The sequence below is a fragment of the Cibotium barometz genome, chromosome 16 (assembly GCF_041138505.1).
Source record: "Cibotium barometz isolate CiBa-2024 chromosome 16, ASM4113850v1, whole genome shotgun sequence".
NCBI lineage: Eukaryota > Viridiplantae > Streptophyta > Polypodiopsida > Cyatheales > Cibotiaceae > Cibotium > Cibotium barometz.
In genome coordinates, this window is record NC_141061.1 from 37,014,048 (window position 1) to 37,590,763 (window position 576,716).

General features: G+C 44.3%; 6 protein-coding genes and 1 pseudogene across 21 annotated transcripts; 4 read left to right on the forward strand and 3 right to left on the reverse strand.

Moving 5' to 3' along the window:
• The first annotated feature begins 11,861 nt into the window (after nt 1-11,861).
• Nucleotides 11,862-292,248, forward strand: LOC147630606 (uncharacterized). Of its 8 annotated transcripts, XM_086810544.1 has the most exons (24): nt 11,862-11,964; nt 12,107-12,229; nt 90,568-90,684; nt 90,790-90,838; nt 92,151-92,272; nt 92,402-92,560; nt 93,686-93,814; nt 93,922-94,152; nt 119,733-119,909; nt 120,084-120,182; nt 167,661-167,719; nt 167,798-167,936; nt 168,021-168,098; nt 198,527-198,589; nt 215,437-215,523; nt 215,646-215,861; nt 243,923-244,012; nt 253,032-253,142; nt 253,289-253,360; nt 253,484-253,628; nt 277,609-277,742; nt 286,553-286,612; nt 286,703-286,883; nt 291,835-292,248. In XM_086810544.1, exons 1-23 carry the CDS (start codon nt 11,929-11,931, stop codon nt 286,880-286,882), a joined length of 2,676 nt encoding a protein of 891 aa, XP_086666670.1. In that variant the 5' UTR covers nt 11,862-11,928; the 3' UTR covers nt 286,883; nt 291,835-292,248. The 8 variants fall into 8 exon arrangements, with proteins under 8 accessions (XP_086666670.1, XP_086666673.1, XP_086666669.1 ...); XM_086810547.1 differs by lacking the exon at nt 286,703-286,883; XM_086810543.1 differs by lacking the exon at nt 291,835-292,248 and having other exon boundaries at nt 286,703-287,294.
• LOC147630607 (uncharacterized) lies at nt 55,198-57,325 on the forward strand (annotated as a pseudogene).
• On the reverse strand, nt 172,975-174,357 carry LOC147630608 (uncharacterized). Its single transcript, XM_086810542.1, has one exon. The coding sequence runs from the start codon at nt 174,278-174,280 to the stop codon at nt 173,045-173,047; it is 1,236 nt and encodes a 411-aa protein (XP_086666668.1). The 5' UTR covers nt 174,281-174,357; the 3' UTR covers nt 172,975-173,044.
• Nucleotides 178,868-180,326, reverse strand: LOC147630609 (uncharacterized). The gene has a single exon (XM_086810058.1). It carries the CDS (start codon nt 180,101-180,103, stop codon nt 178,868-178,870), a length of 1,236 nt encoding a protein of 411 aa, XP_086666184.1. The 5' UTR covers nt 180,104-180,326.
• A 23,198-nt stretch (nt 292,249-315,446) lies between the features above and the next one.
• On the forward strand, nt 315,447-316,013 carry LOC147630610 (pentatricopeptide repeat-containing protein At4g18520, chloroplastic-like). The gene has a single exon (XM_086810831.1). The coding sequence runs from the start codon at nt 315,447-315,449 to the stop codon at nt 316,011-316,013; it is 567 nt and encodes a 188-aa protein (XP_086666957.1).
• Nucleotides 316,014-377,546: 61,533 nt separating this feature from the next.
• On the forward strand, nt 377,547-382,458 carry LOC147630611 (homeobox-leucine zipper protein HDG2-like). Of its 9 annotated transcripts, none has more exons than XM_086810553.1 (11): nt 377,547-378,234; nt 378,366-378,568; nt 378,692-378,809; nt 378,934-379,122; nt 379,283-379,747; nt 379,829-379,930; nt 380,009-380,215; nt 380,315-380,489; nt 380,584-380,858; nt 381,018-381,113; nt 381,295-382,458. In XM_086810553.1, exons 1-11 carry the CDS (start codon nt 378,058-378,060, stop codon nt 381,688-381,690), a joined length of 2,403 nt encoding a protein of 800 aa, XP_086666679.1. In that variant the 5' UTR covers nt 377,547-378,057; the 3' UTR covers nt 381,691-382,458. The 9 variants fall into 9 exon arrangements, with proteins under 9 accessions (XP_086666679.1, XP_086666682.1, XP_086666683.1 ...); XM_086810556.1 differs by having other exon boundaries at nt 377,551-378,234; nt 380,587-380,858; XM_086810557.1 differs by having other exon boundaries at nt 377,551-378,234; nt 379,283-379,744.
• A 135,303-nt stretch (nt 382,459-517,761) lies between these two features.
• LOC147630612 (cytochrome P450 78A4-like) lies at nt 517,762-519,649 on the reverse strand. The gene is made up of 2 exons (XM_086810020.1): nt 518,599-519,649; nt 517,762-518,485 (listed from the first exon to the last, which is right to left on the reverse strand). Exons 1-2 carry the CDS (start codon nt 519,640-519,642, stop codon nt 517,859-517,861), a joined length of 1,671 nt encoding a protein of 556 aa, XP_086666146.1. The 5' UTR covers nt 519,643-519,649; the 3' UTR covers nt 517,762-517,858.
• Nucleotides 519,650-576,716: the final 57,067 nt, after the last annotated feature.

Below are 576,716 nucleotides of genomic sequence, written 5' to 3' on the forward strand. Positions count from 1 at the left end.
AAACTAGTCTAACATTTGGTACCATTGGGATGATGTGCTATATAACACTAAGCAGCAGAGGCACTCCCTTCATGCCATGATAAGTCCACGCAAAGCAGTCCCTATACTCCTTAAGGAGAGCTACAAGTTTAGCCTCCTTAGCCTTACTTAAGTCGTTGGCTATGTAGACAGGCTTAGGATCTTCTTCTAGTTTAGCCATGTCTAATTCCTTGACCTCTACAGGCCCATTATAGAATTCTCCACTCTCACTTGTGGGGTTATGTTTTGCATTATCAAACACTAACTTTAATTCCCCTATGGTGTATGACTTGTAATGCTCAAGTATTGGGTGAAAATTAGATTCATATTCCCTTGCTTCAGCTGCAGCCTTAGCCTCTCGTTCCTTCTATGTGAGTTCACGATTTTATTTCCTCCTGGTTGAGCGACTCGATTTTGGTTCATTAGAGACTTTCATCGTATCTATATCAATTAGGGTAGCCTACAATACTTGACCTTTTGTAACTCCTCTTCCCAACTGTCTATAAAATTTTGATGTAAGTCTACTACACCCACGTACTCAAACCATTGTTAGAAATAGGGTTGTAGGCATGCGCGCACACACGCACACACACACACACACACAGTGGAGAAGCACAAGGGAGCACACAATGAGATGATAGATAGATAATGAATGTGTTCTATGTACAAAGAAGATAAGTATACTCCAAGATGGGTGTATACTAGCACGGGGGAAAAAACCTCCTAAAGAGAGAAAAAGTGCCCAAGGTGGTCCTAGTGTGTTCACACACATCACTACCAAATGTTGGAAATAGGGGTGCAAGAATGTGCACGCATGCGCGCGCACACACACACACACACACACACAGTGGATACGGGAAAAAGAACCTCCTAAAGAGGAAAAAAGTTCCCTAGTCCTAGTGTGTTCGCACACATCACTACCAAATATGGTTACAAACCCCCCTTTTGGGAGTGATGATGTGAAGAAGGGGTGAGCTGGCACTAGAAGTACATAGATGTCCCAGGCTCTTTGGACTGTGATAGGGAGCCCAAACTAGTCCCCAAAGGGAAGTAAGTTTAAAGCTTTGCGAAAAGCTTCAAAATTCTCTCGTGGGAGAGCCTTCATAAAAAAATTTACCAAGTTGTCCTCTGTTTAAAGCTTTGCGAAAAGCTTCAAAATTCTCTCGTGGGAGAGCCTTCATAAAAAAATTTACCAAGTTGTCCTCTGTTGGCACATATGCCAAGCTAATTTCCCCTGCTGAGCATCTCACTAACATAATGATAGTGCACCTCAATGTGATTTGTGTGAGCATGAAAAACTGGATTCCTCTCGCAACTCCCATAGTGCTCTGACTGTGTCAGTGAAGATGGTAGTGTGGCTGAGGACTTGCTAATACCCAAATCAGGCACCTAAGCCAAACACACTCAATTATAGCTGTAAATGCTACCATGTACTCAAATTCACAACTAGAAGTGACCACAATGGGTTGCTTCTCTGTTGAGCCATGATATACATGAATCACCAATGTGAAAGCAAAAACCATTAGACACTCGTGTGTCATAACACCTAGCCATGTATGGGTCTATAAATGCATGCAGCTATGATTTACCTTCCTTGGGATAAATAACCCAAAGTGCTTAGTGCCCTTTAGGTAATGGAACACTCAGTTTGACAGCTGGCAATACTTTGTGCCTGGGCTATGCATAAATCTACTCAATATTGAGACCACATAGTGAATGTTAAGCCTAGTGTTACACAAAAACATAAGGCATCCAACAACAGCTTCTTGATACAAGCCAGCATCAAAAGAGTCACCTACATCTTCAAGACTTAGTCCTAAACTTGGCTCCATAGGTGTACTCATAGGTTTACAGCTTCAAGATTGACCCTCTTCAATAATGCATCTGTGTATTTCCTCTACAGCATAACAATACCATCATTACGCTGCCAAAACAATGCCATCATTACGTTGCCAAAATAATGCCTAAATAATAGTCCAACGGTCCAAGAACTAACATCTTAAAAGACTTATCTAAATTAGTTATACAAAAGCTGAAATAAGGTCATCATTAGGACGTGTGAGTAGCATGTCATCAACGTATAGCATGATGACCCCAATAAAACATCCTTAGTCCCTTAATATAGAGGGTATTGTCAGTTGGCCTATTGCAAAAACCATGTGCAACCAAGTATGCATGTATTTTTTTGTACCATGCTCTAAGAGCTTGCTTAAGACCATATAAATCTTTCTTCAATCTGCATACTTTTGATACCTGACTTTTCTAAACAAAATAGCAACCCACACAGATTGAAATGGTGAAAATCAACCCACACAAGTTACAAATGCAAGACAATGTGTAGGACAATGGAACAATGTGTCTTGCATTAAACAATGAAAGGAGAGTGTCGAATATGTCCTGTAAACATACATTTTGCTATTTTTTACATGAAAGAAAGGGATGAATTGCATCTTCCAAAAATACATCTCTACTCAAAAGAATTTGCTTGGTAGCAAGATGATAGAGACGATAGCCCTTACTTTTTGAGCTGTACCCCACAAAATACATTTAACAACTTTATCATCAAGCTTGCTAGGAAGTTGCTTAGGTATAAGTACATAAGCAAGACAACTAAAAATGTGTAAGTGAGCTACAAAGAGCTTTCACTCATTCCAAGCTTCAAAAAACATAATCATATGCAAAGCCTTTGTAGGATACCTATTCAAAAAGCATAATCATATGCAAAGCCTTTGTAGGACACCTATTCAAAAAGCATAATCATATGCTAAGCCTTTGTAGGACACCTATTCAAAATATATGTTGCACATATGACTGCTTCTAGCCAGAAACCATGAGGTAACTCTTGACTTTTGACCATACAACATGCCATCTCCATGAGAGACATGTTTTTACGTTCCGCTACACCATTTTGCTAAGGTGTGTAGGGCACAATACATTGGTGTTTTATCCCATGATCAGCCATGTATGCATGAAAGTCCTTAGACATATACTCCTCTCCCCCCCTCCCCCCTTAATCAGTATGCAAGGTACCAATCTTACATGTAGAATCATTTTGAACCATAGCAACAAAGTGCCTAAAGCACATAGAAACCTCTGATTTTTGTTTCAATGGATATGCCTAGGTATGTCTGAAATAATCATCAATGAATGTGACAAAATAGAGGTAGCCTCTAATAGATGGTGTCCTTATAGGATCACATACATCAATGTATAAGCTGCAATTTTTGGACAGCTCTAACTGCACCATCTTTGGGAAATGATGCCCATTGCATTTTTCCTAGAATATAGCCCTCACAAACATGTTTGATAGGGGCTTCAAGATGTGGCCTCAGATAACATGTCATGTTTATGCAAACACAACAAATTGCCAAAGTTCAAGTGACCAAAGTGCGCATGCCATAGCTTATCATCACCCACATTGCCTTGGTGGGAGAAACTATACATATAACATGCCTTTGTCTTTCATCTGTATCTAGCTTGTAAAGGCCATGAGACAAAGTACCAAAAGCAACAGTTATCTTACCGTCTCACTGGCGATCATGAACAATACATCTGTCATCCTCAAACTGAACCACTAAGCCGGCCTTAGTGATCATGGTAGAGATAGATAACAAGTTCTTCTAGATCCCTCTAGTACATATAATACATCTGAGAGTGTGATTGTTCCACCATTTGCAAACATTGAGAAAAATTTTACCAACTCCTTTTACAAGGTATGAGGAGTTGTTTGTAAATGTTACAATGTTTCCCTATGGAGCATATTCAAGTGATAAGAAGAAACTACAATGAGAAGTAATGTGCTTACTAGCATCGTTGTCAAAATACCAGACATGTACATCTATAATAGCCATGCAAAATACTAGATATGTATATTTGTAATAGCCATGCATATATCCTTATGCAAAGGATCATAACTACATCGTACAACGAAAGCCCAATCATTATGTGCATACTTTTCAGATTCTTTGTTTTCTACATCAAATGCTTATGCATCAGCTATACAGCCATGCCTGAGTCTTTCTTTTTCTACTTCTCCAACTGTTTCCTGTACTCATTAATGTAGTGACCAGGTTTCCTACAACAGTTGCATTTTTCCTTTTTCTTTGGCTTGTCACCCTTCTTGACTGCAAGCTTGCCCAATGACTCTGATTTTGGCTTGTACCTACCCTGAGGAAAGGATTTTCCTTTACCTCTTTGTTGACTGGCAAAAGCCTAATCCCCTATATGCATGACAGATCTGTTTTGCCTAGATTTCTTTGTACGAGCACAAAAACCAGCTCCTCAAACTTAAAGGCATTTGGATTGCCTTTCATCTCATGAGTCTAAGGTAAAACTTTGATCGAGTCCACTGGCAACACATTCAAGACAGTAGGCACCAATGAACTGTCAAGATATATTTCATCAACACTAGCCAATTGCTCCTTAAAATCCTTGATTTTTGTAAGGAAACTGTCCATGGAGTCTCCCTTATCCATATGATCCGACTCTAATTGCTTGTGTATATAGGCAACACATGTTTCACTACGTACTTGATACAATGATGCAAGTGCATCCCAAGCATGTTTAGTAGTCTTACATGATCGAATATGAGAAATGATACTCCTCTGAACTGATAAAGCAAGCAATGCATGTGCTTGCGCATCTCTTCCATCCCATTTTGTTTGTTCCTTCATAGGAGGTATGCTATGCTGTGGGGTAACGGACCATGTGAAATTAAGTCTACGTCTGTAGATGTGCCTTCTACATCATGTTCATCACAGGAACCATGATATTTCTCAATAATACCAGCCACAACATTCCATAGCTCTTTGGCTTCTACCAATACATGCCACATCATATAGGACCATTGTTGGAAGAGCCATCTCCTCTTGTTGCTGCCACATGTAAGGGGATTATCCCACATGCAATGAAAAGGGTTAAAAACCCTTAGTATAAGGGTCAAATGACCCTTAGGCCTTCCACATTCCTCCACCACCCTTTACGGGTGAGTGGGTTGAGGGATCGGTGAGCTCTGTGTGGGAGGATCGACTAACTGGTCCATTTCGTGCCCTTTCTCGCCATCTCAACATGGTATCAGAGCGGGTCACTCTCCTCACCTTGCTCTGCTTGTCATCTACTCCCGCTTGTGTGTACACGCTAATGGGCTAAGCTAAGCCAAGCTTTTCATAAAGCCTCTGCGCCCAAGCTTGCCATCGCCCTTGACCAAGCTATTGCTGCCATGGCCAAGCCAATGCTACCTCTGAGCCTAAGGTGCTATCAAGCCCCTGAACCAAGCCATCGTACTCACTGTAGCCTCTATCGTGATTTTTGTGTCAATGCCAGGGGAGGGGTTGGAAGAGTCATCTCCTCCTGCTGCCACGTGTAAGGGGATTATCCCACATGCAATGAAAAGGGTTAAAAACCCTTAGTATAAGTGTCAAACGACCCTTAAGCCTCCACCACCCTTTTACGAGTGAGTGGGTTGAGGGATCCATGGGCTCTATGGGAGGGTCGGCCAGCTGGACCATTTCGTGCACTGCTCGCTCTCTCAACAACCATAATGGGTAGTCAGTCCCATCAAGCTTATTATTAGCAGGTCTCCATTATCACTGAAGTGAAGCCTATAGATATTTTCTTGTGTGTCTACACACCCGTCTGTACTAGATCTGACAAAACTACTTCAAAATCGAATGAAGACAGTGCAAATCCGGTCCCCGAAGATGTCTACAGAAAATTGAAAGCGACGCTAAGGGTCCCCAAAACGTGCTCGAAATGAAAATCTGACCATAAAATTTTAGTACAAAGTACTGAACAGTTCATGGTCCTCTTTCTTCTCCCAAAAGGGCTTCTTGATCCGATTCAAGAAGATAGGCGACTCGGGGTGAAGGGTAGGCAACAACATAGGGGCAAGGAGCGTATGCTCTAATACCAAATGTTGGAAATAGTGTTGCTGGAATGCGCGCACACACACACACACACAGTGGAGAAGCTCAAGGGAGCACACAATGAGATGATAGATAGATAATTAATGTGTGTTGTAAAAAGAAGATAAGTATACCCCAAGATGGGTGTATACTAAGACGGGGGAAAAAACCTCCTAAAGAGGGAAAAAGTGCCTCGACTAGTCCTAGTGTGTTCACACACATCCTACAAGAGAGGACAACTACCACCCAATGGCTACAACCATTGGGTGGTAGTTGTCCTCTCTTGCAGCTTCTAATAATAATTGGATACATAGCATTTACGTCTCTGCCATTTTTAGAGATGCTCCTTGGTGTTTTGAAGAACTTCATCCCTTTCCTCAGATTGGGAATCTGTACCAAATTCATAACTACTCCCTGCACTGTCCGTTTCACTTTCCATTGTTTCTCTTCATGTTGTCATCTTTGTTTTGCTCGTAGTAACAGAGGAGTTGGTGTCACTTCTAGTCTCTTTTTCAAACTCCTCACCACCATTGGTGCTCATACTTGAGTCGTCCCCATGTGGACTCAAGTTCACCAACCAATCCCCTCAGCATGAGAAGGTAGAGCATAAATCATTTGTAGTGGCTCAAGTCGTCCCATGTGGACTCAAGTTCACTAACCAATCCCCTCAGCATGAGAAGGTAGAGCATAAATCATTTGTAGTGGCTCAAGTCATCCCATGTGGACTCAAGTTCACTAACCAATCCCCTCGGCATGAGAAGGTAGAGCATAAATCATTTGTAGTGGCTCAACCTTAGGGAGCTCCTCACCATTAGGTGTAACCAATGTAGATCCTTTGGTTCCCCACCTATTGTAGCCATGATGAATGAATGCATAAGTCAAGCATTCCTCGACCTTGAGAGTTTTATACCAATCCCCAGCCTTATTGTCTAATGTTAGACTAAAGGCATTGGTCTTGGAAACCTCATTTCGTTCTCATAGTGCCTCGCACACTTGATCAAATACCTCCAAATGTCTTCTAGGATCACCATCTCTAGTGAATGTATATGAGTTAGCTTGGCTTTTTGGACAGCCTTTCCATGGCTATGTCAACCACCATCTATCACAATATGCACTATGCTCTCTGCTACTGCTCTTCCTAGGTCATGTGCAAAAGCAACTGGGTACATGGGTAGAGCTAGAGCTGGCATAACATGAGCAATAATAAGAGCAAGTGGAGGTGCAACATGTGTCACTGCATGAGGATGTATTGGTCTAAACCCTAGGGGGGGTGGATATGCTACATAAGGTATTTGTCTTACTGGCACTCCAATAGGTGCTTTAGTCATGTGGGCATTAAGTGCAGTCGGTCTTGCCAAAGCAGGAGTTGATAGCACACTCACTCTAGGAAAGGAATGTTTCATGGATGCACTAGAATGAGATGTGACCCCTCTAAGTATGGCAATACTAGATATGCCAAGCACACGGATGTCCTTGTGTAAAGTGGTGGTGGCTACCATGGTAACTGTGGGCATGTGGCTCAAAGGTAATAATGTGTCACTCTCATAGGTTCCATAGTTGGTGGTGTGGTACTTACCATTGGATGAGGCAGTGTACTAGCAATGTCTTGTGTGGGGACAACTCTAGGATCTAAGAAGCTTAAGCTCATGCTAGTATGCTCTTGCCGTCCATGCATGGCCTTGTGGATTAGAACATGTGGGTTGGTCCATGGTATAGCTAGGTGATACTACAAAAGTAGAGTCCACTGGGCTCATAGGAGGTGTGACCATTTCTCTCATTGTGGGCATTCTTGCTTTGGATGTCCCAACTTGTGCCGTAGGTCTTTGGATCCTTTCATGTTCAATGATTCTATATATGTAATCGGCAGATACCTTGTAATCGTTCCTTCTCTATTGTGGCCCAAGATATTGATGAGGGACAAAGAGACGCATTGAGGGAGAGGGTGTGTGAGGGGCATTCTTGGAGAGGGCACGTTGAGGGAGAGGGCATTGAGTGCATTGAGGGAGAGGGTGCTTGTGAGAGGAAGGGTGCGTTGAGGGGGAGGGCTCATTGAGGGAGAGGACAGGTGTGAGGCTAGCATTTGCTATCTATAACGGCTTAAGAAGCCGTTAGACAATGAAAGCTAACATGGCATTCACATGCCATGTGGCATTGCCACGTGTAATGCCCGAGCTCGGCCATTACACATGGCATGCCTACGTGGACAACACAATTCAAGGTGACATTGCCATGTGTAATGCCCAAGCTCAGGCATTACATGAGGCACTACGACGTGTAATGCCCAAGCTCGGGCATTACACGTGGCATGCCTACATGGAAGTGCTATCCACATCGACAGTCGAGAGAGAGAGAGAGAGAGAGAGAGAGATCCTCTTTGTTACACTCTCCCCCAATGCTGTTGTTGAAAAGCCTACACATGCTATTACTATAAGTCGTGTTGCTCACAATGATTGATATACATATCAATCTAAAGGCTATTAATTCAAATTAATGAGACATTTTCTAATGATATAATAGTGCAATTAAGTCAATGCTAAACATTTTAGATGGAGAAGTGAACAAAGCTGCAAACAAAGGTTAAGTAAAAAATAAAGATTCCATCTCCACTTTACAAGGTTGATCGCTTACATGTCATAAGAGTAGATGTCATTGGCTACAGTCATGCACTCTACATGCCAAAATGATGTATTGCTTGAAAGGATATATATTATATATATTGCAAGGTCTATGATGGGGTAAATTGATCTAATAAAACTTAAGGTTAGTGGGTATATCAAAACATTATATACAGCATCGATTATTACATTTATGTGAGCCTATAATGTTTGGTTATACACACGGAGATGCTCATTTTCTTTTATATATATATATATATATATATATATATATATATATATATATATATATATATATATATATATACCACATAATTTATTTTTTAAATTAATATTTTTAAAATAATAATTATTCAAAATAAATGGTCAAATAAAAAATGGCCAACTTATTTAAGGGTGTTAATCACCATTCGTTTCGTGTGTACTTGCCTGCTGTGTCATTCTTTTTTGTTCTTGTGTACTTCTTTTTTGTTCCTCTTTACAATGAGCTGTACAATCTCCCTCCCATCTTCTAAGAAGAATCTATGCTTCAGCAATGGTCGAGTTCTCGTGAGTGCAAAGTTCTTACAAGAAAAAGAAGCTCCCTTATCACTCTATGGATTGCAAGCAATAGTAAATATTGGGTCCCAAGAGTTATATGTCCCTCTAGAGTCAACCTCTAATCATGAGGGGGAGGAGTTCTATATACTTGAGGACTCTCTTTCAGCCAATTACTCCGCAATAGTTGATGCTTCATTAAACTCAAACCCACAACCAATAGCCATCTTAGATAGCCCGCCTAGAGGACTTCCAACTCAATCTAATGTGATAAATTTATGCAGCCCCTTACAAGATAACAACAAAACCGGTGCATTAGCCTCATCCATTGTTGCAAGAGAAGATGGTAAGAGCATTTTGAAATACCTTTGGAGCATGTAGAAGGGAAACACACTAACAAAAATTTTGTTGAATATCAAAGAGGTTATTAAGGCCATGGAGATTCTTAGGTAATATAATGGCGATATTGCATTTGAGTTCCCCCCAACCATGCGAACGAATGGACTTCATAGAGCATAAGTATGATTCCCACTGGTGGTCAAAGCTACAAACCTCTAACATTTCCTTCCCTAGAGTTACTAAAATCTAGATAAGTGAAGTGTGAAATTTAAACAATTTGATTTTTAGGTTTCGGAGGTCACTGTAGCCCGTCTCACGGACCTTTAAAGGAGGGCTTTGGCTTCGATACACTTTTGAAGCTGAAACGAGAGTGTACTTATGACTTTTTTCATGGAAGCAGGGTCCCGGGACAAGAGTTCTCAGGTGAGAAATGCTTTGTTTTCAAGATGTCCACCATTGGAGCTGCTTTAGGGTGGATTTGGTGAATCAAGTGCTCCGGACACCGGCTCTAGCGACCTGCGACATGCATGGATACAGTTCGACCACACCTGACAAACATCAGATTGGGTGACCATGGCTTGTCATGTGTATGATACAAGGTAGCATATTATGAATGTAGAGTATAAAAGTAGTCAAAGCTAGTCATGTGTGTTACATCATAAATGACTAGAGTTTTCACGCAGCATGCGTGATCTTTTAACAATCGTGACATGTGGAATGAAAGAGGAGGATATGGAGGCCCAATGCCTGTTCTGGGAATATAATAATGAGGTGATGGAAAACCATGGTTGTCAAAGGGAAAATTTCTTTTGTTTCATGGGAGACGAGGCTCAGGCTAACTGGAATGTATTAATGAGGTGATGGAAAACCATGGTTGTAAAAGGGTAGATTTCTTTGGTTTCATGGTAGACAAGGCTCGGGCTAACTAGAATGCAGTTCAACATGTGTTCAATGGTGGGAAAAATAACATCCTGACAGATAGGGAGAGGTCTTGCCTATTTCATCGGGAGAAGAGCATGGTTACCCCAAAACAAAGTATGGTGTGCTACATCTCAAGGAGAGCACAAAGCATTGTGCGAGAAGTGGTGCATGGCTCCTACCCATGTATAAGGCATCTACCCCTCTCACCCTGACAAAGAAAGTGCACGACGTCACAAGAGACGAGCTGTTGTGGTCATTGATATTGATAATGAGGCGAATCATTGACCAGAGTATAATGCACATGTATAAGACCGCAAGTATGCTAGGAGGCCACGAAAGATCATTTTTAAGGAGCATGATACAAGCAGTATTCTAGAAAGAACAAAAGAAGTCATAGAGTTTAGTTTCATTAAGCGCAAGGTGAATGAAGCAATGTGGGCAATCTGAAGGACATGCGTTGGAAACAAGGTCACATACAACATAACGCCTTGTGGGGGTAAGAGGTCTGGGCAACACATAGCCGGATCTGCGAAGGGTGTGCCTACACCATCTTTTGAAGGCTATCTCGCAAGCACGCTAAAGGTCTCATTAGACAATGGATGTGGTTTTTCCTTGACCACGTGCTTCATTGCTATATTGTGGACACCAACATAGACCCAAAGCCCGATCCACCACCCAAGATATGGCCAATTTCTATAGGAAATAACCTCACAGACGAGGAGGTATATTCATTATAGAAAGGTGGATACCAGGTGGAGAGCAAGAATGTAGAAGGTGTTATGCCCACCCCACCTAGTAGCGGTGGGACTACAAGGTTCTTTACAAATGCAACTTCCAACAAAGAACCACCATATGGGTCCACTACTAAAACAGAGGCAAGTGGCTCAAGCATGTAAAATGGTATAAGAGTCAAGTACTACACCTTGATATCAGAGGAAGCGGTAAAAAAAAATAAAGGCCGCTTTGAAAATGAAATCTTTAATGGTGGTAGAAGAAGGGTAGAGACTAGAGTATAAGTATGAAGTTTTCAAGATCAAAACACATGGGAAAATATGATGTGCATGTGAAAGACGAACCGTGTCATACGTGTCCAAATTTTACAAATAGATAATCCAAGAAGAAGCCATATCTTGCATGCAAGCACTTGTACTTCATTTATTTGCGTGTGCTAGGATTGAGCTAGAACGAGAATATGTTCATCCACGAACCTATCCGATTTGACTTGGAGCTTTACAATGCCTTGTGTCATAGGAGAACGTACCTAACCTACTCTAGATTACACTCGGAAACAAAAATAATCACTATCCTCTACAGTAATTGGTTTTAGTAGGATAAAGTCCTCTCTCTCTCTCTCTCTCTTGTTAGGACGCTACCAAGGCTCGGAGTGAAACCAAGCCCATTGGTGACGGATAAAATATATATTCTCTAGGCATACATACATTTGTGTTTAAAGGCCTTTGGCTTAATATTTAGTAAAACACCAATTAAGCAAGTTTTGTACTAATACTAACTATGACCAACTTCTTGGGAATTCTTCTATTGGTTAGTACCACCTTAGTGAACGATCTTGGCTTGTGTGCGCGCACAACAGCGGCATGGCTGAAGAAAGCCCAGCCTTCGCTTTTGTCCAGGTTTTGGTCTCCCACTTCTTTCTTCTTCCTTTTCCGTCCCTCTCTTTGCGTGCACGTTGTGTGCGCTAAGTTTGCTATTCTGTTTTCGAACAAGCCCCGACTAAGTTCCCTCCTGTTTTTCGTGTTTTGAACTGGTGGCCAGAGCATCCAACGAGACTTGAACTGCGTGTGCGATCCCGATCGAAGCACCAGGTGGAAGGCTCTCGAGAGACTGCACAAGCGATTGGCCCTGCAAGATACCCTCCCATCTCCTCAAATACTGCAGGTTAGTCATGCCCATGCTCTTTTACATAGTCTGCCTTTTTTCCTATACCATTTTCAAGTAGCCGTGTGGAATGATGAAATTAGAAGTGAGCATAATATATACAATGAACGATGAACTTTGACGGCTCAAAAATAAAATGCTGCAGTGAAGGATAGCTTGGGGTGATGCTAGAGGCACAGTAGACGTAGAAATGGAAGAGCCTCCCAAAAGCATCCGCCAGAGAAGCTTTTGAAAGCAGCCAGCTCTGCAACCTGAGTTCATAATGTGACTACCTCCATGTCTTGCTGAGACGGAGGCACGAAGAGCAGTGAGGTCTGCCTCATGTGCTTCCTGAGTGGAAGAGACAGCCGTCCCTGAAGAGAGTAGGGCCTCCTTCAAGGAAGAGACCTCTGCTCTAAGTGTTGTGATGGTACTCTCCGTGTGAGAAGATGAAAGGGCCGCCTGCAAAGAAGAGACCTCCGCTCTGAGTGCTATGATGATGTATTGAACCCGAGAACATTCAACCACTGGTGAGAGGATGTCCACATAGAGACTGTCCAGGTCACGGACAATACAATGGGCACGAGCCAAGGGAAGCCACTTCGACGGGTCAGGAAACCTGGTGAAAGACAGATCCTCAACACAAATATCATCCTAGGGAGCATAAGAGAGCGGAGAATCTGGAAACACAAAAACCTCCGGAGACTCGAGAGGCTCTGTGTAGAAGGAAAGACCATGAGAGGTACCCAGTGGTGAGATGCTGACAGTTTTCCCTCCTTCAGCCCAAGAGGGTGCAGCCATAAGAATGGAAACCTGGGGGGAGATGAGGGGGATTTCCTGTTGTGTGGAAGGAGAGGTAGAAGCAACTTCTGCTGATTGACGACGTAGTACCCACTGTGGGGTGGGGAAAACATCCGGTACTTGGAGCCATGGGGAGGATGGTACAAGAGGAAGGGGGTACTTCAAGCCCATCGCCATGGGTGGAGGGGGGGTTAGCGATGCAGTAAATGGAGATGAAGTGGGATGAGAAGTGCAATTGCTGGCGGGAATGGGTCAAAAGTGGTGTGAAGGGGGATCTCACAGAATTAAAAGGAGTAGCAAAAAATTGCGTGCAATTGCATGAAACGGTGGCTCAAAGAATAAGAGGATAGGGCCAAAAGAGACACGGGCGCTACTAAGATCAATGGCCGGAATCTGAGTAATGGAGAGAATAGGAATGATGGTTTTGGGTAGAGGGACGAGGAGGACCAATAAGTTGGGGGATGGTAGCTGTGGTGAGGAGACCTGTACGAATGATAGGAAAGTGTGATGAGGTTGTACATTGAGAGGGGGCCACATCGGGAGGGCAGATGGAGGCGAGTCCTGCCAAGCATATTCCGAGAGTTCCGATGGAGTGAAGAGCGTATGTAGTTGTGGTCAGGTCAATGGTTCAGGTGTTGAAAATTGATGGTATAGGACGGATTTTTGGAAGTAAGGGAGGGAGTGAGATGGAAAAAGGGTGGATAGAAGGAGGGTGATTAAGAGGCTGTGAGCCAGCCTGAGGGGATGGGCTGGTGGAGTAGGAAAGAGGAGGGTGATATGATGGGTCACGGCTATCAAGCGATCGTTTCCTCCATCGTAGAGAAAGGGCGATCGTTTCCACCATCCATCTCTTGCGTCCGTTTTCTGGCAGGCGGCTGCCATATTCTACTGTACGGCTGCGCATACTCTCCCAGGCGGTTGCTAAACCATCTACGCTGCTCCTCTGCAGGCGACTGGCCGCCACTCCACAGGCTGCGCATACCCACCTAGGCTGCAGCCAGGCATCTATATACAGCAGCCAGGCGCCCCTTTTCCTCTCACAGGCGGCTGAACTCTCTATCTGGTGGCTGTTTACCCACAGGCTGTGCTGCCTTGTTCTTTTGTAGGCAGACGTGGGCCATCTTCAGCAGCATACTACAGCAGCCAGCTGTGTGACCATCACCAGCAGACCGTGGGCGTGCTTCTCCAACACGTTGCACTCTGCAGCCGGGCAGTTGTTCCACCACCAGCAGGCCACGCTCCAGCTACTCAGGTGGCTGTACCTTTCATGCGTAGCTGTTTCTGTTGGTAGCTGTGTTCCTTCAGCAAGGTATTACCTCTCCTAAGGCGGCCGCTCCATTTCCTTCTTTGCAAGAGGTTGCACTTCTTTTCCATTGGCGGCTACAAGAGGACTTTACCCCTCCTAGGTGGCAACACTTTCTACACAGACACATCCGGGTATTGGTCTTCCATCTGCCAACTCAAGTAAGTGAATTTCAGATTTTAGTAAAGCACTTTGTGATAAATCTGATAAGGGATTCTCTCCACTGCAGCACCCGTTCGGTGCCAGGTAGTCCAAGCTATTGAGAACCTCGGTCCAAAGGTGCTGAGATCGGGAGAGCCAAGCGTTAGTACGAGAGCGCCTGTTTGTGCGTGGTCTTGGAACACCAGTTGGGCGCTCTCTGCGGAGTCCAGTGAAAGCACAGGACTGTAGAGATTGGACCACGCTAGTGGTCGTTCTGCTTCGAATATCTACTTCGAGCTATTTGTTTGGTACTGTATTCATTTGTACATGGACATCATCTGGTTCTTGGAACCCATGGAGCATTGTATTTGTTAAATACTCCCAATAAATATATCATATGTTGAGGGGGGGGTCGGCCCGTTCCGGCCCCAGTGCTGGTGTCCATTTATTTCATTTCATTTCAATTTCAAGTTGTTATTAAGTTGTCCATTTCAAATTGTGGTATTAAGTTGTGCTATTACGCGTGTGGGTGTCCAACGGAGTCTTTCCCACTTGACGGGGTCGGTTTCAGCTCGCCTTCGGGACAACCATTAGAACCCTTTTTAGGATTGATTTGTTGTATGCGGTGATCCCATTGTGAGCCCTAGTCCAGGGACATGTCAACAAGCATGAGCTATATAGGTCACATCTGAAGCCTTAGGTGTCCGTATGTGTCACTTAACCCACTTGGAGAATAGAGCATGTAGGTTATCCTAGAGTAGAAGAATTGTAGAAGCATGTAGGTTTCATAGGCGTTGGCTAGCCTTAGGGCCAGCCATAATAGGGCTCGTATATGGGCTGCCCACCAAGAGCCACAAAAGGGGCTAGCATGAGCCCTTGGCATGGGGAGCCAGCAGGCAAGACCCACTAGCCACATGCGTGAACAAGCGATTGCATAAATGTGATTTTCATCATGTCGTGGACAAGGGAAATCAGGGCGAAAGCATGAAGAGCAATCCAACTGCATGTAGGTGATCTTATATAAGGCGCCTTCAGTCTCTTGCATGAATCATCTCAATTCTCTCATACTTCATCAGCGAAAAACAGCCTCTATTATGTGTGCTTGAGTCTTCTGACTTGTGCAGACATCTTCAGCAAGAGCACTTTATTGTGCTACAGTCCAAGACAACAGAAGAAATCCTCTCCGCATTCAGCCATCAGTCCCGCATCCCCTCAATAGATTTGGGTGTGCATATTGGCTTTGAAGTGGCTTCTAAAGTGACTTCAGACCGCTTGGTGGTTCAGTCGTCGATGTTTGGTCTATCTCATCCTTGCGTTTGGCATTCCATAGTCAACCATCATCAGTAAGTTTCTTTGCATTGTAAAGAAGTTCTCCAAAGTAATAAAGCATATACTCTTGCTTGCGGAAGGGGCCCTTAAGTGGGTAGTTGGTGTCACGATTGTGACGTGTTTATATATCAGATTATCTCTTCATTGCTGATTACTGTTGCAGATACAAAGAGTCACCAGCCAAAGGGAACCCCTACCCTCGACTGGTTGCGACTCTTCGTCAAAGGATGTACCTCTTCATCGAATAGCCACATCTCTTCGACGAATGGTTGTATCCCTTAGTGAATGGTTGTGCCTCTACATCGACTGGACACATCCCTTAGCCTAAAAGTTGTACCCTTTCGTCTAAGGTCATGTCCTTTCATCAAAGGACATGCCTCTTCAAATGTGTCTCTTCATCTCCTATATAAGAGACCTATTGTACTCAGTTTAATAACAACAAGTCAATTCAATCTTGTCTCAAGTGTTCTCCTGAAGGTTCTTGTTCTAAGTTAATTACTTAAATAGTAATTAGTACACAATATGCAGGATTAACAACATAATCCTCACAGTGGTATCAGAGCAAATTTTTTTCCTACCCGTGGGTTGTGAAGCCCTCACCCTCTCTGCGGCACTCCCTCATCCACCTCTCCTCTCGGTGTTGTATGGAAGAAGCAGAGCGATGGCGGACTTGGCGTGAATCTTTGCTTGTAGTAATGTAAACAAGTACACAAGGTCTCACACCCATATACACGTGTTGTGTGTATAGCAGAGAGGGACCCCCTGCAGTATTTCCGGAATGCCCTCCCTCCCTGCTGCCGGTGGCGTTCGCAACATGGCAGGAACTGCCCCCTTCGCTGCTGACTATGGAGCCCCCCTCTCTTCGCCTTGGTTGCTGCCAACCGGCGCTCTTGTTTGCTGAGCGTGGCTGCCTACTATATGCTGAGCGTGGCTGAGCGTCACCTCCACTCCTACTTTGTGTGCTACTATATGCAGTGACTGCTGGTTCAACACTGTTCGCAGCGACCCATTCGGCGATCAGCCTTCGAAGCGTCACCTCCACGCGGCGATTCAGCTTTCGAAGCGTCACCTCCACCCGGCGACGGCCTTCGAAGCGTCAACCTTCAAAAAAAAACAAAACACCAATACACAACATTAATAAGTGTACTGCCACGTGGAATTCAAAAAAAAAAAACCCAAACCCAACAGGCGTGCGTAACCGGCTAGGCGTGCGCTGGCCGCCCGTTTGGGATTTGCTGGTGTGAACAGCTACCGTGGGCGACTCGAAAACCACCACCCGGCTGTCAGGATGTCGCCTAGTTCTTACTCGCCTCCTTCTCTCCAGCGAATAGGCGCCCTTCTTCCTGGCTGTTCGTGGGTTTTCCTGGCTTTGCCCACACCACATACCTTGTGTGCTCTCGCCCCCTACGTGCATGCTTCATGGACAACTTCCCGGAGGAACCCGACATGCACATCTCTTACCTAAGTTACATCGACGAGATCCCCGAGGCTGTTCTTCCCGAACACAGCCCTCCTCGTGCCCTCACTCCGGATTCAGTGCCACTACCCGCCGATGTTGGGTGGATTCCAAGTCTTTCAGCCTCTCCAATCCCAGCATCCCCGGCCTCTCAGGTGTACCGCATTCATGTCAGCAGCCCGCATGTGACCGAACCCGACACTTGGGCGATTTGGACTATCTTCCCGCCGATCCTCAGATGGAAGCCTTGCTGATGACTACTCTCCAACAACAGATGGAGGATTTGCAAAAGGCATTTTTCGACGGAATGGCATCAATGAGATCCCAGATGGAAGACATGCAGCAGCGGCACCAACATCAGCGCGAGGGACCCAGGAAGTCCCAGCGAGCGCATCGTTCGCATTCTCCACAGTCATCATCATCATCCTCGGTGGGACAGCAGGACGATCCCTTACCTCCTCCCGATCCGACTGCCGAGCGTGGTTCTTCAGAGACAACTAGACACAAAGTATCTTCGTGCGAGCAACGCAAGCCTCAGCATGGATATTCTTGGAAATGTTACAGCTCTAAGCAACCAACTTCTTATTGGAATCATCAGCAACAAAAGCAGCAACATGAAGCTTCCAAAGGATCACATCTTGGAAAGAAATCAGCCATATCAAGATGGGCTTACTTAGTGGCACGTGTGTCCGACCCTAGTCGAGTACTCGGTCGTGAACGCCGCGACGTTGGACAAGTTTCCCCTCGCGAGCAATGCCCTACATTCAAGTCCTTGCAAGCTCTTGGTGGCAGTGTTGAAGACTTACTCATTCTCACGTTGTGCAAGAGGATCCTTGAGAGGTCTAAGAGGCGCAAACAACCTCAACCTCCCCCTTCTACATTGGAAGCCTTAATACCCGCTGAGAAAGCTGAAGATTCAGAAGATTCTTGTACATGTGTGACAAATACAATGTCCACAACTCCTTTTCTTGCCGTGACCCAGGCACAAGCACTAGCCTCGTCACCGCCCGTGCAAAACGAAGTCTTTGCCTCTGACCAGATACCTGACGCCGTGGTGAATGATGCTTCTTCTTCAAAAATGAAGACTCCAGTCCTTACCTTCAGTGGTGCAAATGAATCTTTGGACATAACTTGTCCCGAGAATAACTTTCTAAGCAAAGAAAAGCATATGGAAGATATTTCTTCTCAACCTACGACAACACTTGAAGACTTTTGTGTTCCAAACAAGCCAATGGAATCCCTTTCAGATTTCCAAATGATGGTCACTACCCAAATGCAAAGCGTGGTGACACAATCAGATAATTTACCAATAGTTTCACTTGAAGCAGATAAAGATTCAGTCTTTTCTTGGACAAAGCTCGAAGTTACCAATGATGTTAACAAAAGAGTTCCAGATATGATTCTCATACTTTCGGTAAAGATGAGACAAGTTGCAGATGCAGGTAATATTCAGTTTGGTATATGCAAGATTGTTATGGTCAACAATAATGCCATGACATGGGATCTAGCAGCTAGAGCTTTGGATGCAGAAGCAATTCAATCATTTCCCTTCTTCCAGAGTCTCAACAACTACCCCTGGGTTTTATTTTAAATGGGAGGGAATGTCACGATTGTGACGTGTTTATATATCAGATTATCTCTTCATTGCTGATTACTGTTGCAGATACAAAGAGTCACCAGCCAAAGGGAACCCCTACCCTCGACTGGTTGCGACTCTTCGTCAAAGGATGTACCTCTTCATCGAATAGCCACATCTCTTCGACGAATGGTTGTATCCCTTAGTGAATGGTTGTGCCTCTACATCGACTGGACACATCCCTTAGCCTAAAAGTTGTACCCTTTCGTCTAAGGTCATGTCCTTTCATCAAAGGACATGCCTCTTCAAATGTGTCTCTTCATCTCCTATATAAGAGACCTATTGTACTCAGTTTAATAACAACAAGTCAATTCAATCTTGTCTCAAGTGTTCTCCTGAAGGTTCTTGTTCTAAGTTAATTACTTAAATAGTAATTAGTACACAATATGCAGGATTAACAACATAATCCTCACAGTTGGGACCCAATCTATCTCCTATGTATAAAGATTAAAGTGGATTGCTTAAGCTTACTTAAAAAAAGGTATGAGGAAGGCCTTATTTGCGAGCTACATGATGATACCTATTGCATGCTACATTGGTATCAGAGCTTCTGGTTGTGACCCAGCTTGGCTACCTAAAGTGAGCATTCCGTGGATGGTAAAATTGAGGTCGGGAAAAACCACCCACCCATCCACCATTTCAGGAGAAGAAGAAAGAAGCTTCAAAAAAAGACACCAGAGCAGAAGAAAGTGTCCAAGAAGACACCACCAAAGAAGAAACGCTTCTGCAAAGCTCTAGAGATTTCCTTCAAGAGCTGATGGAGCAAAATAGATTGTTAAAACTGCAACTTGAAATGACAAAAGAGGCAGAAATGCGTGAAGAGTAGGGTCCCACAGAATTTGAACCCGTTCTCCCTAATGGAGCAACAAAGACTTGCTGAGGAACGAAGGCCAAGGAAGCCAAACGTAGGGTTGAAGAAGATCGGCACCGTGCAAAACTCGTGGCTCTAGAGCATCAACACAAGCTAGATCAAGCAACTCAGGCGGTAAAAAAAACATAGAGGTAAAACCTAAGAAGCTGCCTGAGGAGAAGGCCAAGGTGGGCATTTCTAGAGGTTACCTCTGGCTAGAAGAGCAAAAGTAGTACCAAGTAGAGAACCAATGTTCTTCAGCCATCATGTGGGGCATGGTAAGGACTGTACAAAGTGGTAGGCTGAGAAATTTGCCAAGTCGCCGTCCTCTACCATGGACATTGCGCAACAGCTACTATAGCTATAGCTACGCCTCCACCCTCAATTTCTAATGCTGTTTAGCTTTTTCCCGCTTTGAATCTAGTGTCCCTAGTGATATTTGATGGTAAGCAAGAGGGTGAGGTTGAAGGGTAGATGAAAGCTTTGATTTGTGCCTGTGGCACAATAGAGGGACCTCAACTCGTTGTTCTTTTCGACATGGGCAGCTCTAAGGATGGCATCTCTCCGTAGTTGGTTGCTAAGATGGACTGAGTATCACACCATCTAGTTGTGGACGGGTTTACATTTGGTCTTCGCACACACCACTCACAAAGCTCATCAGTTTCGATTCCATGTTCGGAAGGTGACATTTCAGCGAGACTGCAGTGTTTCACCACTTTTGGGGGGTCACATGATTCTCGGCATCTAGTGGTTTCGGGAGTGTGCACCCATCCGTGATTGGCATTAAGACATCTTCACTATAGTTGACGGTCTTCCTGAGCCTTTCATAATTCGTAGGGGTAGGAGCATTCTTGGAATTCCACTCATTTCTCATGTCCAGGTCCAACATGCAATTGGAAAAGGACCTGAGTGTATGTTGATCTATGTCCGCAATCAACAGTCTGATGTTCATATAGGAACACCTTTAGAGCAATGGTTGGCAGGTCTATTTCCAAGGTTTCGAGGGACAATCTCCCACCCATTTGTCCAGAGAGGATCATTAGATTGAGTTGATCCAAGGGATAGAGCCTCTATTGCCCTGTCCAAGGCATTGTAGGGTGAGTTGGAACAATATTGTCCGAGTTACTTTGGGCTAGATTTATTCGGTCATCATCCTTGCCGTATGTTGCACCCATATTATTTGTCCAGAAGAAAGATAAGACCACACGTTTATGTGTGGACTACATGGCACTTGATAAGCTCACATCAAGAACAAGTTCCAATGCCCAAACATTGAGTACATTTTGGAGCGTCTCTATGGTGCTAAGTGTTTTTCCAAGATAGATCTCAAGAGTAGCTACCATCAACCATCAAGTGTGGATCTTTGAGGCCGACATCCCAAAGATGGCTTTCAAGACCAAGTGTGTGCATTATGAGTTTGTGGTGATGTTGTTTGGACTCACCAATGCACCAATGCCGTTCAATAAGATGATGTCTCAGGTGTTCATAGAGCTCATTGGAAAGTGCGTATTCATCTTTTTGGATGACATACTTATTTCTTCTACCACTACAGAGCAGCATTAGTAGAATGTAGAGAAAGTCTTGTAACTTTTGAAGCACAATAAGCTCTACATCAATGAGAAGAAGAGTGCATTTGGACTATTAGAAGTTCATTACCTGGGATATGTTATCAGTGCTTTTGGTATTTGCCTTGACCTCGAAAAGGTGCAAGCTATACTGATTGTGGGTCTTTGCCAGGCCTCTTGTACGTATATGCACAAGTGTTTGGACCTTGCAGCATCTCTTACAGATCTGCTCAAGGGGGTGAAGATGTCACCAGAAAATGTCCATTATGAGCAAGGCTCTTGAGGCATTTCATGCATGCCTCAAAAGCAGGAGTTCTTCACCTGACATCATGGGATGACTTGTTTGAGGTTATTACCGAGGCTAGCAATGTGGCCTTTGGAGCTGTTTTATAACAAGATGGTAGACCAGTGGCTTATTACAGTCGGAAGTGAATGTAGCTGAAAAGAACTATTTGGTATTTGAGGAGCTATCGGGGGTGATCACATCACTCGATCATTGGAAGACTTTTCTTTATGGGAGGGAGTTCACAGCAAAAATGGATCACAAGGCACTTAAAATGGTTACCAACCATACCTATCTTTAACACCTCCTCACAGTGGATAAGTAGATCTGCAGTACAATTTACATACAGTGGAGAGTGTGTGGAGTATGTTACCTCGTATGTACACCTTGGGATCACTTTTGCTGGACCTCAATTCTCGATGCGGAAGACGGCCGACGCTAGATTGATGAGGGGATATGCAGCCCTTGGCTCGCTAGAGAGGCAATGCTCAGAGATACAGTTTTAGGAGCCGAGGACGAAGCTTTGGCTATTTGATACTCTAGTTACACCTGCACTACTGTATGGTACCCCCATCTGGGTCCTAGCTTATACAATAGGAGGAGACAAAGGAGAGAGCCGGCCGAGATAGATACAGAGGAGGTATATGATGGGTGGAAGCCGATGGAGAGGCCCCTAGTGGCGATGATCTCACGCATGATTAGGAGTAGACCATCAGTGCCACATGAGATTGTGCGGGCAGAGATGGGGGCTACACCGATAGTGACAGAGGCTCTATTCTAGACAGTGACATACTGGCATAGGCTATGGGAGCTTCCACTTGATAGATACCCCTGGCTAGCCCTGGAGGATCCCCCGTAGTGTAAAGATATGATCTAGTGTGGAAAGCCCTCTCCTAAAGCCTGCCTGCCCCGGTGCTCTGAGTCTGCTCCTCGGACCATCTACTAAGCTCATGTTCCAAAATCAAACCATAAATCTTGGCCAAGGTGTGACCAATCATGATAGTCCTATAGTTGTTGGGGTCCATGGGGTCACCTGCTTTCAAGATAGGTACAATGGTATTCGATGGTCAGCTGACGGGGAAGCCTTCACATAAAGCCCTGTTAAACATGTGAACCAATAAAGGGGCTAGCGTGTCTCTAGCATGGGAGAAATGCTCGGTGATGAGTCCATCATGATCCTGTGCTCTCCCTGTCTGCATCCTGTCAATAGCATCTCTCACCATGCTGAGGTGAAAGAAGGAAGAGTGTGGGGGACGAGGTTCGGGTGGATGGGGGAGAGGTGGCTTGTCATGATAGTCCTATAGTTGTTGGGGTCCATGGGGTCACCTGCTTTCAAGATAGGTACAATGGTATTCGATGGCCAGCTGAGGGGGAAGCCTTCACATAAAGCCCGGTTAAACATCTGAACCAGTAAAGGGGCTAGCGTGTCTCTAGCATGGGAGAAATACTCGGTGAGGAGTCCATCATGATCCTGTGCTCTCCCAGTCTGCATCCTGTCAATAGCATCTCTCACCATGCTGAGGTGAAAGAAGGAAGAGTGTGGGGGACGAGGTTCGGGTGGATGGGGGAGAGGTGGCTTGTCACGTGCATCCCGCACTTGGATGCCACGTAGACATATCTATACAGAAGGTGCAGGACCTGGGATGGTGAACTGGTCCCATGTGAGCCAGTCCGGGACGAGTCAGCCAGGGATCATCTTAGCTGTCCGAGGACAGGTGTGCATTGTCCTGCACAGGAGTCTAAGGTCAGGTGTGCACTGTCCTGCACATGAAACAGTGCCAGTCCGCGTTGTGAGTCTCCCTCTGTATCTGGTATGGTACCGGATGCCAGATCACTGAGTAGTTAGTTAGGGTTTGCGTTTAGAACAAGGGGCCAGCCCATAGGGCTACCCCCGGTCTTTGTGTGGGCATGGGGATAGTGTGGAACCACCCCCATGAGGGCTAGGAAGGCCCTGGCTGAACCCACCAGCCATGGAGGGGCTGTAGGACAGCCCCAATGGGGCAGGCCAGGGGTAGCCGACTGATTATCCAGCCATGGAAGGGGTATAGGGCAAGTATGGGGCAGCCCCTACAGGCTGCCCAGTCCCCAAACAGCCTAGAAAAGGTGCCCAAACTTGACTTAAAGCAGGCGCCTGATGTCCAGCCAGCCAGGAAGAGATGTGCAGACTTTATGGGATTTTTTCCAGCATTTAATGGGATTTTTCCAGCATTTAATGCTGAATTTATAGTCGTGGGACAGAATATTGCTGGCCACCTGGATTTACAGCTGGCCGACTGCCCTTTATGGAGTAGTATAAATAGGGAGCCCACAATCCCATTGTTTCATCTCATTTCTCACCAAGAGCTCAAGCATAAAGAGGCTAGACAAGCCAAGAAGGTGCTAAGCAAAGGGGTGAAGGACTGCAGGTCAAGGGCAGGGAATTTCCAGCCAAGAAAGGTCAAGAATTTCTGTATTTTCTTTCAGATTTACATCATTCTAATAAAGCAAATACACCATCCGTGGTGGGGGCCCTATAGAGGGTATTTGGGACCCAATACTTTGTCCTCTCTCTCTCTCTCTCTCTCTCTCTCTATTTTCTGCACATCTTCATTCAGTTTGTGCGTTAATTTTGTCACGAAAAGAGTGCTGATTTTCTGAGCATTGAAGTTACCGATTCTTCTCCGAAGCTTCCACATGTTACAGTGGTATCAGAGCCTACTTCAAGTGCAAAGATTCAACAAAGAAACCAGAATTTTTTCTCGTTCGTGTGGTTGGTTTTCAGACGCCGGTGGACTACCCCTTTTGGAGTGACTCCTGTCTCTTGAAGGACGGTTGGTTTTTAGCCTCCGGACGTCTCCCACACAGATAGTGGATGGTCAGATTGCGTTCCGGAAAGGAAGTGCATTTTCCTTCTATGGCGAGCTTCGACGACGAGAGAGACCAAGAACCATGGGACCAGAGTACACCAGGCAGCCCAGCTAGGGCACCAGGCTTGAGTGTTACAGACATGTTCTAGCAGATGATGCGAGCAATTGCAGAACAGACAACCAAGTTGGACGAGCAGAAGGCGCAGATCTTGGCTTTGGAAGAGCGTACCCGTTCTCCAACGTCGCGTTTTCCATCTCCTTCTCCCTCCCCTTCCGTACCCCAGATTCCAGATCCTCGACACAGGGACCCTCTCGTGGGGTCACAGCCGCAGCCGAGCTCTTTGCTTGAGTTGCAGATGCGTGCATTGGAGATCTGACAACGAGAAGACGAACCATGCGATGCGTGGAACACGAGCGTTACTTGAAAGCTTTGGATGCCAGATTGACACCGGCGGCGCCCTCGAATCGTTTTCCCGAGAAAATGAACTTCAGTAAGTATAATGGTAAACTTGACTCCACAACTCTTTATTCATGGTTGCATCAGTTTGAAGCTTACTTTGCCGCGGTTAGAAAAACAGATACTGACAGAGTGATCTTAGCCAGTTGGTACTTGGAAGGTGAGGCCATTCCTTGGTGGTCAGTGGGCTCATGCCCACACCAGATTAGGTAATGCAGCTTATGTGTGGGGCGAGTTTGTCCGCGACCTTAAGTAGCGGTTTTTACCGCCCCACTACCTTGAACGACTCGAAGAGGAGTTCAGGGGAGCGCGTCAAAAGGCGCAACCAGTCCTTCAGTTTGCCAATAGAATTTCGACTCTATGTTTGCAATTAGGCTTATCTGATATGGACAAGAAAGGGCAGTTTTTGTATGGCCTTGACACGCAAATCCAATGGGAGTGCGTATGTTTAGGCCAGCCACCTTTGAAGATGCACTCTCGCTTGCGCAGAGTGCAGAAATGAAACATAATGGTGGCAAGCCCAAGACTTCCCAGCCGGCTTCTCCCAGGGCTACCGCCACGGGGAGCAGAGGCCGGGGTCTTCCCCAGGACAGAGCCCGGGATCCCGTGGCTCCAAGAACTCGAACAATGCGTCTAACCTTACTCCACAACAGAAAGCGAAGGCAGGCAAGACAGGTCGCAAGTTGAGTGTCGAGGAGCTTTCTCAGTACAAGGAGGGTAGATGTTTCTTTTGTCATACAAAAGGACATACTTCTCGGGATTGTCCGAAGAAGCCTCCAAAGCCCGCCGCCGCCGCCTCCACAGCTTCCGTGGTGAGCTCAGCTCCCATACAGACCCTAGCGGCTACCCCTAGTTCTTCAAACCCCGGTGCTTCAGTTGGAGAAATTATTAGCCGGGAGCTCCAAGATAAGCAGAAGGGCGTCCATGACCAGGAGTATGAGCGCAACGAATTGCTCAAGTCCTTTGGCTACATATGTGGCCAGAGAGTCGTTGTCTTGTTTGACAGTGGCAGCACGGAGGATGTGGTCACGGAACAAGCCGCTAGGCATGCCCGTTTCGATCTGACTTCGGTGGACAAACAGGTTGAGGGTTTTAGCACAGGCATGACAATGAGCGTCAAGTATGAAGCTCTAGGTGCTAACTTAGTTATTTAGGGCATAGAGTTTGTGCGTGATTTTATGGTTGCCCCTCTTGTAGGAGCAGACATAATTTTGGATATTCAGTGGTTTCACAAGTTTCTTCGTGATGTCAAGTGGGACAAGCACACGTTCTAGATCAATCGGAATGTGTCAAACGCCTCGGTGACCATTAAGTGTGAGCCAGGAATTCCGAACTTTTCGCTCATTAGTCACTTGCAGGCTAAGCGAGCAATTAGGAAAGGCGCACAGTGTGCGATGATTTACATCCAGACAGCCCAGACGGTGGTGTGAGGATTATGTTGTTAATCCTGCATATTGTGTACTAATTACTACTTAAGTAATTAACTTAGAACAAGAACCTTCAGGAGAACACTTGAGACAAGATTGAATTGACTCGTTGTTATTAAACTGAGTACAATAGGTCTCTTATATAGGAGATGAAGAGACACATTTGAAGAGGCATGTCCTTTGATGAAAGGACATGACTCTAGACGAAAGGGTACAACTTTTAGGCTAAGGGATGTGTCCAGTCGATGTAGAGGCACAACCATTCACTAAGGGATACAACCATTCGTCGAAGAGATGTGGCTATTCGATGAAGAGGTACATCCTTTGACGAAGAGTCGCAACCAGTCGAGGGTAGGGGTTCCCTTTGGCTGGTAACTCTTTGCATCTGCAACAGTAATCAGCAATGTAGAGAGAATCTGATATATAAACACGTCACAATCGTGACATTCCCTCCCATTTAAAATAAAACCCATGTGTCAAATGATAGACATCCGTTTGTCGAAGAACTCCTGCAGAAGGTTAGGGTACTGCTGCATTTCTTCATCTGTTTGCCAAGTGGAATCAGACTCATCCAAGTCCATCCACTTCACAAGAAATTCTGCAGTCAACTTTCTTCTTGTTTCCTTCTGTCTTACGTCAAGTATTACTTCTGGAACAAGGATAATATGGTCATCTTCAATTTCTGGTACATATGAAGATAAGTCTGGAACAGGCGAATCTCCTTGAATATACTGTTTGAGCCAAGATATGTGAAAAGTTGGATGAATCTTTCCCCATGACGGTGGAAGTTCCAACTTATAACTGACAGTTGAATTTTTCTTAAGAATCTTGAAAGGCCCATAGAAGCGAGGTCGTAACTTGGGAAAAACTGACTTCACTGTTTTGTAGCGGTGAGGTGTCACATATAATAAGACCAAGTCTCCTTCTTGAAATTCTGCATGTCGACGATGCTTGTTGGCCTGTTTTTGATATTTTTGTTGCACATGGACCAATTTATCTCGAACTTGTACAAGCACATCTTGCATCTCCTGAACCAACTGATCTGCCAACGCCACTTTGTGTTGTAAAACAAAGTTTGTAGGCACAAGAGGAGTATGTCCATATGCTGCTTGAAATGGAGTTAATCCAATTGCTGAATGATGGGAATTATTATAAGCAAATTCCACGAGTGGTAAATAATCTTCCCATGATGCCAGACGGAATTGAATGTAATGTCGACACTCTTGAGCTCAAGAAAAAGAGCTCACCCGAAGGTGTCCCGTTCGCATCTTTCTCTCGGAGAGGCTCTGATACCATTGTCAAATCCCGAGATCTCTCCGTGAGGGAAACCTGCAAAAACATCTGAAACTCGCGGCGGGTTCCTGGGAGACTAGGGCCTTTGACACACTTGTTGATACCATCAATGCATATTAAAACATTTAAACATGGCCACAGCCTTAACACATATGCATCATCACTTTCAAAAAACATAAAGCTGGATAAAACATCCACAAATGCTGAAAATGGAGCTTGCACGTGTGACACCGCATAGAGGCCGGAATGGGCCGACCCCCCCCCTTGAAGTATTTTATTACCCAAGGAGAATAATATCATATACAAGCTTTGAGAGCCTTACTCTCCCCATGGGAGATGCCGGATTATCCCGACTCTTTCAGTCTGTCCATCTGTTTGAGGATGATAGGCTGAACTGAATAACAAATTCGTGCCAAGAGATTTGAACAAAGACGTCCAAAAATGTCCAGTGAACTTTGGATCTCTGTCAGAGATGATGGTCTTTGGTAAACCATGCAATTTGAAGACATGTTGCACGAATAATGATGCCACGTCTGGGGCTGAAGCAGCTTTCTTGCAAGGAATGAAATGTGCCATTTTGGAAAATCGATCAACCACCACAAGAATCTGAGCATTGCCTTTGGATGAACGAGGCAAGGTGGTGATAAAATCCATACTGATACTTTCCCATCTCTCATTGGGAACTGGCAATGGTTGAAGTAACCCTTGAGGAAGTTGTCGAGAGGCTTTCATTGTTTGACATGAATGACAAGCTTTGACAAATTTGATAACATCTTGCTGCATCTGAGGCCAAAAGTATGTAGCAGACAAAAGTTGATATGTCTTGTTGATACCAGGGTGAGCATCATAAGGGACTTCATGATGTTCTTGAATAAGAATCTTCCGCAATGAAGTATTGTGAGGCACACAAATGCGGTCAGAGAAGAACAGCAACTCATCTATGATAATATAGGCTGCAAACATGTGCATTTCTGCAGGACTGGGATTAGAAGATTTGAGAGCACGGAACGCATCTCCAAAATCTCTATCCGTCAAATATTCATTTTTGAAACAAGCAGGGATTTCCATTTGCACATCTCTGATGGCAAAATTAATGGCTCGAGGCATGCGACTTAAGGCATCTGCAACCACATTCTGAAGACCAGGAACATACTGAATAATCATGTGGAAATTAGCCAAGAATTCCACCCATCTGCCTTGTCGAGAGTTCATAACAGGCTGAGTGAAAATATACGTCAGAGATTGATGATCTGTACGTACAACTGAATCTGCTCCAAGAAGATAATGTCTCCATGTTCGATAAGCATGTACGATTGCCAAAAACTCCTTATCATACACAGGATACCTGCTTTGAATGGCTGAAAACTTTCTGCTGTCAAAAGCAATGACACGATCATTCTGCATCAAAACTCCACCAGAAGCACGATCTGAGGCATCTGTCATTACATCAAAGGGCTGAGTGGGATCTGCAATGGCCAAGACCGGGGTTGTCGTCAAGGCATGCTTGAGATCATTGAAGGATTGCTCAGCTTCTGAAGACCACTGAAGTTTGTCCAGCTTTGTCAGTTCTGTCAAAGGGGCAGCAATCTCCGAAAATCTATGCACCTTGTTGTGATAAAAGTTAGCAAGTCCCAAGAAAGATCGAACATCTGAAATGGTGAGAGGCAAAGGCCAATCCACAATCGCCTGAATCTTCTTAGGATCTACTGCAATCCCATTAGCAGAAATGATGTGACCAAGATATTCCACATGGTTTTTGAAAAATTCGCTCTTCTTTTTGTTGATGTACAGCACATTGTTGCGTAGTACTTCAAAGACTATCTGTAAATGCTCTTTGTGATCGACCATAGATCGGCTAAAAACCAGAATATCAAGGTAAACGATCACGAACTTATCCAAGTATGGCCCAAAAATTTCATTCATCAGGGTCATGAAAGTGGCCGGGGCATTGGTTAACCCAAAAGGTATGACCAAGAATTCATAATGGCCATATTTTGTCCGAAAGGCTGTCTTGTATTCATCACCATTACGGATACGAATTTGATGATAGCCAAACTTTAAATCAATCTTGGAAAACACCTTAGCACCAAGCAGTTGGTCGAACAATTCATCGATGCGAGGTAAAGGAAATTTGTTCTTGATTGTCAGCTTGTTGAGAGCTCGGTAATCAATGCAAAGCCGCATTGATCCATCCTTCTTCTTGACAAGTAAAACCGGGGCTCCGAAAGGACTTTTGCTGGGACGGATGTGACCTTTGTCCAGCAACTCCTGTAATTGCTTTTGTATCTCCTGAGATTCAGAGTAAGAAACACGGTAAGGAGCTCGGGTTGGAGGAGGTTGACCTGGGATAAGATCAATCGGGTGATCCACAGGACGAGGAGGAGGCAATGTCGTCGGAAGATCATTCGGAAACAAATCCTGAAAAGGCCTGAAGAAGGGTTGCTCCAAGTAAGCAGTATTTGATGACGAGGCTTGAGATTGCTCACTGGTTTCTGCTTCAATCTCCCGTAACATGACCAAGGATGTTGCACTGTCACGTTTGCGAACGAGACGTTTGACTTGCAGGGCAGAAACAATGGTGATGGGTTTGGCACTGAAAAGGCCATGAAGTTCCAGCTCTCGACCATTATGATATAATTGGATTGAATGGGAACGAAAGCTGATCACCGGATCATATCGATACAGCCAAGATTGTCCCAATATCATGTCATAATGTGACAACGGCATCACTGAAAAATTAAGGTGATCCTGGTAATCTTGAATCTGGAACTGGAGCTGTTGCACTTTTTGGTTACAATTAAGGAAGGAACCATCAGCAAGCTCCACTTGAAAAGCATCCACAAAATGTCGGGTCTGTAGGCGAAGCTTATTAACCAAAGAAGTGCCCATAAAATTAGTGGAACAGCCACTGTCCACCAGCACATTGATGGGATGGTTGCCAATGAAGCCAAGAAGACTAAGGACCTGTTTGGAAAGATTCACCGGAACAGGGTTGGTACTTTGGCCATTAAGCATCAGGGTACTGACAAACTCTGAAACGCGAACAGAACAAGCCATCTGTTTGTTCTTGTCTTTCACAGGAGGCGGGTCATGATCAGCATGGTGACAACTGTCCACCTGAGAATTGCGCCGAGTGTTGGAGGGTTTAGGACGCTGAGGGCATTCATACCACCGGTGATCGCCAGAACAAATTGTGCAGAGGCCTGGGCGACTAGGTTGGGATGAAGGGGCAGTTGATGAAGAGGTTTGCTGTCCTGAAGAGGGTTCTCGCTTGAAATTGCGCCGATCATTGTTGCGACGGTCCTGTCGAGACCGATCTCGGTTTCTGCTGCTGCCAGAGGATTCGGTCTGAGAGGATCCTGCATTTGACGCGGAAGTTTGCCCGGAAAAGCGCGGCCGGAAGGACTGTTGTCCAGAATATGGTCGCCGAGAGTTGGGTTGTCCAGAATTAGGACGCTGGGGTTGGCTAGTCCCATTGGATCGATTCCGCTGGAAGGAACGGGCGCCGGAGGAAAAGTTCCTGGGAGGACGCCGGTAATCACTGATGCGCTCGACATACGAGATTGCTTCATCCAGGGTGGCAGGATTATACTTATGGACTTCGTCTTGGATTGTGGGTTCAAGCCCGTCAATGAAGCTGTGAAGCTGGTCAGAGGGACTGAGTGTCTCTATCTCCAGAGCCAATTTTTGAAACTCTGAGATGTACGCGGCCACGGAGCCAGTTTGACTCAGGCGGCGGAGAGAAGACCTGGCATGAAAATTCGCATTTACAGGCTCAAAAGCCTTGCGAAGAGCACGCCGGAATTTATCCCACGTTGGAGTAGACTTGCCATCTGCAATCCTGCGTCGCCACCAGAGGAAGGCGGTATCCTTCAAGAGGGTACTGGCCAATGCCACCTTTTTGTTCTCGGGCAATTCAGTATTCGAGAAATAAACCTCCATTTTGTAGAGCCAATGATCGATTAAGCGCTTATCACGGCGGCCATTGTAGGGCTCGGGTAACTTGATGTCCATCTTTCGTGTTTGTGCTGGGGTCATTAATTTATATAAAAGTTTAAGTTCAGCATTGTCTACCTTGGCAGTCGGATCGGGAGGAGGTAAGGGATCGTCCTGCTGGCCCACCGAGGATGATGATGATGACTGTGGAGAATGCGAATGATGCGCTCGCTGGGACTTCCTGGATCCCTCGCGCTGATGTTGGTGCCGCTGCTGCATGTCTTCCATCTGGGATCTCATTGATGCCATTCCGTCGAAAAATGCCTTTTGCAAGTCCTCCATCTGTTGTTGGAGAGTAGTCATCAGCAAGGCTTCCATCTGAGGATCGGCGGGTGGCACGTTGTCGTGCGAAGTCGACATCTGGGGCACTCAGAGAGAGTACTGTGGTGAAGCAGGAAAGGTCCACCCGAAATGTAGAATGGAAGGAACAGTTGCTGGAGAGGCAGTAATAGGATCCTCGTACGCGAAGTCGGGGTCTTCCACTTTGTCGGGATCGTCCTCCGAAGTTACTGCATTGGCTTCCTCCAAAGAACTGGGCACTGGAGATAATGGAGTATAGTCGGGGACGAAGATCTCGCAGTAAAATGTCACAGAGGGCGCGTGGAGGAGACATTGCGTAAGCCATCCACACTGCACTCTGGAAGAAAGTGTGCCAACTACGGGTACCGTGATAAAAAATACTCGAAATGAGTAAGATGCAGTGGCTCGCAGGTGAGGAAAATAGTCCAAATCGCCCAAGTGTCGGGTTCGGTCACATGCGGGCTGCTGACATGAATGCGGTACACCTGAGAGGCCGGGGATGCTGGGATAGGAGAGGCTGAAAGACTTGGAATCCACCCAACATCGGCGGGTAGTGGCACTGAATCCGGAGTGAGGGCACGAGGAGGGCTGTGTTCGGGAAGAACAGCCTCGGGGATCTCGTCGATGTAACTTAGGTAAGAGATGTGCATGTCGGGTTCCTCCGGGAAGTTGTCCATGAAGCATGCACGTAGGGGGCGAGAGCACACAAGGTATGTGGTGTGGGCAAAGCCAGGAAAACCCACGAACAGCCAGGAAGAAGGGCGCCTATTCGCTGGAGAGAAGGAGGCGAGTAAGAACTAGGCGACATCCTGACAGCCGGGTGGTGGTTTTCGAGTCGCCCACGGTAGCTGTTCACACCAGCAAATCCCAAACGGGCGGCCAGCGCACGCCTAGCCGGTTACGCACGCCTGTTGGGTTTGGGTTTTTTTTTTTTGAATTCCACGTGGCAGTACACTTATTAATGTTGTGTATTGGTGTTTTTTTTTGAAGGTTGACGCTTCGAAGGCCGTCGCCGAGTGGAGGTGACGCTTCGAAAGCTGAATCGCCGAGTGGAGGTGACGCTTCGAAGGCTGAATCGCCGAGTGGAGGTGACGCTTCGAAGGCCGTCGCCGAGTGGAGGTGACGCTTCGAAAGCTGAATCGCCGAGTGGAGGTGACGCTTCGAAGGCTGAATCGCCGAGTGGAGGTGACGCTTCGAAGGCTGAATCGCCGAATGGGTCGCTGCGAACAGTGTTGAACCAGCAGTCACGGCAGCCACGCTCAGCAAACAAGAGCGCCCGTTGGCAGCAACCAAGGCGAAGAGAGGGGGGCTCCATAGTCAGCAGCGAAGGGGGCAGTTCCTGCCATGTTGCGAACGCCACCGGCAGCAGGGAGGGAGGGCATTCCGGAAATACTGCAGGGGGTCCCTCTCTGCTATACACACAACACGTGTATATGGGTGTGAGACCTTGTGTACTTGTTTACATTACTACAAGCAAAGATTCACGCCAAGTCCGCCATCGCTCTGCTTCTTCCATACAACACCGAGAGGAGAGGTGGATGAGGGAGTGCCGCAGAGAGGGTGAGGGCTTCACAACCCACGGGTAGGAAAAAAATTTGCTCTGATACCACTGTGAGGATTATGTTGTTAATCCTGCATATTGTGTACTAATTACTATTTAAGTAATTAACTTAGAACAAGAACCTTCAGGAGAACACTTGAGACAAGATTGAATTGACTTGTTGTTATTAAACTGAGTACAATAGGTCTCTTATATAGGAGATGAAGAGACACATTTGAAGAGGCATGTCCTTTGATGAAAGGACATGACTCTAGACGAAAGGGTACAACTTTTAGGCTAAGGGATGTGTCCAGTCGATGTAGAGGCACAACCATTCACTAAGGGATACAACCATTCGTCGAAGAGATGTGGCTATTCGATGAAGAGGTACATCCTTTGACGAAGAGTCGCAACCAGTCGAGGGTAGGGGTTCCCTTTGGCTGGTAACTCTTTGCATCTGCAACAGTAATCAGCAATGTAGAGAGAATCTGATATATAAACACGTCACAATCGTGACAGGTGGACAGTGCGTCCGAGAAGTACTTGGTTCTCCATGAAAAGTTCGAGACGATTTTCTTCGGGACAGCCTCCCTCCCCAGCTTCCCCCGTCCAGACCGGAGGACCACAAGATTGACCTTCTTCCAGGCTCGGAACCCCCGAGCAAGTTTTCGTATCGCCTTTCCAAGGCAATGGAATCGGAGTTGGACCGCCAACTCCAAGAATTGTTGCAATCTGGCTTCATCCGTCCCAACGTGTCGCCATTTGCAGCACCGATCTTATTTGTCAAGAAGAAAGATGGGTCTTCCAGTTTGTGTGTCAATTATCGTGCACTCAACAAGCTGACTATCAAGAGCAGATTCTCGATGCCTCAAATTGACTATATTCTCGAGAGGTTGAATGGAGCAAAGGTGTTCTCGAAACTGGATTTAAAGAGTGGGTACCACCAGGTGCGGATTGTGGAGGGGGACATCCCCAAGACAGCCTTCCGTACGGAACGGGCCCACTATGAATTCGTGGTCATGCCATTTGGCTTGACGAAGGCCCCAGCTACATTTAACCGCATGATGATGCGTGTTTTCCGAGATTTGATTGGAAAGTGTGTGTTCATATTTTTGGACGACATACTGGTATTTTCAGCTACGGTTGTGTAGCATGACGTTGATGTGGAGAAAGTCCTTAGGTTGCTGGAAAGCAACGAGCTCTACGTCAATGAAAAGAAGTCGGAATTTTATCTATTCTAGGTGCATTATTTGGGATACATAATTAGTGCTGAAGGCATTCGACTTGATCCGGCTAAAGTGGTCGAGATTGTCAACAGGGAAGTACCTCAGACAGCCTATGACATTAGATCCTTTGTGGGTATATGCCAGGCATACTCCACTCACATCGACAAGTTTTCTGACCTCTCGGCAGATCTCACCGATTTGCTAAAGGGAGTGAAGACAAGAAGGCAAAAGATTCGAATGACTCCACGAGTGTTGGAGGCATTCCAGAACCTCAAGGTGGCTTTATCAGAAGCGCCTTGTTTAGCACTTGCCTTGTGGGGCGAACCATTTCAGGTGATCACCGATGCGAGTAACATCGCAATTGGAGGTGTATTGCAACAGAATGGTCATCCAGTAGCTTACATGTCTCGTAAGTTACTGCCCGCAGATAGAAACTACTCAGTCTATGATCGTGAACTCCTAGCAGTTATACAGGCCTTGAAACATTGGAAACATTTTCTATATGGCCGTGACTTTGACGTTCGCACTGACCATTAGGCATTACGCTGGATTCAGACAATGCCAAGTGCACAGTGGAGTGATCGACAACACCGCTAGAGTTAGATATTCCAGCAATTCGGTGGTATGATTGAGTACCTTCCAGGAAAGGCCAATCCAGTGGCCGATACTTTGAGCAAGAAGGGACAGGTGACTACGATTCAGACCTTTAGACTTGATCTTGTTGGTATAGGACTAGATGACATGAAGCACATGTACGCGGAGTCCGAGGAATTCGGTACACAGTGGGAACAGGCATTAGATGCCACAGGACCATGCCACTTTCTGATACGCGATGGTTGGCTTTTCTACAAAGGCCGACTGTGTGTCATGAAGTTGTTCAGGGCAGCTCTTCTCCATGATGCCCATGACGCCATTACAGGTGGTCATAGGGGCATGAATTCGACTCTGGAGAAATTGGAACGGCAATACTATTGGCCAAAGATGAGGCGTGATGTGTTTACGTATGTACAACGCTATGATATTTGTCAAAACGTGAAAGCTCCTCATGGAAAGAAGATAGGGTTGTTACTGTCAAAATACGCAGCGGAGATGATAACAAAATCTGAGATCACAAGAGCAAGTAGAGTGCAAAAAATAAACAGCACAAGAGAAGGAGAGAGATAGGCGTGTAACTCTTCTCTATACACAAGATCCCACAATGAAAACTGAATACAATGAAGTGGGGGAAATGGGGCCTATTTATATGGCCCCATAACTGCAGTCGACCAGTGTAGGGATGCGCCGCCAGCCTCACGACTGGGTCCTTCCAGTCGGCCAGCCAAGAAAAACATCCACGACTCCAACAGAGCAGGTTGGCCAGCTCCATGTGCAAATGAGTGCAGTCGGCCAGCTCCAGTTGATCTTGCTAGCAAATGGTAGCCACCCACACCACGGAAAAATGGGGAAAAAATACGGGGAGTGAGAAAAAATGAGAAAACACCTATACCGGGCGGGCACACCCACAACAGAGGCCCTGGTGTCTCTGATAAAGACAAGAGATGACTTCTGACACGCCCTCTCAGCTCCTGGCTGTGAAATCAACCCTAGGGAGTTGGAGTGCCGCCTGAGCATAGCCTCACGTACAAAGTGATACTGTATCTCTATGTGCTTGGTCCAGGCATGGAAGACTGGGTTCCGAGCAATAGCTATACAACTCTGGTTATCACACTGGATGACTGTGGGCTCCTTCTGCGGAAACCCAATCTCGCCTAGCAGCCTCCGCAACCACACAACCTCGCAAGCAGCACCACAAGCAGCCCGGTACTCTTGCCTCTGTCGAAGATAGGGCAATAGTTGGCTGCCTCTTACTGCTCCAAGAAACCGCTCCTGAGTCGAGGGTAAAACTGTAACTTGAAGTGGATCTCCTCGTGTCTTGATCTCCTCCCCAATCTGAGTCACTCCAACCTTGGAGTCTGACTCCATCCCCTCCTGTGTAAAAGAGTCCTAGATCCTTTGTACTCTGCAGATACCGCAAGATCCGCAATCCTGCGTCCCAATGAGACTTCAATTGCGTCTGCATAAAAGAGCTCAATAGCCCCATGGAGAAGCTCAAGTCCAATCTGGTGTTCAGCAACCAGATCAATGAACCAACCAACTTTCGATATTGCGAGGCATCAACTAGCTCACAAGGATCATTAATAGTTAACTTTGTGTTGGGGTCCATCGACGAAGTAATAGGCTTGCAGTTCTCCATCCCAAAGGCCTCAAGCAACTCATGAACATACCGCTGCTGAGAGACAAAAAAACCCCTTTGGGTCTGCCAGATCCTCAATCCCAAAAAGAAGTGGAGTAAGCCTCGGTCAGTCATCTCAAACTCCTTTGACAAGGCAGCCTTCGTCACGCCAATGTGCTCCACATGACCGCCGGTGAGAATGAGATCATCCACATAAAGGATGATAATCGTAACCATGCCGTGTTCCCGAAAGAGATACAGGTTGGGATCTGCAACCGATCTCTGAAAACCAGTCCGAACAAAGAAGGAATCAATCTTCTGATTCCAAGCCCTGGGAGCCTGCTTAAGACCATACAAGGCCTTACGTATCTGTAAACCATCCCTTCTGATCCTGGAACAACAAAGCCTGGAGGCTGTTCAACATACACCTCCTCCTACAGGTCACCATTAAGGAACACAGATTTTACATCCATTTGATACACTGGCCACCTCTGAGAAGAAGCAAGGGCAAGAACGGTCCGAATTGTGGTCATCTGTGCTGTCGGTGCAAAGGTATCCTCGTAATCAATGCCTGGCCGCTGAGCATAACCTTTAGCCACAAGTCTGGCTTTGTGTTTGTCCACCGACCCATCTGACGCATATTTGGTCATTTGACACCAATGACTGACCGTTTCGACGGCCTCGGTACCAACTCCCATGTCTTGTTCTTCTCGATGGCACCAAGTTCCACCTGCATGGCTTTCCTCCAAGTATCCTGTGAAAGGGCTTTCTTCACGGAAGTGGGCTCCTTGTCCCGCATAATACGAGACATCAAAGCATAGTTTACCTGAAGAAGCTCCGATGTATTGCTTTTGTCGTGGACTCTGTGCGATCTTCGAGGGCCGTCCTCTGTGGTCCACTCCGAGGGTAACTCCGTGACACCTGATTCCCGAAGGGTGTCCAACAACCACCTGGGTACTCGAACAGATCGTGGAGCCTCCTGCTGTTGCAGGGGCTCTACTCCAGTTGCGGGCTCAACCTCCTGTACTGACTGAGGTGGATCAATTGGAACGATAGTCTGGGAATCATCATCAGATTCTTCTGGATCTCCAAGAAGTGGCGGCTCCTCGACAGTGGATACTGGAACATGCTCATCAAAGACCAAATCCTGGCTAACAACAATCTCATTCCTATCTGGATCATACAATCTGTATCCCTTGGAAAGAGAATTATACCCCACAAATATAAGCTTGCGGGATTTGGAGTCAAGCTTCCCCCTCTCATACGCATCACTCCCAAAAACACAGAAGTGCGAGACATCAGGTTTCCTGCCAAAATATGCCTCAAACGGAGTCATATTGGGATGAGGGATATATGCCTGCCGATTGGAAGTTGGGCGTACTTCGTTTGTTGCCCAAAGTCCCTTCGCCTACTTCTTTGGATCAATGGCGCCCGATCTCACTTATGGGTATTATGTATAAAATCTTTACAAAGATTTTTGCCAATCGCTTGCAGAAGGTGCTTCCTACTCTTATTCATCCATATCAATATGGATTTGTGCATGGCTAGGAATATTTTGCATAATATTCTTAATGTTCAAATTGGAGTGGATTATTCGCAGACTAAGAAGCAAGAGATTGTGATGGTGCAGCTGGATCTTGAAAAAGCTTTTGATCGTGTCAGCTGGTCTTTCCTTTCTCAGTTAATGACAGCCATGGGCTTTGGTCCCAAAATGGCTAATTTGGTGCATTTACTTGGCTCTGGCTCTATCACGCGGATTATGCTCAATGGAGGACTTTCGGATGGTATTTCTCTCACCCGTTCTCTCTGGCAGGGCTGTCCTCTTAGCCCTCTTTTCTTTGCCATTGCCACTCATCCTATGTTATCTCGCCTAGATGCTATGGCATCGCATGGTGAAGTGGTTGGTTTGCATCTCCCTCATGGCAAGCAATTGGTTGCTCAAGCCCTTGCAGATGACACTTTTATGTTTCTCAGGGCCGAAAAAGCCAATATAGATCGAGCAATGGAAGCTTGGAATAATTTTGCGTTGGCTTCTGGGCTGAAAATAAATTCAACAAAATCAGCCCTCATTGTATGCATGGAATTTGATCTTGAGGCATTAGGGTGGCAAGGCCATGTGGTGCATACAAGAGACATTGTTCGTCATCTTGTGTATCTGGTGGGTGTGGATGTGGACCCCCAAGCGCTTCTTGCTTGGATTTCTGCTCGGATCTTGGATAAATTTGTGTATTGGAAAGCTCAAGGGTGGCCTATGCACGTGAGGGTTAAGGTAGCTCAGGTTATTATGCTTAGCATGATTTCCTATTTTTTGCCTTTGCTACCTTGGACGCACAAATCTCTTCTCTGTTTGGTTGCTCCCATTCGGTTTATGCTGTGAAAGAGGCAAGGAAATATTATGGGTCAAACATGGATAGCTTGGAATCACATTACGACGCCCAAAAGAATGGGTGGGGTTGCTTTACTGGATGTCCGCTTGCATATGGTGGCGCGTAGGTGGGCGCTTTTTCAGGATATGTGTTTGCAGGAGCAGCCTTGGGTATTCATGGCTCGTGACTTGATTGAGTTGGAGGGATTGTCGCTCATCCTGTCCGTATTTGCTCATCTCACATTTTATCGCATATTCTCCTTTCTTGGCATGAAGTTCTACTATTGGCTCGGTGGGATCCTGGTCATGAAAGACTACTTTTGAACTCTTTGCAGTTCGAAACATTTGTGGAGCCGCGTGTCATTGTTTGGCGAGACAGAGATGCTTCACGCATACGACTCAACCGCATGGTCAGGTTAGGCTTGGTTAGAATCCGAGATGCTGTGATACCTGGTCGTGACAGGCCATATTCGTTTCGTCGTATTCGGCAGCACTTCAAGGTTCCTCGGACATTTCAGCCACTATGGGTTGACATCATGCATGCAGTTGAGCCTTTTACTCCATTGCCTCGGCCATCTGCAGATCAGCCTTGGCTTGATTGGGCACTATGTAAATCTGGTGACTTGATATCACTTTCAGCTAACCAGGTCTATCATAAGCTCGCATCAGAGAAAGATTGGGTTTCAGCCAAGGCCAATAAGGTGTGGGGATTACACAAGTCTAAATCATGGTGGCAGAAAACTCTTATGCGTGGTTAGCAGTCTAAACTCCCTTACCAAGGTAAGGTTTTCATTTGGAGGATGTTGGTGGGAGGGTTACCTACACGGGATCAGCTCAGCCGTCGTAAAATTACATTGGCCTCTTGCTTCTTCTGCACGACATGCACTGAAACAGTTATGCATCTGTTCATGAGTTGTCCAGTGGCCCGTCAGATTTGGTCTTTTGTCTCTAGCGTTTGGGAGGCAGTAGAGAGGTCTATTGTTTCGGCTCATCAGTGGATATTTGGGACTTGTCCTCAAGTCATTACTTCGGACAGTCACCTTGTGATATTCCATTTCCTTAGATGGACAGGACTTTGGCATATTTGGACTACACGGAATGGGTTCATCTTTGATTCCTTGTCTGGAATACATGGGCACATTCTACGTATCCGCGGTTTGCTGCTTTGGCAGTTTTCTTCTCTTCTCTCAGCTCAGCTACTGGATGCAGATGTTATTTCGTTATGGTCTACGGCGGCTCGGTTGGCTCATCTTTGATGCTTTTATTTGGGATCCTTATTTGGCTAGGAGGCTTTCTTATTAGTGTACAGATTTGCATGGTCATGATCCTTTAGAGGATCTTTTGTGGAGGTTTATTTGGGGCCATAGGTTCTGTGTGAGCCATGTGGCTGATGTACATTTTTACATATAATATAAAACACCATTTCACGAAAAAAAGAAAAGAGAGAGAGAGAGAGAGAGAGAGAGAGAGAGAGAGAGAGAGAGAGAGAGAGAGAGGAATAGCTCAAGTGTGAAATGAATGATATATTAATGTCTTCAGAAGGCCAAAATGACCTATGAGACCAAAAAGGTTACAACAATTGGTGGATCTGATACAATATCTGTGTAAGAAAAGCTAAAAACAACTAAACACTAACTGAAACTGAAACAACTATGAGGAAAAGTACGGTACTAGGAGCTCCTAATAGATAACATCTGGGTGGAAAACTCCAGCAACAAAGGTACATGGGAGAGAGAGAGATTGCACAACTTGAATGATACTCATTGTGTGAATGAAGGACCCAAGTACATGCTTTTATAGGCACTAAGGCTTTGTCTTTTGACCCTAAACCTAAATAAGGGGTGTTCACACCTAGAGGGTATTCACACCACGAAGGACACTAGAGTAGACTCCAGACTAACTCCGAAATATCCAACAGTGGTTGTGTGAAAGCAGGTTGTAATGTGTGTGAGAGAGTTATCCCATATGAAAATGGGTGTGAAAGAGCCTGAAAGTTGTATAAAGCCCTCTTTTTGCAATGGGAAAGAGATCTCTTGTTTGTGGTGCAAAGATGCTCATGTTCGTGTAAGTTCTTTCAGTTTCTCTAGTTCATTCCGTTCATTTCCAATTCTTTGTTAGGCATAAAAGACGGCTATAGATGTAGCATCTTTTTGGCACGCCCGGTGGGACAGGGTCGAGCTTCCATTGCTCCCCCTCCCCACAGATCCCCTAGTATTTTTTTATGCCGCTCAGTTCTGTGCCTGTAGTAGTGCTTAAATCGCTTAGCTTGCTCAAGTGGCTTCCAGCTTCTTCATTGGTTCCTCCACCCCTTACCTCTAACTCTCTACATCACTTGAACCATAGTCACAGGGAATGGGCATTTTTAGGCTTGGGAATGTTGGGGATGGCTGCATCTTCCCGTTCCCATTCCCGTCCCATGTCACTCTATAGTCACAGGGAATGGCCATTCTCAATCTTTTCCGTCCCCGTTCCCCGTCCCCATTTCGCATTCCATGTGACTATGACTTGAACCTGTCGACGACTGGTTATGCGAGTAGTGCTCGAGGGCTACTATGATGCTCTTTGATCGCGGGCAGTGGCTGGCTTGCGCTCTTCCGACGGTCCATCTTCATTGGCGTGTCTTCGAGGTCTAGTTGGCGCCCCTTCACACAGCGGGCTGCCTTTCCACTTACTTGCCCGGCTTTCACCTCTCTCTTTTGCCACACCTGGCTGCCTACACACTACCCACATTAACCCTCTCTTGCCCACTCCACATGTCTTCCTAACCGCGGACGTGCTACCCATCAACTCTCCGTCGCCCTCTTCTCCTGGCCGCCCTCCTGCAGCCTCCATCATACTCGCCCGCCACCCATTCTCTCTCAATGCTTCCCTTGCCCCTTCTCTTTCATCGTCAACCCCCCCACCCTGTCATGGCAAACTCTTTCATCACCTCTTTGACATGTCCCATGCCCACCTTCTGCTCACTCCATATCTCCTCGTCACCCACCAACTCAGCCTCTTATTCCTTTTGCTCTTGTGCTCTCTTCCCTTGCCACCAACAATAAGGACAGCGCCCACTGCAAGATGGCCACGAGAGAAGCTCGTGTAAGAGTGGCTAGCTGATGCCGTATATACCAGCCTCCACCACCATCGAGAGTTTTCAGGTCTAGGTGCCAACTCTTCAGCATCCAGGTGGACTTTTGGAGAACATCTTTTGCTGTTTCAACACACCGTTGAGCTTCAAATATCAAATTTAGTAGCAAATAGAACCCGGCTTGAGGCATCTGGATTTATCTAGTTTAGCTCAACTCACTACTTCCGATAGCTTTTCGTTCCTGCGTAGTAGGTTTGGTGGTTGTTTGGATATGCTTCACTCCAGAGTTAATCATTTATGTATGAGAAGATTGTAGGAGCCATTGGGTGTGTGGTGCAATAGAGTAGGAGCCAAGGGGGCGGAGGATTCGAACTGCCCTTGGTACATCAACCCATCTGGCGGACAATTCTTGGCAGACGTCCTTTTCAATCATTGGCAGACATCCTCTAACTTGGCCGCTCCTCCTTCCCACCTCAACCCCCTCTAGAGGACATCCTTTTCACCATCGCTTGTCCACCCAGCCCCTTCCCGCCCCCATCCTAGCCTCTATGCCGACTTTCCTTCTGCCCCTTACCTTTTATTCGACATCTCTCACCGCCACTCCCTTGCATCTTGTACAACTCCTCTCACCTCCACCTCTCATGTTCCCCTAATCTAAAGCCGCTTTTCCTTCATCGTCTTCCGTCCAATCCCCCCCAACCCTTCATCGCCTCGCTTTCCCCACCATCATCGAATCCCTCACTTCCCCTTGCCTTTGCATCGCCTCACCCTCGACCACCTGCTTCTCCTACTCATGTCATCAAAACACCCTTATCCGTTACCCCTCATCGCCTAGTCCTTCCATTAAAAAAAAAAAAACTCTCAACTTCATTTCATCCCTCCTCCTTGTGTACCCATCCGTTCACCATATACCATGTGATGGAAGGCGATTTACCTCGCACTCCTGTGCCTTACTGCCACTCCATTGCCCGTTTCCTCCATCTACAATGAGTGAAGTGCCTTCCACGGCCATCAACAACTCAACAGAGGTGGGGAATCGTGGACTCCCAACTGTGGCTATGGGAGGTGGCTCCTGTTTAAATATTGAAAGCCATGTGCAAGTTGGCTATGGTGGATCAAATACTAGAGCTAAGTTAAAGCACATGATAAAGAGAGATAGTTGTTGGTGTTGGATTCACACACTCACACACACAGAAACCTGCACATTAGGGTTAGGTGCAGGAAGAAGAAACTCACACAGAAATGAGAGAGAGACAGAGAGAGAGAGAGAAAGAAAGAAAGAAAGAAAGTTATATGAGGTTCAAAATAAAAATAGCTATATTTCATCCATGGATGGATTTGCTCTTGAGGGGAGTGGGGTACGGAATTCTTTAATGATTGCTTGTCCTCCTCTGTATATTCCCCATTTGCCATTCTTTCTTGCTTCTTTAACTTTATTCAGCTCTACCGATCTGTTCTTGAGTTGTAGCGGGGTGAGTTCATCAGCTATCCATACCTTTGCCCCTTGGAGAGACCTTGTTTGCTTCATTACTGCTATTTTCTCATTGTTGTCCATATAGGAGACTTTTGCCTGTGTACCCTTTACTATAATAGAGATAGGGTCTCCTAAGTCCACGAAGGGGACTACTTTGCTCAGTTGTGCTGTAAGTACATCTGTATCTAATATGTAGTCTTCTCGAAGCTCTTGAGCTATGTCTGCCCTATCCCAGGAGAGAGAGAGAGAGAGAGAAAGAAAGAAAGAAAGAAAGATTTTATTAACGTCTTCCAAAAGACCGAACTCGGCCTATGAGACAAATCGGAGTACCTGTATGGGGTATCCTCTGTCATCCCAACAAAATGAAAAAGTACTGAACAAAAAAAAAGCTGAATCTGGGTGTGCGGGCGATGGAGCTCTACTACTAGGAGAAAAATGCAAAGCTATATGCATGGAGTATACAATCATGATATGCAACCTAGCTAGCTCCATCCTGTACCATACTGGGGGTATAGAATGGTATACATCAGTGAAGGGGGTGTCCACAGCTCCCTGAAGAACATGCCTGGGTGTGCTCTGAAGCGAGCCAGTCGCTCCGCACCCTCTCTGTGAAACTGAGCTCTGATCTCTGTCATCTCTCTCTGGTATAGGCGTGGTGTCCGAAAGCCAGGTGCCCTCTGTCTCCTGCGGGCTCTAAGTGTCTCTGCTCTCTGGAGAGTAATTCCCTGCCGTGTAGGGGCTGGGAGGGGGATGGATCTCTGAAAAAATGCAGTAATCTGTGTCTGTCTCCCCCCCTCTGGAGCTGTCTGAGCCTGTAATAATGTCTCTCTGTGGCGCTGTATGTCTAGAATGTATCTCCCCAGTATGCGCTGGTCTGCTGCCTCAAAGATCTGGCGTAGGGAACGTGGCTCTCTGAATAGAATGGGATATCTCTCTCTGATGGCTGTATATGCTCTGCATCTGCATACATAATGCTCCTCACTCTCCACCTCCTCTCTGCACAATCTGCATACCCTCTCCTCTCGGGGGATCCGTGCTGCTCTGCCAGTCTCAATCTCCAATCGGTGTGATGAAACTCTGAGTTGACCAATAGCCACTCGGGAGCCGTGTGATAAAAAGCCCTCCATGTATCTAGGCCTCTCTATAAATCCATCATCAGTGATACTCATGAAGTGATCTCTGTAGTATAGCATCTTCGGTGGAAGAGGCTGTGTAGGCGATATCCATGTCTCTCGTGTATAGAGCTGCCATAGATCCTGTCTCAATACTCTGTTCCTCTCACTATGAGAGAGACGGATATGTGGTGCATCCCTATCATACTGGAATGGTGGTAGATGATCCATGTCTAGGCCATGCTGTGAGAACCAATGTGTGACCTGTGCATACCATGATCCTCTGTCTCCTGCCTCAGCCAGCTGTCTAGATGCCTCAAAAGCTCTGTATGACAATCTGTCCTGTGGCATCTCTCTGAATCTGTCTAGCAGGCATATAGTCTGAAATATGGCCTCTACCATCATAGGAGGCGCAGCAAACTCTGCTCGGATAATGTCATGAGGTACTGACGGTTTGCTGCGTATCATGCGTGCCATCATGAGGGCCTGTGGTCTCTCTATCTGTGTCCACCAATGGGTAGCAAGGCCTGGCGCCCATACCGCTGCTCCATACATCAATGCCGGTGTGACTAATGTGTCAAATAGCCACCCCTTCGTCCGGGGCTCCTGAAAATGCGCCTGGTGGCATTGTCTCTCTAGCATAGCCAATGCTGCATATCCCCGTGTCAATCTAGCTCTGGCTGCTGAACCCATGGTGAAGCGTGTGGCTGCTGCAGAGAAGGTAACCCCTAGGTACACGTATGATGTCACCACCTCCACCTGGCATCCTGCGAGAGTAAATGTCAGCTGACTCCTGCCCTGTCTCGATGTATGAAAGACCATAACCTTGGTTTTCCCAAGGTTCACAGTAAGACCCCTCTGTGTGCAAAAATCATGGAGTGCATGTAAATGCTGCTGTAGACCACCTGGAGACTCAGACACTAATACAATATCATCAGCATAGAGCATAATATGTACTGAGGTACCTGCTAAATCAACTCCATCTCCGCCTCCCCGTGTAATGAAGTCAGCCACCTCATCAATGTATAACCCAAATAGCGTGGGGGAAAGTGGGCATCCCTGCTTCACACCAATGGTGCTAGCAATAGTCTCGGACATGCCTCCTGGACATCTGACTCGCCCAAAAACCTGCTCATATAATGCATAGATGCCCCATGTCATATCTGCTGGTATGCCAAGAGACTGCAGGCGCTGAAAGAGCCTCTCTCGTGGTACTGTGTCAAATGCCTTGCGGAAATCCACGAAGCAGCAATAGAGCTTTCTCTTCCTCACTCTGGCCTGATCAATCATACATCTCAAAGTGAATACATGGTCGGTGGTAGAGAAAGCTCTCCTGAAGCCTGCCTGCCCTGATGAGCGTAAACCTGCTCGCTCAGCATATAAGCTAAGCTCCTGCTCCAGCACTGCACCATACAGTTTGGCCAGCACGTGGCCAACCATAACCGTCCTGTAGTTGCTCGGATCGAGCATATCCCCTGTTTTGTGAATCGGCACAATGGTATGCATCGTCCACTCTGCAGGCAAACCCTCTGCTAGTGCCCTGTTAAACAGGTGTGCAAGAAAAGGAGCTAAAGAATCTACTGCATATATGAGATGCTCACCCTGCAGGCCCATATGGTCGGCGGCCCGTCCATGCTGTAGGCGGCGGATAGCTTCCTGTACCATCGAGTGGGTAAAGAAGCTAGCTGTGGTAGGTCGAGGCTCCTGTGGCTGAGGTATAGGTGGCTGCTGTGGGGCATGGTATAGTCCCTCTGCATATGTGTGCCATGTCTGTGGGTCTGCAATAGGTGTCGGGGTCCGGGGCTCTCTAAAGTGCCGCCATGAGAGAGAGAGAGAGAGAGAGAGAGAGAGAGAGAGAAATGAAATAATATATTAACATCTCTAAGAGGCCATAGTGGCCTATGAGACCAAAACTGAGAGTACATCTGAAGTTGGTGTCTCATCAAAGAGAACAACTAAATGAGACTAAAAAGTACAATAAACTGATTGTCCTACAGTTATAAGAACAGAACTGTAAGACTCCGAGATGATACTGAGTAGAAAATATTGGAAAATAGTGAAAAATGTATATCAGGTAGATTCATGGGAGAGGTCGTAGAAGCGAGGTAGGCGCCTCCGATGCCGAGCAATAATGGCAACCAAGATCCAGGGTACCCTGGAGATAACGAAAAATGCGTTTGACTGCTTGCCAATGCTTTGTTCTTGGGCTGTGCATGAATTTTCTCAACAAAGACACCCCAAAAGATATGCCTAGCCTCGTGTTACACAAGTAATTGAGGCATCCCATTGCCTGGCTGTAAATGCTGGCCTCAAATGGCGCTCCAATATCATGCATAGTAAGCCGTACACCTGGTTCTACAGAAGTAGAAATCGGCTTACATTCGTCCATGTGAAACCTTTTTAGCAAACTTTTTATATACTTAGTTTGCTGCATAACAATGCCATCATCTGTATGCATAAACTATATACCGAGATAGTAGTGTAAAGGCTCCAAATCTGACATATCAAATTCAGCTTTCAAATCAGCTTTGAAATCTGAAATTTCTACTTTGCTAGTACTTGTAATGAGCATGTCATCTACATACAAGATGACTATGAGAATATCGGCACCGGTTTTCTTCACATACAACGTGCTTTCAGCTGGACTATTCACATAACCTTGGCTGGTTAGATGAGCATGTATTTTATCACACCAAGCTCTTGGAGCTTGCTTTAACCCATACAAAGCTTTGTGTAACCTGCATACTTTATGTTCCTGACCAGGAACTACAAAACCAACGGGCTGATTTACATATACTTCCTCCTGTAAATCCCCATTTAAGAATGCAGTTTTGATGTCCAATTAATGCACTTTCCATCCTTTATGTGCAGCCAATGCAATCACTGATCTTATTGTAGTCATTCTCGAAGTAGGAGCAAAAATCTCCTCAAAATCTATTCCCTTTTTCTGGGAGTAGCTTTAGCCACAAGTCTTGCTTTGTACCTGTCAATAATACCATCAGACTTCCTTTTGACTTTGGACACCCACTTTGTTCCAATGACATGCTTTCCTTTCGGCAATTCCACAAGATCCCAAGTATTGTTCTTCATGAAAGAAGAGATTTCATCTTGCATAGCTTGCACCCAATGCTCATTCTCATGTGCTTCTTCATAAGAAGAAGGCTCTTCTGAATCAAAGAGACCACCCATGGCTAATGCAGATTCCCCATGATGCATATTCAATGCATGGCTGGAACTAGCCGTTGTTCTACCTGTGAGTGGAGTTGCAGGTTTGCTTTCTTGCAAAGTTTTCAGCAACCATCTTGGCACCGACTTGGTTGTGTCTATGGTTGTTTGCTCTTCCAGTGCTCTTTAGCATTAAAAGCAAACTTCATCATTGCAGTAGGAGGAACCTCGATTTGGCCTCTAGAGCTTCGGCAGTTAACCAAGTTTTGCTAGCAACAACTTGGTTTATCGCTTCGTGCTGGATTTTTCATAAGGGCTGCATTGGCCAGCTTCATCGCCTTATTCGGAACTTTCTTTGGTCAGGGCTTGATGGAAATGCACACACCAGGGCTAGAGTTGCTTGGGAAACCATTATCAGGCCTAAGCAAGAAGGGGGATTGAATATCATTGACCCTGAGATGCAATGTAAGGCTTTGCTGTGTAAGCTGGTTGCTAGGGGCTTTCTTCCAGGCACTGAGTCGTGGAAGGACTTTCTCATTCAGCAGATCAAGAAGTGTGTCCCTGTTCGCGGAGGTGACTGGACTCTCAGCTCACGCTTTATTTTTTCGGATGCAGTTCACCGCTCCCCTTCATCCCCCCTAGTTAGGTCCCTCCTACGGGCATGGGACTGCCTAAGAAGTTTTTTGGTACACATCCCCCCGTGTTCAGTGGAGGAAGTTAACCGGCAGCCCATTCTGTGGAATGATTTGATCTTAGATGTGCATGATAGGCCTCTTGGGGCAGCTATGCATATTCTTTGGGCTGGTTGGGAAACCCTTTGCGCTTCAGTGTTGGCTTGGAAGAGGTTTCAGAGCCTCACCGAGGTGCAGAGATTGGATCTCACGCAGCGTTTGAGAGGCTCTAGTCGGAGGATTGCACAGATTGATGCAGCCATTCCCAACCACTGGATTACTGGATCTTTCTTGGAAGACCGTCATCATTCTTGGTTTGGGGTATTTTCTGGGACAGGTGTTCCTCTTTAGGTTATGGGTCTTCCCTTGCCTAGGGAGGATGATGTACCGGTCTTTTTTGCTGTACAGGATGGATGGCAGTTGGAGAGATGTGATGTGCAGGACCTTATTGAGCCCCCCCCCCCCCCCCCCCCCCCCCCCCCCCCCCCCCCCCCCGATTCGTCCAGTCAGAGTTGTTGGCAGGTTAAGGGAAGCACGTCATTGTTGGCTTTTGGCTATACCAAGCCTCAAATGATGTTATACACGTGTTCAACACGTGAGTTGCACACATTATTGCTTCCATCCAAAAAGTGTAGGCAACTTTTGTGCTTTCACCATGCATCTTGCCATCTCCATGAGAGATCTATTTTTCCTCTCAGCTACACTATTCTGCTGCGGTGTATAAGGCACAGTACATTGGTGTTTGATGCCCTTTTGAAGCATACAATCCTTAAATGCATTTGACATGTATTCTCCACCTCTATCTGAGCGGAGTGTTTGGACTTTACATCCACACATATTTTCAGCCATTGCCACATAGTGTCAAAAGCATTTAAAAACCTCTACTTTGGCTTTCAAGGGGTAAACCCAAGCAAACCTAGAGTAGTTATCAATGAATGTGATGAAATAAAGATGCCCCCCTATGGATGGTATCCGCATTGGACCACATACATCACTATGTATGAGCTGTAATTTACTTTCAGCTCTAATAGCTTCATCTTTGGGGAATGGTTTTCGTTGCATCTTTCCCAAAATACACTCCTCACATACATGTCTTGTTGGAGACTCAAGTGGCGGCATAGTATCAACCATATGATACTGCTGCAAAAGCATCAAACTCCGAAAATTTACATGTCCAAAACGAGCATACCATAGTTCTGCATCATGCATAGGAGGAGTGTGGGCAGCCACTGTATTTGCATCATAAGTACACTTGTCATAGCTGTCCAGCTTATACAAGCCTTTGTATCGTGTTCCAGAAGTGACTATTTCATAACCCTTTGATGGGTCTTTTACCAAACACTTTGCATCTTCAAATTCAGCCTTTAAACCTTGTTCGTTTATGGTTGAGACGGAGAGCAGATTTTTCTTTATCCCTGGAACATACAACACATTTTTCATACATATATTGGCACCATTGGCTGCAACAAGTATGGCATTGCCAATTCCCTTGATTTGCACATGATACAGTGCGGCCATTCGAAGCATAAACCAAGTGCTGAAATACATCTTTGCATGAAGTGATGTGGCTTGAAGCACCACTATCAAAATACCATGATGCATCCTGTCTGTCAGATGCAATGCAAGACATATCATTGTCTGAAGCACTTGGTGTGTCACTAGTGCATGTGACCAAAAAAGTGTACTCTTCTTGATTTACATTAGCCGATTGATGTGCTTTGTCATCAGAAGAGTCCGCTACTGCATTGTCTGCTTCTTTCCTTTTCTCTTTTGCAATCCGCTTTCTACATTCACTGATGTAGTGTCCAGGCTTATGGCAGTAGTGACATTTGTCCTTCTTTTTAGGCTTGTTGTCATCCCCTTTGTCAGACTTTCCACCACTAGAAGAGGGTTGTCCATGACCAGCCTTATTAGACTGTTGTCCCCCTGTGCCTAAAGCTCTTTGCTTTACCCTTATCCTTGGCTGTAAATGCCTTGTCTCCACCACGGTTGCTAGATAAGTTTGCTCTTGTTTGCTCTTCTTGCAAGAGTAAACCCACTAGCACTTCAAAAGTGACCCTCATAGAGAGGTTGAGAGAGGTGTGTGAGCCCAAGTAGGAAGGTGGTAAAGAATGAAGAGTGTTGGTGACCAGCTGTTTGTCTGGGATAACCACATCAATGTTGAGCAATTGTTCCTGCAGATCTTTCACTTTGGTGAGATGATCTGCCATGGAGTTACCCTCATCCATAGAAAGAAGATCCAATTGCCTCGTTGTGTACCTGATACATTGCTTTCAATGTGTCCCATGGAAGCTTCGATGTCTTGCAAGAACGAATGTGCGAAATAATAGTCCTTTTCATTGAAAGGGCTATCAAGGACATGGCTTGTGCATCCCTAGAGTCCCATCTCTTCTGCTCTTGTGTGAGAGTAGGTTGTTCTACCTCAGGAGCTTTTTGAGCACCTCCCCTTTGAGGCATTGCTAGTTGTATGATAAGTGGGCGTGTGTCATCACCACACACAATGTCACAAAGCCCTTTGGCTACAAGCAAATTACGGATTATGAAACTCCAGAGGGATTAGTTAGATCCATCCAACTTGTCCTCTTGGGTGAGCACACCAAATACATCTGTAGCATTTTGAGCCATGTCAACAAAATATACTTGCAAGCAAACCAAGCACCAACGTGCACTGCCAAGCAACCAAATGTCCTGTGCAAATTTTTGCCTGCAAATTGAAGCAAGTGTAAATCTGCACCGAATAGTCCAATTACACACAATGTGTATACATACGCGACAAATCACAGTTGTAATGCCCAATTACGTGCTCCAATTTGAAAAGCCCCAATTTTTCTGCACTGCAATTGCTTCAATGTGCAGTTAATTGCCCAATTTTGACAAAAGCCCCAAATTTTTGCAAGCAAGGGAGGCTTAATCTACTGATTTTGAGGTTAATTTGAAAAACCCCCAAAATCTAAGTAAAGCAGCATGTTTAATTTCTCCAATTTGTGATCAAATTGAGAAATCCCCCAAATTATCCGAACCCTGTACCACCTGCAATTTTCCAATTTTCTTGGCAAAGGGGAATTTTGGTAGACCCCCAAAAGTTGCTGATCCTGCCTTGCCTTGAAATGGTTGCAAAGTTTTTTTTATTTTTGTGTAATAAAAATCCGAATTAAAGGTACTTGAGATGAGCAGGTGTTGGGACTTTGAAGCTGGCCCACGTGGCAAGTACAGGCAGCAGGTATAAATGGCGAGATAGTATATAGTGGAGGATGTGCAGCCGCAGGCACAAGAGTGTCAGGCGCCGGATGACCAGCGCAAAGGCTGTTGTAGACGATGGGATGGAACTGCAGGAGAGGCACGTGCGGCGGCGCCAGATTGTGCACCGAGGGCAAAACTGGAAGGCGAAGTCGGGAGACGGTGCAGCGAAACCGAGGCGGGCTGCCCCAGCTCTGATACCAGATGCAGCTGCCCCAGCTCTGATACCAATTGTTGGTGTTGGACTCACACACTCACACACACAGAAACCTGCACATTAGGGTTAGGTGCAGGAAGAAGAAGCTCACACAGAAATGAGAGAGAGAGAGAGAGAGAGAGAGAGAGAGAGAGAGAGAAATGAAATGAAATGAAATGTTATATTAACGTCTTCAAAAGGCCATAATGACCTATGAGACCAAAAGAGAGAGAGAGAGCCAAAAGTGTGGTAGCAACAAAATGCAAGTCAACCCTTGCATGTGTGTCACATCCATATGATATAGAAGTACAAAATATTATGGATAGAGTGTCCTTTCACACTTGATATCCAAGGGAAAAAACCACATGGGAAAAAGTGCCCTTGGTTAAGCCCTGTTTTCACACATAGCACTACCATAAGTGAGCATATGCCTACAATAGTGTAAAATGATGTGTACACACAAGAGAGACAACAATGTTGGACAACAATGCCTCTGGTCGTGTCCTATGGCTTCCTCTGTTTGGCGAGCAGTGGCTCTTCTCCTCAGCAGAGCTGGTCAGCATGCAGGTTTCCTCAGTTGGGGGTCTGTGTTATGGCTCCTTCCTTGGCCGGGACCTCATGTGTTCTTTGAGGGTGAGGGCACTGATGCTGTGCTTATGCTTACGGCGACGGGGTATCGGAGGGGGTACCTCAGTATGATTCCTCCTGACGCCTTGCACATGGAGCATTGGCAGAGGGATGATGTTTTTATGGTGATTGCCGCGATTGCGATGTGGAACATTTGGAGAGCTCGTTGTCTCCATGTCCTTAGTCACACGCGGCAATCGACACGTGATACTCTAGTCCTGATTTGGCTCGATCTTATCCGTGCACTGCGTTCCACGTATGATGATTCCTGTCGGCCTTCACAGACAGCTCAGGACAGACTCCAGGCCTTCATTCGTCGTTGGGGGCGCACGGGTCTCTTCTTCAGGATTGTTGGAGGACATGCTAGATGGGAGTACTCTCCCCCACAGTGGTTCATATTGCACACATCACATCATCCACCGTGATGTAGCACCGACTGCTCACAGGCTTCACGCCTCCCACTGCACAGTTTGTATGCCCCCTCAGTAGGCCACCTCTGGCACTTTGGGGTTTTTTCATACCCAGTATTATAGCTCTGTGTTTCCTCAAAAAAAAAAAAAAAAAAAAAAAAAAGAGACAACAATGTTGGGCAAAATGGTTGATTGATTACTTCATAGGCAAGTGCCCTTTTATAGGTTCCATACAACTCAATACCACCTAGTGGTTTCATCAAAACAAGTGGTTAAACACAAAACTACGTGCTAGAGAAGCTTGATCCACAAGCTAAGTAATTTGGTTTCTTTCACATTTACATGGTACATTTGGCTCATAGTGACAGGGGGACGGCGGGACGCCCACGTGGGACGTGGGAACGCCGTCCCGATTAACTGCAGGCGCGGGACGGAGGCGGGACGGCCCAGGGGACGGGACGGAGGGGACGTGGCAAGGGGACGGGCGTCCCCGTCGGAGGGGACGGCAGGATGTTGTCAGCCGGGGACGGGGGACGCCTGCAAACAGCGCAACGGCTACAGAAATCTAGCCGTTTTTTTTTCGGGCAACGGCTACTAGCCGTTGGCGGCTGGCCGTTTGAGAGTTTGAGAGAGAGAGAGAGAGAGAGAAAGAAAGAAAGAAAGAAAGAAAGTTATATTAATGTCCACGGGAGGCCGAATCCGACCTATGGGACAGATCAGGTACATCCATTTACATTCCACTCTGGGTATCGATGCCAAAGAGGCATAAAACTGAAAAAAAAATAACTCAAAATGAACTCTTAAGACTCTTAAGAGTTTAAGTTACAATGGGTTCTATTGCATCTAGTTCGAAATTGAGGTTCAAAATAAAAATAGCTATATTTCATCCATGGATGGATTTGCTCTTGAGGGGGGTGGGGTACGGAATTCTTTAATGATTGCTTGTCCTCCTCTGTATATTGCCCATTTGCCATTCTTTCTTGCTTCTTTAACTTTATTCAGCTCTGCCGATTTGTTCTTGAGTTGTAGCGGGGTGAGTTCATCAGCTATCCATACCTTTGTTCCTTGGAGAGACCTTGTTTGCTTCATCACTGCTATTTTCTCATTGTTGTCCATATAGGAGACTTTTGCCTGTGTACCCTTTACTATAATAGAGATAGGGTCTCCTAAGTCCACGAAGGGGACTACTTTGCTCAGTTGTGCTGTAAGTACATCTGTATCTAATATGTAGTCTTCTCGAAGCTCTTGAGCTATGTCTGCCCTATCCCAGCCTTGAGGAAGACCACCGACTCTGATTACCTTTTTGTTACTTTCCATTCGTTCCTTTTCTTTGACCGCTGATATATATATAGAGAGAGAGAGAGAGAGAGAGAGAGAGAGAGAGAGAGAGAGAGAGAGAGAGAGAGATTTTATTAACGTCTTCCAAAAGACCGAACTCGGCCTATGAGACAAATCGGAGTACCTGTACGGGGTATCCTCTGTCATCCCAACAAAATGAAAAAGTACTGAATAAAAAAGCTGAATCTGGGTGTGCAGGGGATGGAGCTCTATTACTAGGAGAATGCAAAGCTATATGCATGGAGTATACAATCATGATATGCAACCTAGCTAGCTCCATCCTGTACCATACTGGGGGTATAAAATGGTATACATCAGTGAAGGGGGTGTCCACAGCTCCCTGAAGAACATGCCTGGGTGTGCTCTGAAGAGAGAGAGAGAGAGAGAGAGAGAGAGAGAGCTGCCATATGCTATATAATGGGCTTATGCTACTCCTCTTCTACTCATTGCTCAAGCCTTCCATGAATGATGATGTACCTCTAGGCTCTCCACCATCTCCCTCTCCTACTCAAGCTTTCCTCTCCACTATCTCCCTCTCCTACTCCACCACCTTCCTCTCGACCCTCTCCTACTAGACTACTTCAATCTTCCCTCTACCTCTTCTCTTACTCTACCCTCTAAGCTCTCTCCACCCTCTTCTACTAGACTTAGTTACTAACTATTCATGGCATCCTCTTCTCGTGCGGGCGGTAGGAGTAGAACGGATGGGTGGTCATGGTGGGATGAGGTCAACTTCGAGCCTCCTACTCATGCGGGGGGTGCACGTCCATGGACATGCAAGCTTTGCCCATATAAGCGTGTGGGTGGGGCCAATAGGGTGAGGGCCCATTTGTTGCATGAGCCCGGTCATGAGGTGAAATTTTGTGAGCGGGTCACACCGGAGATAAGAAAGGAGCTTCTTGCAAAGCTTCCCGCCCATCAAGCTTTGAATGCAAGCCAAAGGGTGCGTGGAGTGGATCCCAACACTTATGTCACTCCAACCCAAACATCAGGTTCTACATCGGGTGGTGGTGCATCTTCATCTACCCCTCTACCACGTCCTCCTCGTGGCACTACTCGTGGCTTCACACAAGCCGCCTTCTCAATGCTGCAACCTAGTCCACCCTCTCTCTCTCTCGTCGGCAAAGTACTCTTGAGGGGAGTTGGGATCCCAAAAAGAAGGAGGAGGTTGATGCCGCGGTGGCCCGCTTCTTTTTTCATGACCACATTGCTTTTCGTGTGGCACGGTACGTATTTCACTCACATGATTTCATCATCATGTCTCACGAGTCACGATTCACGGGTCACCATTTGGCCATTCTAATTACTTACCCTCTTTTTTTTTGAAACGATAAATAGGTCCGACTACTTCAAAACGATGGTGAAGAAGATTGGCGAGTACGGTCCTCACTACACACCTCCATCCTCCGAAACCTTGCGGACCACTATGCTTGACAAGGAGAAACGCCTTGTTGAGCAAGCAGCGGCAAACACAAAGAGACAATGGGCTCGCAATGGAGTCTCTTTGATTGCAGACGGATGGAGTGACACGCGGAAAAGGTCTATCCATGGCCTTGTGGCATACTCACGGGGGGGGGATGTACTTTGTCTCCTCACATGATGCTTCAGGGACGGGAAAGAGTGCGGATGTACTTGCTGCTGAGTGGAGTAGTGTTGTCGAGATTATCGGCCCGGAATGTGTGATCGGTTTCGTCACGGATGGTGAGGCGACAAATAGGGCAGCGGGAGCTATTCTTGAGAGTATGTATCCTCAAATCACCGTCTCTTTTTGCATGGCACATTGTCTCAATAATCTTTTGAAAGATATTGGGAAATTGTCATGGATTGAATCGGTGATTGATGATGCATGTGCAATTATGACCTTCATCAACAATCACACATACCTTCGATCCAAGTTTGGGAAGAGGTCCACAAAGGTCCTTCTCAAGTACTCGGACACTCGCTTTGCATACAACTTTCTTATGTTGCATCGCTTGAAGGATTGTCAGGGTGCCGTGCGGCAACTATTCATCAGTGATGAGTTTTGCTCCTCATCTTTTGCACGTACACAGGTAGGGATTTCATGCAAGAAAAAGGTCGACGATGCTGATTTTTGGGAGGACCTCAAGCGCACTGACGCCATGGTGCATCCCATTGTCCACTTGCTCAGGATTGTTGATGCTATGCAGCCATGCATCAGCAAAGTATATGAAGCCATGGACCAGATGATAGAAAGTCTTGAGAAGCTTGAGCCAGACGTAGATAGATATGAGGAGATCCACTCGCTTTGTGTGGCGAGATGGAGCTCATATTCCTCTCCTTTACATGCAGCTGCTTTTATGGTGGACCCAGAATTTCAGGGAAAAGGGCAGGAGGGTGATAAAGAGGTGAGCAACGGTTGGAGACTCATCTTGGATCGCCTCATGCCGGATGCAGAAATCAGGCGCAAAATTAGAGACCAGCTCTCTAATTACAGGGCATTTCAAGGCTCATATGGATGTGCAGATGCGCAGCAGGACAGATTCAAGGTTGGTGCAGCATTATGGTGGGAGGACTTCGGATCAGATGGACCAGAGCTACAACAGTTGGGGATCTGGATCTTGAGCCAGTCTGTTAGCTCTTCTTGCCTAGAGCAATTATGGTCCTCCTACAGTCACATTTCATCAAAGAAAAGAAATCGGCTTGGGGTGGAAAGAGCTAATGATCTTGTCTTCATTAGCGCAAACTTGCGCATGCTTGGCAAGAGTGCAAGATGCAATGCCGATACTTTTACACAGTGGGAGATGGAATAAGAGGAGGCAGCTACAACTATTGCACATGAGGGTGGGACAGATGGTTCTCATCATGAGCCTTCATCGGATGACACAAACCCCATCCACACTTCACGCACTCATGATCATGAGGCTAGCACCTCTCTTATTGGGAGCGTAGAGTATGAGAGCGAGTGACTTATATTTTGTATCGCCTAGGCTCCAACATCTTTTGAGTATATCTATTTAATGTTATCAACTTTAAAGTCTTTCTTTTCCGACTTTACAAGTCTTGACTCTTGACTCTTGCACCTCGTAGCATAATTTAATTTTAAATGTAATGTGTATCATGATTCATAACTTTTGGAGTTAGAAAGCTTGTTGTTATTGATTGATTAATCTTGATTCTTTACTCCTCTAAATTAACAATTTTGAGTGCCGTCCCCACCCCCCGTCCCCGTTCCCTACCTTTAGCCATCCCGTCCCCCGTCCCCCGTCCCCGTCCCCAAGTGCCGTCCCGTGCCCCGTCCCCGTCCCCGTCCCCGTCCCCTGGTAACTATGATTTGGCCCCATCCTTCTAGGGATGTGTTTGGTGCATATTTCAACACCCCCCTTCAAACACATAATTCTTACAATGGTATTGATGACCTTTGATGACTCACCACAACTTATGCTTACCTAACATCCATGCTAGATGATTTTCCTCTTACTATGATTGCTTACCATGACCATACAAGTTTAGGATGGCAATTTAAGCTTAAGGCTAGTTAGGAGTAGTTGGGCTAGAGGTTTAATGGCTGATTTACAAAGATTTACAACACTTATGTAAAGTTGGGCAATAAGAGTTTGGGGCCGGGCCCAAGACATGATCTAGAGAATGTATTCACTATGCATTGTGAGAGCTTCATGATGCCCCTTGTTGTTCTCCTTCGGTTCTCCATGCTCTTCTCCTTCATCTCCATTTGAGCCTTCTTTCGAAAGCAACAATCTTTGTCAATGTGTCCAGGTTTGTGACAAAAATCACAAGTGATTGAAGAGTTGTACTTAGCCTTCCCTTTGTAGCCTTTGTTTGATGTGTAGAGAGCCGCTTGATTTGGTGAAGTGTCGGACAAGGTGTTCTCTTTGGCTTTGTTCTTCAGCTTCTTCTCCTCCTTGAAAAGAGAAGCTTCAACATTAACAAGCTTTGTGATAGGCATGTTGGTCAAAGTTGTCACAATGTTGTCGAAGTTGGGAGGCAATAACTTGAGTAGCACCGCAATGGCAATGTCTTCATCCACCTTTAGTGAGATGCCTCCAAGTTGGGTCATAAGACTTTGCATATAGTTAAGATGAGATGCAAGAGAAGTTGTAGACTTCGTATCATTTTTTTTCTTCCCAAAAAGAGACTTCTATTAAGTATGAAAAAGACATACAACAATCACAGCTATAAGCCAGAAAAGAATAGAATCACCCCAATATGTAAGGTGATTTCAACCAGCGAGGAGCATCATGATGCCATGAAAGACTTGAGGGACAAGAGGAAAAGAAAATGCCATGGTTCCACTCCTGCATAAATATAACGCGCTTTGCCTGCGTAGAACGAGAGGATCTGTGAATATGAGCCCAAGTAGCCATAAGAGTATGGATGATACACCCCATATAGTACTAATGCACTGAGGTCCAAAAATCTGGACACCCTCAATAGCCTCCGTGCATCTAGCTCTCCAGATCTGCCATGCTGTAATACTGGCAACAATCTTCCAACTGGTGTCAATCCTCTGTCTGGGGGGTGTATAATTAGAGTGAGGGACATCCTGCAATAAACCATACTGGGCAATACCTCTACGAATGAAAGTAGCAGATTCTGTACCACTGCCCTCATAAAAAAAGTTGCGGACCGGACTAGGAGAGCCAAGCAACTGCCCCCCAAGTCACATGCATGGCTCAGCCACTCGATTTGCCCATAAGTTGGGCTAGAGAACCCCAAATCTACTGTGCAGGGTTGCATCCCCATAAACAATGTTGTACTGTCTCAGGAACCGGACACCTAGGGCAGGAAGGTGCCAAGCAAGAACTGTGTATGCACATCTCTTCCATCCTGACCACTGCTTATAAAATGAGATGCACCAAGTGGCCGATCGGCCTCATCCCTAATGAGCTCGTTTCACATAATAGGTTGTCGGTTAGCCTCATCCAAAGAACTAGGAAGCCTTTGTCACAAAAAAGGTCTCATGCTTCTCCATGCTCTAACAATGGCTGCAATAAGAGGGGAAGATGGTGTCCTGATATCAGCCTCTGTGAACAAAAATCGTGTGCTGGACATCCAGTCTCTCTCGACCCCGGGGTGTACATCCGGAAATCTGAGACAAGAAAAATCCCTTCCAAGGCTCAGTGCCTGGTAGGAAACCTCTGACCACACGTTTGCAAAGCAACGCCCTGCATTGAGTATCCGGATCGATAATATTCAAGCCCCCCTCTCGTTTGGACTGAATAACTGTGAGCCAAGCTACCCTGGCACGAGTGTCTAAGGTGCCATTCAAACCCGACCAGAGAAAATTGCGGATCAATCTCTACAATTGACCAATGCACGCATGAGAGAAGCACCAACAAGAGGCAATAAATCAAGTTGAGGCAAGCAATACTTGATTAGCCACCAAAGCTCTGGAAGCTAAATCTAATCTCTTGGAGCTCCAATGAAGGAGCTTCTTCCGGATACTCATAAGTACCGGAGCAAACTGCTCTGCAGGAGAAATATCAATCCCAACCTAGCATCCCAAATATCTAGGAGTGCATCCTCTACTGATCCAAGTAAAACCAAGCTCTGCACCCCAAGCAACTCTCGGTGAATCACTAACCCAAAAACCAACAGATTTGTGCCAATTAACAAGTGCCCCTGCCGCCAAACAAAACTCCTCTAGTGCTACCCGGAAGGAACATAAGCATATATGTGAAGCCTCCAAGTTCAGGTCTCTCTCTCTCTCTCTCTCTCTCTAGGTAGTGCTCTCTCTCTCTAGGTAGCACCCTCCTTAATCAGCTGCGCTTCTTCACCTGTATACCCTGCAGCGCCGCCTTTAAGCCCTGCAGCGCAGCCTTCAGCCCTACAGTACCACCTTCGGCTCTGTAGCACCACCTACAGTGCTGCCTTCAATCCTGTGTAGCCCTTGCTCTATCGAGCAGTGCCGTCCCTCACTTTTTACTGTGTCGCCTCTGCCCATCAAGTGCACCGTCTCGTTACCTATTGCCTGGCTGCGCCTCTTCACCTGTTGCTGTCCTGTGTAGAATTTCCGCCTGCTGCTGCAACAACACAGCATTGCCAGTTCTCAGTTGTGCTTCCTTTTCCCACCCACCCTTGCTCAGGCCCCCAAGGCAGCAGCTAGTAGGGAAAAACATGTCTCAACCCCTTGAGGGGGAACAGGATGGTGAGACAACCTTTCACACCCCCACGAAGGGACCAAATGCCTACTGCAGAAGACTGAGGGAAGGAATCATGTCCCCTGGCTCACGAAGGATTACGAAGATGGCCCGACGAGATGAGGCCCTTTATGAGGAGCTATAGCTTCACATAAGGACAGAGATGAACACCATGTGACGGGAGCTTGAAAAGGAATGGACCGAGCAGATGCATGCCCAAAGGAAAGTGATATAGGAAATGCTGAAGGAAGAGATATATGTCCAATTGAAGGGAGAAATGCAAGCCCAAGTACGGGTTGAGATGGAATTAGCCCAAGCCTTGATGCACATGGAAATGAAAAAAGAGATGCAGAAATAGAAGGATGACATGCTCGAGAGATTGGCACAGCAGTTGCATTGTATGAAGGCACTCTGAAGACATGTATGGCTGATCGCGAAAAAGACATCCCAGAAATGCAAAACACTTTGGAATCATGTAAGGCAAAAGTGGTTGCAGGTGAGAAGGAAATGCATTCATGGGCTAAAATTGCCAGTGCCACAAAGAAACAAATTGAGGAAGTCAACCCATGGATTGAAGTAGTAAAAAAACAGAAGTACACCAGTCAATAAAGTAGAGGTGATGAATGCTACATTGGAAGAGGAAGCCAAGAGACGGGCACGTGCCTTACATGTACATGTGGTTGGGTGGGAAGATAAGGGAAATCCCCAAGAGGATGCAAAAGCTCTTGCAACAAAAATTGGAGCCACTGATGTACCCATTTTTGGAGCATGGCGAGTAGGCAGAGATGAAACCAGGGCGAAGATATTGATCATCAGGTTTGGTGACTTGGAGAAGAAGGCCTTCCTCTCCAAAAGGATGGCCCTTAAGGGGGAAAAGATTTATTTGGATGAGGACCTTACACCGGCACAGATAGCACACCGGAAGGAACACATGCCGCGTGTGCTTGAGGCAAGGAAAGAGGGGAAATGGGCGGTATACAGAGATGGCCGAAGGCCTTCCTCTCCAAAAGGATGGCCCTTAAGGGGGAAAAGATTTATTTGGATGAGGAGCTTACACCGGCACAGATAGCACACCAAAAGGAACACATGCCGCATGTGCTTGAGGCAAGGAAAGAGGGGAAATGGGCGAGTCATCATTACGGAGAGGAGGCCCGCTTGATGATGCGCGGCCTATGAGACCTTGCGATTCACGGTGTGGAATTGCAACGGAGCCCTTAGAACAGATGTAGGATACTTTTAGACACAATGATATTGCTATGTATACGGAGACCCATCAGTGCACAAACAAGAGGCTTCCTGACGTTCGGGGTTATAGATGGAAATCAGTTTTTCGCCCTCAGTCACGCACAGTGGGAGGTACCAAAGGATCTGGAGGAGTGGCAATACTTTACAAGGAGGAGATTTGTGACAAAATACATGTGGTACATAGAGATGCAGATGCGAGGTACATGTGGGTCCGAATATGCAGAGAGGGGCTCCGCGAGCTATATGTGGCGGTATGCTACTTTCCCCCGGCCCACTCCAGGTTTGCACCATCAGGAGAGTCGCCCTATATACCACTATATGATGATATCATGAGATTTGCCAGTGTCAGGCAAAAATCTGAGAAGTGTTTTGAGTCTGTGTACATATGGGATGCGTGGTTTGCGAATAAGCTTTGCCCTGGATGCCCTGGCAAATGTATAGAGCGGGTGGTTTTGCAGTGAGCTGGTACATGCGTGTTGTTTTTTTTGGGAGCAGGTGCTTGAGATTGGAAGTTTTTTTATTGCAACAGTATGGTGTGCGGGTGGTTGCCAAATGCAGGGCACCGACTGGAATGGTCGTGTTTTGGTAAGTCGATGATGCAGTTGATTGAAGACGGTGGGCAGTTCTCTTGTCATGTTTGGAAAGTGTGGTGCCGCATGTTAAGAATGAAGCAAGGTAATGAAGAGTGTGTGGCCATCATTTTGAGGCTTTAAAAATAATAAAAAATACACCACAACGTGGCCAGCTGTAAAAAACCACGTGGAGGCAAGCTTTGTTGCCAACGTAGTCGCCAGCACACCCTCTGGAAGGTTGGTGAACAGCTGAAGGGCCGCTTTGAAAAAGGGAGACGCTCGACCGTGAGAGGTGCGAAGCCTCGTTGTGGAAGGCCGCTCTGGTGTACACAGCTGCGGAGACAGAGGATTCAGCAGGTGTGGCTGGCGACAGAGAGAGTCGCCCTCTGGGAGAGACGTGGCTCTCGAGTGAGCGTGCAGGTGAAGAGGTAGAGGCCGCCTTGCTGAGGCGCTGCAGAGACCCGAGGCGAGTTGAGGTCGCAGGGAAGGGAGCCGCCTTGGTGCGAAGGGCTGGTGGTCAGTTGAGAAAGGCTGGCTGCAGGCGAAGACAGAGGGGTGCAACGCAGAGAAGGTGGCCTTGTTTGTTTGGTGTGGCTAGGTGCAGCCGCAGGTGCACTGATGGTTGGAGATACCAGAGAGAGAGGAAGGCTTGCTGCTGGCGGCAACTGAGGGGACGTCGACAGGAAGAGAGTGGGCAACTGTGCAGTCGAGAGGGGTGAAGCCATGGTGGCGAAGGGAGTAGTGTGTACAGTGGTGGCTGACAGTAACTGGACAGCGAAGGCTGTAGCAGCAGAGGGAGTGGCCGCCTTGTGAAGAAGGAGGATGTTGCTCGAGTGATTTGCAGAGACGTGACAAGGCTGGCTGCAGGCGAAGACAGAGAGGGCCGCAGAGCAGTGCATGAGAGTTACTGGGAGCCGCCTTTGTGGCTGGATGCTGACGAAGAGAGGAAGCTGTCGAGAGCTGACTGCGTGAAAGGAGCCGTCTCAAGAAAGCTGTGGTGGCCGGCGGTGATTGAGCAGAGAGGGCTGGCAACGGCTGGGGAGCCTTTGGGATGCAATCAGAGGGGACAGAGTGAAGCAATGAAGGAGGGTGGCGCCGACTTCTGAGAGAGCATGCCTGGGGGAGCAAGGAAGCAGGTAATCACGGGAAGACTGCTGCATGGGCAGATGTGATGTGTTTCTGAGGAAAGGTGACAGGGATTAGCCAAGATGAATGGGGCTTCTTGTGAGTATGCATCCTTTGTGTTGATGTGAAGGTGTCGTGTTTGTAAGGTTGTGTAAGTGAAGCTTCTGTGTCGGAAGAAGCCGTATGAAGTGTTGATTGGGAATCAAAGATGAAAGACACTGGTGATGTGTCTGGTTATGTTGTTGTGTTGATTGGGAATCAAAGATGAAAGACACTGGTGATGAAAGACACTGGTGATGTGTCTGGTTATGTTGTTGTGTTGGTATCCTGTGTATGTCAATTTGCAGGAGAAGGCGTGATTGACGTGTTTGGTGGTGTAGTCCACGGGTTACACTCTCACAGTGCACTTTGTGCCAACCTTTGATTACCTCGTCACGCACACGGTGGAAGTGTATGTATTGCTGGGTGTTTACTTGGTTTATGGTACCCCTGTTTTGGCTGTTCTTTCTGGTGTGGGTGGGTGGTGAACCGTGAGAAGTGTTCCAGCCGGTGGTTGGTGGTGCCTCCGTTGTGTTAGTCTTTCCAAGGTTTGGGAGGTGAAGGGCTATAGAGGCGTGGTCTTTTTTCTTTTTTTTCACCTCACATCTTTTTGGTGCCCTCCACTGAGGATAGCTCTGGACCTTCAGTTTGTTTTCTTGAGGTTCCTTCAGTTTACAGGTTGCAACCATGGTGTTTGCTTATCCTGAATTTCACGGTGATAAGAATGAGGATGTAGAGGATTTCTTGGAGCAAATGGAGGTAGCATGTATTACCAACCATGTGGATAATCCGGATCAATTTTTAAGGCTCTTCGAGATCTTTTTGAAGGGCACAGCGGGTACATAGCTTCGAGGGTTTTAAGCAAAAAGAACGATTGGTAGCCCATCTCGAATGACGATGGTGGAAAACCTGAGAGAAGCCCTTACAAAGGAGTTTCAGAGAAGAGAAGATCCCAATGACGTTTGGCACGAGCTCCAGCAGCTGAAGCAAGGTGAAAGCCAGAGTGTGGCAAGTTCTGTTACAATTTTCAGTGAGCTATGGACAAGATGGTGTTTAGCTCTTGAAACAGAAGTTCCCCCCATGTTTGTGAAGAAGAAGTGATTCATAGCAGGTTTGAAGCAAAGTTTGTTGGTAAAAGTGGACTTGAAGCAACCTTCTACTTATGAAGAGGCGGTGAGGATTGCGGAAGAGAAAGAATGGAAGCTGAAGAAAATGGCGGATTATGGGATGATCAAGGAAGATGAAGTGGGCAAGAATGGTTGTCTTGATGTGAATATGGTCCAGGTTGATTTTGTGCAACAAACACCTACTATGTACCAACAAATTGGCAGGGGAATGTACCAGGTAAATCCGAAGGCAATCGCCAAGGATTTTGGGCAGTTTAATGAGAGCACTGTGAAGTCTATAGCGGTGGATGTTATGCCAGCTTATGGTTATGAGAATTACCAGATTTCTGATAATGTTTCCACTAGTCAGGGTGTGTTAAGTGATGTTATTTATGCTTCTAAAGTTCAAGCAGAGAAAGTTCTTGCAGAGAATAAGGTTTTGCCAATCATAGGCAGGGATTTAGATGTCGACAGATGCTTCTCTTGGCTTAAAGAGCCGGTTCAGGAACCTAAGGTGGATAGGGGAGAGACAGAAGATGGTCTACAAGAAGAGGATGGTGTGGAAGAGCAAGTAGACGAAGAGATTGAAGGAGATGGATTGCAAATGGAGGATCTAGCACGATTTGACACGAGGGGTTAGACAAGGGAAAATCTTGAGCCTGAAGAAGAACCAAAGGTGGTTGGCAATGAGGACGTAGAGGACAAGATGATGCTTGAAGCACCTTCGGAAATGAGTCTCTCTTTCGAAGAGGAGAGTGGAAGTGGAAAGCTGGTCACGGATGAGTGAGAGCAATGCTTATTTGCTGGATTCTGGGAATTTTCTTATTGAACCGGTTGAAGAAGAATTAATGCTTGAGCAACCTGGCATGTGGGAGCCAGAGTCAGGTGAATTTGGGGTTATGAGGTCTGGGAATGCTATGCTGGAAAAAGACGAAAATTTTTCCACAACAGTGAATGCTTATGAGCCAGGTAATCAAAGGCCCAAGGATTTGGGTTACAAAATGTTAATGCATATGCTTTTGACTGTGGCTGTGCAGTGGGCAAGTAAGGCCCAAGTATGTTTGGGATTGACCCAAGAAGAAGAAGATGTGGATGAGGATTATGTAGACCCAGTTTTTGGTGATGCTAAGAGTGTGCATGAAGAGGATAGTCAGAATGGTGAGATGCCATTAGTTTTGAATGAAACGAACTCCCAATTGGTATAGCACCTAGATGAACTAGATGGGCAGGCGTGTATAATTGGAAGAGACATGCAACAGTGGCCTTTTGACCCTGGAGGCTGACAGTTTATGGATACTAACTGCTAGGACATGAATGTCCTGCAGGCTAGGTGGTTGGCAAAGTATGTTGGGCGTTTTTCGCAAAAGGAAACCCTCCTAGCATGGGATGGATGGAGATTCTTTGGCACATGAAGTGCGAGCTTTTAGCCCACCGACGTGTACAGTGTAAATAGTTGGTGATTTCTCTGTTATTTTTAGCCGGCAAAGGTTGCTTTGAAAGGATGCCCAGAGGCTCTATTTGTGGACATTGCCCTGTACGGCTCCAGGGGCTTATTTATGGTCTGGTTTCCCCCGGGATGCATGTGGTATAAGTGAAATCATGGCAGGATATTTGGAAAAGCAGGAGGATGGCGTACCCGGAACAAAGGTCTTGCAAGAGGCACTAGCATGCACAATGATATTGTGCCAAGAGGATGTTTGGAAAGTGCTCATATGCTTTAGGGATCATATACGCGGAATGCGGTACCCTTGGTGGATAACTTTGGTCATGGAAAAGGATTTTTGGGCTAATATTAGTAAGCACATGGTTGAAGGAGAGTTCTGGTGTTTTTTTGGAAGCTGGAAGCTGGTAGAAGAGAAGCGGTTGCTGCGACGCCAGCTTTGGGAAAACGGGTAATTTTGCTTGCTGTGGTGACTGGTGGTGCAGAGAGTGAAGGGCTGCCGCCTCTGATAGAGAGATTCTTGGAGGGTTGCTGTCTTGTGGCGCTGGTGGTGATTGCTAGCGAAGAACAGAGGAGGGCCGCCTTGGGTTAGCTAGCACAACTGGTGGGAGACGGTGGCTGGAGAGAGCAGGGGTCGTGTTGTTCGGGGTCGCCGGTGGTTAGCGACCAGAGAGAGTGGCCGTTTTTTTGTGTGGTTGGCGCAACCGCAGGTGTAAGCAGAGGTGAGGTTGGCTGAAGCGGGTCGCCTACGACACATAACTGAGAGAGCTGGCGAGTGCAGAGCCGGTGAGTTGCTTGGTCGCCCATGACAGCTGTGGTGCTGGCGATGGACGAGACGAGAAGGATGAGAGGGAACCGCCTTTGAAAACAAGAAGGGTGTGCGTTGGTAAAACAGAGGTGTCTGGTGGGCGACGGGCGGGAGAGGATTGTCGCCGGATGCAGGGCAATTGCGGTTGGTTGCAGCTGCAGGCGGCCTCTGGTTTTGGCTAGCTGGCACAGGTGGGAGGCGACGGGCTGGTGAGGGACCGTCGGCTGGATGCGAGAGAAGCAAGGACGTGGAGGGTGTTGGTGTAGCTACTGGCGACAGACAGCTGCTGGTGGCGACTGGGAGACGCCGACACACAAGGGGGCTGAAGGTGTTTGTGGCTGCTGCTGTCGACAACAACTGGGGACGACGGTGGCTGGATGCGCAGAACAAAAGAACAGACGGGAAGGCTAGGTGGCCGCCTTGTGCAAAAAGGCTCTCGGGTGAGAGTGGCTGGAGCGTAGCCGCAGGCGCTGAAGATGGAAGCCGCCTCTGGCTGGTGATGTTTGGAAGAGACTGTGTGAGCGGGCAGAGCTAAGGAGCCGCTTGGTACTGTGGATGGCTGGAAAGGGGATGCTGGTGTCGAAGACCTCAAGGAGCTAAGCCGTTGGCGTCGACTAGGCAAAGGAAATCGCCTGGGGGACCAGCAGGAAGAGCAAAGGGGAGATGAGGTGGCGCCAACTGCAACGGACAAAGAGAGGGAGCTGGCGGGACGACTGTCAGTGAAGAGAGCAGCGAAGGAGGAGTCAAGGCGGAGGCAGCTGACTGGGCGGAGGGGCCTCTGGTGTGTGCCATGACTGGACAAGCTGGGCATCAGTGAGTCGGGTGTGTGCATTGATGTGTACTCAGGAAAGTCTATTGAAGAGTGCAGTGAAGAGAGTGGATTGGTGAATCAAAAGAGTGGGTATGTGTGTGAGTTCAATTTTGGATGGCAACCTGTGTGGGCTCTTGTCTATGTGTTTAATGGAAGGAGTGATTTTGTGGGTGGTTGGGGAAGGGTGAAGTGTGAAGAAAGAGTGTGTTGTGTTGGGGATTGTGGTGCCCCATTGTCAATGGTTTCGGCTGCAGGAGAGGATACGTTGAGGCACCGAGCTCCGGCCTCGATGACCTGGCCATTCCCATAGGTTGAGAGTGAGTTGAGTGTAGTGAGACGTGTGTGATATCGTCTCTGGTGTCCCCATATTGTTGTTGTATTCCAAAGTTGCGAGGTGGAAGGCTATAGAGGCCTTGTGTTTTCTTCCTTGTTTTCACCTCACACCAGCATGGGAGACATATAACTATTGGGAGACTTTAATGCACGTACAGGCACAGTGCAAACAGAGTTGTATGATACTCAAGAGGCTATGTACCGGGAGATCACGACAGAGGATGTAGGGTTGTAGAGATCAAAGGATGAGGGGAAGATTACAGATTATGGCAGGCATTTTCTCACACTCGCGAGTACACATGGGTTGGTCATATACAATGGCTTATCGAGATGGCAAGGATCAGATGCTCTCACACACTAGAACTCTAAAGGGGGAGCGAGCACAATGGACTACTTGGTGGGATCTCCTTCATTGATACTTGATGTGCGGGGTTTCACGATTTCCAGTAGGCCCATTGGCATAGCAACCGATCATGCATACTTGAGTTTCACACTAGTAGGTAGATCCCCGAGAGATGGGCCAGCCACTCATCTACCTAGGTACTCGAGATATCAGTTTACACGTTGTCGTGCTGTGGCACATCCATGTAGTGAAAGAAGCTCACAGACCATCCCATATGAACTCAGATGCATGGGCATGAAGGCAGTATGATTAGTCAAGGTCATGGCCATGGTCCTGACTAAATGAGTATTGATGGCAGTGAAAATAATGCGGGGATAGCAAATGTTAAATGAGGCCAAATGAGTCTTTTTGATGTTATGCATGGGAACAGCCCCTAAGCAAAGATATGGTGTAAAGGAGCCATAAAGAATGTGATACTTATCAATCCAAGAAAAATGGGAGAAAAATGAGGGCTCTCTGTAGAATGTACAGAGGGTAGCTGTGTGTGGATGGGGGGGGGCCTCGGGGAAGGGGCCTTTCTCTGTATAAACGTGCAACCAATATAATTTCTCTTCTCGGAAGCGGAAGACCTCGGTGTGTGTGGGGTTCCTGGAAAAAGCAGCCGCTGTAGAAGACAAGGCAGCCACAAAAGGATCACAGCGGGTGTGAGGGGAATGAAGGGATTAGGGGTGCATGAGCAGCTGCTGTGCATGGTGCTGTAGGGATACTACTCTGGCCAGAGGAGTCAGCCGTCAACAAAGACAACGAATCGATTTTTGTGGGTATGAATCTGCTTTTCTTGGACACTGCATCACTCATGAGAAGATAGTGTCCCCGAAGTTTTTGCTGTCTTCAGACATGTTCTAAGAAAACCCAATCAGCTTTGTCGTCTGCTGTCTTGGCTACAAGCTTGACGATCATGCCTCCACTTGAGAAATTAGCATTGTGCACTTAACTGCTGCTGGGTTACACTCCAAGCTCTCTAAGCCAATGGTATCAATCTCACAGATGAGGACTTAAGGTTTGGCAAAATGCTTCTAGAGGCTTGTGATCTGATGAAAGGAACATGCAGGTCAAGTGGTTATTTCCAAGATATCTGTTTGAGTTGTTGCCATCCTCTTTTCTTTTTTTCTTAAACTAAATCATCATAGCACTGCTTCAGTATCGTATGCAGCATCTAAGATCTTTCTCAGCAGTGAAACCAATTCATAGATTTTCTACTACTCTTTGATTAGCCTCTTCTTTGGGGTATGCTCCAATAGGCTGTGCATTTGTTGTTGAGCTGATTTCTACCTCTTGATCCGGAGCTCGGATATTCTCTGCTAGTATGTGTGCTATGATTATGATGGTAATTGTGTGTGTGATTTTGGGAGTGCATGTGTGATGATGAACTTGTAACCAAGGAAGAGAAAGGGAGAATGATACTAATCTCAAACCTTCGAGAATTGAAGTGAATTGGCATTTGTACATGTCAACAAAAATGTTAATGTCTTATGCTCCTTGAGGAGCTATCTATTCTGTTTCCTTCCTGGGATTTTGGAAGCTACTCTCACAGCCAGAAGTCCCGCGCTTTCCCAGCGACACCCCCACGTCACGACATTCTTTGGTGAACCCGACGTGAAACTGTTGGGGTGAGAGTGTGGTGAAATGTACAGGGAAGCTATGGCTGAGAATTTTGAGGGTCAGGGGGTTCATTTTGATCCCGGAGTTATGCAGATGTTTCAGATGTTTACTATGTACATGCAACAGCAGCAAGCTGCTGAGAGGGGACAAATTTCCACGACCAAAGCACTACAATCAATTGTGAAAAAGGTGGATCAATTTGATGGAAAGGATATCACAAAGTACCTGCGCAATTACATAAAGGAAATGGAGCTAAAGAGGGTGACTGAGGAGGATATGGTTCGAAGTTTTGAGCTGGTATGTGTTCCTGAAATAAGAGAGCGTATAAGAGGATTGCAGATAGCACATGGTGGCAGAAATTGGGAGGAGTTCAAGCTTGCTTTAAAGGACGAATATTTCATGGAGGATTCTGAGCGAGTGACTAAACGAACTTTCTTGGAATGGGTCACAAAACCTAAAATGGGAAATTCTGCCACAGAGCTGCTAAGAGAGTTTGAGAAGCGCTATGCCCAGCTGTCAAGGATAGAGCGTACAACTTTGGACAGAGAAAAAACAGAGCTCTTCTTACAAGCAGCTGGGAAAGATCTCCAAGAAAAACTGAAAATTCTCCTCGAGGATAAGGATACAGAGCAGGGACTAAAGAGTGATTGGAATGATGTTGAGGATGCGGTCACTATGCTAGCAAAGCGGCAACGAAGGAGGGATAAAATGGTGATGAGCTCGGGAACTCCTATAACTGCTGTTACCCCTGAGAATCTATCAAAACCAGCTGCTACAGTTCCAAAGGTAGAAGGGCCGATGGATGAGCTTATTAAGGGCATGCGGGACTTAAAATTGAAGATGTCCAGGATTGAAGAAAAGGGGCTACCATTAGGGCAGGCTTCTATGCAAAGGCCTCAAAGTAAAGAAGGGTTTACATACAGATGCATATGGTGTGATGACCCAGAACATGCAAAGAAAGATTGTGCTAGCTATAAAGAAGCCCTTAAAAATCAACTTGTGTTTTTCAAAGATGGGAAAATCCACCTTACAGAGACTAGACTTCCATTGAGTACAAACTTTGGGAAAGGAGGGATGAAAAAGCTGGTTGAGGATATGGCTGCTAGTCATGCCATCTCTATGGTTGAGGCAGCAACCTATGGATTAAAGGCTGGTCAATCAAAGCAGGGATCTGAGAATGATGAAGATTATGAGAATGAAGATTTTTGGCCATCAACAATGGAATTAATTGCGTCAAAGAAGGTGTCTAAGCAAGCTTTGCATGAGGCAGGTGACTGTATACGTCTTGAGACTGGCTGGGAGGAGCCTGTGGATTCTTTATCTGTTCATGCTTACATTGCTAAATGCCAAAATAATGAGGCACAGGTAGAGGAGAAGCGTAAAAGGGAAAATGAGGAAGGAGGGCCATCAAAAAGAGTTACACGTGGAAGTGAAAAGAAGGATCCTGGGCCATCACATATGCCTCCACCGCATAGCAAACCTCCACAGGAAGTATCAATGGAAGAAGTGCCAGCAAAAATGAAGCATGAGAAGGAGAAGGGTAAAGGGAAAAGTCCACTCTACAAGCTTCAATCTGATATTGAAGCTGCAACAGATCTCAAAAAGGTGCTTGAAGAGAGGATTCTAAATAGCAGGGTGGAATTTAAACTAGGGGAAGTCTTGGGGATTGCAAAGAAAGAATTTCATGATGAGATAATTGATATTATACGAAGAAAAAGGCAGTCCATAATTGAATCTATTCCATCACAAGGGGAGGCAAGCACTTCCAAGACTCATGGAGTACAGGTACAGCAAAAGGAAGAGAGAAAATGTGGTGGAATGTAATCACTCTGCTGATGGAGCACGACAAGTGCGCTTTGTGGAAGAGGATGATGAAAAAGAAGTTCTTACAAAGAGTCATTACTCCAGGAGCCATTGGGCAAGAGCAACTGAAACCCTTGTCAAGATAGGTGATTTGGAAGAGCCATATGTCGCTCTAATTGATCATGGGTCTGAAATAAATCTTATGGCTAAAAATCTCTACAACAAATGTAAGTGGCCAATGGATGTAGATCATGGGTGAATGATTAAAGCAGCTAATAACTCATCTGGAGAGCTTTATGCAGCATGTCCAAATGTAAGGGTAACTATAGGGGATGTGAAAGATGATCAGAACTTTTTTGTTCAGGAGATGTCATCGTATCCCCTCATCCTTGGGCAACCCTACATTACAGCTGTAAGGATGGAAACAAAGGTTTTGGATGATGGCTCAGCATATGCAAGAATAAGGAGTAAAGATGGCAAAAAAGCTGTTCAGTTTTTGACAGTTTGCATTAACCATGAAAGGAATCGTGAGTCTCTTCGAGCACAGTCACTCCCAAAGATAAACAGAGAATTCATGAATTACAGGGAGATGAGGGATTTTGGCCAGGTGCCATTGTAAAGCGGGATTCCAATGGTACAAGGGAAAATGAGTTCTCGCAGGACTCAATCAATGTAAATAGCTTTTCAGCAAATTTTCAAGGATTCTCTAGCTATGGGTCACTGGTCTTTGTAAAAAGCAAGGATTTGAAGCATGGCATGCGTAAACATGTACAAAATGAACAAAAAAATCTTGAGCAGTGTGGTCTTTTGGAGAAGAATGAGTTTATTTCAGGGGTGCTTGATGAGGTGTCATTTGTAGATACTATGGATGTGCTTTTTGATATGGGAAGAGCATGCGTACAGGGTGGAAATGAGATGATAGAGGTGTCATCTGTGGAGATGTATGATATAATCCGGGAATTTGAGGGGGTTTAATGTAAAAACATGAATTGTGAGATGGATGCTCATGTTGATACAAAGTACAAAACAGTTGCAAAGAAGGTAAGACCAGTTGCCTTGCCTTTGCCACCAGGAAGCAAGGAGAAAATAGATGAAGCTTCTATGCAACCAAATCTTAGAGATCCGAAGAAAATTGGGCATAAGTTTACACAGGAAACTCTAAAAGAACTGAAGATTGGTGAGAAGGATCTTCTGTTGCCAGTTGAAAAGAAATGCTTTGAGGAAATGCTTGTGAGACATGGGAAAGCCTTTGCTTTTCAGCCGCATGAGATAGGCTGTGTTGATCCAAGTGTAACAGCACCAATGGTGATCTTTACTGTTCCACATGTGCCCTGGAACCTGTGGCCAATTCCAGTGCCAAAGGCTCTCTTGCCAAAGTTGATGGAATTACTAAAAGAAAAGATCAGGATGGGAATTTTGAAGCCATCATGTGCTCCATATTCCAACAGATGGTTTACTGTGCCAAAGAAAAATGGGACATTGCGCTTTATTCAAGACATGCAACCTGTAAACAAAGTCACAATCAGGAATGTGGGAGCAGGTCCGATTGTGGATGAGTTTGCAGAAGCATTTGCAGGGAAAGCTATATACTCTATGGGTGATCTGTATTCGGGATATGATCAGTTCCAGCTGGATATACAAAGCAGGGACTTGACCACAATGAGAACTCCTTTGGGATTAGTAAGGATGTGTACCTTACGACAGGGAGCCACCAACTCAGTGGCACATATGATGAATGGAATGAATAAAGTCTTACGAGACTTCATACCACAAATAACTATGCCATTTCTGGATGATGTGCCAATAAAAGGCTGTGATGAGAAAGATAAAGATGAGGATTTGGATTCAAAGGGGTGCCGCAAGTTTGTGGCAAATCATATAAAGGATTGTGATATGATTCTATCCAGGCTTGAAGAAGTGAATCTTACTTTGTCTGGACTGAAATCAGTGTTTGGGATTGGTGAAGTGCTTATAGTGGGACATCTTTGTAGTACTAGTGGACGCCGACCTTGTCCAGCCAAGATAGATGCAATACAAAGAATGAAAGAGACATGCATTAATGTTACAGAGCTGAGGAGATTTCTTGGAGCATGTGTCTTTTATGTTATTTGGATCCCACATTATGCACATGTAGCAGATCCTCTTTATCAACTTTTGAGAAAAAATCAAAAATTTCTGTGGAGTGCACTACATATTAAAGCTATGCGGAAGCTAAAATGTTTGCTCCAATCATCACCTACTTTGAAGAAGGCAGATTATGAGTGTTGCAGGCCTGTGATTGTTACAGTTGATACTAGTCCTACTGGAATAGGATGGGCAGTAGGGCAAGATGATGAGGATGATCACAGGTATGTAATCAGATTTGGAGCAAAGGTATTAAGCATTCGACAAAGAAAATATCCACAGATCAAGAGAGAGTTATGGGGAATAGTCACTGCTCTAAAATGTGAAAAAGAATATCTTATTGGGGCATCTGTACTTGTGGAAACTGATTGCTTGCCACTTCTTGGGATGATAGCAAGTTGTACCACTCCAGATATTGCTATGCTTAGGTGGATTGCCTATATCAAGTCACTAAATCCTGAGTTTGAGCATATTGCGGGAAAAGATAATCCAGTTGCAGATATGCTATCAAGAGCCAGGTATGAAGATGAAAAAGAGATGATTAGTGACATTGATGATGTGGGTACAAAGTTCTACACTACTGCATATGCAAAGGGGGACCATATTTGCCTATCAAATGCACTTGAGTCTTTTACTGAGGAAATGTATGAAGGAGATTGGTTGCTTATTGGTCAATACTTGAGTACTCTGACAAGACAGGGAAATTGGTCTGACTCAGAATTTAAGAGGATCCGCAGAAAAGCATATGGTTATTTCCTAAAGGATGGGTACCTCTGGAAGCATCCTAAGTAGAGGAGTGCTATGCCACAAAGAGTCATATGTGATAAAGAGACTCAAGGAAAGCTTGTGAAAGAATTCCATGAGAGTCTCTGGGCTGGACATAGAAGTGTGTGGGCCACCTTTACCAAAATAAAGGAAAAATATTGGTGGAAAGGAATGTACAAGGATATTTCCCAATATGTGGAAACATGCATGGTATGTCAAATGTACTCAAATGTGCGACATCGTGATGGATTGCAACCAACCTACCCACCTGCCATGCACTACAAATGGGTAGTGGATCTAGTTACAATGCCTTTGGGAATTTGGCAGATGCGGTATATAGCACTTGCAAGAGAAGATTTGACAAATCAGGTAGAGGGGCGTGCTCTTAGAACAAAGAGTACGGAAACAGTATGCAAATTTCTCTTGGAAGATGTGATTTGCCGGTATGGTTGTGTTGGGAAAATAACAGCTGATAGGGGTGAGTTAGATGTTGAAGAAGCAAGGGAATTCTTCTCTAGAATTGGTATCAAACTGTCCCTAACATGTGCTTACAATCCTGAGGGCAATGGAAAAAGTGAGCGAGGACATCCTCCAATCATTAAAGCTTTGGCTAAGGCATGCAGAGAAAGAATGCGAGAGTGGCCAAAGCTGCTACCATATGCCTTGTGGGCTGACCGTACAACTCATAGCTCAGTGACAGGATACATGCCTGCAGAATTAATGTATGGTCAGAAGCCAGTGATGCCAGTTGAAGAAGTAGTTCTAACTTGGAATGTATTGCCCTGGGTGGAAGGATTGAGCAGAGATGACCTCCTTGCATTGCGAATAAGACAGTTGGAGAGGAGGCCTGAAGATGTAGAGCTTGCTAAAGCTCGCTTGAAAGATGCAAGGTTGAAAAATAAAGAAAGATTTGATAGAAGACATAGACTCCGGCCAAAACCTATTGAAGAAGGTGATTGGGTTCTAATGTATGATAGTAGCCTTGACAACCAATTCACTGTTCAAAGAAAATTTGCAAAAAGATGGTTTGGCCCTTACATTGTCAAGCATGTGCATGTGTATACTCTGTGTGAGCTTGATGGAACAGAGATAAAGAATCTTGTGGCAGGCAAAAGAATCAAGATGTTTAAAAGAAGGCATGATAGTGATCCTTTTGATTCACAGGAGACTCAGGATGAGAGGCTTGACAGTGGTAGTATGGATATGGTTGAAGAGGAAGAGGATGATCTTCCTGGTAATGTAGAAGATGAAGACGACATCCAGTTATATGTGGATCTTGATGATGATTTGGCACATACCAGAGGATGTGCAGGTTTAGAGGGGGTGGATGTCGTGCCATGGCACGCCTATGGTGTGAAACCATGCATATGAGACCATTAAATGCAAATCCAGATGTATGGGATTAAGTGCCATGACTTGAGTCATTATATGATGCCTAAGTACATATGTTCATATTGTAAATGAGGTTCAATAAGACGAGCTGAGGCTGAGTCAGGACTTGAAGTTTCTGTACATAAGCGTGGTGTGAATTATGGAGCTTTATGCTTATGGAAGACCTTGTAATAGGGAACACCCTTCTCAACATGTATGGAAATGTGAAAGCATGTATGATGTGAGGATTGTTTTGAAGAATGCTCTTTTTAAGATATCGTGTCTGAGAATGCCATGATTTCTGTTCTTACTCGGATTGAGCAAAACAAGGAGGACTTCAATAAGATGCTGCTCTTACAATCCTTGCCTCGATGATCATCAGATACCTCGATAGCAAAAGAAAACAACTAAGCATGAAGAAAGGATGCTTCATTGTGATTCTATCTTAGAGAGGGCATCTCTGGTACCTCCTTTACCAAAGGCAAGGGCAAAAGCAATATGGTGGCAAAGTTAATCAAAACAAAAACCCCATGTCAGGATGGGAGAAAGAATCAAGAGAAGAGAGTGGGAGGCTTTTTCGACATTTAGGGTATTGAAGATAAAGACAATAGTCTGTGCAATACCAATACTCAGACTGCTCGGCGAAAGAAAGTTTGGAATCGGGATGGTATTGCTGCGACTGTTGAAGTTGATGAACCTTGGCTAACTTTGACCTGGAAGCTGAGGGAACTCCGGCAATAACACAATCCAGTGCACCTTAGCGCAGACACAAGGTGGCAGCCTACGTGGGATGCTTTAAAAAAAAAAAGGAATTTCCGATTAATAAGCAAAAATAATGGAGGCGCAGTGTATTCGAATCGGAGGAAACTCGAGATTTTAGCTGCAAAAAGTAAAGGGCTCCCGAATCTCCAGAGGTAGCGCAATCGAAGACCTGAGGTGCAGAAATCATAACCAGGAGGGAATACAACCAGAGCTTTTTAATTCATGAGGGTGGCAAGTGTTTAGGGTATCTTGGATCTTGATTTAAAGAGGAAATGAAGAGCTATCTGGGGATATGATTTTCAACAAATCTCACACTACGTGAAGAAATCAGAATCCGGCGCTTACAGCAAGGAAGCAAATAATGAGAAAAGCGAAAGCCATAAATTCGCTTCTTTAAAAAAAAAAAAAAAGATAAGTGAATTTTTTTTTTTTGTGTTTATCACTTACGATTTTCAAAATCGTAAAGCTCTTAAATAATTACACTACCTTTTAAAGCTTTTGGAAGGGCTTTGGGTAAGCTTTTTCTTGTTGTTTTGGAGAATCTTGGGACTTGGATTTAATTTTCTACTCAGCTGGATTTTGGAATGCTAGACATGGAATTTTCAAAAATCACATGATTATGTGGTACATATGCTATACGTCATCTTTTGTTTGTGAGATGTTAGAATTTAAAGACAGGTTTTCAGGTGATAAAGAACATCTTGAAATGATGGAATTGATGACATTGGATGTATGGAATGTAAATGGACACATGTATGTTGGAAATATTTGAAGACTATGTTATGCCTACATGTGATTGGTTCGAGGAATTTGGAAAGAGGAGCCAGGGAATCTATGCTTGGAAAGGGACAAGTACTTGGTACACAATTTTTGTGCAATCATCAGGGTGAATTCAAGGATGTATTGAGGTGAATTGACACATGTATATGTCATTAAAAAAATGGATATGTCCTATGCTCCTTGGAGAATTTTGTGTGTGAGTTTCCTTGTGAAATTTGGTACCTACTCTCACAGCTAGAAGTCTCGTACTTTCCCAGCGACACCGTTGGATGTCCTGCTGTGGCACATCCATGTAGTGAAAGAAGCTCACAGACCATCCCATATGAACTCAGATGCATGGGCATGAAGGCAGTATGATTAGTCAAGGTCATGGCCATGGTCCTGACTAAATGAGTATTGATGGCAGTGAAAATAATGCGGGGATAGCAAATGTTAAATGAGGCCAAATGAGTCTTTTTGATGTTATGCATGGGAACAGTCCCTAAGCAAAGATATGGTGTAAAGGAGCCATAAAGAATGTGATACTTATCAATCCAAGAAAAATGGGAGAAAAATGAGGGCTCTCTGTAGAATGTACAGAGGGTAGCTGTGTGGATGGGGGGGGGGCCTCGGGGAAGGGGCCTTTCTCTGTATAAACGTGCAACCAATATAATTTCTCTTCTCGGAAGCGGAAGACCTCGGTGTGTGTGGGGTTCCTGGAAAAAGCAGCCGCTGTAGAAGACAAGGCAGCCACAAAAGGATCACAGCGGGTGTGAGGGGAATGAAGGGATTAGGGGTGCATGAGCAGCTGCTGTGCATGGTGCTGTAGGGATACTACTCTGGCCAGAGGAGTCAGCCGTCAACAAAGACAACGAATCGATTTTTGTGGGTATGAATCTGCTTTTCTTGGACACTGCATCACTCATGAGAAGATAGTGTCCCCGAAGTTTTTGCTGTCTTCAGACATGTTCTAAGAAAACCCAATCAGCTTTGTCGTCTGCTGTCTTGGCTACAAGCTTGACGATCATGCCTCCACTTGAGAAATTAGCATTGTGCACTTAACTGCTGCTGGGTTACACTCCAAGCTCTCTAAGCCAATGGTATCAATCTCACAGATGAGGACTTAAGGTTTGGCAAAATGCTTCTAGAGGCTTGTGATCTGATGAAAGGAACATGCAGGTCAAGTGGTTATTTCCAAGATATCTGTTTGAGTTGTTGCCATCCTCTTTTCTTTTTTTCTTAAACTAAATCATCATAGCACTGCTTCAGTATCGTATGCAGCATCTAAGATCTTTCTCAGCAGTGAAACCAATTCATAGATTTTCTACTACTCTTTGATTAGCCTCTTCTTTGGGGTATGCTCCAATAGGCTGTGCATTTGTTGTTGAGCTGATTTCTACCTCTTGATCCGGAGCTCGGATATTCTCTGCTAGTATGTGTGCTATGATTATGATGGTAATTGTGTGTGTGATTTTGGGAGTGCACGTGTGATGATGAACTTGTAACCAAGGAAGAGAAAGGGAGAATGATACTAATCTCAAACCTTCGAGAATTGAAGTGAATTGGCATTTGTACATGTCAACAAAAATGTTAATGTCTTATGCTCCTTGAGGAGCTATCTATTCTGTTTCCTTCCTGGGATTTTGGAAGCTACTCTCACAGCGAGAAGTCCCGCGCTTTCCCAGTGACACCGTCCACGTCACGACAACGTGAGACAGTTGGGGTTTATCGAGATTTAGTATCTGATGGCTTGTTCGCTTTAGACCCGCAGAGCCCTCTGGACGAGATCACGAGAGGATTGGCAGGTGTACTACATGCAACCGCCTCGTATGCGTTTCCCTGCACTGTTATCCCTTCCACCCACCCCGGCAGCACTGCCCCACAGAACATTTGGTATGATGATGAGTGTCGTGAGACACGAGCACAGCTACAGCGTGAGATTGCCATTGGGTCTCACACACATAGACAGGCTAGGATGATCTTTCGGCGCCTTGTGCGGAGGAAGAAACGAGCCTATCTAGCTAAGCTAGAGGAGATCTACCAATTCTTCTTGGGGAAGGACATCCTGGTACTCTGATTACTGCACCTGAGGCATGGCATACTTATGCTAGAGAGCTATATGATGCACTAGGACAGCCCCCCACCCCCCCTCCACTGGGAGCTAGACCAGCTAGCAGCACCTTTTTTACTATGCGGATGGTGCTAGATGCGATAGACAGGTTACAGAATGAAAAGGCACAGGATCATGATGGGCTAGTTGGAGAGCACTTCTCATATGCACGAGACACTTTGGCTCCGCTCATCGTACATGTGTTTAATCGTGCCATTTGTGAGGGTTTCCTGACAAGGTGGACAGAGCATATCATTGTACCACTCTTCAAGAGTGGGGACCCCATGGTACCAGGCATCTACAGGACGATCATGATTGGTCATTACTTGGCCAAATTATATAGCTCTATATTGGAGTCGGAGCTGAGTCGATGGGCAGAGAGGCATGGTCATCGAGCACATGGACAAGCTGGTTTCAGGAGAGGATTTACTACCTTGGATCACATACTGACACTTCGGGCACTTATTGAAGAGGACAGGGCACAGAAGAGAAGGATATACCGCTGCTTTGTGGACTTCCGCAAAGCCTTCGATATCGTACCACGTGCTAGGCTTATGCACAAATTGCATGACATTGAGGTACCCGAGGATATGCAGGGGGGGATATATGTTTTGTATGAGTCTGTGACAAGCAGAGTCCGAGCTCGAGGTGGGCTATCGGATAGGGTGACCAGCACCATAGGGGTGAAGCAGGGATGCCCGCTATCGCCCACCCTCTTTGGACTATACATTGATGTGGTCTCTGATTATGTAGACATATTGGGAGGCCCAGGGGCATGCCTTGCAGGGGTGTTGATACCCATCTTGTTATATGCTCATGATATTGTTCTAATCTCAGACTCTCTGGGGGGATTACAGAGACACTTGGATGCATTACAGGCTTTCTGTGCGGATAGAGATGTGATAGTGAACCTTGGGAAAACCAAGGTTATGGTGTTTAACACCACACAGGCATGGGTGACGAGATCAGAGCCTCAGTTCACTTTCCGAGCAGAGTCGGTAGAGTATGTCAGGTCATATGTCTACTTGGGAGTTACTTCCACAGGACAGCGTTTCTCCTTGCAGGAGGTAGGAGTAGCTAGATTAGCTGGAGGGCATGCAGCCTTGGGGGCACTTGAGAGGCAGTGTGCACACATACAATTTCACGTGCCACGCACCAAATTGTGGCTATTTGATATGCTTGTCACATCGACCCTCCTATACGGAGCTCCAATTTGGGGACCTAGTATACATCATAGATCTCTGAGAGGGACAGATGAGGGATGGAGGCAAATGGAGAGACCATTGATTATGATGATTGCCCGCATGATTCGGAGCAAATCATCAATACCACATGAGATTGTTCAGGCTGAGCTGTGTGCCCCACCAGTAGTAACGGAGGCCCTATTCCAGGCAGTTACCTTTTTACAGCGGTTATGGGAGCTCCCTTAGCAGAGGTACTCCCGATTGGCATTGACCTCATCCATATAGCTGGCAGAGGGTGTAGATACTCATTGTTGGTACGCTCAGATGAGATCATGGTTTGTTGACCTACATGGTTTGCGGATAGAGGCACTACCACCCTTTCACTACAGTCTGGATTGTTCATTTTTGGATCTCACCCACTCAAAGCAAAACCGTGTGATCAGGATGGGTATCAGCAGAGTGGACATAGAGAGGACATGGACTAGAGCCCTTGGGCACGAAAATGGCTCATTACAAGAGCCATTTTCTACACCTCTCACCGGATGATTTGATCACCCGCCCGGCGTACATGGATGTACACCTATCACATGGGATACGTTGTGCCATTGGACAGATCCGAACCTCATCACACCAGCTGCGGATTGAGACAGGGCGATATGTGCATCAGATCTTGGATGACCGCATTTGTCAGCTATGCTACCAGGAGGTAGAGACAGAGGAACATTACATTTGCTGATGTAGAGTTTATTATGAGATCCGAGGGAGATATCACTGCCTCTTCCGAGAGGGTTTTGGGCCGTTACGCAGAGTCATGGAGTTTGAGGATCAGAGATGCCTGGGATTGTTTCTACTTGAGCTCAGGAGACACAGAGAGACCCTCTTGGCAGACACGAGGCCGAGCCATGATCTACCTAGACAGAGGACCCTGACAGATTTCTTGGGCACTAGCACCAGCAACCCATCCCACACACCTCCTGATACCTCCATTGGGCCATGAGGGCATCGACCACACTCCCAAGGAGTCACCACTGATAGATGAGTTATCTTATGTCGTGCTCGTCCGCCACGCCCACCAGGATCCTGACCACGCCATCCTCACCATCGCCGGATCAGAGCCATTATTGCTCGGCATCGGAGGCGCCTACCTCGTTTCTACGACCTCTCCATTCTGGACAGGCCCATGACGGAGATACTTGATCTAAGGAGAGGGCAACACTTCAACTCATCAGCATTAATGGATTTACCTGATATACATTTTTCAGTATTTTCCAGTATTTTCTACTCAGTATCATCTCGGAGTGTTACAATTCTGTTCTTATAACTGTAGGACAATCAGTTTATTGTACTTTTTAGTCTCATTTGGTTGTTCTCTTTGATGAGACACCAACGTCAGATGTTCTCTCAGTTTTGGTCTCATAGGCCACTATGGCCTCTTAGAGACGTTAATATATCATATCATTTCATTTCAAGAACATGGTTGTGTCATCAGCTAACTCAGAGTCAACCAATTCCTCTTGAGTACGAAGAGGCAACCTCCATCCAGAAATACCAATAGTGGAGCGGAGAAAGATGCTCATGGCCTCTGCGTTTATGATATAGAATAATGGGGCTACAGGGCAACCCTGCCGTACTGAGCGAGATATCTGAAACCGCTCTCCTCTATCACCACAAGCGAGCACACTACTATGGGCATCACGATACATGCATGAAACTCCCTTGATCCATCTCTGAGAGGCGCCCATATGGCTAAGAGTACCCTCAAGGAAGTCCCAATCCACTCTATCATAGGCCTTCTTAAAATCCAAGAGCACAATGGCTAAGGGCTGATTCCACGCTTTAGCCCATTCGACGGCCTCCCAAAACGAGAAAATGTTATCAAAGATGCTCCTTCCGTGTAAGAATCCATTCTGAGTATCATGAATGACATCCTGCAAAATTGGTTGCAATTTGATGCTCACTGCCTTAGCAAGAATCTTATATGCAGTCCCAAGTAAGTCCATTGGCCAATCAATGACTTATCCCCACTGTTAGGAATAAGATAAATAAGCCCCTCAATGAGAGAAGAAGGCATAGAACCTATGTCCCACTTCTGCTGGAGAGCCGATGTGATCTTAGCCCCAATCTCATCCCAAAAAGTAATGAAAAAAATAGGGGAGAGGCCATCCTCCCTTGGACACTTACCATGAGGTAAGGCATGAAGAGCATGACTGGGCTCCTGCATAGAAAAAGGGGCATCCGAAACGGCACACATCTCCTCAGTGATCAAATGTGGCAGTGCATTCCAAACCCTCCTCTGTGCCTTGTGTCTCAAATTAAAGTGTGGCTCAGCACTAAGAAGCTGGCGATAGAAATCAATGGCAATTTGTCTAACCATAAGAGGATCTGAGTGAAGAGTTCCATGTGAATCCTACAACTGCCTGACACTATCTCTGGCATGAGATGGGCCGTGAGTAGCAAAGAAATGTTTGTTGCATCTACCACCCATTTGTGTCCAAAAGGATTACTGGGCATGGTAACAGTACTCCACACGCTGCTCAAGAGAGTGATGAAGTTCTGCCCTAACAATACCTAAAGAATGTGCAACCCAATGAGCATGAAGATGTTTCTCGTGCTCTTTCTGTAAGGTAGCCAGTCTACGTCAAATAGCCCTTTCTAAATCCAAGGCCTCTTGCCTCTTAGACAGGGCACATGTGTGATAAAAGTCACTAATATCACAGAGAGCAGAGGCCAGGCTTTGACAGGCCTGTGAGAAATCATGAGATCTCCAAATATCAAGCATATGACTTGATAGTTTTGCATCTGAGAACAAAAGATCGGGGATTCGTACATGGAGTGTTGATCTATGGCAATTCGGATCTCTAATACATAAAACCACTGGGCAATGATCCTATTTAGAGGTGCTTGTAGCAATAAAAGTATGTCCCCCTCTGTCAAGCACCCAATCATCCACATAAAATCTGTCTAACCGTGCATAAATACATCTTGCATCCCTTCTCTTGTGAGACCATAAACAGAGAAGAGTGGATGGTCTCGAAATGTCATCCTCATGCCAACAATCTCTGCCATGAATGGAGAGTATAAACCTCTCCCAAGACGCGCTTTCAAGAGGATGCACCAATCCCTGAGTCCACGTCTTTTATTCGTCCGCGTCTCAACCATGTTAAAATCCCCACCAATAATCCAATGGTTTGCAGAGGCATCAACATAGTGAGAGATTTCCAGAAGACAATTGTCTCACCTCTATGGTTAGGAGCATAGAGGTTGAGAATACCAATGCGTGTAGTACCTTGCATAAGAAGGATCCACTGCGCTCTTGCAGGCAAAATGACACCATGTCCAATGATGCGATCAAAGTTGAAACAGAGATACAGACACCACCCTTGGTACCAACAGCTGGTTACCAAAAGGTGTGTCCCGAGAGAAGCTTGCTTGATTCGCACACTATCTAGCATCCAGTTTATGCTCTTGCAAGAGCAGTACATCCACAGGTCCACTTGTAACTGGACAATGAAGCTGGGTTTTTACAATTTGTTTCCGCCGACGCGGAAAAAAACCTCAAGACCCTGAATGTTCCAAGAGACAATCCTTGTAAAGGACTCAGAGTAGGAACGACTAGATCCCCTTTAGAGACGAAGGATCCCCTTTAGAGACGGAAGTACGTCGCATAGGTAAGGGAGGGAAAATCCGACGATGTAACCTTACATCTCTCTCCCATTCCGGGGAAAAGCCAGGGCTAGTCTTCAAAACTGGAGAGGTACCCTGACAATGCGAATGCACAACATCATCCTCAAGGGTACAATCATCCTGTACCTGTAATGCAGCATCCTCCTATGGAGGATCCAGATCATGTGCCTGCAAAGCCTCATCCTCTAAAAAAGGATCAACATCCTGTGAGGCAAGAGCTGCATAAGGGTTAGGGTGCTCCACAAGGGGTGTGGGTAAAGGGGCAGGTATGGGGGTCCGAGAGTGCCTGCCAACCCTAACCACAACCCAACGCTGTGTGGTCTGATGTGGCAAAGGAGCAATTGGAGCCTTGGCAACTGCAAAAAGGCATCTGATGGGTAGGACCATTTTGGCTCGTGGCATGGTCCCGCAATCTGTGGCAATCTCTAGCAATGTGGCCCTGTCGACGATGAATCCGACGCTGGTTAGGTTTGCCTGCAATCTCCATCCTCCGATGGAAATGAGATCCGTGAGGTCTCCGAAGCATAATATGGTCGTCAGTAATTGATGGATCAGGAACAAGCACAAGGACCCGGGGTACACCATCAAGAGTGGCGGTAACAGCCCGCGAAAGCTGAGGAGGGAGAGCTCGGAAGGACTGGTACCTCTAGAACCTGGCCAAAGGATGCCCCTATGGAAGCTAAAAGCTTCCAATAGGACTGAGGAAGAGCAGGAAACTGCAGTGAGACCGGGGTAAGGCACTGATCCTCCGCCACTGGATCAAAGCCCACCTGGTACTGAAAGAAGAAAATCTTTCTAGGGCCAAGAGGGAAGGGGCTGCCAGCCAAAACCTAAGAAGTAGCTTCTAAAGAATGGTAGCACAGGTTCCTGATTGGTTGAGATCTCCACCTTGCTTGGTGCGAAATATCCATTTTGTAAAATTTTTCATTCTTAATAGAAGTCTCCTCTCTGGAAAAAAAAGAAAAGTCCACCTAGAAGAAGCCTCGACCAAGCAAACGAGTATCCTGGAAGTGCACAATTAGCTTTGAAGGGAGAGCTGCTAGAAGCCATTCACGGGCTGCGAACGAGAGGGGTGGGAACCATAAACTCTTGCATTAAGGGTGGTCTGAAGAGAGATGAGCTCGTCTTGAGAAAAATTGATGATTCTCCCGGCCAGTGGGGGTGATGAAAGATTGGCTGCGGCAGAAGAAGCCATAAAACCAATCGAGAATGTGTGGGTGGCCGACTTGAATCCAAATAAAAATGCTGCTGAAATCGAAAAGAAGAAAAAGAAAAAAAAGAAGGGCAACGGGGAGGAAAGGCGGGTGCAGCAAGGCGGAAACAGAATGCGGGAGCAATAGAGGCGGGTGTAGAAGAAGGGGGGCAGAGGCGGGAGCAGATGGGGGGTGGCAAGGCGGGAGCAGCTGGGGCAGCAATGGGGCAGGCGGGGGCAGCAAAGGGGCAACAATGGGACAGGCAGGGGCAGCAATGGGGAAACAATGGGGCAGGCGGGGGCAGCAAAGGGGTAGGTGGGAGCAGAAAGGACAGAGACGGGGCAGAGGACAGGCGACTGGGGCAGAGGTGGAAGGGGCAGGCAGAAAAAGAAGGGACAGAAGTGGGGGCAGGAATCAGCAGCGCGAGCTCACCCTTCGAAGCACCTTTCAAAACTCCAAGAATCACCACTTCATATCAAGTTTAAAAAACCCAATAAGCAAACCAAACTTAGAGCTCCTAGATTGAGCCCCAGATAGGGTATCTAATTGATCCCATGAAGCCTTGGAAGATTGACACCCATCCACATGGTGAATGTATGTATCATCCAACTCAAGAGTTATGATGGCTCTTGCTTTGTCATCTCTGGTCACCATGCCGGAATAGTAGCTTGGCCCTTGGCTTCTTCTCCTTTCCACTTGTGATGCTCCATAGGTCTTTCTTCATGAGAATGAGCTTGATGCGGGTTTGCCAACTGTGGAAATTTTTCCCCTTGAAGCGGAAGGTAGTGTCATGTGAGGCCATTAGGGTTGAGAGAGTTGAGCAACACACTTGAGAGCAAGTATTGAAGATGGTTGGACTCAAACTTGAGTCACCTTGAAGATTGAAGCTCTTAGTGAATGAGAGACTTGAACTAGAAGCTTGTGAAAGGTAATTAATCACTAATTACGAGGGTAAGGATTTTGTCTACGACTGTGAGAGTACCCAGCCCTGATAAACTGATTGGTTCTCCTCAGTGGAAGGACCATTTGCCAGGACCTTTTAGGGCAAGCAAGGGCACGGATAGGCGCACCTACAGCTAAGAGGGATTAGACAATGGCGGGCGCTAGATGTCGGATTTGCTATACGACTAGAGCTGCACAGAAAACAGGCGATTTTGGGGGAAGAGATAATGCCACGGCAACGGATATCTAATCACAACAATTGACGGTATGAGAAGATGCGCCTTGATGTGAGGAAGGCGCTCACAAGATTCGGTAGGCAAGGATGCATGAGCTGGGAGCATTGAATCCTCCACCAGCTGTGGGTATGGTTGGCAGTTTTGGAGTCTAGTGAAAAAGAAGATAGCATTGAATGTGAACTTATCTCACCAAATCTAGGGTTGGAGGTCGACCTAGGATCCCTACCTGTTCTTGGCTCTGATACCATGTTTAAATATTGAAAACCATGTGCAAGTTGGCTATGGTGGATCAAATACTAGAGCTAAGTTAAAGCACATGATAAAGAGAGATAGTGTACAATGATGTGTACACACAAGAGAGACAACAATGTTGGGCAAAATGGTTGATTGATTACTTCATAGGCAAGTGCCCTTTTATAGGTTCCATACAAATCAATACCACCTAGTGGTTTCATCAAAACAAGTGGTTAAACACAAAACTACATGCTAGAGATGCTTCACCCACAAGCTAAGTGATTTGATCCCTTTCAAATGTACATGGTCCATTTGGCCCCACCCTTCTAGGAATGTGTTTGGTGCATATTTCGACAGCTCCACAACACCGCCTTTCTGTCATACTTCTGTTCCATCTTCACTAGGTACCAAATTTACTGCACCATCATCGTCTTCGCCTCCCAAATCGGCCGTCGCTCCCCAGAGGTAACTCTCTCCACTCCTTCCTTAACTTCCTTTGATTCATCATCTTCTTCATCCTCTGACGACAGTGAGTACCTGCCTTTTGATGAGGAGGCTACACCTTCCCCTTCTAGCTGACCCCCTCCACCCCCCGTCTCCAACCAACAACCCCGCCCTACTTCTTCCCCAATTTTCACCCAACCTTTCCACCTTTCTGCCACTCCATCCCGAACACATCCATTCATCATTAACTTCATTGATCCCCATCCCTTCCAACTTCCCTGATTCTCACAATTATTTACTTCCACCCAGCTTGCCACTTTGGGTTTGCAGGGTCTAGCTTCCCTTCCACCCTTGCCTCCCTCTGATATGTCACTCTGTGCCTCATTCCTCAGCACCTTTCCTCTACCTTTTCCCTGCTGCCTAATGGGCAACGCCTCACCTCCGCGTATGTTGCACACCTCTTTGGCCCTCCAGCACCCTCGATTCTTCACCGCCGCTCTGACGCTCATGTCTTGGATATTCCCCTGTTTGAGCTTTCTGCCCCCACCATCAACCTGCTTGCTCCCACCCCTTCACTGCCCAGCCCCTGCATTATCCACCTCTATGTTTTATTCCACTATTTTTTTTTTGATCCGTGAAATCCCCACTGCTCCTCTGCCCTTTGTTTCCATCCATCACACCAAGGCCTTCTACTGTTTATGCATGGGTCACCCCTTCCCATTTCATCATTTGCTATATGAGTGGCTCCGCCTTTGTTGCTGCCGCTTCCGCACCCAACTCAGCTGTCCTGGCAACCCGTCTTTCACTTGGGCTTCTGCTCCATTTCTTACATACATCTTCCAGCAGCCGCCCATTCCTCTTACATCTCCTCCACCGTGACAACCTCGTTAGTCCAACCCTTCTCGCATCCGCTCTTGTGTACAGTGTGATCTGCCCCCTCTTCCCGCCGCCGCACTACTTCCCCCGCGCTGCCACCCATTACCCCTCACCATCCTATCAAAGGCCGTACACTCTCCAGTCACTCACATCCCTCGGCCTCAGATGAGGCTGGTTCTCCATCCTTGACAGCAGCTGTTTCCACCCTCTCCATCACCCCATCTTTTACAGCAACTGTTTTCACCCTATCCATCACCCCATCTTCTACAACAATTGTTTCCACCCTCTCCATCACCCCATCTTCTACAACGGCTGTTTCCACCATCTCCACCAGACCCTTATCCACATCTGCTACTTCTCCATCACCTTCATCTTTGGCTCCATTAGCTGCTCAGGCGACACCTTCGATGGTGACTTCCACCATCCCGGCCATGAGGTGATCTTCCATGTCGATCAAGAGGAGGACAGGGAGCGCATAAAGCTTCCCGGTTCTCCATTCTCCTATAGTGCGCCATATATCTCTGTGGTAATTCTTCCATGCCTCTGATTCCATGATCCCCCAGAGCAGCTATCATTACCACACCCTCCGTGATCTCCAGGTTCAGGTGTCCACTCTCGAGCAGCACCTATAGGACACAAAGTCCGAGCTCTCCCACATCTGCTCTTCATCTTCCCATCACACTGAGGAGGTGGATGGACTACACGCTCTAGTGGAGCATCAGAGTCAGAAGCTGGTCTCTTTACGGGCCCAGGCCACCGAGTTGGATACCCTCTGTGCATCCCTCCGCCCTCTACAGTTCCTTCTCACTGGACTCCCCACTGCATCCTCAGTTGGTGCTAGCACTTCTTTTGGCGCACCTAGCACCACTTCTAGCAGTACTTAGATATCTATTTCATGATGGACATTTCAGTTGTATATACTGTCTTTTTATAATGTTATTTTGTCTGCATTATTTTGATCTTTGTACTCAACATAATGTAATCAGTGCTCTGCAGTCTTATATGCTTTATATTCAGCATACTGTAATCCCTGCATGCATGCATATTCAGCATATTGTAATAACCACCTCCTGCATAATCCTCATTTCTGTCATCTCACGGTAACCTCCATTTATCTCCTCGCCGAGGATGGTGAGCACTCTAGTGGTGGCGACCTGTAGCCACCAAGGGTGCCCACACACCTGGACTGTCCACCAAGATGCAACATGGATTGTCCACCAAGATGCAACCTGGACTGTCCACCAATGTGGACTGTGCACCCCAAAGCGTGACTGGTGAGTCAATGGAGGCGCCAAGCATGGATCATCAAGTGGAGACGCACCACCACACAAGGAGGTGCATTGAAGGCTCCAACGGCACCGACTGACACTCCACCGCATCTCTAGAGATGGGAGATTCCACCAGTGGCTACACTGCCACCCAAGGCATCCACTAAGGATAGGAGATGCCACCGCCTCGACCTCAGGCATATATGGCCCTTGTCCCACCTTAGAGGACATCCTTATCCTGCAGCCTTATCTCACTTGGAGGACATCCTTATCTTGCAGCGTTCATACCACTTGTACCTTTTGTTCTATCATCAGCTTGTGCTGTGTCCTCCTCTTCACTGTGACCTCTGCTGAGTGTGCATGGTACAGTGGGGGACTGTATCAGTGTTCTGTGATTAGTGTAAGCGTTCACGTTCCTTTCATAGTCTCGTCTCTTTTGTGTTTCACGTTCCTTTCGCAGTCTTGTCTCTTTTGTGTTGTGTTTGCTACATAGTGTCTTATGTGTTGCGTTGTGAGGATAGAGGAAGAGAGCCACCACATAGTGTACCAGGCAACCAGCCCTGCTACATTCAGTGTTTAGTTTTGGGAGACTCTTTTCATTCTAACTTATGCATTTGAAGATAGTCTTCCTTCAGCTATGAATATATTTACAGCAACAATTTTTACTGCAGGAAGCATGGGATGATTTCATTCTTCCTGTGATGCTAAAAACTCTCCATGATCATGTAGAGAAATGTCGAGACCTTGTTATAGGTGTGATGACTTCTGTTATCAATGAGTTAAGAGAGGTAAAACCATTCTCAAGTCCCATAGAAAAGAAATTTCCTCTTATTTTGTTGTAATTATTCAAATGCAGTATATGGTATTGATTAGCAATGGGCTTGTATGAATAGGTGGAGCAAACAACAATCCTTAGTATACCGATCATGGTTGAAAGAATAGGTAACCTTTTCTTGCTTGTTTATTTGTTTGAATGGCTTTTACTTCATAACCACAAATGTTTCAGTAGGCTGTTGAGGGACGTATTTTGATCGAACCACATGTTTAGTGAATGGATTTATATTTTGACCTACAAATATTCCTGTTTCAAAAGTCATTTATTGCATTATAACAGTAAATATAATTGTATGTCTTGGCTTCACAAGGAAGGATTGTAAAAAATAACACAAAGTAAGTTATTCAAACTCAGTTTGATAAGGATATGAGTACATTGTTTAAGAAAATCCTGTAAACATGATTGCTAAGTACTGGAGTGTTGCAGTGCTTGCCCAGCATGCCCTAAATGTGCAGGAGTTTCGGAGTCAGTTTACCATTGTTTAGGGAATGCATGGAAGCACAAAGGGTTTGGTCGGCGATTGCACACCTCTTTGGTAGGATTAAGAGGGATGCTATCATTTCTTTTGGTTCTATCATTTGGTTGACACAGTCTGGGCCTCAGCTAAGGTTCGAGGGGACTGACAGGAGCTTGGCAATTTTGGGTAGGCAAGGAGTTGCTCGGCAGTGTTGTCTTCAGGATTTGCCACTTTCACACTTTGTCCCTCCGGCATAGAGGTTAGACAGTTCTTGGGAGATTATTGCTAGCATCTCAGCTTGGAATATCTGGAAGGCTAGATTCACTGAGGCCATTGAGGGTACTCCCGTTCTTGTTTCTCAGTGTCTTTGCAGGATTTGGAGTGATATTAGTCACACCATCATGGCTACCTGGGCCAGAATCCAAGGATCTTCGAGGGCTGCGGAGAGGTAGCGCAGCCAGTTTATGAGAGTGGGAGATTGGTATCTTTTTCACATCCTCTCATTCGGGACCCTATTGGCAGCACAGGGTTTGTGATTGGTTGAGATCTCCACCTTACTTGGCGTGAAATCTCCGTTTTGTAAAATTTTTCATACTTAATAGAAGTCTCCTTTCTGAAAAAAAATAAAAATAAAATTAGTTGCACCCTATAGCACTCAGGTTGGTAAGTAGTTTGGCATGATCTTAAATGCTGAGGAAACTGAAGATCAACTTCTTTTTACATTTTGCATTGGTCGATGTGTTTGTATACACATGGTGCCATTTGAAAATTTACATTGTCAACTTACCAAGGGACCTTTTGTCAGTCTAAGCACTGCCCTGCAGCTGTTCCTTGTTCTTAAGATTTTGTAGTGATAAAACCATAGTGTCGTCAATGTACATAGTGTCGTCAATGTATCAACAATGGAACACGAATCTCAGGTTGAACTGTACTGAGTATAAGCTTGATAATGTTGCTCATAGGGAATTCACCGCTCATGGAAAAGTCTGAGGAAATCCATCTCTCATTGATTAAGCTCCTAAAGTCTCTCGTTTCTCGATGTTCTTTGAAGACCCTTGCTATGAATTTGGAGCATATTTCTCAGGTTATCAATCAGTAAGGTTTTGAGTTGATGTTTTGTTCCTCAATATATACTGTTATGGAATCTTGCATTCAGTGAGGTAAATTACAGGTGAAATGCTTTTCCTCTCATTGTGAAATTTTGGACAAGCAGGTATTATCTGTTTCGTTGGCAGACCCTTTCCATGAAATAAAAAAGGAAATCTGTGATGCGATTTCATTGATTGTGACACGAGATGATAAAATGCCACCACATATCTCAGAGCATTTATTGAAGGCTATTCTTCCTAACTCAAGCCATCCCCATTCCAAGGTACCAAAAATTATCTTTATCATTCAAGATATTCTTTATTGCTATGCAAGAGTTGCTGGATAACAACGGGGTGCAGGTTTGATGGCAATGACGGCTTACTCTTGATCATGCATGAAAGCATCACAACTTGAAATCTCTCCACTCATCTCCAGTCCTCGTCTCCCAAATCTAGTCCTCAGAATGAGGCCCCATACATCATTGACGAGGATAGATGTGGAGATGAAGAGTTTGAAGATGCTCCGGAGAAGCCAGAAATCTCTACAATACCCAAAAAATCTTTCACTGCTACATTCTTCGATTTGTTTCTTTCAGAGATAGATACTGATTGGGCATTGTAAATGTATGTATGAGTCAATCAGGGTTCTCTGCCCGAGATGTCCCCTAAAACATGATTATATTTGTTTGTGTGTTTGTATTTTCCTTTGATGCTATAAAAGGTTTCATTCTATTTGTAGGCTTTGTTTCTCAACGTGAACACTCCCTATGAGTGTCAGTTTGTATGTGTGTATGAATAAGTGTGCATTAAAGATAAGTCTTTGGGGTTGGTGTAACCCTAGGACTATAAAAGCACTATACTTGGTGGAGCTTAGTAACACATCAATAAACATCATTGAGTTGTGAAATATTGTCTCTATCATTGCTCTCTCTCTACCCCCCTCTCTACACACAGTCGACATGAAGAAGCATCACCCACCTTAGTCTGTAGCAAACCCTAAACATCACAACTATGGTGGGGCAAATAACTTGATGGTGGCTTTGCTGTGGAGGGGCGGGTGGTTGGAAAGGAGATCTGGGCTGATTCGTGGAGAATATCTGTAAGTTGTGAGGTGATGTGGGATAAGGGGTTTGAGAGGTCTACGTTTGAGAGGCAATACTACAGGTTGGAGCCATAAACCACATTTGCATCATGATCAAAATGGACTTTTTGGGGGGAGAGAGAGAGAGAGAGAGAGAGAGAGAGAGAGAGAGAGAGAGAGAAATGAAATGAAATGAAATGTTATATTAACGTCTTCAAAAGGCCATAATGACCTATGAGAGAGAGAGAGAGAGAGAGATAGAAAGAGAGAGAGAGAGAGAGAGAGAGAGAGAGGAGAGACAGAGAGACTTTGAACAAATACCAATCAGGTAAGGATAGCCATTTTACAAGGCATCAATGCAATCATGAGATGTAACTTGCCAGCTAGTTTGATAGTGGATTCCTTGGCTCCAACTGTTCAAGCATTGGCTTTTGATCGCATAGAAAGAGTTCGGAAAGTAAGATCTTGGGATTTTCTTGATATAACTTCTGATCTTTTAGAGATTTTCAGATTTCTTTTTCCATCATATCACAGATTTCTAAAGAAAATGCTTGTGCACAGCAGCTGTTCTTTGAGTCTGTTGCAGAATGGCTTGGTTATGGACTTGACATTTCACTTATCAATATTCAAGGAGGAAAACTTTTCAGTTTAAAAACAAGGATACCACAGCTGCTGCCAATGTTACTACTTGGCATCTCTGATGAATCTGTAGAGGTTGGCTTGGCAAACTTGTCGCTGGTTGAGGACATCGGCAGATTTTATGAGCTATCTACTCAAAAGTTTGTATCCACAGAGGTACAGTTTTATTTTCTTTGATTTCATTGAATTTTGATTTTCCTTGTTTTCATATAAATTTCGTTTCAGCATGTTATGGTTTTTTCGCTCTATTCTATGCTTTAGGTTGTGTAAAAAGTCCCAATCCTTTCCCAATTTCGTCCTGGATTCTCATTTTGTAGCTGCGCATTTTTGCCTATCTTGTCTTCTTCTTTTTCAGCACAAAAAAATAGTTATATAAGTAGTGTATTTCTCTTCTCGCTTCTTATTTCCCTTCATTGCTGATCTTACAAACCCTGATTATTCAGCTCTCTTTTTTAATTTCCTTATTTATTTCTGTTCTTTCTGTTCTGTGAAGCTCTTTATTTAATTACATTCATTGGTATATCCTTTTATCTTATCTTTTTTTTTTAAAAATAATAATTTTATCTTTGTGTTTTCTCAAGTTTCCTATTTTCAAAATTCATGTGCAGTCCACACCCCCCCACGACTGCACCCCCAGTCCCACTTATTTTTCATACCCATCTCTCATGCTATTGTGCACCTTATACAGAAACTTTAACTATATCTCTATTTTTTTTTCTGAGACTAGCCTTAGGCCCAAGATCCTCCCGTAATCACCGTTTTTTTTTCTTTTTTCAGAAAGAGACTTCTATTAAGTATGAGAAAAACATACAACAATCACAGCTATAAGCCGGAAAAGAATAGAATCACCCCAATATGTAAGGTGATTTCAACCACTGAGGAGCATCATGATGCCATGTAAATCCTGTGGTACTAGAGGAAAAGAAGATGCCATGGTCCGATTCCCGCATAAATATCACACGCTTCACCTCCGCAGAACGAGAGGGCCCCTGAATGCGGGCCCAAGTAGCCATAAGAGTGTGGATGATATCACCCCATATAGTACTAATGCACTGAGACCCAAAAATTTGGACCCCCTCAATAGCCGCCGTGCATCTAGCTCTCCAGAAATGCCATGTTGTAATACTGGCAATAATCTCCCAACTGGTGTCAATCCTCTGTCTAGGGGGTGTATAATCAGAGTGAGTAACATCTTGCAATAAACCATGCTCGGTAATACCTCTACGAATGAAAAAAGCAGAATCTGTACGGTGTACCACTGCCTTCATAAAAAAACTGCGGACCGGACTGGGAGAGCCAAGCAACTGCCGCCCAAGTCACATGCATGGCTCGGCCACTCAGTTTGCCCATAAGTTGGGCTACAAGACCCCAAATTTGTTGTGCACTGCTGCATCCCCATAGACAATGTTGTACGGACTCAGAATCTGTCGCACATCTAGGATAGGAAGGTGTTACACCGAAAACTGATCTCCACTGATTGGTGGGGAGACCACCATGTAAGAATAACCAAAAGAAATGAGATGCAATAAGAGGGGAAGATGGTGCCCTAATATTAGCCTTTGTGAACAAAAAACTTGTGTTGGGATCAATGTCTTATCCCCGCTCTTAGGAATAAGATAAATAAGCCCCTCAGTGAGAGAAGAAGGCATAGAACCTGTGAAAAAGTTTGCGTAGCTCGCTGAAGCTCCCGCCTCCACCCTGCACTGCGCGCGCCCGCCTGTCCCCCCTTTCTCTGTCGCCTTTTCGCCCCCCACCTCTCCGCCTTTTCGCCCCTCCACCCCCCGCCTGCCTTCTTCTCGCCGTTGCGCCCCCCCCTCCTGCCTCGCTGCTGCGCCTCCCCCCTCATCGCCATTTCGTCCCCCCCTCCTAGCCGCCTCTTCGCATTTTCGCCCCCATCCTCCTCTTCGCCTGTTCGCCGCCTCCCACCTCTCCGCCTGTTCTCGCCCGCCTCCCCTCAGCAGCGCCCTCCCCTTTCGCTTTTTTTTTTTGGTTGCCGCCCCCCCCCCCCCCCCTCAGGGCTTCTCCTTCGTTTTCCCCCCTCCCTCCTCTTTCGTGCTGCGTTTCACCCCCAGGGGGTTTTTGTTTTTCTTCATTTTCATCCGGTCTTCCGCCTCTTTGTGTGCAGCCCGTTTCTTGCAGGTTTCCCGCATTCGCCTCGCCTTCGCCTGAGCTTCAGACTCTGATGGAGACTCCTCCCGCCTCGCCTCAGAGGGACTCATCCGCAGCCCCCTCGCCCGCCCCCGAGGACATCCCCATCAGGCTTTCTCTTTCGCCGGAAGAGGAAGCGAGCCTCACCGTAGAGGTGGAACGCCTCCAGGCTCATTCCACCATCTGCCGTATAGTCGGCACTCGCCCCAGCAGAGGGGAGATCAGGGATCTTCTTCAGGCTCGCCTTCTTGCAGATGTGGGCAAGATCCTGGATGTACAGCTCCTGGGCCGGGGCCATTATCTGATCGAATTCGAGGCTGCCCAGAGCGTTGCCAAGGTCCTTGCCATGAGTCCTCTGGACATCAGGGGTGCTCGGGCTTTCTTCAGACCTTGGCAGCATGGATTTGACCCAGCAGCGGCGGAGCAGGGAGAGCGCCTCTTCCATATTACAGTTTGTTTCCCTGGTCTCCGTCGGGAGTATCTTCCCCTTCTCTCCAGGCTCGGAGCATTGGTGGGCTCGGTACTAGAGACGGGCCCCTCAGCAGCTTCAGTGGTGGCCAGAGCAACTGGGCTACCTTTGGTCAGAGTGTTGGTGTCTGACACCTCCTCCCTTCCTAAGGTCATTCAGCTACCTAGGATAGGGGGGGGGTGGATAGATCAGAGAGTGGAGTTTTCGGGGCTCCCGAACCAGTGCTTCATTTGCAGGCAGGTCGGTCATCTGGCCAAGGCCTGCCCTCGCAGGAGACCTCGACCCGCACCACAGCAGCAGGCTACTGATGGCCCGCCCACAGATTCGGCTCGGCAGGCTGCCTCAGGGACACCTGCTCAGGCCAGAGAGACCTCGGAGTGGCAGCCTGGACAGGGGCGCCGCCGAGGGAGACAGCCACAGCAGCAGGCACAGAGACCGCTGCAGCAGCAGCCACAGTCTCAGCCTCACTGGGTTCCTGTGAGGAACAGCTTTGCTCCCCTTCAGGAGGAGACCCCTGCAGCGACCGAGGACCAGGAGATGCCAGCTCCCCCTCCTTCACCTCCCCCACCCCCGTCCCCTCCCACCGCCTCGCTTCCACCTTCGCCTCCTCCCGCCCCCGCTCCGGTTTTGGCAGCGGCTCCCTCTCCACCTCCCTCGCCTCCCCCTCCTCCCCCTCCGCCCGCCTCACCTTCTCGGGAGACCCTGGCAGTTCCCTGGCGCTCACCTGCAGTCCGGAGAGCACTGAGCACTGACCTCGCTCGAGCATCACAGAGGAGACCTATGCCGATTAGGGCCTCACGGATTTCATCTATTCGCAGTCGGCTGAGTCGCCTTGGCATTAGACAGCGCTCGGAGGCCTTTGATTATACCTTTACACGGCTTTTTGGAGCAGAGGGCCCCCATGAGCCAGCACCCATTCGAGTTCATGTAGTGATACCTCCGGCCCGCGGGGAGGAGGCACTAGACTCAGCAGTGGCCTTCTCGTTCCCTCTATGTGGACCTTGTGATCGGGAGTGGACTCTAGAGCTCGCTCTCAGCACTTTGAAGACTCAAGCAGTTGAGTTTTCTCACCACATGAGCGATCTGGAGGTGACTGATGTGATAGGCCGACTTTGGGAGTTGGCTCATTTTTTCTTGGATCCCGGGAGTGTGGATACCTCAGGGATTCGGCATTTGGTCGTGCGCATAGTGACAGACTTGGCACGCGACCCTGGATATGTGAGTATACACGAGGTTTCTCTGTCAGAGCAGGAGGCAGTCGCCATGGGCCACAGCCCCACTGGCGCCTGATCCAGGATTCTTGCAGTACACCGGGTGGGCAGATTCGCAGCCGTTCGGATGGGGACTACTCTCCATCCAAGCCGCTTGCGAAGGCCCGCCGTACAGCTGAGACAGCATCCACCTCAGCAGGGCATCCATGAGGATCATCTCATGGAATGTACAGGGCCTTGGCGGAGCACACTTTATACGCTATCGAGGTTGCTTGAGGCAGGAGCTTCAGAGATGCCTGGTTGGTGGCAGCATTGACATTTTGATGATGCAGGAGCACCACTTGGGTGAGAGCAGGATCCGGAGATATGGTTCGATGATGCCTGGTAGATGGGACACTTTTTGGTCTGCAGGGTTTGGTCCTTTGGGTGGACAGGGAGGAGTATGCATGGTTATTGCAGATGTATGGCGGCAGGCCATTGTGGATCGAGGGATCATTGTGCCAGGTAGAGCACAGTATGTCATTCTGAGGATGCATGATGAGCTATTGGGTGTGCTCAACATCTATGCGCCCAATCATGCTAGTGCCAGAGCAGAGTTCTGGACTCCGGTTACAGATGCATTGCCAGAGGCCGCACATTGGTGTGTTGGGGGAGACTTCAACATGCTTGAGGACCCGGCAGATAGGGTGGGAGGCAGTCATGTTACAGTGCACGGCACGGAGCTTGCAGCTTGGGACCGGTTTTGCATGTCACTGAGGATCACTGATGCATGGCAGCATGGGGCTTTCTCCCGGTCTCAGGACAGTCTTAGTTTCTCTCGGTCGGATCGCCGGTAGGGAGGGACTAATCTATCACGGATTGATCGCTTTTATGTGGGCGATTGGTTAGGGGAGCGAGGGGGCTCCGTCGGCATTCTCGCTGGCACCTCATTTTCAGATCATGCGCCAGTTATATTGACATTGGAGGAGGGGACACGGGAGCCCAGCTTGCAGTTGAGGATCCCAGAGAGGGTACTTGCAGATCCCAGTCTCGCTGAGGACATTGAGAGGATCTGGCATGATAGTCAGTGCTCTGACCAGGATGCAGCGGGCCAGTGTGCCCAGGGACTCATTGATCTTAGCTCTTTTCTACACGCTGCAGCTTTGACTCGACTGGGAGAGATTCGTGAGCGGGAGCAACGGCTGAGACGCAGCCTTGCTTCGCTACAACGCCTTCAGGAGCAGCAGCCTGCATGTGAGTGGGTGGCGTCCCAGCTGAGCCAGGCACGCCAGGAGGTTAGAGAGGTAGAGGAGCAGAGACATGAGTTTTACTTTCGTCGTCAGGCCTCTCAGTGGACGCAGCTTGGTGATAGAGTGACTGGGGAGTTTTTTGAGATCACTGGACCCCGTCATGCGCGAGCAGGAGTCCGTCAGCTTGGTAGACCGGATGGATCGGTAGCTACTGAGCTCGGGGAGATCAGAGCCATTGCCACTGCTTTTTATAGTGACCTGCTTTCAGCAGAGCCAGCCACTGAGGATCGAGATGTTTGCAGACAGACTGTGTGGGCCCATGTGCAGAGGAGGGTCACAGACCATATGCGTACAGTTCTAGGTGCGCCTCTGTCAGAGATTGAGCTTGCCGAGGCCTTGAGGGTCCTACCAAATAATAGTTGCCCAGGGGAGGACGGACTGACGCCGGCCTTTTTTATGCGCTATTGGGACCTTTTGGGGCCAGGCCTCCGCAGGGGCTTTCAGCATGTTTTGGACACTGGGGTGATGCCGCAGAGCTTTTCAGAGGGCTTGATCTATCTTATCCCCAAGGGGGAGGGAGTATCAGATGACATTCGGCATTGGAGGCCTATTACGATCCTCAATACTGTCTACAAGGTCTTAGCAAAGGCCTTGAGTTTGAGGATCCAGCCCTTCCTGGGGGAGTTGATTCATGCTACTCAGACAGGATTTGTCAAGGAGCGCAGTATCCTTGACAACATCTTTACTTTCTGGGAGGCGACGGCCCGAGCTAGGTTTCTTGGCGAGGACTTGGTCGTGATGCTTCTCGATTTTGAGAAGGCATACGATAGAGTTGATTGGGGATTCTTAGAGGGCACTATGCTTCGCCTGGGCTTTGAGCCAGGATGGATCAGAGGGGTGGCAGCTCTGTATTCCACAGCTCGCAGCCAGGTGCTGATTGCAGGAGGTCGGGGGCCGAGTTTTGAGCTGACCAGATCAGTCCGTCAGGGGTGTCCTCTCGCCCCTTTCCTTTTTCTCTTCTTTGCGGAGGCTATGAGTATGTACTTGACGGCAGAGGAGGTTGGTTTGAGAGGACTTCAGCTCCCAGTCCGGGGGGAGGATTTGCTTGATGCTGAGTTTGCAGACGACACGAGCTTATTTTTGCATGGCCAAGAGGCCAATCTTATTCGGGCTGAGCAGTCGCTCCAGGTTTTTAGTGCAGCTTCGGGAGCATTGATCAATTGGCGCAAGACAGTGGCCTTTTGGATCAGTAGTGCTCCCACTCCGGCATGGAGCCCGGACCCCGGTTTTAGATGGATTCCTCCAGGCACAGCAGTGCGGTATTTGGGATGCCAGATTGGCCTCGATTTGTCACCTGAGCAGCAGATTGCCCCGCTTCTTCTGAGCATTCGGAAGAAGCTATTGTATTGGAGTACAGCTCGACTATCCTTGGCTGGGAGGGTGGTGGTGGCAAATCAGGTACTGTTAGCGACCATGTGGTACATTACGTCTTGCTGGATTTTCTCGAGCTCTTGCATCAGCCAGGTACAGAGGCTGATCAGGAACTTTCTGTGGTCTGGGCGGGACGGTCAGCCAGCTCGGGCAAAGGTTGCATGGGCAGTTATTACACTTCCGCTGGCTCAGGGCGGTTTGGGCATTATAGATCCAGTCGATCAGAGTAGAGCCTTATTGGGGAAGCTTATTGTTCGGGGGTTGCTTCCAGGCGCTGAGCCTTGGAAAGAGCTCCTCTTGCAGCGACTGCAGGCTCGGGCGCCCCCTGCAGGGGGTACTTGGGCACCAGAGATTCGCTGGATCTTCATAGAGATGAGGAGGACAGGTCTCAGTAGAGGATGGGAGGACAGATTTGCTTTGAGTATCCTGAGAGCTTGGGAGCTGCTGAGACCGGGGCTCTCTCAGCGGCCTCCTTCTTGTGTTGAGGAGCGGGCCAGGCAGCCGCTCATCTGGAGCCCAGCGGTTCGTACGGAGCAGGGTCATATGCTGGGTTCTCGGCCTCGTCCAGCCTGGGGACCTTTAGCGGCAGGCCCAGCTCGTAGTTTTGGAGATTGGCAGGCTTTCTGCAGTCTACCAGAGGAGATCCAGGTGGAGAGGCTGAGTCACTTCAGAGGGGGGTTGATTATGAGGGATGATATTCAGGAGGCACTTACAGAGGAGTGGTTCACACCTCTCGAGCCAGTGGCCCCACGGTGGATGGGAGCCTTTACACAGTTGGAGATACTGATTGCTGTCAGAGCTAGCACTGAGGATGGCAGATGCCTCTACTATGAGATTCAGGATGAGGGCGGACTCCAGAGAGTGGAGGTGGAGTCGCCCTTGGTTGCAGAGTGCACCTTTCAGAGGATCCGGGTAGTGGTTGCCGCTTCTCGGAAGTGGCATATTGACCCCGACCCTGCTGATGTGCTCCCGGATTGGCGCATATGGGCATATGCAGCGCGCCCCTTGGCCCGGCTACAGTGGGACCCCGGGGAGTACGAGTGGCATGATCCTTATGCATTCCTTGAGGCCACAGAGATCACCTTTTTCCAGTATACTGTTCGGCTGGGATGGCATATTTTGACGGCGAGGAGGACGGTTTCTCCAGCGACAGCGGGGCATTGGCGATTGCAGGGACTCTCACAGGAGTTCCTGGAGGATTTCTGGGCTCGGCTCTGGGCTAGTCGACAGGCCTGCAGGATCTCAGCTTTTCAGTGGCTGGTCGCCCACAGGGGCTCAGCAGTTGGCACTTGGCTTGTTTACAGCGGTCTTCTGGCGGCCTGCGTCCGATGCGGCCACCCTATGGAGACACAGAGACATTGCCTTTGGGACTGCCCTCAGGCACAGCAGATTTGGCTGCGGATGCTGCGTATTCTGGCCCCCCTCTCTCCAGAGGGTATGTTTACGTGGGGTGCCGCTGCTTGGTCGACTTCGTTAGGGCCTGCTATGGGCTATGAGATGGAGCAGGGCAGTCAGGCCATCAGATTTATTAGGGGCCAGCCTCGCCTGGTTCCGGCACCGGATTTCTCGTCCGCCAGCTGGACACAGGAGAGGGATTTACGATGGGAGCTCCTCAGCAGCCTCACCATCTGGTTCACCTGGAGGGCCTGGTGCTTTACGGCCTTCGAGGGGAGATTAGAGCCACCAGCAGAGACTGTTCGGGGGATTTGGCAGGAGTTGATCCACACCCTGCGAGGACAGTACGACCGCATCCGGGGAGACTCGGATGAGGTGATCTTACGACGCCAGGCCTTTCACACCACTTGGCGCTGCGGCCCGTTCTACACCCTACACACGGGATCCCCCCGTTAGCACTACAGCCACCTGTTTGGCTCTTCCCCCCCCCCTATTGTATGATTTAGCCGCTCAGTTCGTTATACTGATGCTTGTATTTTGCAGCACCTAGGGAGAGTCTCCCGGGCTGCCATGATGTATTCACTGCTCTTCTCTCTCTCAAGAGCAGGAGAGATCTTTTGTAGCCCTACGGGCGTTTTTATATAACTAATGAAAGGATCTTTTCTCGGAAAAAAAAAAAAAAGGCATAGAACCTGTGTCCGACATCTCCTGCAAAGCTGATGTGATCTCAGCCCCAATCTCATCCCAAAAAGTAATGAAAAAAGTAGGGGAGAGGCCATCCTCCCCTGGACACTTACCATGAGGTAAGGCATGAAGAGCATGACTGAACTCCTGCGTAGAACAAGGGGCATCCAGAGCGGCACACATCTCCTTAGTGATCAAATGTGGCAATGCTTTCCAAACCTTCCTTTGTGCCCTGTGTCTCAAATCAGAATGCGGCTCAGCACTAAGAAGCTGGCAATAGAAATCGGTGGCAATTTGTTTAACAATAAGAGGATCTGAGTGAAGAGTGCCATGTGAATCCTGCAACTGCCTGACACTATCTCTGGCATGAGATGGGCCGTGAGAAGCAAAGAAATGTTTGTTACATCTGCCACCCATCTATGTCCAAAAGGATTCTTGGGCATGGAAACGGTACTCCGCGCTCTGCTCAAGAGAGTGATGAAGTTCTGCTCTAACAGTACATAAAGAATCTGAAACCCATTGAGCATGAGGATGTTTCTCGTGCTCTTTCTGCAAGGCAGCCAATCTACGTCTAATAGCCCTTTCTAAGTCCAAGGCCTCTTGCCTCTTAGACAGGGCACATATGTGATAACACAGAGAGCAGAGGCCAGGCTTTGAGAGGCCTGTAAGAAGTCATGAGATCTCCAAATATCAAGCATACGAGGCGATAGCTCTGCATCTGAAAACAAATGATCAGGGATGCGTACATGGGGTGCTGATCCATGGCAATTCGGATCTCTAATACATAAAACCACTGGGCAATGATCCGATTTGGAGGTGCGTGTAGCAATGAAAGTATGTCCACCTCTGTCAAGCACCCAGTCATCCACATAAAATTTGTCTAACCGTGCATAGATACATCCTACATCTCTTCTCATGTTAGACCATGAATAAAGAAGAGCGGATGGAATCCTCAAGATGTCATTCTCATGCCAACAATCTCTACCATGAATGGAGAGTATAAACCTCTCCCAAGACGCTCTTTCAAGAGGATGCACCAAGCCCTCATGTCCACCTCTTTTAGCCGTTGGCATCTCAACCATGTTAAAATCCCCACCAATAATCCAATGGTCGGCAAGAGGCATCAATGTAGTGAGAGATTTCCAAAATGCAATCCTCTAACCTCTATTGTTAGGAGCATAGAGGTTGAGAATACCAATGCGTGCAGTACCCTGCATAAGAAGGATCCACTGCGCTCTCGCAAGGAAAATGACACCATGTCCAATGATGCAAGGCAAGATCAAAGTTGAAATAGAGATACAAAAACCACTCTTGGTACCAACAGCCGGTGACCAAAAGGTGTGTCCCGAGAGAAGCTTGCCTGATCTCCCACACTGACTAGCATCCAGTTTATGCTCTTGCAAGAGCAATATATCCATAGGTCCACCTATGAATGCATAATGAAGCTGGGTTTTTACAATTTGTTTCCGACGACGCGGGAAAAAACCCCCAAGACCCTGAATGTTCCAAGAGACAATCCTCTTAAAGACTCAGAGTAGGAACGACCAGATCTCGTGGTCGACGAAGGACCCCCTTTAGATGCGGAAGTACGTCTCGCATAGGTAAGGGAGGGAAAATCTGACGATGTAAACCTTACCTCTCTCTCCCACTCTGGGGAAAAGCGAGGGCTAGTCCTCAGAACTGGAAAGGTACCATGACAATGTGAATGTGAAACATCATCCTCAAGGGTGCAATCATCATGTAACTGTAATGCAGCATTCTCCTGTGAGGGATCCAGATCATGTGCCTGCAAGGCCTCATCCTCCAAAAAAGGATCAATATCCTGAGGCAAGAGCGTTAGGGTGCTCCACAGGGGGTGTGGGTGAAGGGGCAGGTACGGGGGTCCGAGGGTGCTTGCCATTCCTAACCACAACCCAACGCTGTGTGGTCTGCTGTGGCACAGGGGTAGCTGGAGTCTCGGCATCTGCAGAAGGCCTCTGATGGGCAGGACCACACCGCCTCCTAGCATGGCCCCTCGATCTGGGACAATCTCTAGCAATGTGACCCTGTCGACGACAAATCCGACACTGGTTAGGTCTGCCAACAATCGCCATCCTCTAGCGGAAATGAGATCCGTCAGGTCTCTGAAGCATAACATGATCATCAGTAATCGATGGATCAGGAACAAGCACAGTACACCATCAAGAGTGTTGGTAACGCCCGTGGAAGCTGAGGGCCTCTTGGTCCTAGGCAAACGTTTATTTAGTGAACCACTGTCTCATTAAGAAAAACAAATTATACATTCATAGAACTGGGACAACTACTACTCAATTTAGAAACAATGGTAAAACACTTCTAATTGCTGGAAGGAAAGGCCCCTGATTTCATGAGAATCTCGGAGGGATTGGAAAAGGGCTCTCCGGAAATAAACAAATAGCCAGAAAAAAATCCCAAGAGAAGAGCAACTGATTCCGAGCATGGTAGATAGTCCACAATGCCCAGAATCTAGTCCAATCAAGGAAGTCTGTATAGTCTGGTAGGGAAGGAGAGAGGCAATCAAAAAGCAAGAATATTCGATTGAAACGTCTCCTGGGAAAACGAGCCCAAAGATGTCGGGACAAATCATCAAGAAAATCCAGAGACTGTGAACAATACCAAAGAAGGCGAGGCACTGTCTCTGTGTAGGATGGGAGCACCGCCTACAAGAAGTAGTGGCAAAATGCCTTCATATCAAAAGAGATCCCACTGGGAATACACCAACCAGACATCTCCATAGAAATAGTCGTTGCTTGAGGGGCAATCCACTCTTCCAAATTCTTTTTAGTGCAGCTTTCCACCAAGCAAGAGATTTTGACATATGCGAGAGGCGATTTGCATGATCCTCAATCCATGGAGGTGGTAAGAGTAACCTATAAGCCTTGGCTGTAGACAAATTGGCAAAAGGTAGAGGAGTATATCGTGGAAGCTGCCTATTAAAACACCAATCTTGAAGTCTCTCAGTTTCCTCAAGCATTGGGACTGGCTGAAAGGGTTGCATCGTTTCTGAAATGACTCTCCAGATTGGCGTGTGATGCATCCCCAAGTTGCATTGTTTGACTGCACATGGAAAAGTGAGAACATAACCTTTTTCATCCACTACGTCACATACGTGACGAATTCCCAATGTATGCCTTTCTTGGTTTAGACAAAGTAAGCGGTGGATCAAATACCCTGCTCCAATGAATACTCTACAACAACAGTGAGTTTCCTCGATTTGGAGGCCTACCAGATCATTGTAAATAACACAATATAGCTTGCCAATCTCGAATGAGAGCAGTCGAATATGGAAAGCCTGGAATACGACCATGGAAATGCCCAAAGACATAATTGACGATCCAATGTCCATATGCATTTGTTTGGATGTTAGGGTTGACTTGCTCTAAAAATGAAGGTGGAAGAGGGGCTTTCCCTACTAGTATGTGATAATGAATATTAAGGACATTGAGCCCACCATGCATTTTAGGTGAACATTTAAGCTCTTGCCTTGGCAAACGTAACCCTTTTTCTATCCGCTTTGGTTTTCCACAGGTAGTCCATTGCTTTAAACATGAAATTGTCAACCTATTTGCTCGACCAAGGTAAGAGCCGAAGATAGAACTAGACATATGCAATAATTATTGATTGTACTATACGTAATCGCACTTGTAGAGGCCGTGTAGATAATTTGAAATATTCTATTTTAGAGTGCAATTTGGCCATCACCCATTGAGTCTCATCTTTGAAGGACAACTCCCAACCAATGGGATAACCAAGCTGCTTGACTATCTCAGGAGGATCTGACCCGGCCACAAAAGCTGATGCCAATCATAATCTTTCAAAGGAAGCAATTTTGATTTTTCAAAATCTACATGTAATCCTGCAGCCAAACCATAGAGGGACAGTGCTTTCATGAGAGTCCTCACATTAGCCTTTGTATTCTTGTGAAAAAAGGAGTCATCAGCATATGCCTGTACCACAAATTGTGTACCATCTGCCATAGAGAGACCATGTAGCTGCCCATCTCATGTCAATATGTCCATATAAAGGAGCATTGGGGGAGTCGCAATGGCATACAATAGTGCACTAAGCGGACATCTCCACCCAAAATGCATTTAGTTGATCTCTCTTGATAAAGCTAAAAGATGACATTTTTCTTTCTAGGCCCAAAGCCCATTCTTTTTTTTTTTAATTTTACCTTTTTTTTTCCGAGAAAAGATCCTTTCATTAGTTATCAAAAAAAAAAAAAAAACGCCCGCTGGGCTATAAAAACCCTCTCTTGCTCATAAGAAGGCAAAGCAGAGATCCAATCAAGGTAGCTAGGGAGACTCTCCCTAGGTGCAAAAAAGTACAAATATCAGTACAAATAACTGAGGGGCTATACCATACAATAAGAGGGGGAAAAACCAAACAGGTGGCCTGTAATGCCAGCGGGGGGTACCCGTGTGTAGGGTATAGAAGGGGCCGCTACGCCAAGTGGTGTGAAAGGCCTGGTGCCGCAAGATCGTCGCATCCGCGGATGCGGTCATACTGTCCTCGCAGGGTGTGGATCAACTCCTGCCAAATCCCCCGAACAGTCTCTGCTGGTGGCTCCAGTCTCCCCTCAAAGGCTCTGCAACATCGGGCTCTCCAGGTGAACCAGATGGTGAGGCTGCTGAGGAGCTCCCATCGTAGATCCCTCTCCTGTGTCCAGCCGGCGGAGGAGAAATCCGGTGAAGGAACAAGGCGAGGCTGGCCCCTAATAAATCTGATGGCTTGGCTGTCCTGCTCCGTCTCGTATCCCATGGCAGGCCCTGACGAAGTCGACCAAGCAGCGGCACCCCATGTATACATGCCCTCTGGAGAGAAGGGGGCCAAAATGCGCAGCATCCACAGCCAAATCTGCTGCGCCCGTGGACAGTCCCGTAGGCAGTGTCTCTGTGTCTCCAAAGGGTGGCCGCATCGGACGCAGGCCGCCGGAAGACCATTGTAGACAAGCCAGGTACCAACTGCAGAGCCCCTGTGGGCAACCAGCCACCCACTGGAAAGTCGAGATCCTGCGTGCCTGTCGACTAGCTCAGAGCCTGGTCCAAAAATCCTCTAGGAACTCCTGTGAGAGTCCCTGTAGCCGCCAATGCTCCGATGCAGCTGGAGAGACCATCCTCCTCGCAGTCAAAATATGTCTCTCCAACCGAACAGTGTACTGTAAAAAGGTGATCTCTGTGGCCTCGGGGGATGCATAAGGATCATGCCACTCGTACTCGCCAGGGTCCCATTGGAGCCGGGCCAAGCGACGCGCAGCATATGCCCATATGCACCAATCAGAGTCCACATTTGCAGGGTCTGGATCAATATGCCACTTCCGGGAAGCGGCGGCCAGTACCCGTATCCTCTGAAAGATGCACTCTGCAACCAAAGGCGACTCCGCCTCCACTCTCTGAAGTCTGCCCTCATCCTGGATCTCATAGTAGAGGCATCTACCATCCTCAATGCAAGCTCTGTCAGCAATCAAGATCTTCAACTGTGTAAAGGCTCCCATCCACCATGGGGCCGCTGGCTCAGAAGGCGTGAACCACTCCTCAGTGAGAGCCTCCTGGATGTCATCCCTCGCAATCAGCCCCCCTCTGAAGTGACTCGGCCTCTCCGCCTGGATCTCCTCCGGGAGACTGCAAAAGGCCTGCCAATCTCCAAAACTGCGTGTTGGGTGTGCCGCCAATAGTCCCCAGGCTAGATGAGGGCGAGAACCCAGCATATGACCCTGCTCTGTGCGTACCGGTGGGCTCCAGATGAGCGGCTGTCTGGCCCGCTCCTCGTCACAAGTAGGAGGTCTCTGAGAAAGCCCTGGTCTCAGCAGCTCCCAAGCTTGCAGGATGCTCAAGGCAAATCTGTCCTCCCATCCTCTACTGAGGCCTGTCCTCCTCATCTCTATGAAGATCCATCGTATCTCTGGTGCCCAAGTGTCCCCTGTTGGGGGAGCCCTAGCTTGCAGTCGCTGAAAAAGACGCTCCTTCCAAGGCTCAGCGCCTGGAAGCAGCCCCCTAACAATAAGCTTCCCCAATAGGGCTCTCCTCTGATCAACTGGATCTATAATGCCCAAGCCCCCCTGGGCCAGCGGAAGAGTAATAACTGCCCAAGCAACCTTAGCCCGGGCTGGTTGACCATCCCGCCCAAACCAAAGAAAGTTCCTGATCAGCCTCTGTACCTGGCTGATGCAAGAGCTCGAGAAGATCCAGCAAGACGTGATGTACCACATGGTCGCTAAAAGCACCTTATTTGTCACCACCACCCTCCCAGCCAAGGATAGCCGAGCTGTACTTCATTACAAAAGCTTCTTCCGAATGCTCAGAAGAAGCGGGGCGATCTGCTGCTCAGGTGACAAATCAAGTCCAATCTGACATCCCAAATACTGCACTGTTGTGCCAGGAGGAATCCATCTAAAACCCGGGTCTGGGCTCCATGCCGGAGTGGGAGCGCTACTGATCCAAAAAGGCCATTGTCTTGCGCCAATTGATCAATGCTCCCGAAGCTGCACCAAAAACCTGTAGCAACTGCTCTGCCCTCTGAAGATTGGCCTCCTGGCCATTCAAAAACAATCCCGTGTCATTAGCAAACTCAGAATCGAGCAGGTCCTCACCCCGGACTGGGAGCTGGAGTCCTCTCAAACCAACCTCCTCTGCCGTCAGATACATGCTCATAGCCTCAACAAAGAAGAGAAAAAGAAACGGGGCGAGAGGACACCCCTGACGGACTGATCTGGTCAACTCAAAACTTGGCCCCCGTCCTCTTGGGCCCAAAGCCCATTCTGTCCATAACTTGGGCTGTAAAATCCCAATGTACTGTATCAAATGCTTTAGCTATGTCCACCTGCATGATGAGAACATCCTGCTCCATATACTTGGCATATTCAATTCCAATATATACATTTGTTATATTGTCATTGATTTGTCTTCGGTTACAGATTGCTAGAATGGTAGAGTTCTTGTGAGGCTAGGAATAAGCCATACATAATAACAACCATCAAAACCGTATACACATAAACTACTATCAAAAATGAGCGAGCTCCTCGTACTGCCATTGCGCACCCACCACCTTGCTTGTGTTTGTCATTCACATCGCCCCCTCTCCTTGGTGACTGCCCGTCACCCAGCCCCTCCTTCATTGCTGCACATTTCTTCTCCTGTCCGCCATCCACTTTGCCCTCCTCTCTACGTATTTCTTCTCCTGCCTGCTATTTCTTCCCTTGCTCGCCATTCTCCTTGGTCCCTTCCTCTCTCTGTGCATTTTTCCTCTTGCCTTCCTTTCACCTCGCCTTGCTTGTCCACCTTGCTTTCAAGACCTTCTGTCAGCCTGCCCTCCTTGTCTTTGCCTACCCTGTTCGCCTCTACCTTCAAGATGATAACCAATCTTGAGTTTCTTGCTTACACGAAAACAATGCTATTGCAGGGGAGAACTCTGTCGTGCAGGCGCCTCCATTAATTGGCACAAATCACCAGGATTTTGGATTAGTGACTCTCCGTGTACAGATTGGGGTTTGGATGTGGGGTTTACTTGAATTGAGAGAGGATGCACTACCAGATATCTTTGCTGTCAGGTTGGCATTGACATGTCGCCTGCACAACAGCTCGCCCCTATGCTTGTGAGCATTGAAAGAAAAATTCAGCATTGGAGTAGCAGGAATCTTGATTTGGCCTCGCCTTGGTAGCTAAGAGAGAGAGAGAGAGAGAGGGGTCAAGGATGAAAAAAAATCTGCAGGTACCTTTCTGTCCCATGGTGGGCTCAGAAGTTTACTCCTCAGAGGTCAAGAAGATTGAAGTTTTAATGGAGAACTTCCGCCGTGCCATAGGACTTCGCATCAAAGAGAATAAGGAAGTTTACGAGGGTGAAGTAAGCTCTTTCAGGCTGATTAGTTTCCCCCCAAATTGTTGAGGCTGCAAGTACATGTATATGTAATTATTATTTACAATTTTGTTAAGAAACCTTCGGATTCAGTGCCTCACGTTATATCTATTCCTTGCCTTTGGGGCGATCCCATCATGCAGCGCGTGGAGTATTTAGGCCTTCCAAGTCAATGCTTCATTTGTAGGTAGATGGACATCTAGCTAGAGTTTGCCCTCGACGTTAGTCCACGAGACTGTCTCCGAGTGGTCCCCCCCCCCCCCCCCCGCGGGTCCCCTGTTCAGATCCTTACCAGGGGGCAGAGAGAGAGAGGCAGGTTCCCAGGCAATGCAGTATCAGGTTCCAACCGTCAGGTTCTGACCGTGGACGACCAAGTTATCGGAAAGTGGCGGACCGTTGGCTTGTGCCTGGGCCGTCAGCCGACCACCAGAGCTAAGGGTCATCGCCATGCGCGCCAGGCTCGCAGAGTACAGGAGGATTCGGTTCTGTTAGACAACCGTTTTGAGCATTTATCACAGCACCTACCCGTTGGCGATGGGCACGGAGCAAGCTCCTGCGGCCCCTCCGTTTTGGTGGCTGATTCCTCGTTGAGATTTCCCCCCGACCTCCAGAGCTAAGCGGCATCACCATGTGTGCTAGGTTGGCAGAGTACAAGAGGAGAACCATTTTGAGCATTTATCACAACACCTACCCGTTGGCGATGGGCCCCCTCCAATCACAGAGCGGACCCCTTCATTTTTTTCGGCTGATTTCCCGTCGGGATTCCCTCGGCGAGCCTCTCCCAGTAGCCTTCCTCTCCGATGCAGTGCCCCTCTTCGACGTTCCCCCCCCCCCCTCCCCCCCCCCCCCGGTCCTCCCCCGCCTGTACCCGCAACAGTTCCATCTGCCCCGTCCTCCTCATAAGAGCCCGCGCCCCCCCCCCCCCCCCCCCACCTCCTTCCGGCTGTGCATTGAACTCCCGTCGACCCCCAGCAGCCCCCGACCTGGAGCAGAGGCAGCCAACGAGCTTCGTTCGATGCTTGATTGACCGTTCCTCTGAGCTTGTTGAGATGATCATTGCTGCCACCCCGGAGAGGGCTCTCCCGCCAGAGTCACCAAGTGTGCGCCCCAGGATCTTGGGGCAGCCTGTGGATTATAGTTTCTTCCGATGTCTTTCGACGAAAGGGACAGATATGTTTGAGGAGAGTAGCTCTTATTCGGATGTGTGTGTTTTTTCACCACTTCAGGCCCTCTACACCAGAGATTGTTGCCATGATCTTCTCTTTTCCTTTGAGTGCAGCCTTGGGAACGAAGTGGGACTGAGACTCGGTGGTTGCTGTGCCATCCAGGGCCAGGCAGTTGAGCACTGCCATCATCTTCATGATCTTCGCATCACCGACGTACTCACCCATCTGTGGCCGTTGGCTAGGATGGAACTTGGAGGCTCAAGCCACAGAGACCAGGACGGGGAGATGGTGGCCTCCAGCCTGGAGGTGCTGCTTTTTGTGTTCATGCATACTTTTGTCACAGTACCTCTTCCCCCTTCTTACAGGTACCTCTATTGTTCAAGGTACCTCCATTGTGAACGATGAAGTCTGGAGTACGCATATTCTCGCGCTCAAACAGAGTGGCATCACATGGAGGACAGGATGAACGCCCACTTGGTGTGCCTTCGCCCTAGGACAGATTGTGATTATTCCCTGTCTAAACCCTCGCCCAAGACTCTTCAAGTGAAGGACAGTTCCACGAGTTTCGCCTCACACAGAGATTGACATGCGGATAGTTTCATGGAACATACAGGGTTTAGGAGGGCCTCAATACTTTTAGAGACGAGGTGTCCTCAGAGGAGAGCTTTAGAGAGCCACAACTAGGGGACCTATCGACATTCTTTTCCTCCAGGAGCATCACCTTTCTGAGGGGTGCACCCGTTGATGCGGGAAGATTTTACCAAGTAGGAGTCATACTTTTTGATCTCCATCCTTTAGCCCTTCAGGGACGCAGGGAGGAGTTTGTAATTCTGTCAGTGAGCAGCCTTTGCCGGCAGTCAGAGGCTCAGGAGTCATATTTCCGGGGCGACCAGAGTGGGTTACCATTTTGATTAGAAAGGATAGCGTTGGCTTCCTCAATGTTTATGCCCCGAACTCCGCTGTAGGTAGAGCCGTCTTTTGGAGCATAGTTCGGCAGGCCCTTCCCTAGGCTGACTTTTGGTGCATGGGTGGTGACTTCAACAGCATAGAGCCAGCAGAGGATAGCCTTGGAGGAGGCACGGCCACAGTCTCAGAAGCAGAGTACTCTGCCTGGGAGGAGATGATACTGGTACTTAGGGGACAGGACCCTTGGCATCTTCCAGAGTTTGAGTGTAGCCTCTTAGCTTCTCACGATTCGATAGGAGGAGCATTGGCCCCAACCTCTCTAGACTTGATAGGTTTTATGTTGATGAGTGGGCTTGTAGTAGCCATGGGGGCATGATTGGTATCTTGACAGGCACTACTTTTTTAGATCATGCCTCGGTTATTATGTCCCTAGAGGACCCTCGAAGGCATGACAGGCATGCAAACTCTAGGATTCCGCGTAGCCTCATTCAGGACCCCGAGATTTCCAAGAAGAGTAGATATGGGCGGGAATGGACTTTATCTCAGGCTTTGCTGCGTCCACATTGGTGGATGTGGGCCTAGGGGAGATCATTAGTTTCTTGCACGAGGCAGCCCAGAGCAGATTGGAGGAATTTTAGGAGCAGGAGAGGAGTCTGATGAGGGGTTTGGCCTCTTTACAACGACTTCAGGACAGTCCCTAGATAGCCCGTGGATTGAGAGTGAGCTTGCTGCTGCCCGCACGGAGATTAGATCCATTGAGGAGAGAAGGGTGGAGTACAGGTACCATGCCAGAGATTTATTTTGCACACAGGCTGGTGATAGAGTCACAGGGGATTTTGTTGAGATGGCTGGCCCCCATAGGAGGAGAGATGGTATTTACAGGTTTCATGGCCAAGATGGAGCGATTTTGATCCTCCCCATGAGAGCCATCGCCACTGATTTCTTCCAATCTCTTCTCATCGGTGCTCCATTATCCCCATAGGTGATGGACACCCACAAGAGGGTTTGGCGTCACACGAGAGGGTTAGGTGGCACACATGAGCTATTGTTTTTGATCCCCCTCTCTCTTTGGTCCTCCCTATTGACTCCATTCACTGCGGAGGAATTGGCGGAGGCATTGACGGCACTACCTAGAGGCAAATGCCCGGGGGCGGATGGGCTTTCAGTCTCTTTCTTTCTTTGTCATTGGAACCCCATGGAAGGCGGCCTTCAAGCTGTCTTCAATGAGATTATGCACAGGTGCCATGCGAGAGAGGCTTTCAGAGGGCTTAATACATTTGACTCCTAAGGAGGGTGGTGACAGATTGGAGGTCCGACAGTGGAGAGCCATCACTCTTCTAGGGACTGCCTATAATGTCTTGGCCAAGGCCATCAGCAGGAGACTCTAGCCTTTTCTCCCTGATTTGATTCATGACACTCAGACTGGCTTTGTTTAGGATCGGAGCATCCTGAACAACATCTTCACCTTTTGGGAGGCGAGTGCATCGGCCAAGATGCGGTGGCAGCAACAGTAGGATCTCATAGTGCTACTACTAAATTTTTGAGAAAGCTTATAATAAAGTGGATTGGAGCTTTCTGGAGGGCACAATGAGCCGGATGGGATTTCGCGCGGAGTGGATTCATGGGGTTTCAAGACTCTACCCTGCCTCGCACAGCCAGGTCCTCATTCACGGAGCCCATGGCGACAGATTTTCCCTTTACCGCTCGGTACGACAGGGCTGTCCTCTGGCACCGTAGCTCTTCCTAGTTGTCGCCAAGGCTATGAGCAATTTTCTCTCAACCTAGGAGACCGGACTTCAGGGTTTGCGGAAGACCTACTTGACTTAGAGTTTGCAGATGACACAGCATCTTACCTTTCAGGAGATGTGGGGAATCTCCAGAGATTCGCGGATGCGAGCACGACCTTTTGTTGCGCATCAGGAGCATTGATCAACTGGCATAAGTCGTGTGGTTTTTGGGTAGGCTCTGCACCCGCCTCGACTTGACGCGGAGTTGAGGCTTTCCAATGGATCCCAAGGGGCACTCGAGTTCGCCCCAACATGGAGCACCTACTACGAAATACTAGAAACAATGATAAAACACGTCCAACTAGGCCGTGGAAAGGTCTCCAAGAAAGTGGGCATCTTGGAGGGACTGGAGCAAGGAGAATCTGAAAAAGGCGAAAACATCCACCTAAGTGTCCAAACAAGTGAGGGTTGCGGGCATGGTATAAACTCCATAAGGCCCAATAACGGCATCAGGAAAAAAAGAGACCATAATCGAGGGTAGAGGGATATCTACCAAATAGCCAAAAGCACCTGCCAAAGGAAAGGCTGGGAAACTGGGCATGGAGAAGACTATCAAACAAGCGAGGAAATATCGAGCGGTAGGACAAGCCCTAAGAAGATGCAGGACCATCTCGCGTGGATGCAAACAGGTAGCGCAAACTGAGGAAAAATACGTCGGGCAGCTAGCACACCCACTGGGAGGGCTCCCACTAGACATCTTGCCACAGAATGACCTGCTGCTTGAGGGGAAGCTTATTTTTCCATATACGATGAAGACATGTTTTCCACCACCTAAGCGGCCTATCCAAATGCTAAAAATGATTGCCATGCTCCTGAATCCATGGTTGCGGAAGAAGAAGATACTAGGCTTTTTTGGCACATAGATTGGCAAGAGAGAAAGTGGAATAACTTGGTAGCCCCCGATCAAATGTCCAATCAAGCAGTGGAAGAGGAGAAAACAGGCGAGGCACCGACTGGAAGGGTTGTAGCAACTCAGCGATAGCATGCGCCATATGGGCCGGTGATGCATCCCCAGATGAAACCGTGTCCGGGATGTGGAAAAGAGTGTGTGCAACCACTGTCATCCACTACATTATCTACTAGAGAAATGCCCGAGCGATGTAGAAAATAAGCCTTATGAGGCTGAGAAAGTGCCAAGGGAATCAAAGACCTGACTCCAGTGTAGACTCTGTTGACGAAGCGAGTTGCCCGGATATGAAGGGCATACAGACCAAGATAAATGTGGCAAAAGCTGCTGCCATTTGGAAAGCAAACGGGTAGAAAAAGGACAGCCAGGAATGCGGCCTTGAAAATGTTCGAAAATAACATCCGGGATAGCTTGTGTCCAATGCCCAAATGGTGGTGTCTTGAGAGAGGCAAACAAGTGAGAAAGCATGAGTGTCTAGGGCTGACGTTGTTCCAAGAAGTAGGCAAGAGCATGGCCTTGCAAGCAAGCACATGAATATGTATGTTGAGGATGTTCAAGCCCCCATGCATATGCAAACATAACTGCATTTGAGAAGATGCACCGCCTTAAGGTCAGTTTTGGTACGCCAAAGACATTCTATCGCTCTGGACATAAACTGTTGAATGTCCGAAGAGGACCAAGGAATGAGTGGAAGATGAAATTGCACATTAGCCATAATGATGGACTGGACAATCCGAAGCCGAACATGAAGTGGCCAAGCTGAAGTAAAGCTTTTGAAGCACCCACCGTCTCTCATGTGCCAAGGAAATGTGCCAACCAATGGGGTACCCCAAATGCCGCACCACATGATCAGGAGGGAGCAAGAGGCCCGGCCACAAGAAATGATGCCAGTCACGCTCATGCAAAGGTAGGTGTTTTTATTTTGCAAAGTTAATTTTTAACCTTGCCGCCAAACTATACAGATCAAGGGCTTTCATAAGCTGCTGAAGATTTGACTGAGAATTACGCAAGAAGAAAAAGGAGTCATCAATATAAGCTTGGCTAACAAAAGGCCTTCCCCCAAGAATAGCAATGCCATGCAAGCGTTGTTCCGAAACCAAAGCATCCATGCATAGCAGTAGCGGACGAGTGGCGATAGCATATAGCAAGGCACTGAGAGGAAAGCCTTACCAGACGGAGCGGCCCAATGTCCAGGAGGAGGAGAGAGCATCAGCCAATAGCCAATGGGAAGAACTATTTGTTGGAGAAATCATAGTCAAAGAGTGTGTTCTAGTGTGTACTAGGAACTAGTTTATGAGTCTGTGTGAGAGAGTGCCACGTGTCACTTTGAGAGTTACCCCATAAGCATATGGTACTTGAGTGTGTGTGTTCACTCTAAAAGATTGATGTATTTTGTTGTGTGTCACATCAATCAAATCAAGCTATCTTGGTCTACATGTAAGTACTTTTTCATTGTTTTTATTTCCTTTCATTTTTATTTCATTATGTTTGCTATCTTTCCTTTCTGCACCTAGAGTTAGCTTGCTCTCCTGCTCCAACACCATTCACATAGAGCCAATGCACCACATGTTGCATGCGACGACCGAAGCCCAACTGGGCGAGAACAGCTGCAGTTAAATCCCATCGAACGGTATCAAAAGCTTTCTCAATGTCTACCTGCATGATGAGAACATCCTAACCAGTGTATTTGGCATACTCTATCCCAATGTAAGTATTAGCAATATTATCAAGAATTTGCCGGTAGGGCACAAAACCATACTGGGCAGGGTGCAAACCAGCATACAAAATGTGGGACAGTCGGAGAATCAACATCTTAGAAACCAACTTATAAACCACTGGCATTAGAGTAATGGGACGCCTATCCGACAGACGTTCACACCGGTTTTTTAGGGAGTAAATGCAACAAACCATTTTTCCATGAGAGGCATGACACTAGAAAGTCAGGCATCATTAATCATGCACACTAAAACAAGGCTCAAATCATCCCAAAACTTAGTAAAGAACTCGACTGTATGCCCATCCCATCTTGGGGATCTCGAGCGACCCAATTGGGCCAAGGCAGCTGTCAACTTCTCATCAGTAAATGGCATCTCTAACAAATTTGCCTCATCTTTGGAGAGAATAGGATGCACTTGGCGTAAGAACAAATTCATATGAGGTGGAGGGTCCAGGAGCAGCAAACAAATTAGCAAAATACTGTTGGACAACACCATCAAGCTATTGCTTATTGTCAGTCCAAGTCCCATTGCACCCTATGAAGGGAATGCATACGTCGGGAAGTGTGGAGGCTTTTGAAAAAAGCCTTAGAGGAGCAGCCCTTATCCTGCAATGTTTTATGACGAGAACGGACTTGCCATTTGTGAAGTTTATGCATTTGTGAAGTTTATGTTTATCATTGTCACCCAAGCAATGATGTGCGGATTGAAGACAGGATTGCTCAGCGGCAGAAAGGGCACATTGCTGGCTAAGATCTGTAAGCTACTATAGTTGAGACTTAGCATTGACCACCCGAGTTCGTAAGCCTCCCATGTAGCATTTGCCATAGTCTCGGATAACATCCTGCATGCCCATGGAGAAACGATTCCATGCCCAGTCGGCATCAACAAAAACATGCAAAACAAGGTGATCAATAAGTCCATGTACCATGAACTAGAAGCAGTGATGCTTGAGATAACTATTATTAACCAGCAAGAGCCTCTTGCAAGGCAGTGGCAGATCCTACGGTGGGAGACCAAAATGCAACATCATACAAACCAGGAAATGATCCGACAAGCGCATCGAGAAATCCAAGCTCATTGCGCAGGTAAAAGCATCAAACTGCACTGCATTCAACATGTACCATCAGGTCCAATCGAGCCCAATAGCTAGTGAGAGCATTGTGATGGAAAGTATAGTAGTGCGACCTGGCATGAGATGCAGCCATAAATCACAAGCGTGTAAGGAATCAAGCATACGACCCCAAGCGTGACGTTCCCTTAAGAGCCTATGAGACTGATGCGTATTATTGTCCCCCAAAGCAGGTGCATTATTAAAATCCCCGCAAAGAAAAGAATGTCCCTTCCAAGGGTAGGCTGTCAAACGGTGCCACATTTCAGCTCGCATAGCAGAAGTTTGCAAGGCATAAACAGAGGCAAATCGGCTGCAGCTCATGATGTACAAGTAGAGCAACACCTGAGAAAGCATAAGAACCAACATAGAAAATCCGAAACCCAGCAAAATATCCTTCACAGCCCACCAAGGAGTGTTGATTGTGCTCCTGCAAACACACTATATGCGGCTTACTGCTATTAATGTAGTCTCACACTAGCCTCCATTTATTTACATGGCAGAGGCCCTGAACATTCTGCGTAATGCATTTGAGCGGTATATACATATGTACAAACTGCAAGAAAGTCCCACCACTCAACTCTCAACCTGCATGGCTACACTAGGCTGGGCCATGACTAACTGCTCATCAACATTAGCAAGCTGCGGAAGGTCAGAAGTAGGGGCATCATCAGGAATAGGAGTACCCGATAATGGATGCAATGAATCAGCTTCTCGAACCATTGCTGACCAAAGCCACCCCAGTCCAAATCCATCATTAGGCATAGACTCTGAGGAAGAAGTAGGAGTTTCGGTCCAATTCCTATTGACCACTGGCCTAGCCAGCAACACACACACACACGCACGCACGCACGCGTGCACGCACGCACACATGCCCCATACATACACACATGCACATACATGTTCACACACACATGATATGTATATATATGGTGTGCACTCTCATGTGGAAAATTTTTAAGATTCTCAAATTGTTTGAGGCTTCTAGCATAAATAGTATTGCTGCATTGGAATTTGACGTTTGTCTAAATGGATTTGTTGACCTGCTGCATATAGATTGAGAAAAACAATGCTCAAGACAAGGACAAATATGAATACATTCCATATCACAGGCTATCTAGTGGAGGAAACATTGATGCAGATCTTCACACACACACACACACACACACACACACACACACTTTTTTTTTTTTTGGTAAAACCAGTTGAAATTGCATTATATCATAAATGTACAAAAGGGTTTGACATCAAGAGGATGTCTGAACCCTAGAACTTAAAAACAGCAGTAAAAAAGTTCTATGCAAGATCAGGGCAGTGCTCAAGAAAAGAGCCTATGCCCTATCCATCAGAAACAGTAAAAGAAAAGCTGAACACAAGAAACATCCAAATCTTCCTCATGCACGGCATCATATAAGGACTGCCGCAACGAGGCTCGGAGGAACTCATAAGGGTGCTGAAGGGGTGAATTCAGATATGCATGATTTCGCTGTAGCTAGAGGGTCCATAAGGCCCCCCCCCCCCCACACACACACACGCCCCATACAGTGTACACACACACATGCACATACATGATATGTATATATATGGTGTGCACTCTCATGTGGGAAAATTTCAAGATTCTCAAATTGTTTGTGAGACTTCTAGCATAAATAGTATGGCTGCAGTGGAATTTTGACACTAAATGGATTTGTTGACCTGCTGCCTATAGATTGAGAAAAACAATGCTCAAGACAAGGACAAGTATGAAGACATTCCATATCACAGGCTATCTAGTGGAGGAAACATTGATGCAGATCTTCTTGATAGGTTTGTTGAGCGGTATCAAAGACTTCTGCCTGCTCCTTTTAAGACAAGACCGGGAAAAGGTTGTCGTAAAATGGTACAGGTTTGTTTCTTTTTTTCTCATAAAAACCCATTCACTTTGTTCTTCGAGTATAGTTCATTCAAAGAGTACATTATCAATGGTTGATTTTCACATGTTAATGGAAACATATGTTTTAAATCTTCTGAATCTTCCAAATTATTGTAGAAAAATGCATAACTCTTCTAGCTTTTATAGGACTTTTTTAAAGAATTGTTAAGGCCTATTAAAAACAATCTTCAAGAGTGGACAGAAACAGCAAGGTTTGGTGCAGCAAGGTTGTTGCAGGTCCTACTGGTAAGACTTCTACATTATCCTGCCAGGTTGATTTAAGCAAGTCAATTCTCTTTTTATCCAGGAAAAGATTCTTCCATTAGTAAAAAAAGAAAACATCTGCATAGGAGTAGATTAGAACCCTCTAAAGAGAGATTGTACAAAGAAGGTGGGGATGTAAGAGGACACAACGTGTAGTGTATGCACAAGAACACTTGCAAGAAATAGGATCTTTCATAGCACAACTTAAAACTCAAACTGCACAATAATAGAGATAAAGAACAATACTGTATTATTGATGTGATACAATAGATGGCAATGCCCATACCTCTGTGCTCATGTGAAAGGCAGCTTCGATGGCTGATACGGAAGTGCTGAGATGGAGTTTGTATGCTCGTAGAAGGAAGGGAGTAATCTCATAATGATGGGGCTAACCGTGTATCTATATAGGCCTGTATATGTGGGGCAGCCATGACGTGATTGTGTAGGTCCGCGGTCATCCACGGTCATAGTTGGTGCCACCATCGGCAGTGTTGACGGTGGCTCCTGAAGATGTACTAAAAGTTGTGTAGTATTTATTCCACCTCCCATGACCATCTGGCTGGTCTTGGGTCCTGTTTGGGCCCCACAATGTCAAGATAGGGTGTCCAAGGGTAAAGTCTACCTTCTCCATATGTGGACTGTTATGGGATAACGATCTACGGTAGCACGTAACCTATTTGGTAGTGTGTGGAATCTAATCTAGGCTGTCTCTAAGCCATCTGAGTCTGAGGCCAACATCCCGTGTGAATATGGGGATACTATGCTGTCACTAGTTGTCTTATTCCCTGATTAACTTTGTATTAACATCTCTTTTTAGTAATAAAGTCCATGGATTCGACAATGGACTATATAAGGCACTATTCCTGGGGTTTATGTGTGGCTCTAGGCAGTAGTGATACTATTCACAGGGCCTAGGTAATGAGTCACGAGTCGTACTATTCCCTGTGCTCATTTGGAATTCATTAGGTCAAGTTGGTAGTATTCTCAGATCTATGTCAAGTACAGGATCAAGTGGTATGATTCTCCGATCTTGTGATTAAGTGATATGATTCTAAGACCTTGTCAAATGAGCTTGTGGATGTTCAAGCTTTCAGAACGAGAGATTGTCTAGCATGTGTGTTTGCACTAGCATGAGTATACATGTGGATTTTGGGTGCCAGTGACTTAAGCAATGTTAGGTGCGAGTGACAAACGCAAAAGCTCAAGGTTATTACCAAGGTGTTACCACCATTTGGATAAGGAAGACCAAAAAAGGAGATGTTCTAGTGAACCTCGAAGAAAGATTCCCCATGGGAAAGTAAGAACGTTGGAGCTAGAGCAGCGCATGCTGGCACCCCCCCCTCCCCCTTTCTCGCGCCTTGCGCGTTCCTGTGCTGCCAGCTCTTGCCTTCGCCCTGCGCGAGCTTGCCTCCTGCCATGCCTTCGTCCCCCCACCTGAGTCCGCCATTTTTGCATAGTGGCCCTGCTTCCTCTGCCCACCGCCCTCTGTGCCTACCGTCCTCCTCTCATCGCCATTCTCCTGCTCTCTGCCCGCTGCATCGCCCGTCTATTGCCCTAGGTTTTGTGCACACTGCACCCTAGCTTTTATTTGTCCCGCATCCTCCTTTATCCTTTTTCCCCCTTCACTCCCATCCTAGCACCTCTTCCCGTTTTTTTGCCTCCCTCGGCTTGAAACCGGCCTTCAGAAATGTGACGGGCGGTGGAACAAACACTCGCACACAAAACACTTCATGACCCATGGGATCCTGAAAAAGGAAAACAAACAGGGGAGCTAGAATGCTCCTGCAAAGAGTACAAGGACACCGATTGGCCCCAAACCGCAGTGGTGCCCCTTACAACTTGTCGAATCCTTTACCTATAGGATCCCTTTTAGCTTTTCACCCAGGACTTTCCAAATAAGAACTCTCGCTTAGTACAGCAAAGCATTCTATAGAGAAGGCACACCTGTACGACACCTCCTTGCTTGAAAAGGTGGAACAAGCTTTTAGAACTACTACTAAATCATGCCCATCTGGTTCCGCTCCCAATTCTCGCATTTGCTGATACAACTCAATGGCCTGTTGATTCTTGCCTAGCCTAGCATGTGCGGAAATAAGTGCACTCCACAAAAAGACACTTTGTGTGGGCAGTTTCCTAAAAGCTTGTAATGCTTCCCATAAACTCCCACACAAAAGGTACATGTGAACCAAGTGGCTTGCCAAATGGAAATCTGTGTCATACCCAACTCTAATTATCAGGCAATGCACTTTCCTACCTGCTGCATGGTCTGCTTTGTCCATACACTTCTGTAGAAGACACAACAAATTTTTTTTAAACACATACAGTCCACTTTGATCCATACTTGATCGTACGGATCCGTACGGTGCGATTCGTACGTACGGCCAGATCCGTACGACGTACGGAACTAAGCATGCATGTAACCTCGAGAAAACTGTAACCTGTTCACATACAAAGACATGCTTTCCACATGCAACCAAAGACCTGTATCTGATAAACCATAGACCTGTATCCATAAACCATAGGCCTGTTTCCTCGATACCAAAGTCCTGTTTCTTCTCGAAAGACCAATGTCCTGTTTCCATGACATATATACCATCCAAGCACGATGCCAGAAACCCATAGACCTGCTTCTATCATGTTGGTCTAAACCTGTCCAGTCTGGCTGTCGAGATGCCTCAGCGATGCGGTCTGCTCCTCCATGATGCAAGAAAACCCGCCTGGCTGTCACATACAAGTAACCTGCTCCACGTCCACCAGTACCTGGCCAAATTCACTACTGTGTGCCCATCCTCTGCACCGCTTTCCCACACTTGGCGTCCACCTGACTGTCCAACTGACTGTCCGACTGGCTGACGTTTGCTTGGCTGCCCACCTGTTTGGTTGATGGTTGCTGGCAGCCTGTTTGGTGTCCTGTTGCTGGCAACATCCCATCTGGTGCCTAGAGCTACTCACTGCCTGCCTGACAGCACCCAGCAGCAACCAATGGCAATAGCAGCAACATCACCCTGTGGCGGCAGCAGCAGCACGTAGCAGCGGCCAACTGCAGCGACAGTGGCAACAGCAGCATCAGCAGATGGCGCCAGCAGCATACCTGGCGGTCAGCACTAGCAGATGGCGCCAGCGGCAGCGGCAGCAGCACCTCATGCGCAGCAGCAGCAGCACCTTAGCAGCATCTCCTGCTGGCGGCGGCATCAACAGCAGGAGTCGCCTGTGGCTCCTGCGCAATAGCTTCACACGCCACCTTGTGGCCATATGTGCAGCAACGGCAGTGCCCATGCGCAGCAGCGCTTAGTGACAGCTGCACCCCAGGGATGCGCCGGTGAAGACCATCCGGCGACCAGCACATGACCACCTCCCCTTCAACTCGCCACCCTTCGATTTAAATAGAAGCGATGCGCTTTTTTTCTCAAAAACGCCAAAAGCAAGGGTTAAAAAGAAAAACGCATGCTTTTCAAGAAATAATAAGCCTTTAAATCATCTAAGGTTATCAAGCCTTATAAATTAAAGTTCCTTTTTTGTCCCCTTTTCACACTTGGGCTGGCCACCAACATGGGTTTCCTTTTCACATTCAACTGATGCCTGTCCACACTGTGCGTCCCATGTCTGTGCCCGTGCCCACCTGCTTGTTGTCCAGAGGGAAAAACACAAGGTCGTAACATACCCCCCTCTTGAAAAATAGCAAGCATCCTCGATTGCACTCAATAACACAGTAAGCATCCAAAAGATTCCCCATATGACCAAAGCAATGCCCCTCCAGTGCATCTTGGTGATGAAACAATCATCCTGAACAATAAGGTGAAACCGTCACGTCAAAGTGACAAACAACTCTTGCTTGTTCCTTCAGAACCTACAGCAAAAGTCTAAAACCAAGTGGAAACACGTAACCTGTGTTAGCCAAAAACAAAACCATGCATCATTCTACATATGACAAACATATGCACGACACATATATTTATTCGCAAACAATATGCTCTTCAAGATGCTATACCCACTCCAAAATAACAGTCTTAGGGTTTCTCTAGCCTTACACCCATGTATATCCCGCAGGACCCACGACTGATGGTACACATGAGCATATGAAAGCACTCAATGTATCTTAACTATACATCCACGAAGTACTTCCCACTGCTCACACTCAGTGATACACCATGAACATGGTAAAGTACTTGATGTATCATACCAACATACATGCATCCCATCCCGCAAGGGTACCAGGATCCAATGGCACCAGAATACAATAATACCTTAGAAAGTGTATGCATACATGCACAAATAGAGTTCGATCCATATATCTGTGAAGCAAACTAACTCTAGGATTGCTCGCAAGACTTATGCCCTCCATAAAGTCTCGAAGTGTTAGCTCAGGTTGCTGCAAACTTTGAGCTCAACGAAACCATGTCATTCCAAAGGAGACTAACTCCACAAATAGCATCATCTCAAAATCCAATTGACCAACACCCTGGTCAAGAACAACCAGAACCATATGACAGAGATCAACATCCCAATCTACCTCAGTCATACCTCAGTTCCAAAGGCAAAAACCATCCATAGTTGCAGTTATAGTTCATGGTGCGGCCGACTGTGAACCATACCCAACTTTACAATCTCATGTGACTAGTAGACAATATCATAGAAGTCCCATAAGCAGATGTACTGTTAGCCTCAGTACCTCGGGTGAATACAAAGATGTCACGAAGCGACTCCTAGATGAAAAACTGAGCCTGTCTGTAACAAGGGAGTGGAGGTGCTACCCCCCTCTTGAGCATCAGGCAATATTCGAGACCCATGCTCTGCTGAACCTGAATGAGTCGTCGCAGGAGTCGGCTCCAACTCAAAGGCGTCAAGATAAAGCTGCAATACTTGAGGTGAATCTGCTAAGTCACCCTCCTCCATCCACTTCGCATCCATCGGTGAATAGTTCTTTAGACTTCACAAGATAGCAACGGGAAACTTTACCTTGTACCTTTCTTTTCGTATGTGCCAGTATCTGCTCGGGAATAAGAACCTCATCAAGTTCCTCTGCTTTGGATTGAGCCTCATCTGATACATCCACAGGCACCCAAAACCTGCTTGCACTCCACCCAACTGGTAAGCACAAGTCCCTAATGAAGCATAGTAGATCACCACTGCTAAACATAGAAAAAAGCTGCCTTCCGAACCCATGAAGCCTCCGTGAAGATACCACTGGTGACAAAATGTCGAAAGCCATAGCTTTCAACCCATCTCTTGCACCATAACTTTTCAACTGCTTTGTTCCTGGCTCACTACTTCTTGTCCTTGGTGTCTTTTCTCCTGAGCTTCATCTTTAGCTTTTGCTCTTCACCTTATACATGCAAAGACACACAATCCTACAATGTCTCCTGTACTTCCTTTTCACTTTCCTCATGTAGAAGCTGTGACAACCACGGGCTCGCCTCCTTGAGAAAGTGGACGATATCCCGGCAATGGAACCATGAAACCGGCCTTCACAAATCTGACGGGCGGTGGAACAAACACTCGCACACAAAACACTTCATCACCCATGGGATCCTGAAAAAGGAAAACAAACAGGGGAGCTAGAATGCTCCTGCAAAATAGTACAAGGACACCGATTGGCCCCAAAACGCAGTGGCGTCCCTTGCGGTATTTCTTTACTTGATCAAAAATAAGTACATAGTACAACTTGTCGAATCCTTTACCAATAGGATCCCTTTTAGCTTTTCACCCAAGACTTTTCAAATAAGAACTCTCGCTTAGTACAGCAAAGCATTCTATAGAGAAGGCACCTGTACGACACCTCCCTGCTTGAAAAGGTCTTCTCCATCTCAACCATGGATCCCCACGAACCCTTTCCCAAACAGCAATAGGGCTGTACCAAACCACATGTCCTTCCTATAGTCAGAGCCTGCATGTAACCTCCAGAAAACTATAACCTATCCACATGAATCCAAAGACATGCTTTCCACATGAAACCAAAGACTTGTATCTGATAAACCATACACCTATATCCATAAACCATATGCCTGTTTCCTCGATACCAAAGTCCTGTTTCTTCTCGAAAGACCAGTGTCCTATTTCCATGACTGATATACCATCCAAGCACAATGCCAAAAACCCATAGATCTGCTTCTATCATGCTGGTCTAAACCTGTCCAGCCTGGCTGTGGAGATGCGTCAATGATGTGGTCTGCTCCATGATGCAAGAAAACCCGCCTGGCTGTCACATACAAGTAACCTACTCCACGTCCACCAGTACCTGGCGAAATTCACTACTGTGTGCCCATCCTCTGCACCTCTTTCCCACACCTGGCGTCCACCTGACTGTCCAACTGAGTGTCCGACTCTGGCTGACGTTTGCCCGGTAGCGGCAGCAGATGACAGTAGCGGCAGCAGCACCTCATGCACAGCAGCAGCAGCACCTTAGCAGCGGCGGCAGCAGCTCCTGCTGGCGGCGGCAATAGCAGCAGCAGTCGCCTGTGGTTCTTGCGCAACAGCTTCACCCGCCACTTGGTGGCCATATGTGCAGCAACGGCAGCGCCCATGCACAGCAGTGCTTAGTGGCAGCTGCACTCTAGGGATGCGCCCGTGAAGACCATCTGGCGACCAGCACACGACCACCTCCCCTTCAACTTGCCACCCTTTGATTTAAATAGAAGTGATGCGCTTTTTTTCTCAAAGAAAATTCCAAAAGCAAGGATTAAAAAGAAAAACGCATGCTTTTCAAGAAATAATAAGCCTTTAAATTATCTAAGGTTATTAAGCCCTATAAATTAAAGTTCATTTTTGTCCCCTTTTCACACTTGGGCTGGCCACCAACATGGGTTTCCTTTTCACATTCAACTGATGCCTGTCCACACTGTGCGTCCCATGTCTGTGCCCGTGCCCGTGCCCACCTGCTTGTTGTCCTGAGGGAAAAATACAGGGTCGTAACACGGCCCTCCTATGACCCTTTCCTTTTTGCTTTGCCTCCTCTTTGTGCCTCCGCCCATCCTCCCCTTCAGCATTTTTGCAGGCGGTTTTCTGCTTTTGGATTGCTTCATTTTGACAGGTGTGGGCATCCTTTGGTCCTCACCGCTCCACGAGGACTCTATGGCAGCCACTTTGTCATCCCCGACCAAGCCGCCACACCCTGCCTCCTGTCCAAAGTGGACCTCCAGTTCCTAGCTTCGATAGTAACCTCCATTGAGGCCTCTACTTTGGTTTGCAAGATTGTGTGTAGCTGCGCAAACCTGTAGCCAGCTTCGTGACTTGCTCTAGGCTAGCCTCCTTGGTGAGTTGGGCAAGATCATTGACATCCATACCCTTGGGTGCAGCTACTACGATGTGGAGCTCGACACCCTAGCAGCATCAGACCACATGCTTCAGCTAGGCCCTGTAGCATTACGCACGGCCTAGTCGTTCTTCCCACTTTGGAAGCACGGTTTTGAGCCGGCCTCCGACCCTCTTGCTGGAGTTCAAATTCCCGATCACAGTATGTTTTCTAGGTCTCAGGAAGGAGTGCCTCCCACTTCTCCCTATCATGGGGAGAATGATAAGGCGAGCGTTGGAATCCTCAGTGATGACAGTCGCCTCAATGTTGGCATGGGTGGTTGGGATTCCTTAACTCCGCATCATCATCTCCTCTCTGGAGACAATACCGCATGACAGCTCTTTTTGATGCCTCCAGGGGGATCCCATTCTTCAATGGATTGAAAACTTAGGCCTCCCAAGCTAGTGCTTCATTTGCCGGTAGATGGGGCACCTTGCTAGAGCTTGCCCTCTTCGCCAGGCTAGGTGAGTTTCATGTTGGGTCTTCGGAGTTTCATGTGTGTGAAACAACCCTTATATGTTTGTAGTGTATGTGTGTGAACAGCTTGTTAGGCTGAGATATTATATGTGTGTGACATAAGTAGTGATGTCAACTGTAGCAGGGTGGTTGCCTGGCACACTACCTGGTGGCTCTTCTCTAGACAGTATGTCCAGATTCCTCGATGCTCACAGCGGAACACAGAAGACACTATGGAAGGAACACAACACAACACAAGAAGAAACAAGCTTGCAAAAGGAACGGGGACGCTTGTGCTACTCAGAGAACACTGATACATGTCCTTCATTGTACCGTGCACACTCAGCAGAGGTCACAGTGAAGAGGACGACACAACTCAAGCGGGAGGCAAATGACTGTAGAACACAGGTACAAGTGGTACGAAGGATGAGCATGAAGGATGTCCTTCAGGATGATACTGAGGGATGAAGGATGAAGGATGTCCTTTGAGAAGATGGTTGAGGGAAGAAGGATGTCCTCCAAGAAGATGAGTGAGAGATGAAGAATGAAGGATGTCCAATCCTTTAGGATGAGTTGAGGGACCATATATGCCTGAGGTCGAGTCGGTGGCATCCTCTAATCTTTGGAAGATGCCTTGGGAGCGGCGGTCTTTGGTAGAATCTCCTATCTTTGGGAGATGCCTGTTGGGGTCTTAGTGCAGTGCCTTCAATGCCAGTGTGTGCACCGATGCTTCTCGATGGTTCTTCTAGGTTGACTCATTGTGGTGTTGCGGTGTGACACTGTTACAGTGTTGCGTTGTTGCGGTGTGACATTGTTGCAGTGTTACAGTGTAGTGGTGTGGGCACTCTTGGTGGCTACAGCAATAGCCTTGCCATGTGTCATTGCTTATTGTGTTTGACTGGGTTAAACAATAAGGCTCTAATCTACCAAAAAGCATTGTACTCGATTGAAGTTTTATATCGATCAATTATCATCATTGAGTCGTGCTATCCTTCTTTCTCTTCACAATTCACATTCTTTGTCTTTCTCTAGCCTTCTTGTATCACCCATGATGGACATCCTGGATGGACCCTTGCGTGACATACAGGGTTGATTGACTGTTTTTATTCTTCTCTCCCATATCCCATCACTTATTGTACCTTATACTTGGCATAGTAGGATTTAGATTTTCATCTTGTATAATCTCAGTGTGAGATCTCAGCTTTCAGTTTTTGGTTTTACTTTACTATTGCTTTATCTTATTTCATCCATGACGAGATTTCATGGACACTATGTACACATCATTTTGGTCTCATAGACTCTTTAGGTCTTTTGAAGACGTTAATATTACTTAATTTCTTTCTTTCTCTACCTATATCCATCATAGCTCAATGAGAAATGAGTGGTGTCAGAGCTAGCGTCATCCTTGTTCGCACTGGTGCCCCGCACCTGCTGTTTGCGCCAATGCGTACTCCGTGTTATTCATGCCAATGCTTGCTCCGTCCTGTTCATATTGGGCTGCATTGCCCTGTTCCTCCACCCGTTGGCGTACTCTCTGCACAAGCGCCGCCCGCTGCTGAGCTTCATGATAGCATGCCGGTCGAGCTGAGAGGCACTAGCAGCTCTGTTGGCTGGGCAAACGGGCCACGCAGGGCAGAGGGAGGGGGGGGACCTGTACTGAGCTGCCCGATTTTTTGGTGGCGCTACCCGTCGGAGGCATGTACGTGTAGTGTCACATTTTTTGGCTCTTTGCCCATGTTTTTCTCCTTATCCCGTCTTAGTGTTTTTTTTCCTCCCATTGACGTTGCCCTTGCTCAGTGCTTCGCGTCACCTCTGGTTCCGGTGCCGTTTCCTCCACTTTCCTCTCCTCTAGTGGCACAAGCACTGTCTACAGCTTGTCCACTTGGTGCCTCTAGCATATGGGCACTTGTACATCCCAATATCTACTTAGATCTTCAGCGTGCCTCCCACGTCATAAACCCTCTCTTCCACTTGTGTCAGATATCATCGGCCTTTAGCTTTGAGTATTGTCTTTTCTGTGCTCATTGGCCAATTGCCTTTGCTTTATCATTATGGTGCACCTGACATCTGTCGTGTACTCATTGGTTGAAAAGTTCTCTTGCAGCGAGTATCCCACTTGGCACACAAAGATGTAGCTGCTTCTCCTCATGTGGAGGTCATCTCCGAGGAAGAGAGGCCCTAGAACCTCAGAACCTAAGTTGAAGCTGTGGCACCAACACAACCAAAGGGCCATCGCAACCATAGGTCTCAGGCTTGCAGACTCACTAGTGCGTTATATTGATTTCAAGTGCATGGCAAAGCAAATTTGGACCGAACTAGAAGGTATTTTTGGCAACAAAATCACAAACTCTAAAGTCTTTTTGAAGCTCAAATTTATGATCTGAAAATGAATGAGAATGAAGAGTTGAGTGACCATTTGGCCAAGTTGGGGTCAATAACCCAACAGCTTGCCAACCTTAAATATGAACCTGAGAACGAAGACAATGTGGATATACTCATGAAGAGCCTATGTGGAATAACATGGTTTGAGTGTACTTTGTCTATCTCTCTCTCTCTGTGGTTGTGAGTTGAAGCCTTACTGTCTGGCTGTGGCTTTCCAACAATGTGTGTGTGTGACGCGTGCATAGTGTGTGTGTTTGTGCTGTTAAGGGCAAACCGGTTGCTTTTGGGGATCTAATTCGTGATAAAGGAAAAGGCAAGATGCATGTAGTCCCATAGGTTATTTCTACTCAGGCTAAAAGTGTAGAGAAAGATGATGCATCAGCATGGCAACGGCCTAAAAAGACAATCCATGCAAAACCCCGTGTCGTCCCCACTCGTAACTGGACCGCTTCAATACCCTCTAATGGTCAATCTAGTCGCTTTGCTGAAATTAGTGGTGTGGGAAAATAGGGCTACGGTTGTTAAAGAGGGTCCGTTCTTTGCCAGTAACATCTATGATGTGGGTAATGTTTTAATGGGCTTTGAGGTTCCTGTCCCCTCACATGGTGATGCAGGGAGTCAGGCACCTACGCAAATGGAATCATGAGCTTCTTCATCCTCCATCATTTCCATATGTATATACCATTAAAATGCATTAGCTTTAACGTACAAGGCCTTTGCGACCCCAACAAATGGAGGCTCTTTTGGGCATATGTAAATAGTATGCAACCGCATGTAGTGTGTGTGCAAGAACAAAATCAACACCTGTTTGCTGGTAGAAATGGTGCTTTCTCGGGGCATCAGATTTTTTATGCTGGCAAAAGCAACTTTTCGGGTACTTTCATCATGGTTAAACACGATTTGCAGCCATGTGTCGCATACAATGACTCACATGGACGGTGGATGGTGGTACAATGTCTCATTTCTGGTGAGGTTTACGAGTTTGCTAGTATATATGCTTCACAAACATCGCTTTGTAGAGCGGAACTTTGGCTCTCCATCCGGTGTTACCCATGGGTTACAAATGCGTTTCTCACAGGGGATTTCAATAACTCACCTAGCCATGAGGATAACTCCTCACATCGTTCCCATATGTTGCGGGCTGATCAAGCAGAATGCCATAGTATGATTGAGGTTTGCATGCTTTGGATCTCTGGAGACGGCTCATGCCAAACACTCCTGGATTCATATTTCAGCATAATGCATAGTCGCACTATTTTTCCCATCTTGATCGATGGTATTTGTTAAATGCAAATTAGTATGATGCCTTTACATGCCGCATATGGATTGACCACACAATGTGTCTGTCTGATCATGCCCCATTGTGGTTAGCTCTATACTTTGGAATGGGGATTCATGACCCACTTCTCATCAACAATAGTTACCTCACTCATGATGCATTTGTTGATTTGGTATGCTCGGCTGTGCAACCCCTTTTGTTGCAGTTGAATGAGGATATTGACATTGCATGGCGTTGTTTTGTTTCATGCATGCAAATGCTGATAAGGGACTATGACAAGTGGTACATGGGTGCTTTACGAGAGAGGGTGGCAGAGGCCAAAAGCATTGTGCAGTCTTACACTGAACTTAGTCATAGAAGACCACTGACTGTCGAGGAAAATGTCACTCATGGATGCTGAATCTTGTATCAAGGACAATGAAAAACGAAAGATTGCAAAGTGGCAAGTGCGTGCCCGGCAAAAATCAATGCTTGATAAGGGATGCTCTTCAAAGTCTTTTTTCAAAGGTCTCCATGCATCTAGACAAAAGCAAGGCATAGCACGTCTTATGTTGTCTGATGACACGGGGACCTGGAAATGTGACACTCTCATTTTAGGGATTTCTTTGGCCGTCCTATGCCACTTACACAGGTTGCATTGGCTGCTCGCACTATGGTGGATGAGGTTACACCGATCCTATCACTTGATGAGGCTCAAGGCTTGGAAGAGTCCTTTACAGAGGAAGAACTACAGGCTGCACTTAGAGGTTCGGGCAAATGGAAGTCTCCCGGGTGGGATGGTTTGACGGCTGAATTCTTTCACACATTTTGGCCGGAATTGAAGCTTCCATTGCTATGCATGATTAATCAATGTTGGCGTGATGACATGTTGCCTCATTCTTGGAAGGAAGGCTTGGTGAAATTGCTCCCAAAAAAGCAACTCTGTGAGAATTTAGGTGACTGGAGGCCCATCTCTCTTATGCCAGTTGTTTATAAATTGGTCACCAAAATGATAGTTAATTGCATTAAGGGCTACCTTCACTCGGGATTGCACTCGGCACAATACGGCTTTGACCAGGGGGCTACTGCTCAATGCATTTTTGGTTGGGAACTTTCGGCCGCTTGGACCTTGGGTAAATCGGTACGTCAGGGCTGCCCACTTAGTGCGTTGCTTTATGCCATTGCCACACACCCCTTGCTGTTATATATTGACAAGCTTACCTAGCAGGGAAGCTTGCATGGTATTGTGATGCCGGAATATTCTCACTTTGTGGCACAGACCTATGTTGATGACTCCTTCCTCCCTAGAAATACCGCAGCCGATTATGGATCCCCTTTTGCTTTATGGGTTGGCAGCTGGCTGCATGTCAATTTTCGAACGTCGAAGCTATTATCCGTCCGCCACTATCTTTGGCATTCTAATCTTTGGCCATGCCAGATTGTTCCACCTCGTTAGTTGGTCAGGCATTTGGGATACCTGATTGGTTGGGGTGCTTCTTTGAAAGATGAGATGGTATGAGTGTTGACTCGATTGGAGTGCAAAATTGATTGCTAGAAGCTATCCACTTGGCCTTTGCATGTCCGCTTGTGAATTGTCCAGTCGATCATCATGGCGTACATTCAGTTTCACCTTCCTTTGTTACCGTGGACTAGTAAGCAGATTGATACATTTGTCTCGTGCCATTGCCTGCCTCTGGCGAACACAATCAGATCACAAAGGGCTTCATTTGCTCAAATGTGCTTGTGTATGCTCACCAAAAATGCATGGGGGCCTGACCATTCTCGACATTCACTATCACATGCTGGCACGTAAGGCCACATTGTTTATTGACTTTGTCCGTCAAACGCAGCCCTGGACAAAGATGTTGGCAGCCATGTGTGCACACATGAAAGTAGATGATGCTTATGGTCACTGGGTTTTGGATCACTCGGATGTCTTTTTTGGTCATCTTAGTGGGCGCATACCAGGTTGCCCTTATGCCACTTCTTTGATTACAGCCTGGCAGCAGTTCTATGTTTCATCCATTGGTCAGGTAGACCTCCACATTCAAGGAACTCACTCTGATCTAAGAGCATTCATTGGAGTCGAGCCTTTCCTCGGCCTTTAGCGCTGGATCACCCAAGAAAGGCTTATCATATATCGACTTTGGGAATACGTATGGTACAGGATGTAGTTGATGAGCATGGTATGGTTATTTCTTTGCCCAGGGCCACCAAGCAATGGCATCTGGGCATGCATCATAGGCCGATATGGCATGCCATAGCTGAACTTCTGGCTCCATTTCAACTGGTACCCCCTCTTGAGTAGGATTACAGGATTGACATTTTGATCGTCAGCAGTCGGGTTATGCCTCATTCCCATTCCATCTCCTCACTGCTGCCAAGGCCTACCGTTTGCTTATTCCTTCGCCTTGTATAGTGGAACATGGGAACATGCTATGACAGTTGGATAAGCTTTTGCCCTGGTGGAAATTGACTTTAAAAAAGATGTGGAAGTCAAAGTTGCCACTTAAGCAGCGGGTCTTTTTTTGGTGATGCATTACGGGCGCGCTAGCGGTTGACACTACTAGCTCAAAGGCATATTGCTCCAGCTTTATGTCAGTGACTGGCTGCATTACTTCATTCTCTGCAAAAGCAACATCTCTGCTTTTTTTTTTTTTGTGGAAAAACGATCCTTCTATTAGTTAATGAGAAAACGCCATAAGGCTACAAAGCTCACCTCACAAGGAGGGATAATAAACACAATGAACACCGGAGCTCCACCCCCGTGGCTGGCCGCTCTCTTGGGGGGGGGGCTACCTAGTAGTACATGCGGGAGGTGAGAAGAGCCAAACTGGAGGCCTGTAGTGCCAAGTGACATCCTCGCCCCTCGCGATGAGGAAAGGGCCAGGCTGCCAAGTGCGGAGGAACGCCTTGCGGCGACCTCTCATGCGATCCGAGTCGCCCTGTTTCCCCCAGTGTCCTCTCAAGGTGTGAATGATGTCCACCCAGAGGGCCTGTATGACCTCCGCCGGTGGAGTCGCCTGGCGGTCTATGGCCTCCCTGCATCGGGCTCTCCATATGTGCCAAGCCGTCATGCTGCTGATCATCTCCCATCTGTGTCCGTCCCCCTCATGGGAGACTGCCGAAGAGAAGTCTGGCGTCGGAACCACCGCAATCGCCCTGTCAGAGACCTGGATGGTCACACTGCCAGGGACGTCCTCGTATCCAAGGGCCGGGCCGGCCGAAGCCACTGCACCCCACGTCGCCATCATCTCACCAGGCGAGCCTGCAAAAACCATCCTGAGAGCGCGCTGCCAGACCTGCTGTGCCTGTGGGCAATCCCATAAGCAGTGCCGCTGTGACTCCTGTGCATGGCCGCACCGAGGGCAGGACGCTGGGTGTCTGCCAAAAGCTAGCCAAGCCCCCACAGCCAGTCCTCTATGCGCTGTAAGCCAGAGAAAGAGCGTCACCTTCCGGGGCCGGAAGCTGGCCCAAAGGCGCTGCCAGAAGTCCCTAAGGAAGGCATGGGAGAGCCCCTGTCGCCGCCAATGCTCGGCTGCCGCCGGGGTGCCCGCTATCCTGTGCCTCTGGATCTGCCGCGCCAGTCTCGCTGTGTACTGAAAAAAGGGGGTGCCTGGGCTGGTAGGTGCCGAGTAGGGATCTCGCCAAAGCCACTTGCTTGGATCCCACTGAAGGCGAATAAGAGGCCTGCTGTCCCAAGCCCATAATCTCCAAGAATAGTCCTCCCCTATCGAGGCCGCTGAGGGGTCTACATGCCACTGTCTCTGATGAAAGCCGACCACCCGCACCCTCTGAAAGATACAACCCTGGAACTCATCCAACTCTAGTCGGGTCCTCTGAAGCTGGCCTCCCTCTCCCACCTCGAAGGTGAGTGGCTCTGCTGAGCCGCAGACCGCTAGAAGGATCTCATGCCGAGTAAAGACGCCCATCCACTGTGGAGGTGGAGGGTCCTGTACTGGAGTCCGCCACTCCCGAGGGATGGCCGCCTCAATGTCCTGCCTCATCAACTCTCTGCCCCTCATCCCGCTGAGTCTCCTCTCCTGAACCTCTAGAGGCAGCTGCTGAAAACATATCCAGTCGTCTAGGGACTGGGCTGGGCCAGAACTCAACGGGCCCCACGACACGTGAGATCGCGATCCAACCATATGGCCACTGGGAAGTCGGATCAAGGGGTTCTAGATCAATGGCTGCCTCAGGCGCTCCTCATCGGTGCCCGGGGGAGTCTGGAAGAGTGACGGCCTCAGATGCTCCCAGGTCCTCAGAAGGCTAGCTGCAAAACGCTCCTTGAAGCCAAGGCCCACTCTCTGGATCGCTGCTTTGTAAAGATCCACCTGATGCTGGGGGTCCAGGGGCGGCTAAGAGAAGGAGTGCGGCTGAGAATCTTGGAAACAAGAAACTCCTTCCACGGCTCAGCGCCTGGTAGGAGGCCACGAACCACCAGCTTGCCAAGCAAAGCTCGGCTCTGACAAATAGGATCAACTATGCCCAGGCCGCCTCTCTCCCTCGGCTGGGTGATCACAGCCCATGCCACCTTGGCCCTGGCGGGCGGCCCGTCGCCACCTGACCAAAGAAAGTTCTTGATGAGCCTCTACACCTGGCCAATGCACGCCCGCGAGAAGGCCCAGCAAGAAGTGATGTACCACATGGTAGCAAGCAGAACCTGGTTGGCCACAACCACTCGGCCAGCCAGAGATAAACGAGCGGTACTTCAATACAGAAGCTTCTTCCGAATGCTCAGAAGAAGGGGGGCTATCTGCTGCTCCGGAGATATGTCAATGCCCACATAGCATCCCAAATAGCGCACTGTAGTGCCGTGGGGCAGCCACTGAAACGCATCAACTGGCCTCCAAGTCGGGGGGGGCACAGAACTGACCCACAACCCACATGACTTGTGCCAATTGATCAAAGCGCCCGAAGCTCTGCAAAACCTGTCCATGGCTGAGGCGAAGCGGCGGAGGTTCTCCTCCCCTCCCTGAAGATAGACAGTAGTGTCATCCGCAAACTCCGAGTCTAGGAGCTCCTCCGAGGTGCGGATGGGGAGCTGGAGGCCCTGCAAACCTGTGTCCTGGGCCGTCAAGAAAGTGCTCATGGCCTCCGCCACAAAAAGAAAAAGAAAGGGCGCCAAGGGGCACCCCTGCCGCACCGAGCGCGAGAGCTGGAACCTCTCTCCGCGCACGCCCTGTATCAGCACACCTGGCTATGAGCCGATGTGTAGAGTGTAGAGACCCCATGGATCCACTGAGGGGGGAAGCCCATCCTCTCCATAGTGCCTTCCAAGAAGGCCCAGTCCACCCGATCATATGCCTTCTCGAAGTCGAGAAGGAGCACTGCCTGATCCTCCTGCCGAAATCTAGCCAAAGCCGTAGCCTCCCAGAAAGAGAAGATGTTATCCAGGATGCTCCTATCTTGGATGAAGCCTGTCTGCGTGGAGTGGATGATGTCTGGAAGGTGAGGCTGAAGCCGCCTGCTGATCGCCTTAGCTAGGACCTTGTAGGCCGTGCCTAGCAAGGTGATCGGTCTCCACTGTCTAATCTCCAGTTTGTCTCCTCCCTCTTTGGGGATCAAGTGAATCAACCCCTCTGCCATGCTGTCCGGCATGTCTCCCGACTCCATGATCTCCTGGAATGCCAATCTGAAACCCCTATGCAGGAGACCCCAGTACCTCTGGAAGAAAGCCACTGAGAGACCGTCCTCACCAGGGCATTTGCCCCGAGGAAGTGCCTGAAGAGCCTCCTCGAGTTCCGTATCCGAGAAGGGGGAGAGAAGGGAGTGCTGCAAATGTGCCGGCACAACCGGTCTCGTGAAGCTCCAGACTACCTCCCGAGCCTCTCTCACCTTGTCATCTGCTGGCTCAGCAGAGAGCAGATCCCTGTAAAAATCTGTGGCGATCACCCGAACCCTGGGTGGATTCACCACCACCTGGCCATCAGCCTGCCGAAGACGCATGAGACCCTCTCGTCTGAAGCGAGGCCCGGTCGCCTCAAAGAAATCTCGAGTCACTCTGTCTCCAGCCTGTGTCCAAAAAGAAGCCCGAGCATGGAATCGGAACTCCACCCTCCTCTCCTCGATGGATCTGATCTCTGTGCGAGCTGACTCCATCTGCTCTGAAATCCAAGGGCTCGGAGGCTCCCTCTCCTGAAGTCTCTGAAGGGAAGCTAGACTCCTCCGCATGCTCCTCTCCTGCTCTCTGAAAGCCTCCAGACGGTCCAGGGCAGCCTGTCTGAGCATCCTACTGATCTCCTGCAAACCCCTGTCGAGATTGCTGGCTGCCGATCCTCTCCTGAACTGAAGCTCCTGCCAGACCTGCTCAACTCGGGTCGCAATCTCGGGCTCCTCTATGAGACAATCTGGAATCCTGATGCTGTGGCCTGGCTCTCCTCTCGTAGGATCATCGATCTGGAGAAGCACTGGAAAGTGGTCTGAAAACGAGGAGCCTGCAAGTATACCAACAGTGCCACCTCTATCGCAAGCCCACTCATCAATGTAAAACCTGTCGATGCGGGAGAGGTTAACTCCTGTGGCCCGTCTATCCGAGCGCGAGAAAGATAAACTCCCCTTCAACCTGCCAAACTCCGAGAGAGTCCACGGATCCTGGCCTCTCACCTGCAGCACTAGTTCCTCCCAGGCAGCGAGCTCCGGCCCATGAATGGTCTCCTGGCTGCTCCCCATCCTGTCCTCTGCATCCTCCAGCATGTTGCAATCCCCCCCTAGGCACCAATGGTCTGCCATGGGGAGGGACTGCCTAATGGTGCTCCAGAACTCAGCTCTCCCGGTCGCCCCATTAGGGGCGTAGAAGTTGAGGAAGCCAATGCGGTCTTCCCCAACCCGAAGGATGATCCACTGCGCTCGACCCTGGACCAGAGTGCCAGAATCCACAACCTCGGATAGAAGCTTCTCGCTGACTGAGATGCATACTCCACCCTGGTTCCCCTGGGAGCCATATGCCGGTGACCAAAAAGTGTGACTCCTGCCTAGCAAGATCTTCCCGCAGGTGCGGGTACGCCCGGCAGAAAGGTGGTGCTCCTGGATGAAAAGGATATCTATGGGTCCTCCAACGAGAGCCCTCTGGATCTCCTGGCGAAGTCTGCCCCGACCAATGTAGCAGTGAGGTCCACCAAGACCCTGGATGTTCCATGAGAGGATCCTCATGGATGAGCTATGGCAAGTGAAGCAGCCGCCACTGGCTCACCCCTCTCAGCCGGCCCGGATGAGCTGCCCTCCACTCTGTGAGTCTTGGGCGCCGGCTTGGAGGGAGAGTAGTCACTGTCTGTCCGGGTGCGGAGTCTCTCCAAAAAGAGGGTGACCTGTCTCTGTGTCCAGCCCCACTCCACCTTCGCCCTGTCCAGGGCATAGGCGTGAGACCAATCCTCTGCATATATGTATCTAAAGGTAGGCTGCACCCTCGGGGCGGCGTGGAGGAGAATCAGTAGCACCGCCTCAACTGAGGTGTGGACCGGATCCGCCCGCCAATCTCCTATACCAAACAAGCTCATGCGGGCTGAGTGTAATCGGGTCTGCAATAGGTCCGTGAGCCCCAAGTCACTGAAGTGGTGAGAAAACTCCAGTATCTGATCACGCAAAACTTCCTCTACAGAGTTGCAATCCCATGCTGTGTCTGGGGCAACACTGAGAGGAAAGGAGAAGGCCACCATGCTGCTCACCACTGAAGGAGAACGAGAGGGATGGCACACCACGCAAACTCGCAAGGGCGCGACCAATGTCTCGAAAGGGCCAGCATCCAACTGGAGACACCTGAAAAAACCGTAATCCACTGGGAGCCCCATCACTCGCGGGGCCCCCCCAGGGGAGGCTGGAGAGAACTCTGTGGCGGGCGAAGCTAGGATCGCCATCTCCACTGGCCCGGAGTGGCGGTGGAACAGTCGTTGAACTGAACTCTGGCCTACCCAGCTGCGCTGCCCCGGGGCAGTGGGTGGTCTGGAGGAGTATCCTGGAGAGGCCGAGGGAGGGATGGTGGCTCGCGGAGAGGAGGGGGGAGAGCGAGGAGAGGATGGAGAGGCATCTGCCAGAGGAGAGGTGTCAGGGGGTGCCGCCGAGGGAGGCGGGAGGGGGGGGGCTGGGGGGGGGGGGAGAGGAGGGGGAGGAAGGAGTGCTCTCCGAGTGAGGGGAAGAGGGGCCGGGGGTCGCAGAGTGCGGCCCGGGATCCTCAGGAATCTGCTCCATGGAGGGGGCGGGGCCCCCCGCGGGGGGTGGCGGGAGCGGGGTCTCGACGAGGGGGGCTCCACCGGCGGCCTCAACGGGCACTGAGACTGAATCCTCGTCCATCGGGGTGGGACCTGTAGGCCGCCTATCCCTGATTGGAGCATAAGTGCGAGTAGGTGCCTGGACACCAGCGGGGTCCCCTGTCCGCCAGCCTGTGCTGCCTGCTGGCGTCTGCGATGGTCCCTGCGGGCCGGGCGTTTCCGCCGGCGAACCTCCTGCCATCCGCCAGCCTCTTGGGACTGCGCGGCATCCTCCGCCGGGGCCTGCTCGTCAGATGATGGCGTCTGCTGAGACGAGCCAGGGATGTCCGGTCTCTGAGGTGGATGGCCATCCCTCGGGCCTCCTGAAGGGGTTCCAGAGGCAGTAGAGCGTGAAGGATGAACCCCCTTGCGGGGACAGGCGCGTGCGAGGTGGCCCATCTCCCGACAGATGTAGCACTGGCTGGGAGGCCCGAATACTCCACGCGCTGTATCAGATGTCCTCCAGAAAGACAAGGGAGGAGGATCGTCTTCAGGAGGGACTCCGGTGACGGAACCACAACACGTATGGCCGGGAGTCCTGCTGCCCGAGCTATCACTGAGGCCGCTGTATGAGGCGTCTCCACCACCTGCCTGAACGCCTTGCCAATGGATGACAAGAGGGGCAAGTACTCCCTGCGGAGTCCAGGAAAGCAGATAGTGATGGGGAAACCTGTCGCGCCTGCTAGCGGGTTAGAAGCGGGGTCGAAACCGTGAGTCCATCGTGCCATGAACGCCCGGGATAAGCGGAGGGCAATGGGGCTCCGAGCCAGCACTGTCTGAGCTGCCTGGGGGGACTCGAAATCCACCTGGTAGTAGCCACGTCCCAGAAAATCGACGCTGATGATCTTGGCAGGCACGCCAACGAGGCTGCCTTGCAGAAGGTCGCGAAGCTCTCTCCGCATCGCACGGCTACCCACTATCTTGCAGACCAAGGAGGAGGCCTCAAGAGCGGATACTGTGGAAACAAACAACTGCTGATCTGCAGCTGTGAACTCCAGACGGAGACCGGAATCGGCAGGGGTAGTCGGAGCGGCTTCCATGGAGTCCTCCAGAGGGAAAAGGCCAGAGACCGGGGTCACCAACGGGAGGGACACAGCCCTACGAGGAAACGGAGAGGCGGAAGGTGAGAGGATAGCGGGGGCGGAGGGGGGGGGGGGGGGGAGCTAGCGGTGGGAGGAAGGGCGAGACGGAGGGGGAGGTGAGGGAGAATGCGGGGGAAGAGCCGCGAAGCGGAGGAGAAGGCGGGGGGGGGGGGGGGGGGGGGGGGAGAGAGAAATGGCGGGGGAGAGATGGTGGGGGAGGAAGCGAGGAAGGAGGCGCGGGGGGGGGGGGGGGGGGGGGAGAGAGAGAGAGATGGCGGGGGAAGAAGCGAGGGAGGAGGCGGGGGAGGAGAAGGCGGGGGGGGGAGATGGCGGGGGAGGAAGCGAGGAAGGAGGCGGGGGACAGGGGGGGGGGGGGGGGGGGGAAGAGGGGGGCGCGCGACGGCGAGGAGCAGCGGGGGGAGGGTAGACGGGAGGGGGGGTTGGGGCGTAGCTCGCAGGAGCAGATCGACGCAGCAAGAGTTGTTACTTATAAGCAACATCTCTGCTTATGATAACCTTTCTAGTAATAGGATCATAAAGACTGAATCCTTTACTTTCACGGCTATATCCCACAAATATGCATTTGACACTCTTGTCATCAAGCTTTGTTCTGTGTTGGGCTGGAACTAAAGCATATGCAACCGATCCAAAAATTTTGAAGTGATAAACCTTGGGCTTGTACCCACGAAATGCCTCAAATGGAGTCTTATCAACCAAAGCCTTGGTTGGGCATCTGTTCAAAATGTAGGTGGCTATAGTAATGGCCTCTCCCCAGAATCCCTTTGAGATCTTCTTATATTTTAGCATGCATCTAGTCATCTCCATGAGTGTCCTATTCTTCCTTTCGGCCATAGGATTATGCTGAGGTGTGTATGGCACTGTCGAATGATGCTTGATGCCACATTCCTGCAAGTACCCCTCAAAGGCATCTGAAGTGTACTCTCCCCCTCTATCTGAAGAAAGTGTTTGTATCTTTGAATTGGTTTGATTCTCAGCCATAGCCTTGAATTTCTTGAACCAATAAAATACTTCTGATTTATGCTTCATGAGGAAAAGCCAAGTGAACCTGGAATGATCATCAATAAAGATAACAAAATACCTTGCCCCTCTATGAGTAGTCACATTCATGGGGCCACACACATCACTGTGCACTATCTGCAATACTCTTGTTGCTTTGACATCACCCTTGCCATCCTTCTTGAAAGGTAGGCGGTGTAATTTTCCAAGAGCACACCCTTCGCACACTTCATGAGCTTGCTGCTGTAATTTAGGCATCCCCATGACCATCTTCTTGTTATACAAGTAGGTCAATGCCCTGTGAAGAACATGGCCAAACCTTGCATGCCATAAATCACCCTGAGACGCACATGATACAGCCATAGCATGCTGAGTATAGGGCTGAGCATCAAGCTTGTACAACCCTTTCTCATAAGTACCTGTAGCCATAATAGCATAGCCCTTCTTGGGATCCTTAATCCGGCATTGGCCATCCTGGAACTCCACCAACATGTGTTGGTCATGAGCAATGGAAGAAACTGAAATGAGATTCTTTTTCAAATCCGGCACATATCAAACATCACGGATGTATTGTTTCTTCCCTAAACCATCCAAAAGAATAGGAACATGTCCCACTCCTGTGATGTCTTGTGTAGCATCATTTGCACAAATCACCTCTCTGCCATGAACAGGTGTGATCCCTCAAACCAATCTCTGTGGTGTGTCATGTGCCTCGATGCACCACTGTCCAAATACCATGTGTCAATGGTAGCGAAAGATGCATCAAGTGTCTCTGGCACTAGCTCAATAAGAGCATGGGCATGTGCACGATCAAGGCGGCACGCAAAGAAGGGAAGAAGGCACATTATAGGGATGGTCACATCTACATTGATGGGAAGAGGGTCGAATAGCGCCATCTGGCCTACGAGACACGGAGGAAACAACATGAACACAAAGAGATACACATAGCAATCTGGAACTGTAATGGAGTCCTATGGGGATAGAGAGAGTAGGAGGAGAGAGAGAGAGAGAGAAATGAAATGAAATGAAATGAAATGTTATATTAACGTCTTCAAAAGGCCATAATGACCTATGAGACCAAAAGTTATGTTAGAACATGAAGTCAAAGTGAGTGTTCTAGTGTGTCTAAAGTGAGTTTTATGTCTAGTCTTTGTGTAAGTGCCATGTGGCATATTGGGATTTATCCCATATACATGTGACACTTAGAGTGTGTGTGCCTATCCTATAAAGGCATTGTACTTTCTAGTCTTATCAATCAATCAACATCAAGCTCTCTTGGTCTACATGTGAGTACTCTTGGTTATCATTGTTTTGCACTTGTATTGTCATTTCATTTCCATTCCGTTCCGTTCCTGTGCCTTCATGTGGTATCAGAGCTACTGCTCCTTTGCTCCTAGAGATTGAGGAGAGGGAGGCCAAAAAGAGAAGCCATGCCCTCTCTCTCTTTCTCTAAGTGCAAGAGAGTATGCTCTCCTCCATCTTGAAGACCTCTACTACCTGCTGCCCGTCTTCTCCAAGTGGCTGCCCCGATTTCTGCTCCACGTTTGCTCCAATTGCTGCCCACCATCTGCCCCAACGTTGCTGCCCTGCAAGCCGCTCCTGTCTCTTCTACAGGCCGCTGCTGCTGTCCACGTTTTGCTCCATCAGGCCGCCTCTATTGCTGCAGATTTGCCCGCCATATTCTGCCCCGATTCTACCCTGAATCGAGGCCGCCACATTCCTGCGCGTCTTCTCCAACAGGCCGTTGCTGCTGTCCACGAATTTCTGCAACAAGCCGTTTGTTGCTGCCGCTCCTGTTCAGGCCGCCACACTCTGCTGTCCTGCTGCCGCTCCTGTTCAGGCCGCCACTCTGCCCAGCTGCTGCCCGTAATTTTCTGTTCGAGAGAATGCAGGAGCTGCCCCACATTGCTGTCCTGAATTGATGCTGATCTGTTCGTGATGATGGAGCTGCCCACGAATTTATGAAGCCGCTGCCCTGCTTTATCTTCAACAGGCCGCTGCCCTGCTTCATCTACTCCAATTCGTGACTGCCCCTGGATCTAGCTCGTGGCTCCCTGCTTCATTTCCTACTCGAGGTATTGACGTTCACAAGGTTCCACCTCTGAATTTGCTACTTGCAAGTTGATTGCCATGGAGTCCTCGAAAACAAGTGCCTTCATTGAAAAGTTCACTGGTAAGAACTTTCCGACATGGCAAACAAAGTTGCGTCTTATCCTTATGAAAGACGGGGTGTGGAATGTTGTTTGTGGCAAGGATAAAAAGCCACAATCGGATGAGAAGAAAATTCTACACTGGGAGAATTTAAACGACAAAGCCCTTTCTCTCATTGGTTTGGGTTTGGGTGATGAAGTTATTCATCATCTTGACTTTGATTCCACTGCTCAAGAATTATGGGAGAAGTTTGAAGGTCTCTTTGGCAATAAGGTAATCAATTCTAAGGTCTTCCTCCGTCAAGAATTCTTCAAACTCCAGATGAAGCATGAGGACTCTCTTCTCGCTCATCTGAATCATATGGAGTCTCTCATCACTCAACTTGCTGCGTTGAAGGCCCCAGTTGGGGATGAAGACCAAGTCGCGGTGCTCCTCACGAGCATTGAAGAAATTCCTAAGTATCGGGAGATTATACCAGCATTAAGAGTGGCAAGCATGAGCTACCATGACATGGTTGCTATGCTTCTTGATCATGAAAGAAGGCATATTGATACTCCTGACGCCAATGCACTATTTTCTAAAGGGAGGTTTCCTAAAGGGAAAGGTAACTTCAAACCTTTCAAGTGCACTTACTGTGGAAAGCTTGGTCACACCGAAGATCGTTGCTTCCAGAAGCTGGCCAAACAACAATCTAAAGACCATGCCAACTTGGTTGGGACTATATCCAACGAAGACGAAGACGATGCAGACACCTCTACTCCAAATCATGCTCTCACTGCTCACATCCAAGATCTCTCTCTTGATGAAGAGGTCTATGCACCGGATGATCTTGACTTTGTTTTTTGAGTGTGTTGAAGGTACTCTGCCTTGGGAGTCCCCCTAAAATGAATGCAAATAAATCATGTGTGTTGAGTCAATAAAGGTTCACAGCCTTGGATTGTCCTCCTAAAATGTTGTAATCTTTCCTGTTTTTTTTCGTGTCTGACTCCCCACCATTCTGTTATGGAGTCAGGAGGGGGATGTATTGTGGAGTCATGTATTGGCTTTGATAGGATCTCAGGTTACTCCAGTTGTCTAGACCTCTGAGTTGTTCATGCATCCATGCATGATGAGCCTCTGAGCCATGCTTGATGAGCCTCTGAGTCATTTGTACCATGCTCACTAGCCTCTGAGCCATGCTCACTTGCCTCTGAGATTGTGTGGGAACTATGTCTAGTTCTAACTTGGAGGTTGGTAGTCCGTCATTGCCATGTTCTGTTCTTGGCTCATTCCAGTAGTCTCTCACCTTGCCTTCATCGGGGGGTGTTAGAACATGAAGTCAAAGTGAGTGTTCTAGTGTGTCTAAAGTGAGTTTTATGTCTAGTCTTTGTGTAAGTGCCATGTGGCATATTGGGATTTATCCCATATACATGTGACACTTAGAGTGTGTGTGCCTATCCTATAAAGGCATTGTACTTTCTAGTCTTATCAATCAATCAACATCAAGCTCTCTTGGTCTACATGTGAGTACTCTTGGTTATCATTGTTTTGCACTTGTATTGTCATTTCATTTCCATTCCGTTCCGTTCCTGTGCCTTCAAGTTACATCATGGTGGATCTGATACAATGTCTGGATAAAAAAACCCAGAAAATGAAAAATAAAGATGATACTACTGGCACCTAGAAAATGAAACTGGAACTGGAAGGTACACTATGGAGGTACCTCCATCTCATAATATGTGCCGCATCGGACACTGGCGGATCTCCTCAATATCCTCTGTGGTCAGCACCCTGACTGGGTGTCCCGCATGCCTCGCAAGAATAATCCGAATCTGCCGCTGCAACCTCCGTCTATGCTGGGATGCCCTCCTCCGTAGTCGTGGGCGTCTGGACCACCCAAGCTCAATCGCACGATCAATCAGTGTACCCCTGCTGGTGTGGGCGGTATCCATGTCCTGCTGCTGCTGTGGTCCATCTGGCGCAGTGATGGCTGGACTAAAGAAGTCTGTAATGTGCCTCTGAGTCTGGCTCTCTGTGCGCCTAAGCAGGCTATCTCTATGTCTCCGCAGCTCAAGCAAGAACAATCCCAAACACCTCTGGTCCTGGTACCCCATGACTCTGGAAAGTGGTCCAAAACCCTCTCTGAATAAACAGTGGAAACGACCACGTATCTCATAGTATGCAGTACAATGGCATATATAATGCAGCTCTGTCTCTGGCTCCCCATGGCATACTCGGCATATCCTGGCCTCAGCTGGTATACCTCTATATCGGCCAATCTCAATCTCAAGCTGGTGTGAGGATGTGCGAATCTGACCAATAGCACATCGTACTGCATGAGACAAGTGTACATCCATGTAACTGGGTCTGATCACAAAACCATCTGCTGTGAGCTGAAGAAAATGCTCTCTGTAGAAAGCCATCTTCGTGCCCAGCTCCTCAGTCGGCTGTATCCATGTCCTCCTAATGTCCAGCTGAACTAAATCCTGACGGATGAGTCTGGTAATGTCCGTGTAAGAGTGAGAGAGGGTGCCTCCAGAGAATACTGGAAGGGAGGCAATCTGTCCATGCTAAAACCATGTGCCTGGAACCAAGATGTCATCTGTCCATACCAACAAGCCGTGTCTCCCTGTAAAGCTAACTGTCGGGAGGACTCCAGGGCGAGGCGTGCATATCTGTCTCGGGGGAGATCCCACAAGCCATGTATGTAGGAGACTGATCTCGTAAGAGCCTCAATCACCAGAGGGGCAGCCGCCAGCTCTGCTCGAATAATCTCATGAGGTACCACAGCCTTGGCTCTAATAAGCCTAGCAATCATAGATACCAAAGGCCTCTCCATACCTCTCCACCCGCCTGCGCTGTGATGGCCCACTGAAGGTCCCCATATCTGCACTCCATAAAGCATAGCTGATGTCACTAGAGTGTCAAAAAGCCAGAGTTTCGTTCGAGGTTCCTGAAATTGAACCTGCGAACACATCCTCTCCAAACCACCCAGGGCTGCATGTGCTCTAGTCAATCTAGTCTCTGCTGCTCTCCTCATCGAAAACACTGGCCCACTGAATACTACCCCAAGATATGTATATGCATCTGTATACTCCACAATCTCCTGCCCATATGTAAATGTGGAAGCTGATCGCCTAACCCACTGTGGCGTGGTGTTAAACACCATAACCTTGGTTTTGCCAAGGTTGACAGACAATCCACTATCATGTGCAAACTCATGTAAAGCATCCACATGACGCTGCATACCCTCAGGGGAGTCAGAGATCAACACAATATCATCAGCATATAACAATAGTGGGATCCATGTACCTGCTAGCTGGGCTCCTCTGTCCCCCAATCTCTCAATGTAGTCAGAAGCCTCATCCACATACATACCAAACAGTGAAGGAGATAACGGGCAACCTTGCTTCACTCCTGTAGTGGAGTGAACCAAAGTAGAGACCCCCTCTGGGGTGCGTACCTGTCCTGCAACTGATCTGTATAAAGCCATAATTCCCCATATGAGCTCTGTGGGTACCCCCATCTCCTGTAATCGCCTCATCAATCTGGCTCTGGGCACTGTATCAAATGCTTTGCGGAAGTCCACAAAGCTACAATAAATCCGTCGCCCATGCGACCTGCCCTCCTCAATAATGGCCCGCAAAGTCAAGATGTGGTCAAGAGTAGAGAAACCTCTCCTGAACCCTGCCTGTCCCTCTGCTCGAATGCCAACTCTCTCTGCCCATCTACTCAACTGCTGCTCAAGAATGGATGCATACAATCGTGCTAGTGTGTGACCAATCATAATAGTGCGATAATTCCCTGGCTGCATAGGGTCCCCTGACTTGAAGATAGGCACGATGGTGGACCTACTCCAAGTCTCGGGTAAGCCTTCGCACATAGCACGATTGAACATCACTGCTAGAAGCTCTGCCAGCATGTCTCTCGCATGAATAAAGTGCTCAGCAACCAATCCATCGTGATCATATGCTCTCCCAGTCTTCATCCTATCAATGGCCTTCCTTACCATCTCTGCGGTAAAGAAAGTACATGTCTGTGGGCATGGTGCTGGCGGGTCAGGAAAAGGTGTCTGTCCAGGAACTGTATATGTATATAGAGATGCTGCATAACTATCCCAGACCTATGTAGAAGTGATGGCCAAAGCAAGGGAGGACTCATGAAACAGACGCCAAGCCTCCCTCGAATCCTGGCTCAAGAACAGCTGGTATAATTCCTGCTCTAGCTGAGCAAGGAAGCCCTGCTTCTTCCTTCGCACAAGGCGTCGGAAGGCAATACGTGACTGTCGGTGAGTAGTGACTCCCAAAGCAACCTCCCGCTGCAGTCGGGCTCTGGTCTCTCTGCACTCCTCATCATACCAGCTGTTCTGGGGCATACATCTAGAATGCTGTCTCTGTCCAGGCTGAGTATGTGGATATGCCTCTCTCGCTGCATCATGTAAAGTCTCTGTCAGTATATGGGTCAACTCCTCCAAAGGTCTCCCTGGCTCCTCTGTGTACAGACGTCTATAAATCCCATCTGTGTAGACAGCATCAGTCTCTGAGGTAAAAGTATATCGAGTGTGATCTGCCCCTCGTGTCCTCTGAGCTGTGGTAAAGTGAAAAGAGATAGTCAATGTCAACAATGAATGATCCACTACTACCCCAATGGGCCGAGATCCAACTGTGAAGTCCTCAATGCATGAAACAAAGCTGGGCATAGCCATAACATAATCCACTGTGCTAGCACCATGTCTATGTGGAAAGCAAGTAAATCCAGCTGCTGACGGAAACCTCTGCAAGCCATTAAGTATGGCCAACCCATGCGCAGTCCCCATATCTACCAAATATCTCCCATACTCTGTGCACTCCACATCCTGTGAGCGTCTGTCTAATCCCATATCCAGAGTGTCCAACTCTCTCAACATCTCCTCCGAGGTGTCATAAATGGCTGTCTGGCGGTTGCCCGTCCGGGCATTAAAGTTCCCTAATAGGATGATGTCTCCATCCCTAGAGAACTCCCATATGTCATCATCTAGCACAGAGAAAGGAGACTGCCCTCTAGGTGCTGCATATGTCGGTGTACTAGGAGCAAAATAGCATATGGCAATATACAGGAATCTGCCTGTGTCGGCCCTCAGTCTCACCCACATATATCTGGCCTGATCATCTCTCCGAACTAGGTGTAGAAGCGGTTGCAGCTCCTCCCTGAAAAGAACTGCCACCCCTCCTGATCCTCTACTACTGTGTACCGATCTCGTCCCTACTCTGCAAGCTGTCTCCCATCTGTATCCTGTCACCTGTGGCATCATCTGACCAGGGGCCTGGTGAGTCTCCGAGTAGAAGACTATATCTCTATCTCTAAAGCTGTCCTCAAAGGCACCTACATCAAGTCTGAGGGATCCATTGCAGTTTTAATTTGGTCCCATAGGTCTCGCACCGTCATGTAGAGCGTCGCTCCACGATGACCACCCTCCCTTCTCTATAAAATGCTATCTTACCCTTTTCTCTTGCCGCTCTAATCTCTGGCATGACTTCCTTCATATGTGCAAGCTGTGAAAGAGTAAGATCATCACCAAGAAAAATGCCTGTATTCTTTAAAGTGGGTCGTCTCTTCAAGAACTCCTTCTTCGCCTCAATAGAAGGGAAGCGAAGTATGAGAGCTCTTTCCTTTGATGTTTCCCCGTTGCCTCCGCTTTTTTTGCCCACTCTCCAGGCTTTTGCGTGTGTCGGACTATCAATCCCCATCAACACCATAAGCTCTTTCACCTCCTCTTCAACTTTATCCCCGTCTTTAAGGCCGGTAATCCTCACATGCAAAGCACGTGTACGTCTTCGTTGTTCCTCTTCCAAAGTCATGTTAATGATTGTAGGTGTAGGGGTTGTTATCTCCTTACCTTTACCCTTCTTGGCGACCTCTATCCACTTCTCCGCTTCATCCATCTTCTTTTGCGTCTTGGTGATGACTTCCACCCATGAGGAAGTCTTTGCTTCTTGTTGCTTCTCTTCTTCCTTAATTGCCCGTACTTGTTCCTTGATAACCTTGAGCTCTTCTATCATGGATGGCTGAATTTCACCTTCTTCAAGTCCACCATTTGCCTTGGCCTCTGCAAGCTCCCTCTGAAGAGCTGAAGTTACGCCTTTGAGCGTGTTGACTTCCCCGTGAAGGTCTTTGACTTCCGCTATGAGGTCCTCCTTCTCCTCTTTCCACCGCTTACCCTCATTGAATACCATTTGGAGAAAGTTTGCTTTCTCCTTCCACCATCCCTCCATCTCTGCCTTCCATTCCTTCATTTCCTTTTCCACATTTGTTATCCTCTTGTTTGTGACCATAAAGGTCGCCTTCGTCGGGTTGCGCAAGGGGGAAGCCATGGAAGAAGCGAGAGAGAGAGAGTTATGCTGCTGCCTTGGGGGCCTGAGCAAGGGTGGGTGGGGCAACACAGCCTAACGGATAGATAGGCTGGCCATTGCCAGCAGACCTGTGCGGCGTACAGCGAACAGGGCAGCGGGCGGGAGGGGGTGACAGAAAGTTCGAACTGAGAGGGGGCGGCGAACAGGGGAGGCGAGGCGGCGAACAGGGGAGGCGGCGGAAGTTCGAACAGAGAGGGGGCGGCGAACAGCAGGCGGGAGGGAAGGCGGCGGAAGCGAAGCAGGCGGCGCTAACAGGGCGGCGGAAGCGAGCAGGGTAGAAGATGAAAAAGGAGAGAGACGATATGCCAGGGAGAGAAAAAGAAAGAAAGAAAAATATATTTAGTGTCTACTAAAGACCCAACGGGCCTATGAGACCAAAGTGATACAATAATGTCCATGGCTTATCTCATCATGGAATGGAAAATAAAGCAGAAAGAAAACATAAACATAGCTATCTCACGGGGGTGATACAAAATTGTCCATGGAAACTCATCATGGAATCCTAAGAGCATGGAAACATGAGAGCAGCATCAGCTCCGAGTAGATGGTATACCACTCTTCAAAGTATCAAGCATGGGGCTAATGAGTATGGCCGAGAGGTCTCCCTTAGCTATGTCATGTGGAAAGGTAGCTCGATGGCAGTGGAGTATGTCCTCGATTTGGAACTGATGAGGTGATCGTGGCATGACTCAATGAATACTTTGATTAGTTGATTGATCTTGAAATGAAGTACAAGGCCTTTACATATATAGCCTTTTCAATATACCAAGCCCTTTCACTCTTATTAAATGCAAGCTTATCCACCTATAAGAGGTGGTTCACATGCGAATACTCTAAAGCACACTTATAGCCAATAAAGGACAAGCTCCAATATATCCTAAAATCCCCCGTTCGGAGTGAAGGTGGTGAGACCCGAAAGCAAAAGAAGTTGCTACCACCTACCCCATCCACCCTATCTAACCATGTGCACCTCCCGTGCCATGGTAGTCAGGGTGAGACCGAGGTAACGAGGCTAGCACTTAGTAACCCCCTGGCTGCTAACTGGGATAGAGAAAAAAAGAAGCCTTTTATAATTGAAGACCCACACACATAGATACAATCAGATTTTAGGGGGACTACCCAAGGCAGAGAACCCTTGATTGATCTTGAAATGAAGTACAAGGCCTTTGCATATACAGCCTTTTCAGTATACCAAGTTGTTTGACACTTATTAAATGTGAGCTTATCCACCTATAAGAGGTGGTTCACATGAGAATACTCTAAAGCACACTTACAGCCATTAAAGGTGTTGTTCACACACATACAAGCTCCAATATATCCTAACATCGTGCCATGCTAATCCTCCAATCAACAAGTGACTGATGCACCAAGGCTAGCTCTTAGTCACCCCCCTAGCTCCTAACAGGCATACAACATAACATGGAGTCTTTTATAAATGAAGGCACACACAAACATAAGTACAATCAGATTTTAGAGAGACTATCCACGGTAGAGAATCCTTATTGACTTTGACACACATAGAAGTGGCTAGAATGCCTAACCATAGTCTTTCTCATTGAGGGACTTGGATCGTTGGCAACGGTTATTTCTTCATCTTAAACTCACACCTCCACATCATCTGCTATAAGATTAGAATGATACTTTTGTTGCTCTTTTTCCAACTTTTTCAAGCAGTTGCACTCCTTGTGCCCCATTCTTCTGCAGTATCTGCACTAAATCCTTCCAATTTTGTGCTCCCACAAAGGCTTTATCGTAGTCAGTACTGCTACTCACTTGCTGATCTTCTTTCTTTCTCCTATTCTTGTCAAGGAGAAAGGCCACTAGACCTTCAAACCTTGTACCTCCTATCAAGGTCTACTCAAACCGTATTCTTCTTCTTCTTTGTTTTAGTGAAACCACTGCTTCATTGTTAAAATGAATGTACAATTATAGTTGTCCCAAAGCAGGCCAGTCAGTAAGTCTGTCTTGTTCTTGAAGAGTAGGCACTGGCTGCTGTAAGTGTTGCATCATTTTCATAATGACCCTCCAAATTGACGTATGATGCAAATCCCAAGTAGGGTCGGACCGCTCGAGGAAAAGATAAAACCATACCATACTCATCAATAACATCCCGTATGTGGAAAATTCCAGGTTATAGGCCTTCCTTGGCCGAGATAATGCAAGAGGCACTTCAAACACCCTACTCCAATGAATGTTCTCCATAGCTAAAGAGTTTCCCTGGTTAGAGGGCTGGCCCGACCAATGTAAGTGGCAGAACAAAGCTTTCCAATCATGAATGAGAGCGGTAGCATAGGGACAACCCATGATTTTGCCATCAAAATGTCCAAAAACTATATCATCATAAAGGGTGACCCACAGTCCATATTGCCCAGCATGCATGGAAACACACATATTGCCCAACATGCAAGCCCATGGATTTTATTGTGCCAAAAAATCAAGTAGAAGCATTGCCTTCCTAGCAAGAACATGATAATGGATATTTTTTTTCCAGAAAGGAGACTTCTATAAGTATGAAAAATTTTACAAAATGGAGATTTCACACCAAGCAAGGTTGACATCTCAACCAATCAGGAACCTTCTGCTGCCAATAGGGTCCCGAATGAGAGGATGTGAAAGACATACCAATGTCCCACTCTCTCATAAACTGGCCGCGCTTCCTCTCCGCAGCCCTCGAAGATCCCTGGATTCTGGCCCAGGTAGCCATAACGGTGTGAATAATATCACTCCAAATCCTGCAAAGACACTGAGAAACAAGAACGGGAGTACCCTCAATGGCCTCGGTGCATCTAGCCTTCCAGATATTCTAGGCTGAGATACTAGCAATAATCTCCCAAGAACTGTCTAACTTCTGTGCCGCAGGGACTAAGTGTGAAAGTGGCAAATCCTGAAGACAGCACTCCCGTGCAACTCCTTTCCTAACCAAAATGGCCAATCTCCTGTCAGTCCCCTCAAATCTTAGCCGAGGCCCAAACTGTTTCCAGACCACCATGAAGGCAAACCCAGATGAAGCAGGAAATCTGTTGCTTTCGGGTCTCACCACCTTCACTCCAAATGGGGGATTTTAGGATATATTGGAGCTTGTATGTGTGAACAACCCCTTTATTGGCTATAAGTGTGCTTTAGAGTATTCGCATGTGAACCACCTCTTATAGGTGGATAAGCTTGCATTTAATAAGAGTGCAAGGGCTTGGTATATTGAAAAGGCTATATATGTAAAGGCCTTGTACCTAATTTCAAGATCAATCAACTAATCAAAGTATTCATAATGTCATGCCATGATCACCTCATCAGTTCCAAATCGAGGACATACTCCACTGCCATCGAGCTACCTTTCCACATGACATAGCTAAGGGAGACCTCTCGGCCATACTCATTAGCCCCATGCTTGATACTTTGAAGAGTGGTATACCATCTACTCGGAGCTGATGCTGCTCTCATGTTTCCATGCTCTTAGTATTCCATGATGAGTTTCCATGGACAATTTTGTATCACCCCCGTGAGATAGCTATGTTTATGTTTTCTTTCTGCTTTATTTTCCATTCCATGATGAGATAAGCCATGGACATTATTGTATCACTTTAGTCTCATAGGCCCGTTGGGTCTTTAGTAGACACTAAATATATTTTTCTTTCTTTCTTTTTCTCTCCCTGGCATATCGTCTCTCCTTTTTCATCTTCTAGGTGCTAGTAGTATCATCTTTATTTTTCTTTTTCTGGTTTTTTATCCAGACATTGTATCAGATCCACCATGATGTAACTTTTTGGTCTCATAGGTCATTATGGCCTTTTGAAGACGTTAATATAACATTTCATTTCATTTCTCTCTCTCTCTCTCTCTCTCTCTCTCTCTCTCTCTCTCCCCTCCTACAATGGTAAACTGACTCCGAAACTCTTTCACATCTAGGGCATGCTGGGCAAGCACCAGTAACAGACCTCCACTGATTGGTGGCCAGACCACCATGAAGGCTTACCCAGATGAAGGAGGAAATCTGTGGCTTCCTATAAGAGTGCCACAATCTAGGCCAAAATACCCTTTGAATGTCAATCGAATGAGGTCTAAGAGTAGGGACACTCTGAATGTGTCCCAATGAGGTCTAAGAGTAGGGACACTCTGAATGTGTCCCAAGATAAGATGTCTGGCATTCCGCACCGTATAACTGAGAAAAGGCATGCGTTGCAAAGGGTTACAAGAAACCTTCCACGCCCACTCAGCGGGGTCCCAATGCAAATCTCTGGAAGGACAGCCACCATACAACCAAAGGCTAACACTCTCTGTGATCATCCGTGGGGGGGGGGGGGGGGGGGGTGTCAACAAAGACGTGCTTCCCTAACCTGCCAACAACTCTGACTGGACGAATCTGGAGGCCCTCAAGAAGGTCCTGCACATCACATCTCACCAGCTTCCATCCATCCTGTACAGAAAAAAAGATAAGTACATCATTCTCCCAGGGCAAGGAGAGAGCAATAACCTGAAGAGGAACACCTGTCCTAGAAAAAACCCCAAACCAAGAATGATGAGGACCTTCAAAAAAAGATCTAGTAATCCAGTAATCCAGTAGTTGGGAATGGCTGCATCAATCTGTGCACCGGCTAGAGCCTCTCAAGTGCTACGTGAAATCCAACCTCTGCAGGCTCTGAAGCCTCTTCCAAGCCAGCACTGTAGGGCATTGGGTCTCCCAGCCAGCACAAAGAATATGCATAGCTGCCCCAAGAGGCCTACCATGCACATCTAATATAAAATCATTCCACAGAATGGGCTACCGGTTAGCTTCCTCCGCTGAACGCGGGGGGATGTGTACCAAAAAACTCCTCACGCAATCCCAGGCCCGTAGGAGGGACCTAACCAAGGGGGGCGAAGAGGAGCGGTGAACTGCATCCGAAGAAATAAAGCACAAGCTGAGAGTCCACTCACGTCCGCTAACAGGGACACACTTTGTGATCTGCTCTATGAGAAAGTCCTTCCACGGCTCAGTGCTTGGAAGAAAGCCCCTCACAACAAGCTTACAGAGCAAAGCCTTACATTGGACCTCAGGATCCATGATATTCAATCCCCCTTCCTGCGTAGGCCTGATAATAGTTACCCAAGAAACTCTGGCCTTGGTGTGTGCATTTCCATCAAGCCTTGACCAAAGAAAGTTCCGAATTAGGCGACGAAGCTGGCCAATGTAGCCCTTATGAAAAATCCAGCACGAAGCAAGAAACCAAGCCGTGGCTAGCAAAACTTGGTTAACCACCAAATCTCTAGTGCTGAAGTTTGCTTTTAATCCTTAAGAGCACTGGAGCAAATTGTTGTGCAGAGGAGATGTCACTGCCCAACATTTGTACCGCAATCTGCAAGAGGAGAATCACTGATCCAAAAACCAACTGATTTATGCCAATTGATAGTAGCTCCTACTGCCAAACAAAAGGCCTCCAAGGCTGTCCGGAAAGCACATAAACAAGCACGTGAAGCCTCAAAGAACATCCCCGTATCATCTGCTAGCTCAGAGTCCAAAAACTCTTCCTCCGTGCATAAAGGCAGCCTGAGACCCACAACACCAAGGGCAGCCCGAAGAAACCTGCTCATAGCCTCAACTACAATGAGGTACAGTAAAGGGGCGAGGGGACAGCCTTGCCTCACCGAACGGGAAATCTAAAAACGCTCGCCGCACCCCCCACAAGCTAAAACAATGCTATGAGCCTCCCTGTATAGGCAGGACACCCCTCTGATCCAGTTTTGGGAAAACCCCATGTGCGCCATAGTGCCCTCCAAAAAATCCCAATCCACTCTCTCATAAGCTTTTTCAAAATCAACCAAAAGAATGGCAAGAGGCTGCTGACTAGACTTTGCCCACTCGACAGCTTCCCAGAAAGAAAAGATGTTATCAAATATACTCCTTCCTTGGAGGAACCCATTCTGTGTATCATGGATAGTCCTTTGGAGAATCGACTGCAACCTTATACTCAAGCCTTTAGCTAAGATCTTATATGCAGATCCAAGGAGAGTGATGGGCCTCCATTGCTTGATGTCTTGTTCCCACTCTTGGGGATAAGGTGAATCAGCCCCTCCGTGAGGTATGGCGGCATCATACCCGACAACCACATTTCCTGAAGGGCAACAGTGATAGCATCTCCAATATGATCCCAAAAAAGAATACAGAAGGCGGGAGAAAGACCATCATCCCCTGGGCATGAACCACTGGAAAGAGCATGCAGTGCATGAAGGAATTCATCCTTCCAGAAAGGGGCATCCCCAGCGGATGAACCACTGGAAAGAGCATGCAGTGCGTGAAGGAATTCATCCTTCCAGAAAGGGGCATCCAGGGAAGAACACACAGCATCTGTAATGAGCCTGGGCATGCACTCCCAAACCTTCTTCCGTGCCACATCTCTCAGAGGAGAGGGCACCTGTGCAGTCAACAAAGACCGATAAAAATCTGAAGCAATAACCCTTACCTTATCAAGCTCAATCTGAACCTCACCCTGTGAATCCTGCAAGTACCTCACAAAATCCCTGCTATGGGAAGGCATGTGCGCTGAAAAAAACTCTTTGTTGCATCTACCACCCATCTGAGTCCAAAAAGCCTCGTTCGCCAGCCCTCCTGTCCATGGCCAACTGCAGCTCTGCTCTGTGGTCAAGACATCTGTAATCCAAGACACATGTGGATGCTTCTCATATCATAGTCACAAGGGAACGGGAACGTTTTGGGGAACGGATGACTGTTTGGAACGGGAACGAAAAGCTTGAATAAAAGGGAACGGAATCCGGAACGCCACATCATTGCATAAATGTGTTTATAAATGTACTTTATATATCTGTAAATGCTTTGGAAAGAGGCATAGTAAAGAAAGAACCTCAAACCATCTCAGTAGTGGCCATGATAATGCATAGATGTGTTCTACATGATACATAGTTCACTTATATTTCTTACATGGTCTGCGGTGCCATTTTGGAACGGGAACGGGAACGGCTATCTCTATGGAACGCGTTCCCCCGTTCCAAGAGCTTGGAACGACGTTCCCTTGTGACTATGTCTCATATTCCCTCAGAATAGCAACAATCCTACGCCTAATAGCTCTCTGCTTGTCGAGAGCCTCCTTCTTCTTGGACAAGGCAACGCTATGATAATGATGGTTGGTCCTCTCAAGAGCGAAGCGAGCCCCAGGCTCCCTAAGACACAAAACGATGGGGCAATGATCGGATTTGGTGGTGCCAGGCATAATAGCAATGGTGCCTCCTCTGTCCAGGGACCAATCATCCACATAAAATCTGTCCAGACGTGCAAAAATGCTCTCATCCCCGCTCCTGCGGTTATGCCAAGAAAAAGATAAGGAGTTTGGCCTTCTCTAGAAGTCATCTTCAATCCAGCAATCCCTGCGAAAAAAAGAAAGCATGAACCTCTCCCATGAGGTTCGCTCCAAAGCGTGTAAACCCCCTTCGCGTCCACCCTTCTTGTTAGAAGGTTGCTCAACCATATTGAAGTCTCCTCCCGCTATCCAATGATCAACCTGGGGAATGACATTTGTAATGGTGTCCCAAAAGGCCACCCTTTCACCTCTCACGTTAGGTGCATAGATATTCAAGATTCCCAATTTTTGGCCCTCATGCATGATCAAGATCCACTGCGCTCTAGCAGGGATGATAACACCGTGCCCAATAACATGAGGCATAATAGATGCTACCACTAAAATGCAAACACCCCCTGTAATCCCAACAGTCGAGGACCAGAAGGTGTGGCTAGAAAGCATCTTACCAGCTTTGCCACACTGAGATCTATCCAATTTGTGTTCCTGCAACAAAAGTATATCCATAGACCCTCTTGTAACAGCAGGGTGAAGCTGGTCCTTCAGAAGGCGCTTCCTACCACGGGTGGGAGGCCCTCCAAGACCCTGAACATTCCATGAGACGATTCTCATGGAAGAGAAGAGGGTTTGACCCCCGGTCTAAGAAGATGATGGGCAGCCTGAGGACGCCTCTCATAATACTGGCGGACGGGATAATGCACGGGTCAAAGTCCACTGACATGCCCTTGTTCGTGGCCCTGCACAGTACCTGCATATGTACGAGAAACCTGTGCGCCCTGCCGGGTGTTAGGCGTTTTTTTGAGAGGTTTTTATGGCTTGTGTACATACGTGTGCATGGCAGTTGTGAAGAGCTTGGTTTTTGAGGGCGTTGCTAGGTGTATAGGATGGCTGACTTTTGTTTTAGGCCTGAGTGTTTGGCTGTCAGGAGTAAGGTCCGTGGAGATGGTATCAGCCAGCTGTTCGGCTCTGAGTATGTGTACACGCCCAAGTATGAGTGGGCATTGGAAGGCTGTGTTTGAATGTGTATAGGGCATGGGCAATTTAAAGGTGAAAGAGGACCAGTATTGCCTTGGACATTGGTGTGAAATGAAGGCGTGAGGGTGGCCATCTTTAGGCCTTAGGGAAAATAAAGAATAATAATATGATAAATAACGTGGCCAGCTGTAGGTGAACGTGGAGGCTTGAGTGGCTGCCAACGAAGGAGTCCAGAAGCTTGGTGAGCGTGGAGGTGGCGGGTGATGCGCGAGCTGCAGGTACAAGTGGAGGCCGCCGTTTTGAAAAGTGGGGGCTCTAATTGAATTGCAGAGGAGTTGCAGGCGACTGGGGAGCGCCATGCTGCAACCAGAGAAGGGGGGGCCTCCCGTGTGAAGAAAGTGTGGACGCGCAGGTCGGACTGTCAAAGGCAACAAGTGGAGGGCCGCCTTGCGAAGTGCAGAGGAGGGCGACGTGCAGCTAGGCGCAGGAGGGAGTCGCCTTGTGATATTGGACGGGGCTCTCGGGCGTTACAGGTAGCCGCAGCCATACACAGTGAAGGAACTGGAGACCGCCTTGTGGTGGTGAACGCCACATGGAAGCGCAAGGGGCCCGCTAGGTTGGTGAAGCTGCTGTTCGACTCGTTGAGGGGCTGGCGACTTGCAGAAACGGATGAAGTGGGTGCAGAAGGCGTCAAAGGTGACGAGCAGCTGCAAGCGCAAGGAGAGAAGCGAGCGTTAGCGTTAGAGATGGTCGTGTGGTTGGCGACTGGGGAGGCGCCCTGGTCATAGAGAGGAGCCGCCTTGGGGTGGTTAGCAAAGAGACTCGCAGAGATGAAGTGACAAGCTGACAGGGCTAGGTGAAGCTGTGTGGGAGCTGGTGTTAAAGGGGACAGGCTAGAAGGCAGAGCTACTGGGAGGTGATGATGATGAGCTGGATGTGGAAGTGAAAGCAGGTGGGCAGGTGAGCGTGGAGGCGCAAGTGGCGGCTGGCAGAGGTTTCGAAAGCAGAGGGACTGGAGGGCCGATGCTGTGAGGCAGTGTGGCCGCCTTGTATGAAGGTGGAGAGCTTGGTCAGACTGCGGAGAGAGAGCTGAAGCCGGAAGTGGAAGGAGCCATGAAGCTGTTGGGTTTGGGAGGTTCGTGGACAGCAAGAGTAGGTAGCTCGAGTGTGAGTGATGTGGAGCGCAGCTGAGGAGCGCAGAGAAGTGGCAAAAGAAAGTGGTCAAGGCGAAGGGTGGCCGTGTGGGAGTACAAGAGCGGTGATACGCTGGGGACTTGTGAAGAGCAGCAAAGGCTGGAGCGTGGACGGACTGAGGTGGTGTGGCCTTGGTTCGGTTAGTCTGAGTGGACAGCGTGTGGCTGTGGACAGGTGATCTACGAGGGCTGGTGTGGGCCGCGTATGTGAAGTGGACAGAGAGCAGGGTGTCGAGTAAAGACAGAGAGAAGGACGGTGTTGCTGCTTGGTGGTGGGCCGGTAGCACTGCAGATAAGCTGCAGGTGACAGAGGATCAGAACAGAGAGAGAGAGAGGTGTTTGGATAGCTGCTGCTGGCGACACATGCAGAAGTGATGGGCTGCAGAGAGTTGAGGGTTAGCTGGTGGGGCGCCCTCTGAAGAGTGAGAGTGGTCGGGTTCTTTCTGGTGTGATTGGTACAACAGGCAGGCGAGTGGATCATGTGGTGATTGGGGATGTGGTGTATCCTCGACAGTGACAGGTTTGAGTCAGTGTTTGTGGTTGTGTGAGTGAGGCTTCTGTGTCAGGAGAAGCTTGTATACAGTGTTGACTGGAAATATATTGCTGGGTGTTGCTTTGTCTATGGTACCCCTGTTTTGAGCTCTCTTTCTAGCGTGGGTTGGGTGGTGAATGGTGAGAGTGTTCCAGCCGGTGGCTGGTGGTGTCCCCGTTCGTGTTAGTGTTTCCAAGTTTGGGAGGTGGAAGGGCTATAGAGGCAGGGTCTTTCTTCTTTTTTTTCACCTCACACCGGGCATCAAGGGTAATGGCATCATGCTGAAAATCTTGCAATATATGATCCCTAGTGCACTGAACATCCTCAACAAAATCATCCTGATCTTATATATCATCTCCCTGCAAAGATGCATGAGCTGATACATCCCTCTGCCCAGAAACATCATCTATCTGAGGTACAAGATTCGAGGAGGTCTTCCCATCAATCACACTAGGGGGGCGGGCGTGAGAGAGAGCTCACCACACCTGGCGGAATTTAGGACAAGAAGGATCCAAGGGAGGTGGCGCCTGAGCAGCACGCTTGCGAGGCCTCCTGCGACCCCGAGCCCGAGTGCAATCTCGAGCAAAGTGACCCTGTTGGTGACGAACCCCGCACTGATCCGGTTTACCTGCAATCTCCATGCGTTGCTTCAAAGGACCACTAGGGCCCGGAAGCAAAACATAGTCCTCAAAGAGCTCACTGGCAAGAACCATGACCTTGGGGACAACATCCACCAAGGCAGTGACCACCTGGGCTTGCCTACCTCTTCCCCTTGGTTCGGATTGCTCCTCATCCGGGTTCAAGTTGGCCTTTTTCTTCGATTAGCATCATGGCTAATCATTCTCCCTCAGCCGGGCAAACCATTGTTTTTTCCTCCGAAGCCGAGCTCGCGGTCCTCTTCACTGAAATCGAGAAAGACTCCAAAATGACCCTCATTGCCAGAATCTTTGGATCTCACCCTTCCCATCTCCAGGCTCGGGATTGGGTCTTGGCGGCTCTGCCTTCCGACCTCGCTCCACACTTTCGAGATGTCAGGTTGCTTGGAAGAGGTTTCTTCCAAGTGGATTTTGATTCTGAGGACACGGCCTTAGAGGTTTTGAAGGGCAGCCCTTTGCCATTGGACCTGAGGAACATAAGGCCATCTCATCCTAGGGATTTTCATTTACCCAAATTTTTTATTATGCTCTTGCAAACAAATCACATGTGGCTACATAGTAATTATAGAGGCCTACCAAAAAAGGCTCCATTTATTTGCATCACAGAGGCCTTGCACATTATATGTAAAGCATTTGACTGGTATATACACATGTACAACGACTGTAAACAAAAAGGTTACCCTTCAACTTGCATGACTGCCTGGTTGACTGTATCACTATGCAATGCATAAAGTGAAATATCATCTTGAACATTGTTTGCATGTAAAAGATTGCTAGAGTCATCAGGATTTGACAGTGTGTGTGGAAACAAGGGGTTACCCATCACAACTACAGCCCACATTCTGCCCACACCTATAACATCACCCGAGATATCAGGCACCCCAGAATTATGCCCCACCGTGCAGGTTCCTTCAGTCCAATTATGAGACACTACATGTCTTTGTTTAAGAGGGATAGTTTTCTTGGGTGTTCACCATGCATTGGGATCCTGTTTTTCCTTTTCTTTCCCTATCGTAATAGGAGGGCTTGCCATGCCAATTTTTACTTTTCCCTTATCCAATGTGACATTCGGGGCCTGCACTACATTTTTCCACTTCTGTTGCCGCATGGTTACAATAGGAACAACCTTTGAAGGTGGCATTACCGCTACCGGCGGCTGCAAAAGAACCAATGGACAATCCGAAGCCATATGCGCAAACTTTTTGCAAGAAAAACTGGAGCTAGCAAAATTGCACATTTGAGCTTGAAGAAAGCTTCCTGCGTCCAAGCAGCTCAACATCCAAGGCCACTCGCGAAGGAGTTAGTTTGTCTGTATACCAGAGGATGCAAAATCTATTGACACTTCCAGAAGACCTGAGGGCAAACCACTTTGCCCAATGATTCTACCACAAAAGGCAAAGCAAGCCACATATAAACATGAAGCTCAGCAACTTAAACCAAACAGGGCATCTGTGTTTAATGAAGCTTTGATAATCCTTTGAAGGCAACCATGGGTATACATGCACCATCAGCTACTCAAAAAAAAGAGGCGACTTTTCCAAAACAGTTTGTTTATGCTGCGCATCAGTAAGTAGAACCTCATAAAAGCCTTGAGCAGCAACGTAGGAACCCTCAACAGAGCATCCTCCACGCATGGCTTAAAGCCACTACCCAACATCAGCAATTGCAAGCTTCTTGGTTCATCCCAAGCTTTCTTGATCTCAGCAAAACCTTCTTCAAGGGTGTCACAAAATTGTTGAAGATCCGGATCGCAGCAACGAGAGGAGGGAAATTCAAAGCATTGAGAGTGTCCTCCTATGTTTCCTCTCTTGGACTCAACAGAGGGATCTCTGCGTTTGTGTACTTTAGTAGGAGAAGCCATTTGAGAGAAGCAGCAAATATTAACAAGAAGAAAAAGGCTTGAGCAAAGACGAGGAAAAAGAAAAGGATACAAGTAACCACAATGCAGTAAGAGCAGATGATAGCGAGCAAGAACAGGAGATGATGAGCAGATGCAGGGGGAGCAAGTGTAGTCGGGTATTAACAAGAAGAAAAAGGCTTGAGCAAAGACGAGGAAAAAGAAAAGGATACAAGTAACCACAATGCAGTAAGAGCAGATGATAGCGAGCAAGAACAGGAGATGATGAGCAGATGCAGGGGGAGCAAGTGTAGTCGACAACCAGCAGAAAGTACAGGAGATGATGAGCAGATGCAGGGGGAGCAAGTGCAGTCGACAACCAGCAGAAAGTAACCCATAGGAGCAGCCAATAGCTAGCTGCGAGGGAGAATATCAGACAACGAGCATGAAATAACCAGCGAGATGAACAACCACCAGGAAGAAGAGATGGAGGAGGTAGATGGCAAATAAGAGCAACAAAAACACGCAAGCAAAACGTTCAAATCTCACAGTGGTCGCAGGCGAGTAGGTAACTCAAAGATTGTAGGCGCAGGTGCAAGCGAGCAGGTTTCTAAGAGGTTGCAGGCGCGCAGGCGAGCAGGTATCTCAGAGGTTGCAAACGCAGGCGAGCAGCACAGACACTTTTTTTTTTGGTGAAACCATTGTTTATATTAAATAGTAAATTTTACAGTCATAGTCACCCGAAGCAGGTGAAACTATGAGAACGAACTAAAAATTCTTCAAACTACTGGAGAGAAAGCTCGCCAAGATCATAGCAATCTCGAAGAGACCGGAGTAGGGCAGCACGAAAATAGGGGAAGGGATGAACAACATCACTTGAAAAGTGCAAATGATTTCTGGTGGAATAGATGGTCCAAAGATCCCAGAAGCGCACCCATGCGAAGCAACCATCATACCCCGGTAAGGCCGGGGACAAAATCTGCCAAAAATCCAAAAAAGTCACCCAAAGCGCTGTCGAGGGAATCTATACTGCAGCGGTGCTGTCAACTGTTGAAGAAAATCGTGGAAACACAAGCAACTCCACAATAAGTGAGGTACGGTCTCCGGCATAAGGCGGCAACACTGACTTGCCACCATATGATGATGATGTGCCTCTTGATATAATTCAGTTTGAGGATGATGAGATGGGTTCTCCACAGGTTGCTTCTTCTTCCTCACCCAGTTCAGCATTGGTGCCACATGTTGAGGGTGTTTCTCCCTCAAGTGTTCCAGATGGGCAGCCAGCTAGTGGGGACGGACGGCCATGTGTTCAGCCACATGTTTGGAAACATTACCACCGTCGTGCAAAGGATGCCACACCCAGTGGTACAGCCAGAAATTTCAGTTCCAAAATGGGCACGGTTGACACTAAGAGACACCAAGGATCAGCCAGTTTTAGGGAGAACCAGGACAGCCACAAAGAATGCCTCATCTCAGGTGAATTATGCATTGATGGCCTCAGTGATGGATGCTGAATTAGAGCCTCAGAAGTTTGAGGATGCAAAGGGACATCCCACATGGAAGAAGGCCATGGAATCATAGATTAGTTCCATTGAGAAGAATGCCACAGGGGATTTGGTTGATAGACCAATTGGGAAGAATGTTGTTGGCACAAAATGGATCTATAAGGTTAAGTATCATGCAGATGGTACTGTTGAGAAGCACAAGGCAAGGTTAGTTGCCAAGGGGTATGCTGAAGAAGAGGTAATAGACTATGAGGAGACTTTTGCTCTGGTAGCCAAGATGACTACCATTCGTTCCGTCATCTCTCTGGCTGCACGTTATGGTTGGTCCGTCTTTCAGATGGATGTCAAGACTGCCTTCTTGAATGGAGATTTGAAGGAGGAGGTTTATGTGTAGCAGCCCCAAGGATTTGAAGGAGGAGGATTATGTGTAGCAGCCCCAAGGATTTGAGGTTAAGGGATGAGAGCACAAGGTATGCAAGCTACGCAAGGCGTTATATGGGCTCAAACAAGCACCTCGTGCATGGTATCACAAGATACATCAGTATTTGCTGTCCCAAGGCTTTGTGAACACACATATAGAGTCTAACCTCTATGTTCTACAAGAAAATTTAGATTTGCTGATTTTCGTGCTTTATGTGGATGATATATTACTCACTGGAAGTAATACACAGCAAATTGCAGCCATCAAGGCCGCCTTATGTCAGACCTTTGATATGACAGATTTGGGTTTATTGCATTATTGTCTTGGCATTGAGTTTTGGCAGACCCAGGAGGGGATATGCATGTCACAGACAAAGTATGCTAAAGGTCTCTTCTAGAAGTTTAAGATGGAAGAATGCAAACCTGTGGACACTCCATTGGAAAAAGGCCTCAAGCTTACAAAGCATGACACAACTGAGAAGTTTGATGGCACACTTTACAGGCAGTTAGTGGGGATCCTCGTCCATTTGTGCTCTACCAGGCCAGATATTGCCTATGCTATAGGGTTGCTTAGTTAGTTCATGCTTTGTCCCACAGTCACACATTGGAATGCAGGGCACTCTTTCGTTTGGATTGCATTATACTTCAGCTTGTGATGTTTCTTTGAGTGGTTTCACGGACTCAGATTGGTCAGGGGACATGGATGATAGAAGATCAACAAGTGGATATTGCTCCTCATTGGGTTCAGCATGCATATCTTGGCTTAGTAAGAAGCAAGACCGTGTTTCTCTTTCCTCAAGTGAAGCAGAGTACAAAGCTGCAAATGCAGGCACTACAGAGGTTATGTGGTTAGGAAGCTTATGTATGATTTACATCATGCACAGGATGGTGAGGCCAGCTCTATCTTTTGTGACAGTATGAGTTGCATTGCCATTGGGAAGAATCCTGTTTTTCATGTCCGCATGAAACACATTGAGAATCACTATGATTATGTTCTGGATTGTATACAGGATGGCTTCATTGACCTCATCTATTGTTCCACTGAGGACAATGTGGCGGACATCTTCACTAAAAGCCTGTCAGCTGCACTTTTCATACGCCATCGACATGGCTTGGGAATTCGCGATATTACAACAATGTCAAGGGGGGTTGTAAAATGACATTGTTGTTCATGTGTTACCGCATAGGTTGCTATATCCTGATGGATGAATTTGTGCAACCATGGTACTTTAGGTGCCCTAGGTACTACTGAGATGTTTCCAGAGTACTTCAACCATATCTTTGAGGGGGGATTTCTAGACACATACAAAGATATGGTGTTGTAGGGTAGACTAGGACTTAGTCTATTTTTCATGTTCTACTTGGGTCCTATATATACCAAGTACTTTGTATCTCATTCTATCGAACATCTATTGGAGCTTTCCTGTGTGGAGCACATTCGTTCACTTGTGTTCACTACTTGTCTCCATCTTGTTCCTTCAGGGGCTATGTGAACTCGGTGGAGGTAGCACAAACGCCCTGCTAGAGCAGCATGCCGCTGCCATGCGAGACAACTTGAAGGGAACGATTACGAGCATTTATCGCATGAGCATCTGTTTGAAGCGAAGGCCCCACCTGCTTTCCAGAGGGTCCTAGTGTTAGGTGTTCCTCTTGGAGAGACCGGTCCCACAGTGTGGTTTGGTGCCAATCTTCACGATTTGTAGAAACCCCCAACACCCCCCCCCCCCCCCCCCGAACACACACACACACACACACACACAAGGAGGATATGATTCCTCAGCAGCAGGTGTCCTCGCATGGACAGGCGCAGATACCATCATCCCCCTCTTTGCAGGATTCTCTCCCTCCTCTACGCCCTCCTCCTCCTCCCCTGCCTTCTTCCTCAGTCCCGCCCACCCCTCCCACTTCAGTGCTTCCCTCCTCTGATTGCCCCTCCTCCTCTGCCCTGAGCGTCTCCTCCAACCTCCCCTCTGGAACCTCCTCCTCCTCCCCCCCATCTCCCGCCCCAGCCGCCTACTCCCTCTCCCTCTCCTGAGCACTCCTGCTGACTGCCAGGGGTCCCTGACCCTGGGAGGAACAACCAGGCGGGCTCCGTCCACAGATTGATTCATCACTTCTCGGAGCCGGTGGCAATGACGGCCGCTAGGTGAGAGCCCTCCCCCCCCCCCCCCCCCCCCCCCCCCCCAGTGTAGAGGACATGAGCAGTTGCACTTTTGAGAGAGTGAGAGTGATAGGGTTTCATGACCACAGGTGGCATGTTGACCCTCCCCTGGCCAAAGTGGCGAGAGAGATGGTGGAGATTATGGTTATGGGAGGGCAAACCACTGATGAGACTGCAGTGGGATCCGGGCAAGTGGATTATTCTTCCTTGATAGAAGACCTGTGATTTCGGCCATCTCCGTTGCCTCTATGGCGACGGCATCATCATGGAAAGCTTTGAGCTGTCCAACTCCCGCTCTTTGATACGTGTGATTTCCTTGTCATGATGTTCCTTCACACCTATGAGCTCCCTGTTCTTTTTCTTTTCCAGTAACTTGAGAATCTCCATCACCACAGTTAAACCATCTCTGGCCTGGGCAGCCATGGCTTATCTGTTTCAATGTACTTGTCCATTATGTCAATCAGCTCTCTCAATTTTATTCAAGACGGTCTGTTGTGAGTTAAAGAAGTTTCAGTCTACGTGTGTTTTTATTCAGCTCTTCTGTTTGAAGACTTGTAAAGGGTTTTGAGTTTACTGTGTGTTCGGTTCAAGTTAAGCTGGCAGTTTGAGTTGTAGACCGAAGTTCAACTGATTGTTTAGATATGCTTTAACAGATCATGGTGGAGGGACAAGCAAATGTGTATTTGGATTTGTTAATACCTACACTATGCAGGTCTTATTTCCTTCAAGTGTAACTCTTGTTTCTTTGAGATGCCACAACTGTCACTATAACTGAGTTAAACACTTCCAGTGCAGTTGGAGATGAGAATGTATGTGTTGCCAAGTCAATTGTTGGATCGTCACACGTGTTAGGTTGGCATGCTTCTCCTCGTGGTTGGCTTCCATTGGTCTTCAATCACATATCAAATTCTGGGGCAACTTCAATGCAGGTTTGTCATATAAGAGATCCCTTATGTATTTACCTGGTATGATTCTCTTCAAATGTAAATTTCATTCCTTCGATGGTTGTGTAGGTTGCCAACGGACTGGTGGTCATTTCAGGGTTGCTTTATGGAACACAGGAGGTTGTGGAGGAGGATTTGATTGTCCAGGTTTTTTCTTCGTGTGTTTTTATTTGGCAGAAAGGAGATTTCTATTAAGTATGAATAGACCTTCCAAGATCATGGCTAGAAGCTGGAAACAAAACTCCTCATCCCAGAATGGTTTTGAACCTCACTCAATGCAATATTCTGCACATGATATTTTGAAGTGTTGAGGATATAATTGAATGGAAACAGAAGATATGGAAATGGCATTTTTGAGACTTGAAACGGGGACTAATCTGTAAGAGAGGTTCTGGACTGGCCTTTGCCGATGCCATTGTTTGATGTTCACTCTGGGGCGAGGGCTCTGGTAATCTGTAAGAGAGGTGCTGGACCGGTCTTGATAGGTGGTCACCCATCACTAAGTGGTTCTGTCATACGCTTCTCTCCCATCTGATCTGATGGAGCATGATACTAAACTGTTGACGCACACTTGGGCTGAGATGTAAGAGGTCATAGAGAGGCTGATATGGAAGTGTGGTGGGAGAGACTGATCTGTGGGGAATGGCATAGTGGCCAGGAGCTGCAGTAGGAAACTGTTGTTGTTGCTGATGCAGTGGCCAGGAGGAGAAGTAGGAGGGTTTGGAGTAGGAAACTGTTGTTGCTGATGCAGTTGGCAGAACCCCTTAATATAATAACAGTTCTTATCTTCATGCCCGCTCTTCTCTTAGAAAGTGCAGTACTTCCTCTTGGAACAGTCTTGGGTGGTGTATACTGAAGATTGACAGAGCCCTTCTTGGCTTCTTGTTGGGACTTGAGGTCTTCAATTTCTTTCTTGAGTTGAACCATAGCACCTTCCTCACTCTGAGACTTCTGGCTCAGTTTCCGTGCCTCCAGCTCCCGCTTTAGCTGAGCTACTAGATCATCCAGTGTTGTTGTGGCAAGAGGTGTAGAGCTTACCTCTTCAAACATGAGGCATGCATTCTCTCTCTCTCTCTCTCTCTCTCACACACACACACACTTTTTTTTTTTTTTGTAAAGCTTCATGTCATTAATTACAGGTGGGAAACCTCAAAACGAGGAAAACCCACCAAAAAGATCACACTTTTTATTTACAAGTGGGAAACCTCTAAGCGAGGAAAACCCAGAAAAAGAAGAGTAACTATAGGCTTCACTACCTAGAAGCAATCAAAGTAAATCCTATAAGCATCAAGAGTGATGTCCCCAGCATCATAAGCAAAATGAAGCGCGTGACCAAGCGAGAACTTGAAGTAATGGAAGGGAACAATGTCATTGGCTTGGAACATGAGGTTGTTCCGAACATGCCATATGGTCCAAAAGACCCAGAATCGGACCCAGCTGAAAAATACAGCAAACTGAGACTGTGATGCTTGTAACACCCCAAAAAGCCAAAAGCATCTGTGAAAAATACCCGAAGGGAAACGAAGGCGAAGAGCAGTCGAGACCCGGCGAATGAACGATCTGGAGCATACGCAACCCCATAGTAAATGTGGGACAGTCTCCTCAGTAGCTTTACATCGGACACAACGTGAAGGCGCAATATGACGTGCATGTAACAAGCTACCAACAGGAAGAGCACCAACCAAACAGCGCCACAAGAACAGGCGTTCTTTAAGAGGCAGATGACTTTTCCAAATGCGAAACAATGTACGTTTCCACCACATTGAAGATTTGGAGAGAGACCATAGCTGATTACCATGTCTGACTATCCATGCATCCGATTGCAAGAGGGCATAAACTGTCCCAGCTGAAATACATTTCATAGCAGTGGTTCCAAGATTCCAATCAGATAGACGAGAATCCACATTCAAGCGAGGTAAAGGAGAAATATCAGCAATCATCCGCTGAATTTCTGCCCAAAGATGAGAATAATGGGATCCCAATTGAAAACGATCCGCCGCAACAGAGAAGGAAAGAACCTGACCAGTGTCATCCACCACCTGATGTATCTGACAAATTCCTTTTTGAGATAGAAAATATGCCTGACGAGGTGAACGGTCAACCAAAGTGGAAGAAAATACACGACTCCAATGCAAACTCTCTAGCCGCAGGGAATTGCCCATCAAAGATCGGGAACCATGCCATATCATATGTGAAGTAACTTCCTTCCAATCAATAATGAGAGAAGAAGTGAAAGGACATCCCGGAATGTGTCCTTCAAGTTTTCCACATATAAGATCCGAGTATGTGGGTTGCCAATGACCATAGAATGGCGTGACAATATGCCGACACAAATGGGACACCATGAGAGTCCAGGGTTGTTGCTGATCCAACAAAACCGGCAAAAGCATAGCTTTCCTAGCCAAAACATGACGTCTCAAATCCAAAATATTCAGGCCTCCAAGGCGCTTAGGAGAGCATAACTTGTCCATGGATAACAATCTGAGGCCCTTTCCACGAGATGAAGTGCGCCAGAAATGCGCCAATATACTTGACATAAGGGACTTCAAGCGGGATCGAGACCAATATAGCAAAGGTAGATAAAACTCCACATAAGCTACAAGAATGCATTGCACAATTCTAAGACGCACATGAAGCGGCCAAGTGGACAACTTCCAATAATGTAACTTGGAGTGCAAGTGCTCGGCTACCCAATCCAATTTCCGTGTAGCCGATACAGTCCAACCCAGCGGATAACCCAAATGACGAACTATAATGTTCGGAGGAACAAGTTCGCCTGGCCAAAGCAGCTTATGCCAATCATACTCAGTCAGAGCCAATAGTTTGGATTTACGAAAATTCACTTTGAGGCCTGCTGCCAATCCAAACAAATGAAGAGTGTGCATAATTTGTTCCACATCATCTTGGTGATTGCGAGGCATAAAGAGAGAATCATCTGCATAAGCTTGCGCAATAAAATGTTTCCCAGAGGGTAATTTCAAGCCCTGCAATCTTCCAGACGAAGTCAAAGATTCCAAATACATAAGCAGGGGATGAGTAGCAATCGCATAAAGCAAAGCACTGAGAGGACAACCTTGCCTTACTGAACGTCCCAAATGCCAAGGATCTGTGAGAAAACCATCCAACAAACCGGCAGAGGTACTGTCAGCATACAAGAAATAAACCACAGAGGATAGCTTAGGCCCAAATCCCAGCCGAAGCATGGTATCTGCAATGTAATCCCAAAGAACAGTGTCAAATGCCTTTTCAATGTCAACCTGCATGACCAATACATCTTGTCGAGTGTATTTCGCATACTCCATGCCAATGATGACATTTGCTAGATTATCAGTAATTTGCCTTCGTGGAATGAAGCCATACTGAGATGGATGCAAACCATCATGCAAAAACCCTTTAAGTCTATTGACAAGCATTTTAGCCAGCAATTTATAAACCACAGGCATGAGCGTAATCGGCCTCCATTGCGAGAACTCTTCACAAAGTGCTTGCTTTGGAATCAACTTGAGCAAGCCTTCTTTCCAAGATGAAGGCAAAACCTGTTGCTCCCATGCCCTGTTTATCATTAACAATAGTGGCTGATCCAGGTAGTGCCAAAACGACAAGAAAAATTCTACAGTAAGGCCATCCCAACCGGGAGATTTCCAACGGCCCAAATCACACAAACTGGCATACAATTCTGTCTCCGTGAAGGCGGCTTCCAAAAGTTGAGCCTGGTGCGCCGATAAAATCGGTGCAACTTGAGATAAAAACAAGCGACGAGCCTCTCGACCTTCCTGCGTGAGAGAAGAGGCCTCAAAAATCTTGCCATAATGAGATTCCCTTGCCCGTGCAAGCCCCACACGAGAGGTAGTCCAATCACCAGTCGGGAGTTTAATCCTCTTAATAGTTTGAGACTGCCTAGAAAGATGTAAATGACGAAAGAATTGTTTAGAAGTGCATCCTTTATCCGCTATAGCCTTTTGGCGAGCTCTAGTCTGCCACTTTGCCAATTTTCTCTCATCATTACGATGCAACAAAGCACGAGCAGAAAGCAACTCTGTCATCTGGATTTCAGTAAGAGATGAAGTGTTAGCCAGATGCATCAAACTTTGACAAGTGCCTTTGGCCTGTTAAACTTGCTCTCTGAAATGCGATAAATAGTGTCTGCCATAATCCTGGATCACACATTGAACCTGCATAACAAAACGAAACCATGCTGTGTCCATATCAACATGCATTTGAGAGATCAATGGCGAAATAATATCCACAATCAGATTGCGAAAAACCTCATGCTTAAGATAAGCATTATTGACATGCAGAAGTCTCTTTCTAGTTAATGAATCATTGGCAGAACATGAACCGAATTGTATTTTCAAGCATATCGGAGCATGATCCGAGAGACACAAGGAGTAATCAATCCACATATCACATACAAAATCATCATACTGCTGCATCTGAAAGAGATACCATCGGTCCAGACGAGCACGATACAATGATCGAGCGTTATGCTGAAATGTGAATCCTGGATCATTGGCTTGCAACAGAGGCCACAAATCCAAGGCATTACATGTGTGCTGAAAGAGATCCCAAGCTTGTCGTTCCACATGAAGCATGTGAGAATGTCCAGTAGTATTATCCACATGATTTGGAGCATTATTAAAATCGCCACAAAGAAATGCATTAGAACGCCAACAATAAGAGGAGATGGCATGCCACAAACGAGCCGTGTCAGTAGAGGCTGTGTATGCATACACACCACCAAACTCAAAAACTTCCCCATTGATAATACATTGAATGACCATCCATCTGCCAGCTGGATCATTGAATACCAACATGGGAAATAATTCATGGCGAACAAGCATCAGCACTCCAGAGTATCCAGCGGATCCTGCATAAGCTATCCAATATCCCGCAAAACAGGAAGTTTGTCCGGCAAAATTATGCTGATTATGCTCTTGAAGAACAACAATATCTGCTTTGCAAGTATGTACATAGTGCCAGATTAGCCTCCGTTTATCCTGATTGCATAATCCGCGCACATTATATGAAATGCAATGTATAGAACTATGCATCTTAAATGGTATATACAGTGGGCGAGAAAACCAACAGAAAGCTTAAGAACTCGTGCCCATGGGCACATCCGCATCTGTCGCGGAAACATCAGCTGCCAAATCAAAACTCGAATGTGGAGGAAACAAGTGATGGCCTTCCGACGTTGAAGCGGTGCCCCCTGTAACTACTTCCTTATAGGATCGAACAACTTTATCCCAGGCCTGAGCCAAGGAAGAGTTATCATTACAAGGCAGTTTTTGCTGAGCGACATTCTTCAAGGGGGGCACATAATTGCGAGAAGATGGTAGAGTACGTGCTTTGACAGTTTTCTTGGGTACTATCCACGCCTGAGTAGCAGGAAGCTTCTCTTTGCCCTTGTCTTTGATGTTCGGGGAAGCAGGAACACTTGGCATTTGAGACTGCTTCCCTTTACCTTTATTTAGTCCAGTTGTTGATGTGGATGCAGAAGCACCTTTAGATTGTGCCTCAGGGGAAGATTTCGCTGGAGGAGGAGTCTGAGGGGTAGGGACAGCCGAAGGAGGGGGTTGTAGATTTGGTTCAGAACATTCAGATTGCATATGACCAAATTTGCCACAACGAAAACAGGAATTGGCAAATTTTTCCCATTTAAGCTTGAATGGTCGCTTTCCGACCACTGTGTCCCCAGAATCAACGGTAATGCCCATAGGAGCAGGAAGATCAGTGTCCCATAGAATACAAAAACGATTTGTATTGGCATCCAACTTCGGGGGGCAAATCACTTTGCCCAATTGAGCAGCCAACAAAGGAAGAAAATGACGCCAAGTACGAGGAAAATCCACCACTTCAACCCAAACCGGGCACTTATGTCGAATAAGGCTCTGATAATCTTTAGTAAGAGCCCAGGGAAGAACATGAGTCATTTGCGTATTGAAGAAGAGGGGAGACATTTCCAACAAAGCATCTCTAGCTTCCATGTCTGCTAACAAGACCTCATAGAATCCTCTTGCTCCAAAATAAACACCCCGGACTGCTTGACGCTTAAGCAAGAAATCAACCCATTGTCCCACATCCTGTGCACTAGGCATCTTGCCCGGGAAAAAGAGAATCACTGCATTCAATGCATACTGCGCAACCGGATCCATGAGCTCCTGCACCGGAATACGCACTTCTGTGACTGGAGCAGGTCCTTCCCAAGCACATCTTGCTTCTTCGAAATCCTCATGCAGGCATTCCTTAATCAAAGACATGGCATCCAAATTGGAGGTGTTCATTGCTTTCCGACGCTTATAAATGGCCAGCTCAGGTGATTCCATCATGCACACCTTAAATTTTCTATAATCCCCAGAACTGCTGAAAGCCCTACTGCTGCTGCAGACAAGAATTTGCTGCGGTACCACTGGCCGAATCTGCTGCAAGCCCCAAATGAAGTAGAAACCCTAATGCTGCTGCTGCAGAGGAGGAAGTACTGCTGCTGTAGAACGCTGCTGTAGAACAAGAGTCGGGCTGGCTGACACACACACACACACAAAAACACGCACACACACACAGTACGCACGCACGCGCGTACAGACACAAACAGAGATGTACAACGCAGCACACACAGGGGCGAGTGAACACACTCAGCGGCACAGAGAAGACTCACGTTGTCGCTGGACAGATTCTTTCATGTGGTCGCCGGCTTTATCAGACAGGTAAGTGGCGAGCAGAGTCGAGCAGAGACACAGGCGATTACAGTCGCAGGTTCGCAGGCGAACAGAGTCGCAGGCTCACAAGCGAGTAGATTCCACTACAGGCACACACACCACACACACACAATCACACACACACACACACACACACACACACACATATCTACCATATTGCCAAAAAAATTCAAAAAAAATCATGAGGCACAAACAACAAAAATACCACACACTTTTTTTTGTAAAGCTTCATGTCATTAATTACAGGTGGGAAACCTCAAAACGAGGAAAACCCACCAAAAAGATCACACTTTTTATTTACAAGTGGGAAACCTCTAAGCGAGGAAAACCCAGAAAAAGAAGAGTAACTATAGGCTTCACTACCTAGAAGCAATCAAAGTAAATCCTATAAGCATCAAGAGTGATGTCCCCAGCATCATAAGCAAAATGAAGCGCGTGACCAAGCGAGAACTTGAAGTAATGGAAGGGAACAATGTCATTGGCTTGGAACATGAGGTTGTTCCGAACATGCCATATGGTCCAAAAGACCCAGAATCGGACCCAGCTGAAAAATACAGCAAACTGAGACTGTGATGCTTGTAACACCCCAAAAAGCCAAAAGCATCTGTGAAAAATACCCGAAGGGAAACGAAGGCGAAGAGCAGTCGAGACCCGGCGAATGAACGATCTGGAGCATACGCAACCCCATAGTAAATGTGGGACAGTCTCCTCAGTAGCTTTACATCGGACACAACGTGAAGGCGCAATATGACGTGCATGTAACAAGCTACCAACAGGAAGAGCACCAACCAAACAGCGCCACAAGAACAGGCGTTCTTTAAGAGGCGGATGACTTTTCCAAATGCGAAACAATGTACGTTTCCACCACATTGAAGATTTGGAGAGAGACCATAGCTGATTACCATGTCTGACTATCCATGCATCCGATTGCAAGAGGGCATAAACTGTCCCAGCTGAAATACATTTCATAGCAGTGGTTCCAAGATTCCAATCAGATAGACGAGAATCCACATTCAAGCGAGGTAAAGGAGAAATATCAGCAATCATCCGCTGAATTTCTGTCCAAAGATGAGAATAATGGGATCCCAATCGAAAACGATCCGCCGCAACAGAGAAGGAAAGAACCTGACCAGTGTCATCCACCACCTGATGAATCTAACAAATTCCTTTTTGAGATAGAAAATATGCCTGACGAGGTGAACGGTCAACCAAAGTGGAAGAAAATACACGACTCCAATGCAAACTCTCTAGCCGCAGGGAATTGCCCATCAAAGATCGGGAACCATGCCATATCATATGTGAAGTAACTTCGTTCCAATCAATAATGAGAGAAGAAGTGAAAGGACATCCCGGAATGTGTCCTTCAAGTTTTCCACATATAAGATCCGAGTATGTGGGTTGCCAATGACCATAGAATGGCGTGACGATATGCCGACACAAATGGGACACCATGAGAGTCCAGGGTTGCTGCTGATTCAACAAAACCGGCAAAAGCATAGCTTTCCTAGCCAAAACATGACGTCTCAAATCCAAAATATTCAGGCCTCCAAGGCGCTTAGGAGAGCATAACTTGTCCATGGATAACAATCTGAGGCCCTTTCCACGAGATGAAGTGCGCCAGAAATGCGCCAATATACTTGACATAAGGGACTTCAAGCGGGATTGAGACCAATATAGCAAAGGTAGATAAAACTGCACATAAGCTACAAGAATGCATTGCACAATTCTAAGACGCACATGAAGCGGCCAAGTGGACAACTTCCAATAATGTAACTTGGAGTGCAAGCGCTCGGCTACCCAATCCAATTTCCGTGTAGCCGATACAGTCCAACCCAGCGGATAACCCAAACGACGAACTATAATGTTCGGAGGAACAAGTTCGCCTGGCCAAAGCAGCTTATGCCAATCATACTCAGTCAGAGCCAATAGTTTGGATTTACGAAAATTCACTTTGAGGCCTGCTGCCAATCCAAACAAATGAAGAGTGTGCATAATTTGTTCCACATCATCTTGGTGATTGCGAGGCATAAAGAGAGAATCATCTGCATAAGCTTGCGCAATAAAATGTTTCCCAGAGGGTAATTTCAAGCCCTGCAATCTTCCAGACGAAGTCAAAGATTCCAAATACATAAGCAGGGGATGAGTAGCAATCGCATAAAGCAAAGCACTGAGAGGACAACCTTGCCTTACTGAACGTCCCAAATGCCAAGGATCTGTGAGAAAACCATCCAACAAACCGGCAGAGGTACTGTCAGCATACAAGAAATAAACCACAGAGGATAGCTTAGGCCCAAATCCCAGCCGAAGCATGGTATCTGCAATGTAATCCCAAAGAACAGTGTCAAATGCCTTTTCAATGTCAACCTGCATGACCAATACATCTTGTCGAGTGTATTTCGCATACTCCATGCCAATGATGACATTTGCTAGATTATCAGTAATTTGCCTTCGTGGAATGAAGCCATACTGAGATGGATGCAAACCATCATGCAAAAACCCTTTAAGTCTATTGACAAGCATTTTAGCCAGCAATTTATAAACCACAGGCATGAGCGTAATCGGCCTCCATTGCGAGAACTCTTCACAAAGTGCTTGCTTTGGAATCAACTTGAGCAAGCCTTCTTTCCAAGATGAAGGCAAAACCTGTTGCTCTAATGCCCTGTTTATCATTAACAATAGTGGCTGATCCAGGTAGTGCCAAAACGACAAGAAAAATTCTACAGTAAGGCCATCCCAACCGGGAGATTTCCAACGGCCCAAATCACACAAACTGGCATACAATTCTGTCTCCGTGAAGGCGGCTTCCAAAAGTTGAGCCTGGTGCGCCGATAAAATCGGTGCAACTTGAGATAAAAACAAGCGACGAGCCTCTCGACCTTCCTGCGTGAGAGAAGAGGCCTCAAAAATCTTGCCATAATGAGATTCCCTTGCCCGTGCAAGCCCCACACGAGAGGTAGTCCAATCACCAGTCGGGAGTTTAATCCTCTTAATAGTTTGAGACTGCCTAGAAAGATGTAAATGACGAAAGAATTGTTTAGAAGTGCATCCTTTATCCGCTATAGCCTCTTGGCGAGCTCTAGTCTGCCACTTTGCCAATTTTCTCTCATCATTACGATGCAACAAAGCACGAGCAGAAAGCAACTCTGTCATCTGGATTTCAGTAAGAGATGAAGTGTTAGCCAGATGCATCAAACTTTGACAAGTGCCTTTGGCCTGTTGAACTTGCTCTCTGAAATGCGATAAATAGTGTCTGCCATAATCCTGGATCACACATTGAACCCGCATAACAAAACGAAACCATGCTGTGTCCATATCAACATGCATTTGAGAGATCAATGGCGAAATAATATCCACAATCAGATTGCGAAAAACCTCATGCTTAAGATAAGCATTATTGACATGCAGAAGTCTCTTTCTAGTTAATGAATCATTGGCAGAACATGAACCGAATTGTATTTTCAAGCATATCGGAGCATGATCCGAGAGACACAAGGAGTAATCAATCCACATATCACATACAAAATCATCATACTGCTGCATCTGAAAGAGATACCATCGGTCCAGACGAGCACGATACAATGATCAAGCGTTATGCTGAAATGTGAATCCTGGATCATTGGCTTGCAACAGAGGCCACAAATCCAAGGCATTACATGTGTGCTGAAAGAGATCCCAAGCTTGTCGTTCCACATGAAGCATGTGAGAATGTCCAGTAGTATTATCCACATGATTTGGAGCATTATTAAAATCGCCACAAAGAAATGCATTAGAACGCCAACAATAAGAGGAGATGGCATGCCACAAACGAGCCGTGTCAGTAGAGGCTGTGTATGCATACACACCACCAAACTCAAAAACTTCCCCATTGATAATACATTGAATGACCATCCATCTGCCAGCTGGATCATTGAATACCAACATGGGAAATAATTCATGGCGAACAAGCATCAGCACTCCAGAGTATCCAGCGGATCCTGCATAAGCTATCCAATATCCCGCAAAATAGGAAGTTTGTCCGGCAAAATTATGCTGATTATGCTCTTGAAGAACAACAATATCTGCTTTGCAAGTATGTACATAGTGCCAGATTAGCCTCCATTTATCCTGATTGCATAATCCGCGCACATTATATGAAATGCAATGTATAGAACTATGCATCTTAAATGGTATATACAGTGGGCGAGAAAACCAACATAAAGCTTAAGAACTCGTGCCCATGGGCACATCCGCATCTGTCGCGGAAACATCAGCTGCCAAATCAAAACTCGAATGTGGAGGAAACAATTGATGGCCTTCCGACGTTGAAGCAGTGCCCCCTGTAACTACTTCCTTATAGGATCGAACAACTTTATCCCAGGCCTGAGCCAAGGAAGAGTTATCATTACAAGGCAGTTTTTGCTGAGCAACATTCTTCAAGGGGGGCACATAATTGCGAGAAGATGGTAGAGTACGTGCTTTGACAGTTTTCTTGGGTACTATCCACGCCTGAGTAGCAGGAAGCTTCTCTTTGCCCTTGTCTTTGATGTTCGGGGAAGCAGGAACACTTGGCATTTGAGACTGCTTCCCTTTACCTTTATTTAGTCCAGTTGTTGATGTGGATGCAGAAGCACCTTTAGATTGTGCCTCAGGGGAAGATTTCGCTGGAGGAGGAGTCTGAGGGGTAGGGACAGCCGAAGGAGGGGGTTGTAGATTTGGTTCAGAACATTCAGATTGCATATGACCAAATTTGCCACAGCGAAAACAGGAATTGGCAAATTTCCCCCATTTAAGCTTGAATGGTCGCTTTCCGACCACTGTGTCCCCAGAATCAACGGTAATGCCCATAGGAGCAGGAAGATCAGTGTCCCATAGAATACAAAAACGATTTGTATTGGCATCCAACTTCGGGGGGCAAATCACTTTGCCCAATTGAGCAGCCAACAAAGGAAGAAAATGACGCCAAGTACGAGGAAAATCCACCACTTCAACCCAAACCGGGCACTTATGTCGAATAAGGCTCTGATAATCTTTAGTAAGAGCCCAGGGAAGAACATGAGTCATTTGCGTATTGAAGAAGAGGGGAGACATTTCCAACAAAGCATCTCTAGCTTCCATGTCTGCTAACAAGACCTCATAGAATCCTCTTGCTCCAAAATAAACACCCCGGACTGCTTGACGCTTAAGCAAGAAATCAACCCATTGTCCCACATCCTGTGCACTAGGCATCTTGCCCGGGAAAAAGAGAATCACTGCATTCAATGCATACTGCGCAACCGGATCCATGAGCTCCTGCACCGGAATACGCACTTCTGTGACTGGAGCAGGTCCTTCCCAAGCACATCTTGCTTCTTCGAAATCCTCATGCAGGCATTCCTTAATCAAAGACATGGCATCCAAATTGGAGGTGTTCATTGCTTTCCGACGCTTATAAATGGCCAGCTCAGGTGATTCCATCATGCACACCTTAAATTTTCTGTAATCCCCAGAACTGCTGAAAGCCCTACTGCTGCTGCAGACAAGGATTTGCTGCAGTACCACTGGCCGAATCTGCTGCAAGCCCCAAATGAAGTAGAAACCCTAATGCTGCTGCAGACGAGGAAGTACTGCTGCTGTAGAACGCTGCTGTAGAACAGGAGTCGGGCTGGCTGACACACACACACACACAAAAACACGCACACACACACAGTACGCACGCACGCGCGTACAGACACAAATAGAGATGTACAACGCAGCACACACAGGGGCGAGTGAACACAGTCAACGGCACAGAGAAGACTCACGCTGTCGCTGGACAGATTCTTTCCACACACACACACACACACACACACACATCCACCCACAACTCATGAGGAGTGAAAAAGATCATATTTGAACTTCTTCATAATCCAACTTAAACAGGTGCATTCTCATATTTGAGCAGGCTTTATTACCATTGTACCCCACATAAAAATAGCAATCAAATTTTGAAATATGAAGTAGACTTAACAATAGATTGTTAAAGTGCTCAAAGCCTTAGTTTCCCACAATGGTAATTTCGCATTTTATATATATAGGAAGGCTACTCCAACAATGGGGTGGTTGGCCCACTCTCCTTGAGCTTCTGTTGAGTAGTCCGAGGCAAAAGTCTATTGAGTGAACCATGAAATCACCCTGATAGGCCGAGAGTCGGGCCACCAAGGCAAAGGTCTGTGTCATGAGATTTTTTACTCTCCAAGGAGTTGGAGTTTTCCCAGCTCTTGGAGAATGTGGTCTTCATAGATGCCGGGCTAAAAGGTGCGGATAAAGGCGTCCCGTAAAGGGGCCCAGTCTGCAAAATGATCCTGCTTTGGACCTAGTCGAAATGTACATGTTCAAGTCAAGAGCTTACCTTAGCCTTACCGAAGCATGTGTCTTGCCTTAGAGCCACAAATTGCAACTTCCCTATGCGGGTGCGCTAGCTCGTTTGTTGCGTTTTCACTCCGTTGCCACACCGGAATGCTCCTTTGCCAAAGGGGTGAAGGGAGAGCTCTCTATGCCTAGGTGGAGGGAAAAAGAGATGGTTCTCTCTCACAGAAGGTGGGGGAAGAAGAAGCTGATGGAAGAGGAAAGTCTATAATCAAACCTATTCAAACAAGCATCCATCTAGCATGTAAGAATCCAATAGATGAACTATTGCAAGGGAATGATTGTGTACTGCTTATTGTAAAAAATAACTTATATACAAATGACAAATTTTCACACTAGGCTGGCCAAACTTAAAAATGGTCCGACCTCTATTACTAGTCTTAAGCAACTATGTACACTCAGTTCGTAGACTTTTCTTATTTGACATTAAACACAGGGTAAGGCCAGTTTTTATGTGCTAGTGCTGTCTTACAAAGGATAAGTGTCCGTTTGAGCTAGTAAGATGGCAAAGCGCCTTACGGTAGGTTGGGTGGGTGAAACCATATAAACCAATGGAGTGGTTAACATACCCCTCTTCCTAATGATGATCGCATCCTCGCATCACCCAAGTCCATGCTAAAGCTACCGGGGTGTAAGGTGTGGATGGTGCAGGATACACCATGAGGTTGGCGGTAGAGGTGAAGTGGTATAGTTCGGGGACCGATCCGCAACCCGATGCACAAAAAATGGTGGGAGGCTTTTGGAAGTCCTAATGGCAGGCAAATTCTCAAGACGGCATGAGAAGTGATAGGTGACGTAGAGGTTCTTCCTGTCAGGCCTCCGTTGGTTGTGAAAATGGTGTGGACCCCCTTTTTTTTTTCCAGAAATAGATTCTTCTATTAGTTAATGAAAAACAGCCATGATGGGCTAAATGCAACCATGAAGGGCTAGATACCTCGCCTCATGTACATGGCATGGATAAATTATTCAAAAGGTGGAGAGAGATGCACTTCCACTCCGGCTGGCCACTCTATGAGGAGAAGGCTATCTCATATAGAGGAAGGGGAGGGGAATAACCACACAGGTGGTCTGTAATGCCAAGTGGGATCACTACCTCTATCAGTGAGAAAAGGGCCAAGCCGCTGGAGCCTCAAGAAAGCTTCCCGCCGCTTCCGCGCATGCGATCAGAGCCACCTTGCAACTTCCCCCAATGATCGTGGAGGGCATGGATGATGTCGAGCCAAATGCTCCTGATGGACTCCGCAGGCAGAGTATGGGTACCTAGATGGCTTTGCTGCATCTAGCTTGCCATATGTGCTAGCTTGCAATGCTACTGCAAATCTCCCATCTCTGACATGAGCCCTGTCTCCAGTGGTCAGTAGATCGGGTTCTGACTAGTACTGCGGAACTTCGGACGTGAGAAACCTGAAGGGCTAGCCCCCCATCATCCTTCTCATAAGCCCTGACAATCTCAGCATTTGTGGCCCAAGTGACGGTGCCCCATGTAATGATCTGGGTCAAGGCCCTATCCATCGTGAAGATGCGGAGAATCTGTTGCCAAACCTTCTGAGCTTTCGGGCAATCCCAAAGGCAATGTCGCGGAGACTTCTGAGGGTGGCCACACCTCGTGCAAGCTACAGGTCGACCTCCAATGGTCAATCACGTGCCAACTTGCCAAGCTCTTTTTTTTCTTTTTCGATGAAAAGATCCTTTCATTAGTTATAAAAAGAAAAAAGCCCAATGGGCTACAAACCCTCTCCTGTTCATAAGAAGGCATAGCAGAGATCCAATCAAGGCAGCTAGGGAGACTCTCCCTAGGTGCAGAAGAGTACAAATAACTAAGAGGCTATATCATACAATAGGGAGGGGGGAAAATCCAATAAGGTGGCCTGTAGTGCCAGCGGGGGGTACCCGTGTGTAGAGTATAGAAAGACCCGCTGCGCCAAGTGGTGTGGAAGGCCTGGCGTCGGAAGATCGCTTGATCCGAGTCGCCCCACATGCGGTCATAGTGGCCTCGCAAGGTGTGAATCAACTCCTGCCAGATAGCCCGAACAGTCTCTGCTGGTGGCTCCAGTCTCCCCTCAAAGGCCCTGAAACAACGGGCTCTCCAGGTGAACCATATGGTGATGCTGCTGAGGAGCTCCCATCGTAAATCCCTCTCCTGTGTCCAGCCGGCTGTCGAGAAATCTGGTGAAGGAACAAGGCGAGGCTGGCCCCCAATGAATCTGATGGCCTGGCTGGCCTGCTCCATCTCGTATCCCAAGGCTAGCCCTGACGAAGTCGACCAAGTAGCGGCTCCCCACGTATACATTCCCTTTGGAGAGAGGGGGCCAAAATGCGCAGAATCCTCAGCCAAATCTGTTGCGCCTGTGGACAGTCCCATAGGCAATGTCGCTGTGTCTCCAATGGGTGGCCGCATCAGACACAGGCCGGCAGAAGGCCACTGTAGACAAGCCAGGTACCAACTGCAGAGCCCCTGTCGGCAACCAGCCACCACTGGAAAGCCGAGATTCTACGTGCCTGTCTGCTAGCCGAGAGCCTGGTCCAAAAATCCTCCAGGAATTCCTGTGAGAGTCCTTGTAGCCGCCAATGCTCCGATGCAACTGGAGAGACCGTCCTCCTCGCAGTCAAAATATGCCTCCCCAACCGAACAGTGTATTGGAAAAAGGTGATCTCTGTGGCCTCGTGGGATGCATAAGGATCATGCCACTCGTACTCGCCAGGGTCCCATTGGAGCCGGGCCAAGGGACGCGCAGCATATGCCCATATGCACCAATTAGAGTCCACATCTGTAGGGTCTGGATCAATATGCCACTTCCAAGAAGCGGCGGCCACTACCCATATCCTCTGAAAGATGCACTCTGCAACCAAAGGCGACTCCGCCTCCACTCTCTGAAGTCTGCCCTTATCCTGTATCTCATAGTAGAGGCATCTACCATCCTCAATGCAAGCTCTGTCAGCAATCAGGATCTTCAACTGTGTAAAGGCTCCCATCCACCATGGGGCCGTTGGCCCAGAAGGCGTGAACCACTCCTCAGTGAGAGCCTCCTGGATGTCATCCCTCGCAATCAGCCCCCCTATGAAGTGACTCGGCCTCTCCGCCTGGATCTCCTCCGGGAGACTGCAAAAGGCCTGCCAATCTCCAAAACTGCGTGTTGGGTGTGCCGCCAATAGTCCCCAGGCTAGATGAGGCCGAGAACCCAGCATATGACCCTACTCTGTGCGTACCGCGGGGCTCCAAATGAGCGGCTGTCTGGCCCGCTCCTCCTCACAAGTGGGAGGTCTCTGAGAAAGCCCCGGTCTCAGCAACTCCCAAGCTCGCAGGATACTCAAGGCAAATCTGTCCTCCCATCCTCTACTGAGGCTTGTCCTCCTCATCTCTTTGAAGATCCACCGTATCTCTGGTGCCCAAGTGCCCCCTGTGGGGGAGCTCTAGCCTACAGCCGCTGAAAAAGCAGCTCCTTCCAAGGCTCAGCGCCTGGAAGCAGCCCCCGAACAATAAGCTTCTCCAACAAGGCTCTACTCTGATCAGCTGGATCTATAATGCCCAAGCCCCCTTGGGCCAGCGGAAGAGTAATAGCTGCCCAAGCAACCTTAGCCCGGGCCGGCTGACCCATCCCGCCCAGACCAAAGAAAGTTCCTGATCAGCCTCTGTACCTGGCTGATGCAAAAGCTCAAGAAAATCCAACAAGACGTGATATACCACATAGTCGCTAAAAGCACCTGATTTGTCACCACCACCCTCCCAGCCAAGGAAAGCCGAGTTGTACTCCAATATAAAAGCTTCTTCCGAATGCTTAGAAGAAGCGGGGCGATCTGCTACTCAGGTGACAAATCAAGTCCAATCTGGCATCCCAGATACCGCACTGCTCTACCAGGAGGAATCCATCTAAAACCCGGGTCTGGGCTCCATGCCGGAGTGGGGGCGCTATTGATCCAAAAAGCCACTGTCTTGCGCCAATTGATCAATGCTCCCGAAGCCACACCAAAAACCTGTAGAGATTGCTCTGCCCTCTGTAGATTGGCCTCCTGGCCATGCAAAAACAATCCCGTGTCATCAGCAAACTCAGAATGAAGCAAGTCCTCACCCCGGACTGGAAGCTGGAGTCCTCTCAAAACCAACCTCCTCTGCTGTCAGATACATGCTCATAGCTAGGACCTTGTAGACAGTATTATTGAGGATCGTAATAGGCCTCCACTGTCAAATATCATCTGACACTCCCTCCCCCTTGGGGATAAGAAAGATCAAGCCCTCTGAAAAACTCTGTGGCATCACCCCAGTGTCCAAAACATGCTGAAAACCCTTGCGGCGGAGGCCTGGCCCCAAAAGGTCCCAATAGCGCATAAAAAAGGCAGGTGTCAATCCATCCTCCCCAGGGCAACTATGACGCGGGAGGGCCCTCAAAGCCTCACCAAGCTCATCCTCTGAAAGGGGCTCACCCAAAGCTGTGCGCATACGATCTGTGACCCTCCTCTGCACATGGGCCCACACAGTCTGTCTGCAAGCATCACGTGCCTCCGTGGCTGGCTCCGCTGAAAGCAGGTCTCTGTAAAACTCAATGGCAATAGCTCTAATCTCCTCGGGCTCAGTGGCTAACGATCCGTCCTGCCTCTTGAGTTGGCGTACTCCTGCTCGAGCATGGCGGGGTCCGGTGATCTCAAAAAACCCCCCAGTCACTCTATCACCAAGCTGGGTACACTGAGAGGCCTGGCGATGATAGTAAAACTCGTGTCTCTGCTCCTCTGCCTCTCTAACCTCCTGGCGTGCCTGGCTCAGCTGGGACGCCACCCACTCACATGTAGGCTGCTGCTCCTGAAGGCGCTGGAGCGAAGCAAGGCTACGTCTCAAGCGACGCTCTCGCTCTCGTGTCTCTCCCTGTCGTGTCAAGGCTGTAGCGTGCAAAAAAGAGCTGAGCTCGATGAGCCTTTGGGCACACTGGCCTGCTGCATCCAGGTCAGAGCTCTGGCTATCCTGCCATATCCTCTCAATGTCCTCAAAAAGACTGGGGTCTGTAAGTATCCTCTCTGGGATCCTCAACTGCAAGCTGGTCTCCCGTGTCCTCTCGTCAAGGGTCAAAATAACTGGCGCATGGTCTGAGAAAGAGGTGCCAGCGAGAATGCCAACGGAGCCACCATACTCCCCAAACCTGTCGCCCACATAGAAGCGATCAATCTGTGATAGATTAGTCCCTCCCTGCCAGCGATCCGATCGAGAAAATCTAAGACTGTCCTGAAAACGGGAGAAAGCCTCATGCTGCCATGCATCAGAGATCCGCAGTGTCATACAAAATCGCTCCCAAGCTGCAAGCTTCGTGCCGTGCACTGTAACATGACTGCCTCCCACCCTATCGGCCGGGTCCTCAAGCATGTTGAAGTCTCCCCCAACACACCAATGTGCGGCCTCGGGCAATGCATCGGTAACAAGGGTCCAAAACTCTGCTCTGGCACTAGCATGATTGGGCGCATAGACATTGAGCACACCAATGTGCTCATCGTGCATCCTCAGAATAACATACTGCGCTCTACCAGGCACAGTGACCCCGCGATCCACAATGGCTTGCCGCCATGCATCCGCAATGACCATACATACTCCTCCCTTTCCTCCCAAGGGGCCAAAACCTACAGACCAAAAAGTGTCCCATCTACTAGGCATCACCGAACCATATCTCCGAATCCTGCTCTCACTCAAATGGTGCTCCTTAATCATCAGAATATCAATACTGCCCCCAACCAGGCATCTCTGAAGCTCCTGCCTTAAGCAACCACGATAACGTACATAGTGTGCACCGCCAAGGCCCTGTACATTCCATGAGATGATCCTCATGGATGACCTGTTGAGGTGGAGGCTGTCTCAGCCATACGGCGGGCCTTCGCAAGCGGCTTGGATGGAGAGTAATCCCCATCCGAGCGACTACGAATCTGCCCACCCGGTGTGCTACAACAAGAGTCTCGAACTAGGCGCCAGTGGTTGTGTCCCATAGTGGTTGCCTCCCGCTCGGAGAAAGAATCCTCGTGTATGCATACATAGCCAGGGTCTCACGCTAGGTCTGCCACTATGCGAACCACCAAGTGTCGATTCCCGGAGGCATCCGCACTCCCGGTATCAAAGAAATGTGCCAACTCCTAGAGTCGGCCTACCATGTCTGTAATCTCCAAGTCGCTCACATGGTGAGAAAACTCAATTGCCTGTGTCTGCAAAATACTAAGAGCAAGATCTAGAGTCCACTCCCGGTCGCGAGTGCCGCAAAGAGGGAAGGAAAAGGCCACCGCTGAATCACCTCCCCTCGGGCCGGAAGTATCACCACATGAACTCTAATAGGTGTTGGCTCATGGGGGCCCTCCGCTCCAAATAGGCGTGTAAAGGAGTAGTCGAAAGCCTCTGAGCGCTGTCTAGTGTCGAGACTACTCAGCCAACTGCGGATACAGGATATCCGTGAAGCACGAATCGGCATGGTAGGTTTCCTCTGCGGTACACGAGCAAGGTTGGTGCTCAGTTCCGCCGGACTGCAGGTGAGCGCCACAGCACTGCCAGTGCCTCCCGGGGAGCTGAGACGAGCGGAGGGGGAGGAGGGGGGGAGAAGGGGGTGGGGAAGGAGACGGTGAAAATGCGGGAGCGGGAACGGGAGGAGGCGAGGGTGGAAGCGAGGCGGGAGGGGGGGAGGGGGGAGGGGGGAGGGGGGAGGGGGGGGTGGAGGCGAAGGGGTGGGGCGCTGGCATCTCTTGATCCTCAAACTGCGCTGGGGTCTCCTCCTGGAAGGGAGCAAAGTTGTTCCTTACTGGAACCCAATGATGCTGAGGCTGTCTGCTGCTGCGTCGGTCTCTGGGCATGTTGCTGTGGCTCTCCCTCTATGGCGCCCTGTCCAGGCTGCCAATCAGAGGTCTCTGTGGGCTGAGGAGGTGCCCAGAGGCTGCCTGCCGAGCCGCATCTGTGGACGGGCCATCGGAGGTCTACTGCTGCGGTGAAGGTCGGGGTCTCCTGCGAGGGCAGGCCTTGGCCATGTGGCCGACGTGCCTGCATATAAAACACTGGTTCGGGAGCCCCGAAAACTCCACTCTCTAATCGATCCATCCCCCCCTATCCTAGGGAAGTTAATGACCTTGGGAAGGGAGGAGATGTCAGGAACCAAAACTCTGACCGAATGCTTTAGCCACCACTGAAGCTGCTGTGGGGCCAGTCTCAAGCACCGAGCCCACCAATGATCCTATCCTGGAAAGGAGCGGAAGGTACTTGTGGGCGAAGTCCAAGAAAGCAAACTGTGACATGGAATAGGCGTTGTCCCTGCTCGGCCCCTGCTGGGTCGAAACCATGCTGCCAATGTCTGAAGAAGGCCCGAGCGCCCCTGATGTCAAGGGGACTCATGGCTAGGACCTGGGCCACGCTCTGGGCTATCTCGAACTCAATCTGGTAGTATCTGCAGCCCAGTAACTGAACGTCCAGGATCTTGCCCACATCTGCAAGAAGGCGGGCTTGGAGAAGATTCCGGACCTCCCCTCTGCTGGGGCGGGTGCCAACTATACGACAGATGGTGGAATGTACCTGGAGGCGTTCCACCTCTGCGGCGAGGCTCGCTTCCTGTTTTGGCGAAAGAGAAACCCTGATGGGGTTATCCTGAGGGGCGGGCGAGGGGGCTGCGGAAGAGTCCCTCTGAGGTGAGGCGGGAGGGGCCTCCATCAGAGTCTGAAGCTAAGTCGAGGGCGAAGCGGAGACGGAGGGTCTTGCAAGAACCAAGCTGCAAGAAAACGGGGGGAAGTGCGGAGTGGGGACGGAAAGACCGAAAGCGAGGGGGGGAGGGGCGGATGACAGAGGAGAGAAAAGGGGGGGGGGGGGAGGCGAGGGGAAGCGGGGAGGGAGCGGGAGCGGGCAGTGGGAAGGGTGCGATAGGGGGCCGTAAGGGCTCGAAAGGGGGGGGGGGGGGGGGGGGCGAAAAGGGGGGAGAAGGGCGCGAAAGGGGGGCGGGGGGCGCGAAAGGAAGAGGATGCAGGCGGGCAAGGGCGGGACGCGGAGGGGGGGGGGCGCGAGCAGGGGGGGCGAAGGGAGAGGGCAAAGGCGAGGGCGATGGCGCGGGCGAAGGCACGCAGGGGGGGTGAAGGCGAGGGACGAAGGCGAGCAGTAGGGGGGGGGGGGGGGGGGCGAGAGCTTCAGCGAGCATTTCCCAACCTGCCAAGCTCTTGTGTGCCATCAGCCAAGAAAGAGGGTGATCTTTCGAAGCTAAAAATTGTCCGAGAGACTCTTCAAAAAATTTGAGAGGAAACTCTGGGAGAGGCCCTATGACTGCCAATGTACTGTTGCTGCTAGGGTGACATGAATGTCTGGCATCTGAACTCTGTGGCGTAGCCGCGCTTTATATGCAAAAGAGGGGGCATATAGAGTCTCCTCCCGATCACCAAGGTCATGCCAAGTCCATTGTCCTGGGTCCCACTAGAGGCGCGTGAGAGGTCGGCTCTCCCATATCCATAGCTGCTAGAATCTCTCCTTGGGCACCTTGTTCGGCGGGGGGTCTGTGTGCCACTCACATGACTGAAATCCAATCACCCTCACCTGCTCTAGTGCAACAACTGAAATCCTCCAAGGGGGCCTTGGATTTCTCTAATCTGCCATGGGAACCAAGCCCTGTCTCGTGAGCTGAGAGAAAACTGCTCATTGCCTTGACGATGAATAGGGAAAGGTAAGGTGCCAGAGGATAGCCTTGTCGGACCGAGTGGGAGAAGGGAATCTGTCGCCATTGGCTTCCTGAAAGAGAACCCGACTGTGAGAGGTTGACTAAAGTCCTGAAACACCACAGATCCACTCCACGGGGAACCAAATCCTGCTCATCGTGCCGTCCAGAAAGCTCCAATCAACCCTATCATAAGCTTTCTCAAAGCCCAGTAGTAGCACTATGAGGTAGCCTCCTAGAAGATGATGTTGTCTAGAATACTCCGATCTTCAACAAAACCTGTCTGAGTGTTATGGATCAAGTATGGGAGGAAAGGTTGAAGCTGCTGGTTGATGGCCTTGGCCAGGATCTTGTAGGCTGTCCCAAGAAGGGTGATGGGTCTTCTGCGGATCTCCAGTCTGTCACCACCCTCCTTAGGAATCAAGTGTATCAAACCGTGTGAAATCCTCTCTGGCATGGCACGTGTGATCAAAATCTCATTGAAGGCAGCTCGAAGGCCGCCTTCCATGAGGTCCCAATGGTGAAGAAAGAAAGAAACTGGATGCCCGTCTGCCCCCCGGGCATTTGTCCCTAGGAAGAGCTGTCAATGCCTTCGCCAACACCTCTGCGGCGGTGAAGGGAGTCAATAAGGAGTCAGGACCGAAGAGCCGGGGGGAACCACCTCTCTCGTGTGTTGCCAGACCATAGTAACATGAAACGTTTCGTCGTTCGAAGGTTTTGCTTCGTCTGTTTTGGATGAAACACAAAGGTCTCGAAATGACACTTCCTATATACAAAGACCAAATATGGTGGATCATTTGGGTCTCTACAAAACCTTTGACAAGATAAGGAAGAATTTCTTTTGGAAAGGGATGTGGAGAGATGTGCATGCATATGTCACAAGGTGTTTGCCGTGTCAATTAAACAAGGAGCCAACACATAAGCCGGGACGTTTTCTTCAGCCCTTGCCTATTCCCAAGGGAAAGTGGATGTATATATATGTATGGATTTCATCACAGGACTTCCTTGTGTACAAGGAAGGGTTGGGATAGCTTGTTTGTAGTGATGGATTGATTGACAAATATGGCACAAATTATTCCTACCAAGGTCGCCCATTCGGCATCTATGGTTGCAAGAAAATTTACGGAGTTTATATTCAAGTTGCACGGAATACCTCAACAAATAGAGATGCCAAGTTCATGGGTTCATTTTAGAGAACACTATTTGAGCTCATGGGTACCAAGTTGACTCCTAGCACCACCTATCACCTTGAAACGGATGGGAAAATGGAGAGGGTCATTAAGTTGATGGAGACATATTTGAGACACTTTTGCCATGATACTCAACATGCATGGGATGAGTGGTTACTTGTGGCAGAATTCACTTACAATAGTACAAATCATGTAAGGATTGACATGTTGCCTTTTGAGGGTACTTATTGGATACAAAGTGAATGTGCCAATGGTGATAAAAAAAAGAGGGTAAATAGCAAATCAAAATGCAAAGGATAAGGTGGAAAGAGCGTAAACTCTCATACAACAATGCAAGGATAAGTGAATCATTGTATTCACTAGATGAATCCATGCAAACAGTCACCTTGAACACTCCTTTAGGAAATGTACAAGTGCTATATGACACATCCAAGAGAAAGATGATGATGTATTTTTTGGGACTAGTTGGTATGAAATTCGTGATTTTGGAGTAGGTTTTTTCGTATTTTCAAAATCTGGGCAAGAAAAGGAGAGAGAGAGAGGAGGAAAGAAACGAGTTGGAAGGGAAGACGAGAAAAGGGAAGGAAGTGAGAAGAAAAGGAGAGAAAGCTGGAAGGCAAGAAAAAGAGGGAAAGAGGAGGGGTGGACTGTGGAGGACGAGAGAAAGAGGAAAAGAGAAGAGGAAGAGAGGCGTGGAGGAGGAGAAGTGAAGGAGTGAAGAGGATTGGACGAGGAGAAGAGGTGGAGCAATGGACTGTAGTAGGAAAGAAGCATGGGATGCGCGAAATGGCAAATGGGCAGCAAATAGGGGTGAAAACGACGGTATAAATCGCATTTGCAAAAAAAAGAAAACCTTCCGCCCTTTTTTGACCTCACTTTACATTTGGGCAAAACACTGTTTCGATGGGAAGGTTTCGTTTTGTTCCAAACATTTCGTGCCCTTTCGAGAGGGTAAAATGCATTTTTATGTTACTATGTGCCAAATCCTCTTGTGCGCATCCATCACATGTGGGGATAATGGGGCATCCATGAGGAGAGATCGGAAAAAATCAGTGCTGGGCGATGGCTCTCACATGGGAGGGATCAGAAACAATAGCTCCATCCTCGCCACGCAACTTGCGAATACCATCTCTCCTCCTGTGGGGGCCGGCTATCTCAAAGAAACCCGCTGTGACTCTATCGTCGGCCTGGGTCCAAAAGGAAGCTCTGGCATGGTATCTGTATTCCACCCTCCTCTCCTCGATGTTTCTGATCTCCATGCGGGCGACAACAAGCTGACTCTCAATCCAAGGGCTATCGGTGGAACTCTCCTAAAGCCACTGAAGAGCAATCCAAGGTTTATCGGTGGAACTCTTCAAAGCCACTGAAGAGAAGCAAGACCCCTCCTTAGACTCCTCTCTTGCTCACAAAATCGCTCCAATTGGCTCTTGGCTACCTCATGCAAAAAGCTATTGATGTCACCAAGCCCCGCATCCAAGGCGTACAAGAAAGAGTCTGAAATAAAATCGAGTCCCACCCATATCTGTTGTATCCTCCTGCAAATCTCCGGAATCCTAGAGTTTGCGTGCCTATCTTGCCTCCAGGGGTTCTCTAACGACAAAATACCAGAGCGTGTTCCGAAAAAAGATTGCCCGCCAAGATACCGATCATGCCCCCCACGGTTGCAAGCCCACTCATCCACATAAAACCTGTCAAGTCTAGAGAGGTTGGGGTCGGTGCTCCTCCTAACAGACCGCGAGAAACATAGGCTGCTAGGGTTGCGCCCAAACTCTGGAAGATTGCAAGGATCCTGTCCCCTGACTGCCAGTATTAACTCCTCCCATGCAAAGTACTTTGTGCTTGGGACTGTGGCCGTGCCTCCTACAAATTTCTCCTCTGTTGCCTCAATCATGTTAAAGTCTCCACCCAGGCACCAAAAGTCAGCGTGAGGAAGGGCTGACGGACTGTGCTTCAGAAGATGGCTCTACTTGCTGTGGCATTCGAGGTGCAAACATTGAGTAAGCTCATACAATCCTCTCCAATCATAATGGTAACCCATTGTGCTTGCCCAAAAACGATGACACCTGAGCCTATCAATGCTGGCAAGAGCTGCGCTTTGAGAGGAATACAAACTCCTCCTTGTGTCCCCGAGGGGCCGAAAGAGGGAGCCCAAAGAATCTGACTCGCACCTGGTAAAATCTTCCCGCAGCGGCGGGTATGCCCCTCGGAAAGGTGGTGTTCCTGGAGGAATAGAATGTTGATGGGTCTCTCAACTGCAGCTCTGTGAAACTCTCCTTTGAGGATGCCTCACCTGTGAAAGCAGTTAGGCCCCCCTAAACCTTGAATTTTCGATGAGGCTATCCGCATATCAATCTCTGTGGGAGGCAAAACTATCGGAATTGCCCTCCACTCGAAGAGTCTTGGGTGTGGGTTTAGATGGGGAATAATCACAACCAGTCCTGGGACGAAGGCGCGCCGAGTCCGCGTGGATCATTGTTGGAAATAAGTGCTCACTAGGAGTACTTTTAGTCTTGGTCATCTCAGTGTATGCCACGTGGCACCTCTATAATTGTCCCATAAGTCACTCTATCTTGTACTTCTCACCTATATATTGTGGGTGTCACATCAATGAAAGCATCAATCTTGTGTCTTGTCTACACTCATCTCAAGGTAACTCTTTGTCTTTCATTTTTGTTCTTGTTTCATTTCTAGTCTGCTCTACCTTTCATATTTTCTACATGGTATCAGAGCATTGGTTTTAGGGTTTTCCTGTTTTTTTCCTCGGCAGTTGGGACTAGAGGGGGTGTTTGTATTTCAGTGGCAGCATCTGTTATACCTCATGTTATTGGGCACGGTGTTATCATCCCTGCTAGAGCGCAGTGGATCTTTATCATGCATGAGGGTCAGAAATTGGGAATCTTGAATATCTATGCACCTAACATGAGAGGTGAAAGGGTGGCCTTTTGGGACACCATTACAAATGTCATTCCCCAGGTTGATCATTGGATAGCGGGAGGAGACTTCAATATGGTTGAGCAACCTTCTAACAAGAAGGGTGGACGCGAAGGGGGTTTACACGCTTTGGAGCGAACCTCATGGGAGAGGTTCACACTTTCTTTTTTTCGCACGGATTGCTGGACTGAGGATGATTCCTAAAGAAGGCCAAATTCCTTATCTTTCTCTTGGCATAACCGCCGCAGGAGCGGGGACGAGAGCATCTTTGCACGTCTGGACAGGTTTTATGTGGATGATTGGTCCTTGGACAGAGGAGGCACCATTGCTATTATGCCTGACACCACCAAATCCGATCATTGTTCCGTCGTTTTGTGTCTCAGGGAGCCTGGGGCTCGCTTGGCCTCTCCCCGTGTCCGTATCCCTGACTCTCTTTATCTTGATGCTGACATTTCCCTTGAGATCAGAGAGATGGAGATCTTGTGACGGTCCTGATCGCTAGCTCTTCAGTGGACCAGCCATCATTATCATAGCACTGCCCTATCTAAGAAGAAGGAGGCTCTGGACAAGGGGAGAGCTATTAGGCGTAGGATTGCTGCTCTTTAGAGGGAACATGAAAAGCATCCACATGCGACCTTGATTACAGACCTCTTGACCACAGTTAGAGCACAACTGCAGTTAGCCATGGACAGGAGGGCTGAGTTCGCCTTTCATGCGAACGAGGCCTTTTGGACTCAGATGGGTGGCAGATGCAACAAAGAGTTTTTTTCAGCACACAGGCCTTCCCATAGCAGGGATTCTGTGAGGTACTTGCAAGACTCACAAGCTGAGCTTCAGATTGAGCATGATAAGGTGAGGGGTATTGCTTCAGAATTTTTTATCGGTCTTTGTTGACTCAGAGGTGCCCTCTCCTCATAGAGATGTGGCACGGCAGAAAGTTTGGGAGTGCCTGCCCAGGCTCATTACAGATGCTGTGTGTTCTTCCTTGGATGCCCCTTTCTCGAAGGATGAATTCCTTCACGCACTGCATGCTCTTTCCAGTGGTGCATGCCCAGGGGATGATGGTCTTTCTCCCGCCTTCTTTATTCTTTTTTGGGATCATATTGGAGATGCTATCATTGTTGCCCTTCAGGAAATGTGGTTGTCGGGTATGATGCCTCCATACCTCACGGAGGGGCCGATTCACCTTATCCTCAAGAGTGGGGACAAGACTGACATCAAGCAATGCAGGCCCATCACCCTCCTTGGATCTGCATATAAAATCTTAGCTAAAGCCTTGAGTACAAGGTTGCAGCCGATTCTCCAAAGGACTATCCATGATACCCAGAATGGTTTCCTGCAAGGAAGGAGTATATTTGATAACATTTTTTCTTTCTGGGAAGTTGTCGAGTGGGCAAAGTCTAGTCAGCAGCCTCTTGCCATTCTTTTGCTTGATTTTGAAAAAGCTTATAACAGAGTGGATTGGGATGTTTTGGAGGGCACTATGGCACACATGGGGTTTTCCCAAAATTGGATCAGACGGGTGTCTCGCCTATACAAGGAGGCTCATAGCACTATTTTAGCCTATGGGGGGCACGGTGAGTGTTTTTAGATTTCCCGTTTAGTGAGGCAGGGCTTTCCCCTCGCCCCTTTACTGTATCTCATTGTAGCTGAGGCTATGAGCAGGTTTCTTCGGGCTGCCCTTGGTGTTGTGGGTATCAGGCTGCCTTTATGCACGGAGGAAGAGTTTTTGGACTCTCAGTTAGCAGATGATACAACGTTGTTTCTTGAGGCTTCACATGCTTGTTTATGTTCTTTCCGGACAGCCTTGGAGGCCTTTTGTTTGGCAGTAGGAGCTACTATCGATTGGCATAAGTCAGTTGGTTTTTGGATCAGTGATTCTCCTCTTGCAGATTGGAGATAAGAATTTGGTTTTACTTGGATTGAGAGAGGATGCTTTGCGAGATACCTTGGTTGTCAACAGTTTGCCATTGACATCTCCCCTGCACAACAGTTTGCTCCAGTGCTCTTAAGCATTAAAAGCAAACTTCATCACTGGAGTAGGAGGAAGCTCGACTTGGCCTCTAGAGCTTTGGTGGTTAACCAAGTTTTGCTAGCCACGACTTGGTTTATCGCTTCATGCTGGATTTTTCATAAGGGCTGCATTGGCCAGCTTCGTCGCCTTATTCAGAACTTTCTTTGGTCAGGGCTTGATGGAAATGCACACACCAGGGCTAGAGCTGCGTGGGAAACCATTATCAGGCCTAAGCAGGAGGGGGGATTGAATATCATTGACCCTGAGGTGCAATTTAAGACTTTGCTTTGTAAGCTGGTTGTTAGGGGCTCCATGCACTAAGCCGTGGAAGGACTTTCTCATGGAGCAGATCACGAAGTGTGTCCCTGTTTGCGGAGGTGACTGGACTCTCAGCTCATGCTTTATTTTTTCGGATGTAGTTCACCGCTCCCTTCATCCCCCCTGGTTAGGTCCCTCCTACGGGTCTGGGACTGCGTGAGGAGTTTTTTGGTACACATCCCCCCGCGTTCAGCGGAGGAAGAAAACCGGCAGCCTATTCTGTAGAATGATTTGATCTTAGATGTGCATGGTAGGCCTCTTGGGGCAGCTATGCATATTCTTTGGGCTGGCTGGGAAACCCTATGCCCCATAGTGCTGGCTTGGAAGAGGTTTCAGAGCCTCACCGAGGTACAGAGATTGGATTTCACGCAGCATTTGAGAGGCTCTGGCCGGAGGATTGCACAGATTGATGCAGCCATTCCCAACCACTGGATTACTGGATCTTTCTTGGAAGACCGTCATCATTCTTGGTTTGGGGTTTTCTTTGGAACAGGTGTTCCTCTTCAGGTTATGGGTCTCCCCTTGCCTAGGGAGGATGATGTACCGGTCTTTTTTTCTGTACAGGATGGATGGCAACTGGAGAGATGTGACGTGAGCCCCAAGATTCGTCCGGTCAGAGTTGTTGGCAAGTTAGGGAAGCACGTCTTTGTTGACCCCCCCCCCCCCCCCCCCCCCCAAAGGGATGATCACAGAGAGTGTTAGCCTTTGGTTGTATGGTGGCTGCCCTATCAGACATTTGCATTGGGACCCCAGTGAGTGGGAGCTGAAGGATGCTTGTAACCCTTTGAAAAGCATGCCTTTTTTCAGTTATACGGTGCGGAATGCCAGACATCTTATCTTGGGACACATTCACTGTGCCCCAACTCTTAGACCCCATTGGGAATCTTATGGCATTTCCACTGACATTCAGAGGGATTTTTGGCGGAGATTGTGGCATTCTTATAGGAAGCCAATCAGGCATTCCTCCTTTATCTGGGTTTCTCTTCATGGTGGTCTGGCCACCAATCAGTGGAGGTCTGTTACTGGTGCTTGCCCAGCATGCCCTAGATGTGCAGGAGTTTCGGAGTCAGTTTACCATTGTTTATGGGAATGCAGGGAAGCACAGAGGGTTTGGTCTGCGATTGCACACCTCTTTGGTAGGATTAAGAGGGATGCTATCATTTCTTTTGGTTGTATCATTTGGTTGACATAGTCTAGGCCTCGGCTGAGATTCGAGGGGACTGATAGGAGCTTGGCCATTATGGTTAGGCAAGGAGTTGCTCGGCAGTGTTGTCTTCAGGATTTGCCACTTTCACACTTTGTCCCTCCGGCACAGAGGTTAGACAATTCTTGGGAGATTATTGCTAGCATCTCAGCTTGGAATATTGGAAGGCTAGATGCACCGAGGCCATTGAGGGTAGTCCCGTTCTTGTTTCTCAGTGTCTTTGCAGGATTTGGAATGATATTATTCACACCATCATGGCTACCTGGGCCAGAATCCAGGGATCTTCGAGGGCTGCGGAGAGGAAGCGCGGCCAAATTATGAGAGAGTGGGACATTGGTATCTTTTTCACGCCCTCTCATTCGGGATCCTATTCGCAGCACAGGGCTCCTGATTGGTTTAGATCTCCACCTTACTTGTGTGAAATCTCCATTTTGTAAAAAAATTTCATACTTAATAGAAGTCTCCTTTTTGGAATTTTTTTTTTTTGGAAAACACAAGGTGATTACATTGGACTACGTGGTACAACAATGACTCAAGTGCTCAAATGAGAAAATTGCAAGATCAAGCAAGATTCTCCACTCCCCATTGATGAGAGTCCTTTTGTAAGCCTTGGAAAGTCCGGTGTGGTGAGAGCACTGCCAATAGTGAGGCTAGCAGTGGATTTAATGTTCATAACTGCCATTGAAATGACTCAAGTGCTCAAATATGAGAACTGCAAGATCAACCAAGATCTCCCACTCCCCATTGATGAGAGTCCGTTTGTAAGCCTAGAGAGTCCGATAGGTGAGAGCGTTGCTAGTAGTGAGCCTAGCCGTCAATTTAATGTTGATGAGTGCCACTAAAGTAGCCGTTTAATGATCGCTTTTATGATTCTGGGTACACTTGATGTCCCTTGGGAGTTCCACTATACACTTAGGGATTCCACTTGATGTCTCTTGGGAGTTCCCTCCAAACACTTGGAAGTTCCCGATCCCCTTGGAAGTTCCCACTAAACTTGGGAGTTTACAATCCACTTGCATGCTTGTGGGCACCCTTGGGGGCTGCAATTTCTACCCACTTTAGTTCAATCATGTAGATGTTGTAAATTGTTTGAAAGTTCTCAAGTAATATCCAATCTAAAGCATCATCTTAATTTTTCAATGGTTAAAGAAAACCGCATGATTCTTTAATTTTTGTGCACTATTAAACCTTGTGATGTTGTAGGTGGTCCAACATCTTATTGAGGTCAATCTCAAGTTTAGTCATTATGGAGCTATCCACTGCCAGGTGTGTGAGCTTTGCTTTGACAGTCGCTAGAATTACCTTTTAAAAAAAAGCTGCGATTTACTTCAATGAAATTAAAATAAACATATGTGGGTTAGATGTCTTTATTTGGAAGTCATACATCGTTATTTGGCCATTGCATGAAGTTTCCCCACGGTAGTACATTTATGGTCATTGAACCTCAACACAAACTAGGGCTTGCGAGGAAGAAGGGAAGCTGAAAGGTTGCACTCTTCTTTTAATTGATAGCTCATGGTACCTATGAATCAATGGAGATAATGAGTAGCTAGGTTAGGCTTTTCATGAATCCTTGTGAAGGATTTCTATATGCTGGTTCTGGCTCACCATTTATGGTTGAAAGGCATCCCAATGTTTTTTTTTCTCGGAAAAGGGACTTCTATGAAGTATAAAAACCAAACAAGGTGAAAATCTCAACCAGTGGTACCTTGTGCTGCCAACAAGGTCCCATATGAGTGGGAGTGAAAAAGTTGCCATAAACACTCCCTCGAAAACCAGCTGCGCTTTCTTTCTGCAGCCCTCAAACATCCATGGATTTTGGCCCAACTGGCATTTTCCTCTGCCAATGTGGGGAGGCTCATAATGTGGAGAGGTACACCTGCCCCAGAGAAAACTCAAAACCATGAGTAATCAAGCCCTTCCAGGGATGTCCCTGTGATCCAGTGCTTGGGTATGGTAGCATGAATCTGCACAATCCTCTGACTAGTGCCCCTTAAATGATGTGTAAGCACCTCTCTCTGATACTCCAACACTGTGCGGAAGAGAGTCTCCAAGCTAACCCACTGAATATGTGTAGCTGCCCTAGGAGGTATTCCATACTCATCCAAGATCAAGTCATTCCACATAATGGGTTTTCTGTTAGCCTATTCAGCTGACCACAGAGGTATGTGGACCAAGAGCCTCCTCATGTAATCCCAAGCCTGAAGACGGGATCTAACAAGGGGGCAGATGAGGGCTGATGTTCTGCCTCCACACGTGGACTGTATATCCAGTCTCCTCCCTCAACCGGAGGACACCTCGTAACTTTCTGCATGAAAAATTCTTTCCATGGCTCACTTACAGGAAGGAATCCACTAACAATCAGGGGCGTCCTTGCTGCACCAAGCGGCAAATCTGAAAATGCTCACCACGACCCCTACATGCCAAAACTGTGCTATGGGCCTCCCTTTACCCCTGTAATCCAGTTTATTGCAGAGATGTTAGCTTGTTGTTTTTGAGTGAAAGCAATTCTGAGAATATTAGATTGAGAGAAATGGTACTGGGAATATTGAGTAAGGCACATTGATGCGGAGCTAACCTGAAGGTTTGACCATGACATTCAAGTGGAAGTCTAGCTGCATCAAGACAGAGACCCTAGGGGTTATTGATCACTCGAACTTAGTGTTATGCGTCGAAAGAGGATTTTATATGGGGTATATCCTGGTGGTATTGGATGCTGGGATCTACCGAATGTAAGGTGGCATGTGTGCCAATGATTTAGTGATAACAACATATTTATCGCGGAGATGCCATCTTGTTGTTTTTGAGGGCAATCAATTTTGAGAACTTCAGATAGAGAGGGATGGTACTGCAAATGTTAAAAAAGGCATTTTGATGTGGAGCTAACCTTAAGGTTTGATCATGACATCCAAGTGGAAGTCTAGCTCAATCAAGCCACAGACCTTAGGGGGAATTGCTCGCTCCAACTCAACCTTATGTGTTGAAAGGGAATTTTATACGAAATATATCGTGGTGATATGGAACACTAGGTTTCTTGATGTATCTATATTTCTATTCTAGGGTGTTCTATTCCATGGGGAGATAGCTAGCTACACCGTTTTGAAAAAGGATTGGTGGGGGTGAAACATTTATGTTTTCACCAATTTTGAATGATTCTCTAACTGATTTTGCAAAATTGCTAGGTATAATGGTTGGTTTCGGCATTAGGTCTAGATGCGTGCACTTATGTATATGACCTAAACTCAGAGAATGATAACATTGATATTAAGATCAGTTGTTTGATCAGATAGATTTTATCTTCCAAGATGATACAGTTCGTGTACTAGGTGTTGTTTTGGAAAGGGTAGGGTCATCCATGGGTCCACAATAAAACCGATGTTTTATTGACCATCGATGAGGCGTTGATAGGTTTTCTAGTGTCCAGGATCTCGTGTATGTACTAGCCTTTGATGAGGCGTTGATAGGTTTTCTAGTGTCCAGGATTTCGTGCCCAAGACATGCGCTTGCCCAAACCTCAAAAATGAGAATAAGCCCATCAGGCATGATTAGAACCATAGAAATAAGAGGCTTTTGTATGGCCACCTTTTAAAAAAGCTAATTATTGCCAGTTTTAGTTAACAAAAGGAGAGGCTAGGACCTGACCTGATATCGTAATTTCCTAGAAAAGGAGGAGCTTTTCCATGCGTGAGAGCTGCAGTGAGAGAGAGGTCAAAAGAGCCAAGATTTTTAAGAAGCTCTGTAAAATCTTCTTAGAACAGTTTTTTTTGTGGAAGAAGACGCGGGAGTAGTGTGAGGAGGCTTGGGTTTGTCCAGAGAAGAAGGTACAAAAGGAAACAGAGGATCTTTTAGGAGGTTAAGATGCCCTAGGATATCTGGGAGTGCAGCTCTGTTAGAACTTGGATCAATCTAGTGCTTTGCTCAATTGTTCCTTTCTGTGCTTGAAGATGGAGACGGTAGAAGTGGCTGCAGATTTCAACCATTGAAGCTGAAAGCTCTTCAAATGAAGATGAATCTCTGAAGATTGATGTTGGGATGATCTGTGAAGATTTTCCCGTTTCTGTGTTTTGTTTTCCTTTTGCTTGAGCCCATGTCTCAGGGTCGTTGAGAATTTTTTATGGCACGTGTGGAGATAGCAAAGGGTTTGGATATTAATATGTTGTATATGGAATTTTTGCTGGATGGTTTTGTTCTAGATGAATTTACTTCATGTGGGATTAGTTATGGATGAACATGTTTTTTATTATTGAAGATTGTTTAGAGAGTTCATTTGGGATAAGGTTTAAGGTTTGAGGGTTTAGGGTTGAAATCAAGCTTGAAGTGGGCTCTATGAGAGTTGTTTGGATTGAGGTTGATAAGGAGAGTCATCTGTGTCTGAAGATGTGAAGGTTTCCATGCTAGATATAGGTCAAATTTGAAGGACTCTGATAGTTTACAGAGTCAGCTGGAGTCAGCTGCTATCAGTTTTGAAATTGTGATGAATTTTTGTGGGATTTGAGGAATTTAAGTGTGTGGAAGTGTCAGAGGACATTGGAGTGGAGAGATCTGATTCAGCTGAGTTAGTTGGATTAGTTAGGTTAGATTTGAGTCACCAGGAAGTTAGCAGGGGAGTGCTGACAGGTTCAGTGAGGTTCTGAGGCAAAGCATTTGAAGGTTGCTAAAGCTGGAGGACATATATCTGATTGGGGTCTGCAAAACAGGTATCTAATTTAGGTTACAATCAGCACAATTGAAAAGCTGACTGTCAGCTGAGAGCTTTTTTGCTCAGCTTGTTGTCAGAGGAGGTCAGCCGAATAGTTAGGAGTGAAGATCAGAGTTGTGGGAAGTCAGGTCTGACCTGGGAGGACAATTGGAGGAGTCATTTGAGTCAGCTAGAGAGGGTTCAGGTGAGTCACCAAGACTATAGAGGATATCAACAGAGTTGTAAAGTGCCTTGGAGTTGTGATTCTGGTGTTCCCCACGTTTGATTTTAGTATATATTCTTCTTGTGTGGCTGTTGGTGGTGATATAGAGGCCATAACCCAAGACCATCACATGTATGTGCAGTTTGGATTTAGACAGTGTCTATATGTGTTTTTGCTGGTGTTCTGGTGCTAGCATATAGTGTCCTCCCTACGGTGGTTGAAGCCATCTTTTATGCCTAACAAAGAATTGAAAATGAACGGAATGAACTAGATAAACTGAAAGAACTTACATGAACTTTGCACCACAAACAAGTGATCTCTTTCCCATTGCAAAAAGGGGTTTTTATACAACTTTCAGGCTCTTTCACACCCATTTGCATATGGGATAACCCTCTCACACACATTGTAACCTGCTTTCACACAACCACTCCATTACAATGGGCATCCGACCCCTCTACAAGTGCCCGGGGTTTTAAGAGTTCACCGTCCCCGTGAACAAACATGAATACGAGCACATAATTCCCATACAGGTGTATAACCATGAACCCCCACAATCCAAGAACAAGCATTCACCATCCCAATGAATCACCATGAATACAAAGCATCAACTGTTCACACACGTGCATACCACCTAAGCTTCCAGTAACCCAATTACAAACATAAACATATGAGAAGGTAGAGTCAGGCTTGCATCACCATAGACCAAACCATATCCTCCCCACTGCACCAAGGGCAGGTCCAACCCTCCGCCCCCTTGGCTGCTACTCTATTGCACTGCACACCCAGTGGCTCCTACAGTCTTCTCATACATAAATGATTTAACTCCAGAGTGAAGCCCATCCAAGCAACCACCAAACCTACTACACAAGAATGAAAAGCTATCAGAATTAGTGAATTGAGTTGAACTAGATAAATCCAGATGCCTCAAGCCAGGTTCTATTTGCTACTACTTAATTTGATATTTGAAGCTCCACGGTGTGTTGAAACAGCAAAAGATGTTCTCCAAAAGTCCACCTGGATGCTGAAGAGTTGGCACCTAGACCTGAAAACTCTCGATGGTGGTGAAGGCTGGTATATACAGCATCAGCTAGCCCCTCTTACACGAGCTTCTCCGGTGACCATCTTGCAGTGGGCGCTGTCGTCATTGTTGGTGGCAAGGGAAGAGAGGGCAAGAGCAAAAGGAATAGAAGGCTGACTTAGTGGGTGACGAGGAGATATGGAGTGAGCAGAAGGTGGGCATGGGACATGTGAGAGGTGATGAAAGAGTTTGCCATGACAGGGTGGGTGGTTAATGATGAAAGAGAAGGGGCAAAGGAAGCGTTGAGAGAGAATGGGTGGTGGGCGGGCACCAAAACAATGATGCGTCGGGGGAGTCTGCCTCTATAGGTCGTCCCAACACAACACTGTAGAGGGGTCAGATGCCCATTGTAATGGAGTGGTTGTGTGAAAGCAGGTTGTAATGTGTGTGAGAGAGTTATCCCATATGCAAATGGGCGTCAAAGAGCCTAAAAGTTGTATAAAAACCCCTTTTTGCAATGGGAAAGAGATCGCTTGTTTATGGCGCAAAGATGCTCATGTTCGTGTAAGTTCTTTCAGTTTATCTAGTTCATTCTGTTCATTTCCAATTCTTTGTTAGGAATAAAAGATGCTATAGATGTAGCATCTTTTTGGCACGTCCCGTGGGACAGGGTCGAGCTTCCATTGCTCTCCCTCCCCATAGCTCCCCTAGTTTTTTTTTTTGCCGCTCAGTTCTGTGCGTGCATTGCTTATATCGCTTAGCTGGCTCAAGTGGCTGCCAGCAGCTTCCACCTTCTTCATTGGTTTCCTCCGCCCCTTGCCTCTAACTCTCTACAGCACTTGAACCTGTCGATGACTGGTTACGCGAGTAGTGCTCGAGGGCTACTATGATGCTCTTTGATCGCGGGCAGTGGCTGGCGTGTGCTCTTCCGACGGTCCATCTGCATTGGCGTGTCTTTGAAGGTCCAATCAACGCCCCTTCACACGGTGGGCCGCCTTTCCACTTACTCGCCCAGCTTTCACCTCTCTCTTTTGCCACACCTGGGTGCTTACACACTACCCACATTAACCCTCTCTTGCCCACTCCACATGTCTGCCTAACTGCCAATGTGCTACCCATCAACTCTCCGTCGCCCTCTTCTCCTGGCCACCCTCCTGCAGTCTCCAGGGCTTTGAAAGCACCCTTCAGATTATTGGCAGGCTTGGAAAAATTCTCAGCAGTTGAAATGGTTGTTTTGATGACCTATCCTGGGTTTCATGGACATGTTGGTGAAGATCCAGAAGAATTCTTGGTAGGGATGGGACTTATAGCCTTCACCTTTGGTAAGGAGAGGGATGATGATAAGCTGACTTTGCTGACTATGCTGCTGAAAGGTGATGCTAAAAGATGGTTGCAGGCATGGAGAGCCCAACCAACCTAGGGGCAGACATGTGAGGATATTAAGGTGGCTTTGGTGCAGCACTACAAGCAGAGTGAATCCCCTGATGCCTTATGGAAAGAGATTCAAAACTTAAAGAATAATTTATCTGATGTTTTTGACAGGTTTGTAGATCACTTTGAAGACTTGTGGGGAAGTTGGGAAAACTCCCTGGGAGCAGAGCACCCACCAGTTCTTCTAAAGAGGGACATGTTCATCTAGTCTCTCCATGCAGACCTGAGGGAGAAGGTGGAACTAAAGAGTCCAGGGACTTTTGAAGAAACTTTGAGGATTGCCAGGGAGAAAGAATGTAACTTGCAGAGGATGGCTCAGAAGCAAAGGGAGGTCCAAGCTGAAGGAAGACCAGTCATGCCTGGGGAGAGAAGAGCAGAAGAAGGGAGAGTTTCTCCAGTGGTTCCAGTAGTCATAGACCAGCTCATGCAAGGAATCACCCATCTGACTCAGCAGATGGAGAACCTGAATTTGAATCTTATGCAAAGGGGCAGGAATGCTCCTAGGATGGTCTAAGAGGAAGGGGAAGAGGAGGACCTAATATGAATGTACAGTGCTTCAATTGCATGGAGAGAGGCCATATTTCTCCTCACTGCCCTTACCCCAGGAGGATGGGAGGTGACATCTACCCTTTGCCACCTAGGAGAGAAGACAAGCAGGATGTTAGGAGGGAGAAAGAGATGCTAAACCAAGAGGTACTACAGTCTCAACGACAGCCAGGGAATGGTTGGTTGGGGTGGATGTCTTAGCCAATAAGGGGACTAGAGGGACAGAGGTTGAGGATGAGCTAGGACCTTCCAGAAGGAAGAAGGGGAAGCACGTGGAAGATCATCCCAACGAGGGTAAGAAAAAGACTAGATCCAAGAGACATATTGGGATGCAGGACTTCCCCTTAGGTGCTCATGAGGAGGTTTATGATTTCATGAGAGATCTTCAGCAAAAAGGACCTGCTTTGACCTAGCCCCAGCTCTTACAGTTATGCTGCAAACTTAGAAGAATGTGGAGTAGATTGGTTAGCACTAGAAGCTCCAGGAAAGAGAAGAAGGAAGGAAGCTAGATTAATGTGGTGAAAGTGAAAGGGGATAAAGACTATTTGCCAATCGTGGATGCCCAGGTGAATGACCAGAGAGTACCAAAAGTGTATATAGATGGTTGTGCACACGTATGTGTGATTACATAGTAGACAATGGAAGCCTTGAGATTGAAGGTAGGTGCACCCTCTGAATTTAGAGTCAGAATGGCTAACAGTGCAAGGGTCAGATGCATTGGGATTGTGAAGAAGCTACAGGTGAATGTATTGGGACAAGAGGCTGAATTGGATGTACATGTGATGCCAGCCAAGTCAAAAGCTTACCCGCATATCCTTGGCAAGCCATGTTTGATTGCTATGAGGGCAGGACAAGATTGGTGGAGAGGGCATTTGAATTTGGGGCTGGACCATCCTGTAAGGAGGTAGATTAGGTATGACATGCCCAAGGGAAGGGAGCTGATTTCAGGACAATAGTATATCAGAGGAAGAGGATGAGGAAACAAGCTCTGCAGAGTGCAGCCAAGTAGGGAAGAGGTTTCGCAAAAGATGTTGGCCAAGGACCTGACTGAGGCAGAGAAGGGAGAGTATATGGACATGCTGCAGAAATTTCCAGATTTGTTTATCTCTTCTTACACACAGGTTAGAGGAATACCTGCAGTACAACATCAAATCCAGTTGAAGCTAGGAGCCAAGCAGGTAGTCCAGAGGCTGAGGAGGTTGGGAATCATACAGTAGCAAGTGCTGAAAGAAGAGGTAGATAAGATGTTAAAGGCAAGGTTTATTTTCCTTGTGGATAACTCTGAGTGGGCTTCCCCAGTGGTCATTACTCTAAAGAAAATGGGAGATGGAGGGTGTGCGTGGATTTCAAACCCCTGAATGCTATGACTAAAAGAGATCACTATCCATTACCTTTCCAGGATGTGATTTTGGACAGTGTTGTTGGACATGAGAGATACAGTGTGTGTGATGGGTATACAGGATATTTTCAGATTTCTATTGCTCTAGATGACCAAAGAGAAACTACTTTCATCACCCCATGGGAATGCTTTGGTTACAGGGTCATTCCCTTTGGGTTGACAAATGCTTCAACAACTTTTCAGAGGTTCATGAGCCCGGTGTTTGAGCCTTATCTGGGATCTTTCATCAGGGTTTTTATTGATGACTTTTGCATCTATAGTGGCAGGAGGGTTCATTGTGAAAAACTGGAAGTAGCTCTAAGGAGAATTGACGATTTGGGAGGTCAATTGAATCCAAACAACTGGCCAAGCCAAGGTTTCTCTTCTTGGCAATGTAGTATCTGAGAATGGTATTGAGGCTGATCTAGAAAAGGTTAAAGTTTTGCTGCTATTGGAGGCTCCCCAGGATGTGAAGCAGTTGCTAACCTTCACCCATAAGGTGAGGTATCTTGCTAGGTTTATTTTCCTTGTCCCAAGCTCTGTATCCTTTGCAGCAAGCATCCCAGAGCCGAGAAACTCCTTGCCTAACCATAATGGCCAACACTGCGGAGCAACTCCTTGCCTAACCATGATGGCCAAGCTCTTTGGGAGATTATTGCAACCAGAGGGCTGATTATTTCAAGCAAACTGTCAAAGACAAAGGCATTAAGGAGGGGGATTTAGTTCTCAGGTACAACAATAGGCTAGATAATACCTTCCACACTAAGTTTCAGATCAAATGGGAGGGCCCCTTCAAGGTAGTGCATGCATATGACAATGGTTCGTATCAGTTGGATAATTTGGATGATCAGTGGCATTCCAAGAGAGTGAATGGCTATAGGCTCAAGCCATACTGGGGCAGGATCATGACTATCTAGAAGGATTTAGTGGTGATGGATACCAGCCTGCATATTGATGCAGATGTTCCAACTGATCCTAAAGATACTTCTTGGGACTTGGATCTATTCTTCCTAGAGGACCATCTTGGTGAGCTAGCAGGAATTGTTTGAGCATGCATGCTCTAACCAAGGGGAGTTGGGCAAATAATGATAGGTTTTTTAGTGTCCAGGCTCTAGTGCCCAAGACATGCGCTTGTGCGAACCTCAGAAATGAGAATAAGCCCATCAGGCATGATTAGAACCATAGAAATAAGAGGCTTTTGCATGGCCACCTTTAAATAAAGCTAACTATTGCCAGTTGTAGTTAACAAAAGGACAGGCTAGGAGCTGATCTGCGTGAGGGCACGACACCGCGGGGGGCGGAGGGCGTGTGAGCACACGGCACACGGGGGGGCGGGGGGGCTGATCATTGTGATTTCCTAGAAAAGGAGGAGCTTTTGCATGCGTGAGAGCAGCGGTGAGAGAGAGTTCAGAAGAGCCAATATTTTTAAGAAGCTCTGTGAAAGCTTCTTAGAACAGTGTTTTCTGTGGAAGAAGACGCGGGAGTAGTGTGAGGAGGCTTGGGTTTGTCCAGAGAAGAGGGTGCAAAGGAAACAGAGGGTCTTTTAGGAGGTTGAGGTGCCCGTTCTGATTTTCTTCTGTTTTTGTTCTTCCTTCTGTGCAAGATACTACTCTACAAGCTGAGTTTTCGCTCTCCCATCTTCTTTTTCTTCCTCCCACAATTGCTTTCCTCCATCGTCGCCTCCTACTCGCTTCCTGCTCACTCCCCATCTGCCTCTTACTTGCCTCTGTCCCATCTGCCTGCTGCCTCCATCTGTCTCTGATGGCCTCCCCACCACGGCCTCCTGCTCGCCATTTCTCAAGCTGCCTACCGTGTACTATCATAGTTGACACCACGATGACCTCCATCACTTGGCAACTGTGGGTGGCTTGTGTGAATTGTTGCCTCTGCTCAACCACTTCAGTTCAATGGTGCTCCTTTGCACACATCAGTCCGAGGTGGCGCCTTCACAGCTCCCATTCGGTGCACACGTGCCTACATTTCGTGGTGCCCTTGTTTTTTTTGATAGCGCCCACTTGCATCGTCTGCGGCCCATTCTCAGCGCGCTTTCCACATCGCAAGCCGCCCATTCCAAATTGCCTAGCAACCCGGCCCCTCTTGCGAAAGTCACCATGGCACAGAGGTCGGACTACACAGCAAGAGTTTATCACAGTGTTGAAGGAGGACTGCCGACTGTTGATTCATGTAGTTCTAGAGAGGTGGACCATCAAATCACTCCTCAAAATCTCTTTTTGCAATCTTTTTTACCTTATTTTCTCTTATTTTCGGTATCCTCTCTCTCTCTCTCTCTCTCTCTTGGGCTAGACTGATGAGGAGACTGCAGGATATGGGAGTGCCAGCAGAGATGCTATGGGGGATCATGACACTCTATGAGTCAGTCACAGGCAGAATACGGGCTCCAGGAGGTGACTCAGAGATCATACACAGCACTATCGGGGTGAAGCAGGGCTGCCCCTTGTCTCCTACTCTATTTGGTCTATACATTGACGAGATCTCGGATTACATAGACAGACAGGGAGGACCAGGATCACATTTGGCAGTAGTCCTGATACCGATCCTCTTGTATGCAGATGATATTGTTCTTATTTCTGATTCACCAGAGGGGCTGCAAAGGCATTTGGATGCATCACAGGCCTTTTGCGAGGACCGGGACCTTACTGTGAACCTTGGAAAGACCAAGGTCATGATCTTTAACACCTCCTCACAGTGGATAAGTAGATCTGCAGTACAGTTTACATACAGTGGAGAGCCTGTGGAGTATTTTACCTCGTATGTATACCTTGGGATCACTTTTACTGGACCTCAGTTCTCGATGCGGAAGGCGGCCGACGCTAGATTGATGAGGGGATACGCAGCCCTTGGCTCGCTAGAGAGGCAATGCTCACAGATACAGTTTCAGGAGCCAAGGACGAAGCTTTGGCTATTTGATACTCTAGTTACACCTGCACTACTGTATGGTGCCCCTATCTGGGGTCCTAGCTTATACCATAGGAGGGTACAGAGAAGAGAGCCGACCGAGACAGATACAAAGGAGGCATATGATGGGTGGAAGCGATGGAGAGGCCCCTAGTGGCGATGATCTCATGCATGATTAGGAGTAAACCATCAGTGCCACATGAGATTGTGCGGGCGGAGATGGGGGCTGCACCGATAGTGACAAGCTCTATTCCAGACAGTGACATACTGGCATAGGCTATGGGAGCTTTCACTTGATAGATACCCCCGGCTAGCCCTGGAGTCCTCGAGACAGTTGACACTTGAGGGAAATACAAAGTGTTGGTATGCACAGGTAGGCACTTGGTTTGGCATGCACTGTATGCAGATGGACGCACTTCCCCCCTTCCAATACAGCATAGAGGCCCTGTCATTTACTCTCAGCCGCACAGAGGTGCTCAAGGTGGTAAAACTGAGCTGGTGCGAGAAGGTCCTACGATGACGGGAGATGATGGCCCGGATCTTCCTGTGTGGTGGCGTGGCCGTGGGCGAGGGCCATGGGGTCTAGGGCATCGAGCTCTGCATAGCTTAGTGGCTCTATCAAGTGTCACACCTCTCGGCCGAGCTCCTGCACTAGCTTGTGGTCTGGGTATGATGGGTGGATCGGCGCTCAAGGTGCTGGTATGGAAGAACTCAGTGAGAGCTCTCTGTGCTGGTCCTCGAGCGAGTACAGCTGATCTGGATCTCACTAAGGACTCCTTGTGTCTACGGAGCTCTAGAAGAAAAAGTCCCAGGCATCTTCGATTCGGGAAGTCCATGATCCTTGAAAGTGGTCCGAACCCAGCTCAGAAGAGGTAGTGGAACCTCCCCCGAATCTCATAGTGCACGGGGCATCGACATATGTAATGGTCCTTTGTCTCGGGCTCTGTGTGACAGAGCTGGCATATCCTGTCCTCTGCTGGCTGGTGCGGCCGCCCTAGGCCCATATCTGGCAGTCTACACTCTCAGCTGGTGCGACGAGGTGCGGATCTGGCCGATCGCACATCTCACCCCAAACCATAGGTCTATGTGCATGTAGCGTGGACGGATGATGAAACCATCCTCTGTAGAAGGCCATCTTCGTCCCCAGTGGACGACTAGGTGAACTCCATAACCTCTGAGTATCCAGTCTGACAATGTCCTTCTTGATAACCCTGTTCCGCTCTGTGCGGTTGAGAGCAAATGACGTGGCCTCTATGCTGTACTGGAAGGGGGGAGTGCCTCCATCTGCATACCGTGCATGCCAAACCAAGTGCCTACCTGTGCATACTAGCACTCTGTATCTCCCTCAAGTGTCAATTGTCTCGAGGACTCCAGGGCTAGCCGGGGGTATCTATCAAGTGGAAGCTCCCATAGCCTATGCTAGTATGTCACTATCTGGAATAGAGCCTGTGTCACTATTGGTGCAGCCCCCATCTCTGCCCGCACAATCTCATGTGGCACTGATGGTTTACTCCTAATCATGCGTGAGATCATCGCCACTAGGGGCCTCTCCATCGCTTCCACCCATCATATACCTCCTCTGTATCTGTCTCGGCTAGCTCTCTCCTTTGTCTCCTCCTATGGTATAAGCTAGGACCCCAGATGGGGGCACCATACAGTAGTGCAGGTGTAACTAGAGTATCAAATAGCCAAAGCTTCGTCCTCGGCTCCTGAAACTGTATCAGCGAGCCAAGGGCTGCGTATCCCCTCATACATCTAGCGTCGCCCGCCTTCTGCATCGAGAATTGAGGTCCAGCAAAAGTGATCCCAAGGTATACATACGAGGTAGCATACTCCACAGGCTCTCCACTGTATGTAAACTGTAGAGGATCGGTATCAAGACTCCTACCAAATGTGCTCCTGGTACTCCCTGTCTGTCTATGTAATCCGAGATCTTGTCAATGTATAGACCAAATAGAGTAGGAGACAAGGGGTAGCGCTGCTTCACCCCAATAGTGCTATGTATGATCTCTGAGTCACCTCTTGGATTCGTACTATGGCTGTGCTGACTCATAGAGTGTAATGATCCCCCACAGCATCTCAACTGGCACTCCCATATCCTGCAGTCTCCTCATCAGTCTAGCCCGTGGGATAGTATCAAAAGCTTTGCGGAAATCCACAAAGCAACAGTATGTCCATTGCTCGTGACCTCTCCCCTCCTCAATGATCCCCTGTAGTGTAAAGATATGACCTAGTGTGGAGTGCCCTCTCCTAAAGCTTGCATGCCCCGATGCTCTGAGTCTCTGCTCCTCAGACCATCCACTAAGCTCATGCTCCAAAATCGAACCATAAATCTTGGCCAAGGTGTGACCAATCATGATAGTCCTATAGTTGTTGGGGTCCATGGGGTCACGTGCTTTCAAGATAGGTACAATCGTATTCGATGACCAGCTGACGGGGAAGCCTTCACATAAAGCCCTGTTAAACATGTGAACCAGTAAAGGGGCTAGCGTGTCTCTAACATGGGAGAAATGCTCGATGAGGAGTCCATCATGATCCTGTGCTCTCCCAGTCTGCATCTTGTCAATAGGATCTCTCACCATGCTGAGGTGAAAGAAGGAAGAGTGGGGGGAACGAGGTTCGGGTGGATGGGGGGGAGGTGGCTACTCGGGGGCATGGTAGAGAGGTGGCATAGGTGTGCCAGGTGCTAGGTGAAGTAATCGGAGTCGGAAGGCGATGATCCTGGAAGATCCTCCAGGCCACCTTACAGTACCTTCCAAGAAATAGCTGGTATAACTCTTGCTCAAGCCTGGCTAGGTAGGCTTTCTTCTTTCTCCGTGTGAGACGTCGAAAGATCACTCGCGCCTGCTGGGGAGTGGTGGATCCTAGTGCCATCTCCCGATGTAGATGGGCTCGGGTATCACGACATTCCTCGTCGTAGCAACTATTCTGTGGGACAGTCCCTCCTGGTCATGTAGTGGTGGCTCTGGAGTGTGGGAAGGCGGCATAGCGGACGTATGGAGCGTGGCTGAGAGGTGTGTAGTAAGCTCATCAAGTGGGATGTGGGGGTCGAGGTCGGAGAGGATGCGGTAGACGTGATCAGAGTAGATGGGAGAGGTCTCTTTGGTGAAGTGGTATCTCGGATGGTGATGGGGCAAAGCACGTTGGTTGCATGGTGTATCGGCATGTGAGTGAGAAGGCCAGGTATGCATGGTCGGCTGCAACACCGATGGGGCGAGGAGAGATGGTAAACTCCGAAAGGACCTGCATCTGTCCTCAAGGCGCCATTGCGGTTCCAAACCACAATCTCTAGCTTGGTCTCATAGGTCTCGCACCGTCATTGGGCACGTCGCTTGGTGATGATCACCCTCCCATCTCGGTACACTGCCCATTTCCCTTCCTTCCGTGCATCCAAGATGCGTGCCATGCATTCCCTCCTGTGTGCCACCTGTGCTAGTGTGAGAGCGAGAGAGAGAGAGAGAGAGAGAGTTGTATTAACGTCTCCAAAAGGCAAAAATGACCTATGAGACCAAAAGGTTACATCATATCCATGAGGTACATAATCGTGGGTACAAAATAGTAATAAAGAAAGATAACAAAAATCTAGAACTTTAAAATCTGATCTAGGTACATGAGCAGAGAGCTCTCATATCACCCTAATACATCCCTCATGGGCCGCTGTGACATGGTCCTCAAGGTGGTAAAACTGAGCTGGCACGAAAAGGTCTTGCGATTATGGGAGATGATGGCCCGGATCTTCGGTGATCTCTGTAGAAGGCCATCTTTGTCCCCAGTGGACGACTAGGTGAACTCCATGTCCTCTGAGTATCCAGTCTGACAATGTCCTTCTTGATATTAGGGTGATATGAGAGCTCTCCGCCCATGTACCTAGATCAGATTTTAAAGTTCTAGATTTTTGTTATCTTTCTTTATTATTATTTTGTACCCATTATTATGTACCTCATGGATATGATGTAACCTTTTGGTCTCATAGGTCATTTTGGCCTTTTGAAGGCGTTAATACAACTTTCTTTCTTTCTCTCTCTTGCTCTCGCTCTCTCTCTCGGGGGTACCCGATATTCGGGAGGGGTGGCTTTACTATACAGGGAGGAGTTTCAACATGTGATACACGTGGTCGGAGAATTCGAGGCTGCACGGTTTTTGTGGGTGAGGATCCAGACAGAGAGGGCCCAAGATATCTACCTTGCAGTGTGCTACTTTGCACCCTCCAATTCTAAATATGCCTCCCATGGAGAGTCCCCGTACCTGCCCCTTTATGATGACATTATGAAGTTTTCCAGTCTAGGGGACATCCTCCTGGCTGGAGAATTCAATATCCACACTGCAGGCGCATAGGTACCCTTCTTTGAGACAGATGATCCCATGTACTAGGAGATCGACACAATGGATACGGATCTGGAGCAGACATCACAGGATACAGCAGCCCGCATAGACTATTTAGAGTATCTCTTAGCCCTCGGCGGCTCATACGCTTGCCATTTATAATGGCCTAGCTAGATGGCCTAGATACAACTCCTTCACGTGCTACCCCTTCGGACATGGAGCCAGTACAGTGGACTATCTAATTGGATCCCTCTCTCTTCTCCCACTCATTCCGGAGTTTACCATCTCACCTCATCCCATCGGTGTTGCAGCCGACATTCAGACCTCGCCTTCTCCCTCGCATGCTGATACACCATCCAACCACCTACTTTGCCCCATGACCGTCCGAGATACCACTTCACCAAAGAGACCTCTTCCACGTCTACCGCATCCTTTCCGACCTCGACCCCCACATCCCACTTGATGAGCTTACCACACACCTCTCAGCCACACTCCATATGTCCGCTACAGCTGCCTTCCCGCACTCCAGAGCCACCCCTACATCACCAAGACAGACTGTCCCACAGAATAGCTGGTACGTCGAGGAATGTCGTGATACCCGAGCCCGTCTACATCGGGAGATGGCGCTAGGATCCACCACTCACCAGCAGGCGCAAGTGATCTTTCGACGTCTCACACGGAGAAAGAAGAAAGCCTACCTAGCCAGGCTTGAGCAAGAGTTATACCAGCTATTTCTTGGAAGGTACTGTAAGGTGGCCTGGAGGATCTTCCAGGATCATCGCCTTCTGACTCCGATTACTTCACCTAGCACCTGGCACACCTATGCCACCTCTCTCTACCATGCCCCCGAGTAGCCACCTCCCCCCCATCCACCCGAACCTCGTTCCCCCCACTCTTCCTTCTTTCACCTCAGCATGGTGAGAGATCCTATTGACAGGATGCAGACTGGGAGAGCATAGGATCATGATGGACTCCTCACCGAGCATTTCTCCCATGCTAGGGACACACTAGCCCCTTTACTGGTTCACATGTTTAACATGGCTTTATGTGAGGGCTTCCCCGTCAACTGGTCATCGAATACTATTGTACCTATCTTGAAAGAAGGTGACCCTTTGGACCCCAACAACTACAGTACTATCATGATTGGTCACACCTTGGCCAAGATTTATGGTTCGATTTTGGAGCATGAGCTTAGTAGATGGTCCGAGGAGCAGGAGCAGAGACTCAGAGCATCGGGGCAGGCAAGCTTCAGGAGAGGGCACTCCACACTAGATCATATCTTTACACTACGGGGGATCCCATAGATAGAATTCAGATCCTACCTTTCTTGCTTCTAGACTGATATTGTGCATACACTTATGGCCTGGGATACAGGGTTCCTCTAGATACCTGATTGGCAAGACAGCTTTCTCGGTGAATGGAAAGACTATCCATTGTTTTGTGGGTTTCCTCTGGCATATCTAAATATTTTCACCCAGTTTTGTGGTTTATTCATGCTGTATTGATTCTTTTAGCCTTGACTCGTGTTATTTCTAGAGTACTTAATAGATGTCTTTTTCGATGAAAAAATAAGAAAACTTATTTTGACCGATTGTGCCAGACCCTTGCAGTTCTAACAAACCTCGTGAAAATGGGTGGATCATTTTGTGCGGCATGCTCATCAGAGATTCTTTGCATTCTAATTCAGGTAAGTACTCTTCAGCAAATAAAATGTCTTTCTCTGTTTATTTGCACACACTCTTTCTGGATAGATGTATGTTAAAGCTTGCTGTTAAATAAGATGCTCTGAGAGCTTCCCAAAATGCGTAGGTGCAATCTTTTGGATCCAACTCTAGTCTCAAACAAGCTGCCATGGACATGGAAGACACTGTGGCCCATGCCATTGGATTTTTATGTGCAAAGGAGCTCTACAAAAGTAACGTGGATAAATTGTTCAGAATGCTCACAGCTGAGCATGAGGCTTGGTCAGCTGCTTCTTATGAGCAATCACTCTTTCAAACTTTAATGCAGAGAGTTGGAGTTCTGGTACGTTTTTAATATTCGGGTTGTGGGCAAAAACCGTTTTCACGTTTAACCCTGCTGTGATACATGATGTCCTACCTGTTTGAGTTCTCTAGACTTGGATATGACCTTTGAACCTGCTCACAGGTGTGAAGTATTGTTTTTTTTTTAGAAAGAGACTTCTATTAAGTATGAAAAAAACATACAACAATCACAGCTATAATCCGGAAAAGAATAGAATCACCCCAATATGTAAGGTGATTTCAACCACTGAGGAGCATCATGATACCATGTAAGACCTGTGGTACTGGAGGAAAAGAAGATGCCATGGTCCCATTCCCGCATAAATATCACGCGCTTCGCCTGTGCAGAACGAGAGGGCCCCTGAATGCAAGCCCGAGTAGCCATAAGAGTATGGATGATATCACTCAATATATTACTAATGCACTGAGGCCCAGAAATCTGGACACCCTCAATAGCTTCCGTGCATCTAGCTCTCTAGTTTTGCAAGGACATCTGATGAATAATCCCTTATGGTGAATCCATAGCCAAACATGGTGGGTTGGGAAGAGAAAAAGAGGCCACCTTACATGAAGTAGGTATGCCAATCACCTCTCTCTGCACCATGATCTGGATAGCTACCTTAAACTACTATAGGCCAGATTCTATTAATCCTCAAGAGTTGTTCTTTCTACTCCTCATTTTGCAAATAAAGTGGACAATCATATGTTGTAATACAGGCCTTCATAAGGGCTATGGCACGGGTACCTAGCTTATTTTCAAGAAAACAACAAATTCACGCGTAAAACCTTGAGAAAAATTGAAAATAAACAAAAGAGAGAGAGTAGAGAGAGAAGACACCACACTAGGGGTCGGAATAGCCTTGGGCCTCCCCCCTCCCCCCTCCGCCGAGTTATATTAGATAAAACTCCTTGGAGCAATCTTGAGTACAAGTTCTTAAAGCTAGAGAGATATTGTCTTTTTACATGTCTCAACGGTGAGACAATAGCTAAATTTATAGTTCTTGCCCAAAAGCCCTTGGATAAAGCGCTTTAAAACTCACTTATAGCCCAAAAGTTATTTTTTTAATAATAAAAGAAGTTCTCTTTTTAATCTTTTGCTTTCCAAAAGCTGGTCACATCATTCCAATCCTGTGAGGTTGCCTTGCGCTACTATCCTGCCATGTGGTTGTGCCAAGACATCTTTTTTTGCGCTACGTTGCGTTTTTTCAGCAACCTATATTTTGATGCTATGGTGACATCCCTCCAACTTATTAAACAGTTGTCCTCACAAGCGTAAATCAAATGAACAAATGAATGCACAAACAGTTTCTTGGTTTTGACACCAATTCCTACTGTAGTTCAACTACCTTTGTCAGTGTTTGACTATTGTAGACTAACAATATTCATATCCATGTATTGAGTTCCGATTTCCTTTGCTGATAAACAGTGCCTCCATGAGATGGCTAGTCCCATGACTCTTGTACATAAGATTTAGTGTTGTTTAATCTCAAAGTTGCTCCTTTTGGATACAACTTGGACTACAACCCTCAAGTTCTAGAATACTCAATTCCCTAGGGTATAAACCTTGAGCATTCTCCTTTGTTCCTAATTTCTTGGATGTCAAAATACAAGGGCCGGTGACATCCCCTCGGCTTCTAATCAGTTGTCTTGAACTGAAAAGCTTCGTGATCAGCTTGTAAAATGTGTAGATAGTCCACAAAGAAGTTCTAATCCACCCACTTGGCATCCATAGCCGAATAATTCTTGACAATGTACTTTCTAGTAACCTTGCCATTAAGAACTTCCTCTAGCTCTTCTACTTTGGTGGATCCTTGTTCACTGGTTCCAAAGGTTTGAGACCCTTATAATCTCTTCGGAGACTCACATGAAAAGCATTGTGAATCCTCCAATGATCCTCCAATGTATGAAAGCCACATCGTTGATCTTTTCTAATATTTGGCAAGGTCCATAGTACTTGTTGGACAACTTAGGATAAACCTTCTCTTTGTCCTTTTTCTCCCACCTTCTGCCGTCAGTCCTTCCCATCCCCTCCTTTTTTCCGCATCCCGTCCGCCCTGTCTCCTCCCCCTTCCAGCGCCTCTTCCTAGTTTTTTGGGTTTTTTGCTTTTTCTTTTTTCCCCTTCCTACTCTTGGTTCCCCTTCTCGCCTCACCCCCTTCAGTGTATCTCAAGGCAAGTTTTGAGTTCTCGGGCAGCTCTTCCTTCTAGCAAGTTTTGGTCTCTTCTAGTCTTGAACCCCGAGGAGGAATCCATGGTAGCCGCTCCGTCATCCCTGATCGAGGGTGCCATCCCTTGCCTCTCCTTTTTAGAAGAGGACCTCCAGCTCCTCGCTTCGACAGTCACATCCTTACATGCCTCCGCTTTGGTATGCAAGATTGTTGGTAGAGCTGCCCGGTGCGCAGACAGCTCAGGGATCTGTTGTTACCAGCTAGCCTCCTTATTGCGCCTGGAAAGATTACAAATATTCATCCTTTGGGGTGTGGCTACTACGAGGTTGACTTGCTAGCACCGTCGGACAGAGTCATGCAACTAAGCCTCGTCACGCTGCATACAGCCCATGCCTTCTTTGTGAGGTGGCAGCATGGCTTTGACCCAACATTTGGCCCTTTGGATGGCATTTCAGGCTTTCCCTTGACAGTCTACTTCGTAGGCCTTAGGAAGGAATACCTTCCTCTCCTCCCGGTGATAGGTGGTGCCATTGAGAGAGTGATGGAATCCTCCTGTACTGCTGCTTTGGTTCTTGCTTGGGCGGTTGGGATTCCATCCCTTTGTATCTGCATAGCCTCTCCGGACACAGTACCGCATGCCATATCTCTTCCTTGCCTCCGGGGAGCCCCTATTCCATAGAGAGTAGAGTATTGTGGCCTCCCAAGGCTGTTGGCAGATGGGGTGTCTCACTAGAGCTTGTCCTCGTCGTCAATCTAGGAGACACCCCCCCCCCCCCCCCCCCGCGGTTCCCAACTCAAATCCTCTTTAGGGGTGTGGGAGGGAAGTTGGCCATCAGGTAGTAGAGCACTAGGATCCGGCCACAACTGACATCGATGCTGGAGAGTCACAGACCATTGGCCCGAGATAGAGCCATCAGCCAACTTCCAGAGCTGAGCAGCGCCACCGAGCATGCCTGGTTGGCAGATCATATTTGGATATGGCTTTTTCAAAGAACCATTTCGAGCATTTATCTTAGCAGCCACGCGTCGGCAATGGGCTCCTCCCAAGTTACCTTGAGGAACCCATCTTCTCCCGCCTTCCCCCCCCCCCCCCCCCCTCCCCCCCCCCCTCGCCTTGCCAACTTTCATCTCTAGCTCTCCCCTCAGCAGCTCCCCCTGACCCGTCTCCTTCAGGCCCCACTCTCCCCCTCGGCTGTGCCAATGTAGTAGGTCTGGCTGCCCGGCACATTACGTGGTGGCTCTTCTCTGGACAGTATGTCCGGAGTCCTCGATGCTCACAGCGCAACACAGAAGACATTACGTAGCAAAACACAACACAAGGGAAGATGAGACGGTGAAAGGAATAAGAACACTTGCACTACTCAGAGAACACTGATACATGTCCTTCATTGTATCGTGCACACTTAGCAGAGGTCACAATGAAGAGGACGACATAGCTCAAGCTGATGATAGAACAAAGGGGTACAAAGTGGTATGAAGGATGAGCATAAGGATGTCCTCCAAGTGAGATCAAAAGGATGTCCTCCAATATGGAATAAAGATGTCCTCCAAGGTGGGATAAGGATGTCCTCCATGAAGATTAGTGAGAGATGAAGAATGAAGGATGTCGGACTCTCCTTTAGGGGACGAGCCGAGGGACCATATATGCCTGACGTCCAGTCGGTGGCATCTGCTATCTTTGGTGGACGCCATGAGGTGGTAGCCTTTGGTAGAATCTCTATCTCTAGGAGATCCGTTGGAGTGTCCGTCGGTGCCGTCAATGCCTTCGATGCTGCGGATGATACCAATGCTTGGCGCCACTGTTGGAGTGGAGAGTCCGTGATGTGGACGGTCCTTGGTGGACAATCCGTTGCTGCGGTGGATAGTCCATGTGGGCACCCTTGGTGGCTACAGGTCACCCACCACTAGAGTGCTCACCGTCATCGGTGACGAAGATAGAAGCATGATGCCTGGAGAAGTACCCTGGGGGAGCTTCTTTGTTTTTTTTTTTTCATCATCAACCATCACGACATGAGAAGGTGGGGTTAGGCTTGCATCACCACAAAGCAACCATTCCCCCTTACTGCACCAAGGGTTGGTTGAACCCTCCGCCCCCTTGGCTCCTAGAATGAACTTACACACATGTTTTTTTTTTCCCAGAAAGGAGACTTCTATTAAGTATGAAAAATTTTTACAAAATGGAGATTTCACACCAAGCAAGGTGGAGATCTCAACCAATCAGGAGCCTTGTGCTGCCAATAGGGTCCCAAATGAGAGGATGTGAAAAAGATACCAATGTCCCACTCTCTCATAAACTGGCCATGCTTCCTCTCCGCAGCCCTCAAAGATCCCTAGATTCTGGCCCAGGTAGCCATAATGGTGTGAATAATATCACTCCAAATCCTGCAAAGACACTGAGAAACAAGAATGGGAGTACCCTCAATGGCCTCAGTGCATCTAGCCTTCCAAATATTCTAGGCTGAGATGCTAGCAATAATCTCCCCAGAATTGTCTAACCTCTGTGTCGGAGGGACAAAGTGTGAAAGTAGCAAATCCTGAAGACAACACTGCCGAGCAACTCCTTGTCTAACCATAATGGCCAAGCTCCTGTTAGTTCCCTCGAATCTCAGTTGAGGCCCAAACTGTGTCAACCAAATGATATAACCAAAAGAAATGATAGCATCCCTCTTAATCCTACCAAAGAGGTGTGCAATCGCAAACCAAAACCTCTGTGCTTCCCTGCACTCCCATAAACAATGGTAAACTGACTCCGGAAGTCGTGCACATCTAGGACATGCTGGGCAAAGACCAATCTTACAATTCCATCATTCCATTTGATGTGGGGGGTCAAAGCCCAATCTTACAATTCCATCATTCCATTTTACACACAGAAAAGCGACGTATTTGCATGCAAGTGCATGCATCCAAGAGGTGATGAATGCCGTTGCCGAGAAGTATTCACGAAGCAGAGTGTTGTTATTGTGGCACAAAAGTTGTTGCAAGCCACCTCAACACTACATCCCTGTGTCGTCTGTACATGCCCAAGCACCTGTGATCCTCAAACTGTATCACCCGTGTGAGTGGTCCTAATCCCTCTCAGAAGAGGCAGTGGAATCTCCCCCTGTATCTCTTAGTAAGCTGGGCAACTGAACATATAATGGGCCTCATCCTTTACTGCTCCTGTGGTGCATATTGTGCATGTCCTCTCCTCATGTGGGATATTCTTAGCTCTGCCAGTCTCTACTTTGAGGCGGTGGGAGGATACCCTGAGCTGGCTGTACAGCATGTGACATGTGTAATTGTATGTATCCCGTGATCTCAAAGAATCCATCCTCGGAGAGTCTCAAGGAGTGATCTCTATAAAACTCACTTCTTACCAATCTTTGACGGAGACACCCATGTCTGGTGTATGTGTAGCCCGAGTAGATCTAACCGGATGATCTGGTTGATCTCCTATCGTGAGAGATCAAGGTAGGGGTAATCCAGGCTATATTGAAACCGAGGGAGACGGTCCTTCTGTATGCTATGTGCATGAAACCACTCGACTACCTCAGAGTACCATGCATCTGTCGGTAATGGTGGTGGCCGTGTCGCTGAGGTCGTCTCAATCGCTCCCTCTCCCTCTCGCAATATAATTTCATAGAGGACTCTAGTGCTAGTCGTGGTAGGCAATCTCTGTCAAGCGTGTATACATGCTGAATATAGGTGACAGTCTGAAAAAGGGCATCTATAACGAGTGGGGTCACCCCAAACTCCACCTATAGAATGTCATGTGGTACAGATGGCTTACTCCTGATCATGTGTGACAACATCATCACTTGTAGCCTCTCTATGCTCCTCCGGTAATCCTTCCCTAGTCCTAGCCCCCAAAAGGCTGCACCATACATACCCACTGATCGTACTAGAGTATCAAAAAGCCAGCACTTAGTGGGAGGTTCTTGGAAATGTGCTTGGAAACACTACCTCTCCATACGGGCAAGGGAGGCATGCCCCCTCGCAAGTCGATCAGTGTGAGTATATCTCCAATAGGGTCCAACAGCTCACACCGGCAGCAAAACATTTTGTAGCACTGATGTATTTGAACCTGTGCAGAGCAACAAGCCTTTCCATAGCGTAATGAGATCTTGGCCTTCCTTTGTAGATCCACCTCAACACCACGGCTTCGGTGTTGTGAATGTGCAGCTGAGACGGTTGTAGATAGTCGTGCTCCTGAGTCAATCAATGCCAATAGGCAGCTGCTTACTACTTCAACAAGAAGGTGTCCACCTGCATGTGGAAGCGGTGGGAGTTCTGGGGTAGGTAAGGGTTAGTAGAAGCGGTTATAGAGAGTATAGGAGCAAGGGTGGTGGTGATGGGAGGAGTGACGAACAGGGAGGAGGCAAAGGCTATTACATTGATGGGCAGACAGTGAGCAGGGCTAGCAGGGTGGTAGGTGCATAAGCGGCAGGTTGGCAATGGGCGAGCGGCAAAGTATGAAAAAGGGCGACCAACACAGGAGGTGTGAAGGAGCCCACCATGTTATAGCAACTGCGATGGTTGTGGGAGCGTGCTGAACACATAAGCAAGGGCAGAATTTTTGGGGTTAACGCGAGGAGGGGGTGAGAGGAAGTGAAAGGACATCCGCGAGGGGGTTTGAGAGGGGGGACGGACAGTCAAGGAGGAAGGTGAGGTGTGAGCGGATGGACAGTCGGGGTGAAGGTTGATAGGATACCGCAAGGGGGGGTTGGGTACGTCCGCACAAGGGGAGGTGAGGGTGAGATGGAGAGGATGGCCGCAAGGGAGGGTTGGGGTGGCAATGGAGGGACGTCCGTGAGGAAGGGTTGAGGGTGGAGAGGATGTCCGCAAGAGAGGGTGGATGGTTGAGAGGACAAGAGGATGTCCGCTGAGAGAAGGTGAGTGGTTGAGAGGACGTCCGCCAAGAGGGGGGTTTAGAGGTTGAGAGGATGAGGGGGAGTGAGTGGGTGAGTGGACAAAAGAATGTCCACCAAGAGGGGAGTGAGTGGGCGAGAGGACGTCTGCCAAGAGGGCGGTTAGAGGTTTAGAGGATGTCTGCCAAAGGGGGGGTGAGTGGGTGAGAGGACGAAAGGACGTCCTCCAAGAGGGGGGGGTTACAAGTTGAGAGGATGTCCGCCAGAGGGGGGGTGAGTGGGTGAGAGGACGAAAGGACGTCCTCCAAGAGGGGGGGTTACAGGTTGAGAGGATGTCCGCCAGAGGGGGGTGAGTGGGTGAGAGGACGAAAGGACGTCCGCCAAGAGGTGGGGTTAGAGGTTGAGAGCACGTCGGCTAGAGGAGTGAATGGGTGAGAGGACATCCGCCCATAGGGGCGGTTAGAGGTTGAGAGGACGTCTGCCAGAGGGGAGAATGGGTGAGAGGATATGCACCCAAAGAGAGGGGGGGGGTTAGAGGTTGAGAGGATGTCCGCCAGAGGGGTTGAATGGGTGAAAGGATGGCCGCCCAGAGGGGGGGTTAGGCAGATCGCATGGGTCGGAGGATGAACCAGGGGATGGCGGACGAACCAAGGGTTGAAGTTGGCGGATGAACCAGAGCACGGTTGAGGGAATAATGGGGATTATTATTATTATTATTTGAGAGGCTAAGAGGTAAACTTGCCTACCAAGGTGGGTGGGGCTTGTGTTGGGTGTCTGTGGGAGTTGATCTTGTTGCTGTGTCCGGACTCAGTGGCATGCCTGACTCGCAGAACTGGTGATCGGTAGTTGAATGGTGGCTTGAAGTGAAAGGAAAGACTCCCACATGGTGGGGTTAGAGGAGAGTTGTCGCGTTGTGGTGGCCTTGTGGGACTAGAATGTGACGAGGGTTATAGGCATGACCGTTGGAGATAGGAGGTGGCATTTGCCTACCAAAGTGGCCAATGGTGCTAGAGGTTGTAAGATGGTTGGGAACATAGCCATGAGATAGGTAAGTGTGTGTTGCAAGGATCAAGGGCATCCTTGATGGTGTGTGCAGAACGGGAGGGAGATTCACGGTGGACCCTTGTGGTGTGGGTAGAAGAGGAGGTAAGGTTGAGGATGACTGAAATGAAATAAAGTGACGATGGAATAGACGGTGCAGAGCATAAGGGTAACTAGGCTTGCTTAGCTGTGAAGTAGACGAGACAAGGGAAGGGTGCCAGTAGGAACGTTGATGTCGGCGAGGAAGGGAGGGTTGGAAAGGTGGTGGAACCGTCAACAATTGGGAGTTGGGCAAAGGTGTGGAGGCTAGAGAAAATTGCTTCTTCCTGCAGCAATGCTTGGCTTGATCTAAGGTGGGTCCTCCCAAGTTGGGGACTTGGGTGGGCTCGCTTGGCTCGCCTTCTTGGGGGTTCTCCACACTGACTTCCATCATGTAGGATATGAGGCTTTCTGCCGCCTGGAGTTGTCAAGGAGTTCCGACTCATCACCATGGGGAATAAGGCCTTCTTCTTTTGTCGACCAAGAAGTGGGTGTCGGAGAATCGAGAGAAGAAATGGGGGCAACTGTGGCCCTGGTCCAAACCTTCCTCCAATTTAAGCTCTTGTTGTCCATGCTCTTGAGGAATGCACAATTGGTCGGAACCCCAATCATGCAGAACACCTGTACTCCTAAGCCATGGTCGACCAATGAGTAAAGAGTAGACCCCTCTGACTTCAGGAAGCCGGATTACCACGAAGTCCAGTAGGAATGGTATCCCATGGATTACCACAGCGACACCTTCTACTAGGCCGATAGGGGTCACCTCCCGTTGGTCGGCGATCTGAACACAGAAGTTGGCTGGCCCTGTCACCTCGAGGCCTATTTCATGGAGTGTGACTTCCTTTGTGATCTAGTGACCACTGTGGTGGATGGTGGATCCTCATGGGTAGGTGTTGGGGTTGTCACGGACACTCCAAGAGTGGGAGAGGAAGGTTGGCAAGTGGACAAAGGATGTCCCATGGAAGAAGGATGTCCTTGAGATGGAGGATGTCCTAGAGATACTAAGTGGGTGATTGGAGTTGGGAATGTGAAGTCGGAGGATGTGGATGCCCTTTGCTTGGGGAAATCCAGGGTATAATGATCCTTGGATTCCGGACAATTCCGGCAGGGTGGAGCACCTTCAGGAAGGGGGCAGTGGCTTGGGTAATGACTATACTCCCCACATCTATAGCAAAGGACGAGATGATTGTGAGGTTTGGGAGGGCGAATAGGACGGTTCACAGGGGTTGTTGCCATGCTGGTTGGGGCAAGAGGATTTGGCATGAGTGGTGGAAGGTAGGTCACCTGGGGAGTGGGTGGGCAAGGAGGCGTAGCAGCATGAAAGGGTTATGGAACGGCAATGGCAGCTGTGGTACAATGGGCAAGGTTGAGAATTGTTGAGGTGGGATGGGGAGTGTGTGGTTGATGAAGTTGATGAAACCCCTTAAGGTAGTAGCACTCTTTATCTTCATGTCCTCCTTTTCACAAAAGGAGTACTTCCTTTTTGGGCATTCTTGGACGGTGTGTCCAAGTTATAGCACACCAGAGCCCCTTTTTTTTTTCAGAAAGAGACTTTCATTAAGTATGAGAAAAACATACAACAATCACAGCTATAAGCCGGAAAAGAATAGAATCACCCCAATATGTAAGGTGATTTCAACCACTGAGGAGCATCATGATGCCATGTAAGACCCGTGGTACTAAAGGAAAAGAAGATGCCATGGTCCCATTCCCGCATAAATATCACACGCTTTGCCTGCGCAGAACGAGAGGGCCCCTGAAGGCGAGCCCAAGTAGCCATAAGAGTGTGGATGATATCACCCCATATAGTACTAATGCACTGAGACCCATCAATCTGGACACCAATCTGTAGAGCAATCGCGAGCTCCCCGAACCCTGAATCACTTCCTTCCTTATCGTTGCGCCCCGCCTTCCTCCTTCACTGCGCCCCTCCTTCCTCCATCGTTCCCTTCCTTCCTCGCTGCCTGAATTGTTCCCCTCCGCCTCTGATCCTCTCTGCCTTCGCTTCCTTCCTCCATCGCTGCCCCCTCCTTCATCCATCGTTTCCTTCCTCCTTCGCTGCGCCCTTCCATTTCTCTTCCTGCTTCGCCCCCTTTCCTCCTCCGCCTCCCCTCCTTCCCTTTGCCCGCCCTAAATCGCCTTTCCTTCCCCTCTGTTCGCCCGTGCCCCTGCCCGCCCTTCTTCGCCCGCCTCCCCTCCTTCCTCCGCCTCTTCCCTCAGCGCAGCCCTGTTGTGCTGCCCCTCCCCCGCCCCTCTTCGCCTTTGTGTCCAGCCTCTCCCCTTGCTTCCCCTTCCTTTTTGCTTTTCCGTTTTCCACCCTCCTTTCCTTTCCTCCGCCTCAACACCTTCCTCTTCCCCTTGGTTCGGATTGCTCCTCATCCGGGTTCAAGTCGGGCGTTTTCTTCGATTAGCATCATGGCTAATCATTCTCCCTCGGCCGGGCGAACCATTGTATTCTCCGAAGCCAAGCTCGCGGTCCTCTACGCCGAAATAGAGAAAGACTCCAAAACGACCCTCATTCACAAAATCTTTGGATCTCACCCGTCCCATCTCCAGGCTCGGGATTGGATCCTGGCGGCTTTGTCCTCCAACCTCCCTCTACACTTTCGAGATGTCAAGTTGCTTGGAAGAGGTTTCTTCCAAGTGGATTTTGATTCTGAGGACGCAGCCTCAGAGGTTTTGAAGGGCAGCCTTTTGCCATTGGGCCCGAGGAAGATATTCTGTCTTCCCTACTCCAGCTACTAGGAAGACCGGAACCGTTTCCCGATTACTCTCACATTCCCAGGTCTTCCGCGCGCATATTGGCCTATGTTAGAGGCCATCGGATCTGCCTTTGGGCTTGTTCTTCAAGTGCCCCCCCTTCACGCCTTGCCGACATCTTCTACCCAGGTGGTCACTGCCTCGGCGGATGCTGTCCCCAGGGTCATGGTTCTTGCCCGTGACATTGAGCTCTTTGAGGACTATGTTTTGCTTCTGGGCCCTTGTGGCCCTTTGAAGCAACGTATGGAGATTGCAGGTAAACCCGATCAGTGCCAGGTTTGTCACCAAGAGGGTCACTTTGCTCGAGATTGTCCTCGCGCTCGAGGTCACAAGAGGCCTCGTAAGCATGCCTCTCAAGTGCCACCTCCCTTGGTTCCCTTCCGTCCTTCAGTCCGCCAGGTGTGGCAAGTTGTCTATCACGCCCGCCCCCCTAGTGCGATTGATGGGACGGCCTCCTCGGATCATGTACAGATAGATGATGTTTCTGGTCAGAGGGATGTGTCAGCTGATGCATCTTTGCAGAGAGATGATATCTCACATTAGAATGATTTTGTGGAGTCCTCTCTACTTGGAGGGGGTGATATGCAGGATGTTCAGCACAGTGGGAATCATGTATTGCAGGATTTTCAGCATGATGCCATTGCCCTTGATGCCCGCAGGGCGTACAGGTTTCTCGTACATATGCAGGCACGTTGCAGGGCATCGGACAAGGGCATGTTAGTGGACTTTGCCCCATGGATTTTCCCTTCCTCCAGCATTATGAGAGGCGTCCTCAGGTTGCCCATCGTCTTCTTAGATCGGGGGTCAAACCCTCTTCTCTTCTTCCATGAGAATCGTCTCATGGAATGTTCAGGGCCTTGGAGGGCTTCCCACCCGTGGTAGGAAGGGCCTTTTGAAGGACTAGCTTCACCCTGTTGTTACAGGAGAGTCTATGGATGTGCTTTTGTTGCAGGAACACAAATTGGATAGATCTGAGTGTGGCAAAACTGGTAAGATGCTTTTTGGCCACACCTTCTGGTCCTCGGCAGTTGGGACTAGAGGGGGTGTTTGTATTTCAGTGGCAGCATCTATTATACCTCATGTTATTGGGCACGGTGTTATCATCCCTGCTAGAGCGCAGTGGATCTTGATCATGCATAAGGGTGAGAAATTGGGAATCTTGAATATCTGTGCTGAATCACTGGAGAAATATCATAGCTCTCCCAATGAGGCCTGAGAGTAGGAATCCTATGCATCTATCGAGTGAGGAGAAGCCTGGCATTCCGAACAGTGAAACTCAAAAAAGGAAGGCTTTTCAAAGGATCGAAGGCATCAGTCCACTCCCACTCTCCTGGATCCCATTGAAGATATTTGATAGGACTGCCACCATATAGCCCGAACACCAAGAGCCATGAGTCACTATCTGAGGAGAAGGGTCAATGAACCAGTGCTTCCCCGAGCGACCAATTATCCCCACTGGACTAAGCCTAGTATGTGGGATGATCTCCTCCATACTACATCTCCTCAATCACCCACCAGGCATGATAGAATAAATGAGGCAATCTGTATCCTCTTGGCCCAAGAGAGCAATGACCTGCAGAGGTATGCCTATCCTCGAAAAAACTCCCAGCCAACTCAGATGATGGTCTCCGTGAAAAGTCCCAAAGGGCCACTCATGCGGAATAGCTGCATCAATCTGATCAATACGAATGCGAGAGCCCCTAAGACTCTTAAGGGTCTTCCAAGCAAGAACAGTGTATGTGCATCTCTCCCATCCTGACCATTGCATATAACGAGATGCACCAAGTGGTCGACCAGCCTCATCCCTAATGAACTCGTTCCACATAATAGGTTGTTGGTCAACCTCGTCCAAAGACCTAGGAAGCCTTTGTCGCAAAAAATATGTCATGCTTCTCCATGCTCTAACAATGGCTGCAATAAGAGGGGAAGATGGTGCCCTAATATCAGCCTCTGTGAACAAAGAACATGTGTTGGGCATCCAATCTCTCTCGACCTTGGGTGTACATCCGGAAATCTGAGACAAGAAAAAATCCTTCCAAGGCTCAGTGCCTGGTAGGAAACCTCTGACCACAAGTTTGCAAAGCAACGCCCTACACTGAACATCTGGATCTACAATATTCAAGCCCCCCTCTCTTTTGGGCTGAATAATTGTGAGCCAAGCTACCCTGGCACGAGTGTTTGAGGTGCCATCCAAGCCCAACCAGAGAAATTGCGGATCAATCTCTGCAATTGGCCAATGCACGCACGAGAGAAGCACCAACAAGAGGCAATAAACCAAGCTGAGGCAAGCAAAACCTGATTAGCCACCAAAGCTCTGGAGGCTAAATCTAATCTCTTGGAGCTCCAATCGAGGAGCTTCTTCCGGATACTCATAAGTATCGGAGCAAACTGCTGTGCAGGAGAAATATCAATCCCAACTTGGCATCCCAAATATCTAGCACTGCATCCTCTAGTGATCCAAGTAAAACCAAGCTCTGCACCCCAGTCACTCTCGGTGAATCACTAACCCAAAAACCAACAGATTTGTGTCAATTAATGAGTGCCCCTGCTGCCAAACAGAACTCCTCTAGCGCTACCCGAAAGAAACATAAGCATATATGTGAAGCCTCCAAAAACAGGGCTGTGTCATCAGCTAACTCAGAGTCAACCAACTCCTCTTGACTACGAAGAGGCAACCTCAATCCCGAAATACCAGTAGTGGAGCAGAGAAAGATGCTCATGGCCTCTGCAACTATGATATATAATAATGGGGCTTATGGGCAACGTTGTCGTACTGAGCGAGAAATCTGAAACCGCTCTCCTCTATCACCACAAGCAAGAACTCTACTGTGGGCATCACGATACATGCATGAAACTCCCTTGATCCATCTCTGAGAGAAGCCCATATGACCAAGAGTACCCTCAAGGAAGTCCCAATCCACTCTATCATAGGCCTTCTCAATATCCAAGAGCAGAATTGCTAAGGGCTAATTGCTTTCTTTAGCCCATTCGACGGCCTCCCAAAACGAGAAAATGTTATCAAAGATGCTCTTGCCGTGTAAGAATCCATTCTGAGTATCATGAATAACATCTTGCAAAATTGGCTGCAACCTGATGCTCATTTCGTTACTAGCAAGAATCTTATAGGCAGTCCCAAGTAAGGTGATAGGTCTCCACTGGCCAATCAATGTCTTATCCCCGCTCTTAGGAATAAGATAAATAAGCCCCTCAATGAGAGAAAAAGGCATAGAACCTGTGTTCCACATCTCCTGCAAAGCCGATGTGATCACAGCCCCGATCTCATCCCAAAAATTAATGAAAAAAACAGGGGAGAGGCCATCCTCCCCTGGACTCTTACCCGGAGGTAGGGCATGAAGAGCATGACTGAACTCCTACATAGAAAAAGGGGCATCTAGAGTGGCACATATCTCCTCAGTGATCAAATGTGGCAATGCATTCCAAACCTTCCTCTGTGCCGTGTGTCTCAAATCAGAATGTGGCTGAATACTAAGAAGCTAGCAATAGAAATCGGTGGCAATCTGTCTAACCATAAGAGGATCTGAGTGAAGAGTGCCATGTGAATCCTGCAATTGCCTGACACTATCTCTGGCATGAGATGGGCCGTGAGAAGCAAAGAAATGTTTGTTACATCTGCCACCCATTTGTGTTCAAAAGGATTCCTAAGCATGGAAACGGTACTCCGTGCGCTGCTCAAGAGATTGATGAAGTTCTGCTACATAAAGAATCTGCAACCCATTGAGCATGAGGATGTTTCTCCTGCTCTTTCTGCAAGGTAGCCAATCTACATCAAATAGCCTTTTCTAAGTCCAAGGCCTCTTGCCTCTTAGACAGGGCACATGTGTGATAAAAGTCACTAATATCACAGAGAGCAGAGGCCAAGCTTTGAGAGGCCTGTAAGAAGTCATGAGATCTCCAAATATCAAGCATACAACGCGATAGCTCTGCATCTGAAAACGAATGATCAGGGATGCGTACATGGGGTGCTGATCCATGGCAATTCGGATCTCTAATACATAAAACCATTGGGCAATGATCTGATTTGGAGGTGCCTGTATAGCAATAAAAGTATGTCCACCTCTGTCAAGCACCCAATCATCCACATAAAATCTATCTAACCGTGCATAGATACATCCTACATCTCTTCTCCTGTTTGACCATGAAAAAAGAAGAGTGGATGGACTCCTCAAAATGTCATCCTCATGCAAACAATCTCTACTATGAATGGAGAGTATAAACCTCTCCCAAGATGCTCTTTCAAGAGGATGCACCAAGCCCTCATGTCCACCTCTTTTATCCGTTGGCATCTCAACCATGTTAAAATACCCACCAATAATCCAATGGTCGGCAAGAGGCATCAATGTAGTGAGAGATTTCCAAAAGGCAATCCTCTCACCTCTATGGTTAGGAGCATAGAGGTTGAGAATACCAATGCGTGGAGTACCTTGCATAAGAAGGATCCACTGCGCTCTCGCAGGCAAAATGACACCATGTCCAATGGTGCAAGGCAAGATCAAAGCTGAAACAGAGATACAAACACCACCCTTGGTACCAACAGCCGATGACCAAAAGGTGTGTCCCGAGAGAAGCTTGCCTGATCTCCCACACTGACTAGCATCCAGTTTATGCTCTTGCAAGAGCAATAAATCCATAGGTCCATATGTGACTGCACAATGAAGCTGTGTTTTTACAATTTGTTTCCGCCGAGCGGAAAAAAACCCCCAAGACCGTGAATGTTCCAAGAGACAATCCTCATGAGGACTCAGAGTAGGAACGACAAGATCTCGTGGTCAACGAAGGACCCCCTTTAGAGGCGGAAGTACGTCTCGCATAGGTAAGGGAGGGAAAATCTGACTATGTAAACCTTACCTCTCTCTCCCACTCCGGGGAAAAGCCAGGGCTAGTCCTGAGAACCGGAGAGGTACCATGACAATGTGAATGCGCAACATCATCCTCAAGGGTACAATCATCTTGTAACTGTGATGCAGCATCCTCGTGTGAGGGATCCAAATCATGTGCCTGCAAGGTCTCATCCTCCAAAGAAGGATCAACATCCTGTGAGGCAAGAGCTACATAGGGGTTAGGGTGCTCCACAGGGGGTGTGGGTGAAGGGGTAGGTACAGGGGTCCGAGGGTGCCTGCCATCCCTAACCACAACCCAACATTGTGTGGTCTGCTATGGCAAAGGAGCAGCTGGAGTCTCGGCATCTGTAGAAGGCCTCTGATGGGCAGGACCACGCGGCCTCCTAGCATGGCCCCTCGATCTGGGATAATCTCTAGCAATGTGACCCTGTCGACGACAAATCCGAAACTGGTGAGGTCTGCCTGCAATCTCCATCCTCTGGCGGAAATGAGATCCGTCAGGTCTCTGAAGCATAACATGATCATCAGTAATCAATGGATCAGGAACAAGCACAAGGACCCGGGGTACACCATCAAGAGTGGCGGTAATGGCCGCGAAAGCTGAGGCGGGAGAGTTATGGAGGATTGGTACCTCTAGAACCTGGCCAAAGGATGCCCCTATGGAAACTAAAAGCTTCCAATAGGACCGAGGAAGAGCAGGGAACCGTAGTGAGACCGGGGTAAGGCGCTGACCCTCCACCACTGGATCAAAGCCCACCTGGTACTGAAAGAAGAAAATCTTCCTAGGACCAAGAGGAAAGGGGCTGCTAGCCAAAGCCTAAGAAGTAGCTTCTGAAGAATGAAAGTCCACCTGGAAGAATGAAAGTCCTAGGACCAAGAGGAAAGGGGCTGCTAGCCAAAGCCTAAGAAGTAGCTTCTGAAGAATGAAAGTCCTAGGACCAAGAGGAAAGGGGCTGCTAGCCAAAGCCTAAGAAGTAGCTTCTGAAGAATGAAAGTCCACCTGGAAGAAGCCTCGACCAAGTAAACGAGTATCCTGAAAGTGCACAATTAGCTCCGAAGGGAGAGCTGCTAGAAGCCATTCACGGGCCTGCGAACGAGAGGGGTGGGAACCATAAACTCTCGCAACAAGGATAGTCTGGACCTCAAGGTCAATGTCGTGCTGAAGAGAGGTGAGCTCATCTTGTGAAAAATTGATGAATGTAACGGCCAGAGGGGGTGATGAGAGATTGGCTGCGCCAAAAAGCCATAAGACCAATCAAGAAAAGTGGGCGGCCGACTTGAATCCAGAGGCGGGAGCAGTGGAAGGGGGGCAAGGGCAGGAACAGCAGGGGAATCAAGGACAATGGAGCAGGCGGGGGCAGCATAGGGGCAAGCGGGGACTGAAGAAGGCAGGGGGCGGGCAACAAAGGGGCTGGCGGGGGCTGAAGAGAGGCAGGCGGGGGGCAGTAGAGGGGCTGGCGGGGGCAGCTGAAGGGCAAGCGGGGGGATGTACAGGGGCAGGCGAGGGCAGCAAATGGGCAGGTGTAGGCAGCAGAGGCAGGCGGGAGCAGCAGAGGAGTAGGCGGAGGCAACAGAGGGCAGGTGGGGGCAGAAGAGAGACAGGCGAGTTGGGAGGCTAGCTCCTGGAATTCCAACAATGTGGTTGGTGTGGGCTGACTCTCCCGAATCTTCTGAAGGGTGGATCTAGGTAAGGCTTGTGTCACCCACCGACGCACCATGAAGTCGCCAGGGTAAGTCAGTAAGCGGGGCACCAGCACTGTGGTTCTATGTCATGAGTTCCGACACTCTCTCCCTTGGTAGCAGTTGGAGCTTCCCTAGCTCTTGGAGAATGTGGTCCTCGTAGTTACCAGGACGGAAGGTTCGGAGGAAGGTGTCCTTCAGAGTGGTCCAATATGTAAAGTGGTCGATTGGAAATTGATTGAACCAGTTGTTTGCAGAACCTTGAAGAGTGGACGGAAAGAGAACCAAGAAGGCATCCTATCAAGACCACGGCTCTTACAACCAGAGATGAACCATCGGATGTGGTCATCCACATCCTTAGTGGATGATCCGTTGAAGGTTGGAAGCTGGACGTGGACTTGGCCTTGCACCGTGGAAAGCGGTTATGCGCCAAGAGGATTGGCTGGACCAGGAGGGATTGCTTGGCCTCCTGCGTTGCCAAGGGTGGGTTACCAAGGTTAGCCGCCATAGGGAGGGGTGGAGGAGGTTCCCTGGGTGGCAAGTAGCTGAACCACTTGTGACTGTATAGCAGCATATTGAGAGAGGATTTTTGGATGGGCTGAGCGGCCTACACAGCACCATGTATTGGGCATGTAGAGAGGACGCAACACGGAAAGAGGAGGCAACGCAGAGGAAAGGTTGAGCTATTAGGAGTCCCAGTTTCGAGAGTCCCACCGGGCGTGCCAAATTTTAGTGTACCTGTAGCAGGGCTGGCTGCCTGGCACACTACGTGGTGGCTCTTCTCTGGAAAATATGTCCGGAGTCCTTGATGCTCATGGCACAACACAAAAGACACTATGTAGCGAAATACAACACAAGGGAAGACAATACTGTGGAAGTAATGAGAACATTTGCACTACTCAGAGAACATCGATACATGTCCTTCACTATACTTTGCACACTGAGTAGATGTCATAGTGAAGAGGAAGGCATAGGTCAAGCTGATGATAGAACAAAGGGGTACAAAGTGGTATGAAGGATGAGCATAAGGATGTCTTCCAAGTGAGATAAGGATGCAAGATAAGGATGTCCTCCAAGATGGGATCAAAAGGATGTCCTCCAATATGGAATAAGGATGTCCTTCAAGGTGGAATAAGGATGTCCTCCAAGAAGATGAGTGAGAGATGAAGAATGAAGGATGTCGGGCTCTCCTTCAAGATGAGTCAAGGGACCATATATGCGTGAGGTCCAGTCGGTGGCATCTACTATCTTTGGTGGATTCCATGAGGTGGCAGAGTAGTCTTTGGTAGAATGTCCTATCTCTAGGAGATCCGTTGGAGTGTCAGTTGGTGCCGTCAGTGCCGTTGGAGCCTTCAATGCTGCGGATGATCCCAATGCTTGGTGCCATTGTTGCAGTGGGCAGTCCGTGTTGTGGTGGACAGTTTGTGTGCGTTGGGTACCCGGTGGACAATCCGTGTTGTGGTGGATAGTCTGTGCAATGGGCACCCTTGGTGGACAGTCCGGTGCTGTGGTGGACAGTCCATGTGGGCACCCTTGGTGGCTATAGCCAAACCCCAAGCGGAGGCAGTAGGCGGGTTCAGTCCATCACTTGATTCATCGCTTCGCGGCGCCGGTTCTCCTGCCAGAGTCGTCAGGCAGCCTCCTTTGGATTTTGGAGCAGCTAGTGGATTATAGTTTCTTCCAATGTCTCCCTGTCGAAGGAATTGGTATTTTCAAGGAGATGGTGGCTCCCATTCAGATTTGTGTGGTGTTTCATCACTCGAGGCCCTCCACGCCAGAGAGGCGCGATGATCATCTCCTTCCCCTCGAGTGCAACATCGTGGATGGAATGGGATATGGAGTCAGAGTCTGCCGCCATCTAGGAGTAGGCAATCGTCTCTCATCATTTGCATGATCTGTGCATCACCAACGTGCTTACCCATCTTTGGCTCTTGGCTTGGATGCAGTTGGGAGGCTCAAGCCACAGAGATCAGGACGAGGAGGTGGTGTCCTCCAGCTTGGAGGTGCTGCTCTTTGTGTTCCTTCATATTTTTGTAGTAGTGCACCTTCCCCCCTCCTACAAATACTTGCATTGTGACAAGTGGAGTCCAGATTATGCTTTTTCCCGAGCTCGGATAGGACTGACTGTGATTACTCCCTGTCAAAACCCACGCCCAAGACTCTTCGAGTGGAGAGTAGTTCCAATAGTTCTGCATCCCACATAGATTAGCTATGTGGATTTCCTCTTGGAATATCCTGTTGAAAATATGAAAGCAAGAGCAAAACTAGAAATGAAACAAGAACAAATGAAAGACAAAGAGTTACCTTGAGATGAGTGTAGACAAGACACAAGATTGATGCTTTCATTGATGTGACACCTACAATATATAGGTGAGAAGTACAAGATTGAGTAGACTGACTTATGGGATAAATGTAGAGGTGCCACATGGCACTAGACTCAAGACACAAAGACTCAACTGAAACTAGACTAGAGAAATAGTACACCTAGTGTGCACTTATTTCCAACACCCTCCTTAAGTGGACACTAGGAGGAAGACAAAAAGACAAGACTATGACATGACAAAAGATAAGACCAAGACAGAGAGACTAGACAAGGATTGAGAGACAAGCTAGAAGACAAGATGGACAATACTAGAAGACAGATATAAAGACTGATAGACTGAGAGACAAGACATGAGAGACAAAAGATCCTGAGACACCCCTCCTCAAGTGATATCCTCATATGGGTCCACAAGGATAGGGACAAGATGGATCTTAAAACAAGACACAGTCAGACAGATAGACAGACAACAGATAGACAGACAGACAAGACTAGATAGACAGAAGACTGACTGTAGACAAACAGATGGACCTTGAAGACATCCCCTCCTCAAGGGCAATCTCTGCCTCTTGGGTAGGGACAAGAGAGAGGTCAAAAAGCATAATGAGTAAGACACTAGAACCCCTTGACCTACATCATCGGTGGTCAAAGTGGTAGACAAGAAAGGTGAAGTAATCAGAAAGCCCATTCCTCATCATGTGAGGAATGAACAGCAAGATCTGCTGATGTAGATGCTGCAGCAACAGGGGCTGAGGTAGATGCAGGGGCTGATGTAGAGGTTTTAGAGTAGCAGTCCTTCTCCCGGTGATTATCACGGCCACAAATGGTGCATGGATGAGCCTTGAAGCAATCCTTCTCCATATGATTAGTTTTTCCACAATGGGTGCAAGGCTTTCTTACCTTAGAACCTCCTTTCTTTGCTAAAAATGCAGTGTCAGCTACCTTTTGTTGTTTTGTTCTTTCCTCTTCTTGGAGAGCATTGATGATACCTTCAAGAGTAGGATTATTGTGATACTTGAAGGTAGTGACAAGAGTAGCATAGGTGTCAGGTAAGCTTTTGAGAAGCACAGCAACAGCAATATCTTCGGAGATGGGGGACTTCACCGATGCAAGCTGAACCATAAGACTGCGAAAATAATTGACATGAGAGGCTATAGTAGCTCCCTCCTACATATATAGATCAAAGAATGAGATCATAAGTGCAATCTTAGAATTTGTAGAGCGGGGTCCAAAAAGGGTATCCAAAGTGATCCATGCTCGAGAAGCAAGACTGTATGTCGGAGATGTGATGAATGTAATCATCTCCAAGACCGAGCAAGATGATAGCATAGGCTTTGTCATTCTTGGCAGTGGGAGCATAAGTGATAACTTGCTCAATGTCGGAATCTTCGGGAGCAGCAGGATGAACAACGTCCCAAAGACTTTCTTTCATAAGATGGCACTTGATTTTGATTTGCCAAGTATGAAAGTTGGGACCCATTGAATTTGTCGATAGACATGAGAGAATGAGTAGAAGAGGCCATGTGGGAAGGTCTTACCTCTTGCTAAAATGCAAGGGCAGTGTCTATTCCCTTACAAGATTGCAGAAATGAATGAAAGAAGAGATCCAAACTGTTTTTAGAAGCCGGCTCTCTCACCACTTGTCAAGGCCATAGCATTTGACAGCCCATCGAAGCATGAGGAACTAGCAGTTTGCAGATATGAGGATAAGAAAAGGACTAACCAGCAAACTGATGGAGACAATGCACAATACCTTGTAGACTCTTCAAGAGGAAGCAATGGCAGAACTGAATGCAGCAAAATAGCTCGTTTAGGAGGACAGTCGATCTGCAGCTTCCTTGAGATGATACGCACCCTTGAATTGATGAAGAAGGCAGCCAAAGAAGAGCTGCAACAGTACGGCGGGCAGCAGCAGCTACTGAAATCAGGCCGGCGCAGGGCGGACAGCAAAAAAAAACTGGCGGACAAAAGATTCAGGTCAGCGCAGGGCGGACAGAATGTGAATAGGCTGTTCAGGTCGCCGCAGCCTGTGCAGAATGTGAATAGGCTGGTCCTACAGGTTGAGTGCAGCTAGGGTTTCTCCCTCAATTTCTCACATGCTTTCTCCAACTTTTTCACCCTCTTCTTGCTAGAACAAGATCTACATCCTCCATCCGCATGATCCCTATGATACTCATATGCATCTTCCAACACTCCTTCAAATACATCTAGCTTCTCTCTAGCTCTCTTCATCTTCTCACATGATGATGCTTTATGAAAATGCTTGATGATTTTGTGAAATTTTGTGCATAGATCAATCATGCAAAACTTCTTGCATTGATCTCCTTTCGAACATGGCTCACACATGTATGAGCATTCATTTGTGGCATGTTTATGACTCATGCAAATCAAACACTTCTTTTTCTTCTTTTTACCCATATTTGAAGTTAGAAATTAGATAGCTATGTGAGCTCTCATATTCAATGAACCACATCAAATAGAGCCCATATGTATGCTTGGAATGGAGAGCTGCGGTGCTATACCGAGATCCACCCCACTCATGACAAATAGGTGCTCAAACATTGCTAAAAACTTTCTAAAATCAGAATTTGAGGTGTTTATTATGCAAAATCTGAATGATGGCTTACTTGGAACACGTCAACCTCCAATGTGAAGTAGCACTTTGAATGAGGAATTCCACCATCCCATCCAAGGATATGCAGATGCTGATTCTGCTGCACCTACAGATTGTGATTTTACTGCACTTGCAGATTCTGATTCTGCACCACCTGCAGGTTCTGAGTAGTCTGCTGCAAGATCAGAGCAGTCTGCAGATTCAGAGTAGTCTGCTTTCTGCAAGATCAGAGCAATCATTCAGTATCTGACTTCCTAGAACCATAACTGATTATGTCAATCTGATTTCGCCTCTTGAATCTGATTTCGCCTCCTAAATCTGATTTCGCCTTTGATTTGATCTGAATCATAATCATCACCTTCTTCGTCATCATTCCTGCTTGTTAAAGCAACATTAGCATCTCTGGCCCTTAACCTTGTATAATATTGTCTTGAATTCCCCGAATTATCTTCAGACATCCAAGGCTAGCGGTCCTTTGAATATGTCATATCCTCCCAGAACTCAGGGCATTCGAACTCGCAGGATCGCCAGTGTGTACATGGCCTCAAAAAGATTTTGTACAAGGCATTAACAAATAATACTCACTCAACACCATTCAGAGCACATCAGAGCACAGACTCTGATTTATCACGACAGCATAATGATTGCACAAACATCAAGAAAGACATAATAGACACTGAACAAAGACATAGCAGAACTTCTCCTTCATTCATTAGCGATCAGAATCAACGTTTTTTTCTAGATGCAACTGTCAGGGTAATAACTACTCGGTTCAGATCCCAAAAGGTACATCCACACGTAACTAACCCCCAAGCCCTTTGACTAAGGTCTAAGAATTACATAAGAAAGCCCTAACATAGCCAAAATACCGATCATGCCCCCACGACCGCAAGCCCACTCATCCACATAGAATCTATCAAGTCTGGAAAGATTGGGGCCAGTGCTCCTCCTGTCAGACCTTGAGAAGCACAGACCCGCGGGGCTGCGTCCAAACTGTAGTAAGTGCCAAGGGTCCTGCCCCCTGAGAGCTAGGATCAACTCCTCGCAAGCAAAGTACTCTGAGCCACAAAATGTAACCATGCCTCCCTCCTCCAAGTCTATCCTTTGCTAACTCTATGATGTTAAAGTCCCCACCCATACACCAAAAGTTGGCGTGTGGGAGGGACTGGGGAACTGTACTCCAAAACGCGGCTCTTCCAGCTGCGTTCAGAGCATGAACATTTAAAAAGCCCACACAATCCTCACCAATCCTGATGGTCACCCACTGAGCCCGACCAATGTCAATGATGCCTGAAGGCTGAGCTAACTACAGGTGGCAAGAGCTGCTCACTGGCAGAAATACAAACTCCACCCTGCATCTCGGAGGGGCCAAAAGAGGGAGACCAGAAAGTGTCTCCTTCCTGGTAGAATCTTCCTGTAGTAGCGGGTACGCCCCTCTAAAAGATGGTTCTCCTAGAGGAAGAGAATATCAATGGGTCTCCCACAACTGCTACTCTATGTAGCTCTCCTCTAAGGACGCCACGCCTCTCAAAGCACTGAGGCCCCCCCAAAACCTTGGATATGTTGGAAATAAGTGCACACTAGGTGTACTATTTCTCTAGTCTAGTTTCAGTTGAGTCTTTGTGTCTTGAGTCTTGCCATGTGGCACCTCTACATTTATCCCATAAGTCAGTCTACTCAATCTTGTACTTCTCACCTATATATTGTAGGTGTCACATCAATGAAAGCATCAATCTTGTGTCTTGTCTACACTCATCTCAAGGTAACTCTTTGTCTTTCATTTGTTCTTGTTTCATTTCTAGTTTTGCTCTTGCTTTCATATTTTCAACATGGTATCAGAGCAGGCTGCTTCTGCCCTGTATTGCCTGCCAGTACAAATGGGTGAGAGCCAAGAGAGCCAACAAAACCCAAAAGATACCCCTAACCCAACATTAGAGCTAGCTCATAGAGTAGTTAAAGATTATCCATCAAAAGAAGTGATGAGAAGGATGTCATGGTGTATTAGAGTTTGCATTTCTTGTGCAATTTGTGAGTATTGCAACATAGCAATAAATCCCAAAAAGATGATGTTTACTTGCATAATAAGCATGTTTGTGATGGGAATGGGATGGAAAGGATGGAGCCTAGAGGCATAATTGAGGATCTAGAGAGCCAAAGAAGCCAAATAGAGTCCCAAGATGGCCCTACACTCACATCTAACACTACCCACCACAATAAAATACTCAGAATGGATCAGATATGGAAGAAACTGAATCAGATTGAAAGAGAAGCAGTTAGGGGTTCTCAACAAAGTCAGGGGAATTTACAACTGCAAAGAGATCAGTCTCTGTATGATCACAATGAAGTTTATGAATCCAAAATCCAAGTTGATAGAAGAGAAGTGTTTATTCAGTTTGTGTTTCATGGAAACAATGATCAGAATACAGTAGAAGTTGCAGATTTGAAGAAAAACTCATTCAAATGCAGGTCAATTTTTCCTGTCAAGAGAGCAAAGCTTCAAACTATTTGGAAATCATGTTTTCCAGCTTTATGGGGATCAGATTATGTCATAGGAGCAATCAAATCAAATCAGAATTCTGTCAATAAAGTTTTTGCAAAGATAGGATTGAATCAGATTGTTGAGATTTTTAATCTGATTTTAAAGAATGATCAGAAAATTCAGTTTCAGGTTTTGGGAGTGTTATATTCCAATTCAGAATATCACGGATATACAATCAGATTTCAAAAAACAAAATTTTTCAGATTTCAAGAATTCCGACTTATGCAAAAATTCAGAAGCTTCAATCTGACATCATGTTGGGAGTGGTCTCTGAGATCAGATTAACAGGAGTATGTGATCAGATTTTGAAAAATCTGAAATTTCAAAAGTTAGATGGATTTTCAATTTTAGGAGATTTTCTGATTTCAGATTTTCAGAAAGAGATTGCAGATTTTCAAGTTGCTGAATCTGAAAAACAGTTTCAGAGAATCAGATTATTGCAGATTTTCAGAATTCAGAATTTCAGATTTCAAATCAGAATTTCCAGAATGCAAATTTCCTAAAGCATATTTTTGATTTACTGAATCAGTTTTTGAAGCCAAAGATATATGCAATGGTTTCAATTAACCAACTGTTCATGATGATAATGATTCTAACTTGTTTGGAGTGCCATTTTTGATACATGTTGAAGATGTTGGAGGATTTTCATCAAGATATATTGCAGATGTTGAAGAGTCATGCAGATTCTTATGTCCTATTCCATGTTCTTGGAGTATGGATATCCTTATTCATCTATGGTTCTTCATTTTTAGCTTGTATGAAGCCATATGGATGTATTCTATATTTGCAGAAATCAGATTTTGCTGATCAGGGATTGATGGGTTCAGGTCAAATTTTTGGGAAAAATTTAGCCACCAGGCTGTGCCAAGTGTTAGGGCTTTCTTATGTAATTCTTAGACCTTAGTCAAAGGGCTTGGGGGTTAGTTACGTGTGGATGTACCTTTTGGGATCTGAACCGAGTAGTTATTACCCTGACAGTTGCATCTAGGGAAAAACGTTGATTCTGATCGCTAATGAATGAAGGAGAAGTTCTGCTATGTCTTTGTTCAGTGTCTATTATGTCTCTCTTGATGTTTGTGCAATCATTATGCTGTCGTGATAAATCAGAGTCTGTGCTCTGATGTGCTCTGAATGGTGTTGAGTGAGTATTATTTGTTAATGCCTTGTACATAACCTTTTTGAGGCCATGTACACAGGCTAGCACTATTTTCTTCAATCATGCTCCGGTTATTTTGTCTCTGGAGGATCCCTGGAGGCAGGAGAGACACTTGAGCACTCGGATCCGTGACAGCTTCATCCAAGACTCCGAGATATGCAGCAGGATAGAGCATATACGGGAGGGGCTGGATTTTGTCTCTTGATCTGCTGCAGGAGGATGGGGGGGGGGGGGGGGGGGGGGGGGGGGGGGGGGGGGGCTTTGAGGGGGGGCTGTCCTGTGAATCTGCTGGTGCCTCTAAGCCTCGTCGTGGTGCAGTCACATGCAAGGTGCTGGAATGCGTGCAAATATGGCACTGATTCCATTATTCTCCATGAGTCCATCCTCCATCAATAAAGGGGGCTCATCAGGTGTTTGGGGAACGACATGATCATCAAGAATGCTGGGGCTCTGGGACCAGATTAAAATGAAGGTGGTAATGGTGCATAAATGCCTTTCTATCTCTTTCAATGGGGAGGGGCTGAGTGCAAGAATAGATGTGGCAGCCTCCGGTATCAAAGTCCAACTGGAAAAACCCCCTACCATGTAAATTGATGTCTCTAAGGTGTGATAACTGGGTCGATGGGAGCTCTTCAAGGTACCAGTCTTGAATCTGCCTTCTCGAAGGATGAGAGCAAACACTTCTAGAGGGTGTTTGTGTTCTGTAGTGATGTCCTAAAGGACTTTGAGCTCATCTTCCATGAATGAAATGATTTTTCCAGCTGGTGGGGGTGGAATGGAATGGTTGAGGATGGAATGGCCGAATTAAATATCCATTTACTCAGAAGAAATGCGATTGAGCACACCCTGTGAAGCACCTTCCACGACTCCCTCAGAAACATGCATGTCAAAACCCTTCTGTTCTGCAAGAGGATGCAAGCTGCCGTACTGCAAAAGGCCATGGCTCCACAATGCACATATAGCCTGTACCCCTATTTTTTGTGCTCTGCACTTCAGCTCCTTCCCTGTGCCTTCCCAACCTGTAACCCTAGTTTTTCGAATGTAATTTCTATTTCCCTCACACTGATTACTCAATGCTTGTGTGCATTTGCTGACCCATTTCTTCGCAACCAGCCCATCCTAGCTATTCTCTGCCCAAAGGCTACCCATGTCTGTCAAGTGCCCTTTTTTTGTTGCTCACCTTCCCGTCTCTGTGCTGCGCCCCTCTCTGCACCACCGGCATGCTCCCCGCCGTTGATTCTGCTTGCCTCTCTATGCAGGTGGCACTCTCTCCCTCTCATTTTGTGTGGACATGCCGCCTATCCCTCTACGTGTTTTTGTCCACTCATGGTCGGGTCCAGTTCCATCTATTCATGTTTGTCATGAACTTGTCTTGTGACTGGACACAAATTAGCACTAATGCCCATCGAGCAAAGAGTATGACAAGAAATGCCAAAGGAGAGAATTGGTATGTGAAGACTCGTTTCTTCACATCAATGATGTTACATCTCTTGATGATGCATGATCTATTTTACAAGGCTTATTTCAGGCAAGGAGAGAATTGATTTTCGCAGAAGGTCATAGAATGAACTCTCAGCTTTGGGAATCGATATTGGTGACAACTTGGAGTCTTATGAGCTATATCATTGGAGCAGGGTTCGAGGCTATATCATTGGAGCAGGGTTGGAGCCTACCATCACCTAGAAAGCAAATGAAAGTGGTTCAACTTTAATGGCCGAACTCGGAGACTTTGAAAAGCCTTTTGGATGCAATTCATGGCAGGTTGCAATGGGTCTCACAGGCGCAAAGTGAAATGCGACACCTCTGTTTACAAAAACGTTTCCTTCAATATAAATCTATGAGAACCCTAATCGATTGTTAGATTGCAGGATTCTATGCCAAAATTATCCATATATTGATCGTTAGATGTCTCATGGATTAATCGTTCATGAGTTTTGATGGATCATCTAGCTTTCGTTCTATTTTTGTATGATCTAACAAATTCATTGTTTTGAATATCATCTTCTCATTGTTATTTTATGCTTTTAATGTGGGAAACAGGCTGGTCCATACATGAAATTCCTGATACCAATTTTCAAGGGCTGCATGAATCCAGATAAAGACCCAACTTTACGGATAGAACTTTTACAGGTTTTAGTCTAACTGAGTCTACTTAATGAACTCAATTCAAAACCCAAAGGCTACTTTGAATCAAATGACAAATGTTTTGTCATCTAGTGACTAGTATGCCTTTGCAACTCGTTTGACACAGCTTTTGCAGCTTGTTTTTCTCAGAGGTCGTTATTTGGATTCTCCTCTCCATTCTCCTTCTCTTCCCACCATTCCCCTCTTCTCTGCATAATCCCCTCCTGCCCACCATTCATCCCAACTCGTGCTGTGTTTGCCCACCTTCTTCTTCCTCTGGCCTTCTTACCCTTCTCCTGCGCAGATAAGTCCCTCCCCTTGCCTCTTCCGCTCCTTTTCCTGAGTCCACATATGGAATAAATTATTGTGTTCAAGTCAACCGCCAGTTCCTTGATTGGCATCATGGCTTCTGCTCAAGCCTATCCTTCCTCACCCTCACCAGTCAGGAGAACCATTAATTTTTCCAAAGACGAGCTTCTGATCCTCCAAGCTGATTTCGACAAAGAGTTGAAGACCACTCTCATTGGCACAGGCTGTGGGTCTCATTACTCCCGATCTCAAGCCAAAGATTCGTTCTTTTTTTTTGGGGGGGGGGGGGGGGGGGCGCGCAAGGGGGCAAAAAGGAGACTCCTATTAAGTATGAATAGACCTTACAAAATCAGGGCTGGAAGCCAGAACAAACAAACCTCGTCCCAAAATGTAGGGTGATCTCAACCAATATGGGGCACAAAGGTGCCACGAGAGTCCCATAGGGGTCATTGAGAAAAAGATCCCTTGATCCCACTCCCTCATGAAACTGGTGCGCTTTGCATGCGCAGATTTGGATGGTCCCTGTATACGAGCCCATGTGGCCATAAGAGTGTGAATAATATATCCCGATATAGTACACAAATGCAGTGAGTGTCGTATATCTAATTGCCCTCAATAGCCTCTGTGCATCTGGCCCTCCAAATCTGCCAAGCTGTGATACTGGCAATGAGCTCCCAAGCAGTATCAATCCTCTACAGAGGTGGCCTATACTGTGTATGAGGAATATCTGGGATTCGGGCCAAAAATGGCTAATGTCATCTACTGCTTGTATGCTGACTCTACAGCCCAATGCATCCTTGGCAATCATCTTTCTCAATCTTGGTCCTTGGGTCGTTCGGTCAGACAAGGGTGTCCACTGAGTGCCCTCTTATATGCCATTGCCACTCACCCACTTCTCAGATACTTGGATCATCTTACCGCGCAGGACCTTCTCATTGGTCTTCAGATTCCTGGAGCCCCTCCCTTTATGGCTCAAGCATATGCAGATGACTCCTTTATGCAGCATAATTCTCCACAGCAGTTGAAGACTCTTATGGACACTCTATCTATATATGGCATGGCTGCTGGCCTGCATGTCAATTTTGACAAATCTAGCCTCATACCTCTGCATTTATATGATTGGCATGTTCTTTTATGGCCCGGACACATTATGTAGCCCTATGATGTGGTCCGCCATCTTGGTTACCCTATTGGCTGGTACATCACTAGGAAACAACAGTTAAAGTGGATTTTTGACAAACTTCATGCCAAGCTCCACTACTGGAAGCTCTCCACCTGGTCACTCCATGTTAGGCTCCGGATTGTCCAGTCGATTATCATGGCCTATGTTCAGTACTATTTGCCTTTGATACATTGGACCTCTCAGGACACTTCTGCTTTCATGTCTCAGGCTATGGAGTTGTTATGGAAAACAAAGTCTTCTACTAAAGCTTTAAGACTTATGCGGATGGCAAAAGTTTGTTCCCCGAGGATGCATGGCGGATTGAATGTGCTGAATATTGCACATCATGTCTTGGCAAGGAAAATTCCTCTCCTACTCACCTTTTTTCGTCAGACGCAGCCATGGACTCATATGCTTGCAACCATGTGCACGGCCTTACGCACTTCTGCACATGGTGCATGGATCACTGATCACTGGGAGGTCATTTTGGGCAGATTTGTAGGTTCTATCCCGAGCTGCCCTTTTGCCACTTCACTTATTTGCGATTGGAAACAGGTCCTTTCGCATGCTCATTGGGCACCCTTCCTTTTGTCTCATGCCAATTCCCTTCGGCAGGAAAGCATTTACTGGAGTGCTGTTTTTGATTCTCCATTGGCCCTGCAAGAGCCGATTCGGGCATACAATCTCAGCAAATTGGGGATTAGGTGCATAAATGATGTTGTTGATGCTACTGGTCAAATGCTTTCCTTCCCTCAGGCTATGGCTTCCTATCCACTAGCCATGCATCACAGGTTCATTTGGGGGAAAATTGCTGACTTGCTGCAGCCTTTTCTTCCCATCTCTCCTTTATCTAACAGGGACAGATTACAGGATTGGCAGTTACACCCGGTGGGCTCAAATTCTTGTCCTATTATTCTTTCTGACCTAACGGTTAGGACGACATACTCTTTCCTCCAGCCATCACCATGGATTCATTCACATGCTAATTCTCTTTGGCATATGACAAAATCACTTGCTTGGTGGCGAAAGAATCTTCGCAATTTATGGAGGATTAAATTGCCTCTCAAGCAAAAGCTTTTCCTATGGCGTTGTCTTACAGGTTCCTTATCTGTGGGGGTCACTCTTGCTAAACGAAGGATTGCATCTGCTTCTTGTCTTCGATGCATGGCCCCTTCTGAAACGGTGCCTCATTTGTTTTGGACGTGCTCCAGCACTAAGGCCTTCATCCGCAAAATTTCCATGTTACTTCGCCTTCGTTTCCCTAACTCTTTTTTTGGGAAACACTTTTGGCTTTTTGGCAGACTCCCTACAACCACAGTCCATTACTCTTTACTTTTGTACTGGGTCAAAAATTGGGCTTTCTGGACCATATGGCAGGATCACAACATGAGATATTTTGGGAAACCGTTTTTGCAATCTTATCAGTATTTTAGAAGCTCCTTACGGCAATCTGTTTATGATGCTTGCCACCAAGGAGACCTTCATCAGTCATGCCTGGAAATAGTTTCTCTTTGCTTCTGATTTCCCGTTGAGGCTCTCCGTTTTGGAGACTCTCATGTAAATTTCATTGATAATATACTGTTCATGGATTTACCAAAAAAAAAGTGTATGAGGAATATCCTCTAGCATGCAGCGTTGGGCCACACCTCTACATATCATTATGGCGGTGTCCAGATTCCTGCCCTCAATCAATATTTGTGCACCAGAATGACTGAGCCAAGAAATAGCGCCCCACGTAACATAAATGGTCTCTATCCCTCATTTGCACATAAGCTAAGCGATATAGCCCCAAATCCTCTGAGTAGCTCTACACCCCCATATGCAATGTTGCATTGTCTCAGAAGCTATAGTGGGCATCTCAGCAGGCAGGGTCTACTCCAAAAAGAGCCCTCCACTGATTAGTGGGAAGGCCACCATTTAAGAATAACCAAAAGAAGTGGGAGACCTGGCTCCTCCTGTATGAGTGCCAAAGTATGTGCCAAAATCTCTTTTTAATCAATGGGTTGATGGCATGGCTCTCCCAGTGCGGCTTGAGAGTAGGAGTCCTCTGAATCCACCCAAGTAGGAGCTTGGCATTACGGGCAATGTAGTTGAAAAAGGCTTACTCTTCATGCATCAATCCCTTCCCACCCACCAGGATCCCAATGAAGATATTTGATAGGAAACCCACCATACAACCATAAGCACCAAGACCCATGGGTCACAATATCAGGGAGAAGGTCAACATGCCACTACTTTCCTGAGCGGCTACCTAGTCTCACTGAATGAAGGGCAGTGCGAGGAATAATCTCTTGCGTGTCACATTTCAACAATCTCCATCCTGGTTGGATAGAATAAAAAACATAATCTCCCTCCTCATCCTGATCCAGCAAGGCTAACACCTGTAATGGCACTGCAGTCATGAAGAAAACCCTAGCCACCTATGTTGATGGTGAAATGTACCAGTAATCCACTAATGAGGTAAAGCTGCATCAATTTGATCGATCTGTCTAAGGCTCCCTCTGAGGTGTTTGGTAGATGCAAGTCTCCAATCCATAGGGAGACCTTTAAGAATTTTCCAAGCAATAACTATCGGTGCACATCTCTCTAAGCCAGGCACATTGCATATATCCAAACACACCCAAAGGTCATCCAACCTCATCTCTAATAAGGTCATTCCACAGAATGGGTTGTCTATGAGCCTCATCCTTTGACCTAGGAAGCCTCTGTCTCATAAAAGGTCACATGCTACTAGATGCTCTTATAATGACAGCTATAAGTGGAGATGAAGGTGGCCTATACTCTGCCTTCGTGAAGATGGAACATGAACTAAGCATCCAATCTCCATCACCACGAGGTGTATAGCGTGAAACATAAAAAAATTCTTCCAAGGCTCAATGTTTGGAAGGAATGCTCTAACCACTAGCTTGCAAAGCAATTCCCTACACTGTATATCCAAATCTACAATATTCAGCCCTCCTCCTTGTTTGGGGCATATAAGATTCTCCCAAGCCACTCTGGCCCTGTGTCTAGTGAACCATCCAAACCTAGCCAAAGAAAGTTATAGACCAATCTCGTAGTTGGCCAATGCATCCACTAGAGAAGTACCAACAAGAGGCAATGAACCAGGTTGAGACTAGTACTTGGTTAATCACCAAGGCTCTAGAGGTTAGATTTAATCTCCTAGAACTCCAATGAAGAAGTTTCTTCCTTGAGAAGCATCCTCATTCTCCTTGGGTTTTAGATCTTTTATATCTACAATCAGAGTTGAGCTGCAGGTGGTCTTGGATAGGCGTTCTGAGTTCTTGTTTCATGCTACCGAGGCATTCTGGGTACAGATGGGTGACAGATGCAACACACAATTCTTCTCCTTACATAGGCCTACCCATAGAAGTAGGGAATCTGTCAAGTGTTTGCAGCATTCGGTGGGAGTGATTCAGAATGAACTAGATAAGGTGAGGAGTATTGCCTCGGATTTTTATCGGATTTTGTTGTCTGCACAGCAGAGGCACCCTCTCCAGATGTTGCACAGCAGAAAGTTTGGGAGTGCATGCCCAAACTCATTACAGATGATATGTGTTCCTCTCTGGATGCTCCTTTCTCGAAGGATGAGTTGAGGCTGGCTTTGTTGGCTCTCCCAAAAGGAAAATGCCCTGGGGATGATGGTCTCTCCCCATCTTTCTTTATTCAGTTTTCGGATCACATTGGGGACGAGATCACTCTTGCCTTGCAGGAGATGTGGTGTACAGGTATGATGCCACCCCATCTTACGGAGGGCCTTATCCACCTTATCCCAAAAGGTGGGGATAAGACCAACCTTAGGCAATGGAGGCCAATTACATTGTAAGGTTCTGTATATAAAATCCTAGCTAAGGCTCTGAGCATGAGGCTACAACCGGTCCTCCCAAGGATCATTCATGACACACAGAATGGCTTTCTCCAAGGAAGGAGTATTTTTTATAACATTTTTTCATTTTTGGAAGCTGTTGAGTGGGCTAAAGCTAGCCACCAAGCCCTTGCCATCCTTCTGTTGGATTTTGAAAAAGTATACGGCAGAGTGGATTGGGGTTAGTGGATTGGGGTTTTTTGGAACGCACAATGGCACACATGAGATTCTCCCAAGATTGGATCAAAGGGGTCTCTTTATAGGGAGGCCCATAGCATGGTTTTGCCCTGTGGGGGACGGGGTGAGTGCTTTCAGATTTCTCGCTCAGTGCGGCAGGGTTGTCCCCTACTTTTTCTCATTGTGGCAGAGGCCATGAGCAGATTTCTTCGGGCCACCTCAGGTGTCATGGGTCTCAGATTGCCTTTATGCACAGAGGATGAGCTTGTGGATGACACCGCAATGTTTCTGGAGGCTTCACATGCTTGTCTTTGTGCTTCTTGGACAGCCTTGGATATGTTTAGTTTGGCTGCAGATGCCAGCATTAATTGGCACAAGTCTGTCGGATTTTGGGTCAATGACTCCCCACATATATATTGGGGCTTAGATGTGGGGTTTACTTGGATTGAGAGAGGATGTACTGCCAAGTACCTTGGTTGTCAGGTTGGCATTGACATTTCCCCAGAACAGCAATTTGCACTTGTACTCATGAGCATTAAGAGCAAACTTCAGCATTGCAGCAGCAGGAAGTTTGATCTGGCATCCAGAGTGTTGGTGGTTAACCAAGTGCTGCTTGCCACGGCCTAGTTTATCACCTCATGTTGGGTTTTTTATAGAGGATGCATTGGCCAACTTCGCCACCTCATTACGAACTTTTGGTGGTCAGGGTTGGATGGCACTGCACAAACCCGGGCTAGAGTTGCTTGGGAAACCATTATCAGACCTAAGCGTGAGGGGGGATTGAATATCATTGACCCAGAGGTGCAGTGTAAGGCATTGCTTTGCAAGTTGATTGTCCGAGGATTTCTTCCTGGCACTAAGCCTTAGAAGGACTTTCTCATGCAACAGGTTATGAGATGCACTCCAGTCAGGGGTGGCAACTGGCTCCACAGCTCACAATTCATCTTTTCTGAGGCAGATCACCACCCCCCCTCCTCCCCTCTGGTTAGGTCCCTTCTTCGGGCCTAGGAGTGCATGAGAAGTTTTCTAGTTCATATGCCTCCTCGGTCAGTTGAGGAGGCTTACAGACAGCCCATTTTGTGGAATGATTTGATCGTGGATGAGCATGGTAGATCTCTTGGCGCTGGCACACGTCCATTGGGCTACTTGGGAGATGTTTTTCCTTCTATCCTGGAGTGGAAGAGGTTTAAGAGCCGCACGGAGGATCAGAGGGTTGGCCTTACTCAGCACTTGAGGGGAGCTAGTTGGAGGATTATGCAAATCAATGTAGCCATATCCAACCATTGGGTTACATGGGCTTTTCTCTGGATGGCTCTCCTCACTTTTGGTTTGGGGTTTTTTCAGGGATCATGGTTCCTCTGCAGATTATGGGTCTCCCTTCTCTAGGGAAGGGTGAGGTACCATTTTTCTTCTCTGTTCACAATGGGTGGCAGTAGCAGAAATGTGTGGTGCAAGATATGGTTGAGGGCCTGGTGGTTCGGCCCGTGAGAGTTGTTGTCAGAGCACGGAAGCACTTTTATATTGAACAACCCCCCCCCCCCCCCTCTCCGGAGATGATCACAAATGCTTTTGCGTTTGGCTGTTTGGTGGAAGCGCTATCATACATTTGCCTTGGGATCCCAGTGAGTGGGAATGGATGGATGCCACCAATCCGATGAAAAGTTTGCCTTTCTATAGAACTGTGAGGAATGCCAAGCAGCTTGTCTTGGGACAGATTCAGAGAGTCCCTACCCTTAGACCTCATTGGGAGTCCTATGGTGTTACCTCTGACATTCAGAGGAGTTTCTGGTGGAGGCTGTGGCACTCTTACAGGAAGGCACAAATCTCCTCATTCTTTTGGATTTCACTACATGGTGGACTGGCCACCAACCAATGGAGATAAGTTGTTGGTGTTAGCCCAACTTGCCTGAGATGTGCAGGAGCTTCAGAGAGTTTATCACTGCCTATGGGAATGCAGGGAAGCACTGAGGATTTGGACCGTGATAGCACACCTATTTGGCAGGATTAGTAAGGATGCCTACATATCTTTTGGTGCTATCATTTGGTTGACTCGGTCGGCCCCCAGCTTAGGTATGAAAAAAAAAACTATGGTGAAAAGTGTTGTGCAGGCGATATATCGACCCCAACTTGACACCCCAAATATCTGGCAATGCAACCTCTGGGAATCCAAGTAAACCTCAGCTTTGCACCCCAATTGACTCTTTCGGAGTCACTAATCCAAAAGGCCTAACTAATGCCAATTAATGAGAGCCCCTATAGCCAAGAAAAACTCCTCCAAGCTATCCGTAAGGAACATAAACATATGTGTGAGGCCTCGAGGAACATAGCTGTAATATTAGCAAGCTCATAGTCCAAAAGCTCATCTTTACTGCACAAGGGCAGACTCAAACTAGAAACTCTAGCAGTGTAGCAAAGAAAAATGGTCATAGCCTCGGCAACAATGAGATATAACAGGGGGGCTAAGGGGCATCCCTATCGAATAGAGCGAGAGATCCAGAAGCAGTCATCTCTACCACCATATGCTAGCACACTACTGTGACCATCCCGATACAAGCATGACACACCTCTGCTCTAGTTTTGAGAGAATCCCATACATTTAGGAGTTCCTTCAAGGAAATCCCAATCAACTCTATCGTATGCCTTCTCAAAGTCTAGCAGTAAGATGTCCAGGGGGTGGTTTCTTTCCTTATCCCATTCAACAGCCTTCCAAAAAGAGAAGATATTATCAAAGATGCTTTTCCTCATTTTCTTGGTAAGTCTCATTTAAGTCCCCTAACAGCTTGGGTTGATTTTTCATCCATTGATGGACTTCATTCCAAACTTCTGGTTTCCTTTTTAAGTACTCAGCCATAGTGATAGTCACAGGGGCAGAGAGGATTGCTCTCAAGGCTCCCCTTTCTTTCTTAGGCTTTGGCCTTATCGAAGGCACAATTGCTATGGTCATTGACTCCTCATATGAGACGCATGGTACATACAAGGACTTCGTGGTATTTTTCCGCGTCGTTGGAAACAACTTATCAAGACCCCTGCATTCATGGAAGGTTCCATTGACATTTTACACTTGATGTAAGCCAATGTGGTAGATCTGGAAAGTTCCGGTCCCAGCTTTTGGTCGGAGCTGCAGGAACCAAAGGTGGTGTATGTAATTCAGTGTGACCCCCTATCTTGCATTATAGGCCATGGTGTCATTTTGCCTACTAAAGTGCAGTGGATCATCGTTATGCAGGATGGGAGAAACATTGGTATTCAAAACATGTATGCACCTAGAGGGGAGAGGATTTCCTTTTGGAAGGCCCTCACTGATTTGCTTCCTCATGCTGATCATTGGATCACTGGGGATACCTGGTGTGAAGAAAATGTTTTAAGAGAGTCATATGGCAGGCCCCCTTTGTAAATTCAAATAGATCCCTTATCACAGATAAGAGTGCCAATAAAATGTTGAGATTTTTGTATTTGAGCTGAGAAATGGTGATGCAGTATCCTGAGCAGGTAGATTTTTCCTAAATTTACAGCTGTTGGATGAGCTCTTTGAAATTCCGGAACTAGCACCCTGTTGGTCCTCTCTTGCTTCGGATGTCCTTGGTCAGATTCTTGTCCCTTGTGCAGTGTGGCAAGTGGGAAAGGTAAAGCATACATTCAACAACTATATTTTGAGAGCTATGTTTTCTTGCAGGAATTATTTTACTTTGTAACTTTTGTATTGAAGCATTCAATTCGGCATCATTATGCCAGTTTCATTAACCTTTTCAAAACTGATTGTATCCACCAGGTAGGTGCAGCAGTAAGGCATGCTGCAATGGTTGCTATTGGCACTTTCTTGAGAAGAGACCTTTGCAGTCAGGTAATTGTACGAGTAGGACTAGATAGGCTATAGCTCAAAAATAATTGTTTCCCTTAAGAAAGGCTAATAATAACAGGAGATTTTTTTAAATTTTAGAAGAGGACATTTTTTGTGCCTTTTCAGCTAGCTTTGGAAGACCAATTGCATTCAGATCAAATACTACCCATTATCCTTTCTTGCCTTGAAGAGGATTATTATATAGACATCCGCGTTGTGGCTTGTTATGTACTTGAAAATATCTTGCGTATTTCTGGAAAGTCAATAAAAGGTAAGATCATCATCATGATCTCAAAAAAACACATTGGCTGATTGCAATTTTTGGTCTTTCTTTATTTCTTCATTTGATGTGATCTTTAGTTGCAGATATTGTAAATCCACTGCCTCAAAAATGATTTGTGGTGCTATGTAGAGATCTGAATCCCACCTGCTTCAAAGCTCTCTTTTCCATAGCTTGCCCAATTATTGACTTTCTATTCTACAATGGTAAATTTTTCCATGGCAAAGTGTAACCATCAGCGGGCTTGCTCACTAGACTAGTAATGTAATTAAACACTTATTTAATAACCACAACCAATCATCCATAAACTTAAGAGAGATTTGCACAGCGATACCACAGTGGGACCGGAATAGGTCGACCCCCCTCTGGAATATTCATATTACCAAGGAGCATTGAAATAATACAAGATTGGGGGTCTTTTCTTCTACCACATTGGAGATTAGCCAGATTAATTCAGAAGCAATCCTTGATATTACAAGTACAGACGGGCATCTAACACCTTTTTTTTTCTAGGAAAGAGATCCTTCTATTAGTTAAAAACAAACAGCCATAGGCTACATGTACATGCTCAGAACCCTCGAAAGAGGTCAAGTAAAAACTGGCGAGGGTGGTTCCCTCCATGGTTGGCCGCTCTCGGAGGGAAACAACCTTATACAAGGGGGGAGGAGGGGCCACAAAGGCAGCCTGTTGTGTGAAGTTATCTCACTGTCCCAATCAGAGAGAAAGGGACCCAAGCGCGGATGGACGCAGTTTGGAAAGTTTGGGAGTGGCGGCACAGGACGCGGCGCCGGGGGGGGGGGTGTGGTTGTGTCTGTGAAGGTGCCCTAAACGGCCTCGCTGCAACGTGCCCGCCACATGTGCCGGGCAGTAACACTGTTGTGTGTGTGAAGGTGCCCTCAACGGCCTCGCTACAACGTGCCCGCCATATGTGCCGGGCAGTAACAGTGTTGTGTGTGTGAAGGGCAGCAATACTATTGATGATCTCCCATCTCTAACCAGTACCTCAAGACCAAGTCTCTACAGATAAGTTGCAAGTGGAAACAGTCTCTATCCTGCAGTATGAAAGTCAGATGTTGTTGAATGGTGTGAATATTCCCTAGCATTTTGGCATTAGCTTGAGTGTGAACACCGCTTAGCATTACTAGCATTAGCTTAGGCTAATGAGTTGTGGGATCTGGTCATTAAAAGATGTCATATCAAGAAGTGGTTACAAGAGGGCTAGTGGAGAGGTTTTGGGAGCCCAATAGTCGCATGGGTATCCCAAGAGTCACATGGTTGAATGGCTATATAAAGCCCTCTTGTTGCAAATTGAACATGACCCTTGTATACAAATTATACATGGATATGGAATACACTATGATGTTTTGCTTGTATCTTTTATCTTGTTCTTGATCTATGTCTCTTGCACCATGCTCATGTGTACATGTGTACTCCTTGGCTATGTGTGTAGGATCATATGTTTTCCCCCATGTTAGCAAGGCTATGCTAACACTTGGTGATTGTAGCAGACTGGGATGCCCATCGTGTAGGCACACTAAATCACTAGGGTCCTCTCTAGGGCCGTGTACCCTCAAGAGTTGGCACAGGCTAGGGAGATGGCGACCTCTCTGTCCCACTCCACTACGCACTCACACATACTCAAGAACGGAACACCACACAAAAGCTACCTAAGTGACATGCACACAACACAAGATGGAAGTAGGCAAGAGTTGGGATGTCACAAGACCATGTATTGCATTGGGGATCCTCTCTCGGTACAACAGACTCTCTATATACAATGGGCGTGGCCCTTGGGCTATCATGAGCCAAGTGTTAAAAGTGGTCACTCATAGATGCCGTTGGAGTAGGTGAGAGGTGCCAAGCACAAGTAGGTGACAGATGCCATTGGAGTAAGTGAGAAGTGCCAACGAGTAGGTGGGCACCGCTTCCTCAGTCAAGTGGGTATCCAAACTTGGGAGTGGGGTCGTTGGAGATTCCCACTTTGTGTGGCTGGTGGTTGGCCTTGTGAGCGCCCTTGAGGTTCACGAACTTTGGGATGCCTGATCTTGGGGATTCACACACAGTGAGGATGTTGACTTGGGGATGCCCGATCTTGGGGGTTCACGGGCTTGGGTGCCCCACCACGGGCAGTGAGGGTGGCTACAGTGATCACGACGGGACGAGAAGCTTCGATCTTCTCCTTGTCCACAAGCTCTTGATGAGAAGTCAAATGCCTAATCCATGCTCTTTTCTTGCAAGACGAGAGATTAGTAGAATGCATGATTCTTTCTTGATTCTAGATTAGCCATGATGTTTATTTCTTTTCTCAAAAGCCCATGACAAGGGAGATTAGCGTGACAAGGGAGATTAGGGAGATCCTTCTCTTCTGTGCCCCACTTTCTAGATTTCTAGATCATCTTGAGTACTAGAATCATGAGGAAGAAAAAGATATCAGCATTATTTTGATCATAGAGTGTGTGCGAGAGAGAAAAGGAGAAAGTATAAGCTTGGTGAGAAATGAAATGATAGGGAAACAGGGAAAGTGTGGAAAAGAGAGAAAAGCACAACCCATGGGCTTCTCTCCATCTCTCCCACCTCTAAATAGGCATAATAGAACTGCCCCGGAAGAAGAAACTCGAGCCCGTATGAGTGTGTGTTCGAACAAGAGGGCCATTGGCCTTGTTATTTGCAGGTAAACAAACCATTCAGCAGCAGCAATCCACATGCAGAGCCTGCAAGGGATATGATATCAACAGTAGCAGGATACCTGCCATGTGCAAGGCATGGCATTGCAGTCATGAGCGAACTACAACTCTGCCTCTCTCACCTACTTAGCCCGTCAATCAAGGACAACCACCTCGGGTGCGGTACAATCCAGAAACCAGCAATTGACCAACATTGGTGATCCTGAAGGGAGCCAATGCCCATAATGTGGCTCCACACAAGAAAGACAGAGGTGGTAACAAACAGCGTCCAGTAAACATGTCAGAGGGTCGTCGCCAAACAGCCTACAAATCAGCAGCCAAACATTGTAGCAGCTCGAGTGGGTGGATGAAGACTTCCCAGGCCGGTGCAGAGACAAGATGAGGCAGCAGCAGCACTAGACCCTTGTCGCCGAGCCATAACCTCCACAGTATCTGTAGCCTGCTTGCTAAATCCATCCTTTCAAGCTCGTTAGCAGCAACAGACATGTGCACTCCCACCTCACATGTGGTGGAGGTGTAAATGGTAACTGAAACAGTTACCTTAGCAGGCCTACTTTCAAGAAGTGGGCCATTTTTTCAAAATTTTATTTCATGTTAGACCAAGCTCACGCATTGGCACTTGACCGCATACATACTCATATTTTAAAGTTTTCAACAAATTTTGTCCCGCCAAGACCGGACACATGAAATACAATGGCAAACAAACTTTCAACATCAGCAAGTGGGCATTAAATTGCTTTAGAGTCCGAAGGCCAGGATTGCATACTCAAGATAAGACTTTTATTAAGTCCGGGCTGAATCCCTTTCAGGTCAGCAAAGCATTATAGTAATTTCTTTTTCTGGGTGGTGGAGCGTCATAGCAGGTTGGCATTCTCGAGTGTCGGAAGAAGAGTTCTTAAACTGTACCACCTGCCCAACTATCATAAAAGCTCAACGGAGTTTCTTAACTCCCGCACACTTGTCTAGCCAACCTAGAAGCAAAAAGAGAGTTTTTAAACCCTACATCTTCTCTCGTCCGGCCATTCCAGACATAGTTGTCACGGTACCAAAATACGATACCGTACGGGAATTTTTGGTACGATATGAAATTTTGGGATACCGCACGATAAAATACGGGTTTTTTTTTTTTAACACTTACAAACTATGGAGCTTCAAGCTTGAGTGTGAGGGAAGGTTGGGGGGGGAGGAGTCTACAGTGCTTGAGGAACCAGAACATGGAGATGTGTCTCTCCAAGTTGGGTCTCCCAATCGCCTCCAAGAAAGAGCCTGCATGGGTAATGCGATACCAAAGGTCTCTGAGTGTAGCTTTTATGACTAAGGGACCGTCCTTGCACAAATACGGGCAGTGCATCTAGGGTGATAGGTTTAGGGACTCCTCTATAGATCAAAATGGCCCTGTCCAAATCTTCTCCCTCGTACATAACTTGAGGATCTGACTATCTAGCCTACCTATACCAGGGATCTCCGAGTGATGTAGCAAGATTCTCTCATCCTACCAATCAAAGTGTACACTACCAATCTACCTTGCCAAATTTTTTAGGTCTCTCGGCAACCCCGTACGGCACTGTACTGTACGACATCGTACGGTACCATACCATATGAACCGTACGGTACGAATAGGTTCGTACTGGTATGAGAAACAACCCTGATTCTAGGAACCCACAAAAGAGTTCTTAAACTCACTCTCAGGAGATTTGACGGTGCATAAGTGTCCAGGAATGGAGAGTACACATAAAAAGGAGTTTTTTCACAAAAAGAACACTAAAATTAAAGATCGAGCAGCCTTGCGTGTGAACGACAAGGACCTTGGTATTGCACCAAGCTCTACTTGTTGGGTGCACACTTGGTCTTGCGCTGGTGTGGTGCACTAGTTGTGGGGACTTAGATCAAATCAAACACTAAAAATGGGAAGAAAGAGTGAGTTGTGCCACGACAAGGATAACCACACTAAAAATTGTCAATTCTATTTGTGTAAGCACTCTAATGCAAGGATCACCGGAAGTCGTATTGTGCACTATCATTGGAGAATGAGTTCAAGGGAATCTTGGATGTCTTGCACAAATCTACATCACATAAGAAAGTTAAGAAGGCAATTAAAAATCTAAAGAATTTCATAAGCACATTAAAAGAAGCACACATGGCATACGACATGTTGGCTTTGATGATCTAGCTCATCTATGTCTACTCCATGGAGTACATGGAACGCATCCTTCACTTCCTTAGAATACTCGGGGTGGACGACCTAATGGACATAGATAGTGAGTAATTTGCCAATTGCAAATACATCAATTTTTGTACATTGCCTTGAAATATTGTATGAATAAAAACATTAAAAAGAATGAGGCATGAGGATCGGAGGAGAGACTTGATGAGGTCCCTACCGTGACGCCTGTAAGTTCGAGAGAGAAGGCATAAGGTCTAGAGAAAAGACCTAGTGAGGTCCCTACTACGTCGCCTGTAAGTCCAAGATTGAGGCATGAGGGCCAGAGGAGAGGCTCGATGAGGTCCCTACCGTGACGCCTGTAAGAAGGCATGAGGTCTGGAGAAGAGGCTCAGCGAGGTCCTTAATGTGTCGCCTATAAGTCCAACAGAAATAGGCATGAGGACCGGAGAAGAGACTCAATGAGATCCCTATCGTGACGCTTGTAAGTCTAAGAGAGAAGGCATGAGATCCGGAGGAGAGTCTTAGCGAGGTCCCTACCGAGTCGTGTGTAAGTCTAAGGAGAAACAAAATGTAAACCAAAATGAAAATGTAAAAAGCATAAGAAAATGATGTAATGATTTCTAGAACTCAGTTATTTGTTGGTTTTGTTGTAATTTCAGGACCCAAGGAAGGACTCACTTTTTGGACTTCTGGAGATAAAGTTGACTTCCCGAACACATTGAGTAGAAGCAGGTGGCTACATCGACATAGATGGTAGCACACTTAAGTGCCCATGGACGAGATTCTTCATCGGCATATACTTGTGATTTTTCATCGGATTCATGGAAATCATCTTCCCATCATCTCCTTGGTCTACTATCAATAATGGCTCTAATTTGGCGATGGTGAGGATGCTGTGGTCGGGATTCTGGTGGGCGTGGCCGACGAGCACGACATAAGATAACTGCTCTATCAGTGGTGACCCCCTGGGAGCGTGGTCGATGCCCTAATGGCCCAATGGAGGAGGTATCAAGAGGTGTGTGGGCTAGGTTGCTGGTGCTGGTGCCAAAGAAATCTGTCAGGGTCCTCTGTCTAGGTACATCATGGCTCGGCCTCCTGTCTGCCAAGAGGGTCTCTCTGTGTCTCCTGAGCTCAAGTAGAAACAATCCCAAGCATCTCTGATCCTCAAACTCCATGACCTTGCGTAACGGCCCAAAACCCTCACGGAAGAGGCAGTGATGTCTCCCTCGAATCTCATAATAGATTGTACATCCGCAAATGTAGTGTTCCTCTGTCTCTACCTCCTAGTAGCATAGCTGACAAATGCGCTCATCCAAGATCTGATGCACATATCGCCTTGTCTCAATCCGCAGCTGGTGTGATGAGGTCCGGATCTGTCCAATGGCACAACGTATCCCATGTGATAGGTGTATATCCATGTACGCCGGGCGGGTGATAAAATCATCTGGTGTGAGGTGTAGAAAATGGCTCTTGTAATGAGCCATTTTTGTGCCTAAGGGCTTAAGGGGGCTAGTCCATGTCCTCTCTATGTCCACTCTGATGATATCCATCCTGATCATGTGGTTTTGCTCTGAGTGGGTGAGATCCAAAAATGGACAATCCAGACTGTATTGAAAGGGTGGTAGTGCCTCTATCCGCAAACCATGTAGGTCAAACCATGATCTCATCTGAGCGTGCCAACAATGAGTATCTCCATCCTCTACCAACACTATGGATGAGCTCAATGCCAATCAGGAGTACCTCTGCTGAGGGAGCTCCCATAGCCGCTGTAAAAAGGTAACTGCCTGGACTAGGGCCTCGGTTACTACTGGTGGGCACCTAACTCAACCCAAACAATTTTATGTGGTACTGCTAATTTGCTCCGAATCCTGCGGGCAATCATCATAATCAGTGGTCTCTCCATTTGCCTCCATCCCTCTCTGAGATCTGTGATGTATACTGGTCCCCCAAATTGGAGCTCCGTACAGGAGGGTCAATGTGACAAGCGTATCAAATAGCCACAATTTGGTGCATGGCTCCTGAAATTGTATGAATGCACACTACCTCTCAAGTGTCCCCAAGGCTGCATGCCCTCCAACTAATCTAGCTGTTGTTGTCTCCTTCAGGGAGAAACGCGGTCCTGTGAAAGTAACTCCCAAGTAGACATATGACCTGACGTACTCTACCGGCTCCCCTCGGAAAGTGAACTGAGGCTCTGATCTCGTCACCCATGCCTGTGTGGTGTTAAACACCATAACCTTGGTTTTCCCAAGGTTCACTGTCAGATCTCTATCCGCACAGAAAGCCTCTAATGCATCCAGGTGTCTTTGTAATCCCTCTGGAGAGTCTGAGATTAGAACAATATCATCAGCATATAACAAGATGGGTATCAACACCCCTGCCAGGCATGCCCCTAGGCCTCCCAATCTGTCTACATAATTAGAGACCGCATCAATGTACAGTCCAAAGAGGGTGGGCGATAGCGGGCATCCAACTTAACCCGAACAATCTTATGTGGTACTGCTGATTTGCTCCGAATCCTGCGGGCAATCATCATAATTAGTGGTCTCTCCATTTGCCTCCATCCCTCTCTGAGATCTGTGGTGTATACTAGGCTCCCAAATTGGAGCTCCGTACAGGAGGGTCGATGTGACAAGCGTATCAAATAGCCACAATTTGGTGCGTGGCTCCTGAAATTGTATGTGTGCACACTGCCTCTCAAGTGCCCCCAAGGTTGCATGCCCTCGAGCTAATCTAGCTGCTGTTGCCTCCTTCAGGGAGAAACGCGGTCCTGTGAAAGTAACCCCCAAGTAGACATATGACCTGACGTACTCTACCGGCTCCCCTCGGAAAGTGAACTGAGGCTCTGATCTCGTCACCCATGCCTGTGTGGTGTTAAACACCACAACCTTAGTTTTCCCAAGGTTCACTGTTAGAACTCTATCCGCACAGAAAGCCTGTAATGCGTCCAGGTGTCTTTGTTATCCCTCTGGAGAGTCTGAGATTAGAACAATATCATCAGCATATAACAAGATGGGTATCAACTCCCCTGCGAGGCATGCCCCTAGGCCTCCCAATCATTCTACATAATCAAAGACCGCATCAATGTACAGTCCAAAGAGGGTGGGCAATAGCGGGCATCCAACTCAACCCGAACAATCTTATGTGGTACTGCTGATTTGCTTCGAATCCTGCGGGCAATCATCATAATTAGTGGTCTCTCCATTTGCCTCCATCCCTCTCTGAGATCTGTGATGTGTACTGGGCCCCCAAATTGGAGCTCCGTACGGGAGGGTCGATGTGACAAGCGTATCAAATAGCCACAATTTGGTGGGTGGCTCCTGAAATTGTATGTGTGCACACTGCCTCTCAAGTGCCCCCAAGGCTGCATGCCCTCGAGCTAATCTAGCTGCTGTTGCCTCCTTCGGGGAAAAACGCAGTCCTGTGAAAGTAACTCCCAAGTACACATATGACCTGACGTACTCTACCGGCTCCCCTCGGAAAGTGAACTGAGGCTCTGATCTCGTCACCCATGCCTGTGTGGTGTTAAACACCATAACGTTGGTTTTCCCAAGGTTCACTGTCAGATCTCTATCCGCATAGAAAGCCTGTAATGGATTCAGGTGTCTTTGTAATCCCTCCGAAGAGTCTTAGATTAGAACAATATCATCAGCATATAACAAGATGGGTATCAACACCCCTGCCAGGCATGCCCCTAGGCCTCCCAATCTGTCTACATAATCAGAGACCGCATCAATGTACAGTCCAAAGAGGGTGGGCGATAGCAGGCATCCAACTCAACCCGAACAATCTTATGTGGTACTGCTGATTTGCTCCGAATCCTGCGGGCAATCATCATAATCAGTGAACTCTCCAATTGCCTCCATCCCTCTCTGAGATCTGTGATGTATACTAGGCCCCCAAATTGGAGCTCCGTACAGGAGGGTCGATGTGACAAGCGTATCAAATAGCCACAATTTGGTGCGTGGCTCCTGAAATTGTATGTGTGCACACTGCCTCTCAAGTGCCCCCAAGGTTGCATGCCCTCGAGCTAATCTAGCTGTTGTTGCCTCCTTCAGGGAGAAACGCGGTCCTGTGAAAGTAACTCCCAAGTAGACATGACCTGACGTACTCTACCGGCTCCCCTCGGAAAGTGAACTAAGGCTCTGATCTCGTCACCCATGCCTGTGTGGTGTTAAACACCATAACCTTGGTTTTCCCAAGGTTCACTGTCAGATCTCTATCCGCACAGAAAGCCGGTAATGCATCCAGGTGTCTTTGTAATCCCTCCGGAGAGTCTGAGATTAGAACAATATCATCAGCATATAACAAGATGGGTATCAACACCTTGGCAGGCATGCTCCTAGGCCTCCCAATCTCTCTATATAATCAGAGACCGCATCAATGTACAGTCCAAAGGGGTTGGGCGATAGCGGGCATCCCTGCTTCACCCCTATCGTGCTGGTCACCCTATCAGATAGTCCGCTTGGAGCTTGGACTTTGCCTATCACAGACTCATACAAAGCATATATCCCCCACTGCATATCCTCGGGTACCTCAATGTCATGCAATCTGTGCATAAGCCTGGCACGTGGTACGGTATCGAAGGCTTTGCGGAAGTCCACAAAGCAGCAGTATATCGTTCTCTTCTGTGCCCTGCCCTCTTCAACAAGTGCCCGCAGTGTCAGTATGTGATCCAAGGTAGTAAATCCTCTCCTAAAGCGAGCCTGTCCATGTGCTCAATGACCATGCCTCTCTGCCCATCGGCTCAGCTCCGACTCCAATATGGAGCCATATAGTTTCACCAAGTAATGACCATGGTCGTCTTGTAGTTGCCTGCTGGTACCATGGGGTCCCCACTCTTGAAGAGTGGTACAATGATATGCTATGTCCAGCTTGTCAGGAAACCCTCACAAATGGCATGATTAAACACTTGTACGATGAGCGGAGCCAAAGAGTCTCGTGCATATGAGAAGTGCTCTCCAACTAGCCCATTATGATCATGTGCCTTTCCATTCTGTAACCTGTCTATCCCATCTAGCACCATCCGCATAGTAAAAAAGGTGGTGCTAGCCGGTCTAGCTCCCAGTGGAGGGGGGGTGGGGGGCTGTCCTTGTGCATCATATAGCTCTCTAGAATAAGCATGCCATGCCTCAGGTGCAGTAATCGGAGTACCAGGCTGTCTCTCCTCTAGAAACATCTTCCATGCCCTCTTGCTGTCCTTCCCCAGGAAGAGTTGGTAGATCTCCTCCTCTAGCTTAGCCAGATAGATTTGTTTCTTCCTCCGCACAAGGCGCCGAAAGATCATCCTGGCTTGTCTATGCGTGTGAGACCCAATGGCAATCTCACGCTGTAGCTGTGCTCGTGTGTCACAACACTCATCATGGGGCAATGCTGTAGGGGTGGGTGGAAGGGATCATAGGGCAAGGAAACACATATGAGGCGGATGCATGTAGTACACCTACCAATCCTCTCGTGATCTCGTCCAGAGGGCTATGCGGGTCTAAAGCGAACAAGCCATCAGATACTGCATCTCAGTAAACCCCAACTGTCTCACGTGTAAACTAATATCTCGAGTACCTAGGTAGATGAGTGGCTGGCCCATCTCTCGGGGATCTACCTACTAGTGTGAAACTCAAGTATGCATGATCGGTTGCTATGCCAATGGGCCTACTGGAAATCGTGAAACCCCGCACATCAAGTATCAATGAAGGAGATCCCACCAAGTAGTCCATTGTGCTTGCTCCCCCTTTAGAGTTCTAGTGTGTGAGAGCATCTGATCCTTGCCATCTCGATAAGCCATTATATATGACCAACCCATGTGTACTCGCGAGTGTGAGAAAATGCCTGCCATAATCTGTAATCTCCCCCTCATCCTGTGCTGATCTCTGCAGCCCTACATCCTCTGCCGTGATCTCCCATTACATAGCCTCTTGAGTATCATACAGTTCTATCTGCTCTGTGCCTGTACGTGCATTAAAGTCTCTCAATAGTAATATGTCTCCCATGCTGGCAAACCTCATGATATCATCATATAGTGGTATATAGGGCGACTCTCCTGATGGTGCAAACGTGGAGTGGGCTGAGGGAAAGTACCATACCGCCAAATATAGCTCGCGGAGCCCCTCTTTGCATATTCGGACCCACATGTACCTCGCATCTGCATCTCTATGTACCACACGTATTTTTTCATGAAGCTCCTCCCTGTAAAGTATTGCCACTCCTCAAGATCCTCTGGTACCTCCCACTGTGCGTGGCTGAGGGCGGAAAACCGATTCCCATCTATAACCCCGTACGTCAGGAAGCCTCTTGTTTGTGCATTGATGGGTCTCCGTATACATAGCAAAAAGGAAGTACAAATCTTGCAGCCATAGGTTGCCTTTTCAAAAGGAGGTCTTGACTCATAAAGTCCGAATCTACTGATCCAACTCCCTAGAGGAGTGAATGCCTTTAAACAATGAGCGTAGCCCTTCTTGCTGCATGACACCTAGACGACCTGCTAAGAGCCAGCATCATTCAACTTGAACCCGACCTGAATATCATGTTGGCCAGCCCTGTAACTACAGCCGACAGGCTCTTGTTCCAATCTGGGGTTCTCCTGCACACCAAAGCACCCGGCTCATGCCCAAACCCAGTGTCTTTTCCTACTGCCTATCAGAGATCAGCTCCTAGAATGAGCATGCACATGCCTTGCACACATGACATACCCCTCTGCTAAACTTGATGACGGGATGCCAACTTCTGCTCTTGGATGACTGTCGTCATCCCATTGTCTATTCACGAAGTCCCAACCTGTCATGCTTCCCTTCCTAGCAACCTTTTTCACTGAAAAACCTTGCCCGATCTCCAAATCCACTCCAACTCTAATGAAGATATATGCATCTGTTCCATCCTGTCCCCTTTCCCTTCATGCCCTGTCCATGAACACTTTCTCTAGTCTTCTTTTCCTGAGTATTGAGTCAGGCACTCTCACTCCACCCCTTGGAGGATCATCCTCCCTTGGAACCGTCACCTGAAAGCCTTTCCTGGTGTGCCCCAAGTGGCACCCGACTCACAGGACTGCCATTCCCCTCAGGCCCTGTGGAACACCACTGACCAATCTCTTGGGAACTTCTTCCATGTCTTGTGTTCCTTTCCTTGGTCCTAGTACCTGTGCACTTTCATGTACCTTGGACCTATGCACCTTCATTTCGGACTGAATCAGTGTTAAGCCTTGCTGACCCTGATGCTCTGATACCAATGTCACATGCGGATTAGAAAGCGGGCAAGAGGAAACCGCGAGCTCCCCGAACCCTGTTTCGCTCCCTTCCGCCTCTGATCCTTCCTCCGCCACTGTTCCTCTCTTTCCTCTTTCGTCTCTTTCCTCGTTTGCTGCCAGAATCGCTCCCCTCCGTTCCTCTGTTCCTCTGCTTTCGCTTCCTTCCTCCTTCGCTGCCCCCTCCTTCCTCCATCGTTTCCCTCCTCCTTCGCTGCGCCCATCCGCTTCTCTTCCTGCTTCGCCCCCCATCCTCCTCCGCCTTCCCTCCTTGCCTTTGCCCGCCCTATTTCGCCTTTCCCTCCACTCTGTCCGCCCCTGCCCTTGCCCGCCCTTCTCTTCCCTCAGTGCAGCACTATTGTGCTGCCCATCCCCCGCCCCTCTTCGCCCTTGTGTCTAGCCTTTTCCCCTTGTTTCCTTTTTTTTTTTGTGCTTTTCCCTTTTCCACCCTCCTTTCCTTTCCTCCGCCTCAATGCCTCCCCCTTGGTTCGGATTACTCCTCATCCGGGTTCAAGTCGGCCTTTTTCCTCGATTAGCATCATGGCTAATCATTCTCCCTCGGCCGGGCGAACCATTGTATTTTCCGAAGCCGAGCTCGCAATCCTCTACACCGAAATAGAAAAAGACTCCAAAACGACCCTCATTGCCAGAATCTTTGGATCTCACCCGTCCTGTCTCCGGGCTCGGGATTGGATCCTGGCGGCTCTGCCCTCTGACCTCGGATGTCAGGTTGCTTGAAAGAGGTTTCTTCCAAGTGGATTTTGATTCTGAGGACGCAGCCTCAGAGGTTTTGAAGGACAGCCCTTTGCCATTGGGCCCGAGGAAGATATTCTTTCTTCCCTACTCCAGCTATTTTGACCCTGTTGAGGAAGACCGGAACCGTTTCCCGATTACTCTCAGATTCCCAGGTTTTCCTCGCCCATATTGGCCTATGTTAGAGGCCATCGGGTCTACCTTTGGGCTTGTTCTTCAAGTGCCCCCCCTTCATGCCTTGCCGACATCTTCTGCCCAAGTGGTCAGTGCCTCGGCGGATGCTCTCCCCAGGGTCATGGTTCTTGCCCGTGACATTGAGCTCTTTGAGGACTATGTTTTGCTTCCGGGTCCTTGTGGCCCTTTGAAGCAACGTATGGAGATTGCAGGTAAACCCGATCAGTGCCGGGTTTGTCACCAACAGGGTCACTTTGCTCGAGATTGTTAGGAGGCCTCATAAGCGTGCCTCTCAGGCGCCACCTCCCTTGGTTCCTTCTCGTCCTTCAGTCCGCCAGGTGTGGCCGAGCTGTCTCTGATGCCCGCCCCCTTGGTGCGATTGATGGGAAGGCTTCCTCCGATCATGTACAGATAGATGATGTTTCTGGTTAGAGGGATGTGTCAGCTGATGCATCTTTGCAGAGAGATGATATCTCAGATCAGGATGACTTTGTGGAGTCCTCTCTACTTGGAGGGGGCGATATGCAGGATGTTCAGCACAGTGGGGATCATGTATTGCAGGATTTTCAGCATGATGCCATTGCCCTTGATGCCCCACAAGGCGAACAGGTTTCTCATACATATGCAGGCACGGTGCAGGGCCTCGGACAAGGGCATGTCAGTGGACTTTGCCCCTTGGATTTTCCTATCCTCTAGCATTATGAGAGGCGTCCTCAGGCTGCCCATCGTCTTCTTAGATCGGGGGTCAAACCCTCTTCTCTTCCATGAGAATCGTCTCATGTAATGTTCAAGGCCTTGGAGGGCTTCCCACCCGTGGTAGGAAGCGCCTTCTGAAGGACCATCTTCACCCTGCTGTTACAGGAGGGCCTATGGATGTGCTTTTGTTGCAGGAATACAAAGTCGATAGATCGCAATGTGGCAAAACCGGTAAGATGCTTTCTGGCCACACCTTCTGGTCCTAGGCAGTTGGGACTAGAGGGGGTGTTTGTATTTCAGTGGCAGCATCTATTATACCTCATGTTATTGGGCACAATGTTATCATCCATGCTAGAGCGCAGTGGATCTTGATCATGCATGAGGGTTAGAAATTGGGAATCTTGAATATCTATGCACCTAACGTGAGAGGTGAAAGGGTGGCCTTTTGGGACACCATTACAAATGTCATTCCCCAAGTTGATCATTGGATAGTGGGAGGAGATTTTAATATGGTTGAGCAACCTTCTGACGGTGGACGCGAAGGGGGTTTACACCCTTTGGAGCGAGCCTCATGCGAGAGGTTCACGCTTTCCTTTTTTGGCAGGGATTGCTGGACTGAGGATGACTTCCAGAGAAGGCCAAATTCCTTATCTTTCTCTTGGCACAACCGCAGGAGTGGGGATGAGAGCATCTTTGCACGTCTGGACAGGTTTTATGTGGACGATTGGTCCTTGGACAGAGGAGGCACCATTGCTATTATGCCTGGCACCACCAAATCCGATCATTGCCCCGTCGTTTTGTGTCTCAGGGAGCCTGGGGCTCGCTCGGCCTCTCCCCGTATCCGTATCCCTGACTCTCTTTATCTTGATGCTGACATCTCCCTTGAGATCAGAGAGATATGGAGATCTTGTGACGGTCCTGATCCTCGCCATAATATTGCGCTAGCTCTTGAGAGGACCAGCCATCATTATCATAGCATTGCCTTGTCTAAGAAGAAGGAGGCTCTGGACAAGGAGAGAGCTATTAGGCGTAGGATTACTGCTCTTCAGAGGGAACATGAAAAGCATCCACATGCGACTTGGATTACAGACCTCTTGACCACAGTTAGAGCAGAGCTGTAGTTGGCCATGGACACGAGGGCTGAGTTCGCCTTTCATGCGAACGAGGCCTTTTGAATTCAGATGGGTGGCAGATGCAACAAAGAGTTTTTTTCAGTGCACAGGCCTTCCCATAGCAGGGATTCTGTGAGGTACTTGCAGGATTCACAGGGTTTGGTTCAGATTGAGCCTGATAAGGTGAGGGGTATTGCTTCGGAATTTTATCGGTCTTTGTTGACTGTAGAGGTGCCCTCCCCTCAGAGAGATGTGGCACGGCAGAAAGTTTGGGAGTGCATGCCCAGCTCATTTCAGATGCTATGTGTTCTTCCCTGGATGCCCCTTTCTCGAAGGATGAATTCCTTCACGCACTGCATGCTCTTTCCAGTGGTTCATGCCCAGGGGATGATGGTCTTTCTCCCGCCTTATTTATTCTTTTTTGGGATCATATTGTAGATGCTATCACTGTTGCCCTTCAAGAAATGTGGTTGTCGGGTATGATGCCTCCATACCTCACGGAGGGGCTGATTCACCTTTTTGGATCAGTGATTCTCCTCTTGCAGATTGGGGTATAGATGTTGGTTTTACTTGGATTGAGAGAGGATGCTCTGCCAAATCCCTTGGTTGTCAGGTGGGCGTTGACATCTACCCTACACGACTTTTTACTCCAGTGCTCTTAAGCATTAAAAGCAAACTTCATCACTGGAGTAGGAGGAAGCTCAACTTGGCCTCTAGAGCTTTGGTGGTTAACCAAGTTTTGCTAGCCATGACTTAGTTTATCACTTCGTGCTGGATTTTTCATAAGGGCTACATTGGCCAGCTTCGTCGCCTTATTCGGAACTTTCTTTGGTCAAGGCTTGATGGAAATGCACACACCAGGGCTAGAGTTGCTTGGGAAACCATTATGAGGCCTAAGCAGGAAGGGTGATTGAATATCATTGACCCTGAGGTGCAATGTAAGGCTTTGTTGTGTAAGCTGGTTGTTAGGAGCTTTCTTCCCGGCACTGAGCCGTGGAAGGACTTTCTCATGCAGCAGATCACGAAGTGTGTCCCTGTTCGCGGAGGTGACTGGACTCTCAGCTCACGCTTTATTTTTTCGGATGCAGTTCACCGCTCCCCTTCATCCCCCCTGGTTAGGTCCCTCCTACGGGCCTGGGATTGCCTGAAGAGTTTTTTGGTACGCATCCCCCCGTGTTAAGCGGAGGAAGTTAACCGGCAGCCCCCGAGTTTTTTGGTTTACATCCCCCCGTGTTAAGCGGAGGAAGTTAATCGGCAGCCCATTCTGTGGAATGACTTGATCTAGATGTGCATGGTAGGCCTCTTGGGGCAGCTATGCATATTCTTTGGGCTGGCTAGGAGACCCTTTGCCCTACAGTGTTGGCTTGGAAGAGGTTTTAGAGCCTCACCGAGGTAGAGAGATTGGATCTCACGCAGCATTTGAGAGGCTCTAGTCGGAGGATTGCACAGATGCAGCCATTCCCAACCACTGGATTACTAGATCTTTCTTGGAAGACCGTCATCATTCTTGGTTTGGGGTTTTTTCTAGGACAGGTGTTCCTCTTCAGGTTATGGGTCTCCCCTTGCCTAGGGAGGATGATGTACCGGTCTTTTTTTCTGTACAAGATGGATGGCAGTTGGAGAGATGTGATGGATGGCAGTTGGAGAGATGTGACGTGCAGGACCTTATTGAGGGCCCCTAGATTCATCCAGTCAGAGTTGTTGGCAGGTTAGGGAAGCACGCCTTTGTTGACGACCCCCCCCCCCCCCCCCCCCCCCCCCCCCGGGATGATCACAGAGAGTGTTAGCATTTGGTTGTATGGTGGCTGCCCTATCAGACATTTGCATTGGGACCCCGGTGAGTGGGTGTGGAAGGATGCTTGTAACCCCTTGAAAAGCATGCCTTTTTTCAGTTATACGGTGCGGAATGCCAGACATCTTATCTTGGGACACATTCAAAGTGTCCCTACTCTTAGACCCCATTGGGAATCTTACTGCATTTCGACTGACATTCAGAGGGTTTTTTGGCGGAGATTGTGGCATTCTTATAGGAAGCCACAGATTTCCTCCTTTATCTGGGTTTCTCTTCATGGTGGTCTAGCCACCAATCAGTGGAGGTCAGTTACTGGTGCTTGCCCAACATGCCCTAGATGTGCAGAAGCTTCGGAGTCAGTTTACCATTGTCTATGGTTGCAAGGAGGCACAGAGGGTTTGGTCGGCAATTGCACACCTCTTTGGTAGGATTAAGAGGGATGCTTTCATTTCTTTTGGTTCTATCATTTGGTTGACACAGTCTGGGCCTCAGCTGAGATTCGAGGGGACTGACAGGAGCTTGGCCATTATGGTTAGCCAAGGAGTTGCTCGGCAGTGTTGTCTTCAAGATTTGCCACTTTCACACTTTGTCCCTCCGGCATAGAGGTTAGACAGTTCTCGGGAGATTATTGCTAGCATCTCAACCTGGAATATCTGGAAAGCTAGATGCATCGAGGCCATTGAGGGTACTCCCGTTCTTGTTTCTCAATGTCTTTGCAAGATTTGGAGTGATATCATTCTCACCATCATGGCTACGTGGGCCAGAATCCAGGGATTTTCGAGGGCTGCGGAGAGGAAGCGCGGCCAGTTTATGAGAGAGTGGGACATTGGTATCTTTTTCATGTCCTCTAATTCAGGACCCTATTGGCAGCACAGGGCTCCTGATTGGTTGAGATCTCCACCTTTTTTGGTGTGAAATCTCCATTTTGTAAAATTTTTTCATACTTAATAGAAGTCTCCTTTCTGAAGAAAAAAAATGTCACATGCGGAAGCTCTGGGAGTCTTCTTTCAGCCCTAAACACCATCTTGGAACATGCTGATGCAAAATGCATTCAGAAGATAGAGAAGAGAGAGAGATATAGCTGAGTTTCAATATATTCATACCGTACAAAAAGGAAGTACAAATCTTGCAGCCATATGGTGCCTCTTCAAAAGGAGGTCTTGACTCATAGAGTCCGAATATACTGAACCAACTCCCTAGAGGAGTGAATGCCTCGAAACAATGAGCATAGCCTCAGCCCCCTTTTATAGCCCTTCTTGGTGCATGACACCTGGCCGACCTGCTGTCAGCAAGCATCAACCTAAACCTGACCTGAATATCATCCCATGTTCGTTGGCCCTGTAACTACAGCCCGCAGGCTCTTGTGCCAATTTGGGATTCTCTTGCACACCAAGGCACCTGGCTCATGCCCAAAACTTGTGTCTTTTCCTGTTGCCTATTAGAGATCAACTCCTGGAATGAGCATGCACATATCTTGCACTTGACACTAGAAGAGGAAGAAAAAGCTGAATGTAAGCCATCAAAATCAATTGAACTATTCTCAATCTGACATGAAGCGGCAAGTAGAGAGTTTCCAATATTCCAATTTAGTCATAATTTTTTGCAACACCCAATCTATAACATCACAAATTGAAAGATTCCATTCCACATGTTATCCGAAATGTCTGACATGTATTGTAGGCGATATAATTTGCCCAGGCCATAGAATGTTGTGCCATTGAGCTTCATTAAGAGGCAACAGTTCTGATTTTTTAAAATTGGTAAAAAGACCTACTGCCAATCCAAACATATGCAAAGCGTTCATGAGACATTGCAGATCCGATTGCATAGTCTGAGGAAAGAAGAAAGAGTCATCAGCATATGCCTGAGTTACCAAATGCCAACCATCAGGGAGATGAAGCCCATGTAATCTATGAACCTCAGCGAGCTTATCCATATATTTCAAGAAGGGATAGGTAGCAAATAGCATAGAGCAAGGCATTGAGAGGGCAGCCTTGTCGAATCAAAACCCATCAAGAGGATGAACCTTTTCCCAAAATGCATCTAGCAGTGCTATCTCGATACAACAGTAAATTATGTTCTGCATTTTTGGACCAAAGCCCAACTTCGCCACAACTTCTGCAATGTTATCCCATTGGACTGTATCAAAATCCTTAGCAATAGCAACCTGCAATAATATCACATCTTGCTTGGTATATTTTGCATACTCTATGCCAACATAGACATTAGTAATGTTATCTGCTATTTGTCTACAAGGCACAAAAACCATATACTCAATGGATACCCCTATTCAAGATCTTTTTTAGTCGATTAGCGATCATCTTAGTGATCAATTTATAAATCATTGGCATTGTCATGTGCACAGTGGGTATCTACCGTGCGACTTATTGAAAGGTCGTGGACGTAAGTCCAATCAGCCTATCACTTGGAATAACGATTTGGATATGGCCTTCAGACTTTTGAAAGACAAAGTCAAGGAAGCACCTATCTTAGCATTGCCTGATCCTAGTCGGCCTTATGTTCTTGAAACTGATGCCAGTGACTATGCTATCGGGACTGCTTTATTTCAAGATGGTAGACCGGTTGCTTTTGAAAGTAAAAAGCTAGACGACACTCAATGTCGTTGGCCAACCCTTGAGAAGGAGCTTTATGCTGTGATTCATGCTCTCAAGGTTTGGAGACATTATTTATATGGCTCCAAGTTTGTGGTATTGACTGATCATCAGTCAATCAAGTATGTGTGTGATGCGGATGATTTCGTTGGGCAGAGTTAATGCAAGATTTTGATTTTGAGATCCGTTATCGGAAAGGGTCCATGAATAATATTGCAGATGCGCTTGGTCGGATTAGAGAGGTGAATACTTTGTCGTTCACCGAGATTTCTACTGACTTATTTCAGTCATTGAGAGGGCTTTGCAGGACTGATAGTTATTTTGGTCCATTTTGGCAGAAGATCCAGGACGGGAGCTCATTGATTGACCAAGACTTGGTGACTGCGCAGTCTACCATTCAGGCTGCAGGAGGTCAGTGGATGATTCGGAATGGTTTACTATTCCGTAATGACAAAATTTGTGCACCACAGATCTCGGACATTAGGTCCAAGATTCTGAGGGAGTGTCACGACGCCCCTTCTGCTGGACACCCTGGGGTACATAGGACGCTATCATTAGTGAAACACACTTTTTATTCGCCGAAGATGAAAGGGTATGTAGAAGATTATGTTCTCAAGTGTCAGATTTGTCAGGCAAATAAAGCTGAACGCTTTAGATAGGCTGGGTTGTTGCATCCTTTGCAAATCCCAGGTAATAAATGGGAAAGTATTTCCATGGATTTTATTACCGGATTGCCAAGAACACATCAAGGCCACGATTCTCTTTGGGTTGTGGTAGATCGCTTGACAAAAATGGCTAGATTTTTACCGACCCGGAAGACTATTACAGCTACGCAATTAGCTCGGGAATTTATCGAGCAATTGTTTAGACTGTACGGGTTACCGCAGGACATAGTCAGTGATAGGGACTCTAAGTTTACGAGTGATTTTTGGAAAGTTGTTTTCGAGAAGTTGGAAACAACTTTGAATTTGAGTTCCTCTGATCATCCTCAATCTGATGGCCAGACTGAAAGAGTGAATCAGATTTTGGAGGATATGCTTCGAGCATATGTATCCAAAAGACAAAGTTCATGGGAGAATTATCTTCCTACGTTAGAATTTGCATATAACAGTACTAAGCATACGAGTACAGGGTTTAGTCCTTTCATGCTTATGTACGGTTTTCAACCAAGATCACCTGTTACAGTAGGATTCTCAGGACTTCAGTATGATGCAGCACGTAATTTTTTGCAAGATATGCAGGAAATGTTACAAGTTGCGAAGGAATCTATTAGAAGTGCTCAAGACCGAGACAGGTTTTATTCTAATAGACATCGTTCACCCAGAGAGTTCTCTGAAGGAACGATGGTGTATTTGCGAGTTCCGAAAGATTTCGAGACTTTACGGACAGGTAGATCTCCGAAATTATCCCCTAGATACTGTGGACCATTTCGTGTTTCACAACGGATTGGTTCAGTTGCATATGAATTGGATTTGCCTTCTCATGTGAAAGTTCATCCTGTATTTCATGTCAGTAGACTTAAGGAAGTACTGGGTGGAGCAGATCAGTTAGTTACTCCTCAAGAAATTATAGATGTCCAGGACATGACATTTGTTCCGCACGAACCTGAAAAGATTCTTGGCTTTCGTGAACGAAGATTGCGTCATACGCTTATCACGGAATACAAGATCAAGTGGAAGGATCGTATTGAGGAGGACGCTACATGGGAGACGTTGACTTCTCTTCAGAGAGATTACCCTGGCTTTTTAGTGAGCTCAGGAGTGAGCTCTTAGAGGAAGGGGAGTATGTCATGTGCACAGTGGATATCTACCATGTGCTATACGCATGCAAGACTAGTTTCGAGGCTTGGGGAAGCTTGGAACTAGGCAGGCTGATTGACGAGCTGAGTTAGGGAAATACTAACGGGCGGGCACCCAAGTATGGACGGGCGGGCGGCCAAGTGTGGACGCCCGATGACCGGCCAAGAGCCTATAAAAAGGGTGCCAAGGTTAGTATTGCATTATAGAGAGTCTCGCGAGTTTGTGAGAGCTCTATGGTCTGGAGCCTGGATCTAGTGCAGACGTGCACCTGCTTTATGCAGCCGAGGCCAGCAGCAATCTCGAGGCCCGCGAGGGCAACTTCGTGGCGGTATGGGACGTCACAAGGAGGAGATTGGTCGGTACGTCATCCTAGTTAGCTCAGCTCGTGGCTCGGTGGGGACAGCCAAGACTGTGGGCTCGCCCACGGCTGTCATGGTTGGGAGGTGAGTCAGGCTTGCACTCCCTTGCTTGTTTGTTGTTTGTTTGTTTGCAGGATTCGAGTTTCGAACCAAGATCGATCACGAGGGGATCCGTGGGGATTTGACAGGCATCAAGGTAACAGGGCACCAATCGGAAAGTTTTTGACACATCCTTTTTTGGCACCAATCTAACTAGTCCCTCCTGCCAAGCAAAAGGCATGACACCCGAATTCCAAGCCTCATTGATCATAAGCAAAAGTGATTCTTCAAGCATAGGCCAAAACTGCAAAAAGAACTCCACAATCAATCCATTCCATCTTGGAGCTTTCATTTACCAAGCGCCTTTACTGCCCTATTTAGTTCCACAGCTAAAAACATGGACTCCAAATCAACCACTTCATCCATATTCACAATGTTAGATACATGAGACAGAAGCTCCTGCCTAGCCTTGAAAATATCAAGAGTCATCTGGGGCGCTGTTGCAAAAACATGCTGAAAATGCATAACACATTCATGCTCTAGTTGGTGTATGTCCGATGTCCAATTGCCATCCTCTTTCATCACCCTAGATATACATTGTTTTTGTCTTGAAACATGCAAGCTTTTGAAAAAAGATTTGGATGAACAACCTTTATCCGAAAGGGGTTTTTGGCGTGATCTACTTGCCATTTTTGCGATTTCGGATGGTCATTGAGAACCAATGCATGCTGTGCATAGACAATATGATCCTCCTCTTGCTAAGATAGTATGCAAGTATGATTGGTCTCCTCCAGAAACTGCAGCATATTCTTCAATGATATATACATTGTCTTTCATCCCCCAAATTTTTTACTAAGGCTTTGAACGCAATATATGCCGGATAAAATGGAGATAGATTCAGATCCAGTTAGGGAGGAGAAGAAGGAATGGCACTCATTGGCGCAGTGGTTAGAGGAGGTATTGGAGGAGCTCACAGAAGTCCTTAGGGGGGGGGGGGGGGGGGGGGGGGGGGGGGCCTCTCTTGGGTGCTCAAAGTTAATAAAAATGTCCAAATGCCCAATTGTCCACTTTTTTGAGTCATCGGGTTCACATATTTGAAAAAAGGGTGCCCGCATTAATAACATGTCGAGCCTTTTGATATACTGTGTCAACCCATTTATTTAAATATGTGCATCCACCCATTGTAAATACAAAGAAATTCCTTTCATTTATTCAACTCCAAGATTTGACATCCACAACAATTGGGTGCTTCACCTCTCTTCTGGCAAGTTAGGCCAGTTCCTATGGATCCTCTGGACAAACCACCTTAACTGGTTCCTCCACTGCTAGTACCACCTTAACTGGTTCCTCCAAAGCTGGCAGTGGAGATGCTAGAATGCTTGAAAAAAATGTTTTTTTCAACTCTTAAAATTAAAGGCAATGCTTAGGCTTAACTAGGATTTAGACTTAAAAATCACTAAAATTTATGCAAATGCCGGGATTTATAACTAAAATGTACAAATTTCATCCTTTAAAATTAAAGACAATGTGAGATTCCAACCGGGATTTTTGAATTTCAGTCGGGAAAATTACACTACTAACCGGGTTATGTGAGCACTGGGGCCCCCACCTAATTTGAAGCAGTAAGCCGTCTTACATGGAATCACATGCATGATGTTTTTAATGTTTAGAGGGGATATGTAGGACCTAGGTGTATTATTAGTACAGGCCAGCTCCTCATATACCTCCCCGCCACCCTTCTGTACTGTTGGGCTGTTTCTATGTACATCTTACCGCTGTTTTCCGTGCTGTCCTTTCTCGCTGTACCTGCAGAAATGTACCTGACTTGTAACATCCGTACAGTTCAGTACTCGCACCCAAATTATATTGACAGTTTAACGGATGCATCGCATGTTGTATCTGACTGTACTGTTCCATGCCATACTGTGTACCTATTGTACCGCTTTGTACATGGTTGTACGGACTCTGGGCATCCTGAGGCTTGAGCTCTTGTGGCTGACCCATACTAGCAAATCCGGAATTGGACATCCATTATCCTGACAGCCTTAATTTCATGGATAAGTTTTCCAGTTTTCCTGGAAGGTCACAAATCATGCAAAAATTACCCATGCATCCAATTTTGTGCAGAAGGTTTACTCAGTTCATGTAATCGTTGATGGTCTTGTCCACAATGTTCTTATATTTATTTACAGATTGAATGCACTCAAAATCATGATTTTGGTTAATGGCATTTCCTTACACCCCAAATACATGCAATGGGAGTTAAGTACCGCACTAGGAAACTAATATTAAGCAATAAATCTCCTTGCTCTTCGCATAGTCAATACTGATGCTTTTAATATGTCGTTTGATGTTTCCTTGTGCTAATGGTGAACGCTGGATGTATGCTTCGTTCTTGTTTTTCTGTTTTCCCTCCTTGCTTGTGTTTGTTGTTGTGCTTGTAGTACCAGGTGGGTGTGTGTGTGTGTGTGTGTGTCTGAGAGAAAGAGAAAGAGAGAGAGAGAGGTTTTGTGTTTGAATTGAATCTCTCATGAGTGAGGCTACTTAAAGCAGAGCCATGGAGAGAGATGGTCAAAAAAGCACTTCAAAAAAGGTTGGATGATAGTAGTGACAATGTACGGTTGAGGGTCTTACCAGCAATCTCAGCTTTCTTCCATACCATGCCAAGTTCCTATAGTGATGCATCGGTAAGTTCAAATCTTGCTGTTAAGCTATGCAAACGATTAACTGTTCTCATGCATCAAAGTGTTAGGTAAACATTCAGAGGACAGCTTTTTCATTTTCATAGAGATGAGTGGTAAAGCTCCTGGATTTTTCTTACATACAAGCAGGCTTCGGTGAAGAAGCCCCCCGCACTGTTGCTCTGCACCCTCCCTGCTTGCTCTTCTGTGCAGCAGCTCCTGCCCGCTCGCCCCCACTCCCCCCTTCTTTGCTGCACAGTTCTCCTGCTGCCCACCTTTTTCTGGAAAAGAGGCCTTTATTAAGTATGAAAAAATATACAAAAGGGAGATTTCAAACCAAACAAGGGGGAAATATAACTAATCAAGTGTGCCTTGTGCTACCAACAAGGTCCCATATGAGCGGCAATGAAAAAGATACCATAATCCCACTCTCATAAACTGGGCACACTTTCTCTCAACACTTCTCAAGAATCCCTAGATTCTAGCCCAAGTGGCCATGAGGGTGTGGAAGATATCACTCCAAATCCTGCAAATGCATTGTGACTCCCCCTCAATGGCCTCGGTGCATCTAGCCTTCCAAATGCGCTAGGTTGTAGTGCTAGCAATAATCTCCCATCCAGGCTGCAGTGATAGGAATAACCTCTCATGCACTTTACAACCTCTATGCAGGTGGGACATCTCCTGACTCCATCATGTCTTGAAGATGGCACTGCCGACCAACTCTGTGACTGATCATAATGACCAGATCCCTGTCGTTCCTCTCATATTTGAGTTATGGGCCTGACTCTGTCAACCAAATGATAGCACCAAAAGGAATGTAAGCATCCTTCCTCATCCTATCACAGTCCAAATCCTATGTGCTTCCCTGCACTCCCATAGGCAATGGTAGACTCTCTGAAGCACTTGCACATCTCGGGCATGCTGAGCTAACACCGGGGAACTGATCTCCATTGGTTGGTGGTGAGACCACCAAGTAAAGAAAGCCAAATAAAGGAGGATATCTGTGTCTTGTAAGAATGCCACAACCTCCTCCAAAAAGTCCTCTGAATGTGTCCAAGGACAAGATGCCTAGCATTCTGCACAGTGTAACTAAAGAAAGGCATGCTTTTCATCCCTCCACTCCCAATCACCAGTGCAAATACTTAATAGGGCATCCACAGTACAACCAAAGGCTCCAAGCATCTATGATCATCCCAGCATCAATCTGCACAATCCTTTGACTAGTGCCCCTCAGGTCTGCTTGAGCACCCCTCTCTGATCCTTTGTAAGGCTTTTAATCCGCTTCCAATCCAACACTGTGGGGAAGAGAGTCTCCTAGCCAGCCCACTGAATATGCATAGCTGCCCCAAGAGGTCTACCATACTCATCCAATATTAAGTCGTTTGACATAATGGCTTATCTGTTAGTTTCCTCAGCTGAGAGCGAGGTATATGAACCAAGAACTTCCTCATGCAATCCCAAGCCGGAAGAAGTGATCCAAGCAAAGGGGAGGATGAAGGCCGATGCTCTGCCTCTGAGAAGAGAAACCTTGGGTTGTATATCCTGTCCCGGAGTACACCTCGTAACCTGCTGCATGAGAAAAACCTTTGTGAGTACACCTCGTAACGTGTTGCAGGAGAAAACCTTCCATGGCTCAGTGAAATCCTCAGACAATCATCTTACAAAGAAATGGCTTACAAAGCACCTCTGGGTCTATAATGTTAAATCCCCCTTCTTACTTGGGTAGGGTAATGGTTTCCCTAGCAACTCTAGCCCTGGTGTGTATTGTGCCAGCCTGACCAAAGAAAATTCTGAATGAGGCGACGTAAGTAGCCAATGCATCCCCTATCAAGAACCCAACATGAAGTGATAAATCAAGCATTGGCCAACAAATAAACCAATCTAGATGCCAAATCAAGCTTCCTTCTACTCCAATGCTGAAGTTTTCTTTTAATGCTCATGAGCACATGCGAAAGCTGTTGTGCTTGGAAGATGTGAATGCCACAAGGTATCTGTCACAAAGTTCCTTACAGCTTCTATTTTTCTACTATTCATGTGTGGCATGTGTATGGCTAGTGTAGCCTGACATGGTGTGTCTGTGTGGCATATGGAGCCTAACATGACATACATGTATGGCTAGTGTAGCCTGACATGGTGTGTCTGTGTGGCATATGGAGCCTAACATGACAGTACATGTACGGTTGGTGTAGCCTGACATGATAGTACATGTGTGGCTTGTGGGGCCTGACATGGTGTACATGTATGGCTCATGGAGCCTGACATGATGTAATTACCTGGGACCAGCTATCCTGGAGATCTTTTGTATTTATGTTCTGGGAAGGTTCCGGAAGGATCATGAGCCCTGACATTTTATCGGATACAACTCAGCAGATGGGTGTTTCTTCCAATCTAGCTACACTCATGTGTGTGCATGACTTTGATTTTACCTTTGGATGACGTGTCTTGTTTGCCTGGACAATGCCTGAGATTTTTGCCTGCGTTGTCCATGGGGCCAAGGACGCTTGGGCACCCCGTGGACCTGTATGTGCACACCTGTTTGGGACTAACAAGTGGTCTACATGTGTTTTGCAAGTGGTAAGTGTCCCCAAAAACCCAATTTACAGCTTTACGTTTTCACATACTAATAAATATGACACACACTTATAAGTGGCCGGACAACTTATAAGTTGTACACACTGGACAGAACTTATTTAATACATGTGGCAGCCATAAGGCGGGCATTGGACTTCATTTATACCCACTTCTAGTAGGCGCCCCCTTTCTGGACCCAAAAAGCACACGTTTGAGCTATTTCCAGCAGGGATCCCTTATTACTGACAAAAAACTCAAATTTGGAGCATGCGCCTACTTTTCTGGGTGCATGGGAGCTGGTCGACCAGTTTTGCAGCTGTGGGCAGCCTTTTCTCACCATCCATTGCCGACGGAAACCATCCAGGTGTGTGGTAGAAGTTGGTCGGCTACTCCTGGGAGCCTTTCTTGCTGCTGGCCGCCTGTTTACAGCTCTTAAAAAGCTGCTGGTCACGGCACAAAAGAGGGGAGAAAGCTGGCCGATTTGAGGGAGAGTCACCTTTTGCTGATCGGGGCCTCTTGGAATGTGTGCTGCTACTAGTCAACCGCTTCTGAGAACTGGTCGACTAGTTCTATGAGCTAGACAAGAGGAAGATGAAGATGCAGAGCTGTCTCGGGCTGATGTGGGAGTGCTATGGGCTGTCCATGGTTGTCCTACATATGCTTTATGCCGCGAATGCTCTCTTGTGCTGAGGATCATCAACAAATTCTGCTTGTGTTTTTGTTTTGCTTTCATATTGTACTGGAAGAGACAGGTGCTAGCCAATGGAGAATCCCTAGGCACCCGTGAAGTTGTATTTGGAAGCAGACGGGGGGGAGGGCAGCCCATCTTCTGGCCCCTAGTGTGGTGTACTGAGTAGATTTTTCATCTTGTTTTATCTAGCATGCTTATGTGTATTTTCAGATTTCATGATTAATAAGATTTTCCGTGTACAATTGCCCTTCCGTTTACAGTATCTTGCAATGTGTCCTCTCTCAATCCAAGTGAACCCCACATCCAAATCCCAATCTGCCTGCGGAGAATCACTAATCCAGAACCCCATTGACTTGTGCCAATTAATGGTGGCTCCTGTTGCCAACAAATAAAACATCTCCAAGGATGTCCGGAAGGCATAGCGACATGCATGTGAGGCCTCCAAAACATCACGGTATCATCTGCTAGCTCTGTGTCCTGGGGAAATCTAAGGCCCAAGATGCATGGGGTAGCCCGAATGAACCTGCTCATAGCCTCCGCTACTATAGGGTACAGTAAGGGAGCTAGGAGCATCCTTGCTGCACCAAGCGGGAATTCTCAAAGCACTCACCACGTCCCCTACAGGCCAAAACTGTGCTAAAAACTATGCCTCATGCCCGCCTTTCACTTGGCCCTTCTCCTCTCTGCACTTTTGTTCTCCTACCCATCTTTTTTCTCCCGCCTGCCATTGTCCTCGCCCCCCTCCTCTTCGCTTTTCTTCTCTAGCCTGCCTCTTCCTTGTGTCTATAGATGAACTGAATGCCTACAATAACAAGAGAATGAATGGAAGAACAAGAGTTTGTATTCGTTGTTTCAACAGTAGGGAAAACCTCCTTTAATACAATTCCATGGCTCCAAGGCCCTTGTTACAATCCCATGTTGTGGATAACTCACACACACATCATGCTTTCACATGTGCATACCACAGCCAACCTACCCCTCTACAGTGTCTACCTCCCTACTCTTGCCAACCTCCTCCTTTTGCTACGCCTTCCTCCACCCACAGCCCTCTACCCATCCTTCCTCATGCCTTACATTACTTGGGTTCAAGTCAGCCTTCCATCTTTGATTGGCATTATCACTTCTGCCAATGCCACCATTTCCTCACCCCCTCAGCCGGGAGAACTATAAATGTTTCACAAGACGAGCTCCACACCTTGCAAATCAACATTGATCAAGAAATTCGGCACAACCTTATTGGTCGGATTTCACTCTCAAGTGCGGAACGGCAGCTCTTCCCATGATAATATTTCGAGGATGTATGCCTACTTGGTAGGGGCTTCTTCAAAGTAGGCTTTTTTCTAAAGACTTCTATAGTAGGAAAAAATATACAAAAGGGAGATTTCAAACCAAACAAGGGGGAAATCTCAACCATTCAGGTGCCTTGTGCTGCCAACGAAGTCCCATATGAGTGGTAGTGAAAAAGATGCCATATAATCCCACTCTCATAAACCGGCCACGCTTTTTGTCCGTAGCTCTCGAGGATCCTTGGATTCTGGCCCACGTGGTCATGAGGGTGTGGATGATATCACTCCAAATCCTACAAATGCACTGTGACTCATAAACCAAAGTGCCCTGAATGGCCTCAGTGCAGCTAGCCTTCCAAGTGTGCCAAGCACATTCCCTACTATGGGCAAGCACATGTCGTGAGAAGAAGTGTTTATTGCATATGCCACCCATCTATGCCCAAAAGGCCTCGTTGGCATGAAACAAGAACTCCGTCTGCTTATCCATGGCTATCTCTGCATATTTGCTCTAATTGTAGATAATGGGTCTGGGATCTGAGGAGATTGTGGATGCTTCTCTTGTTCCCTCTGAAACGCAACAAATCTTGTGCTTGATAGCCCTCTCCTTGTCTAGGGCTTCATGTTTCTTGGCCAAACTAGGTCCTCTCCAGGGCCATGCAACTCTCTTTCGAGGGTGGGGATTGTCACATGACCTCATCTCTCTCTGACCTCATGCAAAATATCTGCATTTAGATAGAGAGAATCGGGGATATGGATGAGCGGGACTGCCAACTAAGTCGGGGGCTCATTGAGGCACAAAACAAATGGGCAATGATTCAACTTGGTGGTGCCAAACATGATAGCAATGGTGCCTCCCATATCCAGGCCCAATCATCCACATAAAACCTATCCAATTGTGCAAAGATACATCCATCCCCGCTCTTGAGGTTATGCCAAGAGTAAGATAAAGAAGTAGGCCTTCTTTGGAAGTTGTCCTCTGTCCAACAATCCCTACCATAGAAGGAGAGCATGTGTTACAAGTGGAACTATGGATGTGCTCTTGTTGCAGAAGCACAAATTGGATAGGCACCAGTGTGGGAAAACTGGTAAGATTCTTTTCGGCCATAGTTATTGGTCCTTGGCGGATGGGACCAAAGTCTATGCACTTCTGTTGCAGCGTCTTGGATATGGTGTTATCATACTTGCTAGAGCACATTGGATTATGGTCATGCATGAGGGTCAGAAATTAGGCATACTAAATATTTATGCACCTAATGTGAGAGGTGAAAGGGTGGCCTTTTAGCAACATGCTTCCCTAGGTAGATCATTGGATAGTTGGAGGGGATTTCAACATCGTTGAGCAGCCGTGGTCCTGAGGGTATAAGACACCCCTTAGATGGGAGATATTATAGGATGGAGTTGGTCCTTAACGAGGCGGGGCCTTGCACGTTCCTTGAGACAATCCTCATGGTATGTGGTTTTGACCCCGGATCTAAGCAAACGCTAAGCCAGTGTCTATGCCCACCTCTCATAATGTGAAAGGAGAGGGTAATCACTCCGGTGAGTCAAAGCTTACTCTGGGCTTTGGCCAGTTGTCTTCTTCCACTTGGTCCTCAAAGGATCTTCCTTCTCAGGTATGCACAGAGTTTGATCCAATGAAAGAAGACCGACGCCTCACCCCCATTACACTTGGATGTCCTGGCTTCCCAAGGGCCTACTGTAATTTGCTGAGGTCAATAGGAGTTGCCTTTGGCCCAGTACTGGAGATCCCTCCACTACTTGGTCCACCCTCGTCTACCTCAGAAGCTGTCACCGTCAGCTTAGACAGGGTACCTCCCCTACAATAGTGGGGTGGGGAATCAATCTAGAAGTTCCTACCTAGAGAATCAATTTGCTCTAGTAGTTCTAGGCTTCCAGTAACCTTAGACCCTCACATAGCTACTCACTAAGGCGCATGGATGATGGATCACCCATATCTCTCAAGACTCGGCACGTGAAATATAGTATTCCATCATTTGACCTGCATGAAGAAGCGTGCATTCTTAGCCAAATACGAACAGGAGTCATACCAATGCTTAGCCAAATGCGAACATGAGTCATACCAACTCTTTTTGAGACAGGATAACTCCAATGCATGGTTTTGGCCAGTTGTCTTCTTCCATTTGGTCCTAAAAGGATCTTCCTCTTCAAGTATTGCACATATTTTGATCCAATGAAAGAAGACCGACACCCCCATTACACTTAGATGTCCTGGCCTCCCAAGGGCCTATTGTAATTTGTTGAGGCCAATAGGAGCTGCCTTTGGCCCGGTATTGGAGATCCCTCCACTGCTTGGTCCACCCTCGTCTACCTCAGAAGCCGTCATCATCAGCTTAGACAAGGTACGTCACCTACATTAGTGGAGTGAGAATCAACCTAGAAGTTTCTACCTAGAGAATCAAGTTACTCCAGTAGTTCTAGGCTTCTAGTAACCTTAGACCTTCACATAGCTACTCACTAAGGTGTATAGCGATGGATCACCCATATCTCTCAACTCTCATACAGAGTCTTCCATCATTTGACTTGCATGAAGAAGCGTGCATTCCTGGCCAAACACAAACAAGAGTCGTACCAAACGCGAAGAGGATTCATACCAACTCTTTTTGAGTGAGGATAACTCGGATGCATGTGACATTATGGAGGAAAAGAAAACCTCAACACCTATCACACATCCTCTCCTTTGGGAAGCCTATGCACGATTGCTTTATGATATCCCAGATCAGCCCACATCTCATATGTCACACATCCCATGCCCCACATCATGTGTCCTCTTCAAGACTATCAATGTCAAAAGGGCTCTATTAAAGCTGCATAATGGTACGGAGAAAGAACATGAAGATCCTACCTTACCTCGTGATGGCAGCACACCATCTGCTGGGACAGCAGTCCTCTCTGCTCCTCAGATCTGCGTTTATCTACAGTCCACTCTTCTGCAGATTTGTGTTTGTCTACATCACCTCACCTTCTAAGAGCCTCCGTCTCATATCGACGCGAGCCTTCGTCACCGACCGTGCTTCAGCTCCAACCTTGTCTTTTGCTTCTTTGACAGTGTACTAGTCAGAGTCTCCTCACATCAGAGGGCCTCTTGTACTGGATTTCATTCACCATCGTACATACATTCATTTATCCATTTCATGCTGTGTTGGTTTGCTTTGATCTCTCGCACATCTAATGTAAAGATTCATGAACACATAAATCTTTACAACGAAGCCTTCTTGGACCTAAAGCATGTGACTCCTAGAATCTAGGAGAGTTGCTATTTTTCGCACTCTAATGGAAATTTCGTTCGCGTCAAAACCTCCGAATTTTCGCGAGGATCAAGGGGTACTAAAGTACCTTTGTCAAATTCTTTATAAGTTGGGATATTTTTAGCATAGAAGGTTATGGAAGAATCACCTCTTAAATTATGACATATGGCATCTAGAATAGGACATGTGGCATCTAGAGTGAGACAAGTCTCCCTACACTTGTCATTTCACCTTACACTTGTCAATTTAGCTTAACACTTTTCAATTAAAGTAGCCACTTGTCATTTGGGGCTTACTCTTCCATTCTAGGGCATTGAAGCCTCAAACCTATAATTGGAGCACTCCCTCTTCATTTGAAGAACGCACTTCTCATCTATTGTAAAGATTTAGGCACTTTGTGCCCGTGGTTTGATTCAATAAATTCCTGCAAAGGGAGAGGGGCTTGTTCCCTATCAGTGAAGTCTCGCCACTGTGAGCTCCTCCTCCAGAGCTAGCATCTGTGGTTGTGAAGTGGCAGGAGGAGTGTCCACCATGGGCGGAACATCCTGCAAATCTTTGAAGGCTTGTAGGAAGGCATGATCCACAACTGTTTGAGAAATTGAAACAGAGCGCTCACCTTGCTCTGTATTTGTGGAAGTGGAAGTGCTGGTCCCCGTTGCCCTTTTTTGTTTGAGAAATTGAGGATCCAGATCCCATTGAGGATGACGAGAGGGAGCGGTATGGGCATCCACTGGCTTCCCCTTTACCTTCTCCAACACTGAGACTAGATGGATTCCTGGAAAAGAGGGAAAGGTGAAGTCTGCTCCTGGTGTTGCGGAAATGCCGAGAGCCTCGATTTTTCTGGGCCTTTCTGATTGGTCAGACCTTCAAAAAAAACAGGCATGAAGAGGGCTTAACCAGTCATAGCATGCTTGTTTAATAACTATTCTCTCTTCTGATTGGAGAGCCAATCCTTTTTTTCCCCGGTCTAATAATACCACATCTTTTGACTGTTTTATGCAGGTCAAAAGCTTTGTAAGCAGCATATTCTTACACATGGCTGATGACAACAATCAAATACAGGTAAAGTTCAGCTTTGTAAGATAATCTTGGTTCTGCATGTGTTAGTTTGTTCCTCTTATTCCTTTTCTGTCGTTACTTGGAAAACCTCAGGAATCAGTTTACAAAGCATTAGAAGTTTGCACAGCTCTAAGGCCTGCGATTGTTGAAGAGATAGTAAAGAGTAACTGTGATCAGAAGCATCAGATGAGAGAGTACTGTAACTACCTGCTTGCCAAGGCAACTTGTCTACAAAACAAACAAGAAAATGTCCTGGACACACAACATACATGAGGTGGCAAGTAGTTTTCTTCTTTTTGGTGTGCACTCCTCTGCTGCACATCTGAACTCAAGCAAGCCTTGGAGATGTTATTTTGTCAATACAAAGTCTTCAACTAAGACCTTGCTGATCAAATTAGTGCTGCACACCCCCGCCGCCACCGCCTCCCCCTCCCCCCCGCTCCCCCCTCTCAAGTTAAACCCATCTTAGTCACTTTGATCTCATTTAAGCACTCTTAAGGTTCATTCGTCATGTTAATAATCTTTCAACATAAATTGGAAGAAAAGACAAGAGACTCTACATCAAGCTTGTGTAATTGATTTAAAATGTTGTAGGCCAAAAAAAAAAAAAAAAAAGAGAGGTTGTAGACTAAAACCACGTGATTAGCCACCAGTAGAGACATTGGTGAATTTACAATTGATTTTTTATAAAGCATTATCATGGCCAAACCATCCATGCTACATAAACAATTTATTTTTGTTTGTGCTTGCATGCGTGCATTAACTCCTCCAAACGGCATTATCTAACATAAATTGCCTACAGATGCCATTAAAAGTATTTAATAACAACCGTACTATTCAGAGTCGTGCCTTGCTGGGTAAACTCATCGTTAGAGGACTCCTGCTTGGTGGTGAGCCTTGGAAGGATTTCCTCTTGGCCGGATTTCAGCCCGCACCCCGAGTCTAGGGGGGCTCTTGGCCGCAGAGCACCAGATGGATCTTCACAGAGATGCGGGCCTATGGCTTTAGTCCAGCTTTTGAGAACAGATTTGCAACCAGCTTACTTTGAGCTTGGGATCACCTCACGTCGATAGCTCCGACAGTCTCAGAGGAGCAGATGCGACAACCACTGGTTTGGAACCCCCTGATTCGTTTACCCAGTGGCCACATGTTGGGGGCCTCACCTCATGTGTCATGGGGTGCTTTGAGCATAGGACCAGCCAGGTCCCTTGGAGATTGGATAGCAGACAAGCAGTTACCCCCTGGAGATGCAGGAGAGAGACCTGTCAAGAGTCCGAGGTAGAGACACGCTCAGCATTGACATCGACTCAGCTATCACTCAAGAGTGGCTAACTCCTATCCCAAACCCAACTCCCTAGTGTGGCTAGGTGTGTCTACCAGACATGATATTCTCGTGGATGTCCATGGTGCAGATGAGGGTAGTGGTGTGCTCACTTTTTCTACTGGATCCCATGGCAAATTGGAGTGATCCGGGCTTCCCTTAGAGGATTTCAATTGTTGCACCTTACAGAGAGTGAGGGTGATTGGTTTTCAAGCACGGGAGTGGCACATAGACCCATCACTTGCCAAGGTGGCTAGGGAGCGATTCTGGCAACTATGGATATGGGAGTGCTGACCTCTCACAAGTCTACAGTGGGACCCGAGAGAGTGGACTTGGCATGACCCCGCTGATCGGGAGGAGTCTTTGGATGCCCCTTCTTTGCATATACAGCATAGCTAGGCTGCAAGATCCAAATGCCAGAGATTGATGGCAGCCCGGCAGTTGCAACACATTGGCAGTCACAGGGCCTCTCAAAGCGTTTCCTCTCAGATTCTTGGAAGAGGCCTTGGGATAGTTTTCAGCCTAGAAAGATCACCCTCTTTCTCTGACTCATGACACACAAGAGCTTGGCGGTCGACACCTGGCTAGCCATTGGAGGTTGGCCAGTAGTTTGCCCAAGGTGCTGCCACCCTTAAGAGTCTCAGCATCATTGTCTTTGGGATTACCTGAAGGCTCAACAGATCTAGCAACTAATGAACAAGGCCTCAACCCAGATCATTACATGGGGCACTGTTGCTTGGGCGACAGAGGTTGAGATAGTCAGGGCTTACAAGGAGGATGGGGGAGGGTTAGCCCTTGAGCTCTCTCACCATTGCATTTCGGCAGTACCAATCACAGCCCCAGCTACATACCACTGGCGACCAGGCTCATGCCAGAGATGGAAGATTTGCAATAGCATTGCAGCCTGGCACATTTGGCGAGCTAGATGCAGCAAGGCCATTGAGGGTACCCACACTCCACTTGTTGAGTCCATCAGGAGCATTTGGCTCCACATTATTCATACCCTCCGCGGTAGTGGGGGAAGTTACAAGAGGTTCTGACCGCATGCGTGAAGCTTTCTTGAGACTCTGGAGGCGTGAAGCTTTCTTGAGACTCTGAAGGCGTAGCCCTTTCCTCACAGATCGAGGTGGCAACCCCACTTGGCATTATAGACCACTTGTGTGGTTGTCCCCCTCCCCTCCCCTATGAGATAGCCTTCTCCTCACAAAGCGGCCAGCCGGAAGAGAGGTCTCTTCCATTATGATCATTTGATTCCCGGCCCATACATGAGGCAAGTTTGTATCTAGCCCTACGGGGTTGTATCTAGTCCATTGTGGTTCTTTAACAACCTTTTCAACCTAGCCCAAAGTTTATCTTCACTAATGTAGTTTCTTGTGTTTTTCAAAAACAAGACCTCTATTAAGTACGAACAAAGAAAACACTCATCAAAGAACACAAGAAATGCACAAGCAATCCATTCAGGAGCTGATGGTTCTTGGAAGGCTTTTTTTTCCCAAATAGAAGATCCTTCATTAGTCACAAAAGAAAAAGAGACGTCTGTAGAAAAGTGAACTACAAAACTAGCAGGCCCAACAAGGAGGAGCCTGTTTGTTACAGGCCTCCAAAGACGTAAAGAGAGAAAAGAACACAAGAGGTGGGGGCCCACTCCCAGCGGGAGACTACATTTGGGGAGTTGGAGGGAAAAGCCAAACTAGGCTTGTAATGCCAAAATGGTCCATCGCCCTCTCTAGTGAGGAAGGGGCTCGAACTCCAACTGTGGGCAGCCCGGAGCTGTTGCTGCCTGTGAGGCGAGTGTGATTGATGTCTAGCCAAATGGATTGGATCACTTCCATTGTGGGGTGGGTGTGCTATCACTGGCCTCTTTGCATGTTGCCCACGAGATAAGCCAAGTAGTGATGATGTTGAAGGTTCTAGGAAGGTTTTAAAGACAAATAGGAAAAGAAGAACTCTTGATCCGACTCTAAAAAATACTTTAGCCTTGCACCTAATTGGTGATCAGTCCCCAATCTCCCACTTAAACCTCGCACACCAACTTCAATGTGTATCTTGGACCATCCACACCTCTTCGACCCGGTCGCTAGCTGCACCACCAACCTGGATGACGCGAGGGCATGGTCACTACTAGGAAGGGGGGTATGTTAACCACTTTGTACGTTAACACCTGTCCTAGCAGAAGGCATTGTGTCATCTTTGGAAAACCTCAAGGTTGGCCATGAGAGTGTATAATCTCTCCCCAAATGATGCATATTAACCAAGCATAAAGTATGATTGTCATCCATAGCGTCAACACATCTAACTCTCCAAATCTACCAAGTTGTCCCATTTGCAATAATGTAAGTAAGATTCCACTCTCTATGAGTTAGGAACCCCTCTTTAAGCCTTGAAGGCAAGGTCATAATCCCTTGTCTCATAAAACATCTTGTGGACTAGGCCAGGCTAACCAAGCTATAGAGTCCCATGTTATTTAAACCTTATTACTAATGAGATGGGCCACTGAGCACCAAATCAAGTGAGTTTACGTCCCCAAATGCAATGTTGACCTAGCTGAAGAGTAAGTTAGGCATCTAGGGCAAGATGAAACATTGCCAAATTTTCTTCTAGATAGCCCATGTGATGTTATAGCTCTCTAATGAGTAGGAATCTTCCAAATACATATAAACAAGAAGAGCCTAACATTTGTGACCATGTACACAAAGAAGCAAAAACTCTTAATGGAATTATTAGCATCAATACATTTCCTCCCTTGGATCCCAATGAAGATTCTTGAACGTGACAAGACATTTACTCAAAAATCAGGTATCCTTGTGGGCCAATTTCTATGATCTTGATCTTGTTTGCATTGATGCAAGTGTTTATGGAGTCTAAATATGTTTTCATCATCCACCCCCAAAATGTTTATATATAAGAACATAGACAACCCATCTCTTAGAATAGAATAACTATTGGGTGAAAAGAGGGATATGAAGGTTGGTACTCACAAGGGAAATATCTTTCAGTTTACCTAAGAACACATTCTGATACTTTAAAGCACGTGTTAATAGTGGTCCTGTGTGAACAATGTGAAATGTGGGATTCTTGGAATGTGCATTGAGGAATTAGAGGACAATGTGCAAGTGAATTGGAGAACAATGTGCAAGGGAATCTGAAATGATCTTTTCTTAGTAACGTGATGTTTTATGTTTGATCCTTCTATTGCAAATATTGCAATAGAAGGATCAATTCTCATTCCAATTCTCAATGTACCTATTTTGAACGGATAATTTCTTCCATATTGTATGATTTACAATCATTTTTTTAGATGTGTTTATTCGACTTTTGAGGACGATGTGCAAGGAAATCTAGAATGGTCTTTTTACCTTCGAATGTGTGAGTCAGGGTTTTTAAAAAAACCCAAGTTTAGGGTGCATATTTAAAACTTGAAGGTACAAATACCTAAACCTTCAAATTTCAAGATTTTCTTTTATAAATAATTTCACAATTTTTAGATGAAGGTTTTCCACTTTTTAAGAAAATACTTTTTCTTTGAACACTGATGTGAGAGAGTGTGTGTTTTGAAAGACGCGGAGTGGTATTGCTCACTCGCCCGCTTTTGTTGGAGTTTCAACCGTTAACTATTCTATAGCCGTCACCTATACTTGCTCTACTCAAAGGGCCATTATTGCCTTGTGGCTGTCCAAAGAGTCGTCGTCTCTTCTTTTTGGCCTTCATTTTGTTTCTCCTTCTCCTGTTGTTATCACCTTTTCTTGCGTCTTCTTCCACCTGCTGTCGGTTGCCTCCTCTTGTTCATAATTGCCTTTGCTTTGTGCTCAGCTTCTTGGCTTATGTGTGTGTCTCTATGAGAGAGAGTGTGTGTGTGTGTGTGTTTTCCTGCTCTATATTGACATGGATTTGCAATCTCATGTAGGCTACTTCAGTCGTGGAGATAAGGTCCTGGAGGAAATGGATCCCAACAAGAGAGTCAAAGAATCGGTAACTATGATGAACCATGATAACCCTAATGGGTAGTACCGATTTGATGTATTGCATTAATATTTTGAAGAAAAACACGTTGCTTGGGATAAGCCCAAACCCATTGAAATACAAGATTAATGTCTAGACTATATACTACTGAGAGTTAAGAAATTCTCAGAATGTGCAGTCATTATGATTTTTTTCAAGGAAACTTTTGCTGCAAATGATGTTGTTTAGTGGGTTAAGAACTTGCTTGGTGGATGTTATGTCGATGGGGTTTATTATGCGCTGCACATGTTCGTATCTTTTGTGAAGTGTTATTGTCAAAACCAATATACAAGCACGAAGGACTATCAAGCCCTCTTAAAGCATCAAGGGTTGGTTAATTTCCCAATAGATTTATCTGATGCATTGCCAAGATTGACTCGGATGTTGGGCGATGTCATGTGTCCCCCACGTCTATTGGGTAAAAGAAATAGATTTTGTATTTTGTGGGATACAAATACTTACCCCATCATCCATTGTTGTAGAGGTTGATGATGTCTATATGGGCAAAAAATATTATGAAGTGAAATGGGGAAATATTTCTAGGAGCATGCTTGTGACATAAGTTTGGACACTTGGCTTTTCATTTTCCTACTTTTATATTGAGGCCTCCATCTAATTCTATTTCTCCAACTCCAATTGTGGAAACATCAATAGGGCAAGCAAATCCCACTCTAGCTAAAACAACGAATACAATGCATGTTGCTAATTAAATGAGTGCAAATAAGAACAAGAGTAGGCAGCCAACTCATATGCTTGCTAGAACTAAACAGATTGTGAAAAATGTTGCAAACAAGGAGAAGAATGTGATAGATTTGGGGGGTTAGCAGACCCCAAATCCCAGAAAGGTTATTTCTATCAAACCTCGACCATTATAGTCCAAAATGTAGATCGCATCATCTTCCTCTCAGAGTAAAGATTTCTTGTCTTGAGAGAAGTTAATACAAGAAATCTTTGGGTTGCAAGAGTTCAAGATGGAATGTAAACTTCACATAATATACAGTGAAATATGCAAGTATATGTTGATATGGCTTGCACCTCTCAATAAAATGATCATGAAGGCATTTCTTAAATGTGTCATATAATGTACAGGGTTTAAGAAACTTGAATAAATGGAGGTTGGTCTAGGATTATGCACATAGAATAGTATGTCTTTAGGAACATAACCAACATGCTTTGGTTGGCCGAACTAGATTCTTTGATGGATATTGTATATATTATTCTGGTTGTTCCACTTCCTTTGGTGTGTATTTTCTTGTTAGACAAGAATTGTAGTCGGTAGTTGCTTACAATGATTTGGAAGGTATGTTACTCATTGTACAGTGTCATGTTCAATGGTGAAACTTATGAGTTTGCATTTGTTCATGGTCTACTCAAAGACCTAGAACGTGGTTGCAATTGCAACATTATCCTTGGTTAACATATTTTAATAACTCTCTAGTAAGAGATGATAATACTCATGGCAATTCACACATGATTGCAGCTGAAAGAGTTGCTTCGTACAATGTAATAAATCACATGGATGCACTTGATATTTGGCTAGCCACGTGCCTTGATAAGAAGGGGTATACCTTTCTTTGTAATGCTTATACAACTTATAGGGCAAGGCTTATTTGTAGAATGTGGGTGGATTACTCTTTGCAACTCTCAGATCATGCTCGTATATGAATGATTTTATACTTTGACGTGCCACTAAATGATTTAGAACTCAACTAAGAGATTATTGCTGATTAACAATAATTATTTGACTCATCAGTATTTTAATGACATGGTTATTGGTGTAGTCCTTGCTTTGATAGCTAAAATTTATGAAGATATGGATATTTCTTGATACCATTTTGCATTCCATATGCGAGGGGTGATTACAGATTTTGGTAAATGGGGAGAGAGAAAATTCACCAATTGAAAAATCAACTACAAACCCTTGAAGAAATTAGCCATATTTGTTTCTTATCTTCTCAGGAGGAGGACCACATATGTTATGTCAAGCCTTAGCTTGAATTGAAAGTTACAAAATTAGTAAGTCAAGTCCAGACAAAAGCCTATCCTAGACAAGGGTTGCTCATCTAAAGCTTTCTGTAAAAGTTTGCATCATGTAACCAAACAAAAACAATGCATCTCACAAATGCAAAAGGATAATCGAGAGTGGATGCAAAATGTACTGCAGTTAGAGACCTCTAGTATAGAAGGGACCATAACACAAGGCTGTACCAACACTCAACGCCTCAAAGAATGTGTAAGTCACTTTTAGCAAGTTTTGGTGTTGCCTCTTATACTGAAACCCCTTCTATGACACATGCTTGTACAGAATTTATTTTGAATGTCAAAGAAATAATGAATGAGCAAGAAACCCTTAAACACACAATGCAATCAAGAACTTAGGCAAATGGAAATCTCCAGGAAGGGATGGGTTGATTGTGAAATTCATTTTGCAATTCTGGGACCTACTTGAGGATCCATTATTATTGGCAATTGTTGCCTACCTAGCCTTTACATGTACAATTAAGGAAGTACAGTCCATCTTTATGACTTATGTACAGTTCTTCTTACCTCTATTGGTATGGACAAAGAAATACATTATTACTTTCATGTCTTGGACCATGGAAGTTCTATGGAAAACCAAACATCATAACAAATATCTTAAACTCTTGAGGTGTGAACAGATTTTTTTGCTAAAGATGCATGGACGGTTGAATATTATGAAAATGTTGTAAAGGAAGATATCAAGTTCTCCTTTCACTACTAGATTGATTATTGATTGGAAAAAAGTCCTCTAGTATTTGCATTGGTTTAAAAGATCTTCAAACATAGGTAACACATTGAGATTGGAGAGGATTCACTAGAGTAGAGCTTTTCTAGAACCTCTCGCTATTCAAGAGCCAAGAAAGGCCTATTTTCTCTCCACTAAAAAATATATGTATAATCTAGGATGTTGTCTCTTTGGATAGCAAAATACTTACATTCTCGCAAGCACAGAGAGGATATGGAATTTGGGAATGCATTACATGCCTATTGGCAAAAAATTAGAGCTTTGTTGCACCAATTTGAAGTGATTCCACCTATCATTCAAGAGAACATATTGTTAGATTAGATGTTGCAGAGATATGATCTTGGTTTTCGCAAAGTACCTATGTCCCAACTCACTGTTGCACCTGTATATACATATTGATAATTCGTAAGCCGTTGATTGCTCATTTGATCAAGCTTTGGAATATGGATAAGACAGCCAAGTAGTGGAAACAAAATCCCCAAAATATTTGGACTAATAAATTATCTTTACCCTCATGGCTCTTGCTTTAGATACTCAAGTTGCAATGAGACTGTCTCATTTACTATGGGCTTGTTTGGGCACTAGAGATTTCTTACTCAGTTTTCTTGATTCTTTTACTACTAGATTTCTAAGATGATGTTTCTCCAAGCATTTCTGGGTATTTGGGAGATATCACCAAAGAGTGGCTAGTTATGCAAGTTTCCTTGCTTAGACATGCTTTTGGGCTCTTTGTGTTGAAATATACAAGTGAATAGGGTGTGTGCGGGAACAAGTCCTTGATTAGAGGCTGTAAAAGAGAATCTATAAATGTGAGAGGCTGTAAAAGAGAATCTATAAATGTGAGAGAACCTGTGAAAAGGTGAGAAGAATCTACTGGGAGAGAATAAAGGGTAGCATGAGAAGATTTAGGAAGTGTAGAGATATTCTGGGAGATATTCTGGGAAAAGTGAAGAGGTAGAGAGAATCAAGCAAAAGAGGTGAAGTGAATCAAGGAGAAATCAGTGGGATTAGATGCTTGGATGTAAACTCTATAAATTGAGGCATTGGCCTAATGAGAATTTGTTGGTTATTGATTATCCATGTCTACAATAAGCTTTTTGTTAATTATTCACTAATTATGCTTAATTATTTATTAATCACTTTGTTAATTATTCACTAATCATATCTTAATTATTTACTAATCACTTTATTAATGATATTGATTCTAGTATTTGATTCACCATAGCTCATCACATTGCTCTAATTTCAACATGGCATCAGAGCCATGTTAATCACTTTATTAATGATATTGATTCTAGTATTTGATTCACCATAGCTCATCACATTGCTCTAATTTCAACATGGCATCAGAGCCATGCTTAGAATCCATCAAGTTTATGAGCTCATTATCCAATTAATTAGGACTAGTAGATAATTAAAAATTAATTAAAATTTTAGTTAATTTTCAACTAGCCTCTGTACCCTTAGCTAGTGGAGGAGCTTCCTCTCCCTTGCACACATCAAATTAGCCCAAGCCCTTTTAGGTACGTAATAGGTACGTAAACTAGACTGAAGGGACTACACTCACCTCAAAGGAATTGAAGCAATCAGTGCAGAACACCGACGGGCAGCCCGATTTGCAGGTGCGTTTTTTCTGAGAAAATTCGATATTCCAGCTGCTTCAAATCAAATTGGTCTAATTCCTCATAGCTCCAAGGGTTTTCAAGCATGCTCTACAAGCTGGTGAAGTCAAAATTCAATTTCATCAAGTCTACAGGGAGATCCAAGCTCTTCATCAGGCGACTTTGGTAAAACAGAGATTAAGCTTTTAATATTTGGTCAAATCTTATGTTTCTTGGCTTAATTCTCTACTAGACTCATTGCTATTGATGGCCTTGAAAGCATTTGAGCTCATTTGAAGTCTAAGGCACCAGATCTGGACTCCTCGCATACTCTATTTTTTACACACAAAACAATGGATTAATTTACTAATCAATGATTAATCAATATTAATCACTATATTTTGGTGCAATTGAGGGTTCAAATTAACCATTAGGTATTTGATACAAATCCCTATAACTTCATATTGCAATTCGGAGTTGGTTTGATACTCCAACCATTCCGTACAAACTTGACTTAATATAATTTCTAGTAAAATTGTGCTGATAAATTTGTGATAATTATCATTTTGCATTTAACCCTTGGTTAATGTCTGTAAATCTCACTCAAATTCAAGATTATTCATAGCCAGAGTTGCATTTGGGAATGTACATAAGAATGAATGCTATATGCATTATGTATTGGACACATTACATCAATGTAAATATGGGATCAGACATTGTCCTTGTCCAGAATAAGGCAAGAGGTAAGACCTTCCGCATAGATTTGGGTTTGCATTGCATAATAACACAAGATAAACAGAAAAAGCCCAAAAGAGCTGTCAATAAAATGTTTAAACATGTTGCTCACATGGAGCAAGAAGACCTAACAGACAAGCTCATGGCCCCAGCCATGAAAGAAGAAGAACATCTCCTTCCAAGAGGAAGATCCACACCAAGAAGAAAAGTTGAAGGAAGACATGGACTTGAGAAGAGAAGCTGCCCCAAGAAGACTGAAAGAAGAGATGGACGCGTGGAGAGAAGCTGCCACGACAAGAAGACTGAAGACAAGAGAAGATGTGAGGCTCCAAAGAGTGAGGAGCCATGTGAAAATCTCAGAGAGAGAGAGAGAGAGAGAGAGAGAGAGAGAGACTCCACAACCCAATGTAACCTCTCCCAATAAAGTAAAACCACCTCTGAGCCACCGATGATGTAGGCCACGTGGTAGATAGATGTATGTGTGAGCACTTTAGTCAAGGTCGCGAGCAACTATAGTAAGCCTTGGACACATAGAGAGAGAGAGAGTGTGTGTCAAGGACTATGAGTTTAGGGACTTGAGGCACTGGTTGCGGGCTATCAAGTAAGAAAGAAACTTGGTATAGGGTCCATGTGTGCTAAGTTAACTTGAGAGGAGGTGTGCTAGACACTGGTCACGGACTATCAAGTAAGAGAGAAACTTGGTATAGGGTCCAAGTGTGCTAGGAGTATTCACTTGAGGGGAGATATTGAAATATACAAGTGAATAGGGTGTGTGCGGGAACAAGCCCTTGGTTAGAGGCTGTAAAAGAGAATCTGTAAATGTGAGAGAACTTGTGAAAAGGTGAGAAGAATCTACTGGGAGAGGGTAGCATGAGAAGATTTAGGAAGTGTGGAGATATTCTGGGAGATATTCTGGGAAAAGTGAAGAGGTGGAGAGAATCAAGTAAAACAGGTGGAGTAAATCAAGGAGAAATCAGTGGGATTAGATGCTTGGATGTAAACTCTATAAATTGAGGCATTGGCCTAATGAGAATTTGCTGGTTATTGATTATCCATGCCTACATTAAGCTTTTTGTTAATTATTCACTAATCATGTCTTAATTATTTACTAATTATTTTATTAATGATGAAGATTTTTGTTAATTATTCACTAATCATTAAGCTTTTTGTTAATTAAGCTTTTTATTAATTATTTGCTACATTAAGCTTTTTGTTGATTATTTACTAATCATGTTTTAATTATTTGTTAATCACTTTATTAATGATGTTAATTCTAGTATTTGATCCACCAAAGCTCATCACATTGCTCTAATTTCAACACTTTGGACACTCTAGATTAGTTGTAATCACTTTATTTTTCAATCTACATAGATTGAGAAGTTCTTATATTTTTTATATTCTTTGCTCTAATCTCTATATGATTGCCATAGACTATAGGAGATGGACTTGTTGTAGTTAGACTTGTTTTTCCACAGTTTCTAATCTTGAGAAGTTTCCCTCACTTTTGAGGGCTTCTTCTCTTGTACAATGAAGTGCTCAAAAATCACTTTTTTACAAACAAATAAAAAAAACAATGTGTGTGTGTGTGCGCGCGCACACATGCATGCATGTGCATGTAGGTGAAAAGGCTATATTTAGAAAGTAAATAAAATAAGATTTTGTGCACACACACACACATGATTTAAAAATAAGGGATAAAGAGAGAGAGAGAGAGAGAGAGAGAGAGAGAGAGAGAGAGAGAGAGAATGTCTCTCTCTCTCTCTCTCTCTCTCTCTCTCTCTCTCTCTCTGAGAGAGAGAGAGAGAGAGAGAGAGAGAGAGAGAGAATGTCTCTCTCTCTCTCTCTCTCTCTCTCTCTCTCTCTCTCTTTATCCCTTATTTTTAAATCGTGTGTGTGTGTGTGTGTGTGTGTGTGTTCCCTACCGCCACCACCCAAGTAAGCACTACACATAGTATACATGATTGTGGGGTCTTCATATTTCATGTGAAATACTCATAAGCTCTATTAGCCAGCAAATTGAAGGGGTAATATTCAACAATGGAGAGAAAATGAGGAGGGAGGGATATGAAGCTAGTCTTTGAAAAAAAGCAAGGACATCGATGAGTTGAGGATGATTGGAGAGGATAGAGAAAAACCCAAAATAGGACATCAATGAGTTGAGGATGATTGAAGAGGATAGAGAAAAACCCAAAATAGGATGAATTTACAGGCGAGAAAAGTTACAAGGGAGGATATTTCACTCATGAACTTTTGGAAAATAAGAAGATTTGTTAGAAATAAGCTATATGGAAGAAAAGGATAACGTGATGAACTTGGTTACTGGCCATGGGTGTGGTAGAAAAAATAAAAAATACAATCCACTTGTGATTAAAAGTAGAAGAATGATAGAAATGTACATACAAAGATTTGGGTAATGTAAATAAGATTTAGAGAAGATGAATTGTATAATGTGAATTGACTCTAAAGGTATTACACAAACTTTAGAAGTAGTCTCTATCCTTAGCAACATCTAAAACAACACAAAGATTTGTATCAGCAAAGGAAGGCAAGTTTCAACAAGACTCTACAAGAGTTATCGTAGCATTTGGAGTTAGTAAAGAATAGATATGTCAAGTGTAAAAGTGACCATAAGGAGCATTAAAACTATAAAATTTACTGCACCGTTTCAGCTAGTTAAAAGCTGCATCAAGTAATACATGAAATTAAGTAACCACAATAAGCAAGGAATCATTGGTGAACAAAAAACAAACATTGAATATGGTAAGATAACTTGCAAAAGTTAACATTATGAGTAACCTTTTAAAATATTGAGTAATTGAAGCATATATTTTAAGGGGTTAGAACTTGAGCAATTTAATAAAAATTGTCGCATCATTAGAAAAGGTAAGAGTCTAAAAACTAATGAAAAGACTTAGTAAAGGTGTTTGGGACTTATAAGTATAATAACTTATGAACGATAATAAACACATGGTAATTTAAATTTTTTTTAATGGAAACGGAGGTTGAGTGCATGCATGAGTGTGCGTGTGTGTGTGTGTGTGTGTGTGTGTGTGTGTGTGTGTGTGGTGTTAGTGCTTACCTGTGTGCGTTCTGCACCCTTAGCCCTTCACCTAGGTCTAAGTTGTGTACCTATTGCTATCTCGCATGTGTGTGTTGCGTGTGCTTCTTGCTATGCATGTGCTCCGCTTCCCAATAGTCCCTTGCATGCTCAAGGGGGGTTTTTTGAACTATTCCCTTGTTGGGTGTGTGTGTGTGTGTGTGTGTGTGTGTGTGTGTGTGTGTGTGTGTGTGTGTGTGTGTGTGAGAGAGAGAGAGAGAGAGAGAGAGAGAGAGAGGAATATGGGAATTCAATTTCTCTATGATGTACTGTAGAAACATTATGAATTCTCACATAACAAGTGGAGCAAGGTAAAACCGTCTATGAAAGTGGTAGTGCAAATAGAAACCATAATGCCTAAAGTGAGAAAATATTCACAGCAGACTGTAATATTATTTTTCTTGGGACATACGCCCTTAGCTAGGATATTCATAGATAGGTCAATAATCTCTTAGCTAAATAATGTGTGGACGAAGTTTACTATGCAGCAAGAGGATGCTTAGAAATCTTGCTAACTCATTGCAAGCAAAGCAAAAGTTTTTTGAGATTACACTTCTCTTTTAAGCCAACCAAATGGTGCATGTGCTGCCATGAGTGATCAAGGGCTTCTAAAACATCAATGCTCAGTATGGGTTGAGGTGGTGGATTTCCCCAATAATCTATAGGATGCACTATTGCAGATAGCTCAGACATTGGGAAAAGTAATATGTGCACTAAGAATCATGGGCTATAGAACAAGTTATGTGTTTTGGTGGGGATACAGATGTGCCAACACCCAAAAGCATTGAAGTCAAGATTGTCAGTGTTCCCATGGAGGAAAAGCTATATGAATTAAACTAGTCTCCTTTTTCTAGGTCGTGTTTTAAAAATCAAAAGTTTGGGCATTTTACATTGGAATGCCTGACCTAAAATTGCAACCCCTTGAGGACTCAATTCCTCCCCCATTGCTGGTGTATGAACTATTGAAATATACAAGTGAATAGGGTGTGTGTGCGAGAACAAGCCCTTAGCAAGAGGCTGTAAAAGAGAATTTGTAAATGAGAGAGAAGCTGTGAAAAGGTGAGAAGTATCTACTGGTGGAGAGAATAAGGGTAGAATGAGAAGATTTAGGACGTGTGGAGATATTCTGGGAAGAGGTGGAGAGAATCAAGCAGGAGGTGGAGTGAATCAAGGAGGGATCAATGGGATTAGATGCTTGGATGTAAACTTTATAAATTGAGGTATTGGCCTAATGAGAATTTGCTAGTTTTTTATTATCCATGCTTACATTAAGTTATCAGTTAATTGCTCACTAATCTCATCTTAATCGTCTAATCTCTTTGTTAATGATGTTGATTCTAGCATTTGATCCACCATAGCTCATCACATTGCTGTAAATTTAACATAGTGTCAGAGCCTAGCTTAGAATCCATCAAATTTATGAGCCCATTATCTTGCTAATCACCTAGTTAATTAGGATTAAAAAAAATAAATTTTTAGCTCTTTTTCAATTAACCTCTGTACTCCCAGCTGTGGTGGAGGAACTCTCTCTCCCTTCACACATAACATTGGCCCAAAACCTCTTAGCCACATGTAGCCATACTCCTTGTGCTTCAGCCCATCTAATCAAATCAGTAAACCGCTGGCATATCCTCGTGATTTTTCCGTTTCTGGAAGAAAACTGCAGATCTACTCCTGTTTCTGGAAGCGCCCGTTTCTGGAAGCAAACTGCAGATCTACTCCACAAAAGACATTGGTCTCATTCCTCTTGGCCCCACGGGTTTTCAAGAGCGCTCTACAAGCTGGTGAAGACAGTTTTTGATTTCATCAAGTCTACAATGAGATCCAAGCTCTGCAGCATCAAATTTGTAAGTGACTTTGGTAAAACAGAGATTAAGCATTAAATGTTTGGTCAAATCTTGTGTTTCTTGGCTTAATCCTCTACTAGACTAATTGCTATTGATGGCTTTGAAAGGGGTTAAGCTCATTTGAACTCTAAGGCCCCAGATCTGAACTCCCCGCATACTCTATTTTTTGCACACAAAACAGAGGATTATTTTGCTAATCAATGACTAATCAGTACTAATCACTATAAAACATCTATGGCCTCCACCTTGGGCGATTCAACCGCATGTACATCCATGAAGTAGTTGAATGAAGTGAAGGGAGGAGGGATGGAATACTTGTAATAAGTGCATGGAGAGCTACAAAGAGATCTCATAGAATGTTACCAACAAGTAGCAAAGAGGCATGATGTTATGGTGCACATGGAGAGACTAGGTCTTGGCAGGCTGGCTGCTCTTCCCATAAGGGAGGTGAACCTCAACACTTAGTTCAGGTTCATATCCTCATACGACACCCATCTCTACATAGGCACCATCCAAGATGCCATATGCGTTGACCTTGAACAACTTGACCTTATCCCACTCTAGATGATGTCTGAGAAGCCTTGCACCTGCCAAGACCAATAGAGCCATATTAGAAGATCATTGTTGCATGAGGAATGCTCAAGGACGTTATCAGAGGTCCTACCAACAAGGATGGGATAAAGTAGGAGGAGATCTCTCATCCTAACATGGTCCTACCAACAACAAGGTCTACCCCCTAGAGCAAGAGATAGATCTTATGCACACAGAGGTTGAAGGGGACAAAAAACCCCGTAGTATAGACCCAAGAAGAGCCCACAAGGGCTCTGCTGCACTACATGATGTCGAAACCCTAGCGCATGCAAGGCTTTAGTTAATGGATGAGTTCCAGAATAATAGACTTTTAGAGAAAGGAGTGCAGGGATTTCAAGAGGGTTGTTGAAGCCAAATACATGACCATTGCCCAAGTGGAGCAGCAAATAGAGACAAAGCCAGGCCATAACTAAAGCACATCCCCACCCTAAGTAAAGAGGCAGTCACCAACATAGCGGACCTTGCCATCCGCCCACAACTGCTCCTCGAGCTGCTGCAAACAAGAAAGCCTCCAACTCAACCTTCCTTAGCACAATATTTACTAGATGAGGACATCCCCACCTCTGCTTTCCATACCATCCTCACCAAAGCGCCCATGGACCTCCCATCCCACCGTCTCTATGCTATTTTCCAAAACATTATCTCACTAACTGAGCCCTCCACCATCTTCCCCCTCCCCCATCATGTCCTTAACATCAACTTCTAGGCATCGTGCTACTTCCTCACATACTCCGATCGCCTGGAGGAAGGCAAATTCCCCAATGACCTTTACCCCTACCCTGCATCGATACCCTGCATCGAACCATCATCACCAATGCCCTGCTATTAAGCCATACACATTTTACAAACTAATATAGCAAATGAAGTACAAAGGCATTGGAAAGCATTGAATTGATGCACAAAATATCAAATTTGTCTATGAAGAAGACTTTGAAATCACTTAATTTGGTGTCCAAAATAATGGTCATCATCTTCACCAGCTCCTTCTACGTTATCTGCATCCAATTCTCATCTCTTAGAGTAGCGCCTTGCCCTCTGCATTGATTGTGTGCACCCTTTTTACCCTTCTTCACCAGCTCCTTCTAAGTCATATGCATCTGATTCTTATGTCTCACTATCGTATTGATCCTCAACTATTACTTTTTTTTTCTTTTTAGATTTTTTTCTTGTACATATCTCTTGGTTGCTTTTGCTAGGTCATCAAATCCCAAGTCTTCCACATCTACAATGGCAATAGACTATTTGATATTTGGATTCAACCCCTTCATAAACCATTCACCCATTAATTCTTCTAAGGGTCTATTATCTTCATTCAGTCTCTTCCTTATTAGGGATTTAGACTTTACTACATAAGCCTCAACATCCATATCTTCTTGTTTAATCTCCTTCCTCTTGATGTATGTGAATTCTTGACCTTTAGAAACCTTTTTAGAAATGTATCCCTCATCTCCTCATACATGTCAAAGTGGTTTTCACATCAAATTGTGTGGAACCACTCCATTGATACTCTGGCAAGATTGGTTTCCCATCACATTAAGTGGTGACTATTCTCTTGACAGTATGTTCGGAGTCCTCAATGCTCACATGGCAGCACACGTACGAATAGATGAAATGGAGTGAAGCACAACACAAGTGACAAGATTGCAAGAGGAACAAGAAGGCTAGACAACACTTGCAGTACTCCAAAATATTGTTCCATGCCCTTCAGTGTACCATGCACACACTCAGAGGTCATAGTGAAGAGGACACGACAGCAACCAGGCTAAGGCTAAAATGTAGTATGAAGGATTTAGCATGAAGGGTGAAGGATGAAGGATCCTTCATGATGAGTCAAGGGACCATATAAGAATTCCTACAAGACGTGGTGGTGGAGTTGATGGAGTCGATGGCATCTCCTATCTTTGGTAGATGCCCTTAGGGTGGCAGCCTTTGGTACAATCTCCTACCTCTAGAGATGCCTGTTGGAGTGTTGGTGTGGTGCCTTCAATGCCGCGTTGCGTGCATCTCTCGTGTATCCCATTGGTGGTGTGCACCTCCATTTCTGGATGGTCCACCAAATGCTCCAGGATGATTCCTCTAGGGTTGACCCATTGTGGCAGTGTGGTGGTGTGACACTGTTATGATGTGGTAGTGTGATGTTGTTATGGTGTGGTAGTGTGATGCTACCTAAAGATAGTATACCCAGTGTTGGCACCCCTAGTGGCTATAGTTTGCCCGCCACTAGAGTGCTCTCACCATCCTCATTGATGAGGAAGATAGGAAATAGATGATGCAAAATTAAAGTATTAACATTATTAAAAGATTTTATATACAATGAGAGCACCATCAACCATGAGGGAATGATGAGATAGGGAAGCGGTGGGTGGAGATTTTTTAAAAAAGAGAGGAGGAGCCAAAAATATATACATCATTAAAGTATTGACATCATTAAAAGATGTTATATACAATGAGAGCTCCATCTTCCATTAGGGAATGATGAGGTAGGGAAACGGTGGGTGGAGACAAATATAAATAAAAAAGAGGAGGAGGCAAAATAGAAAGGGACGAAGCTAGTTACATGGAAAAAAAAATCATGTTTCTTTCTCTTTATTTTTTTTGGGTGAGCACTGTGCCAGATAATTGGGGAGGAGCGAGTGGGGAAAGCTGAGCAAGGGGTGGAGGGTGGGGAGGGGCAAGTCATGTGAGGAGGGAGCAAGCTTCTTCCCATAACCAATTATGGTTCCTTCCCTCGTGATTGGAGTGGGTTAAAACTTCCTGTTTCCTTTTACTCGGCTCTTGCCCTTCGAGTATCGAGATCTTGTTTCCTTAAGCTCAATTCTCATAGCTGTCGTTCCACCTCGCTACATTTGAGGTCTAACTCTACTTTCTCGGTGTGTGGGGGAAGAATATTTGGCCCGTCCTAGTCGCACTTTCTATGTCCCATCGTATTTGGGGGGTGCCGGTATTCGACAACCTAGAATTCAACGTTTGGATGGGCACTTTTTGTCGTGGACCGAGTCTAGCACTAGTTGACGGATCCATGCCCGCAGATTGCGCTTCTTCGTTCGTGACTGGTTTGGAGACCGAAAAATCCCCGGGCAATATCAATGATACCACTAGACCTAGTTGGGGAAGGTGGTTTCTCCTCTTCCCTAAACCCAGCGTATCTCAGCCCTTCTCCCATGGACTCTTCGCTACTCGTTTCAGCGGTAGTCAAGTTTCTTAAAACACTTAGGTGTGTGCTTGCAGAATGTCCTGATCCCACACTTCTTTGATAGAAAGATCTTGGGTGATTCAATGCACTATCGTCAGGTGTAAGATCGTTCTCCGATGAGTTTTCCAGATCTTAGGTGCATGTATGTATGATTTGATAAGCTACTTGTCGACCCAATTTGATTTTGCTTCCAATTCTATCGCTCTGTTTCTGTAGCCGTGAAACTCCAGAGAATGGTCACGGCATGAAAAGTCAGAAAAAGGTTCACGGTGTGAACGTTATTCTGCACTTTCACGTACTCAAAGATTTTTGCCTTTCGGATTAGATCCCCTCTCTTTGATATAGGCTACCCTCCCTTACCGACCCTTGTGGCCTTAGCTTGACTATTCGTTGGATTTGGCCAACCTGTGAGTCTACAGAAAAAAGTTCACGTCGTGAACAAAAAAGGGTTCACACCATGAAGAATTTCAAAAGGTTTCACGTCGTGAAGATTTTCAGGAAAAGGTTCACGTCGTGAAAGTTTTGCTGAACTTTCACGTGATCAAAAATTTTGGTAGACTTCGTGGTGGTGTCAAAGGTGTCAGGATAAGGTTGCCTATTTTGGCAGAGTAATCCCGTGATTTTCAGCGTTAATTGCGGCACTGATTTCACGAGCGATTCGCGAGCATGAAGTTGTAGAAAATGTTCACGGCATGAACATTTTTCTATAGTTTCACATGGAACTTCCTGCATCGAAAGTTATGATTTTGGGTGCGTAATACTTATCCAGTTGGTCCCAAATTGATTGTGCCACACCTAAGGAATGGAATGCAAGCTCTTGGCACAATCAATGATTCCTTATGTTTTTTATTTTTGTGAATTTTTGAAAAAGAAGAAAAATAGAACACCAACCTACTCATTCACGTTGGTGCTTTCAATGATGCAAATATCAAAATTAACAAGAAAAAACAGTGAAGTTCTATCCTAAGATCACTCTACTACAAACATACACATCACAACCAATTTCTCACGATTTCTTCCTACCACACACATCTTATCCATTCATTTTCCACACAATGCACTGCCAAAATGCAAGGGCAATCATGAATCTTATGCAATGGGAGCTAAAACTCCAAGAGGATGGAAGAAACAAAGGTGTTTCCCTGGCAGAGCGACGCCAAAAATGTTATGGGCTACTACACCTCCAAGAGGGAACTCAACACATTCACCTAAAGGATGAGAAATAGATCACAACTGCGTAGGGCACTTACCAATGCTTCAAACTTGAGTCCCTTGAGGCCTCTAAGCTTGCTTGTTAAGCTCCACCTCCACACTGTCACCATAGAGTCGCTCGCACCGTCACATAAGGCAATCACTCTCTCTCTCTCTCTCTCTCTCTCTCTCTCTCTCTCTCATAAGCATGAATCACACAAGCATAAAAGAAGAACGATGCTGGAATGCTCCCTTTCTCCCTCAATCTCTCTCAAGACACAAGGGAGAGCTCTCTATAGCACAAAGGGGATTGTGTCTTTTCATTATGAGAAACTACCTTATATACATTTGGCCCTTATTCACACTTGGGCACCCAAAACTTACTTACGAGGCCTTGGGTAGCCAATATCTCATAATATACAACTTTTATAGTGCCATTTCATGACACTTATTAATGTCTTCAATTGGATAATCATGTTTGTTAATCCAAAATGGGATTAACAGTATCTACATGTAAATTGTCTCTTAATGCCATTCTTTCACAAGAATTCAGAGAACTTAGTGGAGAAGTATTCTCCTCCTCCATCTGACCTTAGGCTCTTCACATGCTTTCCTTTCTGTTTTTCAGCCATAACTCTGAAATTCTGAAAATGAGTGAACACTTCACTCTTCTCCTTCATGAAGTATACCCACACTTTCCTCGTGTGGTCATGAATGAATGTTACATTAGTACCTGTAGCCACCCATAGACATAGTCTTCGCAGGACCTTATACATCTGAATGCACAACATCTAGCACATTCCTGCTCACATTTCTGTCATGTGGAAATACATGTTTTGTTTGTTTTCCAAATTGACATGCTTCACAAACTTTCTACATACCTTCAACTTTAAACTTAGACAGCCCTGACACAATTTGTTTAGTCTGCATAGACTTCATTCTTTGCACATTGACATGCCCAATTCTCTTATGCCAAATGTCTGTATCTGCAACAACTCCTGAACCATTTGCAAACATTGCAACACTCACTTCAGGTATATTTACATTCAATGTAAACATTCTGCCCTCTGTTGCCTTTTGCAACCAACCTGTACTTATCTTTAAAGTCTTCTACATAACAGCCAACATCAAGGTTAAACCGCACTGCAAAACCCTGCTCAATCATCTGGCCAAAAGAAACCAAATTCTTTGTAATGTTCGAAACATGAAATACATGTGCAAGGTACTTCACCTTACCATCCTGCATAGATAATGGCACATCCCCACCAACATGGGCAATCGGATGAGCAGTGTCATTCCCTGTTTCAACAAAACCTGGTCTTTCAAGAGTCTTCATTTCTTTGCACCACTCACCATGACTTGTCATGTGGTTCAAAGCACCTAAATCAACATAACATACACCATCCTTACATGCTGTTACATCATTTCCAGACATAGCATTTCCAGACATAGCATTAACCACATGTTGTATAACAAACAACCTCTCATTATCCTCATTATTTCTGCTAGAGGTTGCATAGTTGCTTTGCTTCACATTTCCATTTCGCATGTCACTCTGTTTCTTATTATTAGCAATCTGCCTGCACATGCCCATGCTTACCATAGTAAAAACAACCTCTTGTATCATTATGATGTCTTTGCCAATTACCACCATGACCTTGTTGACTCCCCCTACCTCTAAACTGGCCTCTTCCACCTGTGTTTTGTTGTGAATCTTGGGGTTGTTGCCTGCTGCTGCTAACCATAATTCTGATTACCTGTTCGGCCACCACCTTGGCCACGTCCATGACCTCTACCTCGTCCCTCTACCTGAACTTATGTATAAAGCATGCTGCTCTGAACTGTTTTTGTTTTGTGAAGACTATTGATCTTTACCCAAGTTCTTCTCTTCAATGATTAACAATGACACCAAATCTGTGAAGTTGGGAATGTTCTCCCGAGTCTAAATAGACATCTTGAATGCCTTGTATTGTGACCCGAGACCATGCAAACACACTTCCACCTTATCATTATCATCCACAGAAACACCAATTGATGCAAGGGATTCCACAAATGCCCTTGATATTCAAAGCATAATCAGTCACGAACATATTCGTCTTCTCCACAGTATGAAGCTCATTCTTCAACTGAATCTTTTGTGCCTTGGTGTTGGTTTCATATACAACTTCACCAAGGTGTCCCATGCCTCAGGTGACTTGGCATCCTGTATATGCCCAATCATAGTGCCTTGTATGCTAATAGAAAGCCAATACATGACTTTCCTTACTCCTTGATTCTAATCCTTGAACTCTTTTATATCTACAGCAATCGGATTAATCTCCGGTATCTCTGGTGTCTCCTCATATTCACCTTCAATGTAGTCCCAGTAACCTTTTTCCATCAAGAAATTGGTCAATCTAAACCTCCAAGCATGGAAGTTCTTCTTGTCAAGCTTCTCTACAACAATATGGTTTATTCCATCATTTGACATCTTTTCTGCAATACAAATTTACCACCAACAGTACTCTTGCTTGACCTGCACACAAACTGATGTATTCTCTGTAGAGCGGTACTATTCTACACAAACTGTCACAACCAGTGACCTTACTTTATATACATACACCCAATGGCAACTTTCAGACCTCTTTGCAATACACACAGTGTCTACACAACCAATCGCCCTTCCTGTAGTTCCAAAAACAGAGTTTTGCAGAGAATCGAAACTTACCCATAGTACTGTCGCCCTTCCTACAGTTCCAGAAACAGAGTTCTGCATAGTGCTGTCGCCCTTCTTGCAGTTCCAAAAATAGAGTTCTGCAGAGAATCGAAACTTACCCATAGTGCTTGTGAACGCCTCCAAATTGAAAAACGGAGGTCCAGATGCGCCCGAAACGCGTTTTCGAACTTGAAAATATTGTCCAACAGACGGTTTAGTTGCCCTGTAGCTCTCCTCCCACGAAGAAAGCTCCTCAATCGGAGTTTGTTTGCTGGTGCCTCCCCCGAAGAGCTCCCGACAAGGGTGTAGTAGCCAACACAAAGAGTAAATGAAGCTCTTACCCTCGTACCGCTTCCTGTGCTTCTCTTGCTTGCTGCTCAGTCCTTAGCATAAACCAGGCTCTGATACCATGAAAAGATGTAGGGGAGAAGAGAGCTTGAGCTCTTGCAAGCACACACACACTCACACAACCCTAGAAGAGAACACACAAGGTGAGAGGCTGAAAATTCTTCTTCTTCTTCACTTAACAAAAGAGGTCTAGAATGAAGATAAAGTGACTAACACACATAATAGAGTATGTACAAGCCGTCCATAATGTGAACACGCTAAGAGGAGTGGGTAGATGTGGACTAGTCGGTGTAGTCTAGCTGTAGAATCTCTGGCGGAGACATGTCGGTGCCAGCTCTACCAAACTCACCAACAGTGATATAAATGTCGAATGGAAATGCAGGCACCTCGTGAGTGTCAGGTCATGTTGAGCTTGACATCTCAACAATGATCCCACTAAGATTTGTGAATTTGAACTAAGGAAAGTTAAGCTAGTGGTCTAGGTCTCGAAACCCACTTGAAAATTCAAGCTATGAGGTCTTAAGACACACATTTATTATGGGATTCTCACACCTATTGGAGCTAGATGGAGTCCCATTATACATATCTATAACCTCAAGTAAGATGAGGGAGAGAGCATATCGATGCTTCAGCATTCACTATATTAGATCCACGTTAGCACAATCGAGGGAGCACAATATGGACTTCCCTGTGACCTTTGCTAGCCGTCAACTTAGTGATGTTGAACGTAATTACACAACTACTAAGAGAGAGGGGATTAGCCATGGTATATAATGTAAAGAAATATATGCATTATCTTATGGATATGAAGTTTGTTTTCTTTGTCAGCTTTATTTGGTGAGAACAGGCCTTGTACCACCAGGTGCATGACCATATGGTTTCTCATTCTTTTTGGAATTTTATTTCACTTTCACTATGCAAAAGGAATTTCTACATGTCCATGTTGGACCACCTTTCCGAATTTCCAAATGGAGAATCCCCTTAGGAGTAGAAGATGATATTTTTGACACTCCATTATTCCACATTGACCATGTACTGAAATTGATTGAAGACATTACCAACTTTTTGGCCAATGGATTTCCAATTGCTATCCCATCAAAAAGGATAGAGCCACATGCCTCATCAGGAAGAAGGCAAACCCCTACCAATTGATAGCGGATGTTTTATAAGAAGGGTCAAGATGACATCATGAGAAAATGCATTCATGAAGATAACTTTGTTGCATTCTTAAGAAATCCTAGGTTTCCATATGCGGAGGATAATTTACTAGGGATATGCCATAAGGTTCTCTAGGTTGGTTGGGACTATGGGTCCCTACACTCGTCGGAGAGATATAACTGAGTTTGTCAAATGTTGTAATGAGTTTCTCTAGGTCGGTTGGGACTATGGTGTCCCTATACTCATCGAAGCGATACAATTAAGTTTGTCAAATGCTGTAATGAATGTCAAAGATCTACCATGGTACAAGAGACGGATTGAATGTAAAAAACCCTCATAATTTTGAAACATTCATTTGAAAATGAGGCTTAGCCTAGGGACTCTCAAAACTCCTTCCTTGCTACTACTGCTCTCCCTCTATGCAAGTGATGGCATCTAGTGTGTGTGAGTAGTGTACTTTCAAATTTCCAGCTAAGGCCCCCAGAAAAAAGAGGCTTAGACTTCATGGGTCCCATTAGCGCAAGCGCTAGGGAAATCTAGGCATGTTTTATAATAGTCTCACCACCGATTACTTCACAAAGTGGGCTAAGGCTAAAACTACACAAAATACTGATGCAAGATCTACATGCCAAGTTCCTTTATGAGAATGTGATTACTCGTTTCAATTGTTCACTAGAAATAGTGAGCAGTCATAGTACACATTTTATAAACGAAGTGGTGAAGGTCTTGCTTAAAGAGTTCCCTGTGGTGTACATAGACACCTTACTACCCATAAGTGACCAACTAAGCCGAAAGCATAAACAAGGCATTGTGCACTATTCTCACCAAGATGGTAGAGGCATCTAGGAGTGATTGGGAGCACAAGTTTTACTATGCTCACATACAAGGTGGTTGTCAACAAAACACCTTTTTAGCTTGCATTTGGGCTTGACATAGTCATACCAATGGAACACTTGTTACCTTTGAATTGTAGCAAGTCATAACCTCAAGGGAAACCCTCTCATAGAGGAACTAAGCAAGTAAAAATTATGATCTACATATGGATTAATGGTTGAAAAAATATAGCGTGAGGTGGAACCTACTTACCTTGACCTAGGGATCCCCAAAAAAAACTACCTAGCTACATGGCTAGTCTTGGATGACACTAGGACTAGTCATAATATATTGTCTCGGGAGATGTAGCCCTTGTAAGGCCACCCATCCCTCACATCATCCGTAGCAACCATCACATGGTAAATAATTCCCAATCCATGACCATTAGTTATTTTGAAGCAGAGTTTTTCATTAGACCTAAAAGTTGCATCATCATCCTCAAAAGGGGATTGATCACAACCGACCACCATTGATTGCATAGTTAACTGGCAAAAAAGAACTAGACACTCCATGTGAACGAGGATATCTCATACGCTTCAACATCCAAATCCTCATCGTCCAAGTACACACCATAATTTTTGGAAACCCCTAACATGCACACAACACTCTGGAAGCTCAAGGCTTCTACAAAGGGAACCCCTACATTTGGGTTCCAAGATCACATAAAATCGCAGCCCTGGTCTCTCTACAAACATCAAATCCAAGTGGGTGTGAGACCAAATCCATGCCTCTGATGCCACCCTTAAAGTTTAAGTAGGAGTGGAGAACAACGGCTGCACCCTCAAAACACACTTCCTTGGCATTGCCAAGCATTCCCTAGGCTCAAAAGGATCACCATGATCCCACAACACCCCCATGTGCCATGCTGCAAGCTTTAATCTACCAGCTAGAAAGTCCAAAGTTTAGACAAGTGTACGACAAGCCGACGGTGGTGTGGTAGCCTTACTTTCATCGTGGATGGGCAAGCAGTTATCCACCTTTGCCTCACATTAAGCCCACATGGTAAGTTGTATTCCTTAAATCCCCATTATACCTATGTAATGTAGTACTCCCATCAAAGTGTATCTTAAGCCCACATGGTAAGGTATAAACCTTAAAACCCCGTTGTACCTATGTAATGTAATGCTCCCATCAAAGTGACAATCACATCTACCACCACGAAGGATTAAAAACCTAAAATAAAACAAAAGATAACAAAAACTAAAAATGCACATGCGTACCCCCACACACACCTCTCTATACACAGAATTACATGCACTCCCCTCCACACAATAACATATATAGCCACACGTGCACTCACGCTACTTCTTCACAAGTGTAAAACAGACTTGCACGCACATGCACACACACACACATACTTTGTTTTATAGCCACCCTGGTGGGTAAGAATTTAGAAAACACCATCCCCTCCATTGCTCCCCTAAATTTTTACCCGCCCATTTTAAAATCCCCCCTATTCTTGATTTTTCTCTCAATTAAATCCCCATTTTATTTCCTGATTTTTCTTTTTTTTTAAAGTATTAATTTAATTAATGATAATAATAATAAAGAACTTGGCTATGTCACCACATACGTTGCAATGCCACAATCACATGGCCATGTGGTTGGGATTTTATGGCTATGTGGTCGGGCCCCCAAGCGGGATGAGGCGGTTGTTGCCATAGGGCATAGTGGGGAAGGGTCAGCCCTAGCCACATAGGGCCAGACACTTGCCCCTCAACACGAAGCTGCAAACCTAACCTCGCCGCCGCCGCCGGTCATGGCTAATGCTTGATGATGTGCCAAGCCAACCATCATTGTGGCATGTGACATTGCCTGCCCTCTTGCTGCCATTGATCGCCACCTTGTGGTGGATGCCTTGCTTGAGCTCACCACACACTGCCCATATTCGTTGCCTTTACTGTCATTTGTCACCCCCTTGCGTTTCACCACATTGTCGCCAGATGCCCAACAGCTGTAGGAAGCCAGAGCCTCGCCACTAGCGCCAAGCTGCATCCAAGTAGATGTGTGTGTGTGCGTGTGTGTGTGTGTGTGAGAGAGAGAGAGAGAGAGAGAGAGAGAGAACATATACCCCTCGAGAAACAAAGACAGACACACACACACACACAAAAACACACACTTGGCCCGTGTTCGTGCACGCCATGTGAACCGTGCTTAGCTGCCATAAACCTTCACCTACCGTAAAGGCCACGCTTCACCTACTTTCGGGTCAGCATCTACCTTATGGTTGTGTGTGTGGGGTGGTTGTATGAGAGCGGATTCTCAAGTATGGATATCTGAAGGCTTTGTTTTCGTCTTCAACACTTCCTTCTCTGTGTTTTCCTTTCTTTTGTTTTCTACCGACGTTAATACCCCTCTCTCTCTCTCTCTCTTTTTGGGCAAGAAGGGCGCTAACACATTGGCGACCCACGATGGCAGCAACTCCTTTTTGGTAATGAAGACCAATGGTCGATTGGTGCAGCTGTGAATGGAGGTTGCCCGCTGTGGAGGCAGACGCACAGCTGCGGCGCTTTCTCTGTGGGGAGGTTATCCATCACGTCTGCAGCGGGGAGGTATTCTTTGCAGCAGTAATGCGACCACGAACACCTTGATTTCTGCCCGCGTCAATCTTCGCCTTCCAGGCCCAGAGCTTACACACACTCAGGGCAACCCGCTGCTTATCTCTGCCTGAGACGCGACAGCAGAGCAGCAAAGATGAGACCCGCAACACAGTTCAGCTGAGCAAATGCTGTGAAGCGACAGAGCAGAGGACGTTTAGGGCTACACAGCATCACAAGCCAGTGCAGCTGGAGCAAGATCCGAGCGAAGATTTTCTTCCCCGCCATCACTGGACAATGCTACAACGAGCTGCAAGAAGGGAATTTAAGTCGCTCCTGTGGGAGGGGACGCCCTTAATGCCCGGCTACACCACTGTGTAGGTGCAAGGCGTAGTCGACATCGAGGCATCGTTGACCGGTGGGTGCACTGTTGAAATCAACGTTGGATTGCATTGTGATATGCCATAGAGTCATGGTCATCATATGCTACCCAACAGAGTGGAAGGCCATGTGCTGTTGTTCAAGATGCAGTTGCGTTGGAACGTATTGAGGATTCTCGGATAGATGAGCCGGATGGGTTGCGGCATGCACCCATGGATGAGGTAGAGGAAGCGGCAGTGGAGGAGCTGTGTGGCCAATAGAGCCCAGAAATCCCCTCACATGTCCGGAACCCTCTGATAAATATGCTGGAGAGCATGGAGGACAATCTCCAAGATTCTCAGATGCATGAGGACAACAGTTAGGTTGTGGAGGAGCAGAGTGGCTGCAAGAGCCCAGAGAATGTCACGGATGATCCAGATGGTATTTTTATCCATGACGGTGAAATGGTTGTGATGAAGGCTGAAGAAGCATGGAAGGACCATGAAGGTCGGAAGAGCTAGGTGATGCCCTTGGATGTCTCTAGCACTTCATTAGATTTCCCTTATGGGGTGGATAGTCAGGATGATCTGGTGTCAGCTGATGAGAAGGTTCTCCTCAAATGTGGGTTACTTCCAGCAGCACAAGATGTGGTTGACAAACTGTTAGTCCGGAATGCAGTCTCCTGGAATGCTCTGATCTCTAGATATGTTGATGAAGGGCTCAGTAAGGAAGCATTGGATTGCTTGAAACACATGCAATATGAGAGAATCCATCTAGAACCGGACACTGTTGGTTGCAGTCTGCAAGCTTGTGGTAGCATAGGAACCATAGCTAGGGGCAGGGAAGTACATGCCAAGTTTGCCATGGAGGGATTCAAAAGGGATGACTTTATTGGCAGCACTTTGGTGGCTGTGTATTCAAAATGTGGCTCACTTGAAGAGGCCCGGCATGTGTTTGATGAGTTGCCTGTTCGAGCCTTGGTCTTGTGGACTGCTCTCATGGCAGGCTATGCTGAACACGGTCCTGGTGAGGAAGCACTAAATTGTTTGGTGCAACTGCAGCAAGGAGTGTCTCAAGATGCTGTTGCATAAGTTTGCAGCTTGAAAGCTTGTGGCAGCATGGAAGCTATAGGCAGTGGCAAAGAAATACATGCAGGATTAATCAAATTGGGATTTGCAGGAGATATTTTTCGTTGACAGCATTTTGGTTTTTATGTATGCCAAATGTGGGTCTCTCTCCGAAGCATGGGCAGTCTTTAACAAGATGCAGGTCCAAGTGGCAGTCTCCTAGACTACGCTGGTTGAGGGGTATGCTGAACATGGCCTCTATGAGGAAGCTTTGAAGTTAATGGAAGAGATGCAATTGGAGGGAATATATCCAGATGTTGTCACGTTTGTGAGTAGCTTGGAAGCTTGTACTAACGCAAGGGGGGCCATGAGCAGGGGCCTAGGAATACATTCTCAAATTACAGAAGAGAGACTTGAAACGGAGCCTTTTGCTAGCAACACCTTGGTGGACTTTTATATCAAATGTGGCTTGCTTGTAAAAAGTCACTGCATATGGAAATTGCGCAAGCATGGCTGATGTACAGGCAGTCTTTGACGAACTTCCTGAACCTCACATTGTCTATTGGAATGCAAGGATTGCAGCTTTTGCTCAGAAGGCACATGACAAAGAAGCTTTCATTCTTTTCCATCAGATTCGGCTTGAAGGCATCAAGATGAACAAAATCACATATGTCTGCATTCTGAATACATGTGCCCGCCTGGCTGCTCTCAAGGAGGGGCGAATGATTCATATATAGCCGTATTATTGGATGGATATGAGTAGCACATGGTTCCAGAATTAAAACTTGCACATATTCAGCTTGGTGGTATAATGTTCAATTCGGCTCTCTCACCTCGTAATAGTCATTCAGGCATGGAACTTTGTGGGTGCCTTGAATCCATGAGCAGAGATGACAGCATAACTCCGGACTTCAGTATGGTAGACCTCCTTGGATGTGCAAGGGAATTCAACATGGTAGGAGGCGGGTTAGGGGGGATGCAGATGCTTGCTGATTTGAGCCTATGGTTGTGCACGTTGGGTCCATGCTCTTGGAGTGTCAACATTCTGATTCAGACATGGTTTTATGTTTTCCTATTCTATGATCATGTATTGATGGCACTGTATCTGATGGGTTCCCAGCCCTGGCATTTTGCCATGAAATGGTTTCATTGTACTTGCACTAGCTACATGATATGTGCACGACACTGGCATGACCCTATGATTGTGGGTTTGGGTTGTCGGATTGGGAATCCGACCTACCAGGTGTACCAAGTGTTGGCCCGTGTGCGTGCACTCCATGTGAACCACGTTTAGCCACCATAAACCTTCACCTACCCTAACGGCCACCCTTCAGCTACTTTTGGGTCAGCACCTACCTTATGGTTGTTGTATGAGAGGATTCTCAACTATGGATATAAGGCTGCAATGGAAGGCTCTGTTTTTTTTGTCTTCAGCTCTTCTTTTTCTGATGTTAGGGCAAGAAGGCCACTAAAACACACAGACTGAGAACACATAACCACCAAAGCCAATCAAGAACAGCGATACCAAAGACAAGCACACAATCGCCAGCGGCAAAGGAAAGCCACACCTGAGATATCGACAACTAATAGAAGGACGTCGACAAGCAAAAAAGCGGCAACCAAAAATCAGGCAAACCACAAGAACGTCGGCAAGAAGATGACAACGCCCAGCAATGCAACCAAACCATCGGCAGTAAAGAAGCCAAAAAACTAGAATCCAAACGAAGACGGCGGTTAGAAGATAAGCTAAAAACATGGTTGGAACCAAACAATGAAGAATCCGAGAACGATGAACATCAATCAACTGTAATAAGCATGATGAATGTAGATGAAAAATGATTAGGATTAAGCGCACATGACTAATCAAGATCATAGCATAAAGACAATGTAGAGTGTGGAGAAAGACTTGTGCATATTCATTGGATGCCAACTTATTTATAGGCTTGGTACAAGTGATTAAGAGATAATCACAACTACCTAATCCAAAATTGCATTAAAAAGAGCACCCATTGCCTAGAATGGAGTGCAAACTAAGACCCTTCCTACACATGCTATGGTTGTCCTAGAGGTGTGGCCATGCCCAGAAACCTTGTGCCAATTTAGGCCTTTAGACCATAGAACCATATGCCCGTATCCCCAATGCCACATGGTATTTTGGAATACTATTTTAACACCCTCCCTCAACAAAATATCCATGCCCTACTATGATGTCAATGCTAGCTCTATTTACGATGTTGGTTATGATGAATACCTAAGTGCCCATAGGTCTTACTCATGGAGATTTAAAATTCTAGTTATGATGACAGATGCTAGACATCTAGTTACGATTACATTTCACGTAGGATAGAGGAGTGACCAACTGTTAGGGCTACGCTCTAGTTGGTCTAGAAAGCCTAGTCATCTTGAGCATAATTGACCTTTGCGGAGGTCTCTGCTTCTTTCTCCTTTGCTTCTTCTTCACTTGAGTTATCTTCACCTGCAAAAGAAGTGCCTTATGTGATTTTTCTAAAGAAGCATTCCTTCAGGCTTCATGCCCTGGTTTTCCATAAAGTTGCAAGACAAACTTCTTAAATCCTCCCTTATTGAAGGAAGCTCCTTCTGTGTTGCCTTGCCTTTGCTTGACTTTGTTGAACTCTTCTAGCAAAGATGATTTGACATTTATAAGTGTGGGTACATGCATGTTGGTAACAGTAGTGACAATGTTACTATACTCTTCTTCAGGGAGACTCTTTAAAAGAACTACTATGATAACATCTTTCTCAATGTGTTTCTTAATACTTGCCCCAGCAAAGCAAGCAGGCAGGCTGAGTTAAGATACTCTTTATGTAGTTAAGATGAATTGGAAGAGACTCATTTGAATTCATCTTCAGTTCAAAAAATAATAATGAGGAAACTAATTTTTGAGGTTTTTGATTAGGCTCCGAACAAAGTATCAAGAATATTCTAGGCCTCTTGAGAAGTTTCTTTTCCATCTATATGATGGATGTAATTGCCACTAAGGCCCAAGGTAATGATTATTAATGCCTCTTCATCCTTGCTTGCCCAGATTTTATTTTCTTCTCTAGTGGTCAACATTCTCTCTTTTCCAATTTTAACACCCCACAATCCCTTCCTCATTAGAGTAAATTTGATTTTGGTTTGCCATTTATGGAAACCCTTTCCTTCAAACTTTTTAGACTTGAATAAGTTGTACATATGATGTGAGTAGGTCTTAGGGAAGTATCTAAAATCCTTACAAAAGTCAAGATTAAAAACCACTTTCTCCATACAAATGCATGTGTGTAGCAAGAAATTCTGAAAATCCCATCTTCTTTGCATCAGAATAATAATAGGTTTTGTATTTAGCTTTGGATTTTTAACCTTTTTCCTTGGTTTAATATATTTTGTATTGGATGACTCACATGATGAAGGAATGATTAACACTCACTGATTATCTAAAAGCTTTAGTGATTAAATCACAAATAAGTTTTAAAAAAATGGTGTTTCTAGGAGCAAAAAATAGAGGCTTTTTGGAGCATTCAATTGAACGCCTTCCATAAACCTTCTTTAGAAAAGGTTCAAAGGCCAGCTATAGTAGAACATGTTGCTTATGATCCAAGTCCATAGACACATGATTAATCAAAGTAATCAAAGATTAATCAAAGTTTTATCAAAGAAGCTTACTATGAGCAATACAGGACTTAAAGCTGCTTCTGCTCGGTTAAAAACCCCCAATGCTGGTAAAGGGAATCGCTCTGTTTCCACTTCGTTGACGTGCTAGAGTTTTTTTTGCCCAAAATACATAAGTGTGTTTTAATCAAACATCCACGTCCTCCTTGTCTATGTTTTTATACCATTAGGGCTACAATCTAATGCGCCCTTGAGTTAACATGGCTCAAGTGATAAATTGAACAATGATGTGTGTGGAGAGGAATCAATCCTCCATTAGCAAGGGGTGGAAGGGAAGCACACCCACAAAACATATTTTTTGGGTTTTGCAGATTAAACATTAATCAAGATAAATGAGATTAGCTGTTAGGCAATGAAAAACAAGGCTTTGATACCATGTTAGAATTCAAAGTGGCTCAATCAAGATTCTAATCAAGTGTAATAAGCATGATGAATGTAGATGAAGAATGGCTAGGGTTAAGCACACATGACAAATCAAGATCATAGCATAAAGATAATGTAGAGATTAAAGAAAGACTTGTGACTATTCATTGGATGCCAACCTGTTTGTAGGCTTGGTATAAAAGTAATTAAAAAGTGATTAAGAGATAATCACATCTACCTAATCCAAAAGTTACATAAAAAAGAGCACCTATTGCCTCGAATGGAGTGCAAGCTAAGACTGTTTTCACACATGTGATGGTTGTCATGGAGGTGTGGTCATATCCACAAACCTTGTGCCAATTCAAGCCTTTAGACCATATAACCATATGCCCATATCCCCAATGGCATATGGTATTTTAGTGTATTATTAAATAGCCCCTGCCCATTCACTGAGTCCTATTTTTTACTACGTATTATTAAATAGCCCCTGCCCATTCACTGTCACTGAGGGCCTATTTTTTGCTATGTCTAGCCCTCTTCCTCGTAACTGCACTTTACACAAAACGACTATACACACAATAAAACTAAGCATTTAATTCTTATACAAGGGACATCCACACATAAACCATGGTTGATGGAACCACATCCACCATCTCATATAGGGAACCTCAAAAGTGGTCTTTGGATATTCTTGTTCTATTCGCAAAAATGGCAACCACCATTAGGAACAAGTCATGGTCCCCCCTCAACCCCGACATGCTTCATAAACTTGAGGAATCCTCATTCATTTGTTGAGGCATGAAGTCCACCTACTATGAGATTATTCACATGCCCACATAGAATCCACCAGGAATTCTACAACAAAATTAAATAGTCTACACGTACCTCAATCATCCCTCGTAAACATCAAAGATGCCATCATTAACGCCATCCATGTGGCTTACCCATAAGACACCTGCATTGACGATGCACATGCCTATGTCTTTTTCAAAAAAAAGTAATAAGCCTACATATGAAGAGGATTACCTTTTCTCAAAATGCAAAACAAAGTGAGAAAGAACCAAAGGTTTAGTTATGTTTGAGAAGCTTAACCAAGAGGCTACCTATAAGTGGATGACTTCTGAAGACCTCCTAGTAATCCTTGGTGATTATGCTGACACCAGTACCACCATCCATGATTATAAAGAGCATCATCCCTTTATAAACATGGGTAATAGAACATTCATTTCATTGCTTTCAAAATAGTGTTCGAGCTTGTTCATGGGTAATTTTTTGGTTATACTTTTATCTTAGTGGGTATGGAGGGATGGTGCTCAATGTGGCACGAATCATCCTCCTCCTCTTTACATTAAGGTGTATGGGCTCTTAAGTTCCTAGTTATTCAGTCAGATTAGTCTCTCCAAAGATATTCAATCGAATAAGTCTCTCCAAAGTTAAGAATTTTCTTGTAAAAGAGAGTTATCGGCACTCACTAGACTTCTAGAGATAAGAAGGATGTGAGGCCTATGTCTCTTGGATGATATTTATGCTCACTTGGTCCATACTCACTTGTTGGAGGTGGGCTTGGACCTACCAACGTGTAAGGGATGGGCACGGATCCTTCCCTAGGGTGATGCCTCAGATGGGGTTGAAATTAAATTTTCACTTCTTCCATTAGAGAAAATATTGTGGAGACTATGATGACCCATGGAAAACCAACAATCATGAACCACTGTGTCCTCCTTCATTGCATCTAACAATGCAAAATCTGGTTAGATTGGTTCTGGAGGGAGACACTCTAGAACTAGCTCATTTTACAGCTTCTTAAGAATGGTTTCATAATTATGTCTACAGAATTTGGCACACTCTAAGGTTCCCTTACTAGCTCTATGATTGACTATGGAATAGGTTATGAGGTACACTCGAGTAGGTCAGTGGTTTATGCCTTTCTTACAAGCTCTTAGGCTTGTTTCATTTGATCTTTCTACTCTTTAAGTTTATTTGGAAGGTTTGTAATGGGATTCTTCTCTTGGGGAAGAGTTGGTTTGAGCGGGAGATCACTCGTTGTTGGCAGCTTTGGAGCTTTCATCTAAACTACTTTAATAGTCCCAATACCGTTGTCTTTGACAACTATTTTTACATTGCATTTTTGCATGGTTCTTTTAGACCTCTCATTTCATACCTTTAGACTTTTCAGGGGCTACTATAGGATTTGGGGCATGAAGTCCACCTACTATGAAATTATTCACATAGCTTTCTTGTTCCAAACTCTTGGAGTTTGTTAACAATGTCACCAAGTACTATTATGCCGGTGAAAAGGAGGACTAATTGTTGCGGTGGTAATACTAAAGGTGGCATTGGTGGTGGGGTTTGTACATAACTCTCATTGAAGGGTTTTGATAAATGACCACTAGAATATGTGCCATGATTGAGGAGTATTTGGTATGGATGGTAGGACTAATGGATACTTGGATTCCAAGAGTATAGATTGTGCCATGTTTCCTTGCTACAAATAATAGGTTATATCATGGCTCCCATGATTCTAGAAATGAGCACAAATACTATTATTATCTGGGCCTTAGCAATAGACACTCCATGCTTGTATGGTTTGGGTGTCAAATTACACATCAAACCATATCTCAACATGGAAATAAATGTGGGTGACCTACTTGAGGAGAACTCATTAGCCTTGAGGTTGCCCTTGTTGGGGCTACTTGGCTTGTACATTTGAACAATGAGCTATATAGAATGTGAGAAACCTTGTAGTTTCTGCATTTAACCTTTAGCTCAATCCAGCCCAATGGGCACTGTATCTCGTGGTAAAGAGGAGGTGGTAAAACATAAGAACTTCTAGACAAATTCATATATAAGAAAAAAAAAATGAATGTCTTGAGTTTTAAGAGTTTTAAAGTATGAAAATTTTAATTCATATAAGCAAAGTATTAAACCAAGTTTTTGGATATATTAAACCCATGTTTTGTGGGTACTACAAGCATTTTGACATATGAAGTTTTATTTATATCTAAGAAAAGAACAATCAAAGGTATAAAAAAATGATAATTTATTTCATACATATGAAAAAAAAAACTACAAGTTAATTCAAACATATGAAAAACCCTATAAGACCTTTCAAACATATGAAAAGACTATAAGTTCTTTCAAACGTATGAAAAATAAGTTTTTACTCAAACTTATGAAAATTTTAAGTTTTCATATATATGATTATATTAACGTATAGCAAACTTTGGTATAATCACATGTATCAATAAAGATGTATTCTCACATTCATATAATCCTATTTCACATATGAAAAGCTCACACATACTAATATAAAGTGTATTCTGACATTGAATATTCAATTTGACTTAGAAGAGCATGCTATTTTCAACGTTTATTTTTGTCAATTATTTGAAACAATTAAAATGCTTACAAAAATTTTGAAAAATACCATGTCATTTTTTAATGTAATATGAAATTTTGAACCTTTAAAAAATTTGATTATGTTAATTTATAAAACTCAACTCACGATCTCAGAGAAACAAATATACTAAAGTTAGAAATACTAATATCATATTAATATGACCACTTTTCAAGGGTTGTCATCTGTAAAAAGAAATGGTTAACCTTCCTTCCAAATATTGGCCAAATTTGACAATAGATCATTTGGGCAAGAGCCATGCAAACCTAAGCACCCATGAGTCTCAAAAAAGAGCCCACAATGATAGCATGGGTAGAGCTACTTCACCAAAGTACTCCTAGTGTAAAGGCAAGAGCCACAATCAACACAAACACCCCCAAAGTGCATAGATGATGTTTATCTCAAAGAGGCTAGAGGAGACTTGAATTCACAATCTTTCAATTATGAGCCCGCCCAAGACTTTACCGATAATAGTTTATTTACTTCAATATACAAACTTTTAATAGCTTTCTATGTAAGAATATTCTCAACGATATAAAACACACTAGCATGTCTCCAAATCAGCTAGAGTGTTGTAGATATTTCATTAAAGCTAGGTTGATTTCAAAGGATGCATTGCAAACAAAGTTATGGAGCCAAGAATGAAAGACAACATTCATCTCAACAGTGATATCCATTGGTTTTTGTACATAGTTGGATCCATCATAATTCCTTCTAATTTTGTAAAGATGCCAACTAGATTGAAGTAAACACATTCAAAGAGCTTGATCATCTAGACAACTATATAAGCACTTTATGCTTGCTCTATTATGTCTCAGTTTCTCACATATTGTTTGTCCACAAACGTATTTCTTGATTAAAACCCAAGCGTGCAAGACATTCTATTAAAAACATATTGCTTTTTTGCTAGAAGCATACCCAAGCTTACATCTGGTCAACATCAATACTCTAATAACTTATTTTCAAGATTTAAAGAAGCTCCAATTTACCATTAGAAAATCCAATGCCATAAATGCATCATCATGTTAACCAATACCAATAATCACGGGTTACATTAAGTCAAAGCTTTTAAGATCTTCTACATAATATAGGGTTACAAACGAATAGAAGAATGCATTGAAAAGACAATTTAGAGTAATCAAGATGCAAGTTTCCTGTGGTTCGTCTTTGTAGAAAAACTTTTCTTTTTGAAATCCATAAGTGCTATCAAAAGTCTCAACTTCTCTCTTACAACTTAATAGAACATATATAAACCACTTTGATAGTTATTATATCAAAGTAGAGAATGGATATCCAAATAAACGCATCATGCTTGATCACAAGACCAAAAAAAACTTCCTCATCATGATATGTGCACATTTACAAAAACAAAAACCTTTAATTCGAGATTTACATGTTTCCTTATGTGAGCAAATGTTTGATGTGAATGTCAGTGACAAAAAACTTTGAAAACATGGTCATGAAAACCATGTGATGCATGCATAAAGTGTACCTTTTTATCATCCATCAATCATATCACCAAAAAAATCCATCCTACATATCAAAAACCATCACTATTAATTAGGATTTTCATAACAGTAGTACATATATTAAAGTCCTTTGTCTAGTTCTCTAGTCGTGACACACAAAATATTCCTAGCAGGGTATCCATTTTATGGCAACATGCCACGTCTGGGAACCCATCAAATAGAATACCAACCACTCATGATCATATATGAGGAAAACATAAAACTATGTTTCCACGAGTATGTCCACACTCCATTGGCACAGAGTAGACACAGCATAGGTATAACACTACCGATCAAAAAGATATGTCAATGAAGCTCCAGCATCTACTCTATGTTGATGTACCCCAAATGGAACAACACCTCGAGCTTGAATTGATGAACATGGAAATCATCTCCGAAGTAATCTGCTAAATAGCACAAGAGTGTGTGCATAAGCAACAATTCAAGCACTCTATCCATATCTACATCATGCTCTATAGGCTCAGCAAGAACCCTTAATCCATGTGCTAGGAAAGGCACTCCATCATTGGCAAGCAACATGTCAAACCAGTCTATGTCATCATCTTGACTGAAACTGGAAATCGGATTTTCGAGACTATCTGCACCATGAGGGAACCTTAATGCAAGGTTAGAGACATCCAAGGGCATCACCTGGCTCTTCCGACCTTCATGCTCCTTCCATGCTCCCTCAACCCCCACCATAACCATCCCATCATCATGGATAGAACTACCATTTGGATCATCCAAATCTCTATGCTTAACATCCAAGCATAAACTGCATACTGGTGATCCGCATGCTTATCCATCCAAGGGGTCTCAGCATGTGAGAGCTTCTCCAGGCTCTCACAGCAGCCACTCTACTCCTCCCCAACCTCACCCTTGTCCTCATGCATCTACGCATCCTGAGGGATGTCCAGCCACCTTTGGTTTGTCCTGCCTAGTTCGATCCACACTTTTACGTGTGGTGCATTCACCACTCGGCATCCTACCATAACCATCTTGTCCACTGTAGAATCATACCCTCCCTCAGCCAACATTGTGATCACATCTTGGATAGCCCCTGAGTGCATCCAATCAAATTTAGCACATATCTCTAAGCTCCCTATTACATTGTAACCTTGCAAGGCGCAGTCAAGTGCAACATCATCCAGCAGCACACCTTGCTCCCAAATGTTCCTGCACAACCATAGCGCCCTTTCTCCATGGCCTAGGTCAGCATAAGTGGAGATAAATGCATCCCACAACATAACAGCCCATTGGCACAAGGCACTGAATGCCTTCTGTGCTTCCGCATTGGGCCCCCTGACATACTCCCAAGAGCACTGCCAACAATTACATCGGATACAAATCCTTTCCATTGGGAGAGGTCGGCATACCCGATTTTCAGAGACATCATCTTAGTTAGTCATCCCTCCATGAGATGGGTTTCCTCCTTCTTTGCCAAGGTGGTGCATGCCTGAAGGATGATCACTCACAGAGGTCAGCTGGTCTAGGTCTAGGCTCACGCCTTACTCTTGCATCTGTGAATACAATCCATTGTTGTTGTCTACAGCTCTCATGATGGCCCAAGCTTTCAGGCTACAAAGAAACATGGCAGAAGTAGGAGAGACACCTTCTTGTTATGTATGTTCCAAAGAGATTAGAGCTTCTGCACCAAGACTAGCTTAGTATACCCTGAGATCCGTGCAATCCATGAAGCTACAGCTTGAATTGACTGTTCGTCAAACAATTCGGATGCTTCTAAACATTTGGCATACATGCCCAGCAATGCACTACCAATAAAAAGGATCAATTTCAAATCCCTTCTCGGGAATCACAGCATGAAGCTCTCGGGCCACCATACCACCATAAGCCTGCTGACTGCAAACAACCATGCCGGGGTCTGGATGCACCCCCTCACATTGCATGCTTCCTTACTAAGCCCTTTATCAGCATATCCGAAGATCATAGCATTCCAAGAAACTGCCTCTCGGACTAACAGTTTACCACATTTTATGAGAACTTTCTCATCACTTGAAACCAAATCATCTTGATCCACACATGTGTGTACTCCATACTAAATAGTGTAACCTTACATTTCCTTTATTGTAATGCTATTAGATTCATGTATGTTAGATGGATTATTGCTATTGGATTCATGTACGTTAGATGGGTTCTTTCTTGAATAGTGGTTGTTGCTCTGACATCACCCTTTGTGGTAGCAATGTCCTCAACCCATTTGGTACAGTAGTCCATAGAATGATAAAACACGCTTGAGTTCCTCAACCCGTTTGGTTGTTGCTCTGTCTGACATCACCCTTTGTGGCAGCAATGTCCTCAACCCGTTTGGTACAGTAGTCCTAGGGTACATGGGCATTCTATCATGATTGTGAACCCCATAAAAATGCTGACATTCATCCTAATCTCTTATAAATTTCACTGCATCTCCAAATGGTTACAGGGAAACTATAGGGTACAAGGGCATTCTCTCATGGTTGTGAACCCAAGCAAAATGTTAACATTCATCCTAATCTCTTACAAATTTCACTACATCTCCAAACAAGGTAGGCCACCCCACAGGCCTACTAGTAGGACCTTCTTTATGGTGGTGCCTATCGAGAAATGTCCACTAGCCACACCAGAGTGGTCTTGCTCAAGGACATTAACATATTTGAATTCTTAAGGACATCTCCTCATTATTCTATCTTAGCCTAGCATGTATAGTTGCCTTCGTAAATTAATTAATAGGGGGATGATTTTTCAATAAGCTGCATACTATGTCCAGTTTAAGCCGTGTCTCTCGAAAGACCAATAATCAAATAATGGACTATCTTTTCAGCCCATTCTAGAACAATGTAGAGCTGCTTGAATAGTGGGGCATCATGCAATTTTTCCTCCACTCTTATTGGTGGTTCTCCATTAGGGATGCATTGATATGTGATCCAGCATGTACATGCTATGAGCCCTGTGGAGGACAGGAAGCCAAGTTCTCCATGCTCCACCTAGAGAAACTCCTCCCACTATCACCTCTGACCGCCTCCGACTGCCATCAACCACTGGTGCCCTCCAACATCTCTAACCCTTTGCCATCACCATCGATGCCCTCCAACATCTCTGACCCTCTGACACGCTGTTGTCACCGTCGGTGCCCCCCGACATCTTTGACCCTATGATTGCCATCACCCACCGGTGCCCTCCGACATCTCTGACCCATCGGGTCCTTCGACTACCAGTGGCGCTTACAAAAACGTGCATGGCCAACTCCAATGGTACTCATGGAGGCAACACCCATCTCCCTTTACCAAGGTAGGGTGAGATCCTCTTTGAGCACTACCTCTCTTTTCCCGATAGAAGGTCTTCCCTCTACACAACATGATGAGGGGTTGGGACTTCGAGGAGGAGGACACCCAAGGAGGACTTAAGGTGAGAACTCTCTCCATAGTGTATCAACCAAGGAGGCGTTAAGGGGAGCACTCTCTCTGTAGTGTATCACATTCTCTCTTATAGCACATTCTCTCTTGGAGCACAGTCTCTCTTGTATCATTATTTTTTGGCATTTTGGTATATACAATGTTATGCTCTTATAGTGTTTTATCTATCTCTTTGTATGTGTGAGGTGAGTGAGTGGTCACTGGTGGATGTGGTGTGAGTGAGTGGCCTGTGGTGGGGTATTGTGGTGCTAGGAGGTGGTTGGAGAGCATGGTAGATGGTGGAGAGCATAGGTCTTACATGTCTAGCCACCAGTGAGGTCAACTCATCCTTGGTAGTACACTTTCTTGAGAGGATCCAATGAAGGGGGCTTGGAATTAGACTCAAAGAGAACCCATGGGCATAGATATGGCCGGGCAAGTATGGAGGCCCAACATTAATGAGTGTGAAAAGGTGGACAAGTATATAAGTGAATATTGTAACTAGGGGCATAACACACTTTTACTAATGAAATCATACTTCTTGGAGCTCCATGCTTCTATGGCTATGGTGATACTCCCTTGAGTGCGTGTGGTACTCCATCTTGAGTGCATGTGGTACTCCATTATGAGTTCAATCTTTCTTTCTTTCTTTTTCCCATCATTACAGTGGTATCAGAGCCTTGTCTTTGATCCAAGATTTCTGAAAATTTTTAAAAATCCTGCATTTCCTTAGAGTTCCTAGGGAATTTTCTTGATTTTGATTGATTTCTTGATCAAGAAATGGGGCATAGGGAGTATGGAATACTGGAATTTGCTTGGATTTTTGAATTGATTAAAGTTTTGGGGTCATGGGTTGGCTGAGGACCAAATTTTAAGGCGGTCGTCGCTGCAAAATTTGAAAGAAGGGACCAAATTTGGGGGGAACTTCTGTTAATCTTGATTAAGTTTTCTTAATCAAAATATTTATGCTTCCTTCTCCACCTCCTTGATTCTGAGGGAAAATAGGGCTTCTTCCTCTTGCCATTTAGCAGCATTGACTTAGGGTTTTGAAGGAGCAATTTTTTATCTTTCAAAACGACATCTTGATTAGGCATTTTTATGAAATTTCTCCCATGGAAGCTCACAGTCTGCCAGCGCACGATTTTCAGAGTGTGGGCAGTCGTTCGCACCGTCTTCTACAATCGTCGAGCGCTTAAGCTTAGGCTTAAGGTAGCCAAGCTTAAGCTTGGCAACAAGAGGCAAGAAGGTGCTGCGATTTTCAGCACATGGAGAAGAACATCGTGCTACTGCTGTGTGCGATCTCTATAGCTGGTTATTCAATGCGTTTTTGTGCAATGAGCAAGCAAAAGCTTGCTCAAGCTTGGCTTAAGCAATAAATGCTTTCAACATGCTGCATTTCTCTACATTTTTCTATGCATGGCTATGAGGAGCTGCTATATGAAGAGAAGAGTTCTTTAAGCTGCGAATTGGAGTGATTACAACCATTTCCTTCAAGCCTTCTAGGTCTCAAGTCATCTCAAGCATCAAGGATTCAACAACCAAGCAATAATCATGGATTAAGCATACATTTTATATGTTTAATGCCATTGCTAAGACGCTTCATTACAAGTGATATATGGCTACATTTTAAATGTTTGGAATGCCATTAGTTTGCCTACTTGCATGCTAATCGCAATGATGGGAATGCTCATGAGACTTTGAATTCCTTGCATAGCCATTACATCTACCATTGAAAGGATTTTGCATCATATGAGCCATTGATTTGCTTAAGCATTAAGCAAACATCACTCCTTTGGTGTTCATTGAACAAATTGGAGTCTACTTGCCATATGATTGATTGATTGGTGCATTGATGAAGGCCATGGAGTAAAGCCAAAGGGGTTGAAGTGATGCAAATCAGTGAGTTGTGCTTGTGAATCACATGATTTTGGATGCTATGTGGATGCTGTTTTTGTGGTGATTGATGTGATGGAGCTACTCCGGATGAATGGGAAAGCATGAGTACATGCTCTTTATAATGTCATGCTAAAAACATTGTAAGTACTCCTATGTTATCCTTTTGAAGCTACATCCACATACACTTCACTTGTATCCCACTTCAATTCATAGTATCTAGTATGCTTGTTTTGTGAGGGTACCTTGAGCATTGGAGGAAAGGCCTGGGGGGAGCATGGCATGAACTCTCCTTGTCGTGAGTGCTTTTGGTAATGCAGTAAGGAGGGGGATTAGGTACTTGGATGTGAAGACTTGGCCCCAACTTATGCCTATAATCGGACTAGGTATGATAGTGGGAAGGCTTGGCCGGGAGATCGGCAAGCATAAAGCTCTTCTTTGACACACAATTGACTATATTGCAAGCATGCCAAGGCTATGGAAGCCATTGGTCACTTGATCGGATATGCCATGGATGTTTGCTAGTGGTCAAAGCATAAGGGTAACATGAGCAAGCATATGCTTTTGATGATGATCATTTGGGGCATTATATCATGAGTGGATATTGGGTAATTGCTTTTGCATTTTGATTGAGATTTGGGCCAAATTGCAAGGAAACTATGGCAAAATTTTTGTGATTTTTTTGCACTCTAACTGGGTAAAGAAGTGCAATTCAATCCCAACTCGCTCAAGATCTCTCAAGGGTCTTTGGAAGTCTTAAAAGGGTGTCTTAACGCGGTCCTAACTAGCCATCAACAAGTGGTTGATTCAGACACCATCTCAGGGTACAAAGTGGACAGTTCTGTCATGCTGAAAATCCTAATTCAATCAAAAACAGGAAAACTATAGGGTACAAGGGCATTCTCTCATGGTTGTGAACTTGAGCAAAATGTTAACATTCATCCTAATCTCTTACAAATTTCACTACATCTCCAAACAAGGTAGGCCACCACACAGGCCTACTAGTAGGACCTTCTTTATGGTGGTGCCTATCGAGAAATGTCCATTAGCCACACCAGAGTGGTCTTGCTCAAGGACATTAACATATTTGAATTCTTAAGGACATCTCCTCATTATTGTGTCTTAGCCTAGCTTGTATAGTTGCCTTCGTAAATTAATTAATAGGGGGATGATTTTTCAATAAGCTGCATACGATGTCCAGTTTAAGCCTGGTCTCTCGAAAGACCAATAACCAAATAATGGACTATCTTTTCAGCCCATTCTAGAACAATGTAGAGTTGCTTGAATAGTGGGGCATCATGCAATTTTTCCTCCACTCTAATTGGTGGTTCTCCATTAGGGATGCATTGATATGTGATCCAGCATGCACATGCTATGAGCCCTGTGGAGGACAGGAAGCCAAGTCCTCAATGCTCCACCTAGAGAAACTCCTCCCACTATCACCTCTGACCGCCTCCGCCGACTGCCATCAACCACTGGTGCCCTCCAACATCTCTAACCCTTTGACTGCCATCACCATCGATGCCCTCCAACATCTCCGACCCTCTGACACGCTGTTGTCACCGTCAGTGCCCTCCGACATCTTTGACCCTGTGATTGCCATCACCCACCGGTGCCCTCCGACATCTCTGACCCATCAGGTCCTTCGACTACCAGTGGCGCTTACAAAAACGTGCATGGCCAACTCCAATGGTACTCATGGAGGCAACACCCATCTCTTTTCCCGATAGAAGGTCATCCCCCTACACAACATGATGAGGGGTTGGGACTTCGAGGAGGAGGACACCCAAGGAGGACTTAAGGTGAGAACTCTCTCATAGTGTATCACCCAAGGAGGCGTTAAGGGGAGCACTCTCTCTGTAGTGTATCACATTCTCTCTTATAGCACATTCTCTCTTGGAGCACAGTCTCTCTTGTATCATTATTTTTTGGCATTTTGGTATATATAATGTTATGCTCTTATAGTGTTTTGTCTATCTCTTTGTGTGTGGTGTGAGGTGATGAGTGAGTGGTCAGTGGTGGATGTGGTGTGAGTGAGTGGCCTGTGGTGAGGTATTGTGGTGCTAGGAGGTGGTTGGAGAGCATGGTAGATGGTGTAGAGCATAGGTCTTACATGTCTAGCCACCAGTGAGGTCAACTCATCCTTGGTAGGTACACTTTCTTGAGAGGATCCAATGAAGGGCGCTTGGAATTAGACTCAAAGAGAACCCATGGGCATAGATATGGCCGCGGGCAAGTATCGAGGCCCAACATTAATGAGTGTGAAAAGGTGGACAAGTATATAAGTGAATATTGTAACTAAGGGCATAACACACTTTTACTAATGAAATCATACTTCTTGGAGGATTGTGAACCCGAGCAAAATGTTAACATTCATCCTAATCTCTTACAAATTTCACTACATCTCCAAACAAGGTAGGCCACCACAGGCCTACTAGGAGGACCTTCTTTATGGTGGTGCCTATCGAGAAATGTCCACTAGCCACACCAGAGTGGTCTTGCTCAAGGACATTAACATATTTGAATTCTTAAGGACATCTCCTCATCATTATTCTGTCTTAGCCTAGCTTGTATAGTTGCCTCGCAATTAATTTATAGGGGGATGATTTTTTAATAAGCTGCATACTATGTCCAGTTTAAGCCGTGTCTCTCGAAAGACCAATAATCAAATAATGGACTATCTTTTCAGTCCATTCTAGAACAATGTAGAGCTGCTTGAATAGTGGGGCATCATGCAATTTTTCCTCCACTCTGATTGGTGGTTCTCGATTTAGGGATGCATTGATATGTGATCCAGCATGCACATGCTATGAGCCCTGTGGACAGGAAGCCAAGTCCTCCATGCTCCACCAAGAGCATGCACATGCTATGAGCCCTGTGGTGGACAGGAAGCCAAGTCCTCCATGCTCCACCAAGAGCAACTCCTCCCACTATCACCTCTGATTGCCTCTGACTGCCGTCAACCACTGGTGCCCTCCAACATCTCTGACCCTTTGACCGCCATCACCATCGATGCCCTCCAACATCTTCGACCCTCTGACCCGCTGTTGTCACCATCAATGCCCTCCGACATCTTTGACCTTATGACCGCCGTCACCCACCGGTGCCCTCCGACATCTCTGACCCATTGGGTCCTTCGACTACCAGTGGCACTTACAAAAATGTGCATGGCCAACTCCAATGGTACTCATGGAGGCAACACCCATCTCCCTTTCCCAAGGTAGGGCGAGATCCTCTTTGAGCATCGCCTCTCTTTTCCCGACGGAAGGTCTTCCCTCTACACAACATGATGAGGGGTTGGGACTTCGAGGAGGAGGACACCTAAGGAGGACTTAAGGTGAGAACTCTCTCCATAGTGTATCACCCAAGGAGGCATTAAGGGGAGCACTCTCTCTGTAGTGTATCACATTCTCTCTTATAGCACATTCTATCTTGGAGCACAGTCTCTCTTGTATCATTATTTTTTGGCATTTTGGTATATACAATGTTATGCTCTTATAGTGTTTTGTCTATCTCTTTGTGTGTGGTGTGAGGTGAGTGAGTGGTCAGTGGTGGATGTGGTGTGAGTGAGTGGCCTATGTGGTGGGGTATTGTGGTGCTAGGAGGTGGTTGGAGAGCATGGTAGATGGTGTAGAGCATAGGTCTTACATGTCTAGCCACCAGTGAGGTCAACTCATCCTTGGTAGGTACACTTTCTTGAGAGGATCCAATGAAGGAGGCTTGGAATTAAACTCAAAGAGAACCCATGGGCATAGATATGGCCGGGCAAGTATCGAGGCCCAACATTAATGAGTGTGAAAAGGTGGACAAGTATATAAGTGAATATTGTAACTAAGGGCATAACACACTTTTACTAATGAAATCATACTTCTTGGAGGATTGTGAACCCGAGCAAAATGTTAACATTCATCCTAATCTCTTACAAATTTCACTACATCTCCAAACAAGGTAGGCCACCACAGGCCTACTAGTAGGACCTTCTTTATGGTGGTGCCTATCGAGAAATGTCCACTAGCCACACCAGAGTGGTCTTGCTCAAGGACATTAACATATTTGAATTCTTAAGGACATCTCCTCATTATTCTGTCTTAGCCTAGCTTGTATAGTTGCCTCGCAATTAATTTATAGGGGGATGATTTTTTAATAAGCTGCATACTATGTCCAGTTTAAGCCGTGTCTCTCGAAAGACCAATAATCAAATAATGGACTATCTTTTCAGCCCATTCTAGAACAATGTAGAGCTGCTTGAATAGTGGGGCATCATGCAATTTGTCCTCCACTCTGATTGGTGGTTCTCGATTAGGGATGCATTGATATGTGATCCAGCATGCACATGCTATGAGCCCTGTGGACAGGAAGCCAAGTCCTCCATGCTCCACCAAGAGCAACTCCTCCCACTATCACCTCTGACTGCCTCTGCCGTCAACCACTGGTGCCCTCCAACATCTCTGACCCTTTGACCGCCATCACCATCGATGCCCTCCAACATCTCCGACCCTCTGACCCGCTGTTGTCACCGTCGGTGCCCTCCGACATCTTCGACCCTATGACCGCCGTCACCCACCGGTGCCCTCGACATCTCTGACCCATCGGGTCCTTTGACTACCAGTGGCACTTACAAAAACGTGCATGGCCAACTCCAATGGTACTCATGGAGTAGGAATCATACGATCCACAAATTCATCCTTTATCAAGGACTTTGGTAACTTGGAAGTTATGGTTTAAGCATGGTGAATCATTTGTAGAAGCTTTGCTCTCTTTTGATGGGGAAGGAGTCACTTATATACAGCTCAACAAATGGATTCGCAATTGGGATGACTACTTTTGTGCATTTCCATGCAATGAGGTATACAAAGTGAAGCAAGTGACATGCAAATTTGGAGGCAAAACTATTTGCCCTATCACTTGGCCATTCCAAATCAAGGTAGAACCAAGCGATTGTATATTTCCAATACTTCTGGAAGCCTTCAATTGCTTAGTTCCATCTCTTTTTGTCATTGCCCGAATCAAGCGATAGTGCTTATCCAACAAATTTGGATGCGCCTCATCGCTTCGTTCGGGCCACTGTGAGTTTTCTTTATCTCAACACACAAATCACCTCCATCGGGTCTCTTTTTTTTCTTTAACTTCAATAGCGAGGACAAAACAGACTGCAAGGAGAGTCTACTCCCCTTTGGAGACTGAAAAAGCTGAAGACAAACCAGGATCTTCCAAAAAGCCAGTTAGCGATGAAAAACAAGAAAAGCCTCCTCTAGAGCCTCGTGCTAGGGCAACAGCAAGAAAGAGATTAAACTATCAGGTGAAGTCATTAAGAGAGATCAGAGCGGCACAGAAATCTACAAGTCTTCTCATCCCTCGACTGCCGTTTATTCGGGTTGTCAGGGACATATCAGAAAGGTTAGTTGGCAAAATGAGAAACACAAATCTTGATAAAGTCCGATGGGAGTCACAGGCCCTTATGTAAATTCCCATTCCAGTGACATTAATGTGGGAATAGGTATGTCATATAATTCTCCATGAACACCTTCTCTTAATGGAACCCTGTATTCTGCAAAATACACAAATATATCCACTGATTTGTAAAATGAAGGTGGTTTGTCTGCATACATTACATCTGCAATCCCCTTGTGAATTGCTTTGAATGTGTCACTTAAGCTCTCAACAGGCTGCCACTCCACAGCTGTTGATGGAAAGATAACTGAAATTAAACAAACAACAAATATATCAGAAGGAAAAATATTGTGTTGTATCAAATAGATAAAGTTTTGTTAAATTATAGTAAGAATGAAGAATTGGATGTTCATCCAAGTTCAACAACATGTCTTTGGCCATGTAGACATGTTGATGAACTTTTGCAAGCCAGCCACCATTGTCGGTCACTTTGAAGGCAAGAACACGACCTTTCCAATGGGATTTCACTTCATTTCGCTTGGTTCTTTTCACCCTGTGGGCACCTTTGCAAGAGGGAAGCATTGTTACCCAATCATTCACACGAAAAGACATGGGTTTCCAAACACCATCCTCTCTGGTGTTATGAAAATCCCAAGAAGTTATATTATGAGAAGGACGAGGACGCCATAGAAGCTCACAGATGAGAGAAAAATAGTGAGTCTTTTGAAAATGCAAAGAAAGGAGAATAAGCCATATGCCAAAATGGAGGGAAGGTGGAAAAGGGAATGAGCCATACCAAAATGGAGGGAAGGTGGAAAGTAGACGTTTGAAAAAATTTGGTGATTTGTCCACATTACAAAGGCCAAAGTAAGTGTCAATGTGCACGTGGAAGATAATATCCTAGTTAGAAGATCGTAGGATTGGAGCACTTGCCAAGACTTTCTTGAGAGTGTCATAGGTTTTTGACACTCATCTATCTAGTTAAAGACGATGAGTAGCCTATATAAAGGTCTAGCTATGCCGACATATAAGATTATGAATATTATGTGGTAACTGATGTGTCCCACAAATTTTATGTGGTAATCGATGTGTCCCATATTGTTAAACACCCTCAAAGTTTGTGTGTGGTGGGAGCTCAAGAATAAGTCTCACCTTGCTATCATCCATTAAAATGCCATCTTCAAAAACAATGTAGCCAAAGTATTACCCCATGTCTCACCCAAAACTAGCATTTAAGTGAGTTAAGGGAGATTCGGTACAATCTGTATTTCACAAGTACTTCCTTAGGCAACAGAGATGCACTTTTCATTTCAAGTTAATACAAAGGTTATCCATGAAAACCTCAAGAAACTCCCTAAGGTATTCCTTGTATGATGTGCACATAAGCCTTTGGAAAGTGCATAGGGCATTGCATAGGCCATATGACATAACTCTATAGCATAACTTTATGCGTGTAAGTGCCCCATTTAAAGGCAAATACTATCTTATATTGATCATTCGAGTCTATCTCTACTTGTTATAGCCCGAAAACCCATCAAGGAAGCTGTAGACCTCCTTGTTTGCTATGTGTTCTAGCACATGCCCAGTGAATGGTGTGAGGTGAAAAAAAGAAAGAAAGACCTGCCTCTATAGCCCTTCCACCTCGCAAACTTGGAAACACTCACGAACGGGGGCACCACCAGCCACCGGCTGGAACAACGCTCGCTATCACCACCCAACCCACGCCAGACAGACAGCACCAAACAGGGGCACCATAAACCAAGACAAACACCCAGCTTTATATTCCCAGATCAAAACATTTCATACAAGCTTCTCCCCACACAGAAGCCTACTCACACAACTCACAAAACACTCAAACCTGTCAGCCGAGGATACACCACATCCCCACACCACATACCACTCGTCTGCCTGCTGTAGCAACCACACCAGAATGAACCCGGCCACTCTCGCTCCAGAAGGCGCCCACACCAGCTAACCCTCGAGTCCTCTGCGACCCATCACTTCTGCATGTGTCGTCAGCAGCAGCTACACTCCACACTCTCTCTCTCTGTCTCTGTGCTGATCCTCTGTCAGCTCGCAACAACCCAGGCAGCTTATCTGCCTTGCTACCGGCCCACCACCAAGCAGCAACACTTCATCTCTGTGCTTCACTCGGCACTCACTCTGTCCTCAGCTCTGTCTTCTAGGCGGCCCACACCAGCCTGCCTTTCCACTAGCAGCTTATCTGCTCCTCTTTGTCCTCGCCAGCAGCTCCCTTTGATGCCAGCACCCGCTCTCTTATCTACAGGCAGCACCCCACCAGCTACTGCCTTCTCCAACACTGTCAGCAGCCCGCTTGAACACTTATCTGCAGCTTATTTGCAGTCTTCACTTCTGGCTCTTCACAAGGAGCCCCACCACCTCTGCACGACAGCCATCTACCAGCTGCGCTCCTCTCCAACAAGGCTGCACATACGGCTACCACCAGTTGTCACAACCCTCTGTGCTTCCACTTCCCTTGCAGCTGCGCCCACAGAGCCTCCACGCTCACCTTCCTTCACGACCCAGCTACCTGCACACAGCCGGCCTTTTGCACACCTTCAACTGTCAGCTCTTCACACGGGGAGACTCCCACACTTCTGCAGCCCATCCACTTTCGACCAACTGCGCTCCAAAGCGTTCCACGCCTCTCGCATCTGCAGCAGCACGTCGCCTGTAGCATTCGTCGCCCGAGAAGCCCCCACGCTCACCTTCCGCAGCTGCAGTGCCTCTCTGCAGTAGAACCACCGGAGAGCCCCCCTTACTCAGTACGACGGCCTCCCTTTTCTTCTGCAGCGCCGACTCCACCAGCCTCTACGTTCTTCTGGAACGTCGCGTTGGCAGCGCAATATAGCTCCACGCCCAGCTTTCCTTTTTGGCCATTTAATATTATATATTACTTTATATTGCCTAAGATGGCCACTCCCCTAGCTTTTCACACCAAACTAAAAGTAACACTGGAATTGTTTGCCCATGCTCCATACTCATTCCAAATGCAGCTTCTAGTGCCCACCTTTTTCCTTTGGGACGCGTACACACCAAGACCATTAAGCAACTGATGTCACCTCCATTTAAGCTTACTCCGGGCAGGCCAGCAAAACAGGCTCAAATCCAAACCGATCCACACTGCACACCTGCACACGCTTTCAAAGCCAACCTCTGCACACAAGCCATGCACCCAAGCCATGCACCCATATGTACACTAGCCAAAAAGACGTCTCAGAAAAACGCCTGACATACTTTGCCACCCCCCCATCTGCTAGAGCATTCATGCTCAGCAGCATTTGACAATTCCAGTAGCTATTCCGCCAGGATCAAAAGGAAACAGCAACTCACCATCCCATTCCCCAGTATCCCTCAAACACCATGGCTGCATCACTGCACACCAACAAACATCAACCACGCGCATCACAAAATCATTTCCATCCATCATCTGATCAGCATTCACCGACTCTGACCACACAGCATTATCTTCAAGCCTTTGCTCTTCACCCACAACAAACCTCCTCATCTTCAAAACCTGTGGCATTCCAGCATCTAGCATCCCATCCATCAATACCAGTGAAGGCCAGGTTCCAGCATCTTGACCTTTCTGCACACTAAAATCCACGTCCTTTCCATCAGCAATGTCCACAAGCACTTCCAGCTCCACTTGTTCAGGCTTCCCTTCACAATCATTCAGTTCAACTGGCTCAGAATCCTTGTCCTCTAGGGACTTTGCCTTTAGCATCTCAGCAATCCGCAAGGTAGCCTTAGCTACATTCTCGACCATGTCAGCATCCATCTCCACTTCTGGTTCCTGCTCATCCAGGCTAGCAATTTCCCAAATATCATCCTCAGGCATACTACTCTCCTCACAATGCTCTTCATCAGTCAAATCCACATGCATACCTTCTTGAGTGTTGCCAACCCCCCTGGTATCATCGTCCAAAGACTCCCCAGCACATAATGCATCAGATGGAACAACATCCACATCATCCATCGCAGGTACCATATCACCATCCAGCTGTCCAAGAAAATCCATAATGATGGAGTCTTCCTCCACGCTCTCCACATCCGCATCCGTCTTCACTTCATCAGAAGTCTCTACCCCATCCTCCACCCTTTCTGTATCCAGCAAAAAATCATCCTCAGAGCATCCTGTATCCAGCTCCTCTTCTTTCTTATCATCAGCCAATCCCAAGGCATCATCCTCGTTGCTTCCCTGTGCATGCATGTCATCCAGATCACTGTCATGTACAGCCACAACATCCAAATCCAAAGAAGAATCCACTGGCAACTCCTCATCTTCACTTTGTTCCTTCACCTGCTTCTCATCCACCTGCACATGCTTTTTAAACTTTGGAAAAAAATCAGAAGGCATATAAAACATACCCCTTTGCACCTGTCTCGGCCTTTGAGGCTCCTGTCTAATCAGACTTTGCATAGGACTCTTATCCACCTCAACCAAATTCACCTGCTTATCCCTCGCAGACACAACACCTTCATACGGATAAATACCCATCTCCATCTGCTTCAAAACCTTGCCTTCCTTTTCCCTAGCAATGCTAACTGCATCATCAAATGACCTGGGATTCTTCAACTCAACCCTGACCCTCAAATGGGGTAACAGACCATCAATAAACAAACTCTTCTTCAGAAACATTGGAGGAACTTCCTGCTTCAATGTCATACACCACTTACTCCACGAACATGTAAATACCTTCACAAAATCGTCCAGTGATTGCCCATGTACCTGCTTCAAGATGCTCAGCTCCTGCCAAAGCACATTAGGATCCTCCACTTGCTGAAAACGCTCCAAAAGACCTTCCTTCAACCTGTCTAGGGTCAAGACACCAGTATCCTGCGCTTCAAAACCCTTAAGCTAGCTTCGGGCATCTCCCTTCAAGAAAATCCTTATCAGCTTCAGAACCTGCTCTTCATCCGTCACATGGTTGCTAATGCATGCCAACTCCATCTGCTCCAAGAAATCAACCACATCTTCACCCTTTCTTCCATGAAACTCCGGATAGGACCACATCGAGACAACCTATACCAATCCCTGAGCTCTCCTCAATGGAACACACGCCCTTCTAGGCAAAGAACAACGCCAGAGCCACTCCTCAGTGGGGGCACCAGAAGGATGTGAGGTGAAAAAAAGAAAGAAAGACCTGCCTCTATAGCCCTTCCACCTCGCAAACTTGGAAACACTCACGAACGGGGGCACCACCAGCCACCGGCTGGAACAACGCTCGCTATCACCACCCAACCCACGCCAGACAGACAGCACCAAACAGGGGCACCATAAACCAAGACAAACACCCAGCTTTATATTCCCAGATCAAAACATTTCATACAAGCTTCTCCCCACACAGAAGCCTACTCACACAACTCACAAAACACTCAAACCTGTCAGCCGAGGATACACCACATCCCCACACCACATACCACTCGTCTGCCTGCTGTAGCAACCACACCAGAATGAACCCGGCCACTCTCGCTCCAGAAGGCGCCCACACCAGCTAACCCTCGAGTCCTCTGCGACCCATCACTTCTGCATGTGTCGTCAGCAGCAGCTACACTCCACACTCTCTCTCTCTGTCTCTGTGCTGATCCTCTGTCAGCTCGCAACAACCCAGGCAGCTTATCTGCCTTGCTACCGGCCCACCACCAAGCAGCAACACTTCATCTCTGTGCTTCACTCGGTACTCACTCTGTCCTCAGCTCTGTCTTCTAGGCGGCCCACACCAGCCTGCCTTTCCACTAGCAGCTTATCTGCTCCTCTTTGTCCTCGCCAGCAGCTCCCTTTGATGCCAGCACCCGCTCTCTTATCTACAGGCAGCGCCCCACCAGCTACTGCCTTCTCCAACACTGTCAGCAGCCCGCTTGAACACTTATCTGCAGTCTTCACTTCTGGCTCTTCACAAGGAGCCCCACCACCTCTGCACGACAGCCATCTACCAGCTGCGCTCCTCTCCAACAAGGCTGCACATACGGCTACCACCAGTTGTCACAACCCTCTGTGCTTCCACTTCCCTTGCAGCTGCGCCCACAGAGCCTCCACGCTCACCTTCCTTCACGACCCAGCTACCTGCACACAGCCGGCCTTTTGCACGCCTTCAACTGTCAGCTCTTCACACAGGGAGACTCCCACACTTCTGCAGCCCATCCACTTTCGACCAACTGCGCTCCAAAGCGTTCCACGCCTCTCGCATCTGCAGCAGCACGTCGCCTGCAGCATTCGTCGCCCGAGAAGCCCCCACGCTCACCTTCCGCAGCTGCAGTGCCTCTCTGCAGTAGAACCACCGGAGAGCCCCCCTTACTCAGTACGACGGCCTCCCTTTTCTTCTGCAGCGCCGACTCCACCAGCCTCTACGTTCTTCTGGAACGTCGCGTTGGCAGCGCAATATAGCTCCACGCCCAGCTTTCCTTTTTGGCCATTTAATATTATATATTACTTTATATTGCCTAAGATGGCCACTCCCCTAGCTTTTCACACCAAACTAAAAGTAACACTGGAATTGTTTGCCCATGCTCCATACTCATTCCAAATGCAGCTTCTAGTGCCCACCTTTTTCCTTTGGGACGCGTACACACCAAGACCATTAAGCAACTGATGTCACCTCCATTTAAGCTTACTCCGGGCAGGCCAGCCAACAGGCTCAAATCCAAACCGATCCACACTGCACACCTGCACACGCTTTCAAAGCCAACCTCTGCACACAAGCCATGCACCCATATGTACACTAGCCAAAAAGACGTCTCAGAAAAACGCCTGACAAATGGCATCAGGTATGTTCTTTTACCATGGTTGCATTAACCTTTTTGAGGTTAACACAAACCCAGATTTCCCCGTTCTTCTTAGGCACTATGACTATTGGGGTAATAGCCATTCCTTATGCTCTATCTCGTGAATGAATTTAGCTTTGATGAGTTTGTCAATTTTATCCTTGACCATATTGGAGTATTTTGGATTCATCTGATAGCGTTGTGCCTGGATGGCTATGCTCCTTCAACAATAGGAATAGTGTGCTTTACCATCTCCATAGGTACACCCTTCATGTTAGTGTATTTCCAAGCGAAACAATCTTGGAACTCTGCGAGGTCAACTAGGTTCTTTTCTTCCTCTAGAGTTAGGTCTTTTCCAATGTAAATCGGTTTTAGATCTTTATCAGGTGTTGCTAGCTTGACCTCCTTAACTATATTGTAAGACATTCCAAGCTTTCCACCAGTTGCCCTCTTCACCTACTAAGATCTTCCACATAGACACTCTCTTGTTGGAGAATAAGCTTAGCTTCTTTTTTAGCCTCTGCTAAGGCTTTGTTTTTTGCTCTTCTTGTGAATGAGAGTTTTTTAGATTCTCATAAACCTAAGGGTTTGTCTCTATGTGTAGCCATTAACTTAACTGGAACCTTGGAAATATTGAGCACTTTTTGTCGTTGTTGGTGGTAAAATTCCACATGAGTGTCTATGGCCTTGATGTATCGAAGCCAATAGTCTTTGTTCCCTCCATAGAAGAGATATAAATCTTCTCTTTTTGAGTGCTTTGGGCTGCTCCAAGCTACCACCTCCTAGTTGTGGATATCACCTTTGAATTCAGGAGATGTACATTACATTATTTTGTAGCACTGCAACATATATATTGAAGCAATTTCCTTGCCATCTGTTATGGCATATCTCGTGCCTATTCTAGTTGGGAGGATGTCCATGGTTGCAAGGATGTACATCCAATCTCGGAGCCTTCCTATTCTAGGAGAAAAGCAAACTCTAAGCTCCTACACTCCTCATCCAACATTTATGACATCCGCTATGGCATATCTTGTGCCTGTTCTAGTTGGGAGGATGTCCATTGTTGCAAGGATGTACATCTAGTTCCAGAGTCTTCCTACTCTAGGAGAAAAGAAAACTCTAAGCTCCCACACTCCTCATCCAACATTTTATGACATGTGAGACACATGTTTAGTTCTACGATGTAATTTGTGGTGATTGAGTCTTCAGCAAAAGATCCACCACTCATGGAATGAGTTTTCCATGTTTTTAGGTTTACTGAAGTGTTTCATTCCTTTTCCATATGTACATATGGTCAATGTCCCAAACATGAACCATTCTAGCCTCTCAAGGGTCCACCTAGGATGCAACTACCTAGGATGCAGCCATGAGAGTTGGGCTACGAAGAAAAGTTCATGACCACAAAAGAATGGCAAAAACTTAGGCCAAAGGTCTTGATTCTTAGATTGTGCAAATGCTCCATGGGTTTTGATGTGGTCTCATTAGCAATCTTAACTATTAGGCTGGTAGTGTCAAGTGCAGGTTGCCCCCCCACTTCTCCCAGCACTGCTTGGTAATAATGCTAACTCCAGCCCCTCCATCTAGGATGGTTGGGAATTAATTGTCCTTATATTTTACTAGAGCTGCCTCTTCCCTAGTGGGTTCATCATCATTAAATTGTAAGGATGGAATTCATGTCATCACTCTCAAAGTAGTGGGGCCTAAACTATTCATCACTGGTACTTTTGGAAAAGCTTGGTGAAGTGCCTCTTCCCTAGTGGGTTTGTCATCATTAGACTCATCTTGAGGTGGTTGTTCTTCCATGCTCGCTCTTAGTCTTCCATCCATCCAATCCTTTAGGTCCTTCCATAGACTTGGGCTTCCTTGCAATGAGCCAACAGAAATGTGAACTTGGGAGGAGAGGAAAGCAGTGAGTCCTGCTATGTCTCATGGGGTGTGTCCGTTATCACTCACATAGCTATCAAGAGGACTAGTAATAGTACATGGAATGTGTATAGGCCCTTTGGAGAGTGTGGAACTCTTCTATCATCCCCCAAGATTTTGGAGGCAATGGCTTCAATGCTTTTGTCCACTTGACCTAAGCCTAGTTCCGAGTCTACTCATGTTGTGGAACTATTTGGTTCTTTCCCTGGTCTTCTCTTTGGCAAAGTGAAATTGGCATCTACATTTATTTCTACTCCGATTATGGGAACTACTAAAGGTTCATTGGCCAATTGTGCACATGGCATGCTCTTACCAGTTTTTGAGCTACTTCTAGCCTACTTTTCTTCTCAATTGTGTTGGGATACTTTGCTAAATTTTTAGGTAGGTTGTTGGGGTCTATGACCATTTCTTCTTAGTCCATGGTGACTAAGGATTCAATTCCTCCTCAAAAGAGGATGAAGAGACATTGAAAGTTGTATCCTTGCATAAACCCTCTTGAACTATCACACACGATCTTCCCCTAAACCCTCTTGAACTATCACACGATCTTCCCCTAAACCCTCTTGAACTATCACACGATCTTCCCCTTATCCTATCTTCTTGGACCTTCATCTTCTAGTTCAAGGGTGATGCTAGCATGTTCTGAGACGTCATTGATTAGTAGGACCTATGTTGGTCTTTATGCCCTTTGAGTACGAGGAGATGAAGCTTGTCCCAACTTCATGGCTCTCCAGCATTGAGAGGAACTATTTGTACTAGGCCATCTCTGATGCTTGGCAAGTTAATGCTCGTAGAGTTAGCTTATGCTCTAAACCTAGGGTGGATGCTCTCAATGGGGGCAATCATTGTAATTGTGATCAATGCCACAACCAGTGCTTAGAGGTGCTAGTGGGTTAATTGTTGGTGGAGCTGCCATAGCCTTCTTAATGGGACACTCTACCACTCGATCGGTGACGTCCCTTGTAGTGATAACATTGTAGTAGTAGCAACATATGGGATCCAAAGGCATTGATGTCTCTCCCTCTATTATATTACACTACAGCTATATACATTGTCGCCATCTTGAATGTAGTAAACGAGGATTCTCTGAAAGAGAAAGAGAGAAACCCCACAACCCAATGTAACCAGCTCCAATAGAGTAAAACCACCTCTGAGCCACCAATGATCCCTCTTCCTCCCCTTCAAGTATTTCAGCCAGGGTTAATTGACTGGGGGGGTCACCCAGCAAATGGTTGGTGGTTGTGGCAACATTGGAGGTATTAGGAGTAACTCTAGAATTCTTATTACTCCTCTTCAAGGCACGTACTGCCCCAAGTGAGGTGCGTTAGCAAGAATGGGCATCACCAGTAGTATAGGCAAAGCCAAGTGATGAACATGTGGAGCTAGTTTGACTAGTAGAGTTGATGCCTCTTTGGGGTTTATTCTTATAGCAATAGGCAATATCATGGTTTCCTACCCTCATGTAATATGCACACTAGATTCCTTCTTGTTTGGGTCTTGAGTGGAGGCATTTTGTGCTTGTGTGGTTAGTACGGCATATTGAACACTAAAACAACTCACGTCTAGGTTATGATGTGGTTATTCGATGTTGTCTTTTCTTAGCCGACTCTTCATTACTCAATCATTTGCTGCATGGGTGTGACCATTAGGTCTTTACTACCGGTGCAGCGAATGGTTCTTTCCCTTTGCTTGCTAACCTTTAGATGCACAGTGCCAAATGATGCTTCAAATGGGGTTCCTTCTCAAGGAGTTCCTTAAATTAGTTCCCATGAAGTTATTGTCGAAATCTATGGAAGTCCTACAACTTGGCTCAAAGTTTTATTATTTTCCAAAGTACAAGGTGTTATGCAAGGTTGAGTCAAGGATTCCCTCAAGGAATCTTCTGGTTAGTTATGTTCTCAATTCAAAAAGGATTCTTTCTATGAATCTTCTGGTTAGTTATGTTCTCAATTCAAAAAGGATTCTTTCAGTTAGCTATTCAAAGATTCCTTCTAGGAATCTTCCAGTTAGATATTCATTAGAGAATTGAGCACATCGAGAGTGGAGGTATCTCACTCTATTGATGTAACCTCTCATTGATTCTTTCTCTCCCTGCTTGACATTATAGGGTTGGTCGACTAGGTTCCATCAAGTTCCCTAACAGGAATACCGAATTATGAATCCATTCTTTAAGGTGTCAAAATCTATGGCCTTTGGGCTTCAATGATCGGAACCACTATCCCTCCTTCCCTTCCATGGTTGGTGAGGCCGAATGCACTCACCATTAACACATCATTGGGTCAACCACATGTATCATCGCACAATTGATCAAACACTTCCAAGTGTACAATGGGATCTCATGTCCCATAGAATCTGGCTTTAACTTTGCGATTTTCATCAATTTGATCATATCTAGCTATCTAGGGTTTGGTACCACCAGTTTGTAGTAATGAGATGAAGATTGTGGGCTATGAGGGATATCATTCCATGTTGCGTAATTCCTTATCCAACTTTCAATAGGGGCATTGTCACGTCATATTGACGTATCCATGACTGACGCCTCGGTTCGGTATGAGTTGCAAACGTGACCTTAATCTGTTTTTCTGACACACTTCTGTAATCGAACTTTTGAAGCATAAGCAATCCCAATGTGGTGTACTTCCAAGCAAGCTTGAGAGAGCCATATTTATTAACATTGTCATTAAATCCTTATCATCAACTCTGTGGCATATATTATTGGGATATGTTTATTCAATGAAATTTACGTCTTGTATGTGTGCATAAAATACAATCTAATTACTTTTCCGTTCACAACCTATAGATTGAAGTCTGGTACTGGTAGGTTGATGGCATAAAATTTACGTCTTGTATGTGTGCATAAAATACAATCTAATTACTTTTTCGTTCACAACCTATAGATTGAAGTCTGGTACTGGTAGGTTGATGGCATATGCAAGATATTGCACTTGCCCTTAAAGCAAGTTGTGGTGCTAAACGAAGAGTATGCATGTAGGGTTGGGTCATACTATGGAGTGTGGGCTCCTCTCAATGTGTTAGACCTATTTTGGAGCTTCCTGCTCCCTGCAAATTGTAAGGTTCCTACTGTAGTGTAACCATTAGCTTGGGTTGTTTCTTCAACCCTAGTAGCCTCGTTTGTTGTTATGCAGCCCCCTACACTTCTTGTATCAAAATAACCCCAAAGATGCAATAGGCCTCCATGTGGTTCCGAATAGTCCTAGGTTCATATTTTGAGAGCTAATTGAGCTAAAAGCTACTGATGTAATTGTTGTCACTCTGCGACCATGGAGTTTTGTCATTCTAGTATGAAGTTTTACTCCCTCCCCTACATGATTAGTACTTCTAGTTCCTGAACTAGACTAGTTAGGGTCCACATCGGGAATGGATGGCTTCATGGTTGGTCTTTCTAGTTGATGATCTCTTATTTTTGCTAGGCAGTTTGCTGATTCTCTAACTCCCACTCATCATTTGGACCTCCTTTGATAATGTCTTTAATTATGTCTAAAAAACTCCTTTGAGTGCTTGTAGGGGAGTTAAGCACTCCAACTTCTTAGTCCATACAAGGCCCTATAGAGATAGGCTCCCAGTAGTAGTAAGCCTCACTCATTCACTATCATGAATACTTTGTTAGTGATAGGGTTGAGGTCCCAAGGACTTCCAATGATTCCTCTTGAGATGGTCCTCTTGATTTTGTGTCGTTTGAGGCACTCTCCTCTAGTGGGGGATTGAGTTCAAAAATCCTTCCTAATCTTGTGTACATGTAAGGGTTATCAACTTAGAGCATACCCTGCTCATACAAACACAAGTCGCAAGAGGCCCTAGAAATTCTAAATTCTTGTGGATATTTTAAGTTTTTTAGTCCGTGTGTGACTTGGAACATGCATTCACAACATGAGAATAAGTGTTCCCACTTGGGGACATGCGTGGCCAAATAAGATGGAAACATGCAAGGCCAAGTCCCTGTTTAACTTGCAAACATGTGTTCATAAGTTAGGAAACGTGTATGGCAATGTGCAAACATACATGGCTATATGATATGGAAGCATGCATGGTCAGGTCCCTCTTTGACTTACAAATGTCCATGGCTAGATGAGAACGTGTGTTCCCACTTGGGTACATATGTGACCAGGTGAGATGAGAACGTGCATGGCTAGGTCCCTATGTGACTTGCAAACATATGACATTCACAAGTTAGGGAACGTGCGTGGTGATATTTTGTTGAATATGTACATACATCAAGTTTGACAGCTCTACCAACTCTAGTGGTGGGATTTTGTGCCACGTGCTTCAGATTTTATCCATTTTTATCATTAATGGAAGGAATATTTTCACAGACCTTCCTTAATGAAGATATTTCCATAATATTTTTAGGCCCTATATTAATGAAGATATTTTCCCTTGTAAGAGGTAGGAACATGTGTTCCTACTTGTGAATATGCATCGTGGGTTTTATTGAGCACGTATGCAGACAAACTAGAGAGTTATTTTCACAGCTTTAACCAAACAATCCAAGTTTAGCCCTCCTAATACCTACTTAATGATGCATTTTAAGGTCCTTGATTTGATAGGATGATTAATGCACTCTTAATTTACCTAATGCCATACTCAATGCAACCTAATGATGTTTTTACAAGGTTTAATGGTGTGAGTTTAATGCCTAGAATGAACCAAAACTTAAAAACTTCGTAAATGCAAGAAGAAAGAGCTTGAATCAAAGGAAATAGAAAAGAATACTTACTTGCACACATGCAACTTGGGCTTGAAGGGTTGCTTCATGTGCCATTGTACCAAGGTAATCAATTTAAAAAACAACAAAACATGAGTTAAGCAAAACCAACCAATGGATTTGCATTCCTGCTGTATCAATACTCTAATTGTAAAGTATAGTAAGGGAGTCCTAAGCTAAGTAGCAATGGTGCCAAAGATGTTAACCATTCGAGAACACTTGAGCCTTGCATGAGGGAGAAAAGAAGATGAAGAATGCAAGGGTCTTGCTGGCTTGCACCTCTAGCCACTCTTAATACAGCAACCCTCTCTTGTGGATAGCTAGAGTCCTCAACCTTGCCTTCCTTATTGTCACCAACAAGGAAGACCTACAAATGGGTGGGAGGCAAAGAGGGAGAGAGCTATGGAAAGCTCAAGCTCTACCTCAATTCCTTGGTGAATGAGAGCATGGGGGAGAAGGAGAGAGAAGGAGAGAGGAAGAGGAGAGGTAGCACCATCACACTATCATTCACACACACAATTCTCAAGCAAGCATGTATCAAAGAAAAGAGAGAACACAAGCAAGTGTCAATCACAAGAGAAAGAAAGACAAACATAATTATGAGAATGGGATTATTTATTTTCTCATTAGTCAAAATGTCTTATATAAAAGACTCATATTTACAATGCTTAACAGCCAAGTAATGTCCTAAGACCCAAAAGCTAGTCTAGGCTAATTTCCTAGTCTAAGTATATACTACTAACATTACACAAGTCGTAAGCTTAGTTTTAAATATCTTTTAGCATTACACAAGTCATAAGCTTGGAGATTTCCCATAATCATTTACATGAAGTGCTTTGTACGAGACAAAAAGTATGGCTAAAAATGTGTTGTCACACATTCAGATTATAACCGTAATACTCGACACCCAATATCTAAAAGTATGCAAAATGGACAAATGTCCATGGTCCCACTAATGAGTTATCTCACCTACTTATAAGTCAAGGTGTGAGGGCAAAAGCGAAAGACCCTACAACAATAGAGAATTATCTCACCTACTTATAAGTCAAGGTGTGAGGACAAAAGCCAATGTCTTAAAACATAAACCCAAAAAAGGCTCACATACTCCTAAATCTAAAAGAACTAAAGATACACAAACCGATGACATTAAGGCAGCTCATGTGACAACAAACTTGTGACAAGGAAAAAGGCAGGTAAAAGACCCAACTCCAAAAGAGGAGAAGGCTACACATAATTCTAGAGCATCCACCTCAAAAGTTGTCTATAAAACAATAAAACCACATGTGCAACACTTATTATACAACTGTTCAAAAGAAATTTTGTTCTTTTCATATGGGTAAGAACAATGGGAACTTAATGAATCAGAAGATAAACCTATGTCCATCACCAACATTTCACCTAGTCCAATCCAAGCACACTAAAACCTAACCCATCACCTTAGGCTAAAAGCCAAATTCTTGCAATATGTGAGGAACATAACAAACAAGATCAAGAAACCTTGATTAGGATTGTCAAATGTCTCATTGGACTACATGTTATAATTGAACCACATAATGTCAAATTTATAAAAGCAATCTAAACATAAAAAGGAGAGGAGCATGATTTCCCTTTCAAAGAAAAAGATATTATTTATCAAAACTATTCCTTAAAAACATGAGAAAGAGTTGGAGGGAGAATCTATGGATCACATTGCAAGACAATATTTGTGAAAGAGAAAACCTTGTTACAAATCCATGTTGGGAGATACACTCTTACACTACAAAGTTGATGATGGATCTTCCATCTTTGCACCCTTACAATCTAATATTATCTTATACCCTTGTACCCAAACATAAAAGGGTATTGTAATACCACACATGAACCTCTAAAGGATTCACAAGATTTTGAACAAGACTCGATTAGGATGGTGAGTGGACGACCTACATTGTCATTGTATACACTAGGCACCACATTAAGCACTCTTAACAATGTTGAGAGCCAAGATAATAATTCATTTGAGTGAACCAAGGAATAAAGATTCAATGCTAATGTTTGAAAGAGAATGGGAAACTAAACTGAAGAATTATACACACAGGTGTCATATTAAGCGCTCTTAACAATATTAAGAACCAAAGCGAGGATAATAATTCTTTTGAGTGAACTAGAGTGAGGATAATAATGCTTTTGAGTGAACCAGGAAATGAAGATTTAGGATGAAGGTTCAATCCTTATACATGAAAGAGATTTAGGATGAAGGTTCAATCCTTATACATGAAAGAGATTTAGGATGAAGGTTCAATCCTTATACATGAAAGAGAATGGGAAACTAAACTTAAACTAAAACTAAAGATGAAACTACGACATACATGATTCCATGGAGGAGTCTATCAAAGTTTGCCTAGATTTCCCAATAGGGAAAAAGGATGAATGGGAAAAAGTAGTGATTAGCCCTAAAGCCAGTCACAATGTCGTCATATCCGCTATTGGAGTAAAAATCAAAATTTGAAGTTATTTCACTATTCTCATTGAGGGGATAAACACAGAATGTGAGCTCCAAGTTATTCCTAAATGACCTTAAGAATGTTGGTGGCACCATTTCATGACAATAAAGATCCAGAGCTCTATGATGCTCAATGCAAAAGGCTAATACCTTCCCAAAAACCTCCTCTACTTAAGGGAACCCCTTCTCCATCAATAGCCCTCTCTAAAAAATCCATTGTTCCTTCAACTCTGACCTTATCATCAAAGAAAAATGCTAATATCTCTAACTTAATAACCTTACAATCACAACAACCATTCCTAAACATATCCCACTAATCTTGTCCCACACCATTAACAAAGATCGAATCTTAGTCTGGTAAAAATAACCCTTAACATCAATAGATCTTATTTCTAAGAGTATAGTCTCTCCAACAACTGCCACTGTTAATTAAGACCTACCTACCCTCTATGTCCTCTATGATAAAGTCTCTACTCTGAGAACCCTTCTTTGATCAATCTCACCAACGAAGAAATGTTTCTATCACCAAAACTTGTAAAACCCCTCTTGTAGACATCCCGAAGGCATCCATGGCAACACCAAAAGGTCATGACTGGGCTAACAATCGGTAGTAGTAGCCAATAGCCTCTCTATTGACCCAAGCCTCAATATAATTACTGTTGAAACCCACAAACACAAGTGCTTCCTTGCAAACTCAATTTCTTGAATCTTAAGGCTACTTTAAGGGTGGTAATCCAATTTGGAAACCTTGCCAACCTAGGCCTTGCACTCAATGCAAATCTTTTTAAAAAAATCTTGTAGCTTAAGGCTACTATAAGGGTAGTAATCCAATTTGGCTACTTTGCCAACCTAGGCTTTGTACTCAATGCAAATCTCAAAACTCTAGACAGGTACCCAAATACCAACTCTTCCATAGAAACCCATAGGATCCCGACCACAACCTTTACCAACTCAAACATTGTGGGTTCCAAAAAACTTGTTACAAGCATAAGGATACTATGAAGGTAATTCTAAAGTCTGGCCTTCTAAAGAATTCCACAAGACCCCTTAAGATTGCACAAAGGAAGGAAACTTGATCAATAGAAATAACATCAACTCGCGAGCTAAAAGGTTAAAAAACTTTAACTCCCGAGCTAAAAGGAAGAAACCTTGAGCAATAATAGTAGCAACATTGACCCTCGAGCTAAAAGGTTCAAGAACATCGACTCCTGAGCTAAAAGGAAGAAACCTTGAGTAATAGCAACAACATCGACTCTTGAGCTAAAAGGTTCAAAAATAAAGAAACCCATAAGAGCCCGATCACAACCTTTACCAACTCAAATGTTGTGGGTTCCAAAGAACCTGTTTACAAGTACAACAATATTGTGAAGGTAATGCTAACGTGTGGATTTCCCCAAAGAAATCCACAAGGGCCCCTAAGATTGCACAAAGGAACAAACCTTAATTTCTCGAGCTAAAAGGTTCAAAAAAGATGGGTGCCCACTGTCAGGCGTTTTTCTGAGTGGTATTTCGGGCTCGTGTATATATGGATGCATGACGTGTGTGAAGGTTTTGGCTTTGAGGGCATTGCCAGGTGTACAGGGTGGACGGCATTTGATTTGGGCTTGTTGCAGGCCTGCCCGGAGTGAGGTCAGATGGAGGTGGTTTCAGCTACTCGATGACTTTGGGTGTGTACGGTCCCTTAAATGGACTGGGCACCTGGTTGTGTTTGAAGATGTGGAAGCATGGGGGATTAATGTTGCCTTGAAATGTGTATGCGTCCAAGTACAGCGGGCACTAACTTGCATTACGAGGTGTGTGGAGCATGGAGCAAATAAATATTAATGGGCCAATGTAGCTTGGACATAGTGTGAAAATCAAAAGGAGGTGGCCATCTCTTAGGCATTAGAGGAAATAAAAAAAATGAATAATAAGATAAAAACGTGGCCATAAGTGCAAAGGCCACATGGGAGCTTTAGGTGGCTGCCAACGCATATTCCAGAAGATAGGCGAAGGTGGCGAGTCGGCAGCGTGTTTGTAAGTGGTGACCGCCGTGTTGTTTTGGAGGAGCCTCGTCATTCTCTGCAGAGAAGACAGTGTGTGGCGGCCGTCATGTAGAGGCAGGGGAGGCTTCTCCAGCAAAGCAGCGGATACACAGTAGAAGTGTGGGTCGTGTGGGAGCCGTCTCGCAGGTAGATGTGTGAAGAGAAGCGAGAAGGCGATTTCTGGAGGCTCTCAGGCGTAGCCACGGATAGAGACAAGGTGAGCGTGGTGAGCAAAGAGACAGGGCTGCTGGCGAGCATTGAGGGCCATGTCGGGTAGCTGTTGGGGCCTCCCGTGTGAAGTGCAGAGAAGGCCCCCGTGTGATAAGGGCCGAGGGCTCTCCGTGGAGTACACAGGTTAGCGTGGGTAGGGTTGACAGGCACTGTAGCTGGTGGGGTCTCCGGAGCGCAACTGCAGGTGTTGCAGAGGAAGGCGCAGCTGCAGTAGGCAGCACATGAAGGAACTGGTCGGGCTGGCGTGAAACAGAGAGGGAGGCCACCTTTGGCGTGTGGAGCTGCTGGCGGCAAAAAGAAGCTGATGGGCTGGTGAAGTGCAGTTGCGAGAGGAGCCGCCTTTGACTGATGTGTTCGTGGCCGAAGGAAGCAGTGGTGGACTGAGAGGAGAGCAGCCGACGTGATTGAGGTGGGGGCTCGAGGGTGTAGCTGCACACGCTGGTGATGCACAGCAAAGAGGTAGCTACAGGTGACGATACACTCGAGCGCAGCTGAAGAAAGGTACACAAAGGGGAGCCTCCCGTGTGAAGGCGAGTGGACGCCGTCGTGTGAGTGAAGTGCAGTGTGGCTGGTGGTGAGGGCGCCAGGTATAGAAGCCGACGGGCGGGAGATGGCATTAAGGTGACAGCGTGGTTGATAGAGGAAGAAGAGAAGCGTAAGGAGTAAAGAGGGCTGCTGCTGGTCGACGGTGGTGAGGCGAGCACAAGTGGACGTGTGGGCTGACGGGCTGACAGCGTCAGAGTAGTTGAAGCCGTTTGGGCTGCAAGCGTGGAGGGCTTGCGTGTTGGAGAAGGCAGAGGCTGGTGGGGCGCTGCCTGTGGGAAAGAGACGGGTGCTGGCATCAAAGGGAGCTGCTAGCGAGGACAAAAGGGGAGCAGGTAAGCTGCAGGTAACAGAGGGCTGGTGTGGGCCGCGTAAGTGAAGACTGGAGTGGATGGACAGAGAACAGGGTGCCGAGTGAAGCAAAGGGGACATGTGTTGCTGCTTGGTGGTGGGCCGGTAGCACTGCAGATAAGCTGCAAGTGGGTTTGTTGCGAGGCTGACAGAGGATCAGCACAGAGAGAGAGAGAGAGAGAGAGAGAGAGAGAGAGAGAGAGAGAGAGAGAGAGAGAGAGAGAGAGAGAGAGAGAGAGATGATGGTGTAGCTGCTGCTGAGACGACACATGCAGAAGTGATGGGTCACAAAGAGTTGAGGGTTAGCTGGTGGGACGCCTTCTGAAGTGAGTGGCCGGGTTCATTCTGGTGTGATTGGTACAGCAGGCAGACGAGTGGTTCATGGTGATCGGGGATGTGGTGTATCCTCGGCAATGAGACAGGCCTGAGTGAGTGTTTGTAAATTGTGTGAGTAAGGCTTCTGTGTCGAGAGAAGCTTGTATGAAGTGTTGATCTGGGAATATATTGCTGGGTGTTTGCTTGGTCTATGGTGCCCCTGTTTTGTGCTATTTGTCTAGCGTGGGTTGGGTGGTAAAGTGTGAGAGAGTGTTCCAGCCGGTGGTGGCTGGTGGTGCCCCCGTTCGTGTTGTTATTCCAAGTTTGCGAGGTGGAAGAGTTATAGAGGCAAGGTTTTCTTTCTTTTTTTCACCTCACATCCTTCTGGTGCCCCCACTGAGGAGTGGCTCTGGCGTTGTTCTGTGCCTAGAAGGGCGTGTGTTCCACTGAGGAGAGCTCAGGGATTGTTGAAGGTTTGTCATGATGTGGTCTTATCCGGAGTTTCATGGCAGGAAGGGAGAGGATGTGTGTGACTTTTTGGAGCAGATGGAGTTGGCATGCATTAGCAATCACGTGACGGATGAAGAGCAGGTTCTGAAGCTGATAAAGATTTTCTTGAAAGGAGATGCCCGAAGCTGGCAGGATGCTGGTGTTTTGACCTTGGACAGGTTGAAAGAAGGTCTTTTGGAGCATTTTCAGCAAGTGGAGGATCCTAATGTGCTTTGGCAGGAGCTGAGCATCTTGAAGCAGGTACATGGGCAATCACTGGATGATTTTGTGCAGGTATTTACATGTTTGTGGGGTAAGTGGTGTATGACATTAAAGCAGGAAGTTCCTCCAATGTTTCTGAAGAAGAGCCTGTTTATTGATGGTCTGTTACCCCATTTAAAAGTCAGGGTTGAGTTGAAGAATCCCAAGTCATTTGATGATGCAGTTAGGGTTGCTAGGGAAAAGGAAGGCAAGGTTTTGAAGCAGATGGAGATGGGTATTTATCCGTATGAAGGTGTTGTGTCTGCAAGGGATATGCATGTAAATTTGGTTGAGGTAGATAAGAGTCCTATGCAAAGTCTGATTAGACAGGAGCCTCAAAGGCCGATACAGGTGCAAAGGGGGATGTTTTATGTGCCTTCTGATTTTTTTCCAAGGTTTTTAAAGCAGGTGAAGGTGGATGAAAAGAAGGTGGATGAGAAGCAAGTGAAGGAGCAAAGTGCAGATGAGGAGTTGCCAGTGGATTCTTCTTTGGATGAGGATGTCATAGCTGTACATGACAGTGAGTTGGAAGGTTCTATTGGAGATCATAAGCATTTGGATCTGGATGACATGCATGCACATGGAAGCAAAGAGGATGATGCCTTGGGATTGGCTGATCATAAGAAGGAAGAGGAGCTGGATACAGGATGCTTTGAGGATGGTTCTTTGCCAGATTCTACAAGGGAGGAGGATGGGGTAGAGACTTCTGATGAAGTGAAGACAGATGCGGATGTGGAGAGCGTGGAGGAAGTTCCTATCATCTTGGATTTTCTGGGACAGCTTGATGATGGTATGGTACCTGCGCGATGGATGATGTGGATGTGTTTCCATTTGATGCATTAGGTGCTGGGGAGTCTTTGGACGATGATACCAGGGGGGTTGGCAACACTCAAGAAGGTATGCATGTGGATTTGGCTTATGAAGAGCGTTGTGAGGAGAGTAGTATGCCTGAGGATGATATATGGGAAGTTGCTAGCCTTGATGAGCAGGAGCCAGAGATAGAGATGGATCTAGATATGATTGAAAGTGTAGCTAAGACTTCTATGCGTGTTTCTGAAATGCTAAAGGCAAAGTGCATGGATGATAAAGGTTCGAAACCAGCTGAGCTGTATGGCTGTGAAGGGATGCCTAAAGTACAAGAGCTGGAAGTGCTGGTGGACACTCCCATTAGAGAGGATGTGGATTTTGGTGTGCAGAAAGGTCAAAATGCTGGAACTTGGCCTTCACTGGAGTTGATGGATGGAATGCTAAATGCTGGAATGCCACAGGTTTCGAAGACGAGGAGCTTTGTTGTGGGTGAAGAGCAAAGGCTAGAAGATGATGCTGTGTGGTCAGAGTCGGTGAATGCGGACAGAAATGATTTTGTGATGCGCGTGGTTGATGTTTGGTATGCAGTGATGCAGCCATGGTGTTTCACGGATGTCAGGGAATGGGATGGTGAATTGCTGTTTCCTTTTGATCCTGGTGGATGATTACTGGACTCTGTCTTTTGCTGCTGAGCATGAATGCTCTAGCAGATGGGGGGTTGGCAAAGTATGTCAGGCGTTCTTCTGAGTGGTATTTCGGGCTCGTGTATATATGGATGCGTGATGTGTGTGAAGGTTTTGGCTTTGAGGGCGTTGCCAGGTGTACAGGGTGGACGGCATTTGATTTGGGCTTGTTTGTAGGCCTGCCTGGAGTGAGGTCAGATGGAGGTGGTTTCAGCTACTCGATGACTTTGGGTGTGTACGGTCCCTTAAATGGACTGGGCACCTGGTTGTGTTTGAAGATGTGGAAGCATGGGGGATTAATGTTGCCTTGAAATGTGTATGCGTCCAAGTACAGCGGGCACTAACTTGCATTACGAGGTGTGTGGAGCATGGAGCAAATAAATATTAATGGGCCAATGTAGCTTGGACATAGTGTGAAAATCAAAAGGAGGTGGCCATCTCTTAGGCATTAGAGGAAATAAAAAAAATGAATAATAAGATAAAAATGTGGCCATAAGTGCAAAGGCCACATGGGAGCTTTAGGTGGCTGCCAACGCATATTCCAGAAGATAGGCGAAGGTGGCGAGTCGGCAGCGTGTTTGTAAGTGGTGACCGCCGTGTTGTTTTGGAGGAGCCTCGTCATTCTCTGCAGAGAAGACAGTGTGGGAGAGGCGGCCGTCATGTAGAGGCAGGGGAGGCTTCTCCAGCAAAGCAGCGGATACACAGTAGAAGTGTGGGTCGTGTGGGAGCTGTCGCTCGCAGGTAGATGTGTGAAGAGAAGCGAGAAGGCGATTTCTGGAGGCTCTCAGGCGTAGCCACGACGGATAGAGACAAGGTGAGCGTGGTGAGCAAAGAGACAGGGCTGCTGGCGAGCACTGAGGGCCATGTCGGGTAGCTGTTGGGGCCTCCCGTGTGAAGTGCAGAGAAGGCCCCCGTGTGATAAGGGCCGAGGGCTCTCCTGGAGTACACAGGTTAGCGTGGGTAGGGTTGACGAGCAGTGTAGCTGGTGGGGTATCTGGAGCGCAACTGCAGGTGTTGCAGAGGAAGGCGCAGCTGCAGTAGGCAGCGCATGAAGGAACTGGTCGGGCTGGCGTGAAACAGAGAGGGAGGCCACCTTTGGCATGTGGAGCTACTGGCGGCAAAAAGAAGCCGATGGGCTGGTGAAGTGCAGTTGCGAGAGGAGCCGCCTTTGACTGATGTGTTCGTGGCCGAAGGAAGCAGTGGTGGATTGAGAGGAGAGCAGCCGACGTGATTGAGGTGGGGGCTCGAGGGTGTAGCTGCACACGCTGGTGATGCGCAGCAAAGAGGTAGCTGCAGGTGACGATACACTGGAGCGCAGCTGAAGAAAGGTACACAAAGGGGAGCCTCCCGTGTGAAGGCGAGTGGACGCCGTCGTGTGAGTGAAGTGCAGTGGCTGGTGGTGAGGGCGCCAGGTATAGAAGCCGACGGGCAGGAGATGGCGTTAAGGTGACAGCATGGTTGATAGAGGAAGAAGAGAAGCGTAAGGAGTAAAGAGGGCTGCTGCTGCTGGTCGACAGTGGTGAGGCGAGCACAAGTGGACGTGTGGGCTGACGGGCTGACAGCGTCAGAGTAGTTGAAGCCGTTTGGGCTGCAAGCATGGAGGGCTTGCATGTTGGAGAAGGCAGAGGATGGTGGGGCACTGCCTGTGGAAAAGAGACGGGTGCTGGCATCAAAGGGAGCTGCTAGCGAGGACAAAAGGGGAGCAGGTAAGCTGCAAGTAACAGAGGGCTGGTGTGGGCCGCGTAAGTGAAGACTGGAGTGGATGGACAGAGAACAGGGTGCCGAGTGAAGCAAAGGGGACAGGTGTTGTTGCTTGGTGGTGGGCCGTAGCACTACAGATAAGCTACAAGTGGGTTTGTAGGCTGACAGAGGATCAGCACAGAGAGAGAGAGAGAGAGATGATGGTGTAGCTGCTGCTGAGACGACACATGCAGAAGTGATGGGTCACAGAGAGTTGAGGGTTAGTTGGTGGGGCGTCTTCTGAAGTGAGTGGCCGGGTTCATTCTGGTGTGATTGGTACAGCAGGCAGACGAGTGGTTCATGGTGATCGGGGATGTGGTGTATCCTCGGCAGTGTGACAGGCCCGAGTGAGTGTTTGTAAATTGTGTGAGTAAGGCTTCTATGTCGAGAGAAGCTTGTATGAAGTGTTGATCTGGGAATATATTGCTGGGTGTTTGCTTGGTCTATGGTGCCCCTGTTTTGTGCTATTTGTCTGGCGTGGGTTGGGTGGTAAAGTGTGAGAGAGTGTTCCAGCCGGTGGCTAGTGGTGCCCCCGTTCGTGTTGTTATTCCAAGTTTGCGAGGTGGAAGAGATGTAGAGGCAGGGTTTTCTTTCTTTTTTTCACCTCACACCCACATGCCTACTTCATGCTCCATGGTATTATGAAGGAAATTATTTCATATGGGTTCCTAAAGCAATCGGTAAGAATAAAGCCTCACCACCAACAAAAATCTCAAATGGTGTGGAGGCCAAAGTGTAAGCAAACCAATCCATAATCTCTCCTAAGATCAGAGGAACCATAAGAATTTTCTTACACTCAACTCAACAAGGGCAATAAACTTGCCTATTTCCTAAGGGGGAGGAGCAACTCCAAGCTTCAACATCCTCATATATCCCAATCATAATGAAGTTGAGAGTGCACATAATGTACATTAACCAACTTTTTTACCCAAATGTAGAAGCTTTGATGGCACACTCTCTCAAAAAAAGGGTAGCCATAAGAACATAACTCAGGTGTGCACATAACCTATCAAATTGTCTATGGTACTTTAATAGATTGGATGAAAGAGAAGTTGAAATGTATAAAGATTAAATTAGAGAATCTACACCAACATCTTTTCTTCAATTCAAGAAGGAAATATATTCATCAAAAGATATATCCAACTCAATGTTCCAAACTCAGGCAAGAATACCTCAGAAGATAGTTCCAACTCAATGTTCCAAACTCAGGCAAGAATAACTCAATGTTCCAAACTCGGGCAAGAATAACTCAGAAGATAGATCCAACTCAATGTTCCAAACTCAGGCAAGAATAACTTTACAAAATTCATCATTTTCACTACCATGAAATTTCACGTTGTGAAAAACTACTAGTTTTTCATGCCCTTAAAAATTGTCTCATAAAGAGGGAGAAAAAGCTGGTTGATATGTCCAAATCAATACTTATATATCCCCAACCTCATCATCAACTTTAATCCACTCAAAGTGACCTTCAAGAGAGGGAGAAAAAGTTGGTTGATATGTCTAAATCATACTTACGTATCCCCAACTTCATCATCAACTCATATCCACCCAAAGTGACCATGATATTTTCATATCTCGTGGAAATCACTTATTTTTTCAAGGTTGTGAATAACTAAACTAGATTTTCATGCCAACAAAGACATTAAAAAATGGTTAAGAATAGAAATTGAAGTGCTAGGGTGATAAATCTACGTCTCAATTAACCATTTCCCCAAGAAGCTAGCACCATGAAAACTCTGTTTTTTCATGCCATGAAAAAACTACCATGGTCTTTCACATCAACATCAATCATGGAAGAAACAAAAAAGACATCGATCTACCACTTCTACATGACTTAATTGATGTCAAGATCAATCAACAATCAAAAAGGGAAGAATTCTTAACACCACGAAAACCTATGTGGGCGTGTAAAACTACCCTGGTTTTTCATGCCACACTTAGATGTTTAGCTTCCAAACAGTTATAAATCATCGCTACTGTGTTGTAGAATCCTAAAAATATCACCAAAAGAAGGGAGTTGGTTCACCATGAAAAACTCATGCTTTGAATAACTAAACTCTTATTTTTCACATTATAAGGTGATAAAAATACTGAAATGTGCGTCTATATGGCTCTCTCGCTTCATGGGTGCCAAAAATCCCAAACAATATCAACTTAGACATCATGAAAAAACTATCGTTTTTCACGACTATGAAAAACTCAATTAGTTTTTCATGCCACAAAGGCTCACCCAAAAAATTACAAGGCTAATCGCTATTATGTTGTGCAATCCTACAAATATCACCAAAAGAAGGGAGTTGGTTCACCGTGAAAAATCTTGCTTTTCACGCCATGAAAAACTAAACTCTAGTTTTTTTCACATCACAAGGTGGTACTCAAAAAGTGCATCTATATGGCTATCTCACTTCATGGGTGCCAAAAAGCCCAAACAAGCTTAACTTAGGCACTGTGAAAAAACTCTAGTTTTTCATGACTATGAAAAACTCAATTAGTCCTTCCTACCACAAAGGGGTCACCAACAAAATTACTAGGTGGTACTCAAAAGTGTATTTATATAGCTATCTCACTTCATGGGTGCCAAAAAGGCAAAAAAAGCAACTTAGACACCGTGAAAAAGCTCTAGTTTTTCACGAATATGAAAAACTCAGCTAGTTTTTCATGCCACACAAGGTCACCTAAAAAATCACTAGGCTGCATTAGGAGGCTTTTTAATAATTCAATTTTTTTTGGCCTAATCCTCAAATCAATGGGGTGAGCTAATTAGCTTCCCATTCTTCATTTCAACTTGCTAACTACTGTAGAAAATGCAATTACTTACTGTCCACTAGTGGAAGAAGTGCAAATTTCATAAGCACCATCCTTTCAAGTACATCTTTGGATGAGGGGACCATAGCGGATAGAAGCCAGGTCCATGGTATGACCTATTGCCTAGATTTCTCTTAAAAGGTGCAAGCACAAAAATTTTGCCCTTTCACCTAGATTTCTTGTGAAAGGTGTAAGCACAACAAATTATCCTTACTATTACCGTGGTGGGTAGAATCCCGGTCCATGGTACAAGCCATCACCTAGATTTCTCTTAAGGGTGCAAGAATAACAAAATGTCGTAAGTTGCCTGCATGACATGTTAAGTTTTGTTCGTGCTCTCTCTTGTATGTGTGTTTTTGGGAGATAACGGAACAAGCCATAATAAGAGCTTTATGCATGGCTAATATATGTGTAGGGCAAGGGGAGCCATGCATAAAGGCATATGCATAGACCCTTGCCCTATGCATAGGCTTTACGCACAGCCCATACTTATGGCCTATGTGTAATGCCTATGCATAGAGCTTAAGGCCGTGAGACCATGCATAGAGCCTTATGCACATGGAAACAGGAGCCATGCATAGCCCATACTTATGGCCTATGTGTAATGCCTATGCATAGAAGCTTAAGGCCATGAGACCATGCATAGAGCCTTATGCACATGGAAACAGGAGCCATGCATAGCCCATACTTATGGCCTATGTGTAATGCCTATGCATAGAAGCTTAAGGCCATGAGACCATGCATAGAGCCTTATGCACATCGAAACAAGAGCCATGCATAAAGGCATATGCATAAGCCCTTGCCCTATGCATACTTAACATGTTTAGCCCTATGTAACCTATGCATGGAATATGCATAGGGCAAAGGAAGCCATGCATAAGCCCTTACCTTATACATACTTTATATCTATAGTCGATACTTTAGCCTATGCATAGGGTAAGGGCCTTTGAATCTAATTTTACGCATGGCTCCCCTTGCCTTATGCATTTGCTAGCTCCATGGATAAAGCTCTAGCAAAATACATATAAGAAAGAAAGCCAATGCACTTGAGGGCGATATACAAAAAGAAAATTAAAAAAAGAGAAAGATTAAAGAGGGTATGTTTATGAGCTCAGAAATGGTTTGAAGAGAGAACAAAGCTTGCAAAAAAGCCAAAAGCCAAAGCATGCCATTAGTCTAAATAAATAAATAAATAAAATAGATAAAAATAAATTTAAAAAATAAACTCACTCCTTGGTTGCTTATGATATATAGAGAGAGAGGAGTGGAGAGACCCCATTTGTAAACCCTAACTTGCAAAAGGAAAACACAAAAATTAGAATAAAAGAAAAGAGCACACATTATCTAGATTAAAAAAAACAAGAATGTTACCTCTCTTGTCATAGTTACGCAGAAAGAAAAGGAAGGAGATGCTTAGAGGCTATCCTACAAAAAGCATAGATTTGAAAAAAAAAACTAGGAAAACAAAAAAAACAAAAAATATATAAACCCTGACCTTGCTTATAGATCTGTGGTGGAAAGGATGCCAAGAGGTGTGTATCTGTAAGTGAGAGAGAGAGAGAGAGAGAGAGAGAGAGACTAAGGTGGGAACTTTTTGGTTTATTTGAGTCTTACATTACCTCACGTTTTTTAATACCTTATCATCAATACAAACCTCGGTACTAAGTTCTTTACATCATCAATATAAGCATTAGTATTATAATGAACAACTACTGAAGCTTATACTGACACATATACCGATGGTTATACCGATATTTTTTCTATCATAAATGAAATGGATAAAATTTAACAAATATTGACTCACAGTTCATGCGTCTACTTAAAGAGGTCCACATTCATGCTTCCACTTAAAGAGGTCCACATTCATGCTTCTACTTAAAGAGGCCCACATCTATCCCCATAACAAGTCTATCAGCCTCTCTTAAAAGCCCCATAACATTTCCCTTAATCTCTCCTAGTTTTCCCAATGGAGCATGCAAATAATCCTCACGGAGCATGGCATGGTTCAATATCTAATATCTTTGTACATGTTGCAAGTACTCTATTAGAAGATGATGTCAAATCACCATGCAACACGTGGAACAATACATAGAGTTTAACGAGTCTTACTTGAATTAGCATTTAATTTTGATGAGATTAGTTGATTGGGCTCTCTCTCTCTCTCTCTCTCTCTCTCTCTCCCTTTCCCTCTCTCCCCCCTCTCTCCCTTTCTAGAGAAAAGTATCGAATATCACTACAAGAGGCAGGGCCATTATCCACGCTTTTTTCGACGCTTTAGAACTAAGCTTAAAGTCCCCTAAATGTCGAATACCCGTCAAAAAAAGCGTCGCAATAGAAATGTAGAAATAGGCGTCGAAATAAGTATCGAAACAAGAGTCGAAAAAAGTAATTTTACCACACATTTTTTGGCAACTATCTCGACGACTATTTCGATGGTTATTTCGATTGCAATTTTGATTAGTATTTCGACGCTTATTTCGACTATCATTTAGACGCTATTTTCAGCGGATGCAGGAAACTTTCAACGCTGTTTTCGATGGATGCAGGAGACTTTCAACACTATTTTTGATGGATGTAGGAAACTTTCGACGCATGCAGGTGTTAAATTTTTTTTGGCATAATAGCGCATCCAGCTGCACTCTTGTACTGCACCATTATGCCAAATTTATAGAGTACCAAAAGCAATTGTACTCTGATGTGAAGAACGAAGCGAATTTGTTGAAAAAGTTAGAGAGAGTGTCATAACGTTTTCGACATTACAAAGTAGGTACACAATTCACACAAGTGCAAACAATGGCCAAATTATATTGCAAGATGTGAAATTTACATATCAAGCTCTAACGAGATAAGCCAAATTGAAATTTACATATCAAGCTCTGAGACGAGATAAGCCAAAATTTATATACAATCTATACAAGCTCAAACAAAGATGTGAGCTGACCAAAATGTGTATGTACAAGGGGAAAGACATGGGCAAGGCCACTCTATGCGGAGCCCTCACTCAGGATCAGGCATTGGTCCCTACAAAAACCATACAAGATGCTTTTTTTGGTATACCAAAACAACGATCTAACATGACAAGCTAAAGCAAGTATACAGATCATAAGGTTAAGGCTTACAAAAACCATACAAGATGCTTTTTTTGGTATACCAAAACAACGATCTAACATGACAAGCTAAAGCAAGTATACAGATCATAAGGTTAAGGCTTACCGCACTTACCATATCTACAATGCACACCAATTGAGGTTGGCGCCTTCTCGCTCAAGCTTCTCAAAAAGAAAGTATGTGTTATGGCAGTGAGCAATGTTCTCCTCTTCTCCCGTTGCTGGCCGACCAACCAATTGATTCTAAAAGTACCAAAACAACAAGATAAGCATTGATACTTACAAAGTAGACATAACATTAAATGAAACATGCAAGATAAATGTTGATACTTACAAAGTAGACATGGAATGCATCCCAACCACCGCTTCCAAGGTGAGAGCTTTCTACACTCTCCATTCGAGCTTTGGCCGCATCCTCTTGTTGCTTGTAGCATTAGGGATTTTGAGCATGCTTTTGCCTCTCCTCATTCCAATCCTCGGTGCTCATGTACCAAGGCTTCTCACCCCCTGCCTTCACTCTTCTAGTCACATCTCCCCGCCAATGTTTCATGATGTCCACCATGTGGTCCTTTATCCACCTTATGGGGACGACATCGCTATCACCGCGGCCGACTTATACTCATCCTTGATTTGATTTATGACTCTATCTTTCTTGTCTTTATCCAACTTTGGCCATAAAGTCATAAAGTCATTTGCAAAGACAATGTAGCAAAGCTCGCGGATGCGGCTCTTCATCTCTTGCTTGACATTATCCAAAACCACATTGCCATTGACAATTGTGTCAAATTTTTCTCCATCGGCGGCGGGTGTGGGATGTGTGTCGAAATGTCACGATGATCGTGAGCATGGAGTGTGCTAGATGAGGAAGAACACTCACGTGGGGATGTAGACCCATTCGTGCCCCCACTTGGACAACAACCGCCTCCACCTCCACTACTCGAGCGTTATCCTCTCTGCGAGTGGATGAGTGACCTGGAGGGAGGGGTTCTATAGCGACTCTTTGTGGGGTTTCTACAGGTGAACTAGGGTTAGTGGGTGGTGGTGCCCGATGGTGCGGCCGAAGTGCCCGTCCCTCTCCCAAAATATTGTTGTGCCATCGCTCTTTACTCGGACGTGGCTTGTGCTAAAAAACCCATAAACTAGTCAGGTGACATGGCATATGGAGAAAAGGATGGAGAGTAAGCCGGTGTCTCATCTGGAGTGCGAGACATGTTTTTACACACACATAACAAAGCCCACATGGACACGTTAATAAGAGCATACACATGAATTATCCCTCAACATTCATTATGCATAAAGCATTATGCATAAAGCTATGCATGAGGCATATGCATAAAGCATTATGCATAAAGCTTATGCATAAGCACTATGCATAAGGCCTTATGCATAAGCACTATGCATAAGCATGAGGCCTTATGCATAAAGCTATGCATGAGGCTTATGCATAAAGCATGAATGAACATTATACATAATGCTTATGTGCAAATCTACAAAACAAATCCCCAGCACCCAAAGGGTGCAATAATAATAGAGGAAAGAGAGGAAAGATAAAAAAGAACTTACCTCTTTTTCATGATATTGAAAGAGAGGATTAGAGGGCCTACAAAACCAACAAAAGGGTGAGGAAAGGATTAGTAATGCATACATATAAAAGCTTATGCATGAGGCCTTATACATAAAGCTTATGCATAAAGCATTATGCACGAGGCTTTTGCATAAAGCACTATGCAAGCCACGCTATCCTAAATTAAACCATATCCCAGCACTATGCATTAAGCATGCATGCATAGATCTTAATGCATGCATAGAGCTTAATCTATGCATTAAGCTATACGAATAGAGCTTAATGCATAGATTAAGCTTTATGATTAGAGCTCTATGCATGTGCATTAAGCTCTATGCATAGAGGACCTACAAAATAAAATCTCTCTTTTTGGTAGATAAAAATAGAGGAAAGAGAGGATAAAAAGATAGGAAAGAGAGGAAAGCACTTACCTCTTTTTGGTGATGTTGAAAGAGAAGATTAGAAGACCTACAAAACCAACAAAAGGGTGAGGAAAGGATTAGTAATGCATACATACAAAAAAAATCCCTAAGAACCTAATGCATACATACAAAATCGAAAAGAGAGGGAAGAGAGAAAGGAATTTACCTCTTTTTGGTGAAGTTGAAAGAGAGGATTAGAAGACCTACAAAACAAAACAAAAAGTTGAGAAAAGAATTAGTAATACAAAACCCTAAAAGTGTGAATAGCATGGATACACAAGGAGGTTTATCCTTCAACACACACACGCCAAAAGTGTGAATAGCATGGATACACAAGGAGGTTTATCCTTCAACACACACACACCAATTTAACAACCAAGAGAAGAGGAGAGAAGACGGGAGAGGAGGGGAGGGGAGGGAGGGCAAAGAAGGAGGTGGAGAAGAGCCTGGGAGAGAGAAAGAACCTGCAAAACAAATGAGAAAGCAAAAAAACAAGAAAATTACTCATAATTACACACAGACATTTTACATCACATGTATGTGTAACCAAGAGGAGATGGGAGTGAGGAAAAAGGATGCATAACTGGTGAGGAAGCAAAACACGCGCACACGGAAAAAAAATGCAAAAAAAGAGAGGTTCTATTTTACTGTAAAAACCTGCACCATCGATATATGCGTCAAAATAAGCATAGGAAAAAGGGTGGGAAAAAGTGTCGAAAAGTACGTGGGAAATAGTGTGGAAATAAGTCAAAAAAATAAAATTCCCACGCTCTTTTCGACCGATATTTTGACGATCTTTTCGACGCTTATTTCGACGATCGCTACTTTTCATTCAAATTCAAAATCTTTCCAGATCTTACGCGCCCCTGACATTTCAAATTACCTATCATCTACCACCCTCCACAAATACTTAAGGGAGGATTCCCAAAAATAAGTATTCGTTCCCATTTTGCAAATCAATATGGAAACCATGGACATGCCATACCCTCAAATTTTGTTGATTTAGAGGAGAAGACACTTTGCCCATGTACTCGCTGCAAATACCAAGTGGCTCAACGTTGACGAATTTAGAATAATCATACAAAAAAATGGGAAATATTTTCGATGGAGCGATTGGAACATCTAATTAGTGGTAATGCGCGCTTTAACAATGACGAACCAGTGGATATCTGACCTGAACGATGGAGACCAACAAGAGTAGCCACAAACGAGGTGATCCAATAACCCAAGGAACTTGAGGCAGATTTGGAGCAAATACTAGAACATGACATGGATGACATGATAAATGCCTTACACGATGTAACAGAAGATTGAGGTTTGGAACACGAAGGGGTAGAGAAAACACACGACGTGTGGAATACGCTTCCCAAGAAGAGAAACAGCTAGGCAGACTTGCTCGTCTTCCACTATATCGTGGAGCACATGTGTCTCTTTTACGCACTTGCCTATCCATATTGAACTTACAATTGATTTTTGGATGGTCTGATACGAGCGTATCAAAACTTTTTGCGTAAGTGATGGTACATATGCAATTAGTGAGTTAAGTACTTTATATGCATTTTCTTAGCCTGAATATTTTGTGTAACATCTTATTGAAACATCAAATATTGCCAGAAGATAATGAGATGCCAGTGAACGGTAGTCGAGCAAAAGCAATGTTGCACTCGATTGGCATGGACTACAACACACACCATGCTTGTCCAAATGATTGTATTCTTTATCGAGACAAGAATATAACAACGCAGTATAATGTCCACATTGTGGTACATCGAGATATGATAAGATGTGCAAGGAGACAGTACCAGGAAAAGTTTTACGACACTTTCCCATCATCCCTTGGATTAAAACAATGTTCAAGTGTAAATCCATTGCAGGATTGATGACTTGGTACCGTAACATTAGGTCCACAAATGGTGTTATGCGTGTGCCCACCGCAGATTCCCCTGCATGAAGCACATTGAAGAGAAGTGGGTAGCCTTTCAGGAGGAGGCTCGCCATATTCGACTCGGACTAGCGATGGATGGAGTGAATCCATTTGGTCTATGAAGTTCATCATAGAGTACATGGCCTGTTTGTCTAGTTAACTATAATCTTCCACCATGGCTAGCGATAAAAATGGACATCTTTTATTGTCTTTGATAGTTCCTGGAAAGTACAAGGTGAAGAACATGGATGTGTATTTAGCCCCTTTAGTTGAGGAGCTTCGTGTTCTATAGGAGGGCATTGAAGTTCATGATATTTCCAAGAGGTTTGGAGAGTGCTCAGGTAATACTGTAGCTTGTTAACATATTATGTTAAGTCATGATTGTCATCCAAATTTACCTGCTACAATCTTTTTTGATGTTCTATAGGGCTTTCAGTGTTAGGGTATAATGGATGTCCATTATGTGGGTCGCAACTTGAGGCTCGATACTCAAAGTCTATGAAGAAGATAGTATACAAGGGCCACAAGAAGTATCTCCCAGTGGACCATCCTTTGCGTGAGGAATTTCTAGGGAGGTCTCCTCGCGTATGGAAGAGCAGTGATTGGAGGACCTTATGGGAGTTGGATCCAACCTATACACTTCCAGGAATGAAGCGTCTATCCATTTTCCATCAACTTCCATACTAGAATGACCTTCTAGTGAACCATCTTCTTGACCCAATGCACATTTTCAAGAATATAGCCGAGGTGCTTTGGAAAACCATCACAGGAGCAAAGGAGAGCAAGACACAACGAGATGATTTACAAGAGGTTCAACGCATGCACCACTTATGGGCCCAAAATAGAGCAGATGGAAAGGTGAAGCTACCAAAAGCACCTTGGGTCACGTGACAAAGGATGAGCAACGATGTGTAAAGAAGTGCATTAGTGAGTTTCATACCCCTACAGGATGTATGCATTGCTTGAAGGGAGCATTTAGAAAGGATGATGTGCTTAGTGGCTTGAAGAGTCATGATTGGTACAAATTCTTGCAATTCGTGCTTCCTATAGCCATCAAGGATTGCCTCAACAATGACATTAGAGCAACAGTTTATAAAATTGGTGCACTGGTACGTTGGATATCAAAGGAAAGAGATTAGTAGAGACACATTGGAAGCAGCACGATTAAACTCCATCGAGGCTATTACAATGGCTGAGAAATCTTTCCAACAAGTATTTTAACCATTCAATTGCACTTGTTAGTTTATGTGGTTGATGAAGTTGCTGTGGCTGGGTTTTGTCCATATAGCCGATGGATGTTTTTCTTGGAGAGATTTATAAGACACTTAAAGAATTTGTTCATCAAAGAGCTCATCCTGAAGGTAGTATGGCAACGGGATGGCTTGTTCAAGAATCACTTGTATATATAACTAAATTTCTCAATACGTTTGATCCCGATATGCCAAGATTATGGACACAAGAAGAAGATGATCGACTAGTTGGGGAAGAGCCACAAGGGAAAGGCCTTGTGAGAACAATGGATGTAGCATTGCGTGAGAAGATCAATAAATTTTGCTTCTTAAACTCACATGCTATGGAGAAATGGATTGAGAGATATAATTTAGTAAAGGCTGAAAGGGACCAAGCTCGTTTGAGTTTTAGAAGGAGTCAAACAACCCGTACACTACCATACCCAACAGAACTTGCACTTCTTCTAGACTTTCCTTCTAATAAATGGCTCAAGCAAACCATACTACAAGCTAAATGCAATGGTGAATCAATAAGTGATGAGGAGGAGGAGCTTGCATATGGTTGTGATTTCCATGTATGTGAGTTAGAGATATCTACGCATTGTCTTTTATGTTGTGCTTTCATGAATTTATACAATAAAAGTACTTATTTATTGTGCTTGTAGTATCGTAAGTTTGGGGCAATTTGGTCACGCGGATGTCGAGTAGAAGGAATAGATAAAAAGAGAACAACATTTGATTATAGTGTGAAGGCTAATTTCATACAAGAAAGTCGTTCAAGGGCAAGTGATGGCAATACTGAAGTAGGCATGTTAGATTATTGTGGAACAATCCAAGATATTATCCAGGTTGGATTCAAAAAGTTTGATATGTTCATTTTTTATGTGAAATGGTTTAAGTTGGTAACTCAAGGGGCACAAGTAACTGTACGCAAAGACAAGTGTGGATTTCTTCAAGTAGACAGCACAAAGATATGGACTGACCAAAGGGACACATTTGTGCTACCAGAGCACTGTGAGCAAGTCATCTTTGTGGAAGACCCGACAGATCATAAATGGTTGTTGTGATCCAAATAAATCCATGTGGAAAACAAATATTTGAAGAGGTGAAAATAGCACTTGACTGTTTGCCAGATGCTGAGGAACTCCCCCCATATCATGTGATGGTTGAGCATACACCACTAGCACCTATTGAATAACAAGAAGAACAAGAAGAAGACATACTAGTTGAGGAAGTAGGTGAGGCTCACAAGGGATTAGGATCGGATGAAGGTGTACTCATTGAGCAAATACATCTTGAACGAGAAACAAACACTAGAGATAATCTAGAAGAAGAAGAGATTCAAGCTGAGTATGATCATGATGCATCGACAATCTCATGCTAGAGCTAGAAGAGGATAACAACATGGATGAATTACCTTCTACTACTACAAGACAACGGGTTCCACCAATTGACAACACTGATGGAGTATTTCTAGAAATAGATTTGGAGCCATGGATCTCGCTGAGGACGAGCAAGTTGATGATGAACTTTAATTTCATTGTAAAATAGAGCACTTTCTTAATTGCACCTTAGTGATGAGGAGGAGGAGCTAGCATTTTTTCTCCTTCAAAGAGCGTGATGGAAGTTATACCCTGCTCTCTCCCTCGGCTCCCCCTCCCCCCCCTCTCTCTCTCTCTCTCTCTCTCTCTCTCTCTCTCTCTCTCTATCTATCTATCTATCTCTTTCTCTCTGATCATCTCTCTCTCTCTCTCTCTCTCTCTCTCTCTCTCTCTCTCTCTCTCATAGACACATATGCTTGCAAAGAGGTAGAAAGAGAAGGCTAAAACACACCCCAAGATGGGAACTAGCAAATATTATATATAAATTCAAATTTTTTTAAAAAGATAAATTTCGACTGTTATTTCAACGCTTATTCCGACGACTTTTTCCACGCATATTTCGACACATTTTTTCACGCGTATTTCAACGCCTATTTCGACGACGCGACCAAGCGTGGAAACTAAGCGTCGAAAAATAATGATTCTCTTGTAGTGTGTCCTTATACATGTTGTAAGTACTCTTTAGAATGCAATGTCAAACACTCTCTAGAGCACAGTATCGAATGTCCTTGTACATGTTGCAATTACTATATTAGAAGTTAACATCAAATCACCATGCGACAAGTCAATGAAGAAATTCATAACGATGTCACAAGTCATGATGATGAACATCTCGATGATGATGATGAAGCCTTATGAACTTCCAGCAAATCAACTAATAGTATATCCTTGGATCCTTCCATGGATGCTAGAAGATGTAGAGGATATATAAATAGCATTAGAAATTGATCTCTTGAGAGCAATGGACCTTATGGAAGATGAATGGTCATGAAGTTTTTGTAAATCAATTGTTAATGAAGTTTCCTCAAAAAACTAATATAAAAATAGCATTTACTTTTTTCCCCCATTATTATCGAGACGGGGTCATGCTGATGATCATATTGATAGTAATACCTATGGTAGGGCTAGGAGCAAAAGAATTAAATCTTTCCCTATAAATAAACATTGATAAGAGAATAGCCTCTTGTAGTGTTTATAACAAGTTTTGATTATTAGTAGGATAATAAAGAACATGTATTTCATTAAGTTTACACCACCAATTTAGCAGGACAATAAAGAACATGTATTTCATTAAGTTTACACCAATTCTTGCCTTTTTAGAACAATTGACATTTGGATGTCATTCAACCAATGAATTAGATTTGTGGTTTAATTTTAAAGGTAAAAGCTAGTCCTTTTTCTTGATTCCCTCCTTTTTTTTCACACACAAAATGGTGCCAAGTTTAAGCACAAGTGTGCCAAATTGCATTGACTTTTTTCTTATATCATTAATCGTGAGATGAATTGAAGCACAACAAAATGGCATCCATGAATTAGTTATCTCTATGTGGGGCAAATACATTTCCAAAACTTGATCACATTCAATGCATCATACAAACCCTAAGGACCGCCACATACAGGTCATAATTGAGGGACAAGAGTAAGGGATTCATAATCTCATCACAATAGTCTGTGTCATAAACATTTTAACTCATATCTAAGTATTGCGAAAGTTTCCACAATTTTATTACATTCAAATGTGTCAAAAACATCTTTAGACTAGTTATAAACATGCAACAATTACTATAAAAGATGGAAGGGATGGGTAATCATAGCCCCATTTGCATGCATGGTCTAGCTCTAACCGATGTGACATGTGAGGAGGTGTGGGTATCTGGCTTTACTGTTTCACAACTTTATCTCTTCACAGTGACAAAGATATCGGGAACATGATGCGGTGAAGACTAAAAGGTCACATCAAAATTAATGTGTAAACCTCATGCCCCTCCTCACTACCCCTTAGCTTTAAGACTTGACACAATGAGATATGCGACCTTTCAATTTTGAAGTCGCTTTCACTTTTAAATCATTTAACATGATAGTTTAAAGAAGAGCAATAGGCATTCTAGCATCAATTTAGTAATAACAAAAAATTGTGATGAAAGTTAGCCCTCATTCCCTTAAAGGTTTTAAAAGACATCATGAAGGATGGCAAGTGGTGTATCCACTTTTTGTAATGAAAAGCATAAAAGAAGTTAGTCTAAGTATTATTTATTTGTGGTTAAAGTCAAAATATAGTGTCTTAGTTTTACTATTAAATTCTACCCGAGTCACCCCTCACCAAAGATAACTACAAATGACAAAGGCATTTTCTCCTCTCAATGTGATGTTTTTAGCATGAAGCAAAGTCTTCTTCAATGATTAAAAGTAAGAATCAAATGAAAGACATGCACAAATGAACTTTAAAAAGTCACATTTCTTAAATAATTATTATAAGAATTATCATAGACACTTAAATTGCAACATTGATGTAACTATTTGGATTACAATATCACAAAGTTAACCATAATATTAAATTTCACTTCAATTTCTTTTGGGGAAAACCTTAGCTTATTTACTTAGATGCTTAGTCATCAAGAATGTTTATAAGAGACCTAAGATCACAACAAGCTCACTCCCATGAAAAAATGAAAATATAGCCTCAATTGTCTAGTGTATGATGCCAATTCAAATAGGAATTTAGCACTAGAGTAAGAGCTTTGACTTCTCACTCTACAAGCAATTATATATATAAATACGTTAAAAATCACTTAATTTGGCATACTGTGATTGCACTTAAAGGTAAAATCTAGTATGATAGTAGTGGTCCATTACAAACAAACTTTAATCTACTATGATAGTAGTGGTCCATTACGAAAAGAACTTTAATTTTACTAAACCTCAATTGAATGCTATGATGCTCAAAAGAAGGTTGTGCAAGTTGAAACTGAAGTTGATGGTTTGGATGCTATTAGTTGATGGTTTGGATGCTATTAGTTAATGCTTTGTATGCTATTAGTAGATTCTACTCACTCTCGATTCGTAGATTCTATTTACTCACTGTTTCTACTTTTGGTTTTCATGGTTTTACACTAAGGATGCAAGCATAAAGATGTTCTTTTATAATGTGATACAATCTAGCTTTATTTTAATTTTGCTATTTGTATATACAAATGTTATTTTCCTTTAACTACATGCAACCAATGGGCTTGTGTTATCTATCAATGAAGTTGTATTGTTTGTTCAAAAAACATAGGTCTCATGAGAGTATAAGGTTGGAACTAGAGAATGCAAGAAATTGAATTTGTATCACATAGCTATTCCCATATCATCAAACTAGGAGGCTTTACAAATTGTTATTATGTATAAGGTTAGAACTAGAGAATGCCAAAAATTGAAATTGTATCACATAGCTATGCCCATATCATCGAACTAGTAAAGATTGTCATGTTCTCTAGATATGCACATGACACTCATTGCTTTGCCCACGCCACTTCAAACATGTATTCATACTAAGGGTATTTTTATGAGATGAGATTACAAACTTTAGAATGTGTTGTATATGGGGGGTTTTGAATGGTGGATGAATGCACATTCATGGGGTAGGTTTTGAAGGAGCGAGGGTCCCAAGTAGAGATGAGATAAGATTACAAACTTTAGAATGTGTTGTATATAGAGGGTTTTGTAAGGTGGACGAATGCACATTCATAAGGTAGGTTTTGAAGAACGAGGACCCTAAGTAGTTTTGCTCACAAAGTATGCTCCACTTGCTTGCCACTCTTCCTTTGCTATGTTGCACTTGCCACTCATCGACTGGTTTGATCACCACTTTAACCCTACTTTATGCTTGTTAATTCCCACACCCCCTGCATGGCATCCTACCATCATTGATGTTGCCTTTTCCTCCTTTACTTAAACTAAGTCTAGCCCTTACTCCTTTCCAAAATTAAAGTAACCTTATCATAAGATACTCCACAAGCTAGTGATATGCACATCACACTTGCATGCCCCTCTCACACCTCTACAGCCTTTTACGAGTGTGTTGGCCCCTTACATGTGGTGCTTATCAAATTATTTCAACCTCCTAGGCTTGAGCGAGAGAGAGCACACACACATATACACGTATGCACACATGTGTGTGTGTGTGTGTGTGTGTGAGAGAGAGAGAGAGAGAGAGAGAGAGAGAGAGAGAGAGAGAGAGAGAGAGAGAGAGAGAGAGAGAGAGAGAGAGAGAGAGAGATGTTAAATGATGATATTTTGACACCCACTCAAGGCCAAAAATATGACTTATGAGACCAATGATGACAATACCATGAGTTAGGGAATGAAGGTCCATAAGCTAAGACAAGCCCATACTTCAGTTAAGGATTGACAGTCCATTTGGGTAGAAAGTGAACAAAACGAAAAATCATATCGTTTGGCACAAAATTAGCTTGAGACATTAGTTGGGTGCTCATGGTCACAAATCTTGAATCACGACATGCCCTTCCTTAGATACTACTTATTTTCAATTCTTTGTTATGCTTGTGACTTCTTAAAGCTTGGTAGTGTTGTATTTCACCACCAAGCGAGGCCTTTTGTTGTCCATAGTTTGGTGCCTTTGAAATGCTTGGCTTGTGAAAAGAGGTTTAGGGTTTAGTCGATGTTTTGAACTTGAGGTTAGCTTGCTTTTTCCTTGTTATTGTGATATAGTCCACTACCTCAAGTCCCATAACAACATTGGTGCTATTTCTCCATCCCCTAAACGAGGCATGCATATCTTGACATGTCTTTCGGCCATTTTGGCAACCCCCAAATGCACACATTTATTGCCACATGCTCTATGTGCTTGGGCTTGAAGCCAGCTTAAGTTGTAACTTAAGTTTTAAATGCCCTCTTGAAGTTCCAGATAGGTCTCTTATTGCAAGTTGCTCAATCCCCTCAATCTTGGTCATTAGTTCATATGTGGGATGGGGATCATTCCTTGTACCTAGTTTTGATTCTAATGTGGGATGGGGATCATTCCTTGTACCTAGTTTTGATTCTAATGTGGCAAGCAATCTTTGCCCTTGCAAAAGAGGTTTTGAAGAGACATATTTTTCCTATTTAAGGAGGGTTGTTTGTTGTTAAAGATATTTAGTCTATTTGTTTTGTGACCAGTAGTCAGAGGTTTCTTCAGTGTGAGGAGAGCTCACGCTTCTTGTTGTCTTGCTTGATTTTATTTATGTGCTGTTGGTGAACACACAAACACATATGAGAGAGAGAGAGGGGGAGGTAGGGCACATGGTGGAATGCTACCGGTTTTGGGGCCATTACACAATAAGATTCTTGGTCTAGTTCCAAGTTACTACCCTATCCACATGATTAACTTTTAACTCACAAGCTCCTTGGATTCCTTTTGTAAGTCAATTCCCTTGGATGCATTGGGGTACTTCTTCGGTGCAAAATGCACATTGTTTATTTAACGTTAATTTGTCACATATAGGAATGCGATAAGAAAGATAAAGCCGGAGGGTGAGGAAAGACACGGGGAGAAGCTTGAAAAGGATAAATATATCGGGCAAGCACATCCATCGAGTCAATGGGAGAGGCACTGTCCACCCTCTCCAAGAGAAGGTGGAGCATGGTTGTAAATATGTAACGAGGCTAGTAAATGCGAGGTGAGGGAAAATCAAGCCCGGTTACCTTGGCCGATTTGCCCGCGCTGAGAAGATTAGGGTAGACCGGTCACTGGTCAGGCACGCCCTGCAGCGAAGCTTTTAATTCATGATGGACATGGCGCTCGGTAACCAACCGGTTACATGATTTTGCCGTCATTTTAGCAGTGGCTTTGGTGAACCATGAAACCAAAGCTCAGCTAAATCTAACGACTGAAAAGCCTCGCCGCCTCTCACGACCCGTTAGCCGAAGCCTTGGATCCGGTAGGACATTTGGCGCCACTCGCCAGATTTAGGGGGTGGGTGATTGAGGGCCCACCGACCACCGCCAAAGTTAGGGGCTTGGTTAAACAGGGATCACAGTTCCATCTGGCCCGTTGGATTACGTTGCGTTTGCATGGGAGATTGGACGGTTTGGATGACAAGTCTAGGAGGAAAGATGCTCTGAACGATGATGGGGAGCCCCCCACCCCTCCTTTATTACCCTTTGTCTTCTCCAAGTCCCCGTGAGCGCCATTACTCCTCCCGCACCAACACTCTTTGCTCTTCTTCCCCTCCCCCCACCCTTTTCCCTACACCGTCTGCTTCCCCTCCTCACTCCTTAGTCTTTCACTGTGTGCCTGCGTGAGAGAGAGACAGAGAGAGAAAGAAGCGTGAGATCACACCCTTTCACAATATCTGCCTTCTTTCTCTTTCTTTCTCTCTGGACTTTGCTGAGAGAGGATCTAGAGGCAGCCCACTGTGTGAGCCTCTGTCGCTCTCTCCGGTCCCTTGCTCCGTGTTGCTACTGCCTGGTTTCTGTGTCACCCAGAGAACTCCCTCTTTGTATCTCTGGCATTGGAAACACTGTGCAGTAGGTTGCTTTCTCAACCTCTGAAGCCCTAATTTAGGTACCACCGTAGGGAGCCTCCGTTGCAGCATACCGGTTTTTTATGACTTGGGTCTTGAGAAAGTGGTCTTTGCAGAATGAGTTCTTAGACTTAGAAGTATAATAACACGGCCGTGAGGGAGTTATGAAGCTTGGAGGGGAGACTGTCACTCTAACAAACAATTTCGGAGTAGGAGGCTATGGTGGTTATGCTAACATGTTGGCAGGGGTCATGGTGCCGCAGAGATCTTTGATGCCCCCTTTACCGATGCCTATGCAACCACCGAACATCTTCGCGTCTTCAAGCTTGTCGCTTGGCCTGGTGAGTCCTCAGTTATTATGTCGCGATAGCAGAATCATTCTAATACGAGGTGTAAGGGCATTATATACCGTGGTGCCACTGTCTAAACTACTAATTGAAGAAGAGCGTGTTAATTTATTTGACTGAAGCAGCAGCCGAAAGGCGATGAGGGGCAGCGTGATGGTGCCCTTGCAGAAGGTGAGCAAGTCAAGGCCAAAGAAGATGAGACTGAAAGCAAGTCCAGCAGCGAGAACATGGAGGGAGGATCTGGTGAGGACCACGAGGAAGCTAACCCTAGGCCTACCAAGAAACGATATCATCGACACACCGTTCATCAAATTTCTGAGATGGAACGGTGAGGGCTAGGCGTACCCTATCCCTAAGTAGTGTCGAAACTGTTTTTAGCTAGTATAACGCCGGATTTCTTTAATTGTTATCGTTACGATGCTTGATCCTCATCTTGGATTGGTTCTTATAGTGTTTTCAAGGAGTGTCCACACCCTGATGAGAAGCAACGACAGGAGCTTAGCCGAGAACTCAAGCTTTCCCCGCGTCAGATCAAGTTTTGGTTCCAAAACAAGAGAACTCAAATGAAGGTAGGCAACCTCTGGTGGGGCGTCGTGTGTCAGCTAGGGTTTATTGGGTGTTTGTAGAAGATACCGGTTATTGTGTTTATTGATGAGCGTTGTGTTGTCTCATTTGCTCTTTTTTTTTTTGCAGGCTCAACATGAGCGTCAAGACAATAGTGTTTTACGCGCTGAGAATGAAAAGCTGAAAGCTGAGAATTTCGCCCTGAGAGATGCAGTGAGGCACGTTTCTTGCCCTAATTGCGGTGGTCCTGCTAATTTGGCTGAGATGTCTTTTGAGGAACAGCAGCTTCGCATAGAAAATGTCAGGCTTCGGGAGGAGGTGCATGTCTCTCGTAACTGATGTCTCTGACCTGCAGGATCTAGCTATCACGTAGCTTCGTTTCACTTTCTTTTCGTGTTGTATCGGCGTCTGTGCGTGAGTTTGACACGCTTGACTCGGGAGGCTAACAAGATGTTGGCTTGTTTTTGGGGGCGAGCAGATAGAGCGCATTACTGCCATGGCGGCCAAGTATATTGGGAGGCACGTCCCGTTGTCTTCAAACATTCCACTCTCGGCCACTTCCCCATCGGGATCTAGCGTCCTTGAGCATGCTGTCGCTCCACTCGCGGGCCTTGGGAACGATCCGATGGTTGTATCCACGCCTGGCCCTACTGTGGCTGATATCGCATCGAGGCCGTTTGGGCTGACGGACGCCGAGAAACCGCTTGTGGTTGAGCTGGCCGTGGCTGCAATGGAGGAACTCCTGCAGGTTGTCCAAGCTGGAGAGCCACTGTGGGTTCACGACTCCATATCAGGAACAGAAACTATTGACCATGGGGTCTACGTGCAGCGTTTCCCCAGAGGCATTGGACCCACCCCTCCTGGCCTTAAATCGGAGAGCACACGCCACACCGGATTAGTGATTATGAATTCTACATCCCTCGTCGAAACCCTAATGGACGTGGTAATCTACACACAAACCCTAAAGCGTTTTTGTAGGTCAATAGTCTCACATTTTCCTGAAATTTTTGCTTTTCCTTTTCAGAGTCGCTGGGCCGAAATGTTCCCGTCCATCGTCTCGAGAGTGCACACTGTCGAAATTCTTTCCACGGGTATAGCAGGCACCTACGACGGAGCTATTCAGTTGGTAAGTTCAAGCTCTGCAAAGTTTCTGGTTTTGATAACGTGTTTGTATGTGCTAACTTGTTCGTAATCTTGCTTGCAGATGTACGCGGAGTTTCAACTTCCCTCGCCACTAGTTCCGACTCGCGAGAATTATTTCCTGCGCTACTCGAAGCGTGTAGACCATCTGTGGGTCGTTGTTGACGTCTCCATTGATAGCTTGCGAGGAAATCCGCCACCTTCTCTCTTGAGATGCCGAAGGCGTCCATCTGGCTGTGTCATAGAAGAAATGCCTAGTGGATACTCCAAGGTTTTTACGACACATTGTCGATGTCATGTTCTATTGTCTGCAGGCAGCACGCTTGTTACTTTGACAGTCTAGATCTCATGGGTCTTTCGGCTTGTGTAGGTCACATGGGTGGAGCATGTTGAGGCCGACACCAGAGGTGTTCACAGTATGTACCAACCGTTCGTGAATTGTGGAATGGGCTTTGGAGCACAACGATGGTTATGTACATTGCAAAGGCAATGCGAGAGGATTGCTAGTGTGTTAGCGAATAATATTCCGGCTGGGGACATGAATGGTAATCCAGGCGTATAGATGCTCTGATTGAATTTTCCCGTTTCTAAATCTGTATGAGTGGCACATGTTCAGATGGAGTGGTTATGTTTTTGCAGCAGTCATTCCTAGTGCAGAGGGCCGCAGAAGTATGCTGAAGTTAGCTGAGAGGATGACCAATAACTTTTGTGGAGGGGTGAGTGCTTCCACGGCTCATACGTGGGTGACCCTTGCTGGAAGTGGAGCAGACGATGTGCGCGTTGTGATCCGAAAAAGTGTTGATGATCCTGGAAGGCCACCTGGCATTGTCCTCAGTGCTGCAACTTCCCTCTGGTTGCCTGTACCCCCAGCGAGGGTGTTTCAATTCCTCCGAGATGAAAGGTTCCGGACCGAGGTCGGTGAAGTGAGGAGCTACGTGCTCTTCAAAATTTTACACTAAAATTTTAGGCCTTTCTTCTTCTACTTGCAGTTAATGTTATTCAACTAATTCGTGAGCTCAATCTAGTATTATCTCTAGAGCTTGAGCGCTTGCTTACTGGGTTTGCTGTCACAGTGGGACATCCTCTCCAATACGGGTGTCGTGGAGGAAATGTTTCACGTGGCTAAAGGACAGGACCCGGGGAACTGCGTCTCTCTCCTTAGAGTCAATGTAAGGATCGCAAGCCATGAATTAGCCTGTTTTATTGTAGTTTGAAAAATACGTCTGTTATTAGGTTGAGTGAACTAAACTCGAGCTGTTTCTTGGTGCGATGACTGGCTTTGGATATAGTTTGCCATGTTGACGATAATGATGGCACTAATCACTAGCATTGTGCTTCTGCGTTGTGCAGCCCATGAACTCAAGTCAAAGCAACATGCTCATTCTACAGGAGTGCTGCACTGATGAGTCTTGCTCGCTGGTTGTGTATGCACCCGTGGACATAGCGGCCATGAGTGCAGTGCTCAACGGAGGAGATCCTGACTCTGTAGCCCTTCTGCCATCAGGTTTCGCAATTCTCCCGGATGGTCCTCAGAGTAGGCGCACTAGCAATGGTGGTGGCGGTGTCGCTCCTGCAGGTGCAGGAGGTGTTAACTCTGGAGGCTCTTTGCTAACAGTGGCCTTCCAGATTCTGGTCGACCATGTGCCTACAGCACGGCTATCCCTTGGCTCCGTTGCCACCGTGAACAAGCTGATCTCAAAAACAGTGGTTCGCATCAAGGGTGCTCTCTCTTGTGAGAATGCATGATCCTCTCTTCGTGGCAGTACTTTGAGCAGCAGAAAAGTCTTCTTGGATGGAGTCCTTCTTTTGCAGTTTTGAAAAATAGTGGCATTGGGCGTGGCAGCAGAGACCCATGAAGATGCGGGAACTACTCAAACTTAACCACTACTTACTACTCTTCTTAGTACTACTACTACTATTACTACTAGCTGCTGCTTCATAGGCCTTAGGCTGTTTGAGTGGGAAATCAACACTCCTTGGAAAGCTCGTATTGAGAATGGTGTTGATTTCTTCCTCATTTAAGGCTGGGACCTTGGTAAAATCTAATTGTCCATGGTATCATTGTGGCAACGAAGTCCGAAGGCTGCTGAAACCAATTAGATATAACTATCTTCTTAACCGAAACCCTAAGTCATACTCGTCAAAAAGTACACAAGCAGGAGGGACGAGAATACAGTCAAGAACGCACCACAACTCCCCCCCTTGCCAGTGGTAAAGGTTAGCTTAGCTAGCAACAAAACAGTTATGGCCAGTGTGGAGATCAGATGCGTGACCATAACATTACATAATTGCAGACACGGTTTTGATCTTCATCTCCCACACCTTTGCTTTTACCACGACGCAAGGGAAGTGGTTCGGGTATTGACTCTATCCCCACCCTCCCCCGCTGCTTCTTCTATTTCTGGAAACTCCTGTTGTATTAGGATCCCCCTACCTTCCTTGGAAGGCTATGATGCTGCCAAAGAATTGTACATGCTATGCTTCTCCGTACTTATGTGAGTCTTTTTTTCTGTTGGCGTTATTTGTGAGAATTTTAATTATTTCATACTTGTGAGTTCACTTCTTGTTGGTGGATGCTTCCCGTTGGGCTTGTGCAACGCGGAACGGTGGATGGAATCTTGTGCTCTAGTATATGTAAAATACATTGAAGGCCCTGTTGTGAACGATTATAGATGATATGCCTTAAGCCGCGATATTGTTTTAGTGTCCATGTGAGCCAAGTTATATCAATGTATTTTTTAGTAGTGTCCATTTCAATGTTATTGAAATAATGGTCTCGGTATGTTTCCGGTAGAAAAGAGCAAAACCACAACGACCCCTATAAAGACCTCAGAATGTTTCTGGAAGAAGAGAGCAAAATCACGATGACCCCTATAAAGACTTCGCCGAGGTCAAACCTTTCTTAGAAAAAATTTACACTCGTTGCTTTATTTACTTCGTTGAAGATAACTTCCTTCTATTTACTTAAGTCTAAATCAAAACCTCAGTCTGTCTTTGAAAAAGATTACTATACATGCCTTTTTTTAAAATGTTGTCTGAAAAAATTGAGAACGGAGACTATCGTCTCCTTCCTCTTATCATCTATTTGAGAAAGACGTAGTCAAACAAGAGAAGGAAGTGGGTATAGAATAGATTTTGTATTTAAAGATGCTCGGTCGTGAAGTCTGGCACCGCACTGCACTGTCCGCAGTGGTTCGCATCAGGCTTAGAATTTTAAGGGCACCCCTATACTTTTTTCTTTATGAAGGCTTTTTTTTAATACTATTTCTCATTTTATAAAAAATGAAGGAATTCCCAAAAACCCTTACCGTTCTTTTCCAGGGTAATTATGTTTATCTTTCTTGTGAAGTTTTGACCCCTTGGAAAGTATTGCGTGCAACTCTCAAATTCTACCACTGGCTCGATTACCCTCACTCAGCATCGGAAACGTTGTATTAGCTTTTACTCGTGTCTACAGGTCTGTTTTTGATTAAAGCTTTTATGTACACTAAAGCATTGATCCTGGCACACACAACCAGTGCTCTGTTAAAACTCACCGCTTTCAAACCATTAATAACTAACTCTCCTAATCCCTCTTTGGTACGCAAGCCTCCCACAGCAATGTTTCCCCTTGTTCCTTACGTGTTGAGGGGATGGAGGTATTTTGTCCCTTTACTGTGGAAAAAAACGGACACGACGAGAGACGGGACGTAATTTGCAGCAGCAAGCAACCACAGCGAAACATGTAGACGTAAAACATAACAATCAGCACACGAGGAGAGCGAGAGGATCAACTGCAACAAGCACAAAAACAAAGCTAGTCCCTCGCCAACGCATGAAACTTACTCTCGCCAGATCGTACCAACGTTTCCTATGCTGCAAAGAGTTTTTGTCTCATTGTCAATGCTGGTGGAATTTTTGTTAAATTCTTTGAAATGGTGGAGCTGGGAGGAACACCTAAAAAAGGTGGTGCTTTGTTGTCGAAAGCATATGCGAAGTCTCAGGGTAAATTTATCGACAGAATTTGTTTGAGAGAGAGAGAGAGAGAGAGAGAGAGAGAGAGTGGTGTGGGGGAGAAAGTCGGAGGGGAAAAGTTGTGGAAATAGGGTGTTATGTGTGTGTGGGGGAGAAAGCTCGGAGGGGAAAAGTTGTGGAAATAGGGTGTTATGTGTATATATTTTTCATATATTAGGAGATATATATAATCACAATCCGAGCTTGTAAAAAAAAATAGCATGTTCTAAAATAATGTAGGGCGGCGGTAGAGCTTTGAACGCTTGAAGTTGAGATCGAGAGTTCGATACTCACTCCTCTCCCTCATCCGATATTGAAGAATTGGACCCTCTCCCCAAAAAAAGTTCAAAGCCGAATAACACACCTGCCCCCTCTTCCAAAAAAAAAGTTAAAAGCCGAATAACACACCTCACAGTTTCCATATTATGTTATTTTTAATTTTTTTTCGACGATCCAAGTGAAAGATCAAAACCGTCATATATAATATCAAAGATTTAAACCCAAGTTTAGTAATGGTAGACGATTTTTACTTACTGTAGTTGAGAAGCTAGAATGTGTGCAATAGTGCACATATTCAAGTGCGTACATGAGTTCTTGATATAAAAATACTTCTAAAAACAATCTCAATCTTTGCTATCATGGTTTGAAAATTTGTTGAAAACGTCTTCTAAAAAGTTCTTTCATGTTTGGTTGAAAGTGCACATAATTAGAAAGCTAATACAACCTAAAATGCTACGAAGGGGCTTGGTAATTATGAAATTGAAGCACAAACATCACAAGCCTACATTTAGAGGGAGCAAGCATAGATGTAAACATGTGCAAGGAAAGATTTGGCACAACAAAGAAGCTAGTAGCTAATTTTGAAAGCCAATTTGCTCACTTTTTATCACATGGAAGAATATGAGTCCAAGATGATCACACCATGTGACATACACATTGTAGGGATAACAAATAATGACATTTGATCCCCATTTGATTCAAGCATCACAAAGATTATGGTGGTTGAAAGATAACCCACCTAGTACCAAAACCAACATCGAGAGGAAGGTTAAAGATAATTTTGTCGAGAATGGAAAAAATTTACCATTTCATATCCTAGGCCCTTCAATGGTTGCAATCTTGAAAATTCAAGGGTTGACATACCTAAGCATTGACGAATACAATATCAAAGCATAAGAATCCTATGGCCGTCACTTAGAAAGAAAACTCCCATACCACTTGTGTGGTGAGAGCAATATTTTTTTTAAAATTTTAAAGATAATATTATATATATATATATATATATATTATTGAGTAAATTTGATTACATAGCTCCCTGCTATCTTTACATCATCATAATACAAATTAAATTACAAATCTCATTGGCAAAAAGAGGGCCATCGACAAACACCATATAACATTGGGATGTAGATACGCATCTTTAAGCATGGTATATACTTAAACATTGGAATGGTATGTTTCTATGCATCTTCTTGAAAAGTAGCTATATTTTACATGTTATTTATATCATGTAAGTATAGATACTCTTAAGATGAAAAATGATAACATAATTATAAGTCAAATTAATAATTAGAAGATGCAAAACAAAAGATCTTGTACAAGTGTAAAGAGTTTAAGAAGTCCTAAGAGAAACACAATGTAGAGTATAAGTATAATTAATCTATGAGTACATTGAAGAGATATCATGCATTATTCTTAATGATGCTTAGAAGATGATAAAGACTTTATATTTTTAATTAATGTATTCGGAGATTTAGTAAATAGGTGGTTCAATATCAAAATTTAAACTATCTTAACTTGGCATGTATATGATCTATACATCCCCTCTGGTTGCTTTTTGCTTTTTGCTTTTAGTAATCTATAATGGTAATTTTTTTTGGGTTATTCTATACATTGCAATGGTAAGACCTACACACATTCATAGTCCATTATAATGCCTACATGCACAAGCTTGCAAATTAGATCTTGAAAAAGGGGTTTGTAGTTATTGGATTTCAAAGTTAACTCCCATTCTAGTTCAAGCATTCAAGGCATACACTTGTGTTTACATCCATGATGATTCCATCCTTGCTTCTCTCCTCATATGAAAGGTGTATCCCTCCATAAAATGCGTGGAATAAATAACTGTGATAACATGATTCTATAGTACTTTTCTTAAAGTTCATTGATTTCCTTGCCTTTTGAGGACCATATCACTCAAGCGCATAGGAGATAGGTTTTGCATTGGGTCTCCTATAATTATAAGAGGTATTATTTGTCACTTGTTCCTACATTGATCTTAGGTTGAAGACTCGTGGAAAAGTTAATCCCTCAATTTAATGATCTCTTCCTTGGCACGCTAGTGATGACATGGTAGAAGAGCCTCTACCTATGTTGTCATATGAGCTACATGGTTTGACTTCTCCGGAGTCTAATTTAAAGAAGAACTCTAGAGTCTAAATTAAAGAAGAAAAGACAAAATGAAAGAAAACTTCCGGCTGTATACATTTGAAGGCTATATGGACTTTGACAAATACGAAATTTGCACAAGTGTTTTACAATAGACATGTCAAAAGGGTGTTTTACAATAGACATGTCAAAAGGGTGTGGGACTACTCATAAACTTCCAAATGTGGGTTAAGGAGATTCATCATTAGTTGTGTTGAAGTCATATAGATTGTTGTGTGGCTACTTATTCATATAAAAGGAAAACACGAAGCACAACATGATTGCTAAACAAAAAAAAGGGTGTTGAAAACCCTTTTGGCCATATTGATGTGTAAAGTTGTGAACATCCTAAGACTTAAAGTACCCTCCAACCTTTCCTCCTAGCAAAATCACTTCTAGATTCTTCCTCAACCTCAAGGGTTAAAAAATGGTGGTGGTAGACTACTTTGCTACTTGGCTTGACTTAGTTGAACTTGGTTCTGGAATATGAATTATATCAATTATAATTATTGCCGGGAAGGGATAAAGGTTGGGGCCCGTATGTTTGGCAAACTACCTACACTCATATACATGGTAAATTTAATGGGGCCAAATCGTTATCCTCTCACAGGCATGCAACTTATGCAAGGCTGGCTCTACAAAGGAGGGAGGAGGATGGGGTCATGGTCAGGATCGTGAGATGTGATTGTAGATGATGATGAGAGAGATGAAACGTCTTTTCTACAAACAGGCTAGATTAGAAGTTTGCGTGGGCAAGAGGCTATGTTGCTATATAAGCTATAATAAAGAAAAGGGAAGGGAAAAAAAAAAGGCCCTAGCGTCAAAAAGAAAATCCGTCCTTTAGTGTAATGTTTCACTGTTTTTGCCTCGCTTCATTTTTAAGAAGCATAGTTATAAAACGGGTTCATAATACGTTTTTTTTTGTGTACCAGCATCCTGTGAAGGTCATCCTTGATTTTGTTTTGTTTGTTCCCGAAGAAATTGGATAGGAAAAAATGTTTATTTCTGACATTTAAGCTGACGGACTCGTGCTTTCATTTCAATATGTTTCGTGAAGTTTCAGTACGTGGGGGCCAGGGGGTTGAAGGAGGACAGACAGCACACGACACTTGTGGGGCGCTTTAAAATGGTACGTACAGGTGCATTAAATGGAGGAGGAGGGGGTGGCAGTGGCAGTAGGCATATAATAATAATAAGAACATATAAGCCCTATTTTAATAATATTTTATTTACATATTGGGTGGTGGGGGCCCGGAGGGGATGGATGATGGCAGAGTGTGCGGCCTGGCTCACACTCTGAAATCCCAGATCGAATTTAATGTTCTTCCCACCTACTCCTCCCTCTGTCCACGCGCTATTTGCTGACACAACTGGATTCCCAAATCTCTCAATAACGCCAAATTGTTACCGTCGTTGCGTGTGAAAACAGCTTTTCAACCTTCTTCTCGATATTAACTGACGTCTGAATCCTCCCCTTAATTTAGGAATTTCAAAACTTTTGGATTTGAAGTCAAATTTCACATTTGCAGAAATATGCCGACCCCCATTATTTCGCATCAAGCCTATATTTGAAGCCCATCTCTTCTCTATTCTATATATTATCTTAAGGAAGAGTTTCACAAAGCTGCCACGTGGCAATAATATGGAAGTTCGGGAAGGAGAGAAGGAGGTTTGAGTAGAATTTAATTTTGGAAGGCTCAAAAGAAGTGCGAAGCACGGGTTCCCAACTATTCATTTTTAAAATTAGAAAACCAGCGAACACGGCTGTAGTGGAGTGGTTAAAGCAGACGAAGTCCGAGCCAATGGTGCGGATCCGTGCTCTCTATGGTGTTGCGCATCCTTGTAATCGGAGTTGGGTGTGTGAGTAGTGTATATAAATAGGTGTTTCTTGCCAAAATTTTAGAAAATAAAAAATCAACAATTGGTAGGTCAGTTGGTTAAAGTGGACGGCTTGTAGCCCGAGGTAATGGGTTCGATCCACAGCCGCCTACATTGCATGGTGCTACTTGTAACTCCTGAACTCATAGGTATGTGTGTGTGTTTTTGTAAAAGGGTATGTGGGACCCTCATGTAATAAAAATCACCCAACTATTAGAAAATATATATATTAAAAAAAACATCTCCAAGCTTCTATCGGCTTAAGAGTAATCCTTTGGTTGTGAACTTAACCCCTACTTTTTTGGAAGGGTAGAAATTGGCCCCTTGTCTCTACATTCTCCAATCCCAATAATAAATTACATTAAGTGTCATACATAAGTATTTTCTAGTCCAGTACATCACACCCATGAGTCCACTACACACTCACATGCATCGTTGCCTTTTGATGAGTGGCATTGACAATCAATTTTGATGAGATGGGACAAAATATATATGTAATTTCTTAAAAAAAAACAAATTACATGTAATTTTTGATGTGCCTTGGATATTTTTACTTGTTTTTGATCGCCAAAATACCCAATATAGACACTAAGACCATACAAAAGACACACACATTACCACATAGTCAGACTTATGTGACTTATAAACATACTTTCTCTACTCAACAAAAATGTGTCTTGTAGCAATGGCTTGCATGCATTAAAACATATTAGGCTCTCTTTTGGAAAAAAGAAAACAAAGCATAGGTGATGAAAAAGAGGTAAAGATAAAAGCCACATAGCCTATGTCCCACAAACCTAGGGAAGTCTCCCCCTTTTCATTGTGACAAGTAGAGTTTGTTGTGACTTTGCAAGTTGCTTCATTATTGTGTCTCATTTGGACTTACATGACTTAGCAAGTCACTGGGTGGGATGGTGGACCCTATATTTGCCTTTTAATTTGATACAATTTTTGGTAAATGTTTAAGCATCACTTGAAGCTTTAAATTTAAGCACTGCCTATAATAGCGCACAGTTTTGTGTGCGTGAGAGAGAGAGAGAGAGAGAGAGAGAGAGAGAGAGAGAGAGAGAGAGAGAGAGAGAGAGAGAGAGAGAGAGAGAGAGAGAGATTTTCCAAGTATAACATTTCTATTTTTTCATAGTAGTTAAGAAACAAAGTTGTAAAAAAGGGGTCGATTATGTGCCATGGCTAGTAATGTGATACTTATACAATAATTGCAAACCTTAGATATGGTCTTATAGGCCATATGACACCAATTTTTTTTTGATTTACTGATGACTATAAACAATAGTTTCTTTAGTATTCCTATCTTGTAGCTTTGTTGCTTGCTTTCTCTCCCTCTTTCCCTAATAGTTCACTTCTTCTCCATCTTCTCATCTTGTAAGCACACTAGACATTAGGGTGGAGATAGAGCTCTTCCATAGCTCTCTCCTCCACTTCTCCCTACCTTCTTTTATAAGGCATCATTGGAGTACACAAATGGTGATGCAATTGAGGTGATCTAGCTTCCAATTAGAGAGCTCTTAACCACTTTGTAGGTTAACATGGTTTCACTCGTCGCCTGGTGACCTATGGTAATGCGCTTTGCCATCTTACTCACTCGAATGAGCACTTATTTGGCATTGGAGCCTATAAAGTGGCCTTACCTTGAGCTTAAGGATAAATAGGAAAGGTCTAAGGACTTTTGTGTACATACTTGCTTAAGACTAGTAAAAGTGGCCATATATTTTTAAGTTCGGTTCGCCTAGTGTGAAAACTAGTCATTTATATATAAATTAATTTTGAGACTAAGCAATATGCCCATGGAAATAGCAGACTTGTGAGCTCTTATCTTCTCTATTCTTGCTTGCCTATATGCTCATAGACTCTTGCATGCTAGAATTGCTTGCTTTAATAGGTTTGTTTGTAGGTTGCTCCCTCTTACTAGCTCCTTCTTCCCCCACATTTTGTGAGAGAGAACCATTGCAAAAAAGGACAATCCCTTTTTGCCTCCATCTAGAAATAGAGAACTCTATCTTCACTCCCTTAGCAAAGAAACATTTCGATATCACAACAGAGTGAGGATGCAACAGCCTGGCGCACCCAAAATAGGGACTTGCGTTGTGGAAGGAAAGAAATAAAGACATGATTCAACAAGGCTAAGGTAAGTTTTGGACGAGAACACATTTGGCACCACCGAGATGGGGAATAGCCTAGGGCCATTAGAGAAAATTTGGACTCACTTTTGGGCCTTTTAAGCTCTTTGAGATTCTAGGGAATATTTCGTAAAGGACCAATGAGAGTAAGGCTTCCGTTACGAAACTTTTGAGATTACTTTTTTGGTGGGGAGGCCATAACTTGAGCATAAAAACTCAAAATTTGTCGGAGGTTGGTGCATTAGAATCCTTTCATCAAGATCTTTCCAATGATATGTTACATGATATAGTTTTGAGGTACTATGGATAGAGTTATCAACGATCCCCCTTTTCGTAATAGAATGATGACTTGGCATTTCTTAGAGGGCCCAAAAATGAGTCCACATTTTCCCTAATGTTAGTTCCATTCTTCTATCCACTCCAAGCTAATGGCATTATTACCCAACATTTGCTGGTATGTTGATAAGGAGGTCACACTTCAAAAGCCATACAATTTCGAAGCCTTAGATGTGTTAGTTTATTTATTTTTATTTGATTTTGAAGTTTGTTACACTCTAGCTTCATATCTTCGAAGGAGAAAGTTTGGTTTCTTGGTGATTTTCATGATTTTGGAGCCCAAAAGGCTTAGGTTTCATCGCATGGAATCAATAAATAGCTTAGCAATTATGATTAGGAGTGGAATCCATTACAAAAACATAAGCATTTAGGTACGTTAGGATTAGAGTGGGATAATTATTTTTTGGCCATGTATTTCATATTTTATTAGAATTGATAGCTTAGAAGCACTTAATCACTTATATAACCATCATTAATTAGGATTGAGAATCTTAATTCGTCTCCATCAAGTCTAAAAAATCATCATTATTTAAGATTGATGATGGGGACAGATTAAGAATCTTAATCTGTCCCCTCCAAGTCTAAAAAACCATTATTAATTAGGATTAAGAATCTTAATCTGTCCTCATCAAGTCCAAAAAACCTATAAAAACTCTAAAAACCAAGCTAAACTAGTTTTCGAGTTGGGAGATATGAGCCCATAGTCTCACAAAAAGAGACGTGAGTTAACACACATGAGCGTGGAGACGTGAGCTGTGCACTTCAACTCGTGAGCCATGAGTTTGGAGATGTGAGATATGAGTCAACTAGACGTGTCACGTAGGCTATAATACATGTGACCGACGGCAGACCGGATGGCCATGTCCGGGGTTCAGTGGGAGAGGACGCCCGTGCGGAGTCATGGGCGGCCAGGCTAGTGTGGACGGTAGGCCACACACTATATAGCCTGGGGGATGAGGGGCAATCCTCATTCTTCCTCTATGGCTAGGTGGTGAGCCAGAGGCCGTCCCCTCTTGTGGTAACGCCCGTAGCGGCGTTACAGATATCTAACACTGGTATCAGAGCGTGGTTCGAGGGGATCGTGAGAGTCCGCGCGTGAACGGGGGACCGGAGCCCACTCGATGGTTTTCATCCACAATCTTCTCATCCTTATCTGGAATGGAGGGTGTGGAGGGAGGCGGCCAAGGAAGAATGGAAGGGAAGAACTCTCTCTCTCTCTCTCTCTCTCCCCGTCACACACAGCAAGCAAAATCAAGTAAGCAATTTTCGTTTTTTTCTTTTGTGCGTTGAAATTGTCTGCGTTGAATGGCTGCGAAGGAATCTAAATCTGTGTGGAAGGGGGGGGGGCGCAAGCTTTGAAACAAACGAAGAGCCTGGGGGGGGCGACTTGCGTTGAGTGGGGGGGGCGAAGAGCAGCCCCACTGCGAAATCAGCCCCACTGTGAAAATGACTGTTGAAGACTGTGGCTCGTCGAGCAGAGAAGGGAACCCTGAACTGGAGGTCTGGAAAGCTCTGCAGGCAGATGCGCAAGCCTGCGCGCCTGGCCTCTGCTTTGCCTTTGCCACCAACCAACCCACCAATACTTCTTCGCTTGTGGGTCGTAAAGGCATAGGGCGAAGAACACGTTTCAAGGGGGGGGTGAAGACCAGCAGCTCCTAGGCGGCCAGCGGGCGACCAACCCAGGCGGCGGCTAGGCCAGCCTTGGGCGGCCTGCCCAGGCGGCCAACCCTTAGGCGGCCAGCCCAGGCGGCCATGCCAGCGGGCCAGCGGGCGGCCAGCCAAACGGTGGTGGAAAAACGGGCGGGCGGGCAACCACGCCCAAGCGATGAGGGTCGGCCCATTATTTTTTTTATTTTTTTATTAAAAAAAAAAGGCTCCCCAAGTGCGGGCGGGCGGCCACGCCCAAGCGGCGAGGGTCGGCCCGGCCCGTTATTTTTTTTAAAAAAAAAAGGCTCCCCACGAGCGGGCGGCGAGTCGGCGACGACGGCGGCAGCGGCCAAAATAGGGCCTGTTGTGAACACTCCCCACGGACGGGCGGCCACGTCCGAAGCGGCGAAGGCCGACCCGGCCCGTTATTTTTTTATTTTTTTTATTTAAAAAAAAAACACAACACACAAAACAACGGTACATCCCACGAAACAAACCCAACACGGCCGTCGTGCCGTGTGGCCGTAGTGCCCGTTTTCCACGAAAGAGACCCACCGCACATGGCCGTAGCGCCGCGTGCTAAGAAAGAGACAAAACCCACGGCCGTAGTGCCGAGTCCTTCGAGAGAGAGCCGTTCTATGGCCGTTGTGCCTAGTGAACACGTCTATGGCCGTAACGCCTCGAGAATAACAAATGTGGTGATCACACATTTGGTTCGGAGAGACTAAATTTAAGCTGAGCATAGACTTAGTATTGACCATCAAAGTCACGTAGTTTGGCTATAGTGTAAATCTAAAACTGCTATGTGTTTTAACTTGGGCTAAGAGGACCGGCAATGGCGTCAGTTGTGCCCAATTTAGACGAAGTGCTTATCACGAAAAATCAAGGTAAGCCTAATTGAGCCGTAGTGCTCATAACCCTTCACAATCTTTTAACAGATGCAGAAGATTGTGATAAACTTTGGCAAATGAAAACCATGTACAAGCGTAGTCTTGATGTGGTTATGCCTTGTGTCCAAACAAGTTGCTTACTGTTTGTAGCAACAAGAGAGCTTTGGCCCGTAAAGGCAAGCTGGCCCTTGTTGGTAGTAACAAAATAGTGTCACTACTTGGGCCTAGAGATTAGTGACTAGTTTGATTTAGTCACGTGATTGCCTAGTAAAAGTAATCCCTAAAATGTATATTACTTGGGATAAAGGGGCTAGCAGTGCTGCTAGCAGTACTCAATTGAATGGTTTATCTAGGAGTACTAATCTGAAGGATTAGCATACGCCTAGATAATATTGGAGATTTAGGATTGATTTGTAGAAATCAAAGGTAAATCTGAAGGGGTATAGTCTTGAGATGTAATGCTCAATGCCCTTATAGAAGTTGATTGAAGAGAACTGTTCTTAAACTTACTAGCATGGTTTTCTCTTCTTTTTATTGCCATGCGTCGACATTCCACTACTCGAGAGTTTGTGGTGATCTTTCGAGGGGGGAAAGAGCCTTTTTATATGTCACATCAATTGGTTTGGTGGTAATTTGATGGTATGGGACATCAAATTCTCACGGAATCGATTGTAGTCTTGGTGGAATGGGACGCCAAGGCTTGTGCATGTAACTTGACTCTTTGGCAGGTCTGTATGTACACTTGTCTTCTGTATAATAAAGTGTGCAAGATAAAATTTGAACTTTGAAAATTACCAAATATAGCCATAAGTTGGGATAAAACCCAGTTACAGAGTTCGGAGAAGCTCTAGGTAGCAAGACCATGATGGTGTGCTAGTGCTAACAGAGTGATTTAGTTCCGGAGTGATCTAAATCTAGAGGTTAGCAGTAAGACTAGTTGGTTGGACAATTTCATGCATGGGGAACGCCCTATAGCATTTTGCAAGTGTAGTCTTGCCTATGTTCAACATAAGTGTGCGATTGTGAGCACATTTTAGTTGCTACCATATGAATTTGGGAAATTACTTTCCTACATAAGCAATTGTAATATTGCATGACAGGCTATTTTGCTTACAAAGTTCATGTGCGTGTAAACCCTATAAGTCGTATGACCCCTGGGAAATGAGTGGAGCATTTCTAGGATTTAATAAGGTTTTGCATGGCAATAGTGAGTAGTATCTCACTCCAGATAAGCCTGGTTGTTGTTAGTATCGGATCCGACATATGTAGTGTACATAAATTCGGGCTGAGTTAGGATAGAAGGCTAAGCCGGAGAGCTTAGTGGTAAATCCTACTGTATTTGGTGAGTTTTGACTTAACCGGAGTGTTAAGAAGTAAACTCAAAGTCTGGGGCTGAACCGGACTGTTCAGAGGCAGACATATCTTTTGTTAAATCGGAGAATTTAGCAAAAGATGAGCTTGGGGTAAACCATGGTACCCAGGAAAAAAGCTCTTCACACTAAAATAGTGCACAATAATTTTAGGGTGATAAAAATCCATCGCAGCAGGAATGTTTTACAACTTTCCATAGATGATAGATGAAGACCATGTACTTTATGGAGTTAAAGTACATAGGTGGTGACTTCGGCGCCACATTTTTTATAGAAAGTCACCAGTGGTGTGGTTAGGTCAGCCGAGACTCCACAAGACCTATGCACTAGTTTTTAAGTTAACCTCTATTAAGGGCGTCCAAAAATTCGTGTTGTAATACCAGAAAGTGTACTGCAATGTGCAATGGAGGGGTCAATTTTTGTAGTCACTTCTTAGCAGCAAGTGACTTAAGCATCTTGTTATAGATGGCTGTATATGGTACTCCTACTCGGGGGAGGTATGCCATTGGGTACGGAGTTACTCACAGACTAGTATGGAGCTACTAGTGTGATGATAGTGGGTACATAGTTACTCACTACTAATACATAGCTACTAATAAAATTAAGATCCTCGAGCGAAAGATACTCTAGATCAACATTTTAAATTACCGAACCACAATCCATGAGTATCGAGGTACTCATAAATATGTTAACGTTGCTCAAATCGAGGGACCGATTTGTTCGATGGTATGAAATAAGCAAGGAGAGTGGAGTAACTTAAAAGTTACACATCACTAGTCCTAGTGAGTTGTCAAGGTCATCCGTAGTTTGATGATTCCCTCTACCTATTAGATAACATTCAATTTTGCAAGCCCTGGCATTTAATCCGTAGTGATTATGAGTTTGGTGCAAGATATGGTTATGAAGAACTTACAAGAGTACTCGTTTATTTACTTGTCATTGGTTATAGCTTGGTAGAGATTGCCACCTGTGATGGGTAGGTAGCTTTGCCGCTATAATGAGGAGGCAGCAAATAATGTTCTTATAGTTATACTTCATACCAACACCAAACAGGGATAGGATGAAATTCCTAAGTTCATCATCACGAAGTACTGTGATGTTTGCATTTATATTGAATGTATGATGTAATGAGACATTGAGCTTGTGTAATTACCATCAATTATCTAGCAACCTATGGCTTCGCAGCAAGCTCAGTCATTATCTGTGGATTGCTAATGTGGTTATTAGTAGTTTGGAATTTTCTTGATAGATGGTACAACCCACCCAAATAATTCATAAGTGTGTAACCGCTTATGAAGGGTAATAATATGCAACAATGAAGCACTTTGTTACAAGTGTGAAACCACTGATCTGTTGCAAAGCAGTTTATCAATAGTACCACCATATGTGCGTAGACACTATACCACATCTTCGTTGCAAGATGTTTAAAGGTTTCTTGGAAGGACTCAAGAATATAACATATGATATTACACATGGTCTAGATTTATTCTTGGACCTATGACACTAGCGCGTAGTCCGCTTGAGAGTAGAGTTTTTGAGGACAAAAACCTTTCTTGAGGAAAAGGAGGGATATCCTCAAATATCACATAAACTCGAATAGTTGTGTGAGTTCAGACAATACTTGAAGGGATGTGTCTGGTAATAGCAACAAAGAGTTGTAAGTGATTGGATGTACCTCCAGACACCCGTAGTGGTGCAAGAATCTTTATCAAACATCTCCACATACTATATGATCTGCCCGCATATATAGTATGGCATAAGAGATAGGAAGTTTGATTATTATATTTGAAGGGAAATCTTCAAAAAAGTTACATTTACTCTGAGTTAGAGTGGAGTTTAACCATCCGTAGATTGATGGTAGTTAGAAACTCAACAAGATTCTAGAGCATATGCTTGTGCAAAGAGGTTACTCTAAGAGAGAAAGTATCTCTCAGCTTTGGAACTGATCCTTGTGATGCATGATTAGATTGGCTCTAGTTTATTTCTCCTATGGCCGTAGAGCTTTCCAAGGAGAAGTTTTAACAAGTTGGTGATGCAACATGGTAGCGTAGTCTGCAAATATCTAGTAGCATAGTCTAAGAACTTGCGCTACTAGAGTGCTCTCCAGTACATTAGCTTCTGTGCTAATGACATGATGCAAAATCAAGGCATGAAATTTGCCTTACGGTTTTGGTTGAAATACCAAATCATGGCTTGTGTGAGCATGATCCTGTCTTTACAGAGGTCTGGCGAGCTGTACGCGTACGCACTTTGTCACAGCCGCGCCCACCTTCCTCGCCGGCACGTAATGCTAGTCCGGAGAGACTGGCCGTAGGTGCGGCGGGTAGCGAGGCGAGAGTTAGTCCGGAGAGGCTAGCCGAGCCTTCGGGGTATAGTTTTGATAGTCCAAGTGCGGGTCATTCTAAGATTCAGAAGACCTATGCACTAATAAAAAAGACAGTTTTATTGGCCTAGTTTGTTTAAGAACGTCCAGACTTATGTGCTAAAATGCAGTAAGTGCCAGGTCAATAAACATGAACGTCTTAAGGTTGAAGGACTACTCCATCCGTTGGAGATTCCTCAAGGGAAATGGGAAAGCATTTCCATGGATTTCATTACAGGTTTACCCAAGATGAGTCGAGGGAATGACTCGGTGCGGGTGGTAGTGGACAGGTTAACTAAAATGGCAAAGTTTATTGCCACAAAGAAAACTGTTAAAACACCAGAGTTGGCAAAACTCTTTATTGAACATCTCTACAAGCTATATGGCCTGCCTGCAGATATAGTATCGGATAGAGATAGAAAGTTCAACAGTCATTTTTGGAGGGAAGTCTTCAAAAAGTTGGATACTACTCTGAGTATGAGTACGGCAGATCATCCGGAGTCTGATGGTCAAACTGAAAGAGTTAACCAAATTCTAGAGGATATGTTGTGTTCTTATGCTAGTAAGAAGCAATCTAATTGGGAAGAGTACTTGCCCTTGTTAGAGTTTGCCTATAACAGCTCCAAACACTCAGCGACTGGATTTACACCATTCATGTCAATGTATGGATTCCAGCCGAGATCTCCGATGGCTGTAGGCCTAGAAAGGGAGAAGATTCAATCTGTCAAGGAGTTCCTTGATAAATGAATGATATGCTCAAAGCTGCACGCGAGAGCATCCGTAGCGCACAGGATCGCGCTAATACATTTGCCGATAAAGGACGCAGACAAGTGACCTTTGCAGAAGGTGACTTTGTATTTTTAAAGGTTCCTGCGCAGTCAGGAACCATGCAAACGGGAAAGTGTGATAAACTTTCTCCTAGATATTGCGGTCCTTTCAAGGTCCTTTCAAGGTCCTTAAGAAGATTGGGGACGTAGCCTACAAACTTGAGTTACCGGAGAGTTCTCAAGTTCATCCTGTCTTCCATGTTAGTAAACTGAAGAAATCAGTTCACGGGTTAGAGAACGTAGTTTCTCTAGATATTTTGGTGGAATTGATCACTCCACCAAAGATACCACATGAACCGGAAAGGATTCTTGGGTATCGAGACAGACAAACCCGACATAAAGTGTACCGATAGGGATGAGGAGGTGGCAACCTGGGAACGCCGTAGTGCAATTTCCAAAAGGTTTCCCCAGTTTGTTTTCGAGGACGAAAACTCTTCTTAAGGGGGGGTAATGTCACGTAGGCTGTAATGCCTGTGACCGACGGCAGACTGGATGGCCATGTCCGGGGTTCAGTGGGAGAGGACGCCCGTGCGGAGTCATGGGCGGCCAGGCTAGTGTGGACGACAGGCCACACACTATATAGCCTGGGGGATGAGGGGCAATCCTTATTCTTCCTCTATGGCTGGGTGGTGAGCCAGAGGCCGTCCCCTCTTGTGGTAACGCCTGTAGCGGCGTTACGGATATCTAACAAGACGTGAGTGTAGAGATATCTATATCTAATATTATAGTAACCAATTATAACTACCTTGAAGACTTGTAAGGATATACTTACTCATGTCATTTAAGGATTTGCCTTGAGTTTGGACACGTGAGCTCTATAAGTCTCGAAATGTGAGTCAATCAGATGCGAGTGTAGCGGTAGGTATACCTAATATTATACTAACCAATTATAACTGTCTTGAAGATTTGCAAGGATATACTTACTCATGTTCTTTAAGGATTTTCCTTGAGTTTGGATACATAAGCAATCTCATTTTGGAATACGAGGAACATGAAGCATGAGAGGAGCATATGCCCTCAATAGATGGTATATGTATACCTTATATTGTACTAACCAATTAAAATTGCCTTAGACTTGTAAGGATATAGTTACTCTTGTCCTTAAAGATTTACCTTGTACTAGTTATATTTTTCAAGGAAAATTCTTATGCTTTGTAATTATTGGGACATTGACTATAATAGTGCAATTCGTGAGCCTAGTTCATACAATTATTGGGACATAAAGTATAATTACTACCCAATATCCAATAAACGCTCACCAACCCTATCATAGGCCCGTTTCTGTTTGTGTCTAGGTAGGCCTTTTTCATAAAAATAAAATATGTGGACCTAGTTTATACAAAAAAGATGTGAGCTTATAAACATGAGTCTACATGTGTGACTACATGCGTGACCTTTATCCGTGAGCCTAGAGATTGCATCTAGAGGCGTGAACCTAGAGACGCGAGCCTATAGGTATGAGCCCATGAGGCGTGACATGAGTCTCGCTCACCATACCTATGTGAGTCTAGCCCATGAGCCACGACGTGAGTCTAGCTCACCACACCTACATGAGCCTATTTCATATAAAAAAGACGTGAGCCTATAGACATACACATCAACACACGAGAGCCTACATATATGAGCTTGTATATATAAGCCTAGAGACCAGAGTCTACAGGGTTGAACCTAGAGAGACTAGAAAAAAAGTGTTCAAAAATTCGGTTGTCCAACTCGGGCCAAGATTTCTTCACCTTTGACAACTCTTTTAAAGAAGGATATACCCTTCAAATAAAGCTAGTGTGCCAAAGTGTATTTGATAAAAACACCATATTAGGGAGTTTGGTAAAATCATAGTTCCCATTTCACAAGATTAAAAAGGGAGGGCATGGTGAACCCTTTTAAGATTTTGTCAAAACCCCCTCATGTGACATATCATTTTGGAAAGTGCTTGAAGAGTAGGTTTTAAATCTATATTCTCCGACAACTTTGGAATTGGTATGCTAAAGATACACCAAAAAGTAGATTGATAAGAAAACTCCCAAAGTAATGGGATTTTTCTAAATTCCCTAATATCTTTAAACTCAAAATTACCTTGATGATCAATCTTGTGCTATAATTGCCAGAATTTGACAAGCCTTTTGAGGTGATCACTGATGCAAGTGGCTTTGCAGTTGGCGGAATCCTTATGCAAGAAGGAAGGCTAGTACGCTAATGTTGGACTTTGTTCATCCCCAGCACTTATCCCATTTATGTAGCATATTGTGTGCAACAGTAGGCTAGTAGCCTATTGTTGGACTATGTTCATCTCCAGCACTTATCCCATTTATTGTACCATTTATGCAACATATTTATCTAATACATTTTACTCAATTGTGGGTATTTTTTCCATATTTTTAAGCACTTTTTCCTAGTCATAGGCATTTTTCACCACCAATCGTGGGTTTCTTCTAATGGCCCAACTTGGCTATTTATATTGTAGCCTTTGGACATATTTTGGGCCTTGTAAATATTCCTAAGTTTTAGGGATTAAGGCTAATTTTGAGCGTTCTTAATAAGGAGACAAGGGTAATAAAGAGGCCTACTTGGAGCTTATAACTTGCCCTCTCTAGCCTATAATTACAAAAGTTTAGGGTCTAAAGTAGTCATTTTCTCTCTCTTCACTTCTCTTTCTAGCACTTTCCACATCACTAAGCTCATAACTAAGGGGGATTTATTGATAAAAGAGATATGGGATGACCAAGCTTATGGCTTGTATAATGCTGGTTGTAGAAATGAGATGTACACACAGAGCTAGAAAGCTAGTTTTGGGCCCCCAATTGTAAATGGGTGGCCGACCATTGTAAAAAGTGTCGATCGTATAGGAATGAAATGTACATAGAGCTAGAAAGCTAATTTTGGGTCCCCAATTGTAAATGGATGGCCGGCCATTGTAAAAAGTGAGCTCATGTATATAAGACATTTTATGGAATATGAAAAGAGACAATCCCATTTATCTCAATTGCGTCTTGCTCTCTCTCTCTCTCTCTCTCTCTCTCTCTCTCTCTCTCTCTCTCTCTCTCGTAGTTGCTTGCTTGATTGTGTATGCATGTTTGGAATGGTGTTAATCTAGATTCTCTTCTCCTCTCCCTTCTCTTGTCTCTCTACCAAGATCCCTCTTGCATGCTTGTTGGCATTGATTGAAGATAGAGATTTCCATAGCTCCCTCCTTCTTTGCTCTTCACCTAGCTTGTGAATCTCCACTTGGGTGACAGAAGTGGTGGTGGAGTGAGCCCCTAGAGCGACCTCACATAGGGGAGTTAACCCTCATTAGGGTTGGCTAAGTGCTATTCTCTGAATCGACCCTTGCGTTTCCATATGTCAACCTAAACATACTACCTTGCACACAAGAGAGGGAGAGAAGAAGAGAAACATGATTCCCTGGGGTGACAATCTAGGGAAATGTTTTAGATGTTTACAAGATATCCTTCCAGACTATAGGAATATGATCTTTTCTTTGCATGGGCAAGATATTGGGCTATATGGACAATATGGCTGGAACATAATTATGAGGTGTTTGCATAACCTGAGATCGACAAGTATGTATACTTCCATTGATCATTACCTCATTCAGTGCATGATAGTTTTGAGCTATAGTAGATTAATAAGAAAAACTATGAAGTGATTTTCCATTATTTTTAGATGTACTTTAATGAGAGTCTCTCACTTTGTGGGTTCTTGAATATAAGATAAAATAATAGTTTCATAAAAAAAATGTGTGTGTGTGTGTGTGTGAGAGAGAGAGAGAGAGAGAGAGAGAGAGAGAGAGAGAGAGAGTTATGCTAAACTTCTTTTAAAAGACCTAATAGGTCTATGAGACCAAAAGTAATACAATAGTGTCCATGTAATCTCATTCATGGTACAAAAGAAAAGAAAACAAAGACTAGAGCCATGAGTTGGGAATGTCAAATCCGAGCTAAATGATGTTATAAAATATGATCATCATCATACAGCCTATGGAGCTAATCCCCTCCTCAGTAGGACGATAGGGCCATCAAGGATATTAAGCATGGGGGTATCCTTTAGAAGGTGGCTCTGTGCCTCTCCAAGATCTCCTTAAGCTAGGGTTGATGTCAATGTTGCTCACGAGGTCTAGGGATTCTGGGACATCGGGCTCTTTGAAGTGTAGTGGCTTGATCTAGATTCACACTAGAGTCGGGCCTGGTGGAAGGTCGGGAGCTCAAGAATGTGTGGCTCGATGAGATTATGGGTATGTCATCCATGGCGCGTGTGGCATCCTCTTATGGTTGGAAGAACTGAGTGATGCCGCCGAGGGCTAGGGTGGATGTCTCCCATAAGGTATGGACTCCCTAATCAGTTAGTCTCTAGTGATGAAGCTCTAGTAGGAAGAGGCCTAGGTACCACTCATTTGTATATGATCTTGGATAAGGGTCCAAACCCCTCCTTGAAGAGAGAGTGGAACCTCTCGGGGATCTCATAATATTTGTGCATCTGCATATGAAGTGCAACCCTCCCTCTGGCAGATAGTGCATATCCTCTCCTTAATGGCTCTCCATGTCTCTATCCTTAGCTAGTGCGATGGCACCCACAACTAACCCACTGTAATCCATGTGACATGTATATGTCAAGATGTTTGGCCCTCAATATGAAACCATCCTATGTAATCCTCATGAAAGTATCCATGTCGTACTATCATTTGGGTGAGATTGGCTCATGTGTTGTGATCTAGGTATCTTGTATGTATAGTCCTAAAAAATCATATCTGATCACTCAAATCATATGTATGTGAGAAAAAGGCAATAATATCATGTTTTGTGTGTGCACGCATGAGAGAGAGAGAGAGAGAAAGAGAGAGAGAGAGAGAGCACATACATGTGAGTGAATGTAGGCAATTGAAACATATGAGCTGTATTTTTTTTAAAGGAAAAAATGTGTTATTTATATTATATGTGATTATGGGTATGTACGTGAGAAAGAGATAATAGATTATATAATATAATGTTTTTGTGTGTAAGAGAGAGAGAGAGAGAGGAGGAGGAGGAGGAGGAGGAAGAGACAAGTAGAAAGAGTTTGGGGAATGAATGTGTACGCACACGTGCAAGTACATGCATGCATGCATGTGTGTGTGTGTGAGAGAGAGAGAGAGAGAGAAAAATGTGTGTGTGTGTCTTTGTGCATACTTGTATGTGTGTGTACGTGTGCATGTATGCATGTGAAGACATGTAGGTTTTTATGTGTAAAAGAGTGAGATAGAAAAATGAGGAGACTCGTGGGCGGCACAACCAGATTCTTTCGATGCTGCTTATGGTTGCCACGATAAGCGAGTGGATATGGTTGCCATTTAGCATCCAAAGGAGGAGCTTTTGGCTGCCCAGAATGTTCTTAAAGATCAAGGTGAGGATCAGCAACATAAAATTGATTCTATTATCTATCCGTGATGGTAGCTGGCATAAGCTGAATGAGTAGCATGTCCCTCTTCCCCTGATGAAGATCATGATGTAACAAATCAGGCCAGAAGCTCATACCAATGTTGAAACAAATGTATGGCACATGTTCTTACCAAGTTGGGCAGTAGAGGTCGTCAACACTTGGCTCTCGAGATGTTTCCAAGTTTTGGATTTGTACCTACTCCATACCGACATCCGCATGATCAATCCGGATTGGGTTTCGGCCTAGCCTTGGAGCAAGTGTTGCCAGGTGGACAATGTGCCAATATGGCGGATGAAAATCATGTACATGAGGATGACCATCCTATGGCCAACAGTTCGTCGAAGAGAACTTTTGCAGTCTCCATCACATGCACAGTTGATGGCAGATTTATTGGATGATCCAAAAGAGGAGGTTCTTGTGCTGTAAATGCACATAATGTATGTAGGGAAGGTTTGACCTGGGATCTTCTCAATTTGGTTGATGACAACTCGATGGCATTGGCAGCCCACACACGGAGATGCCCTGGTTGCAAGCAACAGTTGGTAAATGCTCATGAGGTGATGGTTCCGATGACCTGGTGGTTCATCCAGAAGATGTGGAGAAGCAAATAGTAGCTAGCCTTGATGGCAAGGGGGAGTTATTGGAGCGGATGCTACCACATAATCTTTCATGTCGGGATTAGCCAATGATGCTCGTTTTCCTGATGTTCAAAGGGATTATGCATTCGTTTGGTCAGCTAATGAGAAATTTGTGGGGAAGTGGTGTGTGCATGGAAGGCGGAGGAGAACGGAGATGTCCAGGTCACTTCCTTGAGTGTGTATTGCCTTGAATCCCCATGTTCTCATGTTCAGCCTGTTGTGGATCAAGATGATTTGGTTTCAAGTGATGAGAAAGTTTGGTTTCAAGTGATGAGAAAGTTCTCATAAAATGTGGTAAACTGTTAGTCTGAGAGAGGCAGTTTCTTGGAATGCTCTGATCTTCGGATATGCTGATAAAGGGCTTAGTAAGGAAGCATTGGATTGCTTGGAACAAGTGCAATGTGAGGGGGTGCATCCAGACCCCGGCATGGTTGTTTGCAGTCAGCAAGCTTATGGTGGTATGGGCATCATTGACAAGGCCCGAGAGCTTCATGATGTGATTACCAAGAAGGGATTGCAGTCAGCAAGCTTATGGTGGTATGGGCATCATTGACAAGGCCCGAGAGCTTCATGATGTGATTACCGAGAAGGGATTTCAAATTGATCCTTTTTATTGGTAGTGCATTGATGGGCATGTATGCCAATTTTTAGAAGCATCCGAATTGTTTGACGAACAGTCAATTCAAGCTATAGCTTCATGGACTGCACGGATCTCAGGGTATACTAAGCATAGCCTTGGTGCAAAAGCTCTAATCTCTTTGGAGCAGATATAACAAGAAGGTGTCTCTCCTACTTTTGCCATGTTTCTTTGTAGCCCGAAAGCTTGTGCCATCATGAGAGCTGTAGACAACAACAATGGATTGTATTCACAGATGCAAGAGTAAGGCGTGAGCCCAGACCAACTGACCTCTATGATCATCCTTTAGGCATGCGCCACCTTGGCAAAGAAGGAGGAAACCCATCTCATGGAGGGATGACTAACTAAGATGATTTCTCTGAAAATCGGGTATGCATTACATGCCGACCTCTCCTAACGGAAAGGATTTGTATCCGATATAATTGTTGGTAGTGCTCTTGGGAGTATGTCTAACAAGTCGGGGGCCAATGCGGAAGCACAGAAGGCATTCAGTGCCTTGTGTCAATGGGCTGTTAACAATGTTGTGATGCATTTATCTCCACTTATGCTGACCTAGGCCATGGAGAGAGGGCGGTATGGTTGTGCAAGAACATTTGAGAGCAAGGTGTGCTGCTGGATGATGTTACACTTGACTATACCTTGCAAGGTTACAATGTAATAGGGAGCTTAGAGATATGTGCTAAATCTGATTGGATGCACTCAGGGGCAGCACAACGGGCTATCCAAGATGATTTTAGCAAAACAATGTGATCACAATGTTGGCTGAGGGAGGGTATGATTCTACAGTGGGGACAAGATGGTTATGATAGGATGCCGAGTGGTGAATGCACCACACGTAAAAGTGTGGATCAAACTAGGCAAAGAATTGCAGGACAAACCAAGTGAGAAAAGGTGGCTGGACATCCCCATGATCCCAAAGACAGAGCTCGAGGAGCAGCTAGTAGCTCATAGATGCTCAAATGAAAGAGCAGGATAATGACAGTGTGGATGCTTGCATGGATGAGTAGGATGGATGCTTTGAGGATGCTTGGATAGATGATCAGGAAGGGTTGCAGCATGCACCCATGGATGAGGTAGAGGGTGAGGTAGTGGAGAAGCTATGGGGCCAAGAGACCCCATGAATTTCCTCGCATGTCGAGACCCCTCAGATGGATATGTAGGAGGATCTTCAGGATGCTCAGATGCATGAGGACAAGGGTGAGGTTGGGGAGGAGTAGGGTGGCTGTGAGAGCCTGGAGAAGCTCTCACATGCTGAGACCCCTTGGATGGATAAGCATGCGGATCACCAGTATGCAGTTTATGCTTGGCTGTTAAGCATAGAGATTTGGATGATCCAGATGGTAGTTCTATCCATGATGATGGGATGGTTATGGTGGGGAATGAGGAGCATGAAGGTCAGAAGAGCCAGGTGATGCCCTTGGATGTCTCTAACCTTGCATTAAGGTTCCCTCATGGTGCAGATAGTCTGGAAAATCCAATTTCCAGTTTCGGTCAAGATGATGACATAGACTGGTTTGACATGTTGCTTGTCAATGACAGAGTGCCTTTCCTAGCACATGGATTAAGGGTTCTTGCTGAGCCTATGAGCATGATGTAGATATGGACAGAGTGCTTGAGTTGTTGCTTATGCACACACTCTTGTGCTATTTAGCAGATTACTTCGGAGATGATTTCCATGTTCATCAATTCAAGCTCGAGGTGTTGTGCCATTTGGGGTACATCAACATATAGCAGATGCTGGAGATTCATTGACATATCTTTTTGATCGGTAGTGTTATACCTATGCTGTGTCTACTATGCCAATGGAGTGTGGACATACTTGTGGAAATATAGTTTTATGTTTTCTATTTGATGAGTGGATGGTATTCTATTTGATGGGTTCCCAGACGTGGCATGTTGCCATAAAATGGATACCCTGCTAGGAATATTTTGTGTGTCACGACTAGAGAACTAGACAAAGGAATTTAATATATGTACTACTGTTATGAAAATCCTAATTAATAGTGATGGTTTTTGATATGCAGGATGGATTTTTTGGTGATATGATTGATGGGGATAAAAAGGTACACTTTATGCATGCATCACATGGTTTTCATGACCATGTTTTCAAAGTTTTTTGTCACGTACATTCACATCAAACATTTGCTCACATAAGGAAACATGTAAATCTCGAATTAAAGGTTTTTGTTTTTGTAAATGTGCACATATCATGATGAGGAAGTTTTTTTGGTCTTGTGATCAAGCATGATGCGTTTATGTGGATATCCATTCTCTACTTTGATATAATAACTATCAAAGTGGTTCATATATATTCTATTAAGTTGTAAGAGAGAAGTTGAGACTTTTGATAGCACTCATGGATTTCAAAAAGAAAAGTTTTTCTACAAAGATGAAATTATGGTCTCCTAAAGATGTGCATAGAAAAATCGGATGCAATTTGAAGCCAAATGTGATGATAGCAAGATCACGTGAAGCTAGATGAAAAATAATATGACATTTAATAAGAGGATCACTATTAGTAACTTAGCATGAAGAAAAGAAGGCACATTGCAGCATGGGCAATGCCTAATATAACTGTTGAAAAGTGAGTATGGAGACCATAAGCTCATTGTTGACTGTTGTAAGATGAAATCTCTTTTACACTTGCGTTTTGCATCTTTCTTCTTTCATCTTGATTACTCTAAATTGTCTTTTCAATGCATTCTTCTATTCGTTTGTAACCCTATATTATGTAGAAGATCTTAAAAGCTTTGACTTAATGTAACCCGTGATTATTGGTATTGGTTAACATGATGATGCATTTATGGCATTGGATTTTCTAATGGTAAATTGGAGCTTCTTCAAATCTTGAAAATACGTTATTAGAGTATTGATGTTGACCAGATGTAAGCTTGGGTATGCTTCTAGCAAAAAAGCAATATGTTTTTAATAGAATGTCTTGCACACTTGGGTTTTAATCAAGAAATACGTTTGTGGACAAACAATATGTGAGAAACTGAAACATAATAGAGCAAGTATAAAGTGCTTATATAGTTGTCTAGATGATCAAGCTCTTTGAATGTGTTTACTTCAATCTAGTTGGCATCTTTACAAAATTAGAAGGAATTATGATGGATCCAACTATGTACAAAAACCAATGGATATCACTATTGAGATGACTGTTGTCTTTCATTCTTGGCTCCATAATTTTGTTTTTGCAATGCATCCTTTGAAATCAACCTAGCTTTAATGAAATATCTACCACACTCTAGCTGATTTGGAGACATGCTAGTGTGTTTTATATCGTTGAGAATATTCTTACATAGAAAGCTATTAAAAGTTTGTATATCAAAGTAAATAAACTATTATTGGTAAAGTCTTGGTGGGCGGCGGGCTTATAATTGAAAGATTGTCAATTCAAGTCTCCTCTAGCCTCTTTGAGATAAACATCATCTATGCACTTTGGGGGTGTTCCTGTTGATTGTGGCTCTTGCCTTTACACTAGGAGTACTTTGGTGAAGTAGCTCTACCCATGCTATCATTGTGGGCTCTTGTTTGAGACTCATGGGTGCTTAGGTTTGCATGGCTCTTGCCCAAATGATCTAGTGTCAAATTTGGCCAATATTTGGAAGGAAGGTTAACCATTTCTTTTTACAGATGACAACCCTTGATCAAAAGTGGTCATATTAATATGGAACATTGAGATATTAGTATTTCTAACTTTAGTATATTTTTTCTCTCAGATCGTGAGTTGAGTTTTATAAATTAACATAATCAAATTTTTTAAAGGTTCAAAATTTCATATTACATTAAAAAATGACATGGTATTTTTCAAAATTTTTGTAAGCATTTTAATTGTTTCAAATAATTGACGAAAATAAACGTTGAAAATAGCATGCTCTTCTAAGTCAAATTGAATATTCAATGTCCGAATACACTTTATATTAGTATGTGTGAGCTTTTCATATGTGAAATAGGATTATATGAATGTGAGAATACATCTTTATTGATACATGTGATTATACCAAAGTTTGCTATATGTTAATATAATCATATATATGAAAACTTAAAATTTTCATAAGTTTGAGTAAAAACTTATTTTTTATACATTTGAAAGAACTTATAGTCTTTTCATATGTTTGAAAGGTCTTATACTAGGGTTTTTCATATGTTTGAATTAACTTGTAGTTTTTTTTTCATATGTATGAAATAAATTATCATTTTTTCATACCTTTGATTGTTCTTTTCTTAGATATAAATAAAACTTCATATGTTAAAATGCTTGTAGTACCCACAGAACATTGGTTTAATATATCCAAAAACTTGGTTTAATACTTTGCTTGTATGAATTAAAATTTTCATACTTTAAAACTCTTAAAACTCAAGACATTCATATATTTTTTTCTTATATATGAATTTGTCTAAAAGTTCTTATGTTTTACCACCTCCTCTTTACCACGAGATACAATGCCCATTGGGCTGGATTGAGCTAAAGGTTCAATGCAAAAACTATAGGGTTTCTCACATTCTATATAGCTCATTGTTCAAATGTACAAGCCAAATGAGCCTTCCACAGTGCCTCTCGCGCTATAGTATATCTGGATTCTACAGTTGAGTTCATAAAAGCTTTGTTTTCTCAATACGCACAAGAGGAGGGGGATGTGTGGGTTGAGTATAGATCACAAGCTCCCCCCCGTTGTCGTATTGACACGGTGGAAAGGGTGTGGGCCTGTTGGCCCAGTCACTTTTTGGGCTCCGGTGGGTTCCGACGCCTGTTTTTATGTAAATTAGGTTTTTAAAATAATATTATATTACGTTTTCTTGCAAGTTTCTTCATCAACAGAGTGTAGTGTAATGGAAACGCTTATGAGTTTAAAGTAGGAGGTACGCGGTTCAAATCTTACCAACGCATCTGTGATTTTTTTTGTTGCCCGCAAGGGTGTGTTCATGTGTTATAGTGTGTGTGAGTGTCTGTGTTAGAGGGAGAGTGTGAAATAGTGTGTGTGTGTGTGTTAGAGAGAGAATGTGTAATAGTGCGTATGTGTGTGTGTGTGTGTTAGAGAGAGAATGTGTAATGTGTATGTGTGTGTGAGAGGGAGAACATAATCCCACGTCAGAAAAGGGGTTTGACTGACTGGAAAATGAGGGTTGAAAAGGGAGGGGCCCTCCAAATTAGAATAAGACAAGCATGGGAGCTTGAGATCTATCCTTGTCCGGATGTGTGTGTGGTGTCCTCGAGTAGCAGGGTTTTGGTTTTGGTGGGTTTTGGGGACCTTTAATGCTAAGTGACATTGCCATCCCCTCAGGTTAGGAAGGGACCCAGTCTTAAAGCGCAAAGGAAGGCTTCTTGGCATTTCTGCATACTCTCCAAATCACCCATTAGATGCTCTCCAAATCACCCATTACATGCTTTGAGATCCATTGAAAGAAAGCACATGGTCTCCCCTCTTCAGCTGGCAATGCATATTTACATGAAGTCTCATGGATATGCTGATTTTGTTCAATACGTCCAAGAGCAAGGCCATCCACTCCTAATAAGCATACCATGAATGTAAAGGCCCAAGATTTAAGATATTTGAAGGATCCTAAAATCTTTGCCAAACGAGCCTTCAGATGAGTGCCAACAGGATTATCCTATTGACCATTTATATTTAGACACTAATAGAAATTGCCCTTCCTTACCACATTTGAAGCATTTACCTTCAGCATGGTAACACTTCTTCTGTTTATCAAAGAAGTATTTGTTTTGGTAGCCTTCTTTTTGGTATTATTATCATCACATTGCTCTATTCTAAACTTTGAAGAAAAATGAGAACAAGTGATTAGCACTAATCACTCCCAAACCCTAACCCTAGTCCTAAGCACACCACACATGCTAGATTAGAGTTGCAAGAGAGAGGGAGAGAGAGAACACTCCACTTCTATTGCACAAATGGGAGAATGAGTGACAAACAAGAGAAATTGGCTTTTATAGTTCTAAGCCTTTTTCACTTCGAAACGAGAATAAGTGATTAGCACTAATCACTCCTAAACCCTAACCCTAAGCACACCACACATGCTAGATTAGAGTTGCAAGAGAGAGGGAGAGAGAGAACACTCCACTTCTATTGCACAAATGGGAGAATGAGTGACAAACAAGAGAAATTGGCTTTTATAGTTCTAAGCCTTTTCCACTTCAAAACGAGAACAAGTGATTAGCACTAATCACTCCTAAACCCTAACCCTAAGCACACCACACATGCTAGATTAGAGTTGCAAGAGAGAGGGAGAGAGAGAACACTCCACTTCTATTGCACAAATGGGAGAATGAGTGACAAACAAGAGAAATTGGCTTTTATAGTTCTATTCCTTTTCCTGGGAGTGACCCAGGGCACCCAAAACATAGTTACAAGGCTTTTCTCTATGGTTTGGCCAACTGACCAAGATCCTCTTTGTCTGTCCTTTGAAGCTCAATACTTGGGAGCATCTTTAAGGCATTTCCCTCATCAAATGATAGGATTTTACAATACAGAATGGGCGCCCATTACATAAGTGTGTGGACATAGTTGTCATAGGAATGTGTTAACCAATATGTGCTTAGCACCACATTTGAAGCATTTACCTTCAGAATGGTAATGCTTCTTCTCTTTGTCAAAGAAGTATTTGGTACCCTTCTTTTTGGTATTATTATCGTCAGGTTGATCTATTCTAAACTTTTTGAAGCGAAACTTCTTGTGCTTCTTTCTAAATTGCCCATCCTCTTCGTCATGAAAAACTTTTGAGCCTCCTTTTAAATATTCAATTTTAATGGTAGAGTAGAGGTCATTGAAGCTCCAAATATATATTTGAGGTGCTTGAAGTTCAAGATGTTGATGTCTTGGCCCAAGGCCTATCATAAATTGTTTGCCTTGTTCATCTTCCTCTTTAATTCAATTTAATCCTCAAAAGCATATTATGAAATTTGAGTCTTTATATACATTTCTCAAAGTTTTGATGGAACTTGTTCCATTCTAATGAGACATTCTTTTGTACTCTTGAGACAAGTAGCATTCCAAAAGCTATTGTTAGAAGCCATCCCAAGTAGTGGCTGCTCATTTTGGCTTCTCATGCATTTCCCACCAACAAAGAGTAGTGTCACCTTTGAGTTGAACAACAACGAATTTCAATTCTCGACTTTGATGAACGAGCTACCTTTGAAAAAGGTTATTAACGAGTCTCAACCAAGAAAGGATCTTCTTGGTTCCCTTGAAGCCAAAGAATTTGTTCAACTTACTAGTTTATAAAGAAATCTACTGCTTTGATGAGCCATTTCAGAATTGAGGAGGAGAGCCAAAGGAGAAAAGCGACGAGGAGGAAGGGTTGGTTCTAGATTCTGTAAGCTTACTGAAAGCCTCTATCAACTTGTCGCCAATGTAAGGTACGCTTCTTGTTTGTCAAATTATGTAAAGGTGATGCATGCAGACATCTATGTCATGGCAGTGATGGGTGATCTTCAGTAGGACCAACCGGGGCACTTTTTACCCTCCATAAGAGGGGTTTTTTCCCCGTGCACTTTAGGTGTGAACCAACCCTTATTTCATTATAGGGTTCATCTTATATTGTACTTTTGGCACTTATCACATAATCTACATTGCTTTGTGTGCCTCTCCTTGTACTCTCACAACTAGACTTCTTTGCGCGTGTGTGTGGATTTCTATGCTTGGCTACAACACCTCTCCAACATTTGCTATCAAAGCCTTACGCTTTGTGATTATGAGGACTCACATCTGCAGTAGAAACTCACTTGGGGTAGCCCGTTTCTTTATGTGGTGGTAGTTTGTAGCTTCAACCACCACCTCTCTCTACCTTGGTCTCTTTAGAAGACCCCTTGGGGTGCCTAAAGGCCTTATAGGCCTTCATTGTCAAGGAGACAAAGCTCCATTGGAGCTAGGAGAAGCAGGAAAAAAAGTTACCACTCTACAGGTTCAGCTTGGCCATCTTCCATCACCCGGTCCAAGAAGTCACGTACACACATAAACTTGTAGTCCAATTAACCATCCCACTTTTCAATTTTTCGATTTGGGTATTTAGTGTCATCCAATTTGTGGTGGTTCAACCCATTACTGCTGCCTTGCTGCCACCGCCCAACTCAGCTGACGGTACCACCATTGTAGCTCCCATTTTGATAAAATATTTTTTGGGGATTTTTTCTTGCGTGTGTTCCTCCTCTCTTCTCCGGAGTCTCCTAAGCTAAAAATCGTCAAAATCGGAGTTCGTTTGGGCCTCCAAAACACCTCTTTAAATTTTCATCTTGTCCCAAAAGAGAGTTGAACCGAGCATAGGGATGCATGTGGGAGTCTTCAAGCTACTCATCGGTGGAACCCAGAGAGAACGAGATCGAGAAGAAGGAGACATACATGGGACAACCACGGGCCCGCAACATCTAGTGTGGAGGTTGGGGGATGAGCATCAGAGAAAGCCGTAGATTGGCTGGATTTCTATTGGTGAATATCTCTCTAGATTTGCATAATTATACTAGCGATTATTATTATTATTGGATTGATTAGACATAGAAATGATTATAGTTATTGAATAAATCTCTTCTTTCTCATGAAGCATGATGTAGTCTCTCAGATCTGGTCACGTGCTATGATTTTTTGAAGATTTGAGAAATATTGTGAATTTTTATGATTAATATCTCTCAAATATTGTGAATTTTTATAATTAATATCTCTCAAATATTGTGAATATTTGAGAGATATTGTGAATTTAATTTATAATGCAGCTATGTTTACTATGTAAACCCCCATACGAGTTTCCTTTAGTCTAAACTACCCACAATGACCCTCTTATACATTATCTAACATGGTTAGGTAGTATGGCATAGAAGTCACTTACAAATGACACACAAAACAAGCATAAAAATCCTAAAATTGACCAAAATTGACATCTCTAAAATCTCTAAAATTGACATCTCTAAAATCTCTCAATTTGTGACCAAAATTAATCTTTTATGTCCTCCAAGTATTTCCCACTTATTATAAACATTAAATACAGATGCTAAAAATCAAAAGTCAACTGGACCCAAAAATACGTACACATGAGTAAGTTACAGTATCAGCATCGAAATACATTAACCGTGCTTGTAGAAATTACAAAAAATAATCTCTATCCCTACTCCTTTCAATACTTTTGCAAAACTTCAGAGAGCTACTTGTAGTGTTTCACATTTCCACCATCAGTAGCATACATACTTGCAATATTTTGGGGGTTTTACAAAGAGTACACTTGTAAGTAGTATGTCTGGTAATAATGTGTTTAGGATGCTTTGCTGCCAATTTGATGGGACTAACTACCCATTGTGGACTTATAATATGAGACACCTACTAGTTGCCAAAGGGCTTTGGGAAATAATTCCAGAAGATGAAGGATGTCCAATATCTGCAGTGCAGCAACCTGCTCCTGCTCTTGCTACTTCTACAGGAGGTGTTACATTTGGTTCAATCATACTAGCGCCTGTATCTCCTACTGTAGATCAAAGACAATGTGATGATAGAGATGAACAGTCGCTTCAATCTTACTAGTACCTATACATCCTACTGCAAATCAAAGACGACGGGATGCTAGAGATGCACATGCACATTCCCTCATTGTTCTCTTAGTGAAGAGGAGCATTATACCACATATCCGTTCATGTGTCACTGCCGAGTTAGCATGGGATGCCCTTGCAGTACTATATCAAGTGTGCAATGAGGCTTGTGTAGCCTACCTGAAAAAGCAACTCGTCGACATGTTGGGTTTGGATGAGGGTGACTCTATGGATGCGTATCTCATGAAGGTGAAAGACCTTCGAGAACAACTAGCCAACATTAATGAGCTTATTCCAGACAGTTCACTTATCACTACCATTTCTTGACTCATATCAGGGCTTTGCTACTACACTTCGGTTACTCATGAAAGGCAATGCAAATGCCTTTTCTTTTGATGAGATCGTGTCTTTGGTCGTCCTGTAAGAAGAGCAATCTCGGACGAATAGGTTGGGAATGAGGATTGGTGATCAGTCTTCTGCCGCTCAAGGAAAAGGTAAAGGGAAGGCATCTAGTGCCACTGGATACAAGGCTAAAGGTGGAACAACTGCCTCTTGTGGTGGCAAGGATGTAGACAAGGGTGACAGTGAGAATCCAAAGAAGAAGGATAAATGTATTAGAAGCTAGGGCACTACATGTAACTCGCTTGCCCGGGGGACTACGGACTTTGACACACTTTTAGATACCATCAAATGCTTACTTAACATTTAAACATGAAACACGACCACAGCCTTGACATATTTCCATAATCACTTTGCATAAAACATAGAAACTAGAAACATTCACTATAGTTAAAAATAGAAGCTTGCACATAAAGCACTGTACTAGGGCCTGAATGGGCCGGCCCCCATCCCCCTGCCCCCCCTGGATAATTTCATTACCAAGAATATTTGAAATCTATACAAGCTTTGAGGGCTCACCCATATCAGAGGTTCTTGCTAGATTACCCATGTCCATAACCATAAACAAATGTGCAATAGGGCTGTCCATCTCATTCCTAAGAGTCCATGAACGTATAAAGTATGTATGGAGAAGCCAATATACCTATCAAGGATACTAATCTTCCCCAATGATCAAGCCTTCCAACTCTTAGAGAAAAACTGCAAATACTCAGCACCATAAATAACAATCTTCACTTCATCTCTAGCATTTCAATGCAGCGCCATGCACCTACAACATGTCGGGTAGCACCACAAGCAACCAAAACAGGTCGGACAACACCAATAGAGTTGATACTTCAGGTACATAATCTAGTACAGGACGTATAAATTCAGGTCCAACAGGTATATGTGCTGGTATAATAGATACAAAATCCAATTGTATAGCAAGATACATGGATTAGTACTAAAACTCACAGTGCCCAGGGTACTAGGGCCTTTGACACATGTTTTGATACCATCAATGCATATTAAAACATTTAAACATGGCCACAACCTTAACACATCCATCATCACTTTGCATAAAACATAAAAGCTGGACAAAACATCCACAAATGCTGAAAATGGAGCTTGCACATGTGACACCGCCTAGAGGCTGGAATGGGCCGACCCCCCCATTGGAGTATTTTATTACCCAAGGAGAAAATATCATGTACAAGGGATGGTACAACAAGTACAAGGGCTAGTACAACAAGTACAATGGTTGGTAAAACTGATACAGTGGCTAGTACAGCAAGTACAAGGGCTTCAGCATTTCTTCATGATGGAAGCCTCTAAAACAATCCCCAACAGCCGGTATTCTTCATGGACAGCCTTCAAGAGAGAGAAAGAGAGTAGCCATCCTTAGTGCAGCGTGTAAAACAGTGGTATAGGATAGTGTGCAGTAAGAGAGCGTCCTTTAATGAAGAGAGAGAGCTCCAATTTATAGATTTGGGGATCCCATGAGTGAAAATGGAAAGAGAAGGCTATGATGACACATGGAGAGCCACACAAAAGATGAAGTGAGGCCACTTGTCTCAATTTGGTCCACTTTCTTGCCACATTTCCCAATCTAAGAGATGGGTCCTTCCGTAAACTTTATCTCTAAAAATATCCGACCTGGTAGCCCATTTGTCATTAGGTACTTTGGCAACTCTTGGTATTTGCTCAATTTTAGACGTAATGATGCAACTCTCCTAAATTTTAGGAGTGTGATCCTTTGTATTCCAAAATAATCCCCCATTCCCAAAGATTGTACTTTCCAAATATTTAGACGTCTTGGAGTCCACCAAACCTCTTTCATACTCGAAAATGTCCAAGTTGGTGACATCCTCCCCAGCTTCTTAAAAGTTGTCTGGCAACTTTAAGTTTCAAGCCATATATCCAAGATATAATCATGTCCCATCAAGTGGGTGAGACGAGACATTCTCAAAAATCCAATATAACTAAAAAAGTCCATGTCCCAAATAAATGGGCGAGACCAAACAGTCTCATAAGTCTAGATATCATAATCATGTCCCAAAAAATGGGTTAGAATTCCATGGAAGACATGCTAGACACAGGCGCAAGAGCCAATTGTGTCTCAATCACCAATATCAAAGAGATAATCATATGCAAATGAAAATCGCCAACCAAGTGCTAAGACACTTCACAAGAAACTAGTGCCTTGCATAGAAATATGTGATATGCACACAAAATAGTGCCATTCTAGAGCACAAACCATAGTGAGCCTGGTGTTCCATAAGCATTTTTGCTACACATAGTTTATAGGCATTTCGGCCACCAACTCAAACTACCCTCTCAAGTGCCCAAGTTCCCTTCCATCTGCTCTCTATTGTTCCACCCATACATGGTAGAAATAATCTTCAAGAGAGCATGTAGGACAAGAGAACACTACACAGGGTATGTTGTGTTCGACACACTACACGAGGTATGTGGTGCTCGACACTACTCTCTGAAGTGCCCATGTTCCTTTCCATCTGCTCTCTATTGTTCCACCCACACATGGTAGAAAAAATCTTCAAGAGAGCACTACACAGGATATGTGAACCATGAGTTCCAAAAGTCCAATGCATCCCAAATAAAGGGAACCATAAACAATGTTTCCGTGAAACCATCTCAAGGCAAACAACAACACCTTTCTCCTTGCATGGCGATACAAGGGTTAGTGAACATCAAAAACACTTCATAGTAATAGAAAAAGCACCAACTTTGTAAAGTTAAAGTATACCTAGCTTTTCTTTGCTAGGTTGCTCATGAAGACAAAAGAAACATCTCCTCACCATATCCTTAAGATATCTTGAGATATATCTCCATATAGCTTGCCTGTAAGCTTGATAATATAATCCAAAATATCCATATGGAAAGAGTGCTAAACACGTGCACTTAAAGTGAGCTCCATAATTCCAAGATAAAATTTTGTGAATTCATAAATCCTTAGATCAACAAGCTATCTACTGCTTATGCTCTTGCTTCATAGGCTATGAAGCGGCTGGCCATGCTTAACAACAATGATGGTAAGCGTGGTCCCCACTTGAGATCTTTTCTCTTCCTTATTGATAGAAGGAAGTCTCTGTTTCCAAGAAAGCCTATGTTCTGATATCAATGAAACTCGCGGTAGGGCATTTGACACACTTGTTGATACCATTAATGCATATCAAAACATTTAAACATGGCCACAACCTTAACGCATCCATCATTGCTTTGCATAACATAAAAGCTAGACAAAAATTCCACAAATACTGAAAATGGAGCTTGCACATGCGACACCACATAGAGGTTGGAATAGGCGATCCCCCCCCCCAACCCCTTTGGAGTATTTTATTACCCAAGGAGAAAATATCATGCACAAGGACTGGTACACTAGGTACAGTCATTTTGCTACAATAAGTACAAGGACTGGTACAACTAGTGCAATGGCTGGTATAACTTGTACAGCAAGTACAAGGACGCTTTAGTATTTTTTCACAATGGTAGCTTCCAAAACACTTCCCAACAATCGGTATTCTTCATGGACAACTTTCAAGAGAGAGAGAAAGAGAGTAGCCATCATTAGGGAAGCCTGTAACGATGGTAGAGGCTAGTGTGCAACAAGAGAGCCTCCTTTAATGAAGAGAGAGAGCTTCAATTTATAGATTTGGGGCTTCCATGAGTGAAAATGGAAAGATAAGGCTACGATGACAAGTGGAGAGCCACAAAAAAGTTGAAGTGGCAAGTGTGAGGCCACTTGTCTCAATTTGTTCCGCTTTCTTGCCACATGTCCCAATCTAAGAGATGGATCCTTCCATAAAATTTCTCTAAAAATATCCCAACTGGTAGCCCATTTGTCATAGATACTTTGGCAACTCTTGGTATTTGCTCAATTCTAGATGCAATGATGCGAATACAATGTCAGGCCAAAAATAGCAACTCTTCTAAATTTTAGGAGTGTGATCCTTTGTATTATAGAATAATCCCCCATTCCCAAAGCTTGTACTTTCCAAGTATTTAGATGTCTTGGAGTCCACCAGACCGCTTTCATACTCGAAAATGTCTAAGTTGGTGACAGGTACAATCCTCAAATTAGCTAGTACAATAGGTACATAGATTGATACAGTAATTAGGGCAACCCATCATAAAGGGTGGCAATAGTGAGGGAGAGGTGGCTACAGCAGAAAACAAGCATTGATCAAAGTGTATGAGCAGCCAACATGGTAGAGGCTGAAGAGGGGGCTCCAATTTATAGATTTGGGCCTCCCATGAGCTAGAACTGCATGCAAAAGCTATAATGACAAGTGTAGAGCTCAAGTGACAAGTGTCAGGCCACTTGACTCACTTTGATCCACTGTCTTGCCACATGTCCCAATTGAAGAGATGGTTCCTCCCATAAACTTCATCTCTAAAAATATCTCAACTCATAGACATTCTGTTGAAGGTGCTTCAGCCTTTTGCCTAGCTTATGGAGGTAATGATGCGAATGGAATTTCCATTTGGGGTAGTCCAAAAAGAGTAACCCTCCTTAGTTTTAGGAGTGTGATCCTTTGTATTCCAAGATAATCCCCCATTTCCAAAGCTTGTACTTTCCAAATATTTAGACGCCTTGGAGTCCACTAGACCCCTTTTATAATGGGAAATGTCTAGGTAGGATCCTCCCTAGCTTCTTAAAAGTTGTTTGCAACTTTAAGCTTCAAGCCTTATATCCACGATATAATCATGTCCCTCCAAGTGGGCGAGATGAGATAGTCTCATAAATCCAATATAACTGAAAGAATCCATGTCCCAAATAAATGGGCAAGACAAAACAATCCCATAATGGGCAAGACAAAACAATCCCATAATACAAATCATCTCTCTGTCCATGCTCCAAGACAAATAAATGGGCAAGACAAAACAATCCCATAATACAAATCATATCTCTCTGTCCATGCTCCAAGTCGAATCTATACAAAACCCTCGAGATCTCCAAAAGTTGCAATTGAAACAAAGATTAGTGTAAAACCAAATGATGGGATTGTGGGCTAGGTCACTTCCCACCACGATCGACCTCCATCGGTCTCCCCCAAGTCAAGGGTCAAGCTCTGGCACAATCCCTCATGCCCATATCTAACTCCGATGTCCCATACCACACTGAAGCTTGCACAAAGGGCTTCAAGACGCCAACCTATATGATTAAGTGGTACATCTAGTTAAGCCTATTTTATCCTAGCCAAGTATCAACATGCTAAACCCTAATCCCTAATCCAGAGGCCCCCCTACCCCGCTAGATTAGGTCCCTAATCCGTAGATTAGTGTCCAAGTACATAGCATAATCAACTACAAGGTAGGAGGGAAAAAAGAAGATAAAGGATTGGAAATGATTGAAGGCTTGTTGCTTGTTATTTGCAATAGATCTATGATTGATGAAACGGTTTGGTTTGTCACTAATATGGTGAAGATAATATGTTTTACCAGTTTTGAGTGGGAAAATCGATAGGCACATTTTTTCACTTAGACAATGAATTTGAACACGTGTGGATATTATTTATTTCCAGAGATCCATACTAAGAACATGTTTCACTGATATTGATAACAACAATTGATTTCTCGGGATGATTTATTCTTCTTCAAGGTTACATCATTTGTGTGTCAAATATTGTTGAGGGATTGTATGCAACTTTATATACCTTGACAAAACATTATAGAGTCCGCAAACTTGTGTGTGATGGATTTGTAGAATGTATATAGGCATATCTTGGTCGTATGGGACACTAGGATCTACCACGGTTTGTTTTCCTAGCCCTTTTTGAGGCAGATGTTTTAGCCTTTGATGTGACAGATGTCCAAGACTATGTGATAATTAATGAGTAATTAATGTGTTGACTAGTGGGGGTTATACTAGTTCTACCCTAGCCCAGTAGAGCACTTGATGCAATTTCGCATTACCTTGACATAGTGTTTGAGAGAACCTTCAAGTTTTTTAGACACTTTACTCGGTCAGTGACTAAATTGAGTTCCTACAAATGATGATTGTCCTCTGCCTATCACATAATAGAGAGGATATATCAAATTTTGGTGGAATGTTGTATGCATTCGGCACCAATTTTAGTAGCCCAGATTTCCCTGAGACTAGAACTTGAAGGTATATATCTAGGAGCAGCCAACCATTTTGGTGGAATGTTGTATGCATTCGGCACCAATTTCAGTAGCCCAGATTTCCCTGAGACTAGAACTTGAAGGTATATATCTAGGAGCAGCCAACCATGTTGTACAGTCGTTGCATTAACATGCATTGATAGATATTGTCTCACATTAGAGGTTTTAATCACCTGTGTTCTCGTTTGAACTCAAACATGATATGTTTTATCAATAGTGTTCTGTTTTGAACACAATTTTGATGTGTGTATTCTTTAATATTACTCATGATGAAAGTGTGGTGAGATATTTGATAGTTACATGAATCTCGCATAGGGAGATATATGTTGATGATAGTTAGATGGGCAAACAGAGAGGGTGAATCAAGTTCTGGAGGGTATGCGTCATGCATACGTCTTCTGGAAACCATATGTTTGGGAGAGATACATCCCAATGGTCGAGTTTGCCTACACCAATACTAAGCATTTAACAATCACTTACAGTTTCGTTAATGTTATGAAAAAAATATCCCTAGTAAATGAAGGACTTCATGGTATTCAATTTTACACACTTCAAGGTTTCCTAACGGGAATATGCTGGAGATACTGATCACCATAGGATTCTATCAGCACTGCTCAAGATAGAGCGCAGTTTTACGGTGTTAATAAGAAGCATTCGTTAAGGTAGTTTTATGAGGGAATGCTTGTGTATTTGAGTGTATCCAAAAGTTTCAAGGCATTGTAGGAGGGAATGGATCCCCTAGGTACGAAGAAATACCCAATCCTTGTGTGGATAGGTAATGTGAGCTACGACAATTATTTTCATGATTTCAGCTACCTGACTCCGTGTGAGTTAGAGATTGAGAGGTTGTGTCGACTTCTCATGACCTTGATTTGGTTTTGATTTTGTGTTTTGTGCCACGAAGATAGTTCTGTAAGAATGATGGCTTGTGATTAAGTTGGTTCCTACAGAAGTATCTGATAGCCTAGATCGCCCCCACCAAAATTCGGGCTACCTCAGCGCCGTAGATCGCACTTGGGGGGCCTCTTTAATGCACCGTGCCATATAGAGATGAGGGATTGCAGACACATATGCCAACACTTGTAACACATGTACCAGCTGACATACATGCTGTACGGACTGAACTGGCCGTATCATAACTCTGAATGCACTAGCTGCTGGTCATGGACATGATCTACCAGTTACCAATGCTCTAAGTCATAAAGGCACAATTCAAAATTTGTAGGAGTCCCCTGTGTTGAAAAAACAAGGAGAAGATCTTAACAATATGAAGGCACAATACGAGGATTATTTGGAATCTGGGACTCATTATAGATTGGTCCTATAGCCAGAACCGCGTCACTATACCATCCATGATGGCTGGTTATTTTAAAAGAAGAGGCTATGTATACTTGGGGGAAAACGACAGGCACTTCTTTATGATGCCCATAACTCTCGTTGAAGGTCATAGAGGTATCAACAATACATTGAAGAACCTTGAGCGATCAAGCTATTGGCCTAAGATGAGACAAAATGTCTATTAACATGTTTAAGCATACCAAATATGCCAAAAAATGTTCAATTTTCTAACTTTAAATGAATATTCATAATTGAAATATGATAAGAACTCCTCTTTTAAACTAAAATTTATTTATGCATACATAACATAATTATAAGCATATGATTAAATCTCTCAATTATTCTTAAATATCCATTCCTCATTTCCAAAAATGTTAGCATAACCCTCTTTCAACTCAAAATGAATTAATATGATTTTTCTTAATCATAAACAAGCTTAAAGAAATTAATCATCATTTTTAACTAGATTAAATCATAAAAATACCTAATCTTTTTCTCTAGCTTGTCAAGCCTAGAGTTTTGTTTAAGATAATGAGTTTATAATTAAGAACCATCTGTCTAACAAGGATCTAACCATAAAGATGATTAATCTTTCTAAAAAGATAGATTTACTAATAAAAATACTATAATTAAGCATAAAGATTAGTATTAAACCATTTAAACATTATGAATCATTAGAAAGCTTGATTTCAAGAAAAAACCATATAATTGAAAGCTTCCCAACCATTAGAGGGATTGGGAAGGAGATAACCATTGAGAAAGATAGAAAAACCATTGGATTAAGGCTTACCTTTGATTTTGGCTTGATTCTTTAAAGAAAGAAGTGAAGCCCACAAAGCAAACTTTGGCCACCAAGTTGGGGAGGGTAATCTCCAAGAGAGGATGGAAAATTCTGAAGGTCCAAAGCTTCCAAAAGTAGAGGAAAAATAAAGGGATAATAGAATTACATTAAAATGAAGATAATAGAGGGATAATAGAATTACATTAAAATGAAGATAATACTGGCATCATGTAATTACTCAAAGATGAAAATACAAAGGAATGAGGGTCTATTTATAGGTGAGGGCAGCCACTAACCAAGTCCAATTGGAATCTAGAGGCTTCCAGCTTTAGTTTGATCTATTTTGGACAAGTTTTAGACCAGTTTGGCTCACTTTTTGATCCAGTTTGAAGGAGGAGAGATAAAATATCCCAATTTTTTTGAATTAAAAATACAAGGTAATGATGAAAAAAAAGCGCCTACTTCATGAGCCCTCTCCCTCCTTACTGAGGTGTCAAAAATTGATTTTTTTACTAATAAACCTTAGTTTTTAACTAATAAACCTAGTACTTGGTCAACTCTTCATCTTATGTGAGCCCTCTCTCTCCTTACTGAGGTGTCAAAAATTGATTTTTTTACTAATAAACCTTAGTTTTTAACTAATAAACCTAGTACTTAGTCAACTCTTCATCTTATGTGAGCATTTACTCATTTTTGGGGTATTTTCTTTTATTCTTTGCATTTTTTTGTCATCCCAACACTTGGATTAATCCTATTGGCCCTTTAGAACCTTATTTGGACCTTAGTAGAAAATTTCTGAAAATGTGGACCCGTAGGCTAAGGTCTTTATACACATATTTAATTAATTTCTAATGTACATTGGAAAATTCTTTTTGAACTTCTGTTTCAGGGGAATTCATCTTAGATATTAGGAGAAACTTTGTATCCAAAAATATCTCATTTTTGTATTACCTCTCTCTAGAACAATTTCTCTCTCTAGGCCAAAAACAAGGAAAAATAATGTTTTCTTGCATTCTGAAATAGGGGATGATTACAAGGGACTAAGATGAGAGCTTATACATCTTTTGAGGCTGACGAGAAACCTTACATCCTCTCCCACTTGAAAAACGCGAGATGTCCTCATCTCGCAGTGGGGGTAATCCTTTACCAGGTTTTCTTCTTTCTCCAAGTGGCGTCCTCTAAAGGGTAGAACTTCCACTTGATCAAAAATTCTATGAGGACTCTGTTCCTGAGAACCTTCTCCTGAACATCAAGGATCTTCAGGTTGGAGTACCATCTGGCCTTGAGTCGAAGAAGTCAACTGTTCATCATCCAGCACATGACTCGGGCTGGGTACATACTTTTTAAGTAAACTGACATGGAATACATTATGTACTTTGAGATGGGGAGGTAGAAGAAGTTCATAAGCTAGATCTCCTATTTTCATAGTAGTGACGGCATACGGCCCATAGTATCTTGAAGATAGCTTTTTGTACTTCCCTAGAGATAAAGAACTTCTCTTGGGTCGTACACGAATGAAGACCATATCTGCTTCTTCAAACACTCTCTCCGATCTCTTCTTGTCAGCATACTGCTTTTGTCTACCTTGGGTAGCCTTGATATCCTTGCGGATTGCCTGCATTTGTTGCTCCATATCATCAAGCATCTGTCTAGACATCTCGACCTTGATCAATGGGTCGGACCAAGTTAATGGTGTGAGGCAGTCTTGTCCATACAATGCTTTGAATGGGCTCATCCTGATACTTCGATGATAAGAGGCATTGTAAGCAAACTCCCCTAGATGTAAGTAGCTTAACCACTTTTTGGGCTCTCTGCCACAGTATGACCGAAGAATATCTTCAATTACTTGGTTTACTCTTTAAGTCTGGCCATCTGTCTCTGGATGATAAGCTGTACTGAGATCTAAGGAAGTTTCCACTGCTTCAAAGAATGCATTCCAAAACCTTGATGTGAACTTAGAATCTCTATCGCTCACTATTCTTCTGGGTAAGCCATGCAACCTGAAAATCTCCTTGAGGAAGACTTTGGCAACATCCACTGCAGAGTAGGTTTCTTTTACTGGAATCGGATGGGTAACCTTGGTTAATGTGTCAACTACCACAGGGATGTAGCTTTCCTAGCATCTTAACCCTTTCTGCCTTGACTCTTTGACATGTTAAGCATTGACGTACATGATTGAGTACATCCCTTTTGAGTACATCCCTTTTGAGTCTTGACTCTTTGACATGTTAAGCATTGACGTACATGATTGAGTACATTCCTTTTGAGTCTTGGCCCAAAAGAAGCTTTTCTTTACAGACATGTAGGTCTTTATGAACCCTGGATGTCAAGCTATCGGGCTATCATCTTCCCTTAAAAATTTTCCCTTTGTTTCCTCATCATTAGGAATGCATAGCCGACTATTGTAATATATGCATCCTTCGTCCAATTTGTATCCAAGAACTCGACTCATTTCCTGAGGAGTCTTGCTTTCCTGCATATATTAGTAGGGTAGTAATGGGGGCAAAGAATCTGCCCTGCATGATCTTCTCTCTTGCTTCACTGATGATTAATGGATTCGACACCAATGATATTGCAAGCAAGGAGGTTTTCCTACTGACCGCATTGGCTACCACATTTTCTTTCCCTGGCCGGTACTTTATCTCAAAGTCAAATTCCTACAGGGTTTGCATCCATCTTCTTTGATGCATGTTGAGATCCCTTTGGGTGAAGATCCACTTCAGACTTTGATGATCTGTCATCAAGGTGAATCTTTGTCCCAAGAGATAATGTCTCCACAACTTTAGAGCATAAACTACTGAGAGTAACTCCAAGTCATGGACATCATAATTTCTCTCATGCATTCTCAGCTTTCTGGATTCATAGGCTAATGCATGACCTTCCTGTATAAGAGCACCTCCTAGGAAAAAACCACTGGTATTTGTAACTACCTCAAAGGGTTTAGAAAAATTTGGCAATTTAAGGATAGGGTTGGTTACTAAAGTTGTCTTTAGCTTATTAAAAGCACTCTGATACATAGCAGTCCACTGAAATAGGGTGCTCTTCTTGAGAAGGTTAGTCAAAGGGGATGCTATCTGAGCATACCTAGGTATAAAGATTCTATACCATCCGGTTAGTCCCAAAAATCCTCTAACTCCTTTTACTGTTTTGGGCTCTGACCACTCCACAATTGCTTGGATTTTAGTGGGGTCAGGAGAAATCCCATCTTTAGATACTATGAATCCCAAGTATTCTACATGGTCAGTAGAGAAAGTGCAGTTGCTTTTCTTAAGAGTTGGTGCTTCCTTAGGATCTTCAGGACCTTACGCACATGATCTTCATGATCTGTTGCATTCTTAGAGTATACCAGGATGTCATCAAAGAAGACAAGAACAAATTCATCCAATTATTCTATGAGAATGTCTTGCATGAGGTGATTAAACGTCGTTGGGACATTAGTTAATCCGAATAGCATGAATGTGAATTCATAATGCTCATATAGCAAGTATTGAAAGTTGTCTTTGGGATATCTTGTTCCTTGATTCTGATCTGGTAATATCCAGATTTGAGATCTATCTTTGTGAACATTTGGGTTTCACTTAACCGATCTGAAGTTCGTCAATATCCTAGGGATAGGATACTTATTTTTGATTGTTAACTGATTTAATCATCTGTAATCAATATAGAGTCTTAACGTTCCATCTTTCTTTTTCTGAAAGAGAATGGGTGCACCCTAAGGTGAAACACTAGGTCTTACAAATCCTTGCTCTAGCAGTTGTCTTAACTGCTCCTTAAGTTCTATGGCTTCAGGAACTGGCATTTTGTATGCACGCTGGGCTACTGGCTGAGCTCTAGGGGTTAGCTCTATCTCATGATCTACTTCACGAGTCGGAGGCATCTCAGTCAGCTCTTCTGGGAATACATCAACGTACTCACTTAGCCATTCTGGTTCCATAGCCTTGCATTTTCTATCTACTGTGGATTCATTTTAATGACATAGACAGTTTGCCTCTTTCTGAGTCCCTTTAGCAATTTAGAATCTTTGACTAAATAATTGCAAAATTGGGGATCTGAAAATTCCATTTCCTTGGACTTGATTCTCATGCAGGTTGAGGAAAGAGATGGTTCCATTGTGACAATGAATGTCAGCCCGATTTTTGTGGAGCCAATCCATTCCAAGGATTTTGTCATAGATTCCCAAGGGTAAGACTCTGAATTGGCAGTCTGTTATGTCCCATCTAGATTAAACTGAATACGGTCTATCTCAACAGGTGGTGTGAAAAGAATCTTTCCACTGGTCAATTCCACTTGCATAGGTTTCCCTCATTTTTGATTTAGGACTAACTTACGCAGACATCCTAGGGAAATAAAAGAATGTGTACTGCTTGAATTAATCAAAAGCTTGAAATGCTTACCCTTGTACTCTGCTAGAGTTTGGAGGACTGAGGACTGAGGACTGACGATTCTGCCCTTTTGATGTTCAATGGTGGCATAAATCTGTCCTCTTTCTTCCTCCACTTTCTCAGCTATTGTGGCAGCTCTAGCTGCTCCAGTCTGAGGTGGAACTCTCTCTCTTTGGTTTCCCCAATTCTGGGAAGGAGTTCTTAGACTACTTTTTGCATTGAGGCTGCAGGATGAGCTGGCACTCTTCTGGGGTTGCCCTAATTTTGGCGAGGGGGACCCTGATTGAACTGATACGAAGGAGCCGGTCTCTTAATTCTAAGACCTTGGCTTCCTTGGCCAATTGACATAGAAGGAGTTGGGTAATTCTTGAGCTGGTGCCCAAAACCTTGACAATGGAAACACATGTTTTCACTTCGAGCTCTTCCTTCTGCATTTTGGAAAGAGCCGGAGTTCCTGAAAAAGAGCTTCAAGAAAAAGGCCTTCCTTCCATTCTGAAGCTTCCCGTCTCCTGGTTTTGATTAGGATCTTGGTGACTTTTTGGAGGCGGAAGGTTGGAAGTACTTCCTAGTGTTTGGAACCTTTTGAAAGACGAGGGAGCTGGCTTTGGCGGGACCTTAACAACAAAGGCCTTGGCAAAGTCCTTTGCCATCCATATTGCTTCGGCGATGGAAAATGGCTTGGCATTCTTTACTAGGGTATCTAAAGATTCATTCATTCCCCGAATAAACCTGGCCATCAGTTGTTCTTCATCCAGCGGTGGCGAGTATTTGAGGAGGAGAGCGAATGCGTGGTGATGCTCTTCAATAGTTCTGCTCCCCTGGGTTAACTCCAAGAATTCATTCATCGTAGTTTCCAAGAATCCGGGAGGACAGAATCTCTTCCTTAGGTATGTCTTGAGATCATTCCATGTCTGGGTGTTCAGATCCAAATGGTTTGTCTCACAGTGGTTTCTCCATGCTACCTTGGCTGTTTCTACTATCTTCAGCCTTGAAAGAGCCACTTTACTTTTCTCATCGTATCCAGTGACATCGAAGTATTCTTCCATTGCTTCGATCCACTTTTCCACAGCCTCACCCAAGTTTTTCTCTTCACCCTTGAACGGACCTAGCTGAGATCCATGAAGGGCTTTGCAAACATCGGGGTCAAGCTCTTCCTCATCTGTGATGAGAGGATATGGCTTTTTGCCACAGTTCGTACGTCTCATGATTCTACCAAAGTGATACATCGTTAAATTTCTATTTGATTTCGTCATCGAGATCCTAAGACTTAAGAAGTTTGAAAATAATTACTTTAAACAAGATAATTGATCTTATTAAAGATCTACGACATACGTCTGAGGAAACAGATCTTATTTCTTTAAACTTGATATTTGATAGTCAAATCACTTAGATAACTGGAAATTTTTCACAAAACATTCTTTATTTACATAAGGTTTGCAATATATACATAGAGCAACATGGCTCTAGAAAATCAAAACCTCCGTGGTATAAGCATGAGACGGTGATACTGGGCTACTGACATGTTGCGATACAATTGTTCCCTTACCACTAAAGGTGCTATAATTTTACTTCTCGAGATAAAACATCTAAGAAGTCTATAAATATGACAAGAAAGCCTAAAATATTGAGGTGTGGGGTGATACAGGATAACATTGCGAACCACCTTTAGCCTCAACAAGACCATGGCTAAAGAGATATTCTTCCTCAGCATCAGGCGCTAGGGTTGTAAGAGGCATGGACATATTGCCCTGCATGCCACTTATGCTATCGTCTCTCAGTCGGGTCCGCAAAATATAATTCCTCGAAATGATTTGCAAGAATTGCTCGCTCATTCGAGTCATGCAGAGGAGAGGATATGCTTAAAAGCGAAAGTAGTCATATCCTGAGATTGAGTAAGATCGGGAATACCAGATAAACACAAAACGTCCATCTATAAAATCAAATTCATTGACTAAAAGTCTTCATTAACGAAGCTTAATCTGAATGAGAATACAACATGAAAATGCATCTTTCTAAGTTTTTATTATAAATTTTTGATAAATTCGTTTTCCCTTCTTAAGCTTTCAACAAAGCTCTGATACCCCTGTCCTCTCTGCGTGGCCTTCTCCGGGGCGATGGTAGTGGAAGTAGCAGCCTCACGCACGGGGCAGGGTTTCCCACTTGGGGCCTCACCCCACGAATGTCCGGACAAGAGACTAATCTGGCGGTCCCTTTGAAAACCGAGGCCGAAAAAACTTCCCTTGCCCGGAAAGCACGGCCAATTCCGCCAAGAAAATCATCTAACAAAAAATTTATCTAACGAGTCATGGCCTTAACTAGCTTTTCTATTCCGACCGAACCCCTAGGAGGTCACATGGCTGGATCAAGGAAGGGCACTTGGTTCATAGAAATCACTGCGTTTTTTCCCTTGAGGCACAACCGCTGATTCTTTCCCATAAAACAAGAATCTTCTAGGGACTTATTCTAACTAACGTAACTTGAATGTATCTAACTGTATCACAATAATCCACCGATCCAGCCTACCGGCCCATGGGTTAGCCAACTGTGCCCAACCACTGTATTGGTGGAATCCCTTTATATAAAAATTTGGTTGAGTTTTGTCCTAGGTAGTACTAGGGAAAAGAGTTCCCACGTCCCCTAGCTAGCACTCATGCAAAATACAATTTAGACACACCACTTACGCACCCAATATGAAATTACCTTTTAAAGATTCAGTTGTCTTTAAAGAAGAATTGAAATGAAACCATAGTATTTCGATCATAATTCTCCAAAATATCCAGTCTATTATTTTACAGTCAAAATATCATCCGAACTCTCCATTGAAGACCAGCTAGTCAACCAACAAGATCCAAATTCAGGTTCCAGTTCACATAGATAATTCCTTATCAGTTCATCCATATCTTCCTTGACATATGGATGGGTGTCCTAGCAACCGCGAGCCCGTGCATCTCGTGGTCAGAACCCTCTAGGATCCTCCTTAGGTGTCCCAACACTTCACTCAGGGATCGCTTCGTCAGCCCTCGCCCATCGTACACCGGAAGCGCACCATTTTAACCGTAGCGAGGCTGATCAAGACCTTCGCAGGCTTTGTTGCCACGAACGACGTCCTTTGACGACTCCCCACTAGCTGTTGCAACGTAACTCTCCTTAGTTTAAACCATAAGCCAAATGCTTCCTTCAGCATTCTGGTGTACGACAGTCCTTAAAAAAAAAAACAGAGTTTCTATGTGTAAGTAAGAATATCCTGTTGAGTTTGATTCCACAAGACCCTTTTTCTCAAAATCCAGACTTTCTTAATGAAAATCACGAATCTCATATCTCGATAATCCACCCATCAGTTATAATAAATTTCTAGTTTATTTTTCGTCGATTTCTGGTCTTAAGGAAAACTTCTCTAAATCAGCGCCGCTAGTCCATTCTTCGTATAGTGAAGAAATGGGAATGGTTACAAGGTTTTACTTAATTTTCGATTTGAGAGATGGGCAAGCATCTTACTGGCCCACCATTCTCATGTGGTCTGGTCTAACCATAAATAACTCGGATTTAATCCTGGCTTTGATTCCTAAGGATTTTTCTTATATTTATTTGATAAATTAAAGGTGATTTCCAATCGTAAGGAAAAAAATTATGAAAATTTATGGTCACAATAGAATTATAAATAGTTCTATTTGAGAATGATGGAATTTTATAAAGATAACTCTTTTCTAATAATCCATTTGTGAATATGCATACATCATTTTATTGATTTATTCACATAGAAATATCTTAAAATATTCTTTTCTCCATTTTGATCCTCAACATTAATATACCAAAATTTTCTACATGAAATTATGGTGAAACCTTCTATTTTAAAACTGAAATTAATTTATGCATTTTCTAATTAAAGTACGATGAAAATTCCTCTTTCAAATAAATAAAAAAATCCATATTTGAAATATGCCAAAAATTCCTCTTTTAATATTTAAAATATTTGTATCTAGAATATCGTGGGAATTCCTCTTTTTGCATCTAAATTTTTATGCATGTACATATATAAAAATAAATATAACAAAAATTCTTCTTTTCTCTATTTAAGCAATACTATAAAAGTATTTTCCATAAATATAACAAAAATCATTCTTTTAGCATAAAAATATCTATGCCTAGAATATGATGGAAATTCGTCTTTTTGCTTTATTAAATTTATGAATAAAAATAAGATTTATTTTTATTTTTTGAAAATTTTTACCATAGCTTAGCTGTAACTTCTGAGAATGTACAATTTTCTAACTTTAAATGAATATTCATAATTGAAATATGATAAGAACTCCTCTTTTAAGCTAAAATTTATTTATGCATACATAACATAATTATAATCATAATTATAATCATAATTATGATTAAATCTCTCAATTATTCTTAAATATCCATTCCTCATTTTCAAAAATATTAGCATAACCTCTTTCAACTTAAAATGAATTAATATGATTTTTCTTAATCATAAACAAGCTTAAAGAAATTAATCATCATTTTTAACTAGATTAAATAACAAAAATACCTAATCTTTTTCTCTAGCTTGTCAAGCCTAGAGTTTTGTTTAAGATAATGAGTTTATAATTAAGAACCATCCTTCTAACAAGGATCTAACCATAAAGATGATTAATATTTCCAAAAAGAGAGATTTACTAATAAAAATATTATAATTAAGCATAAAGATTAGGATTAAACCATTTAAACATTATGAATCATTAAAAATCTTGATTTCAAGAAAAAACCATTTAATTGAAAGCTTCCCAAGCATTAGAGGGATTGGGAAGGAGATAACCATTGAGAAAGATAGAAAAACCATTGGATTAAGGCTTACCTTTGATTTTGGCTTGATTCTTTAAAGAAAGAAGTGAAGCCCACAAAGAAAGCTTTGGCCACCAAGTTGGGGAGGGTAATCTCCAAGAGAGGATGGAGAATGGTGAAGCTCCAAAGCTTCCAAAAGTAGAGGCAAAATAGAGGGATAACAGAATTACACTAAAATGAAGATAATACTAGCATGTAATTACTCAAAGATGAAAATACAAAGGAATGAGGGTCTATTTATAGGTGAGGGAGGCCACTAACCAAGTCCAACTGGGATCTAGAGGCTTCCAGCTTTAGTTTGATCCATTATGGACAAGTTTTGGACCAGTTTGGCTCACTTTTTGATCCAGTTTGAAGGAGGAGAGATAAAATATCTCACTTTTTTTGAATTAAAAATGCAAGGTAATGATAAAAAAAGTGCCTACTTCATGAGCCCTCTCCCTCCTTACTGAGGTGTCAAAAATTGATTTTTTTACTAATAAACCTTAATTTTTAACTAATAAACCTAATACTTGGTCAACTCTTTATCTTATGTGAGCATTTACTTAATTTTGGGGTATTTTCTTTTATTCTTTGCATTTTGGTCATCCCAACACTTGGATTAATCCTTAGAACCTTATTTGGACCTTAGTCAAAAATTTCTGAAAATGTGGACCTTTAGGCTAAGATCTTTAATACACATATTCAATTAATTTCTAATGTACATTGGAAATTCTTTTTGAACTTTTGTTTCATGAAAATTCATCTTAGATATTAGGAGAAACCTTTTTTTCCAAAAATATCTCAATTATGTATTATCTCTCTCTAGAATATTTTCTCTCTCTAGGCCAAAAACAAGGGAAAATAATGTTTTCTTGCATTCTGAAATAGGGGATGATTACAGGGGGCTGAGATGAGAGCTTATACATCTTTTAGGGCTAAGGAGGCACCTTACAAAGTTGCATCTATCTATGTGCAATCCATTCGCCAGATAGATGTCCAAACAAAAATCTACGATGAGTTGGTATTTGATGTTCTCATATCGGACTGCCATGATAGGTAGTCAAAGTGAGAGCATTATCTTCCTTTGGTTTAGGTCAACTCATTCATCTACTAGCATTGGTCGGCCTCCATACGAGGTAGCATTTAGCCGCCGTTTCTCATCACTTCTTATACGAGAATGGTGTCACCTTCCTTTGAGGCCAACAAGACCACTGAAACTTTTTCAGAGATCATTGAGTCTATCAAGTAGCTACCAAAGCACATGAAGCATACACCAAGCAAGCCAACAAATCAAGATAAGATGTCAACTTTAAAGTAGGGGATTGGGTATATCTCCGGATAATGAAGCAGAGATCGAAGAAAGTGGGCAAACTTCCAAACTCTCCTTTCGTAGCTTCGTACTCTTTCCTATCATTAAAAAGATAAAATGATGTCTCCACGAAGCTTAAGCTTTTAGATAGTTGGACTATGCAAAATGTTTTCAATGTTTCTTGGTTGAAGCCCTACATTGGTTTAGCTTTGTAGGATATTGAAGATGAGCAACAACCAAACATGGTAGATGAAGTCGAAGTTATTGAGCCTGAACAAATTCTCCTGAATCACAAATGGAAGCATGGATCCAATCGAAAAGACAAAGACAATTCTACACGAAGTTCAAGGACCGTGGTACCCATGAAGTAATCTAGCTCGATGAAGAATTCTTTACAGAGTACCCCCAACTCCTGGCGGAATACTTGGAAACGATGAACTTGATGCCAAGCTAAGCAGGAGGGAATGCCATATGCTCCCTGCATTGGAGTGCTATGTGACACACTGGCTCTAACATTAGTGCAACATGTATATAATAGGATTATCTTTTTTAGGAAAATGTCGTATGCTGTGACCCCATTGTGAAACCCAGTTCGGGACATAATAGGCATGAGCTACATTGGCCAGTCTCCACAACCATAGAGAATTTACATGTGTCAATATTCTTGCCCACTTGGAGAATTCATGAGATAGGTTCATGTAGAAGTCAACCTTAGCATAGGTATTGCATCAGTAAGCATCTTAGGACATGCACATGAGCCACAACCTATGGGCCAGCCCCCGTAAGGCACCCCAACATGGGGGTTGCCTAGTACATGGGTCTAAGGACTCTATGCCAATGCTCCTAGGTGGCATGAGGGCTAGTCTGACTAGCACACTTAGCATGTTGGCCACCAAGCCCATGGTTGGCATTTGCAACCAGTTGTTGGCAGCATACACAAGCCTTTATATTACAGTCGATAGCCTACAAAAATTTTCATACAACAGTTGGCCATTAATCCAGTAGTAGGGAGTCAGGTAGGAGTGCCAATTAGCTCCACTATACAACCAGTGCTTGCAAGGGAGAGGAGAAGAGCTACCCGACCTATTGTACCACTGTACGGCTAGCTATACCTGTTGTATGGCCAGCAAAAAGTTATCCCTTCTGTACGGCCAGCGAACTGAAGAGAGTGGAAAAGCTGTCGAATAATGTACGGTTGCGCTAGGAGAGAGGAAAAACTACAACCTACTACCTACTGTATGGCCAACAAATAGATCATCTTGTTGTTCCTTTTGTACGGCCAAGAGAGAGAGAGAGAGTGGAAAAGCTGCCACTTGTTGCCCCCTTCTGTACAACCAGTAAACTGAGAAGAGAGAGAGAGAGAGAGAGAGAGAGGAAAAGCTATCCTGTAGAGAGAGAACACTGCTACAATCAGCCTGTAGAGAGAGAAAAGCTGCTGCTGTAGTCGGCTTTAGGGAGAGAAAAGTTACTGCAAAGTAGGCATGTAGAGAGAGAAAATTGTATGGCCAGCAAACAGAGAAAGACTACTACCCGCCACCTCTGCTACATGCGCATCCTTCACCTCCTGCTTTTAAAGGAGTCGACTAGCCCAAAATACCTATGCATTTGGTAAAAATCTCGTATTGCAGCCATCTTTCAGGCTAAACTTGTCAGCAAATGCTTCAGCTTTCTTTTGTGGAAAATTTTTCGTTCACACCTTAGTTTGAGACAGTGTGTGAAACATTGTTCAAGATTGGTGAGGAGACCAAATTGGTGACACCCCCTTCGTCTTATAAGATAGTTGTCCGCAGTTGTATAAGCCTGATACCACTAAAATATCCTTCAAGTATAGTAGATCCACTGCCCATTAATAGTATTTACATAATTCCAACATTAAAGCCATAATTCTAGATCCACAATCTGAAGTCAGAGCCAATCGTATCAAGAAACTGTATGCATATCCTGAGTCAATAACTTTGATAATAACGAGACACAGGTAGAAGAGCTAACTTTGATAATAACGAGACACAGGTAGAAGAGCTAACTGTGTCCCAAATATTCATAAATCCATAAGCCAATTTTGTGAATGTTGAGGGATGTTAAATCCTTCCCAAAACATAAGTACGAACTGAGCACCAGGGTTGCTAATCTTGAGAAAAATCACACCATGTAAGGCTGCATCTGCCATACATGTACTATAAGAAAGGCACACTATGTCAGGCTGTATCTGCCATACATGTATTGTCATGTCATTCTGTAATGTCAAGTTGCCACCTGCTGTAAAACGGCTGTGCAAGAGAGAGGGGAAACTACTGGCTACTACCTACTGTATGGCCAGCAAACAGATGAGCTTGCTATCCCTTCTGTATGGCCAATGAACCTAAGAGAGTGGAAAAGCTGCCACCTCTACTGCCCCCTTCTGTACGACCAATAAACTGGGAAGAGAGAGAGAGAGAGAGAGAGAGAGAGAGAGAGAGAGAGAGAGAGAGAGAGGAAAAGCTGTCCTGTAGATAGAGAACACTGCTATTGCAGTCGGCCTGTAGAGAGAGAAAAGTTGATGCTACAGTCGGCCTGTAGAGAGAGAAAATTGTACGGCCAACAAACAGAGAAAGACTACTGCCCACCACCTCTGCTACATGCACATCCTTCACCTCTTGCTTTTAAAGGAGTCGACCAGCCCAAAATACTTGTGTTTTTTCCCCTTTTTGTCGAAAGTGTCTGAATATGCCTAAAATACCAGTTTTTATGCGTTTCCCAAACTTGTTGGTAAAGTTTGCCATTGGTGCCTCCTTCTGCCCACACAAACCTGCCCAAAGTAATAATAGGCCTGGCCACACTTAAATGGTGTGTGAACCTATGACTCATAAACCTTATAAGTCACTTTATTTGGTAAAAATCCTGTAGTATTGCTCAAGTTATGTAGCCATCTTTTAGGCCAAACTTGTCAACAAATGCTTCAGCTTTCTTTTGTGGAAAATCCCTGTTCACACCCTGGTTCCAGAGACAATGTGTGAAATACTGTTCAAGATTGGTGATGAGGAGACCAAATTGATCACATCTCCTCTATCTTATAAACCCTCCTGGGGATCCATCCACATACATGCAAAAGAAATAAACTCTTGTTTGACATGTCAGTGGGCTCACACCAAAGTCCTTCTGAGGATCCATCCACATACATGTAAAAGGAATGTGCCATGGCATACTCGAATGTGAGAAATCCTTCTCCGCAAAACCATCAAAACAAGCACATGTTCACACAAGCCACAAAGGCTCAATTGGCACTCTGTTGTCTCTAGTACAGCCCTGTATATCTTCAACCAACCATATGAGCGCATAATGGCTACCTTGTTGGCCTCAACACAGCTTATGGACTAGAATCAGCCAATCCATGATACTGATAAATAATTCATAATTTTGTAATAACCAGCATAGTTGTAATGAAACGCGTTTCATTCAGTTTGAATGAAAGGAAACGTTTAATAATTAATGTATAGTTTGTAATATTAATCTTAATTATTTATATTAAGTATTTAGTAATTAATATTCATTAATCTTAATGATTTATATTAAGTATTTAGTAATTAATATTTATTAATTATATTAGTTAATTAATTAGTAATTATATATATGTGTGTGTGTGTGCAGGTGGAGTCGGCAAAGGCAGGTGGACGCAGAGGGGAGTCAGGCAAGCAGCAACATGGGAAGGTATGCTTAGAAGGCAATGCACACACGGTGTTGGTCAGGCATGTTTAAAAAAATAACTAACCTCCTTTTTGCAGGCTGCATGGTACAACACCAGTGAGCGGGAGAGAGAGAAAGAGAGAGAGAGGAAGAGAGAGAGAGAGAGAGAGAGAGAGAGAGAGAGAGAGAGAGAGAGAGAGAGAGAGAGAGAGAGAGAGAGAGAGAGGAAAGAAGGGAGAGAAAGTAGAGATATAAGAATTAAGAAAGAAAAATAGAGAGAGGAGAGAGAAAAATAAGAGACAAAGAGAGAGAGAGAGAGAGAGGAAAGAAGGGAGAGAAAGCAGAGATATAAGAAGTAAGAAAGAAAAATAGAGAGAGGAGAGAGAAAAAGAAGAGACAAAGAGAGAGAGAGAGAGAGAGAGAGAGAGAGAGAGAGAGAGAGAGAGAGAGAGAGAAGAGAGAGAGAGAGAGAGAGAGAGGAAAGAAGGGAGAGAAAGCAGAGATATAAGAAGTAAGAAAGAAAAATAGAGAGAGGAGAGAGAAAAAGAAGAGACAAAGAGAGAGAGAGAGAGAGAGAGAGAGAGAGAGGAAGAAAAAGAAAGAAAAAAGAGACAGAGGAGAAAAAAAAGAAGAGAGAGAGAGAGAGAGAGAGAGAGAGAAAGAGAGAATAAAAAAGAAAGACATAAAGAAAAAGAAAAGAAAGGAATTCATAATTTTATTTTTTTAATTTCAATATAAAAAGAAAAAAAGGAGGGGAAGAGAGAAAAACAAAGGGAAATTTGTTTTAAAATTAAATCGTTAAATATATATGTATATGTATATATATATAAGTGAAATAGCTAATATATAAATATAAGTATTTTTTAAATTTATTTATTAAAACATATCTTTAAAAAAGGATAAAAAAGAGTAGTGATGTGGGTGCATTTTTTAAAACATTAATTATCAAAATACAAATCAAAACTAGATCAAATTTTTCAGGATATTTTTTTAAAAATATAAAAAGTACTTTTTTTATATTTTACAAATTCAAAAAAAAAGTAGGGGGGATTTTTTTAGTAGTAATTTCACAAGAATAGCTTAAATAGAGATGAGAGGGAAAAAGAATTGGAAAAGGAGGGAAAGGTGATTTTCACTCTAAATAATGTGTGTGTGGGGGGGTGTATTTTTAATAGCCAAGGTGCAAGTGACAAACGTCAACACCCCCTCCTAAATGCTTATGACACTCCCTTCTCTTTTTCCTTGGATTTTGTCCACCTTTGTCTTACACAAGCCCCACTAGGATTCTTCTCTGAATTCCCTTAACTCCTAATAATGAGTTGTGTAATGAAGCAATTAAGGATTAATGAAAATTAATCCTTCCACTAATTTTCCCTCTTTGTGATGCAACTTTTGAACTCTAATTAATCTTAGTTGATTGATAAACACATGCAAATGAACATATTAACGAATTCCTTATTAGATCATGCTCTCGATTTGGACTCTAAGAGCACACTCATCACCGGCCCTTTCTTCCACCTTTTTCGTGGCTGCCCAGGCATTCTCTTACAGCTCATCATCGGGGATAATATCCATTGATGATCCTTTGTACATATTAGCTCCTTTCGTTTCCCCTCAAGCTACTTCTGTAGCTTCTTCCCATCACTTTTCAACAGAGTGAATCTTTTCTTCCATGTTTCCAGTTCCATTCTCAACTGCTCATTTTGTGCTTGCAAACTCCTTTTCTTTAATGGCGCTTGTCCCGCTGTGTCTTGCCTCCTTGTCCCCTTAGATGTGTTATGTAGTTCCCAGGGCTCTTGTAGGATCTGATCTTGTAAATTTTCCTGTGTCAGGAATTCTAGAGCCTCCATTCGGATTCCTATCTTGATGGAACCATCTGCCTTCTACAAAGGTAGGTGTGGGGGCTTTGCTATTGTCACAGATTCTTTAGATATTTAACCCCCACACCTCCTTTAGGTCTTCCACTGCGTAGCTTTCCCATTGTTCCATCTTCATTGCTTCTAGTTTGTATACTTCCAGAAAGCCCTCTACGTCTAGAACCCCTAGTCTAGCTTCCGCTGACTATCTCCACTTTGTCTTTACCCACCTTGGCTTGCACCTCTGTTATAATCTTGATGTGCTCTCCTCTGATTAAGAGGATTTGGCCCTTAGCCCTTTCTTGGATTTCCTTAGCCCTATCTATCTCTTCTTTTAGTTGCCTGTTCATCTATCTATCTCCTCTTTCAGCTTCCTATTCATCTATCTATCTCTCATTTTAGCTGCGTGTTGGTCTCCTCATTCTTGGCCAAAGCCCCTTTTATTATTACCATCTCTCTTTTTGTTTCTTAATTTTCTTTATGGAGTCTTAGTAGCTATTTTTGCATCTCCTCCATCCTACCTGCTCAACACTCCTTCTTCTATTCAATTCCTTGTGCAGGGGTTTCTCATGGCTCCTCATGGCCTAGATAATGCCATCCTGCTCGTTGACCATTGCCTGTAGGTTGGTTATCTCCTTTAGTCTGTCTATCATACACGTTTGTAAATAATTAAGGCATCCCTGCACCTAGTACATATCAATGGACTCTAGAAAGCTTGCAAGATGTGGTGTAGAGGGGGCTTATCTTGTGCTTGTTCTAGGTGTGCAAGGTTTCATTGGACGATAATTTCTTGTTGCGCTTGTCCAAGGTGAAAGCGTTCGATGTCTATGGCCTCCTGCTGAAATGCCGATATCAGCAAAGTCCTTCTTTAACTGCTTGTTGCTTTTCTCTTCTGTTGTCTTTCCCTTCTTGCCCATCTTCTTTTCCCCCCAAACTCAGAAGCCCTCTTTTTTTCAGACACTCATTGTTCGAAACTCCTTTCATGCTGGGGTCTTGCCTCTGTCTCCTTCTTGTGCTCTCCGTCTTCTTTGTTTTGCTTGCCTCCTCCTTCTGGCTCTCCTCTTTTGTAGTTCCTGACTGTTAGGTAGGGGCCAATCTTTGGCTTGGTGTTTGGGTCACTGACCTTCCCAATTTGATCTTTTAGGTTGTTGTAGAGCACTTCCACCCAAGCCACCTTTGTCCTCTTCTCCACTTCCTTCACCAGTCCAAAGGCTTTTCTAGACATGCAGTATGGCTTGTGGGTGAGATTGATCATCTCCACCATGAAGCGCATATGCTTCTATCTATCCTCATCTGGAGTTCGTATAATCTTAAATTCCTTGGCCTTACTTTCTAAAGGGCCAAAATCCTTTATCGGATCCTCTTTGTTCGAGTGGCTTGACCTATTCTTCCCCTTCAGTTGGAAGTTTGAAGACCTTAGCCACATAGAGGGGGTTGAACACCCTCTTCTCGTCCGAAGGAAGCGTGATTGTGTTGGACTTCTGCAGTGCTCCACAGCTTTGTAGTTTTGATGGAGCTCCTCCCAGGGCATCTTAGTAAAATCCTTTAACCCCATCCTTTCTAGCCATTAGGAATGCTTATCCACCTCCTTGTATACAGTGGAGGATAGGGGCTCAAATTCTAGTACCATGGTTCCTGCTTTGGGTATGTTGAGGTTGAGCGACAGAAGATGGGGAAAAAAGCAGAGTTTAACATAGAGGGAGACAAGCGTGCACAAAGAATTTTTGGAAGGTGATTTGGAAACTAGGCCTTTGATGGAGAAGCATTCGGGCTTTGTTTGCACCTTCCCCAAGGGTGGCCATAATTGCTTCATAATTTCATGATTGCCCCATACCCTCCTCGCTATCCAACTATCAGTGCCATGCACATCTTCCACCCTGTTTGATTCTTCTTATGTTTCCAGTCTTGACAGGAAGTTTGCCGAATGTAATCACATTAGAAGCAAATTCCCCCCATTCTATCACAAAATCTATCTTTTCCTTATCTTGCTATTCGCACCTAGTTGTACCTGGCTAAACCCATCCACCAGAGTACACTTCATACTGTATCCAGTAAGGAATCAATGAATGGCAATGGGAACAGATCTGATATAGTGGAAGCATTCAGCTTGCGGTAGTCAATACAGACCCTTAGCTTCCCATTCGTTTTTGGAACAATGACTATCAACCATTCTACCCTATCCATAGGATAAATGAACCCAACCTTCAAAAGTTTGTCAATCTCTTCCTTCAAATGTTTGGAATAATTTAGGTCCATTCGTTATCTGCTCTGCCTAATTGGGGTTGCATCCTCTTTCAGGTTAATCTTATGCTAGTAGAAAGTTGGATCAATCCCCTTGATGTTAGAATAATTCCATGCAAGTACATCTTTGTAGGAATTCAGCTATTCCAGGAGCCTTTCCTTGAATTCCTTATTCCTCTTGGCACTAATTCTAATTGTCTTGGGTTGTTGATCATCCCCTAGGTTCACCTCTTTGAGCTCATCTTCTTGAACTCTGATGTTCCTTTTCTTGAGCTCGGCTTCCTCTAGCTTTAGGGCTTCTTCCTGTTCAGGCCTGGAATTCTTCCACATTGTCCTGAGTGCCATCTTCCTCTTTATGAGTTCTCTCTTCATTCAAAATCACTTTAGGATGAGCCACTAGAACCTTTGGGTTGTACCTCTGCACAATCCTCTATATGTCCACTTTGAACAGTGTGACAACAGATCTAGATTCTCCTTCAAGGATTGCTCTTCTTCATCATCTTCTACCCCTTCTAGGTAGTTTAGGCCCTCTGCGTGCATTGGTCAACTTGCCGAGGTTAGTCTATCTTTTCCTATAGCTAAAATGTAGACTTTCTTTTTGCCTCTCCTGATCGTGATCTTGTCCTGGTCTCCGAGTTGTGCTTTATCCTTCCACTCGAGAGCCATGGTCTTCCTAGGATCATGGGATATGCACCTACTATTCTAGTCATCTTGAGAACAATCAACATAGTAGTGGGCACATCCTACCACTTCTATCTATTCTCCTCTTATTATCCCGATAGGTCAGACCCTTCTCTGGTCCTCCATGCGAATCTAGAATAGTGTGGGCTGCATGTCTATAATCCCTAGATTTTTAGCCAAGATATTTGATATTATATTTACCCCTGACCCTCCATCTAGAATAACCCTTGTCACTATCTCACCTCTGATCTCAATGGTCACTTCTGGAATAGACGTATCATAGTCTTGATTGTCTTCACATTTCTATATTCAACTCTTGGGTGTTCCAGTTCCTGCATTGGAATCTTCACCAACCAGATTCTCATTCGGCACTATATCTTGAAGCATCTTTTGCCTATAATTGGGAATCAGATTCAACATTTCATCCAACGTGATGTTCCTGCTACAAGTCGTATTCCTTGTAAGTCTGAAATGCCTTGACTTCTGTACGTCCTTCTTTCTTTCTGTTTTTCTTCTCTTTCTGGTTCTTGACTTCTTCTTGTTAGTATTCCTATCTGGATTACTTCCAGATCTCCTTCCTTTTCTTCTCTTTGGATGCTTTTGTTGCTCTGGCCTGTAATTGACCCGAGTTGGCAATTTAGCATCAGCTTCTTTCTTGCATCAATCTTTTCTCTTTCCCTGATCAAGTTTTTCCTGTCAATATTTTTCTCAAGATACTCTCCCAGGGGTGGGCTTTCTTGCATCATCCTCACCATTCCTTGTGAGCTCTGCACTAACTTGGTGATTTGTTCTCGAACCTTTTGATGCCCTACCCACTGGTGTGTGTAATGATGGTGAGAGAAAAAGAGAAAGATTCCACTCATAATGGAGTACCACATGCACTCATGATGGAGTACCACATGCACTCAAGGGAGTACCACCATAGCCATAGAAGCATGGAGCTCCAAGAAGTATGATTTCATTATTCAAAAACTGAGTTATGATGCTAGCTACAATATTCACTTATATACTTGCCCACCTTTTCACACTCATTAATGTTGGGCCTCATACTTGGCCGGCCATATCCATGCCCATGAGCCTCTCCTTATGTACAAACTCAAGTCCCATTCATACAAACCATCCCCACCCAAAGGTTTCATCTTTGAAACCATGTATGGAGTAATGTATGGGCTGTATGAATTCTTCTTGACTTCCCTCATGAATATGGAAGTACATTTGTTGCAATTCCAAAAATGCCTTACACAAAAACACTCCACATAGAGATGTCCACTTATTTGATGTACATATGAATTGCCCTCTATGATATCCATAAGCCCACAGACTCTTGTTGAACTTGATTGATGAGTAGTGAAGTATACCAATGCCATGACTATCCATACAGTAAATTTACAGCAATGGCATCCTTCATATCATCATCCAATTCCATGCAAATAGCAGTCCAAAACCAACAAACAGTTGTACATTTCATCCACTTTGATTTATTGCTTGTAGAAGCTCCAGATGGTCTTTCATGAAGTCTTCGGATTGCCAAGAAGCTTCTTCAATAGGCAAGCCTCTCCACTTCACAAGGTACTCAACAATAGACCTATTACGAAGGTGTCTTTCCCTCATTCCAATCACCTTCTCCGCCACATATTGAATGATTCCCTCTTCCTCCATTGGAGGAAATTCATCAATTACTTCCAATTGAGGCCCCACATACTTCAAATGTGACACATGAAACACATTGTGGATCCTTGTGGTAGAAGGTAACAACAATTGATAGGCTACTTTATCAATTCTTCTCAACACCTTGTATGGTCCATAAAAGTGATGAGCAAGCTTTGTATTGGTGTTTCCATTCAAAGAAGGATACATTGACTTAGGGATTCTTAGGAATACATAATTCCCTTCCTTGAACTCCACATGCTTCCTCGATTCATCGGCATATTGCTTCATTTGATTTTGTGCCTTAGCCATGTTATCCTTGCACCTTTGCAATATCGCACACATCTTCTCCATCTCCTCTTTGGCTTGAGGATTCACCTTTTCCTCATTGAATGCAATGGAAGGTACATGCACCTTATACCCATACATGGCTTCAAATGGAGACATACCAATACTCATGTGATAGGTATTGTTATGGTAACATTCAGTTAAGTGTGCGGCCATTTATTCCATGAAGATTGGATGTCATAACAATAGTGTCTCAAATAGATTTCAAGCCACTTGTTCACCCTTTCGGTTTGGCCATCCGTTTGCGGATGATAGGCTGTACTTGGAGTGAGTGTAGTCCCCATCAAAGACACTCTTCCAAAAATGGCTCATGAACTTGACATCCCTATAACTCACCACTTGCTTTGGCATTCCATGCAACCTAAACACGCTCCATAAATTGTTGAGCCACCATAGAAGCTGTATATTGCACCTTTGTGGGTATGAAATGAGCCTCCTTTGTTAGTCTATCCACTATCTCATAGATGCTATTCCACCCTTGCTTAGTAGTGGGCATCCCGATGATGAGACCCATGGCTATGTGGATCCACTTTCCTTCCGGGAATAGGCAATGGTTGCAACAATCCACCCGAAAATTGGTTTGGATCCTTGTTTTGTTGGCAAGGCAAACACTTTTGCACATAATCATGCACATCCTTACAAAATCCTTTCCAAAAGAAACTCTTCCGTATCTTATCATAAGTCTTGAACACTCCCAAATGACCCGTTGGTGAAGAGTGCATCTCTTGTAGGATTTTCAGCTTGAAGGATGAGTGAGGAATCAAATAGACCTTTCCTTTGTACCAAAGCAATCCATTGCGCACCTCAAAATGTGGATATTCATCACATAACCCTCGTTGTAATTTTTGAAACATTGGACTAGCCATGTCATCCATCAAATACTCCTCTTGTATCTAATGAATCCAATCATAATGCACCTCCGAAATAGCATGTAGAGTGCAAGCCCACACCCTAGAAAGTGCATCCATTCACAACATTATCCTTTCGTCGTGTAAGAGATCTCAAAATCATAATTTTGCAAGGTAGCAAGCCATCTCTTTTGCTTAGGAGAAAGTTTTTGTTGGGTGAGGAAAAATTGGAGTACTTGATGATCTGTCCTTACTTTGAAATTCCCACCATACAAATAGTTATGCCACTTCTTTATGGCATGCAAAATGGCCAAAATTTCTTGATCATACACATGAAGCTCCCTCTCCTTCTCTCGGTGAGCTTTCTACTCTCATAAGCAACTACCCCATGTTCTTTGATATAGCACGGCACCAATTCCTCTCCCAGTTGCATTAGCCTGTATAGTGAAAGGCTTAGAAAAATTAGGACAAACCAATATTGGAGATGAAATAAGTGCTTGCTTGAGCTCTTGAAAGCTCTTATTGGCCACCCATGACATCCCAAAAAAATGCTTCCTTCTTAAGCCTATTGGTAAGTGGGGCTGCCATGTGAGCATAATGGCGTATAAACCTTTGATAGAAAGATGATAATCCCAAAAATCTCCTCAATTGAGTAGTGTTGGATGGTGTAGCCACTCTTTCACACATTGCACTTTCTTGGGATCCATCTTAATACCATCATTGCTCACAATGTGACCCAAGTATTCCACTTCCTGTGATATAAAGGTACACTTACTTTGCTTGGCAAACAACTTGTGCTCCCTCAATACCTTCAACACTTGCTCTGTAAGATCCCTGTTTCCACCGAGCAATAGATTCGGGATACTAGCAGCGGAAGTAGCACTTCTCGCGTGGGACAGGGGTCCCACATTCGGGGCCTCACCCACGGATATCCGGATAAGAGACTAATCCGTCGGTTGTTCTAAAACCGAACCCGGAAAAACTTCCTTTACCGAAAAGCACGGGCGATTCCACCTGGATAACTTTTTACTCTAACGTAGTCAAGAACATTTCTGATCGAGCTGATCCAATTGCATCTATAAGATACATGGTCAGATTAAGGAAGAAACTTGCACTTGGATCATTGGGATCAACGCTTTTTTCCCCATTCAAGAGGCACAGCCGTTGATTCCTATCCATAGAACAGTCTGTCCGGGCTTTATTTTATCTATCGTAAAAACAAAAGTTTGAGTCTCGATTTACGGATCCATCAGTCCAGCCTAACCCCATCCAGTCCCATGGGTTAGCCAACCGCCCAACCACTGTAGCGATGGGATCCAATTAAGAATTTGGTTAGGTTTTGTCCCGGGTACCAAGGAAAAGAGTTCCAAGGCCCCCTAGCCGGATGTTCATGCAAAAATAAAACTAGTCACACCACTCACACACCCAATATGAAATTGCCTCTTCACAGATTCAACCAGTTTAAAACAATCTTTTAATAAAACCATAGTATCATTGATCACCATCTTCCAATTTATCCAATTGATTCTTAATTTCCCATCATTCCTTCATCAGAGTATCTATGGCATCATTGGCAACTAGAACGCTCAGGAGCCGTTTCGATAGTTCCTAGCCCATGATACTCGGCAATATAATCACTTATCAAGATGGACTCTCGTTGAAGATCAGCAAGATCAACCAACAGATCCATATAAAGAGCCATGGACTCATCCATTGAAGACCAGCAAGGTCAATCAACCAGATCCATGCCCGATTTCAGAAAACAACTCCAACTCTGTTTCAATATGTTCCTCGACGCACGCGTGGGTATCCTAGGCGACCCAGAGCTCGAGCACCGTATGGTCAGCACCCTCTAGGATCCTTCGCAGGTGACCTAGCGCTTCACTCATAGGCCGCTTCCTTGGCCCCTCATCCACCGTACCGGAAGCTCACCATTTTAATCGCACCGAGGCTGGTCAAGACCTCGACCGACCTTGCTACGCGAGACGTCCTTCATTGACTCCCCGTCAGCAGTTGCAACTTTATCATCACGACCTTAATCACAAGACGGTCAAAATGCTCCCCCCAGCATTCTTGACATAAAACAATCATTTACAAACAGCATTTACAAACAGCATTTACAAACAGTTTATAATACAATTTCTATTTTAACTTTCATTTTTCCACATTATCCCTCATCAATCTACATTACTTATTCCATATTCCATTTATATGTATACTCATCCCATCACATCATTTCCAGCTCATCACTTCAGATTTCCTCACATCACATATCGTATAATCACACGCATACATCCACATCTATATGCGTACATTCACATCTACATGCATACATCTACATCTCTATGCATACATCTACATCCACATTCACATTCACCTCCATACATCTACATCTATATGCATACATCCACATCCACATTCACATCCACATCTATACATCTACATCTACATGCATACATCCACATCTCCATTCACATCTACATCTATACATCTACATCTACATGCATCCATCCACCTCCACATCCACATCTACATCTATACATCTACCTCTACATGCATACATCCACATCGCCATTCACATCTACATCTATACATCTACGTCTACATGCATCCATCCACATCTCCATTTACATCCTCATCTATACATCTACTTCTACATGCATACATCCACATCTCCATGCATACATCCATCTCCACATTCACATCCACATCTATACATCTACATCTACATGCATACATCCACCTCCACATCTACATCTACATGCATACATCCACCTCCACATCCACATCTACATCTGTACATCTACATCTACATGCATACATCCACATCTCCATTCACATCTACATCTATACATCTACATCTACATGCATCCATCCACCTCCACATCCACATCTACATCTATACATCTACATCTACATGCAAACATCCACATCTCCATGCATAATAAAATTCTTTTATTAATCTAGGATGATAGTTCCTAGAATATGGTAGGAAGTCCTCTTTTTATGCTTTGAATGAAATTATTTTATGTGTAATTTCTATAAAAATTTTACCATAGCTCCGCTACTATGATTGATAAGTCTCAATTTTTTCTAACGGATAAGGCTTATCATTAAGGAATTAATTAGAATGGTCTCTAATTGGATCATCAATCCATAATTTGGCCTCAAGCATAGCTTAATCTTGGATTAAGAAAAAGCCTTATGAAAAGCTTCATTTGGATTGAAAAGGGTCATGAGTATGACCATTTCTTAAGTGAGAGAGAGAAAGAACATTAGAATTAAATATAAATAGAATTTTATGTAATTCTTTACTATCATTAATTAATTAACTTCAATAGCATTTCAAAAACCATATCAATTAAGCTTCTCAAGCTTGAGAGGGGTTGAGAAGAGAGAATCATTGAGAAATTATAGAAAAGATCAAAATTCACTATACTTATCTTATAATTTGCTTGATTCTTTGATCACGGTAGAGGCCCCCAACCAATCAATTGGTTTAGTATGTTGATGGAGCCACCATGGGGATTGAAGAAAGAGAGAAGTATCAAAAACTAGTGAATTATTAAAGAATTCACAGTTCTTGGCTTAGGTAGAGTAGAGTAACAATGCATAAGACACTATATTTTTTTCAACAAGGGAAGGCTTCTATTTATAGGAAAAATTGAGCTCCCAACCAAACAAACTGATTTTAGAATTTTCCAAGTCAGTTTGGTTGAATTTGGACTAGATTTGGACCTAGTTTGGTTACTTTTTGATTCGATTTGGTTTTATTTTGATTTGGTTTGGTTTAAGAGAGATGAGAGATAAAAATATCACATTATTTTTGAGTTTAAAACTCATTCAAGTATGTGAAATATGCACCTCCTTTAAAGAACTCCCCTTCCTTACATAGGTGTCAGAATTTTATTGCTCATAGTTTTTTTACTAATAAACCTTGTACATTTTCAACTCTAAGTCATCTTATGTGAAATATGCACCTTCTTTAAAGAACTCCCCTTCCTTACATATGTGTCAAAATTTTATTGCTCATAGTTTTTTTCTAATAAACCTTGTACATTTTCAACTCTTCATCTTATGTGAAATATGCACCTTCTTTAAAGAACTCTCCTTCCTTACATATGTGTCAAAATTTTATTGCTCATAGTTTTTTTCTAATAAACCTTGTACATTTTCAACTCTTCATCTTATGTGAAATATGCACCTTCTTTAAAGAACTCTCCTTCCTTACATATGTGTCAAAATTTTATTGTTCATAGTTTTTTACTAATAAACCTTGTACATTTTCAACTCTTCATCTTATGTGAAATATGCACCTTCTTTAAAGAACTCTCCTTCCTTACATATGTGTTAAAGTTTTATTGCTCATAGTTTTTTTTTCTAATAAACCTTGTACATTTTTAACTCTTCATCTTATGTGAGCATTTACTCATTTTTGGGTATCTTCTTTTACAATTTGGATTTATCTCCTCCCTACACATGGATTGATGCTATTGGCCCATAGGAACCTTAATTGGACCATAATCCAAAAATTTCTGAAAATCTAGACCCTTAGACTAAGGTTCTTTATACCTATTTCCAATTAATTCCAATTGCACATTGGAAAATTCTTTTTGAATTTTCTGTTTCAGGGGAACTTATTTTAATAAGATGAGTAATTTTTCTATCCAAAAATATTCATAATTTGAATATTCTCTCTCTAGAATAATTTTCTCTCTCTAGGCTAAAACAGTTAGAAACAAGGTCTTTATATTTCTGAAGAGGGATTGATTACAGGGGAAGATACTAGACATCAAAAAGGGGGTGGGGGAGGAATCTTACATTCTACCCCACTTAAAAAAACGTGAGATGTCCTCATCTCGCAGGTAGAGTATGATCTTTTTCATCTTCTTCTTCTTCTTCAATCACTTTCAACGTTACGCCTTGGAAGTGGACGGCCGATTTTTCCCTGGTATTCTGCTGGAGTATGGATGACTTGAGAACTGTCGGTTAAGCCCTTGGTTTTCAATTGTAGTACAGATCTGCCCTTTTTTCCTCTTCTACTTCTTCTGAAATTGTGACTGCTCTTACTGCTGCTGCAGTCTGAGGTGTAATTCTTTCTCTTTGGTTGTCCCTGTTCTCTGGAAAGGAGTTCTGAGGTTACTCTGGATAGAGGCAGATGGTTGAGTTGGAGTTCTTCTGGGGTTCCCCTGGCTTGGGCGAGACGCGGACCCTGATTAGACTGGTATGAAGGGATTGGTCTCTGAATTCGGGATCCTAGACTTCCTTGTCCCCTTGACATGGCAGGAGTTGGGCAGTCTTTTAACTGATGACCAAAACCTTGGCATCCAAAACACCGGTTTTCACTTTTGAGTTCATCGTTCTGAATCCTTAAAATAGGTGGTCCTCTTGAGAAAGTATTCTGGGGGAAGGGTCTTCCTTCCCCCAGAAAGTATTCTGGGGGAAGGGTCTTCCTTAAAATAGGTGGTCCTCTTGAGAAAGTATTCTGGGGGAAGGGTCTTCCTTCCTTCATTCTGGGGGAAGGGTCTTCCTTCACTTTGGAATTCTACTCCATCTTGATTCTGAACCGGTCCTTGCTGCCTCTTTGGGGGTGGAAAGTTTGAAGTACCTTAGGTAGAGGACAACTCTTTTTCTTAAGATCCAATTTTTATTCTGGGGTTGCTTATATTCTGGTCAACCCAACAGAACACTGGGATAAATATCCCTTATATAGAACTCATCATTAAATAACAATTCATTCAGATCATATCATTCATATCTTTAACATGATAATGGTCCATTAGACCGAAAAGTTTCCTTCGGAACATTCCTCCACGGAAATTCCAGTCAAGCAAGTTCTCAATTTGACATCCTTTAACTTGATCTACCGGTCAAGTATTAACAGTAGCAATCTGACAACACAACCCACTAATCTTATAGTGATTTGTTGAATTCATTATCATCATTCTAGTTATGAGTATCATCACAGGGACTCGTCCCATTCCCCCTCATTGTGGTTTCATTATATTTCAACTAATTTTTTAAAAATCATCATTTTTCAATCAGAATTTTCAATCAGAATCCAAATCAATTCATCAATTCTCAAACAGAATTAAAAATCATATCAATCACATTCGAAATCATCATCTGGATAGCATTAACGCTTATAATTTCAAGTCTTAGATTTATTCGTATATACTGTCAGTAAAGAGCTGCAGTATACTCTCGGTATATACGGGTAGTCACGGCCCTTGGAATTATAAGGTAAATACTATCATGTCTAGGCCTCAAGCAAGTCAGGGATTCTATATAATTGCGGTACTTCCATCTGAAGACCCAATTACCAAATTACGAGTTTCAGTTTGAATATCAAATTGTATGAATTATCTCACACAATTATAACCTTTTTGTGTTTCTTGATAAATTTTTGACATATCTGTCTTCTCAGTTGATCTTTATTAACCAAATGCTCTGATACCAACTGTAAGATCCCTGTTCCCATCGAGCAACAGATTCGGGATACTAGCAGCGGAAGTAGCACTTCTCGCGTGGGACAGGGGTCCCACATTCGAGGCCTCACCCCCACGGATATCCGGATAAGAGACTAATCCGTCAGTTGTTCTAAAATCGAACCCGGAAAAACTTCCTTTATCGGAAAGCACGGGCGATTCCACCTGGATAACTTTTTACTCTAACGTAGTCAAGAACATTTCTGATCGAGCTGATCCAATTGCATCTATAAGATACATGGTCAGATTAAGGAAGAAACTTGCACTTGGATCATTGGGATCAATGCTTTTTTCCCCATTCAAGAGGCACAGCCGTTGATTCCTATCCATAGAACAGTTACTGTCCGGGCTTTATTTTATCTATCGTAAAAACAAAAGTTTGAGTCTCGATTTACGGATCCATCAATCCAGCCTAACCCCATCCCAGTCCCATGGGTTAGCCAACCGCCCAACCACTGTAGCGATGGGATCCAATTAAGAATTTGGTTAGGTTTTGTCCCGGGTACCAAGGAAAAGAGTTCCAAGGCCCCCTAGCCGGATGTTCATGCAAAAATAAAACTAGTCACACCACTCACACACCCAATATGAAATTGCCTCTTCACAGATTCAACCAGTTTAAAACAATCTTTTAATAAAACCATAGTATCATTGATCACCATCTTCCAATTTATCCAATTGATTCTTAATTTCCCATCATTCCTTCATCAGAGTATCTATGGCATCATTGGCAACTAGAACGCTCAGGAGCCATTTTGTTAGTTCCTAGCCCATGATACTCGGCAATATAATCACTTATCAAGATGGACTCTCGTTGAAGATCAGCAAGATCAACCAACAGATCCATATAAAGAGCCATGGACTCATCCATTGAAGACCAGCAAGGTCAATCAACCAGATCCATGCCCGATTTCAGAAAACAACTCCAACTCTGTTCCAATATCTTCCTCGACGCACGCGTGGGTATCCTAGGCGACCTAGAGCCCGAGCACCGTATGGTCAGCACCCTCTAGGATCCTTCGCAGGTGACCTAGCGCTTCACTCATAGGCCGCTTCCTTGGCCCCTCATCCACCGTATCAGAAGCTCACCATTTTAATCGCACCGAGGCTGGTCAAGACCTCGGCTGACCTTGCTACGCGAGACGTCCTTCATTGACTCCGCGTCAGCAGTTGCAACTTTACCATCACGACCTTAATCACAAGATAGTCAAAATGCTCCCCCCAGCATTCTTGACATAAAACAATCATTTACAAACAGCATTTACAAACAGTTTCCAATACAATTTCTATTTTAACTTTCATTTTTCCACATTATCCCTCATCAATCTACATTACTTATTCCATATTCCATTTATATGTATACTCATCCCATCACATCATTTCCATCTCATCACTTCAGATTCCCTCACATCACATATCGTATATTCACACCCATACATCCACATCTATATGCGTACATTCACATCTACATGCATACATCTACATCTCTATGCATACATCTACATCCACATTCACATTCACCTCCATACATCTACATCTATATGCATACATCCACCTCCACATTCACATCCACATCTATACATCTACATCTACATGCATACATCCACATCTCCATTCACATCTACGTGTATACATCTACATCTACATGCATCCATCCACCTCCACATCCACATCTACATCTATACATCTACCTCTACATGCATACATCCACATCTCCATTCACATCTACATCTACATGCATCCATCCACATCTCCATTTACATCCTCATCTATACATCTACTTCTACATGCATACATCCACATCTCCATGCATACATCCATCTCCACATTCACATCCACATCTATACATCTACATCTACATGCATACATCCACCTCCACATCTACATCTACATGCATACATCCACCTCCACAACTACATCTACATGCATACATCCACCTCCACATCCACATCTACATCTGTACATCTACATCTACATGCATACATCCACATCTCCATTCACATCTACATCTATACATCTACATCTACATGCATCCATCCACCTCCACATCCACATCTACATCTATACATCTACATCTACATGCAAACATCTACATCTCCATGCATAATAAAATTCTTTTAATTAATCTAGGATGATAGTTCCTAGAATATGGTAGGAAGTCCTCTTTTTATGCTTTGAATGAAATTATTTTATGCGTAATTTCTATAAAAATTTTGCCATAGCTCCGCTACTATGACTGATAAGTCTCAATTTTTTCTAACGGATAAGGCTTATCATTAAGGAATTAATTAGAATGGTCTCTAATTGGATCACCAATCCATAATGGATTGAATCATCGATATACATAAACTAAAAGTATAGAAAAAAAAGCCATTAATTTGGCCTCAAGCATAGCTTAATCTTGGATTAAGGAAAAGCCTTATGAAAAGCTTCATTTGGATTGAAAAGGGTCATGAGTATGACCATTTCTTAAGTGAGAGAGAGAAAGAACATTAGAATTAAATATAAATAGAATTTTATGTAATTCTTTACTATCATTAATTAATTAACTTCAATAGCATTTCAAAAACCATATCAATTAAGCTTCTCAAGCTTGAGAGGGGTTGAGAAGAGAGAATCATTGAGAAATTATAGAAAAGATCAAAATTCACTATACTTATCTTATAATTTGCTTGATTCTTTGATCACGGTAGAGGCCCCCAACCAATCAATTGGTTTAGTATGTTGATGGAGCCACCATGGGGATTGAAGAAAGAGAGAAGTATCAAAAACTAGTGAATTATTAAAGAATTCACAGTTCTTGGCTTAGGTAGAGTAGAGTAACAATGCATAAGACACTATATTTTTTTCAACAAGGAAAGGCTTCTATTTATAGGAAAAATTGAGCTCCCAACCAAACAAACTGATTTTAGAATTTTCCAAGTCAGTTTGGTTGAATTTAGACTAGATTTAGATCTAGTTTGGTTACTTTTTGATTCGATTTGGTTTCATTTTGATTTGGTTTGGTTCAAGAGAGATGAGAGATAAAAATATCACATTATTTTTGAGTTTAAAACTCATTCAAGCATGTGAAATATGCACCTCCTTTAAAGAACTCCCCTTCCTTACATAGGTGTCAGAATTTTATTGCTCATAGTTTTTTTACTAATAAACCTTGTACATTTTCAACCCTAAGTCATCTTATGTGAAATATGCACCTTCTTTAAAGAACTCCCCTTCCTTACATATGTGTCAAAATTTTATTGCTCATAGTTTTTTTCTAATAAACCTTGTACATTTTCAACTCTTCATCTTATGTGAAATATGCACCTTCTTTAAAGAACTCTCCTTCCTTACATATGTGTCAAAATTTTATTGCTCATAGTTTTTTTCTAATAAACCTTGTACATTTTCAACTCTTCATCTTATGTGAAATATGCACCTTCTTTAAAGAACTCTCCTTCCTTACATATGTGTCAAAATTTTATTATTCATAGTTTTTTACTAATAAACCTTGTACATTTTCAACTCTTCATCTTATGTGAAATATGCACCTTCTTTAAAGAACTCTCCTTCCTTACATATGTGTCAAAATTTTATTGCTCATAGTTTTTTTTTTCTAATAAACCTTGTACATTTTCAACTCTTCATCTTATGTGAGCATTTACTCATTTTTGGGTATCTTCTTTTACAATTTGGATTTATCTCCTCCCTACACATGGATTGATGCTATTGGCCCATAGGAACCTTAATTGGACCATAATCCAAAAATTTCCTGAAAATCTAGACCCTTAGACTAAGGTTCTTTATACCTATTTCCAATTAATTCCAATTGCACATTGGAAAATTCTTTTTGAATTTTTTGTTTCAGGGGAACTTATTTTAATAAGATGAGTTATTTTTCTATCCAAAAATATTCATAATTTGAATATTCTCTCTCTAGAATAATTTTCTCTCTCTAGGCTAAAACAGTTAGAAACAAGGTCTTTATATTTCTGAAGAAGGATTGATTACAGGGGAAGATACTAGACATCAAAAAGGGGGTGGGGGAGGAATCTTACATTCTACCCCACTTAAAAAAACGCGAGATGTCCTCATCTCGCAGGTGGAGTATGATCTTTTTCATCTTCTTCTTCTTCTTCAATCACTTTCAACGTTACGCCTTGGAAGTGGACGGCCGATTTTTCCCTGGTATTCTGCTGGAGTATGGATGACTTGAGAATTGTCGGTTAAGCCCTTGGTTTTCAATTGTAGTACAGATCTGCCCTTTTTTTCTCTTCTACTTCTTCTGAAATTGTGACTGCTCTTGCTACTGCAGTCTGAGGTGTAATTCTTTCTCTTTGGTTGTCTCTATTCTGGAAAGGAGTTCTGAGGTTACTCTGGATAGAGGCAGATGGTTGAGTTGGAGTTCTTCTGGGGTTCCCCTGGCTTGGGCGAGACGGACCCTGATTAGACTGGTATGAAGGGATTGGTCTCTGAATTCGGGATCCTAGACTTCCCTGTCCCCTTGACATGGCAGGAGTTGGGCAGTCTTTTAACTGATGACCAAAACCTTGGCATCCAAAACACCGGTTCTCACTTCTGAGTTCATCGTTCTGAATCCTTAAAATAGGTGGTCCTCTTGAGAAAGTATTCTGGGGGAAGGGTCTTCCTTCACTTTGGAATCTTCCTGCATCTTGATTCTGAACCGGTCCTTGCTGCCTCTTTGGGGGTGGAAAGTTTGAAGTACCTTCCTGGGCTTGGAATCTTTTAAAGTTAGAGGGTGCAGGCTTTGGCGGGACCTTTACTACAAAGGCTTTGGCAAAATCCTTTGCCATTTTTACTGCTTCAGCCATGGATACTGGTTTGGCATTTTTGACCAGTGTGTCTAAGGGTTCGTTCATTCCCCGAATGAACCTGGCCATGAGCTGTTCTTCATCTAGAGGTGGTGAGTATTTGAGTAGAAGAGCAAAGGCCTGGTGATATTCTTCAATGGTTTTGTTCTCCTGTTTTAGCTCTAAAAATTCGTTCATTTTGGTTTCCAAAAATCCAGGGGGACAAAATCTCTTTCTCAAATAGGTTTTTAAGTCGTTCCAAGATTGAGTATTTCTGTTCAGACGGTTGGTGTCGCAGTGGTTCCTCCATGCTACCCTGGCTGTTTCCACTATTTTCAACCGGCCAAGAGCCATTTTGCTCAACTCATTATAACCTGTGACGTCAAAATACTCTTCCATGGCTTCCACCCATTTCTCCACAGCCTCACCTAGGTTCTCCCCTTCTCCTTTGAAGGGTCCTGGCTGAGTCCTATGAAGAGCCTTGCGAACATCAGGGTTAAGTTCGTTATCTTCAGAGAGACAGGGTCTGGCTGCTGATGGCTACGGTTTCCTCGTCTCATGATTCTGTCAAAATTTATATATTAGAGAGAGAATAGTTATAAGATCAGAAGGGAGATTCTTATTTTTGAATACTTCAATAACTGGGGAGAAATTTTACATTCTACCCCACTTAAAAAAGTGCGAGATGTCCTCATCTCGCAAGGTAGAGGACAACTCTTTTTCTTAAGATCCAATTTTTATTCTGGGGTTGCTTATATTCTGGTCAACCCAACAGAACACTGGGATAAATATCCCTTATATAGAACTCATCATTAAATAACAATTCATTCAGATCATATCATTCATATCTTTAACATGATAATGGTCCATTAGACCGAAAAGTTTCCTTCGGAACATTCCTCCACGGAAATTCCAGTCAAGCAAGTTCTCAATTTGACATCCTTTAACTTGATCTACCGGTCAAGTATTAACAGTAGCAATCTGACAGCATAACCCACTAATCTCATAGTGATTTGTTGAATTCATTATCATCATTCTAGTTATGAGTATCATCACAAGGACTCGTCCCATTCCCCCTCATTGTGGTTTCATTATATTTCAACTAATTTTTTAAAAATCATCATTTTTCAATCAGAATCCAAATCAATTCATCAATTCTCAAACAGAATTAAACATCATATCAATCACATTCGAAATCATCATCTGGATAGCATTAACGCTTATAATTTCAAGTCTTAGATTTATTCGTATATACTGTCAGTAAAGAGCTGCAGTATACTCTCGGTATATACGGGTAGTCACGGCCCTTGGAATTATAAGGTAAATACTATCATGTCTAGGCCTCAAGCAAGTCAGGGATTCTATATAATTGAGGTACTTCCATCTGAAGACCCAATTACCAAATTACGAGTTTCAGTTTGAATATCAAATTGTATGAATTATCTCACACAATTATAACCTTTTTGTGTTTCTTGATAAATTTTTGACATATCTGTCTTCTCAGTTGATCTTTATTAACCAAATGCTCTGATACCAACTGTAAGATCCTTGTTCCCATCGAGCAATAGATTCGGGATACTAGCAGCGGAAGTAGCACTTCTCGCGTGGGACAGGGGTTCCACATTCGGGGCCTCACCCCCACCACGGATATCCGGATACGAGACTAATCCGTCGGTTGTTCTAAAACCGAACCCGGAAAAACTTCCTTTACCGGAAAGCACGGGCAATTCCACTTGGATAACTTTTTACTCTAACGTAGTCAAGAACATTTCTGATCGAGCTGATCCAATTGCATCTATAAGATACATGGTCAGATTAAGGAAGAAACTTGCACTTGGATCATTGGGATCAACGCTTTTTTCCCCATTCAAGAGGCACAGCCGTTGATTCCTATCCATAGAACAATTACTGTCCGGGCTTTATTTTATCTATCGTAAAAATAAAAGTTTGAGTCTCGATTTACGGATCCATCAGTCCAGCCTAACCCCATCCAGTCCCATGGGTTAGCCAACCGCCCAACCACTGTAGCGATGGGATCCAATTAAGAATTTGGTTAGGTTTTGTCCCGGGTACCAAGGAAAAGAGTTCCAAGGCCCCCTAGCCGGATGTTCATGCAAAAATAAAACTAGTCACACCACTCACACACCCAATATGAAATTGCCTCTTCACAGATTCAACCAGTTTAAAACAATCTTTTAATAAAACCATAGTATCATTGATCACCATCTTCCAATTTATCCAATTGATTCTTAATTTCCCATCATTCCTTCATCAGAGTATCTATGGCATCATTGGCAACTAGAACGCTCAGGAGCCATTTTGTTAGTTCCTAGCCCATGATACTCGGCAATATAATCACTTATCAAGATGGACTCTCGTTGAAGATCAGCAAGATCAACCAACAGATCCATATAAAGAGCCATGGACTCATCCATTGAAGACCAACAAGGTCAATCAACCAGATCCATGCCCGATTTCAGAAAACAACTCCAACTCTGTTCCAATATCTTCCTCGACGCACGCGTGGGTATCCTAGGCGACCCAGAGCCCGAGCACCGTATGGTCAGCACCCTCTAGGATCCTTCGCAGGTGACCTAGCGCTTCACTCATAGGCCGCTTCCTTGGCCCCTCATCCACCGTACCGGAAGCTCACCATTTTAATCGCACCGAGGCTGGTCAAGACCTCGGCCGACCTTGCTACGCGAGACGTCCTTCCGTCAGCAGTTGCAACTTTACCATCACGACCTTAATCACAAGACGGTCAAAATGCTCCCCCCAGCATTCTTGACATAAAACAATCATTTACAAATAGCATTTACAAACAGCATTTACAAATAGTTTATAATACAATTTCTATTTTAACTTTCATTTTTCCACATTATCCCTCATCAATCTACATTACTTATTCTATATTCCATTTATATGTATACTCATCCCATCACATCATTTCCATCTCATCACTTCAGATTTCCTCACATCACATATCGTATATTCACACCCATACATCCACATCTATATGCGTACATTCACATCTACATGCATACATTTACATCTCTATGCATACATCTACATCCACATTCACATTCACCTCCATACATCTACATCTATATGCATACATCCACCTCCACATTCACATCCACATCTATACATCTACATCTACATGCATACATCCACATCTCCATTCACATCTACATCTATACATCTACATCTACATGCATCCATCCACCTCCACATCCACATCTACATCTATACATCTACCTCTACATGCATACATCCACATCTCCATTCACATCTACATCTACATGCATCCATCCACATCTCCATTTACATCCTCATCTATACATCTACTTCTACATGCATACATCCACATCTCCATGCATACATCCATCTCCACATTCACATCCACATCTATACATCTACATCTACATGCATACATCCACCTCCACATCTACATCTACATGCATACATCCACCTCCACCTCCACATCTACATCTGTACATCTACATCTACATGCATACATCCACATCTCCATTCACATCTACATCTATACATCTACATCTACATGCATCCATCCACCTCCACCTCCACATCTACATCTATACATCTACATCTACGTGCAAACATCCACATCTCCATGCATAATAAAATTCTTTTAATTAATCTAGGATGATAGTTCCTAGAATATTGTAGGAAGTCCTCTTTTTATGCTTTGAATGAAATTATTTTATGCGTAATTTCTATAAAAATTTTGCCATAGCTCCGCTACTATGACTGATAAGTCTCAATTTTTTCTAACGGATAAGGCTTATCATTAAGGAATTAATTAGAATGGTCTCTAATTGGATCATCGATCCATAATGGATTGAATCATCGATATACATAAACTAAAAGTATAGAAAAAAAAGCCATTAATTTGGCCTCAAGCATAGCTTAATCTTGGATTAAGGAAAAGCCTTATGAAAAGCTTCATTTGGATTGAAAAGGGTCATGAGTATGACCATTTCTTAAGTGAGAGAGAGAAAGAACATTAGAATTAAATATAAATAGAATTTTATGTAATTCTTTACTATCATTAATTAATTAACTTCAATAGCATTTCAAAAACCATATCAATTAAGCTTCTCAAGCTTGAGAGGGGTTGAGAAGAGAGAATCATTGAGAAATTATAGAAAAGATCAAAATTCACTATACTTATCTTATAATTTGCTTGATTCTTTGATCACGGTAGAGGCCCCCAACCAATCAATTGGTTTAGTATGTTGATGGAGCCACCAATGGGGATTGAAGAAAGAGAGAAGTATCAAAAACTAGTGAATTATTAAAGAATTCACAGTTCTTGGCTTAGGTAGAGTAGAGTAACAATGCATAAGACACTATATTTTTTTCAACAAGGGAAGGCTTCTATTTATAGGAAAAATTGAGCTCCCAACCAAACAAACTGATTTTAGAATTTTCCAAGTCAGTTTGATTGAATTTGGACTAGATTTGGACCTAGTTTGGTTACTTTTTGATTCGATTTGGTTTCATTTTGATTTGGTTTGGTTCAAGAGAGATGAGAGATAAAAATATCACATTATTTTTGAGTTTAAAACTCATTCAAGCATGTGAAATATGCACCTCCTTTAAAGAACTCCCCTTCCTTACATAGGTGTCAGAATTTTATTGCTCATAGTTTTTTTACTAATAAACCTTGTACATTTTCAACCCTAAGTCATCTTATGTGAAATATGCACCTTCTTTTAAGAACTCCCCTTCCTTACATATGTGTCAAAATTTTATTGCTCATAGTTTTTTTCTAATAAACCTTGTACATTTTCAACTCTTCATCTTATGTGAAATATGCACCTTCTTTAAAGAACTCTCCTTCCTTACATATGTGTCAAAATTTTATTGCTCATAGTTTTTTTCTAATAAACCTTGTACATTTTCAACTCTTCATCTTATGTGAAATATGCACCTTCTTTAAAGAACTCTCTCCTTCCTTACATATGTGTCAAAATTTTATTGTTCATAGTTTTTTACTAATAAACCTTGTACATTTTCAACTCTTCATCTTATGTGAAATATGCACCTTCTTTAAAGAACTCTCCTTCCTTACATATGTGTCGAAATTTTATTGTTCATAGTTTTTTTTCTAATAAACCTTGTACATTTTCAACTCTTCATCTTATGTGAGCATTTACTCATTTTTGGGTATCTTCTTTTACAATTTGGATTTATCTCCTCCCTACACATGGATTGATGCTATTGGCCCATAGGAACCTTAATTGGACCATAATCCAAAAATTTCTGAAAATCTAGACCCTTAGACTAAGGTTCTTTATACCTATTTCCAATTAATTCCAATTGCACATTGGAAAATTCTTTTTGAATTTTCTGTTTCAGGGAACTTATTTTAATAAGATGAGTTATTTTTCTATCCAAAAATATTCATAATTTGAATATTCTCTCTCTAGAATAATTTTCTCTCTCTAGGCTAAAACAGTTAGAAACAAGGTCTTTATATTTCTGAAGAGGGATTGATTACAGGGGAAGATACTAGACATCAAAAAGGGGGTGGGGGAGGAATCTTACATGCTCCACATGCATCAAGTGCTCTTTCCTTAACTTGCTTGTAGAAGAATGGCTTAAAAACTTTGTTCATAAGAGCTTGAAATGTGGCCGGGGCATTTGATAATCCAAAAGGCATAACCATGAATTGAAATAGACCCCGTTAAGTCCAGAATGTCGTATTAAACTTATCACCATCTTTCATTCTTATTTGATGATACCCGAACTTGAGATCTATCTTGGAGAAGTATTTTGCTCCTTTCAATTCATCAAGTAAATCATCAATCCTTGGAATGGGATATTGATTCGTTATAGTGATCTTGTTGAGATCCCTATAATTGATGCACATTCTATAAGTCTATCCATCCTTCTTCTTTAGTAACAACAAAATCGGTGAGGCGAAGGGTGATTGGCTTGGTTGTATGAATCCCATTTCCAAAAGCTCTTCCACTTGCTTTGCCACCTCTTCTTGCTCAACCTTTGAAAGCCTATAAGGAGGCTTATTGACTGGTTTTGCATCCTTCTCAAGCTCTATGGCATGATCAACTTCTCTAGTAGGTGGCAAGCGTTTGGGTGCTTCAAACACATCTTTGTACTCTTGCAACAAGGCATTCATCGCTTTATCATCATGTATTTGCAGACCATTTTCCTCTTCTTGACGAGTGAGTTGTAGCATGTAAACAAGGCATAAACTCTTCAACTCTCTCTTCATTTGCTTCATGGGACACCACAGTTAAAGCATGGCTGCAAATTCCGTCCAAGCATAACTCTTTGCCTTCATGCATGAACCACATTTTCATGTGCTTCAAATCCATTGAGCATCTGCCTAAAGTGTGCAATCAATCACATCCAAGCACCACATCAATGGGGCCCATATCAAGCACAATCAAATGGGCATCATAGGCATATTTGGAAGACAAAGAAATCCTTATTGCAACCCAATTCTTGCTTAGCTCATGCTATCCATTTGTAACCTCCACTTTTAGAGGCTTCATCATCTCTATTGGGCATAGTTTCAAAGAATTTATTGATTTGGAGTTCACAAAACTATGTGTGCTCCCCGAATCAACAAGTATATGAATGGATTTGCTCCCAATCTTCCCCACAAGCCTTAAAGTGTTGAAACCTTTGCATCCCACTTTAGCTTCTTGTGAAATGGCACAAAGCATGGATGTATTTTTTTTTGTTTCAACTTCTACCCAATCCTCTCCACCCGGATCAAAAGGAAACTCTTGAGAGAAGGGTCAAGAGTAGGCTCTTCTATCACCTCAAACATTTAAAATGCAGCCTTACTCCATGATAATTGCTTGAATGTTGAAGCCTTGAAGACTTGAGATGGTTGAAGCCTTGAAGACTTGAAGGAGATGATTATAAACATGCCAATTCGCAGCTTGTAGGACGCTTCTCTTCACGGCAGCTCCCATGACCGTGTGCTGTAAACGAAGTAAGAAAACACACAGCAGATTCACAGCCTTTTGAGTCCCTTGTTGTTGCCAACAAGCTTAAGCTAAGCTTAAGCAAGAATGCTTGTAAGACCATATTAGGGAGTTTCAAAAAATCCCAATTCCCATTTTGCAAGATCAAAAAATGGGAGGCATGGTAAACCATTTTAAATTTTTATCAAAACCCCCTCATGCGACATATCATTGGAAAGCCCTTGAAGAGTAGGTTCTAAATCCACATTCTTCGACAACTTTTGAATTTGTGTACTCAAGATACACCAAAAAGTAGATTCAAAAGAAAATTTCCAAAGTAATGGGCTTTTCCCAAACTCCCTAATATGGTCTTTTGTGCTAAATGGAGCGTAGATTGTAGAACAGCAAAACGGCCTTCCAAGATCCCTCAAAATAGTGCATGATTCAGACAAACATTCTCCATGGCCAGCCATGCGTAGCATGAATTATTTGGCTTAATTGAAAGATCTTGAAAAGCTTCATCAAAACCCTAAGGCAATGTTGATCAATGGCAATAAGATGAACCCTATTTTCCTCAGAATCCACCATGTGGAGAAGAAGAAAGAAACATAAATGTTTTGCATTAAGGCCACTAATTATGATTAATTCAAAATTTTCCCAATTTTGGTCCTATCCCTCCAATTTTGGACCAATTGCCCCAATTTTTGGTCCACAGTGACCCATAGCCCCCCAAAACATTAATCAAATAAAAAATCCAAGAGAATTCCAGCATTCCACACTCCCCATGCCCCATTTCTTGATCAAGAAATCAATCAAAATCAAGAAAATTTCCAAGAAACTCCAAGAAGGTCAAGAAAATCAAGAAAATGCAGAAATTTTAAAAAATTTTAGAAAACTTGGATCAAAGACAAGGCTTTGATACCACTGTAATGATGCTGAGAGAAAGAGAGAAAGATTGCACTCATAATGGAGTACCACATGAACTCATGATGGAGTACCACACATGCACTCAAGGGAGTACCACCATAGCCATAGAAGCATGGAGCTCCAAGAAGTATGATTTCATTAGTCATGATCCTAGTTACAATATTCACTTATATACTTGCCCACCTTTTCACACTCATTAATATTGGGCCTCATACTTGGACGGCCATAGCAATGGCATGAAACCCTCCTTATGTACAAACGCAAGCCCCATTCATTACAGTCTGATTTCTTTCCCTCTTCCTACTTGGCATTTCTGCCTGTCAGCATTTTGACAAGTGTGTGGGCTTCTTTTGTTTCTTTCCTAAATCATGGTCCACCTTTACCATATTGATAGCTGTCCTGTGGTGACCTGGTTGATAGCTGTGGCTTCCTGTTGCCTTTCCCCACCACCCTTGGATTCCTATTCCGAGTATTATAGTAACATATCTCGGTGGAGTGATTGTTCCTCCCACAGCTCCCACAGATAGTGCATACTTTTGCCCTTGATTGTTGTGCCTCGTACACCAGACATCTGGTCTGAGTCTGGATCTTGTGTGTCCTCCGACAATCTTGGCTAGGGCGGCCCTTAGTTCTTGGCTAGGGCGGCCCTTAGTTCTTCCTGAACCTTCTCTTCCTAATTCTTGCCTTTGTTTTTTCGGGGCTTCCGCTCTTTGGCATTTGACTCATGACTGGATTCTGACTTTTAGGTACTTTCTCTGGAATCCATTTATAAGGTTTCTTTCTCTTTCTTCTTCCTTTTGTCTTTCTTCTTCTTTTGGATTCTTTGTTTGTTTTCTTCAGGACCCCTTCAGCTCTGGTGGAAGCTCTTATAGGTAAGGGCATCTAGGTCGTATAAGGGCATCTAGGTCGTATAAGGCTACTGCTATCTAGATCTATTCCCTCAGTCCTCTCACAAACCAATGTCTCAGCATGGTTGGAGCGGGACGATTGGGCTAGTCGAGGCACATCAGCATTGCTCTGAATTTAACTACATAGTCTTCTGTGAAAAGATGTCGTAGTAGGGAGGAAGAGAGTTTAAGCTCTTGCAAGCACACACACACTCACACACATAAACCTGAGAAGAGAACACACAAGATGAGAGGCTAAAAATTGTTCTTCTTCTTCTCAACAAAAGGGTTCTATCAAAAGATAATGGAAATACAACATAAGTACTAAAGTACTATGTACATGTGGTCCATAGTGTGAACATGCTAAGTGAGTGAGTTGGCAAGATAACTGTCATAACTCAGTGGTGGACTAGTAGCTGGTGTCGTAGTCCAGCTATAGATTCACTAGCAAAGATCTATTATGTTAGCATCCTACCAAACACGCCAGTGATGTAAGTGGCGAAAATGTTCACCCAGGCATATCATAGTGTCAGGTCATGTTGAGCTTAACATGTTAACACTCCACCTCAAGCTCAACTTCATCTCTAGGACTCCAAGCATAGTCCGAAATTTGTAAATCTTCTCTGCTCCTAGGGCTTTCGTGGAAATGTTAGCTACTTGCTCCTTTGTGCTACATACATGAGATCAATGTCTCCTGCTAAGACCCTCTCTCTGATGAAGTGATAGTGGGCCTCTCTGTGTTTGGTCTGTGCATGAAAAATATGGTTCCTTGCCAACTATATACATCCAAGGTTGTCACAATAGATAACATGTCTGTCAACCTTTAGCCCCAAATCACTATGTAGCTTGCACAACCAAGCTACCTCACATGCTGCCATTGTAGCACCCCTATACTCTTCCTCTCTACTCGACAAGGAAACTTTTGGCTACTTCTTGCTACTCCATGTCATAGAACCACTCCCAAAAGAGAACATAAATCCACTGGTAGATCTCGTATATCTGTCATACTACCAGCCCAATCTACGTTGGTGTATCCCAAACACGTGCAACTCTATACCAGCCTCATACACAAGAGACCATAGTCTATTTTAGACTTCACATAAGACTTTGTGCTCCTCACACTATCCAAATGTGGCTTCCAAGAGGAACCTGCATAAATCGACTCTGCAATCCACAACTATATGGTTCAAATTTGGCCTGCTGATTGTCATGTAAATCTAGCTACCCACCACTATCTTCCCGTAGATAGTGGGGTTCTCTAGAATCTCACCCCCCGCAATTGCACTCAACTTGTCATTTGAATCTAATGGCACATAAATTGTCTTACAACTAGCTATACCATATTTGGACAACATGTCTAGTGTATACTACCTCTGTGATAGCCATATGCCCTTGGTCGTCCTAAAAGAACCTCAATGCCAAGGAAGTACCTCAGCTCACCCAAATCCTTTATGTCAAATTTTTAATTGAGAAGACATTTCACACCCTCAACTTCCTCTCCACTATCACCCCCAACAGTCAAGTCATCCACATAGATTGTGATGACCACAAGACCCTTATCACTCTTTCGCTGCACATAGAGTGAATGATCATCATCTGCCACATGAGAGCCAATGGTGATAAGATATTGTGCTATCTCTCGGTGCCTGTTTTAAGACATATAAAGCTTTACACAACTTGCATACAAAATCAGGGTGACCCACATCTTCATAACTTGGTGGTTGATCCATATACACTTCTTCTTGCAAATCACCATACAAGAACACATTGTTAACATCCATTTGCTATAAAACCCATCCTTTTTATGCAGCCACCATAATAACAGCTCTCACGACGATTGCCATCTTGGCAATGGAGTTGAACGTCTCCTCATAATCAATGCCATAAGTTTGAGCATAACCTTTGGCTCAATCTTTCTTTATACATGCTAATACTTCCATATGAGTTGGGCTTTATTTTTTACACCCACTTGCATCCAATAGCCTTCTTATCCTCAGGCAATGACACCAAGCCCAAGTCTCATTTGCATCCAATAATGCAACCATTTCTTCATCCATGGCTTTCTCCCAATATAAATTCCCAACATCTTCTTCAAAACATGTGGGTTCAACATCTTGCACAAATTTAGCCATATATGCATAATAAGGAGCAACATAACCATCATATGTCAACCTACTGATAGGTTTCCTAAATATCCTTGACCTGCGTTGTCCATGATCATTACCTAGTATTTTTGCAGCTTCTCTTACCTTTCTCACACTAGGTGTTCGAATAGCTGGAATCCCAAGCACATCAAGGCTCTGCTCCGAGCCACTAGACTGTCCATCAATATAAGAATGCCCTGTAGAAATGTCGAGCATACTAAGAGGCTCACTAACCTTCTCTTTGCCTTTTCATGATATACCAACTACATTTTTGGGATTGGTATTTTTGACATAGCTTGCCACTTAATAGACCCAACACAAGAGGACTCTCCAAGTCCACTCAATGACTATGATTGGCATTCTGTGTAATCATATTTCCAGTTACATCAATCCCAACAACATCTTTTTCAGCACATACGAGCTACTCATTTCATTAAACATATCTTTGCTTACCCTCAACTCACGTCGTGTAGTAGGGTTATAGCATCTATATCCCTTTTACTTGAGGGAATATCCAATAAACACACATTTTTCTACCTTTGGATCCAACTTCGTACGTAACTCATTTGGCACATGCACATAGGCAATGCATCCAGTGAGACAAATCAAGTTTCTTACCAAAAAATTTCTCCTCTGGCGTTACATCATGTATGGTTGTAGTAGGGGTCCTGTTCATGATATAAACTGTTAAGGAAACAACTTCAGCCCAATAGCTATGCGGAATATTCTTCACTGTCATCAATGCTTGTGCCATCTCTGCAGTGTGCCTATTTTTCCACTCAGTAACTCTACGGAGTGTATCTATATGTCAATTGTCTTTGAATGCCATTCTTTCGCAAGAAATTAGAGATCTCATTGGAGAAGTACTCTCCCCCTCCATCTGACCTTAGGCATTTCATATGCTTTCCTATCTTCTTTTCAGCCCCATCACTCTGAAATTCTAAAAATGAGTGAAAACTTCACTCTTCTCCTTCATGAAATACACCCACACTTTCCTCATGTGGTCATCAATGAATGTTACATAGTACCTGCAGAGCAGCAGCAGCAGCCACCCATTAACATAGTTTTTGTAGGACCCCATATAGATCTGAATGCACAATATCTAGTACATTCCTGCTCACATTTCTCTCATGTGGAAATACATGCTTTGTCTACTTTCTAAATTGACATGCTTCACATACTTTCTGCATACTATCAACCTTAAACTTAGGTGGCCTTGTCACAATTTCTTTGGTCATGTGGTTCGAAGAACCTGAATCCACATACCATACATCATCATGGCATGCGGATACATCATTTTCCTTGACACAACATTAAGTACATGTCGCATAACAAAAAACGTTTCATTGTCCTCATTACTTTGGGTAGAGGACACATAATTATTTTTCTACACTTTTCCACTTCTCATGTCATTTTGCTTCTTTTAGCAATCTGCCTGTACATGCCCAGCTTTGCCACAGTAAAAAATAGCCTCATGTATCATTTTGTTACCTTTGCCAATTTCCATGACCCCTTTGACTCTCCCTGCCTGTGAATTGGCCTCTTCCACCTATGTATTGTTGTTGTGATTCATGGGACTGTTTTTGCTAAACATAATTCTGATTACGTTTTTGGCCACCACCTTTGCAATGGCCTCAGCCTCTATCTCGTCCTCTACTTGCACTTGTGTAGAAGGCATGTTGTTTCGAATTGCCTTTGTTTTGTGAAGACTGGTCTTCACCCAAACTCTTTTCTTCAATGATTAGCATTGATACCAAATATGTAAAGTTGGGAATGTTCTCCTGAGTCTAAATAGACGTCTTGAATGCCTTGTATTGTGACCCGAGACCATTTAGACATACTTCCACCTTATTATCATCACATCACAGAAACACCAATAGATGCAAGAAGCGATTTCACAATACCCTTGATCTTCAAGGCATAGTCATTCACTCACAGATATGTTTTTCTTCTCCACAATATAAGGCTCATTCTTCAATTGAATCTTTTGTGCCTTGGTATACTTCTTGGAAATCTTTCTTTAATCATACACATTTAATCATACACACTGCCTGAATAATTGACTCAACTCAAGCCTTCTCAATGGAATCTGGATGAATCTTCTTTGGCACTATCCACCTATTTGAAAAGAAAGAAATGATAAATTAAAGAAGAATAGATAATTTCAAATCTATATATTATACCAAAAGCACAAATCTATAGTTTTGATTGGAGCTCACCTGCCAGACCACCAAATTTATAGATGTCATTCCGAGTTTTCTCTTCTCTGCACCCGCCAATTCATATTGAAAGTATGAACTAGTGAAATCGATTTTTGAAAACAATAAAAGATCAAAATAGATATAGTTAAGAACGTACTTACACCATATTGTTAAAATCATGTGATTTGAGTGAATACTTATGATGATTTCACTTCAAGAGCATGTGGTAGTAAGTTAGGATGAAGTCCCAAGTGATGTACTTTATGGATATATTATGAGAGTAGTCATTGTAATAGCATTAGGCCACTTATGAGTCTAAAGTGCCCGGTCGGCCATAGTTTAAGCGAGTGTGAACACTTATGGCCATGTATATAAGTGAATATCTCTCATAATATAAAAACTCTCCCATTATGCAATAGAGTCTTGCTCTTGCTAATCTCTCTCTACTAATACATACTAGTGAGTGTGTGTGAGTGAACTGAGGTGAGAGGAGGGACGAGTACACGTAGTGTAACGCAGTGGTGTGACAATGCTCGTAGAGGAGGCACAATGGAATTGCTTCTCAAGGAGTTGTAGAGTTTGGAGACCTAAAGGGTTACGAGCTGGGCCATTGGAAAGATCCTCATGAAAGTTGTGGTGGTTCACCAGGTAATCTCTTGTTGGATGTTTTTCAAGGGGGGTTTGGGTAAGCCATTACAATGTACCGAGAAAATCTCGATCTATTCAAGCAACAAAGAGAAGTACACATGCATAAAAGAGGGGCTTCTCATCTTGGATCGGGTGGAAGGACATCGTTCCTTTCTCAGTTTGTAAGTATTTGAACTCTTAACATTTTGTATTCAAAACTTTGGTTTTCAAAGAATTAAATATTATATAAATTGTTCTTTTTTAATGTGTGTTTAATGTAACAAATGTAGTGGGCTGTTTGTTTATCGTAATGCGATCTCAGACACATTTGAATGGTTGAGACAACAGGGTGTCAATTGGAGCTATGAAGCTATGCCCGCTCTGTAAGTTGTTTAAACAAGTTTTAAAAATTCAAATTCTTTTGGTTTTATAAGCTTCTAGAAATTCATCTATAACTTAATCTTGTGTGATATAGAAAGATAACGAAGAATCAATAGGCGAGAAGGACAAAGAGGACGATGAGGAGGAGGAGGAGGATGAGTAGAGACCGGCCTACTGTGTTTTATGTTGTGTAATATGTTATGTAACTCCATACTCCATGTAGCTCACCTGTTATGGCATTTTGGTTGTAACTCACCTTTTATGATGTTTGAGATTTAATACAAATAAGATTATAGGAGTTACTATGTTTCAAATTTATTTTCATATGTCGATATGTTTGTTTGTACAAATTAGAACTGTCTTCAATATATTGAATTAATTTTTCTTGGGCATATTCGGGCTAATGCCCCAATCTTCCCCAAACAAAAAAATTATTAATGCCACTGATAAATGGAGTGGCAAAAATAGTGACTGCTATTTTTTATCAACACCACTCAGCAACACAAATAGCGGCGCTATCATTTTTTATTAGCACCACTCAATGACGAAAATAATGTGGAAAATATTGACGCTTATACCGTGGGATATAGTAGCGCTTAAATACCGTGGTATATAGCGGTGCTTATACCATGGGATATAGTGGCACTTGCATCGTGGGATATAGCGGCACTTATACCGTGGGATATAGCGGTGCTTATAACGTAAAAACAATAGTGACGCTTACACCCTGACACTTTTTTAGATCCATTTATAAAAGCTACACTATAACCGCCGCTAGTCCCTTTTTTTTGTTGTATGCCGATCGAATTGATCCAAAGTGGTGGTATGTTATACAAGTTCCCCTTGTTTAAAACATATTTTTCAAGATCAAGATGTTGAGGTTGAATCTATGGATGAGGTGGAAGTACCACCACAAATCGACTCACTGGAAGAAGACGATAATAAAAATAAAGAATTTTGATCCTCCAAAGTACAAAAAAACAATCTAAGGATATTTTTATTTTCTACATTGAATTACACAATTTTAATATCATAGCTAAGCTCAAAAATGCCAAATATTGTAATTTTGACTATAAAATATGACCAAAGCTCAATATTTTTTAAGTTCTTTAAAAAGTTAAGAATTTTTTTTAGTTATCATTGCACATACCGCTACATATACCAGCGCCTTATGATATGCCTTTTTCCATGGTGTGCTACCGCTTATAGTGGTGCATATACCAGTGCCTTATGGTATGCCTTTTTCCATGGTGTGTCACCGCTTATAACGGTGCCTGTATAACTGTCATGGCCGATAGTTGGCTGCCTAGTAACCCATCAATCCCCGGTAGTGTGTGTGTGTGTGTGAGTGAGAGAGAGAGAGAGAGAGAGAGAGAGAGAGAGAGAGAGAGAGAGAGAGAGAGAGAGAGAGAGAGAGGCTATTGTATTGTGTGCAGTGGAGCATGGTCTATGTGGACAACTCTTGTGGTGACAACAGGAGGCGATCTTCTCAAGTGCTAGCCACATCATCTTTATAGTTTCCTCTTTTATGAGAGATGGTGGGTAAGCAACTAGGTTCCCAATGCACATGAAAGGTAAGATCTCTTCACGTGTTTAGCCTTGAGCTAGTGAGTGTAGTGGTTTTGGGCTTTCCATATTAATTTACTCTAGCATTTAGAAAAGATTAATAAACCTAAACTAAGCTTATAACCTCTATCCTTAAATACCTTTAAATCTTTAGACATATTTTCTTTATCTTTTGCACAAAAAATTATTCATGTAAAATTTATCTTTTATACGAATAATTTGAATAAACATTCTTTTTCATGAGGTCTTGTTCCATTCCTAGTCGCACACAAAAATTTCACTCAACTACACAGACAAAAACTCCACATTACTCTCACCACACACACATAACTGAGTACCACAAGGGGAAACCACCCTTCAAAATATTGACCACTTTGTAGGTAATGGACAAGCCGCATGACGAACCCCATAAGTTAGTCGCTCAGTTGATTGGAGTGAACACTCTATATCACTTTGGTACAACTGGGCATCACAAGTGAGTATGATCTTTAATGTCCATGGAAACCGTCATCCTTGATCCTCCAGAGAGCGCGAGCTTGAAGGGCAAGCATTATACAATTGAACAAAATACATGAGGATTGAAAAACACCCAACTATAGCGTATAATTTAGAAGAAAAAAAGTTATTTCACCCAAATAATGCAATTCAAAGTCCACAAATCTATCTAAGAAACTAAGGTTCTCCTTCTCCATTCAATCCTTTGTTCAAATATGATTGATTTCAAAGAATACAAAGCTATGTGAGAGACTAAGGTTCACCTTCTCCATTCAATCCTTTGTTCAAATATGGTTGACCTCTTCATCAAATGAATGCCTTCTTTATGTTCAATTAATGCTCATTTTTGGACGTCCAAAGAACCTACATCCACATGTATATTGATTAAGGATTTTGCTCGTGTCTGTTACAATTGGACCACACCTTTAACAATAAATTACAACATAGAAGTTCACAAAGCAGAACATGTAGTTTTGTAAATTAAAACTAACTTCGAGCTTCCCCTCTATGTTTTGCACCCCGCGCCTCTTCTTCCCACTGCCCTTGCACACCCACTTATCTCTTCGCTAGTGCACTATCCCTGCCTCCCCCGCTTCTCCCCCATCTGTGCCCTTCCTTACCTCTTTTGTGAGCCCCTTAACCCCGTTGCCCGAACCCCTCCTGCCTATCTGCCTCAGCCTATCCACCCCTCTCCTCGCTTCACCCTCCCCTTCGCCGTATCTCTCCTCCTCTACCTGCTTCACCCCCCGCCCCCTTGTCAGTTGCGCTAGCTCCCCTCCTCCCTCCTTATTGCCACTAGGCCCCTCTCCTCGCTTCACCCTCCCCTTCGCCGTATCTCTCCTCCTCTGCCTGCTTCACCCCCTGCCCCCTTGTCAGTTGCGCTAGCTCCCCTCCTCCCTCCTTATTGCCACTAGGCCCCCTGTCCCCCCTCCCTCCCCCTTCTGCCTATGCCGCCCCACCTTTCCTCCATTTTTTCTCCTTGCCCCCCCCTCCCTCTTCTTTGTGGAATTGTCCCTCTCTCTCTCTCTCCCCCCTCCTCTCCCCCCTCTCCTGTTCCTTTGTTCTCCCCCGCCTTCCACTTCTCCTTCCTCTCCTCCATCCCCTCATCCCCTCCGTCTACACAGGTAGTTCTCTCAGTTTGGGTTTTTATTTATTTGGCAATTCCAACTTCATTTTGGTCTTCACCCCCAGGATACCTCCATGGCATCCGCTTCATCATCCCCGACCGCCTAGGCCATCGTTACCTGCTTATCTTTTTCAGAAGAGGATCTCCAGGTCCTCACTATGACAGTTGCATCATTGGAGGCATCCACCCTAGTATCCAAGATTGTTGGTAGCTGCCCAGCACATGGACAGCTCAGGGATCTTTTGCAACTTAGTCTCATCAGTGGGCCTAAAAAGATTATAGACATTCATCCTCTAGGACGTGGCTACTATCAGGTTGAGTTCGACTCCCCAACATCATCATCAGATTGAGTCATGCAGTTGAGCTCCATTACATTGCGTATGACACATGTCTTCTTTGCATGATGGCAGCACGGCTTTGACCCTTTTTTTGATCCTCTTATTGGCATGTCAAGCTTCCCAAGTTAGACATCCTGCTTCTTAGGCCATAGGAAGGAATACCTTCCTCTTCTCCCGGTGATCGGTGGTGACATTGGGAGGGTTATGGAATCCCCCCATTGCTGCCTCGACTCTTGCACGGGTAGTCAAGATTTCCTCTCTTTGCATCTGTGTTGCCCTCATTGGATTGTGTTCCTCTGTTAAAGAAACCCTACCCTAATGTGTCATGGGAAGTTTCCTCTATACACCGAGCTCGAGCGTGGCTCAAGAGCTCCACCGTAGCCGTACGTCACTATCGTCCTCCTGCACTCGTTACATCGAGGTGGTTGCTTTAATCCAACGGGTGATGCAAGCTCTCTCGTGAAGATGTATATGAAGCTTTAGGATCCTGTGTTGATAGGGGTGGCGTGGAGCTTTGTGGATGAGGCTTCGTGGGTTGAAAGGGTTGGTTGAATTGAGCTTTGGAGCGCCCATGGGTTGGGTGTGGGCAAGTCCGTAGGATGTTTTCGAGGAGGAGAGGACTTGCCTGCCCACCATTGGTCGCCAAACCATATTTGTTGATTGGACAGGTACGGGCATGGGTGGTGTAGTTTGTGCAAACTGTTAAGGGTGTTGCCATGGGAGCCAAATGATGGAGTTGCCATCATGGAAGCCTTAGGCTTCTAAGAGACATTTGGGAACCCAACGCTGCCGAGTGATGAAGGCCCATAATTGTCGATGATTTTGGCTTTTTTGTCAATCAAGCTTTGAGCTATGAGGTGGTTGTTGACACGGAGGAGAGGCGTTGGATTGTGGCTTTGGGAGAGCCACAAGTGTGTGTTGCCTTCATGGAAGCCTTGAGCTTGAAGCACATTGGTAGGCATCCAACGTTGGTGGCTTCATTGTGCTTAGGGTTGCCAAACCAGCGGCGGCCGTGAGGTCTTTTGTCATGGCTTCCTAGTAGGGAGTGGTTGTGGGGGATGAGCACAGGTGGCATGCTTGGGTAGCCAGAGGTGAGTGTTTCCTTCAAAGTAGCCTTATGCTCGTAAAGAGGCGATTGGGAACAAGCCAACATTGAAGCTTTGTCTTAGGGCTGTTGGCTGAGATCTCATTGAGATGGTTTCTTTGCAATTGGGTTTTAGAGGTGGTTGTTCGGGGATGCAGAGATCTGTGTATAGAATCCCTGAGCTACAACAAGGTTCTTGGGCACCCACCATTGATTGTCATGAGATAAAGGTACGAGGTGGGGATGCTTGCTGTGGGTGTGGTCGATGAAAAGATGTAGGGGGGAGAAGAGAGCTTGAGCTCTTGCAAGCACACACACACTCACAAAACCCTAAAAGAGAACACATAAGGTGAGAGGCTGAAAATCTTCTTCTTCTCCACTCAACACTCAACACACCATATACAAAGATAAGAGTACACACAATATGAAAGGTACTCAACCAAATACATACTAGGGTTCTCTATCGTGTGAACCCAACTAAATGAGCTGACGCTATAACTATGCCATCTCTAGAATGGCTGTCACACAACCTGTCATCCCACTAGCCGCATATCACCCATGATCTCACCAACCATGCCAGTGGTGTAAGTGTGGGGCCTATCCCCCAGGCGGGTCATCAATGTCCACCGCCTCACTAGATGAGATCGATATCTCAACACTCTCCCTCAAGCTCAACTCCATCTCATGTACACCAAGCGAAGCCTTGAATCTGCAGAGCTTCTCTGTACCCAATGCTTTGGTGAAGATGTCAGCTACCTGATCCTGTGTGTGCTGACATAAACAAGGTCAACGTCTCCTGCCAAAACCTTTTCTCTGATAAAATGGTAGTGAACCTCTATATGCTTCATGGTGTGAGCATGAAAAACTGGGTTCCTGGCCAACTGTATATTGCTAATGTTGTCAGAGAATATGACAACTTGTCTATCCACACTGATAGACCCAAATCTGCAAGTAGCTTTCTCAACCAAGCTACCTCACATGCTGCCATAGCAGCACCTATGTACTAGGTCTGTGTGTACTGGATAGAGAAACTGTAGGCTGCTTCTTGCTGCTCCAAGTCACAGTAGCGCTCGCCAAAGAAAACATGAAGCCGCTAAAAGATATTCTATCTGAGATACTACCAGCCCAATCAGCATCTGTGTACCCACGTACACATATCTCTGTCCCAGTTTCATAAAATAGTCCACAATGCAAAGTAGACCTCACATACCTCAGTATGCGTCTCAATGCATCCAAATGCGGCTTCCATGGAACCTGCATAAACTGACTCACCAACCCAATAGCATACCTCAGATCTGGCCTGGTGATCGTCATGTAGATCAAGCTTCCTAATATGCGCCTATACATAGTAGGATCTTCCAAAATCTCTCCTGAATCTACACTCAACTTGCCATTTTGATCCAATGGCACTGAGATAGGCTTACAGCCTGTCATACCATACTTGGACAACATGTCCAAGCCATACTGTCTCTGCAGTAATCCAATACCATGTGGTGACCTAATCACCTCAATGTCCAAGAAATATATGAGCTCCCCCAGATCCTTCATCTCAAACTTCTGTCTAAGCAAGATCTTTACATTAAAGATCTCTGCATCATGGTCCCCCGTAATGATCAGGTCATCTACATAGATGACAACAAGCACAACCCCTCTATCACTGTGTCTCACATACAGCGAGAAATCTGCATTGGTTACATGAAAGCCAATAGTGACAAGATATTTAGAAATCTTGTCAGACCATGCTCTTGGTGCTTGTTTTAATCCATACAAGGCTTTCTTCAACCTGCAAACATGCTCGGGGTGACTCACATCCTCATAACCAGGTGGGTGCAACATATACACCTCTTCCTACAAATCCCCATGCAAGAATGCATTCTTTACATCCATTTGATGTAAAGACCATTGCTTTGACGCAGCCAACCACTGCTATCACAACTCTCACTATCTTGGCAATTGGGCTGAAAGTTTCCTCATAATCAATGCCATATGTCTGCGCATATCCTTTGGCTACCAATCTAGCCTTGTATCTGCTTATGCTTCCATCACTCTTATGTTTTACTTTGTACACCCACTTGCATCCAATGGCTTTCTTGCCTTCAGGAAATTGCACTAAATCCCAAGTCTCATTTCCATATAGTGCATCCATCTCCTCATTCATAGCTTTCTCCCAACACACATTTCCAACAGCCTCATCAATGCATGTGGGCTCTACAACCTGCACAACTTTTGCCATGTATGCATAGTGATGTGCCACATAACCATCATAGGTAAACCTCTGCTGCTGCACAGGATTCTTCACTCTCCCAGATCTTTGCAGCTTTGCATTCATGGCTTCCATACCCTTCTTTACACCAGGTGTTCTCATAGCTGGTATCCGAAGATCCTCATCAAGGCTCATCTCTGAGCCACTAGACTCTTCATCAACATGAGAATGCCCTGCAGAAATGTTAGGCATACTAAGGGGCTCAACCACTTTCTCTTTGCCTTTATGTGATGTACTAATCACATTTGTAGGACTGGTATTATGATGCAGCCTGCCACTCCATGGTCTATCAACTGAACCACTAGATGAGGACTCTCCTGGTCCACTCAAAGATTGTGATTATTGACTTGCATTCTGTGCAACCACACTTCCACTCACATCAGTCCCAATACCTTCTTTTTTAGCAGCATTACCAGCTGCTCATCTCATTAAAACAACATCCCTGCTTACCCTCAACTCACGTGTAGCAGGGTTATAACACCTGTATCCCCTTTGCTCAATGGAATATCCAATAAACACATTTTTTAGCTTTTGGATCCAGCTTAGTTCTCAGCTCATCTGGCACATGCACATATGCAATGCATCCAAAAACTTTTAGATGAGACAAATCAGGTTTTCTGCCAGTAAACCTCTCCTCTGGAGTTACATCATATATGGCTGCAGTTGGAGTCCTATTCATGATGTAAACTGCTGTAGAAATAGCCTCAGCCCAATAGCTATGCGGCATATTCTTCTCTTCCATCAATGCTCGCGCAATCTCAGCAATGTGTCTGTTTTTCCGCTCAGCAACTCCATTTTGCTGCGGAGTGTATCTGCATGTAAACTGTCTCCGAATACCATTCTTCTTCAAAAATTCAAAGAACTCATTGGAGAAGTACTCTCCTGACCTTAGGCACTTTACATATTTCCATGTTTGCTTTTCAACCATAACTCTGAAATTCTGAAAATGAGTGAACACCTCACTCTTCTCCTTCATGAAGTATACCCACACTTTCCTTTTATGGTCATCAATAAATGTCACATAATACCTGCTCTGCAGCCTCCCATAGACATGGTCTTCGTAGGACCCCATACATCTGAATGCACAACATCTAGTGCATTTCTGCTCACATTTCTGTTACGTGAAAATACATGCTTTGTTTGCTTTCCAAATTGGCATGCTTCACATATTTTCTGCATACCTTCAACTTTAAACTTTGGCAGCCCTGTCACAATTCCTTTAGTCTGCATAGACTTCATTCTCTGCACATTCACATGTCCAATTCTTTTATGCCAAATGTCTGTGTTTGCAACAATTCCTGAACCATTCGCCAAATATCGCAGCACTCACTTTAGGCATGTTTACATTCAATGTAAACATTCTGTCCACTCTATTACATTTTTGCAACCAACCTGCACTTGTCTTTAAAGTCTTCAACATAACAACCATTAGGGTTAAACCGAACTTGCAAATCCTGCTCAATCATCTGGCCAAGTGAAACCAGATTCTTTGTTATGTTCGAAATATGAAGTACATTTGCAAGGTACTTCACTTTGCCATCGTGCATAGACAATGGCACATCTCTAACATGGGCAATTGGATGAGCAGTGTCATCCCTTGTTTCCACAAAACCTAGTCTTTCAAGGTTTTTCATCTCCTTGAACCACTCCCCATGACTTGTCATGTGATTCGAAGCACCTGAATCAACATACCATACATCATCTTTATGTGCTGCTTCAACATTTTCAGACATGACATTAACGATATGCTGCATAACAAAAACCTTTCATTATCCTCATTGTTTTTGCTCGAGGATGCATAGTTGTTTTGCTGCAATTTCCCATTTTGCATGTTAGCCTGCTTCTTATAACAATCTGCCTGCACATGTCTAGGCTTACCACAATAAAAGTATCCACATGTATCATTATACTACCTTTGCCATTTTCCATGACCTCTTTGACTCCCCCTGCCTCTGAATTGGCCTCTTCCACCTGCGTGTTATTGTTGTTTGTGAATTCTGGGACTGTTGTTGTTGCTGACGTTGGCCATAATTCTGATTACCTGTTCGGCCACCCCCTTGGCCGTGTCCATGGCCTCCTCTACCTCGTCCTCTTCCTGAACTTGTGTAGAAGGCCTATTGCTCTGAACTGTTTTTGTTTTGTGAAGGCTGTTGGTCTTCACCCAAGCTCTTCTCTTCTATAATCAACATAGATACCAAATCTGTAAAATTGGGAATGTTTTCCCGAGTCTGAATCCTTGTATTGTGGCCCATGACGACGTAGACAGACTTTCACCTTATCATCATCATCTACTGAAACACCAATAGATGCAAGGGATTCCACAATACCCTTGATCTTCAATGCATAGTCATTCATAGACATAGTCTTTTTCTCCACAATATGAAGTTCATTCTGTTTGATGTGAACATGGGATTTGAGTTTGGCCATTTGTGGAATAGGCCATGGTGGAGGATTAGGAGGTGCATGTGGAATAAAATATTTTTTTATCATAATCATGTTGTCAAATGGATCCTCCTCGGCCTTGAGTAGTTACGGGGGGCTCCTGCCTTACATGGTGTGAAAGTTAGGGTTCAAAGGGGGATGGTGCGCACTCAGGCACTAGGTCAAAAGTTACAAAAATGAGTGGCGGTTCAAGATGAGCTTGGTATTGCTCTACCAGTGCTTGGGCCTCCTGAAGACGTTGCTTCTCAAGGATGGCATTGGGATAAGTGGCCAACCGTTTTTCTCGTTTGGTGAGTTTTTGTTGGTCTACATAGGGGAGTGGCAGTGCAGATACCAACTCGATCTTCTCCATGGCCTACGTGCTTAGAGCATTGTTTCTTTTGGGATGTGGCCTTCTTTAGCTTGGCCTACAACTGTGTGATGACATTCAATGGGATAGTCAAAATCTTCCCATGCAGAATGCTCAACATGTTGAGGGATTGCATGCCTTTGACTGTGGATTGAGAAACTGATTACAAAGGAAAATCCTTGTAGTAATGGTCAATTCCACAGCCATGACATTGTGGTGTCACTGACAGGTGTTTTTTTAAAAGGGAATTTAGCCACTCTATGGGGTCCAATGGTGTGGCAAAGAAAACATAGAAGAGGTGGTTTTCCTCTGCGAGTACACCTATAGTGTGCACAAGTGGTTTAGGCTCCATGTGAGGCACCGACAAAGGGAGATGATGTGTTAGGGATTCCGTGGGGATGGCGGAGTGCATGGGCTCCACAGGTTTAGCAATGGACCTGGTTGGGATTCTTTCGTGAGTAATAGAGCAACAATGGACCTGGTTGGGATCTTTTCGTGAGTAATAGGGTGTGCCTAGAGAGGCAACGGTTGGAATGGAAAGATTGGTACCGAAAAAGGTCATGGTGGCATTGTGTGTGAGTGGTTAGTTTGGGTTGGTGCCATGAGTAAGGCTTGGGGCCCGGGAGGAGAGGAAGGTAATGTGAAAAATGAGCTTCGGGTTGTCATTGGCGCGGTGGCCAATTGCGTGGAGTAGCTTTCTTGTATGTTGTCATTGAGAAAGATCGCCCATTTGCAGGCCTGATCAAAGGTGGAGGGGTCCTTGACCAACATGTGGTCATGTAGCCTTGGATTGTGCAACCCTAATAGGAAACGATCCATTAAGTGCTTGTCACTCAATTTTTCCCTTGCTTCACAATGCGAATCAAGGTACTTGATGTGTGCGATGTAGGTACTTGATGTGTGCGATGTAGTTGCATAAGGTTTCCTCTGGTTTTTTGAATAATTGGAACAATTGGATTATGGGGCTCCATTTGGGCCCATAGGGTGCAAACCCGAGAATGAAGCCTCTCTCACTACTTTGAAAACGCCTTTGTGGACGAGGGTCCCCAAGGATTGGAACCATTGCACGGCCTTGCCTTCAAAGACTGAGTCCAAGGAGATGGACTGTTAAAACCCTAAGATCTCTCTAGATAATTGTTATGCATAAACATGCATAAATCAGGCATAAGTTCATCCACCCCGGAGCCCAAGGGATGCACACATGAATTATAATGAAGTACATCATACCTTTACCTTGATGTCCCAAGAGGTATAACTCCAATCCAATAGCATGTAGCTATAGTGTGAAATGGTAGGTGAGTACTTATGATCCTCTACACAAGAGAACATAACATAACCTAACCTAACCTCAAGATAACATCAAGAGACCATAGCCTAAGCCCCCTTTGATGTCCCTATATATGTAGGAGGGCTGTAAGATTCCTCCCTCTAGCTTTTGAGGTGTAAAGGAGTAAGAACCTCCCTTTCTATTCTTGAAATTATTTCCCTCTTTGGAATAAAAGAAAGATCTTGTTTTACCCTGTTTTGACTTGGAGAGAGAAAATGTCTAGAGAGAGGTAATCTAAAATTGAGATATTTTTAGATATAAAAATCCTCCTAGTGTCTAAAATGGTTTCCCCTATAACAAAATTTCAAAAATAACTTTCCAATGTGCATTTGGAATTAATTGAAAATGTGTATAAAGGACCTTAGCCTAAAGGTCAAGATTTTCAGAAATTTTTGGATTATGGTCCAATTAAGGTTCCTATGGACCAATGGGATTAATCCAAGTGTGGGGATGAGATAAATCCAAAGAATAAAAGAAAATAACCAAAAATGATTAAATGCTCACATAAGATGAAGAGTTGTCTGAGTACAAGGTTTATTAGTTAAAAACTATGATTACTAAAAAAATTGAGATATTTTGGTATAATGATACATTTTTGACACCTTGGTAAGGAGGGGGGGAGACTTTAAGGAGGCACCTATTTCACACATGTGAATGAGTTTTTAAATAAACAATATTAAGATATTTTTATCTCTCCTCTCTCCTGGATCAAACCAAATTAAAAAGAGAGCCAAACTGATCCAAATCTTGTCCAAATTCAGCCAAACTGAAGCTAAAAAATTCTAGAACTTAGTTGGACTCAGTTAGTGGCCTCCCTCACCTATAAATAGACCCTCATTCTTTTGTATTCTCATCTGTGAACTATACCATACCAGTATTACATTAAAATAATGATATTTTCTATTATCCCTTAAAAATTCTCTGCATTTTGGAGAGATTGGAGCTTCTCTCTCTCTTCAACCATCCTTGGAGCTTTCCTCTCGACACACTAACCAATTGATTGTTGGGGGCTTCTTGTAAGATAGAGAAGCAAGCAAAATCAAGAGGTAAGGTGTAATTTCATGGTTTTTCTCTACTATTCTCAATGTTTTTAGTTCTCAAGCCCTCTCAAGCTTGAGAAGTTTCTAAATTAAGTGTTTATAATGCAAATCAAGCTTTTCTTAAGACTTGTAATGAATAATTAAGAAAAGTTTACATTTATGCTTAATTAGGATGCTTTTTATGTTAATCTCTCTCTCTCCCCAAAAGAATGATCATTCTTGTGACCAATTCTCTATTCAAATGATGCTTCTCAGTGGTAAATTCTCAATTCACAAATCAAACTCTAGGCTTGTGAAGCTAGAGGTTAAGAAAGTGGCTTTTTATACTTTTATGCTTCTAAAATTATGATAATCTTATGATTTAAATCCATAAATTAGATTGAAGTTTAGAAGATAGTTATACTATCATAATTGTATTACTAAGTTTATTCTTTTCAAAAATATTAAAAATTATCAGATAGTAGAGCAGAGCTATGATAAATTTTTTAAGAAATTGATACATAATTCATTCTTATGAATAACGTGAAAAGAGGACTTCCTACCATATTCTAGGATTGGTCATCCTATGCTAAAAGAATGATTTTTATCACATTCAATGGAAAACTAATTTTTAAGGTTTATGCATAATTAAACAATTGAGAAAAGAGAAAATTATGGTAATTTTATTTAAATGATAAAAGAGAAATTTCCATGACATTTGGAATTCAATCATTTAAATGGAAAAAGTGAAATTCTTAGCATATTGGAATTAATGGATATTTTATTTGAATTTAAAGAGAAATTTTAGATAAATTTATTTTATGCATGAGAAAATTTAATTGATAAAAGAGAAATTCCCATGACATTTGGAATTCAACCATTTAAATGGTAAAAGTAGAATTCTTGGCATATTAGGATAATGGATATTTTTATTAAAGAAAAGAGAAAATTTAGATAATTTTATTTTATGATAAAAGAGAAATTTCCATGACATTTGGAATGCAATTAATTAAATGCAAAAAGTGGAATTTCCATGATATTTGAGATCCAAGAAATTAAATGGAAAAAGAGAAATTTTTAGTATAATTCAATTTATGAATATTTATCAAAAGTGAAATTTTGAGCATTATTGGAAAATATGGGTAGAATTGATTTTTGTAAATCCCATGAATTCTTTTATTCAAAAGAAGAATATTGAAAATATTTCACTTGAGGAATTTGAGAAAGAATATGAAAATAGCCGTCTCGACGAGAAAAATAACCTTTACCTAGGCCAAGCAATTGGCAAAAATTTAGAAAAAGCCCCATCGTCGGTATCGAAGTAGAAAAAGCTACTAAATGGGAATGAGATGTGATAGGATGTGAATGGATGTGACAAGATGTGAATGAGATGTGATAGGATGTGGTGTGATGTAAATGAATGTGGATGTGAATGATGAGATGAGAATGAAATGTGAGGTTATGTGAAAGGATGAGATGTAAAGTAAATGGATGTGGATGTATATGTGAAAGAATGTGGATGTGAATGATGAGATGCGAGGTTACGTGAAAGGATGAGATGTAAAGTAAATGGATGTGGTTGTGTATGTGAAAGAATGTGATGTAAATGAATGTGGATGTGAATGATGAGATGTGAGGTTATGTGAAAGGATGAGATGTAAAGTAAACGGACGTGGATGTGTATGTGAAAGAATGTGATGTAAATGAATGTTGATGTGAATGATGAGATGAGAATGAGATGTGAGGTTATGTGAAAGGATGAGATGTAAAGTAAATGGATGTGGATGTGTATGTGAAAGAATGTGATGTAAATGAATGTGGATGTGAATGATGAGATGAGAATGAGATGTGAGGTTATGTGAAAGGATGTGATGTGATGTAAATGGATGTGATAGGATGTGATGTGATGTAAATGGATGTGGATGTGGATGTGAGAATATGTGATGTGATGTGATGTAAATGGATATGGATGTAGATGCGATAAGATGTGATGTAATGTAGATGGATGTGGATGTAGATATGGAATGCGATGTGATGTGATGTAAAGGGAATGTGGATGTGAATGGATGTGATGTGGATGTGATGTGATATAAAGGGATGTGGGTGTGATGTGGATGTGATGTGATATAAAGGGATGTGGGTGTGATGTGATGTAAAGGGATGTGGATGTGAATGTGATGAGATGTGAAGTGATAGGTGTGAATGTGAATGAATGGATGGATGTGAATAGTTGTGCATGTGAATAACTGGACGGTTGTGGATGAATGAGATGGGATGTGTATAAATGAGATATGATGTGGATAGATGTGGATGTGATGTAATGTGAATAGAATGTATGTGATGGATGGTGATGAGAATGAATATGATGGATATGAATGGATGTGATATAAATGAATGTGAATCGATGTGAATGGATGTGATGTGATGTGAATCGAGATAGATGTGAATGGATGAGATGTGATGTGAATCGAGATAGATATGAATGGATGAGATGTGATGTGAAATGGATGTGATGTGAATTGGGATAGATATGAATGGAGGAGATGTGATGTGAAATGGATGTGATGTGAATTGGGATAGATATGAATGGAGGAGATGTGATGTGAAATGGATGTGATGTGAATTGAGATAGATATGAATGGATGAGATGTGATGTGAAATGGATGTGATGTGATATGGATCGGGGTAGATATAAATGGATGAGATGTGAATGAATGTAATGTGATGAGATGTGGACATGGGTAGATGTGAATGGATGGGATGTGATAAGGATAAATGTGGATAGATGTGATGAGATGGAATATGATGTGATTGGATGAGAAAGGATGAAGGACGATGGGAATACATATGATTGGACGTGGATTAAGAAATGTAGATTGATGTGAACAATGTGGAAAGACGAGAGTTCGTTATAGAAACTGTATTTATGACCTGTTTTTAAATGACTGTTTTATGTCAAGAATGTTGGGGAAGCATTTTGACCATCTTTGAATAAGGTTGTGGAGACCTAAGTGATAAAGTTGCAACAGCTGACGAAGAGTCAATGGAGGACATCTCGCGTAGCAAGGTCGCTCGAGGCCTTGTGACCAGTCTCGGTTCAATTTAAATGGTGAGCTTTTGGTACAGTGGATGAGGGACCAAGGAAGCGGCCTATGAGTGAAGTGCTAGGTGACTTGCAAAGGATCCTAGAGGGTGCTGACCATACGGTGCTCGGGGTCGCCGAAGATACCCACGCGTGCATCGAGGAAGAAAATGGAACAAGCTGTTAGAGTTGTTTTCTGAACTCGGGCATGGGTCTGGTTGATTGACCTTGCTGGTCTTCAATGGATGAGTCCATGGCTCTTTTATATGGATCTGTTGGTTGATCTTGCTGATCTTCAACGGAGAGTCTATCTGGATTTTTATAAGTGAATATATTTTCGGGTACTATGAGCTAGGAACTATTGAAAAGGCCCCTGAACAGGTGGTGAGCGTTCTGGTTTTAATGATGCCATAGGTACATCGATGAAGGAATGATTGGAAATTAGAATTCAACCCGATATTTTGGAGGATTATGATCAACGATACTATGGTTTCATTAAAAGATTGTTTTAAATATAGTTGAATCTGTGAAACAGGCAATTTCATATTGGGTGTGTAAGTGATGTGACTATCTTGAAGTTTGCATGAAGTGCCAGCTAGGGGGCCTGGGAACTCTTTTCCCTGGTACCCAGGACAAAACATAACCAAATTCCTAAATGGATCCTATCACTACAGCAGTTGGGCTGTTGGCTAACCCATGGGACTGGATGGGGCTAGACTGATGGATCCCTAAAATGAGACTCAATTCTATTATGGTACGATAGATGAAGTAAATCTCGGACAGTCCTTGTTCTATGGAAAAGAATCAACGGCCCTGCCTCTCTCGATGAGGAAAAAAGCATTGGTCTCTATGATCCAAGTGCAAGTCTTTTCCTTGATATGACCATGTGACTTATGGGTTTGGTCGGATCAGTTCGGTTAGTTAAGGCTCTTGACTACGTTAGAATAAAAATATCCTGAAGGAATCGCCCGTGTTTTCTGGGTGAGGGAAGTTTTTTCGGGTTCGATTTTGGAAGAATCGAAGGATGAGTCTCTTGTCTGGATATTCCTGGGCGAGTCCTTGAGTGAGAGGCTCTGCCCTGCGCAAGAAGTGCTACTTCTGCTGCTAGCACCCCCGAATTCGTCACGCGGAGCGAGTAGGGATCTTTCAAGGGCCCTCAATTTACTCTTGACTCTCCATCTCCCATGTGTGACCCTTGGATGCCTGACCCTAACCTTAACCCTTAAGGTTAGTCCTAACCCATGCTCCACTAGAGCTTGTTCCCATGCTCCCATGCTCAAAGACTAATGTGGATTAGTCTCCTAGTAGTATATGCACACATAATGTGCATATAACATACTTCCCCTCTCTCAAAACATTACACTCTTGCAATGAAAAGAAGGAGAACTACACTGAACAATATCAACCGACTCCCAAGTCGAATTCTCTATTTCCCTATCTTTTCACCTAATTTTAACCCCCCAAGGATTAGTCAACTACAAAGTTTCCTTTTCCTGAATCCAAGTATCTTATCAGTTTCATGTGGAATGTAGGATAATTCTTTGACTTCATGTGGAACATAGGATAATTCTTGAGGAGTAACTGTGTTATCCTCACCTCCCAATTTTCCTTTCAATCTATTGATATAAAAGACTGGATGAACTCTAACATGTGGAGGTAGTTTAAGTTCATATTTAACCGTGTGCCAATCCAATGTATAAATAAAAATGGACCACAATATCTAGGAGATAAATTCGAGCATTTTTCTTTTGAAAAGTTTGAGAATCTTTGGGAACTTTTAAATAAACCAACGCTCCTAGTTCAAAAGACCAAGTTGAGCGTCCTCTATCAGCATAGAATTGTGCCCTATCCTTAGTACTCCTGATAGAATCTTGAGCTTCGGTCTCAGCATTTCTTGCATATCACGCAAGAAATCCCTCGATGAATCAAGCTCGATGTCCTTAAGACAGACATCAATAGGTGCCCTGGGTTGATACCCATACATAAACATGAATGGACTAAAACCAATAGCCGTATATTTAAAACTGTTATAGGCAAATTCCGTCATTGGAAGATATTTTTCCCAATTTGATGCTTTTCCAGAGACTATGGACGAAGCATATCCTCTACAATCTGATTCATACGCTCTGTTTGCCCATCAGACTGTGGATGATCAAAGGAACTCATACTGAAAGTAGTTTCCTCGTTATAAACCATTCGGAATAAAGTAGGAAAACATGGCATTATAACAGTAGGAACTAGGTATCCATCGGCGACCCGACGTACCCACATCTACACATAGAATTATTGGTGTCCCAAGTTATCCATATCAACATAGAGAGTCATCAACGTCTCGATGAGTCACATATGTTCATCCGTAAAGGTTGACTGTGTAAATCACCTAAAGGACGGAACTAGAGAAAGAAATGCCAACAAAGGAAGAATCCAAATTTCCTTAATCCGAGCACAACAAGATAAACTCGTTGAACTCTAAAGAAAGAGATTTCAACAAGTGAAAATGCCAACGAGATTACACTCATCAATACATGCAGGCTATAGATAAAATAAGTTTATCTAGAGAATGCCCACACAACTTTAAATGAATTCAAAAAATGAGATTATCTGTGAATGTTGAGGTCAACATGCTAAGTGATGTAAGCAAAGTAACAATCCTGAGCCCAAATTATCCCATAAGATAATATATGTGAGGGATCGCTAGCGTCCCATACCACCATGATACCACCCATACATACCTTACCAATTTGAAACTCCCTAGTATGCTGTCTAGGAAATATGAATAAAATCCTATATAAAAGGAATAAGATGGCCTTATCCTAGACTTTCACATACTAAAACCTGTCTCTATATTCCTGAGACCACATCAAGGAATAACTCTTTCTAAGTACATCATTAAAAAAGAATTTGAATTATTGGCACCTAACTACCCAATAAATATAATAAAACTGGGGTAGAAAAATAACTTACCTAGATACATAAGCAACTAGGTATCCAAGTTGGAATATGTACAAAAGTACAAGGAACATAGTCCAAAATTACGTGCAAAAAATGAAGGCAAATGCTATCTTCAAAGCACATGATATTATCCAAAAGATCAAAAGATCCTTATAAAACCATGGATAAAAGCATAGAAGCTCCTCGAATCCATGAAAACCATAGTTGATCATAAAAATCAATGCATGCCATCGTTAATCAAAAGAAGCACTAAAATTGGTGGCCAACTCATCAGTCCGGAGTATATGAACGTGTAGTGTCGTTCAAACAAAACTCCAAAGTAAGCAAGTGAAACACCTGTGTATAGCACTCATTAAAAAACCCCTAGACACAAGATGAGTCCAAATAAAACTTGGAAAACATCCAATAAAATCCACCAAAACAAACCGATCAACTGACCCATGATAGAATTTATCTTAGGCTTAGAAAATTAAGTATAGACCACACATAAACAAGTGCAAAATAAATTATCATGGAAAAGTGTCAAAGTGAAACACACTTTGAACGCAAATTATAGCCATCAAAAGAAATTAAGGAACATGTCCAAAAAGAATGGCTAAGCAATGGTAAAAAATCAAAAAAACATCGTTTAAAATTAATCCACCAAACAAAAATAACTACTAATACGAGGTACAATCGTATTAATAATACATGCGAATAACCCGCATCTATCTAATGTCAGCACGAGAAAACGTACTTCAACATTAAATAATCCTAAAAAATATTAAATTCTCGAGAAAAATAATTATCACGGTTTTTTTTCCTAATTTTTTCTAATTTTATATGGCCTCAAAATACGATAATTTTGAATTCCACCAAACCTATCTTATGGCATTCCAATCTTATATTTTTCCAGAAAATTTTTAGCAATTAAATTTACCAAAATACCATTGATATTTTAAAACATACCAATTTTAAGATTTTTAAAAATAATTTCTAGAATATTCCTAAATTCTCTTCAACAAAATTTCCAATTCCACCTGACGATTCTCAAATCCAATGAAAATTTAAAATTTTAATGGATTTTTTTAATTTTCTGGGTCAAAAAATATATTTTTAAAGGAATTTGAATGGTCATGGGTGCCCGAATGGACACACCACATGCCAAACACCAACCCAACATTTTCCAAAAATTTAAAATACCCTTTGTCTACTTTTTCACTATTTTTCAAGAATTTTTTAAAATTTTTAATTAACCCCGAACGCATTAGAAGACGAATGGTCAAAAAATTTCGGAATTCCAATGGTTTTCCCGGAATACGGAAAGCCAATAGTTTCGGGAAAATGAAAAGACAAAAAAAAAATCGGAATGTGAAAGGTCAAAAGTTCCTGGAATCCGAAAGGTCAAAAGATTTTTTTGGAATTCGAAAAGCCAATAGGTTTCCCGAGAATGCGGAAAGCCAAAAAAAAGCTCTAAGAGAAATTTTCAGAGAAAAAGAAAATTTCAGAGAAATAGATGAAAATTTTCAAATCTCTTTCCTCTCTTTTTTGAAAGCTTTTTTATAAAGAGCTTTCAAAAGCTTTTGAATTAAAAAAACATTTTTTTTAATTTTAAAAAAGTTTAAATAAAACTAAATTAAGCTTTGTTAAAAGCTTATAAAAATTTCTTTCTAAGGGAGGGGGGGTGATTTTTGCCCGACGGCTGCTCTACACAGCCCCCCCTAGCGTGCGTGTAGAACTGAGAGAGAGGGAGAAGGGTCTCCCTATCCACTCTCCTCTCCTCTCTCCTTCTTCTCCAAATTTTTCATCTCTCACCACCTCTCCTCTGTATATCACAAAGAGGATTAACAATTGATTAAATTAACTTAATCAAAACCAGAATTTAATCATGATTAAAAATTAATCAATTTGTGCCTAAGAGGCGTTCACATAGGCGGGAAGAAAATAGAAGAGAAATTCAGATTTAAGAGACGAAGAGAATCCCACGCACACGGGAGAGCATTCCATGCATCAACTGACTACCCCAAACTGCTTTTTCAGCAAAAAGTTGGTAGAAAACCGAAAGCATACCCACGGAAAACAAAATGCATTAAAAATATATTTTTTTTCATAAAAATGCTCTAAATTTTTTTAAAAAATTAGAAAAAATTCCTAAAAATTATAGAAATTCAGGGAATGTGTTCTACCAAAAATATATGTGGTATTTTGGTAAAACTTTTCGTTAATGCTTATTTTAAACCATAAAAAATAGAAAAAAATATCATTAAACTCACGGAATTTTCCCGCAACGTTGATTCATCCATTGAATAGTAGTAACATACGTTCCAACCACCATATTGACAATCCACGTGCAAATCATCAACACAAATCAACAAAATAACATTTTTTAGTAAGTATTAAAATTTACTTCAAAAAATTACCAAAAATTGTAATAAAAGAGAAAAAATAACACCAATTAACTAAAGATTACTCTGATACCACAGTTAAAACCCTAAGATCTCTCTAGATAATTGTTATACATAAATATGCATAAATCAGGCATAAACTCATCCACCCCCGAGAGGGATGCACACATGAATTATAATGTACATAATACCTTTACCTTGATGTCCCATACCATCAAGAGGTATAACTCCAATCTAGTAGCATGAAGCTATAGTGTGAAATGATAGGTGAGTAGTTATGATCCTCTACACAAGAGAACATGACATAACATAACCTAACCTCAAGATAACATCAAGAGACCAGAGCCTACTAACCCCCCCTTGAGTGTGTCCCATGCCCCTATTATATAGGAGGGCCCTCAAGTGACTCTTGACTCTCCATCTCCCGTGTGTGATCCTTGGATGCATGACCCTAACCTTAACCCTTAAGGTTAGTCCTAACCCATGCTCCACTAGAGCTTGTTCCCATGCTCCGATGCTCACAAGCCTAATGTGGGTTAGCCTCCTAGTATATGCACACATAATGTGCATATAACATGGACTTTGGTTGCATCATCAAAAATTTCAAATGCCTGATAGATTTGGTTAAAGACCTTAAGGTGAAATACAGGGTCTCCAACACTGTGGAATTTTGGTAAAAGTTTGAAAAATTTTACCCACATAGGTTATGAGTGTTTGTTTTTGCATGTAGTATCAACAGGGCTCAGTTTTCCATGCTGACAAGCGAGAGGCCATGTAATGACCCCTCCATACCACAAGCGGACCCCACGAGTGCATTGCGGTTTGCTAGGAACATTGCAAAGCACCGATTGTCTATGGTGCAAATTCTATTGCGGTTTTTGGAGTCCGCCTTGATTTCGAGGACCGTGAAGTCATGCGTCATTTCCAATTTCATTAGATTAATATACTTCCCTTGCCAGGTTTGATTGGTAGTGAGGAAGCTTTGTAATACCTTCAAATATAGTTTTTTTGATGACTTGAATTGTATCCCAAAGATTTATGTTTCTTTGTAATACTTAAAGAGGTCTCAAGATGTTGATTTTTGAAATATGACATGCTTTGTATTCCACATATTCGTGTGTTTTGATGCTTTGTGATAAGTGTCCAGAAGGGTGCGAAAATTCACTGAGCAATTTGGCCGGAAAGGCTAATTTCGCACCCTTTTGGACCAATAAAATATTTCCTCAATTTTATCAATAGTCTCTAGTGATGCTTAATCGAATGATGCCCCATGCATTTAGCATGCGTACAATTTGTTTGCATGCGTGAGTGACCTCCTAATATTAGAGTTTTTTAGGATTATTGTAATGATGGCATTTTCTTGTAGAAATAAAGGTAGACCTCTATTTTTTCCCATTCCTTTCCCCAGCGAGTGCCTTCCCATCATTACCCTCAGCTCTCCTCACCATGGAGCGTACAAAGCAAACAATGAAGAAGATGACCGAAAAATGACACGCTCGATTGAAGGAGGACAATGCAAATAAGAATTTGGAGAGTTACAAACGCAATCTCAAGAAAAAATTGACAGAGCAAGCCAGCTCATCCCGGCCAAGAAAATAGGTAAGTTGGTGGATTATGGCACAGAAGATAGTAGCGCAACAGACACCGACATTGACACCGACTATGGGGAGCCTACATAGGCACACATGGAGGTTCCCAACCACACAGTCATAGGGGAAAAGACCTTGCCATGCATCACCACACAATAGCAAGAGCAGCAAGGGGAGAAAGAGCAGCAGCATGAGTAGGAGCAGAAGCAAGAGCAAGAGCAAGAGCAAGAGCAGGAAGGGGAGCAAGAGGAAGAAGCACCGGCCCCAAAAAGAAACAGAAGGAAGTCTACCTATTATAGGCCTTGCCCTACAACCACGTCCCGTCGATCATCTTCCTTGTGGCCCCGCTCATCTCGCAGGAGACGCTCAGGGTATAGGGCTTTCCAGGAGATACAACACTACCAAAAGTCCATAGAGCTTCTCATTCGGAGGGCACCTTTCTCATGAATGTGCAAAGAAATTTTATGGGAATACAAGAAGGAATGTCAGATGTAGTTGGTTGCCCTTGAGGCCTTGCAGGAAGCCGCTGAAGCATATCTTGTTAATCTATTTGAGGACACCAACTTGTATGCCATCCATGCAAAGCAAGTCACCATAATGGTAAAGGATATGCAATTGGCCCGCCGTATTCCATGGAGAAAAGGGGAATAAAAAATGAGGAGTGTTTAATGATGTATCTCAATTTCTAATATTAATGATGTGTATTATATCTTCCAATTGTCGATGTGTACGTCTTGAAATTGTCGAATGTGCACTCTATCTTCCTATTGTCTATTTGATTTAAGTGTGTAATATATCTTCCATCACATTTCAATAAAGGGCCAGAAGGATGTGAAAAAGGCCCCTCTAGGCCGCATGCAATGGCCATTTTTGCACCCTTCTGGCCCACATGGTTTTTCTAGTAAGATGTATCAATTCAAGATAAACTCTCATCATCATGAAGGGCATGGGGTGGCTCAAATGGGGTTAAGAGTAGGAAAATCGTGATGGTTAGAGGGGTGCAAAAATGTTGTGTATGGGGGTCTCGTACAGGCCATTTTTGCACCCCTCTGGCCCTCCTAAAATTTTTTATAGTTTTTTTCCTAAAATTTGAAGGTTTTTTTTCCGAGAAAAGATCCTTTCATTAGAATCCTTTCATTAGTTAAATAAAAAACGCCCGTAGGGCTACAAAATATCTCTCATGCTCTCATGAGAGAAATAGAGCAGTGAATACAGCATGGCAGCCCGGGAGACTCTCCCTAGGTGCTGCAAAATACAAGCATCAGTATACAGAGGACTGAAGGCTAAATCATACAATGGGGGGGGGGGAAGCCAAACAGGTGGCCTGTAATGCCAACGGCGGGGGGATCCCGTGTGTAAGGTGTAGAAGGGGCCTCTGCGCGCCAGGTGGTGTGAAAAGCCTGGCGCCGCAAGATCGCCTCATCCAAGTCGCCCCGGCGGATGCGGTCATACTGTCCTCACAGGGTGTGTATCAACTCCTGCCAAATCCCCCGTACAGTCTTTGCTGGCAGACGAGAAATCCGATGCCGGAACCAGGCGAGGCTGGCCCCTGATGAATTTGATGGCCTGACTATCCTGCTCCATCTCATAGCCCATATAGCAGGCCCTGACGAAGTCGACCAAGCAGCGGCACCCCACGTAAACATACCCTCTGGAGAGAGGGGGGCCAAAATACGCAGCATCCCGCAGCCAAATCTGCTGTGCTTGAGGGCAATCCCAAAGGTAATGTCTCTGTGTCTCCATAGGGTGGCCGCATCGGATGCAGGCTACCGGAAGACCGATGTAAACAAGCCAGGTGCCAACTGCTGAGCCCCTGTTGGGTGACCAACCACTGGAAAGTCAAGATCCTGCGGGCCTATCGACTAGCCCAGAGCCGAGCCCAAAAATCCTCCACGAACTCCTGTGAGAGTCCCTGTATAGCCGCCAATTCCCCGCTCTGGGCATTGGCGTAAGGATCATGCCACTCGTACTCCCCAGGGTCCCACTGTAGCCGGGCCAAGGGGCGCGCTGCATATGCCCATATGCGCCAATCCGGGAGCACATCAGCAGGGTCGGGGTCAATATGCCACTTCCGAGAAGTGGCGGCCACAACCCGTATCCTCTGAAAGGTGCACTCTTCTTTTAAAGGCGACTCCATCTCCACTCTCTGAAGCCTTTCCTCATCCTGAATCTCATAGTAGAGGCATCTGCCATCCTCAGTGCAAGCTCTGATAGCAATCAGGATCTCCAACTGTGTAAAGGCTCCCATCCAGGGTTGTTGCAAGATCAGGGTGTCCAGTTTTATCCAGTTTATGCTGGACTGGGACAATGCTTGGAGAGCAAATTTTGGGGGGCAAGGTACTTAAAATGAGATCAAGAAAATAATAGAAAATACACTTGCCCTTAAATTAACCTAATATAACTTAAATTAATATAAATTAGTCTAATTAATCAAAATTTATCAAAAATATGATGAAATGATAAACAAATGATCTTTCCATACTTAGAGTGATCCAATTTATTTTTCCATAGATGCGCCATTACAAGTACACTAGTCCCTATAGGTTTTAGATGATTCACATCAAAAATGTAATTTTACTAATTAGATTATTAATATTTGCAAGCCTTCTGATAGTCTGGAAGAATTTTGAAAAAGAGATCATTAAAAATCCAGCCATTGGATTTGTAATTTTTACTAACCACCACATTCTACTAATGTCTCAGTATCTACCCACTCTTTTGATCTACAAGATTGAGGATTTTAAGTGGTAGCTATTGTGGGTACAAAAAGTGGCGTATATTATAACACTTTAAAGACCTTGAAATATTAAAAAAAATAGACAGATATCTTAAAATTTGCTCAAAAAATCAAGTTAAGCTCCATATTATGTGAAGATCTAAGGTACAAAGTGGGAATCTCATATGAATTCATATGTAAAAGATATTAGCATTTTATGGAATCAGTTTAAATTTGGGACAGGGTGTATACATTGACTTTGTACCTAAGAAAATGAGGACTTTTGACTATCTAATACTTAATCAAGTTATGCAACTATATTTCCAACTTTGAATATGATGTTCCAACAAAAGAACTTGAAATGAAATTCCTTCATTTACTAGGAGAGATTAGCCACTAAAGGTAAACAAATGCCTATTTTTTTACTGTTTACAGGGTGCCTGAGTGGACAAAACTTGGCACCCTGATCTTGCAACCACCCTCCACCGTGGGGTCACTGGCTCGAAAGGCATGAACAACTCCTTTGTGAGGGCCTCCTAAATATCATCCCTCATAATCAACCCCTCTCTGAGGTGACTTAGCCTCTCCACCTGGATCTCCTCTGGGAGACTGCAGAAGGCCTGCCAGTCTCCAAAACTACGTGCTGGGCCTGCCGCTAAAACGGGCCCCAGGCTAGACGAGGCCGAGAACCCAGCATATGACCCTGCTCTGTGCGAACCGCTGGGCTCCAGATGAGCAGCTATCTAGCCCACTCCTCAACACAAGAAGGAGGTCACTGAGAGAGCCCCGGTCTCAGTAGCTCCCAAGCTCTCAGGATGCTCAAAGCAAATCTGTCCTCCCATCCTCTACTGAGGCCTGTCCTCCTCATCTCTATGAAGATCCAGCGAATCTCTGGTGCCCAAGTACCCCTGCTGGGGGAGCCTGAGCCTGCAGCCACTGCAAGAGAAGCTCTTTCCAAGGCTAAGTGCCTGGAAGCAGCCCCCGAACAATAAGCTTCCCCAATAAGGCTCTACTTTGATCGACTGGATCTATAATGCCCAAGCCTCCCTGAGCCAGCGGAAGTGTAATAACTGCCCATGCAACCTTTGCCCGGGCTGGCTGACCGTTCTGCCCAGACCAAAGAAAGTTCTTGATCAGCCTCTATACCTGGCTGATGCAAGAGCTCGAGAAGATCCAGCAAGACGTAATGTACCACATGGTCACTAACAGCACCTGATTTGCCACCACCACCCTCCCAGCCAAGGATAGAGCTGTACTCCAATACAAAAGCTTCTTCCGAATGCTCAAAAGAAGCGGGGCAATCTGTTGCTCAGGTGACAAATATAGTCCAATCTGGCATCCCAAATACCGCACTGCTGTGCCAGGAGGAATCCATCTAAAATCGGGGTCCGGGCTCCATGCCAGAGTGGGAGCACTACTGAACCAAAAGGCCACTGTCTTGCACCAATTGATCAATGCTCCCGAAGCTGCACTAAAAACCTCGAGCGACTGCTCTGCCTGAAGAAGATTGGCCTCATGGCCATGCAAAAATAAGCCCGTGTCGTCTGCAAACTCAGCATCGAGCAGGTCCTCCCCCCGGACTGGGAGCTGGAGTCCTCTCAAACCAACCTCCTCTGCCGTCAAATACGCAAAGAAGAGAAAAAGAAAAGGGGCGAGGGGACACCCCTGGACGGACTGATCTGGTCAGCTCAAAACTCGGCCTCCTGCAATCAAAACCTGGCTACGAGCTGTGGAATATAGAGCTGCCACCCCTCTGATCCATCCTGGCTCAAAGCCCAGGCGAAGCATAGTGCCCTCTAAGAAACCCCAATCAACTCTATCGTATGCCTTCTCAAAATCGAGAAGCATCACGACCAAGTCCTCGCCAAGAAATCTAGCTGAGGCCGTCGCCTCCCAGAAAGTAAAGATGTTGAAAAGGATACTGCGCTCCTTGATGAATCTTGTCTGGGTAGCATGAATCAACTCCCCCAGTGGATCCTCAAACTCAAGGCCTTTGCTAAGACCTTGTAGACAGTATTGAGGATCGTAATAGGCCTCCAATGCCGAATATCATCTGATACTCCCTCCCCCTTGGGGATAAGAAAGATCAAGCCCTCTGAAAAGCTCTGTGGCATCACCCCAGTGTCATAAACATACTGAAAGCCCCTGCGGAGGCCTGGCCCCAAGGTCCCAATAGCGCATAAAAAAGGTCGGCGTCAGTCCGTCCTCCCTTGGGCAACTATGTCGCGGCAGGACCCTCAAGGCCTCGACAAGAACTATACGCATACGATCTGTGACCCTCCTCTGCACATGGGCCCACACAGTCTGTCTGCAAGCATCTCGATCCTCAGTGGTGGTTGGCTCCGCTGAAAGCAGGTCTCTATAGAATGCAGTGGCAATGGCTCTGATCTCCTCGGGCTCAGTAGCTACCGATCCATCCGGTCTACCAAGCTGACGGACTCTTGCTCAAGCATGGCGGGGTCCAGTGATCTCAAAAAACTCCCCAGTCACTCTATCACCAAGCTGCGTCCACTGAGAAGCCTGGCGACGATAGTAAAACTCATGTCTCTGCTCCTCTGCCTCTCTAACCTCCTGGCGTGCCTGGCTCAGCTGTGACGCCACCCACTCACATGTAGGCTGCTGCTCTTGAAGGCGCTGTAGCGAAGCAAGGCTGCGTCTCAGCCGATGCTCCTGCTCGCGAATCTCTCCCAGCCTTGTCAAAGCTGCAGTGTGCAGAAAAGAGCTAAGCTTGATGAGTCCCTAGGCACACTGGCGTGATGCATCCTGGTCAGAGCACTGATTATCATGCCAGATCCTCTCAATGTCCTCAGCGAGACTGGGATCTGCAAGTACCCTCTCTGGGATCCTCAACTGCAAGCTGGGCTCTCGTGTCCTCTCCTCCAATGTCAAAATAACTGGCGCATGATCTGAAAATGAGGTGCCAGCGAGAATGCCGACGGAGCCCCATCGCTCCCCTAACGAGTCGCCCACATAAAAGCGATCAATCCGTGATAGTTTAGTCCCTCTCTGTCGGCGATCCGACGGAGAGAAACTAAGACTGTCCTGAGAGGGGGAGAAGGCCCCATGCTGCCATGCATCAGTGATCCTCAGTGACATGCAAAACCGGTCCCAAGGTGCAAGCTCCGTGCCGTGCATTGTAACATGACTACCTCCCACCCTATCGGCGGCCGGGTCCTCAAGCATGTTGAAGTCTCCCCCGACACACCAATGTGCGGCCTCTGGCAATGCATCCGTAACCTGGGTCCAGAACTCTGCTCTGGCACTAGCATGATTGGGCGCATAGACGTTGAGCACGCCCAATAGCTCATCATGCATCCTCAGAATGACATACTGTGCTCTACCAAGCACAATGATCCCTCGATCCACAATGGCCTGCCGCCATACATCTGCTATGACCATGCATACTCCTCCTTGTCCACCCAAAGGACCAAACCCTGCAGACCAAAAGGTGTCCCATCTACCAGGCATCACCGAACCATATCTCCGGATCATGCTCTCACCCAAGTGATGCTCCTGCATCATCAAAATATCAATGCTGCCACCAACCAGGCATCTCTGAAGCTCCTGCCTCAAGCAACCACGATAGCGTATAAAATGTGCTCCGCCAAGACCTTGTACATTCCATGAGATGATCCTCATGGATGACCTGCTGAGGTGGAGGCTGTCTCAGCTGTACGGCGGGCCTTCACAAGCGGCTTGGATGGAGAGTAGTCCCCATCCGAGCGGCTGCGAATCTGCCCACCCGGTGTACTGCAGGAATCACGGATCAGGCGCCAGTGGCTGTGGCCCATGGCGACTGCCTCCCGCTCTGACAGAGCAACCTCGTGTATACATACATATCCAGGGTTGCGTGCAAGGTCTGCCACTATGCGAACGACCAAATGACGAATCCCTGAGGCATCCACACTCCCGGGAGATCCAAGAAAAAATGAGCCAACTCCCATAGTCGGCCTATCAATCTGTCACCTCCAGATCGCTCACATGATGAGAAAACTCAACTGCCTGAGACTTCAAAGTGCTAAGAGCGAGCTCTAGAGTCCACTCCCGGTCGCAAGGGCCACATAGAGGGAACGAGAAGGCCACTGCTGAATCAAGTGCCTCCTCCCCGCCGCGGGCCGGAGGTATCACTATATGAACTCGGATGGGTGCTGGCTCATGTGGGCCCTCTGATCCAAAAAGCTGTGTGAAGGCGTAATCAAAAGCCTCCGAGCACTGTCTAATGCCAAGGCGACTCAGCCGACTATGGATAGATGAAATCCGTGAAGCCCGAATCGGCATGGTAGGTCTCCTCTGTGGTGCTCGAGCGAGGTCGGTGCTCAGCGCCCTCCGGACTGCAGGTGAGCGCCAGGGGGCTGCCAGGGCCTCCTGGGAAGGAGAGGCGGGTGGGGGGGAGGAGAGGGAGCGAGGGGGGTGGAGAGGGAGTCGCTGCCGAAACAGGAGCGGGGATGGGAGGAGGTGAAGGGATGGGGGTGTGGGGGGTGGAGGAGGGGGTGCTGGCATCTCCTGGTCCTCAGTCATCACCCCGCAGGGGTCTCCTCCTGGAGGGGAGCAAAACTGTTCCTCACGGGAACCCAGTGAGGCTGAGACTGTGGCTGCTGCTGCATCGGTCTCTGGGCGTGCTACTGTGGCGTCTCCCTCGATGGTGCCCCTGTCCAGGCTGCCGCTCTGAGGTCTCTGTGGCCTGAGTAGGTGTCCCGGAGGTAGCCTGCTAAGCTGCATCTGTGGGCGGGCCATCAGGGGCCTGCTGCTGTGGTGAGGGTCGGGGTCTCCTGCGAGGGCAGGCCTTGGCCAGATGATTGACCTGCCTGCAAATGAAGCACTGGTTCGGGAGCCCCGAGAACTCCACTCTCTGATCAATCCATCCCCCCCTATCCTAGGTAGCTGAATGACCTTAGGAAGGGAGGAGATGTCAGACACCAATACTCTGACTGAAGGTAGCCCAGCTGCTCTGGCCACCACTGAAGCTGCTGTGGGGCCAGTCTCTAGTACCGAGCCCACCAATGCTTCTAGCCTAGAGAGGAGTGGAAGATACTCTCGGCGGAGTCCAGGGAAGCAAACTGTAACATGGAAAAGGCGCTCTCCCTGCTCAGCCGCTGCTGGGTCAAAGCCATGCTGCCAAGGTCTGAAAAAAGCCCGAGCACCCCTGATGTCAAGGGGACTCATGGCAAGGACCTTGGCCATGCTCTGGGCGGTCTCGTACTCGATCTGGTAATGTCCACAGCCCAAAAGCTGTACGTCCAGGATCTTGCCCACATCTGCAAGAAGGCAGGCTTGGAGAAGATCCCAGATCTCCCCTCTGCTGGGGTGAGTGCCGACTATACGGAATGTGCCTGAAGGCGTTCCACCTCTGCGCGGCGAGGCTCGCTTCCTCTTCCAGTGAAAGAGAAAGCCTGATGGGGGTGTCCTCAGGGCGGGCGAGGGGACTGCGGATGAGTCCCTCTGAGGCGGGGCAGGAGGAACCTCCATCAGAGTCTGAAGCTGTGTCGAAGGCGGAGCAGAGACGGAGAACCTGCACGAACCGAGCTGCACACGAGGGTGGGGGAAGGCGAAAAGTAAAAAGGGGAAAAAAAAAATAAAAAATCCATGGGGGCGGAGAAAAACAGAGCGAAGAGGGGGGGGGTAGAGGCGGCGAAGACAGATCCCAAGGGGGGGCGGAAGCAGCATGAAAAGGGGGCGAGAGAGAAGGAACAAGAGCTGGGGAAGGGGGGGGAGGCGCTGAAGAGGAGGGGGGTGGGCGCAATGGCGGAGAGCTATGGGAGGGGGGGGGGACAGCAAAGAGCAACGGAGGGGGGGTGCTTCAGCGCAGGCAAGCTAGGCGAAGGGGGGGTGCTTCAGCGCAGGCAAGCTAGGCGAAGGGGGGGGCAGGCGGAGGGGGGAAAACCCGATGGCGGGCAGGGAGAGGGGAGTGCAGACAGCAGCGCGAGCAGGGGGGAGCGTGGAGCTTCAGCGAGCGATTAAAAAAATTTGAAGGTTTTTATTAATATTAAAACTCGAAACCCTTAAATTCAGATGTAGATCAAAATTGCCATTAGGATGTAACATTTCCATTGTGCACCACTTGTGAGATAGATAGATATGGAGATAAGCTATGCATACATAAAAACATCTTAAAATAAATAAGCAAGAAAGAAGTTATTTCTCATTCTAGTGGAGGGCATAAAGCTATCAAAATTGTGATTTCCTCTTCCATCCTGTGTTGAGTGTGCTAATTCAAGGTATCACCTTTACCACTATTTTCAAAGGAGGTTTGGAATCCCTCATTTAAATATCATGGAATTAAGATGCTCTATTGACAACCCAATACATCATGAAGTTGGTCTCCTTAAGTGGTTTTTTCCCAAAGTGAAGAATGCAAGGAAAGGAAGATGATGTAAATACAAGACATGATTAATTAAACCTTCAAAATAAGAATGCAAGGAAAGGAAGATGATGTAAATACAAGACATGATTAATTTTAAACCTTCAAAATAAGAATGCATGTAATTTTTTATTTCCTTTGTAAAATTAGGGTAAATTAGAGATCAAAAGGGATGGCCTTTCTCTTGTAGATTGCAGTACATCTTCATGTGGTTCTCAATATCTTTTTGCATGCTCACTGATTACCAAACCAAAGGTGGCCTTGGCCACTTTTTCCAAAATAAAGAAAATATATATTGTTCAATGTAGTTTTTTAATGTCCACCATTTTATGTGATTAATTAGGGGCTAAATAAGTTATTCTCATTTTAGTGGAGGATGTAAAGCTATCAAAATCGTGATGGCCAGAGGGGTGCGAAAATGTTGTGTACGGGGGCTTTGTAGAGGTCATTTTCACACCCCTCTGGCCCTCCTTTGATTTTTTGTAGTTATTTCCGTCCATGTCATCAAGGAAAAACACGTTTATTTCACTTGAAAACCAACTAGAGGAGGTTTGAAATCCCTTGTTTAAATATCATGGAATTGAGATTCTCTATTGATGAGACAACTCAATACATTATGAAGTTGGTCTTCTTAAGTGATCTTTTCTGAAAGTGAACAATGCAAGGGAAGGGATATGATGTAAATATAAGACATGATTACTTTTAAAACTCTAAAGTTAAAATACATATAATTCTTTGATTTCCTTTATAAAATTAAGGTAAATTAGAGATCAAAAGGCATCGATGGCATTGCTCTTGTAGATTGTAGTACATCTTCATTTGATTTTCAATATCTTTTTGCATGCTCACTGATTACCAAACCAAAGGTTGCCTTGGCCACTTTTTCTAAAATAAAGAAAATATATATTGTTGAATGTCCACCATTTTATATGATTAATTAGGGACTAAAAAAGTTATTCTCATTCTGGTGGAGGGCATAAAGCTATCAAAATCGTGATGGCGAGACGGGTGCAAAAATGCTGTGTATGGGGGCCTCGTACTACAGACCATTTTCGTACCTCTATGGCCCTCTTAAATTTTTTGTAGTTTTTTTCTAAAAATTTGAATGTTTATTTCTGGCCATGTCGTCAAGGGAAAACACGTTTATATCACTTGAAAACTAACTAAAATTAAATGGTAAATATTTTCACATTACAAATCAAACACATGTACTTAAAAGCATCTTTCTACATTGTATTGATATAAAAATTTACATGTGGGATTTGGGAATACTCTTTACAAGTGAGATTCGTCGCTTCTTAGCTATGGAGAGCTCACTAGTTAAAATAGCAGTGGTAATTTCTTGAGGTGAGTCATGGCCAAGCGACTTGGAAATTCCTAATTGGGAAAGCACCTTGCCTCTATTGTCACTCCCAAAATTGGTAATGACTAACAACTTTCTAACTAGGATTACAAAACTGACCGACTGGTCAATATGGCCACACAGAGTTGCTTTCAGAAGGTCTTTAATGCAAAAAGGGGGAAGTTGGCATCGGGTGTAAATTCTTTGTGAATAATCACAGTCATTGGGTGGGAGGTGTTTGATGTAGTGGGCAAGAGCCGGATATAGTCCTGTAGTAATAGATCGTGTTCCCCCGCCCACATAGCATAACTGTCCATCTCTAGCACCCTCTCTTGCTTATCATCTTTGTCTGCATGCCTTTAACTCCAAGTCAATGTTGGACTTCATTAGGAATTTTTTGGACCCAAAGAGGGCCTCTTGGATTAACTTTTGATTTAGGAATGGACCAATAGGAAGAGGGCTAGGTGCACATTTTTGACTTCTTTGACCCTAGGGGGCCTAGGCTTTGGTTTGCTAATGGGGCCTAATTACTAATCTTGTCCCCCTACCTCGGGCCCAAACTTAGAGGTCCCCCCACTAGAATCGCGCAGATAAACCCTAAAAAGTAAAAATTTTCAATTTTTTCCCAAAAGTGTGTTTTCCCTCTCAAACTTCCCCCCAACATACTCTAGGTTTGGAAAGCTCATTTTGAACCTCTTTCTTCCTCTTCTAAGCTCTCCATTGCTGTAGAAACTCCATACCTCTCAAGCTCTCCCTCCTTGTCAAGCTCCCTCAGTCTCAAGCCTCCTCTCCCTCTTTCTTCCTTTTCTAAGCTCTCCATTGCTACAGAAACTCCATCCCTCTCAAGCTCTCCCTCCTTCTCAAGCTCCCTCCCTCTCAATCTCCCTCTCTCTCTCTCTCTCTCTCTCTCTCTCTCAAGCTCCCTCCCTCTCCATTGCTGCAAAAACTCTATCCCTCTTTAGTCTACCCTAGGTTCAAGAAGCCTATTCTCAAACTCTAACCCTCTTTTAAGCTTTCCATTGCTGCACTGAAAACCCTGAACTTTCTCTCCTCTCCACTCTTTTGTTGTAAAACAAGCTTTTCTTTTCCCTTCTTCTCTTTTCTTACCACCATGGCCTCTTCCAGTAATGTGAGGACCTAGGGAGAAGGTGGAAGAGCTTGTGCTGCGCATAACACAAGAGATGAGAATGGAGTTTGGGCTCCAACAAGATTTAGGGTTGGGGCTTGGGTCTACATGTAGCCAAGCTCTAAGGGACCACATCGAGTGCGTCAACTAGGGAATATGCTACATCATTAGAAGGGGCAGCTACCAGGCTTCAAGCATACTAAGAAGGAAGGACTGGTTGCCATAGTGCAACATGTGTATACCCTTGGAGACCTGTACATTAAAGGCCAACGACCAAGGTTTCCTTCAAATTGTTAATGTAACATAAACACAGCTTTAACAACATGCTAATATTGGATTTTTTGTTTCAAATTTTCTTATGATTCTCCATTTTCTTATGTCTCTCTGCAGATATTTTCCCCTCTAATTATGTTGAGGAACAACCACTACAAAGCCTCACTGGAGTTTTATATGCTATGCATGCATCCATTGGAGGCAATGTTTGTATCTCAAAGCCCAAGTGATCTTGTACAGAACAATATCTTTTTCTTTTCTCACTCATATTTTGTAGATAAAAAACCAGGTTTATTTGGCAAGCTAGAAGAGATCCCCAACCCCCCTCTTAACAATCCCGAATGGCCCAAACCTGATGATTGGACCATCTTATGCTTAAAGTTTAAGATGGTAAGTGATATCAAGACATCACTCAAGTTTTCAAAGGCATCTAGGTCAGTAGGGCTAAATTGGTTTTGTCCTTTACATGTTTTTGTGCACATGTTCAATTCCATGCCAATGCACCAAACAAAAATAATGTATATTTGTAAGGAGGTACGGTCTGACCTCCTTCAAGGATTACTAGGAGAGGGTTGGGAGGTACGGTCTGACCTCATTCAAGGATTACTAGGAGAGGGTTGGGAGGTTAATGAGGGGTCACATCAAGGTGATGTGTACAAGTGCAAAGTAGTAGATTCTACAGTGTCTTTCAGGTTCTTAAAGGCACGTTCTATTTTGTACATACGTTTGCACTACCAAAGATGGATGCAAAAGCACGGGACATGGATCCCACTTCAAGCCTCACAAGAAGAAATTATGCCTATTGAGGTAGCTGTGATGATGCAAAATGGATGGATTAAGTGAGTGGCAGCAAAAGCAAGCATTGGAGCCTAGTAGACCTGTGTCAACACTTTAGCATCATGGGCTTTGACAATGTGTCCAAGAGTCAAGTTTCAAGTTGATGAGAAGAAAGGTATATCTGATTCCACTACATGCCTAGATTTAACCCTTACACTTTCTAGTCATTGTGCCACTTTCTATATTTTTATAGATTGGGAAGCGTAAGGAGGGGACAACCATGGTCTTAGAATCATGGCAAATGGGGTGCATAGCCCTACCAACACATAGTAGGCATGTGGAAGAGCTTGAAGATGAATTGAGTATATGGGAAAATAGCCTCTATTCTGATGCATGTGAGGGGCAAGAGTTTCAGGATCGAGGTGAAGGCAATGACAAGATTTCAAGTCAACAAGGAGATGGAGATCAACATGAAGTAAATGTCACAAGAGGGGCAAAAAATAAAGACATTATAACAATTTTAGATTAGATGACACGCTTGTAATTTTGTAGCAGGCTCTTTTTTAACCAATCTTTATTTAATTGAAATCTTAATATTTTTACAAACTGTAATTTTTTTTGTCTAGCGGTCTAGTGTGAAAAGGCCAAACTTTAAATTTTAACTATAAATAGCCAAAGGTGCCTTCTTTCTCATTTTCATGCGATAGAAACCAAGCACAAGCTCACACTATCTCTTTGCATTCACATGGCTACCCACTTTGACAACTTTTGTGAGTTCCTCTCCACCACTCCTTGGAGAGCGAGCTCTTTGTCATGTTCTCTCGTGAAGTCGACTTTGAAAAGTCGCTCGCCCTTGTGTCCCAACATTATGAGATGCAGATTGCATACATGGAGAAATACTTGGCTCCCCACTTCATCTCCTTTCCCCATTGCCCCAATGATCGATGGGTGCCTATTGAGCTGCTGAAGTACATTCAACAATATGCCTGCCCCTAACATCCAACGCCTTGAACGCTTCATCGACATCTGCATCCCCGTAGGAGCTTACTGTACCTTCAATAAGCAGGAGGTGAAGAGGTTGGAGAAGGGCAATTTAGGAACTAGGTTCCTCTCGTGGCTCGCCACTTTCGGATGAGGAGGTAGAGATGCCTGCATTGCAGTTGGCAGGGTATTTGAGGGATGACAAGGAAGTGAAGGCAGTAGGAATGAGTGCTGGTGTAGAAGAGCAGCTTGCATCAGAGCACTTTCCAGAGGGTGCACAATCTACAGCTCAACAGGCCACTGTAGTAGAAGATGTGGGGCCATCTTCCCCACACCAGGAGAGCAAGGTGCTTGCCAGAGCGTGAGATCAATCTCTTGAGCACCATTCTGGTGGAAGGTGAAGAATACTTATTTCTTCATGACCTTGAAAAGACATTTGGCTTGAGAATGGATGAATGCTAGAGAGGCTGAAAAGGATACCCTTGCTGTTGGAGCAATGGAGGAGACCAAAGCACCAAAAAAGGACGAGGCTAAGTCCTCGATTGACCTCTCCGCCCCCACCGGCATTTTGGCAAAAGAAGACATTGAGTAAGAGGTAATAATTGACCTTTTACAACCTAGAAACATTTGTAATTATGTATAGGAAAATATTTTGATTTTTCCTTTGATTGCAGAGGGTGGTTGAAATTGACGCATTTGCTAGGAGAGGCGGCGGCAGCAAAGACCAGGCCAAGCTCCATGGACATGATGCTGTGTTGGCACATTATCTTGTGGATGGCATCGCCATTTTCCATAGGGACTGCACCCCTCAATCTGCCTTCACTCTCTTCTTTTTGAAAGCCCTCTCTAAGGTGCTCTGTGTAGCCTCTATGGCACAGAGCACCAAATGTATAGTTCTATATTTTTACGCATGATTAAAGGTGTTTTTATCTTATAAACTAATATTTCTCACAATTAGTGTGCTCAACTTCATTATAAATGCATCAGAAATGATCCTGAGTGCCTGGGGGAGCAGTGCCAGAACAGTGCGAATTTTCAGCCTGCACTGCCGGCGGCTGTAGAGCCTTGCACTGTTCTTGCATAGCTTTCCCAGTCCTCCAGGAGCAATTCTGATGCATTAGATGATAAACACTATATTTTTACACATGATTTAAAGATGTTTTTATTTTATAAACTGCTATTTCTCACAATAGTGTGCTCAACTTCATTATAAATGCATCAGAAATGATCCTGAGTGTGGCTGGAGGAGCAGTGCCAGAACAGTGTGAATTTTGAGCCTACACCGCTGTTGTTGCAGAGCCTAAATTTGCACTATTCTGGCATAGCTTCCCCAGTCCTCCAGGAGCAATTCTAATGCATTGGATGATAAACACTATACTTTTACACATGATTAGGTGTTTTTATCTTATAAACTAATGTTTCTCATAATTACTGTGCTTAACTTCATTATAAATGTATCAGAAATGATCCTGAGTGGCTAGGGGTGAAGTGCCAAAATAGTGTGAATTTTGAGCCTACATTGCCGTTAGCAGAGGCCAAATTCGCACTGTTCTGGCACAGCTTTCTCAGCCCTCCAAGAGTATTTCTGATGCCTTGGGTGACAAACTGGCACATGATAGACACTCCATGTATCAAGTTCCTCCCGAGTAGGTAGGGGACCCTGTCCTGGTAGTAGGGTCTTGCCACCTATGGTGCTGCGCAATGTAGGAATGTTTTCACCAACCCAGTCGAACTGCTTCATCATTGGCCTCTCTGTCTTGATCTCTGGGGTGGCTGCATTGTGGGGTCTTCTTCACACGCTTCCTACCACTAGAAGGGCCTGCATGTGTGTGCATTGGTGTTGCTGTGGGAGGAGGGTTGGACTCTGGTGATCCCATTGGGCATGTCCTAGAATCCAAGGGGTCACTCTCTTCTGTGGTGTCGTCAGTATGTGGTTGTTGGGTGCCTTGCACTGTGTTTTGTGAAGGCATGGTAACATGTGCGGTGTTCTTGGTGCGTGCCATATCCATGTACGACTATGCTAACGTGGTGATGTGCTGGTGTCCTTACGTGGGTGTCTACGTAGATCTTGAGCTCAAGCTCTCTAAAAAAGTGAAATGAAAATGAACTGAGAGAAGGAACTATTAATAGTTTTTTTAAGGGAAAAAAAAAACCTAACTAAACTTATTTTCTTAGCCTTATTACATCTAGATTTATGCTGGTGCGTGCACAAAACCCAACGCCTCCCTTGTCTCCTCATTCGTGCACGCCAAGCACCATGTCTATGGGGAGCATTGGTCTACAACCATTCAAGCTGAGCATGACTTTTTGCAGCCTTGCGTGCCTCTTGTGGAAGCTTAGATTGTTGGGCCCGCTCCCTAACCAATACCCTTCCACAAAGGTTGTGCGATAAAACCAATTGAACATCTCTTGTAGATATAGTTTGTACTTGTTCCTCCGACAGAAGCTCCACCTCCATGTCTTGCATTTTTGAAATAAACCCCTCTTGCTTTATAATGTGATTTCTCCATCCCTTGGGTACTCCACATGTCGAGAAATCCATACTTGTTCATGAAATATGCACCATGTGCATAAACTATGTGCTGTACACATGACAATAGAATTTAATTAGAAAAGTCAAGGTTAAAAACCAGTTTATTTTTTTTTATTGTACAACTTACCATATAGTGTATTACTTTACTCTCTCCCCAAGCACCTACACTTTTGGTGAATTCTATGATATGTTGTTGGAGTGATGCTCGTTCTTGGGCAGTTGTGCTACTTTGATTCATAATGTGAACCATGTTATTGAAATTTATCCAAAGCTGTTTGCACATATTTACAAGAGCTGGCATTGGACAATCTACATTTGTGGTGATTGCACACAGGTCTCTCCAGAGTCCCCAAGTCTTCTTTGAATTCTCTATGTTTGCTGGCTTCTCCAAAAATCTCCTTGCCTTTGATCCAGTCATGGAGACCTTTTGAGCAACCTCGTATGACATACCATTTCACTCCAATTTTCACGTTTCCGCCATGGCAGCCCAAAGAATTCAAAAGATGCTCTAATTTACCAAGGGCTACAACTTTCCTCTCTTGTGTAGGCATTGTGAATGCATAATCGATATGGCACTTAAGCAATCGATCAAAGATTCTCATGAATGCATGAAGTGTGCAAAAGTGAATATTCTTTAGTGGAAAATTAATGATGGGGCTCCAATTTGAATTCTTGTTTGGTTCTCCTAGCATATCACGAGACATGACACCTTCCACCCATCTTGCATTTGGTTGTTCCTCATCTTCATCATCAGTTGACTTGGTTGGATCTACTGCATCTTCTTGTTGCTTCTTCCCTTTCTTGGGACCTTTTGAGGCATCCTTCCTAACAGAACCAACCTTTTGTATACTTTTCCATTTGTCTTTTTTTGCCTAGGAATATATCCATCTTGATGTCGCGCCTTGAGCACAACCCACATGCATTTAATTGTCTTCAAATCTCCCCCAAGATGCCAATCTACCTTGAACTTTCCTATGTTTTCTACATCTAAAAGTTGACCATCAATTTGCTTTTTGATTACATCTGTTATCTAGGGAGTCCTTTCAAACATCCATGTCAATACCTCATGTGTCTCCTTCAGTACCTCGAATGCACCAAGCCACCATACCTCTTTCTCAGATTGCACACTAAAACTTGGTTTGGTAGTCTTTTCCCGTGCACAAATCATGGCCTCATTCATGAGCGTAATGCTCATACATTCTAGCTTCCGACCTTTCATAATTTAGCACTCATCTAGCTTGAGCACAAATGAAAGTGTGCTCCCCAAAACTGCAAATAAACGGTAATTTACAATATTCAAAACAAAATAATCGTCTTCATTTTCTACTGAAAAATATGAATAGTAGCAATTGCAAGTTCTCACCTTCTGGTGAAAGACCATAGAACTTCACCATAGCTTGTTGTAGTCTCTCAATATGAACAAAGATGTTATTGTAAATATCATAGTGAAATTTTGTACTTGTTGTCTTGATTTTCTTTCTGCTCGATCCTGTGTCTAATGTTAGTGTGTCCTCAACGTGATAAAACTGTCCTATAGCTCGCTGCACATCATAATTATTGATACACTTGACATTGTGAATCACCCAGTGTAGGAAATAAAGTGCCAACAGTGATTCCTTGTCTTAGAAATGCATCTTTTACAACCTGACGGATTGCTTGGTACCCTTTCATGCTGATTCCAATGGCATCACAAGCATGTTGAATTAATGAAGAATCGATGGAGGTGGTAATCTCGCTCACTACATTGTTGACAAACAGCTTGGTGTATTTTAGGATGATGAGGGTCAGCAATAATTGAGGGTCAGTAATAATTGAGAGAATATCCTTGGTATTTAGAAATGCATCTTTTACAACCTGACGGATTGCTTGGTACCCTTTCATGCTGATTCCAGCCGCATCACAAGCATGTTAAATTAATGAAGAATCAATGGAGGTGGTAATCTCGCTCACTACATTGCTGACAACAGCTTGGTGTATTTTAGGATGATGAGGGTCAGTAATAATTGAGAGAATATCCTTGGTATTCAGAATGGCTTTGACCAAATCCTTCCATCCCTCTTCATTAGAACCACACACCTCTTGCAGAAAATTCCTGGCAGAACACAAATCATGACTATTTTGTTTAAATCACTGAGTGCATAACGAAAGTTTATGTTGCTTACTTTTTTGTACGAATCCTTTTCTTCCGTGCTCCACCTTTAAACGCAAGAGATTCTATACTAGCCAATGTCTTTTTGCGTTCACGAGCACCATTTGGCATTGCTTTGAGTCGTTTGTGATAAGTTCCTCTAGCCTTTGAATCTTTGCATCCTTCTCCACATTCTTTGTGAGGATCTCTTTCATTTTATCTGATGATGTTTTATGTCCTTGACATTGTAAAAGGCTGAATTGTGATGCTTGCAATTGAGATTGGAGAATATGGGTTTGCCAAGCTCCACTTGTAGTCAGTCTCCTTCACCAACAAATTGCATAAAAGATGATAAATTGCGGAAAGGAGGGTTTGCTCTTAATGGAGGTTCAACTGGATAGAGATGCCCATCAACCCAAAAATCTACATTTTTCTCCTTAGCTATCCTATGAGCTTGGACAGATTGTGCATCAGTAGGATGAGTTTTTTTAGAGCTGCCATACTCTTCAGGAATACGAATGTAAATCAACCTTCCGTTTTCTAGCTTCACAAGGGGCTATACACACAGCTTGCAAAGGCTCCATAGCTAAGCAGAGGAAGAAGCTAAAGCAGAGAGAGAGAGAGAGAGAGAGAGAGAGAGAGAGAGAGAGAGAGAGAGAGAGAGAGAGAGAGAGAGAGAGAGAGAGAGAGAGAGAGAGAGAGAGACTGTTAAAACTTTGCTGTTTGTAGGTTTAACACAAATCCGTTTTTCTAAGTAGAAAATGATCTTTTTGATATACAAATATACTAACATGGAGTTTTTCATCAATAAATTACATTTATGAGAAAAATTAAAAAATAATAATTTTTGGGGTCCCCACAATTTCGGGATCTGACAATTAGTTATATTTATGGGGTTGTGGGGACTTGACAGTTAGTTATGGATGTACTGGCTCCTGACTGGCTTCTAACGTGACCCTTGAATTACAAGCTTTTTGGAGGAAAAAAATTATTTTCATCATACATATTGGTTGGGTGGTGTTTTTTCCACCTCAAAATGTAAAAAAATAAAAAATAAAAAATTTTCACTTTTTGGGCGGCCCACCTAAATACGAGAATGTTTTGCTGATCTGGAAGGGAGATATGGGTGGGAGTTAATGAGAAAGGAGATTTCAAACTGACAAGAAAGATTCAATTTATAGAGAGTGAAGATAAAAAATTCAAAAAGTAAGTGAGAAAGTATGAGAAAAGTCAAAAAGTAAGAGAATATTCCCTTTAAAAAGTGAAACTAGGGGGGTATGGCTGATGTGGCAAGGCAAAAAATAGGGGTCATCATAGCCTTTGTCTCCCTTAAGCCCAACTTTTTAAGCTCTAATCCCTTACAATTAGGAATCCTTAGGAGGCCCTTTTTGGGTCCAAAAAATTCCTAATGTGGACTCGTCAATATTATGTGTTGGAGTTGGTGTCCAAAGCATAGTTGCACGCGATACACTTTGTTGTGCCACTTGGAACTCCTCCTCGGTGACATTTGCCTGCTTTGCATTCTTGGCTACCTCTAGAGGAATCACCATCGTCTCCTCCACCGACGAGTTTGTGAGTGGGAGGAGGTTCTCCTCCATGTTACCTATGTTAGAGTCGTCCAATGGGAACTCCGCCTTCACCTTGAGCATGCTCAAGCACTCATCTATGCAGAGGCCACATGAGTTTTCAATGTCATGCAAAAAAATGAAAAGCTCTCCCCCTACCACAACCAGACATAGAGAGTCAATCTCTATCTCAAGAAGGGGGGCAAAGTCATCTTCATCTTTAACTGTTGTGCCACTTCCACTGGCCTCAAAGCGGCGTAGATTTTTGCGAGCCCTAGGTCACCTCCTAGAAATTGTTTTGCGATAATCAGGCTTTCATTTACACCTATGTGCACTGCACTTTGAGGCTCTTCCTTGTCATGGATGAATCTGCCAAGGCGCAGTTGCGGCATTTCGACCTTCTCTCCTTTTGAAAGGAAGAAAACAAAGCAGGCCAGCCATGATAGGAAGCGATGGTGGCCAATGGCACCTCTATTGAGCTTGCATACTTGCTTCTTGTCAAGCTCTAGGAAGTGTCTAGATTTCATAGCAATTGCTTCAAATCTTCTGAGTTGCTTTTGGAAGGGCCTTCCGTTGTGGTTGATGTAGTCTAGGAGGTTGGAGGGCACCCACAACCTATCATTGGTGGCCAAAGAGACATAGTGCAGCTTGATATGTGTGTGTCCATGTAAGATAATGTGTCCACAAATAATTCTTCATGGAGGCGGAGTGTGGTGATCCAATCGATCTCACGAGTGAACATACGTGCAAGTGTGTGGCCTTTGGAAACTTGCTCTCACGGAGGAAGTCCATGAAGCGTTTGTAGGCAACCATGTGCTCTGAAGCTTGAGTAGGACGTGTCTTGTGCTATTTGAGAATGAGTGAAAAATGACACATACGGCCTTCAAAGTGCTATTTATACAAGATAGCAGCCATTTCACACTGGACCGAAAACAAATGTTGATTTTTTAATAGACGAAACCACCTCTTCAAGAAACCAGACAACATATTTTATATACCGAAATATCTCAGAAAGTATTTTTTTAATACAAAACTCGGGTGGAGGGATATTACAAAATTATTCTAGTGGATACTCATAGCTTAGATTCTTTGAACCAAGGTGACATTATCCGTCCCCCAATCCAAGCACACCTTGGTGTTTGCTTCCATCCTCCTTCCAATCTATCCAAACAACAAACACAGTAAGTGACTCTAGAAAGGGGTGAGCAAATATAGAGGCTTAAATAACAAACACAGTAAGTGACTCTAGAAAGGGGTGAGCAAATATAGAGGCTTAAATGTCAAATAATCCTTACCTTCCTACCCTGCACATTGAAGAAAACATTATTGATTCCCTCAAATCCCAAAATGCGTAGGTAATCACGGACGTTCAAAAGGCTCTAATGCTTACTTGCTTGGACAATCTCTACCCCAACATTAGGTAGGCCTATAGAGAGATATATACTACAACCTCCTCTTGAGCTTGTAAGGGTATCCATGCACCCTTCTTCCTCATCCATCGCTTGTAACATAAACGAGTACACAAAGTGGTATGAGCTTGCAATAATCAAAAGGAGACACTGGAATGCACTACATTGCACCTAAAATTCTCTCCTTTGTGCTCCCCCTCCACAATGTCCCACCCTTGGCTAAGCAATTTGACAATATCTTCATAGCCTACCACCTTGCCATGTACATTGTTGGCGTTCGTGTACAAGTAATGGCCTGAAACATGTGGGCAAACACATACACAGGTCATGCCCAGCTAAGACCAACCAATCTTGAGGCCTTTGTGTACTTCAAAGAAGAATGTATATCATTGGCCATCTTTGCTTTAAGAGCAACAATAGTCCAAACATCAAGCATTGACCATTTAGTACAGGAGAGGGAAGGAGAGGGGACTTCTTCAAGCTTACCAAACCCGTTGACCTATGTCGGGACTACATATTTATGGGTGTAGAAGAAAATCTTTCGACAACTAGCAAGGTTAGAAGGGGCACTATCAGAGAATATAGCATCCCCAATCTACGCGTGTACGGCATAGAATGTTCCTGTTAAGCTTCTTATAGGCTACTCCTCAATGATGTTGGAAGGAAAAATATCTAGAAATGAGGAAACTGTCAAATAAAGTTGAAAAGAACAGTTCAAATACCATGTACACTAACATATTAAAGTGAAAGCATATAGGCAAGGGAAAAGAGGACTATGACGATGTGGGCTCATAGAAATTTTCAATGTCGAGTACACACAATGTTACACTAGGGCCACCAATCCATCATGCCTTATTTCCTTGAATCCTAGTAGTAGACACCCCTTCCAATGGTGCTCAACCATATCTCGATGCCAAACTTGATGCGGTCTAGTGGCACTGGGCTGCAAATACACCCAATCTCCCTTTTGAAATTGTTTTTCAACCCAAGCACCGTGTTCATCCTTGGTATTGTGCATGAGTAGAGCCCCAACCTCGTCCCTTGGCCTTCTCCTCGACAAGGATGCACTACCCTCCATAGTGTGTTCTGCTAGGGGGGAGAGAGAAAGAAAGAAGGTTGCACATTACAAATTAGAGGTTGTTGGGGAGAGGGAGATAGATGTGGGTGTGAGGAGATTTGAATGTGTGCATGCATGCAGCATGATAGAGATAGAGAAGGCTGCAAATCTGAGCACAATAGTGAGAAGGAAGGGGGGAGAGAGAGAGAGAGAGAGAGAGAGAGAGAGAGAGAGAGAGAGAGAGAGAGAGAGAGAGAGAAGGTTGCACAGTAGAGAGAGAGAGAGAGAAATGAAATGAAATGAAATGTTATATTAATGTCTTCAAAAGGCCAAAGTGACCTATGAGACCAAAGTTACAACCGGAAGTAGCAACTAGGGAGAGTGGGAAGCTAATGCTACTAGTCAAAATGGGGTACATGAGTACATGGATACATGAATACATGAATATGGGGGAGTACAAAAGTGACAGAGAGAGAGAGGGAAGGTTGCACAATAGATAGAGAAAGAGCTATGGAGATTTGAGGTTTGGGGTGAAGAGGATGATGTTGGAGAGAAGAATAAGGAGAGAAATCTGAGGTGAAAAAAGAAGTTTTTTGATATAGTATGGTTTGGGTTGGGTTTTGAGAGAGAAAAATGCACTTTTGATTTTTTTTTGAAAAATCCTATTTTTTTAGGGTTTTTTGACCCACGAGATTGATGGGGCTGAAATTGGTCCCTCTACTTTTTAGAAGCCACCCCCTTGCTTTATGACACCCTCCTACTTTTTGCACTCCACCTCCCTAATTTATGAAGGCCACTCCTCCCTACTTTGAACCCCACAAATGTAGTAAATGAGGGAGACAAGCCTAGTTGCCCCCTACTTTTGGAGGAGACCAAATGTGCACACTCCTCTCTTCCTATTGGTCCATTGCTAATGAAGGTCATTAGCGAAGGGACCAAAAGATGTCCAAAGGTTTCCTAATGAGGGACGTAACGTAAAATGTTGCTAATAGGGCCTTCTCTCTTATAGTGCACGGCACTTGGAATGGAATAGCCACGGAACTTTGAATGGTATGATCATGGCAACTTTAGAATGGAATGGCTAGGAAACTTTGGAATGGTAAGGCCATGACACTTAGAATGGAATGGACATGGCACTTTGAAATTTGAATTTCAAATTGGAGGGAGAAGTGAGTGGGAGACAACTAAGACCCCCCTCATTAATGCTAGGTAAGTGGAAAAGGGCTAAAGTTAGAGGCCACCTTTAAATTAGTGGATTTTGACTAATTTAGAGGCACTATAACTTAATAATAATTAATCTTCTTCATCTCACTATTAATCACTCCTTAACTCTCTTCTTTGCCCTCTTACTCCTAATTGTTGGTGAGGAGTTTAAGCATGGGGATTTGATAGGTGGATTAGCAATGTTTAGGCTAATCCAAAGATATGATTATCCCTAAATAATTTCTCTAATTGGGTCTCTAATTAATCTGTTAATTCTTACTAATTAAGGCCTAATTGGAGTGGACTAAATATAGATTTGGGTCAAGGCAAGTGTTTAGAACACTAATGCCACTCCAATTAGTCTAATTACAAGCAATTAAGCTTAATTTTTTGGGTTTTTGCTCTCTTTAAGTCCACTAATCACACTAACCAATATATTAGTGATAATTAGTGCAAATTAAGAGATAGTTTATGATTTTTTTATGTTTTGTGAGAGATTGGGGTTCTATCTACAATGCTAACCTACCTATGCAAAGGAATTAAGCATTATTCAACTAAAAATTAACAAAAATGGTCTAGGTTGTACTAGTCACAGCCCCACCTATAGATCACTGGCAACTTGGCTCATGCTAGAGATGGGAGATTTGCACATCAACATTGTAGCCTGGAACATTTATTTTATATTAAGAAGAACCATGTTTGTGTGTGTTAATGAATAGCTCATGAATGCTTATTTCAGGATGTACAAAGAACCTACATCCCCATACTCATTATGGATGTTATCTGAATCTGTTGCACTTAGACCACACCTTTAACACTAGTTTGGCAGCTTAGTAATAGGACATAAATGTCTTTTCAGGGGTTCGCTGAAAAATTCATATCTTGTGGGTGGCAATGGTATTTTAGCATTTCTCTTCTAAAACATGTCATGAATGTGAAAAACCTTAGAAAATTATTAAAATAACCTTAAATATAATTGATAAACCACCATAGTAGAGATAGATCCAACACTATAATCCAAACAAGTTACTAATTTACGAAGTAGGTTCCTACATACAAGAAAAAAATGATCTCGACTCATTATAATTTTTTTTCTAAACCTTACATATTATTTAAGAGATGAGAGATAGATTTTCTATCATAAAAAAATATTTTATTATAAATTAATTCGATTAAATTTACTTCTTAGAATCTCTTTTTAGTTGTTGAGTCTTTGACACCCAAAATACGACAATAGTGTGAGCTCATATGGTGATTTATAATCAATGTTTTCACTAAAATAATCAATCAAGCATACATATTTAAACATTTTAATTTAGTTGTAAGACAAGGTGATGGTCTCAACTTTTAAATTTGCATTGATAACAAAACAACGTATATGAACACTTGCTTATATTTGGATTATCTACTGAAAATAGTGTTTATTATTATATAAAATGACTCGATATTCCACCTAAAGCCTTATGAGATGTTTAAAAATGCATAAAGTAGTCTCTTATTCTATAGTATGAAATATGGTTCAAAATTTCTAAACTTTCATCTAAAACAAAGTACCTAGAAGGATAGGTGTATATGTGATTAACTCTCACAAAATGCACGAGCAAAGCATAACATTGTATAGAACATGTGTGCAAGATTTGGTCCTAATCTATTATTGTTTGCTCAACTATAAAAATCCTCAAAGCTTTTTTTTTGAGACAGCTAAATACCTTAAAATTTTTATTGAGACCTAAATTTTGAAGTTCTAATTGATTTTTTAGCGGCGTAAAATGGATTGTATTACACCATACATATGTTTCTGAAGCAATGCATATCCAAAAACTTTGGATTGTCATGAGAAATTTGCTAATTAAAGCCTTCAATCCAAGTATAGTTCAAATAGCCTTAAATCCAAGTATAGTTCAAATAGCTCTGCACCACAATTGTAATTTGGCCTATGAATTCTTATGAAATTAAAAAGCCTAGAGATAACTAATGTGATTTCAAAAAATCTCAAATTTTCTTCACTATATACCCAATGATATCGAAAAAAAGAAACCTTTGATTTTCATTGTCCATGTGTTCTCTAAAACATTCCATAAAGTGGATCAGTAATAATGAGAACATAAATATATCCACAAACACTTTTCTTTCCTAGTACCAAACTAGTATTAACAATCAATTACAACATAAAAGTTCACAAAGCCATACATTTTATATTAAGAAGAATAGTGTTTGTGTGTGAATGAATAGCTAATGAATGTCTGTTTCAGGGTGTACGAATAAATACCTCATGAATGCTCGTTTCAGGGATGCTATTTGAATTTGTTGCACTTAGATCACACCTTTAACAATCAATTACAACATAGAAGCTTTGTGTGTCTGTGTGAAGAGTGTGTTTTGAATTAACTTTAATATATATATCTTTATGAAGTACAGGACCTAGTTTCAAAAGAGGTAACTCTCCCTCACATAACACAGAACACTCTCACCACGGTAGCTTAAAGTTAGTAGAGTCCAGTTACTATATTATTATTCTCATGCCCGATGCTGCCTATCAGTGAAATGAGCCGACAGAGGCACCGCCATTTCACAGGAAAGCTTCAGCAGCTCCGTAAGTTCCACAGGATAGCGCTCGTCTACGGAGAGGTGAAATCGTTGCACGATCTTGGCCACCCAGAGGTGAACTGTTGCCAAGGCGAGGGCCTTGCCGGGGCAAACTCTTGCGCCCGCACCGAAGGGAGCCAAGCGCAGGTCGCTCCCCCTCACATCCAGGTCCTCCCCGCCGTCCCTAGGTAGGAACCGCTCTGGCGCGAACTTGTCGGGTTCGGACCAAATGGCGGGATCATGCGTGATTGCCCACATGTTCACCATGGCCGTGGTTCCGGCAGGGATATGATGGCCCGCAACCTCCACGTCGTGCATGGCGAGCCTTGCCCACGACAGCAAAGGCCCAGGCGGATGTAGGCGCAGACCTTCTTTCACAACTGCTTGCAGGTAAGGCATGCTGGCCACATCGGCATCGCGGACGGTGTCACCCTTTACCCCCACCATGGCCTCCACTTCAGCATGCAGCTTTGCCTGCACGGTAGGATTCAGAACGAGCTCGGCAAGGATCCACTCTGTAAGGATGGCCATGGTATCTGTGCCTCGGAAAATCATCTCCTATTGTGCCAAACGCGAGTCAGCAACCCAAAATTAGTACTTCACGTAAATGTGAGGAGAGCTTATACATGACTAGCGTAAGTAAGGTACAACATTATTATTTTGCAACTCACCCACAGAATGGATACCATATCGGCATCAGCCAATTTTTCCACCCCTTCCAAACCGAGGAGCACGTCCACAAAGTCGCACGAATCCCTCGTGTTACTATTGCGAGTGATAGCACCAGCAATATTGCTGCTCCTGTGCTCGTCTATTATTTTCTGCACGAACGCGTGCACTCGCGGCACTAGCTCGTCACAGCGCTGTCGGATGCGCAAGGGGTCGACACACTCGAAAGCTGCAGGCAAGTGGTCCGCCATGTTGAAGGCTCCCAGCAGCTCGAAGCCTTCCCGCACCATGCTTTGCACCTCCGCAGCCTCGGCGCTGCTGTGCTCGGAGAATGCGTAACACCTGCCGAACACGGTGGCCAAAATGTTGTTGAGGGCTGCATGCTGCAGGTAAGGGCGCACCTTCTGCACGCAGCTATCATGGACGTGAGAGGCTATGGCTTCTAGCATGATGGATGCTTCGAGCTGGCGGGTGCGCTCGTGAGCCGCAATGCGACATGGGGAGAAGAGGTGCGAGGCGGCAAGGCGGCGGAGGCTGCGCCAGTGGTCTCCGTAGGGCGCGAATCCAACGGCGCGCCCGAAGAGGAGCTGCTGCGCCGACTGGGTGAGAGGGCGTTCTCCGAAGGCGGTGCTGCATAGAATGTCGCGGGCAACGCTAGGCTGACTGGAGACGACAACGCGTGTGGACCCCAAACTTACAGCCATGAGAGAGCGAGCATTGTGGCTGGACGCGAGGGCCGCAAGGCGGCGGTGGGCGGTGTAGCTACAAGTTCCGGAGAAAGAGAGGAGGGAACCCAGTACTGGGAGGCCACGTGGACCTGGAATGGGAGGTAGGCGGCGGGAGGCAGCAGGCTTGCAGAAGAAGCTCCTCATTCCCCAGGCTGGACCGCCAGGGTACGCCCAGCTCAGGAGGAGCCACATTACAAAGAACGCAAGGACAAAGAGAGCGGACGAAAACAACCTGGGAGCGGAGGAAACAGAGAGGAAGTGGAGGAGGAGGGTGTGGTCAAGGTGGGTGCACGTGGCGGAGAAGAGTTCAAGAGCCATCGCTGGAAACTTCAAATTTGCACTGCCTTTGATGCGCACGAGGTGCGCTTAAAAAGAGTTCGGTATACTATACTAGCCTTAGCAAATCATGATTAGCTATGATCTAGACTGGATGTTAATAATATATTCACCTTATTTACCTAACTAGTGGGTAACTAGTGCTCTTCTTTCAGAACCTCCACATTCTTACCACCACTTGGTAGTTTTGTGAAACTCTTCCTTAAGATAATATAGAGAAGAGATAAGCAACGAGTGAAGATAAACATGATTTCACCTTTTTCTTTAATAAATGTTTGGACATGTCCTTTGAAAAGTTTATCCAAGCTACACAAGTCGAAACTTTTAAAAACGTTCAAATAGAATAAGAAAGGCCAAAAGGTAAAAATTCCATCGTTTTAAGGTGTACACTTGTCATTACGGTGTAGCTCTTAGAACGGACGTGAAGCTTTCATTATTCATCCAATAGATAGATGATAATAATAGGTCTCGTAATAGGGTGGCTATGTATGACCTCACACCGACCCTAGCACAAGGCCATGCATCAAATGTGCACAAAATGCTTCTAGTTGAAAACTTGGGGCCTCAAGAGGGGGATTCGCTTGTGAGGGCACATGTAGGTGAGGCAATGAGATGTCCTTCCTCGTCTCTATTTCGACCTTCTCCTTAGGATGGAGAATGGGATGGGCTTTATGATTTTTTTGGATTATAGTGTGCTTTCACGTGATCTTCTTGTTGTTGCGAAGGCAACCAAATCTAGCCATATCCAAAAGGAGGTTGCGTTTCTCCTTTGTAAATTATGATACTTCACAACCAAATCTAGCCATATCCAAAAGGATGTTGCCTTTCTCCTTTGTAAATTATGATACTCGTGGCATGCCTTTTGCTAACCTTTGTTAACATTTGATGAGAGAATGACTCTTATATGCTTTCTTGTAATCTTTGTAAAAGTCCCCAATCCTCATGCTTGGGAAATCTAAAAGCATGGCTTGTTCACAATCATGTTTATTGATTCAAAGCTTTGCATTACCATATTATCATGTAGGGGCTTGCTAACTCTTACATAGCCAAGGTTTACAACTTGTTTTTTTGCTACAATAGATACTCACAATTTGACCTTACTAGATGCTTCTATGGACTCTATATTGTGGTGCAACTTTATGATGCGCTCTTAGGGGTTTGCTTTAATATATGTGTACTGTATCGCTTGAATTCAACAAAAGAAGTTTTCTATTTCAAGTTTTTGAGATATATTTAGAGAAACGTACTAAGGTATTTTTTATAAAAGAATTGTGAGTTTGTAAAAACAAGGGTTCATTTTAATTCTTAGAAAATGTAATTTCAAAACACCTCTTAAATGAAGTGATGTATAGGTTTTCTATAGAGTGAACCGGTGAAGGGTGCTCTTAATGTAAAGGCCTAAAACTGTCCTTTTTCATAAATCAGCTTGTGAGTTTAATTTTTTTCATTCTTTAAAACATGTTTGCTAGCAAAAAGTAATCTTAAAGGAAGTTCATTCTTTCTTCAATACTATTTTTAGTACATTTGAAATTCTCACGATAAGAGTTCATGATAATAAATTTGTAACATCTCTCTAAATGAGTTCAAATCTCACAATTCATCTAAAATCCCAAAGTTAAGGTTTTAGTACTTTTTTGATGTTTTATATTGTTAGATACCTGTAATGTCGCTCTACGGGCGCTACCACAGGAGGGGACGGCCTCTGGCTTACCACCCAGCCATAGAGGAAGAATGAGGATTGCCCCTCATCCCCCAGGCTATATAGTGTGTGGCCTACCGTCCACACTTGCCTGGTCGCCCATGACTCCGCATGGGCGTCCTCTCCCACTGAACCCCAGACATGGCCATCCCCGGTCTGCTGTCGGGGTCACAGGCGTTATAGCCTACGTGACATATATCATTAGAGGTCATGATAATAAGTCCCCTATGCTCTTATAAATCGTTGGACAACATAGGATTTTTGAAAAGATATACTTTAGGACAAGATTTATAGCTCATACATATTGCCTAGCATTCTAAGTAAAAATAGCAAGCTAATGAAATGCACAATCATTGCTCAAAAGAAGAATACCACTTTTATCTTCCTTTCAATATCTCTTAAATATTATGCACATGTGTGGGCTAGTGGCATTCACTCGATTTTGATATACTTTACAATAAAACAAACTCATCATTGTGATATACATTAGCTTGTGTAGCAAAAACATTTGTCATTCACCATGAAAAGTAACCGAATTAGACTAAATGAGTGCAACAATCTTTACAATCATACAATCATAGATTATCCAAATAATCTAAAGCATAGTTGTATCTTTTTGAATATTTCAAGTCTTACCATTGTGATGACCTGCAATGATTGTGATCACAAGATCAAAACATATGCATGCTTTATGAAAGCTTAAGAGATAAGTTATTAATGCACTTAACTCTCTGATATATTGCTATACTAAGTACTATCCTATTATAAACATGGACTCTACAAGATGAGTATGGTTTTTTTGCTAGCAAAGCATTTAAAGAAGTTTGTGCTACTCCATGAAAAGATGTTGTAGTTTTTTGTTTTTCTATGTTATAAGTGCCACATATTGTCTTATATAGTGGAACCCCTAAGTTATTTTTTCTTCATATACTTAAGCCTACAAATTGACATGCGGTATATCACATGATGCTATTATAAGAATTATTTTCATACAACCACATTAAGTATTAACCAACATACTATTTAGTTTAGAACTATGTATGTCACTAAGAGCTATACCAATTACCCATGGGTACCTATTAACTTTTTAGACCCTTGGATTATGATCTAAAAAGTGTGAAACATTGGCATAACTTGTATTGATGAATACATATTAGTTCACGATGTGATGGATTGATATATTTACTTTCAAAACCTTATTGTTTTGGTCATTAGCATTTACAAGTTAATAAGAGATAAAGAATAGAAAAGAATAACTTTTAGAGTCAAAAGAGACCTTAGACATTCATACCATCTTAGTTTTATATATTTTCAATGTAAAGGAGGATAAAATGTACTTTTTTGGCTCCCTAATCATAAACCACATGCGATTGTTCTCCCTACATTGTAAACTTTTCACTCCAAATGATAATCTTAATAACTTTCTTAAAGTTTTAAAGAGTAATTATATTTATTTGATATGCTTAATCACACCAAGAGGTTTTGAAAAAATGCAATAGATCACTAACTTTTTGTGTTAAAAAATAAAAAAATTAAAGGAAAAATTATAAAATTTTCACAATATCTTATTGAGTCACTGCTACAACTAAGAATGAACTTATCAAGTCTTTCTTGGGGATCCAAATTGGGTTTTATGTTAAGGCTTTTATAGGTGAACATGGTTTCAACCATGAGAGAGTGTGAGCCATGGTTAGTCATATACATGGATGTGTGTGTGTGTGTGTGTGTGTGCACGCGCGCATGCGTGTGTGCGTGTGTGTGAGAGAGAGAAAGAGAGAGAGAGAGTTGTTTCACAACACAAAATGGGTATATTATGATACTACGTCCCCCATATATAATGCTTTATATAGCCACCAAGGCCCTATTTAATGTTCTCTTAATAATAGGCCCCTTTACACCTTAAGTGTTTACACACTACTGGGTGGACACTTACTAGACTTTGAAATATCTAATAGAACACAATGATGCCAACACCTGAAACTCTCATGTGAGGCCTCATACAAGAGCTTGAGCACACATAATGCCTATATCAATCTAACCATAGCCAAACCCCTGGCTCTAAGTACGGGATCTAAGTAGGGAAAGCCTAGATAAAAAGGAACCAAGCATTTTATCAAAACAAGGCTTATAAAAAAGACATCCAAAATATTCAAATTTTGGTGGGGGGTCTCTAAGGTAAAGAACCCATGGCTACAAATATTCTGATTTTGGGGGACATCTCGGGCAGAGAACCCTTGACTCATATAGAAAGGACTAGAAAGCCTAATCATAATCTTCTTCATCATTAAGAGAAAGATTTTCCATGATAGTGAGTGAAAGGAAGGGAGAAAGAGGGACGATTATTAACGTGGAGTTTAGAGAGACAAGTAGACCTTGTTTACATGGATGTCTATGACATGGGAGAGTTCTCCATCTAAGCAATGCATGATTAGTAATATCAAAAGATATCAAAAAGTTCATAAAATTTATACAAGCTATCACATAATAAGTGACTTATATAGTCACTTACTCCAAGGACTATTCACACATGAGCTGCCCATAATAAACCGAAGTTCTATGTCCTAAATTATGTGCCTAGGCTCTTATCCCACATATACAAGTGCAATAAATCTAAGCACATAATTTCCTACATTACAAACCATCCCCATTCTATAATGATTTTTTCCTCAAAATAAAAAGATAGTAATGCACACATCATATACAAGAGGCTATGTATCAAAGCCAAAAATTGATCCATGAGTCATGTGACCACATAGATCCACCTAACCCACATGAGTTGTGTAGCCACCATGGTCAAATGGAAAGGATAAATGTGTACCATTTAAGGTGAAGATAATCATACAAGTACTTGGGTCAAATGGAAATACAAGCTATGTACACCCCAAGATAATGGCTCGAGAATCCTCTGAATTAAAGGGTTAATGTCAAAACCTATCGTCATCGAGATGGCAAGGCTAGTCATGTATCCACCTGGGTCAAATGGATGTTCCAAGAGCCATAAATCCATATACATACATGCATAGCCACATGAAGTGAAGGAATTCCCATGCAATGATCCAACAAGGTAGTAGTTCAAATGACCACCTGGATCAAAACAGACTTCATAAAGTTCTCCATCTAGTAAAATATTACCATGGTCTTCCAAAGTGATATGCTCACTAGAATATGCATCATCCCAATAGATACCACCATGTGAACCATACCCATAGGCATCATCAATGAATATACCGTCAACATGTGGATCATAACATAGGCATCATCAATGTAAATACCATCACCATAATGATCATAAGCTTATGAACCCTCAATAGTATCCACACCTTGATCTTGATAATCTTCAATATTTGTATCTTCAATCTCATTAACCTCATATGCATCTTGACTTTTTTCACTACCAAGGTCTTCATGGTTGCCCTCTTCATTAAAATTAATAGTCACAACAACACAAAGCAACTATAGACGTGCTTGATAGACGCACAAAATAGCGGGCGCGTCTATAGGCATTGCTTGAATAGAGAAATTGCGGGTGCATCTAACAACGCGTCTAATAGCGCGTGTATTGACGCGTCTATTAGGGCGTCTACAATGAGAATCTAACACTACGTCTAACAGTGCGTCTATTTATGCATGTATTAGGGCGTCTATTTACGTGTGAATTAGGGCGTCTACACACTGAGAATTAGACGCGTATGTAGACGCAAAACAGAGAGTACAAAAAGTGAGATTTTGGTGCAGGCTGGTAAATGTACATCACTGCTTTCCAAAAATTACCCATGATTACCAAAGCACATAGTTTTAACAAAAACATCAATGCTTTTTTGCAAACCCACATATACAAAAAATAAGTGAGGTGAGGAGAATGAGACAATATGTAAAATAGTTTAGCCAATATCAATGATAGGCTATGGTTCAATCTCATCCTCAATGAGATCAACCCTTGCCAAACTATCTACTTCGAAATCCAAACAAGTGTTTAGATCTACAAATACATTCAACCCACTACTACTTGTGCTACTCATGTGCTCATCGAAATCAGCATCACCAATGGTAGGCTCATCCTCACGGGTAATGGCCTCAATATCTATATCTCCTATCTCATGATCATCGTCCTCTCTCGTATCACGGTCATCATCACCTCCATGGCCATGATCATCCTCCATACGCTCCATATTCGTAAATGTACTATACATCACTTTGGAACGTGGCATAATAGGTATGACATGCCACCATCTATTATTATCCACCATTAGTTGATAGACAACTTAATTCAAACACAAATACAATCATGTTATTTTCCTTGCATCGAAGGTATCAAATATTTAAAAGTGAGTACTTTTAGATGTGTGTACACTACCTATTCACATTGTTGCGGTAGTACTAGTGTGTCCTTCTTACTTTGCCAAAACTTTGTGGAGTCAATAGTTACAAAGCCACTTGCATGGCATTTGATTGTTGCATTAGGGCCTCTTTCCACCACGTCCTTAAACCACTTTACATCCAAAACATACACAAAGAAGCGTCGAAAGTCAAGCTTAATAATATCTTGGATTATGCCACAATAATCATCCATGGCTCCATTGGCTCCCTCAAAGCTAGCAATGATGCCGCAATCTTGTGTGTTTCTCTTATCATTAATCCGTTGTGTTCGAAAATGCTTGCCCTGACACCATATAGCATTGAACATAGTGCACTACACCAAGACAAAATCAATTAAATAAGCAATCTAAATTATTGAAAGCTCCTAACTTATGCATAACATTCTATATATCGACCTTGCTCATGCATCCCCTCTAGCATACTCCCATTCTTCCATTGTGATATGTATCCCCTCGTCTTTCTCTGCTTTCTCCATTTCGTCAAGTAGCCAATCCACATGAATATCCTTTGGAAGTGCTCTTAGATATTAAGGGTATGGCACACCAGATCCGTGGTGTGTACGAAAGAGGGCCCTTTCTTCTTTTCTTCTTGCCTTCGCATCCTCGTATCTTGTCACCCATCTTTTCATCACATCACTATTAAGCACGCAATAGAGGTTGATATTATTAAGCAACTCCGTGTCTATTACTTTGTTGCGTCCTTCCCTTGAGGCACAATAGAGGTCATCCTTAGGTCTTCATCATCTCTCCATAGTCGTGGGAGAGAGCTATCCACATCAACAAGAAACTCAGAAATATATATAAGTGACTCTTGTATCAACCAACCCTCGGCCATGCTACCTTCGGGTCTTGCATTTTGTCTCATGAAACCCTTCAAGGTCTTCATGAAGTGCTCGAGGAAGAACAACCATCGTGCATGTATAGTACCGCATATAGCAATCTCATCCACCAAATGCACTATGAGATGTAGTTGGCTTGTGAGAATAGAATGTGAAAATGTCCACCTCCACTGACATAACTGGAGCATTCTCAATCGTGGTGGGATCTATTTCCTTTGAGCTCACATACCTAGAAATGAAAAAGTACACCATATTAGCCATATGAACACCTTGCATGGAGCATTGATACGCATCACATTTTGTATCATGTAAAGTACCTCACAAGCTCGCCTATCTTGTAAATACAATCTTTCACATCCTTCGATGCACTATGAGAAATGCTAGTAGGTAGTATGAAATAAACACACGAGGAATGGTTGATTAGTTACTTCTAATTCACTCACAAATTTGAAAGGAAAAAGATATTATGCACATAAAATACTTACTTGGAGCATCTTGTGCCAATCATGAGATTTCAAGCCATATAATTGCTCTACACCTCTTTTCTTGCTCTTTGTAAAGGCCCCCTTCAAAAACCTCATGCATCCAGTGGGAGTATGAATTGTAGTAATAGCATGCTTCACTGCCACGACCATCTCTAGCTTTGATAACTCCACGGTGCACGAGGTAAAAAAACAAGCCCATTTGGTCTTTCTTGTGGCCAAGCTTCATGCATCCTCCCTGTGGTACGTAGATCCTCCCTTATGCCTACGGAATCTCGTGTCCCATTCAAATGTTCCCAAATGGTAGATGCCACATTCTTGAAGATATGCATGGGATCAAGCAGGTGATTGATCTTGAGGTGGGACCAATATGGTAAACGATAAAAGATGGAGTATCTAAACAAAAGCTGGTGTTAGCGGGTGTCAGGCATTTTTTTGTAAAGGTGTTTTGAGTCCGTGTACATATGGGATGCATGGTGTGCAATAAAACTTTGCCCTGAATGCCCTGGCAAATGTATAGGCCGAGTGGTTTTGTTGTGAGCTGGTATATGCATGTGTCTTTTTTTGGGAGCAAATACTGGGATTTGAAAGTTTTATAGCAACGGTGTGGTGTACGGATGGTTGCTAAAAGTAGGGCACCGACTGAGCAATGGATGTGTTTGGAAATAATGATGCTGATAACGAGGCTATGGGCAGCTCTCGCATTTATTTTGGAGGTTATGAGCGCGGTGTGATGATCTGAAGAAAGGAGAAGGAGAGTCTTTTAGCATTAGTGGGTGGCCATCATTTTGTGGCTTTGAGGCTTTTAAAAAAATAAAAAATATATATATCACATGGCCAATAACAAAAAGCTACGTGGAAGCTTGGGTGGCTGCCAGCATAAACATCTCGAAGCTGGCAAAGCATGGTGTTGGCCGGGGAGATAGAAAAGGCATCGCCTTGTTTGTTTTCGGAGAGCCTGGGTCAGTTTGAGAAGCTGGCGAGGAGAGGTGTGTGGCCGTTGTGTAGCAGAAGAGAGGCTGGACCACCTCAGTGAGCGCAGCTGGCTGGCAAGAAGGAGGGCTCTCTGGGTGATCAGCAGCCTGGAGCGAAGCTGCTGTAAGCGTGCAGAGAAGAGGCCAGAGTGTGATGGTCGTCAGCGAAGTAGAGACGCTAAGGCAGAGCCGCGGGCATCCTTCGTGGAGCGCAGCTGTATGAAGGAGAGCTAGCAAGGGAGGCCGTCTTGGGCTGGCGTACAGTGGGTGTAAAAGTCGTGGGCTGGCATGTGGGAGCCACCTAGGAACTCCTGGGCGAAAGGAAAATAAGCAACGAAGACAGGCGTGTAGAGGCCGCCTATGGGCAAGGTTTGGCGCAGCTGCAAGATAAAGCGAAGGGAAGCTGAGGAGCGCAGAGAAGTGGCAAAGCAGAGGGTGGTCGAGGTACTCTTTGGTGTAGTTGCAGGACAATGCCAAAGAAAGAGTGCTGACAGAGACAAGTAGAGAGGACGGGCAGTTTTTTTTATTCTGAAGACGGCTGGCGTTTAAAAAGACAGGCTGGCGATGGGTTTAATAAGCCTTTAAAACTGGTGTTTTGGAGGGTTTGGGTATTGGTGGATGTGTAGCGGTTGGCTACATAAGTGAAGAAAGTGCCAATTGTGGAAGCAAAGGAATGGGCTGGAAGTGTTAGCTACAGAGGAAAAGCGTGGATTGGTGGCTGCCGTGTCTATAGTGAAGTGAAGGTGGATGAGTGAAGTACCTTGGTGATAGCTGCCAGAGGGTTGACAGTCGCGAGGAAAGCTGCATGGGTGCTGCCTCAGAGGTGACTAGGGTTGGTGCAGCTCTGCTGGCTGGGAGGTGGCCGTCTTGTTTCGAGGCCTCTGGTGTGAGACCAAGAGAAGCTTTGGGCAGTGTGTGTGTGAGTTGTTTGCTGTGAGTGTGTGATATAAAGGAGAGTGTAAGGAAGAGTGAGTTGAAGCTTATAAATTGATAAAATATATGTGACCCCTTGTAAATGGACAATAGGGTTTGTGTTGATGATATGTGGGTGGTTTAGCCTTGCTGACAGATAAAAGGCTTTGATAATGAGATATGTGAGCTGTTGAAACTACCTTTCTTTGGGTATCTCTGGGTGGTAGAAAGAGAGAGAGAGAGAGATTTTTTCTTTCCAGCTAGAGAAGCTGGTGGTGCCCCTTGTGCTTGTGAGTGTTCTGAAGGTGGTGAGTCGGTGAGCTATAGTGGCCTTCCTGTGTTCTTGAGCTGCTTCACCATCTTTCTGGCGCCCCCCATTGAGGAGTTGCTCTGGCATTGTCTTCAGTTTACCAGGGTGTAGGCCCTAGGAGTTGAGAGTTTCAGGGAAGGTTTTCCTTGGATTTTGAGGTGAAGTTTGGGGGTTAAAATGATGTCTTATCCAGAGTTTTATGGTAGCCCTAATGAGGATGTGGCAGATTTATTGGAAAGGATGGAGGTTGCATGCATAAGCAACCACATCAATGAGTCGGTACAGGTGTTGCGGCTACTGAGCATTTGCTTGAAAGGGGATGCAAGGACCTGGTACAGAGCTTATGAGGAGTCATTGAGGGTTGTTGTTCCACATCTTGATATGACTGAGAATGGATTAAAGACAGCACTTAGCAACAGGTTCAAGAAGGTAGAAGACCTCAACAAGGTTTGGCATGAGGTGCAAGCTCTGACACAAGGTGAGTTTGAATCATTAGATGATTATATGAAGAAATTTTGTTTGCTATGGGAGACTCTATGCAGGGCTTTAGGGGAAGACTAGGTACCGCCTGACATGATGAAGAAAAACAAGTTTGTAGCCGGGCTTAAGAGGAGTATTCGCTGGAAAGTGGAATTGAAAAAGCCCAGGTCTTATGAGGATGCGGTAGAAATTGCTAAATCAAAAGACTGGAAGCTGCAGCGGATGAATCAGCTGGGGATGATTCCAGTTGTAGCACAACCGGAGATTCGTAGAGTGGAGGCTACACCCATGAATGCAGTGATTGAGAGGATGAAACCCACTGAAGCCCAAACTATGCAGATGGTGCCACAAGCTAGTCAAGGAGTACCTATGGTTCCTGCAGGTGCTGATGAGGGATTGCGACAGGATATGAAAGAGATGGTTGATCTTATGAAGAATTTGAGCTTAAATTTAATGGGAAGTACAGGTGGTGGACGTGGTAGAGGCAGGGGCAATAATCATGAGGGGGGAGATGGACAAGCAGGGTATGGACGTGGTCGCGGTAGGGGCCGTCGTTTCATCCCTACATGCTGGAACTGTGGTGAGCTTGGTCATCTGAGCACAGATTGTGATAAGCCTCAGAGAATGGGTGGTGATATGTACCCACTACCTTCACAGCTACCTGACAGGTCAAATGATTATGGTATTGATATCAGGGATCAAGCAGGCCCCAGAGGAATCACAGCTGAGGAGAAGGGGAAGGCAAAGGTCATGAATGTTGTTACTCTGGAGAATGTTCAGGTGAGAGAAGAAGGGGATGTGATGCCTGTTGGCAAGCGCACAATGGATGAAAGAGAAGGAAAAGGGGTGGCTGGACCTAGCCGTAAGAAGGGGAAGCAGCAGGAAGGAGAAGATGTGAAAGCTAAAAGGAAACGGAAGCCTCGTAGAAAGTTCCACTGGGGGATGGGCAAACCAGCTATGATTTGAAATCTGATTTGGTGAACAGGAAGGCAAACATCACCTTTGGGCAGTTGGTGGAGATGGTACCAAAATTGAGAAGGCAATGGAAGGGACTTGTGAATCCAATGGAAAAGGAGTCAGGAAAGAGGTTAGTCAAAGTACTATCTTTAGAAGAGCTTCCAGATATTTGCCCTATTCTGGAGGTGTGGAGTAAAGGTAGAAACCTTGGCCAGGCCTATATAGATGGAAGAGCTCAAATCTGTGTGATTACCCAATCATGTGTGGAGCAGTCAGGCTTGAGGGTGTCTGGGGTTTCTGGGTTCCGAATCAGGATGGCTAATCATCAAAAGGTAAAATGTCTTGGTATGATAAAGGAGTTGGAAATTGAAGCTTTTAATGTCAAAGCTACTGTAGATTTTCATGTGATGCCTGCGGGTCTTGGTGCTTTTCCAATTATTCTTGGACGACCCTGGTTGTGAGTGGTGGGTGCAGTACAGGACTGGAGGTATGGGACCATTTCTTTGCATAATAAGCAGGGTAATAAAAAATCTTTTGAGAGGCATAGCAGGATATCTTTGAATGATGTGTGGGAGAGGCCACAGGATTCGAGTGAAGAGGGAACTACCACCACTACTTCTGAATCAGAGATGGATTCATCTACCACTGCTTCTAGTGGAGAAGAGGCAGATGTGGCTTTCCTAATATCAGAGCAACAAGGTAATGAAGATAAAGGAGTGCATGAAGTGGGTGCTAAGGGAGAAGATATTATGGGGTCGTATGAAGTGATCGAGGAATTACTGCAGCCAAAGATAGAAGTGAAGAAGAAGCAGGAGCTGATTGAAGGAATGCTGAGTCCGGATCTCTCGAGTGGAGAAAAGGTTAGATATGTTAACATGCTGTCTCATTTTCCAAAATTGTTCATCACTTCTTATAGGGAGATTCGAGGATTTAAAGGGCCAGATTTGAGGATTGAATTGAAAGAAGTGTAAAAACAGTTAGGCAGAAGCTTCACAGGATGGGACGAGAACAAATGCAGGCCCTGAGAGAGGAAGTTGATAAGCTGTTGAGTGCAGGTTTCATTATACCAGTGGATACAGCTGAGTGGGTAAGTCCTACGGTGGTGAGTCCAAAGAAAGATGGCAGGTGGCGTATATGTGTGGATTTCAAGCCTTTGAATGCTGCTACAAAGAAGGATTCTTACCCCCTACCTTTTTTGGATGAGATCTTGGATACTGTAGCTGGATATGAAAGGTATAGTGTTTGTGATGGGTATTCAGGTTATTTCCAGTTAAAGATTGCAGAAGAAGATCAACGCAAGACGACTTTCATTACACCGTGGGGGTGTTTCTGCTACAAAGTTCTTCCTTTTGGATTGATGAATGGACCAGCTACTATCAGAGAAGAGCAAATTGGGTATTATCTCCTTTTTTAAACAAGTTTGTGAAGGATTTTATTGATGATTTTTGTATATACAGCTCCAGGCAAGAGCATTGTGATAAACTGGCTACAGTTTTTCAGCGTTATGATGAGTGTGGTGGTCAATTAAATCCAAAAAAGTGTTTTTTGGCTCAACCGAGGGTGAAGCTCTTGGGCCATGTTGTTTCAGAGAATGGTATTGATCCAGATCCTGATAAAGTCAAGTCTCTTCTTCTTCTTCCTACACCAAAGAATACAAGGCAACTGGCTACTTTTGTGCAAAAGGTGAAGAATATGGCTCGATTCATTTCTCTATCTTCACAGTTGTTATATTCTTTACAGCAAGCAGCAAAGCATGATCCTTTGCATTGGACGGAGGAGTGTGAGGTTGTTTTCCAAAAAGTGAAAGAAGTGTTGGGAGCTATTCCTACAATGCAGGCGCCTAACTGGGAACAGGTATTTTATGTCAATCCTTCAGTGGGTGAAGATGTAATTGGAGCTATGTTGTTACAAAAGGGGAAAGAATCACATTATATGCAACCAGTCTACTGTGCTAGCAGAGTAAAACTTGCCAGAGAAAGGTTGTTATCAGAGGTGGAGCTTGTTATGGTTAGTGTGCTATATGCATGTAGGCGGTTCCGCCATTACTTGTTGCCTCGCCCCTTTGTGTTTTTGACGAGCTACAGTTTTTTGCCTCAGTTGATAAATGGCACAAATTTATCTAAAGCTATGATGAAGTGGGTGATTGAGTTGCAGGAATTTACTTTCTCATTCTTGCTGGAAGAGAGTACCAGGGCTACCTTAGCTGATCTACTGACATATAAGGAAAGTCCTCTTCTTATAAACGAGGAAACCATCAAGAAGCCAGTTGAGGATGATTGAGTTGCAGGAATTTACTTTCTCATTCTTGGTGGAAGAGAGTACCAGGGCTACCTTAGCTGATCTACTGACATATAAGGAGAGTCCTCTTCTTATAAAGGAGGAAACCATCAAGAAGCCAGTTGAGGATGCGGTTGAGCTGGTGAATGCACACTTATTATATTTTGATGGTTCTTACAGGAAAAGCCATGATGCAGCCTCAGGAGGTTTGGTGCTTTATGATCCACAGGGTTGCCTTGTTTTTAAGAAGGGTGTTAAGGTGGATGCACATAGCAACAATGAAGCGGAGTATCTGACTCTGGAAGTTGGATTGCAAATATGTTTGAAGCATGGTGTACACAACAGGATTCGCATTCGAGGAGATGCATTGCTCGTGGTAAAATAGGTATTGGGAGTTTGGAAGTCAAAGAATATGTTACTCAAAGAAATGTGTTTCAAGATTAAAGTGTTGTTGAAGGAATTTGAAGCTTGGACTCTAAAGCATGTGGATCGAGGCCATAATGAGGAGGCTCATGAAGCAGCCCAGGGAATGATTGGTGAAGTTTTTGTTCTTAAAGCTCATGCATCATTTTATTGTGGCAGGGAGAATTTACAGGATATTGAGGAGTTTTTGTTAACAGGGATGATTCCTAATGGTATTGAAAAATAAAAAAAATACGGTTTCATCAGGAAAGCTGCAAGGTATGTGATGGTTGGTGATGCTTTGTATTTGAAGGGAATTGATTTGATAATGCGACGGGTACCTTGGAAGGAAGAAATCTACAAAATTCTTAAGGAAAACCATGAAGGAGCATGCGGTGGACATTTTGCCTCAAAGATTACCTTGCATAAGGTGTTGCAGGAAGGTTATGTATGGCCAAGTGTACATAAGGATGTTAATCATTGGTGCAGGTCATGCAAACAATGTCAAGCTCACAGTAGACGGATATTAAAGCCTGAAATGAGGAAGACAATTCTTGCTTATGATGTTTTTGAAAAATGGAGAATTGATGCTGTGGGACCATTGCCTATTACTAGCCGAGGGAAGTGCTACATCTTGACTGCAGTTGATTACCTTTCTAGATGGGCAGAAGCAAAGGTAGTGAAACAAATTACTGCTAAGGAGGTGGCAAAGTTTGTATATCAGGATATTTGCTGTAAGTTTGGTGTGCCATTGGAATTGCTTTCTGATCAGGGTCCAGGTTTTAGAGCAGAGCTTATGGATTATTTATGTACAAAGATGAAGATCAGTCGCAGTTTTACCACACCTTACTATCCACAGTGTAATGGCCTGAATGAGCGGTTCAATGGTGAATTGATCAAGATTTTATCTAAGGTGACAGAGCGACAAGGCAAGAATTGGGATCTGGAGTTGCCTGCTGCCTTGTGGGCATACAGGACATCAATTAAGACTGGTATAGGTTTCACTCCATTTCATCTTGTTTATGGGAAGGAAGCCTTATTGCCTATTGAGGTAGAGATACCAGTTGTGAAAATGTTGGAAAAGCTTTTGGAAGAACCTAAAGATGCCCTTAAAGAGCGGCTATTATGTTTACAAGAAGCACAGCTAAACATGGATAATGCTTTGAAGCATTATGAAGATATGCAGGCAAGGACGCTAGAGAAGTTCAACAAGAAGATTAAAAGCAAGGGAATTATGAAGGATGATTTGGTATTACGTTATAATAGCAGGCTGGATAATCCCTTTCATAAGAAGTTCCAAATTAAGTGGGAAGGACCCTTTTTGGTGATGCAAGGATTTGCAAATGGCACCTATCAATTGGCAGATTTAGATGGGACTTTACATGCTTCCAAGGTAAATGGATACAGACTGAAGAAGTATTATGCACGTTTGATGGTGATTGTGCAGGATGCAATATCTGAAGATGTGATTTCAGATGAAGGGCAATTTTTGGATATGGATTTAGGTCTTGAAATACTTTTTATTGCTGATCATGAATGATTCAGCAGGCTGGGGGTTGGGAAAAGTATGTCAGGCGTTTTTTTGTAAAGGTGTTTTGAGTCCGTGTACATATGGGATGCATGGTGTGCAATAAAACTTTGCCCTGAATGCCCTGGCAAATGTACAGGCCGAGTGGTTTTGTTGTGAGCTGGTATATGCATGTGTCTTTTTTTGGGAGCAAATACTGGGATTTGAAAGTTTTATAGTAACGGTGTGGTGTACGGATGGTTGCTAAAAGTAGGGCACCGACTGAGCAATGGATGTGTTTGGAAATAATGATGCTGATAACGAGGCTGTGGGCAGCTCTCGTATTTATTTTGGAGGTTATCAGCGCGGTGTGATGATCTGAAGAAAGGAGAAGGAGAGTCTTTTAGCATTAGTGGGTGGCCATCATTTTGTGGCTTTGAGGCTTTTAAAAAAATATATATATCACATGGCCAATAACAAAAAGCTACGTGGAAGCTTGGGTGGCTGCCAGCATAAATATCTCGAAGCTGGCGAAGCATGGTGTTGGCCGGGGAGATAGAAAAGGTATCGCCTTGTTTGTTTTCGGAGAGCCTGGGTCAGTATGAGAAGCTGGCGAGGAGAGGTGTGTGGCCGTTGTGTAGCAGAAGAGAGGCTGGACCACCTCAGTGAGTGCAGCTGGCTGGCAAGAAGGAGGGCTCTCTGGGTGATCAGCGGCCTGGAGCGAAGCTGCTGTAAGCGTGCAGAGAAGAGGCCAGAGTGTGATGGTCGTCAGCGAGTAGATAAGCTAAGGCAGAGCCGCGGGCATCCCTCGTGGAGCGCAGCTGTATGAAGGAGAGCTAGCAAGGGAGGCCGTCTTGGGCTGGCGTACAGTGGGTGTAAAAGTCGTGGGCTGGCGTGTGGGAGCCACCTAGGAACTCCTGGCGAAAGGAAAATAAGCAGCGAAGACAGGCGTGTAGAGGCCGCCTATGGGCAAGGTCTGGCGCAGCTGCAAGATAAAGCAAAGGGAAGCTGAGGAGCGCAGAGAAGTGGCAAAGCAGAGGGTGGTCGAGGTACTCTTTGGTGTAGTTGCAGGACAATGCCAAAGAAAGAGTGCTGACAGAGACAAGTAGAGAGGACGGGCAGTTTTTTTTATTCTGAAGACGGTTGGCGTTTAAAAAGACAGGCTGGCGATGGGTTTAATAAGCCTTTAAAACTGGTGTTTTGGAGGGTTTGGGTATTGGTGGATGTGTAGCGGTTGGCTACATAAGCGAAGAAAGTGCCAATTGTGGAAGCAAAGGAATGGGCTGGAAGTGTTAGCTACAGAGGAAAAGCGTGGATTGGTGGCTGCCGTGTCTATAGTGAAGTGAAGGTGGATGAGTGAAGTACCTTGGTGATAGCTGCCAGAGGGTTGACAGTCGCGAGGAAAGCTGCATGGGTGCTGCCTCAGAGGTGACTAGGGTTGGTGCAGCTCTGCTGGCTGGGAGGTGGCCGTCTTGTTTCGAGGCCTCTGGTGTGAGACCAAGAGAAGCTTTGGGCAGTGTGTGTGTGAGTTGTTTGCTGTGAGTGTGTGATATAAAGGAGAGTGTAAGGAAGAGTGAGTTGAAGCTTATAAATTGATAAAATATATGTGACCCCTTGTAAATGGACAATAGGGTTTGTGTTGATGATATGTGGGTGGTTTAGCCTTGCTAACAGATAAAAGGCTTTGATAATGAGATATGTGAGCTGTTGAAACTGCCTTTCTTTGGGTATCTCTGGGTGGTAGAGAGAGAGAGAGAGAGATTTTTTCTTTCCAGCTAGAGAAGCTGGTGGTGGTGCCCCTTGTGCTTGTGAGTGTTCTGAAGGTGGTGAGTCGGCGAGCTATAGTGGCCTTCCTGTGTTCTTGAGTTGCCTCACAGCGGGCAATCTTTATTTCTTGTCAATATAGCACACAATAGTTACAAACCCTTACTGGCTCATGCCAAGTGGTGGAGGAGTCGTGGAACCGTCCCAAATTCTCATCCAATCTCCCGCTGTGAGTGATTGTGGGAGGAATTCATTCCAAGGGGCAACATATCTAGGATGATCAGGTGAGAGAAATCGATGGTGATTCTCATAGATGACCTTATTCAATGCGTCTGCCCGTGAGGCAACAAGCGAAGGACCACAAATAGGACATGCATGGTAACCCGATGTAGTGAGACCTGAACAACAGACACAATTAAGAGTTGAAGGTGGGTTTAGGGTGCCACATCCTTTGCCTACTCATAATTAGAAGTGCAATACTTACCTGAACACTCGCCATAGCCTGGGAAGTCATGCATCCTCCACATCAAGATTGCTTTGCAGTTGAAGTCTCGTGATGACGAGGGAGGCCTGCTCACATCTTGCACCTCGATACCTCTCCAAAGTATCTCTAGCTCGTCAATGAAAGGCTCCAAATAAACATCAGGATTTTTGACTTTATGTTTTCTTGTAATTAGAAGGGATAACATAACATGTCCTTTCTTAATCACCATAGAGGGTGGAAGATTGTAATTCACCAATATCACTGGCCATACACTGTAAGAGGTGCTTTTGAGACCAAATGGGTTCACACCGTCCATACCCAATCCAAGTCTCAAGCTCCTAGGTTCTTCCTTGAAGCTTGGCCATGTGTCTTCAATATGCTTCCACGCAAGAGTGTCTGCGGGAGTTCTCCACTTGCCACCCATCGGCTGATCGATGGGAGGAACGCCATGACATGAGCTCTACAATGGATTTGTACTTGAACATATGTTGGATGTGAGGGATTATGGGAAAATGTCGTAGAACCTTATGAGGCACATCCAAAGTTTTGAGATCTGCTCTATATCTTACCTCTCCACAAGTAGGACACTCTCTTGCATCCTTATGTAGTCCATGAAACAAAACACAATCATTGACGCATGCATGGATGCGCTTGTAATCTAATCCTCCAAGAGAGGTCACATGTTGCCTTGCCATATCTCTTTAGGTCGGTAATTTATTCTCCCTTGGAAGCATTTTACACAATAGCCTGCACGTGAAGACCATAAATGAGGAAAAGCATTCGAGTAATTGACCCACTAGAATAATTCACCATGTTTGCAAAATAGACTTTAAAGCTTACTTGAGTAATGCATTAAAACTTGCATTGCTCCATCCATAGATGGTTTGCAAGTTTAGTAACTCAAGGGAGGCACATAGAACAGAGAATGTGCACCCCTCAAACAGTGGAGTCGATGCTGCGGTAAAAAGATCGTCCTGCTCCATGCTATCATCCCTCCTCCCTTTGGATTGATAGACATATAAATCCCGCACCATATCATCAAACACCTCCTCCTCCACGGCTTCATGAGGTAATGGCGGAGGGCTACCATCACTCCATGCATCCGTAACGATCCCTCCTGAAGATCCCACCTCATATCGCCGACGCTTTGCCTCCTCACGAGACGAGCATAGGGCAACATATGCAGGTGTGACATTGCATCCTGTATCAAATTAAAACGGGATCATAACTCAAACATATGAGCACCCATAGGTATCTCAATCAACCTTAACTCTTTAACACTTACCATGTTTATGGTCGCATCCCATTCTCCATACTTGAGATGTGATTGAGTGTAATCTTGCGTGCACGATACATGTTTCCTCGACATCGATCACATATACATTTGATTTTTTGCTCCAACCACATTTCGTGATGGTGGATACGGAGGGATTCATCCTCACTGGAGCTACTTGTTGAAGATGAAGACATCCTACAAATAAACAACCCAAAAAATTGCTCTTGTATCAAATATTTAATCTAAAAACTCTGTGGCATGTCTGTTTGCGCATCTAAAACCGCGTCAGTTATGTGTGGTACGCATCTATAGATGCATCTAAACTATTGTACACGTGCATTTACATGCGGTTTTAGACGCGATAGTAGACGTGACATTAGATGCTCCTTTAGACGCTTTTGTAGACGCGATTTTCATTTTCAAACCTACTTTTAGCGCGCTTGCTTTTCACATACTTTTAACGGGCTTGCTTTGATATTAACATATCCACAGCCTAGCATCCACACTTATCTTCAAGCACCCACACTTATCTACAGGCTTACACAATCATCTCCAAGCACACAAGAGAAGAGGGTGAACAAGGAAGAGAAGAAAGAGAAGCAAAAGGTGAACAAAGAAGAGAAGAAAGAGAAGTAGCTTTGAAGAAGGACAAGAAGCTTCCATATCTCTATCCAAGGTAAGTCTCTTTAGGGTTGATCTTCTTTGAAAGTTGCTCTCATTTAATTCGTCCTTTTCTCTTTTTGAAACGAATGCTTTTGGTACAACAACTGTGTTTTTGTGTGTCTATAGTGAGATCCAAGCTCTACATCAAATCTGCAGGTGACTTTGGTAAAACAGAGATTAAGGATTCAATGTTTGGTCAAATATTGTGTTTCTTGGCTTAATCATCTACTAGACTAACTGCTTTTGATGGCTTTGAAAGGAGTTGAGCTCATTTGAACTCTAAGTCCCCAGATCTGGACTCCCTGCATACTCTATTTTTTGCACACAAAATAGAGGATTATTTTGTTAATCAATGATTAATCAGCACTAATCATTGTATTTTTGTGCAATTGATGGTTCAAATTAACCATTGGTATCTGATATAGATCCTTATAACTTCATATTACAATTTGGAGATGGTTTGATACTCCAACCATTTAGTACAGATTTATTATCCTTTGCTTTATGTAATTTCTGGTGAATTTATGCTTGATAAATCTGTTGTAATCATCACCTAAACGCCAGATTGAGTTGTAAAAGCGTAGACACTACCCTTAAATCTTGAAATTAGATCAAGAGGTAAGACCCCTTCACATCATCATGAGCATGGCACAAGAGATAGCCAAATTTAATGGGGAGCAATTTTATACATGGCAAACAAAAACCATGTATTTGCTCATGAGGAAAAATCTATGGGGGCTAGTTGAGGGAAGAGATGAATGCCCAAAGGTGAGTGGGGAAAATGAGTGGAAGAGAAGGAATGAGAAAGTATTAGAACGACTCATCGCACTCAATTTAAATGATGAAATCATTCATCACATCACAGGGATACAATGGGCAAAAGATGCCTGGGATGAACTCAATAAATTATTTGGCACTCAAGTAAAAAATTCAAAGATAAATCTGTTAATGCAATTCTACAAAATGGATATGAAGGAAAGTGAACCTTTAATCACACACTTGAACAAATATAAAAGCATTAAGCAACAACTGGCAGCCATTGGCAAAAAGGTAGAAGATGATGAGGCACTAGTAGTGCTTATCTGAAGAGTGTGGACAAAGGTGAATATGAAAATATTGTAGCAACCTTAAAGAATGTACTTGAACTGAAGCTGCATGAGATAGAAGAGACCAAGGTCAAAGCAAAGAAATGGCTGGACTCAATAGCTGGAGAAGAAAAAGCATATTCTTCACCCAAGGAGGATTCTCATGAGGATGAGGAAGAGGAAGAAAAAGAGGCAGAGTAGGAGGACGGACCTTCACTTGCCACAACTGTGGGAAGCCAGGACGACACATGGCAAGAGACTGCTACAGCAAACCCAGTGGAGAAGGAACGACATCGACAAACTTCATGGAGACTCCTAAGGAAGTGGAGTCTCATAATCTTTTCTGAGAGGGAGAGAGAGAAACCCCACAACCTAATGTACCCTGCCCCAATACAGTAAAACCACCTCTGAGCCACCCCGATGATATAGGCCATGTGGTAGATGTATGTGTGAGCACTTTAGTCAAGGTCACGGGCACTTGTAGTAGCCTTGGACACATAGAGAGAGAGAGTGTCAATGACTATGAGTTTAGGGAGTTGAGGCACTAGTCGCAGACTACCAAGTAAGAGGGAAACTTGTTATAGGGTGTAGGTGTGCTAGGATTATTCACTTGAGGGGAGGTGTTGAAATATACAAGTGAATAGGGTGTGTGCAGGAACAAGCCCTTAGCAAGAGGCTGTAAAAGAGAACCTGTAAATGAGAGAGAAGCTGTGAAAAGGTGAGAAGTATCTACTGGGAGAGAATAAAGGGTAGCATGAGAAGATTTAGGATGTGGATCTTTTTGGGAAGAGGTGGAGATAATCAAGCAAAAGAGGTGGAGTGAATCAAGGAGAGATCAGTGGGATGTGGATCTTTTTGGGAAGAGGTGGAGTGAATCAAGGAGAGATCAGTGGGATTAGATGCTTGGATGTAAACTCTATAAATTGAGGCATTGGCTTAATGAAAATTTGCTGGTTTTTTATTATCCATGCCTACATTACGCTATCAGTTAATTGCTCACTAATCACGTCTTAATCATCGTCTAATCTCTTTGCTAATGATGTTGATTCTTGCATTTGATCCACCATAGCTCATCACATTGCTGTGTAAATTTAACAAAAATCACTTATATACAAGGGAGTTATAAGTTTGGGCATCCACACCCAATAACTCATTGGGAACCCACTTTTTGTCTAGTTTAATCATAAATTGAGTGGATTCCGACTCTTTCACTTGGCTCATTCATCCCTTAAGTACATCATTAAGTGCAGCTATATGGGAAATACAATGATTGTAACAAGTTATAAATTCTTGCTTAGGCAGACAAAACATATGTGAGGGTGGACAATGTTCTTTTAGGTGGTGCCCATTATGTGTGTACATCCTTTAGTGACTTTGCACTACTTATGCATGCTTCTGGCTTATTGTAGATGGCTTATATCCACTTGTGACAAACACATACTTCCACTAAGCTTATCCTAAGATCAAATGCACACTGTTGATGCATGTCGATGGTCCATGTTAACCTTGAAAGTAACATTCCAACCTCCCAGTTCTAGGTCCGTCCTTTGGACCTAGGGAACAAATGGTTGTGGTGAGAGACTTGAGAGAAAAGTAATTTGAGAGGTCCTTGGTGTACAATATATGTCACATGGTGAGGCTAGTCGGTGGTGTTTAATTGGAGAGTCAATGCTGAGGGTATACATGTCGATGCAAATGCATGTACATGGAAAAATACAAGTAGGTGTGCTTAATGCATGTGCTTGAATGTTGGAAGCACCTACCTGCTTATATGCTTTACAAAATTTAATAGTATGTTGTGCAAGAAAGACTTGATGGGAAGGGTTGCCAATGTTGAGGATCAAGAAATTGGTCAAGGTGTATAGTGCATGAGTGTAGGCCAATTGTGAGAAAATGATATATATATATCCTTCACCCTTCTCCCAAAATCAATGTGTTGGCTTTAATGCTTGTCCATGTGTGAGACAAGCGACTTTGACTTAGACTCTTATGCATGTCCCTCCAGCACATGCGGCTTAACTTAGACTCTTATGTGTGTCTCTCGAGCATGCATAAGAGTACATGCGGCTTAACTTAGACTCTAATGCATGTCTCTCTAGCACATGCAGCTTAACTTAGACTCTAAGGCATGTCTCCAGCACATGCAGCTTAACTTAGACTCATGCGTGTCTCTCCAGCACATGCGGCTTAACTTAGACTCTTATGTGTGTCACTCAAGCACATACGACAGAATGAAATGAATTATGTGAGATAGTGAGACTCACAGCTCTAGTCTTTTGAACTAGGTGAATTTGGCTGCAATAGAAAAGTTTTTGGATTGTTAACAAAACTTTTCAACCGATGACTAAGGATAGGAGTATGTCGATGATATGCAAGTATTGGGTTCTCCAAAAATGTGTCTAGATTATATCTTCAAAAGTAACATGATAATGCTTGGGCAAATACTATAAATGATAGTAGTAAAAGGTGATGCGATCCATGTTTGGGCCTTCATTGATGAGGACAAAAATGAAGTGGAAGTTTCCTCATACAATTTGTCACCTTCTATTGATGAGGATGATGGTGAGGTTAAGAAAGCATCTGGCTACAACAAAATCTAGATCAAGGATATCTTTCCATGAAAGAAGTAGTGACAATATGTAGGCTTGAAAATCCTTGAAAAATGATTGGTGGGCTGGTTGGAAGCAAGGGAAGTTGTAGGGGTTGTTGGGATTATGCCTTTTTAGGTTGTAGAACTCCAAATTGTACTATCTTCTTTCATGTGGCATGTAAATTGGTTTAATTCTATAGTAAAGAGGTGCATTAGCATATAAATCTGAGTAATGTGGTTTGGTCAACCACTTGATCCTCTATTCAGGTTGTTCCCCAAACCATCCATTACGGCCAAAATGGGAACAAAAGGGTCGTGTTAAGGATTGGATTAACTTTCTTAATCAAAGTGATTTAACTAAAATAGTAGAGACAAATAGCTATATTAAATGAATTTTTTAACCTACATTTAGAGGATAGTGTCTTTCATATGCCATCCATCATGTATCTATAGTACCTTTAATTCATCTATACTTTGTAGCCATCTTACCTAATTTAGTACACTTTTTAATGTTTTCTAAAATAAGCTTATTCCAAAAAATTGAAATCATAATGTACTACTCTCTTCCATAGAGCATGATGTGAGTATTTCCCTCTCTTTTCTTCTTACTATCTTTTTCTCCCTCCTCTCCATCTCTTGCTTTCTCTTTGAATCTTCATCATTTTTGTCTTTAATATTGCTTTCTTTCCTCTTCTTGCTATGGTGGCTCAAAGGGTTGACCCTTACTTAAAGAAAAGACACCATATCAACTTGCTTCTTGACAAAGACTACCACACACAGAGAAGTATTCATCATCATAAAGCTCTACATGATGAGGCTGAAGCTCAAAGATTACATGCAGAAGAAGGGAAGAACCATGTGGATGTGGGTCCAAGGAAATCTATACCCTCTTGATTCATCAACTGGTAAGCCTCCATCATTCAACACTTTGCAAGATCTTGTTCGATTCATTGGGGATGGTAGAGAAGGCTTATTTAGGTATTGTTCAAGATTGAACAATCAAGCTACCATTTCCCATTATCAATACACACACATGGCTGAAATCATGCTTGGTGTGTACAAGCAATCTTTTAAAGACATTGTGATCTCACAAACTCAGCATGTAAATGAGTTAGAAAGACTACTTCAATCATCTCAAGAAGAAATGACAGAGCTTACATAAGCATTAAAAAAAATGGGAGAAACATGCACTCCAAAAAACCCAACTAAAAAGCACTTCTTTTAGATAAAGGGAAAGATCTATACAATTTAAGAGTGCTACATGCCTAGCAACACATGGGGGTGCTAAGAAGAAACAAATGAAGCTTGCTTGAAGCTATATGAATAGTGTGGGAGATTTTTACCTAGATAATCCTATAGATAGAATTGCTATAATCAAGTCTGCTATCAAAAACAATGACTTGATTGAAATGCTCAAGCTTCCGAAGTGTGCAAGGCTTAGAAGGAGGGTAGTCAAGGAAGTTTACAATGACTTTTGTGACTTGGTCAAGCGTGATGAGGTGGTGGAGGCATGTGATAATGTTTCAATAAGAAAGAAGGGATACAGAGACATATTAACATTACAGAGTTCACATTTGTACTTTACATGCAAAAATTAGAATAGTCGATAAGCTATTAAAGCTTCATCTTGACTATGCTCATTCCATTTTGCCATCAAGGCTATCGGATGCATGTTTAGAGAAATGTGACATATTACTCTCTAACATGGGTTTTCATGGTGGACATCTACAACTTAAAAATGATGACAAGCAATCAGGTGCCACTGGTGATGTTCTAGTAGATGTGTCAATGGGAGGAGACAAAGCTAGGAGGTTCTTGTCAAACTATGAGAACAAATAGGTTACAATAGTATGGGAATGTTAGAAAGCTCTATGTGAGTACACAACTAATCGAGCTAGTGATCCAAGGATGAAAAATCTTTGCATGAGAGTCTAGAGCTTGATAATTTTATAAAACTCTTACGTAAGCAAAGTACTAAAGGTGATTACGTAAGTCACTTTGAAACATCAATCAAGATGCTTGTGAAAATAATTGTAGCTGTGGGGGGAACAAGGACATGACCTTCTACTTACTCGGTAAGATATTTTGATCCACGTAATTCGTACATTGATTAATTGATCATCTATCAATTATAACTATGTTTTTTCTTCTTCTTCTCTGTGAATCCTATTTTGTTTGCACATAGCCCATACTTTGTGAAGAACCAAGGACTTCTTGCTGCATGGAATACTCAAGGCATGGAAAATTTCAACTATTTTTGTACAACTCGACATGGTGATGGAAAAACCAAAACAAATGCATTACAAGAGCTCTTCAACCTATTCTAACAATGGAAAATGCAACCATACAATGTAATTCTTAAAAGCCATGTTAGTTTATACGAAAAACAATTAGTCACTATTATTAACATCAATATATCATAAACATTCTTCGTGCTCAATAAAGAGTATCTTTATGTAAGATGGAGAAATAGTCATGGTGATGAAAATCTTATTAAATTTTGAAGAAAGGCTTGGCTTCTAAATGAGAATCCCACACTATGTACCGAGAACTACTTTGTATTAAGATAAACACTATGTAATCGATTTGTTTTTCCAATACAAGTAGCGAAAGTTTTCTTCCTCTTATTCTTTAAAAAAGTCTTCTTTTCCCCTTCTTGCTCTGTTTCTCTTTCTCAAAGAGTTTGCCCATTTGCCCTCCTTTTCCTTGGGCAGTTTACCCTCTTATTCAAGGTTATCCTCTTCAGATAATTGTTTGCCCTCATCTTCTATATTGTCTTCCTTGGGTAGCTTGCCTCTATATCTCAGTAACTTTTGGTGTTGGTAGCCTCCAAGAGCATGGGTTTTCAAATCAATAACTGCCTTAGCATAAGCTGCATAACATAGAATATACCTTGCCCTTGATTCCCAAAAACCCTAGACTATATCCAAATGTACGTATTGCTTCTTGCTTCTCTACCAACATGATTTTTTTTACATTATGTTGTATCTTAGAATATCCTGAGTGTGTTGATAAAACCTTTAAGACCATTAATAGAATGTGTGGATCATCTGAATACTTTGAATTGTAAATAATCAACACATTTGGAGGTATCTTTGAAATATAGTATCCAAGGGTTGAATCTCTGCCCAAAAAAAAACCTAAAGCAAATAAACTCTTAATAAATTCTCAACTTATTCTTATAAATACCTTTTTGTTTTCATCTTCAACAAGTCATCTATCCTCCCACAAGTCAATTGAACCTTGTGGAGGGATCTCTCCATCTAAGCATGGTGTTTTTGGTGGATCTCTTCCCATAATAGCAATTCCCATGCTTTCTTGAATAGTTTCAAACTCTTCTTCTATGGTGGGAGGAGTTTTTTTATTATTATTTAACTTTTTTATGCACATATCTAAAGCCCTTGGTGCATCAATAAAATTTCTCCCTGCTTCTGTATCAAGCACTCATATAAGGCATTTGTCTCATTTGGATCTAAAGAAACTTCACAAGCATCTGCTCTACTATCAATCCAAAGAAATATTCTTCTCTTAAATTCATGATCTTATGGGTACCTGTGACGAGTACAAAATATTATTATCCTTGAGGAGGAAGGATGGTAGGCATGGGAGAGTGATCTCCTTCTCTGACATTTGATAGTAATATCCTTCTTCTCTGGCACAATTCAGCTTACCTTGAAATCAACAACATCAAAATCTCTACTCAATATTTATTTCTTTTCCTTATTTAGGAACTTTCCTATGCCATTAAGTTCCTCTTAGTGTTTAATATCTTCAAAAAATGCTACTATAATTGCACACCAAAAGTGTCAGGATTACCCTTCCCAGCATCGTCACTACCTGCTTATGCATGAAGATATAAAAGCAAGGCTACATTATGCTGAAGAAGCCTACATTTTCTTTTGTGGAACCTGCACTGGTCAACAATAACTTTGACATGATATTAGGAAGGGCATCATACTTTTTTTGCAACCTAGCCTTTTTTAATTGAGTCTCTGTTTTGCTAAACAAAGACAAATGATCAAGCTTGGTAACTTCAACATCCAAAGTATCATCATCTGTCAAAGCAAGGATATCTTTCATCTCTTCCTCATAGTACTCCTTGAAATGAATAATTAGTGAAACCAAGTTAAAAGGAACATTTAAATTACCCCTAAAAGAGAAAAACTTGCCATGTTCACCTGCTACTTGCAAAAAATCATAGGGTCTCTTTGTAGGGGTCTCTTCCACACCACTGGTATCCCTTCATCAGTTGAACCCATTCTATGAAGATACCTAGAGCTAGGAACTTACATGAATCAATGTTTGAGTGAGTTGTATTTATTAACCATGCCATTGGTTAACATGGTTCTTCCCACCCAAACCACTGTAAGGTGTCTTGCTACCTTACCAGCACGAGAATGGGAACTTAACTTTTTTAAGATGCCCCTAGAACATATAAAGTAACCTTACATGCACTTATTAATTTTGGCCAACATAGTGGGAGAACTAGTTACTCGTATATAAGTTTGCCTGGCCATACTATTTTTAAGTTTGGCCGGCCTAGTGGGAGAACTAGTCACTTGTATATAAGTCTTTTTGGACAATAAGAAATACATAACCATTCCCTTATAATAGTTTACATGTGAGCTCTCCTTCTTCCCTATTTTTTCTTGCTTGTATTCTTTTCATTCTTACTTAATGGATGCATTCTAGATAGGTTTGATTGTAGGTTTTCTTCCCGTGCTTTTGTGAGAAAGAACCATCGCGTGAAGGAAAATCTCTTCTTGCCTCGATCTAGGCATTAAGAGGTCTCCCTTCACTCATTTGGCAAGGAGCATTCTGGTGCAAAAATAAAGTGAGGATATAATGGGGACAAGCTAGTGCACCCACATGGGAAGTTGTATTTACGGCTCTAAGGCAAAACCCAATGACACACATGCTTTGGCAGGACTAAGGTAAGCTTTTCACTTGAAAATATTTGGCACCATTATGAGAGACTAGCCTAGGTCTTAGCTCCATTTTTCAATCCTTTGTAAGCTATTAGGATCACCCATTAGGAAAAATTTGAACTCAAATTGGGTCCTTTAAGAATCACTACACATTCTCTCTCTATAAAAATGGGCTCATGGTGAAATTTTTGCAAATCAACTCAGAAGTGAGCAAAGTTTGGACATTTGGACTCTACTCTTCTAGACCTTTCCAATGACATATAGCATGATGGGAAATTTTGCAAATTCAAGAAGTCCCCAAATTTGGTGATGATGTGGTACGTTACATGCCACATCATTACCAAATTTGGGGACTTCTTGAACATAAAAAATTTTCCATCATGCTATACATCATTGGAAAGGTCTCGAAGAGTAGATTCCAAATGTCCAAACCTAAGTTGCATTATACGTTAAATGAGATTCTTTTATGTGCGAATAATGTCCATTTATATGTTTGGCCTCTTTTTACGGGCGTATTATACGGTGAAACATCACGTAGTTTGGGCCCTTACATTTCAATCAATGATATATCGATCCATATATTGTCAATTGATAAAGTTATTGATCGATATATTATTGATCGAAACAAGTCAATATAAAAATAGCACATCATTTTCAATGTACTATGTGCACGACTTTCGATATATGAAGGTTGTAAGCTTTAAAAAACACTTCCTTCCAAGGTAGTGCTTTTAAAATGAAAAATTTAAAAATACTTTGAATATAATAAGTAAAAGAAGCTTAGATATAGGTTTAGATATATGTGTACCTGTGTTTGAAGTTTACTTCCCACTTGTACATATATTTTAGTAAACAAAAATTAGTTTTGTCTTTCGTTGTGTTGGAAGCTTGCTTCACACTTAAAAGATAAAGTCTTATCAATAGGATTTTGCTTTTGTTATGCTCAAAGCTTGCTTTACACTTAGAAGATAAAAGTTTAGGTATAGGCTTTATCTTTTATTGTGTTCAAAGATTTCTTCGCACTTAAAAGATAATATAAAATATAGGTAGTAGATTTTATCCTTTACTATGTTCAAAGATTGCTTCACACTTTAAAGAGATTTTTAGAGTTTACGATTTATGTTTTTTGTGTTCGAACTCTAAAGATAAATATTGATGAGTACATTTTATTCTATTCTTTGCATGAAGTGGGATGCTTTAATATTGCATGCCCATGAACGTAAGAGTCATTAATTAGGAGCATGGGAGTTATTATCACAAGGGGACCATGGTAACCTAGGGTAGCCCATGTCTTATCATCATCGTCTTTGGGGGTACCTTCGTTTTTAGTGATGGTGAGAATGTGGAAAGACTTTGGGCCCATGGGTAAACTAGCAGGTCGTCTCAAGTGCACTGTTAACCCTTCCTCCGAGCACTCTGACATTCACATGTATATACATTGCGACCTCTATGTTGGACAAAATGTATATGTGATGGGACCTCTATGTATTTTTGCATTTATTTCTCATGCATTACATGGACATTACGAGTAGACTTCTTTCATTCTTATTGTTTAAAACTTGTTTTACAATTAAATTTATCATGTTTCTAAAGTTCAGTCATCATCTTTTAATTTGTAAATGTTAAAAGAGACATGGTTGTAAAAGATGTTACATTGTAAAGTATATATATAAGTTTTTGCCATCTATGAATTATTTTGGAATAGTCACAATATGTTAATCAAAGTAGAAGAAAAAGTAAATACATAAATGTATAAGAGATGCGATAGCATAAGATGTTGCTTTGTAAAGATTGAAGAATATATAATGTTTTATCATTAACTTTCTCTTGATGTCATATGCTTTCTTTTAATTTGTTCAATTAGGGTATTGCTCATATCTAATATTCTTTTGCACATGTTTTCTAGATCAATAAGCTAAAATGGTGCATGGCCTAGAATGGGATTATGTTGATGAGGTAAGACAAGGAAAAACATCATCTCATGTGCGGTGGTCATGCATTTCATGGTAGCGCTACTAGAATCAAAGAACATTTGTTTAGCATTGGTAATAATGTTGAACATTACATAGTACCCCCTGTTGACTTACATACTAAACTACATAAGTATGTAGCAAAGCTTAAGGTCAAAGGGGATGTAAATATAAAAAGGAAATTGGGCTTTGTAGTATGACCAATGGAAATGGTCAAAGAAGATAATGCACATGTTTCTACAAGTGAATGTATGCCATCTTGTGGTTGACACATGAATCAACAGCACATGTTGGTCAATCCAATACTTGTCCATCCATAAGTACTCCGTCTACATCATGTCGATCTGCTAGTACTTCGTCTACATACATGATGCAGGGTTCTAGAAAGATAAGTCATAAAGAGTAGACAACTTTGCAGGCAGCATTTGATAAGCAAGGGATGCTTTAATTACAACTCAAATGGACACAAGCATTTGTTGCATGTGGGATTCCATTCAATGTAATTTGAAATCCTATTTTTCAAGATGCATTGATGAGTACAACAAAGTCTAGGTTTCAATTTCCTGATTAGAATAAAATGCGAGAGTATCTTGACAAGATCAAACATATGACTGAACTTGTATTAAAACGTACAATGTTTGTGCAACTGTCAAAAGAATCCCTTGATTAATATTGTATGCATATGTCCTAGAGGTTCTGTGTTTCTAAAGGCTATAAACATCTTGTTGAAGGAGAAGACCTCTTCGTACATTCAAAAAATCTATGACCGAGCAATTGCAAGAGTGGGTGGGCCAAAAAAATGTGAGAGAAGTAGTCACAAACACTGCATCAAATTAGAAGAGTGCAAGCAACGACATATTAAAAAAGTATCCTGCGATAACATGGGTGCCATGTGTTGCTCATACTATAAACTTTTTGTTAAAGGATATTGGAAAAATGCCATTCATTCAACCCACTTTATTAGATGCAAACCATGTGGTGAAGTTTATCAGAGAGCACCAATTTTCACATGCTTTGTTTCGTTCAAAGTCACCTAATAAGGGGCTACAAATCTTTTGCATGACTAGATTGGCTACACCATATTATGTATTGAAAAGTTTGTTAGTAGTTTGCCCAACACTGAATGAGACAGTGGTAGTAGGTGGGATCTTTGGATAGCCAAGAACTCAAAACACGTTGCTACTGCAATTAGGTGCCAAAATTTAATACTCTAACATTTTGGCGAATGTTAATAAAATTATCAACATTACTAAGCCTCTTGTATAATTTCTCAGGATTCTGGCCCAGTGAGAAGTTTGTCATTGGTAAAGTGTAGTGGTTAATGTCTAAAGCTATACAGCATATAAAAGAATTCAACCAATTCACTTTAGGGAGAAGGCACAAATGGCAGCCAAGGCTAATGAAAGATGGCTTCAATTGCATAGACCTTTGCATGGGGCTGCTTTTGCCTTGGAGCCTTGCTTTCAAACCCATTCTTAGTTAGCAAAAAATGAAGTGAGTGATAATTTCAAAACAATATGTGGTCAACTATTGTTGGTTGGGTGATGATGGGAAAGAAGCCTTCCACCGTGTGAAGTTCACTAATAGAATTGGTAGCTTTGGGAATCCATGGAACTTGGATGCAATAAAGAAATTGAGTGCTCTAATGTGGTGGAAAGAGTATGGCAGTGAAACATTCGAGTTGCAGTATGTAACCACATGTGTTCTTTCAATTGTAGCCTCGTCAAGAAGTTGTGAAAGAAATTGGTCAGCATTCGATTTCATTCACACCAAATCAATTAAAGGCATCATGTGCAAATGACTTGGGATACGTATTTTTGAAATATAATAATGTTACATATACCTCGAGAATATAGCTACTCGTGCTACACAATCTTGTATGCCATTGCCTTTGGCTACTAATGCAGTTGTGCAGAAGAGAGATGTTGTGAAGATGAGGATGAATGGGAAGTATGATCAGATGCCTCAGATATGGATGAAGTTGATGATATAGTGCTAGTACTAGTAGAAGAATAATGTAGTTGTACTCATCAACATGTGTTTTCACTCACTAACAATCATATGCAACTTGAAATAATCACTCACTAACATGTAATACAACTTAAAATACTTACTCAATAACATGTAATCTAACATCAATTTTTTGTGAGTATATATTTTCAAAAATAGAGGTTGCCATTATAGATTTAAATCATCTTTTACAAGTAAATGTTTTTGAGTCTACAAAAAATATTTAAAAAAGATTTTGTCACTAAGGTAATTCTTGTGCATCCTCCTGGGTGATGCCTCCATCTAAATCACCCCCACAAGCACTTTGTAAGTTGCCACCACTAGCACTGGCACCAACACTTATTGGGCCTCCAAGTAGATCATTAATGTTGAACAGCTCAGCTAACACATTGCTTGGAATTTGATAAATTGTAATCACTGCATGGAGCTTTTGGTTCTCTGCACGCAGTGATGCAACCTTTGATTCAAGTCAAGCAATCCTCTCAGTCACACTCTGTATTGTTTGTCCTTGGCTTGCAAGGGAAATTCCTTGGCTAGCCATCTCAATGATCTTCTCATGCTCGTTGTGTAACAAGATGACGAGACGCTTTCATGCTACCAAGGGAATATTTTCTCTTCTTGTAGCTACTCACTCCTTAGGTCTATTTGGACTAATTCCTGCATTCTTTGGACGAGAGGTCCAATCTACTCATCTCTTTAGGATATCTTGGATGTACACCTGATGAATAAAATGTAATGACATTTGATTGTTGTTTGGCATTGCTCTCTCTTTTTATATAAACCTTAGAAGTAAGACCTTGGCCAATGCCACATGCTAAAGATCAAAGAGTTTCAGTGGGGCACCCCTCCTTTGCTCGACCACTTATCCGGAACAAAGTGGGAAGGACGTAGCTTTTTCCTTAAGTGCTAGGGGATCTCCCTCCAAACCTTCTTCATTTGGGATGTCCTTAAAGAATTGTGACAGCAGATATTTCTCGCCAAATCGACAAGTGTCCTCTTGTAGTATGCGTTGGGACTCTACATGATCTATTCCCTCACAGTCACCATTTGGTTAATCCGTATTTACAAATAAATATAATTCATTTTACTATATTTAATGATAAAAAAATCATGTATAATCAATCAATTAATATGCAGACAATTTAGAGACAATCATACGCAGATAAACAATTGAATGTTCGAGACAATTTAAAGACGCATAGTCATAGTAGTCACACTTGAATTTTTGATACAATTTACACTAACATTGCCATTAATATTCGAGACAATTTAGTATAGTCACACTTGAATATTCGAGACAATTTAAAGATGCATAGTCATAGTAGTCACACTTGAATTTTTGTTGGTGAGCTTGGACATGTGAGCATAGACAAGTCAACCTGTAAACAATGGACATGAGCCTCTAGATGTGAGCTAAGTAAAGACCCATATGGACACACCTATCCATGTCCTTGTCAAAGATTATATTATTATATAATCTATACTAGCTGTACGTTTCAAGAAAAATTCTTGTTCTATTATTGGGGAATTATCACACCAAACTTATCATAGGTCTAGTTCCTAGAAATCTATGCCTTGATGAGGCCTATTTCATACTAGGGAATTATGTGAGCCAAGTTCATCAAAGAAGGCTTGAGTGTACATATGTAAGCCTAGATACGTAATCTAAGAGATGTAAGCCCACATACATGAGCTTACAAATGTGATCCTATATATATGAGTCTAGAGACATGACTTTAGACATGTGAGCCTATAGATGTGAGTCTAGAGACATGACTTTAGACATGTGAGCCTATAGATGTGAGTCTAGAGACATGACTTTAGACATGTGAGCCTGCAAACCAACCATATAGACCGGCACCATACTACAAGGGAAAAATCCTCATTATTCCACATGTTTTTCCTTGCTTCTACCACACATCCATGCAGAAAGACCATGGTTTTCTTGCCATTAAGCCTTGTATAAGGATACTATTTATAAACCACCTACGTTTCTAGCATAAAATCGTTAAAAACCCCAAATCCAGGAGGTCCTAGAACTTGTCAGATCTAGGCTCTGATACCAATGTAAGATCCCCCCTTGGATCATGCCCTAGGATCACCTGATGGTACAAAAAAAGAGGCATGTCCCATTTACCTATAGTTGTTGGGGGTGGGGGATGCTTATTGTTAGTTTCATGGCCAACTTGGGATGAACCCAACTCAGGATTGACACCAAAGTTCAAAACATTATGACATCCCACATGGTCTCTCACCGCTTCCTATGGGAGGGAAACTTGAGGTTCTAGGTCCTAATCTTGCTCCTTCACTAGAGCTGCACCTAAATATATGAAGGTTCATAAAATTTAAGGTGAGGTTTAGAAGGAGTCTAACCTTCTTAACTAGGAGTACTCAACTAAGTGCTGGTTATTTTTTGGGATTGAAGACTTGGTGGGTTTGAGGTCTAGTTTGATGTGTTGTAATTTATTGTATTATCATTTCCAACAACTAGTCGAGATTAGGTTCGCATCAAAGGTCCTAGGTGCTTTTGGATCAGGTCTAAGAATGGTTTCAAACAAGGTCATTTTTTTGAATGTTGCTAGTCTCACACGTGTCTAGGTTCACGTCTCTAGGCTCAGGTCCCTAGGCTCATGTTTATAGGTTCACATGCCTGGTGGGCTCACATGTGTAGGTTCATGTCTGTAGGCTCATGTATATAGGTTCATGTCATTGGGCTCACGTATGCAGGTTCATGTCCTAAGGCTCACATATGTAGGCTCATGTATATAGGTTCACATGCCTGGGCTTATGTATGTAGGTTCACGTCTCTAGGCTCACGTTCCTAGGCTCATGTCTGTAGGCATAAGGGCTTGGGGAGCCTAAGAGAGGCTAAGCTAAGCCAACCCTAGTAGGTGGGCCTTAGACAAGGCCATAGGGAGCCTAAGGGAGGCTAAGTTGAGCCAAACCTAGGTTGGGCCTTAGGCAAGGCCATAGGGATTCTAAGGGGCCTTAGGCTAAGCTAATCCAACCCTAGGAAGGCCTTCGACAAGGCCATAGCGAGCCTAAGGAAGGCTAAGCTAAGTAGACCCTAGGTGGGCCTTAGGCAAGGCCATAGGGAGCCTAAGGGAGGCTAAGCTAAGTAGACCCTAGGTGGGCCTTAGGCAAGGCCATAGGGAGCCTAAGGGAGGCTAAGCTAAGCCAGCCCTAGCTGGCCTTAGGCAAGGCCATAGGAGGCTTGGGCCAGCAAACCTAATTAGGCTATGCAATCCCAATGGTAGCCCACATACATGCTATCTAGGCGTAGGAGCATGCAATCACAATGCATGAAAGCTGGGTAACAAGCCACAACAAGCATGGAAAGTTGGGCACAGAAAAGCCAACACAACCTAGTCAATGCTTGGCACATGGCTAGTAACATGGGCAGTAGCATGCCTCAGTATGGGTAGGGAAAATATAACAGCATAGTCAGCTATGGGTATTTCTATGTGGAAATCCACACTTTTTAGTGGGTCTAAGAATGGCTCAGTAGTTGTGATTTTTGAGACCCCAAGTCATAATTTTTTAATAATTTTGTATGGCTCCTATTTAATAACATTTAATTTTTAGAGGTTCTTTAACCTTTTGTTATTGAATCTTCATGCACATGTCTCCATTAATGAGAAAGATACACTCTTTTATATGAGCCAAGTGTTGAGAAAGGAATCTCTTGGTCTCAGACTAGGGATGCCAAGTTTAGGCAAACCTAAGTTCGATAGGTTCTTTGATGCTTTGGTTGGCTTAAAGTTAGACAAAGCTCAAAAACTCACAGCCATTGTTTGGAACATGGACTATGAAGTAAGTGAGTACTAGTATCTTTTCTAAGTTTCACATAGAATGAATTGATTCTTGGGTTTGACCTTGGTATCTAGCGATTAATCTAGTGTCTCAAGGCTAGTTTGTAGGGGGGAAACTAATCATTCCACCTATGATCATGGCTTGATAGGTGGTTTTGTATGGAGTATGACATGGTGGTATGAGGACACCAAGGTATATTTCATATGGAATTCTCTTGAGACAACTAGCGTTATTTCTCTGGGAACTCCATGTCACTGTATGGCTAACCTAAGGAAACTACAAGGGGAAGTGTTAATTTTGTGGACAACAAGATAAGGTACTTTCTTGGCTTGAAGGGTGCACTATTAAGAGATCCTATGTATCACGTGTGTTCCACGAGTATTTAAAAAACCCCTTATACTTACATACTTTTGTGAACAAAATGACCCCTTTTTCTTCATAAACTTATGGGCTTTTTTTCAAAATTGGTCTAAAAACCCCCTCCTGTAAATGTAATTTTGTAACTTTATTAAATTAATAACCCCTCCTGATGAACTCACGTGCTAGACTTACATATTTTTAGGTGAAGGCCCTAGGTTTCTTCGTTATGAACATAATGATTACTGATATTCATATGCAGGTAGCTACCTAAGCATGCCCATAGCTATTGGCATGCATCGAGAGCTCCCATTGCACTTCGGTGCATCCCGGTGCTATGGGCATGCTTATGTAGTTATTGGCATGCGTAGATTGCATGTGGCATGCATTGGGTAGATACCTAAGCATGTCGAGAGCTCTCATGGTGTATGCCAAGTACTTATCTAAGCATGCTAGTAGCTACTAGAGCTACCAGCATGCACAGCACTCCCAATGCATATTGAAATAGCTACCTAAATATGTCGGTAGCTATTAGGATGCATTAGTAGCTACTGGCATGCATTGGAAGCTACCTAAGTATGTCGGTAGCTATCGACATGCATTGGAAGCTACCTAAGTATGTCGATGGCATGAATTAGTAGCTACTAGAATGCTTAGGTAGTACTCAGCGTAGTATTCAGCATTCACTTAAGCATGTAGGTACCTACCATCATGCACTAGAAGCTCCCAATTCATGTTAGAAGAGATATGATCAGGTAATGGCATGCATTCAAATCTCTCAATGCATGTCAATAGCTACGGGCATGTACTGGTAGCTTTTAGTGCATTAATATTCTGATAGCTTTATGCATAAGACTTATGTAATATTTTCTAGGAGTTCTCTCTTTTTCTAAAATATTGCATTGTGATGTGTTATCCATAAAAGGATAAATATGCATAAGCGTTCATGTCTAAGTCCTTATGCATAAATCTATACGTATAACATCTTATGCATAAATCTATACGTATAACGTCTTATGCATAAGTCTCATGCATAAACCATATGTGTATGGCCAATCCACTCTCAGTTTTTCCACCATTATTTCTTTTTAAAGGAAAAATATTGGGACAAATTAGGGAGTTTTTTTGACTCCCCAATCTACCCTAGATTTTTTATATACATATGTATATGGATTTATGCATAAGTTCTTATACATAAATCCATATACATGAGGTCCTATGCATAAATCCATATATATACATGAGGTCTTATGCATAAATCCACATATATATATATATATATATATATAAGGTCTTATACATAAGTCTTATGCATAAACCTTATGCGTATGGCTAATAGTCTTATCTCCTCTCAGTTTCCACCATTATTTCTTTTTAAGGAAAAATTACTAGGGTAGATTAAGGAGTTTGATGTCTCCCCAATCTACCCCAAATTTGTTTTATACAGGTTTTTGTGTTGCTCAGTGGCGTTTTTTTGGTTGCCAAAAACTCTACTCCAGCAACGCTTTTTCATTGTTAGAAACACTACTTATTTAGTAGAGCTCTTTTTCACTATGTAGCAATGCTTTCTCGCTGCTAGAAATGCTACACAACATCATTTTTTGTTGCATAGTAACATTTTTTTGCTACTAGAAACGTTGCTCAACAACGATCCCGTTACAACAAAATTAGTAGTGTTCCTAGAAACAGTGAAATGAGCGTGAAATTTTTGGAGACTCATAGTTATAAAAACGCAGCTACCAGGAACATAATTACTACTATACTCATTCTATTGTAGTGTCCAACATAATATAATTCCCCTTTACTTCACTGCCGTGAGGAATGATGCCTCAATACATGACAGTATACCTTACTATTGTGTCTACCTCATGATGCTCTTGTCTAGGAGATACCTACAAAGATTTTCTTCCAAATCAAAGGGGAATGAATGGAGTTACCCTTACCCATGTATAGCTTCCTTTGCTTTTCTCTTGCTTTCCTCTCGAGGCAATAGCTCTTCATCTACTTTTCTCTTCTTGCTGGCCTTTTGGGTGATTTTTTGCCACTCTTCTTCATCATCCACATCATCTTCAAAGGAGCTAGATGTGATCATTCCGCATGGGATTCCCGAACCTAAGATCCATAGACCTACTAGCAACTTTTGTGATTTCCCTTAGGTGTGCATGCACCACCGTTGGTTGTTTTTTCTTAGCCCATGTGGCCGCTCTCTTTGCCAAATTCTCCTTGTAGATGGTGGCCCTGTTCATCTTTTCTCTTGATTCTGCTGCTCTAAGCAACCTGTAGTTTTTGTTTGACATATCTTCTAGCTTCCTCATAAACATTACATTCTATAGAAAGAAGATAAACTGCTCTCGCCTAGTCTCATCTGCCACATCCTTTACCTAGTGCATGTTGCTTATTTTGGGAATCCCCTCCTCTACTCTGGGCTTCATGCTTGTGTTGTCTAGCACTCCGTCCAATCGGAAACCCTAGTGCATGATGCATTGCCAGCTCCTGGATTGTGATGGCTTCCTTCCCTTCCACATGTACGGTGTTTGTTTCAAGAAATTGGTTGATAAGCTTTCCCCCATCCTCGAGGTTCTGAAGATCCTCCCATTGGCATGATCAAGCAGCTTTTCAAAGCCGCACTTCCTTACCCACTCTTGGTGTTCTTTCTTCCTCATGTCGGGAATCATCAAAGGCATGTAGAGGCTTGTCTCTGACCACTTTTTTGGCCTTAGAGTCTTTCTAACCTTTGGTGTGGCTTTATCTTCTGAGAGAGCATCGGGAATTGGTGAGAGAGCTCTGAGTAAGAAAGTGGGTTGAGAGTGTGCATGTTTTGGGTCCTTGTGCTCTTTTTCGTGATGCTTTTTCCTTTTTCCTTCCTTTCTTGGGGCATTGTCATTTTTGACTTGACTTCCCACTTCTTAATGTGATTTGACTCCCCACTTCTTAATGTGATTTGACTCCTGATTCGTATCATCCCCACCATCCTGCCATAAAGGCATTAAAGTTTGCTCACCGCTTGCTCATCTTACCATTGCATGTGGAATTTTAATGATGTTGTGATAGTTTTCCTTCATGGAGTTACTTGTGCCGACATCGTGGCAATTTGCCTTGCTCATGTGGCTCTGATTGGTGTGAGGTGAAAAAAAGAAGAAAGAACCTGCCTCTATAGCCCTTCACCTCGCAAACTTGGAAACACTACCACGAACGGGGCACCACCACCGGCTGGAACACTCTCTCACCATTCGCCACCCACCCACACCATAAGACAGCTCAAAACCACGAAGGACAGATGATCATTCAACAAAAAACATATACAACATCAACCATGTACAACTTAGCAAATATACCAAAGACCAGGACTCTGGCCAGGATTTACTGCCAAGGGAATACACCGACCAAGCCTCTGTTTCCCAGTCCCTGTAATCTCTAGAGGGCGCCCACACTAGCAACCCTTCTTCACTTTCTCTGTAGCCCGGCTACTCTCTGTCCAGCTGCTACCTGCCAATTGTCGTAGGCGAGCCCACTGTCTCCAGCCCACACATCAGCACCTCTTCTGCATTCAACACACACAAAAACCCAAGGCTCCCTCTCTGGTCAGCATCCATGCACTGCCTGCAATCATCGCCCACACAAGACCAGCTACTCTTCCGAGAAGGCGCCCACACCAGCTAACCTTCAACTCAGCAGCTCCCACTCTCTGTATGTCGTGACCAGCAGCTTCACCAACCACCAGAGCCTTTGCACAATCTCTTCAGCACCACGAACCACTGCCCAACGCAGCAGCCTCAGATATCTAGCCCAAGCCACATCACCTGTACACTGTTCCCAGTCTCGCCACCACGGCTTCCTTCTTCACACAGGCTCCACTTGTTGCCCTTGATCACCCCTCTTCAGCGACCCGATCTCTCAAACTTGGCGGTCCTTTTTCCCTCACCTCTGGTTTCTATAGTACTCCAGCTTCGCTTTCCTTCACTTCGGCTTCACCAGTCCGTCTCCAACACACAAGGCAGCTATCTCTGAAAAGACCTGGGCACTCCCGGCTTATGCTTCTTCACACTTCTTGCAGCTCTCTCTTCTTGTGGCTGCATACGCTCCATAGCCCCTCTATAACCAAGGCGCCTGCATCTCCCATGAGGCGACCACGCTCTTCACCCAACAGCTATGCCCTGCGCATTCTCTTCACAAACCCAGCCCCTTTGGTGTCCACCTTGCCACCAGTAGCTCCTAGGCGGCCTTTTTGCCAGTCGCGCTAGCCTGTCTACAGCAAAGCGGCGGATCTCACCAGGTTCTGAGTCGCCTTCGAGCACCTACTGCTGCACCCACTTTGCAAGGCCACTCGTCCTCTCTGCGCCTCTCACTGTCCAGCGACCTCCAGCACTAGGCGGCCACTTCACAAGGTGGTCCTCGAAGCGATCTCTGCAGCGCCTTTGCAAGGCCACTCGTCCTCTCTTAGGCTGCGACAATACCCATCCCCACAAGGCCTACGCCTTCACGCCTTCACCAGCTAACCTTCACCTCACTTGCAAGGTGGTCGCACGTTGGCCTTCTCTCACCCTGCACTCCAGGCCGCCTTTACGCCTGGGACTCTCTCTCCTTTTTTCAGAGCGGTCGTCTTACCTTCTTTTACGCCTTCGACACCTTCACCACCTTTTTGGAAGCAAAATATTGGGGGTTTTCAAGATACTTAGCAGTGATCTATCGTTGCTCCGCAGCACTTTTTCGCGGCCGAGCAGTGCTTTTAGCAGTAATTTTTTGCTTCCCAACAGAGTGAAATAACGCTCTGTAGTAGCAGCGAAAAAACATTGCTATACAATAAAAATATCTTGCTTTTTTGTCGCTTCTTTTGCCTCCACGTAGTTTTATCTTTTGAATACAATAAACTTGTACTGTTAGTTTTTTTTGCAGGTTTTGACCTTGTGTATCGCTTCTACCTCTCCTACCCTATCCTCCTCAAGCTCAAGCAAGGTATGTCTATTGTTTTCATTTATCTCCTCTGGAAACAAGCTTTCCATGAAACCTATCTTTTGAGTATTTCCTTTCTCTTTCCTCTCTTTTAAGTTTTTCTTTTCTTCTTTTATCATTAAATATAGTAAAATGAATTATATTTATTTGTAAATACGGATTAACCAAATGGTGACTGTGAGGGAATAGATCATGTAGAGTCCCAACGCATACTACAAGAGGACACTTGTCGATTTGGCGAGAAATATCTGCTGTCACAATTCTAAGAATGGTTTCAAACAAGGTCATTTTTTTGAATGTTGCTAGTCTCACACGTGTCTAGGTTCACGTCTCTAGGCTCAGGTCCCTAGGCTCATGTCTATAGGTTCACATGCCTGGTGGGCTCACATGTGTAGGTTCATGTCTGTAGGCTCATGTATATAGGTTCATGTCATTGGGCTCACGTATGCAGGTTCATGTCCTAAGGCTCACATATGTAGGCTCATGTATATAGGTTCACATGCCTAGGTTCACGTCTCTACGCTCACGTTCCTAGGCTCATGTCTGTAGGCATAAAGGCTTGGGGAGCCTAAGAGAGGCTAAGCTAAGCCAACCCTAGGTGGGCCTTAGACAAGGCCATAGGGAGCCTAAGGGAGGCTAAGTTGAGCCAACCCTAGGTTGGGCCTTAGGCAAGGCCATAGGGATTCTAAGGGGCCTTAGGCTAAGCTAATCCAACCCTAGGAAGGCCTTCGACAAGGCCATAGGGAGCCTAAGGAAGGCTAAGCTAAGTAGACCCTAGCTTAGGCAAGGCCATAGGGAGCCTAAGGGAGGCTAAGCTAAGTAGACCCTAGGTGGGCCTTAGGCAAGGCCATAGGGAGCCTAAGGGAGGCTAAGCTAAGCCAACCCTAGCTGGCCTTAGGCAAGGCCATAGGAGGCTTGGGCCAGCCAACCTAATTAGGCTATGCAATCCCAATGGTAGCCCACATACATGCTATCTAGGCGTAGGAGCATGCAATCACAATGCATGAAAGCTTGGTAACAAGCCACAACAAGCATGGAAAGTTGGGCACAGAAAAGCCAACACAACCTAGTCAATGCTTGGCACATGGCTAGTAACATGGGCAGTAGCATGCCTCAGTATGGGTAGGGAAAATATAACAGCATAGTCAGCTATGGGTATTTCTATGTGGAAATCCACACTTTTTAGTGGGTCTAAGAATGGCTCAGTAGTTGTGATTTTTGAGACCCCAAGTCATAATTTTTTAATAATTTTGTATGGCTCCTATTTAATAACATTTAATTTTTAGAGGTTCTTTAACCTTTTGTTATTGAATCTTCATGCACACGTCTCCATTAATGAGAAAGATACACTCTTTTATATGAGCCAAGTGTTGAGAAAGGAATCTTATGGTCTCAGACTAAGGATGCCAAGTTTAGGCAAACCTAAGTTCGATAGACTCTTTGATGCTTTGGTTGGCTTAAAGTTAGACAAAGCTCAAAAACTCACAGCCATTGTTTGGAACATGGACTATGAAGTAAGTGAGTTAGTATCTTTTCTAAGTTTCACATAGAATGAATTGATTCTTGGGTTTGACCTTGGTATCTAGCGATTAATCTAGTGTCTCAAGGCTAGTTTGTAGGGGGGAAACTAATCATTCCACCTATGATCATGGCTTGATAGGTGGTTTTGTATGGAGTATGACATGGTGGTATGAGGACACCAAGGTATATTTCATATGGAATTCTCTTGAGACAACTAGCGTTATTTCTCTGGGAACTCCATGTCACTGTATGGCTAACCTAAGGAAACTACAAGGGGAAGTGTTAATTTTGTGGACAACAAGATAAGGTACTTTCTTGGCTTGAAGGGTGCACTATTAAGAGATCCTATGTATCACGTGTGTTCCAGGAGTATTTAAAAAACCCCTTATACTTACATACTTTTGTGAACAAAATGACCCCTTTTTCTTCATAAACTTATGGGCTTTTTTTCAAAATTGGTCTAAAAACCCCCTCCTGTAAATGTAATTTTGTAACTTTATTAAATTAATAACCCCTCCCGATGAACTCACGTGCTAGACTTACATATTTTTAGGTGAAGGCCCTAGGTTTCTTCGTTATGAACATAATGATTACTGATATTCATATGCAGGTAGCTACCTAAGCATGCCCATAGCTACTGGCATGCATCAAGAGCTCCCATTGCATTTCGGTGCATCCCCCGCCGGTGCTATGGGCATGCTTATGTAGTTATTGGCATGCGTAGATAGCATGTGGCATGCATTGGGTAGATACCTAAGCATGTCGAGAGCTCTCATGGTGTATGCCAAGTACTTATCTAAGCATGCTAGTAGCTACTAGAGCTACCAGCATGCACCGATAGCACTCCCAATGCATATTGAAATAGCTACCTAAATATGTCGGTAGCTATTAGGATGCATTAGTAGCTACTGGCATGCATTGGAAGCTACCTAAGTATGTCGGTAGCTATCGACATGCATTGGAAGCTACCTAAGTATGTCGATGGCATGAATTAGTAGCTACTAGAATGCTTAGGTAGTACTCAGCGTAGTATTCAACATTCACTTAAGCATGTAGGTACCTACCATCATGCACTAGAAGCTCCCAATTCATGTTAGAAGAGATATGATCAGGTAATGGCATGCATTCAAATCTCTCAATGCATGTCAATAGCTACGGGCATGTACTGGTAGCTTTTAGTGCATTAATATTCTGATAGCTTTATGCATAAGACTTATGTAATATTTTCTAGGAGTTCTCTCTTTTTCTAAAATATTGCATTGTGATGTGTTATCCATAAAAGGATAAATATGCATAAGCGTTCATGTCTAAGTCCTTATGCATAAATCTATACGTATAACATCTTATGCATAAATCTATACGTATAACGTCTTATGCATAAGTCTCATGCATAAACCATATGTGTATGGCCAATCCACTCTCAGTTTCTCCACCATTATTTCTTTTTAAAGGAAAAATATTGGGACAAATTGGGGAGTTTTTTTGACTCCCCAATCTACCCTAGATTTTTTATATACATATGTATATGGATTTATGCATAAGTTCTTATACATAAATCCATATACATGAGGTCTTATGCATAAATCCATATATATACATGAGGTCTTATGCATAAATCCATATATATATATATATATAAGGTCTTATACATAAGTCTTATGCATAAACCTTATGCGTATGGCTAATAGTCTTATCTACTCTCAGTTTCCACCATTATTTCTTTTTAAGGAAAAATTACTAGGGTAGATTAAGGAGTTTGATGTCTCCCCAATCTACCCCAAATTTGTTTTATACAGGTTTTTGTGTTGCTCAGTGGCGTTTTTTTGGTTGCCAAAAACTCTACTCCAGCAACGCTTTTTCATTGTTAGAAACACTACTTATTTAGTAGAGCTCTTTTTGCTTGCCAAAAACTCTACTCCAGCAATGCTTTTTCATTGTTAGAAACACTACTTATTTAGTAGAGCTCTTTTTCACTATGTAGCAATACTTTCTCGCTGCTAGAAATGCTACACAACAACATTTTTTGTTGCATAGTAACATTTTTTTGCTACTAGAAACGTTGCTCAACAACGATCCCGTTACAACAAAATTAGTAGTGTTCGTAGAAACAGTGAAATGAGCGTGAAAATTTTGGAGACTCATAGTTATAAAAATGCAGCTACCAGGAACATAATTACTATACCTTACTATTGTGTCTACCTCATGATGCTCTTGTCTAGGAGATACCTACAAAGATTTTCTTCCAAATCAAAGGGGAATGAATGGAGTTACCCTTACCCATGTATAGCTTCCTTTGCTTTTCTCTTGCTTTCCTTTCGAGGCAATAGCTCTTCATCTACTTTGAGATTTCTCTTCTTGCTGGCCTTTTGGGTGATTTTTTGCCACTCTTCTTCATCATCCACATCATCTTCAAAGGAGCTAAAGGTCACCCTGGTGGGTTTCAAGGATCTCCAGCTTTGCGATGTGATCATTCCGCATGGGATTCCCAAACCTAAGATCCATAGACCTACTAGCAACTTTTGTGATTTCCCTTAGGTGTGCATGCACCACCGTTGGTTGTTTTTTCTTAGCCCATGTGGCCGCTCTCTTTGCCAAATTCTCCTTGTAGATGGTGGCCCTGTTCATCTTTTCTCTTGATTCTGCTGCTCTAAGCAACCTGTAGTTTTTGTTTGACATATCTTCTAGCTTCCTCATAAACATTACATTCTATAGAAAGAAGATAAACTGCTCTCGCCTAGTCTCATCTGCCACATCCTTTATCTAGTGCATGTTGCTTATTTTGGGAATCCCCTCCTCTACTCTGGGCTTCATGCTTGTGTTGTCTAGCACTCCGTCCATCGGAAACCCTAGTGCATGATGCATTGCCAGCTCCTAGATCGTGATGGCTTCCTTCCCTTCCACATGTATGGTGTTTGTTTCAAGAAATTGGTTGATAAGCTTTCCCCCATCCTCGAGGTTCTGAAGATCCTCCCATTGGCATGATCAAGCAGCTTTTCAAAGCCGCACTTCCTTACCCACTCTTGGTGTTCCTTCTTCCTCATGTCGGGAATCATCAAAGGCATGTAGAGGCTTGTCTCTGACCACTTTTTTGGCCTTAGAGTCTTTCTAACCTTTGGTGTGGCTTTATCTTCTGAGAGAGCATTGGGAATTGGTGAGAGAGCTCTGAGTAAGAAAGCGGGTTGAGAGTGTGCATGTTTTGGGTCCTTGTGCTCTTTTTCGTGATGCTTTTTCCTTTTTCCTTCCTTTCTTGGGGCATTGTCATTTTTGACTTGACTTCCCACTTCTTAATGTGATTTGACTCCCCACTTCTTAATGTGATTTGACTCCTGATTCGTATCATCCCCACCATCCTGCCATAAAGGCATTAAAGTTTGCTCACCGCCTGCTCATCTTACCATTGCATGTGGAATTTTAATGATGTTGTGATAGTTTTCCTTCATGGAGTTACTTGTGCCGACATCGTGGCAATTTGCCTTGCTCATGTGGCTCTGATTGGTGTGAGGTGAAAAAAAGAAGAAAGAACCTGCCTCTATAGCCCTTCACCTCGTAAACTTGGAAACACTACCACGAACGCGGCACCACCAGCCCACCGGCTGGAACACTCTCTCACCATTCGCCACCCACCCACACCATAAGACAGCTCAAAACCACGAAGGACAGATGATCATTCAACAAAAAAAGTATACAACATCAACCATGTACAACTCAGCAAATATACCAAAGACCAGGACTCTGGCCACGATTTACTGCCAAGGGAATACACCCTTGCGTCTGACGACCAAGCCTCTGTTTCCCAGTCCCTGTAATCTCCAGAGGGCGCCCACACCAGCAACCCTTTTTCACTTTCTCTGTAGCCCGGCTACTCTCTGTCCAGTTGCTACCTGCCAATTGTCGTAGGCGAGCCCACTGTCTCCAGCCCACACATCAGCACCTCTTCTGCATTCAACACACACAAAAACCCAAGGCTCCCTCTCTGGTCAGCATCCATGCACTGCCTGCAATCATCGCCCACACAAGACCAGCTACTCTTCCGAGAAGGCACCCACACCAGCTAACCTTCAACTCAGCAGCTCCCACTCTCTGTATGTCGTGACCAGCAGCTTCACCAACCACCAGAGCCTTTGCACAATCTCTTCAGCACCACGAACCACTGCCCAACGCAGCAGCCTCAGATATCTAGCCCAAGCCACATCACCTGTACACTGTTCCCAGTCTCGCCACCACGGCTTCCTTCTTCACACAGGCTCCACTTGTTGCCCTTGATCACCCCTCTTCAGCGACCCGATCTCTCAAACTTGGCGGTCCTTTTTCCCTCACCTCTGGTTTCTATAGTACTCCAGCTTCGCTTTCCTTCACTTCGGCTTCACCAGTCCGTCTCCAACACACAAGGTGGCTATCTATGAACAGACGTGGGCACTCCCAGCTTATGCTTCTTCACACTTCTTGCAGCTCTCTCTTCTTGTGGCTGCATACGCTCCATAGCCCCTCTATAACCAAGGCGCCTGCATCTCCCATGAGGCGACCACGCTCTTCACCCCAGCAGCTATGCCCTGCGCATTCTCTTCACAAACCCAGCCCCTTTGGTGTCCACCTTGCCACCAGTAGCTCCTAGGCGGCCTTTTTGCCAGTCGCCTGTCTACAGCAAAGCGGCGGATCTCACCAGGTTCTGAGTCGCCTTCGAGCACCTACTGCTGCAGCCACTTTGCAAGGCCACTCGTCCTCTCTGTGCCTCTCACTGTCCAGCGACCTCCAGCACTAGGCGGCCACTTCACAAGGTGGTCCTCGAAGCGATCTCTGCAGCGCCTTTGCAAGGCCACTCGTCCTCTCTTAGGCTGCGACAGTACCCATCCCCACAGAGCCTACGCCTTCACGCCTTCACCAGCTAACCTTCACCTCACTTGCAAGGTGGTCGCATGTTGGCCTTCTCTCACCCTGCACTCCAGGCCGCCTTTACGCCTGGGACTCTCTCTCCTTTTTTCAGAGCGGCCGTCTTACCTTCTTTTACGCCTTCGACACCTTCACCACCTTTTAGAGTTTCAAGCTGGCAACCACCCAGCCTTCCATGTGGCCCCTTAAAACCATGGCCATGTGGATTATATATATATATATATATATTCTTTTTTTAAAAAAGCTTAATAATGGCCACACCCTCAATGGCTTCTCCTTCTCCTTATACTTTTCTAGAAGATACGGTGCCATAATCTTTCCTAAACAAGAGCTGCCCCCGACCTCCGTCAGCTACATCATCAAACCAAACACAACCATTCCAGTCGTCGGTGCCCTGCATTTAGTAACCATCCGCACACCATACTGATGCCATAAAACTCCAGATCTCCAGCGTCTGCTCGGGAAAACAAAACACGTGCATAAACCAGCTCACAACCAAACCACTCGGCCTGTACACTTGCCAGGGCATTCAGGGCAAATTTTATTCACACACCACATGCACCATATGTACACTGACCAAAAACACCTTTCAAATTTTAGCCTGACAATTGGCATACACTTGCTCACGTGGCTCTAATTGGCATACACTTGGTCGCTTGCTTCTTTGCTATCCTAGCCTTAATTGGTTACGGAATTATGTTCTTGAAAAAAATGGCCACCCCTTGGAATTGCTTCTTATATTTTCCACGTCATTGTGCTAGTGAGATCATGCCACAGTAGAATCTCCAAAACATCTCTTTGTCCTCTACTTGTTCTTCTTTTGGTTGATCTTCCATCGGTTTGCTCATGTATTTCCTCATCATGAAACCGTTCATGTTTTGGGAAAAGGCATACCATCCAGGCTTTCTAATGTAAAGGCATTCAGACTGACGAGGTTTTTCACCACATTAATGGGCCTGTCCACACTGGATTTTGAATTTTCCAAGGTGCTATCCCAACTTGGAGTTGTAGACCGATACCAAGTCTCCTTGCTTGAAAACTTTGTACTTGAGATGCTTGTCAATCCAAGTTTTTCTTCTCCGCCGCCGCTGCACTATCTCTTTCCTAAAGAGAGCTAAGTTATCTTTCTTCTTCTAAGGCTAAGAGCTCCTATATTCTGTGCTCCTGGGATTTTTACATTGGTAGCTTTTCTTGGATTACTATTCTCAAACCAGGCGCACCATAAATTCCATGGGTGTTACTGCCTCCAGCCCATAGACTAGTTTGAATGGTGTTTGCCCGGTTGAGACTTTGTAAGATGTGCAGAATGCCCATAGGGCAGCATTTAGCTTCTAGTTCCAAAGCATCCTTGTTGGCATTTGTAATCTTCTTCAAGATTTTGGTCAAAACCTTGTTGTTAGATTCTTCTTGGCCATTACACTATAGTTAATAGGTTGAGGACTTCTTGTGATTGATTAGGTACTTTTTCATCACTCCTTTCATCACATTGTTCATGAAATGGGTGCCCTAGTCACTGACTATTTCCACCGGCAATCCATGCCTAGCAATAATGTCCTTGAAGAGGAACATCACCACCTCTTCTATGGAATTTTTGTTCACTACTTTAGCTTCCGGCCATTTGGTGAAATAATCAGTTACCAAAATGATGTATTCACTTTCTACCTTTTGTGGGTTGGTCCAAAAAATCCAATCCCCACTTCATGTATGGAAACTACAGTAGTATGAGCAAAATGGGCAATCTATCAGAATCACCGAGTTGGGCCATTTGCTATCTAACAGACATCACATTGATTTGCTTTTTGATTGGCCTTCCTCATTACCGTTGGCCACCATAGGCCTACTTGCAAAATTTTTTGGCTGTGATTTCTCCGCCCATGTGTCCTCGAGTAATGCCATAGTGTGCTTCTCTTAATATTGCTTGTTGCTCATGGTCTTGGACACACCTGCATAGGATGTTGTCTATGCCTCTTTTGTAGAGCTACCTTGCAATCGTAGGAAAGTTCCTACTCCTTAAGAAGGCAATCCTTTTCTTTCTGTCATCATTGTAGCCTTCTGGGAATGTTCCATCCTCTAGAAACTACATGATATCATAATACCAATTTTCTCCCACTTCTACAGCATCTACTATTGTGAATAGGTTGGTGTTTGGGAGTTGGTCATCCACTCCATCTAGAGCAGGTTCTCCAGAATCTAGTCTAGATAGAACGTTTACCACCACATTTTCTTTGCCAGTGCTAGATGGTGAACTCAAACTCTTGCAGTAGAAGCATCCACACCTTGCCATCTTTCCTACCAAAACGGCTGTGTTCTCACTAGATAAATCAGGGCTTGATGGTCCACGAAAAATAAATTTGTTTCCCAAGAGGTAGTGTCGGAAGTTGTCCACAACATAAATCATTGAGAGAGCTTCCCACTCTATTGTGTTGTTGTAGTTCCTTTTCGCCCTTGTGAGAGCTTTGCTAACATAATGAATGGGTTGCATATACCCCTCTTGCTTCTCCTACATTAGTGCAGTACCCACTTCTTTGTCTGAAGCATCAACATACACGTGGAACATTTCGTTCCAGTCTGGGGTGGTTACTACTAGTATAATTGACACCATTCTCTTTAGCAATTGGAATGCTCTCTATGACACTCCGGATTCAATTCATACTCTGCATCTTTCTTGGTAAGTGCATACAGTGGGTTATTCACATGTGCTAAATATTTTAAAAATCTAGCATGCTACTTAACCTTACCAAGGAACCTCTCTAGTTGCTTAATATTCTGAGGAGTAGACATCCTAGATATGGCCTCCGCTTTAGCAGGATCTATGGCCAATCCATGGGCTAACACAATGTGTCCTAACAGTTTTCCTAATCTCACTTGGTTACATTTAGCTGCTTAAGCCTTGTATCTCTGCATCTCTACAGACAGCCTCAAATGATATATGTGCTTTGCCTTATCTCTAGGCACACTAAAGTCATCTACAAAAGCTTTTATGAAGTCTGTTAGGTAATCATAGAAGATCTCTTGCACCATTCTTTGAAAAGTAGTAGGTACATTTTTTAAGCCAAACATCATGATCTTCATGTTCTTTTTGGGAAGAACTACCACAATTGAGGATATCAAGCAGCTTTCTCTACTGGCACAATAAAACCTACTCTTAGTAGTCTGTCATTCTGTACCTCTGCTATATCTGACTGGTATGGTTCCTTCTCTTAAATTGATGTTGTGCTAGAAGAATTTAGGGTCAATGCCCTCTATGCCCTCATACAACCAAGGAAAGACATCTTGGTATTCTTTTAGTAAGGACACCAACTCTTGCTTGAATTCATCTTCCAGCTCCAGACTAATCTTCACATGCTTTTCTTCTTTTTCATCTCCCAGATTCACCTCTTATAGTCTGGACGAGCTTACTTTCATAGAATTTTTCTTCTTGTTCTCTTTTTGCTTCTTCACCCAATCACGGATCTCTTGAATCTCTTCTTCTTGCTCTAGATTTCCAGGTCCATTCAATCTCTTCTGAGGCTTTCTCCTACATGGGTTTGCTCATTTTTGTTCTCCTTGAGCCCTCTGGTTTCACAAAATTTGATCCTTTTTTCTTCATTTCTTTGGCTGCTGCTTCTCTGCGTTTTCATCTTTTGCTTCCACATAGCACCCCATCACTTCATCCACATGTAACATGTACAAGGGCACCAAGTTGAGATGTTTGCAAAGTATTATGTCTTCTTCATCATCACCGAAGCCTTCTGACATATTAAATGTCTCTGCATGAATTGGCCTTTAAGTAGACCATATTATTAATCCCCTTATGACAAAAAGATCAACATGAACTTTCCGCTTCCCCTTTCTAATAGAGATTTTGTTTTTACCCTAGTCTTGCTTTATTTTGCCATGTCCTAACCAGGGCCTTCCCACACTACAACACATCGAGAGCATGGCATCGTGTTTTAGCAGCGTTTTTGCAACGTTTTCGAAAAGAAAATATCAAGGATTTTCAAGATGCTCTCAGCAGCAATCTATCACTGCTCTACATCGCTTTTAGCAGCGTTTTTGCAACGTTTTCGAAAAGAAAATATCAAGGGTTTTCAAGATGCTCTCAGTAGCAATCTATCACTGCTCTACATCGCATTTAGCAGCGAAATATCGCTAGCTCGACACCGATTTCTCGCTACCCAACAGGGAAATAACGCTGCTATACTGTAAAAATATCTTGCTTTTTTACCGCTTCTTTTGCCGCCGCATAGTTTTATCTTTTGAATATAATAAACTTTTACTCTAAATTTTTTTTGGTAGATTTTTGCCTTGTCTATCACTTCTACCTCTCCTACCCTATCCTCCTCAAGCTCAAGCAAGGTATGTCTATTGTTTTCATTTATCTCGTATGCAAACAAGCTTTCCATGAAAGCTATCTTTTGAGTATTTCCTTTCTCTTTCCTCTCTTTTAAGTTTTTCTTTTCTTCTTTTTCCCTTCTTCTTTTTCCCTAATTAAGATCTCTCCATTAAAGCTTCATATGGTAAAAGATCTCACAAGAGTTGGTTTAATTTTGTAGGTTTTCAACACATACAAGCCTCACAAGAGATCTCTTTCTTACATGTTTCTTCTTTCATGCTTTTACATGTTTATAAGGTCTGTAAGTTTTAGGGCTTTTAAGATTAGGGTTTGTTATTAATACATTTTTTCCTTATTTTGGTTTGATTTTGTAGGTTTTCAACACATACACAACTCACAAGGTAAGAGATATCTTTCTTGTATGTTTCTTCTCTTATGCTTTTACATGTTATAGGGTTTGTAAGTTTAGGGTTTTATTTATTTTTACATGCTCCATGCTCCATGCATGATGCCAGTACCTTCCTAGGCATGCCAGTAGCTACCTATGCATGCGAGTAGCTTCCAATGCATGCCGGTAGCAATCTATGGATGCTGGTAGTAACCAATGCATGCCGATAGCTTCCTATGCATGCCAGTAGCTTGCTATGCATGATGGTAGCTTCCAATGTATGCCAGTAGCAACCTATGGATGCCAGTAGCTTCCTACACATGCCAGTAGCTTCCTACGCATGCCGGTAGCTTTATGCATTATGCTGGTAGCTACCTATGCATGCCGATAGCTTCCAATGCATTCCGATACCTTCCTATGCATGCCAGTAGCAACCTATGCATGCTGGTAGCAACCAACACATGCCGGTACCTTCCTTCGCATGTCGGTATAGCAACCAACGCACTCGGGGAGGGGGTGTCACTCATAAATATGTAAGCATAGCACGTGGATTCAATAGAAGGGATTTTTAAAATCTCTTTTTACATACATAAGGGTACCATTTAAAGGGGTATTCACAAGTTGAATAGAAGAAGGGTATGTTTTATTCACATGAAAAATTCAAAGAGAAGAGATTTTTAAAATAGGCCTTGAACACATGTGATACAGAGGGTTTACTTATAGTGAACCCCCCCCTAGCCAACGCATGCCAGTAGCTTCCTATGCATGCCAGTAGCTTCAAATGCATATCGGTAGCTTCCAACACATGCCGGTAGCTACCAACGCATGCTGGTAGAAACCAATGCATGTTGGTATTTTCCTACGCATGCCGGTAGCTTCCTACGCATGCCAATAGCTTCGTACGCATGTCGGTAGTAACCTATGGCTACCGGTAGCTTCCTACGCATGTTGGTAGCTTCCAATGCATGTCGGTAGCAACTAACGCATACCAGTACCTTCCTACGCATGCCAGTAGCTTTATGCATTATGCCATATGCATTAGCCATATGCATACGACTATTTGCATAAGGCCATATGCATAAGAGTTTTAAGTATTTATGTTTTTTCTTGGATAGATGGAAAATAACTTGAGGCACGATGTTACACATGAAGGAGTCAATATCCCAACAATACTGGAAAGTATATATTAGCATCAAATTGTATCTTTTCTTTTAATTAACGAAGGTTATCTTAAATAACAAATTTCGAAAATGTTCATTTGTTTGTATGTCTATAGCTTAAAGCAGTCAACCACCCTCCTACGTTGATGGCACGGAAGCGGTAAAGCTGTCTACGCCCTTATAGCATGCCACACTTCCACACACGCATGCAAACACACCAGAACACCAGACCAAAGAGCATGAACAAGACTTATATTTTAGAAAAGACCTTGACCTTTACAGAATCGGATATCCCAGATATCCCAGACACCAGCTTCATCAAGCACCCGCTCGCAATCAGCCCTCTCCAGCTCTTGGTCGCTCCAAAAACCCTTCGCTCCTGCTTCTCTACAGCCGACCTCTTCACTCTCTGCTCTGCTCCTCAGCTGAGGGTCTCTCTGCTACACCACCAGCACACTGCCAGTCCTTCGTCTCGCACAAGCCTGCAGCTGCTTCCACTGCAACTACCACCAGCAACTACCACCAGCCCATCTCAAACCACAAGGCGTCAACTTGTAAGAGCACCTCACCCGCGTTTTCTCTCGCTGCAGCTGTAACACAAAGCTCCTTTAAACAACACCAGGCGGTCATCTTACCCTTTTCGCTGTCTCCAGCCCGTCACCTTACAACTGGCGCCTTTCACACCAGCTTCCACTAGCTCCCACAAGCTCCCACACGTCGGCTCCTTCAGCCAACCTCACACAGTCGGCCTGCCACTTTTATGCGCTCCCCAGCTCTTCGCTTTATCTTGCAGCTGCGCCTGACCTTGCCAGCTGCGCTCATCAGCCCATAGGCGGCCTCTGCGCCTATGGCTGCAGCTACGCCCGCCTGGGAACCCACACGGCGGCCATACCACCCTGTTCCACGCTCCTCTCTAAGCGTCTGTGGCTGCACACGCCAACCAAACCACAACACCAGCGTCTGCTCTTCTGTAGCGTCTCTGTGGCTGCAGCTAGCCACAGCAACACACGCGGCCCCCACTCTTTCGTTCAAGGAGACCCCCTCTCACCACTGCAACTACACGGCCTCCTCAGCCCACGCTTGGCTTCTTTGCGCCTGTGGTTGCAGTTAGCCAAACACAAACACACCCCCAGGCCCTTCCGTCCTCGCACTCCTTCTCTTTCTGAAGCCCCTACTCCACGTCCTCACTGCTGCACTGGCCAGCTTCCAGAAGCACCTAGCTGGCGGCAACTTAATCCTCCACGCCACCTTCCAGAAGGCCATGCTATATTCTTTTTATTTACTTTATTTTGAAAAAAAAGGCCACCATGTTCCTTTCACACCATCCCATGGCACATGGCCCCTTTTCACCTTTTTCTGCCCTTCATTCCATACACACTTCAATAAAGCTTCAAGTGCCCGTTCTTTTCTTTGACGGGCCTACACATTCGATGCCCAACCACGCTCCTGACAAGCCTGCAAACAAGCTCAAAGCCAATACCGTCCACCTGGCAATGCTCTCAAAAGCAAAACTTCACACACACCATGTACACGTATGTACACATTATCACCCTCTATTTTTAGCCACACATATTTAGCAACCCCCTTTCTTCTGCTGAGACATTTATGTCCAGCAGCTGCTCAATCAGAAACCACTTATCCCCCTGGATCAAACAGAAACCTTGGTGCATCTACCTTCCAATTCTTCAAACATTTTTCCCTATCAAACAACCATTGAAGCACCCTGTCATGGCTTTCCACTCTCAGCAACCCCCTTAGCTCTTCATGTATGGCCTCATGACCATCTACTATAGCACTTCCTCCTCCATACCAGCTCACACAGCCTTGTGAGGGAAATAACCATTCCTCACCTTTACTCCCCTCGGACACATCGGCGGACTCCCATTCATAATCATATACCGAAATAACACTCATCTCATCATCAACCCCCATCTCATGGTCGCTCAGTTTGCCACCCACATCATTGGCTTCCAACCCTTCCTCTCTGGACTAACTGCCAGACTCGAACTATAACCAAACCACTCATCCATATGCTGAGCATCCACATGTGGTGTGTCCATCATACACTGACTTCCCTTCAGCCCATCAGCATCACACACAGAAACTTCATGCACTGTAGACTCATCATTGTCGCTTTCCTGCAGTTTCTCCAGCTTCAAGACCATTGGCGATCCTGCAACATTCTCCACATCTTGCACAGGCATCCCTACCAAGTCTAAGCTCCCCAAACTCCCAGGCAAAGCATCTTGGTCTCCTTGACCAACAACGATAGCCTCACATGCATCCTTACCACTCACAACCACCAACTCATTCTATTGGGCATGACAAGGAACACACACCTTATGATCAGCATCCGCACATCCAAAATCTATCACACCATCAACCAAAGGAGCATCCAGCCACACCATCGCTCCCTTCCTGCTGCACAACTGGCATGCAAGTAATCTTCCCAAAGGAAGCCAACTCCAACAGATCATCTAGTGCACTATCAAGTACAATGTCCAACTCACCATCCACACTCTCACCCACAGGCTGCAATATCCAACTCATCACCTGGATCATCCATAGATACTCCACCCATAGTATCTTCATTAGTAACACCTTGATCATCACTCTCTACCTTGACTGACTGAAGTACTGGCACCTGCAAGTCGTTACTCTTTTCGGAATCAAAGAGATCATCTAAGCCATATCCATACTCAAACTCATCAGGTTCCACAGCACTAGCATCACCTTCACAATCCACAGCACCAGCAAAAACCTCATCCTCCTCCTCCTCACCTTCTGAAAGCTCTTCAGGGCTGATTCCAGAAACCTCATCCTTCTTCATTTCCAGCAAGCTAATCTGTCCCATACCCTGTTCTGCAAATGTGACCTTATGGGCTTCACAAACACTGGGCTGAATTGCATCCTTCACCTATATATTAGGGCCCATCACCTTATCACTCATTCCCAAAGATAATTGATATATGCCACCATTAGCTTTGGCTGGTCTCTCACATTGCGGACTGATATGACCCCACTCACCACAATTCCGGCATTGCACATCACACAGATACCCTCTCCCTCTTCCCATATCTGCTGAATTTCCTCCAGAACCAGATGATGCATCAGTTTTCCTTCCCACATCACCTATGCCTCGTCCTCTTCCTGCAGACTCTATCCAATTCACACTTAAAGACTTCATGAGCTCCACTGCATCATGAACCTCCCTCTTCAATGAGTCCTCCTGTTTAGGAACATCAGCAGCTTTTATTCCAGGATGCGTACTCTCAATCCCTGGCATCTTCACAAATCTCTTTGGCTCTTCCTGCATTCCCATCTGCCTCAGACGCTTCATCTTCCACTCCTTCTCACGAGCTACTCTGACAGCCTCCTCAAAGCTACCCAGGTTCTTCAGCTCCACCTTTAGTCAGATCGTTGGCTCCAGACCAGCCACAAACCGCTCCCTTTTAATCATCTGCGGGGGTACTTCAGGAATCAGAGCCTCACACCATAGACTCCACAGTCTACCAAACTCTATCAGATACTGATCCACATCCTGACCGTCCTTCTGCTGAATGTTACACAACTTCTTCCACACTTCATTCGGACTCTTCACATGGACAAACTTTGCCAAAAATGCAGCTCTGACTACACGGTACTCAGGATCCTGTCGATGAACATTCCTATGTGCAGTC

Coding starts and splice junctions, on each gene's coding strand:
- LOC147630608 (XM_086810542.1), bottom strand. CDS start 174,280: ATGATGGAATCACCTGAGCTGGCCATTTATAAGCGTCGGAAAGCAATG.
- LOC147630610 (XM_086810831.1), top strand. CDS start 315,447: ATGCCCTTGGATGTCTCTAGCACTTCATTAGATTTCCCTTATGGGGTG.
- LOC147630612 (XM_086810020.1), bottom strand. CDS start 519,642: ATGGCTCTTGAACTCTTCTCCGCCACGTGCACCCACCTTGACCACACC. Junction 518,486..518,598: donor ATATGGTATCCATTCTGTGG/GTGAGTTGCAAA, acceptor TTGGCACAATAG/GAGATGATTTTCCGAGGCAC.
- LOC147630611 (XM_086810551.1), top strand. CDS start 378,058: ATGAAGCTTGGAGGGGAGACTGTCACTCTAACAAACAATTTCGGAGTA. Junction 380,490..380,583: donor TCCGGCTGGGGACATGAATG/GTAATCCAGGCG, acceptor ATGTTTTTGCAG/CAGTCATTCCTAGTGCAGAG. Junction 381,114..381,294: donor TCTCTCTCCTTAGAGTCAAT/GTAAGGATCGCA, acceptor TGCGTTGTGCAG/CCCATGAACTCAAGTCAAAG.
- LOC147630606 (XM_086810544.1), top strand. CDS start 11,929: ATGGCTGAAGAAAGCCCAGCCTTCGCTTTTGTCCAG. Junction 90,685..90,789: donor TTATCAATGAGTTAAGAGAG/GTAAAACCATTC, acceptor TTGTATGAATAG/GTGGAGCAAACAACAATCCT. Junction 167,720..167,797: donor TTAATACCTACACTATGCAG/GTCTTATTTCCT, acceptor AAACACTTCCAG/TGCAGTTGGAGATGAGAATG.
- LOC147630609 (XM_086810058.1), bottom strand. CDS start 180,103: ATGATGGAATCACCTGAGCTGGCCATTTATAAGCGTCGGAAAGCAATG.